This window comes from Pleurodeles waltl, chromosome 11 (genome assembly GCF_031143425.1).
Source record: "Pleurodeles waltl isolate 20211129_DDA chromosome 11, aPleWal1.hap1.20221129, whole genome shotgun sequence".
NCBI classification, from domain to species: Eukaryota; Metazoa; Chordata; class Amphibia; order Caudata; family Salamandridae; genus Pleurodeles; species Pleurodeles waltl.
Window position 1 is genome coordinate 107,211,477 of NC_090450.1, and position 576,716 is coordinate 107,788,192.

Sequence of the window (576,716 nt, forward strand, 5' to 3'; positions counted from 1 at the left end):
CACTCAAATGATGCAACCACCCATAGCAAGATGAAGAAGGATACATAAACATAGAGAATTATGTACAGACAACTCCCACATCATTAAGAAGTACAGGTTGTACTGTAAACTCATTGAGACCTTGGCACAACAATTTCAATCTGAACTTTTGCCAGACATCAGCATTCAGATATTAATCTCTCCTACTGTGAATATAATGGCAGTTTTACATTTCTGTGCTATTTGATCATTCCAATACACAGTTAGCAAAGCCAGTAGGATATCTCAGCTAACTTTTTTAACTCTAGAAAAAGTTGAGCTCTTCCAAAGATAATTTTACTTGCATTTGCTTTTTTGTTTGTATATTCAGAGGAGTCAGCTTATCTGAGTCGTACCTGGACTTTAACACCTCTGTGAAACCCAACAGTACCAGAAGTCTGCTTTAATTAGGAATATGTGCATTGTAGAGTCCAAGCAGGTTTTTGTGTTCCTAGAGGCCTGGTTTAGGTGCCTCGACAAAACCAATGGGGCCCTCCTCTACTATTCCGACAAGGTCTACAAGATTGTTGCTTTATGTTGTATGCTTCACAACATTGCCCAATAGAGAATCATGCCTTTCATTTCTGATGATGATCACCAGTGGAAACCCAAGGGGGATGTTGGTAACATTCATCAGTAAGTTGACAGTGATAAGGAAGAAGGTGCTGGCCTTTGGCATAAATTTATTGAAAACATCTTTGCATGATAATGACAGTAAAGAAAATGTATTTTATTTGTTTCCCTTATAGGCATATCAATATTTTAATTTTTGTTACTAATCCTCAAATTTCATTTTGTACATTTTTCAATATTTTCAAAGTGTTCTTGAATTTGTATTTGTTTTGAAGGCAGATGTTGTGGGTTATACGCTACAAGAATGGGTAACCAGATGGTTTGTATTAGAGTGTCTCGTATTTATTTATTTATTTTCCCCTTTAGTTATCACTTAATGTCCTTATTGTCTGTCTTCCTTTTGTGCCTTCTTCATACTTGTCCTTTCTTCCCCTTATTTCTTTAGGCTGGGGATGTCTTCTGGCCACCTGTGGTTCTTACGCCAGTTCGCATTGGAGAAAGAGTGAGAGAAGAACGAGGAACCAGAATCAGGTAGGAGCCTCAGGTTATGTGATGGGAAAACAGTGAAGGTGTTCGTGAGGGTCACATGAGGATCATACACTCTTGGTGACATAAATTTGTGAGAAAGTAGCCTCTTTCTAGCCTTGTTACCCCCACTTTTGGCCTGTTTGTGAGTACGTCAGGGTGTTTTCACTTTCTCACTGGGATCCTGCTAGCCAGGGCCCAGTACTCACAGTGAAAACCCTATGTTGTAAGTGTGGTTGTTATGTGTCACTGTGAGTCTGCTAGCCAGGACCCCAGTGCTCATAAGTTTGTGGCCTATATATATGACTTCCCTGTGTGATGCCTAACTGTCTCACTGAGGCTCTGCTAACCAGAACCTCATTGGTTATGCTCTCTCTGCTTTCCAAATTTGTCACTAACAGGCCAGTGACTAAATTTACAAATTCACATTGGCATACTGGTACACCCATATAACTCCCTAGTATATGGTACTGAGGTACCCAGGGTATTGGGGATCCAGGAGATCCCTATCGGCTGCAGCATTTCTTTTGCCACCCATAGGGAGCTCTGACAATTCTTACACAGGCCTGCCAGTGCGGCCAGCGTGAAATAACATCCACGTTATTTCACAGCCATTTACCACTGCACTTAATTAACTTTTGAGTCACCTATATGTCTAACCTTCACCTGGAGAAGGTTGGGTGCAAAGTTACTTAGTGTGTTGGCACCCTGGCACTAGCAAAGGTGCCCCCACATCGTTCAGGGCAAATTCCCCGGACTTTGTGAGTGCGGGGACACCATTACACGTGTGCACTATACATAGGTCACTACCTATGTCTAGCGTTACAATGGTAACTCCGAACATGGCCATGTAACATGTCTAAGATCATGGAATTGTCATCCCAATACCATTCTGGTATTGGGGGGACAATTCCATGATCCCCCGGGTCTCTAGCACAGTACCCGGGTACTGCCAAACTGCCTTTCCGGGGTCTCCACTGCAGCTGCTGCTGCTGCCAACCCCTCAGACAGGTTTCTGCCCTCCTGAGGTCCAGGCAGCCCTGGCCCAGGAAGGCAGAACAAAGGACTTCCTCTGAGAGAGGGTGTTACACCCTCTCCCTTTGGAAATAGGTTTGAGGGCTGGGGAGGAGTAGCCTCCCCCAGCATCTGGAAATGCTTTGATGGGCACAGATGGTGCCCATCTCTGCATAAGCCAGTCTACACCGGTTTAGGGATTCCCCAGCCCTGCTCTGGCGTGAAACTGGACAAAGGGAAGGGGAGTGACCACTCCCCTGACCTGCACCTCCCAGAGGAGGTGCTTAGAGCTCCTCCAGTGTGTCCCAGACCTCTGCCATCTTGAAAACAGAGGTGTTGGGGGCACACTGGACTGCTCTGAGTGGCCAGTGCCAGCAGGTGATGTCAGAGGCTCCTTCTGATAGGCTCTTCCCTCTCTTGGTAGCCAATCCTCCTTCCTTGGTAGCCAAACCTCCTTTTCTGGCTATTTAGGGTCTCTGCTTTGGGGAATTCTTTAGATAATGAATGCAAGAGCTCATCAGAGTTCCTCTGCATCTCCCTCTTCACCTTCTACCAAAGGATCGACCGCTGACTGCTCAGGACACCTGCAAAACCGCAACAAAGTAGCAAGACGACTACCAGCAACATTGTAGCGCCTCATCCTGCCGGCTTTCTCGACTGTTTCCAGGTGGTGCATGCTCTGAGGGTAGCCTGTCTTCACCCTGCACCAGAAGCTCAAAAGAAATCTCCTGTGGGTCGACAGGATCTTCCCCCTGCTAACGCAGGCACCAAAAGACTGCAACACTGGTCCTCTGGGTCCCCTCTCATCCTGACGAGCGTGGTCCCTGGAACTCAGCAACTCTGTCCAAGTGACTCCCACAGTCCAGTGACTCTTCAGTCCAAGTTTGGTGGAGGTAAGTCCTTGCCTCCCCACACTAGACTGCATTGCTGGGTACCGCATGATTTGCAGCTGCTTGGCTCCTGTGCACTCTTCCAGGATTTCTTTTGTGCACAGCCAAGCCTGCGTCCCTGACACTCCTTCCTGCAGTGCACAACCTTCTGAGTTGTCCTCCGGCGTTGTGGGACTCCCTATTGTGACTTCACATGGACTCCAGTTCACTATTCTTCCAAGTGCCTTTAAGAGTACTTCTGCAGGTGCTGCCTGCTTCTGTGAGGGCTCCGTGAGATGCTGGGCGCCCCCTCTGTCTTCTCCTCTAAGTGGCGACATCCTGGTCTCTCCTGGGCCACAGCAGCACCCAAAAACCTCTACCAAAACCCTTGCAGCTCGCAAGGCTTGTTTGCGGTCTTTCTGTGTGGCAACACCTCTGCAAGCTTCATCGCGACGTGGGACATCCTTCTTCCAAAGGAGAAGTCCCTAGCACACTTCTTTCTTGCAGAACTCCAAGCTTCTTCCATCCGGTGGCAGCTTCCTTGCACCCTCAGCTGGCATTTCCTGGGCTCCTGCCCACTCTCGACACTGTCGCGACTATTGGACTTGGTCCCCTTGTCCTACAGGTAATCAGGTCCGGAAATCCACTGTTGTTGCATTTCTGGTGTTTGTTCTTCCTGCAGAATCCCCCTATCATGACTTCTGTGCTCTCTGGGGGTAGTAGGTGCACTTTACACCTACCTTTCAGGGTCTTGGGATGGGCTATTTTTCTAACCCTCACTGTTTTCTTACAGTCCCAGCGACCCTCTACAAGCTCACACAGGTTTGGGGTCCATTTGTGGTCCATTCGTGGTTCGCATTCCACTTTTGGAGTATATGGTTTGTGTTGCCCCTATATCTATGTGCTCCTATTGCAATATAATGTAATTCTACACTGTTTGCATTACTTTTCTTGCTATTACTTACCTAATTTTGGTTTGTGTACATATATATTGTGTATATAACTTATCCTCATACTGAGGGTACTCACTGATATACTTTTGGCATATTGTCATAAAAATAAAGTACCTTTATTTTTAGTAACTCTGTGTTTTGTGTTTTCTTATGATATTGTGCATATGACACCAGTGGTACAGAAGGAGCTTTACATGTCTCCTAGTTCAGCCTAAGCTGCTTTGCCATAGCTACCTTCTATCAGCCTAAGCTGCTAGAAACACCTCTTCTACACTAATAAGGGATAACTGGACCTGGCACAAGGTGTAAGTACCTCTGTTACCCACTACAAGCCAGGCCAGCCTCCTACAAAATTCATGTGGTGACACCATGCAAAAGTGCCTTAAAAATGGTCCTCCACCAGAACACCACAATAGTCACACTTAGCCTGTGGTCTCTCCTCCCTGTCTCTTTACCACCTTCCCCTACCTTCTTCGGTTACTACGATTCTGTGCCACAAAGACCGTACCTTGTTTAGCCACGCTCCTCCAGGAACATGGTGTGGCTATCGGGTCTGGACTCCTCCTCCTTTGGCTCCCCAGTCTGCCTTGAGTAGCCGTCCTCCTTTGTCCTCGGTTCTGCCTTGCTGCGCTCTTCCTTCGGCTCGGGTTGTGCATCTTCTCTCCTGCGTGTACCTGGATCCACTTGCTCGGGTCACACGTCTTCTCTCCTGCACATCCCTCTTCCAAACTCGCCACTGTCTCTCCTCGCTTCCTCTTCCTGCACCTGTTTGCCGTCTTCATCAGGCTGCCTCCAGAAACAGTTCTCGCTGCAGGAGGAGCTGCTTTCTGATGTTCAGCCTGGGCACAGATCGGTGTTCTCCCAGTGACCCGACCCGGTGAACCACGCCAGAGTCGCCATTGGATCCCCGTCACAATAGACCAGTATATTTGTAAAATCTTACATAAACTGATTGAGCATGCTATATGATTATTTATGTTTTACAGCCAACTGCTTGTTAAAAATTGAATAAAAATAATTTGATGTAGGTGATGTCTGAAAAAAACAGCTAATTTCAACCATTATTTTATTTATTTATGAAAGAAAAAACAATAAATTAAATTTGACACCTGAGCACTTTGAAAGTTAGTTAACTTGTATGTTGGATGAGGATTTAATGATGAGCCAACAGTTGGTTAGTCTTTTTACAGACAAAAGCCCATGAGTGGATAGGAAATGTGTGGGCTTACAGCAGATAAGGAGAATAGTCCTGACACTAACATCAGAATATCACTTTCTACTTCCCTTGGTGGTAGATTACAACAGTGTCAGACTTTCTAAGAAGCTGCCAGCTAACCATGCTTCTGGGACCGAGCTGGCAGCAGGTGGAAAGTTTGGACACTCGGGTGATACTTTAGGAGATAATTTTTTGCCCTCTGGATATCATTCTTGTACTTCATGAGATTGTTCTGGGAAAATAGAGGTTCAATAATCTGACCTTACTGCCTTGCAGATGTGATGGATTTGACTGTCACAGGAGTCAGGACAGGAATGGCCACATTTGTTGGGGGTATAGGCCGCATGCCACATTGAGCTTGGGGGGCACCGATGTCCAAATTTAGGTCTAAAAGATCATTTTCATCTCCAGGAGTGCTGCTCCCACTGACAGCTTGTGATCTTCCGTACTCAAGGAGATTGCCCAACATAATTGAGGCTGATGACTTAGACCTTGCTGCTTCACCTTAAAATACATATATCCAAAATCTCATGCAAAAACTGATATGCTGCTGGTGGTTCATGTTGTGATTGGTAAATAGTTTGTGTAGTTGGAAGGTGTCTTGTTGTGCAGTAGGAGCTGCAAGTGTTTTTGGGGAGTAGATGTTCATTAGATGTGTATTGATGGACATGCCAGGCAATTTGGACAGATACATCCACCATTAAAAAGTCTGTCTGCCCTCCATTGCTTTCCCCTGTGATTTGGGCCTCTCTATCTTTGATGGCAGACAGCTTTAAATATGGTGGATGGGTGATCACCATGGCAACATTGGCACAGTGCTGTATGTTGATAATGGATGACGGGACTGACGGTAGAGGAAAGAAGTTCAGCTAAGGGACCACTGTACATCATGACAGATGGTGGTCCCTCGGGATAAACCGTAAACTTGGAGGTTGGATGTCGGCACGCCGAGAGTAATTAGCTCTCTGTCAGACTGCATGGCTTCACAGTTTTACCTGCAATTCCTTGTGTGTTGCTGACAAGAATTACCTCGTCCCTTGTGTTTACTAGTCTTATTTTGCATTTATCTTCCTTTCTTTCATTATATGCTTTTCGCTTCAGCCCTCAGACCTCTGTTTCATAGTCATGCAGGTTTGTTTGGTGTATGTTAGGTGATGAGGCTCTTTAAACCTGTTGTGAATCTTTAATTATAAACGAAAGTAAACTACTTTAAGTTAGATCTCCAGGCACTATAAAAGACACAACATTGAACAACAGAATGAAGCAAATCATAGTGCCTCACCAACAACCTGAAACAAAGGAAGAACAGCAGCAACGAGTGGTGCTAAAGGAATATTATTTGAGACAGAGACAAATGTTGTAATGAAACACAGACCTAAAATGTACTTCTGAGCTTACTGGAATATTTGCATGCTAAAAATTAAATGCCATGGCCAATATTCATTAGAAGTAATCTAAGATAATTCAGTGTCGGGGATGACAGAGGTTTTTTTAGGGCTTGGCAGAACAGCTGGCCCACTTGACGCTTTTTAAGTTTTTGAGCGGTGTCATAAGCATTATTAGTTGTTAAAATTCCAGGTCTGTTCAGAGATAGAGAAATCTTGGCAGCCATGGTATCTATTGCTGTCTGTTGATATTATTAATAATAACCACTTGCTTTAAGGTAAAAATCTTTGAATAGATTTTGCTGCAGAGAGAGCGGGACCCTAAAAAGAACATAACCGAGGCAAAATGACCCCTTTACATCCTCTTCTTTGTGATGGCCCTGATCAACGCTATGGATGAAGCAACATATCAAACATGCTTTTATGTTTCAATGATTAGGAGTGGGGAAGCAGTGTGCTTTCACAAAATGTATACCCATGGATGCAGCACATTTGCACCCATTGATGCAGCACATTTGTGACTGTGTTCTAACTCCAAATATGACCAAACAGAAAGTTATTTACAATGTAGAGTGACACATTCCTACAATCTGCACAAACATGTACAGGGCAATTGTACAATAGTTATTATTGATATGATAATCATTTGAAATGTATGTGCCAACTAAGAGAAACTACAAATGTATCTATTTGTAATTGTAATTGTATTTATATATTGCTTACTACCCTGACAAGGCATCAAAGCTCTTTTCGGCAAGTAGCACGCTACCCCAGATCCCCAAAAATATTAGTAATGGATTAGCATAGGGAAAAATAATGTAAATTTGAGTACTGTCTTTTAGTTGTATTAAATAGGATAATGGAGGGTTAGGAGTGGGAAGAGTCTAGAAAGAGTTATTTGGGAGATCATAGTAGTAAGATGAGGTTTGGGATGAGCAAAAGAAAAGATGGAGTTGGGCATGGCCTAGCGGAGCATGGAGTGAGACATGACGTTTTTACTCTCCAGGCTTCTGCAGGCCATCGTGTAGCATCTTAAACACCTGGCCGAGTCTGAGAAAGTGCATGCAATGAGGTGGGCACTACAACTCCCCTATGAACTTTGTTGGGGCAGTCTTACGCCCATTCTTAGCAGGCCCGGCACAAAATCCACAAGACTTAACCGCAACCTGTCACTCCTCTGACCACCACCCTAAAGCTTGCAGGCTGTGAGACACGGTGATGCATACGAGTGGCGGGGACCAGAGACGGCCCACCCAAGGCATCCCGGGAGGCATTCACATTGGGGCTTAATAGTCACTGTAGAAGCTTCTAACATAACCAAGTTCTCAACCCCCAGCTCCACTGTAGTCTTACAGTAGGCCCAGCAATGCACCCTGCCACAAAGGATACAGCAGGGCATAGGCGGGGTGCATCAACAGGAGCACTCAGAGGGTGGTTGCAGTGAGATCACAGATGAGAGGAGCATCAAAACACTGCCCTACTGATTGTCGCGCTGCGGCTGCACTCCCTTGCCGTGCTTCAAGAAACATCCAACGGCCAGCACAATGTTGACCCTTTATGAACTGTTTATATTTGGGTTTTCCTAACCTTTACAATCTCCAACATAACTGTGGGGGGCCCTGGCAACAATTAGACGTGTGACTTCAACTTATCCTGCTAATGAAATCAAGACTGTGTGCCCTCTGCTAGAGTAGCAGCAATTTTCACTTGTGGAACCCTGGCATTTGGACAAACTCTTAGGCTGACATTGGCCCCTAACCCCTGGGGTGTCTTGAGTCTGTAAGTGAATGAGGAGGGGGGTTGAGTTGGAAACAGAGAACATTGGAGGACAATAGAAAGATCCTCTCCGCCTTGGACCAGCACTTATCTGCTTGCAGCTTACTTGACCCCCGCGGGCCCCTGGAGGAGATATTCACCAGCCCATCCTTAATATTCAACTGCTGACCTTGAGCATTGGGGTATTACTACCTTACTTTCACCGGATTGCTGGTGGTGGACCCCTGGACTACTCAACCTCTGAGGGGGGTGATGAACTGGCTCCCCATTCTGCACATTAATTATTGAGGAATGCTGTGGCCCTGCTAGCATACTTGCCCTTCTCTTTGCTACTCACGTGCAATGGAGGAGTGTCAGAGCAGAAACACAAACCCCAGCCTCATCAGCCCTGGTGACTTAGGGCGTCATTACAACGTTGGCGGTAAAAGCCGCTTACCGCCGTGCAGAAGACCGCCTACACACTGCCACGGCTGAGGAAATCCGCCACAGCTATTATGACCCACAGCTCAGAATCCACCAAAATTTAGACACCCACACAAGTCCACCACACAAAAGGTTAGTGATAAACTGGCGAAAACAAAACCTCCACCGTCACGCAAACAGAAATACGGCCACACTATCCTGACCCACGAATCCACGCGTCGGTCTTTCAACCGCGGTATTCCATTGGCGGTACACACCGCCACGCTCAAAATACACACACATACACAAAACACAGCCACATTGGACAATTCAAAATACACACAACTGGTACACATACACACACCACTCCCACACACCCAATACAATACAAAACACACACCCACATCACCCACAAACCCTTATGACCAGAATTGTGATAGAAGGCCAGAGTCACCACAATCTATAACCAGGCATCCACAGGCACACAACACCATCACCCACATAACATCCACGCACCCCACACAACACACCACTAAATATCACCCCACATATCATAACACACACCACCCCACACATCACCCACACCACCCCATGGCATGGCAAAGACACCCCAGGTTCTCTGAAGAGGAGCTCAGGGTCATGGTGGAGGAAATCATCCGGGTAGAGCCACAGCTATACGGATCACAGGTGCAGCACACCTCCATAGCTAGGAAGATGGAGCTATGGCGCAGAATAGTCTACAGGGTCAACGCAGTGGGACAGCACCCAAGAAATACAGAAGACATCTGGAAGAGGTGGAAGGTGCATTCCGTGGTATCCAGACACCACCTTGCGGTACAGAGGACTGGCGGCGGACCCCCACCTCCTCCTCCACAACTAACAACATGGGAGGAGCAAGTCTTGGCGATTCTGCATCCTGAGGGCCTCGAAGGAGTAGCTGGAGGAATGGACTCTGCTAAGTCAAACCTTAACTATTACAACCCCCACCCTACCTGCATGCCAACACATACCCCCACCCTCGCCCTCACTCCCATCACTCCAACTCCTCACACATGTCCCACCATCACAAACCACACATCCCAACACCAAGCCCTGCATGCAACACCAAAGCATGGACACCCATCACCAATGCATGGACACTGCCCATACCCATACACCCTCCTAAACCATCATCACACAAGGTCCCACATAGGAATGCAAGCACTGGGTTACACGGTCACCCACCCATTGTACACCATGGTACACACAGATGCAATAATCATGCTTTTACAGCCCTGCAGGACCCCTACCCAACGTCACCGCACGGGAGGGTCCACACATGTCCACACCACCAACAGAAGAGGCCCACAGTGATGACAGCAGCTCTGTCCAACTGGATCTAGATGACCAGCCCGGCCCATCTGGGACCTCGGGACAGTCGGTTCCCCTCACACAGTCACAGGCCACCACAGAGCTTCCCTCCTCTGGAAACACCAGAACAGCACCCACCCAGCGGGCCCATACCTCTGTCCCCAGGACAAGTCAATCAGCAGTGTGTCCACCACTACAGGGAACCCAGGCTAACCCACCACCCCAACAACAACAGGGACCTGGGGGCAGTGGGTACACCGTTCAGGGGACAGAGGCCTAGGGAAACAGAGGAACTGGGAGGGCTGCTGTGCGACAGGGGGAGGACAGGCCCAGGGAACCCACTCTCCATGAGGCCCTCTCCAACATCATGGGAGCGAACCATCATTCCCAGGAGACTATGGCAACGGTACTGGCCAAGTTTCAGGAGACCCAGCGGCTGCAGGAGGAACAGTATTTGGTCTTCGGGGAGGAACTCAGATCCATCAACTCCACCTTGGGCACCATCGTAGGGGTGCTGAAGGAAGTCCTCAACACCAGGAGGGACACTGTGGCACAACAAGGGGCCCCTGACACTAGCCTGGACGATGAACTGCCCACCACCTCCGCCGGCGCTAGTGGACACGAGGCACCGCCACAGGACCACCAAACCAGCACCCCACCCCCTGCAGATGGAGAACCACCCCACAAACGGTCAATGAGATCCAGAACAAAGACAGAGAACGATGCCAAGACTCCCGCCAAGAAATGAGACCGCCCTGAATGTCATCCTTTTGTCCCACCTTGTCACCCTGTCCATCCTCAAACTGCCCCAGCTCCACTTCCTATGCCCCTTTGGACAATGCACCTGTGAGACTGATAGACAGGACTCTGCCATGGACATTCCTCCACCATAACCCCTCCCCATTTTACAGCACCCTCCGATATTGATCACTTAAATAAACACCCTTAAGGCACAAAACAATCTGGAGTCTGTCTGTGATTTCGAAATAGTGTATTAGCAATTACAGTGACAAAATGCTCTTACAATTGTAATGTCAACATACCTACGTCACACAGCTCTAGTCCATGAGGAAACAAAGCAGATGTCACACAGTGGGACCCACATCTGTGAAATCATAAGGGAAAGTGAAAACTCAGTGCCCATATACTGGGTGAAAAGGACAGACAGTAGAGAGGTAGTAGTGTTACATTACATGTAGTAGGCAGGTTTGTCTTCTTACCTGTGTCACACTGGAAGTATTGCAGGATAACCGAGTTCCTGTTTTCGATGTCCTCTTCTTCTGCTTCCTCGACTTCACTGTCCACAGGCTCCACAGCTGCCACAACACCTCCATCTGGACCATCCTCCTGCAGAAAAGGCACCTCTCGTCGCAAAGCTGAGTTGTGAAGCATACAGCAGGCCAGGATGATCTGGCATACCTTCTTTGGTGAGTAGAATAGGGAACCACCTGTCATATGGAGACACCTGTACCTGGCCTTCAGGAGGCCGAAGGTCCGCTCTATAATCCTCCTAGTTCGCCCATGGGCCTCATTGTAGCGTTCCTCTACCCTTGTCCTGGGATTCCTTACTGGGGTCAGTAGCCATGACAGGTTGGGGTAACCAGAGTAACAGAAAAAGGTGAGGGACAACTGTTAGACACACACTAACCTGTAGGGATGTCCCCAGACCCAGACAACTATTTGTCAAAGCCCAGCTCACCTGAGTTCTTGTTCAGTTCTGATGGAGGTTGAAGACAATCCGACCCCACCCTGAAACTGCTTGTTCCAGCACACTAGTTTTTAAAACAGTGCACTAAGAACAGAAGCTCAAGGGAAGGGGGGAAGTGGATAAAATAAAAAAAAGAGAGACAACACCGTTCTTGCGTTTCCACTGTTGAAGTGCTGCACAAATCTGCGGCCCTTTCTGACTTCTGTAGAAACTGGTGCCTAATGAAACATAAACAAAGAACAGATAAGTGCAACCTATTCCTAAATGGGTTCCTGACTATCCCTTTATTTATTAGAAATTCTCTTCTAAAAGTACCTCTTGGATCCTGGTCTCTAGTTTCCAGGTTTGGAATGTGTTAGTGCTCTGGGATGTGTTTTCTATTACTGTAAAACTTTTTTCCCATATTTCCAGAATCTTTTATAAAATAAATACTGTACTTTTACATCAAAATACAGCATGTAATTTGTGCAAGTCCTTGATTTACTGTTTGCCTTGCTGTTAATGGTTTCCACTGTTCGATTCTTAAAAGTTCCATGAGAAAAAACAATGTTTGCTTCACAAAGTTCTGCAAAATATTCTTGTAACAAAGAGTTTGAATCACAATGTTCGTGGAAGGTATTTCGTTTCAAATTGTCTATACACGAATCCAGAAATTGTTGTCAAAGTTCTTTCAGGTAATAAAAGGTTTTGCACTTACTTGTTGCTGGCAAGAGATACTGATCAGTCTAACCTTGCCTTCTTTCTCTTTTGCAGGTTACTCATAGGAGAGAGGCTGAAGCAAGGAGGAACCGGAAACCGGAAGAAGGAAGAGCCAGAAGCTGCGCCCATTGAAGTCAATGAAAGTCTGTAAAGAGCAGGAGTGCCAGCGCCGAGGGATCTGTTCTCAGGTAAGCGGGAGGTAGACGAGCACAAGCACTGGGTGAGGCTCGGGGGATGTCTTTTATAGACAGGGCTGGGTGTGGTTTGAAGGGCTGGGTGTGGTCCTCACATGCTGCACATGTTCTTGGAAGGTGTGCAGAGATGGGTGTGGTTTGAAGAGCTGGGTGTGGTCCTCACATGCTGCACATGTTCTTGAAAGGTGTGCAGAGTTTCAGTTATTATGCAAATGAGTTGGATTAAAACATGGCCTAGGGAGGAGTGTTTTAAAGAAGCCTTGGTAAAAGCAAGGCCCAATGTGTAAACAAAACAGCACATTAAACAACATACACAGAAGCCTAGGGGGGGGGGGAAGGTGAGATAACAAGAAAGGCTTTCAATAGTAAGTTTAAAAGGGAGCTATTACAGAACCCACTAGTGCAGTGAGACGGGACATGCTCTTTGCTGTGTACAAACCCTAACACTATTCCCATGGATTTGGTTCCATGTGCTCACCTAATAACCACACCCGGTGCCTCTGGAGTTGCCCCATCACATAAGGGATGTTGCTATTCAGCAGGATGTAAGCGTCATGCACTGAGCCACGGAATTTGGCATTCACATGGGAGATGTCCTGGTCGGCCAAACACACCATCTGCACATTCATCGAATGATAACTCTTCCGGTTTCTGTACACCTGTTCACTCCTGCGGGGGGGACCAAGGCCACATGTGTCCCATCAATGGCACCTATGATGTTGGGGATATGTCCCAGGGCATAGAAGTCACCTTTCACTGTAGGCAAATCCTCCACCTGAGGGAAAACGATGTAGCTCCGCATGTGTTTCAGCAGGGCAGACAACACTCTGGACAAAACGTTGGAAAACATAGGCTGGGGCATCCCTGATGCTATGGCCACTGTTGTTTTAAATGACCCACTTGCAAGGAAATGGAGTACTGACAACACCTGCACTTGAGGGGGGACTCCTGTGGGATGGCGGATAGCTGACATCAGGTCTGGCTCCTACTGGGCACACAGTTCCAGGATTGTGGCACGAGCTAGCCTGTATGTGATGATTACATGTCTTTCCTCCATTGTCGACAGGTCCACCAGCGGTCTGTACACCGGAGGATGCCGCCATCTCCTCACATGTCCCAGCGGACGGTGCCTATGAAGGACAACAGCGAGCAGAGAGTCAACCAACTCAGAGGTAGGTACACACAGCTTACACAGAACACGATTCATAATCCGAAATAAGCATGTATGAGTGTTGAGGCAAGGCCTAGTTATGTGTGACGCAGTTAAAAATAGAGCCATGTGGGCCCCTGAAATGGCGTCTGCCTGACCTGTAAAGTGGGACAATGGGATATGAGGTAACTGCGCTGGCATTGTACACCGTCGCGGTAGGCGGTCGAAGACCGCGGCGCAATTCTGCATTGGTTAACATTGGACCCTATGGGTCCCAGGAGCCAATGATGTTGTACGCAGGGGTTGGCGGTAAGCACCGCCGCGGACATGACCGCCATTTTCTATCTGTTCAATCACTCGATACCTGATTTGCAACAGGAGAGGACCTACACTGCAAGTGCTGCTTTGACCTCAGTCTGGAAGAGACAATGGCACGTGCTTCTGGGGAAAGGGCCCCTGCATTCACATCGGAGGAGTTGGAGAAACTCGTGGATGGGGTCCTCCCCCAGTACACGCTACTCTACAGTCCTCCAGACAAACAGGTAAGTACACTGGGAGCATGCTGTATGGGCTATGCCTGTGTGGATTGGGGTGGATGAAAGATAGGGGGGGGAGAATGAGGCATGCATGAAACGACAGTGAGTGCATGTGCCACATGGCAAGGGTAGGGATGCAGGCCAATGACTGTGACGGTGCAGTTGGAAATAACTTCTCTATTTCCCCTGTACAATTCCTGTAGGTCAGCGCCCACCAGAAGAAGGATATTTGGCGTGCCATCGGCAAGGACGTCCGGGCCCTGGGGGTCTATCACAGACAGAGCACCCACTGCCATAAGAGATGGGAGGACATTCGCCGCTGGAGTAAGAAGACGGCGGAGGCCCAGCTGGGGATGGCCTCCCAATGTGGGAGGGGTGCCCGTCACACCATGACCCCCCTGATGTTCAGGATCGTGGCGGTGGTGTTCCCGGAGTTGGATGGGCGCTTGAGGGCATCACAGCAACAACAAGGGGGTGTGTACACTCTCATTCTGCTGATTCAGCACGCAGTGGAGGTGTCTGGGTGGGAGAGGTGGGCTGTGGGTTCCCATAGGCCAGGGCGAGTGTGCTAGTTAGGTCTCCTTTTTCAGGCAGGCCCTATGGCACCCCACCCCACCTGGGTACAGTGCCAACTACACCTAGTCAGGCTCCTTTGACATCCATGTGTGCAGATGTCGGCCATAGCCTTGTAGGCCATGTCCCAGGGATTGAATAGTGGACCCCAAGTGCACGGCGTAGTGCAGGGGGCTTCTTTGTCTGTCGTGTCCGCCAACATTAGCGGTAATGCATGCACTCAACATGTCTTTCTTCTGTCATCCCCCCCCCTTTTTGTGTTCTCCCTGTTCTTGTGTGCATTAGCATCATCAGGCGGAGGAGCAGTGGCACCGGAGCAGGAGGGAGCTACTTCCCACATAGCCCTAGAGGGTGACACTATGGAGTCGGATTTCACCAGTGGGACAGAGGGCGAGGGGAGGTCCACGGCGGGGACAGGAGCTGAGACCAGTGATACGGACTCCTCCTCTGATGGGAGCTCCCTTGTGGTGGCGGGCCCATCTGTGCCCCCCCATCCACAGGTACAGCCGCCACCCCCCCTTCCAGCACCACCCTCCCAGCAGCCCCTCAGCCTTTGCCTCGTGCCCGCTCAACCAGGAGGGTGGGCATCACCTTCACCCTAGGCACTTCAGGCCCTGCCCCAGTCACCCCTGCTGCCCTCAGTGAGCAGGCCATTGACCTCCTCAGGTCCCTCACTGTTGGACAGTCTACCATTTTGAATGCCATCCAGGGTGTAGAGAGGCAGTTGCAACAGACAAATGCATTCCTGGAGGGCATTCATTCTGGTCAGGCAGCCTTTCAGCGAGCTTTTCAGACTCTGGCCTCAGCACTGATGGCAGCCATTGTCCCTGTCTCTAGCCTACCCCCTCCAACTTCCTCTACCCAGACCCACACCCCTGTACCTCAGTCTAACCCAATCACACCATCAGACCAGCATGCACACACCCCAACACACAAAGGAAGCTCAGGCAAATATAAGCACCTCACATCCCACAGGCACTCACACAAACATCACACACATGCAGACATAGCAAAATCTACTGCCTCCACTGTGTCCCCCTCCTCCTCGTCTCCCTCCTCCCTCCCAGTCTCGTCTCCACTCACACCTGCATGCACTACATCTACAGCCACTACTTCCATCACCACCACACCCCACTCACGTGCAGTAACCACCCCCACTACAATTCACACATCCCTTGTGTCCTCTCCCAGTGTGTCTGTGACGCCACCTCCCAAGGTGCACAAACGCAGGCACACACCCACCCAACAGCCATCCACCTCATGGCAGCCTCCAGCACATGAACCTTCACCCAAAGTCACCAAACGTACACCTCCTACAACCACAACCTCTTCCTCCACTCCCAAATCGCCTCCAGCTACCCGTCCCAGTGTTCCCATGAAACTTTTCCTGTCCACCCTTGACCTCTTTCCCTCACCTCCCCCACCCCGTCAGTCCTCTAGGGCCCGACTCTCCAGGTCCCAACCTAGTACCTCAGCCACGACATCGGCGGCATCAGTGGTGCCAGTAGTCACCGGATTCTGGAGTGCACCAGGCAGCAGGGCAGCCAGTGTGGCAAGGAGCCACAGCACAGACAGTCCCTCACCTGTCAAGCATCAACATTTGGGCAGTGCCCGGTGGGAGAGGGGGAAGACCCCAGCCACCAAAGCCACTCCCAGGGGTACTGGTGGGAGTGTGGAGTTAGCTGCGACACCTTCCAAGGTAGGGAAGGGGCACAAGAAACCTGGCAAGTCTGGGAAGATCGGCACGGTGGAGAAGACCGCCATCAGCCCCGCTGCCCAGGAGGTGACCGCCAGCACCATCCCCGCTGCCCAGGAGGCGACCGCCATCAGCCCCGCTACCCAGGAGGTGACCGCCGGCACCATCCCCGCTGCCCAGGAGGTGACCGCCATCAGCCCCGCTGCCCAGGAGGTGACCGCCAGCACCAGCCCCACTGCCCAGGAGGCGACCGCCATCAGCCCCGCTGCCCAGGAGGCGACCGCCAGCACCAGCCCTGCTGCCCAGGAGGCGACCACCAGCAGCAGCCTCGCTGGCCCAGACAGGACCGCCAGCACCAGCTCCGCTGGCCAGGATGCGACCGCCAGCACCAGCCCCGCTGGCCCAGACAGGACCGCCAGCAGCAGCCCCGCAGGCTCAGACAGGACCGCTGCCAAGGACACCGCTGCCACAAGCACCGCTGCAATGGACACCGCAACCACAAGCACCGCTGCCAAGGACACCGCCGCCACAAGCACTGCTGCAATGGACACCGCCGCTACAAGCACCGCTGCCAAGGACACCGCCGCCACAAGCACCGCTGCAATGGACACCGCCGCCACAAGCACCGCTGGTCCATGAGCGCCAAGAGCACTGACGCTACTGAGTCCGCCGCGAGCAGGATGAAGCACTCTGGGCCCAAAGCCCCCTCCAGAACCAGTGGAGATTTACATCCACTACCTCTGTCCTTGGCAGGATGAAGCACTATGGGCACAAAGCCCCCTCCAGAACCAGTGGAGACAGGCATTCACTACCTCTGTCCTTGGCAGGATGAAGTACTCTGGGAACAAAGCCCCCTCCAAAACCAGTGGAGACAGGCATCCACTGCCTCAGTCCTTGGCAGGATGAAGCACTCTGGGCACCAAGCCCCCTCCAGAACCAGTGGAGGTTTACATCCACTACCTCTGTCCTTGGCAGGATGAAGCACTCTGGGCACAAAGCCCCCTCCAGAACCAGTGGAGACTGTTATCCACTTGAGAGACTGTGGCTTTGCACTCCCCAGGATTGAACAGTGGGCAAACCACCCACTGTAGAGACTTGAGAGACTTTGGCTTTGCACTCCCCATGATTGAACAGTGGGCATCCCACCCACTGTAGAGACTTGAGAGACTGTGGCTTTGCACTCCCCAGAATTGAACAGTGGGCAAACCACCCACTGTAGAGACTTGAGAGACTGTGGCTTTGCACTCCCCAGGATTGAACAGTGGGCAAACAACCCACTGTAGAGACTTGAGAGACTGTGGCTTTGCACTCCCCAGGATTGAACAGTGGACATGTGGCCCCCTCATAGATTTGGCGTCGTGCACTCATCCGGCTGAGGTGCCCCCCCTTTCCCTTCCCCCTGAGGTGCCTGTTTTATTTATATCTGATGCCCCTGCAGCGTTCTCTCGGTCATGTTCGGGTACCTTGTGTGGGCCTCGCCCATGCAGTGTGGGCCCAGTGTTCCACGGACTTAAATGGAGCAATACCTGGACTTCTATTCTTGGTGTATGTATTTGTCAATAGTGTATATATATTTTTGCATACTGGATTTTAATAGATTACTATTGTTACACTCATTTCCTTTTGCCTTTGCATTGTTCCGGGAGGGTTAGGGGGTGTAACTGTGATGTATCAATATGTATTAGTGTGTGTGTTGTCGTGGGTGAGGGTGGGGGTGGGGGTGTTGCGTGTCCCTGTTTTATCCCTCCCCCCTCCCCTGTGTCGTAGGTGCAGTACTCACTGTGGTCTTCGCCGCCGGCGTTCGTGCTCCTGGTAGAGGAACAAGAAGATGAAAGCTGGGAAAATGTGAAGCTCTGGTTCCATGGCGTCCTGTTTCCTCGTGGGGTGTGTAGAGGTGAGCGTTTTGCCTTTGAAGTCCTGTTATCGCAGTGTTTTTCTTCGCAGTGAATCCACCCCAGAAAAGGTGGCGGATTGGTAGGTTGTGATACTGTTGGCGGTACGTTGTCTTCCGCCTGTCTGTTGGCGGTGACCACCGCGCTCTTTGTTTGTACCACCGTGGCGGTCGGAGTGTTAAAGTGGATGTCTATGTTGGCGGTTTCCGCTACGGTCGTAATTCAATTTTTTTTACCACCGGCCTGTTGGCGGTCTTATCGCCGCTTTAACACCGACCGGCAGGGTTGTAATGACCACCTTAATGTCATCTGCTCAGAAGGGTGACTTCCATAACACCATGTTCACTTGACTGCAGTAATTGATATAATATGCGGTGATTACCCCACCTCTATTGTGCACCAACTACCCTCAGAGAGACTGCCTCCTTATCCACCCCACGAATTGCAGATCACCCTCGCCAACACTGCGGTGTATATGCCACCACATGCTGGGAAAATCCTTTCATGCTGTTTGCTGATGGTTCGAGCAATTAGTGGAGTGCTCTGGGCTGCCCCTGCCACACAGTGGCTACACCTGAGTATGTCCGGCCAACCAACATGCTGCATTATAAATCCTATAAGGACAACCAAGTGACCTCCTTCTGGAACAAACCCCCCAATAGGTGACACTAAGGTGATAGATGCCCCCTCCACCCCTGTGAGAGATAATTTGGCAACACTACCTATCTCTCAACACTACATGGCTCACTTTTTGCAAGAGATGCTATCTGAGATAGACTTGCTCAAGGCAGGCTTTAAATCTTGCCTCTAGGATCTTCAAAGAGATGTTTCCAACATAGGAGGTTGGGTAGATGACCAAGAGTGCACTGTTGACGTCCAATCTGAGAACCAAGAAATGTTATGGCGATGAGTAGGGACTCTTGAGGACCAGCAACTCGAACTGGAAGTGAAACAAGAGGACTTGGAAAACAGCAGCCGCCTTAACAACATATGCATCAGGGGGATACCAAGGGTATGGAGGGAAACAATATCATGGCATACACCGCTGAACTGCTGCAGACGACCTGAGGAGACAAGGAACTCCCCCGCTATCATTAGAGCAGACTGAGGGGCACCTGCACCAGGGCATCCTGAGTCGGCACCTGATATTCAGAAAAGAGTGAACTCCTTTACAAAGTAGGAAGCCATTTTATGAGCCTCCAGAGGCAAAGTGGACCTAGTAATTTGGGGCCATACTATTCAGCTTTACTAAAATCTATCCCCTGTTACATTGCACAGAAAACGGGACCTAAAGCCGGTCACTGACAAGGTCAGGGATATGGACATCTGGTACCAATGGGGTAACCCATTTGCCTTATTGTTTACTTGGGATGGTAAGAGGAGATCCTTGTGCTCCCTGGTGGAGGTGAAGCACTTACTGGGTCTTGACACTGGCAATGAGGATAGGGACTCCTCACCATTGCTTCGGGGCAGACAGCTGCCTGCAATCCCTAATATCTATGCCCAAATTCCACTCAGGATTCCTGTCTCAGATATGTGATGCGGGAGAAGCTAGCAGGGACTCAGGGAGACATAATAGTCAGTACTGACTTCAGTTTTGGCCTGGGATCCTTAGATGGATAGGAGTTCAATTGTGTATCAGGGCATTAGGGAAATGTCTGCCCAACTGAAGAGAGATATTACTGAAATGGGACTTGTAGATGTCTGTAGATGTCTGGCATGCCAAGCACCCTAATGGGAGGGACAACTCATTTTACTCCTATGTACACAACTCATATGCCCGTATCGATCATATATTTGTAACCCATTCTCTCCTACGCAATCTTGATGCAGCAGATATATTTGATATTTAAATCTCTGACTCTGCCGACATAGAATTGCTATAGTCCAATTCACCCTTTCCACGTAGGAGCTTGCCATGCTGGTGTCTACCCCTTCAGATCCCATTCAACCCAAAACATGTGTCTGAGATACGAAAGGGGACTATTGAAAACCTTACCCTTAACACCTCACTGTATATCTCCCTACACATGCGAAGGGATGGATTCACAGCTCATATGCGAGGGGTGATCTCATCTATAGCTATAGCTAGAGGGAGAGAGGCCCAACTGTTAGAAAAAGATCTTGAGCAGCAGGATAAGCTTGCACCCTCTTGTTGAAACAAATGCCAACTTGCCCTGCTGAGAGGCCAGGTGAGAGTCCATAGAAGACGTGGCTCTACAGCAGAGGTATTGTGCGTGAGGCAATAAGGTTGGCATGTTTCTAGCTGGTAGATTCCATCAGATGTAAATCTGGGCACACACAGCGAAACTCCAAACCTGAGATCACAGGTGGGCGACTGCTGAATGGGACAAACAATGGGAATTCTGGGACTATTACCAAGTACTTTACCAGTGCAATGACATTTCTCCAGTGCAGACAGAGAATAAGTTACAAACCTGTGGGTGGGAACGATTACAATCCCCAGCATTCAGAGTTCCTTCTTGCTCCCATCACCCTGGAGGAAGTTTGTGAGGCTGTATGGGTCCTTTCACTTGGGAAACCCCCAGGGCCTAGATGGACTGCCTGTCATTTTTTACTGCTTGTTTCTACCTGACATACAGGCCCGCCTTTTACAACTTTTCAACTCTTTCACACAGGATATGTGGCTCAGGCCCTCCATGATGACTGTGGAGATATGCCTCATTTTTAAACCAGGCAAGGACACATCCTATTGCTCATCTTATTGTCCTATGGCCCTACTTAACACTGATGAAAAAATATTCACGAAGAGTCTGGCTACTAGACTGGAGCAGAATCTCCCGGGCCTTATTGACCCTTAACAAGTGGACTTTATCCGCAACCTGCAAGGGGCGGATAATGTGTGCTGTTTTGGGCACCTTGTTGAGAAGGTTCATTTCTGCGACATTCCAGCATGCCTACTCTCTCGTGTTGCACAAAAGGAGTTCAACAGGGTGAACTAGTCCTTCCTCTAAGCAGTATTGGGCAAGGTGGGTCTAAGCCTAAGCATAATATCCAAGATTTTGTCATTATACGTCACCCCAACTGCTACACTTTATGCCAATGCACAGAAGTCACCTGAGATTGCTATACACCGGGTTACGCATCAGGATGTCTGCTGTCACCTCTTCTATTTGCGCTACTTGTTGAACCGGTAGCTATCACCGTCTGTCGCATGGCTGAGCTGGTGGGTTTTTCTTTCAGAGGGTGAGATCATAAGATAAGCATGTTTGCTGGTGACCTCTTGCCCACACTCTCAGGGCCAGCTGTTGTTCGCCTGGCAGTCGTTGCATGCTTGCAGGCCTTTGAGGCAGGCTTGGGCTTTAAGATTAATATGTTCAAATCATGTGCACTCTATCTGACCATGCCCAACTGTTAGAAATGGGGTCTTTGTTTGGCATTAATGTTACCCCCTGTCCAAGCAAGGACCCTCACTCTAATCAGTGTAAGTCACACACAATCCAAATTATCCATTGCCCACCCTCTCATAGCTTGGCACTGAGCAGTCAGGCTTAACTTAGAAGGCAATGTGTAAAGTATTTGTGCAATAAATCATACAATAACACAATAAAGCACCACAAGAAGATTATATGACGGAACACCGAATTAAAAACAACTACTAACCTTAACAACGAGGTCGGAACACCAACCTCGTCCTTACTACTAATGATTTTACCACGAATGCCTTAACAACGATATTTCGTTGTAAAGGCATTCCTGATAAAATCATTAGCAATAGGCACCATTCACCCTACATCCCTCACCCCACCCCCCAACCCCCACCCCAAAAACACCCCACCCCCCCAACCCCACCCCAAAACCTAAAAACCCCTGACCCCCCACCCCCTCCCCAAAACCAAAAACACCCCACCCCCCCAACCCCACCCCAAAACCTAAAACCCCCTAACCCCCCACCCCCTCCCCAAAACCAAAAACACCCCACCCCCCCAACCCCACCCCAAAACCTAAAACCCCCTAACCCCCCACCCCCTCCCCAAAACCAAAAACGCCCCACCCCCCCAACCCCACCCCAAAACCTAAACCCACCACTTACCTTCGCCAACTCCCTTCTTTGTACCTTAACCACGCATGTTCGTTGTTCAGAACATATGTAGTTAAGGCACAAAAATACGAAATCGTGGTTATAAAAAGCGTTGTTACGCTTTCATTAACCACGACTTTCGTAATAAAAAATTCGTAAAAAAGGATGTTTCCCCCACAAGAATACACCAGTGTTTAGAAAAATATTTAATATTTATCTGGATAAATGAAGGTCAAAACGATTAAAGATGCAATAAGTAAATGTTGAGATATCACTGAAAAGTGATAAAAAATGTCTTAAGCCTTCTAAAAGCAAACAAAAGCCCTCATTACAACATTGGCGGTATTGACCGCCTACTGCCACAGCGACCGCTGCAAACATACCGCCGCCATGGCTACCAGCTGGCAATGCATATTATGACCACTGACGGTATCCCACCAGAAATCTGGAGGAACACCGCCGACGGTCATGGCGGCGGACGGCGGTAAGGTGGCGCTGCTGACAGCAGCACCGCCACGCCAGCTAAACACCGCTGACTGTATCATAAGCAATGATACGGCCTGGCAGTTTTTTGCTGGCGTACACTGCTGCTGACAGCAGCGCCACGGACCGTCTCCAGCCGGAGGACCCCCGGCAATCAGGTAAGTTGGGTTCTCCGACCGGAGAGGTGGGTGGGGGGTGTTGTGTGCATGTGGGGGATGGTATGTGTATGTTTTGGGATGCGTGCATGCGGGTGTGAGTCGCGTTGGATGCATGCATGAATGAGTAATTGTGAGTGTTGTTGATGCATGTGTGTGACAAGTTATGTTGGTGTATGTTGTGGTGTGTGGGTATGTATGTGTGCATGCGTGGGTGGAGGTCGGTGTGCGTATGTGCATGTGTGTATATGGGCGCGCGTGTGGGTGTGGCAGGAGCGGGTGGGGGACGTTGGGGGAGGACTCTGGGGAGGGGATGGAGGGCAGGGAGACCCCTATCAGTGCCAGGGAAGGGATTCCCTGTCACTGATAGTGCCTACCGCCATGGTTTTTGTGGCAATACAAAAACCACGAAAACCATGGCGGTAGGCCGGGTCGTAATCCCGAGGGAGGGAATGTGTTGGCCGCCGGGCTGGAGACCGAAGACTCCAGCCCAGCGGCCGTTACCACCCTGGTGGTTGGTGTGTTAAAGTGGCGGTGTTGGATGGCGGTAACTGCCAGGGTCCAAATCCCATTTTTTTTACCGCCGGCCTGTTGGCGGTATTACCGCCTTTTTAACACCGACCACCAGGGGTGGAATGAGGGCCAAAGTGTCTTTCAAGCACAAAGTACCTGGTTCACGTGAAAAATCTCCGCAAAGAATCGCGGAGGAGGAGAAGCGTGGAAACAAAGGGGCGTGCGTCAATTTCTCGGGCCGCACACAGTGATGCATCATTTAGTTTCCACGCAGGGACAGCTCTGCCTCGATTTCTGGCACTCGGTCGTGGATCCGCTTTGGGTTGCAGGGTTTTCGAATGCCCTGAGGACAGTTTGTGGATTTCCTGCACTGGCAGGGCGAAGTCACAGGAGCTGCATCGATCCGGAGGGCGTTGTGTCCAATTTTCGACCGCATGGCAGGTGCTGTGTCGATTCCTCTCGGGAAGCTGGGCTGCATCATTCCAGCTCAGCTGTGCGTCGAATTTTCAGTCGCTACGCTGGTGCTGCATCGATCTTGTTGCGAAGTCGGGCTGCGTCGTTCCGGTTCGGCATGCGGTGAAATTTTCACTGCGGTGCAGGCTGTGCATCGTTTCTGGCAGGCTGTCCATCAAATTTTGCCGCACAAGGATTCCTTTTTGAAGAGATGAAGTCTTTTTGGTCCTGAGACTTCAGGGAACAGGAGGCAAGCTGTATCCAAGCCCTTGGAGAAGACTTCTTCACCACAGCCAGAGAGCAGCAAGGCAGCAGAGCAACAGCAAGGCAGCAGTCCTTCACAGAAAGCAGTCAGGTGAGTCGTTTGGGCAGCCAGGCAGTTCTTCTTGGCAGGATGTAGGTTGTGGTTCAAGTTTCTTCTCCAGGAAGTGTCTGAGTTGGTAGTTGCAGAGACCCTGTTTATATACCCAAATGTGCCTTTGAAATGGGGGAGACTTCAAAGACTGGCTTAAAAGTGCACCAGGTCCCCTTTCAGTTCAATCCTGTCTGCCAGGGTCCCAGGAGGGGGTGTGGCAGTCCTTTGTGTGAGGGCAGGCACTCCGCCCTCCCAGCCCAGGAAAACTCATTCAAAATGCAGATGTATGCAAGTGAGGCTGAGTATTCTGTGTTTGGGGTGTGTCTGAGTGAATGCACAAGGAGCGGTCAACTAAACCCAGCCAGAAATGGATTTTAAGGCACAGAAAGATTTAAGTGCCGAGAAATGCTCACTTTCTAAAAGTGGCATTTCTAAAATAGTAATATTAAATCCAACTTCAGCAGTCAGCAGGATTTCATATCACCATTCTGGCCATACTAAATATGACCTTCCTACTCCTTTCAGATCCGCAGCTACCACTCAAACAATGTATGAAGGAAGCAGGCCTCACAGCAGTGTAAAATTTGATTTTGGAGTTTTACACCACCAGGACATGTAAACTACATAGGTACATGTCCTGCCTTTTGCCTACACAGCACCCTGCCCTATGGGTTACCTAGGGCATACCTTAGGGGTGTCTTATATGTAGAAAAAGGGGTGTTTTAGGCTTGGCAAATAATTTTAACTGCCAAGTCGAACTGGCAGTGAAACTGCACACACAGGCCTTGCAATGGCACGCCTGAGACAAGGTTAAGGGGCTACTGAAGTTGGTGGCACAATCAGGGCTGTAGGCCCACTAGTAGCATTTAATCTACACACATATAGTGAGTGCACTGTACTAAGGACATATAAGTGAATTAAATAGTCCAATTGGGTATGATCCAATGTTACCATGTTTAAAGGGAGAGAGCATATGCATTTTAGCACTGGTTAGCAGTGGTAAAGTGCGCAGTGTCTGAAAACCAGCAAAAAACAGTATCTAAAAAGTGGAGGGAGGCAGGCAAAAAGTTATGGGTGACCACCAATGTTCCCTCTAATTTTTTTCCACTGTGTGCGGCAGTGTGCGGTCTCTGTGCGCTGCAGCCAAGTATACGTGCGCCAAGAAATTGACCATTCACGCGCGCGCGCAGTGCATAACTAGCCAAGATCTTTGGCATTAGCCTCTCCATACCACTAAAGCAAAAAAGGGATATCATAGCTCCATGCAATAGGGCATCAAGGCAGTTTTGTGACCTGGTTGCACACCCCAAGGACATGACCTGTTAAGTGCCACCTACACCCCAGTTAGAGAAAACAGAAATCAGGAGGTTGAACCATTACGAAACTTTAATGAAAACTCTCAGAGTGCTGCAGAGGACCCTGCACATCAAATACAGCCAGTTGTACAATTGGTTAACATTTACAGTTTGATGAACACACTGCTGATGAATGCCATGATGCCCCTGACAAGATACAGGCTGAGAAATGTTCCTACCCCACCCACACATGGACTGTAGGAGAAGCCGCATCAGAGTTTAGACAAATTCAGGTGCCAACGTTAGATGTGTGACATGTTTGTTTTTCTCGACGGTCCTTGTCATTTTTCCAGTGCTGATAAGCTCGGTCTAAATCAACTTTCCCAGTTGAGAGGTAAGCCTTTGTCCTCATCAGCATATCTAGGTGACTCTCCTCTAGTCTGTTTTTTAATTTGGACTTGATTGAGTTCATGAGGCTGAATCCTCGTTCGCAGTCTGCACTTGAAGCCTGGAAAGTTGCACAGATATCAACAAGCTGAGATACAACACTATACTGTGCAGCATTCCGCAGAGTGAAATTCACCATGTCTTGAAAGGTCCTAAACAATCCGTTTTTTATATGCGCTGCCACCACATATTTATAATCTCTGTACTGCCAAGCAACATCACCAGGGGTGTCACAATCACCCAGGACCAAGACCTTCTTATACTTGACGGTGGTCAAAGAGCTTTTCTGAAACAACTTGCACAAAGATGCAAGTTCACCCAGAATGTCATTTAGTGCTGCAAAGGAAATATGGTAGTTTGAATCCGATAGTTTTTTGTAGCAATATTTTGCAATTGGGTCATTCTCCTCAACTCTTTCATGATCAAAGTATTTGAGAGCAACCTCATAATTACGCAAGAGTGCACCAACAGCAAAATGCCTTGAAAGCCACCGCACCTCATTGAGTGGCCGAAAGGAGACCGCTTCACATTCAGTGACCAAAGCAATTTCGCCCAGCTTGGACTTTCTTAAAGGTGAGCGGGAGAACACAGTGTAGACAGTCCTCAGTAATGTTTCCATTTCCCTGATCATCTGCACTTTTTTCCAGGCATCACCAACTCCCAAATCTTCTCTGTGCGCAACACAGTGCTGCTCAACTAGATGAGGAATGGATTGTTTGAGGCGGGTAGCAACACCATTGTTCTTTCCCAGCATCACTGATGCACCATCTGATATAAACATGACCATTTTCATAAGGTCGAGCTTTTATGGCAGTGTAGAACTCTTTTACAGCTGTAGTGATAGCCTCCGCATTGCATGCACTCAGAGTTACAATTCCCCCAAACACTCTTTTGTGCCCTGTTGATGTTACAGATAGCTTGAAGTAGAGGCCTCAAGTTATCTGCTCAGCCACTCGCTATGACTAATCGTATTTATAAGGGTGAGCCATTTTTAGGCCTACTGGCTCGTTCTGGCAAGAGGACAAAAAAAAGTGTTCTGTCCATTCAGACGGTAAATGAGCAATGAAGATGCCTTTACGTCTTGTTGTTGTCTTGTCACATTTGCTGTGCATGATGCAGGGAGCGACGTTGCAAGAACGTTGTAACGTGTGTGCTTGCCAAAGGGGCCTGCGCGACGGGGGAAGAAAGGTGCGCGCACGCCTTACAGGGAACATTGCCCGCAGCCTTTAAACGCTGTTTTCATTGACTTCAATCCAGATTCAAATATGAGCATTTTCTGCAATAGGAGAGCACGACTATCGCTCTAAAAGGCTTATTTGAGCTGAGAAAGTGATAATGCATATAAACAACTATGAAGTACGACAATGATGGAAAAGTTGATAACAGCACATTTTCTACTGTTCTAAGTATTTCATAGCTCATTAACCATTAATTTTCAACATAAATATCACTTGCTCGCTTGTATGCTAAAGTACGGCAAATGATGTTTAAAACACTCCCGCTGCCTTTAAATGCTGTTTTCATTGATGCAATCCAGATTCAAATATGAGCATTATCTGCCTTAGGGGAGCACGTATATCGCTCTAAAAGGTAGATTTAGGCTTAGAAAGTGATAACGCATATAAACTACCACAAAGTACAGGAATGGTGGAACAACATGCGCGCTTGCCAAAGGGGCCTGCGCGGTGGGTGAAGGAAAGGTGCCTTACAGGGAACATTAGTGACCACCCTAAGGCTGTCAGGTCCAACACCAACCAGGACCTACCTGCCCTATGGAATCTGGTGCCATTCCAGTTGGCATAAGAAACAATTAGATGCCTGGCCCTCAACATTGCACCTATGATTTCCATCTGGAAACAAGTGAAAAACCTCTCCATCCTGGTGTATTTTAGATGCTGCAAACCCCTTCACTTATCCTAGCTAGGCCGAGTCAATGTTGCTGAAATTTATGAGCTCTTACAGTCCCTTTATATATTTTAGACACTGCCCACTCCAATCCCTCATGACAACATCCTACAATTACAACAGAACGTCCACTCCTTCATTTGGAACAGCAGGCAACCAAGGATTTACAATGCATTAATGATGCAGCCTCGCAACAGAGGCAGTCTGGCTTGCCCCAGCCTCCTTGAATATTACTGGGCCGCCCACTTGTGATATAGCTCTGAATGAGTGGTATGCACAAGTTAAAAGCATTGGTTCCACATTGACGGAGCAGTGGCCTATTGAGCCCTGTTGAATCTAGCTTGGCTGCCTAAACACGCTCACCTGTGGAGCTCTTCTCTTGCCATCACCACAAAAATGGTACTCAACATTTGGGACAAGCTGGTGCTTGAAAGGGGTCTTACCACCTTTCCTGCCCCCAATACCACAGTGCTCACAATCCTATTTTACTCTGGCACTATTCCCACATTTCTTCCTTACTGGAAGAAGGGTGAATGAGGAACACTGTGTGATCTTTTTGTTGGGACCTCGATAAAGTCTTTACATTAGTGCAAAGCAGATTACCACCTCCCAGAGACAGTGAGACTACAATAAGCCTTTCCAAAGGCTGATACATAATACACATTACAGCCCTCTACACTTGCTCCCACCCATGCACATCAGAACACCTGGCAAACCTCCACTACATGAGGCATCTCACACAAACAATGGGAGACCTTATGGTGAGACTCACCCAAAACATGCCTTTTGCATATGCCTCAGGGAAACAGAAAGCAAGCTTATGTTTTGGTGGGTTTATATTCCGGCCCACCGTTTTTCTATTTACCCTTCTACAACATCCCTATGCTGGAGGTGTGGTCAATGGGTGACTTCTGCCATATGTGGTGGTCATGAAGTCTCATTACAACCTGCTGGAAGGAGAACCTGGGTCACATAAAAGCTGTAGTAGGATTTCCACTCCCTTCTTTGTATCTCATGGTTGTCCTTGGCATCCGCCCCCTTAATTTACGTGCAATGACCCAGGCTGATTGGAGACTTATTTGTTACATGCTCCATGTGGCACCGCAGCTTGTGGCTGCAGCATGAAAAATTATGACTCCTCCCTCTATTGCTCAGTGGTTTACTCACCTCTGGCATGTCATGGTGATGGAACACCTTTCCCAAAACCTCAATCAAATGGGGGCCAAATTCAAAGTAACATGGCGCCCACTGATTTTCTGCATCACATGCAGAATTTGCCTCACTTAACTTGCGGAGATTAAGGGCTCTACAACTCTTCGACTGAGCCCTCCATTACACTTATATCATGGGGGCTGCCACACCTCCGCTGCCCCATGGTTCCCAAATGCTCATCTAACACCACCCATGACTTTATCTTTACACCTTGTAGGCTAACTGTTTATACTGACCTAAAGTTTTTGTATCCCAATGTGTTAATGTTTTTCATTTTTCTGTTTAGCATTGCTATGCGACGCACTGTGCATGCTCTCAATGGGATCTAAACTGTTGGCCTATTGTACTATCTGCTACCAACAGATTATGATCTAATGTTGCATGTGATGTACTATTTGACGTCACTTTTGATGTGGTGCTTCTGTTATACCTTGTCATGCTTGTGTTAAAAAAACTTTCAATAAAGAGATTCTGAGTGAAGAAAGGAGAGATGGAGGAGGTAATAGTCTCTAGAAATGGATTAGAGACATCATACAAGTAAAATGAGGTTTGGGATGAGTAAAAGGAAAAATACATGCAGCAAGAATTTAGAAAGGATGATTTGGGGTGATCCAAGGAGGGAAGAGTTGAGAAAGGGTTATTTTGGAGATCATAGTACTAGAAAGAAGTTTAGGATGTGTCAGAAAGTGGAGGCAGAGGATTTATTGAGAGAGGTAGAGGGTGGGCCATAGAGTAGTGCACTGGATAGAGTCAAATGTTTTTTTACTTCTACAGTAGGAGTAAAGTAGTAATAAATATAGATATACAAAAGTAAAAAGAGAGGGTATACATTTATAAGGATGAGAATATATAGAGATTTGAAGTAGTATTGAATCAACTCAGACTTTAAAGTGTTGCTGTACTTTAGGTTAACTCATTTTTGACATTTTATAATTAATATTTTTTTTGATTTTATATTTTCCTCAATATTTAAATAGTGAAGCACTTGTAGAGAAAATACTTATGATACTATTTACATGTTGTGATAGATAAATGAAACAAAGACCCATAAGCATCTATTCAAATAACTTATATCAATATTATGCAGTGACCTATACATCTTAAGCATAGAATAATATATGTTTATAAATACCGCTCAAATTATGAGAACAAGAACAATAGGTGAATGCACAAGCGGTTCTTCAATTCCTCCAATGTACAACATGCATAACTATATACAAGTGTAAATTTTGTGTTTGTTTTAATTAATATTGTTTTAATAAATGTTTTTGGCTACATGTCCCAGGTTACTCCTTAAAGGCCTCATATGGGACAGTATATACATTTAAAATAGAAGATGCACTCACTTACCATGATCAAGATTCTTTAGTCTTTAGTCGAAATCAGTGGTGGTCTTTAATACCTGTGTGACCACTAAATATTGCTACTAAATCTATTGAACAGCATTGTTACTTTGGTGGAGTTATAGGTACAGGAAGAGGTCCATCCCTGATGCTGGCACCTGCTATTTTGAGCACACTGCAAGAGGACCAGTTTGTTTGCCAAGATTGTTCGTTTGCAGTGGCTCCAGAGGAAATATTGTTGGCCTGATAGATAATTTAAGAACTTAAGGGAGTGAAACTTGAAGCAATACCGTCTGCAACAAAACAACATTACGTGAATGAGGAGATGAACAAGAGAAAAATCTTACAGTCTGCAGTCTGAGGGTTAGACCAAACGAAATGGGTCAGAGGGCACCACCCAGAGAGAGGACTTCCTTCAGGTATGCAGGGTCACAGTGTGAGGGCTATTAAGACACCCTCCAAGTGGTTCTGGGGTGGGGTGATAATAACCAATGCTACCACTGGAGAGAGAGAATGAGGTTGTGGCATTGGAGTATACACAGCATGATTTCCCATTATCAGTGAGTGACGACAAAATGGGGCTTGGTATGTCCATGGGAACAGACATTACATAGTGAGCAACATTCATCAGAAACATGGAGGCTAGAGCCATGAAATGGCTACAATGAGCAGAAACATTTTCTAACAAGGATATGCAAGTACAAAGTAAATGGCAAACACGACAAAACTGGGATGGACACAACAGATCTGAATATAAAACAATTGTTTATACAAATGGAATAACTACAAAAAAAAAACGCTAAGAGCTGGGAAGTGGAAGTTCTTACTTTAGAAAAATATATACAAGTAGGAAGGGTCCCTAGGAGTCTAAGCATTTTTACATTACCCAACCACCCAGACACCAGTCCAGAGTTCCTAGAGGAAATGGGGGATGAACAGCATGGACGCTCCAAGCACCGGATGGAAATTATCATCAAATATTCAAAAAGGGACATTGAGGAGATAAAATGTAAGATAGGAGACCTAGAGGCCAAGATTCAGTTATAGAAACAAGATGACGAAAGTAATAAATTGAAACAAACAATGGAAGCAAACTTAGTCAGGCATGAAAAAACTGTTGAAGAACAGAAACAGAGGAAATTCTTAAGAGATAAAGTGGATTTCAACTCAGGTAGGATTTTGACATTCGTAAAAAGATTTGACAACCTAAAACAAGAGTTACATACAGGCAAAAAATGTTTGAGGAGTCAGTTGCAAAACAATTATTGGTTCAGACACAGATGTCAGTGAAGGAGAGGGCACGTCATATGGATCAAGGAAAAACACTTTTTTTAAACAAAATGAAGTTTTTATATGTGGATCAAAAAATGCTGAGAGGCATTTCATAGCTGATAAAGATGATCCATGGTAGAGGCCATTAGACTAATCAAGTTTAGACAGTACAAGAGAGATAGTAGTCTGGACCGTGTGAGGTAATCCCAGGTGGGGGAAGATGTGTTGCAGAGTTTTCATAGTAATGAAGCATAATCTTGCTAAGTTGTCTACCTGGGCATTCATTTATAAGTTGGAGCCCATGTTAATTCAAAGGTTTCTTACTTCTTTAGATACTTTAAGAGGTGGTCCCAGATTATCAGGCCAGGCACAGAGTGGGTCATAATTTCTCCTAATGCAAGGGTGCCTATGTTGCATGCAGGATTTTTTTGTGCAGGAAGGGACACCTTCCTGAACAAAAAATAAATCCCTGAGGCTTTTTCCTCTTTCTATGTGTGCTGCAGAATGCAGCATACAAAGGAAGAGGAAAAATCTAGGAGAGATATACATATTTCATCTCATTGTCCCTCACCAGAAGAGTGTATTTTTGGGCACATTCCCTGGTTTAGCTGTTCTTGTGAAACTGGGAACACGCCTGCAACACCCATGGAAACGCCTCTAGGATGCAGAGTAATTCAAAGCAGCGATTTATGAATACACTCAAGGCCATGCTAGGTGTCATTGCGTGGCTTCATCAATCTTGTTATAATTGCGTACTCTTGCAGGATGGTGCCAGGTGCATGAGTGATGCTAAGGGGCTCATAATTATGCCCCAAGTATTTTTGTATCCTAGAAAAAAATTAACATTGTGTAACCTTTCTTTCACATGCAGCAAGTTTTAGCACATAGTCCACATTACAAAATCCTCTCACTTTGCAGTCAGAGAAAGAAAACACCAATCTTTATGATAAAGGAACGAGCAGCAATTTGTCAGACAGTAGAGTCTGACATTTGACATTGATGACAAGATAATATTTAAAGGCATCTTTTTTGCACATTCATCTTCTCAGCTCCAGCATGGTCATTGTGGGGTGCCACAGTACACTCCCCATCTCTACTTCCAGCACCAATGACAGACATGATAACAATACCTGCACAGATGAAAGTCCTTGACCATCTGTGCAGCTGTGGTTGTAAGTTGGAAATATTTTACTGTTCAAATAATTAACATTATTACAATACAACACTGTTTGAAAATGAGAGCAAAAAAAAAAAACACATTAAACCAAAAAGTTAACAACATCTTTTAGCAGTACTGTTGGTACTCAACAGTTAAGTAACACATTCAATGTTGTAAATTTAATATTATCCTGTAGTTTCCAAACTTTGACCGAATCTTCCACTGTCTTCAATCTTTAGCCATTGATCCAGAATAACCTCTCAAACTGGGTTTCTGGTGCTCCTCGAGGACATCCTTGGTGAAACGTGTGATAGGGAACCCCCACATTAGTCTCCTTACCCTACAGTTCTGTGGAGGGTATCCCTCCCCCACCCATTACATGTGTAAATGCACCTTTGTTCTAATTGGAACAGTTTGGACTCAGCTGCTGCATAAGGAAGGACACTACCTACAAGCACTCTATGCTACATCAGAAAATAGAAAGGGGCTGGCTCTAGAAAATTAAATTATCAGTTGAAACTGAACACACTAGTGGCTCTCTATGGCAGGTACACAATCCCTTGCAATGTCTTTGATATCCTCTAACCCTTCCTTTTACACACAGATCCAGCACACTTCTGGTCTCTGTTCTTGCTGGATGTAAAAGGTCCTAATTGATCACAGAGTGTGCCCTTTGATCACTGTGTGTTGATACACCACCTTTATGTTGGTCAGAATGTGTTCTGCCCCTTGTTATCACCGAAGTCGGTCCCATCTAATGGTTGAGATACTGACCATGAGATTTTGAGGCTCCCATGTTAAAACATATTCCCATCTACAGGGGCCAACTGAAACTGACCCTAAACTGGTAGATAGTCTCCTATTCCCAGATGCTTTTTTTTTCTCACATTCCGAAGAGAATAATCAATTCCTTTGCAGAGTCACTTTGTCAATGATGATCAATCAGCCCAACACACAAAAGTATCTACTGCCTGATACTTAACAAGAGTTTTTGGTTCTCCGATAGTCACCCTGCCTATTGAAAAAGGCTTGCACTTTTTGTTAGCCCCTTACTCTCTCTAACAGTGGCATGCTTTATCGTTAGGTCTCATCCTGATCACTGAAAATCAGAATGAGGCTGACCATATTTCAGGAAGCAATTGAAATAATTGAAATATTGTGAGCCGGGCTCCTCAAGATTTAATAAAATTACTTTAAAGAAGCTGAGGTATCCTTTTATTCATGGTTGTTTGGGTACTGTTAAAAATTCTAATGAAATAAAGCTGGGGATGTTTAGGATATAATGGTCCTACTACCATGCCTGCTGGTCGACAAGTTTCAGTCCTATAGGAGATGGTCCATTGAGTCCAGGGCTTTTATCAGCAGGACAAACACACTGCCCCAGAACTCCTTTTATAACATTCAAACTCATGCAAAGCAATCAAGCATGCAAGGTGAGATATTACTTGCCTACTAGTTGTCGTCTTCAGACTTCACTCCCTATTGGAGAGTCCTATATTGCTTCTTAGGTGGCAGGGCGAACTTCTGTAGTCACACATTTGTCAAGGATAGCATGCCGTTGGTGAACCTACTCTCAGCTTTCACCAAACTACTGATTTTGACCATCCACCACATCTCCGCACCTTACAATCCTACAAAAGACCTCTTTCACTGTAAATGTGTAAAGCAGGAGATACTGGTCAGAAATTAGAAGTATTCAATATCTCCACAATCACTGACCCAATATGTTTCAGTGACATTTTACTTTTCATGATTTGAGGAACCCATGATAATGCACTTGCAATCTGGACTCCTAGATGACTTGCTCTAAGTAAGAAGATGCCATCTTCACTTTCCCTCTGAAGGGCCTATGAGGACTGAAAGCCATAAATGTTTTTTTAGAAACACTGATTTCCAAGCCTTACTGTTTGCACGTGATAGAAAATCTATCATTTAAGTTCTGCAGCCCCATGGGATTTTCTAAATCAGTGATGTATCATCTGCAAACAACAGGGCAGGAATACTCTGATGGGCCAATTTGGGAGGGTCACCCTTACAGTATATAGGATATTAATTACCCAGTAATGTAGAGTGTAAACAAAATTGAAGGTAGCACAGAACCCTGACCGACCTCTCTCTCAACACTAATACAGACCGGTCTGTTAGTTCACCCCCTACTCCATCTCACAAGTGAATCATTAGTTTGAGCAGATTAACTGGGATCCCTCTATTTCTGAGTGGAACCCATAGTTTTGTCCAAGGTATTAGAGCAAATGCTGTCCATAGGTCCACAAACACCACACACACAGGCTCTTTGTCTTAATTACTTGTCTTCTAAAGTATCAAAATAAAGTGAAACACCTGATAAATAGTGCTCCTATAGGAGTGAAAGCCTGCCTGAAAGTGTACCAGCTCTTGATTTCCATCCATCCATGTTTGAATTTCAACCAATAATTGTCTACTAATGATTTTTGGACATTATCTATCAAGGTAATTGGTCTGTAATCAACTGGGCTGCTTTATTCCCCTCTGCTCCTCTCCGACATTCCTGTATCTCTTTCTCCTCTACCGATGGCATCTAATCAGACATTTAATATAAAGTCCTATACAACCGGTTCTGACCGATGAAGGTCCCCTGAAATCTTGTCCAGTCCAATTCATTATTGAGGATTGATGATCCTTAATATACTACTACCTAATGTGGCTTACTTCTATCATTGACTTGCTTCTCACCTTAGGTTTTTGACCCAGCTGTATTGTTACACTTCCTTTATCTTTCAAGGTATATAATACATGGGGAGTAGTGAAAACAACCTTTGTTGCCAGTCCCAAGCCCTGGGGCCCATTTCTAAATGTTCAAAGAGACTTTAAACAATTGCCCAAGTGTAGTCATTACCAATATGATTTTGCTTTCTGAAGTGGAGCTGAATAGCACTCTTTGTTAAGAAAGTTGTAACTACCTTTGCAAAAATGATTCATAGGGATTTAATTCCACGTTTCAGTTTTTCTTTGACTTCGAAATGTGACCTCTTGATTTCCTAAACCATCAAGCACATATACAAAGCCCTGCGAGAGCAACTGCAAATTAATTCTGTTTATCACCCTGAGTCCACAGGGAAAGATAAGTAACAAAAAAGATTGACCAAACCTTGTGTATAAGCTGCTATAAAGTAGCCTCATGCCTTACCCTTAGCATTCTTAAGTGTTCCTAATTATATTTACACCAGCACATTTCACATCTTTTTAAAATTTCCTTTGTGCTTGTACGCAAAATTCCCAAACTACATCATTACTCTACTCACATGATTATGCTGCTGTTCACACTAAAAATATGGCCTGCGAGCGTGGAACAGTGTGAAGAAACAGAATGTAAGCATCTGTTGTTCACTACAACTGTGCTTTTACACTATTTTTTAGAGGGAAATATGCCATCATAGAAAATATTCATGAGAAGATGTATTTTATGTTAGAATATAGGCCCTCATTACAACATGGGTGGTAAAAGCCGCTTACCGCCGTGCAGAAGACCACCAACACACCGCCGCGGCAGCGGAAATCCGCCACAGCTATTATGACCCACAGCACGGAGTCCGCCGAAATTCACCGGAGGATGCCGCCATCTCCTCACATGTCCCAGCGGACGGTGCCTATGAAGGACAACAGTGAGCACAGATTCAAACAACTCAGAGGTACGTACCCACAGTCCGAAAAGTGGCCTGTATGTGTGTTGAGTCTAGGCCTAGGTATGTGTGACGCACTTAAAAATGAAGCCATGTGGGCCCCTGAAATGGCGGCTGCCTGACCTCTAAAGTGGGACAATGGGATGTGAGGTAACTGCGCTGGCGTTGTACACCGTCGCGGTAGGTGGTAGAAGACCGCGGCGCAATGCTGCATTGGTTAACATTGGACCCTATGGGTCCCAGGAGTCAATGACGATGTACGCCGGAGGGACGTGACCGCCATTTTCTATCTGTTCAATCACGCAATACCTGATCTTCGACAGGAGAGGACCAACACTGCAAGTGCTGCTGTGACCTCGGTCTGGAAGAGACAATGGCTCGAGTGTCTGAGGAAAGGGCCCCTGCCTTCACATCGGAGGAGTTGGAGAAACTCGTGGACGGGGTCCTCCCCCAGTACACGCTACTCTACGGTCCTCCAGACAAACAGGTAAGTACACTGGGAGCATGCTGTATGGGCTATGCCTGTGTGGAGTGGGGTGGATGTAAGAAGGGGGGGGATTGTGGCGTGCATGAAATGACGGTGAGTGCATGTGCCACGTGGCAAGGGTAGGGATGGGGGCCAATGACTGTGACGGTGCAGTTGGTAATAACTTTTCTTTTCCCTATGTGCAATTCATGTAGGTCAGCGCCCACCAGAAAAAAATATATTTGGCGTGCCATCGCAAAGGAATTCCGGACCCTGGGGGTCTACCACAGACGGAGCACCCACTGCCGGAAAAAAATGGGAGCACATTCACCGCTGGAGCAAGAAGACGGCGGAGGCTCAGCTGGGGATGGCCTCCCAACGTGGGAGGGGTGCCCGTCGCACCATGACCCCCCTGATGTTCAGGATCCTGGCGGTGGCGTACCCGGAGTTGGATGGGCACTTGAGGGCATCACAGCAGCCACAAGGGGGTGAGTACACTCTCATCCTGCTGATTTTGCGCGCAGTGGAGGTGTCTAGGTGAGGGAGGTGGGCTGTGGGTTTCCGTAGGCGAGGGCGAGTTTAGTAGGCAAGGTCCGTCCGTAAGGCAGCCCACGTGGCACTCCACCTCTGTAGAGTGCGAAGTACATCTAGTCATGCCCCTGTGTCATCCATGTGTGCAGATGTCATCCATAGCCTAGTAGGCCATATCCCAGGGATTGAACAGTGGAGCCCAAGAGCGCGGCATAGTGCAGGGGGCTTCTGTGTTTGTCGTGTCCGCCAGCGGTAGCTGTAATGCATGCACTCAACATGTCTTTCTTCTGTCGTCCCCCCCTTTTTGTGGTCTCCCTGTTCTTGTGTGCATTAGCATCATCAGGTGGAGGAGCAGTGGCACCAGAGCACGAGGGAGCTGCATCCCACATGGCCCTGGAGGGAGACACTACGGAGTCTGAATTCACCAGTGGGACGGGAGCAAGGGGAGCTCCACGGCAGGGACAGGAGCTGAGACCAGCGACACGGACTCGTCCTCTGATGGGAGCTCCCTAGTGATGGCGGCAACATCTGTGCCCCCCCATCTACAGGTACAGCTGCCACCCCCCCTATCAGCACGGCCCTCCCAGCAGCCCCTCAGCCTTTGCCCCGTGTCCGCTCGCCCGGGAGGGTGGGCATCACCTTTGCCCCAGGCACCTCAGGCCCTGCCCCAGTCACCCCTGCTGCCCTCAGTGAGGAGGCCATTGACCTCTTCAGGTCCCTTACTGTTGGGCAGTCTACCATTTTGAATGCCATCCAGGGTGTCGAAAGGCAGTTGCAACAAACTAATGCATTCCTGGAGGGCATTCATTCTGGTCAGGCGGCCCTTCAGGGAGCTTTTCAGACTCTGGCCTCAGCACTGATGGCAGCCATTGTCCCTGTCTCTAGCCTCCCCCCTCCAACTACCTCCACCAAGACCCAATCCCCTGTACCCCAGCCTATCCCAAGCACACTTTCAGACCAGCATGCACACACGTCAACACACAAGGGAAGCTGAGGCAAACATAAGCACCACACATCCCACAAGCACTCACACAAGCATCACACACATGCAGACACACCAACATCCACTGCCTCCACTGTGTCCCCTTCCTCCTCGTCTCCCTCCTCCTCGTCTCCCTCCTCCCTCCCAGTCTCGTCTCCACTCACACCTGCATGCACTACATCTACAGCCACTACTGCTATCACCAGCACACCCAGCACCACACCCCGCTCACGTGCAGTCACTACCCCCACTACCATTCACACATCCCCTTTATCCTCTCCCAGTGTGTCTGTGATGCCACCTCCCAAGATACGCAAACGCAGACACACACCCACCCAACAGCCATCCACCTCACGACAGCCTCCAGCGCATGCACCTTCACCCAAAGTCACCAAATGAACACCTCCTACAACCACAACCTCTTCCTCCACTCCCAAACCCCCTCCAGGTACCCGTCCCAGTGTCTCCCAAAAACTTTTCCTGTCCAACCTTGACCTCTTTCCCACACCTCCGCCACCCCGTCCGTGTCCTGGGGCCCGACTGTCCAGTTCCCAACCTAGCACCTCAGCCACAACATCTCCTGGACCAGTGGTGCCTATAGTCACTGGAATCTGGAGTGCACCAGCCACCATGGCAGCCAGTGTGGCACTGAGCCACAGCATGGACAGTCCCCCACCTGTCAAGCATCAAAAGTTGGCCAGTGCCCGGCGGGAGAGGGGGAAGACTCCAGCCACCAAAGCCGCTCCCAGGGGTCCCAGTGGGAGTGTGGAGTCAGCTGCGACACCTTCCACGGTGGGGAAGGGCCACAAGAAACCTGGAAAGTCTGGGAAGAGCAGCACGGCAGAGGAGACCGCCATCATCCCCGCTGCCCAGGAGGCCACTGCCATCATCCACTCTGTCCAGGAGGCCACCGCCATCATCCCCGCTGCCCAGGAGGCCACCGCCAGCACCTGCCCTGCTGCCCAGGAGGCCACCGCCGGAGCAAGCCCCGCTGGGCTAGAGAGGACCGCCAGCACAAGTCCCTCTGGGACAGAGAGGACCACCAGCCCAAGCCCCACTGGGCTAGAGAGGACCGCCAGCACAAGCCCCGCTAGGACAGAGAGGACCGCCAGCACAAGCCCCGCTGGGACAGAGAGGACCGCCAGCACAAGCCCCACTGGGACAGAGAGGACCGCCAGCAGCTGAGTCACTGCCAAGGAGGCCGCCGCCTCAAGCACCGCTGAACAGGGCACCACCGCTACAAGCACCGCTGAACAGGGCACTGCCGCCTCATGCCCCGCTGAACAGGGCACGCCGCTACAAGCACCGCTGAACAGGGCACCCCCGCTACAAGCACCACTGAACAGGGCACCCCCTGCCTCAAGCACTGCTGAACAGGGCACCGCCGCTACAAGCACTGCTGAACAGGGCACCGCCGCCTCATGCACCACTGAACAGGGCACCGCCACCTCAAGCACCGCTGAATAGGCCACCGCCGCCTCATACACCGCTGAACAGGGCACCGCTGAACAGGGCACCGCTGCCTCATGCACCGCTGAACAAGGCACCACCGCTACAGGCACCGCTGAACAGGGCACCGCCACTACAAACACCGCTGAACAGGGCACCACCGCTGCAAGCACCACTGAACAGGGCACCGCTGCCTCAAGCACCGCTGAACAGGGCACCGCCGCTACAAGCACCGCTGAACAGGGCACTGCCGCCTCATGTACCGCTGAACAGGGCACCGCCGCCTCGTGCATCTCTGAACAGGGCACCGCCGCTACAAACACCGCTGAACAGGGCACCGCCGCTACAAGGACCGCTGGCCCATGAGCGCCAAGGGCACTGATGCTACTGAGTCCGTCACGAGCAGGATGAAGCACTCTGGGCACAGAGCCCCCTCCAGAACCAGTGGATGTTCCCATCCACTACCTCTGTCCTTAGCAGGATGAAACACTCTGAGCACCATGCCCCCTCCAGAACCAGTGGAGATGTCATCCACTTGAGAGACTGTGGCTTTGCACTCCCCAGGATGGCACAGTGGGCAACCCACCCACTGTATAGATTTGAGAGACTGTGGCTTTGCACTACCCAGGATGGCACAGTGGGCAACCCACCCACTGTATAGACTTGAGAGACTGTGGCTTTGCACTACCCAGGATGGCACAGTGGGCAACCCACCAACTGTAGAGACTTGTGAGACTGTGGCTTTGCACTCCCCAGGATTGAACAGTGGGCAAACCACCCACTGTAGAGACTTGTGAGACTGTGGCTTTGCACTCCCCAGGATTGAACAGTGGACAAACCACCCACTGTAGAGACTTGAGAGACTGTGGCTTTGCACTTCCCAGGATGGAACAGTGGGCATGTGGCCCCCTCGTGGATTTGGTGTCGTGCACTCAACCGGCTGAGGTGCCCCCCTTTCCCTCCCCCTGAGGTGCCTGTTTTCTTGCTCTCTGATGCACCTGCAGTGTTCTCTCAGTCATGGTCGGGGATCTTGTGTGGGCCTCGCCCATACCGTGTGGGCCCAGTGTTCCACTGACTACATTGCAGCACTACCTGGACTACTAAGCCTGGTGTATATTTTGTTTGTGGTGTATATATATTTATTTTTGCGTACTTGCTTTTAATATATTACAATGGTTACACTCATTTCCTATTGTCTTTGCATTCTTCCGGGGAGTTTGGGGGGTGTAACTGTGATGTATTGATATGCATTAGTGTGTGTGTTGTGGTGGGTGAGGGTGGGGGTGTTGCGTGTGGATGTCCTTGTATTTTCCCTCCCCCTCCCCCGTGTCGTAGGTGCAGTACTCACCGTGGTCTTTGCCGCCGGCGTTCGTGCTCCTGGTAGAGGAGCAGGAAGACTATTGCAGGTAGAATTTGGAGTTCCGGATCCATGGCATCCTCGTTCCTCGTGGGGTGTGTAGAGGTGAGCATTTTTCCTTTGGGATTCCTGTTTCCGCTGTGTTTTTATCCACGTGAATCCGCCCCGGAAAAGGTGGTGGATTGGCCTGTCATACTAGTGTGGGCGGTACATTGTCTCCCGTCTGTCTGTTGGCGGTGACCGCTGCGCTGTTTGTTTGTACTGCTGTGGCGGTCTGAGTGTTAAAGTGGCTGTCTTTGTTGGCGGTTTCCACCACGGTCGTAATTGCAAATTTTTACCGCCGGCCTGTTGGCGGTCTTACCGCCGCTTTAACACCAACCGCCAGGGTTGTAATGACCACCTTAGTCTTGTCTTATCATACTAACTGTTGTCATTTATGGTAATATGATTCCACATCTTGACCTGTTTGTTCGATCCTGTTGTGCAATCTTGTATCCAGGGAGGAGGGGGAAACACCCTGGAAATGATGGGGACTCATGAGGGAGTCAGGCGGTTTTGGTCCAGAGAGTGGTCATGTAGCAGATCCCAAACTATGCTGCATTATGGCTGCTGGTCTGAGAAATAGATATTTGTTGGACTTGACCCTTTCTGCAGGGTCATCTCCAAACACTCTGCCTTCACCCTTCTGTTTTCTGAACCCGTTTTTGTTGGCATTTAAGACTCTGCACACTATATCACTGCTAATCTTTGCTAAAGTGCTTGTGTTCTATTCTTCAAACATGATAGAATTGTCTTACCCTAAATTGCCATATTTAATTTCTTGTAAGTCCCTAGTAAAGTGGCACTACCTGTAGCTAGGGCCTGTAAATTAAATGCTGATAGTGAGCCCGCAGCACTCATAGTGCCACCCACTTAAGTAGCCTCTTAAACATGTCTCAGGCCTACCATCACAGGCTGTGTATGCAGTTTCAAACTGCCATTTCAAACTGGCAAAATAATCCTTTTTCCAGGCCCAAACATTCCTTTTTAATGCAGATATGTCATCACTAGGGTAGGACTTGAATAGCCCCGGAGGCAGGGTGCAAAGTATTTAAAATGTTGAACATGTACTTTTAGGTTTTACACATCTTGGTAATGAAAAACTCTTAAATTTATTTTTCACTAAGACAAAACCTGCCTGTCCCATGGGACATCATTGGAGTTACCTTATTACATTTAATAAGCTATAACTTTCAATTGGAAGCAGATGGACCTGTTGAGTTTGGTGTCTATGGAATTGTGATTAAAAGCCCTGTTCCTGGACCATGTGACAAAGTGTAGCTGGCAGTTGGTCTTTGTGTATTGCTCCCAGACAGTGAGACATAGGGAAGATAGGTGTTGAAAGGATGGGCCACTTTGAGTTAACTGAGGGGGGGGGTGGCTGTCACCTACCACACTTGCACATCACAAAGGCTGTGCCTAAACACTCTCACAAGGTAATAGGTTACCTCCCAAACCTGTTTCTCACTGTTGTAAGGTATATCTCTCTCATTAGTCAATTGAAGAGCTATGTCTTACTACAGTGAAAAATAACTTTGGGAGTTATTCGTTGCCAGGACATATAGCATTTCAATACACATGCCCTATCTTTTAAATGAAATGCAGTTGGCTCTATAAGCTTTTATGGCATAACTTAGGGGTGACTTATAAGTACTAAAAAGTAAGGATTAAGCCTGGTAAATGGTTTATTTTTCCAGGTTGAAATGGTAGTTTAAAACTCCAATACTGGCCCCAGTGACAGGCCTAAGGCATATTTTGAAAGGTTACTTTAGTGGATGGCACGATGAGTGCGGCAGCCTCACTACTAGCAATTAATTTATAGGCCCTGGGTACATATAGTACCATTTAGTGCTTGCCGTTGGCTGGGATTAATTCAAGCATTTCATCCATCACCTTGTTATTTTTGCATTTGGCATCTTAAATGCATCCGGTATGCACAGACTTGAGTCCCTGGCTCACTGTGCCATGGGAACCAAGCTATACTTGACTAAAGAGCCCTAACTATGTTCTGCTAATTTAGAAAGTGGTGTAGCACATAACAGTTTTGTCCAATGCTGCCAAACAAAACTGAATAGACAGAAGTTAGACAGAATGATCAACTTCTCAGGAGTTAGTCTTTCCTATGGGACAGTCTATCAGAGCCAAAATTTCTGGTCTTAAATATCTATATCTAGGCAGTTTTTTTAACTGCTTATGGTCCTGTTTTATGGTGTGGAGGGGGTGTTTTTACTATTGCTGTTCCTGATATTACCTCAAGCATTGACTTCAAAAAGCACAAATGCATGCAGTCTTCTGCACCTTATAAAATACCACCACAGTGTGGAGTGATTAATTTGCAAAAGCATGAGTGCAGGTACCTAAATCTCTTCTCAAAAGCCATGGCCAAAGCAATACCATGTCTGTGTACCCTTGAATCCACCTCATGCCCCTTCAATCCACTAGCAGACAACCCCTGTCCTCTTGTCTTGCAGCCTCCTGCATTCTCCCTATGCTGAAGCTTTTTGTTCTTAATTTTCCTCCTACTTTACCCTTTGTGTGTTTTACCAGTCTTACTCTCTGCAAAAATGCAATGATTAATAATAAGTGCCAGCTCAGAAATATGACTTCTAGTGGGCCCCACCAGCAACCACTGGCTCAAATTAAACTCACAGCGTGTCTTTACGAGTTCAAAACTGCCCACTTTGAAAATATAGGCTACATTTTTAGCTATCTGATTTGCTAATGAAGCCACTTTTAATGGTGCCCTTTGTTTTGTTTTAGTCCCACCCTGCTAGGAGCCCCTCATAATGTCAGGGCTCTGGGCAATTGCTCACTTTCCCCAAGCCTTGGAACGTGTTGGATCAGAGTGTTCCCCTTTGCATTTAAAAAATGTGCCTGAGGCTTGTGTTTACCTCACTCCTGCTTACCACAACGTGGTGCAGCACATGACAGTGATTCTGCGCATCCACATAGGGCGCACAACCAGTGGTATATCAAAACTTGAGGGGGAGGCCATGCAAAGTACCTTGAGGGGGCCCCCTCCCCCTGGACCCAGTCAGGGGCCTGCCACCCATGCACCAAGGAGGCTGGTGGGGCCTTTGTTACGCCACTGCCCACAACTTTACATTCTCAAGGCCTATGGAGCATATTTACAAGCCCCTAATGCCACCAGAGTGTCACTTTTTCTCTGTGCACTGCGCTGTATTTACAAGGCAGTATTAAGCCACTTTTTGTGGCTTAACACCACCTTGTAAATAAATCCCCTTCACGTTCAGTACTTTGCGTTAAAAGGGTGTGCAATGGGTGTTGCTGTGGGCGTTCCATAGCAACACCCATTGCATTTTGACACTGCCCCAGATTTACGAGATTTTGTAAATCTGAAGCAGCACAAAAACGAATGCCACGCCGTAGGTGGCGTTAGCATGGCGCAACAAACGAGAAATGCTTTAATTTCTCATTGTTTTTGCTCTTTCTATGTGTGTTGCATTTTGCATTTCTAAATTGACGCAGCATGGTGCTGCCAATTTTTACGCTGCGCCACTTTATTGTAAATATGTCCCTATGTGTGCTTTGAATAATAAAAACTCAAACAAGCTTTTCTGATTTTTGTATATATGGCCCATGGCACAGTATATGGCTAGGATTTGCACATTGGGTTTTTTCTTCGGAAAAGAAAAGCTATGTGCTGAGTCCAATCAGTGAGGAGTAACACAAACTTATTGGACACCCTCCTTGCACGATATGAAGTAGGGGCCCCGAGTTTCCCATATTTCACAGATATTATTTAACTTTGGGGCCGAATGTGGGCTCCCTGAAGACGACTCCCCCCCCCCCCAACGCCCCACCCACCTCCCTTCCAAGCTCCTCAGGGACTGCAGGGGCCTAATTTACACACCTGCGTCACATTGGAGTCAACCCTGCTTAGACCGGAAAGCAAGAAACAGAGATTCTATCCACACAGTCCCCTAGTAAGATCAACAGTTCTGACTGACACTATTAATTGCATACTTTCTAATAGGAGTCACTTTCTGAATTTGAAAAGGGTTGTTTATTGGTCATATTTAAAGTATATAGTTCTATTGATAAGAAAACTGCGCGTGTCAGTGTGTCTGCGCAAACTTCGACCGATGTGTCCGTCATAGTGCCTTACGAGGCAAAAATACAGGTATTAATATGAGTACACGTTCATTAGGTTACAGTGTCGCCGCTAACAAGTGACTGTGCCCAGTTTAAAATCGCTAAACATGCTGCAATTTGTTTACAAGACAGAAATGTCACGAAGCATGGCACTTCTGAAACCCGTAACTCGCGGGCAGCTCCTTCGTAAAAGCACTACCCTTCGAACAGATGTCAGATACTAAGGATGTCCGCATCCAGATCATGTTGCTGCTGCCAAGTCTCGCGAGCCTCTCGTCAGAAACTGTTGCTATTAATGTCTGTACTCTCCAATTTACATGCGGGGAGAGCTGGATACGCACCCCATCTGCAGAAATAAAGGAGGTTGACAGTTTAAAAGTGCACTTACTATGCTGGGTAAGTCCGACTCTTTATTGAAAGAAATTCCCTTTCTAGATTATAGGTGTAAATTGCGTGGCCGTGATTGTTGTTTTGCTTCAGTAATGGTTTTCGGGCGCTTGCCGGTGGCCACGAATGACCCTCAGAGAAAGTAAGTGAAACGTGGACATGAAAGGAGATTCTCTGCAGGGAGCACACGAACCTATGTTGTTTTCATTAGACTGTACTGCAAGTGATAATAATAATAATACTAATGAAGAAATAACTTGTTTCATGCAGCGCTTCACACCGAACTTCTGACACTAAGAGCTTCAATCAGGTTATCAGCTCTGTGATTTATACACATGCATTGGAAGTCGCTGAATTAATACCTTTTTTTGGCCATATCTGCTTCCAAGCCACACTTTTACCTCTGTATAAATACACATATTATTGTACATTGTGGTCCTACCAAAAACACTTATTTGATTTTTTGGCAGATGAATCAACGTCAAATCCAATCATTTATAATCGTATTACTGTGTATTTAGCGCATGCATGGTCTATTCTTGATCTATATGTATCTCTTACACAAGGAAACCACTCTCAAATTAGCTTGAGAGTCACGTGACATATAGATTTTAAATTTGCACTCTCATCTGCACGTGCATCCAGCTGTCAGTGATAATCTAGAGAAAGTTTAATGAAAATAAGCGTTGCCTTTCTAAATCTGCTGTAAAACTGAAACACTAGGAGTGTGACATTTATTCTAATATTTAAATAAGATAATATTTCATATGAGATGCAGAGGGACATCAATAAAAAGCACTGACAGACTCCAAAAACAATGTCTACGAATAGAAGCCTGTTTATAATACAGTTGTGCCTTTTTAAAGTATCGCTTCATTATGGTAATCGCATGCAGATTAGAATGCACCTACTGCATAGCCAGATAAAAGATGTCATCTTTAGAGATAGCGTGGCCCCCAACGGGGTAGCTGTGACACACTGAAGTAGACACCGGCTCACACTTTACCCTGCGACTTCGTTCTGCGATCTCGCTATTTCCTCCAAGGGAACGTGGAGAATGACATACTGTGGCGCAGTCACTCAGCTGTACCAACAGAGACATCACCGCTGCTGCTGGGGAGAGCGAAGCGCTGCTTGTTAACAAAGAATTGTCTGTGCGCAGTGACAGAATAGTGTTTACTACCGAGCAGCACGAGAACAACCCTTGATAAATATATTTAGCAGCAACAAGCTAGAAGCTATGAGAAAATGCTTTTTTGAACTGCATTTGGAAAGAGCCACCATGCAGCTGTGCACATTCGTGGATATGCCAAAAAGCCTCAAATACGGAATAGAGATCATAATGTCATCTGCTGACTATATTAAATCCAAGACACCATTTTATTGTGGAGAAATCGGGATGTTCACCAATAGCCTATACATTTTTTATGACAAACTTAAAATGATGTCATGGGAATTTCCTTGAGTGCTCTAGCTAGACTGCTCGGATTAAGCGGGGGCAGAGAGATCCCTTAAAGTGGCATACGGTAAATAATGCCACACTACCCCAAAAAACCCTGGCCAACATCAGTCGTTAAAACAAGAATATTCTAAAATTCGATGTTGGTTTTATTAGTAAAGCAGTGCTAAATAAGGGGAACTTTCGTCTGCACTGCTTGGCCCCTTTCAAGTTTCAACAAAACTCAAAAATGACATTTTGGATTTCACGCCGTGTGGTAATCAATAATCGTCAGTGCTTGAAATAGAAAGAATAGAAGTTCCGGCACTCTGTATCAGAGTACCTGCTTGTTTCTGAGAAGTGTCGGTAATCTCCAATTAAAAGTATTACGTTTATCTTGAGAAGTGCAGGTACTCTCCCTCTCAAAATGAAAAAGTGCTGGTACTCAGTACCCGACAGCACCGGCCCATTTAAAGCACTATTAATCATCAAATACTGAAAAAAATATGAAAACCTAATGTTATGTTGCTATTGGCAGTATATAAATAGGCTCATTACTCAAAAAAGAGAATCCAACCTAAAGAACATTAAAGAGTAGCAATACGTCTTACAGTCAAGGCATACCTTAAATACAAATACAAAATTAATAGAACCTAAAGAGCCACGCTTTTTGGAATTATTCGCGTAAATCTATTATGACAATGACACACAACAGGCTTTGGCAATGCCAGTAGTTCTGACCTTAAAGGAATATTGTATGGTAATGTGAAGCATTTCAAATATATGACATAGGAATGGATATGTATTTGTGTAGAAGCAAAGAACTGTAGGATAGTATGTGTTTGGTTAAAAGGTTAGGTGACGGTTGCACTGTCAAGCCAGACCTAAATATCCATGTATGTTAATGACTGCCCACTCTATCTGTGGGCTGCCAGAGCAAACACACCATCAATCATTTAGTTATCTAATACCCTTTAATAGTGTCACAGTGTCAGGTGTGTGCCTCTGAAAGTTCAAGCTCAATCACCTTGTTAAATAAAAAAAAAATGATCACAGCTGTGTAGATGGCAAGCACTTTCTTTCTGGAACCACACAAGCACAACGTCTGCACAATCAAAACACATACTTCTAGCTCCCAACAAGTGGTGGAGTTAATGCCACAATAATAACTTATCTGACATGTACCAAAGTGTTACACTTTATGCCCTACCAGTGAAAATAATGTGGCCTAATAACACAAGTAGTAAGGGTGTGCAAAATGCATGACATTTGCTGCTGTGTAATTAAATGTAATTTTGGGAAAATTGAATGAAAGTATTCATAATTATGCAAAATGCAACTGTCATTTGAAGCTATCTTTTAGCATGGAATGTGATCTTAGATACACTTTGAAAATAAGGACACATTTCATAGTAAAACAATAGCATATATTATACACAACTGCTGCAAACAGAATGCACTCAGATTTCGGTCATTTGGGTTGTTTTTATCCACTTACTTTAACAGTAAACGCTGGTGTTTACGTTAGGTGAGATAAGAGGGCAATTTCAGGAATTTTGAACTATCGCTATTAAGTGAGATTATGCTGCCGTAGCAAAAATGTTACTCCAGCCCAGTTGTTTGGATCTTATGCAGTAGTAAATACAGACTTTTATTTGATTCGAAATGAGATTTATAAAGTGCAAACAATTCCTCAGGTGTGTCTAGGCACTAAGGGCCAGATGTACGAAAGGACTTTACCCATTCTGTGTCTATGGGAAAAAGCTTTCGTACATATGGCCCTAAGTGAATAGAGACCAGTGCAGCTAAAGACAATCCAGATGTCGAGGCAAACATAAACCTACTGGCCATAAAGCCAGATTTTTAAAAGGTTTTGAAAGGACAGTCAGGCAATAGCGGGTTTAATTTCCAAGGAAGAATATTCCACCTCCGAGCTGTGCACCACACAGAACATCTGTCCCCCAAGGAGGAAAGTCGGTGTAAAGGCACAACCAAGTTTTTTGCTCTACTTGAATGAAGCGTTCTTCAAGGAGAGTACCAGCAAAACCTTTTCCTAAAATACCGTGGTCCTATCCAGTGCTTTAAATGGGCCGGTACTCTCCGGTACTGAGTACCGGCACTTTTTTTATTTTGGGAGGGAGAGTACCGGCACATCTCAAGAAAAACGTAATACTTTCAATTGAAGAGTACCGGCACTTCTCAGAAACAAACAGGTACTCTGGCACAGAGTACCTGCACTTGAATTTTTCCATTTCAAGGACTCCTATCCCATGTAGGGACTTGAAAGCAATATAAAGGGGCTTGAAGCCGATACGTTTCCTGACTGGTAGCAAGTGCATCCTTCTAATAGCTTGGCAAGCCAAATTAAATCTAGGAACCTTTAGTAGCTGAAGTGCTGCTCTATTTTGAAGAATCTGCAAATTATGCAACAAGGTTTTTGAAAGATTTTGATAAAGACCATTGCAGTAATCAATCTGAGATAGTATAAGGGCTATGACCTCTGCTTTAAGCAAGTCCGCAGGAACAAACTGCAGAATTTTCCTGATAGCTCTCAATATAAAGAAGGAAGATGATATGACTTTGTTGACATGATCTTTGTAGGCGAGTCTCTCATATAATATGACACCAAGATTCTTTTCCCCCTTAACATGGTTTGGAAGGGAGCCACATTCATCTAGCCACCAAGAAGAGGACCAGAAGGATATATTGTTACCAAAAAGAAAAAAAGAATCACTTCCGTTTTTGAGGAGTTTCATTTCAACAGTTATGACCCATCCAATGGCTCACCGCACACATACAATTCTGGAAAGTGTCACTCAGAACTGGTCATATTACTACAGTATAATGATCAAGTCTGATAATATCACCTTAGAGGGAGGATAAGTCGAGACCTTCTTGAGCATAATTTGCTTAATTTTCATGTATAATACCCTGTGACTATGAAAATAAATTCTGCTTTGCTATTGCTTAAATATTTGTTTTTATCACTGATGCTCTTGAAAACTTAATGGCATAAACTGTGTATTCAGACCGTATTGGACTGAACTATAGTTCAATCAGGCAGTGCTCGAAAGCCTGATCTAACAGACCAGTGTGTGAGCCAGTTTTTTAGGGGTTTGTGGACTTGTTTTATGGCTAGGTGGGCCAGATTTTACTGTTGATTTCACTAACATTAGCACAAGCATAGCTTGCAGCAAAAGCAAATGCTTGAAGCCTCCCATTCATTGCAACTTAATGATACAGTGTGTCCTTACAAGTCCAAAACTGCCCTTCTGGGAAAATGTGGACCACTTTTAATATCTATCTGGTTTTCTCTTGTAGGTGGGTGGAGGGGCTTTTATTTTGGATCCTGGCCTATTTTCCTTCCCAGCCTAAACTTGTAACTAGGTGCCAGATTGTAATAAAGCAATTAATTAGGACAGTGGGTAAACTGCAATGTTCAATATATTTTTCTTTAGATTTTAAAACTCATCAGCATGAATGCAATAGTGTAAGCCGAAGACAAGGCAGTGTGTCATATAGGAACTCCCTGTAAAAGTGATTACAAAAGGCAAAGAAAGTGTACGACAAACACGTATGTTGTACAACTTGCACTGTGTGAACAATGCAGGGTACTGTACATCTTTTTGTGACATATTCTAAAAGTGTTTACTAGAACAGATGTAAATGTATGACCAAAGTCAAAAGGGCATTTGTTTTTTTAATTTATAGTTTATCCTGCAGTCCAAAGTGAAGCAGAAGAGACCTCAATACCACATATTTTAAATACCATCGTGGGGGGGAGGGGAAGGGGGGAGGGAGGGTCTACAGATGAGGAGAAAGATCTCGCTTGCTGTCACCAACCTTGAAAAAGGTCAAGTAAGAAATTCAGTATATGAGATGGTAACCTAGATGTTTTCTTATCAATATCACAACATGGAAACATAATAGGCATACTTTTAAAAAGTCATAAAACAAACGTACAAAATATTTTTAAATGCACAGTAGACCAGTACTGCGCCTGGATTTGTGTATGTAATACCTATGTAATAAGCATGGCAAGCGCCAAACAACTGGCAGAACAGCCAAGCACTTTTAGTTATTTCACAGTTTGCCTACTGGTAACATGCATTTCCCATTCAAGACCAATCTACACTCCCCTCACCACTCTGAGCAATTGTCCTATTTGTAGACATTGAAATTGTTCTTAATTCCATGTGAGGAATGTTCAGCTAATGACCTTGCATTGGGTAGATGTGTTTACAAATATGCAAAGTAAGTAGGAGGTTAGACCTGGCCCCCTAACCTTTTGCCCTCTGACCTCCTGTTTTTCTGACTTATTTTTGCTGGCTTTTAGGATTCTGTGCACTTTACCACTGCTGACAAGTGCTACAGTGTAGGTACTCTGTGCTCTAAAACATAGTAACATTAGGTTATCCACAGTTGGCACATTGAATTTACTTGTAAGTTCCTAGAAAAGTGAACTAGGTGTGCCCAGGGACTGGAAATTAAAAGCTGCTAGTGAGCCTGCAGCACTGATTGTGCCACCCACTGCAGTACTCTTTAAACATGGCTGAGATCTGTCACTGCAGAGCCTGTATGTACAGTTTTAAACTGCCATTTCCACCTGGCAAATGTACATACTTGTCCGACTCAAATCTTCCTTTACATTACATATAAGTCACCCCTAAGGTAGGCCCCGGTTAGCCCAAAGACCAGGTAGCAGTGTTAAAAAAGTTGTAATGTACTTTTTAGTTTTACATGTACAAGCAGTGAAAAACTCTAAAATTTGTTTTCCTTTGCTGAAAGGGCCATCGCTCCAATATGATAACATTGGAATTGTCTTAAAACAACTTTTAAGTGTAATTCCAAATTGGAAGAAGATAGAAATTTAGAGTCTGGTGTCTCTGGACTCTCAATCTTCAGTCACAACTCATGCTGAAGTCAGATTTTAAATTGTAAGTATAAAAATGCCACTTTTAGAAAGTTGGCATTTTTTTAATTTTACCATTCTGTGCCATAGCCTGTCTCTGAATACATGTCTGAGCTGGACTGGGTGACAGCTACACTTTGTGAATTCCCTATAGACAGACACAGACACAGAACACTCATGTAAACCTGCACTCATCTGCATACTCATGGGTCTTCCTGGGCAGAGGAGAGCGGAGTTATTGATACTTACACTTCAATAGGTGGTGTCCTGTTTACGCACAATGGACTGATTGCCCCAAAAAGATAGCCTGGCAGACCGGGCTAGAATGAAAGGGACCCTAGTGCACTTCAGAGGAGTCCTTTGATGTTTTCCCTCTATCAAACATTTTTTGGGTATAAGTACTGGACCCTAACCACACCAGATCAGTTTCCTTTGGTGTCCTGAGGAAACTATGCAACTAAGAGGAGGTATGCCACCAGGATGGACTGCCACTATGCCACTACTTTGCTGTGTTAGCCTGCTGCATTCTGATTGCTGTACTGACAGGAGGGACTGCCACTTTGCTCTGTGCTCTGCTTTGGTAGCCTGCTGCCTGCTACCTCTGCATTGAGGGAGGACGGAACCTGCCCTGTTAAACTTCTGCTTCACCTCTTGATGTAGTGATTTGATTTTTGTCATTTTGGTCTTATCTTAATCAGATAAACATTACATATTTTTCTGGTGCTGAGTCTATTTGTGGTGTCTTACACTGTGTTACTATAATCAAGGATTGCAGAAATTATTTTCAAATTGCCTCATTTGTTAAGCCTGCCTACTTGTGCCAAGCAACCAGATGGTGATTGCAGAATAATTTAGAAGTGTAACTGACTTACCCTGTCTAGTATTGTGATCCCTACTTGGACAGGGTGCATACTTTTGTCAGCTAGAGATCCAATATCTATCAAGGAGGTTTCGTTTTCAGTGCAGAGTACGTTACCTTCTGTTAGGAATTAGGTTTCCAGTTGGGAGAGGTATGTGAACTGTCCAAGCAGGAACAACAATCCTAGTCAGAGTAAGTCTGATACACACTTCAATTTAACCTGTGCTCTCCCTCCGGTTGTTTGGCTCAGAGCAGTCGTGCTTAACCTAAGAGGGAATGTGTTAGGCATTGTTGCAGCACTTTAAACAGTAAAACAGTGAAAAAAAACCACAGAAGATTCCTCACCAATTTAAACAACAGATCTGAATTTAATAAAACAAGATCATAATGAGAAAAATCCAATAAGTAGAACTGAAGATATTTAATTTTAAATTTTTAAGTAAAAATACTGCTAAGAAGCAGGAAAAGCTATTGAGGGATATCTCATTGTGCCTAACCGGGACAAACTCAAAGGTCAAGAGAAATTGCAATTGAGCTTGGGCCTGCTACAGGGCTCCTGATAGGCCTGGTGAACCAAAGTACCTTGAATACTGGTTGCAAAGCAGTTCATGGACCCCCGCCAAAGATATGTCATGCAGCCGAGGTGATGGGTCGGGTCTGAGATGAGGCAAGGCTGCGGTGCAAGGTCCTGTTGTATCAATGCTGATGATCCTGATGATGGGGTTTATCATGCAACAGCTGATGTCGGGGATGCATTATACAGTTGAGACAATACGTCAGTTTTGAGTGGTGAAGCTACAATGTGGAGTTTCAGCATTGTCTTTGAGCCTGCCAATGACAGGAGATGTGAGGAGCTTGAAAAGCATCACACAGTGGAGGTTCCGAAGGGGATCTGTTGAATCCAAGATGCAGGATGTGGCGCTGATGCAAGCCTGTTGCAATGAGTCCAGTCCACTTAAAAACGGCGATGCATCAGTTCTGCTCAAGGAGGTGCCGCAGATCTGAGGAGATACATCAGTTCTGCTAAGGGATGTGTCAGTCAGTAGTGAATGTGTCCATTCTGCTGTGAAAACATCTTAGGCCCACTTCCAATGGGTCCAGGTCTGGGGTGGCAACACGTGGCAGGGTAGACTCAAAGATGGCAGAGGTCAGGTGCAGAAGCAGGGTGGTTGGAAGTCTTTTATGTCCCTGAGACTTCAGATCAGGAGGCCAGTCAGCTTGTTCCTTGGAGTCACTCTGGGTTTAAGTGATGCAGGTACAGTCCTTCTTGCCAGGGCAGGGAACAGCAGGCAGCAGGGCAGCACAGCAAGGCAAGAGTCCAGAAAAGCAGCAGTCCAGCAAAATTACAGTTTTTCAGCAACATAGCCGCCGTTCTTCCTGTCAGAGTATTCACAGGTCCAGAAATGTACTGGAGGTGTGGCGTCTGAGGTCCATGTCTTATACCCAGTGGTGCCTTTGAGGTAGGGGAGACATCAATGAGAGGTCTTTGAAGTGCACATATACCCTGTCCTTCTTGCATATTCAGGTGTGAGTGAGGCTGGGTCCAGTTAATCCCTCCCATCCTGCCAGGATGGCCGATCAACTCACACCTAAGCTCCCATTGTGTGTGGCTGTCTATGGGGAATACACAAAGCCCATCTGCCACCCACCCAAGACATGTGATAAGGGACAGGCAGCAGGCTCCAACTGTCTAAAGTAAGAAAATGCCAACTTTCTAAAAGTGGAATATTCAGAATTGCAATTTAATATCTGGCTTCACCAGGAGTTTGAATTTTTAATTGTGATTTCAGAGACACCAAACATATCAAGTCTATCTCTTCACAATTGGAAATAACGCTTAAAAATGTAGTACTGTAATCTCCATGTTATCCTATGGGAGAGATTGACCTTGCTGTAGTGAAAAACGAATGTAAGGCTGTTTCACTACCAGGACATGTAAAACTTAAAAGTACATGTTCTGCTTTTCAAACACATTGCACCCTTTCCGCTGGGATGTACAGGGCCAACTGTAGGTGTGACGTATATGTATTAAAAAATAAATGGTTGTGCCTGGCAAAAGGATTATTTTACCAGATGAGAATGGCAGTGTAAAACTGCACACCCTGGCTCTGCAATGGCAGGCCTGAGACATGTTTAAGGGGCTACTTAAGTGAGTGGCTCAATCTGTGCCGCAAACCCACTAGTAGCATTTAATTTACAGGCAATGGGTACATATAATACCACTTTATTATGGACTTATAAGCAAATTACATATGCCACTTAGGGATAAGCCAATATTCCCATGGCTAGAAGAGAAAGCATTAGCAGTTTAGCACTGGTTAGCACTGGCAAAGTACACAAAGTCCCGATACTAGCAAAAGCGAGATCAGAAAAATAGAGTATGTAGGCAAAAAGTTGGGGGAAAGACCACACTAAGGCTTTCAGGTCTAATAGTAGGTGATAGCTAGAAATCTAGGAGGAGATGCACTAAGCCATTTAGCGAGCAGAAGCCCTACAATTCACAAAATCACAAGGGTTGTGACTACTAAGTGGCTATTTATTATCTACTAACGCCAGTTTGCTTTAATGTAAACGGTTACCAAATCTCAAAATGGGTTTAGAAATCCATAATGAATTGCAATTTGAAAAGGTGTAATTAAGGCAGCCCTTATAAATTGTGATTTGAAGTGCAATGTATCAATGATTTGTGCCCACAATTTCGATTGTACGCTACTGAAAAGTTAACATCTCTTACAAAGAGGTGCTAACCCATTTGCAAAGAGCAAGGTCTCTCCTTGGGCCCTCTCCTCATGTTTGTTACAAAACATACGATGCTTGTGCAGCCCCATCTGAAAATATATTTTGTGATGGAGCTGCAGCTATGCCAAAGCTGTCGCAAAGGGGGGAATTCCCTCATTTGTGGCTCCAAGTAAAGAAGGAAAACATTTGTGTGTTTGCCCAGAGCATGTTATAAATGTGGGCTCTGATACAAAGAGGCCATGAGGAAATGCACTGATTGTGTACTGCAAAGAGGTGGCTTACAGTCAGTGCCAAACCCTCAATCCAAGGGCATCCTTTGAAGGGAAAAGAGTGTCCTATGGATGAAAATGTGCTTCCACCAGGTTTGGCACAATTTTCCAGCGGCCCTTGTCCTAGTACTTTAACTGTAAATGGGTACACTGGCCAAAGATGCCCCTGGTGCATCCCTTTAAAGTTGGTGTGGACGAGGGCTATGCGTTCTATCCATAAAATGGCCCTAGATGTTGTGTACTTATTTTGACGACCTCTTGGGTTCTTCTTAACCATTACTATGCTCCATACAGAAAAGTAAACAAAGTGATTGTAAAATTAATTATTTTTCCATAATATAGAATGTATGTTCATATGGATCATAAGCATACACCCTAAGGGGCTGATTCAGGAAGATATTGATATGACATGAGGTAGAATTGCAGAGGTAATACTTTACATCCTCGCATTTACACAAAACTAAGCTTAATGACTAAAAAAAAATCACAATTTACATGATTAAGTACGTATGTTTGCATTGACATGGGCATACATTTAGGTTCAATTCAAAAACAGTTATTGAGAGGTGAAGTAGTACAGAGGTATTACTTCGATGTACTCTTAAATACACAGACAACACTCAAGAATTCAAACATTTATTATTTTTGCACGACATAAAGGCCCTCATTTCAACCTTGGCGGTCTCCTCCAGAGACCGCTGAGGTTCCGCCAGGCCAAAGACCGCCAGTGTTGGTGGTCTTCTGCCAACCATATTATGACGGCTGGCAACCCTCCATCCTTTTATGGCCAGAGAGCCACCAGCAGCCATACTGGTGGTCGGCGGTGTAGTGGAGGCTGCTCCTCCGTCACAGCCACATCATCAGAACACCGCCCACCGTTATATGACTCAGTATCTGGCGTGGCAGTGTTCTGGTGACGGGATGCTGGTGGCGGATTAGCCCCCATGGATCCCGTTCCCTCCCGGAGGATCACCAGAACAGGTAAGGTGATTGTCCGTTAGGGGATGGGGTGGGTGGGTATTGTGTGGTGTGTGCGTGCATGGGGGTGTGCATGTGAGTGTGTATAGGGGTTGTGTGAGTGCATGTATGTATGCAGGAGGTGTGATGTGTGTAGGGGAAATGTAACGTGTATGTATGTGTGCATGTGTGCATGTATGTGCGTGTGTATATGTGTGAGTGGTGTGAGCATGAGTGTAGGAGGGTGTGGGGGGTATGTTTGGGGGGTTCAATGGGAGTCAGGGCAGGGGTGGGGAGGGGGTCCTACTACCTTTGAGGCGTGGTAGGGGGGTCGTGGATGCTAGGGGCAGACTCACGGGAGGGGGAGGGGAGAGGGGGAGACCCCAATCAGTGCCAGGGAACGAATTCCCTGGCACTGATGGTACATACCGCCATGGATTTGGTGGTGGTTGAAAACCCCACAAAATCCATAGCGGTATGCGGGGTCCTGATACCACCGGCGGACTAGTGATGGCTGCCGGGCTGGAGACCTTTGTCTCCAGCCTGGCGGTCGTTACCGCAGTGGCGGATGGTGCGGGACATTGGCGGTTTGGCATATGCCAAACTGCCAATGTCATAATGGAGCGGTAATGACCGCCAGCCTGTTTGCGGTCTTACCTCTGTATTTGCACCATCCACCAGGGTTGTAATTAGGGCCAAAATGTTTACTGACATGGATATAGGCATACTCTTAGGAGCCCTATTCACAATGGTGTTAATGAGACATGAAGTACCACAGGACTGATACTTCACATGCATATAAACACGTTTGCAAATTCACCCAAAATGCCTAACTGTCTATTAGTAAAAGTACAAAGTAAACACAGTGCTTTCTGTTTGTACTAATTGTATCTGAATTTGTGTCAAGGCACTCTCATTCCATTGCCATTTCAGATTTTAGGCGCCATTTTACATAGACAGTTAAAAGTATGTAAAGTAATGCTACACGAGTACTACTTGGATTGCTCGAAAATATTTTGTAAATAGGCCCCATGAGTCTATTTAATTCAAACAAAGTCAAAAACAAATTATCACTTTAGCCTGAGTTCAATAACCTATTATTGCACAGTTATGTTCTTTGTGTTGGCTTTTTATTTTATCATGCTTTAAATTTACTTTGAGCTGTGCTTGCCACAAAAACCATGCATTTTCAAATGATGACCACAACACACAAACACAACCAAGCAAATATATCCACAGGAGAAGATATTAAATCTAAATGTTGTTTAAAAACACTTCAAAGGGCATGCTGAAAGAGGAGTATTACCTTGCTTTTGTGATGAATTATTTATTTTGCATATGTAAGGCATCGCAATTCCTCCGACTCACATCTTAATCACAAGTAAGGGCTGTATAGTTCATATTTTAAATGAGCTTGCACAGTTGGTGACTTGGGAAAGTTTCAAGTACAGATAGTAGATAGAGTTTCTTCTTTTTTTCTTAGAAGAGCATGCAGTACACGCCGGTACTGATTCCGAGTTTCTTCAAGGTTTGTGTAAGTGGTAGGATAAGGACCACCACTTAAAGATGGAACTTAATGTCATCCCTCCAAGATGTAATATTGTTTATGCAGTTATTTCAAACTCCTCCGCTAAATAAAGACACAATTTGTAAGCTAAATTATGTCAATCCTCAATTAGGTTATAAGGCTACCCTGCCCCTGTGTCTAAAAACATTTTTTCACAACTTTGTCTAAGGATTTCAGGGGGTGTAAAAAGGTATCAGGTGACAAAACACAATGAAAGTCAGAGCAACATGTTCTGCTCAAAACCCCCCAAGAAAGAGTCCGTGCCCCATTCACATGCTGTCTTTCCCTTCAATAGTTTGCAAATATAATGTTTCAAAATATTAATAAGGCTATCGAGGAGCACGTTTTGTGGAATTTATATACTTAAAAACTACTGACCAAGTAATATATATTCTGTAAAGTTCTTTCTCCAAAGGAAAATGTCTTTGAATCTTTTCAGTGGTTTTGCTGTAGAATACAGCAAATAACTCCCATGGGTCCCGTGTGAAATACTGCATTGCAATGTGCTCTGCAAATAGCCCTCGACCAATGTGAACGAAACTTTACAGGCCAAGCCTCTAACACAATTCTTGCAGATTTGTGAAATGGGGCAAAGTTATTGTAAATACCAACAATACACTTTCTGGGTCCAACATATCTAACCACCTATGACTACTTCACCGGGTGTGTAAAGCACACTCTCATACACGCACATACTTAAACATTTGTTTTTTGAGCGTAGAGAATACATAATAGATAACTGTATGATATGGCCCAGCATTGCATTCAAGGGAATCTTGTGAGATCATGAATGAAAAGGCCGAATGTCAAGTGGTTTGTAAATGTCACCAGTACACCAGATGAAAATATAGGACCACATTAAACATGTGACCCAATGTGTGTTTTTATGTCACATGTTTCTTGTCAAAGCTGTTTTCATCAAAGAGCTGATACCAATTGACACTGATTGGAATTAGAATAGCTGGAGTCTGTTCACATTTCTTGAATACATTTTAAATAAAAAGGGGCAATAGTTAAAGTCTATAGAGTTATGTGATTCAGTGATTGCAGCGTTTAGTACATGTTTATGGATTTATCACACTTGCCTGATAATGTGCACATCATTTGCATAATTTGGAGATTTCGGCAAAACTTTTGTTTTGGGCTTAAACGTATGAAAATAACACTTCCAGAGAAAGTGGGATATAATTAGCATGTGCCACGTAATTTAAACAAAGTTTCCAAATAATTTGGTCATCAATGCCGCATACTCCAAGTAGCTCTGACAATGGTAAAACTGTTTGGGGACTGTCATTAAAATTATGAAATCCTTATTTCAATGGGAACTCATAATTTTCTGTATTTCACGGATCTCTGTGTGCATTGGTTTTCACACTGCCAAATGTTATTATGCACACAAACACAAACATATTTATGGCTTTAACCGCAATAGAATTCCTCTATTTCACATAGTTCATGCCCAATAACAACAACGCTAAATCTTTCCAACTAAATCGTCTGTTTTTTTAGCAGCATATTTAATCATGAGATTATTTTAAATGCCATCCATGCACAGCGAGGAAAGTGACAAAGCCTTCTGCCATTTTCAACCAAAGTCTTTAAGCACAGCATTAGCGAGGGTGTTATCTATGCTGGGTTGAAAAATGACAAAGGCATTTTACCAGTCCAGGGAACAGGATTATGGGTTTAGATTGGTATGGTACTATCCAAACAGACCTGGAATAAGGAAAAGGAACTCCCCGATACTTGTATTTCAGTCTCATTAGAACTTGTCAGAGAAAGTGTCCAGACATAAGGGGGAACTATGTAAGCCAAAACAACAGGCTCACAACGGAATGCCGCACAGATTTGGCATTCGTGGGCAGTTCCGTGTATCTTGGTAGTGAGTTGTTTCTTCTCACAGCGGGCATTTAAACCACTAGTTAATAACATAGTAAATCTGCACTCTTCAAATGTTTGTTTTTCCATCAACATTTTAAGCATAGGATTAGCTAATATGCAATTTAGAACAGTGCCACGTCCCTATTTTCCAGTCTTTACCCAGAGGACTAGCTGCAGTGCTATATATACCAGCCTAAAAACTAACAATGGCATTTTAACATTTTTTGGTACAATATTAGAATGATATCGTAACATCCAAGTATACATAAAAAATAAAATGGAATACTGACACATTTGTTTGGCTGTCATTTCAGCTTGTAAGTCAAGTAGAGCTTTGTCCCAACAGAGGGGAGATATGAGCCATCCAGGTTGGTATAGGCACCTTTCGCTAGGTGACAAGCTGCTCCTTTTCATAGATGACATCCATAACAGGTAGAGCACTTTAAATCGGCCCATATCTTATTCCTTTTTTTCTAGCAGCGTTTCTAATCATAGGATTAGTTCAAATGCCATCTATGCTGAGCTAAAAATTGGCAAGGATATTTGCCCTTATCTAGAACAGTTAGAGGATCTAGCACGCAGCCCACCAATACTTCTTCATCTAAGTACCAATTGTTAATGCTTCTGCTCTTCATGTAATTTACAGAATAGTCCCACCCAAGACATACAGACATGCTTATCTGTAGGTTTCAGATTGATTGATGCTGCTGAATCTATAAATATGATGAGTTACATATAAATTAGGCTGGCCTGACTTTGTGCAACAATGTGTTAATATTTGTCCAGGAGGAGATGGTGAAGAAATATGGTTAAAGACTCCAATGGTCACTGACGCACCTTTAGTGGTGTGCTGCAGTGACACCTTGTAGATTTCACTTCACCATTTTTGCGGGGCTCCGAACATCAGAACGCCCACCTTGCATACATTATACCTGGTGTAGGCATAATGTGACACAAGGGGTCCCAAAATGACGCAATGTATGCATTGGCATCTTCTTTAATATGGCCTGGTGAGAATTACCTCCGTGAGCCACATTACCATAAAAAAAATTAGGCAAGGAGGTACGTGGGCCTTGTAAATCTGGCCCTAACCTTCTTAATTCATGTGCAAGGACCTCATAGAAAAATGCAGGCTATATTCCCAAAGTTTTATGTATTCTTTAGTAGCTGCTAAGATCTGCTTACTCAGAAAACTTCTTAAATGTAATCTATTTCAACCATTTGTACACCCTGATGTAATAAGAGGGATTGGTGCCTTGAGGAATAGGAATGTTGGATAACTGTGAAAATGATATCCCCTACCAGCACTTTTTTTCTTTGTGAAATGTGCAGTAGTTTTCCAGCATCAGTTGTAATTTTGATTCTGATGGAAACTTCAATTTCCCCTTATCACAATTACAAAACACCTTTACAGAGGACTCATCATGGGCATAATCTTGTACATACAGTAAGGATTTGCTTTAGAGCCCATGGCTTGCAACAGAACTCTTACAGTAAAATACAAGAATGTTATATTCTTACAATGCAAACTTGTGTTATGCCAATTTCCTACACATTTTAAATGCATCTATCTCAACATGGAAGGAGCTATATTGCCTTTGGTAAGCTTCTTAAATGATGGTGACCATCGCATGAATATCGTATATGCCAAAGCGATGAACACCTACCAAAATAGTGCACAGTGACCAGGGTTGGTATGAATAGAAAATGTCAAAGCAAATGTGTGCATACATTATAGATACTGTCCTTCATACTTAGTACAAGGCCAAACATGTTTGTTAGCAGCATCTCTAAGTGAAATGGTATTGTTAATGATGGAATATGGCATTAAAGTATTGACACTGGTTGGGAACAGAATGCCTATTGGCAAGAAGGAAAGTACAATATTCATGAGTATTCTCTATACTACTGCTGGTTACCTTCTTATATTCTAAAGGATTGAGAACAATGATTTACCTTATAAATCAATGAAAGTAGGTACTGAAATAGACACAAGTGTTATAAGACAGTTACTTCTTTACAAACATTTAAAGATATTGCCTTTATATTTAAAACATAGAAAAATCTAGAGCTTCAATCCTTCATTGAGAGGCAGAAATACTTCGATTGTCACACATACATCATGTCATAGTGGGCATAGTGTACTGAAGCTGATAGATGAAATACTTAAAATGCTAAAATAGTTTATTCTTGCTTTCTGAACTCCTCTGCAGAGTAGATTGAGCCTAGCTGTGTGAGCCGGCAGTGAAGATATCCAGTGTTTTAGTTTCTTTTCCTTTTATCCCACTTTCCTCTCCCCAGTTCCACCCCAAACCAGCATAATAGTACTTTGTAATACTGTGGTAGACAGGCACTAGTCTACTAAGACTCTGTATACAGAGCCAAGGGGCAGCCGTTTCCGCATTTGACTCTCAGGCTAGCGAGGGCAAGCACTCAGAAGTTTGCCAGGGAAGTAGTGTTGGGAAACACCAGCTCAGAATGATTGCAACAATCAACCAACTGACACCATGACATCAATGTACAGACAACTGTTTGTCCTTTCAGAAAAAGTACTTTTTGAATCTCACAAATGTACTATACACTACAGTATTAAAACCCGTCCAACAGGGCAGTGGTCTTGGTCACGATTATTCCCTATGGCACCTCACCTCCTTATTACCCCTCATGCTATTTCCACCAAGTGGACCCTTGGTGAGCATGTGCCCCAGCAATTATTAAGGAAGCGTTAATCAGGTTCCAGTGAAGACTCTGGTTCCCCACATGTCAAATGCAAAATAAGTTGGTGCATTTTAATGTGGGTTTAATTTACCATATTCATGAGTACAGAGAGTGGTAATGCATTGAAATTATTTCATAGATTGCTCTTTGAATAAACATAGGTTGCAGAATGGAATGTGTATGGTTATAAATATAGATTGTATTGTTTTTAATGCACTTACATATAAAATATGTGCTTCACATCTTAGTAGCCTACTGATTGTTCATCACAATCCATTCTCTTTTGTGAAGTGAGGTGGCATAATGTTGTGTTCCCATTGAGTTGTGGGGGAAGAAATAGAAGGAATGATTCACGGATTCATTTAAAATAAGTTAAGGGTATCTTCCATGCAGAGTTCACAAAAAGATATATATGTCACTTATATCTCTAGAAATTACTCTTTTTGTGGTCAAATGGATGCCCACTGCAAAAATGTGAGCTAACTCTATCCCTGTCAAATGTTGTGTCACTGTAGCAGTGCATAGAGCAATGTGTGTTTAACATTCAGAGGTAAGTTATTTCATTTATATTTTGCTCTAAGCATTAGTCACTCTATTTTCAGAGTTCATAAAGTGATGTTTAGATATACCACTGGTTAGCTATTTTAATTCTGTGATCCCTTACCGTCCATTGTGCAATGATGTTTTAAGTATTTTCTAGTTACTGTGCAGTGTTTATATCGAGGGGTGTAAGCGTGAGACAGCGCTGATCTTTCACCAAATACAATAATGATGATGTACAACCAAATAATCAAGCTTCATACTTGCAAATGTAGGAGAATATTTATAAATGTATCACTGTAGATTGAATACATTATTGATTTAATATGCTGGTTATTATTACAGCCACACAGTAACATACCTAACTTATGATTACAATTTGAGCATAATAACCTGTATTAAAAGAATTAATGTAGAAACAAAAATGGTAGGCCTGAGTTAAGAAACTGAGGAGCAAAAAGTTGGTCGTTTGTAGCCAAGTAATTACACTTACTTTGGAGCAAATGTCCAGTTTTTCTGGGATCCCTAAAAAGATGCAATAGCAATATGATCAACCACAACCGTTGTAGTTTTCCTGAAGTACATGCCTAACATTTACACATGCACAAACTTCACCTGGTAAAATAATTCTACATAAGGAACTGAAACATAGAAAAGAAAATAACTTTTTTGGTTTGCCACAGGCTAAATCTTTTGTTCAGTAGAGAATCGGTCATTTTATATTTACATTAATATGGAAATGTGTCTTCCCTTCCCAGATAGGAGTAAGTAGGTGTGTTTTCACGGGGCAGAAACTCCTGGACATTGGTCATGGATGCCCATATGTTTACTAGTTTGTCAGCATGTACCAGCTTACACTTGTGAACCTCTCATCCCATATTTACAAGGCCACACAAAGCCACCTTAAGTGGTTTTTCATGGCCTTGTAAACATGGACCCCTTTCGGGCATAACACTGCGTGAAAGGGGAGTTCCATGGGTGTTGCTTGGGGTGTTCCCACGCAACACCCATGGGACCCAAAGGAATCTGACACATTCCCAGATTTACAAGTCTAGGAGGGTGTCAGATTTGTACACAACCTCAGGGGTGGTGTAAGAGTGACGCAATGGGGAGAAATATATTTTTTTCTCCCCGTTTTGTCCTCTTTCTTTGCAGCACATATAGAAAGAGGAAAACACCTCTTATGATTGTTTTTACATGCAGAAAGGTGTCCCTTCCTGCACAAAAACAATCATCCCCACAATAAGGCCCCCTTGCACCATGGTGTAAGGGTGCCTGGTTTGGCGCTAGGCAGCAATTTGTGCACCAGTGCAGTGGGGCAGGACAGAAATGTGCTGTATCCTGTAGATACAGCACATTTCCGCCCTTTCCTAGGGGTGCGTAGTGTGCAGCAGGGCGCTTGTGGTACTGTCCTGCGCCACACGCCTCGTAAATGAGGCCCTTAATTTCACTGCGATTCCGATTCTGAATGTATAAATAGAAGCCACATTTCAACCAGAATAACTGCTCTAAAATTTAAATCTTCTTCCCAAAATATTTGCATGAACAAAAACAACCAACCAGCTTTTGGGACAATGTGAAGGGAGTGTTTGCAAGGGGTACAATAAGGAATATACAAGTTGTGAAGAGGGAGATATGTTCTCCTTGATGAGTGCAGGAGCAGATGTACGAATGAGCAGTAATGACAGGACATCTTGGGAATGGTCTGCCCACACCGCAGCCTAAAACAAGTAGTTCCCTACCAACTCTGCATAGCAACTATGTTTCTTTGCATGCTGTCCTTTGGGCTGATTCAAAATGTGATTTATGGCTAAAGGGGACAAATGCACAAAGGAGAAAAATGTGTATCCTGCACAACTATGTATGTTATTGACTGTTTTAGTCCCACATCCAATGGCTACAGGTGTTTGTTGCGATATAGGTAGACAATCCTGTGAGACATTGTGATATATTTTAGTTAAATAAAGGATTTACAGATTACAACAACGAGTCACAAAATTATGATAATTATTGAGTTCTGGCATATTTTATCACCTAAATGAAAGTTTAAGATTGGATGAAAATTATGAAACACAATTACTGAAAGGACACAACATCTGCCCGAGGTTTAACAGTGTTTTTCCAAGTGTTTAATGCATTGAGTCTAAAGCCCTCATTAAAAATTACTCAGATGCGATGAGGTATTTACCAGATGTGGTGACCCCAGAGTGAGTGCCCTTTGCATTGTAGGTTACTGAGTCACTCCCAACACCATTTGGAATCTGTAGGCCCAACTAAACCAGCTCACTAGCAGTACCTAACCAACCCCAGCCAGTAAAGGTGATTTGTGACAACCTTTGGATGAACTCTGAACATCCTTCAGGGAAATCATGATGGAAACAAGTCTTACCCTTTACACTCCACATACAGGTCTCTTACACACATAGGCAAAAAATAGATGCAGGCCAGATTTCAATACATTAATAAAAATAACAGGGCATGATAACTGGGTAAAAGGGCACTGGCTGCAAGCCTAAGCTAACTATCACTGAGCCCAAGTAACTAACTAAAATGGACCCACAATAGTTTAACTTGCAAGAGAGGCATAACATGCAGGCTCCATATTTGGCACACCAAATTCTGCATGTCTTGCTTTTTTTTACAGGCCTCTTTTCCAATACATTTTGACAGGTTTGACCTGCTGGATTTTATCAGGGGAAAACTGTGACGCTGTGATAAATGTCACACAATTTATAATCCGGATCCTTGTGCAAACCTGTTTTCGAAATTTGGCCCTCACTTGTAATCAGGAAATTTAATGATGTAGTTTGGTGTGTTTGTTGGTTTATGCAAGAGTACACATCCTAGCCAAAGGCTTGGATAAATGTATGTGTAGTAATTCAGTTTATTTACAGGGAAATTGAATAAATGGGCTTGCCACATGTTATGTCCCACATATTACACATTTTCAATATTCGGACAATGGCTTATGCCCCTTTTAGCCATTACAATATTATTTTTTGCTCAGATATATAACCAGTTTGAATATGGCTGGGCTCACTTTAGCACCACACACTTTTAACCTTATTTCATGATAGGAAAAGTAAACATTTTAAAACTTTATGGGAGGGTGGTAAAAGGCAAACTTGCACTAATGTAACGTGTAATCTTTCCATTGTCATCTACTAAATCAGTTATAATTAGTTTCTAATTTGCCATACTGTAAACAATTAAAACAACACAAGTAATTAATACTTTAAAGATAGGTAAAAAGTGTGTTTTTAATTATTTTCTTCTTTAAATTCTAGGTTAAAAAGTATGTTTTTAATTATTTTCTTCTTTTTATTATAGTGACAGGAATGGACTGCGTTGGGAAAAGTCTCTGCATTAGCTGCACTATTTTCCTGAGTTTAATATACGTGGTTGCTGTAAGTGCACAGGTTCAGCTTGAAGATGACGATTTGATAGTTTCTACCAAGAGTGGAAAAATCAAAGGAATGTATATCTCTGTTTTGTCAAAGCAAATAACCGCCTTCTTAGGGATTCCATATGGAGAGCCACCTATGGGTCACCTAAGATTCCGTAAGCCTGAGCCCCGGAAGCCGTGGTCTCACATTTGGAATGCTACAGCATATGGAAATTCCTGCTATCAGTATGTTGATCAAACTTTTCCAGGATTTCCTGGATCTGAGATGTGGAATCCAAACACTCTACTAAGTGAAGACTGCTTGTATCTAAATATATGGATACCTTCACCCAAACCTAAAAATGCAAGTGTCATGGTATGGATTTATGGTGGTGGTTTTGAGACTGGGACAGCCTCTTTAGAGCTCTATGATGGAAGGTACTTGGCCCGTATTGAACGTGTTGTTGTAGTGTCTATGAACTACAGAGTAGGTGCCCTTGGTTTTTTGTCTTTTCCAGGAAATGCGGAAGCACCTGGAAATGTAGGGTTATTTGACCAAAGATTAGCACTTCAGTGGATACAGGAGAACATAGCAGCTTTTGGAGGAAACCCTAAAAGTGTTACTCTTTTTGGAGAAAGTGCAGGTGCAGTTTCTGTCAGTTATCACGTCCTTTCTCTAAAAAGTCATCGATTTTTCACAAGGGCTATAATGCAAAGTGGGGTTTCTACAGCACCATGGGCCATCATTTCTAGCATTGAGGCCGTAAACAGAACATTGACCTTAGCTAATTTACTTGGCTGTGCTTACAGCAATGAGCCAGAGACAATTGCTTGTCTGAGAAATAAAGAGGCACATGAAATAGTTGAAAATACATTTTCTGTTTTAACCCATTCTTCAGTTATTGAAATCACATTCCCTCCAACAGTTGATGGAGATTTTCTCACGGACATGCCTACCATACTGTTAGAAACAGGACATGCAAAAAAGACACAGATCCTGACTGGCGTTAACAAGGATGAAGGGACATATTTTCTTGTATATCGGGCTCCTGGCTTCAGCAAAGATAACACAAGTCTAATAAACAGAAAAGAATTCCATGAAATTGTCAACTTCTCACTTCCAAATGCAAGTGAACTTGGCGTTGAATCTGTCATTTTTCAATACACAAATTATGATGATGAACACAACCCTGTGAAGAATCGGGATGCCCTCAATGATATTGTGGGTGATTATAATTTTATATGTCCAGTTTTGGAATTCACTAAAAAGTGTGCAGAATCCGGGAGTACAGCGTTTTTATATTTTTTTGACCACCAATCAACCAAACTATCTTGGCCAAAATGGATGGGTGTTATGCATGGATATGAAATCGAATTTGTGTTTGGATTGCCTACTGTTCGAAGACTCAATTACACAAGGGAGGAGGAAATCCTCACCAGAACAATAATGACATACTGGGCAAACTTTGCAAAGTATGGGTAAGTTTTTTTTTTATTATTGTGGAAATAGTAATATGTTTTGCACTTTGAAAATAAAAACTTGAAGAAAATATTTTTTTCATTACACACTTCCTGGTACTTTGTAGCAATCCGAAATGCACTTCATAAGAACAGCAATAGAAAACCCATAACAGAGAAATTACGTTAATGTTTACTGAGAAACTTTGAAACTGAAACAGAAGTATTATTACTCCCTCTTACTCAGGTTTTAGGATGCCCATCTGAGTTGATTATATGTGTGTTATTGAACTCCAGATCTCTTATCACAAACAAACATGAATTTGGGGATTTTGGGGATACTTATGCCCCTGAGTTAGTGTTCCTCATGGAAACCTGGACCAACACCTCATTGGATCCAGACCTGAGAACTGCAATACTGGAAGGCTACGATATTTACAGAGTGGATAGACTAGGTTAAAGGGACGGAGGGATTGTGATTATCTATCACAATTATATCAAGGCCATGTTTAATCCCATCACTCACTTTGACAGCGAATTCTGATGTTTGCCTTTAAATTTGACACCATCACTGCTTTCAATTGCACTTTGGTGTATCAACCATCCAAGTCCAAGAGGCAGGTTCGTTTTATGTGTTCCAACCTTCATGGAGCCCTGCATGAAGTTTCCCAACGTTACCCTATTGGGTGACTTTAATTTTCACTTAAAGCTTGAGGGAAATATGGAGACAGAGCACTTGGTCGATTGCCATCACAGTTTTGACCTAAGTCAGTTAGTTAATCAACCTACCCGCAAGGCTAATCACACTCTGGATGGAATTACAGAGCTTGTTAGAAGATAAGATCTCATAGGCCAAAAGGGAGCATAGTTGGTTGATCCTTAACTCCTACAAAACATTTAAAGAATCACCACTGATGGCTGGTTCCTACTCACGGAAAATAAAGCAATCCTTTCTCAGACTTAGGCTGGGTGAAGTCCCTACTTTAGACCTCATGCCAAAATGGAAGAAGGAGCGGCAAGTAGGCTCCCGGGAGTGCCGTCTCTGTCATCTAGCAGATGAAAACTTGATGCATGTGGTCTGCATTTGCCCAGCCCTGTCGGCCGAAAGGAGACTCCTACTAAAAAAATAATTTAACAGTTTAACAATTAGATCATGCAGACAAGCATTAATTGCAGCCTTTAACCCTCGAAATACAATATTGAACATTAGGCTGGTTCAATTTTTGGAAATTTTCACTCTAAAAACCACAGCCTCTCGAAATAACCAACTCAGCGGGAGGGCGGAAACGATAGCGAAATCCCTATAACCCACTTTCAACATCTTAAAGAAGGAAAGGCTCCTAGGTAGTCCATTGGGTTGTTTAGCTTGTGTCATAATAAAGTCTGGTACCAACAACCAGACTTAAGTAGGGGTAAATAAAATCGATAGAAGGCCTCCTCCCACTTTGTCCCATTTTTACCAATACCTCATTGGGCTGTCACTGTTTTCTTTATATTTCTTTGTGGAAGGAAACTTTATATACCATTTCATTTTAAACACAAGATTTTATTCTGCGTTGTATTTTTCTTACCTTCAATAAGTTTGTTCTGTTGCCCTATTATTAATGCCTTATAGCACTAGCATGTTTTTTTTCTTAAAAGTTTTATGTGGAAGGAAATTTTACTTACCACTTCACCCTAAGCCAAAGAACTGTAATTGTCTTTTTGCACTAAAATTGTTCTGTTAAATGTTTACGTGGAAGGAAATGTTTTATGGTTTTAATTAACTAATAAACTTGTTTTTTTACTTACTACACTACCCAGCATTGAGCTTTGACAAAGTTCAACCTCTAACATTGTTGGATCATAGTGCAGTCTTTTTCAAACTAGCAGTTTCAGGCAATAAATCTGTCTCTGTCAATTCTCTAAATTCTATTATGTTCCTCCCTTGGCATAACATGGATTGCTCTGAGCTTGAAAGTGCTTTGAAAAAACATAGTCCAGTACTAGATACTAATACAAAAGATTCCACCACCAAGTTCACTACCTGGATAGACTACACAGTCACTAGACTAGCCCCAGAAAAAAATTATGAGCAGTTATAGGAAAAGTCCTTCTGCTATGTGGTATTCCCCTGAGCTGAAACAAATCAAACAAAATTGCAGTACCCAAGAACAAAGATTGAGAAAAGATAACAATCTTGAAGAGAAAAATAAATACACACTCATTACAAATGAGTGTAAAATGCTAATTATCTCAGATAAAAACAAATACTACACAGAAAAAAATAGTACAGCTAAGGACTCTATGGGAGCAGTTTTTAAGACTGTTACTACTCTCTCAAATTGCAACAACAACAACATTTTTAACACTGATCAAGCTTTCTGGAATAAGTTAACAAAGTTTTTTCAAACAAAGGTAAACAGTGTTAATAATGAACTTTCTTCCTATCAAGATGCTAACTCTTTAGCCGTTACCTTGCAGTCTTCTTTGAGGCTGCACAGTAATGATGATTGCACCTTAAATATTCTTGATAGTTTTACTCCTTTCACTGAAAACAGAGTGATAAGACTTTTGGAGACTAGTAAGTCAGGCTTTCTTTTCGATCCCTGTCTGTCTCATGTACTGTATATGGTCTCCAGCACGATCTCTGTACGGCTTACTGATCTCCTGAATAATGTTCTGACTTCTGGCCTTTTCCAGTAGCCTGGAAAAAGGCCTTGGTGCTGCCTCTTCAGAAAAAAACCCTCCCTTGATCCAGGTGACACCATAAACTACCACTCCATATCCCGCCTACTCTTGCCTGCAAAGCTACTGGAAAAGGCTATTAATGAGGGCCTGTTGGCCTTTCTTGGTGCCAACAATCTTTTGGACCCATCACAATTTGCTTTCAGAACTCAGCACTGCAAAGAATCAGCCTAAGTTGCTGCTACTGTGGAAATTTTAATGCTAGTAGATAAGGGAGGGAGGGCTGTGCTGATTCTTCTCAATTTCTCTGCCACGTTTGATACAGTGAACCATTCTTTGCTTATTAACCGGCTAGAGAGAATCTGGATCAGAAGTGCAACTTTACCATCCTTATTTTGTCATCTAAAAGAGAACAGGTGGTAGCATTTGGGGATTTTACTTCTAACCTGTTCTCTCTTCTCTGTGAGGTGCCTCAGGAGTCATCGTTAAGCCCCACACTTTTCAACATTGATGTCACCCCCTTGGCGAAACTCACTCAGACTCATAAATTCACAGCAGTCTCTTACGCCAACGACACATAATAAGTTGTATCGATTTCAACTAATGTTAATGAGGTTGCCAATAAGTTTAAAAACTGTTTGGCTCATATTGTAATTTAGATGCAGGAAAACTGTATTAACTTGACCTCTGAGAAAACAGAGGTGCTCCTCTTTCGCAATAACATCTCATTATAGAATACTTCATGCTGGCCCTCCAATCTTGGCCCTCTTCTATCCTGAGCTTGGAAAGTGAAGTACCTGGGTGGTATGTATGATGGACAGCTCTGTTTCTCTGAACAAATTAACCATGTCACATATTCCTGCTTTCATTTACTTAAGGTACTGTAAAAAATCTTTCTTTACATCCCTCAATATCTTCAAAAATCGGTCATTGTGGCCCTCTTCCTTTCTACGATCAATTATTGCAATGTGTTATATTTAGGAACTCAGAAATGGTTGCAATTAAAACTTAAATTTTTGCAAAATGTGGCACCTGCTTTTAACAATTCCTAAATTCTGTTCCATATCAAAGAGCATGCGTGGCCTCCATTGGCTGCCTATCTATGAAAGGTTCAAATTCAAGGCTTTGTGTATGGTTCACAAGGCACTTGATAAAACTGTCCCTCTCTATTTTCAGAAGATTTTGGTTGGCATGTCCCCATTGGTAACCTTAGATCAGTTGTGGCCAAGTCAGTAACCATTCCAAGGATAAAAAAAGCTAGATGGGGAGGCTGAAGCTTTTCCTTCTCCTCATGCAAGCTTTATAACACCATGCCCTCTTTCCTTGAGATCTCAACCAAATCAGCTACATTTTAGCGAACATTAAAACATGGGGCCAGATGCATCAAAATCCTATTTTGCATTCCGTAAATAGCGTATTTTAAGAAATCGCTATATAGGGAATGCAAAATGCTATCTAACAAAATAGAGATTACCCTAATAGCGATTCCTACAGAATCGTGATCGTTATTAGGGAAACGCTATTTTGGATAGTGACTCCTTTTTTTCCTATGGGCCTGAAGGCCCATAGGTGCGAATGGTTTTGCATTTCCTAAATTGTGATTTCCTGTTAGGAAATTGGGAAATTCAAACCCAAGGGTACCGATGGCCTAAGGCCCCCTTTAATGCACCCCGAAATAATGTGTGCACATGTAAAGTGCACAGATGCTTTGGGGCACGTGTGTGCTACATGTCACTTAAAAAAATGCATTTTTGATGCATTTTTTTAAATTGTACATTGTTACCACCAACTTGGAATTGGTGGTAATAGCATTTCCTAAATGACCATTTGCAATTTCATATTAGGGAATCAGAAATTGTGATTTCCTATTTATAATCACAATCTTAGAGAATCACAAAAAAAATTGATTCCCTAAAATTGCACTACCTATGCGTTTTTATACATCTGGAAAGGCTTTTTTGCATTTGTAGACGGTCACATTTGCCAATTTGCACCATTTGCGAATGCAAAATGTGTTGAAATATCTGACCCTTGGTTGTTTACCCCCTTTCTAATTAGATATTTCATAGTTCTCTTATTAGGCCCTAGCGCCAAGATGACTCTGCATTCGGGCGCTCTGAAAATATTTTACTCACTTTTACTTACTTACTTATTACAAATAGGTCAGAATTGCGGGAAACCGCTCAAACATTTTGCTTAATGTTAGATATCAGATGTTCGTAGTAGTACCACACCCCCCAAAAAATTACTCCATGCACCTTTCACAAGCAATTACTGAATACATCTGCACATAGAAAATTAGTCAGATATTTGAAAAATGTGCAGAATTTGGAACAGTATATCTGATTTAAAAAAAAAAAAATCCTTCATTTCAATCAGGATACCTCAAAACCATACAGCAAATGTATACTGGGTGAAAAAGCTCACAGTGATGTAACTAATATTCCATGGAAAAAAAATAATGGTATGGTATTTGCGGTCAACTCCTAATGAGGGCCTTTTCAATATCTGCCATCTTCATCCCAATGATGGAGACTAAGAAAGGGATGAGGATCTTTGTTCTTGTGGCACACTCTGTGTGGGAAGAAGGTGCTAAATTCTTTCAAGCAGTCCTCTAAGATATTTAGCCATAGTTCACCGCGGGCACATTGTGCCCTTTAAAGATGTTAGTGTTGCTCACTCCTTTGTAAGAACAACATATATGATAGCAGGGGCAGCTGTTCTAAGTAAAGTTAACTTACTGCAGTTTCATGTTGCAGGAATGTGGCACAGGCACGTGTGTGCATGTGTATTTACTTTCCATGAGATATTCGTTTCCATTTCCTTCCTTTGGGGACCCTTCCTTTTATAACTGCGTCTTATAATAGAATGACTGCGCTTTTCTAGGTCTTCTTGTCATCCATATTTTCCACTAGTTTCCCATGCTGCTAGGATCAGGTTCCATTACTTGAAAAGTATGTGTACTCTACACCACATTGCATATTGTGAGTTGCGTCTGAGCGGCACCGGCTGGACTCTCTGGGTACAGGCATTGCTGCCCATATTTTTTGAAAACGGATTTATTGAAAGTTTGCATTAAATGTATTGGTTGTTTTTGAAGAGTTCTGACATATAGATGACCAACATGCCGGCTCTTAGTAGCTAGAGGGGTGGCAGGAAAAGCACAAAAACACTGTCGACTGGCAATATGCAGAAGGGCGTCAAACGGCAATGAAAAGGAAAGAACTGTTTGCTTTTCCTTAATTTACAGTTATTAGGATGATTATGTGTTTTTTTAGATACAAACTGGTGGCTATTTAAAGAAATAGGAAATAGGTATGTATGAAATAGTGTGATGATGAAACAATGACCCTTCGCAGGAAAAAATATGTAAAACAAATAAGCATTGGTAAAGCCCATAGGTCCCACATATTTTAGAGCTTTTGGCTTTGCCAATGTCTTTTTGCCTTGTTGTACAGCAGCCTGGTTGCTACTCAGCATGCCTAAAGTTAGTGGCATGGAGTGCAGTAGAGTGGCGTATACGAGAGTGGTGTAGTGGAGAGCAGAGAGGTGTAGAGTGGCGTGGAGTGGAATGGCATAGAGTGCTATGGAGTGGAACAGTGTAGAGTAGTGTAGAGTGGAGTGGCATAGAGTGGTGTGGAGTGAAGTAGAATGGAGTGGCATAGAGTTGAGTGGTGTAGAGTGTACTGGCAGAGAGTGGAATGGCATATGATGATGACACAAAAACCCAGCGCAGAAAAAGTGTCTAAAATTAAACATGAATCACACTGCACTAACAATCATTTCTGCCCTGCAACATTCTGACATGGGCTAAAAAATCGAAAATGTAAAATAACTAGAAAAAAAGATTGGGCTTAGTTAGCCAGTTGGCCATATTGCAGTGTGGGGTTAGGGTTTGAAATCCAGTTTGACAGGTGTGAAATTAATTTGCAATATGGCCTCCACTGTTCATATCAAGTTTCCCAACCTTAGTAAGCACTGTTTGTTATGGAGGAAGGGGCATATACCTGGTAAAAATCTTGCATTTTTCAAAGAATGTAATTTTAGGACAGTGTAGTGATCCTGTGCTTCTCACACCAGCCTCCCTTCTTGGTTTCCTATGGTCTTGCACAATTACTTATTATGGACTGGAGGAAGTCCAGGTAAAATCAGATGATAAACCCTTGGCATCCTGAGAAACAACTTGAGCATCACGTGGCTTTTGACCTGTGATATTCCGGGGGCCGGTCAGGCCACTGTTATTTTTCTTACATTTTGTAATTTTCACTGTAAGTATTGACTTATAGATTCAGTGCCCCAATTATGTGTATCTGCACTAAGTGTAATGCAAAATCAACTTATTGAACGGACAAGATGGTCTGAGATTAACGAGATGATATTCCATACAGACCGTATGTTAAGAGGAACAGTAGGCCATCGTAGAAAATGTTCGGACAAACTGATGCATTTTGGTGGGATAGATTTTATATGCTAATGATACGTACAGGAACACACTCCCACAGCTTGCAAAGACCCACTGGCTCTGGCTTTAGACAGTTAAGCTCTCCGCCAAGACAGAGAGAAGTACAGGGTAAGGGCCTGGTGTACAACAATTGCTTTGCGACCTCACAATCTAATAATAGGTGCAGAACAAAATGCCTATTTGCAAAGAGTTGTAAACCTCCTGCTGCTCAATATTTATGAGGCAGGAATGCATTTGTAACTCCACATAAATGGCTGCAAATGCACTAATGTAGTTCAGTGAGTGAGCAAAATTGTTTCTGGGAGGACTCACACGCCACACAAAGAAAATGATTGAAGATTTGAGGCCAAAACGCTTCTCCTGCGATGTAGTTTTTCAAATATATTGATCACAATTATAGGTTTCGTAGCCACCTTTGAAGGGCAATAATACCAGTACTTCAGAGTCTACCTCAGTATCAAGCTGCACTATTTCTCAACAGCAGATAATCCCCTTTGTGTTTATCAGAAAAATCTGTGCATATAAAATGCTGGCGCATATGCATAGCAGGCAAATAAATGAGCGCCAAACAAGTCAGCCACCCTCTCATACACTCTGTCTCTGTTGATGGAGCAGAAGTATGCTGTAGTATCCATATCATAACCTGAAGTGCTCTTCCTCTGTTGATTGTTTTCACAGTTAACTCTAAATGCACTTTCTAATGACCTGCACTATGCACACGCATCCCATCAACAAAACATTCACCTATCACTCACATAGCACACTGTATTGTTTTCGAACATGCATGTACCCCAGTACTGAGACTGAGTGTAGTTCTCACAGCGCACCTCAATACTGACTTACTTCTTGCACTAATACTGCAGTATTAATGCATCCACTAAGCTCTTACAATAGACACTTAGGAGTATATTTATGAGCCCTATCACCATTCTAACGTCACATTAGCATCATTATGTTTACAATAATGTGGCACTAGAAGGCCAAAAACGGCCCACCATACTTACAAAGCATTGCACCACTTTGCCACCATTTGCGCTACATTATGCCTGCACCAGGCATAAGGTATGCAAAGGGGGCATTCCTTCATGGGGGGGGGGGCAAAAAAATGGCACAAGAAATCTAACAGATTTTTTTGTGTCATTTTTTTGCTGGCACTTTTAACACCTGCTCAGAGCAGACATTAAAAGGAGGCTTCCATTGGTTACAATGGGCCTCTGAGTGCTTAGCAGGATTATTCTAATTTTTTTTAACGCTAATCCTCCACAGCGCTGAACTAGCGTAAATAATTCTGATGCTAGTCCCCTAACTACCGCCATGGTGCACCGGATTGTAAATAAGGCACATGAATGGTGGCGTTGGGGGGGTGAATGGGTGCAAGAAAAGTGGCACCTCACTATGTGCCCCTTAATCTTTGCAACATATACTTTTATTTCACAGGATGCAAAATGCTACTAGCTAAACACCCAAGACTGGCTAAAGGATTCACAAATGGTCCATGGCCACAACTAATAAACTTGGTTCATCACCTTATGATAGGGAGTTGAATAGAGTAAATGTTTCCTGTAAGGTAGTGTAGGATATTAACACATCACCTGCAGTGATTTGGTTAATATGCAGATGGACAGTTTAAAAAATGAGTTTGTAGCTCACCCCCTCAGCCTTTTGTTGCAGGTAAAATGAAAGCCTTTGAATTAGGTAGGCATTTGGGTCAGTTATTAAGTTGTAAGAACTGTTTGTGTTGGACAAGTACAATGAGAATAATGTGACTCAGTAGAGGGAGCTACTGTGGACAGACCTATAGAGTCCAGAACAGGGTTCAGACAGCAGATCAATCCTTCTTGGTGGAACAAAGCAGTACCAGACACAGCAGCAGGCAGTCCTCTGAAAGTTCTTCTGCAGGTCTAGGAGTTAGCTGAAGAGTGGGTCTGAGGGACCTATTTTTATACCTGATGCTTCCTTTGAAGTGTGAGAAACATCTGGAGGTTTCTCGTCATAAATGTGTCTGCAATTTCCTCTCTCCCTGCCCTGTCACCAGTCTGTCTTCAGGCACAAAAGGTTGGTGTGAAGTTTTTTGTGTGAGAGCAGGACACAGCCTGTTGAATTTCTAGTGGGGTGTGCACAGCTCTGCCCTCCCCATCCTGGCCCATTCAGGCATACCTAGCCCTCTATTGTGTGGCTGTCTTACAGCAATATACAAAGGCTACTTACCACTCACTCATAGTCATGTGATGTAGGCACAAGCTGCAGGCACCAAATGGTTAGTACAAGAAAATGCCAACTTCTGAAAGTAACGTATACAAAAAAGTGATGGATGGAATACTTGAATTAATCTCAGCCATTGATAATTACTCAGGCCTGCATCTCAATTCTTCGTTATTCTGCACACCATGTCACCTCAGTTTAGACCCAGCTATATGCGAATCAGTCTTGACTCTTCTCCAATTGGAACAGTCCAGTCTGAACCGCCAAGCCTTTTTCTACCTAAACCTGGACACAAGCAACCCAAGACAGGTTTTGCCCTAGTCATGAACTAATCAGCCGGCTACAGCTTGGTTCCAGTGGCTCAGTGTGCACGGGACCAACATCTGAGCATACCCATCCTACTTAAGGGTGACACACTAAAGTATAAAAAACAGTGATGGATTGAATGCTTGAATTAATCACAGCCACTGGTAATTACTTGGAAATGCATCCCAATCTATCATTATTTTGTACACCATGTCTACTCAATTGTGCTTAAGCTATATGCAAGTCAGTCTTGACCCTGCTCCAATTGGAACAGTCCAGTTTGAATTGCCAAGGCAAGTCCTTCCTGAAACAGAACACAAGCAACTCAGGACCATAGTTATGGACTTATCAGCCTGATTCCATTGACAGAGCATGCATGGGACCCACGTCTGGGCATACCAATCCCATTTAGGGTGACACACTAATCATGCAAAATGGTAATGAATGAAATGTTTGAAATAATCTCAGTCACTGGTAATTACTCAGGACAGCACCCCAATCCATTGTTATTTTGCACATCATGTCACCTCAGGTTGGATCCAGTTCTATCCAAAACAGTCTTGAACCTACTCTAATTAGAACAGACCAGTCCGAACTGCCACGCCATATCCTACCTAACCAGAACACAAACAATCCAAGACTGGTTTCACCATAGTCATGGCTCGTCAGCTGGGTACAGCTTGGTTCCAATAAAACAGTGTGCACAGCACCCACATAAAGGCATACCCATCTCAATTAGGGTGACACACTAAAGTATATAAAAAAGGGGATCCAAACTGACTTCACTGATTTGCATGTAACCAGGTCTAAACTGAGGTGACATAGTGTGTAAAATAATGATGGATTGGGATGCATTCCTGAGTAACTACCAGTGGCTGAGATTATTTCGCACATTTCATCCATAATTTTTTATATATTTTAACTTTGAAAAAATGACATTTTCAGAATTGTGACCTAAAATCCAACTTTACCATTAAAGAGGATTTTAAGTTACAACTCTTCAGAAACTAAACATGATGGTTCAACTTGCTCTCAAACAAAAGTTATCACTTAATAATTGCAGTAACGAGGTTGGTTACCCAGTAGTGGAAAATTAATTAGCAAGTTTGTAACTGCCAGGACATGCAAAACTCAAACATATATGTCCATTTTTTATTTACAAAGTGCTCTGCCCTATGGGCAGTCCAGGGCCTACTTTAGGGGTTACTTATATGTAATTAAAAGAGAGTTTTAAGCTTCGCAATGGGTTTATTTTGACAAGTGGAGTTGGCAGTTTCTACTGCATACTTGCTGCATTGACTGACATGGACACGTTTTAAGATGCTACTTAAATGGGTGGCACAATAGGTGTTACATGCCCCACTACTAACATTTAATTTATAAACCCTGGGTATATGGCACATGGTTTCACTTTGGGATTGCAAGTAAATGAAATATGCTAATAAGGTCAGGCCAATTTATCCACGTTTCAAGGAGTGAACACAACCACTTTAGTACTGGTTAGAGTTCTAACACCAATGAAAATGAATTCAAAACAAATGGCGGGATAAAGGCAAAAGGCTTGGGGAAAACCACCCTAAGGCTGACAGGTCTAGCAGACTCATATTTATTAAGGGCCTGATGTACAAAGCAGTTTTCAAGTCGCAAATGGAGAATCAGCCCGTTTGCGACTTGAAAAATGCTGGTTGGGATGTACAAAGCCCGAACTGCGATTCAGTAACTTTTTACTGAATCGTAGCTTGGGTTCTGCAATTCGGTATTAGGAAGGGGCATGACAAGGGCATCCCTTCCTAATACCGAATCCAGATGGTATATATGATTGTTTTGTGACCGTGAATGTGGTCGCAAAACAGTCGCTGTTAGCACCAATTTGAATGGTCCCCTTCCCCTTCGTGAATGGTAGTGGAAATATTTTTTCAGAAAATATTTTTTCAGAGCAAGCATTGGTTCCACGGACCACTGCCTGCTCTGAAAAAATGAAAAGAAAAGTTTTCATGTTTGATTTTGAAATGCATCTCTTTTTCCTTTAAGGAAAACGAGCTGCATTTCAAACAAAAAAAAACCTACTTTATTTAAAATCAGTCACAGACATGGTGGTCTGGCTGTCTCCAGCAGGCCACCATCCCTGTGAGGGTGGCCATTCCCAATGGGGTCGCAAATTACGACCTACCCCATGAATAGGTAGGTCATCTGCGGCCCCATTGGGAATCGCACACAGTGTCATTGACACTCTTGTACCATTGTTACAATAGGATTCTGTTCTCCATTGGGACCCTCAAAGTTATATTCCTGATAAAGGATCATTATTTTATGGTTCTCAGAATCTTCCAGAGGGGCATGGCTCCTAGCCATGCAGGGATACACATGGCCCCAGGACATATACAGAATAAAACCTTGTTTTTTTGTGTGCTGCAGGTGGAAAATGTCTAACATAATTTAGATTTTAGTGAATGTGGGACAGTCACAAATTTACAAATCTATTATGCTGCTTCAAAAGATGCTTTGAAGAGTAATACAGAAAGAGATATGTTTTCTCAAATTGTATGGAAAAACATAATATATGTTATTGAACAATAAAGATAGATTTCTAACTAGGATATATTGGAGTTTACATTTTGAATAAAATCCATAAGAATTTTGTATTTAAAGGGACAGCCCAGAGGAGCCCATGCAGCAGTGTGCAGATGTTCTACACCTGAATACTTGGTTAGTAGGGTAAGAGATTTGAAACCTTTGAATCCCAGGAAACAGGATACTGCGCCACCTAACGCTTAACGTTGTTAGTTATATACAGGAGTGCATCCTTGGAAATGGATTCTTTCATTCACAATAAAATGGCAGACAGAAAGGATGTCTGATACTGTTGGATCAATGCTCCACCTCCCCTCAACTATTAATAAGGGCTTCAGTCCAAAATCTATCCAACACCTGTGAAAGTTCCCACTGGGTAATCCTAGGTTTCTTACATTGCCAGTATATGTTTCTAGATGCTATGCCTCTCCAATGAGGGTTCCTGTAGGGTTCAGTCCAGAGCTGTCAGCTGGGGCTTCTTGGAGACAGGATTCCTGCTTTTTGTGTCCCATCAGCAGGTAATAGGGTTCCGACTGTTTGAGATTTGGAGAGTGGTTCTAATTCATTGGGTGCTAGAAGTAGTGTACAATTCTTGGAATGTCTTTCTTGCAGTGGTCAAGCAGAGTCTTAAACCTTCAGGATAGATTTTTCCAGGTGCAGAAATGTTCTGAGGTGGTGGTGGAAAGTTGCTAATGATATCCTGTGCACTAGCCAGAGATTAGAACACCCCCCAAATCCATTCCTGGCTACTTTCTGACAAAATCCCCACCTCCTTCTTTTAGCAATACCCATCTCAGTTCACTGCAAACATTTTCTGATTTCCTCATCAAAGATGACACTAGCCTTAATGTTTTTGCTGGAGCCTCATCTTGCTCTCTAACTACTTGTTTAAAGAGATGAGGTGTACTATATTCTGTCGTCACTGCAACTGGTTTTCCTACTTATGGGATTCTAGAGCCGGAACCAAGATTTCCCCCCCAAAATGTGCAAATGCTGTCTTTCTCTACTCTCATCTCTCTGTCTTCTTCCTCTTTTCTCTTGCTTTCCTCTAAACTATCCACTGACTGCGACTGCTGCATTAACCTGGGGGAGTTGGAGAGAATATCATGGGTGCCTGGGGCATCCCTCTGCCATAAGAACTGCCCTCCAATGGCTTTAGGCTCTGCTGACCTGGTCAGGTACACTGGCAAAATGTTTAGAATGGCTCTATGATTTAAAGACTGCAGTTTCTGACAGTCCCTTTTGTAATCTCCACTTCAAAGGAAAAGCTGTGAAACCTTCAGTTTTGCGAGCTGTACCTGTCGCTCTCCCGGATGGCTGATCCATGTGGCTGTTGTTAACATCCCGCCAACACTCTACATATTCTATGTAGCGTGTACACCAAGAGTGCATTTTCTGTGTCAAGTATTGTCACCTCGAAGAAAGTTAAATAGGAAAATTTGGTGAAACCATTTTCACTGGATATATTTTAAGAGAAAGTACATGTTCCTTGATAATGCTTAGCAGTATCATAACACCAGCAAAAGCAGATAGGGAAAGTGGGAGAAGGCTGGACAAAAATTACGTCCTTAGTTACACATGTCTAAATGGAAATTAAATAGCTAAAATGGCAGGCAATTTGGGTAAAACAAAAGTAAGCTGAAAGATTGTAGAGGACCAGAAAAAAGTAAAATATTAATGCCAAAACATTATCTACTTTAAGAAGGATCAGGGATTTCTGAATTTTAGCAAATAACAAGTGAAGGAATGATGATATCAGTACCAAAGTTGTTTAAACATATATCAATTTTAATACTTCATTAACCCTTCAAACCCTATGTGTGAAATGTAACAGATATGCATGATAGAATATAGACACAATACGAAATTTAGACAACAGGAGAACGGGGCAAACAGAAATAGTAAAACAAACAAGAGTACATTAGGAGAAGTAAAAAATATTAAATGGCTTCAAATGAGTCACAAATTAACAACAAAATGCACACAGACCAGGAGAAATAACAAATTATTATTAAACCAAAAGGACCATGTTAAGTTTGGGGTCTGGGAGAGCGAGAGCTATTTGCACTTGCTTTGAGCAATAATGGGTTCCTTTGAATTACAAAGATTTGTCATACCTTTCTTTCTGCCCTTTCTGTAATATCCATTGCTGGGGGGTGAAACTAACATCTGCACAAGGGAAAATGGGCATTCTCTCTGTCCCACACAAACACATGTGCATTAGAATATATTTAATCAAACATGAGAACACTTCTGCTATTAAACTTTCAAATTAGCAAACAGAAAAGAAGACTTAGGGGGTCATTCTGACTCCCGCCGGGCGCGGTCACCGCGCGCCCGGCGGGAGCCGCCAAAATACCGTACCGCGGTCGGAAGACCGCGGCGGGTATTTTGAGTTTTCCCCTGGGCTGGCGGGCGGCCTTCAAAAGGCCGCCCGCCAGCCCAGGGGAAAACGACCTTCCCACCATGAAGCCGGCTCGTAATCGAGCCGGCGGAGTGGGAAGGTGCGACGGGTGCTACTGCACCCGTCGCGTATTTCACTGTCTGCAATGCAGACAGTGAAATACAAGCGGGGCCCTCTTACGGGGGCCCCTGCCGTGCCCATGCCATTGGCATGGGCACGGCAGGGACCCCCAGGGGCCCCGCGACCCCCCCTACCGCCATCCTGTTCATGGCGGCTTTCCCGCCATGAACAGGATGGCGGTAGGGGGGGTCAGAATCCCCCATGGCGGCGCAGCAAGCTGCGCCGCCATGGGGGATTCTGAGGGCAGCGGTAAACCGGCGGGAGACCGCCGGTTTACCCTTTCTGACCGCGGAAACCTGGAGCATAAACATTTGCTTGATCAATGTTTTTAGGCATATAGCTTTGTGGACACAGCATAGTACTGCTGGTGGAAAGAAGGGTAGCTTTGTGTGAAACAAGGTGTAGATTGCTTCACAGTGCAGGTGGAGGTGGGTTCTTCAGGGTGCAGTTTGTTGATGGTGTCATTAGGGTGTCTAATATCAGATGGCTATACCATTATGTGGTCAAATGGTAGATCTGTCAAAGGAGTATATGGATTTCTAATATTGGCAGGAAATCTGAAGTGTGAAGAAAGTAAAGTCTGAGGGAGCATTTAATTGTTACAGGCAATTCAGTTATTCAAGGTGAATGGGAAACTTCAAGGTGTGCACCATGATGCCTAAGGTAGGTATGCTCATTAGAATGCACAATGTAGCCAAGGTTGTCAGAATGCTGAAAGGGCTCTAACGGTGCCTTAGACATATGGGCCTAGTGGACATTGAAGGAGGTGAATACAAAGGCCTGCCAGAGAGAGCTGTAGGCATAAAGGGTCAGAATGCAAAATGGGGAAATTTGGGTCCTGAATGGAAAAGGTGGCATGAACAGGATACTGATGTTTGTGAATGGTGCCCAAATGGCCATGAACATCTTATCATCTCCCTCCATTGTAACCTTCCAGAAGATAAAAATGCTTGAGTTTTTATGACTTAAATCAATTTCATATTTCTTTATGTTCACTATTATGGTCTTTGTAAGTGTGTGAAAGATTTGCGATCGCTCCTAAAATCATAACCAAAATAATGTACTGAGTGAGATTCCACAGCTGGAGTCTGCTTGTGTTGGAGCTGGCCCTTTCTGCAGGGTCATATACAGACCTTTGCTTTTTCTCTCCATTTTCTTTTGAATTTGTCTTTGCTGGCTTTAGGACTCTGGCACTTTACCACTGCTAACAAGTGCTAAAGTTCATGTACACAGTTCTGAAAACATGGTAAAATTGGCATATCCAAAACAGGTGTATTTAATTTACTTATAAGTCACTAATAAGGGGGGGTACATGTGCCCAGGTCCTGTAACTTAAATGCTACAAGTGGGCCTGCAGCACTGACTGTGCCACCCACTTCAGTAGCCCCCTTAAACATGTCTCCGGCCTGCCGCTGCAGAACCTGTGCATGCAGTTTCAAACTGCCATGTCAACTTGGCAAGTTATCCCCCTTGACGGGCCAAATCCTTCCTATTTAATACATATAAGTCAGCCTTATGGTAGGCTCGGGACAGCCCAAGGACAGGGATTGATGTTTTTAAAAAGTTGAACACTAACTTTTTTAGTATTACATGTTCAGGTAGTGGAAAAACTATAAAAAAAAAATTCAACTACTGCAAACCCTATCTCTCCCATAGGTTAACATTGGGATTGTCTTAGTGCATTTTATTAGGGTAATTGCGGTCTCCTGAACCACAATTTAAAATCCCAACTTGTGGTGAAGTCGGAATTTTTATTGTAATTCTGAAAATGACAGTTTTAGGTTAGCATTTTCTTACTTTAACCAATCTGTGCCCTATACCTGTTTCTGAATAGCTGCAGGGGGAGGGCAGCAGCTGGCCTTTGTGCATTCCCTCCAGACATCCACACACAAATGGAGCTTAGGTGTGACTGAGTGGCCATCTGCATGTTGATATGTTGATGGGCCATCCTGGGCAGGATGGGGGAGATGAGCTGACACACCTGAATGGGCTGTGTCTTGAGCCCACCCAAAGGGCTGCAAAACTCCCTGTAGTCTGTCTGGAGCAGGGGCAGGAAGGACAAGTGCTCTGTGCACTTCAAAGGCCTCACTTTGAAGTCTCCCCCACTCCAAAGGCACCACTGGGTGTAAGAACAGGACTTCAGATCCCTCCACTTCAGTATACTTCTGAACCTGAGGACGTTCTGCCAGGAAGAAAGACTGCTGTGCTGCTGAAGGGACTGTCACTCAGCTGGATTCCACTGGACTTTGCTGGACTCCTGCTTTGCTGTGCCTGCCCTTCTGCCTGCTGCGCTCTTTGCCTGGGAGTGAAAAGGACTGGACCTACATCTCTACATCCCCATAGCCAATGTGACTCTAAGGGCTTGCTGGCTTGCCTCCTGTACTGAAGTTTCAGGGACATCAAATACTTCCCTTTTCATCTACGAATAGCACCTGGACTTTGCTTGCAGCAAGGCTTGCAATGCCAAATGGTGCCCACCCAGTCCAGGGCCCTTGGAAGTGAGTTAAAGGTGCTGCATCTGCTAGAACCTGTGCGTCAATGCCGTGGTACCGACCAGAACCAGCGCATCACCTGCTGTGAGATCGGGATTGACACACCACCACAGATGCATAGACCAGACCAGCGCATTGCATTCTGAACTGCTGCATCACCTCCAGAAAACCTCTTCGGCTCAAATGCATAACTGCCACTGCATGGAGAAGCATTCATGCATTACCTCTCCAGCGTGGAGTAACCTGGTGCATCGAATGCAGAACCACTGCACTCGGAGCCAGTGCATCGCACTTTAAACTGATGCAGCACATCAGTTGTGTGGAAAATCCAGCGTAACACCCAAAATGTCTGAGAATCATCCACGGATATCATGCTGCGGCAAGGAATAAGGGAATAAGCTGCAGTTGGTCGGCGAGCCTTGCGTGCGTCCTGTAGCCAGTATGCACTCCATCCCTGGTCACCTGAACTAGTGACGGAACCAGTCCAGCGCGACCAGACAACTCTATAGGCGCTTATTGCTTCTAAGCTCTACTTGCACATTTATTCTTTGAAAAAATCATATGTCTATTTCTATTTATTGGATTCTTTTTGTTCTGGTCTTGTTCATTAAATTAAGATAAATTTTTCTAAGTAGGTGTGGTATAGTTTGGTGTTGTTTTCACTGTTTTACTGTTTTAAGTTTTGCACATACAGTATACTTTACACATTGCCTCTTATTTTAAGCCCACCTGCTCTGTGCCAAGCTAACAGGGGTGAGTACAGATTAATTTATGGTGTGCATCTGATTTACCCTGACTAGGATTGTGGTTTCTGCTTGGACAGGGTGCATACCCCTGCCTACCAGAACCCAATTTCTAACAGCTTTATAAAGAAATCTTCAGACAGAATACCCGATACCACCTTCTAGAAAGACACACAATACATTAAAATAAACATTGACATTTAATGGAAGGGTAGAGCAGAATGATGGGTATGTAGGAAATAGAGGTGACTTGTTTCTAAATAAGTACCCCATAATAATATGTTGCTTGTGAAAGTGACTTCCAGAGCAGCAGATTGAGAGGGTGGGATCAACTACCATGGCAACAGCTGATAGCAGTGAAGTTATTACAAAAGAGGGTCCAAATCTGGGAAACTGCAGAAGTATTTAGTTGAAAAGAAAACAATGTGGCATACAAAAATGAGACAACCCTCTGCATGGTTGTTAAAATGACATTCACAAATCATTATAAAGCACTATGGGTCTTATTTAAAGTTTGGCAGATGTGTACTTCACAAACATAACAGATATTGCATTATACCCTACTGCACTCTTAGAAAAGCAGACAGGATAAAGCTCACATTTGTGTCAGAATACTCATCTGCCACACTCTAAATCAGACATTAAACTTGGTTCTGCCTACTGGAGACAGAGCCAAGTATGTCTCAGCTATGGAAGCTTAGAAAAACATGATGGAAAATACAGTGGCACATTCAGCAACATCTAGATAAAAAATGAGATCAAGGGTAGGGTTACCTGGTTTTAAGTGAGATTGTTTCCTCGCCATGAAAGAAGGTACTAGTAACCTTTTTACACAGTTAACAGTCTGTGTCCTGGCAAAAAAAAATCTTTCTTGAGGAATAGTGTCACAGGGATTGAGCAGCATCGGTAGTTTAATTTATAAATTAGTGCTAAATTGTTCCATGGTTGTGGTTTAACTTCTCTTGGTATTATTCGAAGTGATTTTCTTTTTCCATTCCTCATTTCTGCTTGCATTGTTCTTGCTATGACCTAGTCTGAGCCTGAAACTATATATTTTGTAGTAATAAAGACTAAGGGCTGCAATATGTATACAGCACATTTTCCCTGTGCGCTAGTCAGGAGCAAACATGGACTGTGCACTCTATTACAAATAATACATTGCCTCCAGGGCAGCCGCTAACTTGCATTTCCCTTGGAGCAGCGCTTTCAAGTGAAATTTTAATTGGCTGCTTCACATCCCCTCCATGTTTCATAGTGCACGTGGAATGTCGCCTGCACTTTAAAAGTGCAAGAGATCCCGCTGCAGGTAGGTGTAGCGTTTTCCCCACCACTGACTAGGCCCCACACTGAGCTGTAAATCAAATGTCTTTATTCCTCTGTGTGTACCTGTGAACTCCCACATTTTTAAACCAAGCTTTTGTTGCATTCTTTTTTAGTAATTACATCACATTTTTTAGGAGTCCGCAGGGAGTCAGAAAAGTTCAGTTCTAAATCATGCAAGACACTACATCTCCCCCTCTGTTGGATGAAAAATTATAACTTTTATAGAATGATTAGGTAAATGCATGTGTATTTAGAAACATGTACAGCTATATCTCTTCAATAAATCTTCATGGTGCTTTGACCATCAAATCAGGTCTGGTAACAGGAGGATGTGACGCCACGCTTTAATGTGGCGTCCCTTTTGCAAGCTGCGGTCAGGCCGCCACTCCGAGTATCGGAGCACCGTCATTACTGCAGCCCACATTTTTGTATTTCTTTGACGGGTCGCCCACATTTTTGTATTTCTTTGAAGGCGCATTTCAGGAAGCACATTTCGTGCTCCCGGCCACGCCGCCAGTAAAGCCTGTTTCCCTGACATGTTTTCTTTCCTTACCTGGTGGGGGGGACCCCTCTTTTTTCTTCTCTTCACTTATTTTTCTCTGTTCACTTCGCTTTTTCTTTTTTCTGGTCTCCATGTTGTCTTCTTAGTGTTCTTTTTCCCAGCATGCTCTTTTCTTTTATGCTGCTACCTTTTTCCTAATCTTTTCTTTTAGGCCTTTCCCAATCCAAGATGGTGTCACTCTTTTTCCCTGTTTTGTCACTTCCTGTCTCCTGGTATAGAAGCCCTTCAGTCCTGGCCTTCTTTGCATTGCAAACACTTCCGCTTGATGGTGATCTTCACTCCTGTCTCTTCGTGTTTTTCTCCAGTTCCTGTTGCTTTGATTGAGATTTCCCATTTTTTCTTTTTTTTCATTCTTAGTTTTTTCCTCTTTTTCAAGAGTTCCTGTGTAGAGGTTTTTCCCACATTTTTTTTTTTTTTTCCTCTGGGACTCCTATTTCAAGTTCTCCAGCCAAAAGTCAGAAGTGACGTGCAGATCGTGACAGATTGCTACGCCAAAAGAATCTGCGTTGCACAATAACAATGGAAGGACCACAGGAAGACGTTGTAGAAAGTGCACAAACTATGCTTCAGACAGTTCAACAGCAAGCTCAAGAATTACAGCAATTGCTGTCTGAAAATACCGCACTATGACAAGTCTTGTCTTCCCAATCAATGGATGTACCACCGGTGTCCACTTCGACACCTCAATATTCTTGGAATCCGCTTAAGATAAAATAATTTTTGGACGCTTTAACAGTCTTTTTTGCCTTTCGTCTAATACAATTTTCTTCTGATAAGGCCAAGGTGGGTTATCTAATCAGTGGCTTGTCTAGCTCCGCACTAGCTCGGGCGACTCCCTTGGTCTCTGCGGAAGATCCTGTCCTGAATAATTATCCTGCTTTTTTTAAATTCTTCAAGCAGATGTTCAGTGACCTGGGTTGGAGGCAGCTGAGGTGGAGGCATTATGTGATATACAGCAAGGCAATCAGGATGTCTTGCAATATATAATCTGCTTCAAACAATTAGCAGCCGAAATCACTTGGGTGGAACGCACTTTTGGAACCCTGTTCCGCCGAGGACTTCGAGAAGAACTTAAGGATGAATTAGTACACTCCACTCCAACTCGATCTCTGAAAGAACTGATGGACCAAGCAATGAACATAGAATATAGATTATAAGAATGTCAGATGGAAAGACGAAGAACGCGATTAGCGTACCATGCCTGAGTACACCATACCACAAGCTGATGATCTGATGAAGTCCATTCTGAGGCATCTAAGTCTACTGAGGGAGAACCCATGCACATCGATCTGGTCTGTGGTCCCTTGTCCGATTCATAAAAGGACTACAGAAGGTGAAAGCGTCTTTGCCTATATTGTGGCAAAGCTGGTCATCTGCTCCGTGGTTATCCTGTCCGTCCCACCAGGCCTTCGGAAATTGCCAACTCCAACCCCCTGTAAGGAGGAAGGGGACGGGAGGAGCTGAAGTACCGTCAATATGTTCCTCCAGAGAAAATGTTTCCACCTTGTTTATGTTATCTGTTACATTACAATGTTCACAAGGTCAAGAAGAGCAGCTCTTTGCTCTTCTAGACAGTGGAGCCAGTGGTATCTATTTGGACGAGATCTGGGCCAAGGACAGAGGTATTCCACGTGTTCCTAAAGAAACACCAGAACAGGAACAAACTGTAGATGGTTCCCCCTTAACCTCAGGGCCTGTGGTGGAGTCTACACCTACTCTCTGTCTGCATTTTGGGAGACACCAGTAACATATTGCTTTTGATCTCATATCCTTTTTAAACCTTACAATGATTTTAAGAATACCCTGGTTGACTCGGCACAGCCCATATATCAATTGGGAAACAAGAACCATATCTTTGACATCTCAGTTTTGTCAACAGAATTGCTATTCTACAAACTTGTATTGGTCTCCCAAAGGGTTCTGTCATTCTCCTAAGAATAATGATAACTCTATTAATACAATACAGGGAGTACCTAGTTGTTATCAGAAGTCTAGCAACCCAGTCTTACCTCCTCATCGTATCTACGACTGTGCTATTCCATTGGTTCCGGACAAAGTGGTTCAGATGTATTCCTTGATTGATCAAGAAAAGAAGGTACTCAAAGAATACTTAGATGACAATTTAAAGAAGGATTCAATTGTTCCTTCTTCATCGCCTATTGGGGCTGCTCTCTTCTTCGTTCCTAGGAAAATTAAGGATTTGCATCCCTGTGTTGACTTTTGCGGACTCAGTACAATAGCAATCAAAGATCGTTATCCCATACCCTTAATTAGGGATATACTGGACGCCATCCAGGGAGCCAAGATGTTCACTAAATTAGATCTAAGTGGTGACTATCATCTTTTGCGTATCAAGGCAGGAGATGAATGGAAAACAGCCTTCGGTACTTCATTTGCCCACTATGAATATCAAGTCATGCCCTTTGAATTAACCAATGCACCTTCTATTTTCCAACAATTCATGGATTCTGTGTTTTCTGATTTATTAAATCAGAGTGTGGTGATTTATCTGGATGATATCCTAATATATTCCTGTAACCCTGAACAACATACTGAACATGTACTGCAGGTTCTAGAAAGCCTCAAACAGAATCAATTATGTTGTAAACCAGAGAAGTGCGAATTTCACAAGACTGAAGTACAGTATCTAGGGTTTTGCATCAATCAGATGGGAATAGCCATGGATCAAGATAAAGGAAGAGCCTTCTTGGAGTGGCCCTCTCCATCTTCTGTTAAAGAAACTCAGACTTGTTTCCTCTCAAACCTTTATTGACAATTTATTCAGGACCAGAAAATCTGAAGAAATGATTTGTCTGGACCAAAAGTGCAGAATGGGCCTTTCAAAATCTAAAAAGATCCTTTACTCAAGCACCTATCTTGCGACACCCTGATACAGTGAAAAAATGTATAGTAGTAACTGATGCTTCGGAAAGAGCCATAGGAGCAGTTCTACTTCAAAGACAAGATGACGATTGATTGGAACATCCTATCTTCTACCTCTCACACATACTGACAGAAGCAGAACGCAATTACTCAGTATTAGAACGAGAGTTACTTGCTCTAAAGGTAGCCTGTAAAGAATGGAGACACTTCTTAATGGGTACTAGAGAACCTTTTGAAGCAAGAACTGACCATTGTAATTTACAATGTCTCTGAAGTTTCCAGTGCCGTAACAGTTGACAAGCAAGATGGGCTTTCTTTTTCAGTCAATATGATTTTGTGATAACCTACATACCCAGATCCCAGAACTTTGCAGCAGATGCATTATCCCGTTGGTATCCTGAAAATACCAATACCTCCTCTCCAAGCATCACTGAATCCAGTCAAATCATAGGGGTCACTCAGTCCTTTCTGGATTGTGTTAAATCTGAGTACCAGTTTCTTCCACTTGAGGAGTGGAATAAGCTGACTCCTCAACTACAAAATGATCAAGACTACTTCTACTATCAAGGAACTCTTTTCCTACCCACCTACAATTCCTGTGTAGAGGTTTTTCCCAAATTCTTGTTTTTTTTTTCCTCTGGGACTCCATCTGGAGGCTACGGTCTGCTTAGGCGTTTCCTGTCAAGCAGCGCCATGGCTACCAAAAAGGGTCGCCCTTATCTTGGTCAGTCTAGAACCAGTAGAAGACCGGGTGTTCTTTCAAGTTCTCCAGCCAAAGGTGAGAAGCGACGTGCAGACCGTGACAGAGGCTGTAAACTGGCACCTTCAGTATCAGAGATTGCTAAAGGTGGTAATGAACCAGCAACAATAACTGAGTATATTCAGTGCTTTTCTTTCTCCATCTGGAGTTTGAAGACTGATAGGCCTAAAGTGAGAAGAGTCTCTGGTAATAGACTTCTCTTGGATCTGGTATTCACCATGTGTCTCTTGGTAGACACCACATGGAAAGGCTAAGCATCATAAGAATCTTCATTTTTTCTTTTGCTCATGTGTTTGCATTTTTGATACTCACCCTCATTATTGAGAGGTCAAGTGTGTTTTTTCCATAACTGATGTGTAATTATGGGCTAACGATACAGCAGCTGGTGTGCTTGACCTGACAGTGAAGTTAATGTAGGCCTCAGCCATCCAAGAAGGAATTCTGTGACCTTCCATTGGCACTCTCAAAAAGTAGTCAGCAGGATTCTGAGACTTTACTGGACGATGCACGATTGTATAACTATACTCGTGCAACCTTAATCCCCATTGTTCAATGCAAGGAGGCATCTTGACAAACACATATGGGCGTCCATTATTCTGAACCACAACCTCTGTATGAAGCTTTGGATTAAAGTATGCTATTTTAGGAGCATTTTCAATGGTGTGTTTGATTGACTTGAAACTTTTTTCACATTCTTGTGACCATTAAAAAGCAACATTTTTCTTTGACAACTCCTGTACTGGAGCACTAACAGTAGCAATGGCTTATATGTCTCTTGAACATTAATTGGCCATGCGAAGAAAACAACTGACCATTGAACCACCTTTTGGGGTGGAGGGGTCACCATTTGGCAAACATGTACTTGTGCAGGAACAGGTGTCATATCCCCATTAGAAAAGAGATCTTGTTGAACTCACTCTTGTCTGCATTCAAAGTCAAACCTGCATTACTGAGTAATGAATGTACTTGTGTGAGAGCACTACCATGCTCCTTTTATGTAGCTCCAAAAACCAATATGTTGTTGCTATAATTGAGTGCATTCTAACCAGGCTGTATGATACATTGAATGACATCTTGGAAAAGTTCTGCAGCATATTGACACACCAAAATTAAGTGCTTCCATATGAGGCTGGCGGTCTTGAGACAATCTGCCCAGTGGTGATGGTCGGACCACCATATTCCAGGCAGTCTGACCCTAATTGTTGGACCGCCAGGGGGACTGCCATCACCGCCAAGGGACCCTGCCATGGAAAGGCTGGCAGAAGCACAGTGCTGGAGGCCACAGGGGGCCACTGCACTGCCCATGCCTGTGGCATGGGCAGTGTTGGGCCCCCCTACCCAGCACACTCAGACTGGCACACATGGTTGCCACTGGAAACCTCGTAATTGGCATGGGGGAGACCACATGCTCCACAGTGGTCTCCTCTTCACGGGGCTGGCAGACCGATGGTCAACCCACCAGCCACATGAGGCCCTAAGTCTTTTATATCCAAACAAATCAACATGTGTAGAAAAGGTTGTAATGTACCTGCTGTTATTTTCAAGTTCCAGCGGATGATAACCTTTATTCAAACCAAGTTGAGAAAAGACCTTGGCATCATTCAATTGCATAATTATGTCAGCAATGTGTGGCCCTGGATGTCGTTCTTGTTGAATTGCTTTGTTTGTCTGACGCATGTCAATGCATATGCGCACAGCTCCTTCACTGTCTTTTTCGGGCACTACTACTATGAGAGAATCCCATGGTGTTGGACCAGTGGAACATTCAATAATATCATGCTTAATTAACAATTGGAGTTCTTTTTCAAAAGCTTCATGTAAATAAAAGCAATTTGTCTATGTGTCTGAGCAACAGGTCTGGCATCCTCATTAATGTGCAGCTTTACTTTTATTAGTCTTTAACTTTCTAAACCATGAAACAACGAAGAGAATTGACTTACTATTCATTCATGTGGTAATTCACCGAAATCCGTCTTATGTCAACAGCTGTGTTGAAATTGAGCAAACATGCTCTTGCTGCTGTACCTTGAAGCACATTTTCTTATGTTTCACCTTTTCATACATATGAACCTTGACTCTTCATGCGCCTCAATGCAGCCCAAGTAAACAGTTTGTACTATGATGGTGTAAGCTTTAGTAGTGGAGACAGTTCATTGTATTTCTCTTCAGGCATTATGGCCCTGAGTTATACTTTTTGGTGCAAAACCACACCAACGCACCACTGATTAAGAATCCTTTCAGTCCTTCCAAAGCATTTTAAAGGTTGCCAAGATTTAGAAAATGTACATATTCTCTGTAATACTCAGAATAGCCGCATGATGGCATTAGAGACCAATCCAAAAGGAGGATGTGTTATGGTACACATATTCTTGTATTGAAAGAAACTAATTTGGGCAGATAAAACACCCATTTAGAATATAAGCACCTTGAGCACCAGTCCAGAATTAGACGTGTGTGGGGAAAGAAATGAAAAGTGTACCAAATTGGCTGCACAAAAATGGCACTAGGAATATATTTTCCCTGTGATACATACCAATTTAAGAATTCCACCTACATTAGTAAACTGTTGAAATATTGCATAGTAACCTTGTGTTTGTAATTTGTAATTTTAGGATATCACAACATCAATGTTACATAATAAATCAAAGTCTGATTGTTCACGAGAAATCTCTAACTGCCTTAGAAAGTCTGCCCAGTGCTTACTGACTCATCATTATGCCCTTCAAGGAGCTTGTTATAGTAGTCAGTGATCATCTACACTTTTATCAAAGTGAGATAGTTTTGAAAAAGAGAATTGTGGTGCCCACATCCCAGAACTAACAATGACTTTATAAGAAGATAAGTGAAATATTCCTGTTGGGACTATCAATTGAACATACAAATTCAATTAAACTCCGAAAGCCATTGCGGTTTATTCTGACATCTCATTGTTTACAGCTGCCTTGATGGAGAACCTGGAACATTTGACTTGTTCTAAATCAGTGTCCATTTAGGCATTTTTGGACTTTGAAATTCTGTACATGTATCCCAGAAGCGTATATTATTACACATGATCTCTAGAGTCAGAGTGCCATATGGGGAGGAAGGACATTGACTATTAGAGTGAAGTATTGTGTTGGAGAGTACACAGAATAAGAAACGTATCGTATAGAAAACGATTTACAATTTGGGGAGGAAACAGACAAATCAGTGGAAAAACAAACTTAGTAGCCCATATTGAAATCAAAAGAGAGGATATGAAAATGAGTACACAGAGTGACGTAGTAGTGAGAAACATTTCCACTGAACTAATACAGCAATTTCATGGGATCATGTTGCATCAATTATCTCACACTCACTACACAGAATTTCAGTATATCACACCATGAGAGAAATATACTTCTACAATCAAACCCACCCAAACATGCCTCCCCATCTTTATGAAGTTCTCATTTCATGCCCAGCTTGAGAAATAGCCCATTAAAACCTTCATAAAAATATTTAAATCAAACACTAAATATATACTTTCTCATCTCCCAGTAACCAACCAAATCATTAGGAAGTCACTTGAGGATCAGGAATATAAATTGAAAGACCTTAGGTAAAGTGCCACACAAAAGAACCCAGTTTCCCAACATATTGTCTAACAGTAGATTCCTAGCTGCTTCAAAGTTCAAGTGTTTCCCTTTGCTGCTGGCAGTAGGCCACTTCTGTTTAAATATACTCCAGAGTCATGTGTATCACTGTAGAACTGTAGTGAGAACCAACCTCTTCCACCATGCAGCTATAGCTACTTTAGAGATTCTCAAACATTGCCAGAAAAAAGGTTCTGGCAATAATATGTGAGATGAAATGCACTCTACCTGAGGTATAGTATCAGTTGTACTCATTTTGTAATGGTGATCTTTTTTTCTCACACAGATGGCCTAGTTGTGTGAATCCCTCAATAGGATGCGACGTTACATTTTTCACAATTTACCTTTTTAAAATGCAGTCTCATTTTGCTTAATATGTTCCATGAGAGGAGATTATAGAATTCAGGAGGAACTTGTATAATTTCAAGATAATACCCACTAGGAGAGGGGTCTTGAAAACAGAGTTTATTTTTTTTCCCTCCAGGTGTTTGTTTGATTATTGGGTTCATTCCTAAGTGTAATTCTTTAATGCAGTGTAGATGCTCTAATTCATTCACTTGAACATCTCATTATCATTGTGTGAAGGATTTGATAATAACTTTATTTAACATTTAACATGTCAGAGATGAATCTACAGCCCTTGCTCATCATTAATCAGAAGGTCCTTTATGAAGTGCCAATGTGAAGTCTGGGTTCAAGTGGAGAGGAGTGTAATTGAAATGAGAATGGAAATGAGGTATAGTTGTGCTCCTAAACAATATTATATATACCTAACATTGAGGAGCCTGTACTGATGTGCTAACAAATGCATGGGAGACATGGTCTTCATTAACCAAATAGTGCCACACTAATGCCTCTCCAAACATTCCTTTGTTATGTGTGGCTGTAATTTGTCTATTTCTGATTTGAAGCAATCAGTAACAGCTCTAAGCTGAGTTGCATTACACTGTAAAAGCTTACCTTTGACTCTATCTCTAGCATGCTTCCACATGAAGCATATAATATATTGTTCAACTTTTAGTGAGCATGCCTGAAAAAATCGAGAACCCCTTGGGAGTATGTTCATCTTTATTGCATCTATTTTACCTAGACAAGAAACAATCGAAAAGCCGATATCCCAAGTCTTTTATGAATATCCAGTAGGAGAGAAAGGTAATTAACTTGGGATGGATCTGATTCCCTGTGTAATTATTCCTCAAATGTGTTTTATTTATTTCTCATTTGATGTATAAAATCAAGATAATCTTCAAAATCCAAGCCAGGGCAAAACATCTATCAGTTGCCTTTGCATGTCACTGAGATAGAACTTAGAAAGTTGATAAGGATAAGGTGGGGAGCAGGGCATAAACTTAGTGCATTTTTTGCAATAAGGGATTTGTATTAGTGCAACTCACAGCTATTTCCTTTTATAAGGTACAATATCCTATTCTTCATCAGGTTTGATCATGTCAGACATATTCAAAGTTATCAGAACAACTTCTTATACCTCCTGCACATTTTTTATTCCATTACACCAATTAAATTACTCGCTTGTTTTTTCTTATGGGTTTGCTAGCCAATCTTTTGTTTTGGATACAAGTCCCCTATTCAAGTCAGTTGCCACTGTCCTCTTAACTCGTAAACATCTCACACCTGTGAATCTCCTCACCATTTTATGTATCTCCTTAACATATCGCAGTAGTGGCGATGGAGTAGGTGTCCTCTGTCATACTGGAAAGAATATCAAATATCTGTTTCCCCTACATTTTATATGCTTTGAGGCCCATTGCAAGTTGAATTGTTCCCAGAAATATGAGACAGTATCTTGAAACTGTCTCATGGTGTTAGGTTCAATATGTCAGGATTTGCCAAACCAATTGTGTAACCTGACAGATTTTGGATTCTTTGGAGATGAGAGTTCAGATGTGGGAAAGGTGTGTTAAGGTTGCTCTGGGTCCGAAGGGATATTATTTGTAAGCAAAATTACTTTGTACATATATAGGACCTATACAATAATTCCTCAACACTTGTGATTTTCTAACATGATAAACAAGCTGTTTGATATTTTACGCAAACAGGAGTGGGGACAAGGGACAGCCATACTTGGCCCTTCTTAGAAAATGTATCTGTTCCCAAATTTGACCATTTGCCACTATTCTGGCTGCTGGGCTCTTAAACTATCCTTTATCAATTTGAAGACGGTGGAGCCTAAAGCCATTTCACTAAGGACTAATTCAGAAACATGTACTCCATGCACCCCGCCTGGTCAAAGATCTTTTCAGTGCCCAACAACACCAATATTGTTGGTATTCACTATTTCTGGGGTGTTTGGGCCAGATAAAATATGCATCTAACATCAAATGCATGCTAATCCCAGGCAAATTGTGAAACATTGAGGTGCACCAGATTAAATATTAGTTGCTTAAGAAAAGATGCTATGCTATTCTCATAAGTATTTTGGCATCAATATTGAGCAGGGCCATTCATCTATATTAAGAGCACTGTAGATAGTATTTATAAGGTGAAAATATAAAGTGATATCAGCCTCACTCATCAAAGTTCTCACATCGTTTCAATTTGAAAATATAATCTAGTTAATGCAGGGATTAAATGTGAAGTTAAGCTCTTATAAAAATTACCAAGATAGTCATCCAGTCCAAGGCTTAATTGGTCCGAAGATTATGGCTTGACTAAAGGCCTGATTTAGTGTTTGGTGGATGGGTTACTCTGTAACAAATGTAACAGATATCCTGTCCACTGTATTACGACCTCCAAAGGCTATTATTGGATGGTAATACAGTGGACGGGATATCCATCACATTTGTGACAGAGTAACCCATCTATCAAACTCTAAATCAGGCCCCAAATGATCCTAGGTCACTTGAAATCCCTTATTTAAGTCTCCATTGCGTTCTTTGTGCATTTCCTGCTTGAAGTTCCCTACATCAGTAATCAGGTCAGCTTCACTGGTTGCCCCAGATGGCAATCAAAGTCATACTTGCAGGGCCTTGTGCCTGTGTCACTGAACTTTGTAGCATTCACAAAGAAGCTAAAGGAGCATTTTTACACTTGTTTCTTCTGTAGTACATCCTCACACAGACCAGAATCAATAAAGTTATCGTATCAATTAGAACAGTAATATAAAGATTTATTTATGGGGAAACTCAAGGCTTTTTCATGACTCTACACATGATATGGACATCATTCCATCTGGTATACCCCATGGTGGAGGGTGCCAACATGGAGGGTGCCAACCTCACATCCACCAGGGGCTACTATGTCCTCACCTATTTCAACACTGACTATATATATGTTTTTGGGGCCACATCACTTCATGCAGGGCCAGATACTGTTTTCCATCCTTGCTTTTTAGTCTGTGAGGGACAGGGTAGATGGCACCCACCCATTGATTCGTAATTGAATAGGCAGCTCTGGTTGGCTACGTGTCTTACATGTTCCATTCCATTCTCTGCCCGGAGGAAAGTTTTTTAAATTACATTTTGTTGTTGAAGAATTTTCACATATTTTTTTTCAACTATGTATAATGTTATAGTTCTGTTTGATGCTGCTCCTAAATATAAAAAAAACTATTTGTAGATATGATCAAGCACATTTGTAACATTTACATAGCCTGTACCACAGAGTCCTCAATAAGTCTGCAAGATTTCTTGACCTTTGTCGAAAATGTAACTAAAGCACCCATCAATCATACATCTTTGTCCTCAAAGCAAGGATGTGCACATTATATTTTCCTTTCAACTTCACACAAGTTTTTTCAAGCAGGATGACAGAAAGGAAGGACACTAACAAACAACAGGAGACATGAACTCAAGCATATATTTATATCATTAATAGACCCCGTTAGGGAACAATTTCCACTCCCAAGCAATATTGAGAAATGAACAAAAGTGACACTGGTGTTTTTACTAAGTGGAGCCACAAGTAATGTTGCTTTATGCCTAACAGGGATGTATTGACAACATGACAACATATCTAAGTTTCTTTTTTTACATTATAAAAATTTAAAACTATCTCAAAGTTAATTTGTATGCAATCTGATTTTTCGAGGAATCTTAACCATGCCTTATGTTTGCGAGTTTGAATCTCATGTCATTCTAAAGGTCTTCCAATGCCTAACATTGAGAAATCACCAAAGGTGTGAAAGGTTCTTTTTAACTAGATTAAACTCTTTTAATTCAAAAGCATTTACGGAAGTTACTGGAACAATCATAATCCTAAGAAATCCTTCAGGAACTGAGCTTTTAGAGCTTCACATTACCATTGTAAAATACAATTCAAGCTGACCTGCAAGTGCCTGTTATCAGTAGGCATACCAAACAAGTTGCTATACACATTGGGCACATTGTGAAAGGTCTAAGTTACATGATGCCTTCCCAACAAACACCTCATGCATACTAATGTTGAAAGAATCTTGCCTGTAATATTTCTTGGATATGACCAGTTGTGAAAATTTCCAAAGAATTGGAAAGCTTATTTAATAAAATATTAAAATACGCAAATTTGTTTTTAAAATAGCCTAAAAAAGAGGTATCAATTTCTCATTCGTCAAAGTTGACACCAAAGCAAGTATATCTAGGAGCTCTTGGCATCTGGATCTTGCAAATCTCTACCAATTATACAACATTTTTAGTTCCAAATAAAGGATGAATTATTGGTTTTCGGTGAACTAAGGACAAGGTCATTGACCAGATTGCAAATCTCCTGGGTTATAATTCCCTGTGAAGGCTCGCCTTAGTTCAATTAAATATTACTTAGTCACCTACATATTGTAAGATGTGACCAGGAATAGTTCTTAGTTTCAAAGAAAAAGATTTAGATATGATGAGAGGACTACCTAGGTCCAAGGTACAAAAGACAAGCAGCAACAATGATATAATGTTCCCAGCAGCTTTACCCCAATCGTGCAACATTCAATTAGTTGGACACCATCTGTCTCCAAATGCGACTTGGACCCAAGGCCCCATAGACAAGCTCATGCTGGCCCTTGTAGGTGATTGAGGAAAACCCGTTTTGTAATCTAAAGCCATTATAGGCATTTCTTAGTACCACCAAAGATCACATTAAAATATAGTAAGAGCTGTATAATAAAGAGTTTTGCATTGTGACATTACTGTGAATTATCATTTACAGAGCCACATTTGGAGACAAACCCAGTTTGACAAGGAAGGGTATTTATTATCTTCCACTTGCAGCTCCAATGCGTAAAGAATTAATCAGACTTTTTATTTGTGGTCCATGTCAAATGTTGCACTCAACCTTTATGTTTTCTACAGAGCAGCTTTTTGGAACACAAGTGACTCTCAAGCCTCTATTAGGGTTGACTCATCTGGCTTTTAACTATGTTCAGTAGTATTAGAGGCTAAGCTATCTCTACTTGTTTGAGTAGTTTTTTGATCATTTGCTTGCCTTTAATACAATCTTGAAGCAGATTCTTCTTTCAAGGCTACAATGCTTCATCTTATTCCATTTTATCAAATGTCACATGAAACTACTCCATTATCCAGCTAATAAATAGATCATTAAAGGACATTGGAGCCTGTAACAGATGCCAAACTTGAACTGTGAGATGCTAAAGAGAAAGACGAATAGCCTGACTTACGAGTCGGTTAATGTATTCTGGCCCATACATAAACCATTGTTTATGCAAGGGTTGGATTTACAAGTGAGAACTTTCAATTGCGCATTCAACCTTCATTGCATTTCCGCAGGTCAATCCTGCCGAATTTTAACATGAAAAAAACGTACAATATTTACCGTATCATGCATATTTTGGTGTGTTAAACACCCAAAATCTGCATGCTATTCTCTACAAACCTGTAATAGGTGCTATGTATTGCACCCATAAATCAGTTACCCCATTGTATTGTTCTTTACTCGTAAATACTCATATACTCCTAACAAGGGCCCAAGTCAAGTAAGCTTAGCTTTTTCTTTTCACACAAGTTTTACTAGCAAGTAGAGGACTGCATGAGATTTCTAATAAATTCCAAATGGATAGATTGTAACTGTTTGAATTCCGGATTAGGAACAAATATGATTGGTTGAATCTGACATCAAATTGATTCAAACCATATACAGAAATGCAGGTAGAATATCAGTTTTGGCATTATTGATATAGTGATTTAACCAATGAGTAGCACTGATGTAATTCCGGGTTTAAGTTTTTCTTACCTAACAAAGAGGTAAAAATTAAGATATAGGAGTCCAAATTTTGTGGTGCTAACTTACACACATAGGAAAATTAATTCTCTGCATTGTATTTTCACCGTACCATAACTGTTTTTGGTCCCTAGATCTCTACCCAGCTTGTGTAGGGGCTACTATGACACCTATGGAGAAGTATTAAAGTCTTAGCTTCTAGATTGATAATGATCTCCTCCTTTCTTCACAGATTAAAGTGATTGTCTGACCTCATCATCAAATGAGGATCCTGAAGAAAATTCTCCTTTGAACATCTTACAGTGACAATGGTCAATGCCGTTGTTATTTCCTAGTTCAACTAGACACAAACTTGTCATTTTAGCCTCCTGACAACCTCTATCCCAGCACTACAATGAAGTCAAAATACAGCTCTTTGACTTATTTATAATTTTAGAATGCTTCATAGAGTAGAGGAGGCTCCCTAAAAGCGTCATTGACTCCCACTGTCCAAACAAAAACCGTTTATGGCGCTTGGTTCTGTCATGAACGTTTCCGTTAGTGACACTCTAATTTCTGCAAGACATGCTGTCCCTTCACTCACAGTCTCTATTCCTACTGATATTGCAGTTTTTTAAAGATGTAGATAGGCTAATCACTGTGCCCTCATAATAGAATGCTTTATCCCTTTATCTGTGAAAAAAGAGGATTCTGAAAGCTTTAGTTAGGCACTCAAGACCCATCTATTTTGATGATTGCTGTACCTCAATTAGTAGTCTCAGTTATTTGTCCCAAAATGTGTACTGACATTAGTTTTGTACTCTGAAAGTTCATTCATTAATGAATGAATTCATTCATCCATTCATTCATTCATGCAACTGACAATTGCTGATTTTTTTCTTGCGTTCTTTTTATTAAGCGTTTCCAATGCATACAGTACAAAGGACAACAATAAACCATACAAACAGAAAAAGAAAAAAGAAAAAAAGAAAAACAGTTGCCAATAATAACAATAGTATAGCAAGTACTGTAAAAAGACACACAGGCCGGGATCCAGACTGGGGAACATGTGATAAATTACAGTTAAGTACGGGTCTTGCTCAAAGTAGGTTTCATCTGGCTGTGACAGAAGGTACATAAGTCATGGCAGCCCAGAATTCTTTGGGACGTGAAGCTCTTGGTAACTCATCTGCATAAGTCTACAACTGGGACCCCCAATACGCAATATCTCTGAACCACTGCTTCAATGTAGCAGAGGACTTTTTCCCCCAGTGTATAGCCACCCATCTTTTAGCCAGCAGTAGTAGCATGACATTAAACAGTTTCTTGTTGTCAGGCTGCAGTGGCTTGACAAATGCTAGGAGACAAGTCCGTGGATCACAAGGTACAGATTCCATTGTTACAGTAGTGGGCGTCAATGTGATTCGCTCCCAAAATGTATAAATGTTGCCACATTCCCACACCAGATCCAGAAAATCTGCTCCCGGTGCACCACAACTCTTATAGTTATTGTCCAGTCTAAGCCCATATTTAAACAGTAGGTTTGGTAAAGTGGAAATGTATGATTCTTAAATTATTATTAGCTTTGAGCTGCCTTGTTAATATTCAGCAAAAGGTCAACTGATCTAGTGAGTGGAGGGTCCAAAAGGGCATTCCACTTATCCAACAATGCACTAGTGTTTTGCAGTTCGTCAGATTGAGCTGTGATGTATAAATTAATGATAAGCCCTGTGGGGTTAGAGCAGATGAGTAAAGTCTGCAGTGATTTTAAACTGAGGTGGGGGGGTTGCTGGAATTGTGGACAATTGCAGATTTATAAATGGCCACAGTAACTTCCTATACTTATTTTTTGTGTTGAAGCAATAGCCTGATACTTTTTCAGAATTGCTAGTTCACAATCCAATAGCTGGTAAACATTACACTGAATCATTACCAAATGTTGTAAAATTGTAGGTGAATTCTGGAAGTTGATCAAGTTTATGGAACTGAGGCATATTGGTGCTGAACAGAAACACGTTCAGCAGTGGTTTAAGGCAAAGATTCTATTCACAAAACTATTTGCACAACTAATTTAACCATGGACGTGAAACTAGTAGCATTTAAGCATTCATTCAACTTTATATTTCACCAAATGCCAAGTTGATTTATTTTCTTGCTTGTAAACTTACACTATCATTGGGTAGTTTATCCAAGTAAATAAACCTCGCAGCCAGTCACATGATGATGGTCAAATGCAGGATGTCTTTAAAAGATAATGACCACCCATCTACTCAAGAATAAACAGACAATATGCAGCAATCCTTTTCAAGTTTTTTTTTTTACAAAAGTTGTGTTTAAGGCAGTATTGAGGTGCAGTTTCTATTATCACCGTTAAGGGTTTCTCACAGTGCAAATGTCAATAATAGCCAGGGTGTTTCTTTTGGGAGTTCTTAACACCTTACGAAGAAGGAAGAAAAGCTCTGTTTTTCTCAGTTTGTTTAAAAATTAACACTCCTTAGATTTTTGCCTTTGATAAACTATTCAGTTCCTCTTTGTGGTTTTATGTCTTTAACAGCCACTACTTTGTATTTTAAATGCATTCTCAAAGCAGTATTTGTGATGTCTATCAGAATATTTTGACCCTTTAAAAGTTTTTGAAAAGTAATTATCTAAGACTAAATAAGAAATAACATTTTAGAAACCACCTATTAAAAAAGAAAACAACCTTCTCAGTGTACAAGATTAGAGTAATTTAACAACTGTTTCGTTATAATGGAATTTCACTCCCAAATAATATGTCCTTCATTGAGTTAGTTGATGCTGATTCACTATAAAATTCAAGTTTAATTTCCTTTATAGTTCTTTAAATCAATTAAAACTTCAACTCATAGGTTCTGCTATCAGCAATGTAGGAGATTTCAGTGCAGGTGACATTTTATATAGATTATAGCCATCATTCGTAATTTATCGCAATTAATCCTAGGACATATATGTCCAGGACCTTCTTTTTGCCAAAAAAGCCATTTCATTAAAGTATGTTTTTTCTCTGTAGTATTTAATCTTACCTCACCATTATGTGACATCATCTCTCTTTCCCAGAAATCAGATAACAAGGGCCTGTTTTTGAGTCTTGGGGTTACTCTGTCCCAAATGTATTACAAGCTGTATAGGATGTAATTGAAATATAATACGCTGGACGGGATATCTGTCACATTTGTGAGAGAGTAACCTGGTCTGCCAAACTATAAATCTGGCCCTAAATGTGGATTTCAGGTTACTGATGGGGAGGAGGGTGCTGCAAAATTAATTCTTTGTAGCAAGTCTTACAGCTTTAGCAGGGGGCATGATGAGGTCTGTTATTTTTACTAATTGGTAACCAATCTAGTAACTCAAGCTTTGATTATCTAGGTTGTTTTTGCTGGCTATTCGTTTGATTTCTTTTTTTTTTATGTGAACTGTTTCAACATTTTACTGTGTCTAAACGGCAGACGTTCATATTGATATTTATTTTGGCAAAGTTGCACATATTTTTTAAACATAGTGAATGATTTGTGTTTAATAATTCAGTATAGTTTTCTTTGACATAATCATTAGTTTATGCACCTACTTTGAGTGGTACTTGTACTCATTCACAAGTCTAGTACTCCATTTGTGCTATTGATGCTTGTCTTCAAGGCATGCCTTACCTTACCTAATTTTGTGCTTTAATATTGTATTGTGTACTTGTATTCCATTCAGATCTTGAATTCCTGTGATGTCTGACAAATATATCCTGTACCACATGGGTATTTTATATATATATATATATATATATATATATATATATATATATATATATATATATATATATCTCACAATTTCTATCTCACATATGGCTTAGCCATGTATCGGCTTTGGCATGTGTTGTCTAGTTTAGGGATGTTGATGATATGGTCCAATCCCTAATTGCATCACAATGAATGCATTGAAGGCATGGATATATTCTCATAAATTTCAGAATTTGTGGTGCAGTTGATGAATGCCTGGTTCCACCAGATGACCTTTAATGTTCCATTTTAATATGTATACTTTTTCCAGTTCTTATTGTACAATCTGTAAAAGATTTCATAAATCTGGAGTATGATCCAATATTTATGTCAGATATTGACTTTTCTAGGTTTCTTCTTTGTAGTTGTTGTGTGCAAAGAAAATGTGCAATTGTTAATGTAATTGTTTGTAGAAAAATGTATATGTTGAAAATGTGTCCAGTTCTTGCAATGTTCCAGGCCAGAGTCTGAGATTATCATCATTAAATCACAGCAGTTTTATATTTTTCTCTTACCAATAAAAATGGTGGAATAAGTCATCTTGTTCAAAACGGGGTATGTAAATATTGGTCCAACCTCCAGCTGTGTTACTACCCATGGTCATGTCTATGATTTTTAGGTAATATTTGCCATGGTATTGAAATTGACTTTAACAAAATTATGCTCAGGATCGCAATTACAAATGTTGCTATATTAGCAGTTTTTGCATGTTGACAAATCATTTCACATAGTCTTTGTAAACCATCTGTATGCGGTATAGAGCCATATATATCTATAACTTCACTAGTGAAAAGTGTGCCTGTTGAGTTTACTGGAATAGTCTCAGATTTGTTTATTAGATCTAGCAGATCTTTCAAAAGTTTTCGAATGTATGTTAAAAACATATTTTGGTAATTTTCTACAGGTTTAACTTTTAAAATATTGAATAATTTTCTGGGACTATTGGTCATAATGGAGGGTAATTTTTAGGGTTGAGCCTGCGTCACATGTGCTTGCGCATGCGTTTCGCTAGCGAGGCCCTTTAGGAATTAAAAAGGGCTCAGAGCCCCGTCCACGTCACATCAGTGTCTTTCATTGGTTCGTGGGCTTGCCCGTTAGAATCTGCTTGATTTCATTAGTTGAAGGCACGCATACGTCATGCCTTTTCCGGTGGTTGGCCCTCCTCGAGCGCAGCGACCAAGTACTAAAACATGCGAGGCTCGCTATTTTCCATCCGGTTTGTGGACTATTTTTTCTCCATTTTTGCAGCACGATCTCGCTTGGCGAAAGTCCAGCGCTTGGCATAATATCGACCCTGTTACACAGTTAATTGCACTTTTGCCGGTTACGTACATAATTGCACTTTTGCCGATAAGTTTCATTACGAGTGAACTGTACCAGCGCGATCGTGCTGTTTTTTCCTTTTAACGTGGCAAGAAAAACCCGTTTGGGAGTGTACAACTGCTTATAGGTCTAACTCGTTTCTTGTGAGTTTCGTTTCCTTGTCGTAGACCAGGAACCTTGAGCGCTCTGCCCCGAGCAGTAGCAATCTCTTGGACTCAGTAAACTTGAGATTGTGTGAACACTCTTCATCGAGAGTCAGTTATTTAGAGTATACAAAGCAGCATTGAAAGTGATTAGTATTCCGTGGCAGGACCGAGAACATACTGTGTGTAGCTTGGAAATAATATTCGAATCAGAAACATAATTGACAAGAAAGCGCTCTTGATAGAGCGGAACGTGGTAACAATTTACCTGCGTTCGGATGCTCTTTAGGTCGATGAATCTTTTGGCTATGTGGGAACTCTCTGTACTCTTAATTGATCAATCACCTCAAATCGATAATCAATAACGAACATAAGCAACACCTTGAACAACATAACACTTAACAATTAATCCAGAATACATTTCGGCGAACTCTGACCTTTCAGCCAGGAATAACCACACCAGTTTATTGCAAAGTTAGTGAATTTATTTCCCTATATTAACAAAGCTAGCACGATATAAATGTGTCTCAACACCAAATGATAAACATAAATGAACATTAATAGCTGTCCATATCATCGAAACAAGTGTAATCTATGTAGCATTTGAATCACAAGGCACTCGATAATGGCAATGCAAAGCACTAATACGATAATCTGTAATGGGCTAATTGCGTACATTTAGTCAGCATAACAAGATCTCCAATTGCATCGTGTGACATATGGAATCCTCGTCTAACCTCAAATTAGCATCAGCATGTGGGACTTCATGCAAAAACGATTTGGCAACATCAATTTAGAAAACTCCTAGCTAGGGTCCTTATCAAAATCAGCAGTTGGTTACCTAAAAGAAACACAATGCAATTTTACAGTTTCCTTTCATAATTACCAATTCCAATCAGCAATCAATGAAGTCTTCGTCTCACAGGTACCGTTTCTCGATCAGCATGGGACCGGGACAAAAGGGCAGGGGTGAACGGGGCAATTGCCTCACGGCGGTAAGATAAGATTACTACTACATGCAAAGGGGCAAATCAAAGTTAAAGTCTCTAGGGCAAGAATCATTAAAGTCTCTTTCTCTCGACTAGAGAAAGCATCAAAGTCTCTCAAAATGGCGTCGCAGCAAAATGGGTCATAGTAGCTACGAAGTCAAAATGGCGGGATGTCCGAAGAGAGAGAGCTTTCCTCTCGTGCACCTGGGTTTTATAGACAACAGTTCAAGTCCTGTAGGGTCTCCATTGGAGGGTTCATAGGTTAGCTTCAAATTGACCAATCAAAAACGACAGTTCTCAAGCTTTTACTTAAGCATACATTATCCTTGGAGATGGGTACACAAGTTGCAACATTGTTTCTTGATTAGCTTACTCTCAGAGGCTCCATTGTCCGCACCTGCAAGCCGACCTTGAATTTAAGAGAAAATATGCCATGCTGGCACCAACTTTAAGATAAGCATGTGAACAGTCTCTGTGGAAAAGTACAGCTTCAAGCAGAAATACACGTTTAATAGCACAGTGAAAAAATACGAACATCTAAACCAAGAGACCAGGCAACTAGGCCAAAGCCTCCGCTAAAGTAATGCTAAGCTAAGGCATTTCAAATAAGCAAATCGTAGCACACGTTTATGATTATGTTGGATTAGTGCAATTCTAATACACCACGTTATATAAAGCACGCGTATGAATGATGGCAAACTACTCTGAGGGCACATTTTGTCCCCGTACAATCTTTATTAATTCGGTTAATGTCACACATGATTATTTCAGCACTACGTTTATGCGTTAATAAATCAAAACCTTCATTTTCTGCTTCATCACTCTTTATAGTTCAAAAGCATAATGTGCTAGTTGTGTTACGCACTGCCAGAGGAAAACGTTAAGTATGATACACATATGTAGCATTTTGCCCAGCAAGCCCTTCACACTGTAATATTTCTCGTGCAGTTTTTGTTTCAGGGTTGGTTAATACCGGCTGGTCCTGGAAGTAACACAAGTCTGCAATGGTTTCAGTCTAGTGCTCACCCCCTTCTAAATCGCTTTTAAACAGTGTGCCTTGAAAATCTGGTTTTTAATGTACTACGATAGAGTCTAGCGTACCCTACACTTCACATCACACCAGCGCGGGGAGGCTCACTGATTCTTGCCTGCCGTGCTGGCATCGCGTTTCTTATTTTGTCCCCACCAGCTCCCCGTGTGATGGGAGAGAACATGTCTAAGAGGCTGAAGCTGCAGTTCGGAGGCGATTCCGAGATGGAGGATCGTTCTTTTAACAACCCCAACAGACTTTCTGGCATCACGTAATGGGGAGGCCAACTTTCCATTACGAAGATTAATTTAATAATCCATTGCATTCTGGGAGTTGTAGTCCGCCATAGGCTGCACAGCTTCCTTGCATACAGCTAACGCCCACATATGACTGCACTCTGTGCAAAAGGGCAAAGTGTTATTATACTATATTTGAGAACAGTTTGCAGATCCTAAAACCAGCGGCAAGTTAAATACACACAGAGGCAGAAGGGGGAGGATTGCACAGAGTCGATATCACTGCCATTACCCGTGCACCGAGGTGCCGTTTGCTCAACATTTTTTTCTCTACAAGCATGAAAGTGCCATATTGCACCAGCCAGTGAAAAAAAACCCATTTGCTCCCTGGGCCTCCTCTGACGGTGTACAAGAAAGGTATCCCATTGGAGGATCTTCGCTATTAACAACCTACCGTCTCCATTTATAAATGTAATATTGTTACAGTCACAGAAGCGAATTCTCCCCTCATGCAGACAATGATTGCCCTGTGACACGTTCTGGTGCCGTATTGATTGAACACACCCGGAAGACAATATCTGCATTCATTCGGTAGAAAGGTGCAAGTACGAAGTACTCTTTGTTGCAACACAATCTGTTCCTGACTGAGGGTTGTCTGGTCTTTTTGGAAATATATATTGGGAGAATATAGTCCAAAAGGTAGTTGTAGAAGTCTAATTTAAAGTAGCCTTTACGTGTTTCAACCACATAGTGGACTTGTGTGTGATATTTGTATGTCATAAGAGTGACGCTTAGCGTGACACTTTATCAGGAGTGGAGCAAAGCTGTTCTAACAATGAAGCAAGATAAATGAACACTTTCAGCAATAAAATGCTCTGGAAATAGCCTTAAAGCAGCCAAGAATGAGAAGTAATCTTGCCTAAAAAGCTTTCCAGCTTTCCCATCTCAACCTTTGCACTCAGGAAAGACACACACACACACACACACATATATACCCACCCCACACACACACACACACATACCCACGCCCCCCACACACACACCCATACCCACACGTTCAATATATGAGCCATATCCTCAGACATGTGTTTCATAGTCTTAAGCTCAGCCTATCCATCATTTTTCAAAGCAGACTATAACCACATCGCAAATAGGAAAGAACACTTTTCACCATATCCTTAAAACACTAATGCATTGTCCTGTACCTGAAAATTCAAGCTGCATAACCCCTTCGCTGCCAGGCCTTTTCCCCCTCAGGTGCCAAGCCTTTTTTTGGCTATTTGGGGCAGTTCGCGCTTAGGCCCTCATAACTTTTTGTCCACATAAGCTACCCACGCCAAATTTGCATACTTTTTTTCCAACATCCTAGGGATTCTACAGGTACCCCGACTTTGTGAGTTCCCCAGAAGGAGGCCAAGAAATTAGCCAAAATACAGTGAAAGTTTCGTTTTTTTCAAAAAAATGGGAAAAAGGGGCTGCAGAAGAAGGCTTGTGGGTTTTTCCCTGAAAAGGGCATCAACAAAGGGTTTGCGGTGCTAAAATCACCAGCTTCCCTGCTTTCAGGAACAGGCAGACTTGAATCAGAAAACCCAATTTTTCAACACAATTTTGGCATTTTACTGGGACATACCCCATTTTTACGATTTTTTGTGCTTTCCAAACCTGTGCATTTTTGAAAACTAGAGACCAAGGGGAATCCAAGATGGGTTGACTTGTGGGGCTCTGACCAGGTTCTGTTACCCAGAATCCTTTGCAAACCTCAAAATTTGGCTGAAAAAACACATGTTACTCATATTTCTGTGACAGAAAGTTCTGGAATCTGAGAGGAGGCACAAATTTCCTTCCGCCGAGCGTTCCCCCAAGTCTCCCCATAAAAATGATACCTCACTTGTGTGGGTAGGCCTAGCACCCGCGACAGGATACGCCCCAAAACACAACGTGGACACATCCCATTTTTTTAAAGAAAACAGAGGTGTTTTTTGCAAAGTGCCTACCTGTAGATTTTGGCCTCTAGCTCAGCCGGCACCTAGGGAAACGTACCAAACTTGTGCATTTTTAAAAACTAGAGACCTAGGGGAATCCAAGATGGGGTGACTTGTGGGGTTCTGACCAGGTTCTGTTACCCAGAATCCTTTGCAAACCGCACAATTTGGATAAAAAAACACATTTTCCTCACATTTCGGTGACAGAAAGTTCTGGAATCTGAGAGGAGCCACAAATTTCCTTCCACCCAGCGTTCCCCAAAGTCTCCCGATAAAAATGATACCTCACTTGTGTGGGTAGGCCTAGCGCCCGCGACAGGATACACCCCAAAACACAACGTGGACACATCCCATTGTTTGAAAGAAAACAGAGGTGTTTTTTGCAAAGTGCCTACCTGTAGATCTTGGCCTCTAGCTCAGCCGGCACCTAGGGAAACCTACCAAACCTGTGCATTTTTGAAAACTTGAGACCTAGGGGAATCCAAGATGGGGTGACTTGTGGGGCTCTGACCAGGTTCTGTTACCCAGAATCCTTTGCAAACCTCAAAATGTGGCTAAAGAAACACGTTTTCCTCACATTTCCGTGACAGAAAGTTCTGGAATCTGAGAGGAGCCACAAATTTCCTTGCACCCAGCGTTCCCCCAAGTCTCCCGGTAAAAATGATACCTTACTTGTGTGGGTGGGCCAGGTGCCTGCAACAAAATAAGGCCCAAAACTTGTAGAGATAGAGGGGATAGCACAGCGAGTTTATAAGGACATATTCTTTTATACATCTTTAGACTGACTCTGCTTTGGGGACCCACATAAGTGAGGTGTCATTTTACTTGGGAGACTGAGGGGAGCACTGGGGAGTAGGAATTTTGTGCTGGAGCGGTGATCGTACAAACAAAAGTCAGGAAAATATGCTTTTTTAAGCAAATTGTGTGGTTTGCACAGGCGTCTGGGTAATAAAATGTTGGGGGATCCACGCAAGCCACATCTCCCTGCACTCCTTGGGGTGTTGAGTTTAAAAAAATGTCTGGGTTTGGTAGGTTTCCCTAGATGAAGGCCGCATCCAGGACCAAAAACACAGGTGGCCCCTCCCCCCCAAACACAGGCAGTTTTGTAATATATCATTTTGATGTGTCCACATACGTCTGTGATGTGCCAAACACTAAAATTGTGAAAAGAAACGCACTTAGGTTATGTGAAAAAGACCCCTCACCCACCAACCAAGTTGGTGGCATGCTTCATCATCGGGGTCCCACCTGAGACACCTAGCGTGTCTCAAGTGTGCTGCGACGCCTGATTACAGCGGAGCAGGTTTTGTCATTTGTACCACACATACTGGTTGGATTTGGCACGAGGGTGAGTGATGGTTCAGTAGATCAAATTTTATTAACAAGAGATTTCACAAAAGTGAAATGCACTGGTAATAACTGAAAGGCCAAAAAACTGAACCAATGACTCACAGCTCGTGAGCTGTAAAGCCACGACAAGGCACCAACCGCTTTACAGTCCATTCACACACCTTTCATACATGACATGCACAAGACCATTCACGCCGCCAGCCACGGGCCAAGCACATTACAAGACTCGCATCCACAGACAGCGCCAGTCAAGGGCCCATCACTTTCATACGCCCAAATGCCTGATACAGCAATCACACCAGCTGATGAGTGTGTGGACTGGCGTTTGGCTGGCACTGCCAGCCAAGCGCCACCCCACCCACACCACCAGCCAAGCCCCACGCACACCGCCAGCCAAGCGCCACCCCACCCACACCTCCAGCCAAGCGCCACCCCACCCACACCGCCAGCCAAGCGCTACCCCACCCACCCACACCGCCAGCCAAGCGCCACCCCACCCACGCCACCAGCCAAGCCCCATGCACGCCGCCAGCCAAGCGCCACCCCACCCACACCGCCAGCCAAACGCCACCCCACCCACACCGCCAGCCAAGCACCACCCCACCCACACCGCCAGCCAAGCGCCACCCCACGCACACCGCCAGCCAAGGTCCACCCCACGCACACTGCCAGCCAAGCGCCCGGATAGCGACCGGAGCGGCAGCATAAACTGCAGCTCCGATCCCCGGCCCGCGTAATCATCCTGCTAGAGGTGCCTCAGCTCCCCCTTCGCGGGGTACAGACGGCGTTCAAGGTGCCACTGGGGTGCCGCATCGGCGCCCGGGACCAAGAATCCAGAGCAGCTCCAAAACCGGAGATAGACGGGCACCCAGCCAACTGGGGCCCGCACCCACTTCAGAGCCCGCGAGCTCTGTGCACGCAGCGCCGGGTCCGTGCAGTCCAGGGCTGGCACTGGGGCCCGCGCTACACTGCCGTAAAGGGCCGCTGAAAATCTGACTCTGCCAGGGGCACGGAAGCAGCGCGCGGACCCGGGAGGCTCGCCGTAGCGCCGGCGCCGGCCGGGACTCCTTTGTTATGGCGCCGCCCACCTCGGTTCGGGCCCTGTCGTAGTGGGCTCATCCGGGCGGCATCTTCGAAGGGGAGCGCCTGCTGGGCTCCCGATGCCCCGGCTCCCTCCCATGCTCACCACAGGAAACAACAAGCACCGCGGTCGGCCCAGTGGCCGGGCCACATACAACACTTTACAGCGCGTCCTCACAAGCTGAGGACGCCATTTTAGAAACTGGGCCCTCGCCCGCTGGCGGCCATCGGACATTGGAAGACCGGTCCCACTGGTAAGTGGGCATGATTAGCGTGGAAGCGCGCTACATGGGAGCGGCGTCCTGGAATCACCACCATGGGTGCAAATCTGCACTGGTACAGATCTATAGCACCATGGTGCCTAGAATGATGGGGCCCATGGGAATTGGTTTGCTTTCCCAGACACTCTGGGCTTGAAGCCTGTATTGGATTGTCGCCTAGTTTAAGGATTTCTTTATTACCCAGTGCCCTGCATTATACTGAACCGCGCCCCACCTCAGGAGGGGTGGGGCACCAGGAGCATTGCCGACGGACGAGGGCACAGCGCGAAATGGACTCGGACAACTGCATGAGGTGAGCTTCTCGGCGACACTTATCGAGTCGCAATATGCTATTGTGCTAATTATCCTTCTACGTCCCAAGGCAACCAAAGCAACTTTAACCATTGACTAACCTCACAGCGCTCAGTCCACACCTCACTAGCATCATAAATCCCCACCGGTGCTATAACTCGCAGACCTCGCAAGTAAACGGTCAACATACTAAGCTGCTAATCTCCAAGATACTCACCCTGCCCATGCTTTACACAGCCTTAACAACTAGGCTAGTCTGTCGCGACACTTGACTCGGCCGCATTTATCGCTGTGAGTTCACGGGTAGCGCTAACATACACGCACCATTGCGTTTGCCAAATGGTCAAGCCAAAAGCCGCACGTGCACCTCCGGGCAAAATGGACCACACTACCTCACCCCCCCAGAAGCCCACGCCACCACGCAAGCAGCACTGCAGAAGCTGGAACTCACCTTACATTCACACACGTCACAATTTGAAAGAATACTGCAAGCCATTCTAGACACCAAGACTACCCTGGAAGCTAAAGTTGGCTCGGTAACAGAAGATCTCAACATACTACGTACTGATCGACACGCACTGGCCGACAGGGTATCCGAACTAGAAAAAGATGCGCTGACCCTCCCCCGCTCTATGAAAGACCTGCAACTGCAAGTAACGCACCTATCAACAGAAGTGGATTCCTTAAAATGCAGAGCGGAAGATGCAGAAGGCAGATCCTGTCGCAATAACATTCGTTTGGTGGGGTTCCCGGAACGCACAGAAGGCTTAAGCGCTGAATTATTCATAGAACAATGGCTCCCAGACACAATGCTTAAAGACAACATCCCGAAGTTCTTCTCCGTTGAGAGGGCACATAGGATCCCAGGCAGACCCCCAGCACCTGGCTCACAACCACGCCCTCTTATAGTAAGATTTCTTAATTATCGAGATAGAGATCTTATCCTACAATTATTCCGCAAATCTGACCCAGTAAGCTATGAAAATGCTGTGATCACAGTTTATCCAGACTTCACAGCAGAAGTACAGAAAAAGCTAAACTCCTTTTATCGAGGTAAAACATGCCTCCGCAAACACAGCATCAAGTATGCGCTAATGTTCCCAGCCAGACTCCGGGTGCAGGACGACACTCGCTCCTTCTTTTTCACTACACCGGAAGATGCTTGGACTTGGCTGCATGCCAAGGGTCTAGCCGACCCGTTAGACACCAGTGCACAAGATGATAATAGGCCTTTCTCTACGCCGGGTCGCAAGCAACGCAAAAAACAAGGTGTTAAGCCCTCGCCTAAACAGGCACAATCCGAATGCTCCCGGCTTCTGCGGACCACATCCAGATTCGTCAACGCTTCGCCCACTGCCTTATCAACGCAAACAGACGCTGACCTGGAGCAGGACATAAACTCAGACTCGGCGGAATCCACACGGGGTCCTTTCCTCAAACCACGCACAGTGGACGACATCTGCTGAATAGCCAAGCTCCATCTACTCCTGCTCACCGGTAGTGGTGAGATACCTTCCCCTTGCTCTGGATGCTCGGTGCCCTGGGGACGCCGCCACTGTTTCTTCGCTCTTCCTTCACTGGGGCGCGCAGCCCATGGGCGCCCTCCGGCTGGCACATCTTGCTCTTTAAACCATGAGAGACACGGGTGGGGTACACCATGTCTCCGCACCAATGCTCACTGGCACCCCCCTGCTCCATATGGACCATTCCTTCATGCCGGAAACCACCGGAATAGTTTTCTATCTGTTAACAACTCATTTATTGTTATATTTTGTTTTAGTGTGCACCTTTATATTGGGTGATTAGTTTCATCAAGGGCTAACTAACTATAAAAGCAGCAGCAGGCACATAGGATATGCCCACTATAGCAATGGGAACACAGCTCACAGTTTATTGATTATTGGTTGTTCAATCATAACAGCTGAGTGTCATAACAATGTCACAACGGGGGTAACAGACAACTACTCCTCTGGTCACACAACAACCACAAAAACACTATGGCCACCCATACACACCAAGGTACCTTGAAATATAAGATACTCACATGGAACATCAGGGGCATGGCAACCCCACGCAAACGTCAAAGGGTTTATGCTTTCCTTAAAAGACATCAAGTACACATAGCTTTAATACAAGAGACACACTTTTCTAAGTCCACGCTGGAAAGCACACGCTCAAAATGGAAAAGCCAACTGCACGGCACCACCTCCTCGACCTATGCCCGCGGAGTAGCCATTTGGAATGCACCTGGGGTCCCACTCGCTTTGTCTCGCACACAGTGTGACCCAAATGGTAGTCATGTGATACTCGAAGGCACCCTAGATGGGTCCCCTCTGGCCCTGGTCGCACTGTACTCCCCAAACACAAACCAACGCGACTTCCTATCCACGCTCTCCACCAGCAATCTTAGCGACCCCACACTAGAATGCATCTGGGGGGGTGACTTCAACAGTGTTCTAGATACTCAAATAGATCGCTCGTTCCCTCCACTTGCCATGGCCCCTTCCAATCGTGCCGCACAGGCCCTAGCACACTGGGCATCAAACAACGGTCTGAGGGATGTATGGAGGGTGAACCACCACACTCACCGCAAATACTCTTTCTATTCCCCAGTACATAAGCTGCACACCAGAATAGACATGTTATTCGTATCCGCATCTGTTATTCCTAAAGTATGCATGTCTTAATACCTAGCACGCACGATATCAGATCATAGCCCTCTATGTGTAACTATGGCTTGGGGCCACACGCATACCCAGATACCAACATGGCGATTGCAGCCAGAAGCCCTTTTAGATCCCCCCTTTCAAACAGATATGTCCAAAAGATTAGCCTACTACTTTTTATCGAATAAAAACACAACCTCATCCCGCGCTATAGAGTGGGACGCCCACAAGGTGGTGATATGCGGACACTGCCTTGCGGCCACGGTGGGGGTTAGAAAAGTACTTACCAAAGAACTACAAGACTTAGAGGTGAAGCTCCGTAGGGCAGAGAATGTGACTGACAACGGAGAGTCCACACTAACAACACTGCAATCGCTTAGGGCTGCTCACAAGGAGGCAGACAACAGATTAAGCAAACACGACTATAGACATTACATAGCAAGACAACACGCTGAGGGAGACAGGTCGGGCAGGCTATTAGCCTGGCTGATTCGACAGCCTTTGCAGCCCATACCTATTGGTGCAATACGTTCAAATCCTGATCTTATCGTTAACACTCAAGCAGGCATAAACAATGCCTTCTCTGCATATTACCGCACCCTTTATACACCCCCCCCACCCCCGGAGCAGCACCTTATTGACACATTACATCTGGTCTCTCAAAATCAACTTATCCTCGATAATACTGCTACTCTAGATGGCCCTATAACTATTGAAGAGCTGCGCGTAGCTCTGTCGCAAATGGCACGCAGCAAATCCCCCGGATCTGATGGTCTACCGGTAAAATACTATAATTGCCACACCATCCATTTACTACACCCACTTATAGAAGTATTCAACGAAGCACACCACAACTTACAACTGCCGGACTCTATGCACGAGGCTCTGATAGTCGTCCTCCCAAAAACGGGCCGAGACCCTCTTGATGTCAAATCATACAGGCCGCTCTCCTTACTCAACACAGATTGCAAATTACTAGGGAAAGTACTGGCAAACAGGCTCCTACCCTACTTACCAAGTTTAGTACATCATGATCAGTCCGGCTTTATTCCTGGCAGAAGTACTTTCCTGAACATTAGGAGACTCTTACAGATAATGCACAGCAATATAAACACTGAAGTGGTGGTCCTCTCCCTAGATATTGATAAAGCGTTGACACACTTAGCTGGAATTATCTCCTATGCACACTTCAAGCATTCAGTTTCGGCCCCGGTTTTATCAATTGGATTAAAATGCTCTATTCTAGGCCCACAGCCCGTGTCAAAAATGGTCGCGCTATCTCCAAAGCATTCCCCATAGGCAGAGGCACCAGACAAGGCTGCCCACTATCTCCTCTGCTTTCGCTATTGCTATGGAACCATTGGCAATTAAATTACGTAGATACGCATACATGTGGGGTATCCCAGAACTTAACTCCTATCACTTTATATCCTTGTATGCAGACGATGCCCTAATATACTTGCGCAATCATTCAGCCTTCATGGCAAAGGTACTGCAACTGTTAGACTCCTTTGCCCTCGCCTCCGGTCTGCATGTCAACTGGTCCAAATCAAGTATTTTCCCTCTTACTTCCACCCCGGTTGACCATCAATTGGCACTGCCGCAATATAAACTGCCCTGGTCACACGCAACCTTTAAATATCTTGGGGTGCAGATTTATCACTCTATAACAGACTTAAAAGAGGGTAACATTGATAAGGTGCTCAGCTCTACCCGTAGCTCAATACCTTTCTGGAGCTCGCTCCCCCTGCCCCCCATGGGTCGTGTGGCAATAGCCAAGATGCTTATCCTGCCAAGGTTCTTATATTATTTTACTGCCTTACCGTTGTGCCTGCCACGCTCGTTCTTTCACAAACTGCAATCAATACTAACCGACCTACTATGGGGCAAAGATAGGCGGAGAGTAGCATTGTCTACAACACAACACCCGCAAGAGCTGGGTGGGCTGGGTATGCCCAACTTCGAAAGATACTATGCAGCTGCCCAATTATCATGGTTATCCACATCGCTATGGGATACTCCTTCTGCTGAAGGCACAATGTTACAAACACATATAGCTCCGCAGGAGCTACTGTCTGCAATGCTATCCAGCCCCCCCTCTACTTCCCAGACTGATACTGTTGGAAGCAGCTTGTTTCTGCTGGCGCAGATACGTTCAGATCAAGGCTCCCTCCCCCCTTACTCACCCTTGCTGCCATTGTTTCAACTGCTGGGCACCCAAGCCCTCTCAACGAATCACGATACATGGGGAATAAACACACTGCAGGTTGGTGAATTATATTCTAGCTCCGTGATGCCCACCTTTGCAGAACTGGTATCAGCGGGAGTGATGCGCAACGGGGCCTTTCTGACGTACAGCGCCATAAAACGGCTACTTAATAATCTCTGGGGTGACTGATGTGCTGAGCCTCTAGAGTCTCCGCTACTCACTATTATCCTCACCATAGGTAGTACAAAAGGCATTATAACTAAATTATATAAAGCTTTACTTGAAGCGATCTGCACCACCCTGCCACATGCGAAGGCGCAATGGGACTCTGTTCAGCCCTCTCCTCTACCACAGAAGACTTGGGCTGCCGCTTTCGCAATGGTTAAATCAGTCTCCCGCAACCCCCGTCTGCGTTACACCCAGTTCAATTATCTTCACCACTCATATTTATCCCCAGCCCGCATCCAAAGAATATACCCGAGTACAACACCGACATGTCCTAGATGCGCCACACCGGCAGCTGACTTCTTCCATATGGTTTGGAGCTGCCATTCAAAAAATTTGGCCTGGCACCGTGTGACAGATGTCACAGCAGACATCTCATCCCACACTGTGGTCCCCACACCCAACTCCTGTTTACTTGGCATACGCCACCGCACCAGAACGGATAAACAAACACATAGATTTATAGACTTAGCATTTGTGGTTTACAAACGATTAATAGCAATGCACTGGAAAGCTCCACATGTCCCATCCCTCTCATCCTGGCTTTGTGATTTACATAACAGAGCGCAGGATGAAGCACAGCCACTTCACCTATTGCAACATAGGGGTCTCATCCAAGAGGGCCCGAGGTCTGGGACACTTTTGTGGTGGCTATGGAGGCTAGAGACGACATGTACCCCCGTGAAAGGGACACCATACATGCCTATCACAGCTCTGGCTGCCACCGCCAAAACTTTAATTATTAACAGCCATTGTACTGTTGTATGAACGTTACGTTTAATAAACAGATTTTGAAAAAAACAAAAAACAAAAAAACATATATTAATAAGTCACAAGTACAGCAAACAGACATGTTGAAGATTAAGGGGTTGATTTAGAGTGTGATGGAAAGGTTACTGTATCACACCGGCAATGGAGTTCTGTTGCTGCCAAAATCATGGTCTGTGTGCCTGATTTAGAAGTGGGTGGACTCACAGTATAATGATGATGGACCCACCTGCGGCTCTGTCATCAACATACTCCTCTAACCTTCTGACAGAGTATGGCCTGCCCATCCACCGGTAATCCAGTTTAGGTGGGTGGTCAAATGACTTGCTTTGCTGTATGTCATTGCTTGGTAAAACCTGGCAGTAAAGGACAATATTCATAAAAAAACAACCCTCACACCATGAGAGGAGAACGGGCAAAGAAGTTTGCAGGCAAGCTCGGCCCGTGCAGGATCTGGAGTGTGTAGTGCTGCAGGTGCTTCAGTGCAGTGCAGAGTAGTGATGTCGAATCCCAGGAAACGGATACCCAGGGCACCCAGGAAACTTGAGTGTTCAAGAGCATGAGGGGCCGAAATTGAAGGGATATGATGTCCGCAACCTCTTTGTGTCTCTTGCATGCTCCCGAAGGTCGGAAGGTGTGCAACAGTCCATTGCCGCCTTTTGTCACTTAGCCACTTAGCCTCCCATCCTACCGGATGCAGCACTGAGCCTTTGACCAGTGCGCTTATTCCTTTGTTCCTTTGTCTACTGCCTGCCTGCCTCCAATCTCATATTACAGCAACTTATTTCTGCTTGTGTCTACTCACTCTAGCCTCGCTGGCTCCATGCAACTTACTATTATTTAACACATCACTGACTATCATTCATTACTATAGTTAATATAGTTTATTTGGCAGCATGCTTGTTGATCTACACAAAGGAGAGGAGAATTGGAGCAGTGAAGTTGAGACCTTGCTGAATCAAATAATTGTCTTATGCATTGTGAGTTACGCTGTACAATCTTTCAGCAGTGCAGCAGACAAGCAGATGAAAGACACCATTTGAATCGATTGGTGGTGAGCATGGTCACGCTGTTAAAACCGCTGCTCTGGTGTTGAGCTAGAGTGGTGCAGAGCCAGCTGGGCTAGATCTCGATGGCTTGCATCACTTTGTGTGCCCCCCCATCCCTCCTTTCCCTCCCTTATTTGGAGTGTCCTTGTAGTGTCAGCTCCCGTCTTTGCTTTCTATGATACACTATTTATTGCACACTATCTACTTTCTGCTTTCTTCACAGCAGCCAGAGAAGCTGCCATTAACACTGCCTATATTTCACTGAAGTCATCTGTTGTTCTAAAATCTAAAAACCTGCTGGTGCAACTGCTACACAATGAGGTCAGGTAGGCCTAAGGGCAATCCCCCCTCTGGCCCAGTGCAAAAGGAAGGGGCAAAAAGCTTCTGCCACAGATCTCCAAATGGCTAACCTCAAGCTAAGCTTCCCATCCTCCCTACTCTTAAGGGTGGCATATTAGTTTCACCGTTTATTCCATCTTTGCCTAGTATGTTAGCCTCATGACCTAGGCCCCACAAAATCCTGTTGAAATTCTCATTCATGAAAGACAAAAGTGCAGTCCTATATTCATCCACGGAGGAGGTAAATGTTGTGCTTCTCGTATTACTACCCCCATAGACTCCTCTACCTGGCCCACTAGGCAAGGATGCAGTTGCAGGTGCCTCTCAGCAAGCATAACGTGGCAACTCAATGAACGAGCACAACTTGCTCAGCCCTTTCAACATCATTTCATGCCCCCCTCCAGAGAAGAAACTGGTAATGTCTTCACCTGTTCTCTTAATTCAAAAATCTAATACTCAACAGGATACTTTATCTGAGCAGGCAGAACTGTGCTCAATGTCAAACTAAGCTCCAGCAAATGCCACAAATTTTACAAAGAACAACACAAATAATGATGCACCTGAAGATATCGCTAGCTCACCACAACAAACCTTTTAGCCCGAGCTAGGATCCTTATTATTAAACCTGTGCACTTCTTTAGGCTCAATGACAGTACCAAACAATGGATCAGGAAGGGGAAATCAGCATACCCCTCTGAATTTCATTGACAGCAGTTCAGCTACACATGAGTCTATGTTCATTGGTGACTTACAAGTTGTGTCTCCAATTCAAGACTGTAGCAAAAATTCCCCCATGTATATAAGGACATGGGAGCAATTAATAAACACTCTTGATATTACTGCTAAGGGATTGGAATACCAGTTCAAGTTTGACAGCCAAATTTATTTATTAGGGACACTAGCCCAATATACATAGACCCAGCGCTTATTTATTTATTCCTCCGGGATGCCCGCCGCACAGCGGACGTGCGAAGCGGGCGCGCCAATGGCGTGCCAAAGGCATGCCTAAGGCAAGCCCATCTGCGCCCGTCCACACTCGACTGGGCACGGGGGCCAGAGGCTATGCCTGTTTTCAAGCTAATCCGCATCGTATCTCGTACTTGTCCCATACCCTACATGCATTGGCAGGCGGCCCCTGCCCCCATAAAATAGCACTTGATGTCCTTACAGAATGGAGCTGCAAACAGTGCTGTTGGACATTCCAATGTCCTGAAGAGGTTAGGGCTCCGGATAGGTGTTTGCCTCTAATATGTAAAAAGCAAGTAAAGGACTGGTCTCTCAGTAGAGACACGCTTATCTGTGCTCTGGTGAATGCACGCTCTTTAATTAGACATTCATTGGAAATTGCAGATCTAATCGAACAGCACAAATTTGATTGTCTTTTCATCACAGAAACCTGGACAAAAAATGATTCAAATCCAGACTTCACAGAAGCTACACCGGGGGATTATGTTTATTATAGACTTGACAGAGTGGTAGGTAGGGGAGGAGGGTTAGCCATTATTTGCAGGTCACACCTTATATTTCAATGGAATGGAACTCCTCCTTTATTTGATATGTGTGAAGGGATGTCGAAGAGTCGAATTACTTGAAGGACTCGTAATATATCGGCCCCTACTTGGATTTCATACAGCAGTGGCCAAATCTAGTAAAAGCCCTTACTATGGCATCTAAAGCCATTATATTAGGGGAATTTAATTAGCATTTCGATGACATTAAAAGCCCTCATATTGAAGAGATTTAAGTTTTATGGCAGCTTTAGACTGGTAGTTTAAAGTCACTTCAGCTATGCATATAGCGGGCCATTTATTAGATGGGATCTTTACTCGCTCTAACTTCCTGCAAAGTTGGACTGATCACTCTCTCCTTACTTTTAACTTCACTGAGGTTCATGTAGGTCAGCAATTATGTATTAAAGGAAAACCGGTCAGACATTGGAATCGTATCCAGAAGGAGCAGTTAGAACCCGCTTTGAAGGCAGGCTGGGCAGCTACAAAAAAATCTCTCCCTGTCGGTTATAGATAGTTTCAACTAGGGAATTAGTATGGCAATGGAACAACTAGCTCCACTTAAGCCCTATGCTCCAGGTGGGAGGAAAAGACTGAGCCATCCCTGGTTTACTAAGGATCTTAAGATGCTTCAAAGGAAATACCGTCAACAAGAACGGCGATGGAAGCTTAATCCTAACTCGACTGTGAGAGATATTTTAAGAGAAGTTTTGAAAATGTACAAAGAGGCAAGTATTAAGACCAAATCTATATATTTTAATCAGAAATCTAAAGAGGCACCCAATATCTCCAGAGAACTTTTTAAGGTAGTCAGGGCACTGACTACTCCTACTCCCCATTTGGAGTTAGAAAATTCCCAAGCGTTCTGTAATAAGATGGCAGCCTTTTTTTAAAATAAAGTTTTACAAATTCATGCTAATTTTAAGTCTTCTGTAGGAATAGATAGCCTTAGGGAGACTATAGACAATAGCTTAGACATAGATCATCCTTTGTTAACACATTTTCAACCCTTATTTCCGGTGAAAATTAAAAAACTCTTGTCAGAAACCAAATCTGGCTCTCCCAAAGATCCTTGCCCTCCCTATGTCTTACATCTTGCTCCGGATTAGGTCTCGGAAGCCCTAGCCCCTATTTATCATGGGGTCCTCACCTCAGGAATTTACCCTCCTGCTTGGAAGAATTCTACTGTGATTCCATTAAAAAAGAAACCGGATGGTGCTAGACAAGATCTGAATAATCTACACCCTAATTCTCTACTTCCTTTTCAGACTAAGGCCCCCATTACGACCCTGGCGGTTGGCGGAGAAGTGGCGGTCTTACCGCCAACAGGCGGGCAGTAAAAAAATTGGAATTATGACCATGGCGGTTACCCCCATGGTCATCCGCCACTTCTCCGATCCGACCGCTGGGCTGGAAACTTGGGTCACAAGACCGCCGGCGGTATCACGACCCGGCTGACCGCCATGGATTTCATGGGGTTGGGAACCGCCATGAAATCCATGGCGGTAAGCACTATCAGTTCCAGGGAATTCCTTCCCTGGCACTGATAGGGGTCTCCCCCACCCCCATTTCCTCCCACACACCCTGCACCCCCCTGCCACCACCCCAAAGGTGGCAGGACCCCCCTCCACACCCCTACCCCCAACATCGCAACTCAGACACACACCGTACACACATGCATACACCACCAATACACGTACCCGCACACATATCACCAAACATGCCAACAGCCACACACACAGTCATACACGCACACCCACATACAGACATACATGCACACATCCATTCAGACATACACGCACACATTTCTAAACATAACACCCCCGCATGCATACACGCACTCACATACCCCCTCTACATCCTCACACGCACACCTCCATTCACGCAGACAACACCCCCACCACCCTCCCCTAACGAACGATCAACTTACCTGGTCCGTTGATCCTCCGGGAGGGGACGAGATCCATGGGGGCTGCTCCGCCGCCAGCACCCCGTCAACAGAACACCGCCATTCCGAATCACGGAACGTGATTCGGTGGGCGGTGTTCTGTTGACGGGGCGGTGGAGGCGGAGCAACCTCCACTTCCCCGCCGACCGCCAGTATGGCTGCTGGCGGCTCTCTGTCCTGAAAAGGACGGAGGGCTGCCAGCAGTCATAATTCGCCGAGCGGAAAACCGCCTGGACTGGCGGTCTTCAGCACGGCGGTCCCTCGGCGGTCTTGCAAAAAGACCGCCAAGGTTGTAATGACCACCTAAGATCTTTGAGAAGCATATTAACAAGGAATTAGCTGATTTTCTAATTACCTCAGGAGAGTTAGACCCCTCCCAACATGGCTTTAGACAGGCACACAGCACCTAATTAGCACTCATCACCACCTCTGATACAATCTGTAGATTGGTGGATGAGGGACATGGAGCCATTCTAGTTCTGCTAGATCTATCTGTGGTTTTTGATACCATTTCCCTCAGATTATGATATCCCACCTCTATCAGGCAGGGATTAGGGACACAGCATTAAATACTCTTGAATCATTTCTTAAAGATAGATCGATCAGAGTGAACTGTGAGGACTTTACTTCCCCAGCATACCTTTTACCCTGTGGTGTCCCCCAGGGCTCTTCACTTAGCCCCACACTTTTCAATCTGTATGTTGCACCCTTAGCTAAATTAATAAGGACTTTTGTTTTTTTGCCTATCTCTTATGCTGATGACATACAATTGATTATCCCAGTATCCAAGAATTGGTAGGAAGTGGCAGATCGTTTTAAAAATTGTATGCAAGAGGTCAATAGGTGGATGGGCTCAAATTGGCTTAAATTAAATAGCGACAAGACGGAAATCTTATGTTTTGGATCTGCTAAGGGTTTGTGGAATTCTTGCTGGTGGCCAACAGATTGTGGTACTTTGCCTACTCCTATTGTCTCCACTAAAAATCTGGGTGTTATTTTTGACAGTACTCTTTCTTTCAAGCTGCAGGTTAATCATGTTATTAAAACTAGTTTTTGGATTAGGAAAATGCTGAAAAAAATGTTCCCCTATTTGCAGAGGGAGTGGAGAATTACTGTGATTTTAGCATTGGTCATGTCGAAATTGGACTATTGCAATGCCTTAATGCTTAATCTGGATAAATCATCCCTCAAGAAGCTTCAGTTAATTCAGAATACAGCAGCTCATTTTATACTTGATCTTCTGTGTTCAGCCTCTGCTAGTGACAGCCTGAAACAACTGCACTGGCTCCTGGTGGCAAATCAAATTAGGTTTAAAACCCTATGTTTGACTTATAAGGCTACACAGAGAAGTGGATCTGATTATTTATCTTCCAGGCTATGCTGGTACAGACCTAAACAGCAACTTAGATTCATCGGATCCTTTCTGATTCAGGTCCCTCGTACTTACAAAGCCCGATGCGGTGACAAGGCATTTAAGGTAGAAGCGACCAGATGCTGGAATTCACTCCCTCTGGGCATAAGGAAAGAACAAAACTTTATGGCTTTTAGTAGGCTTTTCAAAACCTGGTTGTTCCAGCGTTAATTCAGTTATCTCTTGCTCCTCTCTTGAGCACTTCGAGGCTCAGGCCGGACCGTGCTATATAAATACCAAAATACAAATACAAATACATCATCTGTTGACTCTCACTTTGAACACCTCCACACCACTGTAAGCAGCTTACTTCTAATTGCTCATAATCTCCGTTTTCATAGCCCACCAACTCCTGCTGTGCTAAGTGCACAAGAGTGCGTTTATTCAATGTTGATGTACCAGCTGCTCGCTTTACCCTCCATAGTGGGTGACTTACTCCAGGAAGTAAAAATGATAGGCAAAGCATAGCCCTCTCAAACTAAACCCCAAATTACTCTGTTTCCAACTGCCTTGCCAAGCACTACAATAGTCCTGGTTTCAACTAAAGCTATGGAACTCAGTGGAGAGATACATCCCATTCCATCTACTTTAGAAATACTAGATAATAATGACACAACAACAACCAAAGCAGGTAATATCATGCTACCCAATATTGCAACAAACTCACCAATATCTTCTAATAATAATGCTACAGTCACTGCATCCAGCACCCATCCGGCGCAATGTTTGAGGCTCAAGAGAAAGTGACTCAAGAAACTAAACAAAAAACAGGATAAGATCTTGAGAGCTGCAAGATAGGCCCTTAAATTTTTTTTTTCAATCTGCTAAAAAAGAGACCCATGCAGAGCTGGTTTCAGCTTGTAATTCGATTCCACAGGAAGAGGCCCTTGGAACACCCTCTCAAGATCTAAGTGATCCGTCAACCAAATAAAACAGAAACAGAACACAAGTCCATGTAAGGCCAGACACTGGAAATTCAAATGAAACTCGCCTACCTTTCTCAGTAGCACAAGGAGCACATTGCAAATCACATATCCCATTAAGTGAGGCAGTCATTGTCAACCTTCTCAATCCTTAAGCTGGCATGATATCACTTGAAGCTTAGGTCTTGTGTCATTAAAAGAATCAAATTCCACACAGCCATCCCCTTCAGATATAAATCTAAAGCAAAGTTCAAACTCCCAGCAAGAAATGGTGGAGAAATAACAACCATTCATCAAGCAGGCAGCATTCTTGCAACAGGGAAAGACCAAAGCAACACAAGAGCAAGCAGCAAAAAATTTAATGAACCCAAAATTACTTTGACAGCTTCGAAATAACGCTTAATCATGCGACAACAGGTGAATTGACAGTAGAAAAATTCTAAGCTACCAGGTTCCTCATTACCGCCAGGCTGTATTCCAAAGCTTTTGCCTCTTCAGATCGCTATCTGACCAACGGAACATCAGGTCCTACTGTCACACTCCAATCAGCAACTGGGAAACTTAATGAACAATTGTGTGGTCAGCCAATGCTTTTGACCCACGCTGGCATGAACTCAATACATAACAATACAATCCAAGATGTCTCACCTTTAATAACAAAGAATTACAAAGCATGTGGTATCCTTAGTACACCTTTCAAGGTAATAATGATATACTGAATCAAGGGAATATTGTTCAACTTCTGGCCTCACATCCAAGCTTTATCATTTAAATTCTAATAATATTGTTGTTATAAAGTTCATCCCGCCAAATATAGTAAGCAACTTCAATGACATGGTCTACTCAATCAACAGTTGATTGGTTGTTCTCGTCTCTATAAGCGGGCAAAAGGATATTCTAATTTTAAACTTTTATAATAATATCCCTCGGGGCTTCCTTATGACCCATCTGGAAGAGATAATGGATTTTATAGATTCCTCACATGCTTTACAGTTTAGTGATTTAACTATTTTCTGGGTGGGTGATTTTAATATTCCCTTATGCTGTAAAGAACACACGGACTTGTGTGCCTTCCCTGTTGAGGGTAGAGAGTCACAAATTCATTTTAATCATACCTCTGAAGGAGATGCCTTAAATTCTTTTATTTGTAAATTTGATCTGGTTCACGTTACAGAGAAATTGGCCCCTGATGCCCGTAATACGCCCACTTACACCGGGAATTTGAAGGGGAGTACCATTGATTTTATACTTATCAGCTCTTCTGATTTTTATCTAATTAGAAATTTTAAGATTACGCCTCATTGTGCAAGTGATCACAACCCTCTTAGTATTACACTGGACCTAAAAGTAAATCAGGCACCCTTGAACAAAAATTTGTGTGCTGCTACAGTTTATAATTTAAATAGTGGCATTCGTTTAAAATGGGATAAAATTGACCCTAAAAAGTTTAACCAAGAAATTGTAAGAAGTAGGTCTGATACGATTTATACGTGTTTGTCTCAGCAATTAGACTTTGACTGTATTGTGCGAGAATTCGAATCCTTAAGTAGTGATATTTCACACGCCCTGGTGATGGACAGGCCCGGGAAGGGGCCGGTGGTCCATAGATGGTTTGATTCTGCGTGTTCTTTAGCCCATAAAAAACTTAAAGAAGCTCTTAAAGCAGTTCCTCCCGCACGTCAATTAGTAAAATCAGCGAGGACTGACTATAAGGTTGCCCTTGATAAACGGAAATCCGAAATTAGGTCCAGGGCTTGGAGCGATCTTTTGGCCGCATCTGAATTTAAGGACACTTCCAAATTCTGGAAAGTGATAAATCACCCTTATTTTTCTGATAAGAACTCTTTGGCCAATGAATGTTTTATTACTGAGGATGTCTGGATAAATCATTTTAGGAAAGTTTTCTGCTCTGAAACTTATGAGAATTCGCATGTGGCAGTTACTCCTGCTACACATTTTACTCCAGATTTTAACTTTAAGGCCCTAAATATTATTTTTGATCTCCATGAGGTCAAAGGTGCCATTGATAGATCAAGGCAGGGAAAGGCCCCTGGACCCGATGGGGTTCCTGTCGACCTTTTTAAATCAGAAATTGAGCTCTGGGGCCCTTTGGTTACAAATGTGTTGAACAACGTGGTAACTAGTAATGTGCCCTCTTCATGGAAATCGGCTATTATTGTTCCCATCTTTAAAAAAGGTAATAGACAAGACCCCTCTTGTTACAGACCAATCTCCCTTATTGATTCAACGGCAAAGATTTTAGGTAGTGTGATCTTGTCCCGTTTAGAAGATTGGGTAACAGATGCCCAGATTTTATCTCCCATCCAATTTGGTTTTAGACCCGGTGTGGGCACAGTTGAGCAAGTTTTAAACTTACAATTGATACTTAATAAATATGTGTCTGTTAAGAAAGAGTCCATCCATATGGCTTTTATCGATCTAACCAGTGCCTTTGATTTGGTTAACAGATCAAAGTTATGGCAAATCCTAGAAGTTCTAGGGTGTGACCCGGCTCTATTGGAGCTTATTAAACGTCTACATACAGACCTAACGGTTTCTGTTCAGGTCGGCTCATTTGCGCAGAGAACCCCTCCTATTCCGTCAACCAGGGGCGTAAGGCAAGGATGTATTTTAGCCCCTTTTCTTTTCTTGATTTATATAAATGGGCTCTATGATTTTTTGGTTAAACAAGCAAAGGATGTACCGAAGATGGGCCAAAGATTACTTCCAGTTTTATTATATGCGGATGATGCAGTTTTAATTGCTCGTACTGCAAATGGCTTACAGGGCTTATTGGACATATTTTATGAGTTTATGTCGAGCCTCGATTTGAAGGTCAATTACCCCAAGACTTTTGTCATGACCTGTGGCCCACGTAACACAAAATCCAAACAATTTACTATGGGAGGGCATTCTCTTATTAAGGTCAAAGATTTTTGTTACCTAGGCATGTATTTGAGTTCCTCTCTGTCCTGGAAGACTCATATTAATTTTAAGCTCCAACAGCTGATAAGGAACACCGAAGCGATCTTTCGCTTCTCTAATAAACTAGGCCATAGACCCCCTGCACAGATGAAAACTCTGTATAATTCTAAGTGTACCGCAGCTGTGCTCTACGGAGCAGGCGTCTGGGGCTGTGTAAAGGTACCATCTCTCCAGAGGGTCGAAAATAAATTTTTGCGAAGATTACTGTTGGTTCCAAAATGTACTGCAAATATCATCTGCCACGAAGAACTTGGTCAGTGTTTTTTGGAGGATAGGGTTTTTTTGGCGCCATTATTGCTTTGGATTAGATGTTGGCTAAACCCAATGGCAAAATTGGTCCAAGATTGTATTTCCGAATGCTTACAATTGGAAAATTTAAATAGGATCCCCTGGCTTATGTTTCTACGAAACTCTTTTGAGAATTTAGGTCTTAGATATATGTTTGATGAACCTCACCTATTAACTATAAATTCTAGGTCCGTTCTGAAGGCTACTTACTCCGAGTACATATCAGACCTGAGATTTTACAGTTCTCTGAAATTAAAATCCTTTGATTCCTATTCTCAGGTTGTGACAGCCCCATGCCTTGAACCTTATCTGACCTGGTTTTCCAGTTTTAAGATACTTTCTTTTTTAACACTTTTTAGACTTAATTTAATTCATTTTAAAGTAGCGTTTCCTGAACCATGTTTTTGGAAAAGGGATTTACCTCTTTGTCCCTGTGATTCTAGATCAACCCAGAGTACTTTGCACTTTTTTCTCTTTTGCCCTTTTTATGCTGCTCCTAGAGGGGTTTGCATTTTACCCACTTTACGTTCTGTTAGACCCATCCATTACAAGGAAGCTTTAATATATTTTCAGAGATTGCCAGATAGACAAATTTGTCATTTTGTATTAGATTTTGTTACAGCTTCTTTAAGCATTAGGAAAAGGCTCATTTCATTTTAAATGTATATGTATGTATAGTTTAATATTGTAAGTTAATCTTTGTATTCTGTTATTGTGATTTTTCTTATGTTATGAGTTTTATTTGTTTCTTTTATGAGATTTTAGACCGGATGTTTACGTAATGTTTTAGATATGGTACTATTTTATTCTTCTATCTATTTACTGTAACGTAATTATTGTGTGGTATTTGTGTTTTTGTCTGTACTTTTATGGCATTTGCCGAATAAAGTTTTGTGACTGACTGACTGACAATCAACAGTCAATTCAATTCATGACAATCAGAGAAGAGTGGGGCATACTGATGATAACTCTTCCAACAAAACTTCAATATCCAACAGTTCTCTTAAACACACTCAAGCTTGCAGTCAGCCCTCCAGCAGCCAAGGCAAAACTCAAAGACCCATGGGTTTTGTCAAAACTTAAAGAGCATCATCTCTTCTTAGAAACGCATTTGGCCCCCTTTGAGCAGCTGCCACTAAATTACAAACATTAATTGTTTCCACTCACAATCAAGCAGGGAGATGCTGTAATCTGGCCATTCCACCAGGAGAGAAACTTGAGAAGGATTAGTGATGGCTCGTTGCCACCTTAGCCAGATTCCTAGCAACTGACTTGTAACTTACGGACACACCATCTTAATGCTAAGCCCGAAGGATGAAGCTGCATCTATAGCTCTAATTTTATGAAGCGTGGCAGGTTTTGAAAATCTAACATACTCAGATGCTATGATCTTCTTAACATCACATGATATATGAAGGCTATGATGAGTACTTCTCCCCTGCCACTAGGGTGCATATTAAGAGCCATGCAGTGGATGGCCTGTTCACCTCTTATCATCCCATTGGGACCTTGCGGGTTTTTGAGTACGTCACCGTACATAAAGACTTGTAATGCATGGAGATCAAAAATTGGAGTTACATTTCCATGAACAGCAAACTATTAATGTGCATTCATCCAACACCCTAAGAGGAAAAGCAAAAGATGAAGTTGCTAGAGGAGATAATTTTGGACATCAGACACAATCATTTCAATTCTAATCTGCTTTTGACTCGCGGTTACAATTTAAATCTGCTTCACAATCCTTTTCTCAACACCTCGGAAAATGCACCAGACTCTGGGTGGCTGATTCCATCGCAAATAACAGTTCCACAAAGGACACATTCCACATGATACACTCTGACAGCTCAATTAGAGGGAATGTCTCTGCAAGCATTGAATGGCCATTTTCCAGAACATCAACCACCTCATTTTACATATTTCTCTCTGTTCAAAGCTATTAAGTCATTTTCCATCACCTTGCAGTGTGAAAGTGATCACATGCCCCAAAGGCTGCTTATACAAAAACTGCAGCAATGAACACAATATTTGGAGGTCTGTTGGTTCAAACAATACTCATAATAACTGGAAACAAATTAAATGGAGTTGAAAGTTGAAATAAAATACACCATCTGGGAAACAACATTCCCTAATCAGAGCACTACCTTTTGGCAGACAATTCACAGCTGGGAACTTTTCATGCAACACCCACCTTCTGCTCTTGCCAGCGGTCAACAGCCCAGCCCTCTTACAAGGCCCTCTAGAACCTTGGTTTACAAGGGATCTGAAGATCTGGAAAAGAACGCTCAACAAAAGGATAAGATTGGATAAAGCAGGGTCTAGTCATTTTCTACCTGTGGAAATGCACACCTTACACAGCAGTTATAAAAAACAAATCTAGAAAGCAAAACAAAGATATGAGGAAGCACTTCCGATTGAGCTTTTCCAGGTCTGTCAAAATAAAAACCCAAGGGAGTTTTGGGTTATCATCAATTGCCTCAGTACAGGGACGAAAACTATGAAACTAAATGGGAATAACGTTACTCTGAAATTTGGATCACACACATCAGTAGCCTCTGTAAAGTCAAATCAGAATGCCGTATAATCTGTACATCAGCCACAATAAGCTTAGCCCCTCATACAGAATATCTGATGCAGTATAAGTGCTAATTTCAATACGCGTCAACCTTTACAGGCAAAAATAATAGCAAACCTGATCAAGAAATGTAAAGCCGATGGAGCCCCCATGCCCTAGCCGCTCTCCCGCCTCCTTTTGCAAGCAGGATACTGCATTTTAGTCCCTGTTGATGGAAAAATTATTTAAAATTTGCCTGATCACCAAATTCATCCCTTCTTCCTGGCAAGGATCGATACTGCACCCCATTTACAAAAAGGGTCCAGTGGCGAGCCCTGGAAGATATTGTCTTATAGCCTTCTTGGATGTAGAGGCCAAATACTTTGCCTTTTTTTTCTGAAAGACTTAGGCAAACCCAAAAAACGTGATATCTCTCAACCCAACCGGCTTTAGACCTTGCTGGGCACCACAGACAATCTTGTGGTTATCAGGATGCTGGTGGCAAAGGAGATAAGGACATGAGTTACTCTACTGCTGCTTTGTGCATTATAGCAAGACCTTTGACCATGTTAAAGGTCCATTGCTCTGGATCAAGCTAAAAGCCTGGGAAATCCCAGAAGCACTATTTTGTGTCATTCAACCACTATATTCTAACATGTGGGCCAGAGTAAAACTGGGAAATAATACAACAGTCTCTGACAAAATTAAAATTGAACAAGGCATTAAACAGTGTAAGGTTTTTTTTTTGTGACACGATGGGAACATGACGGCCGGCTGAAGGGCACGGCCGGGAGCGCCTAAGGCAATCCTGCCACATAGTATTGTTTTGAAAGGCTCCTACCTGATTTCTTTTTGGGGGTGGCGCGGCTCCGTGTAACGAAAACTCAGAAGAGACGCTGGTGGAGACGGCGTGTAGAGGACTACAGGATGGCTGGCTGTGGCGCGGCCGGTGCAGCTTAGGAGTAGCATCTGGGCGGACGTTGTTTGGAGTGTCCGCTGGAGGAGTAGGGTGACCACCTGGCATTGAGGCAAATTCTGGACAGGACTGTAAAAAATTCAGGACAAAGGGTCAAAATTCAGGACAAAAATTCAGGACACAGGGTCAAAATTCAGGACAAAAATTCAATAACAAACATCAGTTTTACAGACACACGCAAGAGAGGCCATGCCTCACTATGTTGTCAGTGCATTTATATACTCTTTTTTAACATAGCACTATTTATTCACTGTGGACCTTTTGTGATTGCCTCCTGGTGTGCTACATTCAGGTGTCACATTACGTCCTTGTTCAGTAGTAAATTAATGCCCTTCACGGCAAGGCCATCACCCCGACCCAAATCTACCCGATCTTTCCTGAAGAGAAAGTAACAGCAACATTTTGATTATGTTTCTGAACATTTCAAAACCCCTGGCAAACAGTTTGGGAAACATTAAGGTAATTAACCTTATGCTAGTTTAAACAAATTGAACAAAAACATCTGGCTTACCCCAACCGCTCATGGACTTTCAACCTAATTTTTTTTAAAGAGGCAGGGTAGATGGTGTGGGTGACAGTCTCACACCTAATGACAGGATGTGATGTACCCATAACTTGTCTGTAGTCTCACTGCACTAGAGTGTATGTTTGGGACTCTACATTTATCTCAGAAATGGGAGCCCGGACTACCAATCAAAGATAATAAAAGAGTAGGATGAAATCGAGATCAAATGGGAGACCAACGGCAAGTAATTCAAAGGGTTGTTGCTAACAACTGGATAAATAAAGAAGAGAAGAACAAGGGAGGACAATTCCTAAAATCAGACAAGATGGGTCACCAAGACTATTTGAAGGTATTGGGTACCTGGGGAGTTGTCTGCACACAGGAGCGAAACAGAAGGGGCACTGTCAAGTGGTTGAACAATCAACACCCATCCACCTTGGCAAACTCTTCTGGTGCAATGGTTCGCTGTTAGTGCTTGTGATGGGTGAGCAGGGGCCAGACCCCTTGCAAGGTTGTGCAAGGCAATTGCCCGCTTAGTGCATGTCTTTATATGGTTTTGAAATTGAGCAAAAGCCAAACTAGAGATCTGGGTTATCCCTAAGTGTCAAGTACACATAGAATCTTCAAAATATTTGGGATGTAAATTGCACAAACAAAATTTACAATTTTTTAAATTTAATTAGTGTTTCTTTAACATATGGCACTGTTTTCGCCTTCATAGACAATTAGATCTGGGAACCAGTTACCTTTTGATACCTAGTGATTAATATTTACCATTCTTACACTGATTTCCAGGATGAAAATCTCGGCAGAGCGAACGGTCCCTCCATGCCCAGTTTGCTTTTTGGCCTTCTCTTCTGCTTTCTGTAGAGGCCATGTGGCACTAGCGAAGATGGTGTGCTACCCCAATGATAGTATTAATTTGCAAACCTTCTCCTGCTCGTCCTTCATTCCTTCTTCAGACAGGCCACACATCTGATTTGGTCGCTGCGGCGCCATCGGGAGCTCTTTCCACTCTAAAGCTAACTGTGACTGCGGGTGGATTAGATCTTCTGGACTTAGAATGCTTTTATTCAGCTGTAGATGTCCAATGGGTGGCTCACTGGCTTTCTGCCCACCTCCCTGCATGAGATGGGGTTTACCAGTAAAGACTTTTAAGGAAGGCTTAATGCACTGCTCAGCGTTTCCTACTGACCATTCTATGGATCACCATCCGGGGTTATCATGCATGGCTTTCTCTTGCCTTGCCAGAACCTGTAAACTCACTGACACGAAGAAACCCTGTGCTCTTGCACTATCCTGCACTCGCAAAGGACGGCTGTTCTCAGAGCAACTCCATCATTGGCATGCTAAAGGTGTCTTAAAATTGGGGACTTTGTTTCTGAACAGTGAGCTACTAAATTTACAAACCCTTGTGGCAGACTACCATCTTCACCCCAGTCAACTCCTTACTTACAAACACCTTAAATAATCATTAAATGCCCTATTTCATGTCTGCTACCTAGCACTAACCCTACAAGAGGTGTGCCAGAAGCTCTGTACCATAGGAAATGGTGGCAAACTGATAGAATGGGTGTACAGACCTATCCTGCAACATGGAAACCACTCCAGGTCTTATTGTCATACTACCTGGGTGATTGATGTAGCCAAACCTCTGCAAGATATGAACTAAAATACTGGACTTTCCCCACAAAGTATCCCACAGCTGTCACTTTAAGTAAATTCATAGTGCTTCCCTGTGAATGCATTCTGCCCGTTGCTTGCCATTGGCCTTGTGGTTTGTAACTCACAATTTGTTGCTTTCAATTTGCTGGCTTTATTTGTTTTAGGCTATGCAGCTTGAATTCGTCCCTTTCCTTGCCAAAACCTTATTTACAGTATCCTGCTGAGTGCTCCCTTTCTGTAAACAGGCCTGTAAATCTTGTTCTTATCTTATCATATTTGCTGTGCATTCAAAGAACAAAGTCAAATGTCAGGCTCTGTCTTCGTGGGAACTTAGTGTTTACTTTCCTTTCTCTGACATCAAAGTGAGAGGATTTATGCAACAATCTTGCTGGATACTGGGGTTAGGAAAGAGTTTTTTCTATCACATGACAACATTTAAATAGACTTCAGAATATATCAGAATTGCACCCTACTCTGTATCACTCCACATTACGCCACTCCATGCCACTGTTCTCTTCTCCATTCGGAACCACTCCACATTATGCCACTGCTCTCTATGCTACTTCACACTATGCCTCTCTACTCTACTCTGTACTACTCCACTCTAAGCCACCGCACTTTGCGCCTCTCTAAACCACTGCGCTCTGCTCGTCTGCACGCCATACCACTCCAGTCTAGGCAACACCAATCTAATCCGCACAACTCCACTCTCTGCCACTCTGCAATGCTGCACTGTACGCCACTGCACTCTAAGCTAATACACTCTATGCTGATGCACTTTACTCTGTAACACTCAACTCTATGCCCCTGCACTCTACATCAATACACTGTACATCATTCTAATCTACTCTGCACCTCTGCACTCTATGCCACGGCACTCTACACTACTTTACTCTATGCCATCACACTCTATGCCACTTTTTGCAACTCCACTCTAACCTACACTTCTCCACTCTAAGCCACCTCACTCTACTGTGAAATAATCTACTTTATGCCACTGCACTCTGTGCCACTGCATTCTATGCCACTGCACTCTACCCTGCACCTCTCCACTCTATGCAACTGCACTCTACTCTGAAACAATCTATTCTACGCCACTGTACTCTATACCACTCTGACCACTGCACTCTAGTTCAATGCACTCTACACCACTGCAAGCTGACACTCTGCAACACTGCTCTGGCTGCCACTATACTCTACACCAATCTGCCCTGTACTACTGCATTTTGCACCAATATACTCTATTCCACTGCATTCTATGCCACTCTACTCTGCCCAATGCCACTGTATGCAACTGCACTCTACACCAGTGCACTCTAAACATCTGCACTGACCTTTACTCTGCACCACTGTATTCTACACCACTGTTCTCTGTACCACTCTACACCACTGCACTGACACTCTACTCTGCAACTCTGCGCTCTACACCACTCTACTCCATGCCACTGCACTCTAGGCACCATACTCTACTCTACACCACTCTACAATACTCCACTCTGCACCACTCTACACCACTACACTCTATGCCACATGAGTCTACTCTGCACTCTACGACACTGCACCACTCTGCATTACTGCACTCTCTGCTACTCTATTGTATGCCGCTCTACTCCACTGCACTCTATGTAACTCTACCCCATGCCACTCTATGCCACTGCACTCTGCGCCAATGCACTCTAAACAACTGCACTGTACGCCACTGCCCTACACTCTGTACAACTGTACTCTACGCCACTGCTCTGTGCCACTCTACTCCACTCTACATCACTGCACTGACACTCTACTCTGCAGTGTTGCACTCTCCACCACCGTACTATACACCAATGTACTATGTACTACTGCATTCTATTCCACTGCACTCTATGCCACTCAACTCTGCATCACTCCACTCTACAGCACTTTGCCCTACTCTGCACCACTCTACGCTACACCACTGCACTCCCTGCAATGTGAGTCTACTCTGCAATCTATGCCACTGCACCACTCTACACTACTGCTCTCTCTGCTACTCTATTGTATGCGACTCTACTCCACTGCACTCTATGCCACTCCACTCTGTCCCATGCCACTGCAATCTAAACCACTGCACTCTACGCTAACGCACTCTAAACAACTGCACTGTACCCCACTGCACTGTACTTTGCACCACTGGGCTCTACGCCACTGCTCCTATGCTACTCTACTCCACTCCACACCACTATGCCACTAGCTTTAAGCCTTGCTGAACAGCAGCTACTCTGGTGTATAACATGGCTAATGGCTAAAACACATTAGCAAAGCCAATAACTCTTTCGTAGATGAGACCTATTGGCTTTGCCAATGTTTGTTAGTACTATGAGGTACCGAGGTACCTGAAAGAACTGTGAAAAATACAATTACATCATAATAAAGGCTGCTACAAAATGCGCAAATACATTTCGGTTAAATAAAAAAAAAGTGCTTCTCAAATACAGATTTGAATAATATACAGTTTATATCTAGTGATAAAAAAAAATTATAACACTCCATTAAAACCACACACTCCACAGCTCACCTTGGAACACCATTACAATACCCCTCTGAAAGAAATATCTTTGCCACCAGAAAACTTCAAGTGACTCCTTTTAGTAAAGTCAATGCAGGTTTTCAAGCCCCTTTGTATTTGCAGATTTACCAGTTGCCCACATTTGCATGTCTTTAGGGAAGGAGACCCCATGGCAAGAAGGCCTTTTCTTATCTGTCTGCCCCTCCCTTCCTCAGAGCACAGGAGACCCCCTGCCTTCCAGCCCAGCTGGGGAAACTCCTCTGCCCGTAATTTCGCCCAGCCTCCGTTGCCCTTTAGGTGAAAGGCGAAAATTACGGACAAATGCCGTCCGTTAAAGCTTTCATCACGGACAACGGACAACAGGGTGAAATTACGGACAGTCCGTGAATTTTACGGACGGGTGGTCACCCTATGGAGGAGGTGCTTGTCGGCCCGCTGTGACCTCCGAGGAGCGAGGGGGCGAGAGAGCTGTTCTCCCCCGAGAGAGGGGGAGAGAGGAGGCCATGAGGAGACGCAGGCTCAGAGCTCAAGTGATTTGGAGCTCTTGACCCCAGCCCGCGGTCGGAAGAAAGTGCACAAGAACATACATTTTCCGCCCCTCATTTTTCTGTGCAGCCCTTGCAGGAAGGTAAGGGGGCTTCTTTAAGGAACAAAAGAGTGGGAGGTCACCCATAAGTTCTTGGACGGTCGAAAGGTGGGGTGAAGGGTGGATTAAGGGGAAAAAAGGTATTGTTGGCAGGGAAGAAAACCAGATTGCGACTGAGATGCCTGGAAAAGTGCAGCCCAGCAAAGGAAAAGTAGCTGAGATACAGAAGAGGCTGACAGGAGATAAGAAATGAACGCCATTAATGGCTTTTTTCAACTCCCACCCATCGTTAGTGATGTTAAGGCAGTGGAAGTGGGTACAGGGGTTCCATCAACGTCCACTGCGGTGGATCATAGAATAGAGGTGAGAGAGTTGGAAATGAGTAGCGAAGAGCCCATTCCACCTTGTGACGATTCTAATCTATCCAGTATGCAGACGCTATTACCGATTTCCTCCATCGTTTCTGAACTAGGCTCTCAAGAAGAATCCCTGAGTTCACAGAAGCGTCTGATTACTTTAACAAATGAGATTAGAGAGAGGTTTCAGGTCTCTGAAAGTAACCAAGAGATAATTAAAGAAGTGTGTGTGTAGCAATGGAAGTCAAGATCAATCTGCTGATGGAGAGCATTTCCAGCCTAGAAAAAGACGTAGAGGAACAAGAGAAGCAAGCAAGTGCGAACAGTTATGAGATTTTCTGGCTGAAAGCAGGAGAAAAAAACATTCAAGATAAGCTAGAAGTGCTGGAAAATCGTTTGAGGAGAAATAATATTAGGTTGCTGAATTTTCCAGAAGTGTTGGAAGGGGCCGATATTAACGGTTTTGTTATCTCTTTATTTAGAGACTATGGCCCTCATTAGAACCCTGGCGGTCGGTGGAGAAGTGGCGGCAATACCGCAAACAGGCCGGGGGTAAAACAAATAACATGACAAGCATGGCGGTGACTGCCATGCCAAACCGCCACGGCTCCACTCTGACCGCCAGTGTGGAACGACCGCTGGGCTGGAGACTTCGGTCTCTAGCCCGGCGGCCGTCACTACACCGCCAGCGGCATCACAACCCCGCATACCGCCATGGATTTCGTGGGGTTCTGTACTGCCACGAAATCCATGGTGGTAGGCACTATCAGTGCCACGGAATTCATTCCCTGGCACTGATAGGGGTCTCCCCCACCCGCCTCCCCCTCCCCAGCGTCCTCCCCCTAAACCAACAACCCCCCTACAACCCCCAAAGGTGGTAGGACCACCCTCCCACCCCCCAAAAATTGACACACACACACCCCCTATACGCACACTCGCCCAACTACTACACATACACGCACACCTACACACAGACATACACACAGACATACACACAGATATAAGGGCACACATATCCCATACACGCAACACCCCCGCACGCATACACGCACTCACACACCCCCTCTACACATGCACACGCACACCCCCATGCACGCACACAACACACAACACTCCCCACCCTCCTCCCCGAACGGGCGATCACCTTACCTGGTACGGTGATCCTCCGGGAGGGAATGGGATCCATGGGGGCTACTCCGCCACCAGCATCCCACCACCAGAACACCACCACGCCGAATCCTGGGTTGTGATTCAGTGGGCGGTGTTCTGATGACGTGGCGGTGGAGGTGGAGCAGCCTCCACTTCACCACTGACCGCCAGTATGGCTGCTGGCGGCTCTCCGTTTGAAAAAGGGCGTAGGGCTGCCAGCAGTCATAATGCGCTGTGCGGAAAACCGCCTGCACTGGTGGTCTTCAGCGCGGTGGTACCTCTCCGGTCATGAAAAAAGACAGCTGAGGTCCAAATGAGGCCCTATATTCCTAAAAGTCGGGCACCTAAACTTGGAGGAGGACGACATCCAAATAGTACATCAAGACCCTTTTAAGAAAAGTGCTGCCAGGAAAGCCCCGAGGAGCATCCTTGTTAACTTTGCAACATATTCTGTCAAAGAAATGATCCTTTCTGAAGCACGGAAAGTTGGCAGCTTTTTAACCCCTTCGCTGCCAGGCCTTTTCCCCCTCCTGTGCCAGGCCTTTTTTTTGGCTATTTGGGGCAGTTCGCGCTGAGGCCCTTATAACTTTTTGGCCACATAAGCTAGCCAAGCCAAATTTGTGTCCTTTTTTTCCAACATCCTAGGGATTCTAGAGGTACCCAGACTTTGTGGGTTCCCCTGAAGGAGGCCAAGACATTAGCCAAACTACAGTGACAATTTCGTTTTTTTCAAAAAAATGGGAAAAAGTGGCTGCAGAAGAAGGCTTGTGTTTTTTTTCCCTTAAAATGGCATCAACTAAGGGTTTGCAGTGCTAAAATCACCAGCTTCCCAGCTTTCAGGAACAGGCAGACTTGAATCAGAAAACCCAATTTTTCAACACAAATTTGGCATTTTACTGGGACATACCCCAATTTTACGATTGGTTGTGCTTTCACCCTCCTTCCAGTCATTGACAGAAGTGAAACCAATGCTGGATCCCAGAAACCTAAACATTCCTGAAAAGTAGACAAAATTCTGAATTCAGCAAGGGGTAATTTGTGTAGGTCCTACAAGGGTTTCCTACAGAAAATAACAACAGAAAGAAAATAATATTGAAATTGAGGTGAAAAAAACAGCAATTTTTCTTTACGTTTTACTCTGCAACTTGTTCCTGCACTGTCAGATTTTTTAAAGCAATATACCGTTATGTCTGCTGGACTCTTATGGTTGCGGGGATATATAGGGCTTGTAGGTTTGTCAAGAACCCTAAGTACCCAGAGCCAATAAATGAGCTGCACCCTGCAGTGGGTTTTCATTCTATACTGGGTATACAGCAATTCATTTGCTGAAATATAAAGAGTGAAAAATAGGTATCACGAAAACCTTTGTATTTCCAAAATGGGCACAAGATAAGGTGTTGAGGAGCAGTGGTTATTTGCACATCTCTGAATTCCGGGGTGCCCATACTAGCATGTGAATTACAGGGCATTTCTCAAATAGACTTCTTTTTTACAAACTCTCTTATATTTGGAAGGAAAAAATGTAGAGAAAGACAAGAGGCAATAACACTTGTTTTGCTATTCTATGTTCCCCCAAGCCATCCGATAAAAATTATACCTCACTTGTGTGGGTAGGCCTAGCGCCCGCGACAGGAAATGCCCCAAAACACAACGTGGACACATCCCATTTTTTGACAGAAAACAGAGGTGTTTTTTGCAAAGTGCCTACCTGTAGATTTTGGCCTCTAGCTCAGCCGGCACCTATGGAAACCTACCAAACCTGTGCATTCTGGAAAACTAGAGACCTAGGGAAATCCAAGATGGGGTGACTTGTGGGGCTCTGACCAGGTTCTGTTACCCAGAATCCTTTGCAAACCTCAAAACTTGGCTAAAAAAACACATTTTCCTCATATTTCGGTGACAGAAAGTTCTGGAATCTGAGAGGAGCTACAAATTTCCTCCTACCCATCGTTCCGCCAAGTCTCCCGATAAGAATGATACCTCACTTGTGTGGGTAGGCCTAGCGCCCGCGACAGGAAAGGCCCCAAAACACAACGTGGACACATCCCATTTTTTGACAGAAAACAGAGGTGTTTTTTGCAAAGTGACTACCTGTAGATTTTGGCCTCTAGCTCAGCCAGCACCTAGGGAAACCTACCAAACCTGTGCATTTTTGAAAACTAGAGACCTAGGGGAATCCATGATGGGGTGACTTGTGGGGCTCTGACCAGGTTCTGTTACCCAGAATCCTTTGCAAACCTCAAAATTTGGCTAAAAAAACACATTATCCTCACATTTCGGTGACAGAAAGTTCTGGAATCTGAGAGGAGCCACAAATTTCCTCTTACCCAGCGTTCCCCCAAGTCTCCCGATAAAAATGATACCTCACTTGTGTGGGTAGGCCTAGCGCCCGTGACAGGAAATGCCCCAAAACACAACATGGACACATCAAATGTTTTGACAGAAAACAGAGGTGTTTTTTGGAAAGTGCCTACCTCTATATTTTGGCCTCTAGCTCAGCTGGCACCTAGGGAAACCTACCAAACCTGTGCAGTTGTGAAAACTAGAGACCTAGGGGAATCCAAGATGGGGTGACTTGTGGGGCTATGACAAGGTTCTGTTACCCAGAGTCCTTTGCAAACCTCAAAATTTGGCTAAAAATACACATTTTCCTCACATATCAGTGGCAGAAAGTTCTGGAATCTGAGAGGAGCCACAAATTCCCTCCCACCCAGCGTTCCCCCAAGTCTCCCGATAAAAATGATACCTCACTTGTGTGGGTGGGCCAGGTGCCTGCAACAGAATAAGGCCAAAAACTTGTTACAGATTGAGGGGATAGGACAGCGAGTTGATAAGGACATATTCTTCTTTTATACATCTTTAGGCTGACTCTGCTTTGGGGAAACACACAAGTGAGGTGTAATTTTATTTGGGAGACTGAGGGGAACGCTGGGGAGTTGGAATTTTGTGCTGGAGTGGTAATCGTACAAACAAAAGTCAGGAAAATATGCTTTTTTAAGCAAATTTTAAGGTTTGCAGAGGAGTCTGGGTAAGAAAATGTTGGGGGATCCAAGCAAGCCACACCTCCCTGGACTCCTTGGGGTGTCTAGTTTAAAAAAAATGTCTGGGTTTGGTAGGTTTCCCTAGATGAAGATCACACGAGGACCAAAAACATAGGTGCCCCCTCGACCCCAAACACAGGTAGTTTTGTAATATATAATTTTGATGTGTCCACATACGTCTGATGTGCCCAACACTAAAATTGTGAATAGAAACGCACTTAGGTTATATGAAAAAGACCCCTCACCCACCAACCAAGTTGGTGGCATGCTTCATCATCGGGGTCCCACCTGAGACACCTAGCGTGTCTCAAGTGTGCTGCGACGCCTGATTACAGCAGAGCAGGTTTTGTCATTTGTACCACACATACTGGTTGGATTTGGCACGAGGGTGAGTGATGGTTCAGTAGATCAAATTTTATTAACAAGAGATTTCACAAAAGTGAAATGCACTGGTAATAACTGAAAGGCCGAAAAACTGAACCAATGACTCACAGCTTGTGAGCTGTAAAGCCATGGCAAGGCACCAACCGCTTTACAGACTATTCACACACCTTTCATACATGACATGCAGAAGACCATTCACGCCGCCAGCCACAGGCCAAGCACATTACAACACTCGCATCGACAGACAGCGCCAGTCAAGGGCCCATCACTTTCATACGCCCACATGCCTGATACAGCAATCACACGAGCTAATGAGTGTGTGGAATGGCGTTTGGCTGGCACCGCTAGCCAAGCGCCACCCCACCCATATCGCCAGCCATGCGCCACCCCAAGCACACCGCCAGCCAAGCGCCACCCCAAGCACACCGCCAGCCAAGCCCCACCCCAAGCACACGCCAGCCAAGCACCACCCCAAGCACACCGCCAGCCAAGCGCCACATCAAGCACACTGCCAGCCATACAGCACCCCACCCATACCGCCAGCCAAGCGCCACCCCACGCACACCGCCATCACTTTGTTTTGTTTATAAACAACAAAGAAACCACTAACTACTTATAAAATAAGTACAAAACTACAAACACAAAAGCTCAAACTAAATACATGACTGTAATGCCAACCGTGAAACCGAACATATGAAAATATAAAATAGGCAGTTTACGCTCACGGTATTTCCCAAACGTTTTTCCTTGTGTGGTAACTTCTAAAACAGCTAGACACACACAGCCCAGGCTTTGAAGGGCATTCGGGGCAGTACATCCGGCTCTCCCTCCGGATTGATCTCCGGGCACATACTCCACATTTCTTTGTGGGCAAGTCTTTTTTAGAGTGGGAGGAATGTGATCTGGAAAGTGGCGATCTTTCAATCTAGCCCCATCCTCCACCACTTCTACTCTAGAAACTGTTGCCCGTTCCACCACAATAAGGCTCTTTATCACTAACTCCTGAAATTTAACAAATGTCATCCTTGACTCTGGTGAACAATCCTTGAACACAATAAAAGCATAAAAAGTTGCTGTAAGGAAATGCCTCCTTGGCATGGTTACCCCCTGACTTTTTGCCTTTGCTGATGCTATGTTTTGAATTGAAAGTGTGCTGAGGCCTGCTAACCAGGCCCCAGCACCAGTGTTCTTTCCCTAACCTGTACTTTTGATTCCACAATTGGCACACCCTGGCATCCAGGTAAGTCCCTTGTAACTGGTACCCCTGGTACCAAGGGCCCTGATGCCAGGGAAGGTCTCTAAGGGCGGAAGCATATCTTATGCCACCCTGGGGACCCCTCACTCAGCACAGACACACTGCTTACCAGCTTGTGTGTGCTGGTGAGAACAAAACGAGTAAGTCGACATGGCACTCCCCTCAGGGTGCCATGCCAGCCTCTCACTGCCTATTCAGGTATAGATAAGTCACCCCTCTAGCAGGCCTTACAGCCCTAAGGCAGGGTGCACTATACCATAGGTGAGGGCACCAGTGCATGAGCACTGTGCCCCTACAGTGTCTAAGCAATACCTTAGACATTGTAAGTGCAGGGTAGCCATAAGAGTATATGGTCTGGGAGTCTGTTTTACACGAACTCCAAAGCACCATAATGGCTACACTGAAAACTGGGAAGTTTGGTATCAAACTTCTCAGCACAATAAATGCACACTGATGCCAGTGTACATTTTATTGTAAAATACACCCCAGAGGGCACCTTAGAGGTGCCCCCTGAAACCTTAACCGACTATCTGTGTAGGCTGACTAGTTCCAGCAGCCTGCCACAACCGAGACATGTTGCTGGCCCCATGGGGAGAGTGCCTTTGTCACTCTGAGGCCAGTAACAAAGCCTGCACTGGGTGGAGATGCTAACACCTCCCCCAGGCAGGAGCTGTCACACCTGGCGGTGAGCCTCAAAGGCTCACCCCTTTGTGCCAACACCGCAGGACACTCCAGCTAGTGGAGTTGTCCGACCCCTCCGGCCCCAGCCCCCACTTTTGGCGGCAAAGCCGGAGAAAATAATGAGAATAACAAGGAGGAGTCACTGGCCAGTCAGGACAGCCCCTAAGGTGTCCTGAGCTGAAGTGACTCTAACTTTTAGAAATCCTCCATCTTGCAGATGGAGGATTCCCCAATAGGATTAGGGATGTGACCCCCTCCCCTTGGGAGGAGGCACAAAGAGGGTGTACCCACCCTCAGGGCTAGTAGCCATTGGCTACTAACCCCCCAGACCTAAACACGCCCTTAAATTTAGTATTTAATGGCTCCCCTGAACCTAAGAATTTAGATTCCTGCAACTTACCGAAGAAGAAGACTGCTGAGCTGAAAACCCCTGCAGAAGAAGAAAGAAGACACCAACTGCTTTGGCCCCAGTCCTTCCGGCCTGTCTCCTGCCTTCTAAAGAACCCTGCTCCAGCGACGCTTTCTCCAGGACCAGCGACCTCTGGATCCTCAGAGGACTGCCCTACTTCCGAAAGACCAAGAAACTCCCGAGGACAGCGGCACTGCTCCAAAAGAACTGCAACTTTGTTTCAAGTAGCAGATTTAAAGACCCCTGCAACTCCCCGCAAGAAGCGTGAGACTTGCAACACTGCACCCGGCGACCCTGACTCGACTGGTGGAGAAACAACGCTTCAGGGAGGACCCTCCGGCGACTCTACGACTGTGAGTAACCAAAGTTGTCCCCCCTGAGCCCCCACAGCGACGCCTGCAGAGGGAATCCCGAGGCTCCCCCTGACCACGACTGCCTGAATTCCCTTTCCCGACGGCTGGAAAAGACTCTGCACCCGCAGCCCCCAGCACCTAAAGAAACGGAACTCCTGTGCAGGAGTGACCCCCAGGAGGCCCTCTCCCTTGCCCAGGTGGTGGCTACCCCGAGGAGCCCCCCCCTTGCCTGCCTGCAACGCTGAAGAGATCCCTTGATCTCTCATTGAAAACCATTACAAACCCGACGCATGTTTGCACACTGCACCCGGCCGCCCCCGCGCTGCTGAGGGTGTACTTTTTGTGCTGACTGGTGTGTCCCCCGGTGCCCTACAAAACCCCCTTGGTCTGCCCTCCGAAGACGCGGGTACTTACCTGCTGGCAGACTGGAACCGGGGCACCCCCTTCTCCCCATTGAAGCCTATGCGTTTTGGGCACCTCTTTGACCTCTGCACCTGACCGGCCCTGAGCTGCTGGTGTGGTAACTTTGGGGTTGCTCTGAACCCCCAACGGTGGGCTACCTTGGACCAAAAACTGAAACCTGTAAGTGACTTACTTACCTGTGAAAACTAACAAAAACTTACCTCCCCCAGGAACTGTGAAAATTGCACTGTGTCCACTTTTAAAACAGCTTATTGTGTTTTATGTCAAAAGTATACATGCTAATGTAATGATTTAAAGTTCCTGAAGTACTTACCTGCAATACCTTTCAAATGAGATATTACATGTAAAATTTGAACCTGTGGTTCTTAAAATAAACTAAGAAAATATATTTTTCTATAACAAAACCTATTGGCTGGATTTGTCTCTGAGTGTGTGTTCCTCATTTATTGCCTGTGTGTATGTACAACAAATACTTAACACTACTCCTTGGATAAGCCTACTGCTCGACCACACTACCACAAAATAGAGCATTAGTATTATCTCTTTTTGCCACTATCTTACCTCTAAGGGGAACCCTTGGACTCTGTGCATACTATTCCTTACTTTGAAATAGTGCATACAGAGCCAACTTCCTACATTGGTGGATCAGCGGTGGGGTACAAGACTTTGCATTTGCTGGACTACTCAGCCAATACTTGATCACATGACAAATTCCAAAAATTGTCATTAGAAATTGTTTTTGCAATTTGAAATTTTTCTAAATTCTTAAAAGTCCTGCTAGGGCCTTGTGTTAGATCCTGTTTAGCATTTCTTTTAGAGTTTAAAAGTTTGGTAAAAGTTTGAATTAGAACCAAGAAATAGTTTTAGATTCTTAAAAAGTATTCCAACTTTTAGAAGCATAATGTCTAGTGCAGAGATGAATGTGGTGGAACTCGACACCACACCTTACCTCCATCTTAAGATGAGGGAGCTAAGGTCACTCTGTAAAATAAAGAAAATAGCAATGGGCCCCAGACCTTCCAAACTACAGCTCCAGGAGCTGTTGGCAGAGTTTGAAAAGGCCAACCCCTCTGAGGATGGCAACTCAGAGGATGATGATAGTGACTTGGAGGGTGATTCCCCCCTACCAGTCCTATCTAGGGAAGACAGGGCCTCTCAAGCCCTGACTCCACAAATAATAGTCAGAGATGCTGGTTCCCTCACAGGAGGGACCAACAACTCTGAAATCACTGAGGATAACTCCAGTGAAGAGGACATCCAGTTAGCCAGGATGGCCAAAAGATTGGCTTTGGAAAGACAGATCCTAGCCATAGAAAGGGAAAGACAAGAGATGGGCCTAGGACCCATCAATGGTGGCAGCAACATAAATAGGGTCAGAGATTCTCCTGACATGTTGAAAATCCCTAAAGGGATTGTAACTAAATATGAAGATGGTGATGACATCACCAAATGGTTCACAGCTTTTGAGAGGGCTTGTGTAACCAGAAAAGTGAACAAATCTCACTGGGGTGCTCTCCTTTGGGAAATGTTCACAGGAAAGTGTAGGGATAGACTCCTCACACTCTCTGGAAAAGATGCAGAATCTTATGACCTCATGAAGGGTACCCTGATTGAGGGCTTTGGATTCTCCACTGAGGAGTATAGGATTAGATTCAGGGGGGCTCAAAAATCCTCGAGCCAGACCTGGGTTGACTTTGTAGACTACTCAGTAAAAACACTAGATGGTTGGATTCAAGGCAGTGGTGTAAGTAATTATGATGGGCTGTACAATTTATTTGTGAAAGAACACCTGTTAAGTAATTGTTTCAATGACAAACTGCATCAGCATCTGGTAGACCTAGGACCAATTTCTCCCCAAGAATTGGGAAAGAAGGCGGACCATTGGGTCAAGACTAGGGTGTCCAAAACTTCCACAGGGGGTGACCAAAAGAAAGGGGTCACAAAACCTCCCCAGGGGAAGGGTGGTGAGACAGCCAAAAACAAAGATAGTAAAGAGTCTTCTACAGGCCCCCAAAAACCTGCACAGGAGGGTGGGCCCAGAGCCTCTTCACAAAACAATTCTGGGTACAAGGGTAAAAACTTTGATCCCAAAAAGGCCTGGTGTCGTAACTGTAGTCAGTCTGGACACCAAACTGGAGACAAGGCCTGTCCCAAGAAAGATACCACTTCTAACTCCACTCCAGCTAAAACTGGAATGGCCAGTCTCCAAGTGGGATCAACAGTGTGCCCAGAGCAAATCAGGTGTCACACTGAAGCTACATTAGTCTCTGAGGGTGGGGTGGATTTAGCCACACTGGCTGCCTGGCCCCCTAACATGCAAAAATACAGGCAGCAACTCTTAATTAATAGGACAAGTGTAGAGGGCCTGAGGGATACAGGTGCCAGTGTCACTATGGTGACAGAGAAACTGGTTTCACCTGGCCAATACCTGGCTGGACAAACTTATCCAGTCACCAACGCTGACAATCAGACTAAAGTACATCCCATGGCTATGGTAACTTTAGAGTGGGGAGGGGTCAATGGCCTGAAACAGGTGGTGGTCTCCTCAAATATCCCAGTAGACTGTTTGCTTGGAAATGACCTGGAGTCCTCAGCATGGGCTGAGGTAGAACTGAAAACCCATGCAGCCATGCTGGGTATCCCTGAACTGGTGTGTGTCAAGACAAGGGCACAGTGCAAGGCTCAGGGTGAAAAAGTAGAGCTGGAGTCTGGAAGAAAGTCCCAGCCTACCAAGAGGAAAGGAAAGTCAGCTGGGAAACCAGCTGCAACACAGCAAGAAAAAGAGAACCTCTCTTCTCAGGAAGAAGTTCTGCCCTCTGAGGGAACTGAGCCTATGGAGCTGGAACCTTATCAGGTTGAGCTCTTAGGCCCCGGGGGACCCTCAAGGGAAGAGCTGTGTAAGGGACAAGAAACCTGTCCCTCTCTTGAAGGCCTTAGGCAGCAAGCTGCTGAAGAGTCCAAAGGCAAGAAAAATGGAACACATAGGGTCTATTGGGAAGATGGACTCCTGTACACTGAGGCAAGAGATCCCAAACCTGGTGCCACTAGGAGAGTGGTAGTGCCTCAGGGTTTCAGAGAGTTCATTCTGACCTTAGCCCATGATATTCCCCTTGCTGGGCATTTGGGACAAACCAAGACGTGGGAGAGGTTAGTCAACCACTTCTACTGGCCCAATATGTCCCAGAAGGTTAAGGAGTTTTGCCTCTCCTGCCCCACCTGTCAAGCCAGTGGTAAGACAGGTGGGCACCCAAAGGCCCCCCTCATTCCACTTCCAGTGGTGGGGGTCCCCTTTGAAAGAGTGGGTGTGGACATAGTTGGTCCACTAGAACCTCCCACAGCCTCAGGAAATATGTATATCCTAGTAGTAGTGGATCATGCTACTAGGTATCCTGAAGCTATTCCCCTTAGGTCGACTACTGCCCCTGCAGTAGCCAAGGCCCTCATTGGTATCTTTACCAGAGTGGGCTTCCCTAAGGAGGTGGTGTCTGATAGAGGTACCAACTTCATGTCAGCATACCTAAAACACATGTGGAATGAGTGTGGAGTGACTTATAAATTCACTACACCATATCATCCACAAACTAATGGCCTTGTTGAGAGATTCAACAAGACATTAAAGGGCATGATCATGGGGCTCCCAGAAAAACTCAAAAGGAGATGGGATGTCCTCCTGCCATGTCTGCTTTTCGCTTACAGAGAGGTGCCTCAGAAGGGAGTAGGATTCTCACCCTTTGAACTTCTGTTTGGCCACCCTGTAAGGGGACCACTTGCTCTTGTTAAAGAAGGCTGGGAGAGACCTCTTCATGAGCCTAAACAAGACATAGTGGACTATGTACTTGGCCTTCGCTCAAGGATGGCAGAGTACATGGAAAAGGCAAGCAAAAACCTTGAGGCCAGCCAACAGCTCCAGAAGGGTTGGTATGACCAAAAGGCTGCACTGGTTGAATTTCAACCAGGGCAGAAAGTATGGGTTTTGGAGCCTGTGGCTCCCAGGGCACTTCAGGACAGATGGAGTGGCCCTTACCCAATCCTGGAAAAGAAGAGTCAGGTCACCTACCTGGTCGACCTAGGCACAAGCAGGAGCCCCAAGAGGGTGATCCATGTCAACCGCCTAAAACTCTTCCATGACAGGGCTGATGTAAATCTGTTGATGGTAACAGATGAGGACCAGAAAGCTGAGAGTGAACCTCTCCCTGATCTCCTCTCATCAGACCCTAAAGATGGCTCAGCGGATGCAGTGATCTACTCAGACACCCTCTCTAGCCAACAGCAGTCTGACTGTAGGAAGGTCCTGCAGCAGTTTGCTGAACTCTTTTCCCTAACCCCTGGTCAGACACACCTGTGTACCCATGATGTGGACACAGGAGACAGCATGCCTGTCAAAAACAAAATATTTAGACAGTCTGACCAAGTTAAAGAAAGCATCAAGGTGGAAGTCCACAAGATGCTGGAATTGGGAGTAATTGAGTACTCTGACAGCCCCTGGGCTAGCCCAGTGGTCTTAGTCCCCAAACCTCACACCAAAGAAGGAAAGAGAGAGATGAGGTTTTGTGTGGACTACAGAGGTCTCAACTCTGTCACCAAGACAGATGCTCATCCCATTCCTAGAGCCGATGAGCTAATAGACAAATTAGGGGCTGCCAAATTCTTAAGTACCTTTGACTTAATAGCAGGGTACTGGCAAATCAGAATGGCCCCTGGAGCAAAAGAAAAGACAGCATTCTCCACACCTGATGGGCATTATCAGTTCACTGTTATGCCCTTTGGTTTAAAGAATGCCCCTGCCACCTTCCAAAGGTTGGTGAATCAAGTCCTTGCTGGGTTGGAATCCTTTAGTGCAGCTTATCTCGACGATATTGCTGTTTTCAGCTCCACCTGGCAGGATCACCTGGTCCACCTGAAGAAGGTTTTGAAGGCCCTGCAATCTGCAGGCCTCTCTATCAAGGCGTCCAAATGCCAGATAGGGCAGGGAACTGTGGTTTACTTGGGACACCTTGTAGGTGGAGGCCAAGTTCAGCCACTCCAGCCTAAGATCCAGACTATTCTGGACTGGGCAGCTCCAAAAACCCAGACTCAAGTCAGGGCATTCCTTGGCTTGACTGGGTACTATAGGAGGTTTGTGAAGGGATATGGATCCATTGTGACAGCCCTCACAGAACTCACCTCCAAGAAAATGCCCAAGAAAGTAAACTGGACTGTAGAATGCCAACAGGCCTTTGACACCCTGAAGCAAGCTATGTGCACAGCACCAGTTCTAAAAGCTCCAGATTACTCCAAGCAGTTCATTGTGCAAACAGATGCCTCTGAACATGGGATAGGGGCAGTTTTGTCCCAAACAAATGATGATGGCCTTGACCAGCCTGTTGCTTTCATTAGCAGGAGGTTACTCCCCAGGGAGCAGCGTTGGAGTGCCATTGAGAGGGAGGCCTTTGCTGTGGTTTGGTCCCTGAAGAAGCTGAGACCATACCTCTTTGGTACTCACTTCCTAGTTCAGACTGACCACAGACCTCTCAGATGGCTGATGCAAATGAAAGGTGAAAATCCAAAACTGTTGAGGTGGTCCATCTCCCTACAGGGAATGGACTTTATAGTGGAACACAGACCTGGGACTGCCCATGCCAATGCAGATGGCCTTTCCAGGTTCTTCCACTTAGAAAATGAAGACTCTGTTGGGAAAGGTTAGTCTCATCCTCTTTCGTTTGGGGGGGGGTTGTGTAAGGAAATGCCTCCTTGGCATGGTTACCCCCTGACTTTTTGCCTTTGCTGATGCTATGTTTTGAATTGAAAGTCTGCTGAGGCCTGCTAACCAGGCCCCAGCACCAGTGTTCTTTCCCTAACCTGTACTTTTGATTCCACAATTGGCACACCCTGGCATCCAGGTAAGTCCCTTGTAACTGGTACCCCTGGTACCAAGGGCCCTGATGCCAGGGAAGGTCTCTAAGGGCGGCAGCATATCTTATGCCACCCTGGGGACCCCTCACTCAGCACAGACACACTGCTTACCAGCTTGTGTGTGCTGGTGAGAACAAAACGAGTAAGTCGACATGGCACTCCCCTCAGGGTGCCATGCCAGCCTCTCACTGCCTATTCAGGTATAGATAAGTCACCCCTCTAGCAGGCCTTACAGCCCTAAGGCAGGGTGCACTATACCGTAGGTGAGGGCACCAGTGTATGAGCACTGTGCCCCTACAGTGTCTAAGCAATACCTTAGACATTGTAAGTGCAGGGTAGCCATAAGAGTATATGGTCTGGGAGTCTGTTTTACACGAACTCCACAGCACCATAATGGCTACACTGAAAACTGGGAAGTTTGGTATCAAACTTCTCAGCACAATAAATGCACACTGATGCCAGTGTACATTTTATTGTAAAATACACCCCAGAGGGCACCTTAGAGGTGCCCCCTGAAACCTTAACCGACTATCTGTGTAGGCTGACTAGTTCCAGCAGCCTGCCACAACCGAGACATGTTGCTGGCCCCATGGGGAGAGTGCCTTTGTCACTCTGAGGCCAGTAACAAAGCCTGCACTGGGTGGAGATGCTAACACCTCCCCCAGGCAGGAGCTGTCACACCTGGCGGTGAGCCTCAAAGGCTCACCCCTTTGTGCCAACACCGCAGGACACTCCAGCTAGTGGAGTTGCCCGCCCCCTCCGGCCCCGGCTCCCACTTTTGGCGGCGAGGCCGGAGAAAATAATGAGAATAACAAGGAGGAGTCACTGGCCAGTCAGGACAGCCCCTAAGGTGTCCTGAGCTGAAGTGACTCTAACTTTTAGAAATCCTCCATCTTGCAGATGGAGGATTCCCCAATAGGATTAGGGATGTGACCCCCTCCCCTTGGGAGGAGGCACAAAGAGGGTGTACCCACCCTCAGGGCTAGTAGCCATTGGCTACTAACCCCCCAGACCTAAACACGCCCTTAAATTTAGTATTTAAGGGCTCCCCTGCACCTAAGAATTTAGATTCCTGCAACTTACCGAAGAAGAAGACTGCTGAGCTGAAAACCCCTGCAGAAGAAGAAAGAAGACACCAACTGCTTTGGCCCCAGTCCTACCGGCCTGTCTCCTGCCTTCTAAAGAACCCTGCTCCAGCGAAGCTTTCTCCAGGACCAGCGACCTCTGAATCCTCAGAGGACTGCCCTACTTCCAAGAGACCAAGAAACTCCCGAGGACAGCGGCACTGCTCCAAAAGAACTGCAACTTTGTTTCAAGTAGCAGATTTAAAGACCCCTGCAACTCCCCGCAAGAAGCGTGAGACTTGCAACACTGCACCCGGCGACCCCGACTCGACTGCTGGAGAAACAACGCTTCAGGGAGGACCCTCCGGCGACTCTACCACTGTGAGTAACCAAAGTTGTCCCCCCTGAGCCCCCACAGCGACGCCTGCAGAGGGAATCCCGAGGCTCCCCCTGACCACGACTGCCTGAATTCCCTTTCCCGACGGCTGGAAAAGACTCTGCACCCGCAGCCCCCAGCACCTAAAGAAACGGAACTCCTGTGCAGGAGTGACCCCCAGGAGGCCCTCTCCCTTGCCCAGGTGGTGGCTACCCCGAGGAGCCCCACCCTTGCCTGCCTGCAACGCTGAAGAGATCCCTTGATCTCTCATTGAAAACCATTACAAACCCGACGCGTGTTTGCACACTGCACCCGGCCGCCCCCGCGCTGCTGAGGGTGTATTTTTTGTGCTGACTGGTGTCCCCCCCGGTGCCCTACAAAACCCCCCTGGTCTGCCCTCCGAAGACGTGGGTACTTACCTGCTGGCAGACTGGAACCGGGGCACCCCCTTCTCCCCATTGAAGCCTATGCGTTTTGGGCACCTCTTTGACCTCTGCACCTGACCGGCCCTGAGCTGCTGGTGTGGTAACTTTGGGGTTGCTCTGAACCCCCAACGGTGGGCTACCTTGGACCAAAAACCGAAACCTGTAAGTGACTTACTTACCTGTGAAAACTAACAAAAACTTACCTACCCCAGGAACTGTGAAAATTGCACTGTGTCCACTTTTAAAACAGCTTATTGTGTTTTATGTCAAAAGTATACATGCTAATGTAATGATTTAAAGTTCCTGAAGTACTTACCTGCAATACCTTTCAAATGAGATATTACATGTAAAATTTGAACCTGTGGTTCTTAAAATAAACTAAGAAAATATATTTTTCTATAACAAAACCTATTGGCTGGATTTGTCTCTGAGTGTGTGTTCCTCATTTATTGCCTGTGTGTATGTACAACAAATGCTTAACACTACTCCTTGGATAAGCCTACTGCTCGACCACACTACCACAAAATAGAGCATTAGTATTATCTCTTTTTGCCACTATCTTACCTCTAAGGGGAACCCTTGGACTCTGTGCATACTATTCCTTACTTTGAAATAGTGCATACAGAGCCAACTTCCTACAGTTGCCAAATGAAATAAATGTACGGCCAACTTTTTATGCCACACTTAAGACTTACGAAGAGCAGTGTAAGGTTCCAACCTCTGATCTACTCTATCAACACCACTCATGTGCCTATTGTAGTCCAAAATGCACGCAGGTTTGCGCACTTCTGCAACCTGACCCCAAACAGTCACAGGGGAAGTACTCTCATCATGGATGGTAGATAGCATGTACACATCCCTCCTGTCTGAAAATTTCAGAGCTAGCAGCTCATTATTCCGCAAGGCACTGTACTGTCCCCTCTCAAGTTTTTTACAGACAAGCTCCCTTGGATAGCCTTTCCGGTTAGAACGGATTGTGCCACAAGCAACAGTGTCCACTCTAAACAACTCCTTGAACAACTGCACTCCAGTGTAGAAATTATCTATGTACAAATGGTGACCTTTGTTAAACAGTTGTCTACCAATTTCCCACACACATTTTTTTGCTAACTCCAAAAGTGGCCGGACAACCAGGAGGGTCAATACTGGAATCCCTACCAGTGTAGACCCGGAAATTATACACATATCCTGTACTGCTTTCTGACAGCTTATACAATTTAATCCCATACCGTGCCCTATTACTAGGAATGTACTGCTTAAAAACTAAACGCCCCTTGAAAAGGACCAAACACTCGTCCACTCTTATCTCTTTGCCTGGAACATAGACCTCTGAAAACCGATCTACAAAATGATCAAGGACAGGCCTAATCTTAAAAAGACGGTCACAATCAGGGTGATCTTGTGCCAAGGCTAAAGCATTGTCTACAAAATTCAGCATACGAAGAAGAAGGAAATACCGATTACGTGTCATAGTTGCAGGAAATATAGCCGTTGCCATCAATGGACTAGTAGACCAATAAGGAGCCAGTGACGGCTTCCTGATCAACCCCATCAAAAAAGTCAAACCTAAAAACTTTTTCATCTCTTCCAGATATGTGGGAACCACTGAGTAGCTCTAGACTGAGGCTTAAGTCTGGTAGCGTTGTCCCGCAAATATTGCTCTGCATACAAATTAGTCTGCTCCACAATCTCTTCCAAAAATACATCGTCCATAAACAAGTGATAGAAATGGACAGGCAAAAGGTTTTCCGTATTGACTCTACATCCTGGGAGACCAGTAAGTGCAGGTAACTGTGGCTGCTCCACGTTTGGGGTAATCCAGGTGTCAGGTCTTCTAATGGGAAACCCTTCGGCCCCAGGCTGCTGCACTGTTGGCACATCAATGTCCTCCTCTACAACAGGCCCTTCATCTGCACTGAGAGTAGCTTCCTCATCAGAAGAATACTCTCAGACAGAAAACTCACTGCCAGAATCTCTCACTTCCTCCTCTGCCTCAGATGCAGAGTCAGTCAAGACTACTCAAAGAGCATGCCAACAACCTGCTGAGCGGTCACTCTGAGGCTAGCCATGATCCTCACTAACAACAAATGGATTGCCAACAACAACTAGCACTAAAATAAGTAATAAACAAAGTGTAGCTTTATCACAAAGAGTTATGTACTAAAAAACTATACCACTCACTTGCCTGAAAAAGCTACTCACCAGCAACTACTCTGCACAGACACAGCAATCACCAATGATATCCCACTAAAAAGAAAAAAGAAAAAAGCAAATTAGACATATGACAACACAAATAACATTGTGCTCAAATCTAAGGACAATTTCACACACAATACTGCATTTAGTACACCACCTACAAACATGTAATTCATGCATGTCAGCAATACCCTTTGGAGTAAATTGCTTTCACTTACCTAAAACATGCGGTTATGCAAACCGCAGGACAACTACTGCCAAAACTGCAAGGATCCACAGCAAAGGAAGCAAAAGCTTTGAACTAGAACAAAAAGAAGAAATAAACTGTTCTAATCACAAACACAAATACTTCGCCAGTTGACAAACACCCCACCACCAAGAAATTAGAAATTGTCCCTGATGCCCAAGTGGCTTCTGCCCCACTAGGAGGCAGATGGGGATAAAAAGAAAATAGGCTGATCTGCCTCCAAGGGGGGCGACCCTTGCCAAAGTTGCCGCCGCCCCCCCAACACACAAAACACACACACACACAGGATCCCTGGTGCCTAAGTGGATTCTGCCCCCCTTGGGGGCAGATGGGTGTAAAAAAATTGGCCGATCTGCCCCCACGGAGGGCAGAAATGGCCAACAGCTCTGTGCCCACTTTAGGGGGTGACCCTTGCCAAAGGGGGCAAACGGGGGGTACCCACAGCACTAAACAAAAAAAGGGGAAAAAATAAAAAAAACCCTGCCGTATTGGTGGTTTCTGCCCTCGGTGGGGGCAGATGGGCCTACAAAAATAGGCCCCTCTGCCCCCAAGGGGGGCAGAGATAGCCAATACGAAATTTACCCCCTTTGGGGGGCGACCCTTGCCCAAGGGGTGCCCCAAACACACAAAACACACTCACACCTCACAATCTCTGGCGCCTAGTGGGTTTCGACCCCCCCCCGGAGGCCAGATCGGCTAACAACATGGCCTATCTAGCCCTAGGGGGAGCCAAAACATATAAATAAATTATTGCCCCCGGGGCAGCGACCCTTGCCTAAGGGGTCGCTGCCCTACAACAAAGAAAATAATTTCCCTGGTTTCTAGTGGTTTTCGCTCCACCCCCGGGACAGATCGGCGAAAAAATTGGCCGATCTGCCCCCAGGGGGGGCCGAAAAAGGAACAAAATGACCCCCAATGGGAGCGACCCTTGCCCAAGGGGTCGCTCCCAAACAATATGCTGTAAATAAAACATCCCTGGTGTCTAGTGGTTTTTCGACCCCCCATGGGGGCAGATCGGCGGAAAAATCGGCCAATCTGCCCCCATGGGGGCTGAAAAAGGAAAATAATGCCCCCCAATGGGAGCGACCCTTGCCCAAGGGGTCGCTCCCAAAAGATTAGCAAAACTCATATCATCCCTGGTGTCCCGTGGTTTTTCGCCCCCCCCGGGGGCCGAAAAAGGAAAATAATGCCCCCCAATGGGAGCAACCCTTGTCCAAGGGGTCGCTCCCAATAATGTGCACAATAACGCACATCCCTGGTGTCTAGTGTTTTTTCAGCCCACCCTGGGGGCAGATCAGCCGAAAAAGGAATAAAATGCCCCCCAATGGGAGCGACCCTTGCCCAATGGGTTGCCCCCCAAAACTAACTACAAAAGGTAATCCCTGGTGCCTAGTGGGGATTCCAGCTCCAGGATCGCGGGCCCCGCCCGCGATCCTGGAGCAGGAATCCACAGAAAACAGGCACCGGGGGAAAGAAAAAACCCTTTCCTTTCCCCCGTGTCTATTTTCTCCCCACCCTCCACCCCCACCCCCAAAGAAGAAAGGACTCACCTTTCTCCTGGACGCGCTGGAACCAAATGGCTTCCAGCGCGTCCATCTGCAATATTTGATGACGTCGCGCGCTGTGCGCGCTGACGTCATCGGATTGCCGAGGGGGGGGGGTCGGGGTGAAAGGGGAAGGGCTTCCCCTTCCATCCACGACCGGGGGGTGGTTGGGAATAGCCCAAGGGGGGGAGTGCTAGCGCTCCCCCCAGTTCCCGGGTGCAGGACGAGGTGATCTCGTCCAAGGCACCCAGGAACCGGTGCCTTGGATGAGATCACCTCGTCCAAGGCACCCTAGGGGTTAAAAGAGGATTGGTCTTTCTGTGCACGGTCTGATATCTCTAGGGCCGCATTAGATAGGCAGTGGGAGCTGGAGAAGCCCATGCAGGAGCTTCGGGCTTTGGGGGCAACGGTTCAGATGAGGTTTCCGGCTGCTCTAAGGATAATGTGGAAGAATAAGACCTATAATAGTAGGGAGCCAGACGAAGTTGGCTCTTTAAGCGTATTAAGGCATCACCTTAAGAAATCTGGATGGTTATGCAGGTTGTCTCTCAGAGAGCTCAAATGGGGGGCCATTCGCCTTTCTCCAAATAAAGAAAGGGAGGGTTCCCCTGGGCGTGAGGGTAAGGAGATAGGGCATTTGGGGTTTGCCACTTTTTTTCTTTTTTGCTAACTGGGTGAGAGAGTTAATTGGAGGGAAAAAAAACCAAAAGTCGGTTTTACATTTTGATGTCCTTAAGATACATAGGAAACTCTGGGTTCTACTATATGCTTGTTTTTGTCTTTTCTTGGTTCTCTGGGCTGTGGATAAATGACAGGTAATAAATATAGTCAGCTGAAGGTTCTTTCTTGGAATGTAAATGGGCATAGGTTAAGACAAGAAGGAGGAGGATCTTAGAGTTTTTGCACAGAATAGAGGAGGAAGTGATCATCTTACAAGAAACACACTTGTTACGGGAGGAGTGGGAAGACATTTTGAAGCATGTCAAGTGGGTTGATCAAAGTGTGATTACCAATCAATCTTGTGTGGTGAACGGGGTGGCGATTCTTTTTAAAAGAGCTCTGAAGGTTAGGGTGGGTAAAGTGGTTGTTGACCCCAAGGGGAGATGGTTGTGCCCTGAGGTTGAAATATTCGGATCAAGGTTAGCAATAGCAGGTTATTATGGTCCCAACACTGATGACCCGGTTCCTTTTCAAGAACTATATAACCATTTGTTGATGTCTGAATACCCAATTAAATTAGGGGGTGATTTTAATGTACTTTTAGACCCTAAGTTAGATAAGTCCACAGCAGTCAGGAGCACAGTTAATTCCATAAAATCTAGATTTTGGTTGAAGCAGGCTATTAAGGACCTGGGTCTGATTGATATTTGGTGATCAAAAGGGGGGGAAGGCCCAAGATTTACCGTTTATAATAAGAAGTATGGTCATCACTCTAGGATCAATTTCTTCCTAGTGTATAAAGTTTATGTGAAAGGGTACATTTTGTGTGTCATGCTCCAGAGCATCTTTCTTACCACTCGACTGTAAAATTGCATTTGCTTTCGGAGCTGAATCAGGTAGCCCTAGATGGACCATAAACTGGGCCTTATTTTTGGATGACTTAGTAGTGGAAACCCTAAAGCAAGATACTAGAGAATTATTTTTAATGAATTATGGATCCACTTCTTTGCAAGTGGTTTGGGACACATATAAGGCATATGTAAGGGGCAGGCTGATTAGCTTGGCCACATGCAAGCATAAAGTGGAGAAAGATTATTTAGAAAGCCTCGAATCATCAATAGGCCTGCTACAATAATCCTTTTCAACCTCGGAAGACACTCAATTATGGATTACAATGGATTCTCAACTGAAGACTGCTAGAGCACAGTTAGAGCAATTTTTGGAAACCAAAAATAAGAGAAGGTGGGAGAGTAGTCAATTTGTGCACTATGAGTATGGAGAAGGCTTCAGTAAATTGTTAGTATGGAAAATAAAAGCAGATCGGTCAAAGAACTAAATAGTCTATATTAGAAATACGATCACAGGATTGAACAGCATACAGGACTCAGAAATAAGGGATATCTTCATGTCTTTCTTTCAAGAACTCTACACAAAATATCTGGAGGTTTCAGAGGAGCAGATTGAAAGCTTTCTAAAGGGTATTCATTTTCCAAGTTTGGATGCAACACAATGACAGGAGCTGGAGGCAAGGATAGGGATGGAAGAGGAGATTAAGAGTCTAAAGAAAGTGAAAGCTCCAGGTCCCAATAACCTGCCAAATGAGTTATACATTTATCTGCATGAAGAGTTGGCTCCTTACATGATGGAATTATTTAATCAATTGTTTTTGCACATATGGAGGCACCGAAATCATGGGAGGAAGCTACAATTAGCCTGATCTTGAAGCCCAGCAAAGACCCTGCAGAATATGAATCATATAGACCTATTCCACTATTAAATTCAGGCTATAAATTGTATACGCATATTTTGGCCAAAAAGCTGGATAGGGTGGCTACCTCTCTGGTCCATAAAGATCAGAAAGGCTTTATTAGGGGAAGACAATTCTACGAGCTTACACATGATTTTTTAGGTGCAAAAGACTTAGCCCATTTTGAAAATACTTCTTTAGCGGTCCTTACTTTTGATGCGACCAAGGCCTTCAATAAGGTTAGATGGCTTTTCTCACAGAAGATGATGGAGACCTGCGAGCTAGGGAATGTTTTTATTTGAGCAATACAAGCTTTGTATAAGAATCCGACTGCCAGAGTTTTGGTGAATGACAAGTTATCAAGCAGTTTTCAGATCGGACAAGAGACTCGGCAGGGTTGTCCGCTCTCCCCCCTCCTTTTTGATTTATATATTGAACCATTGGCTGTAATGATCAGAAGGAATACATATATTTTGCCTTTTCAAAGTAACGGATGGGAGAAGAAAGTAGCACTGTATGCAGATGACTTAATGGTATATACCAAAGATATAGTGGATTCTCTCCCTAGTATACTTCCCTCTTTAGAGGTATTTGGTAGATTGGCAGGCTACCAGGTGAACCAAGAGAAGATAGAAATTATGTGTTGTAATGCTACCTACCAAAGCCCGTTAGTTAAGGAAGAGATAAGTTATTTGGGCGTGCAAATAACGGCTAACTTGGAGGAGGTAGCTAGGGTCAATTTTAATAGAGTATGGGAAGAAACAATGAGGCTGCTGAGGATATGGTTGTGCCTCCCCTTATCTTTTATAGGGAGGTAAAATATCATAAAGAAGCCCATTTTACCTAAATTACCTCTTTTTGTATAATACTATACCTCTTGAATTTAAGTTGAATTGCTTTAAAAACTTGCAGAAGGATTTGACTTAATTTGTATGGGCTTCAAAAGGTGCTCGTATAGCATGGAAAACTTTATTCAAGAAGAAGGAGTTTGGGGGCATTCAGACCCCAGATTTCTTTAAATATTATCTGGCATTCCAGCTAAAACATATAAGGGTTTTGTTAAACGATAGTCCAAACTTTACTCCCCTTTTTAGAGCAATAACTTATTTCTTTTCAAGAGCAGGAGATCCTTTTTTGTATAAGTTTGGTCACCCAAAGTACTTCAAAAAGATATGTCTGAAAGTATTGTTTGCAGCCGCTAGAGCATGGTTTCAGGTTAGAGATGTTATTGGGATTGTATATTATAGTAATACAGCTCCCATTTTGGAACTCACTGGGAACACCAGAATGCCTTTTAGATAAACTTTCAGTGCCCCTTCAGGGGAGTGGAGAAATGGAGGCAAATTTTAGAAGACGGGTCACTGATATCATGGCCTAGGTTTAAGGAGCTAGCATGTAATGAGATTTCTAAATTGAAGTACTACCAACTCGTAAGTTGGGCTAAATCAGAGAAGAAGGTAGAAACAGGGAAAAATATCTGGGAGGGAAGATTGTTACAGAAGTCAATTTTTCAGAAAGAGGTGGGTTTATGGTATAGGACGCTAATCGAGACAAGGGAAGAGTCGCCTTCCCTTCCAGTGAGGAGGTGGGGAGAGGGTCTGCCTGCCTTGGATGTTTCTCATCTTTGGCAAGACTTAATGACCTTACTTTGGGGTATAGTCAAATCAGCTCCTCTAAAGAAGAACAATTTGTTCACCCTGCATTGGGTATATTGGTCACCTGAGAGGATAACAGATATTGGGAAGGTTACAAAGAACAGCCCTCGATTTGGTGAGGAGAAGGCGAACGATATTCACATGTTTTGGTCCTGTCAGAAACTGGGCTTTTTCTGGAACCCAGTTGAGAGGGTGTTAAAGAAGATGGGCCCTCATTACAACCCTGGCGGTCGGTGTTAAAGCGGCGGTAATACCGGCAACAGGCCGGCGGTAACAAAATTGGAATCACGACCATGGCGGAAACCGCCAACACAGACAGCCACTTTAACACTCTGACCGCCACGACGGTAGCAAACAAACACCGCAGAGGTAACCGCCAACAGCCAGGCAGAAGACAATGTTCCGCCCACCCTATTACAACAGGCCAACGCCAGCTTTTCCGGGGCGGTACCAATGTCATCAAAAGCACGGTGGAAAGAGTACACAGAAGTCAAACCACTCACCTCTTGACACTCAACAAAGAACCAGGACGCCATGGAGCCCGAGCTGCAGGTCCTTCCCTTGCTGGTCTATCTTCTCATCTGCCAGGAGTGGCGATGGCAATGACCATGGTGAGTACTGCACCTAGCACACGGGGGGAGGAAAAAGAGAGTGACACACACACGCAACATGCAGCACCCCACCCCCACCCTCACCCACAACACCATACACACAAACACATGTATCAACATTACATTAACACCCCGTAACCCTCTGAAAGAATGCAAGGACAAAAGGAATTGAGTCAAATCATTTTCATAATAGAAATAGTCAGATCTACGATTCAATTTGAAAAACAGTATTTACAAAAATATACAAGATGTACGTAAGGTGGTACATTGTCCACTCAAAATGTCCGTGGGCCACTGGGCCAACATTCATAGGCTAAGCCCACACTTGACTCCTGCCTCAATACGGAGAGAACACTGCAGGGGCATCAGGTCGAAAACACACAGGCACCTCAGGGGGACAGAGAAGGGGGGCACCTCAGCCAGAAGATGGGACAACTCCACTGCCCCAGGAGGGGGCTCCATGCCCACAGAGATGTCCTGGGGACTGCAAAGCCACAGTCTCTCAAATGGGTGGTTTGCCCACTGCTTGGTCCTGGGGATTGCAAAGCCACAGTCCCTCAAGTCTCTCAAGTGGGTGGTGTGCCCACTGCTTGGTCCGGGGGTGTGCAAAGCCACAGTCTCTCAAGTGGGTGGTTTGCCCACTGCTTGCTCCTGGGGAGTGCAAAGTTACAGTCTCTCAAGTGGGTGGTTCGCCCACTGCTTGGTCCTGGGAGTGCAAAGCTACAGTCTCTCAAGTGGGTGGGTTGCCCACTGCTTGGTCCTGGGGAGTGCAAAGCCACAGTCTCTCAAGCCTCTCAAGTAGGTGGTTTGCCCACTGCTTGCTCCTGGGGAGTGCAAAGCCACAGTCTCTCAAGGGGGTGGTTTGCCCACTGCTTGGTCCTGGGGAGGGCAAAGCCACAGTCTCTCAGGCAGGTGGGTTGCCCACTGCTTGGTCCTGGGGAGTACAAAGCCACAGTCTCTCAAGTCTCTCAAGTAGGTGGTTTGCCCATTGTTTGCTCCTGGGGAGTGCGAAGCCACAGTCTCTGAAGTGGGTGGTTTGCCCACTGCTTGGTCCTTGGGAGTGCAAAGCCACAGTCTCTGAAGTGGGTGGTTTGCCCATTGCTTGGTACTGGAGAGTGCAAAGCCACAGTCTCTCAAGTGGATGCCTTCCCCACTGGTTCTGGAGGAGGCTTTGTACCCAGTGTGCTTCATCCTGCCAAGGATAGGGTGAGTGGATGCATCTCTCCACTGGTTCTGGAGGGGGCTTTGTGCCCAGTGTGCTTCATCCTGCCAAGGTTAGGGTGAGTGGATGTATCTCTCCACTGGTTCTGGAGGGGGCTTTGTTCCCAGTGTGATTCATCCTGCCAAGGATAGGGTGAGTGGATGCATCTCTCCACTGGTTCTGGAGGGGGCTCTGTGCCCAGTGATGCAACCCTTGGGGTGTGGCAGTTCACAGTCCCTCACCTGGGTATCTGAGCCATGTGATTTGCAGTGACCAGGATGCATGATAGTCCATGGAGTGAGGGCCTGAGTCCATCTGCCGGCGGCTACGGCTGCACAGTGGTGGTAAAGCCGGTGCTGGTGGGGGGGCTGCCAGTAGTGGAAGGAGGCTCCAGCCCCTCTCCTGCAACCTTGGACGGCTGCCCACTGGGGCTGCTGCTGCTGGCAGTGGTGCTACTGTCAGTGGTGCAGGTGGCGGTGCAGGAGGCGGTGCTTGCGGCGGTGCTTCCGGCGGTACCGGTGGCGGGGCTGCCCGCGGTGCAGGTGGTGGTGCTTCCAGTGGTGGGGGAAGGCTCCAGCCCTTCTCCTGGAGCCTCTACAGCCGCACACTGGGGCTGCTGCTTCTGACAGTAGTGGTGCTTGCGGCAGTGCAGGTGGCGGTGCGGGTGGCAGTGCTTGCGGTGGTGCTAGCGGCGGGCCTGCAGGCGGTGCTGCTGGCGGTGCTGGCCGCGGTGCAGGTGGCAGTGCTGGCGGTTGTGTTGGTAGGCACCAGGACTTCACCTGCACCCTGGACAGCTGAAGTGCCTTGCCTGGTGTTTGCTACCCCTTTCTCTTCTTGGCAGATGGTGGTGTGACCTTGGATCTGACAGCTGGAGTCTTTGAGGTGGCCTTGCTGGGTGGTTGTGGCTCCTTCCCCTTGCTGGATGCTGTCCCCTTCTTCACCTTGCCAGGTGGCGGAATGGTTTTTGCCTTGGCAGGGGTTGGTGGCACCCTGGCTGGTCTGACGGGTGCCCCCTTTGATCCTCTGACAGGTGCAGGAACCACAGTGGACGTGGACTTGGTGGCTGAGGTGATTGGCTGGGTTTTGGCCACCCTGGCCTGAGGGGAAGGACGAGGGGAGGGGTAGGGAAGAGGTAAATGTTTGCTAGGAAAAGCTTCTTAGGGACACTGGGGTGGGAAAAGGGGGAAGGTTTGGGAGTGGAGGAAGAGGCAGTAGTTGTAGGAGGTGTCTGTCTGCTGACTTTGGGTGCCGGTGCATTGGCTGGATGCTGTAGTGAGGAGGATGGCTGTTGGGTGTGTGGGTGCTTACGTTTGTGGACTTTAGGAGGAGGAGTCACAGACACAGTGGGAGGGGACACAGGGGACTTGTGCATGGATGTGGCAGTGGTGACTGCCAGTGAGGGGTGTGTAGTGATGGGCGTGCTGGTGATGGAGGTAGTGGATGAGGATGTAGTGCATGCAGGTGTGAGTGGAGACGCTACTGGGAGGGAGGTGGATGAGGAGGAGGAGGGGGACACAATGGAGGCAGTGGATGTTGGTGTGTCTGCATGGGGAGGGTGCTTGTGTGAGTGCCTGTGAGATGAAGTGTGGTGCTTGTGTTTGCCTGAGCCACTTCTGTGTGTTGATTTGGGTGAATGCTGTTCTGAAGGTGTGCTTGGGATAGGCTGGGGTTGAGGGTGATTGGGACTGGGTAGAGTAAATTGGAGGGGGGAGGCTAGAGACAGAGACAATGGCTGCCATCAGTGCTGAGGCTAGAGCCTGAAGTGCTCTCTGTTGGGCCGCCACGCCAGAGTGAAAGCCCCCAGGTATGTATTTGTTTGTTGCAAATGCCTCTCGACACCCTGGATGGCAATAGCCTCCTCACTGAGGGCAGCAGGGCTGACTGGGGCAGGGCCTCAGGGGCCTGGGTTGAAGGAGATGGCCACCCTCCTGGGTGAGTGGGCATGGGAAACATGCTGAGGGGCTGCTGGGAGGGCGGTACTGATAGGGGGGGTGGCAGCTGTACCTGTTGTTGGGGTGGGCATAGAGGTGTCTGCCAACACCAGAGAGATTCCATCGGAGGAGGAGTCTCTGTCTGTGATCTCCCCTCCTGTCCCCGTCGCAGTTCTCCCCTCGCCCTCTGTCCCACTGGTGCCCTCACCGTCAGTGGATTCGCCCTCGAGGCCTATGTGGGATGCAGCTCCCTCAGTCGCCGGTGCCTCTGCTCCTCCACCAGATAATGCTAATGCACACAAGGACAGGGTGACAAAACAAAAAGGGGGGGAGCGACAGAGGATAAACTTGATCAATGGCAGCAACAACACTACAGTTGGCATACACAACACACAGGGAGCAGCCCTATGCACTAGGCCATGCACTACCAGTTACAAAGATAGTCACCAGCCCATGGGGTACATTGCCTAACGCCATTAGCTGCACACTTAAAACCCACAGGACCCTGCCCACTGACACTATTGGGGTAAGAGTGCTTCAGAGCCTGCCCAACAAGGAACCTAACCTGCCATATTCGCCCTGGCCTAGGGGCACACACAACCCACATATGACTTGCAATTTTTCTGAATGTTGTACTAATGCATATTTCAATCATTTGACAGACTCCAGATGTGTATTTGTTTCAAGGGTGTTTATTCAAGTGCTCATTAGTAGAGGGGGATGCGCAATGGGCTGGGGTGATGGTGGAGGAATGTCCTGGCGGGGCTCTTGGCAATGTTCTCTGGCTTCTGCCTGGATCGCAGGGACCGTTTGTGGGGTGGTTCACCTTCTGCAGGGAGTGGGGTGCTGGTGGTCTGTTGGTCCTGTGGCAGGGCCTCCTGTCCACTAGCGCTGGTGGAGGTGGAGGGCTGTTCTTCGGTGTGCCTAGTGTCAGGGGCCTGTTGTTGTGCCACTGCATCCCTCATTGTGTTGGCCATGTCAACCAGCACCCCTGCAATGGTGACCTGGATGGCATAGATGTGTTTGAGGTCCTCCCTGATCCCCAGGTACTGTCCCTCCTGCAGCCGCTGGGTCTCCTGCAAGTTGGCCGGTATCTGGACCATGGTATCCTGGGATTGGTGATATGCTCCCAGGATGTTGGTGAGTGCCTCCTGGAGAGTGGGTTCCCTGGGCCTGTCCTCCCCCTGTCGCACAGCAGTCCTCCCAGCTTCCTTGTTGTCCTGTGCCTCTGTCCTCTAAACTGTGTGCCCATTGCCACTGACCCCAGGTCCCTGATTGTCCTGGGTTTGTGGGGTTGCCTGGGGTCCCTGTAGTGGTGGACACACTGATGATTGACGTGTCTTGGGGACAGTGGCATGGGCCCACTGGGTGGGTGCTGTGGTGGTGTTTCCTGAGGGGGGAGGCTCTGTGGTGGTTTGGGACGGTGGCAGGGTAACCAGCTGTCCAGAGGCCCTTGATGGGCCAGGTTGGTCATCGTGATCCAGGCGTGCAGAGCTGCTGTCATCACTGTGGTCCTCTTCTGGGTGGGGGACTGGATGTTGCTGGCAACTCCTCTCCGGTGACGTTGAGTAGGGGTCCTCTGGGGATGCAAATGCAGTGTTATTGTATCTGCTTGTGCCATCTTGTGCATGGGTGTGTTTCCCTGTCTGGTTGTGAAAGCCCTGTCAGCTTTGCCTTGTGTGCGTGGTGATTTTTTGGGCTAGGTGATTCTCTCTAATGGGCATGCTGTGATAATGGGTGTCCATGCAGGTCTGTGATGGGGGTCCATGGATTGGTGTGGCATGCAGGGCTTGGTATTGGGATGGGTGGGTTGTGATAGTGGGGTATGTGTGAGGTTGTGGGGTGAAGGGGGTGCGGGTAGGGGTGGGAGTTTTTGATGGCATGCAGGTAAGGTGGGGATATAATAGTAAAAATTTGACTTACCAGAGTCCAGTCCTCCTGGTACTCCTGCAAGGCCCTCAGTATGCATGATCGCCAAGACTTGCTCTTCCCATGTTGTTAGTTGTGGGGGAGGAGGTGGGGGTCCATCGCAACTCCTCTGTACAGCTACCTGGTGTCTTGCAACCACGGAACGCACCTTTCCTCGTAGGTCATTCCACCTCTTCGTGATGTCATCCCTTGTTCTGGGGTGCTGTCCCACAGTGTTGACCCTGTTGATTGTTCTCCGCCATAGCTCCATCTTCCTAGCAATGGACGTCTGCTGCACGTGTGATCCGAATAGCTGTGGCTCTACCCTGATGATTTCCTTCAGCATGACCCTTAGCTCCTCGTCTGAAAACCTGGGGTGTCTTTGGGGTGCCAGGGATGCGATGTGAGTGGTATGTGTTGAGGATGTGTGGGGTGATGTGTGGGGTGATGTGTTGGGGTGTGTAGTGTGGGATGTGTGGATGGTGTATGGGTGATGGTGTTTTGTGGCTTAGATTGAGTGGGTGCTCCTGGGTTGTGTCTCTCTCTGTTGGCAATCTTTTGTTTTTGTAGAAAGAGTTGTGGGTAATGTGGGTGTGTGTTTTATATTGGATTGGGTGTGTGGGTGTGGTGTGTGTATGTGTGTCAGGTGTGTGCAGTTTGAATTGTCCGATGTGGTGTCGTTTTGTAAGTGTGTGTGTATTTTGAGCGCTGCTTTGTGTACCGCCAATGGTTTACCGTGGTTGAAAGACCACTGCAGTGATTTGTGGGTCGTGATACTGTGGGTGTATTCCTGTTGGCGTAACAGTGTGGGTTTTGGTACTGCCAATTTATCACTGACCTTTGGTCTGGCGGACTTGTGTGGGTGTCTGTATAGTGGCGGATTTCTCTGTGTGGGTCATAATACTCGTAGCGTATGTTGGCGCCAGTCAGCACGGCGGTAGGCGGCATTTACGACCAGGGTTGTAATGAGGGCCATAGTTTCTACGGAATTGGAGCTGAGTCTACCATTGATAATTTTTTGGGGGGCAGTGTGAGGAAAATCTGAATAAGGTGCTAACCAGGCAGCAATCCCACTTGCTCTTTGTTTTAATATTATTAGCTAGTCAAGAAATTTGTCTTAAATGGGTATCTTCATCTGCCCCTACAGTTCAGGAATGGGTAAGGTCAATCAATAAACTGAGCTGTTTGGAACGTAGCAGTTCATTAAACGAAAGAGACACGTTTTGGCTACTTTGGGAGAACAGCTGTTAAGAGATAGGTCTTTTGGAGTATTAGTAAAATGGAGTCCTATGATTACATACCCCCACAAATGACGCCACCGGTCTTCTGACTGTGTGGCAAGGTCTTAGGCTAGTGATGTTTTGGGAGGACAGTGACAATTTTTAACATCATTTTAGCCGAATATAGCAGGAGGTTGCGGGCTGGGAGGGGGAGACTAAGAGGGTGGTAGGGTGTCTCCCCCACTTTGCACAAACCTGCAGCCCTCTAATTGCCGGAGTGGAAACCTATGAGGACAACAAAAGAAAAAAGAAAAAAAGGCATTAAACAGTGTATTAATGAGCCCTGACCCTTTATAATTTTCATATGTGTGACCTAGTACTTCCGCTGGATTCAGCTATCAACAATGCACCAAAACTGGAAAATCACCCTACAACTTTGCTGCTTTATGCAGATGATGTAGCCCTCCTAAGCCAAATGGCGATAGAGCTACAAAGGCTTATCAATGTTTTACACAAGCATAGCATCTTAAATTGAATGACAGTAAATTTTGAAAAAAACAAACATTGTGATATGTGGCAGAAATAGGAAAAAACATGTGCTTGGTATGTGAATACCAGCCACCTGATTAGATCAAATAAATACATATACTTGGGATGGTGCTGGATGAAAAAATAGGCCATTTAACTCATCTAAGCTCTTTATGACAATTTTCTTCAAAGCCATTCAAAGGTACAAAACAGCCATCTCTTGACCCTTTGCTGAAGACAGTAGAGGCCAAACTCATCTCTAAATTGGGGTAAGGTACAGAAACCTTTCAAGGGAAACTGAGTGCCTTTTTGAACAATGCTTAGATCATAATTTTCTGATCATTCTTTAGACTTCCTCACCACACCTCCCTAGCCCAGATTAGGCTGGAGATTAGGCTGAGTGATCAACTACTTGTACAGAAAGCCACCTTCTTGAAATATATGCACTCAGCACAAGCTGCAAAAGAAGGCTCACTGAAGAATATAATCTGTCTGTAAATCCAGTCTGCAAATTGCTCACCATTTCAAAGTGCTTGGAAGGACGTTCTCTTTGAAGCCTCTGTGAAGCCTTGGGGATCAAAGCTCTCTGGAATTCAAACGTGCCTCATCAGCAGTTCAAAGTAACCTTAAATAAAGAGTTTCACAAGGGATCTTTTGTATCTGATCTTGGGATCCTCATGAGAAGAAAACCTGATGACCTTGTCATCAGGAACTAAACCCAATGAGGGGTCCAAAAATACATCACTGATTCATTTTCATTGTATTACAACATAAAGTTTTGTCTCCTCCGTATTTGCTGTTTTTCTTCATTAGGCTTTCTGCCTCCGTTGGCGTGCTACCCTTTCAGTAATGTACCATCTACATGCGCAGAAGGTTCCTCTGTCATTTCAGAAAATATAGGCTGCCATTTATTTATTTCTGAACAATGCCCATCCACAAGTAATCGCCAGCTTGATAAAGTTTTTGGACAGCGTAGACAAAATATTACAGAATTTAGCAACATGCCCATGTGCCTGAAGCATGATCTCTGCCCTTTATGTTCCCAGAGCATGCATGCATCAAATAAAAGAGGTCAGCAGCTCTGTGTGCACTGTTCAAGCCTGCTTGGAGCAGCATCAGGATTGGCTGGAAGAACCCTGGCTCACTGCTCCCAGGCAGACTGGGAGCCTGTGCAGGCTCTCTCCAGCCCAGCAACAGTGTTGCCGGGCTGGAGAGAGCCCTGTGCACATTTGTGTTTGGCCGGCCCGAGACGGTCAGCCAAATACACATGCAATCTGAAGGGGAGTGCTCAGCACGTCACCCCCGTGGCCCCTACGCCTTTCCCCAAAAAACAATCATAAACACAGTTTATGGTCGTTCTTTGGGAAAAGGTATGCAGCTGCCGCTGCAGGTGGTGCAGCGACACTCCTCTGCCCCTATGAAGGAGCTGCCCCTGTAAGCAACACAAGGTTTCAAGCACTCCACCAATATATAACAAGAGATGTTGCTACATGTATTCTTCAATAGCGTTTATTGCTTCATCAAGAAGTACTGTTATTCATTATCTTAGTTTCATCACCAGATTTTCATTAATTAGCAACAAAAGCCAACACATAATTTGTCCACTGTAGTGATTAGCGGACTTCATCAGGGATACAAATATCAAGAAAACAGAACTCATAAAAATTATTATCGAATGCAAGGTACACGCCATCGTCAAAGTCACCCTGTGTGCTCTTACTATTGATCAACACATATCCATATAAACGTATGTGTCGTTACCAGAGAAAGTCAGTGCCATCAAGGTTCCAGCTAGAGTTCCAGATTCACACTAGCCAAGGGCTAGAGAACAGATCACAGAAAGGTCCACTTTGTAGATACAGGGTGCGTGAATATTACAACTCTTCAGACTGTCCATTCAGCAACAAATAGAGAGATTAGAAAATATTTTTTTTAAACAACCACTGTGAGCACAACAAACAATGATGTGTATATGTAAATCCAGATGTGCTATTACATCAATATGGCCCTCATTACAGCCCTGGTGGTAAATCCCGCTTTCCGCCGTGCAGAAGACCGCCAACATACTGTTGCGGCAGCGGAATGCTGCTACAGGGATTACGACTCACAGCTCGGAATCTGCCACAATACAGACACCCACACAAGTCCGCCACACCAAAGGTCAGTGATAAACTGGTGATACCAAAACCTACACCGTCACATCAACAGGAATACGCCCACAGTATCACGACCCATGAATCAATGCAGCGGTTTTTCAACCACGGTATTCCATTGGTGGTACATACCGCTGCGCTCAAAATACACACACGTTTACAAAACACAACCACATTGGACAATTCAAAATATACCCACCTGACACACATACACACACCACACCCACACACCCAATCCAATATAAAGCACACACCCACATCACCCACAAACCCTTACAACCAAAATTCTGAAAGAAGGCCAGAGAGAGACTATCTAGCCCAACACCAGCAGACACACAACACCATCACTCATACAACACCCACGCACCTCAAACAACATACACAACACATCCCCTCACACTTCACAACAGACACCACCTCACACATCAGCCACACCACATCATGGCACCTCAGAGACACCCCAGGTTCTCTGAGGAGGAGCTCAGGATCATGGTGGAGGAAATCATCCGGTAGAGCCACAGCTATTTGGATCAGAGGTGCAGCAGACCTCCATTGCAAGGAAGATGGAGCTATGGCAGAGAATTGTCGACAGGGTCAACGCAGTGCGACAGCATCCAAGAACACGGGATGACATCAGAAAGAGGTGGAACGACCTACGGGGGAAGGTACGTTCCGTGGTATCCAGACACCGGATTGCTGTACAGAGGACTGGCGGTGGACCCTCACCTACTCCCCCACAACTAACAACATGGGAGGAGCAAGTCTTGGCGATCATGCATCCTGAGGGCCTCGCAGGAGTAGCAGGAAGACTGGACTCTGGTAAGGCAAATCTTTACTACTTCATCCCCCCACCCCACCTGCATGCCATCACATACTCCCACCCCCACCCTCACACCCATCACCCCAACAACTCACTGATACCCCACTAACACAACCCACACATCCCAAAATCAAGCCATATATGTAACACCAATGCAGGGACAGCCATCACCAAAGCATGTCCAGTAGAGAGACTCATTCATGCCCAAAAATCGCCAATCACACAAGGGCCACGGCAATAATGCAAGCACAGGAGTAGAAGGTAATTCACCCATTGCACAAGCTGGCACACACAGATACAATACCTATGCATTTACACCCTAACGGGACCCATACCCAACGTCACCGGACAGGAGGTGCCAGACATATCCAGTCCCCCCACAGAAGAGGCCCACAGTGACAACAGCATATCTGCAGGCCTGGATCAAGATGAAAAGCCCGGCCCATCAGGGACCTCTGGACAGTCGGTTCCCCTGACACAGTCACAAACCACCACTGAACCTCCCCCCCACAGGAAACACCACCACAGCACCCACCCAGCAGGCCCATCCCTCTGTCCGCAGGACACGTCAATCAGCAGTGTGTCCACCACTACAGGGAACCCAGGCAACCCCACTAACACAGGACGATCAGGGACCTGGGGTCAGTGGCAGTGGGCACACGGTTCAGGGGACAGAGGCACAGGATAACAGGGAAGCTGGGAGGACTGCTGTGCAACAGGGGGAGGACAGGCCAAGGGAACCCACTCTCCACAAGGCACTCTCCAACATCATGGGAGCTTACCACCATTCCCAGGAGACCTTGGGCACGGTACTGGCCAAGTTTCAGGAGACTCAGTGGCTGCAAGTGGAACACTACCTGGGGATCAGGGAGGACTTGAAGTCCATCAACACCACCCTGGTCACCATTGCAGGGGTGCTGGCAGACCTTCTCAACACCAGGAAGGACACAGTGGCACACCAACGGGCCGCTGACACTAGCCTGGATGATGAACAGCCCTCCACCTCCACCGGCGCTAGTGGACAGGCGGCACCGCCACAGGAACAACAGGTCACAAGCACCCCACCCCCTGCAGATGGAGAACCACCCCGCAAACGGTCTTTGAGATCCAGGAACAAGACAGAGAACATTGCCAAGACCCCCGCCAAGAAATAAGCCCCCCCCTGAATGTTACCCTTCTGTCCCACTTTGTCACCCTGTCCACCTTAAACTGCCATTACTCCACTTCCTATGCCCCATTGGACAATGTACCTGTGTAACAAATAGACTGCACTCTGCCATGGACATTCCTCCACCATCACCCCAGCCCATTTCAGACACCCCTCCACTTATTTGCACAGAAATAAACACACTTGAATCACAAAAAAATCTGGAGTCGGTCTGTGCTTTCACTAATGTGTAATTGCAAAACCTCTGGAATATAGCAATGTTAATGTACTTGTTCACATACCAATATAACACAGCTGTAGGCCAGCAGTAAACATAGCAGAGGGCACATAGTGGGACCCAGATCTGTGAAATGGAAAGGCAAAGAAACAAGTCAGGGTCCATACACTGAGTGAAAATGACAGACTTATGCTAGCTGGAACAGTAGTATGAGATGTGGGAAGCAGTTACATCTTCTTACCTGTGTCTCACTGGAAGTATTGCATGATGATGTTGTTTTGATTGTCAACATCTTCTTCTTCTGCCTCCTCTTCTTCACTGTCCACAGGCTCCACAGCTGCCACAAGACCACCATCTGGCCCATCCTCCTGCAGAAAAGGCACCTGGCGTCGCAAAGCCAGGTTATGCAGCATACAGCAGGCCACGATTATCTGGCACACCTTCTTCGGTGAGTAGTATATGGAGCCACCTGTCAGATGGAGGTACCGGAATCTGGCCTTCAGGAGGCCGAAGGTGCGTTCTATAATCCTTCTAGTTCACCCATGTGCCTCATTGTAGCGTTCCTCTGCCCTTGAGTCACCTGCAAATGTCGGGGGACAACTGTTAGACACATACTAACCCTTAGGGACAACCCCATACGCAGACACCTATGTCAACTGTGTTGGGACCTTGGCCTCACCTATTAGCCACACACAGTGCCTCTGGAGTTGCCCCATCACATAAAGGATGCTGCTATTACTCAAAATGTAAGCGTCATGCACAGAGCCAGGATACTTGGCATTCACATGGGAGATGTACTGGTCTGCCAAACACACCATCTGCACATTCATCGAATGGTAGCTTTTCCGGTTTCTGCACACCTGTTCATTCCTGCGGGGGGAACAAATGCCACACGTGTACCATCAATGGCACCAATGATGTTGGGGATATGTCCCAGGGCATAGAAGTCACCTTTCACTGTGGGCAAATCCTTACCTTGAGGGAAAACGATGTAGCTGTGCATGTGTTTCAGCAGGGCAGATAACACTCTGGACAACACGTTAGAGAACATTGGCTGGGACATCCCTGATGCCATGGCCACTGTTGTTTGAAAAGACCCACTGGCCAGGAAATGGAGTACAGACAGAACCTGCGCTAGAGGGGGGAATCCTGTGGGATGGCGGATAGCTGAAATCAGGTCTGCCTCCAACTGAACACACAGTTCCATGATTGTTGCACGATCAAGTCTGTATGTGATAATGATGTGTCTCTCTTCCATTGTCGACAGGTCCACCAGGGGTCTGTACACCGGAGGATGCCGCCATCTCATCACCTGCCCCAGCAGACGTGCCCTATGGAGGAGAACAGCAAGCAGAGGGTCAACCAACACTTAGGTATCACAATGTGTTATTTGCTAAAACGTAGGAAATTCACAATGTGCCGGTATCTGTCTGTATTCCAGGCCTAGATAGGTGTGACACAGGTTTTTTCCATCCCATGTGGCCCCCTGAAATGGCGGCTGCCTGACCTGTAAGGTGGGACAAGGGGAAATGAGGTAACTGCGCTGGCGTTGTACACCGTTGCAGTGGGCGGTCGAATACTGCGGCGCAATTCAGCATTGGTTAAGATTGGGCCCTATGGGTCCCAGGAGCCAATGACGATGCATGCTGGCGGTGACGGTACGCACCGCCACAGACGTAACCGCCATTTTCTTACTGTTCACTCACTTGAAACCTGACCTTCAACAGGAGAGAACCTACACTGCAAGCTGCTGCTGTGACAGTGTCTGGGGAAAGGGCCCGTGCCTTCTCTTTGGAGGAGTTGGAGAAACTGGTGGATGGGATCCTCACACAGTACACGCAACTGTACGATCCTCCAAACAAACAGGTGAGTAGACTGCGAGCATGGTGCATGGCACCTGAGTGTATGGAGTGTTGTGGATGGAAGAGGCTGGGGAGGGGGACAGGCCAGCATGTCAGGATTGTGTGTGTATGTATGGCAGGGCCAGGGTGGGAGGTGTTTGGCAATGCGTGAGATGAAATGTACGGGCCAGAAACATCCATTTTTACTTCACTTTTCCTCTAGGTCAGCACTCACCAGAAGAAGGGTATTTGGCGTGCCATCGCCAAGGACGTCCGGACCCTGGGGGTCTACCATAGACGGAGCACCCACTGCCGTAAAAGATGGGAGGACCTGGGCCGCTGGAGCAAGAAGACGGCGGAGGCCCAGCTGGGTATGGCCTCCCAATGTGGAAGGGGTGCCCGTCGCACCATGACCCCCTGATGTACCGGATCCTGGCGGTAGCCTATCAGGAGTTGGATGGGTGCTTGCAGGCATCACAGCAGCCACAAGGGAGGGAGTACACTCTAATTCAGCTGACTCTGCGCGCATTACGAGGTGTCTGGTTGGGGAGGTGGGCTATATGTTCCCCTAGGACATGGCAAACTTAGTATGCAAGGTCCCTTGTTAGGCAGGCTCTGTGGCACCCCAACCCCACTACTGGTAAGAGCCATCTATACCTAGTCAGGCTCCTGTGACTTCCAGGTGAGCAGCAATTGGGCATAGGCCTCGTCCTCCATGTCCATGTGAATTTGCTAGGAACTGTTAGTGCATGGCTTAGTGCAGAGGGCTGCTCCCTGTGTGTTGTGTCCACCAATGGTAGTGGGGTTGCATGCACTGAACATGTGTTTCTTCTGTCTTCCCCCCCCCCTTTTTGTTTTGTCTACCTTTTCTCGCGTGCAACTGCCATCATCTGGCAGAGAAGCAGTGGCACCGGAGCAGGAGGGAGCTGCAACCCACTTGGCCCTGGAGGGTGAAGTAACGGAGTCTGAAGCCACCAGTGGGATTGAGGGTGACGGGAGCTCCACGACAGGGACAGGAGCATACACCAGCGACTGCGACTCCTCCTCTGATGGGAGCTCCCTTGCGGTGGCGGGCACCTCTGTGCCCACCGCATCAACAGGTACAGCCGCCACCCCCCAACCAGAACCGCCCTCCCAGCAGCCCCTCAGCGTGTTTCCCGTGCCCGCTCACCCAGGAGGGGGGGCATCTCCTTCGCCCCAGGCACCTCAGGCCCTACCCAGTCAGCCCTGCTGCCCTCAGTGAGGAGGCTATTGACCTCCTGAGATCCCTCACTGTTGGGCAATGTACCATTTTGAATGCCATCCAAGGAGTTGAGAGGCATTTGGAACACACAAATGCATACCTGGAGGGCATTCATTCTGGGCAGGTGGCCCAACAGAGAGGATTTCAGGCTCTAGCCTCAGCACTGATGGCAGCCATTGTCCCTGTGTCTAGCCTCTCCCCTCCTACTTCCTCCACCCAGACCCAGTCCCCTGTACCTCAGTCTATCCCAAGCACATCATCAGACCAGCATGCACACTCATCAACACACAAGAGTGGACATGGCAAACATAAGCACCACACATCCCACAAGCACTCACACAAACACCATCCCCATGCAGACACAGCAACATCCACTGCCTCCACTGTGTCCTCCTCCTCCAAGTACTCCTCCTCCCTCCCTGTCTCGTCTCCACTCACACCTGCATGCACTACATCCTCAGCCACTGCCTCCATCACCAGCACACCCATCACCACACACCACTCATGTGCAATCACCACCCCCCTATCATGCACACATCCCCAGTGTCCTCTCCCAGTGTGTCTGTGATCCCTCCTCCCAAAGTACACAGATGCAGGCACACACCCACCCAACAGTCATCCTCCTCACAACAGCCTCAGGCCCATGCACCTTCACCCAAATTCAGCAAACGTACACCTCCTATGACCACTACCTCTTCCTCCACTCCCAAACCCCCTCCATCTTCCCATCCTAGAGTGTCTAAGAAACTTTTCCCGGCAAACTTTGACCTCTTCCCTTCACCCCCACCCCTGGCCTTCCCCTAGGGCCAGGCTTTCCAGGCCCCAGCCCAGCACCTCAGCCACCAAATCCCCCGGCACAGTGGTGCAAGCAACTGCGGGGTCATCGAGTGCGCCACCCATCAGGACTGCCAGCGTGCCACCTTGCAAGGCCAAGGACATTCCGCCACCTGCCAACGTGAAGAAGGTGCCCATATCCCGGAGGGAGAAGCCACACCTACCAGCCACCAAGGGCTCCTCCGCAACAAAAGGGGACAGTGGCAAGACACCTGCGGCACCATCAAAGGTGGGGAAGGGGCAAAAGCAGAAGAGCAGGTCAGGACAAGGCACGTGGCACTGACGGAGGGACTAGTGTCACCCCTTCTATCAACGACTACACTAACCTGTACGGCGAACACCGCAACCTGCCCCGCCACCTGCACTGCCACCAGCACCGCCACCAGCACTGCCACCTGCACCGCCACCAGCACCGCCACCTGCACAGTCACTTGCACTGCCACCTGCACGTCTGCAGCCAAAAGCAACAGTCCCCAACATCTTCCCCAGGGGCAGCCATCCGAGGCTGTAGGAGAGGTCCTGCTGTGTCCCTCAACAGGTGCTGACACATGCACCACCCCCAGCACCACCGCCACAGACACCGCCGCAAGCACCGCCACCAGCCCCGCGACGTGCTCGGACAGTGGCACCATCGCTGACATGGCTACTATCCCCAGTGGTCAGCCGTCCGAGGCGGGAGGAGACATCTTGGACCCTGCCCAGCTTCCATGAGGCATGACTTTCATCACTGGTTGCAAATGCAGGTGGAAGGCAAAGCCGCAGCGGGTGGGGTATGTCGCTGTCTCCAAGGCATATCAGGCTACCTGTTCCTAGGCAATCTCATGGCACACACACCCAGGTGAGGGAATGGGACCGGCCACACTGCATGTGGAGCACTCTGGGCAGAATGCCCCCTCCAGAACCAGTGGAGAAAGGCATCCATTACCTCAGTCCTTGGCAGGATGAAGCACTCTGGGCACAAGGCCCCCTCCAGAACCAGTGGAGACTGTTATCCACTTGAGAGACTGTGGCTTTGCACTCCTCAGGATACAGCAGTGGGCAAACCACCCACTGGAAAGACTTGAGAGACTGTGGCTTTGCACTCCCCAGGATAGAGCAGTGGGCAACCCCCCCAATGGAAAGACTTGCAAGACTGTGGCTTTGCACTCCCCAGGATACAGCAGTGGGCAAACCACCCACTGGAAAGACTTGAGAGACTGTGGCTTTGCACTCCCCAGGATACAGCAGTGGGCCAACCACCCACTGGAAGGACTTGAGAGACCGTGGCTTTGCACTCCCCAGGATACAGCAATGGGCATGGAGCCCCCTTGTGCAGCAGTGGCATTGTGCGTTCATCCGGCTGAGGTGCCCCTCCTCCCCTTCCCCCTGAGGTGCCTGTTTAATTTCAATCTGATGCCCCTGCAGTGTTCTCTCTGTTTCGAGTCAGGTATCTTGTGTGGGCTTCGCCCATGCATTTTGGGACCACTGGTCCATGGACAATGATTGGTACACTATCCGGACTTGTGTAGTTGGTGTACATATTTGTATATGCTGATTTGTCATGATTACAATCATTTAATTTTGTCCCTGCGTTCTTCCAGGGGGTGGGGGGTGTTAATATAATGTTGCAGCATGTATTTGTGTGTATGGTGTAGTGGGTGAGGGTGGGTGTGGGGGTGGGGGAATTGCGTGTTGTATGTGTATGTCACTCTCTTTTCCCTCCCGCCCTGTGTTGTAGGTGCAGTACTCACTGTGGTCGTCGACAGCGTCTGTCCTGCTCCTGATACAACAGGAGGAAGACCAGCATGGGCAGTACGTGTAACTCGGGCTCCATGGCGTCCTGGTTCCTCGTTGGGTGTTGAGAGGTGAGTGTTTTCCCGTCTGTGTACTGTTTCCGCCATGCTTTTGATAGCATTGGTTCCGCCCCAGAAAAGGTGGCGGATAGGCCTGTTGTTATACAGTGGGCGGTACTTTGTCCTCCGCCTGTCTGTTGGCGGTTACCACTGCGGTGTTTGTTTCTACCGCCGTGGCGGTCGAAGTGTTAAAGTGGCTGTCTGTTGGCGGTTTCCACCATGGTCGTGATTCAATTTTTTTGCTGCCGGCCTATTGGCGGTATTACCGCTGCTTTAACACCGACCTCAAGGGTTGTATTGAGGGCCAATATGTTTGGTGGTGAGAACTTGACTCCTAAAACAATATCGATGTTGCTCTCCTCAGAGTCCAAATATCAAGCAAAATTATGCCCGGAGGGCCCTCAGTAGCATTCCATGTTTGTCTATATAATTATTAAAGTATCCAGAATAGAAGCTAAAGCCTCCGTCCTCAGGGACCATAGTGCAAAATACCTCATATAACTCCTAATTCATCTTCACTTAATCAGCTGTGTACAGTGGTGTATAACTAGGTTATCCGGTCAAAGTAGGGCGCAAGTGTGTCAAACTGTTGAAATACGAAAACTACCATCACATGTGGGCCAATCTGAATGGAAATGAGGGGGGGAAGTAATTATATCTCCCGTAATGCCACACACCCTGAAAGATAATCCAATCCTGCCACATGGGGTAACACGGTGGCAAGGTTTTGTATCGTGTGGCCTCTATCTTGGCCGACAAATTTATAAACAAAAGAGACTCAGTGACATCAACAGAGGACAAAGTGGAAAACTTCGAAAGAAAAGTGCAAGTGCCATCTTAAAGAAGAAATCTCAATTATGCTAGAGTACTGTCTGAGTCCGCCTGATAAAAGAATTCACACAGAGTCCAAAATTGGATATTTCCATTCACCACTAATTGAAAATATTGTGGAAGGGCAACCATTGTTATAACCCAAATATTTTAACCAATAGCAAAGTACATGTCAAACTAAAAAATCCTTGCTCTCATGTAATCTGTAACATGAATTCTTAGTGTCTAACAATATTCCAAGGAATGTCAAATAACCAGCATTCTCCTCATATAAAATAAGTACATATAGCGGGCTCAATAACATAATCCCTGTCATAATCAGATTTGTTAAGTCATGTGCCAGTGGTTACTAGTCAAACTCAGTTACAAACCATGCTATCCATCCTTTACACATCTATTTGGGGTCTGTCTACATATGTTGTGTTTGTGGTAGCCATCATATTAATGTGTCCCTGAGTAAGTACAAGAAACAAGTAACTGCACCATACTAGTGTAGTGAAAATACTCCATAGGTACCCAACATACAGGGGTCTGACAAAGGGTTAAAAAAGATTGATCATTCAGAAGTCGTATTCTGAAATATAAAAGGAAGGTAGTGATTTGTTTTCTACATGAGTAACCCTGAAAGCAAAGTTGAAAAGGTTGCCATTAATGGTTCCTTTGCATGAGAGTGGTATACCATACTTGTGTTTGATATTCCACCATTTCAATGAGAAGAGATTGTAACTGATACTGACAAAACATTACAGACCAACTAAAACATATGTGAATTAGACTGTCCTTTAAAACAAGGTTTGAAAAAGCATGTGTGTGTGTATTATGAAGGTGAAAGTGTCTAGGATGTACACAGGAGTAAAATTAAATGTAAAAAGGAGGGTAGATGATATTAAGGAAAAGTAGTGACCAGACAATGAGGTAGAACAAATTGTAAAGACTATCAAAAGTTATTTTATGACGCTGCTAAAAATAAATGTGTTATGTAAGTAAATGCAGATAAATAATTGCACTAAATAAGTGATTAGTACACATTTTGTAGCAAGTGAGAAATTATACACCTAGTTTCAGTTTTACAGAAGCAAGTTTGACCAGCATACTACTTGAGCCAGCGAGTACCTGACACACTGTATTTAAATACTATTTGACACCACCATACAAATATTGTGTGATTCACTCACATAGATATATAGCCATTTCTGAATTGGAAATAAGTCTGTTACAGACAGATGTAGAGAGCCATACATACAGGTATATATGTACTCACTGAGTAATTTAGCTATTGATATATATATTATCTGATAAAGACTTCTAGTTGCCGATTCCTTACCTTTGAATTTCCCCCAATCATCAGACTGGATCCAGAGGTTTTCAGGACCATCACCCCTGCACGCCGTTAGGTGGCATCGATCATCTCTTCATCCATCATCAGCAGCGTCCACAACGAATTTCACATTGTGGCTCCCTTATAGGAGCCACCCCAGGAAGCTGATATTAGTTCTTTTCTTTCCATGCCAGCACATGCTGATGGATCAGAGCTACTCCTCAGCCCTTTTTAACAGTTTTTTAAAAACTTTTTCTCAGATTTTATTGAGTGTTCTAATCCTGGTGCATTGAAGATGTCATCCAGAAAGACCATTTTCAAGCCTGTAAATCTTGTTAACGGGCAATGTCCATGACAGATCCATACCTCATGTGTCTTAGGTGCCTGGAGCACGACAACGACCTGTAGTCGTACTTGGAGTGACAAGCCATGCACCCAGAGGCGTTGAGTGAGGGGTCCTTACAGCTGATGGCAGCCTGACCCTCAACTCCATGCAAGTAAAGATCTCAATGAAAAGGAAGGTCCTGGGATCAGAGTCCTCCATCCTTGTCGTCCTGGACCCAAAGTCCTTGGGGCGATGGCCGTCAAGGCACAAGAAGAAATCTAAGAAGTAGAAACGTTCTTGGACTTCTCTATGTATGTCAGCTGACAAGACAAGGAAGCATTGACCCCTCAGCACCTCCCTGAGTTTTCGGGAGCCATTGTGACCCCTGCCAAACTCAAAGAGATAACTATGCCATGTGCATAGTTTTTGGGCAGTCCAACACTGATGGAGTGCCATCTGGCCCAGCTTAGTCTGGCCCTTCTTCGGCTTTGGCACTGAGGGGCACCCGTGAATCCAGTCATAGATCCTAATCGGCATCAGTCATACCACCCTGACCTTCCCAATGGGGCAATGGAACATCTTGTAATGATTTCAGAAATGTGTCTATCACAATCATTACAAGATGTTCCATTGCCCATTCAGAGTTTGACTTCAGGGCCTCCCCCTCTCTCCGGGTCAGAGTATCCCAAACACTGGATGAGTGTAATTATGGCCCTTTTTAATACAGCAGGACGGTTTCAGATATATGTGTGAGTGTTTCCCACATCCTACTGAGGGGAGTCTAAGTTGATGGGTATTGTGAAATGTGGGCACCGTCGTGCTAACCAGATTGTGAATAGCATATATCAAGTCTCACCTGGCAGCTAGCACATATCAAGTCTCACTAGACACGTACATGAGGGGGCAACAGTTGCTTTGCATAAGCATGAAATGCAAACATTCTGCAGCAATAAGCTTTTTGATGGTGCATGTGTGAAGTTAAAATGACACCAATGCGTGTTAGTGTAGCTCACAGTGATTAGCATGTGATTGGCGCACACAATGGGAATGAGTGCATGCCACTTCTTAAGCAATAACGTGGCATGTCATGCAGTGTTTTTTATGATTACAGGTGGAAACCCAAAGTGGCAGATATATGACTGCTGTTGCATGCTTTGAGTATCTTTGCATGCTGCACAAAAACACATGAAACATGTCACTGGTGGTGTGCTATGATTTGGTTCCCACCCTGACAAAAGTCCAGACATTTATAGGCCATTAGTGTAGGGCTGAAACATGTTGGTAAAATTGGTGACCTTAGGGTCATAGCGCCATTAAGTCCTAAAGTCCTGTAAAACCCCTATTGTTACATAGTTTTTAACTTTTCCCATCTACCCTATTAATAAAGGGACACCTTGGTAGTGGATGAGGATTTTTTATCTTAGAGTAAAGCCTCCTGATTAACTTTCAGTAAAGAGCTGCCTGGAATACTGTTGAGCCCACCCTGAACGTTAGGAGTCAGGTGAACCTGTTGATGAAGCATGCTACTACTCGGGTGGGTGAGGGTTACTTATATTATGAGAAAGGTTTCCCTATTGTACCCCTCCTTAGGAGTAGTTTATAGATGTAGCAGGTATCTTGCCCCTTGGTTAATATGCCTCTCACGTATGAAGGCTACTCTATTGAATGTGTCAGGTTCTATCTGTCCTAGACCCAGGAGACTGGATGGTAGCATTGGGCTTGCCGGATGCCTATTTTCATAACCACTTGCTGCCTGCAAACAGACTTTGCTTGTGGTTCAAGATAGGCCTTAAGCACTTTCAGTTCACCATACTACCCTTTGGCCTTACCAGTGCACCTCAGGTGTTCACCAGTGTGATAGTGGTGGTTACAGCTCATCTACGTAGATCAAGGGTTTCAGTCTTCCCCTATCTCGATGACTGGCTGTTGAAGGTTGAAGGCAGGCTTGCTCCTGTCTGTCGTCTCCAACTTTCAGACTACAAGCGACCTTCTGCATTTGCTGGGGTACACTATAAACGTGCCAAAGTTACACCTATCTCCCTCTCAGATGCTCCTTTTTGTTGGACCTTTTCTGGACACAGTGCAGCTTCATGCCTATCCTCCAGAGTGACGAGTCCAGGATTTTAAGGCTATAATACTGATGTTTCAGCCACCATCCTGGATTTCAGTTAGAATGACTTTGATGCTGCGTGGCCTCATGGCCTCCTCCATCCTGCTGGTGACACATGGCAGGTGGCATATGTGGGCTCTGCAGTTCGACCTGACACACGGGTGAGGACATGGGAATTTCACTCACTGGGTCCAGATCTTGGAGGGAACTGTGAAAGATCTACAGTGGTTGTCAAGGAATCACGATTGGTCAAAGGCAGATCCCTCTCTCTTACCCAACCAGATCTGACATTAGTGAAAGAAGCATCACTTCTGGGATGAGGTGGCCATCAAGGAGAGGTGGAGATCAGAGGTATCTGGTCTTCGACAGAATCCACATCAGCCTGTTGGAGCTCTATGTGATCGGATAGCAATTAAAGCACTTCTTCCCTCTAACAAGGTGCAGGTGTTCACGGACAACACCACCGCCATGTGATACTGCAACAAGCAGGGTGGGGTGAGGTTGTGGACCCTTTGTCAAGAGGCTCTGACCGCTGGATGTGGCTGGATCTGCAGGGCATATCCCTGATAGTTCAGCAGTTGGAAGGATCTCTAAATACCAGAACAGATGAACTCAGCCGGAAAAGCCTTGCAGGGCACGAATGGCTTCTCCATCCGGAGGTGGCGCAAGGTCTCTTTCAGCAGTGGGGAGAGGCTTGGTTAGATTTGTTCGACTCCACAGAGAACATGCAATGTCAGCAGTTTTGCATGTTGGAGTTTCCAAAGCAGCAATCGCTCAGAGTCACTATTCATCTCAATTAGAACTCCGGTATGTATTTCTGCCCATATGACTTCTGCCCAGAGTTTTCAAGAAGATCAAGAATGACCAAGCCCAAGTAACCCTTGTGACTCTGGACTAGGCACAGAGAGTCCGGTGTCCTGAGCTGCTGAGCATGTCCATCAATCCTCATCAGACTGCCCCTACCAGAGGATCTTCTGTAGCAGCAGCAGGGGAGGTGTATGCACCCAAATCTAGCCACCTACCACATTCTTGCATGGCAAATGAGTGGTGGCAATTGACAGCTTTTGACCTTCCTCTCAATGTCTGTAATGTAATCTTGGCAGCCAGGTGTCCCTCCACCAAAATGGTATATGCCTGTTATTGGTAGACATTTGTTGCATGGTACACAGACAAGTCTTTTGACCCCCTTTCTGCCCCTCTCTTTGAGGTCCTGTTTTTATCATCCCCTTGGCCCAGAAGTGCTCTGCTAGGGGCACTTTTAAAACATATCTGTCAGCTTTTTTCACTTTTTTGAGGTCACCAAATTAACTTTCTTTTTTTAAGTCCCTTATTATACATAGGTTCCTCAAAGGTCTTTCATCTCTTTTTCCTCCATCCCCATTTATTGTGCCCTATAGGGATCTGAATTTGATATTGACATTTCTGATGTGCTCTCCCTTAGAGCCTCTTCATAATTGCCCTCTCAGGCCTCTCACTCTGAAAACAGTCTTCTTGTGGACTTTACATCTGCCTGCAGGGTGAGTAACGTGCAGGCATTGTCATCTAAGCGGTCCTACATTTCCATCTATCCTGCCAAAGTGGTGCTTCGTACTAGGGCTTCTTTTCTGCCAAACAATGTTATGCTCTTTCATGTACGCCAACTGATCCCCTTGCCTACTTTTTATACACGGAACAGGAGAGATTCCACTGCCTGGACCCAAAAAGCGCGTTGCTGTTCTACCTTGATTATACAAAAGAGATCCTGGTGGATGTCAAACTCTTTGTTAGTTATGTGAGTGCGAAGAAAAGTTGGGCAGTGCAGAAGTGGACCATCTTCAGATGGGTCATTCTTTGTATCAAAATCTGTTATGCACTGGCCAAGAAGCAACCTCTTAAGGGTTTGCATTCTCATTCCACCTGAGACAAAGCTGTGACCACTGCGTTAGCATGCAGAGTTCCGGCCCTTGACATCTGTCAGGTGGCACAGTAGTCATCTCTGAGAACACTCAGGTCTGTAGGGAAGGGCACTTTGCCTGTTCGTTCCTGCAGGACTTTCTAGTATGAACTTGGTTTGCAGATCCACCCTCGGGAATGTATTGCTTGGATATCTATTCAAAGGTAAGGAATCTGCAAATAGAAGTTTCTGTCAGATAAAGAAGTTGCTTACCTTTGGTAATGCCTTATCTGGTAGAGACAGTATCTAGTTGCAGATCCCTTACCCACTGACCCATCCTCCCTGCTCTTCAAACCCATTTCTAGGGACAGGGAATCTCTTTTCACTATCTTAGTTTTGATGTACCAGTTGTCAGTTTCTTTATGGTTTTGCACTTTTGGCATGGAAAGTTGTGTAAAGAAACTGATGCCAGCGTACCAGGGTGGCACCTATATGGGAACTGTAACATCCTACCCAGTGTTGACAAAGTCGACAGCAGATGCAGAGCCGATAGACACCACCTGACGGCACGCAGGGGTACTGCTCACAAAAATCCCTGATCCAGTCAGACACTTAGGGGAAATTCACAAGTAAGGAATCCTCAGTTCGATATTGTCTCTACCAGATAAGACATTACTGAAGGTAAGTAGCTTGTTCTTTTAAACCATTATGTCCGTTACACTTGCAGTCAAATAATGCCAGAAGCATTTACATATTTAATCTCATAGCTATACAACACTTATGTACCGAAAAGTAATAGCACTACTTTCACACACAATTACATACCCCAGCTCTCAGTAACTCAGTCAGTAAGCAATCCATAGAGACATATACTTAATTAGAGACCCATATAGTTACTAAGAAAGAGAGTCACTGACATAGTTACTAACTAATTATTTGACAGAGGCACAGAGGCTCACATAGAGACACTTACATATGTACTAAAGTACTGATACACATTGTCAATTACCCATTCAGTAGTCATAGATTTATCTATAAAATTAAGTGACAAACTTACAGTGTATGTTACACACTGAATAACTGGTGCTTTCTTGCACCCAGTAATAGACTCAGAAAAATGCTTATGAATTGAAAAGTGGATTAACTAAACAGTAACTGACACACGGACAATAAGAAAACTGTTCACACACTTAGTCAATTACTTATACATTCACTAACATTCTCATTAGCACTAATGCAGCCACTAGCATACACATGCACATACCGATGCAGGCACAGAGACACCCACACATATACAACTGTAGATACTGATATACCGAGTCACACACTGATGCAGTCACTGATGGACTCAGCTAAGCACTAATGCAACCAGTGAGACACCCAGGCATATGCTGATGGGGGCACTGACACACACAGACACACACAGACACATTCACTGTCACACCCAAGCATACACTGATGTATACACTGACACACCCAGGCACACACTCATGTATACATCGACATACCCAAACACACACTGATTCATATACTGACACACCCAGGCATACCCTCATGTATACACTGAGACACACAGGCACACATTTGTGTATACACTGAGATACCCAGGCACAGGTTAATGCAGACGCTAAAACACCCAGGCACACACTGGTGCATACACTGGCACCCCCAGGCAGATACTAATGTAGAGACTCACACAAGCAACTAAATATGAATGCAACTACCAACTCACTGACGTATACACTGATACAGTCACTGAGACACAGTTTCACATACCTATACAGATACTGACACAACCAGGCACATACTGATGCAGATGCTGAGATAACCAACTAATCACTAATGCACCTACTAATGCACCAAGTCACACACTGATGCATACACTGACACACCCAGAGACATACCAATGCAAACACTGCTGACACATCCAACCAAACGGTAATGCGGCTAATAACTCACCCAGGTACATACTGATGCAGACACTGACACACCGCTGCACACACCAATACAGACACTGACAACCCAGACACATACCAATACACACATTGAGACACCAAATCGAGCACCAATGCACCTACTAACACACCCAGTCACACAGTAATACATACAGTAAGACACCAATGCACATAGCAGTACAAATACTGACACATCCAACCAAACAGTAATACTGCTACTAACACATGCAACTCAAAGACACATGCTGATACAGACATTGACACACGAAACCAAACACTAATGCAGGTACTAACTGACCCAGGGACACAACATTCTGTATTCGGTCAGACAGTCAGAGAATCATTGATACACTCACTCATTATATACTCAAGTACTAGTCACCTATCAATACACTAACTAATATATGTATTTATAGATCCATATTGAGAGACTTAGACAGTGTTTAAGACACTGAATTGACCACTTATGTAGTTAGTTACTTGGTTATTGTACATAATGTATTACTATATTCTAAAGAGGTAGATATATTCTTTATTTGCTTTCCAGATATCTACTTGTATTTAAAGACACAAGTATATGCAAGAGGGCAGGAGACAAAGAAGAAAGAGACTGAAGCAACAATACTATCTGCTTAAAATTGAGAGTGAAAATGAACATAAGGTGGAGAATGTTTCTTAATTTTTTTTTTTTAAAAAGCAAAATGATGGAAAAGTTCCAAATAAAAAGTGAAGATTGAAATCAACTCAGAAAGGACAAGGAGTGAATGACTTTGAAAGTAAAAAATGTTATGAGAAAACAGTTGTTTAACATGGGAACAGAAACAACTTAAAGAGATATGAGTCAAAATGTTTCAAAATAGAATAAAGCAGAATTTGTTACATGAAACAGTGTAAGGGGAGAAGTGCTGCACCAAAGCAAAAGCAACATATTGAGAGTGTAGTTGACAAAGCATTTGCTATAAGAGGAAACTACTTATCTTGATACTTGATATTGGTATTGTGTATGAAAAAAAACCTCAAAAAGAAGCCTTAATAATAAAAGTATTTGTTTAAAGATTTTTAAAGGTGAATTGAAGCACAAGTCTAGTACAGAGCCTTTCTTTAATGACGAATGCTATTTACAGGAGAACACATCAGTGAATGCAGCTGATACAGCTGGTAATTGTTATGAGGTAAAAGATGGTACTTCATTGCAAAAGTGGAGATGGTTCCTAGGAATGTAGATAAAGTGATAGCTCAAGAGATACTAGGAAGACATAGACAGGCCCCTGAATACAAATGGAACTACAGCAGTATTTACAGTGTTCATCAAGAGGTAATTGATATATTGAGAACTTTCCTACGTGAATTTCCATGGAAAAGTGTGAAACTGAAAATCAGAATTTTGCAAAGATTAGATCCTTGCACAGTGAGGAAGTATGCTAATTTACAAGGACATTCACTGGTGTGTCTATCCAAGAAAGTGTACAGAAGAACATTTCATCACTGTGAAATATTGGCTGTTCATCACTCTTAAATGTGAAATTTAGTTACAAGACTTTACTTTGTGAAAACTCCTGCCTTATGTTTTAGAGAAATGAATAGAGTTCTATTATATGGTACACTACCAGAGGTGGAAAAAGTTTGTAAGCATGTTCATTTTTGTTTCTTTGGTCCTGACAAGGAATCATGGGAAAATCCGGAGCTGTTATGTGCAGGTGTACAAGAACATGACACAGGAATTAGAAATGGTAATGTTACACAAGAGATTGCAAAGTTTAACATGGTTTGTACACTACAAAAGCCAAACTCATAAGGTTGTTTTGTTCACAAAAACTGTACGAAAGAATAGAGCTAAGTGACACGAATTTGCTTTATATTTATTTGTAGAGGAACACTGTGATTTATCAACACTGCAAATAATATGTAAGCAATGATATGATAAATTAGAGAATAACAAAATGCCAGCCAGAACAATACATACCAAGTTAGAACTGGTTTCAATTGCAGAAGAACTTAAAAACTGAAATATTTAAAAATCAATACTGATACCACTACGCACCCTTTTCAGGCAATAGTTCATATGGTACCAAAGATTGGTGAACTACCACCAACAGAACGACAGAAATACCTCAAAGGTAGAGTTGTATAGCTATATTTAACTTTTTTAATGAATATTGAAGCTGTGGGTGTAGAGAGAGATATAGATAAGTTACTTATCATTCTAGTAAATGGGGTGGCTACCAAAAACAAAGAAAATCTGGCAAAACCTAGTGAATATTACTGAAGTAAAACAATGAGCTGCATTATACCTGAAACAAAATAATATTACAAAGATGTAGATAGACCTAGAAGTTGCATGAAGGATGAAATGTCACCATCAAGTGGACACATTGAGAAAGTCAATAGGACCAAATCAGAAGAATTACAAGAACACTACAGTATCTATCCACTACTTTCCAAATAAGTTATTGGTGATGCAAATGATCTCTTTCAAATGAAACAAGGAAAAGGAGCTCCAATGAGTATGTGGGGGAAACGTTTAGAGGCTTGCTGTTTTCCACAGCTATTTTGAACTGGAGTAGGTGACCAGAATGATGACTGTCCCATGCAAATACCAGCAGCTTAGTACAGGTCAACCATATTATATTCAGAGGACCCTAGATTTTGTCAATGTAATCCATTATATTCCATCTGTTCTTTGAGAGTGATTGTCTGCTCGTTCATGTGTTGTAAACCACATTCTGAAAACAGGGGTTAATCTGCAAAATCTCTCTGTTTTTTTGACATAGTTAATAGAAAGGATGAAAAATTGGAATACAATTTGATTTTATTTGATGGCATGCTTCTGTGGGACCCATGAGTATTAGTATAGTCATCAAGGTGCACTGCTATGTATGTCATGAAATTTAGCCCCACCTACTTGGCTTGTTGCGCTCAGTTGTGCAGAGCATGATTGGGATAACTTACTTGAGTTTTTCAGAGAAGCAAACACAAACATTAAAGACATCACTTGGAAGACTGCAGGAGAACTTTGTTGTTTGGATCCTGCTAATGTTTGTAGGTATTTCAATCACAGGTTCCAAGCCGTGCTGTCCTTCATCTGTAATAAAACAAATCAACCTCTTACAGAAGTTACTGATTTCTTTTGACTTAAACAGTACCAAGCAAGAGGAGCTCCTCATATTCACATGCTGTTTTGGATAAAAGATGCACCGAAACTTGGAACAGACAGTGATGTCTCTGTACTCTCTCTTATAGAACAGTATAACATTTGCAATCCCAAAAGACAATAATGAAAAGGCCTGAAACAGCAAGTTCTGTGCTTTCAAACACATAGATGTGGGAAGTAAGGTCAGTAGAAATACAGGACCATACAAAGTGTGATTTGGGATTTCCAAGACCTGTTATTTCCAAAGGAAGAGTTAACATTTTTTGATCTGCAGTGAGACATACAGTTGTCGCAAATCATGGAAAATACGTGCAACCTGATAAGAACAGAGGCCTCCAAACATATTAATAAGTATAATCCTGTGATTCTGAAAATGTAGAATGCCAATACGGATATTTAGTTTGTGGGAGACAACTCTATAGAGAGGAAGGCGATACGGTGGGAGAATTTTGCTGAAAAGTCTCTATCCATGAAATCATAGCAATTCAGTTTGAAGATGCTTTGCTGTATGAAAAATGGTACTCTTGAGTGCTGCCATTGGTTGATCTCAGCTAGTTTGTACTCAAAGTTAATAGGAATTGTTTGAGTAAGTCTAGGCCTGGCAAGTACGTGAAAGAGTTTTACCCAGAGAGTACAGACATTGTCAAAACAAATGTGTTGGATACTTACTATCCAAGAAGGAGTCCACATCTTGAAAACATATGTCTTTATGAAATACTTCAACGGTACAGAAATAGAAACAATCTAACAAAAAATTTAGATGAAGGGAAATATGTAGCAGTTGGTTGCCAAGGTTGTCTGATACAACACTCAAAAGGATCCCTAATTAACCACAGAAAAAGTAGTTGCCAAAATGGTAAAAGAGAGTTCTTCTATTTGGCACTTTTGAGACTGAACAGAAATAAACAATTGCTTCTGTGATATCTAAGGAGAGTTCACAAAGCAGCCAAATTGCAGGACCTCTAAGTCGAGATCCTCTTGGACAACCAATTATTGAAAATGAAGCTCCAATTGTTATGAGTGAGGTTTGGGACAGTATTGCAACAGGCAGAAAAAGGAAAGTGTTGATTTGGAACATTTAGTTGGACAATTAAATGACAAGCAAATAGAAATATATATGGAGGGAAAAGAGTTGAGCATGGATTCCTCCAAGAGAAGATAAAGAGTATATGCACATGTCAGCAGTCAAGTAGACACTGTAAAAAGCTTTTTAATAGAGGTCCTCACTGCTTTCCTACAGAGGACAACACAGTCTAACATGTTGTTTGCAGTAATAGCACCCACTGGATTAGGTGCACACAACATTAAAGGAATTACCTTACATCGACTTCTCATGCTGCCTGTGGAACATGACAACAAAATGGAGTACCAAAAGTTATGCGGTAAAGCTTGTCATGAAGCATAAAGAGTACTGAAGAAACTGAAACTTTAAATCATTGATGAGGTGAGCATTATCTCAAACTTAATGCTTGCCTTTGTACACTTGAAATTGCAACAGATTCTAAAGACAGACTATGATATTCTAGTTGAAGAAAAACACTTGATTGTGTTCTGGGATCTACTACAACTTACTATGGTCAAAAGATAGCCTGTGTTCAAGACACTTCTCCATGATGAAACTCGAAATTCTTTGTGAAGTGTTGTAAACTTCCACTATAAAGAACTACTTAGGAATCTGCGTCAAGCATCTGACGTTGAATACGAAAATATTCTCAATGCTGTTACAGCAGATTTTCTCACAAAAGAGAGGAAACTTGTTCAGAAAATGTTTCCTACAAAGAAGTCAGCATCAGAGCTAATGTTCAGTTCATTGTGCCTAATTTCTACACTTCAGGAGTGCTCCCTTTTTAATGATGAATAACTAAAATTAGAGAATGAAGACATTTTTCAACTTACAGCAATAGACAAAATGTAACACTAGAGTGTGATGAAAAGGTAAAAGTGAAATTTGATTAATTGGAAAAACCTGTTTCTAGAACAGCAGGGTTAGATATATGTATAAGTGTTTGCACAAACAATAGAGTAAATTTGCATTGATATTTAAACCTTGATGAAGGATTAGTCAATGGTGCAATGGATAAAGTGATTGATTTCATTTCCTTTCCTAATAGGAATGAAGTAGAAAACCTAGTAATAAAATTTGATCAGGTTGATGATGTAAAACAGATTGGAAGGTCTATTTGCATGTTTTTTGCTTGTGAAAGACTTGTATGTTCAGAGGAAGCAGTTCCCAGTTTCTCTAGCATATGTTGTGACTGTTCATAAATCTCAAGGTTTAAGTGCAGATGCAACATCTATTAATTTTGCTACAACTGTGTCATATGTAGCTTTATCACGAGTTAAAACATTGTCCAGACTGTATCTTCTTGAGTTTGATGACAGTACAATAAATGCCATACCAAGTTGTGTGAAAGACTACAACCATTTAAGAGGTGTTTATGCTCCCCATTTAAGAAAGTATCCAGTTTATGAAACACATACCATATGCCTGAAGTGGAAACTTTGAAAGGATCATAGTTGATGCTGTTGAGAAGAAGGGAAAGAAAGACCACAAGGTATTTGTCAAGAAAAAAATATATTGTTGGTTACCAGCTGTCAAACCCCTCTTCTGTCAACTGCTATGCCAATGTGGTTCTCAGTGCACTACATACAGTACCTCATTTTGTTCATACAATGGAACAGAGGAAACAGAAAAACTTGTGCTTCACATTATTTACTTTATTACAACATCTATGCAGTGATAAAAGTAAAACACATTGGTGGTCATTGTGAGTATGGGGGAGTTGGACCGTCCCGCCGGCGTTGGTGGTGCAGAACGCCAATAGGGTGACGGTGTGGACCGTCGTATTATGAATGCAGCTGTGAACTGTGAGCAATGCAGCCAGCTCACCGCCTGTACCGCTGCCGCAGTGGCCATCGTCAGGTGGGCGGGAAGGCCCATCCTGCCCACCCTATTATATTTTACCACTCTGGCACGATTTCTGAGGTGGAACCACCGCCTCACAAAGCCTGGTGGAAAGAAGGTGTATAAAAGGAAGAACTCACCATAGGGACACAGACAAGGCCGACGACGACATGGAGTGTGAACTTGAGATCTTCCCAGTGCTAATCCTCGTGATTCATCTCCAGGACCGTGACCTCCGACAAAGACGCCAACAGTGAGTACAAACGCCTGGCACACAAGGGAGGGAAGGGAACAATTACACACCCACAAGCCACACGCATCCCCCACACTGACTACCATGACCACATACATGCACACCGACACCCATACACACACACACACCCTCCCCACCAACACCCAAAGTCACACACAAAGGCCAAACACGGTATTCACTCAGCACAGATATATACATACCTGACACATGCAGAGAAATAAATAAATGGATGCATATACCTGGGTACACGACCCTCCCATATTAAAATGCAACACAATGGAATATCACTGCACCAACCTGCCAGATGTATTAAATGTGTGCAAAAGAAAAATAAACTAATGTATGTACAAACAAGGCCATGGGTCTGTCCATAGAAAATGTCAGAGTGTGCCAACAAGGCATATACTTGACTCCTAACATGACCATGGCCTCCACAGGGCAAGGGCATCAATGGGGAAGGCAGGCACCTCAGGGGGAGGGGGTGGTGGTGGTGGGGACTCAGGTTTGAAAGGGGGGGACATGAGCTTAGGCATCGGAGTGGGTGGGTGTTTGGGCTTGCCCTTGGAAGGATTGGGAGTGGGCTTGGACCGGGGGTGGGAGAGGGATCAGGCCTCCTACAAGTTTTCTTACTGACTGGAAAAGAGGCAGGGGACCGGGAAGTGAGGACTGTGGAGGGAGATTGAAGGGGAAGGACTGGATCTGGGGAGGCCATGGGAACATTTGGGGACAAAACGGGGTGGGCCAGTGGGTTCAAATTGGTCAACACGGGAAAGGAAAACCCTTTTAGGTGCAGGTGGAGGTGCTTTGGAGACATGTTTGGGAGTTGAGGTTGAGGTTGAGGGAGTGGTTGTAGGTGGTGTAGGTTTGCTACGAGTGGATGCTGGTGCATGCTGAGCCTGGTTATGTTTGGTGGATGAATGTTGTGTGGATGAGTGTGAGTGTCTGTGTGTATTGGTAGGCGGGGGTAGAAAGAGCGGGGGAAGCAGGCTGCCAGTGTAGACGGATGTTGTGGTTGTGTCTTTTGGTTTGGTGAGTGTGCTGCAAGTGTCTATGTAGGTTGACGTGGTGAGTGCGGGTGTGGTGTCTCGGGTGTATGTGTGGATGACTGATGTTGTGGTGACTGTGCCAATGGGGGCAGGAGCAGTGACTGAGGGTGCAGTGCATGTGACTATTCATGGTGAGGAGACAGAGAGGGAGGAGAAGGGGTGGGGACACAGTGGGGGAAATAAATGTTGTGTTTGCAGTTGTATGTGTAGTGTGTGCATGCTTGTCTGGGATGTGTGCTGCTTGTGTGTCACATGGAGTCTCTTGTGTATTGTCTTGGGTGTATGCTTGTCTGCATGTGTGCATGGAATGGGTGAGGGAGAGTGGTGCTGGAAGGGGCAGAGTTGGTGGGAGGAGGGACGAAAAGACCAGGGACACTGGGTGGCGTCAAAGAGGAGGCCAAAGCTTTAAAATATCTCCGTAGGCCAGACATGGCACTATGAATCGCTTCCATGTAGACACTGCATTGCTGCATCGTGAATGCCAGCCCCTGGATGGCATTCACGATGGTTGTCTGCCCTACAGAGGTGGATTTCAGGAGGTCAATAGTCTCCTTAGTGAGGGCAGGAGGGCTGACTATGGCAGGGCCTGAGGTCCCTGGGGTGAAGGAGATGCCCACCCTCATGGGTTAGCGGGCACAGGCAACTCGGGGGGAGCTACTGGGAGGGCAGAACTGGTACAGGGGTGGTGGAAGATGGCAAAGATTGGGTGGTCCCAGAAGAGTCTGCCACCACTAGGGAGCTGCTGTCAGAGGAGGTATCAGAGTTGCTACCAGCAGTGGTACTCATCTCCCCTGTGGTGCCCCCCTCACCCTCCAACCCACTGGTCCCCTAGACGTTGGTGGTCTCTGCCTCCTGGTTTCCATGGGCTGCAACATCCTTCTCCTTCGCCTGAAGATGCTAATGCACACAAGGAGACAAGTTGAGAGGGTGGGGTGGAAAAAGAAAGGAATGCAGGCTGTCAATTACAGTACACATATGATGTAGGCACAAATGCAGTTACGCACATCCCAAAAACTATCCCTCACCATTACCAACTCCATTAAGGTAAGCACCTATAAAAGGAAATCTAGCTCCCACACTAGATATACTGATGCTATACTGGCCAACCACATTACCATCCAGTCCCGACATCCCCTTTCAGGCAGCCCCTGGCAATCTGGGAGTGATCCAGTTCCACTACAATGTGACAAATGGATGAGATAGTACATCAGATCCACAGGCTAACCCATAGGACCTGTTACATGGCCACATTCCCACCAATTCCTAGCTAACTGCACAATCCCAGTGACTCAGGAGGCCAGCTACAAACCCACACCTGCCCAACGCCCTGATACTACCTGCTACCCACCCTATCGCACCCAGCTACACAGTACAAAGTACAAACAGAACAGTGGTGGTACTCAACCCCTAGTGGCTGCTGTGCTGCCTTCAAGCCCCCATCCAACTCTGGATTTGCCACTGCCAAAATGCGGGCCATTAGGGGAGTCAGGGTCTGACGTGCACCCCTTCCTTGTTGGGAGGCCATCCCCAGCTGGGCCTCTGTGGTCTTCTGGGCCCAGCATTCAGATCCTCACAACGCTTTCTGCAGTGGGTGCTCTGCAAACTGTAGACTCCCAGGATCCGCACTTCCTTGGTGATGACTTTCCACATCCCCTACTTCTGATGGGTGCTAACCCTCATGGGAGACACATAGATAAAAATGCTGTAGGTCTAGCTTTCACATTCACAATTGGGATACAACACTACATGTATCTGTAACTCAAACAATGACTCCCAGTCATGCACCAACACACATACGTTCTGTTACACTTCACCTATCCATTGGGACATCCAACAGTCACACACATGCATCTGCTGCATTGGCACACACTCCTAGGACGTTATAATGCCACTCACCTGGTCGACCATAAAGCTTGGCATACAGAGGTAGGACCCTGTCCACAAGCTTCTCCAACTCCTATGAGGTGAAGGCCGGGGCTCATTCCCCTGAAGCATGTGCCATTTCTACAACCAGAGGCAGGACACATCAGCTCAGGCAGTGGTGTTGGGGCGGTCTCGAGGTACAGGAGTCAAGTGGCAAGGGCTACACAAAATGATGGTGAGGACTGTGGTGGTGTGCACCGTCACCGCCGGTGCTGATCATGATTGGTCCCCGTTCCCCATAGACACCAATGCTAACCAATGAGGAGTTGCACAGTGGTTCTGACCGCCTACCGCCATGATGACTAACACCAGCGGAATTATGTCACTTACACATGTCCTCCACTAATGGGACAGGCGACTGCCATTTTACGAGGTCAACTTGTGTATAGACAGTACAGGGACAGTGTTTATGGTGGAATAGTAATACCTATGAGTGTCAAAATAATAAAATTACACATCCAATGACCAATAGCATGGTAGCATCCAAGCCTACAGGTGTATATGTCCCTGGCATACCAATCTCAACACATGTCATTAATGTGTACAATGGCTGCCCACAACATTCTACAGTCATGTGTGTGCAGAGTTGTGTATGAAAGTATGTGATACCTGTATGCAGACAGTTGATCTCTACATATCATTGTGTTTTTCTCCACCATAGCCATCGACCCATGTGGAGAGGGAAAGCTACACCAGTCTACAGACCCCTTGTTGACCTAGCTACCATAGAAGAGCTCCACATTATTATCAGCTATCGTCTGAAGTGTGCCACAATTCGTATGCTGTGTTCCCGATTGGAGCCTGCACTACTGCCTGCCAAACGAAACCCCTATGCTATCCCTCCAACAGTACAGGTACTATCTGTCCTACATTTTTTGGCTACTGGGTCCTTTTGGGCGACTGTGGGCTTGGCATCGGTGTGTCAAATCCAATGTTCCACAACATCTTGGCAAATGTCCTAACTGCCTTGTTGCAACACCTCCAGAGTTAAATACGATTTCTACAGCGGGCAGATTTTCCACAGTAAAGTCTGATTTTCATGCAATTGCCAACATTCCTCATGTGATTGGTGCCATTGTTGGCACACATATTCCCATTATACCCCTCAAAGCCACTGAACAAGTGTTTCAGAACCACAAATACTTCCATTCCATAAACATGAAGGTGGTGTGTCTTGCAGATCAATACATTTCAGAGGTGACAGCAAGATTCCCTGGATCAGTCCATGACGCCTACATTTTGAGGAACAGCAGTGTCCCACAAATCATGGCACAACTAGAGGGAGATAGAGACTGGCTAGTTTCTGAGTGTGCATGTGACAGTTTTGCAGTGCTACCTGACTGAACACATGTTTAGCATTGTTCGACTGTGTGTCATGTGCTATCTTTCTCCCCTCTTCCCAGGTGATTCTGGCTATCCTAACATGCAGTGGTTGCTGACACCTGTGAGGAATCCCAGGACGGGGTGGGGACTGGTACAATGATGATCATGGTCGTACCAGAAGAGTGATTGAGAGGACCTTTGGATTCCTGAAGACCAGATTCAGGTGCCTACATAGGTCTGGAGGATCCCTGTGCTATTCCCCAAAGAAGGTGTACCAGATCATAGTAGAATGCTGTATGCTGCACAATTTGGCCCTCAGGAGACATGTTCCACTACTGGAAGTGGACCCCAGAGGATGGGAGATAGTGATGGAGAAGGAGAGGGGGAAGGTGTGGACTCCAGGATTAAGCGGATTCAGCTCTACTTCCAATGAGTCTCTTGTAAATGTTGCACTGTGAATCTGACTACCCTGGACAGGATTTCAGTTGGAGTGTTGCAGTGCTACCTGGCCCTTTGCTATTGCTACATCACGGTAGAAGAGGTGATGTTCGTGGATACTCCTGGCCAAAGCTGTGACATGAACTCAGCCTACCCCTCTCAGTACATTGGATCCTTTCTATATTTACATGCATCTGTACATATCTGATTATGAATGATGCTTTCCAATAGCATGCATTTTGAATAAATAACATTTGTTGGTGTGCTCAAACAGTGTTTATTGAAGGAGTGAGACAATAGGGATCACACAGTGCAAGGGAGTGGGCAGATGGTGTACAATATGCTCAGTACAATGTCCACAGCTGCTGGTAGCACAGGGGCAGTGTCCATTGTGCCATAGCTAAATGCAGATATGGCAGTGGACAGTCAACAAGGTGGCTCACTGGCACACAAGGTAGACAGTTCAGTCACTTCCTGGTGGTGGGCTTGGTCTTGGCTATAGTATCACTGGGATGTCTGAGTCTCTGGCCATGTTTGCAAGGGGATTACTGGGCTACAGGGGAAGGGGTGCTGGTGAGTCTCTGGCAGGGCCACCATTCCGCTGGATGCTGCTGAGGTTGAGGGCTGGGCTGCATCCTAGCTAGTGGAAGGGGCCTGCTGGTGGGTAGCGGACTCAGACATGATGATCTTGTCCTGGGAGTGGTAGTATGCCCCTAGGACCTCTGAGATGGCTTCATGGGCAGCAGAGTCCCTCCTTGACCCACCTCCCTGGGCCACTGATACCCTCCCAGTGGCCCTGGCCCCCTGAGCCAGTGTCCCCAACACAGATCACCCAGTCCAACGTGCACTGAGACCTTTATCATCCTGCCTTGCGGTGGGTGGTGCTCTGGTCTCTGTACAGGTGGACAGAGAGTCTGTGGCCTGGTGACACTTGTGTGGGGAACGTTGGGACACAGCTGATGGTGGTAGGTGAGTACTGGGGGAGTCAATGGTGTCCTGGGTGGGGCTCCTGGGGGTGAGTGTCCAGGGCTGTGGAATGAGCCAGGCTAGCCATCTGGGTCCAGACATCCAGCTGGGATGTTGTCACTGGGGCCTTCTTCTGCTGGTGGACTGGCACTTCTTCGCACCTCCGGCCAGGTAGAATGGGCAGTGTTAACTGTGTGGTAGAAAAAATATTTTTTTGTGACTCCTGCAATGTATGGGCATTTTGGCTTGTGGATGATGGTGTGGTTGTAGTGCTTTAGGGGATATGGCATTGACAGTACTGTCCCTTTGTATAACAGACATTGAATATGGGCCTGATTACAACTTTGGAGGAGGTGTTAATCCGTCCCAAAAGTGGCGGTAAAGTGACGGATATACCACCAGCCGTATTGCGAGTCCATTATATCCTATGGAACTTGTAATACGGCTGGTGGTATATCCGTCACATTTGGGACGGATTAACACCTCCTCCAAAGTTGTAATCAGGCCCTATGTGTCTAATGTAATAGTTGTTACCATTGGCATGTAATTCTCTTGTCTTTTGCACCCGATCCTGTCATTGCCATATCCCTTCAAGCACTTGCCACCTGTTTTAATTTGCTTACTTCCCCAGTAATCAGCATGCAGCAGCCCCTAGGGATGAGTGACATACATTGTTAGTTGTGTGTTTGATGGTGCATTGTGGGTAATGTAGTGTAGCCTACAGTACATGCCGGGAATGGTCTTTGTTCATACAGGGATGGTATGGGGGTTAGTGGGGAGGTATGGGATGCATAGGATACGGGTATTGGTGTATGGGAGATGTGTATAGGATAGGGTGTATAGGGGTAGGGTGAGAAATGCATTACAGACATAGCTTATGGTAGGGAAGTATATGTGACTTACCAGAGTCCAGACCTCCAGTAAGTCCAGTGAGGCCCTCTGGGTACAGGATAGCCAAGACCTTCTCCTCCCAGTTGCTGTATTCGGGTGGAGGAGAGGAGGATCACCACTAGTCTTCTGTACTGTACTTTGATGTTGTCATGCCATGGAAGGAACCTTCCCCCGCAGGTCGTTCCACCTCTTCCTTATGTCGTCCCATGTGCGTGGTGGTTTCCCACTGGTTTGACCTTATTCACAATCCTCTATAATAGATACATTTTACGGGCAATGGATGTCTGCTGTACCTGGGGTTCAAACAGCTGTGGCTTGACCCTGAGTATTTTGTCCACCATGGTCCGCAGCTCCCTGTCAATGGAGCGGGTGTGCTTGGGGGGTTTCATTGTGTGTAATGTGAGTGATGCGATTATGGTCTGTGGGCATAGTGAGTGCTCAGCAGTTTTTGGCTGGCATTGATTTGGCATTGCAATGAATGGCGGGATGTGTGTGTGTGTTTTATGATGGTGTGTGTGGGTGTGTCGAGTGTGTGTATGTGTCTCAGATGTGAGGGTTTTGTATTGTCCTATGTTGGCAGTTGTTGTTAGTGGGCACCATTTTTCACTGTGGTGGTTCGTGCCACCAATGGAGGACCGAAATTGTACAACCGCCATGCTGAGTTGTGGATCAGAATTTAGTGGGAGGTCTGATATTGGCATGGCGGTGGCGGGTTGCTATCATCCGAGTTTTTCGCCATTGTTGGCAATGACGGTGTCATGGATTTGGCTGTCTTTTGGTGTTTTGTGCTTTTGTACTCATAATACGGTGGCATGGTTACCGCCGCCAGCAGTGGTCTTTTTGGCGGGCACCAGCACGGAGGTCGGTGGTAATTACTGCCAGACCCATATTAGGACCATTGTGTGTTACACATTCGAGACCTTATAGATGAGTGCACTGGATCTGTATTGTTTACCCAAAACGCACAAGAAGATGCACAGAAATTTCTAATGGTTATGTTTGGAATTTTAAAAGAAGTACCTATTGATGACTAATTTGTACTTAGTTACTCATTGAACTATGAGTGTGCAAATTGTGCTTTGACAGTGAGTACAGAACTAGACTCAAAGCTATTTATTTACTTAAAGCTACTGGATTGCAAAACTGTAAATTTTGAGAGATTGTTTAAAGAAGCTACACAGAACAATATATGCAGAAATTGTCGCTCAGATCATTTGTCAACTCTATGTGTATGGAGAAATGGCACCTATCTTATTCTAATACTACAGTGATGCAGAGCACGTGACGAAATTGAAAACAGAGATTACAATTTTAAAGCAGGACAAATATCTATTTAAGGAACAATACATACCACAATGGCTAATATTTTTCATGAAGGACTTACTCTAACATCTGGACACTATACTCACAATTTAAAAAGTAAAACTGGATGGACAGAATAATATAACAGCAACCTAATATTCAAGTAAAGACTGCCTTTCAAGCTTCCAAATTCCTATCTTTTGTTTCTTGAACCTAAGTTTGAAGGAGTATTGGAAGTGAAAAAGTGAAAAAGTGTATTTGAGACAGTTGCATTATAAGTATTTTTAATATTATACAGCCTACAAGGGGTGATGTCTTTATAGGGTTTTTGAGATGCTGGTGTTAAGCTAATGCTACAACAATGCAGAGCCGATGGCAGTAAGTTGGAAATAGACATTACAATCTGTAAAGCAGAAAAAATATATATTTCTTAGGAACAAATACTACGAAGGCTATCATTTTTCATGAAGGAGTTGGGGTTACATCTGGACATTACAATCTGTTTTTAAATACTAATCCTGGATGGATACAATGTAATAAGAGCAATGTCAGAATCCAACAAACAGTTCATTAGATCCTACCAGGTTCCAAGAAAGATTATAATTGGAAAAGTAAAATAGCGTAGTGCTAGTTCAGGTAATATCAATTTTATGACATCATACTCTCTACGGAGGGTTATGATGTCTTCATAGGGCTTTCTATATGCTAGTGTCCTTTAGATATATTTGTGGTATTGTAGTACTCTCACTACTAAAAGCAATTATTTTTACTATGTGCATCTTTCCATTAGCTAGGTTAGAATAGGTACCAGTATTGCTTAAATAATTGTAGTGAGTGTGATACATAGTGTCGCCTATTTAGAGTAATACACTATGCCGTTCTGTTTTTTTTTGTACAATCTACATTATTGTACTTTCCCCACTTTTTAAGTATGATTCTTTACACAGGACATGTTTCATGGTGTATAAGTATTGAAACTGAGAACAATGAAAAGGGGACATGAAATGCTTAAATTGAATACAAAATTGTATTACAGTATACAATCTGTGTACTGTTTTATTAATAACATGAACTTTTGCACTACAGAAACTAAAGAATTAAGGAGTAATGTTATGAAACATAATAATAATTTACATTTATGTTTTTTTCTTTTTTTACAGATCAATGTAACCATCGATTAGAGAACTGTAACTTATTAATTCGTTTTTTCATTGATGTAGAACAAATTTACTTAAAGTACACACTAAGGCACACAGTAATACACTGACACGCCCAGACACATACCGATGCAGACCCTAACACACTCATCAAAACACTAATGCAGTCACTAACACACCCAGGCACAAACTGAGGCATACACTGAGACACCAAGGCATACACCAATGCAGACACTGCCACACCCACCTAAGCACTAATGCAGCCAATAACACACCCAAGCACATACCCATGCATACACTTAGATACTGTGGAATACAATCATACAACCTATCACACAATCAGGCAGACACTGTTACAGAAACTGACATAACCATACATTCACCACTACAGGCCCTGGCTTACCCAGGCACACACTGATGCATATACTGACACATTCAGATACGCACCTATGTATACAAAAACACCCAGACATACACTAATGCATCCAATAACACATCCAAACACACACCAATACACTAACACACCAATATGCACACTGATCATACACTGAGATACCCAGGTACATACTCATACATACACAACACACATAAGCACACACTGACCCATACACTAAAACACCAAGGCACACACTAATACGAACACTAACACACCCAGGCACACACTGATCCACAGACACCAAGGAATAAACTAATATATATATAGAAACACACCCAGGCACACACTTATCCAGGATTTCACAGAGCCACTCACTCACACATACAACCACTCACACACCCACTCACCCACTCAGACAGCCACTCACAAACCCAGTCATTTCCCATACAGCCACTCAAATACCCACTCACTCACCCATAAAGGTACTCACACATCCACTCACTCACAGAGCCATTCACACACCCACTCACTGTCCCATACAGCTACCCTCTCAGCCACTCACTCTTCCATACAGCTACTCACACAGCTGCTATCTCACCCATGCAGCCACTCACACAGTCACTCACTAACTGATACAGCAACTCACATACCTACTAACCCATACACCACTCACACACCCACTCACTCACCCAAAAAGGTACTTAAACATTCACTCATAGGGCCACTCATATACTCACTCTCTCATACAGCTATTCACACATCCACTCACTCTCCCATACAGCTACCCACTCAGCTACTCACTCACCTATACCGCCACTCACACACCAAGGCACTCATACACCAATCACACATCCAATCACTCACCCATAAAGCCACTCACACACCCACTGAGTCACTCATAGTCACTCACCCTCACTCACTAACACAGCCACTCACACACCCACTGACTCTCTCATATAGCTACTCACACAGGCAGTCACCCATTGAGCCACTCTTACAGCTATTCACTATTAGACCTCTCACACAGACATTCACACACCCATTCACTGTCCCATACAGCTACCCACTCAGCCACTCACTCTTCCATACAGCTACTCACACAGCTGCTATCTCACCCATGCAGCCACTCACACAGTCACTCACTCACTCACTGATACAGCAACTCACATACCTACTCACCCATACACCACTCACACACCCACTCAACTACTCACACACCCACTCACTCAGTCATACAGCTGCTCAAATACCAAGGACCTCATCCATATAGCCACTCACACACCCACTCACTCACCCATAAAGCTACTTAAACACCCACTCATTCACTCATAGAGCCACTCATATACTCACTCTCTCATACAGCTATTCACACAACCACTCACTCTCCCATACAGCTACTCACTCAGCTACTCACTCACCTATACCACCACTCACACACCAAGGCACTCATACACCAATCACACATCCAATCACTCACCCATAAAGCCACTCACACACCCACTGAGTCACTCATAGTCACTCACACACACTCGCTGACTAACACAGCCACTCACACGCCAACTGACTCTCTCATATAGCTACTCACATAGGCACTCACCCATAGAGCCACTCTTCTAGCTATTCACTATTAGACCTCTCACACAGCCATTCACTCACTTGTTCCATCCAACTACTCACACAGCTATGCACTCACTCATCCAGCCACTCATATACCCACTCACTCTCCCAGTCAGATACTCGTGCAGCCAGTCAATCATTAATACAGTGACTCACACACCCACTCACTCACTCATACATCCACTCACACACCCACTCAATCTCCTATAAAGCCACTCACACAGCAACTCACTCTCCAAAACAGGTTCTCAAACATCCACTCTCTCCACTGTCTCACTCACCCAGTTACTCACACAGTCACTCATTCATACATATAGCCACTCACATACACACTTACCCATAAACCCACTCACTGTCTTGTTCAGCCACTATCACAGACATTCACTCACTCATACAACTGCTCATGCATTCACTCACTCACTCATACTGCCATTCCCACACCTACTCACTCACATATACAGCCACTCACACACTCACTCACTCTCCCATTAATTTTACTCACACATCCATTCACTCAGCCGTAATGCCACTCACACACCCACTCACTCAGTCATACAGCCACACACATACCCACTCACTCATTCACTCACTCAAATACCCACTCACTCTCCCATACAGCTACTCACACAATCACTCACTCTCTTTCATTATCTAGTCACACAGCCACTGACTCATCCATACACCCACTCACTCACCCTTAGAGGCACACAAACAGCCACAAAATCAGCAATACAGCCTCTCACACAACTACTCACACACTCTTACAACTGCTAAGGCTCCAACTCAGTCACCCTAACAGCCACTCACTTTCCCACTCACTCACCCATACAAGCACTCACACAACCATTCACTCACTCATACAGTCACTAACACACCCATTCACTCACACATGTAGCCTCTCACACACCCGTTCACTTTTCTATACAGCTACTCAAACAACCTTTCACTCTCCTATACAGCTACTCTCAAAGCCACTCACTTATCCATACAGCCACTCATACAACCACTGACTCACACCAATACTCACACACCAGCTCACTCTCCATACAGCTACTTACACAGCCATTCACTCAGCCATACAGCCACTCACCCATACAGTTACTCAAACAAACACATTCACCATTCACAAACAAACATGAAACATATACTTTGTCTTTCTTTAAATCACAAAAGGTGATTCTAAAAAGAACCTTTTTTGTATTTTTCAAACTTCTTTTGGTGTTTTTCTCATATTTACAAAAACGTCAACTGTAGAAAAAGAAACTATAAAAACAAAACACAACAACACTTTCAAGAAATAAAAATAACATTTGTGGCTTCTGGTATGCCTCAAAAACTGCTGGTATGCACTGTTCTCTAACATTTAAGACCTTAATCCATTCGGAACAGAAGGTGCCAATTTTCAGGATTTCAGGAGCATTCACTGGCATCATATCCTGAGCATTAGTTTGTAGCAGATCTCCAGGTGCCAAGTATGTTACACATAATGTAGAGTGCTGCTGAACCTCTCTGCCCCTCTGTGCCCTTGTGAGGTGATGCTGAAGTATGTTTTTTTTTTTATGCTTGAGCATTGAGCTTGTTCCATTGGAGTACTTCTTTGCAATACACCTGTGAAAAATTAGATAACACAAACTGCATTGCACCAATTTAGCAATAACATTCTTTTCTCCCAGTGGAATGGAAAAAAACTTCCATGCTATAGCTTTCTTTTTGAGGGTAGGATGCTCCTCCACAGATAAACTCCCCATCTGCTGCTCTTCTCACTTTTGGGTGCTGGAAGATGCCATATTTGAACTTAGCAAAAAAAACAAATCCAAAAAAAGTGTAAAAGGGGATAGGTTTAGAGACACACCCAAAGAGAAAAAAAGTGAGAGGTTCTTCCTATACAGTAGGTTGAGAGGTTTTTGACTAATCGGACTCTTTCTGTCCATGTCATATGTTACAATACAATAAAACTTGCAAATTCCATTAGAAAACCAGAGGTTACAGGAACATTATAATTTGGAAATAAAAGGGAAAAAACACAGCATAGAAATTCACTGAAAATACCAAAAGTTACAGGGACATTACTGTATAGTTCAGAAATAAACTAAAAGAAATTAGACATTTATTGAAAAAAAACAAAAGTTAAAAGGGCGTTGTATTTAGGCTCTGATTTCATATGTACAAAGCCACAGAAATTCAGCAATTATAGTTTCCTGAGCTAACTATAACTTACACCCTTTCAATGTATGGCTTATAACTTCACATATTAGATCACTTATGACATGGTCAGTGACATCACTGATGACATCACTGATGCCATCTCAAATGACATCTTTGATTACATCACTCATGACATCATCACAGAATTACGTACCCATCCGCTTACACACCTATACAAACACTCACACATCCACTCACATGCCTACATAACTCCTCAGACACCCACTCACTCACAGCCCATACAACCTCTCACACATGCATAAAATCCCTAAGGCACCCATTTACTAACCTTAACATCTACTCACACACCCCACCCACTTACACATCTACATACCTACTCACATACCCATACAACCACTCACACACCAACTCACACAGCCATACAAGCAGACACACATACATATACACACCAATACAACCACTCACACATCCACTCATAGATCCATACATCCACTCACACACCAACTCACACCCATGTAGCCACTCACACACCCCTTGGGGGCAGATCAGCCTATTTATATTTGGCCAGAAACCACTAGGCACCAGGGATTTTGTTTGCAGCAATATCACGCAAGGGGAGCGACCTCTTAGGCAAGGGTTGCTCTGGGGAAGGCAAATTTACTTTAGGTCATTTCTGACCCCCTTGGGGGCAGATCGGCCTATTTCTATTAGGCTGTTCTGCCCGGGGAGGAGGGGGGTTCAGAAACCACTTTAGGCACCAGGGAATGGTGTGTGTGTATGTGTGTGTTTTGTTTCGGGGGGCAGTCCGTTGGGCAAGGGTCGCTTCCCATGGGGCCACATTACTGTTGACCATATCTGCCTACCTTGGGGGCAGATCTGCTTATGTTCAGAAGGCCCATCTGCCTCCAAGGGGAGCAGAAAGCCCACCACAGACCAGAGAAGACTTTTTCTTTTTTTTTTTTAAAGAGTGTGGGGGTATGGCAATACCCCCAACCCTAATAAATGGGGCCAAAGTTGGTCTGCCCACTGAGAGGCAGATGGGGCAATTACCCCAGATCCATTCCCAGGAGGGGCAGAAAGCCTACTGGATGCCAGGGAATCCCCCCAAAAGATACTGTGATGGTAGCTACCAACCAATATGGGCATGGTTATGCCCCCACCCCAACCGAAGGGGATAACAGTCCTTCAGGTCTCCCCTGCACACTAAAACATGTTATCCCACAGCAAGCAAGAGGACATTTGCTTATATTTATTTTGGTTTTACATTTGGGCCATGAGAGCTTGTCTAACTCTCAAAATCGTCCCACTTGGAATGGTGAGGGCTGCACTTTTAGAACTTTGGGACGCTGCCATTTAGAAAAATCCAAAAGACCTAGACACATCTGAAAAGTAAACATCTGGGTGAGTCCAGGGTGGTGTGCTTCACATGCACCCCTTACCATTTTCTTACCCACAATGCCCTGCAGACCTCCAACTTTGCTGGAAATCACACATTTTTCCCACATTTTTGTGATGGAAGCTTCCGGAATCTGCGGGAATCCACAAAATTCCTGCCACCCAGCATTGTCGCATCTATACCGATAAAAATTATGCCCCACTTGTCAACCTAAAAATGATTTCTTCAAACTGCCCTTTTGGACCCACTTTGGTTCCACCTCAATTTCAACATGTTTTTGGCTTTTCCCTGTCAAAGGCACTTGGCCCACCTACACAAGTGAGGTATAATTTTTAACAGGAGGCTGAGGGGAACGTTGGGTGGTAGGAAATGTGTCCCGGTGCGGTGATCCCACACAGAGATGTGGGAACAATATGATTATTTTAGCTAAATTTGAGGTTTCCTGAGGATTCTGGGTAAGAAAACACTTGGGGATCCACGCAAGTCACACCTCCGTAGACCTACTCGTGTGTCTAGTTTTCAGAAATGTTTGGGTTTGGCAGGTTTTCTTGTATGGCCTCTGAGCCCAGGACCAAAAACGCAGGTTCCCCCCCCAAAAAACGGTAGTTTTGTAAATTTTGATGTGTCCACATAGTGTTTTGGGGCATTTCCTTTCGTGGACACTAGGCCTACCCACACAAGTGTGGTACAATTTTTATCGGAAGACTAGGGGGAATGCTGGGTGGAAGGAAATTGGTGGCTCCTCTCAGATTCCTCAACTTTCTGTCACCAAATTGTGAGGAAAAGGTGTTTTCTTGGCCGTTTGAGGTTTGCAAAGGATTCTGGGTAACAGAACCTGGCGATAGCCCCATAAGTCTACCCATTTTGGATTCCCCTAAGTGTCTAGTTTTAAAAAATGCACAGGTTTTTCTAGGTTTCTCTAGGTGCTGGCTGAGCTAGAGGCCAAAATCCAAAGCTAGGCACTTTGCAAAAACAGCTCTGTTTTCTTTGGGAAAATGTGATGTGTCCACGTTGTTTTTTTGGGGCATTTCCGGCTGCAGGCACCCGGCCTACCCACACAAGTGAGGTACCATTTTTATAGGGAGACTTGGAGGAAAGCTGGGTGGAAGGACATTTGTGGCTCCTCTCAGATTCCAGAACTTTCTGCCACCGAAATGTAAGAATTCTTTTTTTTTTTGGCCAGATGTTGAGGTTTGCAAAGGATTCTGGGTAACAGAACCTGGTGAGAGCCCCACAAGTTACCCCACCTTGGATTCTCCTAGGTGCCTAGTTGTCAAAAACGCACAGGTCTGGTAGGTCTCGTTATGTGCCGGCTGAGCTAGAGGCCAAAGTCCACAGCTAGGCACTTTGCAAAAAACAGCTCTTTTTCTTTGAGAAAATGTGAGGTGTCCACATTATTTTGGGGTATATTTCCTGTTGCGGGTACTAGGCCTACCTACACAAGTAAGGTACAATTTTTTATACCTGGGAGAATGCTCGGTGGAAGGAAATTTGTGGCTTCTCTCACATTCCAGAACTTTCTGTCACCGAAATGTGAGGAAAAAGTGTTTTTTTGCCCAAATTTTGAGGTGTGTAAAGGATTCTGGGTAACAGAAAGTGGGAGAGCACCACAAGTCACCCCATGTTGGATTCCCCGATGTGTCTAGTTCTAAAAAATGCACAGGTTTGGTAGGTTTCCCTAGGTGCCGGCTGAGCTAGAGATCAAAATCCACAGCTAGGCACTTTCCAAAAAACATACACATTTTCAATGTAAAAATGTGATGTGTCCATGTTGCGTTTCCTGTCGCGGGCACTTAGGCCTACACACAAAAGTGAGGTACCATTCTTATCGGGAGACTTGGGGTAATACAGAATAGTAGAACAGGTGGTATTTCCCCTTGTCTTTCCCTACGTTTTCTCCTTCCAAATGTAAGACAGTGTGTAAAAAAGACGTCTATTTTAGAAATGCCCTGTAATTCACATGCTAGTATGAGCACCCCGGAATTCAGAGATGTGAAAATAACCACAGCTTCTCAACACCTTATGTTGTGCCCATTTTGTAACTACAAAGGTTTCCTTGATACCTATTTTTCACTCTTTATATTTCACCAAATGAATTGCTGTGCACCAGGTATACAAGGAACGCCCATTGCAAGGTGCAGATCCTTTATTGGCTCTGGGAACATAGGGTTCTTGGTGAACCTACAAGCCCAATATATCCTCACAACCAGAAGAGTCCAGCAGATGTAACGTTATATTACTTTTGAAAATCTGACATTGCAGGAAAAAGTTACAGATTAAAATGTGGGAAAACAATTGCTTTTTTTTACCTCAATTTCAATATTTTTTTATTTCAGCTGTTATTTTCTGTAGGAAAACCTTGAAGGATCTATACAAATGACCCATTGGTGAATTTCAAATTTTGTCTATTTTTCAGAAATGTTTAGGTTTCCGGGATCCCAGCATTGGTTTTACACCCATTTCTGTCACTAGCTGGAAGGAGGCTAAAAGAACAAGAAATAGTAAAAATTGGGCATGTCCCCCTAAAATTCCAAAATTGTGTTGAAAAATGTGGTTTTCTGATTCAAGTCTGCCTATTCCTGAAGCTGGGAAGATGGTGATTTTAGCACCACAAACCATTTTCAGGAAAAAAAAAAAACAACACAAGCCTTCTTCTGCAGCCCTTTTTCCCATTGTTAAAAAAAATGCTGTGTTTTGGCTAATTTCTTCATCTCCTCAAGGGGAACCCACAAACTCTGGGTACCTCTGAATTCCCTAGGATATTGGAAAAAAAGGATGCAAATTTGACATGGGTAGCTTATGTGCACAAAACCTTGGGAGGGCATAAACGTGAAATGCCCAAAATAGTCAAAAAAAGGTCTGGCACCTGAGGGGGGAAAGGCGTGGCAGTGAAGGGGTTAAGTTAAGCCTGACTGCTTTTATGCCAAGCTATCAGAAGGTTAAGTGTAGGTTGATTTAGAGTATGTTTGTGTTTCACCCTGACAAGAATTGTGGTTTCTGCTTGAATAGGGTTTCACCCCACTCAACCAGCAACCCTATTTCCTAAAGAAGGTTATTTTAACAGGTCACATTGCAGGTTTAAACTACAGAAGTCATGCTAAAATGGTAGACCTTGCACCATGTTTTAATTGCCACATAAGTGGAAAACAAAATAAGTGCTTCCATTCCACAGGTGACATTTAAGATTCTGTGCAATGGGTGCAGTTTCTTCACTGCATTCTATGGCCTTACAGAAAAGCTAAATATTCCAATCACTGGTTAGCCAATTTCTACATATAGTAGTGGTTGGAGCACATACAGTGGGCACAGGCAAGCGGTGCAGCAGTGGGCAGAGTCTGAAAAATAATATTAAAATTCAGCAGAGAAATGGCAAGTACTACTAAAAGGGTGTCATTTTCTCACTAGGATATACCATGTAAACTATTTGTTGTTTTGTTTGGCTGATTAATTCTTATAAAGTAGCATCTCTGTACAGATGCTTAAATATACTTATTATACAGTTTATCTTTTGTTCTTGAACTATAGTTCAACCTGTATACCTTCCTATTCTTATGTACTTCATTTCTACTCTAAATTTCAAAATGTTTGTGTTATATAAATATTTTTTACCACTGGATGGGTTTTGTTTCCCAGGCACTGGTCACACTGATCCTAACTTACTTATCAATACCGTACCTTCATTCGTGTGTATCTTGTGTATTGTTATGTATTAGATTCAATAGGCACAGGGCTCATGAACTAGCCTGAGCTATGCCTTGTGTTATATCTTGCCCTATAACCCCAGTGACCTCAACTAAACAGGAAACCTGTGAATGGGGCCTTGGTATTGCTAGCTGCATATAGAAACTACCTGGTAAACTAGTGCTAATATTCTGCTAGTATTTGATTACACATAGATTCCTCTATGTATGGCTGTGTATAGTTACGTGTGTTACAACTCTTTTATGGTATACAAAGTGTAAAGCTTGGAAATGCTTTACGAACATCAACTTCCTTTCAGTGGGTCAGTTGTGAAAACTCTAATTTACAAGCAACACATCCACTCACATAGCCTCTTTAGTACTGATTACCTTCAAAGTGGCACACTTTTCATGCCATAAAACTACCTCTAATGGATTATATAACTCTTTGTTGTAAGGAAGCCATAGCTGTATTATGGTCACCTATCAGAATTTCATTTGCATAATGAATTGTTTATGAACGTCCTAAGACCAATAGTACAGAGCGAATGGAAAACATAAGGTCTGACTTATAAAGCTATTTGCCCATGTAGTCTAATTTTCAAAGGTGCACACGACTTTTTTCATTAAAAAAGTTGTGCTTGTGTTGGCTTTATTTACTTATAGATGTCCATGAGACTAAGGCCCTCATTTAGACCCTGGCTGTCGGTGATAAAGTGGCGGTAATACCGCCAACAGGCCAGTGGTTATAATTATGAAATTATGACCACGGTGGAAACCACTCAGACAGACAGCCACTTTAACACACCGACCGCCAGGGCAAGACCAACAAGCACCGTGGTGGTAACCACCTACAGCCAGGCGGAAGACAATGTTCAGGCCCACCGTATTATGAGACACCAATCTGCCACCTTTTCCGGGGCGGTACCAACGACAACAAAAGCCTGGCGGAAGCAGATTTCAGAAGTCAATGACTCACCTGTGGAGACTCAGGGAAGAACCACGCTGCTATGGAGCCCGAGTTGCATATCTTCCCCATGCTTTTCTACCTTCTGTTCCATTACGAACACCAATGCTGGCGAAGACGACCACTGTGAGTATTGGCGCCGAGCACACAGAGGGGGGAGGAGAGAGTGACACACACACACACACACGCAACACCCCCACCCCCAACCCCACCCCAATACCATACACATAACCAGATGCAATAACATTACATATACACCCAGTACCCCTCAGGAATAATGCAAGGACTAAAGGAATTGATTAAAGTGAGTGTAATAAGATAAAATAGCATAAATACAGGCATCCAAATAAACAAGTATATACATATTTACAAATGTAGGGACACAGCCCAGTCCTCAATGTCTGTGGGCCACAGGGCCACATCACATAGACTAAGGCACCACCTTACTCCTGCAACAACATGGAGAGAACAGAGCAGGGACATCAGGTCGAAAAGAGACAGACACCTCAGGGGGACGTGGAATGAGGGGGCACCTCAGCCGGAAGATGGTACAACGCCACTGGTCCTGGAGGGGGCAACATTCCCTGTGCTCTCTCCTGGGGAGTGCAAGGCCACAGTCTCTCAAGTGGGTGACTTGCACACTGGATCTGGAGTGGGCAACATGCCCTGTGCTTGGTCTTGGGGAGTGCAGGGCCACAGTCTTTCAAGTGGGTGATTTGCCCACTTCTTGGTCCTGGGGAGTGCAAGGCCACAGTCTTTCAAGTGAGTGATTTCCCCACTGCTAGGTCCTGGTGAGTGCAAGGCCACAGTCTCTCAAGTGGGTGACTTGCCCACTGCATGGTCCTGGGGAGTGCAAGGCCAAAGTCTTTTAAGTGGGTGATTTGCCCACTGGCTCTGGAGGGGGCTACATGCCCTATGCTAGGTCCTGGTGAGTGCAAGGCCACAGTCTCTCAAGTTGGTGACTTGCCCACTGCATGGTCCTGGGGAGTGCAAGGCCACAGTCTTTTAAGTGGGTGATTTGCCCACTGGCTCTGGAGGGGGCTACATGCCCTATGCTAGATCCTGGGGAGTGCAAGGCCACAGTCTCTCAAGTGGGTGACTTTCCCACTGCTTGGTCCTGGGGAGTGCAAGGCCACAGTCTTTTAAGTGGGTGATTTGCCCACTGGCTCTGGAGGGGGCTACATGCCCTATGCTAGGTCCTGGTGAGTGCAAGGCCACAGTCTCTCAAGAGGGTGACTTGACCACTGCATGGTCCTGGGGAGTGCAAGGCCACAGTCTTTTAAGTGGGTGATTTGCCCACTGGCTCTGGAGGGGGCTACATCCCCTATGCTTGATCCTGGGGACTGCAAGGCCACAGTCTCTCAAGTGTGTGACTTCTTCCATTGGTTCTTGAGGGGGCATTGTGCCCAGTGAGATTCATCCTGTGGAGGATGGGGTGAGTGGGTGGCTTCTTCCACTGGTTCTGGAGGGGGCATTGTGCCCAGTGAGCTTCATCCTTTGGAGGCTGGGGAGAGTGCGTGGCTTCTCCACTGGTTCTGGTGGGGGCATTGTGCCCAGTGAGCTTCATCCTGTGGAGGATGGGGTGAGTGGATCGCTTCTTACACTGGTTCTGGAGGGGGCATTGTGCGCAGTGAGGTTCATCCTGTGGAGGATGGGGTAAGTGGATGGCCACTTCCACTAGTTCTGGAGGGGGCATTGTGCCCAGTGATGCAGTTCTTGGGGAGTTCAAGGTCACAGTCTCTCACCCGGGTGTCAGACCCACAGGATTTGCCGGGGCCAGGCCGCACAACAGCCAAAGGACGCAGGATTACACACTGTCCGCCGGCGGTGACAGCTGCCCAGTGGTGGCAGTGGTGCATCTAATGGCAGTGGATGGCTGGCCACTGGGGCTGCTGCTCCTGGTGGCGGTGCTGGCGGCAGTGCTGGCAGTGGTGGGGGGGCTCCAGCCCATCCCCTGCAGCCTCAGATAGCTGCTCATTGGGGCTGCTGCTGATGGTGGCGGTGCTGGCAGTGGTGGGGGAGACTCCAGCCCTTCCCCTGCAGCCTCGGACGGCTGAACCACCGTGGTTGGTGGTGGGGGCTCCGACTGAGTCCCAGCACCAGGCCTCTTGTCCTTTTATGACTGCTGGTGCAGGCCCCTTACCTTTCCTGCCAGCAGCTGGGGATGGCTCCTTGCTCCTTCTGGCAGCAGCTGGAGACTGTTCCTTGCCCTTCCTTTCAGCAGCCGTGGATTGCTCCTTGCCCTTGATTTTAGCAGCGGGGGTGCCTCCTTGCCCTTCCTTTTAGCAGCTGGGAGTGCCTCCATGCCCTTCCTTGCAGCACTTATTACAGACAGCCTTTCAGTGTGGCTTCCTGGTGCCCGGGATCCTCTCCCACCAGGAGTAGCTGTGGACACTACTGTGCCTGTGGATTGGGTGGCTGAGGTGCTTGCCTAAGTTTTGACTGCCCTGGCTTGACATGAGGGATGGGGGGTAGGGAAGAGGTCAATGGTGGAGAGGAAAAGCTTCTTAGGGACATTGGGGCGGGAGGAGGGAGATGGTTTGGGAGTGGAGGAAGAGGGAGTGGTGGTAGGAGGTGTCTGCTGTGTTTGGGTGCAGGTGCATGGGCTGGATGCTGTTGTGAGGTGGATGGCTGTTGAGTGTCTGAGTGCTTGCGTTTGTGTACTTTGGGAGTAGGGGGCACAGATACAGTGGGAGAGGACACAGGGGATGTGTGCATGGAAGTGGGGGTGGTGACTGCCAGTAAGGGGCGTGTGCTGTTAGGTGTGCTGGTGATGGGGGTAGTGGATGAGGATGTAGTGCATGCAGGTGTGGGTGGAGGCGATACTGAGTGGGAGGTGGATGACGAGGAGTAGGGGGCCACAGTGGAGGCAATGGATGTTAGTATGTCTGATTCTGGATGGTGTTTGTGTGAGTGATTGTGGGATGAAGTGTGGTGCTTTTGTTTGCCATGTCTACTCTTGTGTGATGTCCTGGGTGCATGCTCATCTGACTGTGTGCTTGGCATAGGTTGGGGTTGAGAGGAATGGGATTGGGTAGAGGAAGTTGGATGGGGGAGGCTAGAAACAGGGACAATGGCTGCCATCAGAGAGGAGCCTGGATTGATCTATGTTGGGCAGCTGTGCTAGCGTGAATGCCCTCCAGGAATGCATTTGTCTGTTGCATTAGGGCTGCCAGCCCCTGGATGGCATTCACAATGGTTGACTGACCAACAGAGATGGATCGCAGGAGGTCAATAGCCTCCTCACTCAGGGCACCAGGGCGCACTGGGGCAGGGCATGAGGTGCCCGGGGTGAAGGAGATGCCCATCCTCCTGGGTGAGCGTGAACGGCAAACTCGCTAAAGGGCTGATGGGAGGGCGGGTTTGGTACGGAGGGTGGAGGCTCTACCTGAAGCTGGGGTGGGCACAGAGGTGTCCGCTACCTGGTAGCTTCCATCGGGGAGGAATCCGTGTCTGAACTGTCCCCTACTGTCTCCACCGTGGTGCTCCCCTCACCCTCCACCCCACTGGTGCCCTCACCGTTGGTGGATTCGGCATACTGGGTCCTGTGGGCTGCAGCTCCCTCCGTCACCGGTGCCTCTGCTCCTCCGCCAGATGATGCTAATGCACATAAGGACAGGGTGACAACACAAAAAGGGGGGGAGACATAAAGGATACATTTGGTAAATAGCGCCAACAACACCACTGTTGGTGTACACAATACACTCACACACAGGGAACAGCCCTACGCACTAGGCAATGCACTACCAGTCACAATGCTGGACACCAGGCCATGGATAGGGACACCTAACACCAATTGCAGCATACCTGAGACCCACAGACACCTGCCCAGTAGTGGATGCCTACTAGCTTGGTAGGAGTACTTTCAAATCAGAACCCGTCCCAACATGGGACCAACCCTGCAATACCAGGCCTGGCCTAGGGGCACCCACAGGGCCCACAACCCACCACCCGGATCCCACCCCACTAGGCGCAAGTTGTATATTGGGGCACTGTACTCACCCCCTTGTGGCTGCTGTGATGCCCCCAAGTGCCCATCCAGCTCCGGATAGGCCACCACCAGTATGCAGGCCATCAGGGGGGTCAGGGTTCGACGGGTACCCCTTCCTCGTTGGGAGGCCATCCCCAGCTGGGCCTCTGCGGTCTTCTGTGCACAGCATCTCAGGTCCTCCCACCATTTCCGACAGTGGGTGCTCTTCCTGCCATAGACCCCCAGGGTCCGCACTTCCTTAGAGATGGAACGCCATATACCTCTCTTTTGATGGGCGCTGACCTGCAGGGAAATGGACACAGGGAATGGTATTAGTCCGACCGCCTGGCCTGTTCCACTCATGGCCCACCATGCACCTTCCCATCCGCATTAGCACAGACATGGCCCACCATACATGCTGCATTCTGCCCAGGCCCATCCACCACACACACCCTACATGAGGCCTTCACACACAGCATGCATTCACGAACCAAGCATCGTTCTCACCTGTTGGTCTGGAGGCCCATACATCATTCTGTACTGGGGTAGGACCCCATCCACCAGTCTCTCCAACTCCGCCGAGGTGAAGGCAGGGGCCATTTCCCCAGTCACACGAGCCACGGTCAGTTCCAGACACAGGTCACAGCAGCACATGCAGTTTAGGTCCTCTCCTGTTGAAAGTCAGGTAGCAAGTGAGTGAACAGATAGAAAATGGCAGTTACGTCCATGGCAGTGCATACCGTCACCGCTGGCATACATCATCATTGGCCACGGTACCCCATAGGGCCCAATGTTAACCGATGAGGAGTTGCACTGCGGTTTTCGACCGCCTCCCGCAACGCAATGTCAGCGGAATTACCTCATTTCCACTTATCCCTCCATACAGGTCCGGTGGAAGCCATTTCATGAGGGAAGGCACGCCATGGATCCTAACTGCATCACAGTACACAAATGCACCATTTGGACATCTCCAACAAAATACTGTTACAATCATAACATGCATTGAACTGTAGTGGTTAGAATTAGGAGATAATGACCACCTGCTCACCATTTTGCCCCATAGATTGCAACCGCTGCGGATGAATAGGAGATGGAGACATCGCCCCGTGTACAGACCCCTGGTGGACTTGGCAACAATGGAGGACAGGCACATTATCCTCACCTATAGACTGGACAGGGCCACAATCACAGAGCTGTGTGCCCAATTGGAGCGTGACCTAATCTCTGCTATCCATAACCCCACCAGGATCCCCCCGGTTCAAGTGCTATCAGTGCTCCATTTCCTGGCAACTGGCTCCTTCCAAGTGAAAGTGAGCTTGTCTCAGCCAATGTTCTCAATAGTGCAGACCAAAGTGTTGTCTGCCCGGATTAAACACATGTGCAGCTACATCGTTTTGCCCCAGGTGGAGGATTTTTCCACAGTGAAAGCTGATTTTCTATGCAATGGGACACATCCCCAACATTATTGGGGCAATCAATGGAACAAATGTTACATTTGTCCCTCCCCAGCAAATGAACAGCCGCTGAGAATTTAAAGGAGCTTTCAGTCCATGAATGTGCAGATTGTGTGCCTGGCAGATCAGAACATCTCCCACGTCAATGCAAAATATCCTTGATCAGTGCATGGTGCCTTTATCCTGAGGAATAGCAGCATCCCAAATGTGATGTCTCACTCCAGATGCACAGGGTGTGGCTAATAGGTGAGCCGTGGTTCCCACCCAGTATATGTTGGTGTATGGGTGAGGTGGGGGCCCTAAGGGTTAGTGTGTGGCTATCCCTCGATATTTGCAGGTGACTCTGGTTACCCCAACCTCTCGTGGCTACTGACCCCTGTGAGGAATCCCAGGACAAGGGCAGAGGAACGTTGTAATGAGGCACATGGGCGAGGTCCTTTGGCCTCCAGAAGGCCAGGTTTTGTTGCCTCCATCTAACAGGTAGATCCCTGTGCTACTCACCCAAGAAGGTCTGCCAGATCATCGTGGCATCCTGTATGTTGCACAACCTTGCCTTGTGTCACCAGGTGCCTTTTCTGCAGGAGGTGAAGGCTGGAGATGGCTGTGTGGCAGCAGTGGACCCTGTGGACAGTGAAGATGAGGAGGCAGAGGATGAGGATGAGGATAACACAAGTGCAATAATTCATCAATACTTCCACTGACACACAGGTAAGACAGTGTAAATTCACATTTAATTGACAGTTTTGTGTTTGACATTGTCATTGGCAGGCTGTTTTTCCCACTTCTATGGCCACTCACTGTACCATTTGTCACCTCTATTTGCAGATATTTGTGACCCACTATTGCTCCTGGTGTGTTGACTGCAGCCTGTTGACAGGTCTTTCATATGTATGCATTACTGTACAGTTGAATTGCAATGTTCAAACCTGCAAAAAGCGAATGCATACTGAAATCATTTGACATACTCCATATTTTTCAAAGGGTGTTTATTTAAGTGCTAAGAAGTAGAGGGGGTAGTGGAATGGGATGGGCTGATGATGGAGGAAAGTCCAGGATAGAGTCCAGTCTATTTGTATCACAGGTGCATTGTCCAAGGGGGCATAGGAAGGAGAGCAATGGCAGTTCAAGGTGGGCAGGGCGACAGAGTGGGACACAAGGGTGACAATAAGGAGAGTGTTATTTCCTGGCGGTGTCTTGGCAGTAGTCTCTGGCTTCTGCCTGGATTGCAGGGAATGTTTGCGGGGTGGTTCTCCATCTGCTGGTGGAGGAGTGCTGGTGGCCCGTTGGTCCTATGGCGGGGCCTCCTGTCCACTAGCAGCAGCAGAGGTGCAGGGCTGTTCATCGGTTTAGCTAGTGTCAGGGGCCCAGTGGTTTGCCACTGCCTCCCTCATAGTGTTGGCCATGTCTGCCAGCACCCCTGCAACGGAGACCAGGGTGGTGTTGATGTCCTTCAAGTCCTCCCTGATCCCCAGGTACTGTCCTTCCTGCTGCTGTATGTTCTCCTGCAACTTGTCCAGTATCTGGCCCAGCGTATCCTGGGAATGTTGGTATGCTCCCATGATCACGGTGAGTACCTCCTGGAGAGTCAGTTTCCTGGGCCTGTCCTCCCCCTGTCGCACAGCAGTCCTCCCAGCTTCCCTGTTGTCCTGTGCCTCTGTGCCCTCAACTGTGTGCCCACTGCCACTAACCCCAGGTCCCTGATCATCCTGTGTTTGTGGGGTGTCCTGGGGTACCTGTAGTGGTGGACACACTGCTGATTGACGTGTCCTGGGGACAGAGGTATGAGCCTGCTGGGTGGGTGATGTGGTGGTGTTTTCTGAGGGGGGAGGCTCTGTGGTGGTGTGTGACTGTGCCTGCGAAACCGACTGTCCTGAGATCCCTGATGGGCCAGGTTGGTCATCCAGATCCAGGCATCCAGAGCTGCTGTCATCACTGTGGGCCTCTTCTGGGGGGGACTGGATGTTGCTGGCACCTCTTCTCCGGTGACATTGGCTGAAGTACCTGCCCTGGCAGATTTGCCTTTGTGTGAGTTGCTATTTGGTGGGCTAGGTGTTTCTCTCCAGTGTGCATGCAGTGGTGATAGGTGTCCATGCAGGTCTGTGAGGGGTGGCCATGCATTGGTGTTGCATGCAGGGCTTGGTATTGGGATGAGTGGATTGAATGTCCGCTGCAGCGATTCGTGGGTCATAATGTGATGGGCACCGTTCTGTTGGCATATCAGTGTGGGTTTTGCTACTGTCAGTTTATCACTGACCTTTGGGCTGGCGGACTTGTGTGTGAGGCTGTATAGTGACAGATTGGTATGTGTGTGTCATAATATGGTTGGCCGTTATCCGCCGTGGCGGCATTATGTTGGCAGCAGTCGGTATGGCGGTAAGTGGGATCTACCGCCAATGTCATAATGAGGGCCTAAATGTCTTCCTGTAGGAGGGGAATAGATATTGCAGAGCAGGAAAGGTCCATGGTTTTAGAGAAGACACACAACCTTATGGATTGTGAGTATTCAGAAAAAATTGTCCAGTCCTTTTCAAACTGCAAATGTTGTCTATGTCTGCCCTCTCTTGTCCAGGTGTACTTTATTTTCCAGAGTGAGAAGTGGATGGCAGCTCCCCCTCCCCAAACATTGTACGGGGCATAGAGGAATGAGATTTTCCTTAGGAACAATAATTTCTCTAGTTACAAATGTAGCAGGAATACTTGCATTTGTTTGCTTTGTTTCTCAAGCAGTACAAAACTTTCAGGATTGAACTTGTAAGACTGTGGCTGGCTCTGGTTTCCTTACATAACATGGAAGGTTTAGACAATTCCAAACAGTTGGATATGTGCCCCCATGTAATGTAGTAATAATCCTGCAGATGCAGATTTACAACAATTCTTAAGAATTGTGTACTAGGTCTCTTACAACGTCTCTACACTTTTTATTGTCCATATCAAGGTTGAAACCTACCTGGCCCATTCTTTTGCCATGTCTCAACACATGCCCCAGGCCGCTTTCAAAACAGCCTCCTGATGTCCACCTTTGAAACTATCATCAGAAATTATGCTTCTCATCTCCCTTTTAGTCCATGGTGGTGTGGGATGCTGTTTTGGGTTGAAGAATAATGAAAGAACAATCATTTCTAGCAGAGTAGTCAATCATATGACAATAATAACAAAAAATATTTTGTCATCTACTAAATCATGAATGCACAATCACAATAGCCATAACTACAGTTCTTTTTTAGATACGTTCATAATCTTGTAACCTGCTCCCAATGCATGTGATCACACAGTGAATAACATAGAACAAAAAAATAGAAAGGACGTATGACACGAAGAGATGGCAAAGTAGAAGTAGTTCCCAGACTGTTTTTTCTTGGTGATGGCTCCCTCACTGCAAACAGTTCAGTTGTTATTTAATACAGTATTCTTCTTTCTTTTTTTCAGAATTATGTGCTTCACCTTTGAGTGAGTGATAATTCTCCCAGGACATAGCTGCACTCCTAATATACAAATAAACAGGTAGAGAGAACCGCTCAATTTTGTTTTACTTTCCCCATTCGTTTAACATACTAAAATTAAACAGTTCTTCAGCAGTTCTTCACATATAACCATATAATATCACTACCTGTCAATCCAAAACATACATTTGACCTATTATTTATTTTCTTTATACTTTTACTTTTCAGTTATGAATCTGCTCTTGAAACTCTTGTCCTAATGATGACTGAATTACTGCTCAAAATGCTGTTGACTCTTTTCGCACTTGGACTGATTCACAAATCATTTTTTCTACTGTGTTAATACAAAGGACTTTTACTGCCCAAAACAGCAAATTAAATTTTACTGCTGCTCTAATGCCATATTATTGTGGCATGCACATTCTATGTTTTTGTTCTGTTATTCGCGTTGTAACCCACTGTGCACCACGCACAGATATATTGAATATGTATTAACATAACATGCAATATTTTCGTTGCTATGAAAGGTTATGAAAAATAAATGTAACTATGACTGTTGTCAGTTTGCATCTGTGATTCATTCTATAATAAAATAGTCTTACATTATTGTTGGCATATACAACCTACTGTGCTAAGAAACATTGGCCCTCATTCTGACCTTGGCGGGCGGCGGAGGCCGCCCGCCAAAGTCCCGCCGTCAGGTTACCGTTCCGCGGTCGAAAGACCGCGGCGGTAATTCTGACTTTCCCGCTGGGCTGGCGGGCGGTCGCCTTCAGACCGCCAGCCAGCCCAGCGGGAAAGAGGCTTCCACGATGAAGCCGGCTCGGAATCGAGCCGGCGGAGTGGAAGCTGTGCGACGGGTGCAGTTGCACCCGTCGCGTATTTCACTGTCTGCGCAGCAGACAGTGAAATACATGTAGGGGCCCTCTTACGGGGGCCCCTGCAATGCCCATGCCAGTGGCATGGGCACTGCAGGGGCCCCCAGGGGCCCCGCGACCCCCCCCTACCGCCATCCGGATCTCGGCGGTTCGACCGCCGGGATCTGGATGGCGGTAGGGGGGGTCGGAATCCCCGCGGCGGTGCAGCAAGCTGCGCCACCGCGGAGGATTCAATGGGGCGGCGGTACACTGGCGGGACCCCGCCAGTGGTGCCGGTCCGACCGCGGCTTTACCGCCGCGGTCGGAATCCCCATTGGAGCACCGCCGGCCTGTCGGCGGTGCTCCCGCGGTCCTCCGCCCTGGCGGTCAAAGACCGCCAGGGTCAGAATGACCACCATTGTTATTTCATTTGTCTATTGCACCGGGTTCTTGGTGGAGTAAATGGTGTCCATATTAGGTTCATTAACTTTGGAGTTACGGATATCCAGTGCATAAGGCCTCCTTGTAAGTAAAAGCGACGTGAGCCCAAAGCAATTTATACTTCCATTTATGTGTGGCATATTTTCACATCCCCATTTATCCAAATGTATTCCAACTCTCTTCATTTCAAAACTGCCCAGTAAACAATCTTCACTCCTGTATCGTGATATATACCCCCAGAATGAGAGACACGGTATAATATGCTGTTATGTGTTGTTTATCAACTCATGTCAGAATTTCACCACACTGGCTCCTGGGTGTTCTCCAAACAGTCTTTTTAATAATTTGCAGCTGCCAAGTATCCCAGCATTGAACAGGTGACGTCCTCTCTAGACTAGAATTAGGGCTCATATGTACTAACACATTTCCCATAGAGACAGAATAGGTTACACCCTTTAGAATAAATAGCCCATAATTCTATTGCATGTTGTCCATGGCTGTGTAACTTGCTACATATTATTGTCCTGTGCCTTGAGCTCCACTACGATCAGTGTGTCATTGTGTCCAACTCATTATCTAGTCGTACTGTACATTTTTCTCCTTGTGTTGTGTTTGTGCCCGTTTTCCTTTGATTGTGGATCTCTCTGTAATCTACGTCTGCATAACTTCCACTCCATTTCAGGCCCAGATTCCCTTGTTAAACCAAAAGCTGCTAACATTTATGTTTCTCCTGTTCTAGGGAGATGACGAAAATTTGGTGGGTAGCAAACTTTTCGTGAGACTTTTCTTAGTTGCTTTCAATGTGAAACCATTCCTCAACCCCATCAGTGGACCATCACAATCTTTATGACTCGACAATGTAGATTTCCCAGCCACCTAAAATCTACGGCAGCATATTGAATTAAAGAACTCTTTAGGTTGGTGAAATGTCATCATTATTTTACGCACTTATTTACGTACTACTGTAGATGTGATTTACATGCAAATCACGTACTACTAGTGTCTGCTAATTAGCTAAAACAAGGTATATGTTTGGGTTGAACTTGTAATTATAACGTGCTGTTTCGTTTAATAGACCTTCTTTAGTTATATAGCATATGTGGTATTTCAACCAATATGTTAAAGTTCCTATAAGTGTGTTGGTGTCAGTGCAAAAAGTTATGCTTAGTCATACATTTCTACTAGTTGGCACGGGCATGTTAAATAGTATCCCTTGACATTATTTTTTAAAGGTTCAAGTCTTTTATTTTTATTTTTTGATTTCAGTAAAATGTTATGTGAAATAAAAGAATGCATAGGCACACTTGCATTGTGCAGTACATATGTGAGCTTCTTTCATTTTTAGGGTCGAGCGCACAAGCACTCTGGCCCCTGTTGTAATCTCTCTGTGGGATTTTAAACATGCCAATGTCATGCTCATCAGTTTCGCTGGTTAGTGGGCTTGCCTTTTAAAAATTGCTTGATTTTATTTGTGAAAGGCGTGCATACGTCATGCCTTTTCTGGTGTTTAGCCCTCTTCGAATGCATCAGTAAACTACTGGAGTCATTCGAGAATCCATGTTTTCCAGATGGCTTCTGAACTACTTTTTTCTTTTTATTTCTTACTCAGCACGATTTCGCTGGGCAGTAGTGAAGCACTTTGCATGACACAGACCCTGTTACATAGATAATTGTATAACTGTTGATACGTTTGACTGCAAGCAAACTTCTGTTTCCTTTTATGTGTTCCTTCACCCTCATGCTCTTGGTGCGGCGCTTTAAATTGGCTCCTGTTGATTGTTTGCACCTATAGAAACTTGCTACACCACTGTGCAGTATGTCAGAAGATTATTAGAGAACATCTTCTTACCAGGAAACTGATACCCTATGATGTCACTTCCCCATCTTTGTATGCAAGGTAAAGGATAATGTGTGGCAAGGGGATCTTAACTAGATGTGTGCATCATGCTAGCTCCTAGGCTGGTATTTCAGCAGTAAAGTTCACAAAGAATTGACCAGAGAAAGATGTTCATTGTCAAATTTCCAATTTCCTTTTCTCTGACCAAACTGAGCATCAGCCCTCTGTAGTCAACATCACCAATTTGTATTTAAATACTGTTAACCCGCGTTCTTTAGTTAGCTTCCAGTGTATACTTCCCAGGTATTTGGTGAGGATGTGCTTTGGCTCCACAGTGTTTCAGCAGATGTAGTCTAGGACTGTTTCAGAGTCAAGTAAGGTGACGTTTATTCAACTGTTAATAGGCCCTCACCTATATGGAGGGGAGATTACATAATTCAGTTGCTGTTAAATATTGGTTTAAGTATAATCTATCAAAAATAGCTGGTGTATAATTTTAGGTTACAGATCTTAAATAAACGAGGTTTTTGTCAGTTGTTTAGATGACATGATTTATCAATACATTCTCCGGTTTGTCTACTCAGGTCCTAATCTGAAATTAGCCTCTAGTTAGCCTAACACTGTGTTGTATTATGAAACATTACGTTATTATACTGCTATGTTTTGTTGAGTTATTTTACGCTATTTTTGAATTGTGAGCCCAGACACTTGTATGTGCTTTGCTCTAACATTGATACCGGGAAACATAAGGCCCCTACTGTATTGACAAGTGAGATAGGAAGGCCATTCATAAGTAAAAGCTGTGACGTGCTAGAAATAATTGCCACACAGAAAATGTCACACCAATTATTATGGATTTGAAAGAGATTCTGGTTCTAGCAGCTTTTCTTGAGCTGGAACCAGTGTTCAGAACCAGCTGGGATAAAACATCCCATCAAAATTGGGCGTGAAGCAGTGGCACCAGTGAATACTCACTATGTGGAGCAGCAGCCTTCTTGGTTAATGGAAGACTATAATTAGGTATTGCCTTTCCGAAAGAGCAACCTGCTTGTTTGGGAAAATAACTATTATCAGCTCATATTGGTTTTCGAGCCCATCCATTGAATATCATTGTTTAGCTTTATTGTTACTCTTATTTGCTTGCTTTTTATTTATTTGTTTGAGGTTTCCTTCCTCTTCTTGTATTTGTCCCTACCCTGTAATATGGCCTCATTGCTTCTGTCCTTCTACTGCTTGCTTGTCAAGCACTACTTTTTAGTTTTACAAATCCTGTGTTATCATTGGTAAATGCTTTACGTTTGTCCCTCCTTGGGACGGTTTTGTTACCGCCTTGGCCATCGACCTTGTTACGTGGATAGTTGCACTTTTACCGATAACTTTGACTGCGAACGAACTTCTTTTTCCTTTTGTATCTCTCCTTTGCTCACACGATCGTGGTGGCTGTGGCACTTTGAATCATTGAATCGGCTTGCTTATGCCAACTGTTTTATTTTTTATTTTCAGTTTGTGTAGCAAGAAAAGTTTAGTTAGGGACTTACAACACTAATAACTCTAACTCAAGCAAACGTGGGAACCATTGTATTGCAAATGCTTGTTTAGTTTATGTTTAGCTAGTTTCTTTTAAATAGCAGTGAAAATGGTGGCAGGAAAATTTAAACCAGTGCTATTCCTGCAGACTTACAGCACAGGAAAACATTTCAAATGAAGTGAAATACTGGAAACATAATTGTGTTAAGGCAGGGTTCTCTCCTATGGCATTTTCCAAAATGTGGTTGCTTGCATTGAGTGCATGCACATTTTTGCATTGTTTAAAAAAAGATCACTTTTTTATGGGCGAGCGCAAAGTGCTCCATCCATTCTGTAATCTCTCTTTGGGCTACAAGCCACGCCCATGTCACGTCAATCACTTACATTGATTCGTGGGCTTGCCTTTTAAAATCCCCTGCTTTCATTTGTGAAAAGCATGCATACGTCATGCCTTTTCCGGTGTTTAGCCCACCTACACAGCACCGGTAAACTACTAAAAACATGAAAGGCTCGATGCTTTAAGCCTGGGGTCCGGACTACTTTATCTGTTTATTTTCCACGCAGCGCAAACACGCTGCATTTTACATAGTGCGATCGTGCTGCATTTTATTTTTCTTTACAACACTAATAGCTCTAACTCGAGCAAATGCGAAACCTGTTGCATTGAAAATGCTTGTTCTTATTGTGCAAGCAATTTGCATTTCGGTTGCTTTGATGCACATTTGTTCAATGCACCAAATAAAAGATCCCCTTTTCTCTTAATGTGCAAGCAATTAGTAATGCTAAGTTTACCTTGTTCAGTTTCCCGAATAAAAGATCACTTTATATGTTAGTATGCAAATAATTTTCAGTGATGTTGGTAATGACCCTTTGTGAACTTTCCTGGGTCTTGCAAGATGCTCTAATTTTCCTAAGCAGCAATTGTTTTTAATTTATGACGGATATCCAATGTGAATGAGCTATGTTGGTGAGGTAATCTTAAACATCTGTGATTTTTTTTTCTTTCCTAAACTTGGACTGGCTCTGGAGAATATGTTATATTAAGTGTGACTTTATTCATAGTGTAACGTAGGAGACAATGATTTTCCCGTGAAGGCTTTGTTGCTGACACACATATATGCTAACTTGAAATCTAATATATCAGAGAACATAGGAAGATGAGGAATAGCATCAAGCATACTTTAGAATTATTCAAAAGTAGATTTAGTTTCATGTATGTTTCCTGAAAAAGACATACACTGAGCCTTCATACAATTGTAAAATAAATGTTCTTTATTGCATCCTTCACATTATGCCAACAAGCCACAGCATACCTCTGTCTATGAATGGCAATATGTATAATACAGAAAATGATGGAGAAGACTGTTCTGATGTAAGCCTTGGAGGAATCTAAAGGCAAATTTACCTATCTTCAGTGTATCCACTACAATCCGACTGTATTACATTTGGTAACAATAGCACAATTGTATCTCCTATTACTGTTCCTTTTTGTTGTAAGTGTAACTGTTTGTTAAAGCATCCTATGTTAATCTTGTAAATAAATTCAAGCATTTTTAGAACGATATTGAGACAGAAATAGCTTTCTGATTAGATGTGTACCAATAGTTTACCCAATCAAACCAGTTGACCATGAGTGATGGATCTATTTATTTAAATACTTATATAGTATGACCTAGGACAGTAGACAAAACGCTTCTTTCCATAAAAACTTTGGATTAAAGATATAGCAAATGAATGACTAGAGCACAGTGAAGACGGAGTGCAAAACTGTCACATTGTTCAAAAGAATCTTATTCCATTGTATGGAAAATGCATATCCAAGAAAGAGAAATAGAAAGAGAGCCATAGAGAGATTACTATATGTATGGATGAATATATGGGGATGTGTAGACCCACTCAATCAATGTAGCAAGCCAATATTTATTCTTCTAGGACATAGCCTGTAAAGTATTAAAATTAACTGTGCTGTTCATATTATATGATGTTAGAGTATGGGCCAATAATTACATCTAAAGTTAGACCCAACCCCTGAAATAATAGGGCATGCCAGTAGAGTTTTGATGGGCTTATGAGTCGGAAAAATCATAAAATGCTATTATCACTCTTCTCTAGTGATACAGTTTATTTGAAATACTGTATATGTGATTGATTTTTATAGGATTATTTGTAAATATTATTTTGTATTCAATTAGAGTTATTAGTCTTTTGGCCTCCTTTATGTAGTTCACCATATTAAGGACTATGGGGGTCATTCCGACCCCGGCGGTCCGGGGTCGGCGGTAGCACCGCCAACAGGCTGGCGGTGCACCGCCAGGCATTCTGACCGTGGCTGTACAGCCGCGGCCAGAAACGGAAAGCCGGCGGTGTACCGCCGACTTTCCGCTGCCCATGGGAATCCGCCATGGCGGCGCAGCTTGCTGCGCCGCCATGGGGATTCCGACCCCCTCACCGCCATCCTGTTCCTGGCGGTTTCGACCGGCAGGAACAGGATGGCGGTGAGGGGTGTTGTGGGGCCCCTGGGGGCCCCTGCAGTGCCCATGCCAATGGCATGGGCACTGCAGGGGCCCCCGTAAGAGGGTCCCACAAAGAATTTCACTGTCTGCTCAGCAGACACTGAAATTCGCAACGGGTGCAACTGCACCCGTCGCACCTTCCCACTCCGCCGGCTCCATTCGGAGCCGGCTTCCTCGTGGGAAGGGGTTTCCCGCTGGGCTGGCGGGCGGGCGGCCTTCTGGCGGTCGCCCGCCAGCCCAGCGGGAAACACAGAATCACCCCGGCGGTCTTCAGACCGCGGAGCGGTGTTCTGCCGGGGGAACTCTGGCGGGCGGCCTCCGCCGCCCGCCAGAGTTAGAATGACCCCCTATGTTTCTACCCTTATCAGCTGCCTTTATAATTACATTCCGGTATAGTGTTTTACATCTGTTGTATATTTAACTTAATCATTTGGTTTCTGCCCTATCATTTTGCAACTTGAGCCTAAATACTTAATTACAACATTGGCGGTTATTTCAATCATGTTTTCAGAGTTAGATTTGGTACAAAGTTACATTTCTCCTTTAAGCTTCTGTTGCAATGACCAACTTAGAGATCAATCATTGTTATGTGTACAACAGCGTCAGTAAGTGTAGTGGGTATATCCATTATATATTCACTTGTTAAATCTTTACTCTTTGTGGAGTATTTAGCATTGAGTTAATTACTGCATTCATGCGCTACAAACATATTTTATACAGTTGTAATGTTATTGTAAGTTTTTACACACCAATTATACTATGCACATGGCTACAATGAATGGCAGCAATGGGGGTTTATTGATTTCTTACAGAGTACTGTCAATCTTAGGTATCAGTGACAACACTTTATATCATACTATGACACTAACCAATGCTACAAGAGAATGTAAAAAATACTCTGCTGTGCAATCATCTCTATTATTAACTTCACAGCAATTCAGACTCTGCTAATATATTTGATATACACACTTTTGTCTTTAATGCAATTGCACCAGAATAGGAGTGTAATTTCCCATGTGTTTGTTTCAATCAATCAATCAATAATATTTATAAAGCGCGCTACTCACCCGTGAGGGTCTCAAGGCGCTAGGGGGTGGGGGTTACTGCTGCTCGAAGAGCCAGGTCTTGAGCTGCCTCCGGAAGGCGAGGTGGTCCTGGGTGGTCCTGAGGTTGGCGGGGAGGGAGTTCCATGTCTTGGCCGCCAGGTAGGAGAAGGATTTCCCACCTGCCGTGGTGCGGCAGATGCGAGGGACGGCGGCGACTGCGAGGCTGGTGGAGCGAAGTTGACGGGTGGGCGTGTAGAAACTGAGGCGACGGTTGAGGTATTCGGGTCCCTTGTTGTAGAGGGCTTTGTGTGCGTGGGTGAGGAGCCTGAAGGTGATCCTTTTGTTGACGGGTAGCCAGTGCAGGTGTCTCAGGTGGGCGGAGATGTGGCTGTGGCGGGGTATGTCGAGGATGAGGCGTGCGGAGGCGTTTTGTATTCGCTGAAGACGTTTCTGGAGTTTTGCGGTGGTTCCTGCGTATAGAGTGTTTCCGTAGTCCAGGCGGCTTGTGACGAGGGCGTGGGTCACGGTTTTTCTGGTGTCGGCGGGGATCCAGCGGAAGATCTTTCGTAGCATGCAGAGAGTGAGGAAGCAGGAAGACGAGACGGCGTTGACTTGTTTGGTCATGGTGAGAAGCGGGTCCAGGGTGAATCTGAGGTTGCGTGCGTGGTCTGAGGGGGTTGTTGCGGTGCCCAGGGCCGTGGGCCACAAAGAATTGTCCCAGGCGGACGGGGTGTTTCCGAGGATGAGGACTTCCGTTTTGTCTGAGTTCAGCTTCAGGCGGCTGAGTTTCATCCATTCTGCGACGTCTTTCATTCCATCCTGCAGGTTGGTCTTGGCGGTGGTAGGCTCCTTGGTGAGGGAAAGTATCAGCTGGGTGTCGTCGGCGTAGGAGATGATGTTGATGTTGTGTTTGCGTGCGATGTCAGCGAGGGGGCTCATGTAGACATTGAAGAGAGTTGGGCTGAGCGAGGAGCCCTGTGGGACGCCGCAGATGATCTCAGTGGGATCCGATCGGAACGGCGGGAGGTAGACTCTTTGGGAGTGGTTAGAGAGAAAAGAGGTGATCCAGTCCAGGGCCTGTCCTTGGATACCGGTGGAGCGGAGGCGGGATATTAGGGTGTGGTGGCAGACAGTTTCGAAGGCAGCCGAGAGGTCGAGGAGGATGAGGGCGGCTGTTTCTCCGTTGTCCAGCAGAGTTCTGATGTCATCAGTGACTGCGATGAGGGCGGTTTCCGTGCTGTGGTTGGCTCGGAATCCGGACTGGGAGGGGTCGAGCAGGTTGTGTCTTCGAGGAATTTGGTCAGTTGCTTGTTGATGGTCTTCTCGATGACTTTGGCCGGGAAGGGGAGGAGCGAGATGGGGCAGAAGTTCTTCAGGTCGCTGGGGTCCGCTGTAGGTTTCTTCAGGAGAGCGTTGACTTCCTCGTATTTCCAGGTCTCGGGGAAGGTGGCAGATGCAAACGAGCTGTTGATGATGGTCTGGAGATGGGGGGCGATGATGTTGTCGGCTTTGTTGAAGATGAAATGGGGGCAAGGGTCCGAGGGGGCACCAGAGTGGATGGTGTTCATGGTAGTTTTGGTCTCTTCCGCGCTGATGTGTGTCCCGGCGTTGAGGGTGATGGCTGGGGCTGTGGGTTCTGTGGTGGTTGGCTGGGGCTGTGAACCGAAGCTGTCATGTAGGTCGGTGATCTTTCAATGGAAGAAGGTAGCGAGGGAGTTGCAGAGTTCTTGTGAGGGCGTGATGGAGTTGGAGCTGGCGTTGGGATTGGAGAGCTCTTTGACGATGTTGAAGAGTTCTTTGCTGTTGTGAGTGTTCTTGTCCAGTCTGTCTTTGAAGGATGTTCTTTTGGTGGCACGGATCAGCTGATGGTGTTCGCGGGTGGTGATTTTGAGAGCAGACATGTTTTCTACGGTGTGGTCTTTGCACCAGGTTTTCTCGAGGGTACAGCAGGTTTTTTTGGATTCCTTGAGGGCGTCTTTGAACCATTGAGGTTTCCTGGTGTTGGTCTGTCTTGGGAGGAGTCGGAGGGGTGCGAGGTTGTCAGCGCAGTTGGTGATCCATTGTGTGAGGCTGAGGGATGCGTTGTTGGCGTCGGTGGTGATGGTAGGTTGGTTGTGGCTGACAGTGGAGAGGAGCTGTTCAGTGGAGATTTTGTTCCAATGTCTGCGTGAGATGGGTTGTGTGCGAAAGTGGAGAGTCTTGCGTCTGAAGGTGAAGTGGACACATCTGTGGTCAGTCCAGTGTATTACGGAGGAGTGGCTGAAGGATACGTGGTTGCTGGCAGAGAAGATGGGGTCGAGCGTGTGTCCGGCGATGTGGGTGGGGGTGTTCCCCAGTTGCTTGAGACCGAGGTTGGCGAGGTTGTCGAGCAGGGTGGTGGTGTTGGAGTCGTTGTTCTGCTCCAGGTGGAAGTTGAGGTCTCCGAGGAGGATATAGTCCGGCGAGGCTAGGACGTGCAGGGAGATGAAGTCTGTGATGGATTCACTGAAGAGGGCGCTTGGTCCAGGGGGTCTGTAGATGATAGTTCCTCTGAGGGTGGTCCTGGGGTCGGTGTGGATCTGGAAGTGCATGTGTTCGGCTGCGAGGGGGGTGTCTTCGGTGGAGGTGCTGAAATTGATGGAGTTCTTGAATATGATGGCGATTCCTCCTCCGACTTGGTTGGTGCGGTCTCTCCTGGCTATCTTGGAGCCGTCGGGGATGGCTATGGCGATGTCGGGGGCCAAGGAGGCGTTCATCCAGGTCTCAGTGATGAAGGCGACGTCCGGTGTGGTAGAGTCCAGGAGGTCCCATAGTTCAATGGTGTGCTTGTGGATGGAGCGTGCGTTGATGAGGATGCATTTGAGGTGGTTATTGGCTGGCGGGCGGGGTGCAGTCGCGGTGGAAGGTATGCTTGCAGGTGAGACATGCAAAGGGTCCATGAGTGCGTTTCGGGTTGGCTTGGAAGCAGGTTGTAGAACGTCCCGGGTTGAGTGCGTGGAGGGAGGCGGGGTCGTAGCGGTGCTGCGGGGTTTGGGAGTGCTGGGGGCCAGGGGTCGTGGCACTGGGCGCGGTCCAGGCGCGGACGGGTGCAGACGGGCTTGCCTTAGACGCGCCTTCGGCGCTTCCGCCATAAGAGGGAGGAGGGGGGGAGGAGGGGTCAGCTGGGGGTGGGAGGGGGGGCGACGAATGGGAGCGGGGGGCGGCGCCGCACTGGGGGTGGAGGCAGGAAAGCGGAGGGTGGGGGGGTCAGATAGAAGGGAAAGAAGAGAAAGAAGAGAAAGTGTGAAAAAAGAGGAAAAACCACAGGAGAAGGAGGCAAAAAACGAGGAGCAAGGGCAGGAGGAGAGCAGAGGAAAAGCGAAGAAGAATGGACGAGGAAGAGAGCGGAGAAGGAGGAGGAAAAATGGACGAGGGAGAGAGCAGAGATGGAAGAGGAAAAATGGACTACAGAAGAAGAGCAGAGAACGAAGGAAAATGGAGTGCAGAGGAAGAGCAGAACACGAAGGAGAATGGACTACAGAAGAAGAGCAGAACACAAAGGAAAATGGAGTACAGAGGAAGAGCAGAACACAAAGGAAATGGACTACGGGGCCGCACGAGGGTGGCGGCGGTAAAGCGGAGGGCGGGGGGTCAGATAGAAGGGAAAGAAGAGAAAGAAGGGAAAGTGTGAAAAAAAGAGGAAAAACCACAGGAGAAGGAGGCGAAAAATGAGGAGCAAGGGCAGGAGGAGAGCAGAGGAAAAGCAAAGAAGAATGAACGAGGGAGAGAGCGGAGAAGGAGGAGGAAAAATGGACAAGGGAGAGAGCGGAGATGGAAGAGGAAAAATGGACTACAGAAGAAGAGCAGAGAACAAAGGAAAATGGAGTGCAGAGGAAGAGCAGAACACGAAGGAGAATAGACTACAGAAGAAGAGCAGAACACGAAGGAAAATGGAGTACAGAGGAAGAGCAGAACACGAAGGAAATGGACTACAGAAGAAGAGCAGAACACGAAGGAAATGGACTACAGAGGAAGAGCAGAACACGAAGGAAATGGACTACAGAGGAAGAGCAGAGATCGAAGGAAAATGGAGTGCAGAGGAAGAGCTGAAAACGAATGGAAATGGTCACCAGAGGAAGAGCAGGAAACAAAGGAGAATGGGCACCAGAGGAAGAGCAGAAAACGCAGGAGAATGGACACCAGAGGAGGAGCAGAAAATGAAGGAAAATGGACACCAGAGGAAGGGCAGAAGACGAAGGAAAATGGACAGAGAGAGGACAGCAGAGGTACGTAGAAAATTTGGAAGAGAGAGAGCTCAGAAGACAGAGGTGAGTAACGAGGGGCTGGACAGGGGGGAGCGCAGGGAGTACTTACGGTTTGCTAGGAGGTGGCAGGAGCCTGGGCAGGTGGAGCTGCAGCGGCGGGGGAAGCGACCTACCCTAGGTTCAAGGGTATTACCTGTGAAACATCTATAATAATTCTTAATTATATTTACATTGTAGCTACAGTAGTGTTTTGGATTTAAAAGTTAAAATGAGCAATCACTTACATTTTTATAATATTTTGCTATGATTTTTATTAGTTTGCATTCATGTGACAACAGTGCTGAGAATCCATAACTGTAACAATGTAAAACTTAAAGGGCCATTGCCTATGCCGTTCTCTTTATAAATGCATGAATTAAATCAAAGAGTTCAACAAGATTGAGAACACCTTGGGCTTTATGAATGCCTGTGAAAAAGCTTCCCATCTTTCACAGATTTCTTTAGACTGCTGTAGGAAAGTCTTCCTTTTTGCCCTGGTCACCCCAAACATTGTGGACAGGTACTGGTGGTTACTGGCTCTTGGCTGTGCCCTGGGTACTTCTTACCAGTCCCAGGGACAGTGCTCTGTGTAAAGTGGATATGCAAATTAGGCTAATTATAATTGGCAAAATTGACCTACCTATAAGTCCCTAGTATATGGTAGGGCATGGAGGTTTAGTGACCCCTGCATAGGTAGTGCCCCATAGGTGCACTGCGGAGGTCCCCAGTGTCATTTTAAAGGCAGGCCTGCCTTGCTGGCTGCTTTTTAATTAAAGTTACATGCAAATTCGACTTTGCAATTAAAAGTAGTTCCAAAGTCTTAAACTACCTTATTTTTTTACATATACGTCACCCCTAAGGCGTGCCCTTTGTGCCCCTAGGGCTGGGTGCCATGTAACTATAAGCAGGGACCTTATAAAAATAGTTTTATAAGCCCTGGTGCGGTAAAACAGCCAAATTCGTATTTCCCTCATTGTAGTGAATGGCCTCCATAAGCTACAATGGTGAGACTTTATTTTAATTTTAAAAGTCCCCTTAAGTAACAGATACCAGAAGTTTTGTATCAAATTAATTGTTATAATAAATTCCACAACTTCCAGTTGTTGGATTTAATATAACTTGTTCAGGTAAAGAGTTTTAAACTTTACCTGAAAAGTTGCCAACTTCAGCCCTGCAGTGTTTTTGCTGCTGTGCTCTGATTGGCCAGCCTCTGGCAGCCTGGCTAGGCTGCCTTGATGAGGTGTGTAGTGGCCTGGCTCCACACAAAGAGATGTGCCTGGGGGAGGAGATCTTCCCTCAGCAGATGGTAAAGCAGGAAGGGGGAGGGCTGCCAAACTGGTCTTCAAAGGCAGGGAAGGATATTTGGAGCAACATTCTCACATCCTGCAAACCCAGACAGTTAGGTGCCCCCTTGATTAGATTAGGAGAGGGCAGGAGAGGGGCGTGATTAAGATTTTTAGCCACACCAGTGGGTGTGCTCAGCCAGATGTAACCTCCAAAAATCACTTTCAGCCATGATGGATTTTTAAGGAATGTTGCTCCCTGGGATTGATTGTTGCCACACTTCCCAGGAAGTGGTCATCACAGGGGAAGGACCCTGCACCTGATTGGAGAACCAGGACCCCCCTGTTTTTCACCCAGGAGCAGGCATAACTGGCAGACCTGCACCCACACCTCAGATCCCCATCCGATTCCAACAAGGAAGAACTACAGGAGAAGAAGGACTGCCCTGCTAAACCCCTGGCCTCCACCTGGATCCTGTACTCTGAAGGACTGCACCAGCTGTACACTTGGGCTTCACCACAAGAAGGACTTTGCCTGGCTTCAACTGGTTCAAGGAGGGACTCCCTGTTTGCTACAGGTGAAAACTTGCTAACCAGAGTCCCCTGCACCAACTCTTGAAGAAACCAACCAGCTGACCACTGTCCATTGGCCAAAACGGAGTTTGTGCCATGTGCATTCTGGGAGTTGTAGTCCACACCCCCAAGGAGCATCTCAGAGCTTCTGGAACATTAGGGTGAGCTGTGGACCCCAAACGAACCATAAAAGAACATCTGGAAGAAGATCCAGAAGTTTGGAGAACTTTGGAGAACTTTTGGAAAAAAGCTCCATAGAGGGACCGACTCGCTGCGGCAACTCTAGCCGGCTTGCCTCAACCGCGACCCGGCCTGACTTGCAGGTTCGTCCCGGTAAAGAAAATCTCCAAAAAAGAGGCTAAATCAGAACGTAGGATGTTGACCGGGACCTCTCAGCCAGCGTATCCGAGGAGGGCTCCAAGGATGTCGGATCAAGATCCAGGTTTGCCCCAGTCGAAGGATTTTCACCTCGATAAAACTACTAAGTCTGAAGGTAAAAATCTCCACCGAGGATCCTGCAACGCATATCCGAGGAAGAGTTCCAGGAGGTAGGATTGGACTGGCAGGTTCGTCCCACTGAAGAAAATCTTCAGAAAAACGACTAAGTCATAAGGTAAACTTTTGACTGAGGCCATCCGTGGCCTGTAGCCGAGCCGGGCTCCATCACGGTCGGCCTTAAACTTTGACTTTGCCCCGGTCGAGGTGCGACCAGTTGACCAGATTGGCACTTTTTGTTTCTATGCGCTAGAAAGCAATAATTCTTTAAAACTTCATACCTTTGGTTCCCCTTATCCGATTTTATTTGTTTTGGTGTCATTTTAAAGCTAAAAATATTCCCTATTTTTATAAATTGATTTTGGATTTTTAAACTGTTTCTTGTGTTTTATTTAATTACTGTTTTGTGATGTTTGAATGCTTTACACTCTGTCTCCTAAGTTAAGCCTTGTCGCTCGTTGCCAAGCTACCAAGGGTTGAGCTGGGTTTAATTTACTGAGACCTAACAGGACCTAAGTGGAGGTTAGTGGCCTATTGCTAAGTGTAGGTACTTACCTGCCCTTACCAATAACCCATGTTCCAACAACCGCCATAGGGAGGAGTTACTATCGATAAAGCGCAATTAGCAAAGTAGGAAATACTTTAGGAAATATTATGTTTTTGTTAAATGAATGAGCTGATTACAAACTCACAATCAAAGTCATTGTTCTATCATTTCTAAGCTGTGGGTCAAACCTTGCATTATACTTTTACTAAAATCACTTTTAGTTTAAGCAATCTGTATTTCATTTGTAGAAACCCAAACGGAATTCTCAGAGAAGAAGGACAATGGCCAGTATTCAATACTGATGAACAACAATATCTAATTTTAAATACAGAAGCACCGAAGACAAGCCAAAAATTACGAGCACGGCAATGCAAATTCTGGAATACGTTCTATCCCAAAATCCAAGAAATGACAGGTATTGCAAACCATAATAAGTACTTTGGAGAAATGCAATGTGTTTATTCATTGAACTAATAATATGTACTTTACCGTAGCTAAAGAAACATATTTTGAACACCCTAGCTTGCCTACTCTTGAGTTAGCTATGCTATGTATTTACCACGTCAAAACATTGCACAAAATTCTGTGTGGGATATTGTAAAGCAAACATTAGCCTTATAAAGTGTATTGTTCATAACATTTTAAAATAGTTATCAAAAACTGGAGCATACAAGCAAATATAAATGAATGCACATGATCCCTCAGTCTTTTATGTGTCACCCTATTTGTAGCTTGGGAGAAGAGGCCACATTTGAATATGTCCGGCCCTAGTCCATTTGCTCTTAAGCTTGGTGACAATTGGTGATTTGAATCTGTGGACTATAAAGCAGCTCTCTGGATGTGATTGGGAATGTTGACCCTTGCATTACTCTGACTTTTAGATTCCAAGTCTGATTAAAGAGTATAGGGCATTCTTGCTGACAGAATGAGGTTAGTATGTTTCTTAATGATAGACACAATAAGTATAGCTGTTTCCATTAAAGAAGACATATTTGATGCGACCAGCTAACTTGAGTTGGCATATTGGCTCATGGCATTGCCATATTTAATTCTTAGACTGACATGATACTATCTGCATTTCCCAAAACAAAAATCAGGGAAATCCTTGTTCTTTAATGTGTGAACATATTCTACAAAATGCACAGCTGTTTTCAAGTGTTTGATCCTTCAACAACCTTTGAATTCATAATTTCAGATGTGAAACCAAAATCAAAAGAACCCACAAACAAAACCATAAAGGCTCCAGGATACATTTGATAATATCCTATTTACCTGAGTTTGTATAGCTCATAGCTACCCGATGGGCTTCCCAGCTCTGTGAGTACTAGTTAAAATACGGAAAGCAAGATCGAGTAACATATAAATTAGAGAAAGAGATCATTTCTCAATCTCTTTTTAAAGCTCATGTAGTTATTGGGTCTTCCCAGCTCAGTAGGCAAAGCATTTCAGAGTTTAGACTTAAGATGTGTAAATGATCGACCTCCACTACTAGGTCTGTCAAGGCTAGGGACAACTAGGGGATCAAAATTCTTGGACCTAGGATCCCTATAGTACCAATAAGGAGTGATCAGCTGGCAAAGAATAAATGCAACCACATTATGGGGGTCATTACAACCCTGGCGGACGGTATTAAAGCGGCGGTAAGACCGCCAACAGGCTGGCGGTCTTATTTTTGGAATTATCATCCGCCGCTTCTCCGTTCCGGCCGCTGGGATGGAGACCTGGGTCTCCAGCCTGGCGGCCGTGACAATACCGCCGCCGGTATTTTGACCTGCCTTACCACCGTGGATTTCCAGCGGTAGGAACCGCCATGAAATCCATGGCGGTAAGCACTATCAGTGCCAGGGAATTCCTTCCCTGGCACTGATAGGGGTCTCCCCCACCTCTACCCCAACTCCCTCCCCTACACCCCCCACCACCCCTGCCACCCCCCAAAGGTGGCAGGACCCTCTCCCCACCGCGACCCCCAACATCACAGCACTCATACACACACGACACGCACGCAGGCACCACCAGCACACATACACGCACACACACCGACACACATGCCAACATCCACACACAGTCAGACACGTACACCCACATTCACACATTCACGCACACATCCACACAGACATACCTACAGACCTACACGCACTCATTCCCAAAACATGCAACACCCCGCAAGCATACACGCACTCACACCCCCCCTACATACACAGACGCACACCCCCATGCACCCACACAACACACAACACCCTCCAACCCCCCTCCCCTAACGGACGATCGACTTACCTGTTCCATCGATCCGCCGGGAGGGGACGGGAGCCATGGGGGCAGCTCCGCCGACACCACACCGCCAACAGAAAACCGCCGTGCAGAATCACAGGACGTGATTAGCTGGGCGGTGTTCTGTTGCCGTGGCGGTGGAGGTGGAGCAACCTCCACTTCCCAGCCGCCCGCAAGTATGGCTGTTGGCGGCTCTCCGTCAGAAAAAACGACAGAGGGCCTCCAACGGTCATAATACGCCGAGCGGCAAACCGCCACTACTGGCGGTCTTCCACACGGCGGTCCCTCAGTGGTCTTGTTAAAAGACCGCTGAGGTTGTAATGACCACCTATGTTTTCCCTGATGTATAATACAGAGAGCCTTAAATGATATTCTCCTATTTATGAGAAGCTAATGCAAGGCTTCAAGCGCTGGACGTTATGATTGTGATTTTGGGACATCCAGCAGCAATCATGCAGCTGTATTTTGGATGATTTATAGCCTTGCAGTCACTGCCTGTGGACTGCCCAAGTACAGTGAGTTGCCATAATCAATACGGAACAGAATTAGGCCTTGAATCACTGTTCTATGAGTCTCCTCCAGGATCCAATCCAGAGTCTTCCTTGAGGCTCTCAGAAGGCCAAAACAGCTCTCAGCCATCTTCTTTAATTGGGAAGACATTGAATGTTGCTTATCCAGTGTGATCCCTAGGCTCTTACATTCACGTTCAGGGGATGGATGTTCTTTGAAGAAAGGGGGGCAGCTGATTTGGTTCCCTAGTGAAGAATTATTGTCAACTATTATAACCTCTGTTTTTTCTCAATTTAGTTTTAGACAGCTGGCTGCCATCAAACTGTAGACCTTCTCTAGGCAGCTGTTAAGTCTCATAGACATGGAGTCTGTAACTGGGGATAGCAAAACAATCAGCTGAGTATTGTCTAGGTATGATACCATTAAAAACCCAAAGAACAAATGATATCGGAAAGAGGGCGGATGTAAAGATTGAAAAGTGTACGGCTCAAGGATAAGACTTGATGAACCCCACAGATCTACTGATGTCTGGCACAGAACAGTCTTTCACTGATTTGGAAGCTATGCTTCTCCACAAATGATGCAAGCAATCTTAGAGCCCTCCCTGTAATTCCAGCTTCTTCCAGATGATGGAGAAGGATAGGGTGGGGAATAGTGTCAAAATCTAGAGGGATCGACGCTGCTGAGATACCTTGATCTAAGACTAACTTAAGATCTTACCAAGGCTGTTTCTTTGCTGCAACTTGAACAGAATCCTGTTGGGTCAGGTGGAGAATATTGTTGGTTTCCAAGAAGTCAACTAGTCATCTATTTACCATCTTGTCTAAGATCTTTCTGTCTCCTGAAAGAAGCAATATTGGTCTGTACTTTCCTGTGAACTGTGGGTCCAAATTAGACTTCTTGAGTAACGGCCAGACAATTGTGTGTTTCCATTCCTCTGTAGGGCTGCATTTAGTCAGAGACAGATTATATATGTCTGTCAAAGCAATACAAATCATGTTTCCCCTTTTCAACAGGATATCTATTGGAGCAGCATCAAATGGCGAGCCAGATATAACTGAGCTTGCCACTGTATTGACGTCCTCTATAGCTTGCTGAGGGAATGTGGAAAGCTCAGCTTTTATGTTACTGATTATGAGACTTCCTCCTTTATTCTCATCTTGAACTGCTGAACTTGCTAGAGTGCTATCAATTTTCTTTACTTTCGCAAGAAAATAATCAGAGGTCTTCTGATGGGGGGTGACTGATTTGGCAAATCAGGTTTAGGGAAAGAGTTAACAATCAAATACTTTTCTTTAATAGAACTGAAAGACTGTTCTATCCTTTTTGCGAAGTCATTTATTTGAGCTCTGCAATTGGCATACTGATATTTTGTTACTGATGTTTTATATCTCTGCTTGCAGGCATCGCTATAACTAGATCTCCATTTGGTTCACACTTTTTACATTCCTTGTTCAGTTGCTAATTAGAATGGTTAAAAGTCACAAAAACTAGTAAATAGTTTTTGCCCTTATTTGTTTCTAAATTGAACCTGGGCATGGATAAAAGGGAACATCAGACAATCGTCCACTAGAGCCACTAAGATGCATGAGGCAGACTGAGTGTGATTACAATTATTTATTCTCCATCATGTCCAGAAAACCAACACACGTGTTTTGGGAGATATGCTGGATCTCAATACAAAAAAAGTTAAATAATCATTACAAGATGCACATTTATAATACAGGAAACATTGAGAGTAATAATTAAAACCCTTACTTTTCCTTTCTGTAATGTATACCTTCTTACCAAGATCAAGCACAGTAGATACTACCAGGATGATACTGCGCTTAAGGATGTTATTTTGCCGCTTAAGGGTGTTCTTTCTTAATAGAAATTTCACTGGTCACAAATACATCTCTATACCTTTTTTAAGTATTAATTTGCATGTCTTGTCTTTTGTTTACTGTGTCTGATAATGGCTGTGAAGTCTTACTTATGATTAAATTCCATAGTGTATATTATCAAACCAAGATTGTAAACCTTGAAGATTTAGGTGAACACTAGTAGTAGTGTGTTACTGTAGTTAGAGGCAATTCTACTTGTGGACCGGTAACACCATTGGTAAATGACGGTACCCACCACAGTTACTGCTCAGTAATATCTGAATTTGCCATCAGTCAAGGAACACGTCTTCAATAAGTGGGCATGTGATGTTTGTAGCAAATGTGTTCTGCCCATTTAGGCCCCCAGGAGTTTCCACTTTAGACTATCAGTTTTTTTTAAATTTAATGTGAGTGAGTCTCACTAACTGAACCTCACTGACGGTAAACTCATGCTAATTGGATTGCGTTTGGTTGTCACCAGTGTCTGACTTTCAAGGTAATGCCACTTCTGCTCAGGTGGTAAAAGAGAATCTTGACTGGGTACTTGTGAAGAAGGGGACACATCCATGTGTGCCAGCAACACTTAAGACTACGGTCCTGGCAGCCCACTATTTGGGCATCAACAGCCTGTTATAGAACAGACTCTTCCGGTATTGATACTGGCCTGGGGTAGGCCTTAAAATGTGAGTGGTCATTCATAGTGTACGTCTGTAGAGCTTACTTAAGGTCTTTAGTGCTTATACTGTGTACACATTATGAGCAAAATCTACCCTCAAGTACAGTTTTGCACAATTTAAGCCTTAAGGGTCCAGCCAGGTACAAATCTGGGTTTAAACATGTACCCAGAGAGTGAATTAAAGTCCTTGACATCCTTCTTACACTTATTATGACACTAAGGGGGTTATTCCAACTTTGGAGGAAGTGATAATCCGTCCCAAAAGTGACGGTAAAGTGACGGATATACCACCAGCTGTATTACGAGTCCATTATATCCTATGGAACTCGTAATACGGCTGGTGGTAAATCCGTCACATTTGGGACAGATTACCACCTCCTCCAAAGTTGGAATAACCCCCTAAGATTTTTTATATTTCCTTTGCTCAGCTCAGAATTAGATTCCTGGCTTTTGTCCTTCCAACTGGGCCAAGTTAATTCATCTGCCTCCCAGAAGGGATTAAAACCTTGCCTCATAATGTAACAATTGACAGTGCTTGACCAAATTCCTGGGAAAAGGTTTGGAGTGGGTGTGCTTGACTTTGACTTTGTTGGAAAGGGACCAGACAGGAAATATAGCTCCCCACAAAATGTCCCCTTTTAGAGACTAGTATGCCTGAAGGAAATGCCCTTGGTGGCTAAAGCTGGCCATCAGGACCAAAACATGCCAAAAATAGTGAAAATTGGCCCTAGTTGGCCTGAGTAATAAGTCTCTGAATCCCCACCCCAATTAAAAAAGTGAGGAAACCAAATCCCAAAATCACTGTGGGGTGGGCCAGGGTGAGAGGGTCAATGTAAACCCATTTTTAGTTTGATAGAGGGAGAGGGTAAGGATGATAATTATGGGGCCCCCTCTACAGAGCACCCCTGGAATGCAATACTTCAGTGCCTGACCTATGCATACACATACCAGGTACCTATCCCCTGTTACAGAGAAAGCCATGTAGGACACCACCTTCGTTCCCTGTCCCTTAGTCCAGTGGGGTAGAGGGCCAAAAAAGCACCCCACCCACACGGGCAGAGGAGTGTTCCTTACTACTGTTGCAGGTGGGAGCCAAAAACGATGTCTGCTCCCACCCAGCAGGAGCACAGCATGATGTCGCCAGCTTCTGTGCAGCTGCAGAAGAAGGGGGCTGCATGGTGCAATGCAGTAGGAACGTGAGGGCCTATACATTTCCCCCAGTGGCTCCCAATGGCCTCCTGAATCTAGAGGTGCCCTAGTTGGTACTGGGACATGCATAAAAAGGTAAAAAGAAAAAAGGATTACAGGTTTGCCGCTTCCCACCTTAGGCTAGCAGGAAGCCTCTTACTTAATTTTCATGATGCTGCCCCGTAGAAAAGCCCATAATGCCCTTCAAGTAGGATAAAATATACGTACCAGCTTCTATGATGGCCCAGTAATGACGGGTGCAGCACCACCGTTGACCCCACGTGCTGTGTGTGGCTGCAGGATGTGCTGCAGCCTCCCGCAATGATTTTACAACCTTCACCCCACCTCTCCTAGGGGATTGAATGCCTAACCCTGGGAGAGGTTTGCCATTCATTTCAAGCACTCCCTTAGCTATTGCTTTTGCTCTTGAGCTCTAGAGTGTGGGAACACCTTGGTCAAATGACTGCAATTAAGCTCTTGAGTGCAGAAACATCTTTGTCAAATGACTGCAATTGTAGCCTTAGCATAGTAAATGTAAGATTCTGACTCATTTTTGGAATTTAAAATGCTATATTGATAGTGTTGGCGATGAACAATTCAATATTTACCATTAGAAAGAATGTGTTTGAATATTAGTACTGTTTCCTATTACCATTATGGTGTGTAATAAAGGTACTTTTCCCTTTTAAAAGAAAAAAACACTGACTGGACAATATTTTATTGAGATTTGTTGTAATTGGAATACTCACCCACACCACTTCCCCCGAGCGGGTCTTTACTGCTCTGCTTTGATATTCTAAGACAGTCAAGTGCTACAATGGAGTACTTGGTTCCCAGTGAAAAGACAACGGAGGACTTATTACTTGTGGAGTACATACATCCTTCACAACTAACAACCACATTTCTTACAATGTTGATCATCAGATTCCTGAATTTGTAGACTGGAATTTATGATTGAAGCACAGAGTTTGTGTTCCTTTGTTCTTGCTGGGGTTTTATCAACATATGAGTGTGTGTGACAACACGTTTTTGCAGAGATGTGCTTTTATTGACAGAAGTAATCCCTAAAAACGTGAAATATGTCAGCGAATTAAGGGCCTGATTTACAGTATGGAGGATCAGGTTACTTCATCACAAACGTGACGTATATCCCATCCACCATATTATGGTTCCATTATATTCTACAGAAATCCTAATAAGATGGACAGAATATGATTTACGATGGAGTAACCTGCCCGCCAAACTCTAAGTCAGGCCCTAAGTATGGACAATGGGCTAGAAGACAGAAGTTGATGGAGAGCAAAGGCGAGAATGCATTGAAAGTTAAAAGATCATTTGACAGCTTTTCAAACATTCTTTTCTGAATATTTTTGAACGAAAAAACATTGCTGTTTCACATATGATTATTACCTGAAAATAGGAATATTGGTGCTTGGTTTCAGAAGGGCGTCTTTATCTTTTTCTACCCTGCTGTTTGTTATTACCTTGAGCCTTTTTCTGATGTGTGGGTGTTGTGTGTAGATCGTTCTTTCTAGAATTTGTCTTTTGTTAATTATAATAAAACAATTACTTGTTTCAGTATACACAAATTATAACTGTATCTGTAACTAGGAATGTGTGTAAGACCAATAATTTTAGCCACCTAGTAAAGAAACAACTGCCCTTCCAGGTAGGCAGAGAGCTTTCCTTTGTAGAAGGGAGTAGTGGGAGTGGAACCCCTCAAAGCAGATTCTAATGCATTACTTCAACCAGTTTTATTAAGTTGTGGAGTCACTTCATTAACATAATCTCTATTATTTCCTCTGTTCTGAGCTTCTTATGACAAAGAGTCTAAAGCAGGGTTTCATTTACAAAAATTCTGACAGAGATGTTCAGTAGGAAAAGCTCAGATTAAAACTGGCTAATGAAAGGATGGGATTGGTAGGCTCCCAGAGAAAGAGGCCATACAAAATGACATATTGATACAGAAGCTAGCAGTAGGTGATATGGAATTATCTATGCACATTACTATGAGACATTGAATAATCTGAGCGAGAGACAGTTAAAAGGAGAGGCAGGCACCCACCTTATAGTGCTTTGTGTAGTCTCCTGCTCACCAACAGTCCACTGAGCATTTGTGAAATAGAACTGAGATAGCAACTGTTGTATTTAAAATTGTTAATCAAAGGTACCTGGATATAGTTGTTTATAAGGGAATGGCAAATAGGCTTGGTCAAACGTTGCAAAGTCAAATGTGACTCAAGCAAGTTAGTGAGAAGAACCACGAACTGGATAGCCAAAAACAATGGGTATTGTATTTCTACAAGTGCTAGGAAGGGAAGAAGCTTAAACAGAGTAGATACATTCATCAAGGACAGAAAAAAGGGAGCTGGGTTACCAAAGAAAAATCAAGGATCACAAATGAATTAATTGTACTCACCAAATCCACAGGAAAATATACTGCTGTCTGTATATTTATCTAATGTACCCCATTACATTCATGTAGGAGAGAGACCTTTGGGGTTTCTTTGGAGCCAGGACAGTTGACTGAACTCAGAGTAGCCTAGCTGGTCTCCTTTAGAGAAAAACTGCCCAACTGCCTTTTGAGAAAGGACAGCAATCTCTTAAGGGGAGCCCATTGTGTGGATGGTAATGGTGAGGTAAGCTGGTTGTATACTTGAAAAAGCAGAAGATCGCCTTAGCTTTGCTAGACAGATGAGTGAATGCAGTTAAAGAGCCTTGTTATAGCACAAAGAAACCTTCTTGATAATTTGGTAGCTAAAGTATATCTATAACTCCTGCCCCAAGGTAAATACAAGCTCCCGCCATGCACAGGTTTCTCATCAATAATTTTACAGTAAATGTCATACAAGATGTCATGAGTGATGTAATATGTGGGGTAATTAGCAGTGCATGGTGAGGATGCAAGTTATAGTTACCTTAGGGCACAATTTATAGTTTCTTGAGATAACTCTAACAATAACTGCTGAATTTGTATGGTTTTGTATGTGTAAATTGTGAACTCAACAATAACCTTGCTGTAACCTTTGTTTTTTTCACTTAATATTTAATTATCATATGTTTGCAGGGGCTGCCCGTAGGCCAACTCCCCACATGCAACCAACTCTACCCTGCACATGACTGAAACCAATCCTCTTCCCCAGGTGGTATTTGGCCCCAGGGACACTGTCTTCCAAGGACCAGCTTTATTATAAATGGGGATTAGAACATGAAGCCCCTTTCCATTTGCCAATTTCTGGCCACAGGACCCTCCCTCCTGGGGCATGGTTGCATTAAGAACCCCCGTGGCCTATTCAGTTATTAAGTGGGAGCGGGGCCCATCTCCCTGGGTTCATCCTCATTAATAATGGGGAGGGAGCACACAGCCTCTCTCCGTGGAGCAGAATTGGCCTCGGGGACCCCATCTCTTGTGGCCTATTTCAATAATCATGAAAGTTGGGGGGGGACAGCCCCCTCCCCTGGGCTTAGCCTTTATGGCGTGGATGTCCTGAAGCCAAGTCCCAAAATGGCTGCCAACATTTCCTGGTAAATATTAGCAGCCAATCATATCTCTGCATGAGATCAGGAGGATTTGTGAAGGGTTTGCACCATAAGATATACAAACTATGTTTTCTTTTAAATGTACAGAACTTCTGAACACCTTTACACCAAATAAAAGAGGGGGCTTTCTGGACCAAGAGCTACCTTTCTGCCAAACTTGGTGTAATTCCCTCCAAGGTTTCCAGCTGCAGTTGTGTCTAAAATCCCAATGGAAATTAACATGGTAAAACACTTTTTTCACCCATTTGTTTTCTCTGCCCCTGCTCGACCAATCACCCAAAATTCTTTCATGCACAACAAGACCTAACTTGAAACTTTTTTGGGAACATTTTGTGAAGATTCGTCAAACAGTGCCAAAGGTAAAGGCAAGTCAAAAAATGCTTTTTCTATAGAAAGTAGGTTCTAACTATAACTACCGACTGGCAACGGACATTTGAATGCCATGCCACCTCTTTTCTCCTGCCACTATGAGAGCCTGCACATCAGAGAACCTAAAGCACGTGCCACTCTGAGAGCCTGCAGATCAGATGACCTGGAGATATATAGCTTTGCCTGTATGTTACAACTTCAAAATCATGGAGTGATAGGCATAAAATCCTAATCATCGGAATCTCTGATCAACACGGAGGTGGGAGTTAAGCATGAAACAATTTGGGGCTAATATTTACACTCATCACTTTTATTATTCAAGAGTGAATAATGCAAGAATCTATGAATTGGCTAGTTTTAGCTCATTTTAAATTTGCTGCCAATCTGGATAACTGGAAGTAGCATGTAACAACCATTAAACCAAAATAATTGTGTGTTCAGTCTCATGTGTTAAGAATATCAATATAAGTTAAGGGTTCCCTGGAAATGCACCATGATACTGGAGTGGGACACGGCAAACACAAAAAATCAAAAACAGAAGAAGAACCTACCTCCAAAAATAAGCTCTAAGTAAAGAGTCACTTCTTGTACAAAGATCATGTCAATAGTTGCATCAAAAATGTATTTATTTATTGATAGTTTTTACAAACTTCATAATCATTCATGATATTTGACATTCAATAGAAACTGATACACAGAGAACCCTCCCACCGGAACATGCTAACATATACCACACTCATCAATACCAAGTATACCAATTATACCTTACACATTCACAGACCAATAACATTGTGTTGTGCAATGCCAACCCAACATATCTAATCAAATATCAAAAACTAAACAAACAATTGAGAATTTTGTTTATAAACTCTTAATTAACCTATACAATGGAAGATAAAGGATTATCAAGCCTATTCTCAATCAATAGGTCCCTCTTGAAAATCATTTTTTTAATTCAATACATGTGGTTATCTGCTTCTTTTCGGCCAATGGTATTACAATCAAGTGCATTCTAGCAAGGCTGTTGCACAGATGTCTCATGTGTTAAAAAAATGCTAAAATGATGTGTCCCTTTGGATTACATTGGGCTTAGTCTCTAGAATTTGCTTTAGACAATGATAGTAAGCCAAATTTCATTCTAGAAAGAATGATAGGCTGAGTTCACACCTGTGATTAATAGGTTACACACAAATGTAAACAGTGAGGTGTGTGCTAATCTTGCTAATATTGGCATTTCTAGTTTCTCTCTTTCCGTTACCTCTTACCTCTTTTACTTCCCACATGTATATCACTGTCAAAGCATCACTTTCATTAAATTTCCTTTCTCTAACATACATGCCAGTTACCACACCATGCATAAACACCAGGATGAAACTTGTATAATTTTCTTTGCAGTAAAATGCCAACAATGTATCAAAACTAATACAATTATAAACAAAAATACACAAACATGCTGTTCTGCCAGTTAGTTCTGACTGGTTGCTCCCCTTTCTTCCCACTCTTGTTTGACCATTTCCTACCATCATGTGATATTAATTTTCTTGTTTTTGTGCCTCTTTGCTTTAAAAAAAAAAAAATTGGCACCACGCTTTCGCCAGTCACCAAAAGGCAGACCCCATTCCAGATGGAGCTATGAGTTGTGACACTCTGCAATATTTATCATGGGGTGAAAGTCACAGCATTTGTATGTTACATGCAAAGTCACTTCCCCTAATGTTGGCCGCAGACTGTAGACACGGCAGGGGTTACAGCCTTGACAAGGGTAGACAATGCTGGGAGTGCAACACTGTATTTACTGCCGCATTGGTAACAGCCCTACCCTGTGGTAGGTCATGCACTGCTGGGCTGAAATGATGACCTGCTTGGTATGTAAATAACGCGTAATGCTTTTCTAGTTGTATTTTTATTACTTCACAGGAGGTGTTTCATCACAGGTAAGTGCAAGTCGTTTTATCTATCTATCTATCTATCTATCTATCTATCTATCTATCTATCTATCTATCTATCTATCTATCTATCTATATATATATATATATATATATACACACACACACAAACATACATATACACCTATACAATATTATAAAGTAATAAATGTCCTCATTACGATCCCTGGTGGCCACGGTGGCGGTCGGAACGGCAGCATCGCCACTGCTCCTCCCCTAGAGGAGCTGGTGGTGCTAGAGGTCCTAAACCGCCAGGGCAGCGCTGCCCTAGGGATTACGAATCCCTTCTGCACTGGCTCCACTGCTGGAGACGGGGTGCAGGGGGCCCCATGAGGGAACCTGCACTGCCCATGCACCTGATTGTCCCACGGTCGGACCACCAGCACCACCACTTCTGCTCCACTACTTTGCAGACAGTGAAAAGTGCGATGGGTCTGGTGCACCCTACACCCGCAACATTGCCGCTACCTCCGTTATGAGCTGGCGTCAATGTAGTGAGCTGCTTCCCGCTGGGCAGGCAGGGGGAAACTCTGTTTCTGCCTGCTGACCCAGCAGAAAACTCGTAATGGGGCTGGCGGGAAGGGGACCGCAATGGTGGTAATCTGTCAGTGACAGTTTGGCGGACGACCTTTTCTGTCCGCCAAACTCATAATGACCCCTAAAGTGTCTAACACACTTGGGAAATATCTGGAGTGTACATCATCTCATGACCAATATTTGGGAAAATGTTTATGGGTCACAGGTCACATAGGATGGCAGCTAACTAAATTTGAGTCAGGTATACTTAAGCTGGCTGACAGGAAGAGACAAGGAAAGAGTGCAATGAGTCTTATGTCAACTTGCAGTCTCCTCTTCTGTGAAGTGTAAGCTTTGTGACTTTGGTGGAAGCTCTAGTGGAAGAACTGTGAAACTGTATTAAGGTAGGAAAGGGGGTATTACATTTGTAGTTCATTGTAAGGTATGCCACTCTAATTTGTGTAGAGGTTAAAGGAGGGGGGCAGGGTTAATTTTTGAAGCAGTGGATGTGTTTACCCATTTTTCATATGCTTATTCCGTTAGATACTATCTTTCCCTTTTAGAATAACCAAAGAAGACAAGGGCTATGGTCAAGTGGAGCAAGGAAGGCAAGACCACAGCCACCACCTCCACCATACCTGAAGGTATGTTGGGTGTTTGAAATTCATGATTATTTGTCTTTGATTTAACAATATTTAATCTTACCTCTATTTTATACAGCACATGTTACAAATATTTGACTTTGTAATAGTTGCCTAGATTTTTCTAACTTTAACTAATTTTCCCTTTTATTTATTTTTGCATTCATTAAGTGAACCCCTCACACATCCTTGTGTTACTTTTCCATTCCCGTTTATTCTTACTATTGAAGCAACTTTTTTTCTCATCCCCCATTTAGTTTTCTTTTCTCTTGTACCTTCCTCTCCTTCCCTTATTCATTGTTTCCTTGGTTGTTTCCCCAACAATTTCCCCCATTTTAAAATCATTTTTGTTGTGTCAATTCTTTGGCTCTTTGATACTTATTTTTTGTTATCTATGATATAAAATGATTTTAGTATTTTATATGAATGCAAATAATGTAGATGGTAGTTATATTACTAAAACAGTGCATTTTGTTTTTTGCTAGAGCTTGCCCAGATGGACTTGTTGGAGGAGGAAGAGCAGGAGGATAATGGAGAATGTGAGGACCAGGGTCTGAGCTACATGAAGAGCAAGTGGCTGGTAGGATGAGTGGTAAATTAAGTTTCTTTCTTAGGTACAGCTGTTGCATTTGCTAAGATATGTGTTCCTTGCCTCTAAGTAATGTTCTCTACTTATTCAAATTAAGGGTCATATTTACAAGAAAGTGGCGCAACATCTATAATGCGCCAATTTTTTTGCGCCTCCCTACTGGCACCTAATGACACCATGATTGTGCAGTATTTACAATATCCAGCACCATGGCAATCATTAGCACAATAGCGTCAAACTTTGTTATGCTATTGTGACACTTTGCTACACTATTGTTAAAAATGTTGACACTAGTGCAGTAAAGCACAGGGAGACCCATTAAACATAATGACTATGTCATTTTAATGCCTGCTCTGATCAGAAAAAAACGGAGCAGTGAAATGTTGTAAATTTCACTGTGCCTTTTTTCTGCCCTCCCTGCGCCGGAACGCCCTCCTTGCACACATTATGCTTGAAGCAGGCATAATGTGGTGCAAGGGGTCACAAAGTGGCACAATTTCGAGCAGTGCGCAACTTTGTAAATAAGGTGTGGCAGAAAAGCTGCATTAGCATTAAAACAAATGACGCTAAGGTGGTGCAAGGGGCTAGTAAATATTCTTTTTTTACGTATTTATTATTTGCGTCAAAAAGAGAGAAGATACAACACAAGTAACAAGTACACAGCATAAAAGCTGGCTACATCTGCATATAATGTACACCTCGTATCCAATCACATTTAGCATGGCTTTTGGTTTAGTACACAGACTTTGAACTATATCAAACAATGATATTCTATTTCTTTACCCTGAGACATCTATGGTTAATTTACTTTGTTCAGCAGCATTGCTACAATAAAGCACATTCTTACACATGAGCCATATGTTTATTAGAGGTGGGCGGTGAGCTCTGCTCCTCCGGTAAAGTTCGACAAGATAGTCCGCTAGCCCCTGCAGCGTAGTGGAGCTCACAGTGTGCACTTGCTCTGTGTGGCCCATAACTGGGCTGCAGTGCGCACTCAGCATGAAGAAGACGTCGGCAGTAGCCAGGCATGGTGCTGCTGGAAGCTGCTGCTGAGAGACTGCACCAGCGCCAACACCGGATGCAGGCCTCCCTCCCTTCACTGTCCCCTGCCGGGGAGCAGGTTGCAGAGGAAGACAGAAAACCAGGCCGCTTGCTACAGGGACCCAGCTAGACCCAGGTAAGTCCTTGTTTCTCTTTCTGTTCTGTGTGCCCATGGGGGCCAGCACTGGGAATGGACAGGATTTGCATAAGAGGGAGGTCTGTGCTTGGAAGAAAGGAAACTTGCCACCAGAGCTCCACTTGAAAAGAACCTGCCTCCCCAAAGGCCCTGGGAAAGGAAGTGGTGTTATAGTGGTACAGTGCTGAGGCCAGCAGTGACAGCTGGAGACCGGGGGAGCATCAGGCTGCTGTTGGTGAGCTGGTTTGCCACTGCTAGTACTAGGCCCTAAAGAAAGGGCGGCTGAGGCTGTGCATAAGTGCAAAGGAAGCGATTGCACGGCTGGTGCAAGACAGGGGGTGCGCTTGGCCCTCCTCAGCAAGTTTGTGAAGGAGGGTAGTTGGTGAAGAGAAGTGTGCAGGTGTGGTTGAGACTGAACGCAGCAGGCTGCATGTGGTGGGCAGTATCTGCACAAGAGGCCTAAAACAGCAGCATTGCTGCTTACGGGCCAGCATACGCCCTGACCTGAGCGCACCCAGTCTTGGAAGCGCTAAGTAGGCCTGACTCTGCTTAGCACTTCCGAGATCAGGTGCATTAATCCCTACGGTGAGAAGGTAAGGCGGCACTCGTCCCCCATGTGAAACTCTGCTGAATTCCACAGAATTCTGCAAAGTAGAACTCTGCGAGCTGCAGCTATGCCTAACATTTATGTGAGTAATTAATTCCTCAAATGGTCCTAAATGTCTCTGGAGTGGAATATCTGAGGATGAAGCACTGTAGACTGTTCTAACAGTTCATTACAGTATACAGGTTATTTTATCTGAAGTTTTTTGGTGGGTCCTCTGCCTCTGCCCTTGCCATTTTGGAAGCACCAGCACCAGAGCTGTGAGCTTTCAGATGTTTAAGGTGACCTTGTTTCACCAGGCCTAGCATATATATATATTTGGTTCTGACTAAATTTGGAAACTAACCATCTCTGTCAGTGGTGAGGTGACTTCTGACCATATATTGTATTGAGATGTAATACGACTTTTCTTAGATGGGAAACTGAGTAATAAGTTTAATGTGGTGAATTTAATTGACATTAAATGCAATGTAGGATATGCCACCTTCTCAGAAGGAGTAACCTTGCCTTCCAATTATGTTTTCAAGTTGAATGAAGTTACCCCCCAGTGAAATATCTCCAAGTTGGGTCAATTGGAGATTAGTAAGTACTGTTAGTGCTTTCTCTCTTCCAGTGAGAGACAGTTTAGATTGGTGTTATAGAGGTAGCTTCGGTGAAAATAGTATATCTGATTTAGGTTGGCTCATAGCTGTTACCAATACAGTACAGTACGTTATTGTGTCAAGCTCACCTCGCTTCCTTCTAGAGGTTGATGAAGTATGGTTGGTAGAGAGGTTGCATTTTCTAAAATCCTTCCCAACTGCATAGTGCCACAGATAAGCCAGTGGGCAGTACAGTACTCAGTATTTTATGCTTGACCTCAAAGCTTTATTAACACTAATTAGAGCATGTTGAAGTGATGGCTTCTAAATGGTATTAATATATTGTTGAAAAGTATAAGAACTTAGGAAGCACAATAATTGTCAATAATGCTTTTGAGTCCACCATTGATAGATGAAGGGCAGTTTAGTCCTTAATTTGCTTCCCTGGGTTTGTGACCACACTTCCCTAATTCTGTTTAGGTATGTTGTCTACATCCTAATCAACTCAAATACCAAGGTACTTGACTGAGTCTGTACACTAAATTAGTGGATATTTTATGCAGCATTTTTAGTAACAATCTTGATGAGGAAAATTAGCAATGTCTCCCAGTTTATGGCCCAGCTGGAGAGGAAGCCAAACTTTATGCATTCTCTTAAAATGGGCATCATTTTCTTTAGGATTTGTAATATGTACAGCTATATCATCAGCATGCAGTAAGATAAGTAGGTTACGATTTGCAACATTGTGAGTACATTTGGGATAATGCTTTTGCAATTTACATGATAGTGATTCTCTTGTAATGGCAGAGATTCACAGTAAGAGGGTATACTTGCCTTGGACCTTGTGCTATTGCTAATGAAGAATATACTGTGCAATTGATCCTGAATCTAGCTGTACGATCAGTGTATAGTAATTTATTTGGTTAATGAATGTCAATGGTGGACCCATTCCCTTGAGTATGAGGAAAATAAAGCTACATCCCAGTGAGCCTTTCTAATAGGAGAACATTTCATTACTTTTTCAGTCACTTCTACCAAGTCAGGTTGTGCCAGGAACTCTCAATGGCCATTGTTTAGTTAGGCGAATGCAACCTTTGGAGGATAGTGTCAATGTCAGGAATGATGACTTGCAACTATAGTGACAATGTTGTTGGAGGCCTTGGCTCATTGATCAAGAGGGTCGCTCACCCTTAATAAGGGTGTGGGCAGTGCCAGCCTTCCAAGATGTTTTATTTCTCTCGCAGCTATTTTGATGTATTCAGTTACCTTGACTGGATTCTGGCTGGTGTGTCAGAGATTGAATTTGGTTTGTATTGTAATTGTACTTTTTGGATATTTTGTGCTAATGTGTACATATGAATTTTGTTAAAACACAATTTAATTCTGCTACTCATTTACCTCCTGCGATTACTCTAAAGACTTCTCATAGGGTGTTCATACTCTCTACTGAACCCTCATTATTCCTAAAATGGACTAATATGTAATCTTTAAGTTCCTTACAGAATGCCACATCTTGTGAGATGTCCAGTCTTTATGCAAACGGAGCTTGACATCTTTTTGACAATCTGAGACCCAACATGGCTACTACGTGGTTCAACAGCATTTTTAGTAGATCATCAATCAAGTGTGTCCATGTGTTAACATCCTTAGAAACCAGCTAGCAATCTAACCTAGACCGTACAGCATGCAGTGATAACATAAAAGTGCCCCCTCCCTTCTTTGTGTGACAAACCCTCCATTTCATGCACAGCCATTATACTGTTCAGTATGGATGATGCTGCCATATACCCCTCTTACAATAGTATGCTATCTGTCAGGCACAGCATTCAGTGTGGTGTTGAAATCCCCCTCCCCTAGAGCAGCACTCGAGAAAACAACTATGTTATTGGACTCCAGGTTGTCCCATAAAAGTCTGGGTCATTGACAATTGGTCCATATATGTTCACTAATGTCTTATGTAATCAGGCCAGAATTATATGGGATGCCTTTTAAATCAGTATGGTCACTCCTCTGAAATACAACGAGAATGAGGAGATAAAAGAAATACTGCTCATGTCCTGGATAAGACATTATTGGCTATAGTGTACAGATCTGTCTCCTGCAATAGGGTAGTAGCTACACCACACAAACCCAGATAGTTAAGCACCAGCTGTATCTTAAGGGGGTTGTTAAGCCCTTTGATATTGGAGGATACCAGATGTAAAGCTCTATTAACTATGTTAATAAATCCATGTAAACATTTTCCCAATTGTATTATATGTAGTGCCATGTAAGTCCTTCATTAGACTGTGTGAACTGTGTTGTAGTTTTATGTGTAATTAGTCATATAGCCATTATCAGATGTCAACAATCACCGGGCATTACATCCACCTCACTCCCACACTGGCATCCCAGGTATACCACAGCATGTTTGTATACCTCCCCAGTGCCACAAACAGCAAAAACAATTCTGACAAAGAAATACCTTCAAAGCTACAAGGACTTACTTGGGTGTTTCCCTGGGTGGTTTACTTTGGGCTGAACAACCCTCCTTATCCAGAAGGGGGAGACGTTTGAAAAGTATCATGGTAGGCAGTATCCCTAATGGAGTGTATTGCTGTTGGGAATGACCACCTTTTGTAATGTATTCCCTCTGATGTTTGCCTTCATTTTCTTAAATTGTTTTGGCTAGCCATATGACTCTGCACACTTAATTCCTGCTAACCGGTGGTAAAGTACTTGTGCTCACCTCTCTAAACATGTTAGAATTGACATACACCTTATTGACACATTTAATTTACTTTAACCCTGCTGCTGATGTCTATTTGAGTGGGACCTAACCCCCAAAGAATGCCTCCAAGGTCCTAGTCCCTTAGCTGGGTTTAGAGTATACTCCTCCTGTCCCAGAAATGACATGATGTGGCACTGAACATTTTGTTGCTAACTTTCTATCTAGAGAAATAATGGAGGCTGGGATTGCCTTCCAAGCTCCATCATTCAACATTGAACTGCCACTCAGCCTCAGATTACTGATGTGCCCTGCTGAAAGAGATCTGACTTCCAAAGTCCAGCATAGTGGGCTTCACCCGAAACAAGGCCGAACATCACCCAATTGAAGTCAAGTCCTTCCCAGGCTCAGACTTTGGATCTTGTCCGCCTAGGGCTTTCTGCCTTCATTGACAACTGCATTGGGACCCTGTTATTCAGCAAGCCCCCATTGTCCAGCCCTTCTTTGGGTGCAGCCTGCTGGTTGCCTCGCTCAACCTGTCAATTACCATTTTTTCTTCATAAAACTGTATTAGTCAAAAGGTAAACTTTCCACTGGGATGAATCTGGTCACTGTATAACACCTACCCTCCATCATGTTTGGCCTTAACCCATGACTATGACCCAGTCTATCTAGATAAGATAACCACAATTGGCACTTTGTGCTTTTTGCCACTATTTTTAATTCAAATTTTAAAAAATTGTGTCTGTGGCTCCGCTTATTGGATATTTATCATTGTGGTAATCGTATTTAATATGATATTCTATATTTTTCTCAATTGTATTGAGACTTTTCTTGTGTGATATTTTCATGTTATCACTGTTTAAGCGCTGCATACATATTTTCCACAAATTGCCTCTTAATTAAACTTGACGACTTTGTGCTAGGCTATCGGAGGATTAAGCACTGGTTTATTTAGCGACTCTTGTATTTCATCTTGACTAGGATTGCAGTTATTATTTGAGTAATCGTCCAAACTGGGTAATGACAAAGACTGTATATGTTTATACTGAGTTAACCAGCTACATCGATCAATTGCATCAGGATTATAGCCTCAATCGATGGACCTCTGGTTCCATGCTTGTTCCGTATCGCTGCTATCCATCAGAGCAGAGTCCACACTAGCTCCAAAAGAATATTCAGATTAAAATGCCTCTCTTTCATCAGAAATGTTGTCGCTGTCTTGAGGCTTGAGGAGATATGTTGTTTTCGCTGCAAAGAAAGTCACAATCTGATGGCATATAAAATGGCTTGCTCTATGCCAGCTTGTCATAGTTTTTTTTTTATTGGAAGGTGTGCTTTTTGTGCTTCTAGTGCGTAAATGTAAATTCCGGGAATAGGGAAATAGAATTACAGTACTATGTTAATTTGTTCTTCTACCTTGCTTGTCGAAGCTTTTCATCTTTGTCTTTGCAATTAAGGAAGCATGGTGTTATTGGGCTTGCAGCAGCACACGGCGGGAATCATGGAGCAAGACGTGAACCCATCATGGTGGTCTGCATGATTTCTACCTAGGTTTTCAGATTACCAGTGTTTGTGGACTGTTGCACATAGAGATTATGGAGATTTTTGCATTGCGATCTAGCTTTAAGATTATTGTGTTTGACATTAATCAGCTGTAGCACTTTCTTCATATTCAGCAACCGTTCCCTTTTGTCTTGTAGGCCATCGTCTGCATCATAGATGCTTTGTTTTGTGGTAGTAAGGCAGTGTTCATGCTTCTCTTTTTTGCACTTTACCATAATATCCATTTTGGATGTTAGTGACTCAACATTGCTGTCTCTTGATAGGAAACCTTTCAGCATCTCCTTCAGTCGCATTTTTACATCTTGGTTGTTCCCCCTGCCCTCTGGCATCTGTAGTGTCATTTGTGTTTATTTAAGTTTTGCTTTCTGCCATTTTCTGTGAGTCTTTTCTCCAATGGCAACTTTGATTGCTTATGCTTAGAATGTCCTATTATTGTGTCTAAGTCAGAAGCTGGACTGTTAGATACGCTGGGGTGTAAAGCAAGTTCTAATATCATTGACTTGCATTGTTGACTGTTAGGAAATTATATTCTACCTGTCTGGCAGGTCATTGCATTACCTCAAAGTCTTATGTACAAGTTACCAGGGGCTTAGGAATCAGGGCATCATGCATTCAATCATTCAGTTTACTCAAGGGTTCCCCATAAGTCACCTGACAGGTGAAGTTCATATATTGCTTCCTTCCAGCACCTGAACTACAAGACATCATCATGGTCCCCAAATTATTTCAATTGGCCATTTACAGCCTCCAGGCATGCTATTGAATCCATGGCTCACGTCGACTGATTACCCCGGTGTACCTGTAGGATCTATATCAGTATCAGGCATAAGCTAACATGCCCAGCTCTGCAGCTTTATTGGCAGTGTAGCCCAATCCTGGCCTCATGCTTAGCCACTGTAGACCCATTGCAGCTCTCACAGCGATGTTGGTAGGGTTCAATTTTCTCTGCCAGTTCCTGAGCACTTTTTAATTACAGTGGTTTCCACATCAGCAAATTGTGCCAGTCTAAACTGCAGTAAATCTTTGATTATGACTGATTTACTTCTTCTAGGGCCACACCCTTATGGATGGTGACCGAACATCAGATTATACAGTCTTCTAGAGATCTGGCTGTCTAATACATCTCAAGACCTCTAACCTGTCCCTTTAGTAACCCTATCATTCACACTTCTCAATATGCTTGAAACAAGCTCACAGTGTGGTACAAGACCTGAGACATAATCACAATGAAGCCCCATTACGGTGCAATGCAGCCATTACAGTAGGTGAGTAGGCGATTCACTGGGCTATCTGGATTACTCATGGGATTCACCAAATTGAGGACCTTGTCTCTAATGTGTTGGACCTGGCTCTTTTTGCAAGTTCATCCCCAAACTTTTTGCCTTCCGCTTCCTATTATTCTGACCCTCTTTTTGTTGGCTTTAGGACTCTGAGCACTTTGTCACTGCTGTCTAGTGTTAAAGTACATGTGCTCTCCCTTCTAAACTTGGAATGATTGGCTTACACCTGATTGGCACATTTAATTTACCTGTAAGTCCCTTGTACAGTGGCATCTCTTATATGCAGGGCCTGGAAATTAAAGCTACTAGTGGGCCTGTAGTGCAGCTTGCCCCTCCCACAGAAGTAGCCTCTCAAACCTGTCTCAGGCCTGTTAGTGCAGGGCTTGCATGCCACAGGGACCTGGCATCTAAATGTTTACTTGCCAGGCCTCGAACTCTCCATATTCTACATGTAAGTCACCTCTAAGGTAAGCCCTAGATTGCCCTAGGGGCAGGGTTCTGTGTATATAAAAGGCAGGGCACATGTCTTTATCTACTACATGTCCTATTAGTGACAAACAGCCTATTTAGTTTCTCACTAATGTGAATGCTGCTCCTCTCATTGGCTTGCATTGGAAATGCCCTGACATATGTCTAAGTGGTATCATGTGATCTATAAGGCACAGCATGGGCATGCTTAGTTTGCTTGGAATGGTAGTGAGAAATCCTGCTTATTTGTGTGGGTAGAATTTTATCACCATGGTAGAAATGCCACTTTTAGAAAGTGGGCATTTCTCTGTGCTGATAACTAGTGTTTTTGCAGCCTGACTCCAACCCATGTCTGGGGCAGAGACAGCTCCACTTGGTGCACATTTTCCAGACAGCCATCACACAGGGGGGGGCTGGGTGTGACAGATGAGGCACCTGCATATTGAAAGTCTTCCTAGGCTGGGAAGAGGGAGGGTCATTTACACCTTACATGTTAATGATCTGTGTCCTGCCCTTGCACAATGGACTGATTACTCACTACTGATACCTGGAGACCGGGTCCAGTTAAAAGGGTGTTATGCTTGACTTGAAAGGACTCCTTTGATTTTTCTCCCTGAACAAAGGCATTTTAAGTATAAGTAGAGGGCTCTTACTCCTGATGGGCAGAGCACTTTTGGAAATGGGACGAACCTCTCCCAAAGGGACTTCTGGACTGCACAAAAGGACTCATCTGGACTGCTCTTCTTTTATTGTCCTGCTGCCTGGTGTCTACTGAGTGGCCCACAGGACTCATTTGATGTGCTTTTCTGCTTGTTGCCCTGCTGCCAGACTGTTCCCTGACTTTCTCCCAGTTGAAAGACAGACACTGGTGGACTGGAAACTAGATGCTACTGGATGGACTCGCCAGGAACCACTTTAGAACTGCTTAGCTGTTGTGTTGAACTGTGGTCTACTGTGTCACTAGAGAGACTGCCACTGCTTTCTTCTGGACCTTGGTGCTGGCCTGCTTGCCTGGGCCCTGTAGCCTTACCCCCCACAGCTGTCTCCAAGGGCTGGATGGTTTGCCCGTTGCAATTCTGTTGCTTTGGTGCTGTTTCTGATGGGCACAAGTGGATTGCCCCCTTGCTCTTGTGGAGCGCATGTAGAGCACTCTAGGGGCCTCAGCTCCTGAAGAGCACTTCATTTCTTAATATAACACTTCACTTCTGTTCGCACCAGTGCATGGAGAAGTGCTTTATGTCTTTGCAGCAGTGGGTAAAGAGCGCTTCATTTTATTTTGGTGCATCTTCTCCGGGCATAGGGAAGCGCCCCTGTGACATTGTGGTGGTAGCCCTCCTCAGATAGGGTGAAAGGAGCCCTTTGTGGTAGCACAGATGAGTATGCTTCATGCAGTGCCCCCAAGGCTCAAGCAGGCACCAACTTTTTGTGGAAGAATCACCACTGCAGCCCGAGCCGCATGACAAAGACAGCCGGCTCTTGTAAAGACCGAGGGGAGCAGAGAATACTGCATGGCTGTAGAGATGGGTGAAGAGCCCTCCTGGCCCTGAGATGCCTGGAAGGTTTTGCTCCATGTTGGGCAGAGACCGCTAGCGTAGAGGCTCACCCCGCCAGGTGACATTGCTGGAGAGAGGAGACCTGTGGTCTCCAAGGTCACGGGAAGCTTTGCATACCTCTCTGCCTCATGGGATAGCAGGGAAGCCTCGATGGAGGCCCCACCCAGCTGAGGGTTGCTTGTTTGAGGTGACCCCCGTGTGAGGAGTGGGGTTGCCTCCAGTCCAGGTGAAATGCCTTCCTTGCCTGATTTCCCCCCTGCAGCAAAAGTACAGGTGGCCACGGGGGCCTTGTTTGGTGTTGGTAAGCCCCTTGTTTTACCTTTTGGCTGACTTGTTCTGTGGCTGGCAGGACTGGAGGAAACCCTCAACGGAGGTCCCGCCTTCCTGGAAACTACTGTGAACATTGAAAAAGAAGCACCAAGGAGCTGTAGTCTTTCTGTAGGAGGTGATTTAGGGTGATTTCTCCCCTCCTTGTGATACACTTGTTTCTCTCACTCTAGGACCTGATAGTAGTTACATGTGGTTCCAACCAGGTTGGGGATGACGTGCATACTTTCAAGATCTGTCTATTATAAAGTGGTAGGGTGTGCCTATGATTTAAGCCATATCGGAATGTTTCATTCCGTGTGCATTTGTTTTGGTGATAATGATGACCTGACAACTGCTTGTTTTGCAGAATACTAGTAATCTATATGGTGATATGACAACTGCTTGACTAGCAGGGTACAATCGATACATTTCATTTTTGGTCTAATAATGTTTTATTCAATACAGTTTGTTTTTATATAACTTATTGTGGAGTTTTCTTTGTGGTGTATATATTGTGTCACTAGTGTGGTGTGTGTTGTGCAAAGGCTTTACACATTGCCCCTAGGATAAGCCTGACTGCTCGTGTGTATCTACCAAGGGTTATCTTCGGTGTGTAGCTCTCTTGCTCTGACTAGATTGTATCCTCCCAAAATTGGTGTTACATTCAATTGTCCAATGGAATGTGCATACTAACCTTCCAAACTTGCCTATTACTCAACATATCCATACCTGGAGAAACTTTGGTGGGGTGACTATCTAGAGGTTCTATGCCACATTAATAGACTCATGTTCCTCTCTCCCCACATTTGTAGCATTGCATATCTGGTAGGAAACGTGTCTTAATACACAAATTTTGAATAATGACTGGGATAATCTACTGGTGGGATATAATAATGGACTATCGGAAGGGTGCCTTAAGTATAGTTTTTTTTATTATTCTGCACAGCTGGCACTGGTCCCCAGTAAGATTACACAATGTCCACCTTGCTGTGGACTCAAACTGTTGGAGATGTGGCTTGCCGGATGGTGATTTAGGCCATATATTATGAGAATGTGACCGTCTAAATGCCTTATTGTCACAGGTTTATGATCATATGAGAAGGGCCCTAGTGGTAGAGAGACCTATGCCAGCCTGGCTGGTGCTCCTATGATACTTCCGATCTTCCTTCAGTGAACCAGCATGTTTGTAGATGGCTCTCCACCACGCTAGGGATTGCTAAACTGGTGAAATTGCATCTTTAGAAGTTGACTCTAATACCTACTGTACAGACCTTGTTGGAAATGTGTATGATATGGCATGTTTTGAACACCATACAAAGTTATATGACAAATTGAAGATATTTTATGAGGTTTGGGGCTCTTTTCTTAAGGATTGATATGTCAAGCTTAACTATACATTTAGGGTGTTTACATTTTGAACGAGTCACGTTTCATATTTCATACAGACCCCTATGCTTCATTCTTTGGCCTCCTTCTCCTGGATATGTTTGTTTCATTTAATGGTTTGAAGAGCTACACTGCCAAGTGCTCACCCTTACCTACCATCATATGCCCCACTATGGAAAACACAACCTTTCTTCTGTGCCTTCTTCCTAAGTTCCTTCTTGTGCCATCCCTTAGCCCAGTCCTTGTACACTCCATTAAATACCTGACCTAACCTGTCTATGGCCAAACCTAACCCTAGTCAAAGTCTTAGCCTAAAGTCTACGTTACCTAACACTTAAAACCCATTTGGTCCCTATGCTAGGAACAACATTTGTTTAACTAATAATGAATTAAGACCAGGATATGGTGTGGATTGAGACATCGGAGATGGGAAGGGGAAGAACAGGGCCACTCAAATTATTATTATGTGGTAATAGTAGTTTAAAAACCATGCATCATTGTTAGCTAAATTAATTGTTGTGCATTACAAATACAGTAAATTGTGTTTCCTAAATTAATAGACCACATTTGTCTGTGACAGGATAACTTTGCAATTTTGTCACAATTTAAAAAACAATCACACTGGGATAAGTTTCATCCATTGAATTATAAAAAAACCTCATTACATATCAGCTAAAAATATGTGTCAATAATTATTGAAATAATTATGTTAAAAAATAAAAGACAAATGCAAAATCACAAAATATCAGTGGACCTAGACATCCCGCAACGTTTTGCAAATTAGTCTACACAACCATGTGCTCACAGTATCTATAGATCATGCTTTTTTTTTTTTTTAGACCATCATACTGTTCCTGCTTGAGGCCAACCCCTGGAGTTAGCTGAGGTGGACCAACAGCAAAATCCCTGATAAGAACTTACCCACCAGGTTGCACAAAGCCAAGGTAAAAGCATTTGGCTGGCCTTATGCTGACTGGTGCAGCCAGAGGAAGATGAGGAAGCAGTGGGTCCATCAGAATCCCAACCAGCTGCCGAAAACCACAGTCACCATCTGTAGTCGTGTTACACCATCTGCAGTCCCACAGCAACCAGTCAACCTCCTTCTCCTACCCCATAGAGACATCCTTAACAAGGTCATCAAGGGCATAATGACTCTGAGGAGGGATTAAGAGGACAGTAGGATGTCACAGCAAGAACTTTAAAAATGTTTGGACTCAGTAAAAGAGAATTCATATTAGCAAGAGGGTGGGTATGTAACAGGATGTGTGGGTCAGATGGGTGGATGGTTGGGTTGGCCTATATTTAATGTTTAGGGAGAAGATGGGTCTGTTATAGGTGGTGGGGATGGGGTGGTTTGGGAAAGGGGTAGGTCTAGTTGTTCTTTGTTTAGTGTTAAAGAAAGCACAATGTTACTTCTGAGTAATTTCATGAAATTTCTGGTATCAGCAATAAGCACTTAACAAAACAGCAATGATCATTTGAAGCATCTGGTAACATTGATCAGTGAAGCTCTTGTTTGCACAAATAAATACATTTTTATACACTCTCCATGGAATACATGTGTTCATTACTAGACAATCAGCAGCAGTCCTCTGCTGATATTTTGTGAGAAAACTATGACTTTAACAGGCAGTAAGCACGTACTGATACCATGTTGTAGTGATCATCATTGGTGCATGTTGAATAAGGCAATTCATAACAGCATGACAACAGTTCTTTTCCATATTTAGGTATCCATTGTACTCCACCCTACTGACCAAGTACCAGTAACGACTACCTGACCCTATGATCTTGGTTACATGCTTACCTTTCATAAACTGCTTATCTGTTAAACCTCAAGTCCATTTTCTTCCCTATTTCTCAAGGGACATTGATCTAATTTCAACCTTAGCTTCTGCTCAACCTTGCATAACGCTTTCTTAAGGAGAGGTGCTATTGAGTTACTTGCTCTCACCACAGCCTCCATCTTTTCAATATACCACTGTTCTCCGGCTCTATGTCATAAAACAAAGCAAAAGCTCTCATATGAAAAGCCATTGACAAAGGTTTGCGCAGTGGAAACTTGAGTGAAGCAAGAGTAAGTCTTAGAGGCTGTTGTTTAAGCAAACTCTTTTCTTAAACCTAATGTTAGATTAGTTTTATTTGCAGACACTCAGTCATTAGGTCACAATTATATTATGTTACTAAATATTGTTCATCTTATATTTAGTCACTTAATTTGGCAGATGAACGCTCCCCCACTCCAAAAAATCACCCTCATCCATAAAATACTGCGAAACCTTTTGAATATTAATTACTTGATTACTCCTTTTGGAGTAATCCAGAAGTATGGAAATAAAACTTCTTCCATTGTGGCCTGCCATTGTACAAAAAGAGGTAGTTTACATTTTTGCTAGTTTAAATCTTTTGAGAAAGACCAGTGAATATATATATGATGCCTAATTAATTGCATGAAAGGGGGTGTTATTCAATCACACTATAGTGCCCATTAAAATAGGCTGATAGTAAAGCCAGAAATGCAGCAAGGCCAAACCACCATGCTTTTTATCTAGTTGAAAATGATGGAACTTTAGACAAGCATACTGTTTTCAAATCAGTGTGTTAACTAGATATTGTTTTAAGACTTAGGGACCTATTTAGGGTTTGGTAGATGGATTACACTGTCACATATGTCATATATGTGACAGAGACCCCGTCCTCTATATTAGAAGTGCCATGGGATATAGTGCACTTTTAAAACAGTGGACAGGATATCCGTCACATTTGTGAGGGAGTAAACTGTTGGCCAAGCTCTAAATCAGGCCCTTTTTTAATTTTGCAAGGGAAAATACCATTAACAGCTTAATTAGTCCATTTTAGACATACATGCCGCAAATAAACATTAGATATGTTTTACTGCCAGCCACGTGTGACCAGAACATCCCATCCCATACAGCGATGACACATCTTCCTCATGGCATTTTTAATTCTATTAATTTTGCAGCAGTGTGGAGATCCAAAGAGACCTCAACACTTTATGCATGTCAAGGAGGTTATCAAAATGTGTCGATGAAGTGAGATTAATAATATAGAGTGAGAAATAGCAATTATGTGTCTCCCTAATTTTCTTACCAATGTCAAAAGGTACCCATAATCTTGATAATTCTCAGTTTGTTGCTGGACTAAATATTGTCTGAGTGGCTCCCATGTATCTTCTATACAGTGTGGATTGGAGGTCTACAAAGTCTATTGCCAACGTCTCGCTGGTAGTGCCTTTCAACCAGTGCTGAATTTTGAGTGCTTGGCCTTTCATCCATGTGCGTACTAGACTGAGTTGTCCAAGCAATATTAAGATCACTGACAATCTTTAAACAATTAGGAGGAAACGTTTACCATATCCCAAGAGTATGAAAAGAGGGGTGCACTCTAGTGGGCTGTCTATTATCTCCTTGATAATCTCTGTCACCTTCTCCCAGTACCTCACAATTGGCGTGCATACCCAATTTAGCTGGAAGAAATATACTGGTTTACGCCACATCAGTGGCAACTACAGGTTCTTCTTGATCACTCTTGTAGAGGAAACTGGGTAAACAGTACACCCAATAAAAAAAAAACTTAAATCAATTAGCTTATGTCTATAGTTAATAGATACCATCTTGGTTTGTAGACAGCAATATTTCCATACTTCTGTATCTATTGATTCTCCCAAGTCTACCTCCCATTAATCTAGTTTTTTATTTGGGGTTATGATAAGGTTACCAGCATATGAGTCATATAATCAGTACATTCAGCCTCTACATCATGTGGGGTTTTAAGCATTTGCATGATTGGAATACATTTTGAGGGATCTTCCTGGACTGAGGACCAACAAGCACATACTAAGTGCCTCAGCCTAAAGTAATCAGACATGTCTATGGGGCTCAGTTTTCTCTGTGAACAAAAATGTTTTATTTCTCTGAACCTATTAGCCATATACAGTAGAGCTGCCCCACGATTAAAATGCCTGCTAGTCTAGTCACTACCCCTGGATGTCAACTAGATTGAAACAATTTTTGTGATTTGTGATGGGGGTATTACAAAATAAAAATATGAAAAGTGGCAAAATTGACCTGGGTTACTCTCCCAAAAATAGTTTGGGGAAGTGGTTTGGGACAATCAATCCGATTTTGCACATTGTAAAAAGTAGGTATTTAGTTCAAATTAAATTAGTCAGAATAATTGTTTGTATTGAAAGTCCAAAGATTTGTAAGTATTTGGGAGGGGCTATTCCTGCCTCTACATTTAAGGTGGAGATTGATATTGGAAGCATTGAAATGAAGTTCCTCAAATTTCTCATGCTTGGTTTAATGTTACCTCTGGTCTGAGTGAAATCATAAATAATGTCTAAAGCGTGTGATGTATTAGATTTTTCAGCTACAAATAAATAATTATGTAATTGATGTAAAGTTTCAGTTTTGATATACCAGAGTCTGCGTACAGGATGTTGGTATCTTTGTGAATGAAAATAGCCAAAGATTTCATGAAGAGAGCAAATAAGATGGACAATATCAGACAACCTTGATGTGCCCCTGGGAACCTTAATATAAAGCATCAGAATGTACTTTTTAATGGTTTTCAGTACTTAGAAAGAAAAAGCAAATTTTTTAAGTATATGATATAATGCAGTCTAGTACACAAAACAGAACTTTTCTTTAGTGTCAATCATAATTATTGCTGATTTATAACTGCTTGTTAAAATAATTAATACTATTAATAAAATTGCTCATTTAGATAACATAAATCAGTTAGTCAAGAAATCATTCTGATATTCATAGATAATATTTGATGTGACTGACTTAAAATAAATGTCCAAAAGCCTAGCTAAAAAGGTAATAGTCAGCAGTCAATAGGCTAATAGATCTACTGGAATTAGGGTCACTAGGGTTATCCCTCTCTTTTAAAAATAAACTACTATGGTTATAGAGAGAAGGGGGAGCCTTCTCAATAGCATAAATTGGATTGATAAATTTAATGAGACGTCATGCAACTGGAGGAAATATTATTTTACACCTTAAAGAGTATACCATCACTCCTAGTGGCTTTTGCATTAGCCCATCTAATCCAGTTTGCTATTGGAAATAGTATTATTATTATTTAACCTTTTTTGTTGGTCCAGGGACAGTTTGGGAAGTCTTTTCTCCCGATCTTTACAAATAGGATCTGTGTCAATATCTTCAAAAAATATTAACTGGTTTATTGTGATTTAAAAATACCTGCTGTATAAAATGTGTTGCTGTTTTGGCAATTTGGATATTAAAATTATAATTTCTGTTATGTTATTCTTCTTTGATTTAGCTTTTGATGTCCATGACAATAATTTTACTATCACTTTTTCATAGAACTTCTGTTCAGTATTTCTTTCATTAAGTATTTTGCCTCACGTGAAATAATCCTTTAGGTTTTGATGCACCTGTGGCAATTTTTGACAGTTCTCTAAGGAATAGAATGCTATCAAGCAATAGATGCATTTTCAACTACCATTTGTAATTAGCCTATTGTGGCTTTGCTTAACTTTGTGGCTTTAAAGGCACCCCTTACAATGAGCAATGGAGCGGTTACAAGGTTGTTTTGAAAAAACTACTATCCAAACTAGAGTCTTATTGTATGACTATCTTGAGTTCAGGGTGTAAATTAGATCTTACTCAATCTCTAATGAGATAAGAGTATGATTATAAAAGCAATTTCAATCAATAAAAGAGCTCTTTCTAATAACATTTTAAGAAATTAAAAAGGTTCATTCTAGAAGCTCAATCAAACCTACATCAGGAACACATATAAAATGGATAGATGATTGTGATGCCATTGATCTAAAATATCACAATCTGTTTTCAAGTAGGAAATTAAAATGCTGTTTCTGGTTTTAATTGTTTCTTGCCGTTATGTGAAGCATCTAATTCAGGTGGCAGAATAAAATGACAATTACTGCCTAAAATAATGGGACCTTTTGAACTCATCCCTAAATTATATACATGATGTAGAGCTTGTATTTATCATTTATCGGGCCATAATAGCCAACAAAATTGAAATGCTTTGTGGCTATGGCGATTGTGACCCACATCCAACTACATAAAGCGTCACTGTGTGTTTTTAATATTCTCCATTTTAGTGTTTGGGCTGCATTAAACCAAACAAATAATGCAAAGGAGACCCACCGTGGAATAAATATATCTTTGGCTTATTGCTTTTCCGATGATTTTCTTGCAAGAAACATAAAGTGTGGCTCCGTCTCATTTTTGGGTGCTGTTGCATCCCACTTTCCTTTCCTCCAAACATAAGTTGCTGTAGTCAATGACCATGGGAAAACTGGGCTGAATTTAGATGCCCACTAATTTTTTTGCCCCCATTTGTTACTAATACTGATGTTTTTCTGACTCCGAAGGTGCCCTGGGCTCTTCTAAATAGTACCAGGGCCTGTGCTCTGATTAAAATGTTATATGCAAATTAGGCTAATTATGATTGGCTGTACTAAATTACCTATAAGTCACTAGTATATGGTAGGGTATGTAGGTTTAGGGACGCCAACATAGACAGTACACACCTAGGTGCACTGCTGTGGTGCCCAGTGTCATTTTAAAGGTGGACCTGCCTTGCTGGCTGTTTTTAGGTTGAAGTTAACCCCAGATTTGTCCTTAGAATTAAAATTAATTCCAAGGTCCTAGGCTGCCTTATTTTTACATATAGGCCACCCCTAAGGCATGACCTAAGTGCCCCCATGGGTGGGTGCAGTGTAAATATAAGCAGGGACTTTATAAAATATATTTATAAGCCCTGGTAAGTGAAAAATAGCCAGATGTATTTTTCTCCATTGTAGTTAATAGGCTCCATAGGCTAACTTGGGGAGAATTTATTTTAAATTAATAAAGTCTTATTTTCCATAGGAAGGATCTAAATATAGCAAGTGTAGTATCAAATGAAAAGGTATAATAAATCTAACAACTTGTCACTGTTGAATTTAATATAACCTGAGCAGAGAAAGTGTTTTAGAACTCTTGTTAAAAGTTACCACACAGTGTAGCGCCACTTTTCTTGTGCTCTTCGGGGCAATCCTAGCACGAGCATGTGCGCACCGTATTTAAAATACAGCACACCATGGCAGTAGTTAGAGAACTAGCATCAACATTTTTAATGGTAGCCAGGCGCTTTGCAGGATTTGGTGCTAATCCTGCAAAGCACCCAGAGGCCCATTGTAAGAAATGAAAGCCTCCTTTTAATGCCTGCTCTCAGTTAAAAGTGTAAAGTGGTAATGCCACCTTGCCCTACATTATGTATGGTGCAGGCATAATGTAGCATAAAGGGATACAAAGAGGTGCAATGCATGCATTGCACCACTTTGTAAATATGGCACAACGTTTTTGGCCTTTTAACGACACATTAGGGTCACAAAACTATGCTACATTGGCACTGAAATGGTGCTAGGGGCTCTTAAATATGCAATGTGTTCTTTTATTGAGAAAATACACACACAGGTCACTAAAAGCACACATATCTGCCTCGGTCCAGCAACAGTTAATCAAGAAGGCATTCAGAACATACAGGCTGGTGGGCATAAAACCTCCTTGTTCTGAGCAAGCTCAACCTTATTTGTGCAAGGCAGACCTGGCACATGCAGCTGCTGCATCCTGGATGTTTTGCAAAAGCCTAAAAAAGTAAAATGTCACAAAGTGCATTACATTTTAAGTGGAAGGAAAATCCTGCACTCACAGTGGAACAGAGCCACTTAGTAAAATAGACTGGTACGATTGGACATGTTGTTTGCTGGGGTGGGTATAAGCAAAAGGGGGATTACAATGTATTTGACCAATGGATAAAGGCCATTGGCAAAGAACCCCAGTCTGCAAGTATATTACACATTCATTTTTAAACAAAAATAATAATTTGGCTAGACAGCTGAAGCTGTCTCAAAGACCAGACCTAAAGGTAATATACCACCTCACTCTTCTGAAGAAAGTCAGACCATTTCTTCCAGAAAGCAACTTCAGAATTGCTGTTCAATCCCGCGTAGTCTTGTATCTGGATGGTGGTAATGGCCTACTCCATGGCCTCCCAGACTACACACTGGACCAGCTTACTGGTATATTGTAAGCTGCAGCATGTCTCCTCCGGAGACTGAAGAAATATGATAGTGTCACCCCCATCCTGATGGAGCTCCATTGGGTCCCCAAGCTGGCCAACTTCAAAACCAGGTACATCATAAGCAAAGCCATCATGACCAGCATGCACACATACCTTGCGGACAAGCTCACCATCTATATTCTTTCTCTGCACACCTGCAGCCAGGACACTGTTCGACTGTGGACTAAGAATATTTTTTAAAAAACACAAGATAGCTGGCCTTTCCCATTCATGCACCCAAGATCTGGAACAATATTTACACTTTCATCAGGACCAACTGAATGCTGCACCACTTTAGAAAAGAGTTGAAGGCTCTCCTATTTAAAGAGTATTAAATCACAGTGCATTAACTGTCTAAATCCCAACTCCTCCTCCACTATTAGTCATTGACTTTATGTTTGTCCATGTAGAAAGCTCCACTGTTTTTCTGGCTAGGTTGAGGCTATAGAAATAACATATGTATAATGTTTGTATAGATCATTATAGCTCTTCAGCGGGGTTTAGCATTGGCAAGCTTTTGCTAGAAAACTGACATTTGAGGTGAGCAAATTTAGAGTTTCACTGGTGTAGGTTGCTCTATACTGAAGCTGTTCTTCTAAACTTGGGAACTACCCAGAGTTCTCTGCTCCTTTTCTTCATAATTTATGCATCACTCTAAGCTTGAAGGGGTCTTGCTTTGACTTATACTGGGTTCTCCCCTTTGTGTGGGCAAAGCTAAACCTCTCTTAAGACCCCGTTTCAGGCTGGCTTGAATGATATTTTGCCAATGCGGAGCTTTAATCTTGTGTCTGGAGTGGTGAAAGGTTTTTGTCATTTTACAGCTCAGCACAGTTGGCACTGTGCTAATCCTATGCTTAAAAGGTTTGCTAGAAAGACATCCATTCCCACCTAACTTGGAAACTACCCATAGTTTTTTGCCCCTTTTTTTCATAATATATGTGTCACTCTAAACCTTGAAAGGGTATTGTTTTGAAAGAAAAAGGAAATACAATTAAAAGTACTTTAGAAATTGAGTTAAAAAACAAAGGTTACAGGGGGGTTATAGTTAGGCTCACCTTTTAAACATACAAAACCATAGAAATGCACCTGTTAGAGTTATATCAAGCAACTATAACTCGTGCCCTAAAGTAACTATAATTTGCGCCCTGCAATGCACAGCTTTTTTGTCAAAAAGTTTACTGCAAATACTATATTGATATTATCAAAGATGTTATCAAAGATGTCATGAGTGCCATTATTTGTGGGGTAATCAGCAGTGCATGGCGAGGACCCATGAGTTATATAGAATGAGATATTTCAGTACAAACTGAAAAGAAAAATGCATTTGTCAAATAAAAAAAGTGAGTTCACCTTTCAGAATGAACTTGTAACTTTTGATTTTTAAAAGAAATTAACCTCTTCGCTGCCAGACCTTTTCCCCCTCAGGTGCCAAGCCTTCTTTTGGATAATTGGGTCAGTTTGCACTTAGGCCCTCATAACTTTTTGTCCACATAAGAGACCCATGCCAAATTTACTTCCTTTTTTTCCAACATCCTAGGGACTTTAGAGGTACCCAGACTTTGTGGGTTCCCCTGAAGGAGACCAAGAAATTAGCCAAAATACAGTGAAAATGTCATTAAAAAAAAACAAAAAATGGAAAATAGGGCTGCAAAGAAGGCTTGTGTTTTTTCCCCTGAAAATGGCATCAACAAGAGTTTGCCGTGCTAAAATCACCATCTTCCCAGCTTTCAGGAACAGGCAGACTTGAATCAGAAAACCCCATTTTACTGGGACATACCCCATTTTTGCTATTTTTTTTGCTTTCAGCCTCCTTCCACTTAGTGACAGAAATGGTGTGAAACCAATGCTGGATCCCAGAAAGCTAAACATTTCTAAAAAGTGGACAAAATTCTGAATTCATCAAGGGGTTATTTCTGTAGATCCTACAAGAGTTTCCTACATAAAACAACAGCTGAAATAAAAAAAATATTGAAATTGAGGTGAAAAAAACAGCCATCGTTCTCCACGTTTTACTCTGTAACTTTTTCCGGCGATGTCAGATTTTTGAAAGCAATATACCATTACGTCTGCTGGACTCTTCTAGTTGCGGGAATATATAGGGCTTGTAGGTTCATCAACAACCCTAGGTGCCATATTTATACTTTTCGACACACAACTGCGCCAACGCAGTTGTGCGTCAAAAAATCTAACGCCGGCTAACGCCATTCTGAAGCGCCATGCGTGCGCCGTATTTATTGAATGACGTTAGCCGGCGTTAGCCGGCGGCGCTGCCTGGTGTGCGTAAAAAAAAATGACGTACACCAGGCAGCGCCAGCGTAGGGGAATATGGAGCTTGGGCGCCAAAAAATGGGGCAAGTCAGGCTGAGGCAAAATTATCGCCTCAACCCGATTTGCGCCATTTTTTTCAACTCCCAACCCCCATTGAAATGACTCCTGTCTTAGCAAAGACAGGAGTCATGCCCCCTTGCCCAATGGCCATGCCCAGGGGACTTCTGTACCCTGGGCATGGTCATTGGGCATAGTGGCATGTAGGGGGGCACAAATCAGGCCCCCCTATGCCACAATTTTTTTTTTTTGTAAATACTTACCTGAACTTACCTTATGTTCCCTGGGATGGGTCCCTCCATCCTTAGATGTCCTCCTGGGGTGGGCAAGGGTGACAGGGGGGGTCCCTGGGGGCATGGGAGGGCACCTCTGGGCTCCTTCCGAGCCCACAGGTCCCTTAACGCCTGCCCTGACCAGGCGCTAAAAAACGACGCAAAAGCGGCTGGACGTCATTTTTTTTGACCCGCCCACTCCCGGGCGTGATTTTTGCCCGGGAGTGTAAATACGGCGCACATGCCTCGGAGTCAATTTTTTAGACGGGAACACCTACCTTGCATATCATTAACACAAAGTAGGTGTCCACGCTAAAAAATTACGCAAACTCCATGGACTTTGGCGCTAGACGCGTCTAACGCTAAAGTATAAATATGGAGTTAGTTTTGCGTCGAATTTGCGTTTAAAAAAACGACGCAAATCCGGCGCAAACGGAGTATAAATATGCCCCTCGGTTCCCAGAGCCAATAAATGAGCTGCACCTTGCAATGGGTTTTCATTCTAGCCCGGGCATACACAATTCATTTGCTGAAATATAAAAAGTGAAAAATAAGTATCAAGAAAACCTTTGTATTTCCAAAATGGGCTTGAGATAAGGTGATGAGAAGCAGTGGTTATTTGCACATCTCTGAATTCCGGGGTTCCCATATTAGCATGTGAATTACAGGGCATTTCTCAAATAGACGTCTTTTTCACACACTGTCTTACATTTGGAAGGACAAAATGTAGAGAAAGACAAGGTGCAATAACACTTGTTTTGCTATTCTGTGTTCCCCCAAGTCTCCCAATAAAAATGGTACCTCACTTGCGTGGGTAGGCCTAATGCTCGCAACAGGAAATGCAACATGGACACATCACATTTTTACATTGAAATCTGACAAGTTTTTTGCAAAGTGCCTAACTGTACATTTTGGGCTATAGCTCAGCCGGCACCTAGGGAAACCTACCAAACCTGTGCATTTTTTAAAACTAGATACTTACGGGAATCCAAGATGGGGTGACTTGTGGGGCTCTGACTAGGTTCTGTTACCCAGAATCCTTTGCAAACTTCCAAATTTGGCCAAAAAAAACGTATTCCTCTAATTTCGGTGACAGAAAGTTCTGCAGTCTGAGAGGAGCCTCATATTTCCTTTCACCCAGCATTCCCCCAAGTCTCCCGATAAAAATGGTACCTCACTTGTGTGGTTAGGCCTAATGTTCGTGAAAGGAAATGCCCCAAAACACTATCTGGACACATCAAAATTATCAAATACAAAACTACCTGTTTTTGGGGGGGGGCACCTGAGTTTTTGGTCCTGGGCTCAAAAGCCAGCTAGGGAAACCTACCAAACCCAGACATTTCTGAAAACTAGACACCCGAGGGAGTCCAGGGAGCTGTGCCTTGCATGGATCCCCCAATTATTTTTTACCCAGAATCCTCAGCAAACCCCAAATTTAGCTAAAAAATCACTTTTTTCCCACATTTCTGTGTGGGATCACCGAACCGGGACAAAGTTCCTACCACCCAACGTTCCCCTCAGTCCCCCAGTACAAATGATACCTCACTTGTGTAGGTGGGCCAAGTGTCTGTGACAGGGAATAGCCAAAAACATGTTGAAATTGAGGGGGAACCAAAGCGGGTCCAAAAGGGCAGTTAAAAAAAAAAAAAACTCTCTAAGGCTGACAAGTGCAGCAGAATTTTTATGGTATGGATGAGACAATGTTGGGTAGTAGGAGTTTTGATAATTCCTGCAGTTTCCGGAAGGTTCTATCACAAAAATATGGGAAAAATGTGCGATTTCCAGCAAAGTTGGAGGTGTGCTGGGCATTTTGGGTAAGGAAATGGTAAGGGGTGCATTTGAAGCACACCACCCTGGAATCAATCAGATGTTTATTTTTCAGATATGTCTGAGTCTTGTGGATTTTTCTAAATGGCAGCTTCCCAAAGTCAAAAAAAGTGCAGCCCTCACCATTCCAAGTGACACGATTTTGAGAGTTACCAAGCTCTCATGCCTCAAATGTAAAACCAAAGGCCAAAATAATCAAATGTCTTCTTGCTTGCCATGGAATGAAATGTTTTAGGGTGCGGGGGGAGAGCTGAAAGACAGTTACCTCCTTCAGTTGGGGTGGGGGCATAACCAGACCCATTCTGGTTGGTAGCCACAACCCCACTGTTTTTTAATTTTTTTTATAATTCCATGCCAATTAGTAGACTGTCTGCCCCCCTGGGGTGTAGATCGGGGATAATTTCCCCATCTGCCCACTTGTGGGCAGAACAACTTTGGCCCCATGTATTTGGGGTGGGGTTATGGCCATGCCCCCAACCTCTTATTTTGAAAACAAATCTTCCCTGGTCTCAGGGGGCAGATATGGCCAACAGTAATGTGCCCCCATGGGGAGCGACCCTTGCCAATTATATTAGGCTGATCTGCCCCCTGGGAGGGCAGCAATTGCTTATACATTATTTGGCCCCATTAGGAGCAGCCCTTGCCCAAGGGACCGCTCCCCTTATCTGTAAGTATAATATAAAAATAAATCCCTGGTGTCTAGGGGTTTTCCGACCCGGGGGGGCAGAAATGGCCTAAAAATTATTTGGCCCCCTGGGGAGTGGCCCTTGGCGAAGGGGCCGCTCCCCTCATGTCCATTTCAAAGAAAAAATAAATCCCTGATGTCTAGTGGGCATTTCGGCTGATGCGATCGGGCAGCAGAAATGCTTGCACAGACATGAAATGAAAGGAAAGGCCTTTCCTTTCCTTTCATGCCTCTGCTGGCCCCCTCCTCCCCAGCGGAAGAGAAATGCTGAGCATTTCTCTTCCGCAATCGCGCTGGAAGTATGCTTCCAGCACGATGGGAGGTGACCTCTGATGAGGTTAGCACGCTCTTGCGTGCTGATGTCATCAGATGTCACTGGGGGGGGTCGGGTAGAAGGGGAAGCGATTCCCCTCCAGCCCTGACCTGGGAGAGGCACTTCCCCCAAGGGCTGTTAATCAGACGTAATGGTTACGTCCGTGGCGCCTGAGAAGCGCAGCCACAGACGTAACCATTACATCTGTGGCCCTCAAGAGGTTACAGAAAGAAAACGACCACAGGCACACCTGGAGTCTAACCCTCAACTTTCAGTGTGAGAGTCTGTGACTGTAGCCTTTAGGTGACTCCTTACTGTGTTGCTTCCAGACATACATATGACAATCAAATTTACACATGTGATTGGAAAGAAATGTGAATGTTCCATCATTAGGACCTTTAACAGTTAAAACACCAGTAAATAAACAAACACGCTGCCAAGCAATAATATGATTTGAACCTTAAACCTTCTTAGTGACAGCATAAGCTTGTGATCATTAGGCCTGATGTGACTGTGTTTCGCTCTGCATTCAAACGTAATTATAACATTTGTACCAAACATCTTGCTACTTTTATTCTTTTAAGTCATTGTATGGAGAGACCATTGCAATGACAATCTCTCTCTCTCCCTTCCATCCCACTATGGGGTGGAAGAGAGAGAGAGTGAAAGCACTGCGGGACTCAGCATTGCTCCCACAAGCAGCTCTCTCCTTGTAGGAGCAATGTTTTCATCTGTTTCCCTGTGGGCTTATTTAAGGGATGGTAAATAGATGAAAATTTTGCTTTTTGACAGTGGGAGCTGCAAGGGGCCATGTGGCCTCCTTGCACTGTATTTATGAAAAGCCCCATGAGGTGGCAGTCCCCGGTGCTGTTGGGGGGCTGCGCACCTGAACATTATTTTTATTCAGTGTCCTGGGGAAGTGGCAGTCACCGGAGCTGCAGGGGGCCGCATGGACAATCATTATTTGATTAAGTGCCGTGGGGAGGTGGCGGCCCCCAGGGCTGCAGGGGGGCTGGGCGCATCCCCACATTAAAAAATGTAAATGCCCCCTGGAGCTGGAGCCACTGGGGTCTTGTGTGGGATTCCGCACTTGTTTTTTTTTCATTTTTCCCCAATTTGCGATGTCGCAAATTTGAGGGAAAAAATTGAAAAAATATTAGGCTTTTGCTATGGGGGTGGACCTCCCGCTGGGGCACCACACCGGAGCTAAGGGTCAGGGTTACTCTACCCAGGCCCCTTGTCTCTTTTTTAAACTTTTTTGTGGGACTCTGCTGAAGCTGAGTCCCAAGATAGCTACCAACACTTCTTAGTTTAAGTGTTGGCAGCCACTCAGAGCTCTGCATTTCCCTGCACAAGCTTGTTATGGTTTGCAAAGTCTTTGCGACCTCAGATGTCCAAATTTGGATTTCCTCTAACTTCTCCAAAACTACTGAATGGATTTACACCAATCACCTCAAAGCATAATCTGGGTACCGACAGCTAGCTTTCATCCAAATATGGTGTAATTCCATCCACTGGTTCGGGCTGTAGAAGTTGTGTTCAAAGATCCTATGGGAATTCACCAAGGAAACGTAACTCTATTGATCCCCCCTTTTTCCTTTTTTTTCAGATCACCCCAAAAGTTTTGTGATTTGTCAAACGGTGCCAAAGATATATATATATATATATATATATATATATATATATATATATATATATATATTTATTTATTTATACAGGCTCCTCGTAGCCCATGATACAGTGAAATAAATGAATATATATGTGGGTGTTTTATATATATATATACACACAGAAAAACTAAGAAGAAGCCAAATTTGAAACTCTTACTGATTTATTCAGCAGCAGCGATAATCTCAGCACTGCAATGGCTGACCATGATTCTGACCACCATCAGCCAGTCAGGAATCATGTTCCCAGCATTGACAGCGGTCCCCTGGCACCTCCTTGCGCCACATTAGGTTCACTTTTTTTTACGCTAGTGTGGCCCAATGAAACCAATATGTCTGCGCCAAATTTACAAAGTGGCGCAATGCATGCATTGCGCCACTTTGTAACCCTTTTCTCTATGTTATTCCTGTGCCAGGCATAATGTATGCAACGGGGGTGTTTCCCTGTTGGGGGGGCAAAAAATGTTCCAAAGAAATCTAAAAGATTTATTTGCTTCATTATTTTTGGCACTTTTAATGCCTGCTCAGAGCACGCGTTAAAAGGAGGCACACCATTATTTACAAAGGGCCTCAGTGTGCTTTGCAGGTTTAGCATCAACATTTTTTATGTTAATCCTGCAAAGCTTCAAACTAGGGTAAAAAATGTGGATGCTAGTTCCCTAACTACCACCTTGGTGTGGCGTACGGTGCACACATGGTGGCGTTGGGGGGCCCTAAGTATTTTGCACGTTTCTGCATTGAGCTATACTTGGGCTACATTTGTGTGATATTTGTGTTACATTTGGGCTGTTTTTTCTCTGGTGGCCATCTTGGGAGACTTATTTGTTATGACGCTTCCTAATTTAAACATTTACTGCAGAATCCGCAATAGAAAACGCGTTCAGTTTTCAACTTCAATTCCATCATGATGGCATTCAGATGTGTCACACTTTTGGCATATATTCAGAATGTTAGCACTCTAGTTGCTCATTAGAACATTGCAGTAAAGCCACTGATCACCAGGGACTTAACTGGGAATCTGTTGCTGGTATTGAAAGTGCAAGTTTCAGTCTGCATGTCAGAATTTATTCATAAAATAGAAGAGAAAGATATTTGAGAACTCACTTAAAACATGTACTAATGTTTCTTTGTACAGCACTGACTATTATTTCTGTGACAAAAAGAACCCCCGCATGTTGTTCCTATCTAAATTAAATGTTTTACGTTTTATCATATTGATTCAATCATGATATCTTCTGTTGTGCTACACTTTTGTCATAAGTAAGGCTGTTAGCTCTCTAGACATTCTTTAGAACACTCAGAGGCTGCAGTAGAACACAAGGGAATCAACTTACAGCTTTATGTTTTACTGAGAATGTCAGACTTGATTCTCATATAGCTGAGAAAGATAGTGTGAAATTACAGAAAATATGCTCTCATTTTAGCTCCTGGAGCACCTTCCATAACCTCTGTAGGAAAATCATGAGAAAACAGTTTTCTCTCAAACATGATTTATGAAATCCCAGCAGGGTAAGATCATGTTACAACACACCACAATTCCTAGAATGTGTGTGGTACCATCACCAAATAATTTATATTGTTACTAAAATGTGTTATTATACTATAAACATTCTCTTTTTGTGACCATCAAAACCTAACATTCGCTACAATGCATTTGAATGGGATGCTATCATGTATAGTGCTGACAGTCAAGATTGCTGACAGCAAATCAGATCTCACTATAAGATCTGTGCTTGGGAGCCTTTCAGATATACAAAGTTATTTTTCCTTTAATATGTCAAAAACTGCAGAACAGATTTACATAAAATAATGAAAAAGCATGCTTTCTGGATCAAGAGCTAAATTTCTGCCAAATTTTGTGTAATTCTGTCCAACGATTTGGGATGTAGTTGTGTTCAAAATCCCTATGAGAACTAAGATGGGAAACGCACTTTTATCACTCTCCTTTTTTCTTGACCCCCACATGACAGATCACCCCAAATATTTTCATGCACAACATGAACCAAGAAGACACATTGGCCCTCATTATGACATTGGTGTAACCACGCTGACGGCTGCCAACTTACAGCGGCGGCGGCGGATATCCGTTCACCTAATTATGACACACACACACCAATCCGTCAGTATTCAGCCACATACACAAATCTGCCAGACCAAAGGTCAGTGATAAAGTGGCTGTATCAAAACCCACACCGTTACGCCAACAGAACAATGCCCACCACATTATGACCCATAATTCACCATGGCAGCCATTCAGCTGCGGTAAACCATTGGCGGAACATACCGCCGCGCTCACAATGGACACCCACATACAAAACAACACCACATTCGACAACTCAAAAAAACACACACCGGCCATCTGTACACACACCACACCTACACCACTATAAAACACACACCCACATTTCCCACAACCCTTTACAAACAACAATTACTGGCAGGAGATTGACACCAAGACCACTGACACAACTAGAACCACACACTATTCACATCAATACACCACTCACACACTCCACATCACACACCCCAACAGATTATGCAACACACCCTCACCAACACACATCACATAACACTCATGGCACCACAAAGACACCCCCGTTTCACAGAGGAGGAGCTAAGGGTTATGGTGGAGGAAATAGTTGGGGTAGAGCCACAGCTATTTGGAGCACAGGTGAAGCAAATATCCATTGCAAGGAAGATGGGGCTGTGGCGGAGAATCATGGACAGGATCAATGCCATAGGACACCACCCCAGAACAAGGGATGACATCAGGAAGAGGTGGAACGACCTACGGGGGAAGGTATGTTCCATAGTAGCAAGACACCAGCTCGCTATCCTGATGAATCGGGGTGGACCCCCACCTCCTCCCTCACAACTCACAGCATGGGAGGAGCAAGTCTTGGCAATACTGCATCCTGAGGGTCTGGCCAGAGTTGGAGAAGGACTGGACACTGGCAAGTTAACTCTCAAATATTATCACCCCCCTACCTGCATACCAACACAAACAGTCACCCTCACACCCATCATTCCACAACATCAAACACACTCCACCATCACATCTCGCTTATCCCAAAGCCAAGCCCTGCATGCTGTACCAATGCATGGACACCTCTCACAGCCCTGCATGGACCCCATCACTAAAGCATGCACAGCATAGAGAACTAACAATCCTACCAAACACTAACATACAAAAGTAAAAGCTGACAGGGCAAAACCAACCATAGAGGGGAAGCCAGGGATGTACAATATGTCATACACATAAACCATAACACATCATTTACATCCCCACAGGTACCCCAGCCAATGTCACCGGAGAGGAGGTGCCAGCACTATCCGATCCCCCAACTGAAGAGGCCCACAGTGAAGACAGTAACTCTGCTCTTCAGGATCTGGACAATCTACCTGGCCCATCAGGGACCACTGGACAGCTGTTACCCAACCCCCGTCACACACCACCACAGCACTCACCCAGCGTACCCACACCTCTGTCCCCAGGACATGTCAATCAGCAGTGTGTCCACCTCTACAGGGACCCCAGGCCACACCTCGCACACAGGACAATCAGGGACCTGGGGTCACTGGCAGTGGGCACAAAGTTCAGGGGTCAGAGGCACAGGCCAAGAGGGAAACTAGGAGGAGTGCTGTGTGCCAGGGGGAGGACAGGCCCTGGGGACCGACTCTCTAGGAGGCACTCTCTGAGATCCTGGGAGCCTATCAACATTCCCATGACATGATGGGCCAGATCCTGGACAATGTGCAGGAGAACAGACGGCGGCAGGAGGGACAGTACCAGGGGATCAGGGAGGACTTGCAGGCCATCAACAACACCATGATCTCCATAGCAGGGGTGCTGGCAGACATGGCCAACATTTTGAGGGACACATTCTCACATCAGCGGGCCCCTGCCACTAGCCAGATATCTGAACAGCCTTCCACCTCTGCTGCCGCTAGTGGCCAGGAGGCCCCACCACAGGACGAATAGGCCACCAGCACCACTCCCCCTGCAGAAGGTGAATCACCCTGCAAACATTCCCTGCAATCCCGACAGAAGCCAAAGACACTTGCCAAGACCCCCGCCAGGAAATGAGACTCTCCTGATTGTCACCCTCGTGTCCCACTCAGTCACCCCGTCCACCTTGAACTTCCATTGCTCCTCTTCCTATGTCCCCTTGGGCAATGCACCTGTGCTACAAATAGACTGGAACAATACCCTGGACTTTCCTCCATCATCACCCCATCTCATTGCACTTGTCCCTCTATATAGTAGCACTTCAGTGAACACCCTTTGAAAAAAGCCATTTGGAGAATGTCATGTATATCAAATATGTATTCATGAAAACAGGTACAAACATTGCAAATCATGTGTACAGAGAATGAGCATAGATTAATTATCAGTAGCTGGCTGTAGTGATCACACCTGGAGTATATACCAGGTCATCAACATCTGCAAAATAAATTGCCAGAGGGAAGAGTAAATAGGCATATAAGTGGAAAATATCAGCATGACATTGCCACACAAATTACAACCAAAGTCATTGAAATGTGAAGTTAGACTGTCCTACCTGTGTGTCATTGGAAGTATTGCTGGATCACTGATGTGCCGTTGTCCTCATCCTCATCATCTGCCTCCTCATCCTCACTATCTAAAGGGTCTACTGCTGGCACATGGGGATCCCCAGCCTCCTCCTCCTGCAGGAATGGGACATGGCGTCTGAGGGCCAGGTTATGAAACATGCAGCATGCCACCACTATCTGGCAGACCTTCTTGGGTGAGTAGCAAAGGGAACCACCTGATAGATGGAGGCAAAGGAACCTGGCCTTCAGGAGGCCAAATGTCCTTTCAATGATCCTTCTGGTTCGCCCATGTTCCTCATTATAACTTTCTTCTGCCCTTGTCCTCATGGGGCTAAGCAGCCATGAAAGGGTTGGGTAACCAGAGTCACCTGCACATTTTGAGGGACAACATTCAGGTACTCACTATCCTATATGGCCCACACCATGCCCGTACACCAACATCTACTGGGTGGGAACCAGGGCTCACCTATTAGCCACACCTTGTGCCTCTCTAGTTGGGCCATCACATTTGGGATGCTGCTATTCCTCAGGACAATGGCATCATTTACATGACCCAGGATACTTAGCATTGATGTGGGAGATGAACTGGTCCACCAAGAACACCGTCTGCACATTCATGGAGTGGAAACTCTTATGATTCCTGAACACCTGTTTGTTCTGTTGGGGGGGGGAATGCATTATGTGTTCCATCAATCACCCCAATTATGTTGGAGATATGTCCCATTGAATAAAACTCGGCCTTCACTGTGGCCAAATCCTCAACCTGGGGGAAAACAATGTAGCTGCATATGTTTCTTATCAGGGCAGACAGCACTCTTGTCAGCATGTTTGAGAACATTTGCTGTGACATTCCTGCTGCCAAGCACACTGTCACTTGGAAAGAACCAGTTGCCAGGATATGGAGTACAGATAGCACTTGCACAAGAGGGGGGACCCAATGGTGGTGGATAGCAGATTCAGGTCAGGTTCCAATTGAGCACACAGCTCTGTGATTGTGGCCCTGTGAAGTCTATAGGTGAGGATAATGTGCCTGTCCTCCAGTGCTGCCAAATCCACCAGGGGTCTGTACACAGGGGTATGCCTCCATCTCCTATTCATCCACAGCGGTAGGAATCTAAGGGTCAAAAGAGTGAGGAGCAAGGTCACAAATTGAACAATGGAGCTACAACAGTAGTTTGCATCCTGTAAAGATGTAATGGGTCAGTGTGATTTGTCGAGTATGTGCTGATATCTCTTGTGAAGCATCAATATTCAAGGGCCTGTCCCCCACCGCGAAATGCTGTTCACCAGTCCTGTGTGGAGGGACAGGTGGTAGTGAGGTAATTCTGCTGATGTTGTGCGCCGTTGCAGTCGGGAACTGCCATGCAACTCCTCATTGGTTAAAATTGGGCCCTATGGGGTACAGTGGCCAATGGCGATCTACGCCGGCAGTGACGGTATGCACCGCCGCGGACTTGACTGCCATTTTCAATCTGATTCCTCACTTGCTACCTCACCTTCCATAGAAGAGGACCTACACTGCATGTGCTGCTATGACCTGTGTCTGGAACATACCATGGCCCGTGTGAGTGGGGAAAGGCCCCCAGCCTTAATGTTGGAGGAGTTAGAGAGACTGGTGGATGGGGTCGTACCCCACTACAGACTGCTGCATGGGCCTCCAGACCAACATGTGAGTACACTGTGGGCACAATGCATGTTACATGAATGCATGGAGGTGTGTGTGAAGGGCTTGTGTAAGGGGGTGGGTGGATGTCCTCTTGGTGGCGTACTGGTTGTGTACTAGACCATGTGTGTCGCAATGGTGATGGGACCGGGTATGGTGGGCCCAATGTGTAACAGGCAGGACTGATTGTCTAATGGTATTTTTCTGTGTGTATTGACTCTGCAGGTCAGTGCCCATCAAAAGAAGGGTATATGGCATGCCATCAACCAAGGAGGTGTGGACCCTGGGGATCTATGGCAGGTGGAGCACCCACTGTCGCAAACGGTGGGAGGACCTGAGACGCTGGGCATGGAAGACAGCGGAGGTCCACCTGTAGATGGCCTCCCAACGAGGAAGGGGTGCCCGTCGAAACCTGACCCCCCTGATGGCCCGCATACTGACAGTGGCCTATCCAGAGCTGGATGGGCGCTTGACGGCATCACAGCAGCCACAAGAGGGTGAGTACAGTGCCCATCATTATGACTAATGCCTAGTGGGAAGGTATCCGTGTGGTGGATGTGTGTCAGTGGGTGCCCCTAGGCCAGGCCTGACATTGCAGTGTAGGTCCCCTGGTGGCTATGGTTCGGAAGGGATAATACTGCTACCTAGCTCGTAGGCATCCACTGCTGGTAAGGGCTGTGTGGGTCCCGGGTGTGCTGAATTTGGCAGTGTGTGCCCCTCCCGATGCCTGGTGGCAAGCTATTTCTCTGGTAGTGCAATTCATAGTGCGTAGGGCTGTTCCCTGTGTGTGAGTGTGCTGTTTATGCCAATGGTAGTGTTGGTTCAGCCACTGACCCAGTGTATCCTTTGCCTCTTCCCCCCTTTCTTGTGTTGTCACCCAGTTCTTATGTGCATTAGCATCATCTGGTGGAAGAGCGGACGCACCTGCGACGGAGAGAGCTGCATCCCACAGAACCCAGGAGGCAGAGTCCTACGACTGTGAGGGCACCAGTGGGACGGAGGGAAAGTGGAGCACCACGGCAGAGACTGGAGGCGACAATTCAGACACAGATACCTCCTCTGAAGGAAGATCCCTGGTGGTGGCGAACACTTCTGTGACCGCCCCAGCTACAGGTACAGCTGCCTCCCCCTGTACCAGCACCGCCCTCCCAGCAGGCCCTCAGCCAGCTGCCCATGCCCGCCCACCCAGGATGGTGGGCATCTCCTTTGCCCCAGGCACCTCAGGCCCTTCCCCAGTTAGCCCTGCTGCCCTGAGTGAGGAGGCTATTGACCTCCTGAGATCCATCTCTGTAGGGCAGTCAACCATTGTGAATGCCTTCCAGGGGCTGGCAGCCCAGATGCAACAATCTAATGCATTCCTCAAGAGCATTCACACTGGATTGGTGGCCCAACAGAGATCGATTCAGGCTCTGGCCTCCTCTCTGATGGCAGCCATTGTCCCTGTTTCTACCGTCCCCCCTCCAATTTCTACTGCCTTGTCCCATTCTCCTCAACCCCAACCTGTCCCAGGCACACATACAGATAAGCATGCACACAAGACAACACCCAAGAGTGTCACAGGCAGACACAAGCACCACACTTCATCCAACAGGAACTCACACAAGCACCATCCAGTTGCAAACACAACAACATCCACTATTTCTACCTTCTCCTCTTCTTCCTCCCCCTCCCCCTCCACCTAGTTACGTCCATACTCACACCTGCATGCACTACATCATCATCCACTGCCAGCTTCATTACCACACCAAGCAGGAGCCACACCTCACAGGCAGACACCTCCACAACATCCATGCTCACATCCCCTTTGTCCTCTCCCACTGTGTCTGTCCCCTCTCCTAAAATACACAAACACTCGGACACCCAACAGCCATCCACCTCACAACAGCATACAGTACATACACCTGCACCCAAATCCAGCAGGTAGACACCTCCAATAACCACTCCCTCATCCTTCACTCCCATTCCTTCTCCCTCTTCTCACCCAAATATCCCTAAAAACTGTTCCTATTCACCATTGACCTCTTCCCTACCCCTCCCCCCGTCTTGCACGTATGGCCAGGGTATCACAAACCCAGGCAAGCACCTCAGCCACACAGTCCACGGGCCCAGTCCTAACTGCACCCACTTGTGGTGGAAAGCGATCCTGGCCACATGTACTGAAGGGGAATGAGTCAGCACCAGCCAGCCTAAAGGGGAAGGATCCTGCCCCAGTAGGCAAGAAGGGCAAGGAGCCGGCACCTGCCACCCGAAAAGCCAAGGAGCCTGCAACTGCCACCCGAAAGGGCAAGGAGACCACACCTGTCACCAGAAAGGGCAAGGAGCCTGTACCTGCCACCTAGAAGGCCAAGGAGCCTGCACCAGCAGGCAGGAAGAGCAAGGAGCCAGGAACAGCATCTGTGAAGGAGCCCCATGGTTGTGCATCCGTCCGAGGGTGCAGGAGATGTGAAGTAGCCTCCCCCCACCAGCAGCACCACCACTGTGCATCTGTCCGAGGGTGCAGGGGATGTGCAGGAGCCTCCCCCACCAGCACCACCACTGTGCAGCCATTCGAGGGTGCAGGGGATGTGCAGGAGCCTCCCACACCAGCAGCACCACCACTGTGTATCCATCCGAGGGCGCAGGGGAAGTGCAGGAGCCTCCCACCACCAGCAGCAACACCACTGTGCAGCCGTCACCGCCAGCGGATGCAATGTAATCCTGCCTTCATGGGCTGCTGTCTGTGCCGACCCCCCTCCAGAACCAGTGAGCAAGACATCCACTCGAAAGACTGTGGTCCATCACTCCCCAGGATCAAGCACAGGGCACATTGCCCCCTCCAGAACCAGTGGGCAAGACACCCACTCGACAGGCTATGGCCCATCACTCCCCAGGATCAAGCACAGGGCATGTTGCCTCATCCAGAACCAGTGGGCATGACACCCACTCGAGAGACTGTGGCCCGTCACTCCCCAGGATGAACCACAGGGCATGTTGTCCCCTTCAGAATCAGTGGGCAAGACACCCACTCGACAGACTGTGGCCCATCACACCCCAGCATCAAGCACAGGGCAGGTTGCCCCCTCAGAACCAGTGGGCAAGACACCCACTTAAGGGACTGTGGCCCATCACTCCCCAGGACTAAGCACAGGGCATGTTGCCCCCTCCAGAACCAGTGGGCAAGACACCCACTCCACAGACTGTAGCCCATCACTCCCCAGGATCAAGCACAGGGCATGTTGCCCCCTCCAGAACCAGTGGGCAAGAAACCCACTTGACAGTCTGTGGCCAATCACTCCCCAGGATCAAGCACAGGGCAGGTTGCCCCCTCCAGAACGAGTGGGTAAGACATCCACTCGACAGACTGTGGCCCATTACTTCCTAGGATCAAGCACAGGGCAGGTTGCCCCTTCCAGAACCAGTGGGCAAGATACCTACTCCAGAGACTGTGGCCTGGCATTCCACAGGACGAAGCACAGGGCATGTCCCCCCTTCAGAACCAGTGGGCAAGACACCCACTCGACAGACTGTGGCCCATCACTCCCCAGGATCACGCACAGGGCATGTTACCCCCTCCAGAACCAGTGGGCAAGACACCCACTCGACAGACTGTGGCCCATCACTCCCCAGGATCAAGCACAGGGCATGTTGCCCCCTCCAGAACCAGTGGGCAAGACACACACTCGACAGACTGTGGCCCATCACTCCCCAGGATCAAGCACAGGGCATGTTGCCCCCTTCAGAACCAGTGGGCAAGACACCCACTCGACAGACTGTGGCCCATCACTCCCCAGGATCATGCACAGGGCATGTTACCCCCTCCAGAACCAGTGGGCAAGACACCCACTCGACAGACTGTGGCCCATCACTCCCCAGGATCAAGCACAGGGCATGTTGCCTCGTCCAGAACCAGTGGGCAAGACACCCACTCGACAGACTGTGGCAATCACTCACCAGGATCAAGCACAGGGCAGGTTGCCCCCTCCAAAACCAGTGGGCAAGACACCCACACGACAGACTGTGGCCCCCATCACTCCCCAGGATCAAGCACAGGGCAGGTTGCCCCCTCCAGAACCAGTGGGCAAGACACCTACTCTAGAGACTGTGGCCTTGCACTCCCCTGGACCAAGCACAGGGCATGTTGCCCCCTCCAGAACCAGTGAGCAAGACACCCACTCAAGAGACTGGCCCATCAGTCCCCTGGATCAAGCACATGGCATGTTGCCCCCTCCAGAACATTGGGAAAGACACCCACTCGGCAGACTGTGGCCAATCACTCCCAAGGATCAAGCACAGGGCATGTTGCCCCCTCCAGAACCAGTGGGCAAGACACCCACTCGACAGACTGTGGCCCATCACTCCCCTGGATCAAGATCAGGGCATGCTTTCCCCTCCAGAATTAGTGGTCTTGTTTCATCTCCTGGCTGAGGTGCACCCCATCCCCTTGCAGTGCCTACCTATTTAACAACTGATGCCCCTGCAGTGTTCTCTCCAAGTTGAAGCAGGTGACTAGTGGGGCCTTGGACTTTGGCCTGTGGCCATGTGGCCCACGCCAATTGAGGACTGGGCTGTGTCCCTTTACTGTAAATTTGTATATATCTGGTATATTGCCTAACTTATTCTTTCTACTGTGTTGATGGTATTACAAACACTTTGGCAAAATCATTTGTCCTTGCATTTTTCAGCCGATTTAGGGAGGTAACCTGTTTTCTTGGGCAGCTGGTTGTGTGTAAGGGGTGTGTGTGCTGCATGTGTGTCACTCTCGTTTTCCTCCCCTTCCCTTGTGTGCTAGGCGGCTGTACTCACCATCGTCGTCCTTGCCGACATTGGTGTTCGTGCTGGAGCAGAACGTACAATTTCATCGAAAATAAATGCAGTTCTTGTTCCATGGCGGTGTGGTTCTTCCCTGTGTCTCCAATGATGAGTCCTTTGTCTTCTGTGCAGTGTTTCCGCCAGGCTTTTGATGTCGTTGGTACCGCTCCAGAAAAGGTGGCAGTTTGCAGGGTCATAATATGGTTGCAGAACATTAACTTCCGCCTGGCTGTAGGTGGCTACCGCTGTGGTGGCTATTGTTTTTGCCCTGGCGGTCAGTGTGGTACATTTGCTGTCTTTCAGAGACCTTTCCGCCATCATGAAATGGTCCCAAAGATATAGCCAAGTCAAGAAACACTTTTTCTATTGAAAGTAGGTGCTAGCTATAACTACGTACAGGATATATTAAGATTCTGTCCCACTTATCCTCAGTCAGGAAGAACTACTCCAGAGTCTCAGGAAGTTCATTCTATCTTTGTATTGTATTATAAACACCAACAGAAAAGAATGAAAATGGATGGTCAGCGCTTTTTGACCATAGATTCCCACCATCTGGATAGTCCTTATAATGTGCTCACACCAGTATTGTCCATTGTCTATGTTTGTTTCAAAGAAAAACTAGAATGTATGTATCTCCTTCAGTATTCTACACAACTCATGTGCCATTATCAACTCATCGTTATTGTAAAGTGCATCAATAATGCACAGTCAATATATTTAAAATATCAAGTTTGTTGAAAACACATGACTGTGAACAAATATAATCATGTGCAGGCAGATGCATGACATATATAATGCATAATGAGATTTCCAGAGCAAAATAACACAATTATCCCAGTTGTAAGCATTAAAGGAGGAGAGAAAATAAGTCCAACTATATATCATTACATCCTAAACCAATATCAGAGGAATTTCACAAGAAAATCTGAACATATGTGAACAGAGATCCAGCAATAAGACAAAAGGGTTGTGCCTGGGGCTCGGCATGTAAACATGTCGATCTACTTGAAATGTTCTAAAGACATTAGAATGGAAGTGCATATGCTTAAGAGAATGTAAGGCAACTACTTAATTTGACTGTTAAAGTGCAAATGCATCTGAGCTCTGATTGCAAACATATTATTGTGCCTGAAACATTCAAAAAGTGCTTGCACTGGAGAAATGTTAGGGTAATTTTTAAGGTTGAGCCATAAAGTACAAACACAAAGGTGATTCTAACCCACCAAAGTGCAAGAATTGTCACTGTGTACTTATACAATTCTTTTAGTAGTGTGACTGCCCCATTGACCATAAACATCCCTTTGTGGCTCACTTATAATTTCTCCATTTCAAAATATATAATATTTCGGGGAATAGTGCAAATTATGTCAATAAAGTGCTAGTGCATAAGGATTTTTAACTATACAGAAAGCCCTTCGGGCACCTAATGTGTAAAGTACAGCACTGCACACTACAGTGTCTAGCCTGGTTGCTCCTCAAGTGGAGGACTTCCTGAGAGGTTTTGTGCAATATTGCATAAGAAGGTGCTAGTGCGCAAGAATATTTTGCTATGAACAAAGTGCACCAGGCATTTTATATGTAAAGTAAAACACTACACATTTTGATTTCTAATTAAGTTACCCCACAAGTAGTTAACTTACCAAGAAGTTTGGCATTTAAAATATGAGATGTAAAGTACACTTCTACAAACATTAGCACTATCCTATGCTCATGATGTGCATTCAACATGACAATCTCATTCAAATTAGGCTCATTTGTAAAACATGCATAGTGAACCTTTCATATCAATATTTATCATAAGCTTCCTATGTATCTCTATAAGGAAACAGAACCATAAATTCCCAAAAACTCTTCTGCCCAGATTCAGCAAAATATGTAAACAGTTAATAGTCTGAAGGGGACACAACTATCAATGTAACAAGTGTAGAAAAAAAGGTTGGTCCCAAAGGAGCAGGATAAGTGAGAAAGAAGATTCCAATAAAGAGGCTGGACTTATATAGTGCATACCACTCATACTGGTATGGGCAGAAAACAAAGTTTTAACTGATAAGGATGACAATCTAAAAAGTGTGTCCCTAGTATATATACATGGACTATTGTTACTCGAGTCATTTCTCCTACAGAAAGGCTCCCAGATTGTGTTCAGCACCAATTGGACATGAGATACAAGCATATCATAAATGTGCATGTAACTCAGCATCCAAATTATATCCATGGGGGGCTTTGGTTCCCATCAGTATAGTAAAGCAGGATTACATTTTTCTCAGTGTTAGTTTTCTGTCACCACCCTTTTCTCCTATTTTAATATGTTAGATCCCAAAGTATTTGAGCTCATTTCAGTTTCCCTCATGCTTGCCACAAATGTGCTTGGAAAAATCAAGGTTTTTATGGATCATAGATGCTGTAAGTTTCTCACTTTCACCTTGTTGATAGTGCTCCACATATACTGTTTACCACAGGTTTACTGTGACACATAAACCACAAATTTTGCCTCCGATGTGATGTGTTCTTTTACCTTTTTCTGTCTTCCATCATGTAGCTGATAGGTGGTGTAATTCATTCCATTCTCACATGTCTTGCATTTTACACATCTTCAAATGGCCGGTTGGCTTTGGCCAACTTGTGCTAGTCGGTTTCTCCATAGGGCGGTGGCTCTGGGTCAGAAGGTCCCCTATTGATACTTCTTATCTGTAAGTTATGCTAGGATGGAAAGTGAGTACCTCTTTTAGAGATTCATCCAATTGAAGTACTTTCCAGTTCTTATGAAGATGTCTTCAAGTTCCTTGTGCCTGCAAAAAAGTCCACAATTATATGAATGTTATCTTCCTTTGCTGATTTTTTTCTGTGGGTTACAAGCAGCTTGTCTCTAGACCGGATCTTATATCTTTCCATCACACTATGGAGCACTTCTGGTGGGTAGCCTCTGGATAGGAATTCAGTTTGCATTTCCTATATCTGTTCTTCCATATTCTCGGGTTCAGATCAGATCTGCTTGGCTCTTAACATGTCCCCAAATGAGATGCTCCACTTAATGCTTTTGGATGGCCACTGTCAGCATGAAGAATACAATTACATGATATGCTTTTTTGATGGATCTTTTTGCATAGCATCATATATTCAACAATACTTTGATGTGTAAGTAAGTTATCCCTTCCTAGCTAATGGAACGAGTGAAACTTAGATTCTGGCATTGTCATTTAAGGATAGGATGAACTACTCCAAGCTCTTGATGTTACCTTCTCATAATAGGAAGTGCAAATCAATGAACTTCATCCATAATATGATGTGTTTCATTATGTTTTGAGTCTCTTCTCTCCAGACTGTATCAGCTTCCCAGAATCCCATCAAAAGGTTAGCATAAGTTTGAGCTAATAAAGTCCCCATGGCTGTGCCTTGTTTCTGGAGGTGATAGTTTCCATTAAATATAAACACATTATAAGACAGGCAGAAGGACGACATCTCTACAAGTATGTTGGAATGTCCCACGTAATTGATGGATCTTACCAAATGACAATATTTAACTGCTGTTATACCATCCATATGTTGAATGAATATATAAAGTGATGTTACATCTGTTGTAGCCCTCCAGCAGTTTGCTTTCCAGGGATATCATGAGTCTTGAATAGAAAATCCATGGAGTTGTGAAAAGGTAGAGATGTTCCATAATTGAATAGAAAGTCATCTGCAAATCTAGATGTGTTGTGTATAAGTGACTCAATGGAACAAACAATGGGATAGCCCTGTGGTTAATTTTTGGAAGAATGTAGATGGTAGGGATAACAGGGCACTCAACTTTCAGGAAATTGTATTCTTCCATGTCAATAAGATCCAAGTTCCTATATTCCTGTCCTTTCTGATTATATTCTACCGCTATGACGTTTGTTGATTATTCATCAGTTGTCTTTCTGCTTCTGCCATGTAATCAGTGCTGTCCTGGATGACAATAATATAACCTTTGTCAGATGCTTTGATTATTATTTTCAGATCCTCTCTTAGTTCTTTTAGGGCAGTATTCTCTCCTTGAGTCCAATTTTTGGGATTTTTTGTTGTTTACTTCCTGTGTGTCAGATGATTTATCTCTTCAGTCACTACTCTTGGAAAATACCAACCTTATAGCCAGTTGGCAATTGTGGGCAGAAGGCAGGTTTAATTGAGATTTAAGTCCACTATCTCTTCCTTTGCAAGTTACAATTCACATGTCCTTACAAAATTGTTCATCTGATACTGGTAATGGGGGGGGGCCTTAAACATTACCCTCAGAGTTTTCTTCTAATGCTACAGGCATTTTCCAGACTGGTAAGTTGTTCAGTGTGATCATTGATGTTTACTTCCACTCATTGTGCCACTGCTGTAATGCAGCACATTTGTTGCAAAGTGTTTCTTCAGTTTGAGTTTGCAAGAAAATTTATAAAGGTCAGTTCGTAGATTGCCCATGTTAAGTTCAGAGTCTGGGTAGAATAAGATCTCCTTGTTTAGGACCATCAATTGAGTTTCACTGAAGATTTTAGAGGAGAGGCCAATAACTAAATTATCCTTCATCAGATTATTTTTCAGTTATGCTTTTTCTTTTCTCCTCCTGATCTTGGCTTTCCTTCATCCACTGCTTTTTTGTGTTTTAATTTTCTTCTGAGGCACCCCCTCCTAAAGGTGGCTCCTCTTCCTCTCTGTCTCGTAGTCATTTGTATAATCACATCTCCCCAGAAAAATCCACATTTGTGGCATTAGAATCCTCATCTACAGAACTTGCATTAGAGCTATCCACAATTTTTGGTGTTTCTTTCTCTGTGACTTTGTCCATTGCAGCTCTGGTCCTTAAGCCATTGTATTTCCTTGCAAACAAATAAATAGGCCAACTGGCTTAGTCTATTCTGTCCCTGAATGTCCTTGCTTTTCTTTTTGCCACTTCTGATTCATGCTTATTGATTTAATTTTCCATCTCTGCCAGGGCTGCTTTAATTTCCTCATTCATAATATGTTTCTCTAGTTCCCATTCTAGTTCCTTGATCTCAGCAGTTAGTTTCTGCAATTTATCTCTCTGAATGGATGATGAGGGTCTTCATCAATTTAAATGAACATTAATTTGTGTACTTTTGCCAACTCAATTAAGACCTCATCTAGGTCACTTAAAGTGGGCATTATTAAGATCCCCAGCCCTCTTGGCACTCCCTTGTATTAAAAATATTTTTGAAGAGTGGTCATTTGGCACCACTTGTTCACTTCTGTTGTATGATGGTGTTCTAAATATTTAAGGATTGTGTCTGGAGTCCCCCTCTTCTCCTCCATTTGTACAAGTGCTTTGCTCATTGCTGGTGATTTGTCATCACTCAATTATTCACTGTCTCTCTGACCTCTTAATCTTCCTCTGTCTGACATGATTCCTTTTAAGGGCTACAAATGTCCTTATTCCACACTGCTAAATGGCTTCCTGCTGATATTTTGTGTGAGGGTTGATTTTGTCCCTCGAGGCTGCTCTCTCCATTGCTTCTCAATGAATTCAGTTTTCTAGAAATATGCCCCCTATTTGCAATCATCTAAGGAGTGCACTAGTCACAATGGACTTTACTACTCCCAATTCCCAATTCACACTCTGCTATCACAGTCTGACAAGGCACTGGTTACCGTCTGGCAAGCTTTGGAGAGAGCTACCCATTATGCTATCTCTGCAGCGCTGAGTCGTGTCGCACATAACTCCTCTCCCAGCCTACCGCATGCCCCCGATGGCATAATCTGTTCACCAAAGTTCCGTGGATATCCGTGATTAGGGGAAAGGCATCAATGAATGTTTCCTTTACAAGTCCCATTTGCTGCTCAAGTCACCTTTTCACGTCATCTTCCAGGTGTACGTAATGTGAAGCACAGCTGCAGCATTCAATCCATGAATTATTCCATTCCACTTATCCTCGGTCAGGAAGAGCACCTCCGCAGTCTCCAGAGGTTTACTTTAGACTTTTATTGCATTATAAACACCAACAGTGTGGAACTAAAATGGGCGGTTGACGGTTTTGGTGCTATGCTTTCAGCTGTACCATAGAGTCCCGTTGTTTAGGTAGTCCTTATAAAGTGCTCACACAAGTATTGACCATTGTCTCTGTCTGTTTAAAAAAACATACCTAGAATGTATGTATTTCCATCAGTGTACTACATAAATCATGTACCATTATGTACCCGTATGTATATATAACTCTATCTAAAACTACAACTTGCACCCTGCCATGCACTGCTTATGTCCTCACACATTCCATCACTCATCACATGTTGTATGACATCATTTCTGACATTACTGATGGCAACTCAAAGACATTATTGATGACACCACTGATGTCTTAAACTCCCCTTTATTACACATGTCACCCCAAAGGTAGACTTTTGTTAGGACATAGGGTGGGGTGCTGTGTATGTAATAGTTAGGGCATGTACTTTTAGGTTTTGCATGTCCAAGTTGTGAAAAGCACCTAAATTAATTTCTCACTATTGTGAGGCCTGCTCCGGTCATAGGTTAACATTGGGAAATCCTTCTTGTACTTTTGAGTTGTAATTCCCGATTGTGAAGGAGTAGCTATATCATGCTTTATATTATTGGAATGGTAATGATAAATCCTCTTTCTGGTAAAGTCAGATTTAATATTACTATTTTAGAAATGCCCTTTTAGAAAGTGGACACTTTTCTGCTCTTACATCTCTGTGTGCATGCAGCCTATCTCCAACACAGGTCTGGGATGGGTGACAGCTACACTTTTTGCATTTCTGCCACACAGCCACAAACAAAGAAGGTTATGTGTGTCTGAGCACTATTTTGCATTCTGATCGCTCTTCCTCAGTGGGAAGGGAAGGAGGGGCTGACAGTTACACATGAATAGGCAGTGCATGTTCCTACAGAGAGGGCTGATTAACCCCTACTGATAGTTTGGAGGTAGGCTAGGAATTAAGGACCTCTGTGCACCTCAAAGACCCTTCTTTGAAGACACCACCTTTTCAAAGGCACAACTGGGTATAACTACTCACTCTCCGAACCCACAAAATAAGACACTTCTGGACCTTCAACTGGAATTTGTCACAATAACTGCTCTCCTGAATCAAGGACTGTTACTCAGCTGGACTGCTAACCTGGAAGGACTGCTTTCTACTGTGCTACCCTGCTGCCAGCTAGTTTCTGTGGCTGCTGAGGGAGAGCTGGACACTGCCTTTCAACTGAGGTGATCTCCAGGGGCTTGCTGGCTTGTCTCCTGTTGCTTGAGACTCAGGAATATCAAAGTCTCCATTAATGCTCCTGTGCCTGGTTCAATGAAAGTGGACCCAAATATTTGCACCTGAGTAAACGATGCACCTCCAGTCTGCTTCGAGCAGAACTGATGCATCGACCCTGCTCCAGGAGTGGGACGGGCTCACCATTCCCAGACCCGACACCTCACCTTTGACAGCCTAAAACTTGGAGCAGCACATTGCTGTCAACGCATCCCCTCAACTGTGTGGAGAAATTCGGCATATCACACCTCAGAACCAGCAGCTCTCAGCTCAGAGCCCTGTCATCAGAACCAATGCATCACCACCACCGCATGAAAAAAATCAATGCGTGACTAGGACTGCGGATCCGGCCTTGATACATCACTCGACGCATCACTCTTCCGCATCTCCCTGTTGTCACCAGAATCAAAGTACTCTTTTTACTGGGGCTACGTGCCTGATGTCCCCAGCCAGCGCTCCATTGTGGTCGGCCTGAACTGTTGACTTTTCCAAGGTCCAGGGAGACCAGATAACCTTTATTAGCGACCATTGCTTCTAAGTGTTAGACCCCTTCTTTCATTGAAAACTCATAACTCAGATTCTGCTTATCAGATTTATGTTGTTTTAGTCTTGATTTATTTATAAAATAATTGTCTATTTTTCTAACCTGGTGTGGAGTCTTTTTGTGATATTTTCATTGTAAAACTGCATGTTGTGTTGCACAAATGCTTTACACATTGCCTCTTTAGATATGCCTGACTGCTCTGTGCCAAGCTACCAGAGACGGAACACAGGTTATCTTTCAGTGTGTATCTGACTTACACTGACTAGGATTGTGGTTCCTGATTGTATAGTGTGTTTACTCTGACAACCAGAAACCTAATTTCTAACAACTAGTATGGCATTAGAGGCTTGAAAGTAAGTACAATATAGGTCAGAATAATATGACGCATCATTAATGTAATCACCGATATAACTCCCCTAGGTGTAGCAAGATGTGTTATGTACAACATTGACCCTACACCATACACTTAAGGGTTAGCTTAGTTCGCATTATCAATCAACCACAGATAAATGGGAATGCCTCATTACACACCAAGTTCAATATGTATAGAACTGTTCAGAGAAAGCCATGTTCCTCAAGAAACTCAATGCCTGTTCAAAAATGAATGCCCTACTATAGACAACTTTTATCTGCATCAAACTCCTCACAGTCACTAAACCTATATTGAGAAATTACGTTGATATCACGTAGAAAAGTGGGTACTGTAAACACTGTTTACTCTATGGAGATTGGATATTGGATATTGGTCAATTGTGCAATGAACATTATAGTCAAGAGTGCACATTTGTTGGAAAATGGGTTATTGGTAGGGCAGGTGGGTACCTACACCTAGCAACAAGCCACAAACCTCCACAAAAGTACAGTTAGGTCTCAGTAAATTAATCCCAGCTCTACCCCTGGTAGCTTGGCATCGAGCGTCAAGGCTTAACTTAGGAGACAAAGTGTAAAGCATTCAAATATCACAAAACAGTAATTAAATAAAACACAGGAAACAGTTTAAAAATCCAAAACCAATTTATAAAAATAGCTTATATTTTTATCTTTAAAATGACACAAAAACGATTAAAATCGGTTCAGGGGAACCGGAGATATGAATTTTTAAAGTATTATTATTTTCTAGCGCTTAGAAACGAAAAGCGCCAATCGGGTCATCTGGTTGCACCAGGACCGGGGCAAAGTCAAACTTTCAGGCCGACCGCGATGGAGCCCTGCTCGGCTACAAGTCGCGGGAGGCCTCGGTTAAAAAGTTACCTTCTGACTTAGTCTCTTTTTTGATGTTTTTCTTCCCCGGGACGAGCCTGCCAGTTGGATCCGACCTCCTGGAGCCCTTGTCCGGATACGCGAAGTCGGTTTCCTCGGTGGTGATTTTTACCTTCGGACTTAGTCGTTTTTTCGAGATGAAAATCCTTCGACCGGGGTAAACCTGGATCTTGATCCGACGTCCGTGGAGCCCTTCTCGGATACGATGGCTGGAAGGTCCCGGTCAACTTTTTACGTTCGGACTTAGTCTCTTTTTTGGATGTTTTTCTTTACCGGGACGAACCACGAAGTCAGGCCGGGTCGCGGTTGAGGCAAGCCGGCTAGAATTTCCGCGTCGGGTCGGTCACTTTATGGAGCTTTTTTCCAAAATGTCTCCAATCTTTTCCAAACTTCTGGGGCTTCACCCAGATGTTCTTTTAAGGTTCTTTTGGGGTCCACAGCTCACCCCAAGGGTCCAGAAGTTCTGTGATGGTCCTTGGGAAGTGCGGACTTCAACTCCCAGAGTGCACCTGGCGCAAACTCCTTTTTGGCCACTGGGCAGTGGTCAGCTGGTCACTTTTTCAGGAGTTGGTGCAGGGGACTCTGGTTAGCAATTTTTCACCTGTAGCAAACAGGGAGTCCCTCCTTGAACCAGTGGAAGCCAGGCAAAGTCCTTCTTGTGGTGAAGCCCAAGTGTGCAGCTGGTGCAGTCTTTCTGAGTGCAGGGTCCAGGTGCAGGCCAGGGGTCCAGCAGGGCAGTCCTTCTTCTCCTTGTAGTTCTTTCTTCTTGAAATTTGGTGGGGATCTGAGGCGTGGGTGCAGGTCTGCCAGTTTTATCCTTGCTCCTGGGTGAAAAGCAGGGGGGCCCTGGTCCTCCAATCAGGGACAGGGTCGTCCCCCTGTGATGACCACTTCCTGGGAAGTGTGGCAAAAATCCATCCCAGAAGGCAATAGTCTCTAAAAATCCAAAATGGATGAATCTGATTTTTGGAGGAGAGATCTGGCTGAGCCCACCCACTGGTGTGGCTAAAAATCATAAACACACCCCTCTCCTGCCCTCTCCTAATCTAATCAAGGGGGCACCTAGCTGTCTGGGGTTGCAGGATGTGGGGGTGTTGCTGGGTGCTCCAGATGTCCTTCTCTGCCTTTGAAGACCAGTTTGGCAGCCCTCCCCCTTCCTGCTTCCCCATCTGCTGAGGGGAGATTCTCTCCCCCAAGCACATTCCTTTGTGTGAAGTCAGGCCACTTCACACCTCATTAAAGTAGCCTGGCAGAAGCTGCTGCAGGCTGGCCAATCAGAGCACAGCAGCAAAAACAATGCAGAGCTGAAATTGGCAACTTTTTAGGTAAAGTCTAAACTTTTTACCTGCACTAGTTATATTAAATCCAACAACTGGAAGTTGTGGGATTTATTATAACAATCAATTTGATAATAAATTCTTGGTATGTAACATTTAAGGAGACTTTAAAATTTTAAATAAAGTCTGCCCATTCTAGCCTATGAAGGCCATTTACTTCAATGAGGGAAAAACGAATTTGGCTGTTTTTACCTCACCAGGGCTTATAAATCTATTTTTATAAAGTCCCTGCTTATAGTTACATGGCACCCAGCCCTAGGGGCACATAGGGCACACCTTAGGGGTGACTTATATGTAAAAATAAGGTAGTTTAAGACTTTGGAAGTACCTTTAATTCCAAAGTCGAATTTGCATATAACTTTAATTTAAAAGCAGCCAGCAAGGCAGGCTTGCTTTTAAAATGACACTGGGCACCTCAGCAATGCACCTAGGTGTGCACCACCTATGCTGTGGTCCCTAAACCTACATGCCCTACCATATACTAGGGACTTATAGGTAGGTTAACTTAGCCAATTATAATTAGCCTAATTTGCATATCCATTTTACACAGAGCACAGGCCCTGGGACTGGTTAGCAGTACCCAGGGCACCATCAGAGTCAGGAAAACACCAGCATAAAGTGGAAAATGGGGGCAAAAAGTTAGGGGGCCTCTGCAATCAGCCCCAGTTTCTCACACAACCCCCCCCCAGCCCACACGCCCAGGAGACTCAGCCCAACCCTGGGAGAGTCTTCCTGGCTTGTTAGGCGAGGAAGACAGTGAAGAAAACTGGCTGTCCCTTTGCAGGGCCTACTCTGCCTTATATCCTCCTGTCAGGGTCACTCCCTCTGGGTAGTGAAGCCATCCCAACAGTAAAAGGACCCAACCCAAACTGAAACTTCCCTCTAGGGGGGTCTTCCTCCTCTCTCTCTGCCAACTTGGGTAGTGAGGTGCCCACCTCCCCTACTCCTAACTTTGCTAGGGCAACACCTAGCTTACCCAAAGAAGTCACCCAACACTTGAGCAACCCCACCATGACCAATAGGGTCAGGGGGCCTACTTTGCTATTGGCCCTGGGGTCTGCCTCCCAGGCCAAGTACAGTGCTGCCAGAAAGGCTAGCACCCAGCAGAGGCTACTGACAGCTGTCAGTACCCAGAACCACACACTAAGCTCTCCACTGACAGGTGGCTGAGCTGCTTTAGGGGCATCTTTAGGGTCCTGGCACCCCTCTTGCTGTCTAGAGTGGGGGGCTACCACCTCCTGTGGCAGACACCCTCCTTCCACTCTCCCTTCTGTCAGTGCAGGGGCAACACCTTGCATCTGGACAGCTGCCTGACTACTCAGGACTTCCTTGGGGTCAGGTGAGGCCTCACCAGTGCCAACTCTGGGCTCCCCCCCTACTGGGGCAGAAGGCCTTTGGCTCCCTGGAACTCTCTTTAAGAGTGGCCTACCCTTCCTTTTCTTCTTTCCTTTTCTTGGGGACCCCTGTCTCCTAACTGTAGGGACTGACTCCCCAGGACTTTGGGTTGGGGGGGCGCCTTGGGCGACCACCCCATCTGTGACCAGACTCACCTCTGGGAGGTCATTGCCCAGGATACAATCTAGGGGGAGGTCAGCACTGACTACCACCCTAATCCAGTCAAGGATACCCTCCCTCTCTAAGGGCACTATGGCTACAGGTTTGGATGTGACCTCCCCTGTGGCTATCCTGACTTTCTTTGTCTTTCCTGGGACATACATGTCTGGGGTCACTAACCGGTCACTCACTACAGTGTGACTGGCACAGGTGTCTCTCAGGCCAGTGGTAGGGATCCCATTCACTTGAATGTGGTGGAAGTGCCTACTCCCACCCTCAGGGATCACCAGCTTACCATCTGGTCCTGTCTCCCAGCACAATGCTAGGAGGACTTCATCATCTGAGGAATCCTCCTCTATGGCTACACTGGACAGCCCAGTGCTAACCACTTTCTTTGGACAGGCTGCATCTCCTCTGAAGTGACCTGTCTGCTGACAGTCAAAGCAAGCCCTACTGTCCAAGAGCTTTTTTAACCCTGGGTCTCCCTGTCTCTGCATGTCAGATTGGGAGTGGGATTTACTCTCCTCCTTCTTAGGGTTCTGGGGTACAGAGGGAGTCTCTGTGGTGGGCTTACCACCTCCCTCCTTAGGTTTTTGGGGACCTGTCCCCCCCTTCTTGGAGTCTCCCCCCTGGGACTTGACAACCACCCTGGTTCTCAACCACTCATCAGCTGCCTCCCCTAGCTCTCTAGGGTTGGTCAGCTTAGAGTCCACTAGATGCTGGCGTAACCTTTCTTGGATACAATTGGTCAAGATGTGCTCTCTCATGATCAGATTGTATAACCCCTCATAAGTATTTACTTTGTTGCCAATAATCCAGCCCTCTAGTGCCTTTAGTGAGGTGTCCACAAAGTCAACCCAAGACTGGGTACTGACCTTCTGGGTGTCCCTGAACTTCATTCTATATTGCTCTGGGGTCAGACCAAACTTCTTGACTAAGCACCTCTTCATACTAGGGTATGAATCTGCCTCCTCCCCCCTTAAGGTCAGAAGCCTATCCCTCCCTGAGTTGGGGACCAACTCCCACAAAAGGGAACCCCAGTATTGAGGCCTAACCCTTCTCATTTGGAGTGCCCTCTCAAAGGCCCCTAGCCACTTATCTATGTCATCCCCCTCTACATAAGCAGGAACCACCCCCTTGGGTAATCTGGGGCAAACTCCCCCACCCATGGACACCTCAGCTTCTTTATCGCTGCTTCCATCTTTTTTTTCTTTGCTTGCCCACTTCTTTTTTTCTAGGGCAAGCTTATCTGCCTCCAAAGCTATGTAGGCTAGCTGGGCTTCCAGCTCTCTCTCCCTGATGGATGGGTTCTCTCCTCCTGAAAGGACCCTCTTCCTACCACTAGCTTTGGGTCTGCCCCTAGTGACTGTGTCCAGTGAGGACCGTTCCTCCTCTTCCTCACTTGGGGTCTGATGCCTTTCCTCCCCTGAGTGGTTAGAGTTAGCATCATCCTCTTTTGGTTCCTCCTCTGGAGCTTCCTCTGTCTCTACCTCTTGGGCCTCAGCCCATGCTGTCAGGGATTTAATCAGGATTTGCTTCCTGAGATCAGTGGTTGCAGGCAACCCTCTCTCAATACACAACCCCCTAAGCTGGACTACTGTCAGTGTGGGTAGGCTAGCCAGATCAAGCTCCATGGTTCCCTTGTTTTGTGTCAACAAAAACTTTTTGCAAAAATTGGAAACAAGAATTTAGAAAAATTAAAAAAATTCAATAATTGAAATTAATCCAAATTTAAAAAAAACAATTTTTGCACTAGGACAATTTAAAGGATTTTTAATTTGTTTTACCTAAAACTGTAACGTGATATTGAACACAAGTACAGGATCCCGTCGCTGCTTCCAATTATGTTGGAAAATGGGTTATTGGTAGGGCAGGTAGGTACCTACACCTAGCAACAAGCCACAAACCTCCACAAAAGTACAGTTAGGTCTCAGTAAATTAATCCCAGCTCTACCCTTGGTAGCTTGGCATCGAGCGTCAAGGCTTAACTTAGGAGACAAAGTGTAAAGCATTCAAATATCACAAAACAGTAATTAAATAAAACACAGGAAACAGTTTAAAAATCCAAAACCAATTTATAAAAATAGCTTATATTTTTATCTTTAAAATGACACAAAAACGATTAAAATCGGTTCAGGGGAACCGGAGATATGAATTTTTAAAGTATTATTATTTTCTAGCGCTTAGAAACGAAAAGCGCCAATCGGGTCATCTGGTTGCACCAGGACCGGGGCAAAGTCAAACTTTCAGGCCGACCGCGATGGAGCCCTGCTCGGCTACAAGTCGCGGGAGGCCTCGGTTAAAAAGTTACCTTCTGACTTAGTCTCTTTTTTGATGTTTTTCTTCCCCGGGACGAGCCTGCCAGTTGGATCCGACCTCCTGGAGCCCTTGTCCGGATACGCGAAGTCGGTTTCCTCGGTGGTGATTTTTACCTTCGGACTTAGTCGTTTTTTCGAGATGAAAATCCTTCGACCGGGGTAAACCTGGATCTTGATCCGACGTCCGTGGAGCCCTTCTCGGATACGATGGCTGGAAGGTCCCGGTCAACTTTTTACGTTCGGACTTAGTCTCTTTTTTGGATGTTTTTCTTTACCGGGACGAACCACGAAGTCAGGCCGGGTCGCGGTTGAGGCAAGCCGGCTAGAATTTCCGCGTCGGGTCGGTCACTTTATGGAGCTTTTTTCCAAAATGTCTCCAATCTTTTCCAAACTTCTGGGGCTTCACCCAGATGTTCTTTTAAGGTTCTTTTGGGGTCCACAGCTCACCCCAAGGGTCCAGAAGTTCTGTGATGGTCCTTGGGAAGTGCGGACTTCAAACTCCCAGAGTGCACCTGGCGCAAACTCCTTTTTGGCCACTGGGCAGTGGTCAGCTGGTCACTTTTTCAGGAGTTGGTGCAGGGGACTCTGGTTAGCAATTTTTCACCTGTAGCAAACAGGGAGTCCCTCCTTGAACCAGTGGAAGCCAGGCAAAGTCCTTCTTGTGGTGAAGCCCAAGTGTGCAGCTGGTGCAGTCTTTCTGAGTGCAGGGTCCAGGTGCAGGCCAGGGGTCCAGCAGGGCAGTCCTTCTTCTCCTTGTAGTTCTTTCTTCTTGAAATTTGGTGGGGATCTGAGGCGTGGGTGCAGGTCTGCCAGTTTTATCCTTGCTCCTGGGTGAAAAGCAGGGGGGCCCTGGTCCTCCAATCAGGGACAGGGTCGTCCCCCTGTGATGACCACTTCCTGGGAAGTGTGGCAAAAATCCATCCCAGAAGGCAATAGTCTCTAAAAATCCAAAATGGATGAATCTGATTTTTGGAGGAGAGATCTGGCTGAGCCCACCCACTGGTGTGGCTAAAAATCATAAACACACCCCTCTCCTGCCCTCTCCTAATCTAATCAAGGGGGCACCTAGCTGTCTGGGGTTGCAGGATGTGGGGGTGTTGCTGGGTGCTCCAGATGTCCTTCTCTGCCTTTGAAGACCAGTTTGGCAGCCCTCCCCCTTCCTGCTTCCCCATCTGCTGAGGGGAGATTCTCTCCCCCAAGCACATTCCTTTGTGTGAAGTCAGGCCACTTCACACCTCATTAAAGTAGCCTGGCAGAAGCTGCTGCAGGCTGGCCAATCAGAGCACAGCAGCAAAAACAATGCAGAGCTGAAATTGGCAACTTTTTAGGTAAAGTCTAAACTTTTTACCTGCACTAGTTATATTAAATCCAACAACTGGAAGTTGTGGGATTTATTATAACAATCAATTTGATACCAAATTCTTGGTATGTAACATTTAAGGAGACTTTAAAATTTTAAATAAAGTCTGCCCATTCTAGCCTATGAAGGCCATTTACTTCAATGAGGGAAAAACGAATTTGGCTGTTTTTACCTCACCAGGGCTTATAAATCTATTTTTATAAAGTCCCTGCTTATAGTTACATGGCACCCAGCCCTAGGGGCACATAGGGCACACCTTAGGGGTGACTTATATGTAAAAATAAGGTAGTTTAAGACTTTGGAAGTACCTTTAATTCCAAAGTCGAATTTGCATATAACTTTAATTTAAAAGCAGCCAGCAAGGCAGGCTTGCTTTTAAAATGACACTGGGCACCTCAGCAATGCACCTAGGTGTGCACCACCTATGCTGTGGTCCCTAAACCTACATGCCCTACCATATACTAGGGACTTATAGGTAGGTTAACTTAGCCAATTATAATTAGCCTAATTTGCATATCCATTTTACACAGAGCACAGGCCCTGGGACTGGTTAGCAGTACCCAGGGCACCATCAGAGTCAGGAAAACACCAGCATAAAGTGGAAAATGGGGGCAAAAAGTTAGGGGGCCTCTGCAATCAGCCCCAGTTTCTCACAACATTTATAGAAAATATCCATGTTACTCATAAAAATATGATAATTGCTGCTATTAATATTAAAAGGAGTAGTAGTAGTAGTCACCAACATAGTAATACGATATAGACATTATTACCATAATATTAATAATCATCATAATATGATGATTATCGTTATCCTCTTGAATCTAGATTTATATATGTAATCAACACATTTTCGTTTAATGGAAGCCTTGCCAATGGGTAGCCAGACAACAATGGAAAATAAAATAACTACGAAGTAACTAACTATAATTTACAGCATATTTATATATTATAATGAACTAAAAGTACTTGATAAGTGCTTATTCTACATTCCTATGCTGATGCATGTTTGTAGTGATAGATAGCTTATATAAAACATTTCAAAGCCATATCACCAATGCCTTTTATTTGTTTTTCATGCAGAATATGACAATCACAATAATTGACATAATAATATAAAACCAAATTGAACATGAAGATCATTCCTGTCTCCATCTCTACATCTCTACCAATCACGCTATCATACACCGATCCATGACACACTTCCCAAAGTACAGTGGCAATTTGATATCAGCGTGACTTGTAGCATCTGTTCAGTTTCAATAGTATAAAGGGTTCTTCTGCATGTTAAAACACATATAAATCAATATTGAAGTGAAAATAAATCAATGCTACCCTCCCCGTCAGCTGTCAAACATAGGTCCATCAGATTGTGTTGGTAGCGTACGTCTCTGACAATGACAACTTTTGCTTTATTGCTGGTTGTCTTTAATCTATCAAAGGGAAAACACACATACCCATTTCTGTCACAGGACCTTCTATATCATTGACGTGTGTATCTGTCATTATTTTCAACCGTAGTCCTTTGGCCGAGATCAATTTGAACTCCCCATCCTTTGTACAAAATGGCCTGTGCTAGAGCAAGTGTTTTAATAAAAATAATATTTAGCTTGTGGATCCAACTGAGGAGAGGTATACTGTTATTCATGTGTTTTGTTAAGCCTATTAGCTTTTTGTTTCTAGATACCAACCGCACTATTTTGATAGAGCCTTAGTTAGATGTTTTCTAAATTTGTGTTGACTAAAATGTTTTGCATGAAGCCCAAAATGCTGATGCTAGTCTGGTGTTATTTAGGATCCTCACTAATGAAAGTTCGCCATATGGGGTAACAATCAATGTCTTGTCTTTGCTGAATATAAATGTGTGTGATATCGTTTGTACAATTGTTCTTGTTATTAATTTGCGGCATAACCTTAGAATGTGTAATTGTGCAACCTTTGATTATATTACGTTTCTTTCGCTGCTTTGGGCAGCCAGTGATGTTTCTATATGTTTATCATTTGATTCTGAGATTATTTTACGTGACATTAGCATTGTTAATATAGGGAAATAAATATTCTAACTTTTACTAACAGGTGTGGTTAATCATTACTGAAAGGTCATGGTATGTGATAATTACTGACTCTAACTGATTAAATATGTTATCGATTAGCATTGATTATAGATGTTATTAATTGGTTATTGATTATTGATCTGCATGTACTGGATCTATGGTGGGAACATCTTAAATATGAGCCAAAAGGTTCATCGACCTATTTGCGTCCCTTTGTAAGTTTACTTATTAAGGTCCAACGCGCTAACACTTGTGATTGATTGGCAACGTTTCACTATTACCAGGACTACCCATGTTATTTCTCACCATCATATATACCTAATATTTCACAAAGCCAGAGCTGAAAGATAAATCCCCAACCATATGTTGAATATTTTAGGAATATGCGCTTTATTTATCTATACAGAGTATAAAAGTTCAAAGAAAAACTATTTGTGAATAATATAAAATGTACTGTCCCAGTATGATAATTGTTCATTTTTAATTGAACGGGGATTTTTTCCCCTTAAGATTTCTGATCAAACAGACAACAATGAATCACGCTGAAAATGTCATCCAGTATGAATAATTACATTGTTCTGTTTTTTAAAGAATTCTCCAAACATATATATTTCAATCTTATACAAGGAATAACCTGGATGTGCAGATTCGGGGCTGAAAATACGTTTTTCTTCAGTGGACATCAGATTTTGTGTAAACAATGTTAACCAGAGTATTTATTGTCCATACTTTCCTGCAAATGTAGTGGAGTTTGCTGATATTTTGTTTTCGAAAGTATATTAGAAAAAAATGCACATATTTTGTGAACGCTTAAAGAAGTAAACAATGAAATATTGTGTTATATCCCTTTTATCATTTACCATGTTGCCAACATTTAATCACTGATTGATCAATCAACCACGGTGAAAACGATAAGCAATCCAACAGTGGGTATGTAGTTCTAGATGTTCCAGAGGTTTTAGGGGTTCCGTTCTAAAACTATGTCTATGTTGTAAGCATAGCAAGTTTACCCTTCTTTCTGGTCTAAGGGATTAGCCCCAACCCCATACCTGGAAAAAGTGTCAGGAGTTTGATTACTGATGTAGATGGCAATCCTCTCAGAAGGCTGGGGGATCAGCGCCAGCCAAGCTACATGTCTCACAGCATGCATCCCAATATATTTATGAACAGAATGCCCTTTGCTCCCTCTGGGTCAGTGCACCATTTATGTAATAAACCATGCTGTTTTGGAAGTACAGCTCCAATGCAATACTGTGTCTAGGTGTTAGAAACTGTCTCCTGAATGGGCAACAAAACAAGTATATCATGTACAGTTTTCTGAGCCTTGCACACAAAGTCTTGATTACATGCCGTACACAGGCTAACTAAACAAGCAGCTTGTTCCTCATATTCCTAGAATAAAAACAAGCTGATAAAAATATGTAAAAACCATTGCTAAAAACAGCCTTACTAAAACAAAGAAAATACAAACCGTAAAACAATGCTACAACAGTGGTGACCAACTCTGATCCTAGAGAACCTCACGACAAGCCAAGCTTTAATCTGAACTCTCCCCACCATTTGACTGGGATTTATTACTTGTTGAAAAGTGGATTATTGGTAAGTGCAGGTAGGTACCTACACTTAGCAATAGGCCACAAACCCCTACTAGGTCCAGGTCATGGGGCTCAATGAATTAATACTTGCTCAACCCTTGGTAGCTTAGCCCAAGAGCAGTTAGACCTAACTTAGGAGATAGGTGTGTAAAGCATTTACTGTAAAAAAAAAAACAGTAATTAACCAAAACACAACATAACAAAAATCCAACACCAAGTTATAAAAATAGAAAATATTTTTATCTTTGATATGTCACCAAAGCAAGAACAGTCCAATTTAGAGAACCGGAGATATGAATTTTTAAAGATGAAATGGAAAACATGCTTTCTAGCGCCTAAAAACCAAAAGCACCAACCAGGGACATCTGATTGCACTCGACTGGGGCAAAGTCAAAAGTTGAGGCCAACGCAATGGAGCCCTGCTTGGATACACTGAGCGGAGGCCTCGGACAAAGTTTTATCTTCAAACTTAGACATTTTGCTGTCACTTTTTCTCTCATCATTAGGTGAGGATTCTCTTTGGGGTGGGTTGTGAGGCAACAACAGCCGCTTGATCCAGTGCAGGGTCCCGGTCAACTCCAGGAAGTCTCGTCAACATGGTAAAGCATCTACAGCTTCAGCAGGACAAACCTGAAATTCAGGCAGTGTCGCAGTTCGATGTCGCCGGCTTGACTCTTGTCGATGGGTTGGTGACCTAATGGATCTTTTCTCCAAAGTTGCTCCAAACTTCTCCAAACTTCTGAATCTTCTTCCAGAAGTACCTTTTGGGTACTCAAAGTGTCCACAAACTTGATCCAAGGTTCCAAAAGCTCTGAGTTGCTCCTTGGAAGTTCCCAGAATGCACCTGGTCAGATTCCTCAAATGGCCACTGGATGCTGGTCAGTTGGGATATTCTTTCGGGATTTGATGCAGCAAACTGTGGTCACCTCCATTGTACCTGGAGCGTACAGAGAATCCATTCCCGGTGTTGCAGAAGCAAGGCAAAGTTATTTTCTTGCTGAAGCCCAAAGAGTGAAGCTGATGCAGTCCTTGTGAGTGCAGTGTCCAAGTGCAGGCCAGGGGTCCAGCAGGTCAGTCCTTCTTCTCAAGTATCTTCTACCAATACTGAGCGTTGAGCAGCCGCAAGTTCATGATTGCGGATGACAGTGGATGCATCACAGAGCAGGTGGAGAGAGAGCTGAGAAGGTGAGGAAGCAAGGAGGTGAGGAAACCATTGAGCGGCTGCCAGTCCGGCTATCAGACCAGGGAGGGGTTGTCCTTTCTGTGGCGTCAGGCCTTGAGTTTGAGCATCAGGTCTGCTCCTGGCTGCGGCTTGGCATCTGGTCAGGCAGGAGTGGAGCGGAGCTGGCTGGTTGTGCTGTGGCCCGGCGGCTGGCAGTTAGCAGTCATTCCCATAACCACCCCCTCCTTAGTCTGCCAGTAATTTTTCCAGTCTGCCTCCTGTGCTTGCATCTGCAGTGAGGTACAGTTTGGGGGCCAGCTGCTGAGACTCTGGGCCCCCCTCCTTTTCTCCTGCCTGCTGCCCATTGTGAGCTCCAAAAGTATTGTTGATGCGAACGAAGAGGCCTAGCTGACCTCTGCAGAGTGCATGCTCGGGGCTCCTTCGGAAGCGGGCCGGTTAGTCTGGGTACGGCTTGCGGTTAGCGTGTTGTGCCTCACTTGCTGTTTTCCATCAGTTTGAACACAACTCAGGTGCCACCTGCAATGTTACCTGGGGCATGCTCGTGACCTCCAAACTAGGCGAAAGGTGGGTGTGGTGGCACCTGCATCATCTCTTATAGCGCACTTGACTCCCCCACCTTAGGTGAAACATTTGATGTGGCATCGCTTGTAACAACTTTTGGAGTATGCTCGTGCCCCCCACCAAAGGTGTAAGGTGTAAGGTGTAAGGTGGGGTGTGGCAGTGCCTCCATTGGCTAACAGTGACAGTATCCTCCTGTTGTTTGGCAAATCAAAGTGGCTGGAGAGCCAAGTTACACCAATTATCCAACTCTCGCGACTGGCCCACCTCCTCCCTGCAAGTCTGAGTGACCAGAGAGCCAAGTCACATCACTTTTCCAGTCACCCATGACCAGACCCTTCAGGGAAATATCAAGGCCTTGAGTGTCAGGCCAAATAAATCTTCCATTGGTCACCTAGACTTGCACCAGGACACATAAATTCATTGTTAATTCATCACTACTTGCCACTTTTATGCAATGAGGTCTAGCAAGTGGCAAGTGAGTCGAAAGTCACCAAGAGACGACGGCCAAAAGCAAAAGTTACTTCCATAGCCACGGGTGACCTCAGCGAATGCACATCTGACACATCAACTCCTTTCTATCAGAGATCGAGGAAGAAAAAAAATACGGACCTTCTAAAACCTTCTATAGCAAACTCTTCCTCTGCTCATGGCTGTAACTCAGATAGCACATCAGCTAGGATTTCCTTTTTGTAATTTGACATCAACAGAGAAGGAGCCTTCTAATCCAAATGGGTCAAAGAAACTGAAAATCACAGCTGATGTGCCTGCATCTGATAAAGGTTTATGTTTGATGGAGCTGTCCTCCAGTGTCACTGTGGAAAACAATATCATCAACAAGCATGCCACCTCAAGGAGGTCTCCCTCTCTCCCGTGTGAATTGAGCCAAGTTAACTCCTCTCTAGAAAGATCTCCTGAATCTTCTGTCCTATGAAAAGAGCTCTTATTGAGTCCATTCAAAGACAGATGTCCTTATTAAGCAGCAGGACACAACCACAATTTCAGGCCCCAAACATGACTATAATGTCCTGCTCTCTCCAATAAAGATCCAACGGTCTAACGAACCAGCTCAAACGGATTCCTGCCTGCCAGTGAGAGCAAACCTCGGGGACAGCCGAGAGCTTGACACAGATTTACCTCACTCTAAGGGACACAGTAACGAGGCAACCTTTTTTGAGCTTAGTAACAAGCTGGGGACCACTGCCCAAGCCTCATTCCTTTAGCAGGACCCTTAAAAGTTTGCAGAGATGAGCGGCAATTATCGGGGGTTATCAATAATATGGGCCACACTTAACTTGTGTCACTGCCCCTGTGGGCCCGCTCTTAAATACGATGGAGATGATCTCCACGGCTCTCTATTTTCACTTTGAAAAACTCTACCTTCAAGTTGATATTCTAAACTCCCTGGCAATCCATGTTGTCGGTACTGACCAAAAGTTGCAAGATTTAAACAATCTTATAAAGTGAGTGGAGAAAGATCCTGGTACAGTTTATCACTCATGGAAATGTTCCTCTTTTATGGATCATTTAAACAATGCCATCTATCCTGACAGCACTCTTGGCAGATGTCAAGCTCTCAAAATCTTCCCTGGAATTGGAGCCTACTCCAAAATTTGATAGTGGCAATTTCCAGCAGGCAATCTAAGGCAACAGCATAAGAACAACATCTGGTTTGCCAAACAGCTATACCAGACCCAAGTATGGTTGAAGCTTCTACATGCAAGCAAAATGGAAAATCGTAATCTCTTCTGGTCTGAAATTAACTCCCTTGTAATGGGAGAACGAGTCACCTCAATGCAGGTATTTCAGAAGCGGAATGGTCAGCTTTATTATAGCAGCATTTTCAAGGAAAATGCTGCTGCTCTGCCTAAAGTGGAACGTACTCTTCTAACTCCAACTGCAAACCTCTGTGGAAACCCAGCGGTTGTCCGATGCACAACTACAGTTAATGCTTAAGAAACTGAGACCTGATGGGACTCCTGGCCCGAATGGTCTCCCTAATTTAAATTTAATTTAATTTAAATCTCTTATTTAAATAAATCTAACCTTTCGGGCATCGTTCCTTACTCCGTTGTTAAATCAGGTCTTTACCACCAATGTTATACCACCATTATGGAGAAACAGTATCACGCACCCAATATATAAACTGGTTCAAGAACACATCCAACAAATTACCGTTTAATTGTCTTGATAGATGTGGACCTGGAAGCGTGGACATCTGCAACTAACATAATTCTAAAAACACAGACTGGTTTCAGGGTAGGAATGAATACTATGACCAATTTTCTTGCAGTCTCACTGCTTGTTGAAAAATCCAAGAGAAACCATATGATACTTTGGCCCCCAATACGACCCCGGTGGTCGGTGATGAAGTGGCAGTAATACCGCCAACAGGCTGGCGGTAACCACCGTCAAATTATGACCATGGCAAAAAGATCTCTGCAAGACAGCCAACAAGACACAGACTGCCATGTGGAAACAACAAGCACCACGGCAATAGCCGCCTACAGCCAGGTGGAAGTGAAAGTTCTGCCCCCTTTACCGGGGTGGTACCAATGACATCAAAAGCCTGGCGGAAACACTGCACAGAAGTGAAAGGACTCACCATTGGAGACACAGGGAAGATCCACGCTGCCATGGAACCAGAACTGCAAGTCTTCCCAATGATATTCTACATTCTGCTCACCACAAACACCAACACCAGTGAAGACAACGACGTTGAGTACAGCTGCCTAGCACACAAGGGAGGGGGAAGGAAAACGAAAGTGACACACATGCGCGCCATACACACCCCAGACACACACCATACACACAACCAGCTTCCCAAGAAAACATGTTAACCCCTGTAAATCAGCTGAATAATGCAAGGACAACAGGAATTTACTAAAGTAATTGTAATAAGATCAACACAGTATAAATAATAATTGTGCCAGTGCTACAGATATGTACAAATGTACAAAAAAAGGGGCACTGCCCAGGCCTCAGTTGACCTGGGCCACATGGCACCAGGGCAAATTCCAAGGCCCCACTTGTTACCTGCATCAATACGGTGAGAACACTGCAGGGGCATCAGTTGGCAAATAGGCAGGCACCTCAGGGGGCACCTCAGCCGGAGGCGGAAACAAGACCACTGGTTCTGGAGGGCAACATGCCGTGTGCTTTGTCCTGGTGAGTGATAGGCCACAGTCTCTCGATTGCATGTCTTTCCCACTGGTTTTGGAGGGGGCAACATGCCCTGTGCTTGGTCCTGGTGAGTGATAGTCCGCAGTCTCTCAGGTAGGTGCCTTCCCCACTGGTTCTGTAGGCAGCAACATGCCGTGTGCTTTGTCCTGGGGAGTGACAGGACACAGTCTGTCGAGTGGGTCTCTTCCCCACTGGTTCTGGTGGGGACAGGCAGCACAGCAGCCCATGGAGGCAGGATCACATTGAGTCCACGGTGGTGATGGCTGCACTGTGGTGGTGGTAGTGGGAGGCTCCTGCTCAGCCCCTGTACCCTCCGATGGCTGCACTGTGGTGGTGGTGGTAGTGGGAGGCTCCTGCTCAACCTCTGCACCCTCTGATGGCTGCACTGTGGTGGTGGTGGTAGTGGGAGGCTCCTACACAGCCCCTGCATCCTTCTGTGGCTACACTGTGGTGGTGGTGGTAGTGGGAGGCTCCTTATAAGCCCCTGCATCCTCCGATGGTTGCACTGGGGTGGTGGTGGTAGTGGAATGCCCCTGCTCAGCCCCTGCACCCTCCGACGTCTGCACAACCACGGTTGGTGGTGGGGGCTCTGTGACAGCTACTGGTGCAGGCTGCTTCCCCTTCTTGCCTGCTGGTGCAGGCTCCTTCCCCTTTTGGATGGCAGGTGCAAGCTCCCTCCCCTTATTGCCTTCTGGTGCAGGATCCTTCCACTTTCGGATGGCAGGTGCAGGCTCCTTCCCCTTCTTCCCTGCTGGTGCAGGCTCCTTCCCCTTTCGGATGGCAGGTGCAGGCTCCTTCCCCTTCTTGCCTGCTGGTGCAGGCTCCTTCCCCCTTCAGATGGCAGGTGTAGGCTCCTTCCCCTTCTTGACTGCTGGTGCAGACTCCTTCCCCTTTCGGGTGGTAGGTGTAGGCTCCTTCCCCTTCTTGCCAGCAGGTGCAGGCTCCTTCCCCTTCAGTATCTGTGGCCTGGAATCCTTTCTACCACAAGTAGGGGCAGATGTACCCGGACCAATGGGCTGTGTGGCTGAGGTATTTGGCTGGGTTCGTGATACTCTGGCCATACATGCAGGATGGAGGAAGGGTAGGGAAGAGGTCAATGGTGGAAAGGAAAAGCTTTTTAGGAACATTGGGGCGGGAAGAGGGAGAAGTAATGGGTACGGAGGACGAGGACGTGGATGTTGGAGATGTCTGTCTGTTGGATTTGGGTGCAGGTGCATGGGCTGTATGCTGTTGTGAGGTGGATGGCTGTTGGTGTCTTAGTGCTTGCCTTTGTGTACTGAAGCAGGGGGGACAGACACAGTGGGAGAGAACACAGAGGAAGTGTGCATGGATGTTGTGGAGGTGTCTGCCAGTGAGGTGTGTGTTCTGCTTGGTGTGGTGTTGATGCAGGTAGTGGATGATGATGTAGTGCATGCAGGTGTGAGTGTGGACGTAACTAGGTGGGAGGTGGAGGAGGAGGAAGAGGGGTAGACAGTGGAAATAGTGGATGTTGTTGTGTCTGCAACTGGATGGTGTTTGTGTGAGTGCCTGTGGGATGAAGTGTGATTCTTGTATTTGCCTGTGACACTCTTGGGTGTTGTCCTGTGTGCATGCTCGTCTGGCTGTGTGCTTGGTATGGGTTGGGGTTTAGGAGAATGGGATTGGGAAGTGGAAGTTGGAGGGGGGACGGTAGAAACAGGGACAATGGCTGCCATCAGAGAGGAGGCCAGAGCGTGGATCGACCTCTGTTGGGCCGCCACTCCACTGCGAATACCCTCCAGGAATGTATTAGATTGTTGCATCTGGGCTGCCAGCCCCTCGAAGGCATTCACAATGGTTGACTACCCTACAGAGATGGATCTCAGGAGGTCAATAGCCTCCTCACTCAGGGCAGCAGGGCTCACTGGAGCAGGGCCTGAGGTGCTTGGGGCGAAGGAGATGCCCACCCTCCTGGGTGAGCAGTCACAGGCAACTCACTGAGGGGCTGCTGGGAAGGCAGTGATGTTACGGGGATGGCGGTTATACCTGCAGCTAGAGTGGTCACAGAAATGTCCGCAACCACCAGGGGCCTTCCATCGGAGGAGGTGTCTGAGTCTGTATTGTCCCATCCAGTCTCTGCTGCGGTGCTCCCGTCGCCCTCCGTCCCACTGGTGCCCTCAGTGTCGGTGGACTCTGCCTCCAGGGTCCTGTGGGATGCAGCTCCCTCTGTCACCGGTGTCTCTGCTCCTCAACCAGATGATGCTAATTCATGTACGGGCAGGATGACAAAACAAGAAAAGGGGGAGGGAGACAAAGGATACACTGGGTCAATGACTGCACCAACAGCACCGTTGGCATACACAGCACCCTCACACACAGGGAACAGGCCTACACACTATGCATTGCTCCACCACTGATATTGATAGCCACCAAAGCATGAGGAGGGGCACACACCACCAACTGCAGCACACCTGGGACCACGCAGCTCTGGCCAGTTGTGGATGCTAACAAGCTAGGAAGGCAGTATTATCCCTTGAGACCCCTAGCCACCAGAGGACCCATGCTGCTATGTCTGGCCTGGCCTAGGGGCAAACAAGGACACACAACCACCACCCGGATACCACCGCACCAGGCTTAAGTTGTAATGATAGCCACTGTACTCACCCCCTTGTGGCTGCTGCAATGCCCTCCAGCGCTCATCCAGCTCTGGATAGGCCACCACCAGTATGCAGGCAATCAAGGGGTTCAGGGTTCGATGGGCACCCCTTCCTCGTTGGGAGGTCATCCCCAGCTGGGCCTTCGCTGTCTTCTGTGCACAATGTCTCAGGTCCTCCCACCGTTTGTGCCAGTGGGTCCACCGCCTGCCATAGACCCGCAGGGTCCGCATGTCTTTGGCGATGGCATGCCATGTACCCTTCTTTTGATTGGCGCTGACCTGCAGAGGCAATACACAAAGGAAAACACCATTAGACAATCAGTCCAGCCAGTTACACATATGGCCCACCATACCCTTTTATAGCACTATTGGAACACACATAGCACAGCACTCAATGTGTACCCCGCCAGGAGGACATCCTTAACCCCTTACACGGAGCCGGCACACAGACCTCCATAGATGCAAGCCACATGCATTTTGCCCACAGTGTACTCACCTGTTGGTCTGGAGGACCATACAGCAGTCCGTACTGAGGTAGGACCCCATTCACAAGTCTCTCCAACTCCTCCGAAGTGAAGGCTGGGGCCCTTTCCCCGGTCACACGGGCCATGGTAGGTTCCAGACACAGGTCACAGCAGCACATGCAATGTAGGTCCTCTCCTATGGAAGGTCAGGTAACAAGTGAGGAATCAGATAGAAAATGGCAGTCATGTCCACAGCAGTGCATACCATCACCGACAGCGTAGATCACCATTGGCCTTTGTACCCCATCGGGACCAATTTTAACCAATGTGGAATTGCATGGCTGTTCCTGACCGCCTCCCAACATGGTGCACAAGGTTAGCAGAATTACCTCACTTCCACCTGTCCCCCCATTTCGGGGGGAGGGGCAGCCCTATGGAATAATGCTGCATCACAGGAGAAATAGGCACATATTGGACAAATCACACTAGCCCATTACATGTGCACAGTATGCAAACTACTGTTGTGGCTCCATTGTTCAGTTTGTGACAGCCTCTTCAGTCTTTTGTCCCATAGATTCCTACTGCTGTGGATGAATAGGAGATGGAAACATACCCCTGTGTACAGAACCCTGGTGCACTTGGCTACACTGGAGGACAGACACATAATACTCACCTATAGACTGGAAAGCGCCACAATCACAGAGCTGTGTGATAAATTGGAACCTGACCTGATCTCTGCTATCAGTCACCCTTGGGGTCCCCCCTCTTGTGCAAGTGCTATATGTACTCCATTTCCTGGCAACTGTTTTTTTCCAAGTGACAGTGGGCATGGCAGCAGGAACGTCACAGCCAATGTTCTCAATAGTGCTGACAAGAGTTTTGTCTGCCCTGATAAAACACATGTGCAGCTACATTGCTTTCCCCCAGGTTGAGGATTTGACCACAGTGAAGGCCAAGTTGTATGCAATGGGACATATCCCCAACAACATTGGGGCGATTGATGGAACACATATTGCATTTGTCCCCCCCCGCCAGAATGCACAAGTTTTCACGAATCATAAGAGTTTGCACTCCATCAATGTGCAGATGGTGTGCTTGGCGGACCAGTACATCTCCCACGTCAAGGCTAAGTATCCTGGGTCAGTGCATGATGCCTTTGTCCTAAGAAATATAAGCATCCAAAATGTGATGGGCCAACTACAAATGCAAAGAATGCGGCTAATAGGTAAGCCCTGGTTCGCACCCAGTATATCTTGGTGTATGCCTATGCTGTCGGCCATATGGGATAGTGTGTGGCTAAATGTTGTCCCTCAATATTTGCAGGTGACTCTAGTTACCCAAACCTATCACGGCTGCTGACCCCTGTGAGGAATGCCAGGACAAGGGCAGAATACCATAATGAGGCACATGGGTGACCCAGAAGGATAATTGAGAGAACCTTTGGCCTCATGAAGGCCAGGTTCCAGTGCCTCCATCTAACAGGTGGATCCCTGTGCTACTCACCAAAGAAGGTCTGCCAGATAGTAGTGGCATACTGCATGTTGCACAATCTGGCCCTCAGATGACATGTATCTTTTCTGCAGGAGGAGGAGACTGGAGATGCCCCTGCGGCAGCAGTAGACCTTGTGGACAGTGAGGATGAGGAGGCAGAGGATAAGAATGAGGACAACAGAACATCTGTGATCCGTCAATACTTCCAATGACACACATGTAAGACAGTGTAACTTTACATTTCAATGACTTTGGTTGTAATCTGTGTGGCAATGGCATACTGATATTTCCCACTTCTATGCCCACTTACTGTTCCCTCTGGCAATTAACTTTGCAGATGTTGGTGATCTGACAAATACTCCTGGTGTGATCACTACAGCCAGCTACAGGTCATTAATATATGTTCATTTTATGTAGAGTTCATTTGCAAGGTTTGTACCTGTTTCAAAAAATTCATATTTGATATACATGGCATACTCCAAATAGATTTTTTTCAAAGGGTGTTTATTGAAGTGCTAACATATAGGGGGAAAGTGCAATGGGATGGGGTGATGATGGAGGAAAGTCCAGGGTATTGTTCCAGTCTGTTTGTAGCACAGTTGCATTCTCCAAGGGGACATAGGAAGGGGAGCAAAAGCAGTTCAAGGTGGACAGGGTGACTGAGTGGGACACAAAGGGGACAATCAAGAGAGTTTCATTTCCTGGTGGTGGTCTTGGCAAGTGTCTCTGGCTTCTGTCTGGATTGCAGGGAACATTTGCGGAGTGGTTCACCTTCTGCAGGGGGAGGGGTGCTGGTGGCCTGTGAGTCCTATGGCAGGGCCTCCTGGCCCCTAGTGGCAGCGGAAGTGGAAGGCTGTTCACATGTCTGGCTAGTGGCAGGGGCCCTCTGGTGTGAGACTGCCTCCCTCAAAATGTTGGCCATGTCTGCCTTCACCCCTGCTATGTAGATCAGGGAGTTGTTGATGGCCTGCAACTCCTCCCTGATCCCCAGATACTGTCCCTCCTGCAGTCGCCTGTTCTCCTGCATTTTGTCCAGGATCTGGCCCATCGTGTCCTGGGAATGTTGGTTGGCTCCCAGGATCTCGGAGAGTGCCTCCTGGAGAGTAGGTTCCCTGTCCTCCCCCTGGTGCACAGCACTCCTCCCAGTTTCCCTGTTAGCCTGAGCCTCTGTCCCCTGAACTGTGTGCCCACTGCCATTGACCCCAGGTCCCTGATTGTCTTGTGTGCGAGGTGTGGCCTGGGGTCCCTGTAGAGGTGGACACACTGCTGATTGACGTGTCCTGGGGATAGAGGGGCTGGGTGAGTGCTGTGGTGGTGTTTCCTGATGCGGGAGGCTCTGTGGTGGTGTGTGACTGGGCTTGAATAAACGGCTGTCCAGTGGTCCCTGATGGGCCAGGTAGATTTTCCAGATCCTGAAGAGCAGAGTTACTGTATTCACTGTGGGCCTCTTCAGTTGAGGGACTGGATAGTGCTGGCACCTCCTCTCCGGTGACATTGGCTGGGGTACCTGTGGGGATGTAAATGATGTGTTATTATTTATGTGTATGACATATTGTACATCCCTTGCTTCCCCTCTACGGTAGGTTTTGCCCTGCCAGCTTTCACTTTTGTATGTTAGTGTATTGTGGGATTGTTCTCTAAGCTGTGCATGTTTTAGTGATGGGTGTACATGTAGGGCTGTATCAGGTGTCCATGCATTGGTACAGCATGCAGGGCTTGGCTTTGGGATAAGTGAGGTGTGATGACTGGCGGAGTTGTGTATGTGGCTGAATTCTGTCAGATTGGTGTGTGTGTTTTTCATAGTGTGGTGAACAGATATCCGCCACCACCCTTGTAAATTGGCAGCCATCAGCTTGGCGGTAAGCAGGATTTACCACCAATGTCATAATGGGGGTCTTTATACCTGTTTCATCAATTTAAAATCTGCCTTTGGTAAAGTGCCACAACAGAAATTATGGGCAAAAATGATTAGCTGAGGTGTACCTCCAAAGTTGCTAGACGTGGTAAAAAACAGGGGTGCGTGCTTGCCCCGATTTTATTTAACATCTATACAGCAGAACTTGACTCTCGATTAGTGGAAGTAGCATGTGACCCCCCCTAAAATTGGCAAATGAACCAGTGTATGTCTTACAATAAGCAGATGATATGTGCTTTTCAGCCAGACATGGGTCTCCACCTCCTAATTTCCAAATTGGTGAAATATATGACCATGTGGGGTCTCGAGTTAGATCACAGCGAAACCAAAGTGATTTGCTTTTCAGGTAAACAAAATACCTGCCACCTTAAGTTTAAGTTGGAAGCTGCCAGCAAATTGATATCGCTGGTAACACACTATAAATACCTTGGAGTAACGCTGGATGTGAGTCTATCCCATAAATAGCACCTATTGCAAACACGAGGGGTGGATCACAAATTATGCTTTGCCTTTTCACAGTTACAAAAAAGTTAGGCACCACATCTCAGAGTTATCTTTTGCAGGTCATCAGAGCGGAACTCCTTGCATCGGTTACATATGGCATGGAGTTACTTAAAGGGCGTGATGCACCTTTGCTTAATCGGTTCAAGTCAATTCCATTTAAGACTATTTTTCATCTACTGAAGCATATATCACAAGCTACGGTGGAAATGGAGTTTGGGTTCTTTCATCAAGCCCCGATTCGTTGGAGGGCAATTATAAAAGCGTGCAGGAAATTAAAAGCCGCTCCTGCTGACACGTTGGCTGCTCTATGTTGGATGGAAATGGGGTTGCAACCAAAAGATAGAACTTGTTGGCTATTTGTACTTAGGCAAGCTTTGACCAACACAAATTTACATGAAACATGGGACACCAATATTGGTTTTCCTTTGTTCAAAAAAATTATCCACGAGGTTTCTAAACTTTATTCTTGTACATCAGACAAAGCATACATGGTAAGACAACGCCACGGCTAGTTCTTTCTTCAGATGCTATGGGAGTTTATTGCATCTAAGGCCCTGGTCCCATCGTGGATGCAAACTTGGCCAGATCCTTACTGCCACCTTTTTTTTGTTGACCAAAAATATTCTATATTTCTTGTGTATTTGCCCAGTGGTTACACCTATGAGAAAGAAATTATAAAGTCTCTCATTGAAAGCTCTACGAATCAGATCTTGTCGCATAGCTGTGATGGCGCTCTTAAATGGGCAAAACATACAGTTAGTGGCTAGAGTCACAACATTTTTAAAGAGTTGCTCATCTGATCAGTAGAAAAGTTCCCATGTCGCTCCTTACCAATGGGTTTATATTGGGTGTTCCACAAACTACATTTCCTCTCAGGTATCTTACGCATAGATAGAGAGACTTCTGATTTTGCACTGAATAATTATGACTGGTTTTGCTTTCCTTGGCACTTTAGTGACCGGTTAGCTCAATCACATTTTTATCTATGTTTTAGCTGGCGATCTCAAACCAGTACTCTCCTTACTAAGTATACTAGTATGAAAGCACAATTTCTTGTCAGTGTTTCTGGCATAATCCTACTAATTCAAATATAGTTAACCGGAGTGCCCCACATGTGCATGCAATGGTGAGCTGCTAGCCCTTTAGCCTAAACATGCACGTGGGTGGTCTTCTAAATGTTCAGGTGTAGGCTCTTAACATATTTGGTCATTGTGTTTCATTTTAGATTTGCCTCTTTTGTTAAAGAGGTTATCTTTAAATGCACTTCTATCATCTAGCTAAACTTTTATTAACTATAACGTTACAGTGGTTATACTCTGTAAGTATGGCAATATTTTAACTGTTTCTTTTTATGTACATGTAATGGTTTAAATTAACTATGCATCAATAAACTTACTCCATTCAGCAGGGATCTGAACTGTAGGGCAGCTTTGCCATATTTATCCTTGCTCGTGGGGGTGGGAAACAGGGGGGTGGTCCTCTCCAATGGGGTGCAAGCCTACACCCTCTGGGGTGACCACTTTCTGTGAAGTGTGGCAAAAATCAATCCCAGAAAGCAACACTCTTTAAAAATGCAACATGGAAGAAATATCTTCTTGAAGGTTACCTCTGCCTGAGCCCACCCACTGGTGTGGTGAAGTTGCCCTAACACACCTCCTCCAACCACTTTCCTAATCTAATTAGTGGGGCTCCTATCTGGCCGTGGAAGACGGGCATGGGGGAGGTCCAGTTTCTGCCTCAGGTGGCTTTTCCTCCTCTTAAAACCAGTTTGACCACTCTCCCCCCAATCCTGTTCTGCCATCTGCTGCAGCAGTTCCCCATCCACCAGATACTTTATTTATCTTATCCCAGGCCACATCACACCTCATTCAGGTAACCTTGCTCAGGCTGCCAGAGGCTGACCAATCAGGAAAGGGCACAATAGAGCTGAATTTGGTAACTTTCTAAAACTCTTTCCCTGGGTTAGTTATATTGAATTCAATATTGGCAAGTTGTTGGATTCATTATAACATTTCATTTGGTACCAAATGTGTTGTGTTTAGCTCAGCTCTATTGAAAATAAGACTTCATTATTTTGAAATAAAGTCATCCAGAGTTCACCTATTGGGCCCATTGTCTACAATAGGGAAACGTGAATTTGGCTGTTTTCCCTCACCAGTGGTTATAAAACATCTTTTATAAAGTCCCTGCTTACATTTATACTGCAACCAACCCTGGGGCCAGCTAGGACATACCTTAGGGGTTCCATATGCATAAATAAGGTAGTTTGAAACTTTGTAATTACTTCTAACTCCAAAGTTGAATTTTGGGGGTAATTGTTGCTTAAAAGCAGCCAGCAAGGCAGGCCTGCCTTCACTATGACACCAGGGACCACAGGCGTGCACCCAGGGATACCCTATCTGCCCTGAAGTCCCTAAACCTATATGCCCTACCATATACCGGGACTTATAGGTACGTTGTCAGATCCAATTATAATTAGGTCTAATTTGCATATACCATTTTACACAGAGCACTGGCCCGGGGACTGGTCAGCAGTGCCCAGAATACAGTCAGTGTAAGGAACCATCAGTATCAGTCAAATGGTTTGAGGGGTGATCAGGGCAAAAAGGATGACTTTCCCACAGTACTGCAGAATTGTATGCATTCTTAGCATACGTTAGTCAATAGTGAATGTAGTTCTGCCTGCAAGGTATTCTTGTGTGGATTCCTGACAGCCATAAAAGTAGCCATTTATTTTTGGACATACAAGTATGAGTGTGGCCAAAAATCATGTTATGATTCAGGCTTAATGTTTATAGCATCATGTATTGAGCCACAGGCATTGTTGTGGAGGGAGTATTAAACTCAGTTTTACACACAAACTATAGTGTTTTTATTCCCAATGTCTTTTCACACTTAGATTAAACCTAAATGTTAAAGCTCCAAAAGCATCCTGGCATTTGGCTCCTTGCTCCACCTTTTTTACCCTCCCTCACATTTGAAAGTTATTTTTCACTCTACAATGGATGGAGTGTATGGCATTACAACACATTCATTTACAATGCATGTCTCTACCAGCCAATGCCTTTCCCACACAATTCCTTTACCATGCATCCCTTTACTACACATATACACACACATATATATATATGTATATATATATATGAATATTTATGTGTATATGGATATATAGATAGATAGATAGATAGATTGATAGATAGATAGATAGATAGATAGATAGATAGATAGATAGATAGATAGATAGACATAAAAAACAAAGCCCTCCCCTTGTTGTAACCTTACCACCTTATTCCCTTTCCCTCCCCTAAACTCTAAAAATATCCTTTCTGCACTATACCTTCAACCATCCCTAAACACTAAAAGCACCCTTATCCTCTGTACCCTAACACTTTCCTAAACCCTGAAAACATTCCTCCCACCATGCGTGTTATCTTTACCCAACCCTAAACCCTAAAAGCCTTATCACCCTACAACCCTACCCACCCCTAAACCCTACAAAACATCCTTACAAACCTATACTCCTACCCACCCCTAAAGCCTAAAAATACCCTTAACACCCTATGGCCACCCACTCCTACACCAAAATAATACCTGTTAGGCCTGTTATCCTTGGTATGGCTTCTCCTCTAAATGTCTGCTTTCTAACTTAATTTTTTGCTGGCTATGATTATGCTATCCTTAGGACTCTGCTCACTTTTAAGACTGGCACCCAGTGCTAAAGTGCTTGTGCTGTTCCCTTAAAACATTGATACTCAAAGTACGGCCTGGGGGTCACATGTGGCACTCTTGACCTTTACATGCAGCCCCTGGGCCAACAGTAGCACTGGGCTGCTGTTTACCTTACAGCACACAAAAGAAACAGGCAAGCATTTATTTAAAGATTAATTGGTATTAAATAAAGGAAGTCACTAGGGAGTCCTGCACATGTAACATTAGAAGCACTTTCACTTTTAAAGACATCATGCAGCAAAAGTGTAAAAATATGGTAAAGTCTTTTAACGTTTAGAACCTTTACAACTTAGTACATTAGATTATAATAGTGCATTAAATCATATTATTTTAAAAGTGATAGTTTTTAAACATAAATTAAGAAACATATATTCTTCCTCCACCTATACAACAATGCCAATGGGGAACTAAAGAGTCAAGTCGGTTGTTATGTGTACTCTTTACGTGGGCTTGATTACTTTTATACTTGAACAATTTTATATTTATTAATTCAAACACTGGAGCAGATTTTACACAGTACACATCCTGAAGTTATGTATTTTGAGGTCTTATATATGTGATAATAAAGAAAAAGAAGGGAAAGTGAACTAAAACAATTCCCTAGGATCATACTGTTTGGTAATGTGGAGAATTCAAGATTAGTACCAGGTTTTCTAGGGACCTGGTGTACAAGTCAGTCACTAGATGTGTACAAGTCAGTCACTAGATGTATATGATTCACTTTCTTACATCTATCTTACTTAAAATCCCCACGCCATCCAACCAACACCCGCTTACTTCAATGAGGCCCTCCTACACATTACAGACCATACCTTTTGTTCCCTGGGAAATGTTTGTGAGTACCCATGCCTTAAAACATGGTATAATGGGCTTATACCCAATTGGCATATTAATTTTACCTGTAAGTTCCCTGAAATATGGCACTACCTGTGCCCAGGGTCTGTAAATGTAATGCTACTAGTAAGCCTGCAGCACTGATGGTGCCACACACTCAAATACCCCTTTAAACATGTCTCGGATCTGCCTTTACAGCCTGTGTGTGTGCAGTTTTAAACAGCCATTTCAACTTAGCAAAAGAAACCTTTTAACAGTCACAAACCGTCCTTTTAATTAATATTAGTCACCATCTAGGGAAGGGTCTGAACAGCCCAGAGTGCCGGGTGCAGAATATTTAACAAGTGGGGCATACACCTTCACCTTTTTACATGTTTTGGTAGTGAAAACCTTGCTTTTTACTCCTGCAAGGCCTTCCTCTCCCATAGGATAACAGCATTTCAGTTGCACTGTTACATTTAATAAGTTGTAAACTCCAAATGGCAATAGGTGACCAGTTCATGTTTGGTATTTTTGAAGTAGTATTAAAAAATGCTCTCTTATGGCAAAGTCTGATTTTAAATTATAATATTAAACATGCCGTTTTTGGAGAGTTGGCATTTTCTTGCCTAAGCCATTTAGGCCCTCATTCTGACCTTGGCGGGCGGAGTGGAAGCTGTGCAACGGGTGCAGTTGCACCCGTCGCGTATTTCACTGTCTGCGCAGCAGACAGTGAAATACATGTAGGGGCCCTCTTACGGGGCATGGGCACTGCAGGGGCCCCCAGGGGCCCCACAACCCCCCCTACCGCCATCCGGATCCCGGCGGTCGGACCGCCGGGATCTGGATGGCGGTAGGGGGGGTCGGAATCCCCGCGGCGGTGCAGCAAGCTGCGCCGCCGTGGAGGATTCAATGGGGCGGCGGTACACTGGCGGGAGCCCGCCAGTGGTGCCGGTCCGACCGCGGCTTTACCGCCGCTTTCGGAATCCCCATTGGAGCACCGCCGGCCTGTCGGCGGTGCTCCCGCGGTCCTCCGCCCTGGCGGTCAAAGACTGCCAGGGTCAGAATGACCGCCTTAGTGTCTGCAGCCTGTCTCCGGGTCACCTTACAGGGTGTAGCTGCCAGCTGGGCTTCGTGTATTCCTCCTATACACCTGCACACAATTGAAAGCTTGGGTGCGCTTGGATAGGCTATCACTGTCAGAATGGGTGGGCAGAGCTGGGCACAGCCCGACTCACATTTGAATAGGCTGTGCCCTGCCTTCACACAAAGGGCTGCATACCCCATGTAGTTAGTCTGGAACCATACATAGGGAGGCACAAGACCTGTGCACTTCAGAGGGAAACCTCTGGAAGCTTCTCGCACTTCAAAGGAGGCACCTCAGACACCAGCTCTTCAATAAACTTCTTACCCTGTGGAGACTCTGCCAGAAAGAAGGACTTTTGTGATGTTAAAAGGACTACAACTTTGCTGGCCTGCTGCCCTTTTGGACTGCAGCCTTGCTGGACTGCTTCCTTGCTGAATTTCTTCCTTGCTGCTCTTACGCCTGCGTCAGAGGGATCGGACCTGCACCAGAACCCTGAATATTCAGGCCCATATTTATACTTTTGCCATTCTGAAGCGCCATGCGGGCGCCGCATTTAATCAATGACGTTAGCCGGCGTTAGCCGCCGGCGTTAGCCGCTGGCGCTGCCTGGTGTGCGTTGAAAAAAACGACGTACACCAGGCAGCGCCGGCGTAGGAGGATATGGAGCTTGGGCGTGAAAAAATGGGGCAAGTCAGGCTGAGGCAAATTTTTCGCCTCAACCCGATTTGCGCCATTTTTTTTTACTCCCAACCCCCATAGAAATGACTCCTGTCTTAGCAAAGACAGGAGTCATGCCCCCTTGCCCAATGGCCATGCCCAGGGGACTTCTGTCCCCTGGGCATGGTCATTGGGCATAGTGGCATGAAGGTGGGCACAAATCAGGCCCCCCTATGCCACAATTTTTCTTTTTTTTTAAACACTTACCTGAACTTACCTTAATGTCCCTGGGATGGGTCCCTCCAGCCTTGGGTGTCCTCCTGGGGTGGGCAAGGGTGACAGGGGGTGTCCCTGGGGGCATGGGAGGGCACCTCTGGGCTCCTTCCGAGCCCACAGGTCCCTTAACGCCTGCCTTTTACAGGTGCTAAAAAACGGTGCAAAAGCGGCCGTACGTCATTTTTTTTTGACCCGCCCACTCCCGGGCATGAATTTTGCCCGGGAGTGTAAATACGGCGCACATGCCGCGGAGTCAATTTTTTAGACGGGAACGCCTACCTTGTTATAATTAACGCAAAATAGGTGTCCACGCTAAAAAATGACGCTAACTCCATGGACTTTGGCGCTAGACGCGTCTAACGCCAAAGTATAAATATGGAGTTAGTTTTGCGTCGGAATTGCGTAAAAAAAAACTACGCAATTCCGGCGCAAACGGAGTATAAATATGCCCCTCAGAGTGACTTTAAGGGGTAATCTGATGTCCCCCTGTTCAGAGTCACAAGGACACAACAGGCTCCAAACCACTTGAACTAGCACCCAGATCCTGCTGAAGCCAGCCCCTGAAATCCAAGTGGTGCCCCTCAGGTGCCGGACCCTTGGAGTGGCCTCAATGGATCTGAAGTGAGGTTTTGGGGCTGTTTGTGACCACAAATGGCCTGGTTGGTGCCAAAACCTTGTCACTCGCACTTCCCGCCAACGCTAAGGTCCATCAACCCAATCATTCATGTTACAGCACTGACCACGTGCTGGGAGTGCCGCCGTGAAACTCTGGGCCGACCATTCACAACATCAACAGAATCTTCACACTACAGCAATGACTGTCTGCGATGCCAGGGTCATTCTTTGCAAAACATCGATGGCAGCCCATAGTGTTTTCCTACTCCTCGAGTAATCCTCCACCCTATACAGGACTCTTTGTGCTTGAATGGGAAGGTAACTTTCAGCGGGAATAACCTGGCCCCGGTATCTGACCTGCACTGTGTCACATGTGCCTTACTCCCAACCTTGAGTTGTGTTTTGGGCTTTTTGGTGCTATTTTCACTTAAATCTTAAAAAATTGTACATCTCTGGTCCTACTGATCAGAGTTTTGAAGTTTGGGTTTTCATTTATTTAATTTTGCTCAATTTATAGGATTTTTCTTGTGCATAAATACTTTGCACATTGCCTCTAAGTTAAGCCCGACTGCTCTGTGCCAAGCTACCAGAGGGTAGCATAGCTTTTTTTTATTAAAGTTTTACATTGTCTACCAGTGTGCAGTAGTGGTGAATATATTACAGAGAATAAGAGAGCATGCTTGTTATACATCACAGGTCATAAGCAGAGCTATCATGGTCACTATACATATCAGTGTCATTCATGCGTTGCAACACAGTATAGATTATATTTACAACTGGGCAGAGTGTTTTACGCAAATAAGTAGGAGGGCAAATTAACATACGAAATGCATGATTATGTGATTCCAATGTTCTGCATGCTGGCAGATCATCTGGGTCCATTGGTGGAAAACCAAGCAATTCACATTGTTGACACGTTGTGTATGTCAGTCATGACTGCCATAAGCTGGGAGTCTTCATTTGAAGTATCCCCTGCGTGTTCCACCAAGTAGGTGTGAAGGGGCCCCATATATTGGGATGTCGGTGGTTGTCATTTTGCATATATTTCATGTTTAATGCTGCAGGAGACCAGATCAGCTAACCAGTCCTGTGTACAGGGAAAGTTAGGAATCTCCCAATGTATGATACTTCTCATATAAGCTAGTAACAATGTGAGAGCAGCCAGACAGTGCACTCCTGATGGCAATGCCCTGACAGGGTTGAGGAGTATCACGAGGTGGTTGTGAGTCCACCCTATAGCCCAATACGTCTGACAGAGTATCTGTCACCTCTCTCCAGAACATCTGTATTGTGTGACACATCTAGGCTAGACGTCGAAAGTCTGTATAGTCCTCACCAAATATATAGAATTTGTGATGTCTTGTGTTATTCATTGTGGCCCATTTCGTAGGTGTTGAGTAAGAACAATGTAAAAATATAAAATGGAACAATTAATAACAGTGGTTCAAGGAGACTAGCTTAGTATGCATGCAACAGAAGCACCACTCGACCTCTGTAACTGTGGCTCCTATATCCCGTTCCCCAACCCTCCTTGTGTCATCTGTACACTGTGGTTGAAGTGATAGGCATAGTGCATAGAGTATGGATACCTGGCCAGTGGCATTTGTAGACTAAACGAGGGTGGTTAGAGGGGAAATTCAGCTGGTTTCCCCGGGGACCTCAAGATTCTTTCTCAGGCCACGTGCCTCAGCCTGGTATAAATGAAAAGGTCAAGTAGAGTCATCCTATGGGTTGATTTCATGTGGACTAAGGGGAATAGAGGGCTATGAAATCATGCTTTCCCCAATTACACAAACGTCTCTTTGCAGTTAAGGACAGGTTCTGTAATAGTGGGAATGCCAGGGCTATAGAGGCAAATTGTCCAATCATTGGGTACACTTTCTCCAGGCACAACAAGTCATTGCTATGGTGTTGATTTTAATGACTAAGGCAGATGTTTCTGTGGGTGAATGCCCTCTGTCTGAACAAGATCAGGCTTGAGGTATGGTATCCTGGCATCTGGGTGATGCCAGTACCAAGCATACTGTGCCTGCATGACCAAATAGAAAAATTTGAAGTTGGGTCCTCAAGCCCAACCGTCTCCTACGACAGAGTGAATGTCTCCCAGCTGACTCTGGGTTGACTACCCGCCCATATTTGTTTTAGCAGGATGGTTCAACATTGTTTGTCAGTGGGATCAGGATGTTTATGAAAAGGTAAATAAAGCAGGGATCTATCACCACTTTCATAATGGCGAATTGGCCCACTCTGGATAGTAGCAACCGTATCCAAAAATCAACCTGTAGCATAATGGGCAGGAGTTACAGCGAACATCCATTTCCCTATCTCCATTGAGCTCACTTCACTAGTAATTCACTGTATCCATCTTCTATGTTCCAGTGAATAGGAAACTCCAGGTCTGCTTGTGGAGTGTTGTTCGCAATGGCAAATAGGTCAGACTTAGACCAGTTGACGGAGAACCCAGAGAAATGCTGGTGTTGGAGAGGCCCTAATTCTGGGCCCAGTCACAAAGCTCTATTGTGGTCCTGATACTTCAGCAGGTGAACTATCAGAGGGCATAGTAGGGCTCCTGGAGGTGGGCAGGTCCCACTGATCTGTGTGCTCTTTCAACTGGAAAATCTCAGAGAAACTAGATTGCCCAAAGAGTTCTGACAGTAAGGCTGGGAAGGTTGAGCACAGGTTTACTTAGTGTTTGCTTGTGCCTCACCCTGACAAGGACTGTGGTTGCTGCTTGAATAGGGTTTAGCTCCCCTCAACTAGTACCTCAATTTTTTGCAATACTCTTACCACCCTATAGTCCTACCCCACAAACACTGAATGAAATTTAATTAAATATACACATATATATAAGCACACAAACTTACCTTAAATATACATATGTTTCATTGTAACGGCATGCACCTTAAAGGCAATACTCATGGAAAAGGCATGCATTGTAAAGGCATTGTGAGGTAAAGGCATTACGAGGTAACAGATGCATGTTAAAGGCAGCCCATTGTAAGGACAGCTTTGTAAAGGGTGTCCCTCCAATAAATGATATTTGCAATAAATAATTTACAATAAAATTACAGTTCTCCTTCTCCCATCCTCTCCATCCTTCTGTCTATCTATTATACTCCCATCGAGTAAAGACATTTTTTTATTTTCATCCCCTGCAAACTGCCTAACAAGGGGGTAGCAGAAAGGCATGACAAAAACTTATTAACAATATAATGACAGGAAAGAAGACACTTTGATGCTTAAGAAGAGACTGGGGGTTACGATGTGTTTGGGCCTTTAAGACACAATTCTTTCAACACACAATAGTTTCAAGAGCTAAGTACAGTAATTTCTGCACTAAGAGAAATCTACAACTAATATCAATTAATACACTATCACAATATTACAAATATCAATAGAGCCCTGGTAGAGATAAAATGAGGACAGCAGTGCAAAATGACTTAAGGTTGAAATCTTGCAATAAAAATATAACATTGAAATATTTTTACAATCTTTTTCCAAGTTGAATTTTTTTTTTTACTTTTCCCTATACTTTTGCATGTTTCCACTGAAAGTAAATATACATAATTTTTGCATGATGAAACGCTAAATATTAAAAGTGATGTATAGAATTTATTAAAAGTAAACTAAATAATTTCTAATAAAAATTGTTTTACATTAACATATTTTATAATTAAATTACAAATGGGCTACTTTGTACATCATTTTATCAGGAACCTATGGCTATTTTACAATTGTATATATTTTAATTTAATTTTATATTATTTCCTACGAGTTCCTAACTCATTTATATTCTATAAGAGGGTATTGCAATACCAGTGGTTAGCCATGTGTGGTGCTAGACTTACTCCAGCTCTTAGCTGTAGTACTTTAGTAGTATTTTGGGTCCCTTTTTGGCTGTAGTATCTATAGAAGAGAGGTTTGTGAATAGCTATAGGCTTACTGTTTTGTTGGTGTGTTGTCTTTCCTTCTCAAAAAACAGTCTAACCCTCCCTGATCTTTCATAAACCCCTCAATACTATTCCCCAATCCTGTGCCTTATATTTTCTGGTACTACTTAATGCAGTTATATCTCATTCTAAATTGAGGGCCATATTTATGAGCCCAATTGCTTTGCACTTGCTCCACAAAACATGGTGCATGCACGATGCAACTCAAAAGCGAGATTAATGAATCCACTCAAGATCACCTTCCCTGGCCCTTAATGGCAGCTTCATAAATATTGAGCGAAGGAATGCAAAGCAAATGGCTATGTTGCCTTATTCTGCACCAGGTAGTCATTCTATGGGTGTTGTGTGGGTGTTCTCACCCAACATCCTTTGATTATGATGCATTCTCACTATGCTTCCCATGGTGAGGGTGAACAAGAGGAAATATGTTTAGTTCTCCTCATTCTTTCCACGTGTGCTGCCTGCCTCAGAGGGTTGTATTTGTGCAAAAAAGTGCCCCTTCCATGGTGCAATTGTGCCGAGTTGGTGCTACACAGCCCATTGTGCGCCAGCGCTGTGGAAAGGACAGTAATGTGCCCTATTGGGATAAATACAGTGCATTCTGTTCCTGCACTTTCCCTGTGATGCAGCACAGTGCAGTAAGGTGACTTGCCGTGCTGCACCACTTGGCCATAAATATGGCCCTGAGTGCTTAGAATGGGAGAAAAACACCCTGTTGCATATTGTCTTCACTTAGAGTATCGATTGCATCTTTGCAGCCAATTATAATTTTTACATTAATGGGGAATTCTGGACACAAATGTTTTTGTACTCAGACTGGCAAAATGAAAATTTGTTTAGAAAAATGCTTGCATTTGATTTTACATCTGATTTCATAGATTGTGCCAAAATCTGAATAACGTCCCCAGCGTATCCTGTATATTTACATGGTTAAGCTTCCTAACAATTTTTTCAAAATACCAGTGTAAGATCTCTGCCCTCACCAGCTCTACAACACTAATTGTCCCCCGGATTTACACCCTATCTAAATCTGAACATTCCTGAAATACTACTGTTTAGGGGGTCATTCTGACCCTGGCGGCCGGTGACCGCCAGGGTCACCGACCACGGGAGCACCGCCAACAGGCTGGCGGTGCTCCCAAGGGCATTCTGACCGCGGCAGTTCAGCCGCGGTCAGAAAGGGTAAACCGGCGGTCTCCCGCCGGTTTACCGCTGCCCCATTGAATCCTCCATGGCGGCGGAGCGCGCTCCGCCGCCATGGGGATTCAGACACCCCCTACCGCCATCCTGTTCATGGCGGGAAACCCGCCATGAACAGGATGGCGGTAGGGGGTGCCGCGGGGCCCCTGGGGGCCCCTGCAGTGCCCATGCCAATGGCATGGGCACTGCAGGGGCCCCCGTAAGAGGGCCCCACAAAGTATTTCAGTGTCTGCGTTGCAGACACTGAAATACACGACGGGTGCAACTGCACCCGTCGCACCCCTGCAACTACGCCGGCTCAATTCTGAGCCGGCGTCCACGTTGCAGGGGCATTTCCGCTGGGCCGGCGGGCGCTCTTTTGGAGAGCGCCCGCCGGCCCAGCGGAAATGTTTGAATGGCCGCCGCGGTCTTTTGACCGCGGTTCGGTCATTTGTCGGCGGTACCTTGGCGGACGGCCTCTGCCATCCGCCAAGGTCTGAATGACCCCCTTAATGTTGTAAATGGTTGATGCCAGCTTAGAAATTTTGAAAACCCGTTTTTTTTATATAAGATGGCTGATGGCATGAGCTGGGGGCCACAATATGGCCCTGACATAGGGCTGTTACTGGATGATATAAAACGATTATCCCAGTGCCACTGAAGATTTGAAAACAATTTTCAGGTCAGCTCACTTTAGTGCCATATCTCATCGGTTCTTTCGAACCATTCCAAGGATGCTTGACAAACAGACAAAATCACAGAGGAATATACTAAAATTGTGGCCAACAGCTAACTCATTGGTATACTGAACAAGGTAGCTGATAGTGCACAATAAAATTCACCACAGTCAATGATCAAAAGTTCCTTAAAACAGAGTATTCTAGATATGGCTGTCAATAGAAGTCTATATAAGTAGGCCACCCTTAAAACTGTCGGTTTTACATTCAAGCTGTAGTATTTCTTTAGATAGCTATCAGTTCATTCTTTCTGATGTTTCTGCTGCATGAGTAGCTGTGACTTACTCTTGTAGTACTCTTTGGGCAGATATAAGGCCCCTTGGGCCAAATATCGTCACATTAGCATCATTTTTTATGCCAATGTGGCAATATTATGCCAAAAAACGCTGTGCCAGGCATAATGTATGCAAGGGGAGTGTTCCCTTGTTAGAGGGCTGAAAAAATTACACCATTTTTTCAGCATTTTTAAAGCCTGTTCAGAACAGGCATTAAAAGGGGGCACACCATTGGTCACAATGGGCACCTATGCACTGCTCAGCCTAAACGCCAACATTTTGGAGCTAACCCTAAACAGTATATCAATAGCGTCAAAAATTTTGAAAGTATTGTCCCCTACCCTGCACCATAGTGCACCCTATTTTAATTACAGCACACGCATGGTGGAAGTAGGGGAGCGCTAATTGGCGCAAGGAAAGTGGTGCTTCACTGGGTGTAGTGCCACGTTTCTAAAATCTGCCCCTTTGTTTATTCCTCTCTTGCACCTGGCTTCTAAAATCATGAGTAAGCCAAATATAATGCAAAAGTCAGACCTTCTCACAGGCAAAATTAATGAATTAGACCCAATGTTTGGGTGAACGTGATGTTATTTTATAGGTAAGACGGAAACAATCATCAGTGATTTTTCGAAACAGCAATGGGAGGAAAAGCCTGTTTCTTCAACTTGTAGGTTAATCATAAATCACACGGCCAAGGATGTTATGAATAAATATAGATTTAGTAAATTTCATTGTACCAGACACGTTAGGAACGTTGGGAAAATGATATAGAAAACGTTCTAAAAAAGACAGGAAGAGTGACCTGTGTTCATCGGAAGTCCGTGTCGGTATGTGCTGTGGTGGATGAGAGAAAACTATCTGAGACTCGTGCAATGGTTTCATTTAATTTTACAGTTGTTAACAGCAGATGAAAGGGCCTATGTTGTGACAGATTTTGAGCTTGTCAAAAACTAATAAGAAAATTCCAAAACTGAAAAGGAATGCCATGCCACTGGGATTGTCACTTACAAAACAATGTTCCACCATGTCCTGGCACCATTTCAAGACAGCCGTGTAATTCGAGAAATTTACTTTCAGATGGTTGAACAGGAGCTTTGGCTCTCAGCATTTAGATCCGTGCTTTCTCTCTAAAGGGATACTGAAAGAATCACTTTAAAGAATTCCACAGTGTGATTGTGAAGTAAAACACACACATATATACAGACAGATACACATATCATAGAACGATAGATAGACAGATTTTTTTATTTGAAACGCAGATTTTGTTTTACAGAAAATATTTCTAATTCACATAAAAACATATTTCTGACTTAAACTGAGATAGTTGCATTTCGCCAACAAACTGATCACAAAATGAACATTTTAGGGGTTTTTACGGTTATTTCACTACCACCAGTCAAGGATTACATAAACGCACCACGCTCATGGATTTGTTTGTAAACCTATCGAACCTTGCACTTACCCCCTCCCCCAGCCTCTCGCCCTCCCCTGCCACCATCGTGCACCAGCGTCCCAGGCCAGATTAACAGTCCTAGGGCATACATACAGAAACCCCGCTCGGAAGCCAATCAGCCACTTACTTCCACTGCCAAAGACCTACCACTAGGAAAATAATGTCATATGTGTCACATGTCCTGTTCCCATTCCCCGCCTGCTCAGACCTGGTGGTAAATGGAAATGCAAAGCAGACTGAAATTTAAACAAATGTGAGCCCGGATATTGGGGATGCATAGTTATTCCCCATTCTGGTGTCTTTAACTGGTAATTAGGCGGGGTAGACTGGAATTACCAGACAGACAAAATTATCCGGCCCTCGCTTCACAGTGAACTCGTAATCAAGCCTATAGAATTAGTTGCAAATAGAGAGAGTAAAAAACGCCACGTGTATCTACGAAGTTGTATTTTTCTGAATTATGCCTAACTTTTCAAATGTAGGCGCTCGGCGCATAGTTAAAAGCCAGTTTACATGCTCAGATCATAGTGTAATAACGACCAACTTGTTTCATTGCCAGAAGATTTTTTGTCGAATTCATCAGGGCATTAGTTGAAGCTTGTCCGAACAGGTGCTGCTAACCTGTGTCTTACACAGGACCCCAAAACTCATTAAGAAGGAACTAATAGAGAAAAGTGTTGCCATGTAAACTAAGCGAAAATTCAGTGTTTGGTGTTAAAGGGCAGCAAAACCTTGGTCTTAAATCCATAATTTGAAGATGTAGAAGTAATCAATGAACACAAAGTTCGCCAGTTCACCTCGTTTACACCTATGTGGTTTTAAGACAATGAAGCAGAGTCAGAGCCTCAGCTCCATTCCTCATTCATTGTCGCTAATTCTCTCACAAACCTACATTTTTACGTAATGTATTGTTTAGCCCTCGAACAAGCAGAATATTTTGCCCTTCTGCCTTCAAAAGACTATCAGCTTCTCATACGATCTACTGTGTAAATGAAAAAGACAGCCGAAGGAGCCTGAAATCTTATCACTCCCAGACATTTCATACAAAGTTTATTCTTCATTTGTCACTGGCTGTACCATCGTAGCCTGTCACGTATTCTTCTTACAAGCTTGTCTCATCATTCGCATCAGCTAGGGTGATATTCTTTGGGATGGGATGCTCAGGAAAGGACTCTCACACCAGTTGCTTAACTATGGCATATGGCAAGAGTGCTAGGCCCATGTCGGTAATAATATCTTCATCAGGCCCCTTTCTTAATCACCTCTTGCACCCACCACACAATAGCATAAATGACTGTTCATTCTAAGTACTTGCTGGCCACTTTGATCATAGTGGCTGCAGATAAGGGAGCACTAATTGTGTAGGGGCAAAGCCCACAATGATGTCTTTATTGTTTCACTGTTTTCTAGAGATGCTCAGAAGTGAGGCAAACATTTCTGTGCAGCCCAGTGGCATGACTGACTATCATGCTGGGATCAAATAGAAGGGAATTGTTCCGTAGAGCTCATGGTTCTGTGACTTTCCAGTGACTGGTGGTCTATTCAAGTGAGAGTAGCACTGCAGATAGATTGAGAGAAATCAAGCCAAACCCATGAGAGACAACAGTGCTGCAGTAGAATACTATTAGCCCTAGGTTAAAAAAACCTCCCCCACCCTTTGTCTCTCAGTATCTTTGAAACCTATTTCATATCCTGCTTGTTATTTGGCACTCCACGATCAAACTGAGGTCACCCCCATTATAGAGGCTGAGCAGGGAAAGAGCTTCATGTAATCCAGTCTTTGTATGAAGAACAGTTGGTATTAAATATACTTGAGTTGAGAGGCATGAGTGAACAGCTTAAATGGCATCTATTCTTTCACATTCATTTGCCTTAGACAAGTCAACTAAAGTTATCCTTAAGGTGAATATAATCCAAAGAAAAATTGTAAATGAATAATTGCAGAATCCATAATTGAGCAGAAGTCCTTGCTAAGGAAAAAGACACATCAGCCATAGCTATTGCTATAGTAACAGCTACAGCAACTCTGAAAAAAACATTAATGACGCTGCAATTCAATAAACTTTGCAATTTGACACTTATCAGTCCTTGCAAGACTAGTTATGTGGAAGAAACCACTAACTTCAAAAAGTAACAAAAGTGCCCCAACACCGTCTAGCTGTGAGAAGAGAGATCATTTCTATAATATAGTACCTTTCCCCATTAAATTATGTTTTTTCCCTGTATCAAATTGCAATGGTATCTGCTGCCTCATACATAAAAGATTGGAGGTCAAAACTTCTCATTTTGGGCCAGATGTATCAAGATTCCAGTTAGCGATTCTCAAATTGTGATTTTTAAGAAATCGCAATTTAAGTAATGCTAAAAGTGATGTATCATATTTGAAAATCACTAAAAGCGATTTCTTAAAATTCGCCAACGCAATTTGCGAGTTGCAAATACCGAATCGTAAAAAAATTGAGATTCGGTAATTGAAATCGCAAATAGCGAAAACGGCAAACCGGAACAGCCTGATGTCATCACAACCAGCAAGTGAGTCAGCCCATGCAGTTTCCAGGAGCCAGACCCACAGGAGCAGGGAGAGAGACACAGCCCAGCACAAGGGAGTCAGCATTGTGAGTAAGCCAGGACAAAACTGCAACAGGGCCAATGCTGGAAATAGGAAGGAGAGGGGAGACAGGAAGAGGAAGCTCAAATTCAGTGTGCCAGAATTGGAGGTGCTCATTGAGGAGGTTGTCATGAACCATGATAGACTATTTGGCAAAAACTCACTCCTGTACCTGAGAGTGAGAAGCGGAGACTCTGGTCTGACATACAGACAAAAATATGCACAGTGGGTGTTGCGCTCTGCTCTGTGGAGGAGATACGCAAGCGATGGTACGACTTGCGGTCCCATACCAAAGAGAGGGTGGCCAGAAGGCTTATGGAGGCAAGGAGCACCGGAGGTGGACCATCCACCCAGACACCGTCCACCCCTATGGAAGACCTGGTGGAGTCAACATTGCTTCCAGAAGCTGCCAGTGATGTAACTGACATTGACACCTCAGGGACACCCAGCACCAGCAAAGGTAAGGCCAGTAATTATGTGTATCCCCACATGTGCATGTACAAATGCCCCTTAGGAAATAGAAAAAAGCTTGAAGAACACTGAAAAGTATCCATCTTACATACAACACAATTGTGTCTTATGGGAGTGGTAGTACACACCCTAAGGTGAATACACAACATAAATAGTAAGATAGTGGTCAGCCACATAGAGAAACACCACAAACAACTCAGGGTGACACAATTTAATTGTACATTTAAAGCAACACTGCAGAAATCTGTGAAAAATGCTAGAAGTGACATGCTGCACGTTGTCCTTGCAGATGACCCGGTCCCTGCATCTCACAATAGCAATAGGGGGGTACTACGCAAGCAGTTGGAGACTCTGATTGAGGGACAGCAAACAGCTGCTGAAAACACCAGGGAGTTGACACAGGCCATTGGGGAACTCTGCACTGAGAAACTGCAGGAGCGCGTCAACCAGTGCAGGCGCCATCACCGATATTGGGAAGGTTTGATAGCTTCTGTAGATCCGTCAATTGGCTCGCAAGTTCAACAGCCCTGATATCACGGCGTGCTGTTGCCACACAGGATGGAGATGGCACATTGCAGGTGGGACATTGCACCGGGATTGGTGCAAATAACCAACGTACTGGATGCTATGCAAACAGCACGCAGTGCCACAACCAGCGAACTGGGTGTTGGGGAGAGTGAGGACTCCTCTAGCCTCAAAAGTCTGACAGTCCCTGTAATTGATCCAAGGCGTCGCAGTGCCAGACACAGTACTGCATGTGAACCTGCGACAAGAGGTGCCAGCGAGGGCATTGAGCACTCAAGTGGAGTGCGAGTACATAAGAAGTGATGTTGAGGACTAGAGGGAACAACCTAAACATGTAGCAAAACAGTTATGCTATGATGCTAATAGTGTGACACTGTTAATTGTTCATGTCTGCCCATTGTGAATAGCTATGTCCTATTGACACATTGGTTACCTGAAGTCAAGGTAATAAAGATGCTAACTACACAAATACATTTCTTTTAAGTGGATTTGTCATTACTTACATCAAAAACGGTTGCGCGTGATGTCAGCACGTCTTTGCCTGCCCTCTGCTGCACTGGTCCTGTCTGCTGGTTGAAGGGGTGGTAAGGGATCATCATCCTCATCTGAGTCTGGCTCCGTGAGTTCCACTGGTATGCCCCTGGCGGTTGGTATGTTGTGCAAGATAGCACATATGGCCACAATTTTGCATATCGTCTCTTGGCTGTACTGTAGTGCACCTCCACTCTTATAGATGCACCTGAAGCGGCTCTTCAGCATCCCTAAAGTGCGCTCCACCACATTGCAGGTTGCCCTATGTGCAGCATTGTACCTCCTCTCTGCTGGAGTTGCAGGGCTAAGGTAGGGCGTAAGCATATAGGTGCGCACAGCGTAGGCACTGTCTCCTGAATGCACAGAGAGTAAAATGAGTACATGTGCTGTCTGACGTCAATCTTACATCAATGCATTTTTCTAAACTATCAAATGACCTAGTAGATATCTTTCACCAAACTCCCCAGCTAGCAGTCTGGTGTGTATCCCGCTGTGGCGAAAGATGTAGGAGTCATGTGTGCTCCCTGCGTATCTGGCCACGAGATCGGTAATGATGTAGGAGGCATTGCATATCACCTGTAAGTTCATAGAATGATTGTTTTTATGGTTGTGATACACATACTTGCTGGCTGATGGTGGACAGATTGCTACATGTGTCCCATCAATGGCACCTAGGACATGCGGGAACTGTGCTATCTGGTAGAAATTAATTTTAGTTTGTTGTAATGCCTGTAGGGTGTTGGAGAATCTTATGTACAGTTGTATTCTGCTCAGCATGGCACTGAGAAATGTGTTGAAAAATCTAGAGCTGTCCCTCTGTGAGAACCCCTCCAGCTGCTGCTATGGCCCCTTGATAGCTCCCTTAGGCTAGTAGGTGCAGAGAGCATAATACCTGCACATGGGTGGGTAAGCTGTTGGTCCTGTGTGTTGTGCGCTGCAGCATGGGTTGTAGCTCAGCTATCAGGTCAAGTATCTTGGCTGAGCTTAGCCTGTACTTCTCATAAATTTCCTCTTCAGTCTGGTCAAAAAGGGTGATGCGCACTCTAAATATGCGCTCCTGTCTCCTCCTATCTCTCTCCAACCTGCCAAGATCCTCATTCTCCTCGCCATGGCGTAGTGTGCAGCCATTGTGGAAGAGAAGCTAAGGCATTCTGAGCCTCTTTATATAGGTTACACCTGGTTACCACCTGGTTTCATTTCGTGGTAAATTGCATGTAAATTGCATGTGCAAATGGCCATTCTGCGAAAAATCGCAAATTGCGATTTTTGATGTATTGCATTACAAATCCGTTTTTGCGCGTCGCAATCTGCGTATCGCAAATAGCATCACAATTTAATGGTTCGCTATCTGCAATTCGCTAATATGTGTCACAATTTGCATTTCGCAAATTGCGATTCTGTAATTCATATCGCTAATTGCGATACGCTATTTGCAACACGCTAATTCATGTCTCAGTTGCAAAAAATCGCTATTTTTGCAATTCCTTATTTTCGCCGTGAGAATGCCTTACAGACATCAGAAAAGGCATTTTTGCATTTGCAAACGCCCATTCGCACCGTTTGCGAATGCAAAAACACTTGATACATCCGGCCCTTTGTTTTTAATTGCTTAACATCAATAATAATTTTACAGATAAATATTTTTGTAAAGAAATCTAGCAAAATATACCATAATATTGAACTTTTCAACTTCAGTTATAGGAGTTCCAGTACCAGATGTTCAATGAATCATTGCAAATATATTTAATCCCCGTAAGACATCAAAACTCTGTCAGTGGCGGTGACCAACCAGTCTCCTTTAACGAGGATAGAATACATTTTGAAGGTATTTTAAGCAATATCCTCTCTTTACTTAAACAATCACCTATAGAAGCATTGTAAAGAAGTGGTGAAAAAAGTGTGGTGAAACAATCTTCCACTCTGCGCCCAGTAAACCACATGCCCGCAGCTGCTAACCTTGTCCCACTAACTGAGCTCAAGCACCAAGGAGACTGTGGTATATTGCCGCCGAACCCGCGTGCAGCCGGTCTCCATGGAGACGCCGAGTGTGTTGATCTCGAGCGGTCTCCACGGAGAGCGAGGGAGTCGGAGAACGACGGTTGAAGGTGGTCGGATGGCTGGGGCTTATAAAAGAATAAAGAAAACCTTACTTTACCTGCCGGTAGATCGTTTTGTATGTTGGACCCATTCCACATTGGCGACGAGGATGGCTTAAGGTGCCCCAACATCATATTGGATATTTCTACAGATCGAGGAAGTTCAGCTGAGTTTCTCCATGTAAAACAACAGGCTGAGTGTAGCCCGAAGTGAGTGACGTTAGAAGCACTCAGCAGTGAGGAGATTCAGAGCTGTTTTGGTTGAGTGGTTTTCCTGGTATGCTGTTTCCTGGAGGAGTGGCCTAAGTTTTTCTTTCCCTTAAAGGGATGGTCTAAGCTACAGCATTTAAAGGGGAAGGTGTTCATTGCTGTTCAGCTGACATGGACATTTTTAAAGGAAACATGGCTGGATGGTGACAACTGCATACGGTGACAGGCACACCTTCAAGAACGCTTTAGCCTGTTTCGTAAATTATACAGTGACAGGCACACTTTTATCATCTATGAGCATTTTACATTGTTAAGTACAGTGTACAGTAACTGCAACGTATTTGCATGGGGTGTATCTATTTTGTACAAATACTCATTTAATGGAAAGTGTTTGATGTTATACTTGTATTTGGGGGGTTTAGAATATTGTAATAGCATCAGTTTAGCAATATTTATTGGGAAGTGTTTTGGTTGGTTACTAAAGATTATTAAAAAAAAAAAGAATAATGCAGAATGTAACACCCCCTCCTTTCTTCTTAAGTAGTCCAGGAGATCCAACATATCCGTGGACTAATTGGAAGAAAATGTTTGTTCATTATGCTAGGGTGTGTGGACCAACACTCAGCGCTGAGAGGAAACATGCACTTTTGATGCACTGTTTGGGGGGTGAGGGTCAAGAGGTACTGGAAAACTTACCAGATTTAAGTATTGAAGAATCTAGAAATCTAAATGAATATGAACTCTGCATTAAGAAATTAGACAAACATTATATTCCGAGAGTCAGTACGATAATGGAAAGATACTATTTTGGCAGAAGAGAACAAGGAAAAGATGAATCGGTGGAGGAGTACATTACAAGTTTGAGGAAACTAGCTGCATCTTGTAAATTTGGAACGCTAGTGGATGAAAGAATAAGAGATCAATTTGTACTAAGGTGCAGTAGCGACAAAATAAGGGAGGAATTGTGGTTAAAAGATGAACCACCTTTGGAAGAAGTAATGTTAGTGGCAAAAGGAGTTGAGCACATGCTTAAGTGTGTTAAAGAGTTAAATTGTAACAAGGGCATGATTGGAGAAATTCCGAAGGTGGATGAAGTAGTATGTGAAGTGAAAAGCAAAGAACTTAGTGTATTGAAGAAAAAAGAGGATGAGTATAAGTTTAAAGGAGAATGTTTTCGTTGTGGGAGGAGTGGTCACAAAGCTAATACTAGCAATTGCCCAGCATTGAATGTAGTGTGCAATGGGTGTGGGAGGAAAGGTCACTACTATAAATGTTGCCGTAATAAGAAGAAAAGGAATGAAAGTAGCAGCATGACGAGAGAGATTAAAGAGGTATCTCAGGATGTGGTTTTTCAAGTTAAAACACGTGGTAAGAATGAGGAACATCCGAGTGAGGTAGTGAATGTAGAGGGTGTTGGTTTGTTGATGAAGTTTGATTCCTGTTCACAGTTAACAATTATTTCAAAGAAAAGTTTTGATTTATTAACAAATAAGGATAGTGTGTTAAAAAAAATGGATGTACGTCCAGGAGGTTATGGTGGACAACCTATAAAAATGTTAGGATATTTTGTGGGTCATCTTGAATTAAAAAGGAGACATTTGATTGGAAAGGTTTATGTGTCCAACCAGGGGGACAACCTTTTAAGTTGGACACATCAGAGATTGCTAGGGGTTGTGTTGAATCCAAATGCACAACCACAAGTGCAAGTGCAGTGTATTAATGGTAGTGAAGGGGAGTTAGTCTCTGAATTTCCTAAAGTGTTTGTGGAGAAGTTAGGGTGTTTAAAAGGATACAAACATAGCATTAAACTGAAGAAGGGTGCCATTCCGGTAGTATCCAAAGTGAGGAAAATTCCTTTGGCGTTACAAGATTTAGTGGTGTTGGAACTCAAAAAACTGCAGGATTTGGGTATTATTGAAGAAGTGGAAGCAACAGAATGGTTGGCGCCCATAGTTGTAGCAAGGAAGGGAGATGGAGACATCAGATTATGTGTGGACCTTAGAGCTTTGAACAGAGAGGTTGTTGTTGACAAATTTCCCCTTCCTAATATTGAAGAAATTGTGTCCACAGTTGGGGGAGCAAAATATTTCTCGACACTAGATTTAACATCGGCGTATCATCAGGTAGAGTTGGAGGAACATTCGCAAGAGTTGACGGCATTTATTACACCTTTTGGTGCCTTTAAATTTAAGAGGATGCCTTTTGGACTCGTATCGGCAGCCTCTGTGTTCCAACGCATTATGCATAAGATTTTGGGAAATGCAGTTGGAGTGAGGTGTTATCAGGATGACATTTTGGTTTTTGCAGATACAGCGACAGAACATTGGGAGCGTGTGAGGATGGTGTTAAGTAGACTAAGTCATGCAGGTTTCTCTCTTAAAAGGAAGAAATGTAGGTTCGGTCTAACAGAAGTGGAGTACTTGGGACATTTGATCACAGGAGAAGGTGTAAAACCCAAACCTGAGTTGGTTATGACAATAAAAAGATTATCAAGTCCTCAAACCAAGGATGAAGTGAGTTCTTTTTTGGGGATGGTAGAGTACTATGGAAGATACATCAGGAATTTGTCAGAGAAGACAGAGAACATGAGAGGACTATTAAAGAAGGGGAAGGAGTTAATTTGGGACACTGAATGTGAAAATGAATTTGTAAAAATTAAGGAAGAACTGAATAGTGCTCCGTGTCTTCAGGCTTTTAAACCGGGCAGACCTACGTTTATTGTCACTGATGCCAGTGCCAAAGGGTTGGGTGCGATTTTGATGCAAGATGACAAGGGAAAGAAGTGTTTGATTGCATGTGCATCTAAAGCTTTGAGTGGTTCCGAGTATAATTACTCAGTAATCGAAAGAGAGTCATTGGCCATACACTGGGCACTAAAGAAATTCAGACATTTTGTTTGGGGTATGGAGTTTGTAGTGTTTTCTGATCACAAACCTTTAGTGGAGGTGTTTAGCAGCAAAGGTTTGAATTGTATATCTGCAAGGATCAGAAGGTGGATCATTTCTTTACTGGAATTCAAATTTAAGGTAGAATATCTTCGGGCTCTTTAAATTTTAGTGCGGATTGTTTGTCCAGATTAGTTGTGAAAGATGAGAAAGAGGGTGAATGTAAAGTATTACCTGGGCAGGAGGATGATGCTTGTGATTCATTCTGTGATGTATGTGAAATTTCATGTGGGGTGATAACTGAGAATGAGTGGAAAAAAGCCGTGAAGGATGATGTTGAGCTAACTGAGGTGTGCAAAGCATTAGAAAATGGAAGATTTAGATCACTGGATAGAGTATGGAATTTGATAAGAAATGAATTAGCAGTGGATAATGGAATGCTGTTGAGAGGCACGAGATTAGTGCCGCCTGAAGTGTTAAGAGCTAGGATCATGAACCAAGCACATGAAGGCCATCTAGGTATAGTTAAAACGAAAGAAAATGTGAGGGAAAATTTCTGGTGGCCAGGAATGGATTTGCAGGTGGAACGAATAGTCAGAGAGTGTATTCAATGCTCACAGAGTGATAAAATATTAAAAACTCACAATGTACCAATGTGTTGTAGGAAGTTGCCATGTAAACCTTGGGATGAGGTCGCTATAGACATTGTTGGCCCATTATCAGGGGAACATGTTAACCCATATCTGATTGTGTTAATTGACTTATATTCCAGGTGGGTAGAAGTCAAAAATGCTGGTGATGTTTCCTCTTCCAGTGTTATAAGTTTTTTAGAAGACATATTTAGGAAAGAGTGTTTTCCAAAATCTTTGTTATCAGACAATGGTCCACAATTTTGTTCTACGATGTTTGAGAAATATATGAGTGAGTGCGGTATCAAGCACAAGAAATCAGCAATATATCATCCCGAGACAAATGGTGCAGTAGAGAGATTTAATAAATTTCTCAAAGAAAGTATCCAACTGGCAAAGGCAAACTTTTTGAATTGGAGAGTAGAGTTGATGAAGAGGATTACAACTTATCGGTTCTCTCCGCATGCTACTACTGGAAAATCACCTTTTGTACTGTTCAAGAAAAGGTTACCTAATACCAAGTTGTGTCCCGGTTGGATGGAGTGGAAGAAAAATGGTTTCAATTTAGAAAATTCTGATTGGCGAGATAGCGAACTAAGACTCATACGGAAGAGAAAACAGGAATTTGATGCGAGGAAAAAGGTTTCAAATGTGAACATATCTGTGGGTGATATAGTAAAGATAAGGGCACCTATAGGGTGTCTAAAAGGATCAAAAGTCACAAGACCCTACGTAGTTATCAAACTATTTAAGAATGCTATAAAAACTTCAGATGGGAGAATTTGGAACATGAACCGAGTTGTTCGGATTAAGGATGTGGTTCAACCAGAATCGTATATGGAAGATAAAAATACAGGAAGATTTTGGTCAAGAAAACATAATGACAGCTCTGATGGTGTGACAAGATGTGATGGGATGAGGAGAAGTAGTCGGAGGAAAATCTCTCCTGAGCATCTTAAAGACTATGTTTTAAATTGATTGTAATTGTACTATTGTAATGATTGAATGGTTTACTCTGCATTTTTTAGTGATAGTAGTGCATCCTCTAATTTATGGTGTGTCAAACTTTTGTATGTACGTAATGCAGTTCTTAATGTGAAGTTGTTTGTTATTATAAAGGGGGAGATATGTGGTATATTGCCGCCGCTCCCGCGTGCAGCCGGTCTCCATGGAGACGCCGAGTGTGTTGATCTCGAGCGGTCTCCACGGAGAGCGAGAGAGTCGGAGAACGACGGTTGAAGGTGGTCGGATGGCTGGGGCTTATAAAAGAATAAAGAAAACCTTACTTTACCTGCCGGTAGATCGTTTTGTATGTTGGACCCATTCCACAGAGACACAGTAGTTGGAGTCAATTTTATGTGGGCAGTGGTGTACATAGAGCAGTTAAGAAGCTGATCTCCTTCCTTCCATATCGCAGGAACCTCTCAATTGTTAAAATACTTTGTTACTACGGCAAAGCTGCCTTCCTTGCTTGTCTCTGCCCAGTCCACTGCAGGAAGAGGGAGAGTAAGCAACCATTTTAAAAGGTGAACGGCAAAAGGAAACTGGAGGTAGGTACAACCAATAGGTGTCAGGGATCAACCAAAGGCACCAATGAACAACAGAAGGCAGGTGTTCTAGTAAGTCCTATTTACAGAGCTGTTGTGAGGAGTAGATGAAATTCACACTGGAGGACTGAAGAATGTCATATCTCTTTCCAAGGCAAGTCCTTAGTAGGAGGTTTTCGTTCACAGACGAGCATGTATAGATCACACCATTGCTGTACAGATACTGTGTGGGATGTAACAGGGAAGGATAAATGCAGGGCAAATCTGGGCTGAAGGAATGAAGAATTCCTTTTATCTTTCACAGGTCACTTGAAATGTTTTATACAGGATTTGCGCACTGTTAACTGAAAATAAGTAGGTACATTTAACTATTGGCCTTACCTTAATACTAACCCTGATTCCCACCCTTACTACTGTGCTTAGCCTTACTCCAAACCATAAACCCAATCGTATTGATTATGCCAACCCATACCAAATATCAATTTAGCCTATATTTAGCTTTTTTATTTTACTTCAGACTAATTTAAATACATTTTGCTGCTGAACTTTAATACACATTTGTGAGAAATGTGGTTACTGGCTAAGGGAGGTGAAACCTTACTCAAGCAGCAACCACAATTCCTGTGAGGGTAAGCAAATGCAAACCTCAAGTTAACCTGTAATTAACTTTCTGGTAGCTTTGCACAGAGCAGTCAGGTTTAGCTTACAGGCAATGTATAGCATATTTATGCAGCACTTCAAACAGTAATAAAGTGAAAATACAACACAAGACAAATCCCATACCAATTTAGAAAAATAAACTGTTAATAAATAAATCAAGAGGGGAATGACAAAAATCCAATCAGATGAACCGTATATTGCAGTTTTAAAAGTCACATGTTCAGGCTGACTGTGATGGACCATGGGCCGGTTACAGAGTCCGAGGTAGGTCAGTTGAACAAGAGCACCTGAAATCCTAGTTGCAGAGAGCTGCAAGGTCCCGCATTGAGGATTTGTAGCACAGCCAAGGCATTTTTTGTTTTAAGGATCTGCATAGATGGAGAGCTGTGATCTGAGGTCCTGTGTCATGTGATTCGAAGTCCGACGGCGAAGATGTGTGTGCACTGGAATCGATGCGTTACTTCCAAAAAGCTGCAAGGCTGTGATGTGAGAACCTATGTCGTCATTGAGGCTGCAGTCGGCGAGAGTGTTGTGATGCAAGCGCCTGCGTTGGTGAAGCTTTGCACAGCTGCAGTTCCGATGAAGGATGCAAGGTTGATGCAGAGGCCTTCCGCTGGGAGAACTCTTGCAGCAGGGGAGATGCCAGGTGCTGGGTTCAAGGTTATTGAAGCCTTATGTTCCTGAGACTCTAATCAGGAGTCCATCCAACTAGCCCTTGGATTTATTCTGGGGTCCTGGGTTCAACAGATGCAGGCCCAGTCATTCTCACCCAGCCAAGAGAGTAGCAGGCAGGAGGGCAACACAGCAGGACAGCAGCCCTTCAGAGCAGGAGTCTAGCAGAGTGGCAGTCCTTTCAGCAGCACAGCAGTCATTTTTCCTGGCAGAGTATCCACAGGGGTCCTGAAGTGTGCTGACAAGTAGGTGCTTGGGGTCCAATATTTATACATAGGGCCTTCCTTTGAAGTGGAAGAAGCTTCTAGAGGTTTCCCTTTGAAGTCCACAGGTATCCTGCCTTCTCAGTGTGGCAAACTCAAAGGGGTATGCAGCCCCTTGTGTGGAAGCAGGACACAGCCTATTCATTTGTTAGTAGGGCTGTGGCCAGCTCTGTCCTCCAATCCTGCCAGTGATGGCACAACCAGACACATCTAAGCTCTCTATTTTATGTGGCTGTTTAGGAGGAACACACAAATGCCAACTGTCAGCTACACCCATTTATGTGACCTGGAGACAGTCTGCCACACTAAGGCGGTCATTACAACATTGGCAGTACCGCCGTGCAGAAGGCCGCCAACACACCGCCGCGGAATTCCGCCACAGCAATTATGACCCACATCTCGGAATCCGCCAAAATTCAGACACCCACACAAGTCCGCCACACCAAAGGTCAGTGATAAACTGGCGATAACAAAACCGACACCATCACGCCAACAGAAATACGCCCAGACTATCACGACACACAAATCCATGCGGCGGTCTTTCAACCGCGGTATTCGATTGGGGGTACACACCGCCGCGCTCAAAATACACACACTGCTACAAAACACAGCCAAATTGGACAATTCGAAATATACACACCTGATACACATACACACACCACTCCCACACACCCATTACAATATAAAACACACACCCACATCACCCACAAACCCCTATGACAAATTTACCGAAAGAAGGCCAGAGAGAAACACCACCATCAAGAACAACAGCATCCACAGGCACACAACACCATCACCCACACAACTTCCACGCACCTCACACAACACACCACTACATATCACCACACTTATCACCCCACACACTCCACCCTACACATCACCCACACCACCCCATGGCACGGCAAAGACACCCCAGGTTCTCGGAGGAGGAGCTGAGGGTCATGGTGGAGGAAATCGGATAGGTAGAGACACAGCTATTCGGATCACCGGTGCAGCACACCTCCATTGCAAGGAAGATGGAGCTATGGCAGAGAATAGTGGACAGGGTCAACGCAGTGGGACAGCACCCAAGAAATCGTGAGGACATCAGGAAGAGGTGGAACGACCTACGGGGGAAGGTGCGTTCCGTGGTCTCAAGACACCACCAGGTGGTTCAGCGGACTGGCGGCGGACCCCCACCTCCTTCCCCACAACTAACAACATGGGAGGAGCAGGTCTTGGCGATTCTGCATCCTAAGGGCCTCGCAGGAGTAGGTGGAGCAATGGACTCTGGTAAGTCAAAGCTTTACTATTACATCCCCCACCCTACCTGCATGCTATCACATACCCCCACCCTCACCCTCACCCCCAGCACCCCTACTCCTCACAGATGTACCAACATCACAAACCACCCATCTCAACACCAAGCCCTGCATGCAACAACAAAGCATGGACACACATCACCAAAGCATGCCCACTGCACATACCCATACACCCCCCTAAACCATCATCACACAAGCTCCCACACAGGAATGCTAGCACTGGGGTACACGTTCACCCAGCCATTGCACACCATTACACACACAGATTTAATAAACATCCTTTTATACCCCTGCAGGACCCCTAGCCAACGTCACCAGACAGTAGGGTCCACACATGTCCACATCACCTACAGAAGAGGCCCACAGTGATGACAACACCTCTGTCCAACTGGATCTAGATGACCAGCCCGGACCATCTGGGACCTCTGGACAGTCGGTTCCCCTCACACTGGCACAGGCCACCACAGACCTTCCCCCCTCTGGAAACACCAGCACAGCACCCACCCAGCGGGCCCATACCTCCGCCCCCAGGACATGTCAATCAGCTGTGTGTCCACCACTACAGGGAACCCAGGATAACCCATCACCCCAACAACAACAGGGACCTGGGGCAGTGGTAGTGGGCACAAGGTCCAGGGGACGGAGGCCCTGGAACATAGGGGAACTGGGAGGGCTGCTGTGCAACAGGGGGCCGACAGGCCAAGGGAACCCACTCTCCACGAGGCCCTTTTCTCCATCATGGGAGCCTACCACCACTCCCAGGAGACGATGGCAACGGTACTGCCAAATTTCAGGAGACCCAGAGCATGCAGGAGGAACAGTATATGGGCTTCAGGGAGGAACTCAGAACCATCAGCTCCACCCTGGGCACCATCGTAGGGGTGCTGAAGGAAGTACTCAACACCAGGAGGGACACTGTGGCACTACAAGGGGCCCCTGACACTAGCATGGACGAAGAACTGCCCACCACCTCCCCCGGCCTTAGTGGACACGACGCCCCGCCACAGGACCACCACACCAGCACCCCACCTCCTGCAGAGGGAGAACCACCCCGCAAACGGCCCCTGAGATCCAGGAACAAGACAGAGCACGATGCCAAGACCCCCGCCAAGAACTGAGACCACCCTGATTGTCATCCTACTGTCCCACTTTGTCACCCTGTCCATAATTAAACTGCCCCAGCTCCACTTCCTATGCCCATATGGGCAATGCACCTGTGAGACTAATAGACTGGACTCTGCCATGGACACTCCTCCGCCATCACCCCTCACCATTTCACTACCCCGTCCAATTTTGAGCATTTAAATAAACACACCTAAAGCACAAAATGATCTGGAGTCTGTCTGTGATTTCGAGATAGTGTATTAGCAATTACAGTGACAAAATGTTTTTTTTAAATAGTAATGTCAACATACCTATGTCACACAGCTATAATCCATGAGGAATCTAAGCAGATGTCACAAAGTGGGACCCAAATCTGTGAAACCGTAAGGGAAAGTGACAACTCAGTGACCATACACCAGGTGAAAATGACAGACAGTAGAGAGGTAGTAGTGTTAAAGTACATGTAGTAGTAGGCAGGTTTGTATTCTTACCTGTGTCTCACTGGAAATATTGCAGGATCACTGAGTCCCTGTTGTGCATGTCTTCTTCCTCTGCTTCCACCTCATCACTGTCCACAGGCTCCACAGCTGCAATAACACCTCCATCTGGACCATCCTCCTGCAGAAAAGGCCCCTAGCGTGGCAAAGCCAAGTTGTGAAGCATACAGCAGGCCAAGATGATCTAGCACACCTTCTTTGGTGAGTAGAATAGGGATCCACTTGTCATGGAGGCACCTGAACCTGGCCTTCAGAAGGCCCAAGGTCCGCTCGATCACCCTCCTAGTTCGCCCATGGGCCTCATTGTAGCATTCCTGTGCCCTGGTCCTGGGATTCCTCACTGGGGTCAGTAGCCATGACAGGTTGGGATAACCAGAGTCACCTGCAAATGTTGAGGGGCAACTGTTAGACACACACTAACCTGGAGGGATAACCCCAGACCCAGACAACCATTCCCACTGACTTGCTTCCAGGTGCTCACCTAATAGCCACACACGGTGCCTCCGGAGTTGACTCATCACATAAGGGATGCTTCTATTCCGCAGGATGTAGGCGTCATGCACTGAGCCAGGGAACATGGCATTCACATGGGAGATGTACTGGCCTGCCAAACATACCATCTGTAAATTCATAAAAGGATACCTCTTCCGGTTTCTGTACACCTGTTCACTCCAGTGGGGGGGGACCAAAGCCACATGTGTCCCATCAATGGCACCTATGATGTTGGGGATATGTCCCTGGGCATAGAAATCACCTTTCACTGTAGGCAAATCCTCCACCTGAGGGAAAACGATGTAGCTCTGCATGTGTTTCGGAAGGGCAGACAACACTCTGGACAATACGTTGGAAAACATAGGCTGGGACATCCCTGATGCGATGGCCACAGTTGTTTGAAAAGAGCCACTTGCAAGGAAATGGAGCACTGACAGCACCTGCACTTGACGGGGGATTCCTGTGGGATGGCGGATTGCTGAAATCAGGTCTGGCTCCAACTGGGTACACAGTTCCTGGATTGTGGCACGGTCGAAGTCTGTAGGTGATTATCAAATGCTCCTCCATTGTCGACAGGTCCACCAACGGTCGGTATACCTGAGGATGCCGCCATCTCCTCACATGTCCCAGCGGAAGGTGCCTATGAAGGAGAACAGCAAGCACAGAGTCAAACAACTCAGAGGTACGTACCCACAGTTTACCCAGAACACCAATCATTCACAAAAGGTGGCCTGTATATGTGTTGAGTCTAGGCCGAGATATGTGTGACGCAGTTAAAAATGAAGCAATGTGGGCCCCTGAAATGGCGGCTGCCTGACCTCAGAAGTAGGACAATGGGATGTGAGGTAACAGCACTGGCGTTGTACACCGTCGCGGTAGGCGGTCGAAGGCCGCAGCGCAATGCTGCATTCGTTAACATTGGACCCTATGGGTCCCAGGAGCCAATGACGATGTACGCCGGCGGTGACGGCACGCACCGCCGCGGACGTGACCGCCATTTTTTATCTGTTCAATCACTCGATACCTGATCTTCGACAGGAGAGGACCTATACTGCAAGTGCTGCTCTGACCTCGGTCTGGAAGAGACAATGGCTTGTGCGTCTTGGGGAAAGGGCCCCTGCCTTAACATCGGAGGAGTTGGAGAAGCTCGTTGATGGGGTCCTCCCCCAGTACACGCTACTCTACGGTCCTCTAGACAAACAGGTAAGTACACAGGGAGCATGTTGTATGGGCTATGCCTGTGTGGAGAGCGCTGGATGTAAGAAGGAAGGGGGCAGAGTGCTGCGTGCATGAAAGACGGTGAATGCATGTGCCACATGGCAAGGGTAGGGATGGGGGCCACTCACTTTGACTGTGCAGTTGGTAATGACTTCTCTTCTTCCCCTGTACATTTCATGTAGGTCAGCGCCCACCAGAAGAAAGAAATTTGGTGTGCCATCGCCAAGGACGTCTGGACCTTCGGGGTCTACCACAGACGGAGCACCCACTGCCGTAAAAGATGGGAGGACATTCGCCGCTGGAGCAAGAAGACGGCAGAGGCTCAGCTGGGGATGGCCTCCCAACGTGGGAGGGGTGTCCGTCGCACCATGACCCCCCTGATGTTCAGGATCCTGGCGGTGGCCTACCCGGAGGTGGATGGACGTTTGAGGACATCACAGCAGACACAAGGGGGTGAGTACACTCTCATTCTGCTGACTTTGCGCGCAGTGGAGTTGTCTGGGTGGGGGAGGAGGGCTGTGGGTTTCCCTAGGCCAGGGCGAGTTCTGGAGGCTAGGCCCCTCCGTAAGGCAGGCCCTGTGGCACCCCACCCCACCTCTGTAGAGTGCCAAGTACAGATATTCATGCCCCTGTGTCATCTATGTGTGCAGATGTCATCCATAGCCTTGTAGGCCATTTCCCAGGAAATGAACTGTGGAGCCCAAGAGCGCGGTGTAGTGCAGGGGGCTTCTGTGTCTGTCTTGTCCACCAACGGTAGCGGTAATCCATGCACTCAACATGTCTTTCTTCTGTCTCCCCCCCCCTTTTTGTGGTCTTCCTGTTCTTGTGTGCATTAGCATCATCAGGCAGAGGAGCAGTGGCACCGGAGCACGAGGGAGCTGCATCCCACATGGCCCTGGAGGGCGAGACTGCAGACTCGGAATTCACCAGTGGGACGGAGGGCGAGGGGAGCTCCACGGCATAGACAGGAGCTGAGACCAGCGACACGGACTCATCCTCTGATGGGAGCTCCCTTGTGGTGGCGGCAACAACTGTGTCCCCCGCATCTACAGGTACAGCCGCCACCCTCCCACCAGCACCACCCTCCCAGCAGCCCCTCAGCCTTCGCCCCGTGCCCGCTCACCCAGTGGGGTGGGCATCACCTTCGCCCCAGGCACCTCAGGCCCTGCCCCAGTCACCCCTGCTGCCCTCAGTGAGGAGGCCATTGACCTCCTCAGGTGACTCACTGTTGGGCAATATACCATTTTGAATGCCATCCAGGGTGTAGAAAGGCAGTTGCAACAAACTAATGCATTCCTGGAGGGCATTCATTCTGGTCAGGCGGCCCTTCACCGAGCATTTCAAACTCTGGCCTCAGCACTGATGGCAGCCATTGTCCCCGTCTCTAGCCTCCCCCCTCCAACTTCCTCCACCCAGACCCAATCCCCTGTACCTCTGCCTATCCCAAGCACACCATCAGACCAGCCTGCACAGACCTCACCACACAAGGGAATCTCAGGCAAACATAAGCACCACACATCACACAGGCACTCACGCAAGCAACACACACATGCAGACACACCAACATCCACTGCCTCCACTGTGTCCCCCTCCTCGTCATCTCCCTCCTCCCTCCCAGTCTCGTCTACACTCACACCTGCATGCACTGCCTCTACAGCCACTACGTCCCTCACCAGCACACCCACCAGCACACCCCGCTCACGTACAGTCACCACCCCCACTACCATGCACACGTCCCCTGTGTCCTCTCCCAGTTTGTCTGTGACGGCCCCTCCCAAGATACACAAACGCAGACACACACCCACCCAACAGCCATCCACCTCACTACAGCCTCCAGCGCATGCACCTGCACCCAAAGTCACCAAACGTACACCTCCTACTACCACCACCTCTTCCTCCACTCCCAAACCCCCTCCAGCTACCCGTCCCAGTGTGTCCAAAATAATTTTCCTGTCCAGCCTTGACCTTTTTCCCACACCTCCCCCACCCCATCCATCTCATAGGTCCCAAAGTAGCACCTCAGCCACAACATCTCCAGAACCGGTGGTGCCTGTAGTCACAGGTATGTGGACTGCACCGGCCACCAGGACAACCAGTGTGGCACGGAGCCACAGCACAGCCAGTCCCCCACTTGTGAAGCATCAGAAGTTGGCCAGTGCCCGGCAAGAGAGGGGGAAGACTCCAGCCACCAAAGCCGCTCCCAGGGGTCCCGTGGGGAGTGTGGAGTCAGCTGTGACACCTTCCAAGGTGGGGAAGGGCCACAAGAAACCCAGCAAGTCTGGGAAGGGTTGCACGGCGGAGAAGACCACCATCATCCCCGCTGCCTAGGAGGCCACCGCCAGCCCCAGCCCAGCTGCCCAGGAGGCCACCACCAGCCCCAGCCCAGCTGGCCAGGAGGCCAATGCCAGCCCCAGCCCAGCTGCCCAGGAGGCCACCGCCAGCCCCAGCCCAACTGCACAGGAGGCCACCACAAGCCCCAGCCCAGCTGCACAGGAGGCCACCGCCAGTCCCAGCCCAGCTGCCCAGGAGGCCACCACCAGCCCCAGCACAGCTGCCCAGGAGGCCACCACCAGCCCCAGCCCAGCTGCACAGGAGGCCACTGCCAGTCCCAGCCCAGCTGCCCAGGAGGCCACCACCAGCCCCAGCACAGCTGCCCAGGAGGCCACCGCCAGTCCCAGCACAGCTGCCCAGGAGGCCACCGCCAGCCCCAGCACAGCTGTCCAGGAGGCCACCGCCAGCCATAGCCCAGCTGATCCATGAAGGACCGCCAGCACAAGCCCCGCTGGGCCATGAAGGACTGCCAGCACAAGCCCCGCTGGGCCATGAAGAACTGCCAACTCAAGCCCCGCTGGGCCATGAAGGACCACCAAATCAAGCCCCGCTGGGCCATGAAGGTCTGTCTGCACAAGCCCATCTGATCCATGAAGGACGGCCAGCACTAGCCCCGCTAAGCCATGAAGGACCACCAGCACAAGCCCTGCTGGGCCATGAAGGACCGCCAAATCAAGCACCACTGAACAGGGCACCGCCAAATCAAGCACCGCTGAACAGGACACCGCCTACTCAAGCACCGCTGAACAGGGCACCGCCAAATCAAGCACCGCTGAACAGGGCACTGCCAATTCAAGCACCGCTGAACAGGGCACCCCCAAATCAAGCACCGCTGAACAGGGCAATGCAAATCAAGCACCGCTGAACAGGGCACCGCCAAATAAAGCACCGCTGAACAGGGCACCGCCAATTCAAGCACCGCTGAACAGGGCACCGCCAAATCAAACACCGCTGAACAGGGAACCGCCAAATCAAGCACCGCTGAACAGGGCATCGCCAAATCAAGCACCGCTGAACAGGGCACCGCCAATTCAAGCACCGCTAGCCCATGAGCGGCAGGGGCACTGACGCAACTGGGTCAGTCACGGGGTGAGTGATGCACTCTGGGCACCAGTCCCCCTCCAGAACCAGTGGAGACATCCATCCACTACCTCTGTCCTTCACAGGAAAAAGCACTCTGGGTACCAGTCGCCCTCCAGAACCAGTGGAGACATCCATCCACTACCTCTGTTCTTCACAGGATGAAGCACTCTGGGCACCAGTCCCCCTCCAGAACCAGTGGAGACATCCATCCACTACCTCTGTCCTTCACAGGATGAAGCGATCTGGGCACCAGTCCCCCTCCAGAACCAGTGGAGACATCCATCCACAATCTGTGTCCTTCACAGGATGAAGCACTCTGGGCACCATGCCCCCTCCAGAACCAGTGGAGATTATTATCCACTTGTGAGACTGTGGCTTTGCACTCCACAGGATTGAACAGTGGGAAACCCACCCACTGTAGAGACTTGAGAGACTGTGGCTTTGCACTCCCCAGGATGTTACAGTGGGCAAACCACCCACTGTAGAGACTTGAGAGACTGTGGCTTTGCACTCCCCAGGATGTTACAGTGGGCAAACCACCCACTGTATAGACTTGGGAGACTGTGGCTTTGCACTCCCCAGGATTGAACAGTGGGCAACCCACCCACTGTAGAAACTTGAGAGACTGTGGCTTTGCACTCCCCAGGATTGAACAGTGGGCAAACCACCCACTATATAGACTTGAGAGACTGTGGCTTTGCACTCCCCAGGATGGAACAGTGGGCATGTGGCCCCCTCGTGGATTTGTCGTTGTGCACTTAAGCGGCTGGGGTGCCCCCCCTTTCCCTCCCCGTGAGGTGCCTGTTTTCTTTCTCTCTGATGCCCCTGCAGTGTTCTCTCCATCATGGTTGGGGATCTTGTGTGGGCCTCGCCCTTACCGTGTGGTCCCAGTGTTCCACAGACTTTCTTTGTGCAGTACCTGGACTTCTATGCCTGGTATATATTTTGTACATGGTGTATATATATATTTCTGCCTACTTTGTTTGTAATATATTCCAATGGTTACACTCATTTTCTTTGGTCTTTGCATTCTTCCGGGAGGAGCTTGGGGGGTGTAACTGTGACGTATTGATATGCATTAGTGTGTGTGTTGTAGTGGGTGAGGGTGGGGGTGTTGCGTGTGTGTGTCCCTGTTTTTTACCTCCCCCTCCCCTGTGTCGTAGGTGCAGTACTTACCGTGGTCTTCGCCGCCGGCGTTCGTGCTCCTGGTAGAGGAGCAGGAAGACTATCGCAGGTAGGATTTGGAGTTCCGGTTCCATGGTGTCCTCGATCCTCGTGGAGTGTGTAGAGGTGAGCGTTTTCCCTTCGAAATTCCTGTTTCTGCCGTGTTTTTATCCTCGGTGTATCCGCCCCAGAAAAGGTGGCGGATTGGCCTGTCATAATAGTGTGGGCGGTACATTGTCTCCCGCCTGTCTGTTGGCGGTGACCGCCACGCTGTTTGTTTGTACCGCTGTGGCGGTCGGAGTGTTAAAGTGGTTGTCTTTGTTGGCGGTGTCCGCCACGTTCGCAATTGCTATTTTTTTACCGCCGGCCTGTTGGTGGTCTTACCGCCGCTTTAAAACCGTCCGCCAGGGTTGTAATGACCACCTAAATGGCTAAGGCAGGGAAATGCCTTCTTCCTAAAAGTGTCATTTTCAATATTGTAATTTAAAATCTGACTTTAGCATGAGAGGAGAGTTTTCATTACAGTTCCAAAGACACCATACAGGAAATGGTTACCCGCTCGCATTCAGAATTTATCACTTATTAACTAAAATTGGGTAACTCCAATGTTATCCTACGGAAGGGGAAGGCTTTGTAGTAGTGAAAACATGTAAATCAGGTACTGTAAAACTAAAAAGTCATGGCAGCTTGAAAACCATACACACACAGGCAGCAATGGCAGACCTGAGACATGGTTATAGTGCTATTTAAGTAGGTGGCACAGTCAGTGCTGCAGGACAATTAGTAGTATTTTATTTAAGAGCCATGGACCCAGGTAGAGGCACGTTACTAAGGACTTACAAATAAATTAAATGTGGCAGTTGGTTATAAGCCATACCTACCATGGTTTAGGGAGAGAGCACAAACACTTTAGCACCGGTTAGCAGAGGTAAAGTGCACAGAATTCTAAGGCCAACAAAGGTTTGGGGATGACCCTCTGGAAAGGGTCGAACAACTTTGTAATCAATTTTTCTCTATAGAGGTGTGTCTGTATAAGTAATTCTTAATTCACCTTCTTGGTAAAGTCATATAACCTGATTTGGAGTTAGATGGCATTGGACCTGGCCCTTTTTTGGGGGTTATCCCCGAACATTTTGCCTTGTTCCTCCTATTTTTTCAGACTTATTTTGGTTGGCTTTAGATCCCAAACTGTGGCTGATATAGACCCCCAGATATTTGAGGTGCGAGGGCTTCCACTGGAAAGGTAGTGGTGATCGCGGCTCAGGTGGTCACCCGAGACATTGGCAGTGCTTCACTTTTGTTCCAGTTGATCCAAAGTCGGAAATCACTTCTAGGAGGGTGGGAAGGGAGAAGGGTAGGTTGGAGAGCGTGAGCAGAATATTGTTGGTGTAGAGGTATATGAGCCAGGGATCCACAGGAATTGGGATGTCAGTTAGCTGTGGAGATTGTTGAGGGGAGGATACAAGGGACTCCATAGCGAGGAAGAGCAGGAGGCTTGACAGCAGGCAAACCCGTCTCGTCTCCAAGCACACTGAGAATGGATCCGAGAGGAAGCCCCCACATTTTACCTGGGCAGAAGTTTGCCATAGAGCCACTAGACCTTCGCAAAGAAGTCCTCACCCAGGCCACATTTTCTGAGCATTGCAAACAGGTATCTCCACTCATTCTTGTCAAACTCCTTCTCAGTACCAAGGAATCGGATGAGTGTGTCTTCTTGTAAGTCCTCTGCCAACCATAGGGCATGAAAAAGCATACGGAGATGAGTCATGGAGAAGCACTTGGGGACGAACCCCACTTGCATGTGGTGAATCAGGTTCAGGATCGCCACCCAGAAGTGGGGCACCAGGACTCTGGCAAGGATTTTAATGTCCCTGTTAAAACAAGAAATGGGTCTGTAGCTAAGACAGAGTTTGGGGTCCTTCCCAGCTTTACGGAGAACTGCAATCACAGTTCTATTGTAAATGAAGCTGAGAGAGCCCGAGCATTTGGCCTCATGGAAGGCTTCATATAGTGTGGCCACCACCTCCTCATCAGACCACTTGTAGAACTCTGCAGGTAAGCCATCCTCCCTCAGGTCTTTGTGGTAAGGGAAGCTAGAAATTGCCTGCACAATCTCTGCTTTTGTAATTTCCCCCGGAGCAAATCTCTGCCCTGTGCATTGAGGCAAGGGAGACACACGGTATCAAGGAAGGTCTCCAGACAAGCAGGATCAGCCGTCACCTCCAGTGTATACAGGAGACCCCAAACTTGTTGATGATTTACTGTGGCCAGTTGAGGACAATGCCATTTGAGGATTTGATGGTTGGGATGGCCAGTGCTGCCTCCTGCTGGAATAGCTGAGCTGCCAGCAGCCTCCCCGTCCCTCAGAGCATTCCAGGAAGCCAAACAAATTGGCATTGTCTCTACATATCCTGTTTTCCAGGTCCATGATTGGTTGCTCAGGTACCTGAGTTCCCTATCCCGGTCCAGGAGGTAACTGAGGTGTTCCTCCACTGTTGATAGGTGGTGTTCCATTCCCTCAACCCTGTCCTGGAATCCTGCTATATCATCCTGGATTAATTTAGACTCTGCAGTGAGGTCTGACATATTGGCTTCCCGTCCCTCAAGGTGGCAGGCAACCACAGAGAGCTCTTAGAGAATGAGGTCATTCATAGAGTCCAAGGTTGAGCTAGGTGAAGTGATGATGGCTGATGCAGTCGTCATCGCTGGATGTGTGGCAACTGGACAAGGATGCAAAGCCACCTCTGTGAAGAGCAGCTGATGGATTTGCTGGAGGGCATTTCTAGACCTACTGTCAGGGAAGGAGAGAGCCCCAGCACCCAGCAGGCAGGTGCAGATCACAGATGAATGATGGGGTGGCCTCCTGCCACTGCCGGGGGGGCATGGAGCAGATGTGATGCAGGAGGATCCAAATCCCAAGCGCCACAGCGAGGGAGCTTGTCTAGTAGTGGGCAAGCCACAGTGTCACTAGCTGCGGGCTTGGGCAATTGATGCTACAGGGTATAGCTCTGACTCCCAGGTCAGGGAAGCACAAAAAGCCAAAGGCTGATAGCAGGTCTGAGGTCACAGTCTTGTGGGGCACTGTGTGTGAATGGGGGGCACAAGTAGAGGGGGGGAGAGATAGCAGTGCACAGCTGGTTGCCCAAAGGATTTCAGCAGGCAGTAGGATTAGTTAGCCTTTAGGTTGCATGCGGCACCAATAACGAGTCCTCCAAATCTCCCAGGGTCACAAGTGCTCCACTCACACTGGAACTGGTGGGCAGAGAAGGTGTTAGAGTAGCCAGGAAGGTGAGGAGGGGGCCAGAAGCTGGTCCGTGTCACAGGAGGAGGCGGGGTATGGATCCCCAGTGATGGGCTATGGGCACCTGGTGGGGAAGATGGGCACCACTCACCACAGTGCTGGATGCAGCAGTTCCAGCCCACCCCTCTTGGTCTCTGAGGCTGAGCAGGAGGGTTGTTATTGGGTCCAGGCCAAGTCGTGACCTGGGTGCAGGGGAAGAAGCAGCAGGGTCTCTCACCCTGGACACTTAGACCCTCGGGACACACCACAAAGATCACAGCCCATGCATTTAATTCAAATCACATAGAGCTAGCACCCAGCAAGGCAGTGCAAATGACAATCACAGATGTTGAGATTACATCAGCGCTGCACTTAGCAAAGCAGAGACAACTATGCCCAATCATCCGTTGACCCAAAGGATAAAGTCACTTATACTCTCATTTTTCATCCCACGTACAAATCTCTGGGCCCTTGGGACATCCTATATAGAGGCAACCTCTTGAGAATGTGCAATGCCATCCCAGGGTCAGAAAAATTAAACAGCAAAGATCTCGAGTAGATAGCCTTTCTACCACCAAGAGTGGCAAAATTGAATGCACGGAAGTCAGCCTTAGCAGCACGGAAAAAGTGCAGCTCATACTATCAAAATCAGAGACTTTTGAACTTTGGGATATAGAGCTCTAGGCAAAGTACCTGACATTCCTCATCCCACATGGCACCAGAGGAAACTATGTTGGAACGCAGACAGCAATCCCAGGGATGTCACAAAAAGATCAATTCTACAACATGCCAACTCCTCCCTCACCCTCAGACCAAGTGATTACACAATCTCTATTACACAGGAACACCAAGTAATAAGACGAGACCAGGTAACAGACCTGCAAAAAGAGGAAATCAGCTGGAATAAAATATTCTCTCGACCCTGACGCACCCCTGCACCCCAAGATAGGTGTGGGGATACAGGACCACTGATAAATATCTCAGATTCCGGACCACAGCCCAAACAGGCACTGGGCAACACAAAAATAATATCCTGGAACATAGCAGGGTCAACCAAAATCACTCATGATCCAAACCTGGTATCCTTTTGAGAACCTTTGACATCATTTGCCTACAAGAAACTTGGCGGGTAGATGAAAATCTGTTAGCAGGATTCCAATAATTCTGTAGCCCACCAACAAAAGCAAAGAGCAAAGGACACCCCAATAGAGGACTTTCCACTTACATAACGACGAGTAAATCTTTAACAGCAAGGAAAATCAACCTGCTTCCAACCCATATGCTAGACGTTATTATTGAAAACTGGCTTTTGGCAAGGTATCAACTGCGGTCATAATATTAAACATCTATATCAACCCAGAAGCAACCCACAAATTGCAGTTATTAGAAACTATGGAAAACGAACTGCAATCTCTAATTGTCTCATATGGAATGCATCCTGGCTAATCACAGGCGATTTCAACCTAAATATGGCCAACCATGGGTACAGAAGAACCAAAGAAGGAGCCTTAGATCAACGCCTGGGCATTCCACAATAAGTATCACACTTCAATGGTACAGAAAAATGTAATCACTCTCTGGTGAGAGCCTTGGAGGTATTAGGATTAAGGGGCTTGAACAATCGTTTCCCCACAGAGAGCCCAATGAATCCTACGCATATAGCAAAGAGATCAGCGAGCACCCTGGATTACACATTTACATCCAAAACATTATTTAAATACATTCAAGTTTTCAGCATAGAAGTATGATGCAAAGGCAATCATCACCCGCTAGTCATGGAAATCTCGAACAACAAATATTACATGGCACAAATCCACAACATAGAGGCACAGAATCCAGGCAGCCACCTCTGCTATATATGATGGTCTACCCAGTGCATGGGGAAATATGAGATATAGAAAGCAAGCTTATTCTCCAACCCAGTAACCCAGTCGGACATATTTCTCAGGTGGGAAGCAATGCTAACTTCACTAAGGAACCAGCTGGAGCCCTTTCAATTGCACAGACTTGGACCCCCAAGGAATAAAAACCAATGGTTCACACAATCTCTAAAACAACAAAAGTAACAGCTCAACAAAGCAGAAAGAGCCCTAAAGAAACAACACATGAACACCAAACAATTCAGTACATTCCAAGCTTTAAGAACTAAATACAAGAAGGCACACTGGGAGGCAAAGCATGCTCACCGAGAGCAAGAATGGATCAAAGACATTGAGGCATGCAAACAAAAGAACAGCCACCCCCTTTGGTCTATCATTAACTTACTGGAACATGGGCTGGCTGCAACCCTAAGCAACACCTTGCTGTAAGCAAAGTGGACTGAGTACATCTCCAAGCTATATGACTGTCAGGAAGTGGTAGACTGCAACTTGTGTTTAAATGATGAGCCAAATTACCTATCCTTGGAAGTACAAAAGATCAAAGGTCACCTTACGCACTGCAGAAACAATGGGGCCCCCATCCCAAATGGCCTCCCGATGGGTGTCCTAAAACACGATTTGGAATTTTGGTTCAAGCAATTTACTAATCTGTTCACCTCTTGCGTCACAGAAAATAAAATCCCTTACTCCCAGAGAGGGGTGATTCTCCACCCAATTTACAAGAAAGGCCCCTATGGGACCCCTGACAGCTATTGCTTGATTGCCGACCTTGACACTGACGCAAAAATATTCACAGAGTCTCTGCTAGTGGAAATAAAAGACTGGGCTTCTGTACAGAACCAAATCCTATTGAACAAAACAGGTTTCCGTCCCTCATCAAGTACCACCGACAACTTGGTAACACTAGCAATACTGGCAGAAAAGTACATAAAAAATAAAATGGCCTTGTAATCCTGCTTTGTGGACCTCTCCAAAGATTTTGACTCTGTGGAACGGCACAGGTTATGGGAAAAAATTGCAGCTCTCAATATTCCACCAATCTTGCTAAAAGGAATACAGCTTTTAGATTATGACATCTGGGCTAGGGTAAAAGTTGGCTGCAATAGAAGAGTCTCTGCACAAATTTCGAAAGAAAAAGGAGTAAAGCAAGGCTGCATCCTAGCCTGGATGCTTTTCAATCTACATCTTGCAGCCCTTTGTGCACATTTAAACTCTGCCGGTTCCCATCCCCCCAAATTAGGTTCTCAACTTCTAACTCCAGGTCTCTATGCAGACAACATCGTCCTCTTGAACCTATCAGGCACAGGACCACAAAAACTGCTAAACAGCCTGGATCAGTATTGCAAATCCAACATGTTGCTGGTTAACCCAGAAAAAAACCAAGGTAGTCATCTTCTGCAAGTGCACAGTAAAGAATAAATAGTGGCTTTGTGGAAACCGGTTTGTGGACAGAAGTAATAGCTACAAATATTTGGGAGTCTGGTTACAAGAAAGGTGGTCTTCCCGCTTGCATTTAAACACCATGAAAGCCAGAGTGGCAGCACAACTAGCAGCCCTTCAAAAACTTTCCATGAATCTGCAAAGTCCCACCTGGAGGCGGCTCCTCACTGTGATCAGAGCAAAGTTCCTGCCTTCCCTTACATACGGCTTAGAAAGTTATGATGGCAAGTTTAATTATTTCCTGAACATCACTCAGAGTAAAGTTTTCTGACTTCTCTTCCTCCTAACACACAGCTCCTCACCAGCGCAAATCAGACTAGAATTGGGGCTACAAGACCAAGCCCTGGTATAGAATGGAGCCATTCTTAAATATGCCTCCCTATTAAGAGAGGCGCCAACAAACACACTAAAAGCTCTAATCAGGGAGGAATCAGGCCTGAACTTGCAGGTCAACTCAAATTCTTGGGCTGACAAAATCACCTTAGCAATTAAGCAACTTCAGGGAGAAGAGCTGTGGCAAAAGTCCTTAATGCATAATACCATTAAGAAGCTAATAAATAAACAAATAAAATAACTATAGTGGGGCAAGGACAAAGGGGAAATCAGGTCACGTTCCCACTCATGGATGACTATAAACACATGTAAGGCACCTACAGCACAGGCATACATGGGAAAAACACTAAACCAATTCCTGAAAGTAAAGGTGCTGCACGCCAGGCTGGGTATCTTCCCCTCACTGGACATGGTCCCAAAATGGCTCAACCCCTCACAAACTGGGAAATATAGGCTATGTGCATATCATCAGGAAGATTTTCTACACCTTCTATGCATATGCCCTGCACTGGAACCCTGGCACAAACTGTACCTTAAAAACAGGTTCCACACAAACAGCATTTGATCATGCTGACAAGCCATCCTATTTTGCCTCAAAGGACTGACACCTCAGCACATGGCATGTGTAGCAAAACATTACGGACAGCACGGAGGGGGACCATCACCGCTGACAAAACAGGCATCCTTGTATGTAGACACCCCATCACTGGGCAAGGGACAGTTATTTTCACTCACTATAATCTCACTATAATCTAGAAATCCTGCATGGTTTCTGACCTACTAATTGCATCATTTATGTATATTTCTGACTGCAATGATTTTATCAATTATGTAACAAAGGTATATCTATCTTAAAAAATATAGATGGGGATAATCTAAGTAGTTCCATTATTAAAAGTGTGATACATTGCACCAATACAACATGTACATCAAATCTGAGTAAGTGAATAAACCATTAGGAGTTTGCTGATATTATTCAAATACATTCAGGAGTCTCCAATTCTTCCTTATGCTCTTCCTAGTGGCAATAGTGAGTAGGCTATGAACTCTATGCGCTTTGACGATCATGATAGGAATATAAATTCAAGATTTTTTATGATGATTATGGGAGTAAAAGTTGTCATGAATCTGAATATATTGAGAATTAGGCACCTTAGCATTGACATCTTCTGAATCGTGCTTCGATTTTAACTAGACATTTTTATTATAGGAACAAATGTTTGCACTTCACATCATGTCATAGCTCTGATGATAAATGTTTTTTTTTTAATTGTTTTAGGATATTTGAACAATGAACAATATTTTAGAAATGGTATCTTTTTTAAATTTCAATGCGGCCACAATTGTTCATTTCATATATATTGTAATGATTTTTATTAATCAAACAATAAAGCTATTGAATTGTATTTTATTGTGATAAATATGTCTCTAAGGGGGTCATTACAACCCTGGCGGTCAAAGACCACCAGGGCTGTTTTGGCGAATGCACCGCCAACAGGCTGGCGGTGCAATCTTGTGTATTTTGACCGCGGTGGAAGCGCACCACCCGGTGGTCCCGGCGGGAGTAATCCTCCAGGGAAGCGCTGCCCAGGGGATTACTAGTCCCCCTATCGCCAGCCTTTTCCTGGCGTTTTGAACTGCCAGGTAAAGGCCGGCAGTACGGGGAGTCGCGGGGCCCCTGGGCAGCTTTTCACTGTCTGCTATTCATACAGTGAAAAGCGCAACAGGTGCAAATGCACCCCTCGCATGGCCGCAACACCGCCGGCTCCATTTGGAGCCGGTTCCTGTGTTGCGCCCGAGATCCCTGCTGGGCCGGCAGGCGGAAACCAGGTTTCCACCCCCCGCCCAGCAGGGCCTAAGTCTTTTAGAAGACAGCTGGAAATATGATTCAAAAGGAAAGTGCAGATTGGATTTTAGACAGAATTTTGATGGCCAAACTTTCAAAAAAGTCAAGTAGATGTCTCCTTGCACATTTATGTTCTGCTGTCTTAGGTGCTTTCAGCAGTTCAACAGAGGCAAACACAATATAAAAACAATAAATATAGGTTACAAATTGACCTGCCTTGGGGGGTAATATTTAAGACTATTATAACAGTCATTGTTTCCACTTTAACTACTACTGCTACAACATAATAATAATAATAATAATAATGATAATAATAATGCTCCTTTTATAAATTCTCGTTTATATGAAAAGAGTATATATGAATATGAACATCAATTTTAAATTTAAGGAACAAAAGTTCCCATTTGTGTGTTGAGGTGTTTTCATTTGCCAGCACTAAAGTACAAACCTTGAGCATAGTGTGAAGCTGCTTGTGCAGTTTAATCGTACATTGTACCCAAGTGCCATTAATTTTAATTATTGGTTAGAGTGAATCCTCTAATCACTCTTTGCCTTCTATCTGTCAGTTCACCTATGTCACGGGTGGCTGATTCAGGGAGATTGATGATGTTGGTGATAATGGGATGCATTGACTTGTGACTTCAGTTGTCTGACCTTATCACAGAAAAAGTAAACAGAAGACAGATTTTGCATCTGTTTGCTCTCTCGGTTTTTATGCTTCAGTCTCCATCTTTTTCATTATTTCTTCTAAACCTGCTTACACTTCCCTTCTTTCTCCATGCCTCTTTTGCCTGCTAGATTTAGATACTATTTCGTTCTGCTTATAATTTTAGTTTTATTCGTTTTGAGCATTCTGAATTGAATTTAAACATATTACGGAAAACAAACACAATACAATACACAATGCAGTTCTACTGCAAGATGTGCGAGTAGAAGAGGATTTGAATGCAACAGAGTCATTGCAATATTATGATAACTTTACGTATGACCTTGTCAGTATGATTAACACTGTGCTCTTATATTGATTGCATATCAGCATATTGATAAGTAAATATTGTTTACAAAAATATCGCTCCATAAGGTGTAGATTTTTCCGTGGTTAATTTGAGCTGGTGGTTGCCCTTGCGGGGCGCTGCCACTTAGTTTTGGGGATTGCCACTCATTTTTCCTAGATCAGATATTTACTGAGTGCAAGAGAGGGAAAATCACACAGGAAGAAAAAGGCGGCTTAACGATCACAAAGAGAAAGCAGGAACTTCCAAGTGTGAGAAAAAGGGGCAGGAAGTGTCTGGCAGTAGGGCCAAGGCTACCAGCCTCAGTATTCAGCTTTCTTCACACTAGCCGCCAGCTTCTGAGCAGAGCTTTGGGCACCAGCACTCTTTCTTTCACAAATTAAGCACTGAGATTTTCTGCTCTTAACTCAAATGGGTGTTATTTAGGACACAATATTATTTTGGACTCTAATTTTGCCAGATCGTTCTGCTACCATACATCCTTGGTTATTAAAAATGGATAAGAAGGCATACATTCAGAATATTTGCTATATTTAGAGAGAGAGACAATTCGCAAGACAATGACAAATAAATATTTAGTTAATTTATAAACACAAATGTGCACATTTGCTAGTTCCTCTCTACATGCTCTGTTTTGGTGCTGGAATCCTCTTAGTGTATCTGCTATCATGGCAGCACTCCAATTAGAACAATCATGTAGGTGCTACAACCATGAGTTTTGTTGTCATGCTATTATAAACTGAATGATCAGGAACTCAGTCATAGATGTATCTCTAAAGTATTGTAGAAGCAGAGTTACTATATATGTGTCTAGAGGGCTAAATCTCTATGTGTAGGAAAAAAGGCACACCAACTGAAATCCTATTTGATTTGATTAGAACACAGAGGCCTACAACTCATTGTTCCATCTAAGGTGCTTCCACAATGGCACTTAGAAGTGCGTGGTGTCATTTAGATGGGTGAGAAGAGTGGCAGGGAAGGAGCTGGGACTGAGGGCCTTTATGAGGGAGTCTCGAGCAAGACCCCTCAAGTACAGAGGGGGGGGGAGAAGGAGACCAAATGCCTTGTCTGCTGCTCACCCATTGCCCGGTATACAGGTAGTAGAATAGCAGAGCAGTCCAGTGTACAACCACACACTGGACATTTGTGGTGGGTGACTTGAACATTGCCCTGATCACACATGCCCAGTGTGTCTCAAAGAAGCAGCATTGAGGGCTTGGAGGCACTTACAGAAGCACAAGTGTTGCCCTTCCTCAGGGTGAGATTTTGTCATGCCCGAGCTATGACATGCGCCAAGGGAGTCCTCCAAGTTCCCCTTCCACCTCCACATATTGGCTGATCTCTCAGACATTTAGCCAATGGTTCTACTGGATAGAAAGCTGTGCCTGTTTCCCTGTTTTTGTTGGTAAAGACCTTTTTTTCTCAAATCATCATTAATGCCTGTACCCACACCATTGCATTGGTGGTAAAGTAGTCTGAAGTGGGGGGAAGGGACACTGGTCATGTACAACTATGTCTGTATATGTTAAAGGTGTGCAATCCACTGCAAGCTTGTGCCAGATTCCCAAAACAGGTTGAGATTTTATGGGAGGCAATGTGGCAAAGGGGCTAGAGCAACCATGTAAAATGGGAAACATGTTTAAATACAGCCTTTGGTTCAACATCCATCCTGAACCCCTTGTATTGTGAAAATACTACATTTAGCATTGCTAAATAAGCGCTCTGATATAACTAAACTACTGTTTCCAGTACTTTAAAAATACCCGTAATAAATGAATGTATTTGTTTATGTGGACTGACAACACATTATGAACATCGAACATCATGCACCACAATTGGTGCAGTCTACACTGGGACAGCAAAACAGGCATAGGTTTAACAACAAGAAAGAGAAAATGCAAAAATGTAACAAAATACCTACATAAATACATCATTTTACACAGCCGATGAGACCTGGTGATGAGAGCACATGACTGATCTTCACAAAACAAAAAGCTGAGCACTCCTCATTGAGCCAATAAGAAACCAATAAAAAGAAATTCTATTATCCCCTCTTAAGTGTGTGAGTGTGTAACAATAATGTGTTGTGGCAAGTAGGCCCCACCGAAGGATGGACAGTTGTGCCTCCTGATTTGTGTGTGATTCGATGTCAGCAAGAGATACGCTTTTAGTGGTTTAATTGTACTACGTTAAAATGGAAAATGTTGAATTAAGCACATTGTGTGATCCTAGGCAAATACTTTATTTCAGGGCCTCAATTTTTTTACTTTTTTTTTAGTCCTCATCTGGCCATCTGGCATTTCAGGTATCCTCCTAGGGGCCTCCTCATAAAGGTCGATTGACCTCAGAGCAAACTGTCATTCCAGGCACCCCTCTTGAGACAACCAGGTCTCTAGGTCTTGTCTTTAATGGGTCTCCTCGAAAGCCCTTCTGAGACCAGCCGTTAGTGTAATCATGGGTCCTCATAAATCATTTCTTTCCAGCCACCTTTTTAATGGAACCCAAAACTAATTTTTCTTGCTTTCCTTCTTACTGGTACCTAAGTCCAAAGTTATATAATATGCCAAAGCATCAATCCACTCAGTATAAGTAGGAAGGGAAGTACTAACCCACTTCCTACATATCTCCTTCCTGGCCAGCAGCAACATATAAAAAAGCAATTTATCATATTTCCTACTCTGCCCTGCTGAGCCATGGAGACATCCAAAAATAACCTGTGGAAGGCTTACCTGGCATGAAATCGATAGAATGTTATTAATTGTTTCCCCAACCTCTTTCCAAAACTGGTAGAGCTGAGGACACTCCCAAAACATATATCTGTCTTCTGCTGAGCCCAAGCCACACTTCTTACAAGTGATCAAGTTGCCTTGTGTACATTTAGATAGCTTCTCTGGGGTCCAGAAGGCTCTGTGAATTGAAAACAAATGATTCCTTCTTAAATGGGCAGGTTTGACTGTGGAGTACAAAAGAGCTGTAGATACTTGCCATAATTATTTAATCTGTGATCCTGGGAGACGTTCTCTCCAAATCTCCTCCGGCATATTGAATTCTCTATCTATGACTTCCATCAATGTCCAATACGATCTCGCCAGGTTTTTCTTCCGGAATTTACCCTGGTAAAATAACTCTTCTATCCTATTTAAATCACCTATTTCCTCCTTCACACTCTTCCCCTAGCTTGCTATTATGAGGTACTTGAATCTAGCTAACTTGCCCTCTGCCGTTGCATCCAAATCTTCAAACAATATCAGCTTCCTGTCCTTGAACAGTTGTCCCCAACACCCAATTCCTTCCTTTTTCAATGGTTTAACCAGAATGTCCTTAATCCAGACCGGTGAGCCCGGGGAATCCCAAGGAGGAGCGTATTTACTGTAATATGGCCAGTTGGTGGCCTTCCTTATTGCAAACCACTGCTTTTCAGCGTCCTGCATAATTTTAAATCTAACTTTCCTAAAATATTTGGGATCCCCAAATTTGTAAAGAAAATTTCCTTGTGATCCACAGTCAATCTCCATCATTTCTTTCAAAATTTGTGCAAACTCGGTAGTCCCTGTACCCCGGCCATATTTTTCATAAAGGGTGCCCAGACATAGAGATGAAGATGAGGGATCGCTATCCCTCCTTTGTCCTTGTCCCTCCTCAGTTTCTTCCATGAAATGCGTACCCCTTTGGAAGCCCAGATTAAACTGCTGATTTTACCCTGCAATTTATTCAACCACTCTTTGTTGAACTTTAAAGGAACTGCATTGAAAATGAACAGGAGTTTGGGTAATATAATAATTTTAACCAGGTTAGCCCTTCCGATAATTGCGAGAGGTAAATTTGCCCAACTTTTCATTAGCTTACATGAATCTCTCATAATTCTCCGAAAGTTAGCTTCCGCTATTTTTGCTATATCCTGAGTTATCATGATCCCTAAATATTTTATCTCGCTCTTAGTTGGGATACTCTCCATCTGCATGTTTCATACAATGATTTCGTTTTTTTCCTTGTTGACTGCATATCCCACAATCTGCTCAAAATTATTTGTCTGTTCCTATAACATTGGTAGTGTTTGTTATAAATTTGTGGTATATAGCATCAAATCATCTGTGTACAAGGCTACCTTCCTACACCATCCTCCCCATATGAATGTGGGTATCCTCTGTTCTCTTCTAATTTTACAAGCTAGGGGCTCTATATACAAATTAAATAACAACGGAGACAATGGGCTCCCCTGCCTGGTTCCTCTCTCAATTTTAAAGGGGCGCATTAATGAGCCATTAAACAAAATTTTGGCAACCGGGTCATGATATATCTTCTGCAATACCCTTATAAACTTCCCTCCAAGGTTAAAAACTTGACAGAGAGTATTTCGATACACCCAGTTAACCCTATCAAATGCCTTAGTAGCATCAATTGTTGCTAAAGCTAATGGTTCCTTGCACACGTGAGCTAAATCTACCGAGGCTATTAGACTATGGGTCAATTAGTGCAAATACCTATTTTAAAAAAACAACTTTTGATCTCCCTGGATAGGGCTACCAAGGACCCCCCCCCCCAGCCTGCCTGCCAGGAGATTTGTAAAGATTTTGCAATCACAGTTTAACAAAGAGATCAGCCTGTATGAGTCACAACTTCTGGGATACTTCCTTGGTTTTAAAATTAATATAAAAATAGCCTCCTTCCAAGAGTAAGGTAATGGACCACCTTCCTCCAGAATATTATTACATAGGCCCAATCAAATACTTAAGGATACTACTCCCTAATGTTCTATATATTTCGAAAGGTAGGCCATCTGGGCCACGTGCCTTCCCTAGCTTAACAGACTGCATAACTCGCTCTATTTCAACCTGGTCTATCCATTCATTTAAACCTTTACTATCTTCTCCCTCCATGACCGGCAGGTCAAGGTTCTTTAGCCAGCCTTTCACTCTTTCCGGACATATCACTGATTTCTCTGAATAAAGCTCCTTGTAGTAATCCTGGATGACTTCCCCGATCTCCCTAGTACTGCTACAGATGTCCCCTGGTTTCCTACCATTGATTTCTGCCACCTTATTCCTGACCTGATTTGTCCTTATTTTCCAAGCCAATAGTTTCCCACAATTTTCTCTATATTCGGACTGTGCGATCCTATTAGCTTCGAACCTTGCTTTTATCCTGTTATTGACTACAGATAACAATTCCTGTCTTAGGCCTCGACAAAGCCTATTTAGGTTTTCAGCCTTCTCTCCTTTATAATCCAGGGCTATCAGGTCTTGCTCTACCTGATATAACTGATGTTCTAGACACATAATCTCTCTTTTGTAGGCCTTCCTTTTAATAGAAGATGCTCTTATCAATCTTCCTCTCAGGCAGGCCTTAAACGTATCCTGAACTATAGCCGATGATGCTGATCTGGAGTTAGTGCTAAAAAAACTCTTTTACGTCAATTCTTCAATTTGCTACTAATTTCTCATCAAGTAATAGGCTCCTATCCAGTGTCCACCTACTCTGAGTGTCCCTTATCTGCAACTGGATATTAATGCTTACTGCTGAATAGTCCGACATATGAGCCGCAACATACCTCTTCGACCTGATCCCTCAATTTTCCATCCACTAAGGCATAGTCTATCCTGGGCCTCAATTTTGTTAATTATCTCTTATGAGAGCACCTTCAAACACATGAGTACAGGATGCGCGCTGTGCAAAAATCTCTCTTGTGTTTTATTTAATAGGCTATATTCTGGTTCATTGTATAGTAAGAATCTAGGCCACATATAGGGCACACTTCCAACTAACATATCTTAGTTCACTAATAGCATTGCCACTAGGGCACAGTTAGAAGTGTTTATCAGTTCCTGTTTAAAAACGTTCCCTTTTAATAAATATGAACTTTGAAGGCATGGTAACATATTCTGACATGATGTATGTTGCATGAACTTCATGCAAAATGTTTCATGGCTCAGCTCTGGCTTGGCTCTCCCTGTTTATTTGTTGGCTTCCCCATCACTAGCATGTGCAGTATTTGGCTTTTCTTTTCCAAACCTTCCTCAGGGAGAACCCCTGCTCCCCCATGGATAGCTCAGAAGAATGTCAGATTCACTTACTTCACCAACTCCCTTCAGTTCTATGCCCTACTACTTTCAAGGTTCACCAGCCACCACTGGAGGATGTCTGTGGTATATTGGATTTGTGTGGCTCTGGCTTTTGAAGAGGTAGCACCCTTAAACAGCTGAGCAGTGCCATGTTTAGAGATGTAGCAGAGCACTCAATGCACTCAATGCACTCAATGCATGGGTTATCATCTCTGCTGCATGACAGACTTCAGAGCTAAAGCACAAGGGAAAGAAGAAGCTGTCCTTTGTAATCCTCCAAGATTTGGGCTGATGCACATTCTATTGTGACTTGAGGCCTTTCATGGGATGTTATGCAATTTATTATTCAAGTGAATATAAATGTTACCAAATGACAATAGATGTAAAGATTCTAAAAACAGGAATGGATTCTGTAAAATGTAGGTACCATCCATTGTGAAAAATTATAGTATGGGAAAGAGAATGGACTACCTCAGTCCTGATAATCACTGTCAAGGTGATCCAGTGAGCCAGACCTGAATCTCCTCAAAATAATTACTTAGACTAGAAAATCAATCATCTATAGAGAAAGCATGTAACATGGGATAAAATTTAGAGTTGAAAAATCAAATATAAGGTACAAGAGGCCAGATGTACATAGGGACAGGTTTGCAATTACCAAAAAGTGAGTTTTTGCAATTCGCTATTTGATGATCACAAACACCTATGTACAAAAGTGTGCTTTACACTTTTTGCAATTCCCAGTGGGTCACAAATAGTCCTGTGGGACCTCTGCCTGCTCGTAAAAATGTGTTTACTAACATTCTCATTCTCCTTCTTGAAGTAGGTGATAAAATGCAAATGTTTTATAACTGCATTTTGGTTGCAAAACATTCACACATACCACTGCATTTCCATATTAGGAAGGGACCCCCTTAACACCCCTTCCTAATACTGAATCACAAACCCAATTTACAATTCAGTACTAGGTTACCCAATCGCGAATAGACCTTTGTACATTCATAAATGTTTTTTTTTGTGGTCATAAAACGGCTGTTTCTGCTCATCAAACCATTTGCGACTGATTTGTACATTTGGCCAAAAGTCTTCAAAAGAGCATTTCTGGTATTGTGGCCAAATCCCTTGAACATTGGAATGGCATTCAGCGCCAGAATGCTATTAGAAGCTTTGCCATCTCCGCTATTCTAAAATTTGACGTTAACATTTTATTAACTGATGTATTTACATAATTATTTTGTGGAGCTCCCAGAGATGCTGTGCAGCCATTTCCATACACTTGAAAACTGTCACATGTCAGATTTTTCGATGAACTCTAGGCAGGTGATGGGAAAGATGCAGGCCATTAACTAGAAGAAATATTGAGCCCTGTCCCTTCTTGGTTAGTCAATATTGGTTTTGGTTGGGGCTTCCAATAGTCCTCAGCCAAACTGTTCTATCTCAAGATTTTTAGAATTAAATCTGGGGGAGACAACCATTTAAATTCAGTTGTTCGCAACACATTTGGCCACTTAGCCTTTAGTGAATGAACAACAGAATGAATATTTAAAATTAATCATTAATTAGTGCTGTAATTTAGAAAAGTCACAAAGCTACAAAGCAGTTGTTTATGGTCTGGAGCTCCTTCTTGTTCCTGGAGTCTTACTCTTGGAATTAATGAGTTTAGATTTCTAAATTCTGAGTTGAGTGAAATGTGGCCTATGATGTCAACCCTCTGCATGATAACATTGAGAATTTAGATTTAGACTGTCGTGTGACAGGGAATCCTGTGGTTCAATCTAGAGTCTTGTTAGCCTTTGATTTCTATGATCATTTTGCTTTTAAGTCATTACTATGCATTACTCAAATCTTGTTACGTATACAACTAGAGGGCCCCTCTTAGCCACAGAAATGGACAATTATGAATACGTTTTACTTTCTGGGGTATCTTTACTTGTTGAATGATTTCACTTAAATGTGCATGTTTTACTAAAAACTCATAGTTTTTATATTATAAAACACATTTATGAATCTATTAATCAATGGATAATCAACCACTGTTAATTAAATTCATGTAGAAAATGGGCATCATGTGCATTGTAGAGTATTCACAAACCTCTGAACCAGTCATTTGACACCCAAAAATGTACTGTTTCAACACATGGCATACAGCTTGAATAATGGTGGATAATGTGATTTTGAGCATGTAAAATTTTAAAAAAGGAACCTTCATGTATTCCACAGGTACTTTAGCTTAGAAAAGGCTATCAGTTTGCAGTGTACACTTTTGACCTTCAGTGATGTTATCCTTGGGACCAAGGGTCTGAACTAAAGCATCTTTTAGTGAATAGATTCATTGTTCAGTCTTGTTTGGTAGCCATTTAGGAAATCAGGTGCCTCCCAGCCCAGTGATCCTTAGTCATTGCATATCGACCTGCATGTAGACTGTATATTCAAAGAGGCCCTCATCAGGATTTTTACTGTTTTCCTAAAAACAAGGTATTACTTTGTGGCTGTGAATTATCTGTTGTTGATACACATAAACGGGGCTCCTACCATTTGTTTTGCATTGTTTTTGTAATAGATGTTAGTAAACAATTTAACACCATTATAAAGTCATTATATATTGCAGTCTCCCACATTTTGCATCACCCATGAGATTTCTTGGTTAAGGCACCCCTGGAGCTGTGCCATCAATCGTCCATATAACAGATTTTTTTATAGTCCCTAATGGTTATTTTTATGATATGAAATAGGCATGGGAATGGAGCAGAACATAGATCAATGAAACAGAAGAGTTGCTGCAGGGAAGGCCTCGGTTGCAGATTGTTATCTCATCTGGTCAGGACTGAAAATATATATTTTACTTTGGGACAGGTGGTTAGTAACACTGGACTGTGGCATCACTAAAAGAGTGGTATATTGGAAGTGTCCTGTTTGATGACCATGTTTCCCAGGATGGCCTCTCGGGGAACTATCACTGTACACATGAGATGACCACTTATTTCTATTTTAAAAAATCAATGCTGTCATCAAATCCGTGTGCTGCTACTCTTAGCTCTTTGAATTTCTGCTCAAAAGCAAAGACTGTCTTCAAGTTTGGTGTGTTGTGGATGAATCGTCTGTGGATGAATTCTCTAGCTTTCTTGCAAAATGGAGTATGCCTACTGAATATCAGACTGCTCTACTCAATACCTTCTCCAAGTTCAGTTCAAGCTTCATGTGACTGACAATATAGCCTCTGAATGAGACTGAAGGGCTTTTGATGCTGCCCTTGTTTCTTAATACCCCTAAGTGGCAGATTTATGGAAAGTGGTGCTGCACTGAGTGCAGTGCCACTTTCCGTGCACCCATTAGCGCGCCCCTATCGCCATCATGCGTGCGCCATATTTAAAATACGGTGCACTGTGGCGCAGGGTATGGGGCAACAGCGTCATTATTTTTTACACTATTGATGTATTCTGCAGGAGTAGCACCAAACTGTTGGCGCTACTCCCGCAGAGTACATAGGGGCCCATTCTAAAGAATGGAAGCCTCCTTTTAACGCCTGCTCCGAGCAGGCGTTAAAAGTTGCAAAAAAAATGGAGCAAGGAAATCTAATAGATTTCCTAGCGCCATTTTTTCAGCCCCCATAACGGGGGAACGCCCCATTTGCATACTTTTTGCCTGGCACAGACATAATGTAGCACAAAGGGTTACAGAGTGGCACAATGCATGTATTGTGACACTCTGTTAATACGGCACTGGGAGTTTGGCCTTTTTGGGCCACATTAACATTAAAAATAATGACGTTAATGTGGCGTTAGGGTATTATAAATATGCCTCTAAGTGTGCCCAGATGTAGGTCACAAGCTCACTGCACCATTATAACCAAGCTATATCTGGCTGATGACTGATCCTGGATTGCCTGTGTTTTGGGTCAGGGAGGACCTGGCTTGAGAGTTCCCCGGCTGGACTTTTCCCATTGGAACAGGACCAAAACTGATTTGAATGTGACTAGTTCCAAACTCAGTTTGAATGGTGGGAGGCAAATGATGGGTTGGCATATGACCCCCACGTGACTGCCAGGGACTGAGATTAATTCAAACATTCCACCTATGATCATTTTTAATATCATTTTGAATGGGTGCTCATATTATTATTTTTGATTTTGTATGATTTATCATAAGCTATTTTTGTCATAGGGTCTCTTCATTGCATAAACTGCATATGGAAAGCACTTTCGTCAGCACCAGAAATACTAAATCATCTTTGGAAAGCAAAATGAAACATATACCTTCCCATCTGTGAATCATCAGTATTTCATCAAATATATGGTTGGCAGACATTTTAAAACACAAGGGTGCTAGAAGTTTACTTACTAGTTTGAACCCTGAGTTTACGGTAAATGTCTTGCTTCTGTTTCTATTGCTTACAATTCTCACTTGGACCGTATGACTGGACACAAATGTTTTCATGGCATATATATTTGTTCAACAAATGTTCATTTTGGCTGCATGTCAGGCCCTGTCGATGGAGCTTTTGGGAAAGCTTGAGATACTGAGCCTTGACTGTGAAGGTTACTCTTGTTTCTCTGTGATTTCATTGGGTCCATCCTACTATGGCTTTGCAAGCTTAGCCAGTTATAACCCCTTCAGCACTTGCCTTTCAGTAGTAACAATAGTAATCAGTCACATTCTACTAAGGGAGATTGTGTGCAGGTCCTCAGTCTCAGCATTCAGCAAACACTCATCAAATATGAGTATAATAACCGATTTTTGAACCCAATGCATGATTTGCCAGTACGCTAGTGCACACTAGATCTAAATCCTACACATAGGAAAATGTAAATGATGTGCTAGAGAAAGTCAACTCCTCTTCCAACACAGTTCAGGCGTTTTCATCCTCAGGTCAGCTTCTAACATGATAAGGCTCAGGTGCGGACTACCCCATATTCTTGTATTAATGCACAACCTTTTTAACTCAGTTCACTGTTGCTCGCCCATAGTGTTGTGAACTGGACTGTGCTTCTCGGGAGGCTGATTGGCTCCTCAGATACTCATGTGCTTATCCTCTTCTTAGCTATGGGTCAGAGTGTAGGTTCCAATTTATATAGTCAGAGAAAACAGGAGATGTCAGTCAATCCACTTTCTGGAACAGGCTGAGGTGATTCTCCTTTCAAGTGTCCTTTCCAAGCTGCACTCCAAGCACAGCTTTTGAGTAAAATGAAGCTATTCACAGTGTTTGCAGCACACAGCACTCACAACAGGGGCACAAAGAGTTGTGAGATTTCTGAACCTGGCCATTATCAGAAACACCGAAGAGTGATCAAAAGAAAAGCAAAAGGATGGCCCCATTTGAAGAATCTTTTCAGTTTGAGCAACAGAGACTTCAATCTCACCTTTCACCTCTTCCATGAACTAAATGAAAGTGCTTCAGGAAGACTGGTCAGCATCTACTCTTCACAAAAACCTGATCGTTTGTCCAAAAGGGATCTCCTCTTTCCCTACCTCATTGCTTATCCTTCCTTCCTCCATCTTCCGAAATGTCAGCAATACATTACCATTCACTGGGAAAACAACCTAACCTCCAATCTGTGCTAAAGGACAGGCTTTAGGTATCCAAAATGGATCCCACAGACTTTCATTACTTGGGTTCCCTCATACACACTATGCATCTTCCACTCAGGCCACGTACACAAAGACGCAGCAGTTGGTGCTAAGATCTGGGCAAGTGCATAAAAGCGGAACTTCACAAAAGTGACAAGTATAACTTCTCACCGCAGACACAGTTAAAAATGGACAGGTCACAACTATGGATTCACAAACCACAATATTCTACCACCATCTCGTTATGTACAAAAGTGAAGACAGGACAGAAGTCCATCATTTACACACTTTGTGACCCCCTCCTGGTAACGTAACAGGTCCAGAATCTCCCTCATGACTAGAGACAGGCATGGGCCTCTATAGACACAATAGATTAGTGTGAGACTAAAATAATTTTTAAAAAATGGATACCAGATACTCACAGTAAGGCAGTGAGGGCAGAGGAACATGGCTACGTAATTGAGGGGAAGTGCCCATCCCAAAGCCATTTTGCACACAGAAGTTGCCACCAATCCAGATTGAAGGTCTGTGCGAAATCAAGGAAGGACAAAAATAAGGACAAATGTGTGATGTTTCTTGTATCAGAATCGATGGGCGATCAGAGTCCCGTTGTCTAGCTTGAGGTTAAGTAGATGCATGAAATGAGTTGCAAGGTTAGAAGAGCACACCCAACCCCGGCTGTGTGAAATATATGAATATGAATGAATAAATATATGTGATAGCAGTGAAAGTAATTGTGGCCTAATAATATTTAGAGCAAATGTACTAATAAATGCACATTCATACATGTATTACTACAATGCAAATTCCTTGATATTAGTTTTGTTTTTACTGCAACACAATAAAAATGCCTCGAGGAAAAGGTTGTTTGCAGCCTCACACATTGCATGTTACAATGATTGTACAGAGAAAAACAACTCGCTAATGTCCAAAGCCTCATCAGTGTGATTTTACCTGTTTGCACAAATTAACCTCTTGTATCCTGCTTTTATCAAATACATTTTTAGAAACCTATTACCCATGGAAAAATTAGGAAGTTGGGGGGCATCATCATGTGTAATGTCCCTTCCCCACACTCATCAATAGTGATAATAAATAGCATATTACACTCTGTCCCTCCGCATATATACTCTATATAAGTATGGCTATATTATTATTCTATACAGATATACATTAATGATAGAGTTTGTAAGCATCTTTTGAATATATTATGTGTGACCATCCAATGAAAAATACCACAGGAATTGTGACTTGAATGGCTGTAAGACAGCAATGCACGACGTGCACACGGCTCCTCTGACACTTGGAATAAAACACGTCTTAATAGGAAACATTTAATCTATTACCAACATATTTGTCAGTATTCGTTTTCTGATTTAGTGTCAGCCTCTTACAGAGAATAGAATACTCCTTATTGTTCGGAGTGCTCGGAGCTTTTAAGCATGACCCTGAAGTCCTGAGGCAGACACTTACCAGTTAAATCAAAGTTATGGGCTCAATTCCGAGACAAACAGCAGCCAGCTATGCAGAACCGAAATCATTAGAATCAATCAATGCAAGTGGCCAATGCAGGACATGAGCATTCACATAAAGCTATAGAAACTGAACACTTCACCTTTGTGATTTGCCCTGCGTTGTCCAAGTCACATGTACTCTTAAAGTAAAATGTCTAGCAAAGTAAATATAAAGTGCATAGCGCATATGTACAAATTGGAAATTCAAAACAAACAGTAATATAAATTCGTTTCACGTGTTTTCTTTTCCAGGAAACCTCGATGAAGCACAGCAACAGTGGAAAGTAGAATTCCACCGCTGGAACAATTACATGATGGACTGGAAAAATCAATTTTATGATTACAGCAGCAAGAAGGAAAATTGTGCAGGTCACTAATTAATAGCTCTAACCTTTCCTGAATGTCCGCATTATTGTTGATTGGGGCAAAGTAAAGGTAGTTATCTGGCATGTCTAATCAAGGACCACACAATGTGCATCAAAAAGGCTATCAAAGACATTGCATTGATTCTGTATCTCCATGGACCTGTGACGTTTAGAGGATACCTGCACGCAGATGTCAACACCCTTCATCTTTGAGGCCTCGAGACTGTAACTGTGGATATTAAAATTGAACCTTGCATACTCTTTTGTACACTGAAATGGAAATATGTATTGGATATCCCTAGACTTAAGACTCACTAAAATTAAACTGCAACACTCAAAGTACTATTTTATATGTCATATTTAGAAAAGCACTTGTGTTTAAGATTACAGTGTTATTTCAAAATAATCTAATAAACTATTTAGGTCACGTGAGGTGTTGGTTCGCTGAACAAAAAGAAGGCATTCAGAGATTACGTTAATTTTTATTTCAAATAAATAAACTCTCTGAAGTTAGAAGAAAATTATTTAATTTTGGATACAGACCACAATTCGCTTTAAATCATAACGAATTATTTGTAGCATGACATATGATAGCACACATCTTTTTAAAGACAAATAACGAACGTTGAAAACCTGTTTTTAAATTTTGAAAAGCCGTCCCAAATCAAGAAACGAAACAAGCATTGGCAAAGGCAATTGGTCTAGCTTTATCATACTAACAAACATAAACACAGGCATTCACAATAGCTGTTTGCATGCATTCAGACACAAACGATGTTCAACATATTAAAGCTAGCCCAGCTGGCTTTACCAATGCTGGGATATGAAGTTGTATACAAGGAGTGCTTTCTGTGTAGAATGCATATAGGAGACAAAAATGAATGTGTTAAACAGTGTGATAATTGAGTGTACTTTCAGATGTAAAGTGGTCCCTTGTGCATTCCAACGTGACCCTTGCTAGAAGGTGGAATTATTCACCAAACATCTAATAGCATGAGGTGAGAGAGAAATACTTTTCTGGGCCGGCACAAAGCCCCACTGCATGTATATTTTAAAGATTTGGTAACCATGGGTAAGTTGATAGCTGTGCTGTCAAAGTAGACCTGAAAAAATGCTTTCCGGTATTTTTTTTGTTTTTATTATTTTGGTTGAGGAATATTATTTTTAACGTTACCGTATTTTATCACACTTCTACCTCACATCAATCTCTGTTACAGCATATTCTGATATTATAAATTTGTCTTCATTAGCTATGGCGTGTACGTTTATGCTTCTTTGTACTCTGAGATTGTATTAGGTCTGATTAAAATAATATACACCTTCGGGTTACTTAAATTCCCAGACCAGGAATCTTCGATGTGTGTGTAAACTGAAAAAAAACAAATGTTTACCAAGAAAAAGCCTTTTAAAAATTAACACCTAAATTGAGCCCTTCAACCCTAGATCAATGATTACTTGTTTTATGCAGATCTTCTAATCTGTTAAAGAGTAAACGTTGTTAAAGAAAGAACAAGACATGTACATTAAATCTTCCCATTTATGCTGATGCCTGAAAATAGATTATTTCATGTGTTCAACTGGTAACTATAGATTAGGTCTGTCCTTTATGTAGAAACACAAATATGTAATTTCCAGTCTTTCAACTGGGTAACTTAGTATTTATAGTCGGAGGAAGGCTATTGGGCTACAGGTCATGTTTTTAGGGTAACTCAAAGCAGAAATGCATGAATGAGAAGAGGTTGTTCTTAACTCCTAGTTATTAGCCCGACAATTCCTCTAGCTTAGAAATATTAGAGGGAAGATTTATGGAAAATAGCACTGCACCAAGTGCAGTGACACTTTCCCTGCGCCCCTTAGCAACCTCCTACTGCCACCATGTGTGCGCCGTATTCAAATTGTTGGCGCTACTCCTGCAGAGTACATACAGCCCCATTCTAAGGAATAGAAGGCCCCTTTTAACGCATGCTCTTCAGCAGGCATTAAAAGTGCCATAAAAAATGGCTTCAGGAAATCACATAGATTTCCTTACACCCTTTTCTGGCTCCCCTAATGGGGGCTTGGTGCAGACATAATGTAGCACAAAGGGTTACAGGGTGGCGCAATGCATGCATTGCACCACCCTGTAAATACGGCGCAGGGACTATGGCCTTGTTGGACCACATTAACATCAGAATAAATTACGTTAATGTGGCGCAAGGTGTGGCTAGGGGCCTATAAATACGCCGCCAAGTGCCTAACTTTAAACTTAGAGTTGTAGGAGACAACTGTCATTTACCAAGAAGTGTACTGGTCTGATTACTTTTCTCTTGTGGTGCATTGCATTGATTCTCAGCATATTTCACTTCACTACGATTTCATTAATAAAACTCGCCAGGACTACTTGGTGGAATTGATTTGTAGAAGAAAATGAACTGATTCCTGAAAAGACGAAGTAGTTGTTTAATCATATAAATCTTTAAATATAAAAATAATTCATAAAAATAAAACTGCACCCTAAAGAAACAAAGCAAACATATATTTATAGATACCAACGTTGGAACTTTTGAAACTTCATATTTCAATCAGTAAATATGTGTCAATTATTGTTAAAAAACATATACATTGTCAATTGCATCGCACCAGTAATATATAAGCACACATATATGTAAAATTGTTATCTAAGTGCAGTTTTAAGAAGATATTTCTTTATGCCCCATCAAAATCATTAAACCTAGGCCTGTGTGCGCCACTGTACCCTTGAGGTATCAGTGAAAAAAGCTAATGCGAAAAGCTCATACCTTTCCAGTCTTTTCTTTAGATGAAGGTGGTTGTAGTGATGTGCCCTCTCTTATAAAGTCAGGACCACACAAATCCGGTATTGGATGAGAAATGTTCACATATGCCTAATAACCTTCAAAATGATCTGCTTTGAACATTAACAGGTACATAGGGCAGAGAAGTGTAACGTTTATGGATAATGAGAAGAGTTATTTCGTAATTCAGCAACCATTGGTGTGGCTTGGCCTTGGATAACCAATTAATTTCACTTTGGAATTTTAAACCATACAACTCATATATTTCAGCCGAGAAATCAAATATTATCTGTCACACATTCAACTAGCCTGGTCTTAGGCGATGTGTGCTGTGTTGGTGTCCCCATGAAAACTGAATGCAAGGCATACCTCCCAAACAAAAGCCCATTCGGATACCAGAAGGACGCTAATTTAGTGAAACGTTTTCTACTCATGCAACTCCAACAGGAAAAATGTATGTTTAACAGCGTGATTGTGAAATTTTGTCTCAGCTAGCCAAAATAAATAAAACTTTATCCTGGAAGATGTGATTGTGTTATTAAATATTTAGCAGACTTTTCAGCTATGGGGACAAAATACATGCATTCATACAGCATTCAACAAGTTATAAAAGAACTGTTAACAAATTTCACAGAAAGATGACATGTTTAAACATTCAGTTGCACGCATCAACACTTTAACTGTATCTATAAAGAGGGAAACCATTTATGAAACTCTTTTTATCATAAGATTTATGGGCTTATTTTCAGAGTTAATTGTCAATTATTCTGTTCTATTTCTTTTAAAGTCTCTTTCATAACACATCACCAAACTGCACCCCTAAATTGCTGCGTAAATGTCTTAGTAATTAAATAAAAAAGAAGACCTATGTCAAAAATGTAAAGCATGAACACATCCAAATTACAATATGTGTGTATATATTCGAATAGCTTCTTTCATATCGTTTTCACAGTGAATAGTAACCATGATAGTGATATACAAATTATCAAAATGCTGTGGTATTTTATGACAATGTAGATCCCTTCACTGTTTGAATATATAACATATGTAATCTAAATTAAAAATATATATTATTCGTTTTTTAAAATTATTTAGGTGCGTTTGTTGCAGTATAATATTTTGCTATTATAGTAAATCTAATATTTCAATTTTCTCAGTTGAGGATATTTTTCTCAATCACCTCATGGGATTTGGTATTATATAATGAGGAAAATCAGAAGAAACCATAGCTTAATAGCCTAACTGTCCATTTTGGAACTAGGAGAAATGTGTTCTAATAGTTTCTTTCCCACTTAGCTACATTTTGTCTAAAACTGCATTAATGCAATTATCTCCCTGTACCATCTTTACTTAATCTCAAGAAAAAAGGCAATCATTTAAAATCAAGTGTGGGGAAACTGCGCTGATTGCAGAACCCCTCACACCTTTCCCCCCATTTTTAGCTAAGACTGGTGTTTTCTAACTCTGTCTGTGCCCTGGGCACTGCTAACCAGTCCCAGGGCCATTGCTCTGTTTAAAATGGCACATGCAAAATAGGCATTAATATAATTGTATCAAGAAATAAGGGGATTCGGAGGATTATGAGGTCCAGTGTATGTCCTCCAATAACGGTTACTAATAATGTGATACACTGTTCCTAAAGAGCATGAAAAAGACAGGGAAAGTCAAAGGGGATCCCATTAAGTAGGAGCAAGAGTCCTCACACACCCAGTTGGGTGTCATGCTTCATCATTGGACCAGCTCCTCGCCAGACTGGCGCTGCAATGTCTGGCGGGCACCACCCTTACGGGGAGCTCTTTGCCGGAGATCTTTTTGATGATGCCACCCTTTCCCACAGGTAAGTGAGGGGGAGAGGGAGAAAAGAGAGAGCAAAAATAAGATGGAAGGATAAAATTGACTCAAGAACCCTTACTCAGAGCTATCTTTTATTAATATGGGGTCTTGGACAAGATTAAAACGATAAACAGGAGGGTAGAGTCGAAGTAAAGCTCGACTACTCTCAAACTGTATTGCACATAACAGGGGGGTCGAGGTATTACCAGACCCACCTCAACAATGGGTCGACATGTTTCGCGTCTATGGGGTCCCACAGGATCCAGCGACGCTTCTTCAGGACCTAGTAACAAAACAACGTGCTTCTTTGCAAATAAACTATAGTGGCTCTTGCCTTTATCAACTAACAGTCAAAAGGAAAGGAGTATTATTATCACCAGTCACTTACATGAGTCCTTTATGACCCAGTCTGTCATTCCTACTCGTCGCCCTATAAAAGTGTAGAGATTTATATAAAAAAAAAATATATATATATAACATTGACTGATACCCAAATCAACATATCAAGAGTTGCACTTGAATGTGTGGACATTCAATATGTGTGGCACACGGTGATTGTGATAAACATTCATACACCTGTGTCAGTGTAACGAACAAAATGTGCTTACCCTCCTACACTGAGACAGGGCTTCATGGGATAACGCGGACCATAAACCTGGTCCACACGGCTCTAATAAGCAGGTAGCAAAACAAAAAATCACAGAACAGAGTTAGAAGTCATTGGAAATGCAGTCCCACCCTGGAGATGGTGTACATAATTATTGTACTGTCAAATATACATCACCAGGCAAGTAGGGAGAAAAACTCCACACTTATAAGTATTCATTCATCAATCTAAAAAGAGAGTATCATATGGAACAAATGGAAACAAATGAAAACAAACTGAAAGCGATTGCCATCAAAAACATCTATGGTACAGAACTTCATGGTAATCAGATTTAAAAGTCAGCTCCTTAATAGAGAACCACGTGTGGAGGAGACAAACATGGTTAAGTAATGAGCAAAAAGTCTCTTTGTTCACAAAGGATGACCAGTATTGTCTCGTTATTCGTATTATGCCTTAATTAGAAATCACTAGTCAGGACGTGAGAGACAGCCTAGCCGGTGAAACGCTACTAGCGAGTCTTGCAAACCCTCGATTACTCGACACAAGCGACATTACCAAAACACTTACTTGGGTGGAACCGGTAGACGGCACTCCCACCTACCCCTTGGTCGCGCTCCCGAAATGACAGGGGAAGCGCGGTAGCAAGGGGATTAAAAAGAGTAGGACCCGGAAATCGGGTTCTTTGCGCGTTGCTATGCCACGTTAGTGTGTCTCGGCACAAACGTTCGTCGTGCGAAGCACGCGAGCGTAAAAGCTCTGTTAGTGGCGTCAGAGGGAAATATGGCGGCCATGTTGGAGGTACTATTTTACTACTCGAGTCTCTACAGTAAAGCTCTGTTAGTAGCATCAGAAGGGAAATATGGCGGCCATGTTGGAGGTACTATTTTACTAATCGAGTCTATACAGTAAAGCTCTGTTAGTGATGTCAGTAGGGAAATATAGCGGCCATGTTGGAAGTACTATTTTGCTACTCGAGTCTATACAGAAATAAGTGGCGCCCATGATAGAGGTTCCATGTTGTCACTCGAGTCAAAAAAGGGAATGGTGTGCCCTATGGAAAATATGTAAAGGTCTGATTTTTAATGCAGTGGAACTGGCAGATAAATACTATATGATGGAAAGCATAAGTTGCAGTCAGTCTACTCATTTCATTGTAAAGTACAAAAAGAGTCATATCAAAAGGGCATGCTGGATACAGGACAAAAATTGATAAATATCCAAGGTATTTTGTAGAGGGTGAGGAAAGTATTTCCATGGATGGTAAATAACCACGCGTATACAACTGTAGTCGTATGGTAAACCAGCTATCTTATCAATTTCTCAGTATTGTTTGGTCACGGAGAGATGTTAATCCATGGGATATCGTCATTAAGCCCACTACGGTGGGTCCCGAGCTTAAAAACCCATTGTTGTTCTAGTTCAAAGAGAGACACAGCGTCTTTCTGTGGGCATGTTTGTAGTATAATCCACCACATATCATCCGGGCTATGTTGTGCTTCGATGTAGTGGATGCTTAGTTTAGTTGAAGTATGTCCACACCGAATATTGCTGCGGTGTTCATTAATTCTTAGTTTGACTACCCTTGTGGTCATCCCTACATATTGTAGGCCACATGGGCATGTTATCAAGTACACACAGTTTCGGGTATTACAATTAGTGTGTCTAAGTAATTGCCAGTGCCCAATTGGAACAAGTTCCAATGAGTCTGTTCGTTTGGTTAGAGGGCACACATTGCAATTCCCACAAGGGAAATGGCCAGTCACTGGCGGTAGCTCCCAAAGGGTGCCATGTCTGCTGGATGCCTCGCGAGGTCTAGGTCTAGTATGTATCAGTATGTCTCTCAAGTTAGTGGTCCTTCTAAAGGCAAATAGTGGTTTAGGGATACTCTCACCCCCACTCAGGAGGATCTCTTGTTGATAATTTTCTTGACTGTGTTAGACAGTGGTGTGAAAGTCGTAACACAGGTAAGTTTATTCTCTCCACGTCTAGGTACTGTTTGTGGTAATAGCTCCCTATCACTATATTTGGCACGTTTGTAGGCCGTGTTAACCACCCTTACAGGGTAATGCCGGTCATGTAGTTTGTGTTTCAGTTCTGTGGCTTGTGTGTCAAATGAACGAATATTACTGCAATTACGGCGTAACCGTAAGAATTGACCAAATGGAAGGTTATCTCTTAGTGCTTTCAGATGGTAACTATCGTAAAGTAGTAGACTGTTTCGGTCTGTAATTTTGTGATGTGTGGATGTGGTTAGTATGCCCCTGTCAATGTTGATGACCAAATCGAGGAAAGTAATCTTGGTGGAAGAGACCTAGGAGGTGAAATTCAAATAGGGATCGAGGTTATTAACCCATGTCGTGAAATCCGTTACTTCCTCAATGGGGCCTTGCCAGATGACCAGAATGTCGTCAATATATCGACGCCACAATTTAATATGGTGAAAATAAGGATTGGTGGTAGGTAGTATGAATCGTTTCTCGAAATCATACATGTAAAGACATGCTAGGCTCGGAGCAAAAGTGCTGCCCATTGATGTACCTCGAGTCTGGTGGAACAATGAGTCTTCAAACTTGAAGAAGTTTTCTTTCATCGCTAGGCTGGCGCAATGCATAATGAAATGAACCGGACTGGTCAACGTCAAAGTGGTCGTTAGAAGAGCTGATTCTACTACTGACAAAGTAGCCTGTTGAGGGATGTTGGTATATAATGCTTCAACATCCATGGTAATCAATGCACGGACATCACCTTTAGAGTTGATGGATTCAATGAGGTTGAGGACATCTTTGGTGTCCCGTAAATATGTGGAAGATTGTTGTACAAGAGGTTGCAAAAAATGGTCACAAAATGTAGACAATGGCTCGAGGATAGACCCTATTCCTGACACAATAGGGCGGCCCGGGGGTGGAGTTATCCCTTTATGAATTTTAGGCAGACAGTAAAAGTATGGAATCCTGGGATTAGCAGTGTCTAGGAAATCAGCCTCTTTTTGTGAAATCCAAGAGTTACCGATGGCCTCATTGATCATTCCTCTGATCTCTGTCTGTAATCTAACGGTTGGATCGTGATCGATTGGTGTGTAATAAGTGGGGTCACTCAAGAGGCGAAGACATTCTTGTCTATAGTCTGATGAATTCAACACAACTATGGCACTGCCTTTATCTGCTGGCTTGATGGTGATACTGCTATCAGCTGCCAATCTTTTTAGAGCGTCACTCTCTACTTTGGGTATGTTGACAAAACCATATTTAGGTCGTAGCTTATTGAGATCAGAATTGACCGCTTTCTCGAATGCCAAGATCTCACAGGGAGTGACAGCTGCGGAGGGCATAAATTTTGACGGTTTTTTAAGGCCGGAGTCCGTGGGTGCTGAATCAAGTACTCTGTCACTAAAAAGGTCTGCAGTCGAATCTTCCTAAAGAACTGTGTCAGTTCACTTTGTAGGCGAAAAAAGTCTTCTCTGGGGGTGGGGACAAATCCCAACCCCTTATTGAGAACACTCGATTCTTCAGAGGAAAGAGATCTTACAGAAAGGTTGATGACTAAGTCCTGGGTAGTTGGTTTTTGCCCTGACTCCGTGTGACCATTTGGGGTTCTTCCTGCGCCCAATGGATCCTTCTGCCTCTTCCTCGTCTTCTGCCTCTGCCCCTGCCCCTGCCGTGGCCTAAAAAAGGCACATATGGAAGCATGGGACGGGGTTGGTAAAAAGGGAAAGGTTGCTGCCATCCCATTGATTGGTTGGGGTGGAATTGTGGGTAGTTAAGATATGGTTGTGGTCTCTCATCATCAGTACTCCACCCATCGGAAGAGGAACTGTGACTATATTTGCGAGGTTTTCTAGATGACGTGGAAGATTCATCAGATGAAACAGATTGTACATCAACTGAATAGTCTTCCTTAATATAAGGGTAGACTTTTTCACGACTAAATCTGTTAATGTCTTTTTGTAATTTCGTGATTTTTTGTTGGGTCAAAAATTCTTTTGACTCGTTGAGATCAGAATTGATCTCAGCTAAACGGTTCTTAAATGCTGTGATGGAAACTGTGGTTTTTAATGTGTTTTCCATAAAAGTAATTTGTACGGCCATGGTTTCTGCTATCCGTTTGGAGGTGTTGATGATCAATACCAACCAATCACGGGTGCATTTCCAGGCTATTTGAGCCCAGTCCTTCCTAAAGGTTAAGTCTTGTAGGAAGATCCTCGGCATATTTGACACAAGTGATCCATTCGGGGCTATATTGGCTCTTAAATATTCCGTCATAATTGTCCCATGAAGGACTGTTTTTATCAAATCTCGTTTTAGTGTAGATAGTTTGTCCCATTCCGCTTTAGTGGGTCCCGAAGGACCAGCACCATCATTGGTCAGAATGGATGGAGTCTGTAGAATCGCGGAGACAATGTCATCGTCGAAACTTAGGCCCTGGAAATTATCCATATCGGGGAAGTCTAGCAATAGACTAATAAATAATCCCTCAGCAAAGCTGCTGTGCTAACTATATCAAGAAATAAGGGGATTCGGAGGATTATGAGGTCCAGTGTATGTCCTCCAATAACGGTTACTAATAATATGATACACTGTTCCTAAAGAGCATGAAAAAGACAGGGAAAGTCAAAGGGGATCCCATTAAGTAGGAGCAAGAGTCCTCACACACCCAGTTGGGTGTCATGCTTCATCATTGGACCAGCTCCTCGCCAGACTGGCGCTGCAATGTCTGGCGGGCACCACCCTTACAAGGGGCTCTTTGCCGGAGATCTTTTTGATGATGCCACCCTTTCCCACAGGTAAGTGAGGGGGAGAGGGAGAAAAGAGAAAGCAAAAATAAGATGGAAGGATAAAATTGACTCAAGAACCCTTACTCAGAGCTATTTTTTATTAATATGGGGTCTTGGACAAGATTAAAACGATAAACAGGAGGGTAGACTCGAAGTAATGCTCGACTACTCTCAAACTGTATTGCACATAACAGGGGGGTCGAGGTATTACCAGACCCACCTCAACGATGGGTCGACATGTTTCGCGTCTATGGGGTCCCACAGGATCCAGCGACGCTTCTTCAGGACCTAGTAACAAAACAACATGCTTCTCTGCAAATAAACTATAGTGGCTCTTGCCTTTATCAACTAACAGTCAAAAGGAAAGGAGTATTATTATCACCAGTCACTTACATGAGTCCTTTATGACCCAGTCTGCCATTCCTACTCGTCGCCCTATAAAAGTGTAGAGATTTATATAAAAAAAAAAATATATATATATATAACATTGACTGATACCCAAATCAACATATCAAGAGTTGCACTTGAATGTGTGGACATTCAATATGTGTGGCACACGGTGATTGTGATAAACATTCATACACCCGTGTCAGTGTAACAAACAAAGGCCCTCATTCTGACCTTGGCGGGCGGCGGAGGCCGCCCACCAAAGTCCCGCCGTCAGATTACCGTTCCGCGGTCGAAAGACCGTGGCGGTAATTCTGACTTTCCCGCTGGGCTGGCGGGCGGTCGCCTTCAGACCGCCCGCCAGCCCAGCGGGAAAGAGGCTTCCACGATGAAGCCGGCTCGGAATCGAGCCGGCGGAGTGGAAGCTGTGCGACGGGTGCAGTTGCACCCGTCGCGTATTTCACTGTCTGCGCAGCAGACAGTGAAATACATGTAGGGGCCCTCTTACGGGGGCCCCTGCAATGCCCATGCCAGTGGCATGGGCACTGCAGGGGCCCCCAGGGGCCCCGCGACCCCCCCTACCGCCATCTGGATCCCAGCGGTCGGACCGCCGGGATCTGGATGGCGGTAGGGGGGGTCGGAATCCCCGCGGCGGTGCAGCAAGCTGCGCCGCGTGGAGGATTCAATGGGGCGGCGGTACACTGGCGGGAGCCCGCCAGTGGTGCCGGTCCGACCGCGGCTTTACCGCCGCGGTCGGAATCCCCATTGGAGCACCGCCGGCCTGTTGGCGGTGCTCCCGCGGTCCTCCGCCCTGGCGGTCAAAGACCGCCAGGGTCAGAATGAGGGCGAAAATGTGCTTACCCTCCTACACTGAGACAGGGCTTCATGGGATAACGCGGACCATAAACCTGGTCCACACAGCTCTAATAAGCATGTAGCAAAACAAAAAATCACAGAACAGAGTTAGAAGTCATTGGAAATGCAGTCCCACCCTGGAGATGGTGTACATAATTATTGTACCGTCAAATATACATCACCAGGCAAGTAGGGAGAAAAATGGGGAGAAAAACTCCACACTTATAAGTATTTATTCGTCAATCTAAAAAGAGAGTATCATATGGAACAAATGGAAACAAATGAAAACAAACTGAAAGCGATTGCCATCAAAAACATCTATGGTACAGAACTTCATGGTAATCAGATTTAAAAGTCAGCTCCTTAATAGAGAACCACGTGTGGAGGAGACAAACGTGGTTAAGTAATGAGCAAAAAGTCTCATTTGTTCACAAAGGATGACCAGTATTGTCTCGTTATTCGTATTATGCCTTAATTAGAAATCACTAGTCAGGACGTGAGAGACAGCCTAGCCGGTGAAACGCTACTAGCGAGTCTTGCAAACCCTCGATTACTCGACACAAGCAGCATTACCAAAACACTTACTTGGGTGGAACCGGTAGACGGCACTCCCACCTTATATACATCTCTACACTTTTATAGGGCGACGAGTAGGAATGACAGACTGGGTCATAAAGGACTCATGTCAGTGACTGGTGATAATAATACTCCTTTCCTTTTGACTGTTAGTTGATAAAGGCAAGAGCCACTATAGTTTATTTGCAGAGAAGCACGTTGTTTTGTTACTAGGTCCTGACAAAGCGTCGCTGGATCCTGTGGGACCCCATAGACACGAAACATGTCGACCCATCGTTGAGGTGGGTCTGGTAATACCTCGACCCCCCTGTTATGTGCAATACAGTTTGAGAGTAGTCGAGCATTACTTCGACTCTACCCTCCTGTTCATCGTTTTAATCTTGTCCAAGACCCCATATTAATAAAAGATAGCTCTGAGTAAGGCTTTTTGAGTCAATTTTATCCTTCCATCTTATTTTTGCTCTCTCTTTTCTCCCTCTCCCCCTCACTTACCTGTGGGAAAGGGTGGCATCATCAAAAAGATATCCGGCAAAGAGCCCCCCGTAAGGGTGGTGCCCGCCAGACATTGCAGCGCCAGTCTGGCAAGGAGCTGGTCCAATGATGAAGCATGACACCCAACTGGGTGTGTGAGGACTCTTGCTCCTACTTAATGGGATCCCCTTTGACTTTCCCTGTCTTTTTCATGCTCTTTAGGAACAGTGTATCACATTATTAGTATAATTATAATTGTCTCTTATAATCTACCTATAAGTCCCTAGTACATGGTAGGGCATGTAGGCTTAGGGATCTGGTATAGATAGTGCACCCATAGGTGCACTGCTGTGGTGTCCAGTGTAATTGTAAAGGCAGGCCTGCCTTGCTGGCTGCTTTTTAGTTAAAATGAACCCCAAATTTGACTTCGGAATTAAAAGTACTTAAAAAGTTTCAAACTACCTTATGTCTGCATTTAAGTCACCCATAAGGTCTGCCCTAGATGCTCCGAGGGGTGGGTGCAGTGTAAATATAAACACAGACTTTATAAAATATGTTTTATAAGCCCTGGTGAGGGAAAAGCAGACAAATCTATTTTTTCCTCATTGTAGTCAATGGGATCCATAGGCTAAAACTGGAAGATTTAAAAATAATAATAATAATAAAGTCTTATTTTCCATAGAGATTAGCTAAATATAGCAAGTTTGGTACCAAATTAAATGTTAATTATAAATCCAAAAACTTGCCAATGTTGAATTTAATATAACTAGCACAGGGAAAGAGTTTTAGAACTGTTTCTGAAAGTTACCAAATTCAGCCCTGTAGTGCCCTTTCCTCATTAGTCAGCCTCTGGCAGCCTGAGCCAGGCTACCTTAATGTGGTGTGAAGTGGCCGTGGTTGCAACAAAGGAAGTATCTGGTGGGCGGAGAACTGCTACAGCAGATGGCAGAGCAGGATTGGGAAAGAGTAGTCAAACTGGTCTTCAAAGGAGAGAAAGCCACTTGGAACAGAAATTGGACCTCCCCAATTTCTTGCAACCCCAGACAGATGGGGGGCCCACTGATTAGATAAGGAGGGGGCTTGAAGAGGTGTGTCAAGAAAAACTTAGCCACGCCAGTGGCTGGTCTCAGCCAGATCTAAACTCTAAGGATTAATTTTTGCCATTTTGGGGCCTGATGTAAGAGGCCCTAATGCCACTGTAGTGCCACCATAGGAGCATGTTTTTGGCGCTAAGGTGGCGCTAAAGTGGCTTTTGACACAAGACATATTTACAAAGTGGCATGCATTGCACCACTTTGTATACCCTTGCGCCAAATTATGCCTGTGCTAGGCATAATTTATTCAAGGGGGTGTTCCCCCATGGAGGGGCGAAAAAATGGCACAAGGAATTTTCTTGTGCCATTTTATTCAGCTATTTTAATGCATGCTCATAGCAGGCGCTAAAATGGGGCATGCAATCAAATACAATGGGCCCCTATGTACTCTGCAGGAGTACTGCAAAAATCTTGGTGTTTCTCCTGAAGAGTACATCAATTGCCCCCTACCCTGCGCCGTGGTGCGCCGTATTTTAAATTTGGTGCACACATGGTTGTGGTAGGGGGGCACAAAGGGGCACAAGGAAAGTGGTGCTGTACTAGGTGCAGCACCACTTTTCTTTAATCTGCCCCTTCGATTTTTAGAGAATGATGGTCCCTGGGATTGATTTTTGCCACACTTCCTAGGAAGTAGTCACCCCAGAGGGGTTGGTGGCCTGCACACTATTGGACAGGAACACCACCCTGCTTCCCACCCCTAGAAGCAAAGATAAATATTGCAGAGCAACCCCAGGAATTAGATCCCTACTGGAAGAAGACACTGGAGAAGAAGGTCTGCCCTGCTTTACCCCTGGCCTGCACCTAGTCAGTGCACTGACATGGACTGCACCAGCTGCACATTTTGGGCTTCAACAAGAAAAGGACTTTGCCTTGCTTCTGCAACACCAGAAGTGGACTCCATGTAAGCTACAGGTACAAGGGAGCTGACCAGAGTCCCCTGCATCAAGTCCTGCAAGAATACACCAGCTGACCAGCGTCCAGTAGCCAGTCAAGGATTCTGACCAGGTGCATTCTGGGAACTGTAGTCCCAACTTCCAAGGAGCAACTCAGAGCTTCTGGAACCTTCGATTAAGTTTGTGGACACTTTCAGGACCCAAAATGTACTTCTGGAAGAAGTTCCAAAGTTTGAAGAGTTTGGAGCTAATTTGGACAAAAAGCTTCATAAGTGACCAACCCATCGACGAGAGTCAAGCCAGCGATGTGGAACCGCAACCCAACCTCAATTCCAGGTCCATCCTATTGAAGCTCTGGAGCTTTTCCCCATTGAAGAGACTTCCAGGAGTTGACCAGGACCTCATGCTGAATCAAGCCACTGTAATCGCATTGCAACTTGGCCTGACAAGGAGCCTCCCCCAAAGACAAGAGAAAAAGCTTCAGAAAAATGTCTAAGTGTGAAGGTGAAACTTTGACTGAGGCCTTTCACTCAGTGTACCCAAGCAGGGCTCAATCGCGGTCAGCCTCAACTTTTGATTTTGCCCCTGTCAAGTGCGACCAGATGTCCCCAGTTGGTGCTTCTGATTTTTAGGCGGTAGAAAGCCTTTTTTTTTATTTCATTTTTAAACATTCATATCTCTGATTCTCTACACTGGATGTTTATCATTTTGGCGTCATTTGAGATATACAAATATTTCCTAGTTTTATAAACTGGTGTTATATTTTTTTTGTGTGTTGTGTTTTACTTAGTTACTGTTTTATTGATATTAAATGCTTTACCCAGCTGCCTTCTAAGTAGGGGTGGGTGGTGAACCCCTCTCCACTTGTGGAGTTTGCGAAGTTTTTCCAACTCTGCGCTCCACTCAGAGTTTGGAGTTCTGAAAAATCCACATAGTAAAGCAAAGCGGGACCTTTTCCTTGCTTGCACTCATCATCGGTGAGTTGGCGAGCGCGAGCAAGGATAATGTTACTTAAGACCTCCTCCTGTCGTGATTTCTCAATGCAAGCAGTTGCAGATGGTTGGGACCGCTCACATTGAGAAACTTTCTGTTTGCGTTCAGGTAGCTGCCATTCAATTAGAAAATCAACTCGAGTGGCAGAAAAGAAGCAGTGTCCTCTTGCGCTACATAGGGAGATGTTCGCTCGGATTTTTCTGTGTGGGACAAACACCTGGTGCTAAAAATCAGCACGAACGGTTCAACATAATGCACTCTGGCACTTGCAGAACTCCATGTCGTGCAGCAGAGTTTTTTGGGCACTTCGCGGAGCTCCACGTAGCACAACTCTGCGTACTCTACACAGGTCTACTTCTAAGTTAAGTCTAACTGCTCATGGGCCAAGTTACCAAGGGTAGAGCAAGGATTAATTTACTGAGACCTTGACTGGACCTAGTGGGGATTTGCGGCCTATTGCTAAGTGCAGATACCTACCTGTCCTTACCAATAATCCACTTTCCAACACCAAAGTACCTAGATAATTAATTTGATAGGAAAAAGGCTTCTGCAGTTGCCAAATATAGCTGCTTTCCAAGTCAAATATTATGTTTCTCTTGTGGGTCTGCTGAATTAATGGAAAATAAAATGGTAATAATGTTTATTACTATTTTGTTTTTCATCTGGGGCCTTTGTAATTAGTGGGGCAATGCTCCTCTGCCCTAACAGAGGAGCAGCTCCTGCATTCACCAGCTCCATTGCTCTGGATGAGACTCTTCCCTTGTAAACCTAAAAATAAAATGGATCTAAACTGTAAGATCCAATGCCCATTTTTTAAAATAAGCTCTGCTGTGCAGCTTAATTAAAAGGCTCTGCAAAGGTCACATATGAATACATGTTCACAAGTGGGTGGAAATATCATTAATATGTTCTTTTCTACCACTTCCTGGGACTCACACTGATACCCAGAGTCAGTTTTTTTTAAATTATTTTTTTATTGTTGGTTCATGCACTTTTAAACAAATTCTTTAGTGAGCAGATTGTATATCATCAGTACGGGGTAGGCTACTCATACACAGAAAAGGTTAAGCCTTTTCTGACATAAAATACACAATACACCACTGTTATAAACTGGTATATTTCAAATATTACATTATAACAATATGCTAAATACCCAACATGAAAGAACAAAGGATATTTGTGAGAAAAAAAGAGGCATGGAAGTAAGAAGGGGGATTGGGTAATGATGGCATACACCCGGGGAAATTCATTACAATAAACCAATTTGGGCAAATTGTGGCCAGTGATTTTGGGGTGCCAGATATCTAATTGATGGATGTAAAGGCAGAATTCAACGGAGGGCCGCTAGGTGCATGCAATGTATAAGACAGGTACTAGAAGTCCGAGGCACACCAACAGAACTGGACAGAGGCTAAGTAGCAGGAAAGGATAGGTATGTGATTGATAACACGTATTAGTCCCTGCCCACATGAGAGGATTTGGACATGGGGATTAGCATTGAAGTTTTGGCTTTATCCTGTAAATCTGAATCAGAACCTGTCTTCTGTTGGAGCCTTCCTAGTACTCATGTCCTTGGCTTCCATCACTACCTATTCTTCCATATGGTCTGCCATTGGCATGATGAGTTGAACCAAGATTTTGTCCTAGAAGTTAGATTTTGCGTCATGGTCAGATCAATATACTGCTTTGTAGAATGGCAGGAATTCCTTGAGGATTGATAAGTGAGCAATCTCATTCAGCATGGATCATTGATGCAACTAAGATAGATTTTTCCTGGCATAGTAGAAATGCCAAAGATCTGCTAGGTTTTCCCCACGCTCTTAGTGTTATTTTTAACCACAGTAAGACATACTTGTTCCACCTGGTATTTGGTCACAGTAGGGTGCACACAGTTGAATTCTTATTTAGCTTGAGTCCAGTCCTGTATCTGTTATGCAATGGGTGGCCTATTGTAGTGTTGAAGGAGGTCCTTAATGTTCCAGTCACTTTAACCATTTTGCACTTACATTCTTCTAAACACTGAATTGCTCCTCATAAGGCCCCAGATACAAACATTCTAGCCGCCGGCATTGACTGATCTGAAATAATCAAGCAGACATTGTCAAGGAGAAAGTGTACAATACAGGTTTGTAGTTATATCTTCTGCTCAGATCATCTATTCCACAAAGGTGTTCATTCTTCACTGTCACACTGAGAGTACTAAAAGCCTGAAATCCACTCTGAGCAGCTGGTGTGTCATAATTTGAGACACCATCCGCTAATATATTGTTGGGGACAATGTTCATCACAGAAGCAGAAGTAATAAAAAAGTAAGTTCATGGAATTGGGTCATATGCGCATGACACAAAAGTATAGTCCCTATTATAGGATGTGAAAATCTCTAGTAGTTTACAAGATCATCGTCGCCCAAAGGCCCCACTGTAAGCAGCTGTCTATGCTGTTACTGATGTTGGGGCATACTGACCTTTCCAACACAGGGTCTATTGTCAAGTTTGAGTCACCAGTACAGTCTTGTTGAAGGTTTTGTCTAGGCAGAATGCTGAGGACACCTAACATTTTGGAAAATAAGACTCATTTGTTTATATTGGGGTTAAAGAGCAATCACGACATACTTTGCTTTATATTGACAGCTTTGCAAAGATGTAGTGGCTTCTACTGACAGTGCCTTTCTGAATGAGATAACCACCACTCTTCTTTGTAAATGTTGGAGACTACCATACCGGTCCCGGAATGAGGTTAAATTTAGCTTTACACCCTAAATAGGGGAGAGAATCATTTTTAAAGGAAGGTGATATCTGATCTGTCAGTGGATATAGAGAGCAGAGTTATTTTCCCTTTAATGTAGTGGGTCAATCCATTAACACACAAAAAGATAGTAGGATAAGTGACTTCAATGTAAGCATGGAAACAGAGGGGTTAGTTTTCGCATCCTATAGGGGTGGTTACATTTAGCAAATGCCATATCTCTCAGAAGTGTGGCTAGAGTCAATATCTAGAGTCAATAAAGACTGGTTGTCCAATGCTGTGACAAAAGGTGTGCTAACAACAGGTATGTGACAACATAAATCGCTGGGACCGCCCAAGTCATTGGGCTACTTTCTAGTGGTTCCCTAGTGCAGATGGGGCTAATATGCACAAAATAAAGGAGGAGCAAATATAGAAAGAAGTAGGTATAAAACGTTAGAGTGTCAATGAGATATGCAAAAGACTACTATCGATAAAAGCACGGACACCAGGTGATCTAGTGTTTTTTAACATCTACAGCCAGTGAACCTTACCAAATACAGATCATACACCCTACATTCAACCTTTATGCAGCTAGACTAATGACTCACAACCCTTGTTTCCCACTCTTATTGCCTAACAAGAAAATGAGCAACCTAAATTCAAGTCCAACCCTGTCATGACGACTGATGGGTAGCTATCGTCTGACATCACAGACCGTTAGGTTGATGAAGGAAATATTGAGTCATTAACTTGCAGCACTGGGCTTGGATTCTGTCAGCTTTAGTGCAGTCTTTTGAAGATGACATCAGTCTTCATATGGCACTCAGACTATCTGCAGAGAAGGGGGCCCCTGCCTAGGATTTTCATATCTTACAAATACAGTCAATCCCAGCAATAATAGGGGGCTATAATTTAAGTGATGACCTGGATGTATATCTGTCTCTTCCTTACTTGGGTTGCTCCTCTGAAAATCACTCCTTGAGACTGTTTTCTGGTGTCCCCTTTCTGCTTCTAGTTCAGCTTTACTTCCTGCCCACTGAATTAATTCAAGAGGGGTTGTAATGTTGGTCATCCTGTTGGGTGGCTGCCACGTCTTTGGCAGTAGTGTCCAAGGAGTCTAGCAATTCTTTCAGTTCATTGGATTCATAGAATACCTTGTTTGCAGTGTGTTGTCAAAAAGAAGTTGGGCTCAAACAAGAGGCGATATTTCGGCATGTGAAATTTCACCTGAGTAAGGAGTATGATGGTGGATCACCGAGTAGCTAACCCAGGAGGTCTAGTTCACTTCATTGATGTAGAATAGACAGTGGATGGCTAGTCCACACCCCTACAGCCAAGCTGCTGAAAAGGAGGTGAAGTCAGCAGCGTCAAAAGCTTTGATAAGTCACCAAAAGTATCCTGTTTGCTGTTGAGTTCCATCACGAGCCCCAAACAGAAAACCATACTCCATTTGACCCAATGGGGCTGGAGCTGTTATCTAAAGAAGAGGGTGCTTGTGTGCAGTGTACCTGTGCTTTAGTGGGTGATTATAGAGTCAGGGACATCTGACACATTGTGAAAATCCCAAACTATTTATTTTGCGCAGGAAGTCAATGCCAAGTGAAACCCTCTTTGGGGGAGACACAATTTAATTGGTTTAAATCAATAAAATCCACTCCTAATTAGAGGTAAGGTGTAAAAATGGGTTAATAATTTGGAATTGCGGGACCCTTACCAGCAAAGTAGACATACCCTAGTTAGGTCACTACGCGATACTAAGGGAAACTCTGCTTAGGCCCAGATAGCTGTGACATTCGCAACGGGCAATTTTCCAGATAAATGCTTATAAAGCTCAAACCGCAATAACAATTTTATGGCAAAGAAAAAAAGCATAATGAATATTCCAAAACAATTAGGAAAAATGTATTAAACATAAGGACACAATGACAGCTAAAATCAAATAAGTAAAACCAGATGTTAGAAATGGGGTTTCTGGTTGGCTAGGGTATGCACCTAAGTCAGGCAGAACCCACCCACTTTAGTCAGGGCAAGGGAGTTACACGTCCAAGATAAGCCCTGTTCAACCCCTTGGTAGCTTGGCATGAGCAGCCAGGCCTATCCCTGAGACAATGTGTAAAGCATTTGCACAACACACATAACACATGTGACGCAAGATGTACACCACAAAGTAAACACAACACTGAGCTATGTAAAAATAAACTGTATTGCACAAAACGTAATTAGACCAAACATTACGTGTCAGTAATACCCTGCTACCTTAGCAGTTGTCAGAACATTACACAGGTTACTAGTACGCTGCAAGAATACGCAGTAGTGACATTAGAATACATAAGTACTCAGGATTCTGCAACATAAGCAATAGTCAGGAATCACAATCTAAGAGAAATGCACTTGTCATAAACACATCATTAGTATCCATAAAAAGGGACATTAGAGAAGATATGTCAAGTCATAGAAACATATCTGCAGAGCAGGTCCCTAAAAGGAACATCAGCATATATATGGCACACCATATAAAAACAGGATAGCACAACAATTCCAGTCAGTCCATAATAGGAACATTAGGAAAGAATATGGCCCCTAAGAAGAGTACCTTTTTTCAATGAGGTGGGCATTTTCAGTGCCAAGACGCAGACAAGGGGGCCCCGGCGCTCCTCTGTGGAACACAGGGGCCTTAGGCTGATGTGAGGAGGAGGAGGAGGGCGGCACGCACCCCACTCCTGTTTTTTATCTCGGGCCCCTCCTGGGGATCACGATCTCTGGGGGCCCCCCTGGGCCTTCACTGGCCCTCCAACGAGGGGGGGGGGGGCAAAACAATGCCCCAAATCAACAAGTGGGGCTCAAAAGAAGGAGACCTACGGCGCAGGGCTTCAACCCAGTTCGGGGTCACTGGGGACAGAATAAGGGCTCCTCAGGGCAGGGGGAGCCTCCAATGAGGCTTCCTTTACCCCTGCCACTCCTGCTGAAGGAGAGTTAAAGGGACCGGTGGGGCGGGGAGCCTCCGATGAGACTTCCTTCCCCTCCCGTCTCCGTACACGTGAGCAGGCATGGAAGCGGGTGCCTGCTTGTGCCGCAGGGCGCTCTTGGAGCGTACTTCACCCTGGGGACACGATAGGAGCACGCTCACTCCTTTCCTTTCTTCTAGTGGTGCCCCGGAGGCACCAGGGATAGCGTGACTCCGGTGTGCTTGAATAAACAAAAGCGGGGCAGCAGCAGTGAATCTCTCACGAGCAGCAACGCGCTTCTTCAGCGCAGGGACAATGGTAACAGGTCACGAGTTGCGGCGGTGGTTCCTTTCAGCACAATGCACTTTCAACAGCACTAGGGGCATTTGAGACCCTGGGTCACGGTGGTGATTCCAGGATTCCAGCAGGCGTTTTACCAAGTGTCTAGGCACCACCTAGGACACGCTTTGAAGCACAAATTCACCACGAAAGAAGCACTTTCACAGTGCTTCAGGGACTGATGTTAAAGCACTCTCCAGGTGCTATGGGCTTGTTGCAGGGGTCCAGGGCCACAGCACCCAGCCACTGGGGGACAACAGTACCAAAGAGGAGCACAGGGCGGTACGGCCCAGCAGCAGGCCAGCGCAAGATGGGTGCAGGCAAGTGGTAGTTCCTTCAAGTGACCAGGCAGGTCACAGGTCAGCACAGCAGCAGCAGTCCATGGCGGGTCCTGGTGAGTCCCTCCAGCAGCATTGTGTCCAGTTCCAAAATGTCACCAAATTGTGGGGAAAAATCCCCTGTACTTATACTCAGTTTACAGTGTGTTTACAAAGGAAGGGGAGAGGAGGTTCCAGCTGGTTACAACTGGTTCTGAGAGTGCCCCCACTCTCCTCCAGCACAGGCTCCAAACATCAGTTCGGGGTATTGTGTGAGGCCAGACAGAACCTTTACAAATGCAGGTGTGCCCCGTCTTTCTCTCCTCTCAGCCCAGGAAGACTATTCAGTGTGTAGATGCACTTCTGTGACACCTGCACCCTCCCTGTGCTCAGGCTGTCTGAAAAGTATGCACTCTGCCCAGACGTGGATTGGAGTCAAGCTGCAAAACATCAGAGTCATAAGCACAGAGAAATGCTCACTTTCTAGAAGTGGCATTTCTGTAATGATAATCAAAAATCCACCTACACCCTTATGCAGCATTTCTCACTACCATTACAACATACGAAACATGCCTATGCTACCCCTTGTAAATCAGACAATATCCCTTACTCATAAGGCAGGGCATTTCCAATGCAATCCTATGAGAAGACAGTACTCACAGCAGTGAGAAACCACATATGATGTTTGTCACTACCAGGACAGGCTACATTACTAGGCACATGTCGTGCCCTCTACATACATGGCACCCTGCCAATAGGGCTATCTAGGGCCTACCTTAGGGGTGACTTACATGTAGTAAAAGGGAAGTTCTCGGCCTGGCAAGTAAATTTAGATGCCAGGCCCTGCGCTAGCAGGACTGAGAAAGGTTTGAATGGATACTTCAGTGGGCGGTACAAGCAGAGCTGCAGGCCCACTAGTAGAATTTAATTTACAGGCCCTGGGTATAGGGATACCAATTTACAAGGGACTTATAGGTAAATTAAATAAGCCAATTAGGTGTAAGCCAATCATTCCAAGCTTACAATGGAGAGCACATGCACTTTAGCACTGATTAGCAGTGAAAATATGCTCAGAATCATAACATCAGCCAACAAGGGTCAGAAAAATAAGGAGGAAAAGGCAAAAAGTTTGGGGAATGACCCTGTAAAAGGGCCAGGTCCAACACCTGAGATATGGACATTTAGAATTTAAGACACAATTGGACATAAAATAGTGAGCTTGTAGGAGCAATGGAAATCTTGCACCAAAAAGGAAAACAACATAAGTAATCAGCAAAGTATTCTGCCTCTCCCAGGCAAGGAGGTTGGGGATAGTGCCAATAATCATTCTGCAGGTAAACACCATTGCTTACAATCTTCCTGGTGCTCTTCTGGGTGACTACAGTCACATTTCTAAGGGGGGCAGATGCTTGCCACAATAGCCAGAAGCCCCAAAGGTTTCTTGATGCTAGAAAACTCACTTCTGAGGTCTCTCCTACAAAGTGTTGTAATAGTGGTTCGGTCAGTTAGGCTCTCCGAGAGGAATCAGCTTGAAAGGGCCAGTGTGTGAACTATGTTATGGCCCTGTAGGCCATGATGAGAGTGAATCAACAGCCCTTGTATTTGTTCTTTCAAAATGGCCCATCTGGTAGTACCAAACTTTCCGAATAGCTAGTCTAACACTGTTCCTACATCCCTGAGGTATTTATGGCAGGCTTACAGTTGTAGGTCCTTTTCCAGCTGGGGATCTCTCAAGATCCAATTGCACATCTTCAGCTGGGCCCTTTTTCAGAGCAGGGAGGCATTCCACCTTTTGTTCCACTGTACTCACAAAAATGTCCTAACCACTTGACAGTTAGAGAGCAGTTTCTCACCTTGGGTGCCAGCAAGAGTCATAATTCACTCACTCTTCTTCCCACAGTAGTTAAGAAGAATCCTATTTTCATCCACATATTTCTTCCCAGGCCAGACATTTTCTAAAGAGGTAGTGGTGAGATGCAACTATTATCCTGTGGACTAGCCAGTGACTGAAGTATTTCTTACACCCGGTCCTGCCCAATTTCTACCATTGTTCACACCTCACTTCTAACCACCTCCTCTCTTAGGGCCATATTTATACTCCGTTTGCGCCAGATTTGCGTCATTTTTTTTTACGCAAATTCGACGCAAAACGTACTCCATATTTATACTCTGACATTAGACGCGTCTAGCACCAAAGTCCATGGAGTTTGCGTAATTTTTTAGCGTGGACACCTACTTTGCGTTAATGATATGCAAGGTAGGCGTTCCCGTCTAAAAAAGTGACTCTGAGGCATGTGCGCCGTATTTACACTCCCGGGCAAAAATGACGCCCGGGAGTGGGCGGGTCAAAAAAAATGACGTCCAGCCGCTTTTGCGTAGTTTTTTAGCGCCTGGTCAGGGCAGGCGTTAAGGGACCTGTGGGCTTGGAAGGAGCCCAGAGGTGCCCTCCCATGCCCCCAGGGACACCCCCTGTCACCCTTGTCCACCCCAGGAGGACGCCTAAGGATGGAGGGACCCATCCCAGAGAACATAAGGTAAGTTCAGGTAAGTAATTTTTATTTATTTTTTTGTGGCATAGGGGGGCCTGATTTGTGCCCCCCTACATGCCACATGCCACTATGCCCAATGACCATGCCCAGGGGACAGAAGTCCCCTGGGCATGGCCATTGGGCAAGAGGGCATGACTCCTGTCTTTGCTAAGACAGGAGTCATTTCAATGGGGGTTGGGAGTAAAAAAAAATGGCGCAAATCGGGTTGAGGCGAAAATTTTGCCTCAGTCTGACTTGCCCCAATTTTTGGCGCCCAAGCTCCATATTCCCCTACGCCGGCGCTGCCTGGTGTACGTCATTTTTTTTCACGCACACCAGGCAGCTCCGCCGGCTAACGCCGGCTAATGCCGGCTAACGTCATTGAATAAATACGGCGCCCGCATGGCGCTTCAGAATGGCCTTAGCCAGCGTTAGATTTTTTGACGCACAACTGCGTTGGCGCAGTTGTGCGTCGAAAAGTATAAATATGGCCCTTAGTTTCCTGCAAACATTGCCATTGGTCCTAGAAGAAGATGGCTTGTGTAATTGTCAGTATGGAGAAGCTCTTGCCTTTTCCCTTGCTTCTTCACTTTGTAGATGAGATGTCACCTGGTCGATTTGGAATCAGAAATCTGAAAGGTAGCAGTCAAAAGAAGAACTGTGACATTTGCCCATTGTTCAGCCAACTCTTCCTCTACTCTTCCAAGATGGCTAATCCATGCAAAGTGATAGTTTCTTGAAAAGACACTTGTCTTCCTGGGCTTAGAGGCCAACCTGTTATCTTGGAGTAGCTGCTAATTAGCAGTGAGCCAATGATATGTACTAGACCTCCTGTATAATGCTTAGGTGGGATAAGCTGAGATGATGTCCACAATTCGAATTTGATTGTACATCATGGAGGAACAAGTCATGGAATAACAACATATGCTCAGGGAGAAAACTACAGAAGTATCAGAAACATTAGTTTTAAATTGTTTTGGGTCTCATTTTGTGACCCTTAAAAATGCTTGTTTGTTATCCACTCATGACATGACTGGCCACCCTCCACTCTGCATACCTCTCAATATTGACTCAATAACAAAGTTAAAATGTATGTGCTTTTTACTTAAAAATTGGTAACATTGGTGTATCCACAATTGGCATATTTGATTCACCTATAAGTCCCTAGCAAAGTGCAATACATGTGCCCAGGACCTAGGAATCGAATGCTACTTGTGGGTGGGCACTAATCGTGCCCCCACTTAAGTAGCATTTTAGACATGTCTCAGGCCTTGCACTGCAGAAACTGTGTGAAGTTTTAAACTACCACATGGACCTGGAAAGTTAAGCTACGTGCTAGTCTTCAGTCCAAGTTTGGTGGAGGTAAGTCCTTGCCTCCCCACGCTAGACTGCATTGCTGGGTACCGCGTGATTTGCAGCTGCTCCGGCTCCTGTGCACTCTTCCAGGATTTCCTTCGTGCACAGCCAAGCCTGGGTCCCCGACACTCTAACCTGCAGTGCACAACCTCCTGAGTTGTCCTCTGGAGTCGTGGGACTCCCTCTTGTGTCTTCGGGTGAGCTCCGGTTCACTCCTCTTCCAAGTGCCTGTTCCGGTACTTCTGCGGGTGCTGCCTGCTTCTGTGAGGGCTCCCTGACTTGCTGGGCGCCCCCTCTGTCTCCTCATCCAAGTGGCGACATCCTGGTCCCTCCTGGGCCACAGCAGCATCCAAAAACCCTAACCAGCGACCCTTGCAGCTAGCAAGGCTTGTTTGCAGTCTTTCTGCGTGGGAACACCTCTGCACCATGGCGGGGAATTCCTTGTTCAGCAGTGCTTTGCCATGGCGGTCTCTGACCTATTCAGCAGTGCTTTGTCCTGTTCAGCGGTGCTTTGCCCTTTTCAGCGGTCTTCACCATGGCGGGGAATTCCTTGTCTCTGACCTGTGCATTGGTGTGTGGCATGATGGTCCCTCATTGCCCAGCGGGGCTGTGGCAGCCGGGGCCCTCCTGGGCACTGACTCCGGCGGTGGTCTCCTGACCAGTGACGATACTGCTGCCCTCCTGGGCACTGACTCCGGCGGTGGTCTCCTGACCAGTGACGATACTCCTGCCCTCCTGGGCACTGACTCTGTCGGTGGTCTCCTCACCAGTGACGATACTGCTAACCTCCTGGGCACTGACTCCGGCGTGGTCTCCTGACCAGTGACGATACTCCTGCCCTCCTGGGCAATGACTCCGGCGGTGGTCTCCTGACCAGTGACGATACTCCTGCCCTCCTGGGCACTGACTCCGGCGGTGGTCTCCTGACCAGTGACGATACTCCTGCCCTCCTGGGCAATGACTCCGGTGGTGGTCTCCTGACCAGTGACGACGGTGCTGGCGGTGGCGTCCCGGCCGCCGGGGAGGATGCCGCCCTTCTCTGCCGTGATGCTCACACCAGACTGTGCAGACTTCTTCTGGCACTTCACCACCTTTGGAGGAGTCACAGCTGACTCTGCAATCCCCCTGGGACCCTTATGAGCAGTTTTGCCACCAGGAGTCTTCACCCTGTCCCGTCGGCCACTTTCCAACTTGAGATGCTTTACAGGGGGTGGACTGGCAGTGCTTTGGCACCGTGTCATACTGCCTGCCCTGGTGGCTGGTGCAATCCACACACCTGCAACACGCACCACTGGTACTGGAGTCTTTTTGGCTGAGGCGCTACTACAGGACTTATGAATTGGAGGGGTAGTGGTGGGGGCAAAGAGGTCAACGTTGCTGAGGGAGAGTTTCTGACGAACACTGGGATGGGTAGCTGGAGGGGGTCTGGGAGTGGAGGAAGAGGAGGTGGTTGTAGGAGGTGTCACTTTAGGTGTTTTCGGTGCAGGTGCAGGTACTGGAGGCTGTCGTGAGGTGGATAGATGTTGGGTGTGTGGGTGCCCGCGTTTGTGTACTTTGGGAGGGGGCGTCACAGACACACTGGGAGAGGACACAGGGGACGTGTAAATGGTAGTGGGGGTGGTGAGTGCAGGTGAGCGGGGTGTGGTGCTGGGTGTTCTGGTGCGAGTCCTAGTGGCTGTAGATGTACTGCATGCAGGTGAGAGTGAGACAACACTGGGAGGGAGGAGGGAGAAGACGAGGAGGGGGACACAGTGGAGGCAGTGGATGTTGCTGTGTCTGTATGTGGGTGATGCTTGTGTGAGTGTCTGTGGGATGTGTGGTGCCTATTTTTGCCTGAGCTACTTTTTTGTGTTGAGGTGTATGCATGCTTGTCTGATGGTGTGCTTGGGATAGGCTGGGGTACAGGGGATTGGGTCTGGTTGAAGGAAGTTGAAGGGGGGAGGCTAGACAAAGGGACGATGGCTGCCATCAGTGCTGAGGCCAGAGATTGCAGGGTTCGATGATGGGCAGCCTGACCAGAATGAATGCCCTCCAGGAATGCATTAGTGTGTTGCAACTCCCTTTCTACACCCTGGATGGCATTCACAATGGTAGACTGCCCAACAGTGAGTGACCTGAGGAGGTCAATGGCCTCCTCACTGAGGGCAGCAGGGGTGACAGGGGCAGGGCCTGAGGTGCCTGGGGCGAAGGTGATGCCCACCCTCCTGGGTGAGCGGGCACGGGGCGAACGCTGAGGGGGCTGCTGGGAGGGTGGTGCTGGTAGGGGAGGTGGCGGGTGTACCTGTAGAAGTGGGGGGCACAGATGGTGCCGCCACCACAAGGGAGCTCCCATCGGCGGACGAGTCCATGTCGCTGGTTGGTGATCATGTGACCGACGTGTAGCTCCCCTCGCCCTCCGTCCCACTGGTGCATTCTGAGTCCGTGGTGTGGCCCTCCATGGCCATGTGGGATGCAGATCCCTCGTGCTCCGGTGCCACTGTACCTCCGCCTGATGATCCTGATGCACAAAAGAACAGGGATAGCAGAAAAAAGGGGGGGACGACAGAAGAAAGACAGGTTGAGTGCATGGCTTACCGCTACCGTTGGCGGAAAATACAGACACAGCAGCCCCCTGCACTACGCTGTGCTCTTGGCCTCTACATATGCAATTCCTGGGATATGGCCTACATCGCTATGGTGGACATCTGCACACATGGATGCCACAGGGGCATGTATATCTGTACTTGGCACTCTACTGAGGTGGGGTGGAGTGGCACATGGCCTGCATTACGGAGGGGCCTAGCCTACAGAAGTCGCCCTGGCCTAGCGAAACCCACAGCCCTCCTCCCACACCCAGACCCCTCAACTGCGCGCAAAGTCCCCAGAATGAGGGTGTACTCACCCCCTTGTGTCTGCTTTGATGCCCTCAAGCGCCCATCCAACTCCGGGTAGGCCACCGCCAGGATCCGGAACATCAGGGGGGTCATGGGGCAATGGGCACCCCTCCCACGTTTGGAGGCCATCCCCAGCTGAGCCTCCGCCATCTTCTTGCTCCAGTGGTGAATGTCCTCCCATCTTTTCCGGCAGTGGGTGCCCGTCTCTGGTGGACCCCCAGGGTCCGGACGTCCTGGTGATGGCACGCCAAATGTCCTTCTTCTGGTGGGCGCTGACCTACATGACATGTACAGGGGAAGAAGAGAAGTCATTACCAACTGCACCGTCGAAGTGAGTGGCCCACATCCCTGCCCTTGCCATGTGGCACATGCATTCACACTCATTCATGTTCCCTGAACTCTGCCCCCTTCCCTCTTACATCCAGCCCTCTCCACCCAAGCGTAGCCCATACAACGTGCTCCCTGTGTACTTACCTGTTGGTCTGGAGGACCGTAGAGTAGCGTGTACTGGGGGAGGACCCCCTCTACTAGCTTCTCCAACTCCTGAGCAGTGAAGGCAGGGGCCCTTTCCCCAGACGCAGGAGCCATTGTCTCTTCCAGACTGAGGTCACAGCAGCACTTGCAGTGTAGGTCCTCTCCTGTCGAAGATCAGGTATCGAGTGATTGAACAGAGAAAATGGCGGTCACGTTCGTGGCGGTGACGTCTGCGGCGGTGCGTATCATCACCACTGGCGCACTTCATCATTGGCTCCCGGGACCCATAGGGTCCAATGTTAACAAATGCAGCATTGCGCCGCGGTCTACAACCGCCTACCGCGACGGTGTACAACGCCAGTGCAGATACCTCACATCCCATTGTCCCAGTTTAGAGGTCAAGCAGCCGCCATTTCAGGGGCCCACATGGCTTCATTTACTACTGCGTCACACATACCTAGGCCTACACTCGACACACATACAGGAAGAGTTTTGTCTTTGGTGTCGTGTTCTGTGTATCTGTGGGTACATACCTGGAATTTTGTTGACTCTGTGGTCGCTGTTGTCCTTCCTAGGCACCGTCAGCTGGAACATTTGAGAAGATGGGGAATCCTCCGGTGTAACGACCGCTGGTGGACCTGTTGACAATGGAGGAGCGACATTTAGTCATCACCTACAGGTTTGACCGTGCCACTATCCAGAAACTATGTACCCAGTTGGAGCCAGCCCTGATGTCACCAATCCGCCATCCCACTGGAATCCCCCCTGACGTGCAGGTGCTGTCAGTGCTCCATTTCCTTGCAAGTGGGTCTTTTCAGACAACAGTGGCCATGGCATCAGGGATGTCCCAGCCTATGTTTTCCAACGTGTTGTCCAGAGTGTTGGCTGCCCTGCTGAAACACGTAAGGAGCTACATCGTTTTCCCTCAGGTTGAGGATTTGGCTACAGTGGAAGGTGACTTCTATGCCCTTGGACATATCTCCAACATCATAGGTGCTATTGATGGGACCCATGTAGCTCTGGTCCCCGCCCACAGGAGTGAACAGGTGTACAGGAACAGGAAGAGTTATCATTCCATGAATGTACAGATGGTATGCTTGGCAGACCAGTACATCTCGCAGGTAAATGCTATGTTCCCTGGCTCAGTGCATGACGCCTACATCCTACGCAATAGCAGCATCCCTTATGTGATGGGTCAACTCCAGAGGCACCGTGTGTGGCTATTAGGGGACTCTGGTTACCCAACCTGTCCTGGCTATTGACCCCAGTGAGGAATCCCAGGACCAAGGCAGAGGAATGCTACAAAGAGGCCCATGGGCGGACTAGGAGGGTGATCGAACGCACCTTCGGCCTCCTGAAGGCCAGGTTCAGGTGCCTCCATATGACAAGTGGTTCCCTATTCTATTCACCGAAGAAGGTGTGCCAGATCATCATTTCCTGCTCGATGCTTCACAATCTTGCTTTGCGACGCCAGGTGCCTTTTCTGCAGGAGGAAGGTCCAGATGGCGGTGTTGTGGCAGCTGTGGACCCTGTGGAGCCTGTAGACAGTGATGAGGAGGAAGTTGAGGAAGAAGACATAGACAACAGGGAGTCAGTCATACAGCAATATTTCCAGTGACACACAGGTGAGAACAGTTTTCTTTTTACCATTACATTCACTTTCACACTTCTACCTCTATCCTGTCTGTCATTTCATAGCAGTATTTGGTCACTGAGTTGTACCTTTCCATTACGGTTTCACAGGTGTGGTTAGCAACGTGTGTCATCTGTTTGCATCCTTCAAGGACTTGTGATGTGTGACATAGGTATGTTGGCTTTACAATTGGAAACGCATTTTGACACTGTCATTGATAATACAAATTTACTAAATCACACACTGACTCCAGATTGTTTTGTGGTTCAAGGGTGTTTATTTAAGTGCTCAAAAATGGAGGGGGGTTGTAATATGGTGATGGGGGACGGTGGAGGAATGTCCATGGCAGAGTCCAGTCCATTGGTCACACAGGTGCACTGTCCATATGGGCGTAGGAAGTGGAGCTGGGGCAGTTTAAGTATGGACAGGGTAACAAAGTGGGACAGTGGGAGGACAATCAGGGTGGTCTCATTTCCTGGCGGAAACCTGTTCCTGGATCACAGGGACCGCTTGCGTGGTGGTTGTCCGTCTGCAGGGGGTGCGGTGCTGGTGTGGTGGTCCTGTGACGGGGCGTCCTGTCCACTAGCGCCGGCAGAGGTGGTGGGCAGTTCATCGTCCAGGCTAGTGTCAGGGGCCCCTTGGAGTGCCACGGTGTCCCTCATGGTCTTTTGTATGTCCTTCAGCACCCCTACGATGGTGCCCAGGGCGGAGCTGATGGTTCTGAGCTCCTCCCTGAACCCCAAATACTGCTCCTCCTGCAGGCGCTGAGTCTCCTGAAACTTGGCCAGGACCGTTGCCATCGTCTCCTGGGAGTGGTGGTATGCTCCCATGATGGAGGATAGGGCCTCGTGGAGAGTGGGTTCCCTGGGCCTGTCCGCCCCCTGTCGCACAGCAGCCCTCCCAGTTCCCCTGTGTTCCTGTGCCTCCGTCCCCTGGACCGTGTGCCCACTACCACTGCCCCCAGGTTCCTGTTGTTGTTGGGGTGGTGGGTTATCCTGGGTTCCCTGTAGTGGTGGACACACCGCTGATTGACATGTCCTGGGTACGGAGGTAGGGGCCCGCTGGGAGGGTGCTGTGCTGGTGTTACCAGAGGGTGGAAGGTCAGTGTTGGGCTGTGCCTGTGCAAGGGGAACCGACTTTCCTGAGGCCCACGATGGTCCGGGCTGGTCATCAGGATCCAGTAGGGCAGAGCTGCTGTCGTCACTGTGGGCCTCTTCTGTGGGTGGAGTGGAGTTGTCTGGACCCTCCGGTGTGGTGACGTTCCTTAGTGGTCCTGCAGGGATATAAGAGCATGATTATTGCATGTGTGTGTGTAATGGTGTGCAATGGGTGAGTGTTTGTGTACCCCAGTGCAAGCATTTCTGTATGTGGGTTTGTGTGATGATGGTTAGGGGGTTGTTATGGGTATGTGCAGTGAGCATGCTTTGGTGAGGGGTGACCATGCTTATTTGTGTCATGCAGGGCTTGGTGTTGGGATAAGTGGTTTGTGTTATTAGGACATGAGTGAGGAGTTTGAGTGTTAGGGGAGGGGGTGAGGGTGGGGGTGTGTGATAGCATGCAGGTAGGGTGGGGGATATTATAGTTGAGATTTGACTTACCAGTGTCCATTCCTCCACCGACTCCTCCGAGGCCCTCTGGATGCATGATGGTCAAGACTTGCTCCTCCCATGTTGTTAGTTGTGGGGGAGGAGGTGGGGGTCCGCCACCAGTCCGCTGTACCGCGATGTTGTGCCTGGAGACCACTGAACGCACCTTCCCCCGTAGGTCGTTCCACCTCTTCCTGATGTCCTCCCGATTTCTTGGATGCTGTCCCACAGCGTTGGCCCTGTCCACGACTCTGCGCCATAGCTCCATCTTCCTGGCTATGGATGTGTGCTGCACCTGTGAGCCAAATAGCTGTGGCTCTACCCGTAGGATTTCCTCCACCATGACCCGGAGCTCCTCCTCGGAAAACCGGGGGTGTCTTTGGCATGACATGGGGTGGTGTGGGTGATGTGTGGGGTGCTGTAAGTGTTGATGTGTGTGTTGATGTGTTGTGTGTGTGGTGTTTTGTGTGTGTAATGTTGTATGGGTGATGGTGTTGTGTACCTCTGTGTGGTGGGGTTCTCAGTTGCTGTGCTCTCTGTCTATCTGGCCTTCGTCCATGAATTGTGGTCGTAGGGGTTTGTGGGTGATGTGGGTGTGTGTTTTATATTGTATTGGGTGTGTGGGAGTGGTGTTTGTATGTGTATCAGGTGTGTGTATTTGGAATTGTCCAATGTGGCGGTGTTTTGGAGATGTGTGTGTATTTTGAGCGCAGCGGTGTGTACCGCCAATGGAATACCGCGTTTGAAAGACCGCTGCGGGGATTCTTGGGTCTTGATAGCATGGGCGTGTTTCTGTTGGCGCGACGGTGGAGGAATTGTTTTTGCCAGTTTATCACTGACCTTTGCTGTGGCGGACTTGTGTGGGTGTCTGAATTTCGGCGGATTCCGAGATGTTTGTCATAATAGCTGTGGCGGAATTCCGCGGCCAGCGGCGGTGTTTTGGTGGTCTTCTTCATGGAGGTAAGCGGCTTTTACCGCCAATGTTGTAATGACCCCCTAAGTGAAAATGGATGAGTGCGAGAGAGTGTGAATACGTGAATGATTGTGAGTAAGTGAATGTAAGAGAGCATGTGTGAAATTTGTTCTTATGCTTTCAAATCTGCTGTTGGAGCTGGCATGCATCTTTGGTTATAGAAACACCCTTGGCAAAATGCCAGCACTGGCATACTGGAGGCAGTCCTTACATATGGGATATCAATGACAATATGCCAGTGCTGGCACACTTTAGGCACATAAAAATATGCCAGTGCTGGCACAGTGAAGACAAATCTTGGTAAAGGTAGCATGTGTGACCAATTGATGGTCCTGGTACACTGGAGGAAATTTTGTGGCATATTGGTGGACAACAATGCCAATGTCATGGGGCCATCCATTACAAACTGTGGCCCTCAACCTATTAAATGTAACTTGTAACAAGGATTCACCACAGTATGTAAACAGCAGTAGAATTCTGGCACTGGCATATTGCATATAAAATTTGGGCAAAAGGAGCACCGAGGCACAATGTTGGCCCTGGCAATCGAGGTAATTTTTTACATAAGGGGCACCCATAGGCCATTTTAAAAACAAAGATATTTGGGTCGACTCATGGGGACTGTAGGGTTTCATTAGACTGGAACAACCGAAAAGGCCTTGAATGTTTAATGAGTGTCTTTTCAGAGTCTATGGCTTTTTAGCAAATCTTTGTGAAAAATCTGGGTGAAATGCACTATTAGACTCAGTGGAGAGAAACCCCCAACATAGATTTCCCCTAGAAGACATCAGAGTCACTTTACCGGCTTACCACAATTTAGCTGATTGTTCGCTTGACATGCCATGTCCACACCTTTGTATGGATGATATCTAAAATAGACATTTCTGTTATGTTGTTATATTAATTGTGTAATTTCAGCATTATTTAAATATTACGATGTCCTTGGGGTTAAGGTAATGTGATATCTCTTCCTAGGAAGATTCAGGCTCACAGGCCACCGATGACACTTCCTTTCACATAATTAACGTCAAACAGTATATGATGTCACTTCTGCTTCCCAAGACATTCTAGTGAATTGATGCCAATGAGTGTCTGGTCTCCCCAGAGTCCCCGCACTATGGTTTCAGACAGCCAGTCCCCCATATGGCCCCAGTAGCATTGGAGTCTCTGAAGGCCCACTACGTGTTTACCAGTGTGCCTGGGTGGTTGTACCCCCTGAGGCATATATGTTTATCTGCCCTCTCCATGCGGTGTAGTCTGGTTCTGGAGTAGTGGGCTCTGTGCAAGATTTTCCACTGCACCTGGTGGAATATCATCCATATCACTGCCTCTCCCCAAACCTTGTCTTTCTCTTTCCGACCATTCCTTCAAGGAGGAGAGTGGGTGACTATTGTTGAGGGCTGTTCTGTAGATCTGGAACACTGCTTCTCTGCAAAGTGGGTCTTCCAGTACTCTGTGTTCTATGGAGGTTTCCTTGACAACCTCCTGGAGAGTGTCCCCATAGACTGTCAGAGCATGGTTCAGTTGGAAATATTGGTAGGATTGTGTGTCTGACAACTCGTACTGGGTGTAGAGCTCTTTGAACAGAAGGATTCCATCACACCACCACATATCCTCCCAACTTTAAGATCGCTTTGATATCCCATTGTTGCCATCCTTCAAGCTGTTGCAGATCCACTAGTATCCTGGATTCCCTCAGAGGTGTCTCTAGCATCAGTTTTGCTGCCCATCCCAACTTCCTTGTGTCCCTTCTCCATATCTGGCTTGCTGGCCATGTGTGACTGATGTTGTTTAAATGCCATAGGTCTTATATGGTATTTGTTCACCTGGAGTGTAAGCTCCTAATGAGATTCAAAGGCCGACCTATTTACAACCAACAGCTGGCTTGCCCAATAGTTCAGTTGCATGTTCGGGAGGGTGATTCCTCCTTCCTAGGAGCCTCTAAGCCTCTAAGCCCCTAAGAGTCAACAAGGCTACACGAGAAAGACCCCCATCCCACAGGATCAGCCTGGTTGTTGCATCCACCTCTTGAAAAAACAGCTCTGGCATCCCATGTGGTGGATCTTCGAGCATATAGTGAAATTTGGGCAAGGAAATCATTTTAAACAGGGCAGCTCTGCCCATTAGTGAGAGTGGGAGTCTTTGCCAGTAAGTGACATCAGTCTTGTTACCCTGGAGGATCTGTCCCAGGTTGCGTCTGTGGAATTCCACTCAATCTACCATTATATGTATGCCCAGATCGTGAAACCCCTCTAGCAAACAGCACATCAGGTGTACCCCGTCCACCTGGTGCTGCACATACGCAACTGGGAACATGACTAATTTAATCAATTTAATGAGCACATCCAAGTAGTCTACAAAGATAGTCAGGGCCATATTTATACTTTTTGATGCAAAACTGCGCTAGCGCCGGCTAACGCCATTCTGAAGCACCATGCGGGCGCCGTATTTATTCAATGACGTTAGCCGGCGTTAGCCGCCGGCGCAGCCTGGTGTGCTTGAAAAAAAATGACGTACACCAGGCAGCGCCGGCGTAGGGGAATATGGAGCTTGGGCGCCAAAAAATGGGGCAAGTCAGGCTGAGGCAAATTTTTCGCCTCAACCCGATTTGCGCCATTTTTTTCGACTCCCAACCCCCATTGAAATGACTCCTGTCTTAGCAAAGACAGGAGTCATGCCCCCTTGCCCAATGGCCATACCCAGGGGACTTCTGTCCCCTGGGCATGGTCATTGGGCTTAGTGGCATGCAGGGGGGCACAAATCAGGCCCCCCTATGCCACAAAAAAATAAAATAAAAATACTTACCTGAACTTACCTTAATGTCCCTGGGATGGGTCCCTCCAGCCTTGGGCGTCCTCCTGGGGTGGGCAAGGGTGACAGGGGGTGTCCCTGGGGGCATGGGAGGGCACCTCTGGGCTCCTTCCGAGCCCACAGGTCCCTTAACGCCTGCCCTGACCAGGCACTAAAAAACAGCGTAAAAGCAGCTGGACGTCATTTTTTTTGACCCGCCCACTCCCGGGCGTGAATTTTCCCCGGGAGTGTAAATACGGCGCACATGCCTCGGAGTAAATTTTTTAGACGGGAACGCCTAGCTTGCATATCATTAACGCAAAGTAGGTGTCCACGCAAAAAAATGACGCAAACTCCATGGACTTTGGCGCTAGACGTGTCTAACGCCAAAGTATAAATATGGAGTTAGTTTTGCGTCGGAATTGCGTCAAAAAAAAGACACAATTCCGGCGCAAACAGAGTATAAATATGCCCCTCAGTATTTTGAAGATTTGGGGTATGGACTGGTCCGGATCAGACAGGTAGATCAAAAACTCATTGGTGTATAGTGAGATTGTGTCCTCCCAGCTTAGAGTCTAGTCTAGTCCCCTGATTTCAGCATCCACTCCCACCTACTTGGCCAGAGAGTCCAACTCCAGTGCCAAGAGGTCCGTCGAGAGAGCACACCCCAACCTAGTAACCCTGTCGATAAACACTTGAGACGTAACCCTGTTGACCTAGACCTGCACTCACTACTCTCTGTAAAGGAGCCTGACCCATGCCCAGAAATTCATTCCAAACCCCATCCTCATCAACACTGCCATGAGGTACCCCCACTCAGGTGAGTCAAATGCCTTATATGCTTCCAATGGCAGCAGGACCTCCAGCTCTCCTAAGTCCCTTGTTTCACCAGGCACCCAAACAATATATTCAGACTGTGTCTTGTGGACCTGGGAGTATAAAACTGGACTGGTTTAGATGTATTAGTTTGTCTGCGACCTGGAGCAAATGAGTTACCAGTACCTTGGAACAAGATCTTCACCCCCAGGTTTAACATTGAAATGGGCCCATAGGAGGCAGACTGATCTGCCAGCTTGTACCTCTCATGTGTCATTGCAATTGTTGAGGTTCAGAGGTCTCTTGGTGGGGCTCCCATATTTTTTACTTATAAAACATTTCCCTGAGGAGGCTGGTCAGCTTACCCCTAAGGCATTTATAGAATTCAAATGGGAACCCATGAGGACCAGGGGTTTTCCCTCCCTTCAGTTGGTCACTCGGCTCCCCAATCTCTTCAATTGCTATATGCTTGTCCATCAACTCCCTGTCATAAGTGTTGAGGATTGGTGTTGAGATGTCTGTGACTGTCCAGCAACTGTGTGACCAGAGGGAAGTGATGTGATACTCTGCGTGCCAGGTAGTACGTGCCTTCAAACGTGGATCTCTGGTGTCCTGACATAAAAAGTTAGTCTATGTGAGACATAGATCCCCTGCGCCTGATGCATGTGAGTATTGTCTGTGTGTGGGGTTCTCCTCTCTCCAAAGTTCAACCAACCCTAGCACCACCACACTGGTGCATGGTTGGGTGTCACCCTCTGGTATCCTCATGCCCCGGATGACTCTGCCCCAGTTGCCCCACATGGTAAGATTAAAATCTCCCCCAACTAGTAGCGTAGTTGTCAGAGGCAGGCAAACAATCCAGTCCCTCTGTTTTCCCAGCAGTTTAGGCTATAGTCCCAGAGGAAGGAACCATGAGGCCACTGTCAGGCATTCTCCTTCAATTATGCCTCTGATTGCCATGAAAAAAAAACTGTGTCATCCATGTTTGTGTGTCTTGGAATGGTAGGGATCTGCATACCAGGATTGAGACCCCATGCAATCCAATCATGAATCCAGAGTGTGCAAGGGCTATGTAGCGACCTTTTCACAGGAACCTGCAGTTGCTTCCCAATAGAGATGTTTCTGGTAGTTAGGCTATGCCAGGGCTATGCCTGTAGACATATCTGGATACCACCCTTATCTTCAACTTGTGCCCAAGTCTGTTGACATTCCACACGGGTATGGTTGACCCACCGCTGTGGGTATCAGCTCCCTGCTGAGTATTCATGGGTAACATTAATTACAAATGTGCTTGTATGTGTGTTCCTCCTCATGTCTTGTCCCTTGTCCCAACCAGAACTCCCCACGCCATGCATCCTCAAACTGCAGGTTTATACCTACCCACATCCCCATCACTCTAGGTGCCTGCCACCACTCCATTCCCCAATTCTGAACCTTAACTAAGACGTTTATGTTCTGTAATACTTCCGTTCCCCAAAGGAAGGAGTGCTGTGAAGATGGTAGGGTTTGTGGATCTCCATGCATATCATGCCTCCACCGCACTGCATATATTACCCACCAGCCTGTCCCTCAGATTATCTGTTTAATGTCCAGTAAAGGAGGCAGTGGGGCACTTCTCGCATTTTGCCTGGCTCTGGCCATTGCCTCACTTCGCTGTCTACTCTCTGCTCCTTAGTGCCTTGAGTCGGTGGTGATGCATGTCCTCTTTTCCATTGTCCTGTCTCTACCAGGCCCCAGCCTTGGAAATACTCCAAGGCCTCCTCTGGGGCACTGAAGAACCAGGAGTGCCCCTCTGCAATTACTTCCAAGTGCGCCAGGAAGATCATCATGTATTGTAGATTCATCTCTGATGTATCCCCTGCACCTTATCAAATGGTCTACCAGATTAATGTTGCTGTGCCTGGAGTAGCCCTCAGCATCTTTGGGACATGCATGGAGGTGGGTGGTCTTCTCACTCAGCTTGAATATCTTGGCCGTGGTCGCTGAATGATCCACCAGGGTGACCTCTGATGCACATACTCTCTCAGAGATCTTCCCCAAGACCCTGTGGATCAGGGTTATGTCCACAGCCACATAGTCAATCTTGTTCTCCAGCACCGTATGGGTGTCTTGAATTATGAGGAGGAGTTAGCTGAGGTAGGGCTCCCTGTCCTTTTCCTGGTCTGGCTCCAGTTCTTGGCTGTCACCCCCTACATCCACGTTCCCTCCACAATGGAAGGCATACTTGTCCAGCTTGTTGGCCTGTGGTGGCTTCTCATGCTTGTCAGAAACTGTCTTGGCATTTCACAGCAACAAACTGTCTTGGCATTTCACAGCAACAAGGGATCAGATTGCCTGAGCCCCCCCCTGAGGTAACTCCTTCCTGAACTGTATACAGGTCTCCAGGCAGCCACTGCTCCTGCTGCAGGTCCTAATCCCAGTGCTCACATGGGCCTGAACCCCCTTCCTCTCCTGCCATCAGTTGGTTGGACCCTGTGCTCCCTTGAGGTGTGGCACAGTTCAGAAAGGCCAGGAGTGTCTTTGGGCAGTCACTCTAGCTCAGCTCCTTCCTCTGCCTCTAGCCACCAATGGGTGTCCCTGCATGTGCTGGCATTAGCCAATGAGTTTACAGAATCAGGTCATTTCTCTTTGGAAGAGGCCTCTGATCAGATCCTCAGTCCCACCTGGAAGGGCCACCCCTTGCCACCAACGTGTCCATTGAGTACTTTATTACAAGTGGCCCGCGCCAGTGCTGCTGACCGAGGTGTCCACCTTCTTGCTTTTGAGCTGAAGGGTGCACAGGATTGGACCAGGTCTTCATTCCCTGCAGCCCCACTGCACCTGCCCTATGCCTCCAGGCGGTCTCCTCATCTTCCACCACCAGGGGCCACTTTTCGGTTGCTGTGTGGGTATGGATGGCAGGCGGAGTCAAGCTACCTTGACCGGATCTATGGCTCCCAGCGTCAACCCGCCATGCGTTCAGGCCACGGCCCTGGATAGTAACAATGTTTACTCTTGCTGGGACTTTGAAACTTCAAGCCCATGACTATAATCATTATGTCAACACAAATTTATAATTGTAGTTAGGGAGCTGCACATCACTTTTGTGACTGAACACAATCATGTTACACATTGACAAGATAGGTGCTGTTTCTTTTTTGTTCAATAGGTTTTCTTTTTGCAGGAAAGGTATGTGACTTTTGTTTATATCACACAAGCACATAAAGCTGAATGCATACCTTTGAGGTCAACCTATGAATGGTGGAAAGAGTGGACTGTGGAATGGCATAAGAGAGAACAGCATACACGGGCAAGTGGTCTATTTGTTCAGTTGGAAGTTACAGAGGCGCCTGTGTCAACAAGCATTATAATAATGTTTATGATAAAGGATCACAGCATCCTTCTGGTTGGGTTTCTTCCAATTTCATAAGTATACTTTATTTTAAAAAAAAATCATGGAAAAAACTAAAAATCATTACTTGGCTACATGTGTTTTGTTCCCAAAATATCTTTCATGGCAAACAGATCAGGGCTAGAAGCAAATAAAAAACAACAATAAATATATTACTGCTTGTAACAAAGACATTTTTTGTGTGGTCACCCCAGATTTTCTACTATTTTCTGGATCCTAATTTTCCTGGTTACAGTATTCTGTGCACTTTGAACCTGCTATGCAGTGGTACAGTGCCTGCTCTTTCCCTCTACAATATGTGCTGTGCATTGGTTCCAATTTGGTTTATTTAACATCCCTTTTTGTCCATTGTAAATTGTGCCTAAAGCACACTTATGACATGGAAGGTTAAATGTCATATGTGGGATGCAGTGTATGTTTATATCACCCACATTTATGATACAAATATCTTTCTGCTATCAACAGCACTAAGGCACTGTAGTGAAATGGCATGGAAAACTGATTTTGGGATGTAGGAAAAGACTATTTTCATATAACTGTATGTCACCCCTAAAGTGAACTGTATAAAACTGTGGGGATGGTGCTAATATATGAAAATAGAGCACTCTACATATTGGGATTAGTATGCCCTCACAGTGAAAAAAAAACAAAAGCTATTTTACATTGTAAGGCTGACTAGATCTGTAGACTCTATATAGGCTTAGGTGGGATTAAAATCGCCTATTGTCACCTCTGTTTAGGAAAGGGCAAGTTTTTTGCCTGCTTATTTTTTCAGATGTGACTTAACGATGAAATCTGATTTTTGGTAACTTAATCAGCAATATAACTTTATAAAAGAAGGTAATTTGGCTGCATAGACCAGAAATGTCTTAAAACCAGTACTGACACTCATGACCACTGCCAAGCTGGAAAGTACTTATTTGGATGGGAGACATAACAACTCTGGCTCCAAGGAAAATAGCTTGCCTCTGAGCCCATGAAAAGTTCATGGATGTTAATTGCTGTCTACTTAGCAAAGATGGGCTATCTGGGAGAGGACTTCAGCAGTTGAAAGACCAAAAGGAAGCTTTCGTAATTCCTATTTGGATTTGAAAATCCCTGGTAGGTCTTCACCTATTCATTCCCAGAACACTCCTAGACAGCTTGTGTTAGAAATGGGGTATTCTGCTAGCAGTTAGGTTACCCCCGTCCAAGCAATGACCCTCACTTTAGTCTCAGTTAACCCCCCCTTTGCCCCCCCTAGCTTGGCATGAGCAGGCAGGCTTAACTTCAGAAGCAATGTGTAAAGAATTTGTACCAACACACACAGGAACTCAGTGAAAACACTTCAAAATGACACAACACAGGTTTAGAAAAATAGATAATATTTATCTACACAAAACAAGACAAAATAACAAAAATCCAACGTACACAAGTCAAGATATGAGTTTTTAAAGAATAAGAGTCGTAATCCTTAGAAAACAGTGAGAACGCTGTTAGCACACAAAAGTACCTGGGTAGCCTTAAAATAAAGGCGCACTGGCGAGTATGCTTCGAAAAAGGCCAGCGTTGAGTTGATTTCTCACCCGCAAGCGAGAACGTGTGTTGTTCCTTCTCCAGTCGGGTCACTGTGCAACATTTCTTCTGTTCTGCAAGAGAGTGATACATCGATCCGGATGGGAACCTCGGGTCTGGGCAGACTTTGCATTGATTTTCCGCACCCAGCGAGGTTGAGTCAAAATCCGGTCACACGTTGTCCAGGAACCGCGCTGCATGGGGGCTTGCATCGTTAACATCAGCCACTGTGGGTTTTGCGCGTCATTTCCCTAGCCGCATTGTGTCAATCTTCCAGCCACAATGCAGGTGGAGTGTCGATTTCAGCAGCGAGGCTGGCTGCGTGTCGTTTATCACCCACGAGGCAGTTTCCCTGCACTGCGGTCTTTGCATGGATTTTGAGTTCTTAGCCTGCCAGCTTCTACTCTCAAGGGCCCAGGGACTGGATAGGGCACCACTTGGCAAGGCAGGAGTCTTAGCAGAGAGTTCAGGTGTTGGCAGGGGAAGTCTTTGAAGGCCCTGAGACTTCAACAACAGAAGGCAAGCTCAGTTCAAGACATTGGAGATTCTTCTCAAGCAGGAATGCACAGCAAAGTCCAGTCTTTGTCCCTTTTCACAGGCAGAAGCAGCAACAGCCCAACAAAGCACAGGCAGGGGTATCACTTCTTCTCAGCTCTTCAGCTCTTCTCCTTGGCAGAGGTTCCTCTTGATTCCAGAAGTGATATGATTTTCAGGGGTTTTGGGTGCTCTTATACCCCTTTCTGCCTTTGAAGTAGGCCTACTTCAAAGAAAAGTGTTGTTTTCAAGATCCTGCCTTGCCCAGACCAGGCCCCAGACGACACACACCAGGGTGTTGGAGACTGCATTGTGTGAGGGCAGGCACATCCCTTTCAGGTGTAAGTGACTAGTCTTACCCTCATTCCAGATGGCTCATCAGGATATGCAGGCTACACTCCAGCTCCCTTTGTGTCACTGTCTAGAGGAGCGGTACAAACTGCCAAATTGTCAAACTGACCCAGACAGGGAATCCACAAACAAGCAGAGTCACAGAATGGTTTAAGCAAGAAAATCCCTACTTTCTAAACGTGGCATTTTCAAACACACAATCTAAAAACAACCTTTACTAAAAGATGCATTTTTCAACTGTGAGTTCAGAGACCCTAAACTGCATATTTCTATCTGCTCCCAAAGGCAATCTGGCTGTAATTATAAATGTAATTATATTAAAATGCAGCCCCATGTTAACCTATGAGAGCGATAGGCCGTGCATCAGCGAAAACTGAATCTGGCAGTATTTCACTGATAGGACATGTAAAACACATCAGTACATATCCCACTTTTAACATACAGTGCATCCTGCCCATGGGGCTACCTAGGGTCTACTTTAGGGATGCCTTACATGTGTAAAAAGGGAAGGTTTAGGCCTAGGAAGTGGGTACACTTGCCAAGTCGAATTTGCAGTTTAAACTGCACACACAGACACTGCAGTGGCAGGTCTGAGCCATGTTTACAGAGCTACTAACGTGGGTGGCACAACCAGTGCTGCAGGCCCACTAGTAGCATTTGATTTACAGGCCCTAGGCACCTCTACTCCACTTTACTAGGGACTTACTAGTAAATCAAATATGCCAATAATGGATAAACCAATCAACAATACAATTTACACAGAAAGCAAATGCACTTTAGCACTGGCTAGCAGTGGTAAAGTGCCCAAAGCCAACAAAAACAGGTCAGAAAAATAGAAGGTAGAGTCCAACAGTTTGTCTGCAATCAAAGTAGTGGGGGAAACATGTCTACAACATATCACACTTTCAGAGCAAGAATATACATTGTTGGGTGGGAGAGTTAACGACTCTGGCTCAGAGGACAATGGCTTGTCTTTGGGTCCAGCAAAGACTAATGGATGTTAAATGCAGACTGTTTAACAGGGATACCTCTCTAGGAGTGGGCAGAAACAATTAGAAGAATAAAGGGCAATTTTAACTTTACTACATTTGACTTGGGGATGCCAAGTCAGACTGAGTGGCAGTAGAAGAGAAAAACATCAACTATGTTGTCTCCAGCTTACCTGCTTCAAGGACATATAACACAGATAAGCTCCTGACTCCAAGAGGGCCAAGGTGACTAAAAAGGACTAGGCTTTGTAGGAGACCTGGCTGGAGTGAGACTAAGGCACGTATTTATACTTTTTTTAGCGCCGCATTTGCGCCGCTTTTTGACGCAAAACGGCGCAAACCTACAAAATACAATGGCATATTGCAATTTTGCGCCTTTTTTGCGTCAAAAAACTACGCAAATGCGGCGCAAAAAAAGTATAAATACGGGCCTAAGTGCTCGGAAGCCTGCACTGATTTGCTAGAAGACACAGTACTAACCAGAAAAAGCTTACCTAGCAGTAAGACTGAGGGCAGAATGTTTAGAAAAAGAACCTTGTTATAAGAAATTGAGTTATTGATGGAGGAGAGTGGAAGCCCCACTCAGGCAACAAACACAATCCTTGTCAGTGTGAACCATAAGAGCCACTAAATTAACCTGTGCTTAACCCTCTGGTAGCTTAACACAAAGTGGTTAGACTTAACTTAGAGGCAAGGTATAAAGTATTTATGCAGCACATAAGCAGTAATAAAGGGGAAAACACAATACAATAAAAATCTTAAACCAATTTACACATGAACTAAGTTACTTTTAAGGAACAAAATTATACCAAGATGCAAAAATCCAGTTAGCAGAACCAGAGATATGCAATTAAAAAAATATAGGTACATAAACACCTAAGAGCAAAAAGTGCTACTCACACTGATCTGGTCATGCTAGACTGGGGGAAAGTCACACATTTGGGCTTGACAGTGATAGAGTGCGGGACGGATACAGGGACCAGATTATTCTACTGAAGAAGATAGCTTCTCAAAGTCAGGGTTGACGAATCCAGTTCGCTGTGGAGGGGCCATGATGGGCAGAGAGAGCATTGCATGTGGTTGTTGGTTTCACATTAAAAAAGGGCTGGGGTCATGGACGGCCATCACTGCAGTGCGAAGAATTGGTCAGGTATCACAGACAATCATTGCTGGAGGTTTGAGTTGGCAGTCATGGCAGGCTGTTTGTTGCCGAAGCTTGAAATGCAGATTGCAGAGAGTTGTTGCTGCTAGTGGCTGTAGCGCAAAGAGTCAGGTTCACTGATGTTTTACATTGACAGACATAGTGAGTCTGCATGCATATGGGGCCAAAACGCAAGGATTTCTTCTTTTCTTGAAGAAGAGTATGATCTGATGCCAGCCAAGGGTTCAGGATCCTCTTGGGAATAGGAAACTCACCGTAGCAGAGGTCAGCATGGCTTAGGGAGGTCCAGTGCAGCAGGTCCAGGCAGGTCCAGCTGTAGAAGGTTAGCGTGGCAGTTTCAGGGAGGCCTCTGGAGCTTGTTCTGTCCATGTTGCTCAGGACAGAAGGTCGGCAAACTGACCTGTGGAGTCATTCAGGTAGCCTGGGATGAAGGTAGCAGGTCCAGTCTTCCTTTAAGAGAGCAGGACAGGCTTAAAGAAGCAGTGCAGTCCCCTGGGGGGCAAGGCACTCCTCAAGCATCAGTGTAGTTCTCTGAGGAACAAGACAGGCCTCAGGCAGCATGGCAGTTCTCAGGAAATAAGGCAGGCCGCAAGCAGCAGGACAGGTCTCTCAGAAACAAGGCAGTTGCTTGTCTTGTAATGTTTGCAGGTCTAGGAGTGTGCTGAAGAGTGGCTCAGAGGTCAAATATGTATAGCTGGTGGCAGCCTTTCATGTGGGGTATTCCCTATACTACCCCTCATGTTGTTCTAGGAAGTCTACTCTTCCCCTGTCAAGGCTCAAAAAAGTTTGGGGCGAGGAAAGACTAGTGTCAGTTTCCTTTCTGTGTGATGGAGGCATATCCCTTTAAAATGTAAGTGGGACTGTGTACAGCTCGGATGCCAACCATCCTGGCAGGATAGCCCAGCTCGTCCGCACCTAAGCCCCTTTATCTTACTGTACTTACTACTAGAATGCTTTGTCAAAATGGTTAAATCGTGTAATGTTCTAATCGATTTAAATCACTTGTGTGTTACTTTGTGAAGAAGTTTCATGAATACCAATGTGGGGTTTTCAGAAGTAATCACGTGTGTGCATTTTGTGAACATGGTTATGCCTTGACATGGACAATGGATTGGTATACTTTTGTCTATGATTGAATAAGGGATGGTAACTTGAATAGGCATAGTGACAATGTTATATTGGTTATACTGCACGTATAACTTACAGTTCTAAATTACTGATAATATTGAATGTGTAGTCCATGTTAACAGTTTGCTATATTGATTCACAGTTGGATATAGTCATAATTAGTCTATTTTGGTTTTGAAACGAGTAGAATTATTTGATTATGGTATATTTTATGATCAGACAACAGACGGGATATAGAATATATGGTTTAGAATAAGCTCCTGGGTAAAATGCTTTTTTGAAAACATATGTTGGGAATATTAATATCTTTATTTGAATGCAATATCAATATACATTTTCTCCTCTGTGATGTAGATTGACAACTTCTTTAAATTGAAAATATGTTAAATTACTGTGTTAAGGGTAAGACTGATGTATGATTATTTGCAAATTAGAGGTTTGTGTCACATGTCTGGTGATAAGACGCATTACAGCCGCTAAATATGTATCTGAGTTTGATGCGAATAATAGATTACGTTATTTGAGTATGATGTGTTTGTGAAGGTTGACATTTATTGCATTTTAGGTAATTAGTTATGAAGGTATTATGAAAATATGAAATAGCGGAATGCATGTTACATAAAGTTCCAGTGTGTTGCACCTAGTCAGTTTACAGGAATAAAGATTACTATTGCCACTGATGGGGCAAATACAAATGGTGTATAGACCATATTGTGGCTGTTTTTTATTTGCTTCTCACCCTGATGAACATCCAAGGAATGATATTTCGAAAGCAAAAAAACATGTTAAAAGGAAGTGTTTTATAGTTTTTTGGAGTGAACATTATTAAAGGGAATACATTTTTGAAAATGGAAGAAACCAATGGAGAAAGAAGTTGTGATTCTTCAGTCAAAAACTAATTGTGAGGCTTGGTGACATTTAGTATGGAATCAGTGGGTGCGCTGAAGGATTTATTCATAAATGCATTAGTCCACTAAGCCACAGCCCAGTCTTCAATACTTTTCACTCTGCTGCCTCGTATAGCTATATTTATCAGTGAACTTAAAGGAAGCATTAATACTTACGGAAAAAAGATTTAAAAATGCTATATTTTAGCTTAGCAAAATGCGATTCGATCAAATGCTGAACTAAGAGGAAAAGAATATGCACATGCACAAAAAAAAGTAAATGTATGTTCACTTTAAAGACAGATTTCGCTTTTGCTGCAGTAGAAGTGACATTTACAACCTTAAATTCCATTGTTTCTGGAAAAGTATTGATAATTAAATTCCATGGAAATGAAACCTTTCTCAGCATTCAGGGTGGTGCTTTTGAAATAACAACTCCTTTCTAATTTATACAAAAAGACAACCCAGTACTGTGAATGGAAAGAGAGAAAAGACAAAGACAGTGTTTATGACGAAGTCCTGGCTCTTGTAATGTTAGAAAGCATAAAGAGAGATGTATTGGAGACTTTACAGGGGAACTTGCCAAAGGGTACTTTGATTAGCGTGGGCTTTTCAGTGGACTGTTAAGTACTTGCTTGTAAATTGGTTGCAAATTTATATAGTGGCAGGTAGTCAACAGGAAGGACATTTATACAAAGGACCGTATCACATAATTTGATCATTACAAATATTCATTTAAGACACGAGTCCTTTATCACAAAGAGTGTACTCTGAGAATGCTAAATTAGGACCCAGTCTCTGCAGAGTGTTGGGCTTTTTGCAGAAGGATGTTTTTTACCAGCTTAGACCGTGGAATTGCTGTTTTCTTTTTTTGGTTGGACATATAGCAACATTTATTAGCATAGATAAAATAAACAACTGAAAACAAACCACTTAACCACACAGTTAAAACATAAGAGGGTACATTTTAACAGAACAGTCAAATGGAACAAAGCAAAAGAGCTGCAGTGAGAGTCCCCAAATTCACATTGTAGTAACGCAGCACAAAGTCCGAACAGTACAAAACACAACAGAAGACATCAGCACACAATAAATGTGTATCAATGTTTTGTAGACAGTGTCACCTGTAGAGCGTGTTTTCATCATATGTTGGTAAAGGATACTTGGAGCAAGCACTTATTAACTTAACACTAAGGCCCATATTTATACTTTTTGATACAAACCTGCGCTAACGCAGGTTTTGTCAAAAAGTATAGCGCCGGCTTGCTCCATTTGAGGACACCAGCTGGGAGTAATATTTATGGAATGGCGCAACCCAGCGCAAAGTGTGGGTTAGTGTCTAAAAAATTGACATTGCCGGGTAGGGGTGGGGTTATGGGAGATGGGTGTTTAGCACCAAAAAATGACACTAGGCTGGTTAGAGTAAAAAAAGACAACTCTAACCAGATAGGCATCATTTTAAGGCTCTAAACCTACCATGCCATATGAGTCCTGCCTTAGAAAAGCCAGGAGTCATGCCCACCACCGAAATGGCTAGCACAGGGGACAAGGGTACCCTGGGCATGCCTACTGCCCCCAGTGCCATGTATGGGGGAATATTTCAGGGCCCCCATAGGCACTTAAAAAAAATTAAACAAAACACTTCCCTGTACTCACTTCCACTAACCTGGGATGGGGTCTCACATCCTCCGCTGTCCCTCTGGTGGGTGAGAGGGTGTCCCTGGGACCTGGGAAGGGCACCTGTGGGCTCTTTCCATGGTGTCCCACCATGGAAATTGGGCCACCAGGTCCCCTAACTCCTGCCCTGACACAGGCGTCTAATAATGGCGCTCGCAAGCTTGGCGCCATTATTTAGGCCCGCCTACCTCCCCCGCACCATTTTTGCACTGGAGGATAAATAAGGCGCTAGGGCCTTTGAGTCATTTTTTGCCCGGGAACGCTTACCTTGCATCTCCTTGACGCAAAGTAGTTTTCTGCAGGCAAAAAATTAATTTAACTCCAATATTTTGGCGCTAGAGATATCTAGAGCCAAAATATAAATATGGAGTTAAGTTTGCACCAGATTTGCGTAAAAAAAAATGATGCAAATACGGCACAAACAGAGTATAAATATGCCCCTAAGGACACAAAACAGCACAGGTCGATAAGTTTTGTGGTCTGACCCAAATCTGAGCAACAGTTTGGGGCTGACGGTTAGCCTAAATAGTTGATAAACTCGAGCAGTAACTTACTCCATGGCAAATAAATGGCTGTCGCCAGGCCTTTAAGGGCATGTAAACCACTTGTTTACATATAAAAAGTAAACAAGTGATCCAACACAATAACATATACAGAGCAACATAACACTGAAATTAAAAGAAAATATGACATAATGCAACAAATTAGTCAAAACGAATATAATACAAATGCCACGGTATAACAAATCACATTACAGCTATGGAGATCATAAACACTAGAACTTTACACCACCACAGCAGTGTGCCACACACCAAATATGCAAAAATATTATTGTCACATTACAACATCCAGAATTCTGTTTTCATGGTATGGTAGTAAGATATGTTTTACATCAAGCACTGCCTTAACTTACCATCGAGGACCTGAATGCAGTCAAAAATGTTTAGTGATTTGACCCAAAGTGTTTATGACCATTCTTTTCACTCTTACCACCTCCAGAAACCTGCTTTCACAAAACTTGCACAGAGCACTGGTTTAACTTACCAAAGACATGAAAATGTTTTGTGATCCAGCCTCATGTCTTAAATGTCATGTCATGGAGTTCGAATTTTATGTGACTTGGCCTGTCATAGTTTGACTCTTGCTCTAGGCAGGACTACTGGTTTAGGGATGACAGCACTTTAGTTTGTAGGTGACTAGGCCGATCCTACAACAATTCGCAACTGATGACCAAACCTTCCCGGCTCACAAGCAGTACCTCACCAAAACCCAAACAGTAAAACGTGATTTGTGGCAGCCTTTACGCATGGACTCAATCCTGCGACATCTCAAGGAGGTTGTGGTTAGACGGAGATTACCCTTTTTTACATGGCAACATGTCTCAGTCAAACACAGGCAATGAAAGGGATGCAGTAGAGTTTTCTTTTTTTAAAATTTATTTATTTTTGATGCACAGAAAAAAAGAGCCTTATACAGATACATACAGGGTAAGCTGCAGCTTCTATTTTACACACATAGAGGATGAAAATGAAAGTTGGATATAAAGAAAGCACTACCACACAAATCACATCATGATTAATTCATCACAGATTGTGGGCTCTCCTTTAAATATCCTGCAGCCATAGTGACAAACTGGCCCAAATTCTTGCTCCCCTTTCCCTGTTGGCCTGGCCTTTAACAGCATACAACCTGTTTTTTAGATAATATATTGAAAGAAGTCGAGTAGCCACTGACTAAAAGTTGTGGGGTCTGGTCTCAACCAATCGGATGCAGTACACCCCCGCAGAAGTGACATGGCCAAAAACAAAAACTGCTGCCCTTGGCCTTTACAGACCACTTCATCGATACTGAGCATTACCAATGCGGGTGTTAGTACTACTTCCTGCCACAAAACTTTCACTAGGAATTTTGTAATCTCCTTAATATATGAAGACAACATTTCAAAGTTATAAAACATATGACATAAATCGGCCTTTACACTTTGACATTGCGGGCAAGTAATTCCTTTTGTCCTTGGCCAGGCCAACTCGCTAGCCTGGCTGGTGTATGATACAAGTTAAAAAGTGTCTTATAGTGTTGTGCTTGTGGTCCGGCTGATAACAATCCACTCTGGGCCATGTCCAAGACGGATAAAAAGGTAGTTTCACTAGCCCATACCCCCATTCCCAGTTTCCGGCTTGTTTGATCTGGTCATCTTGCAAGGAATATAATAGGTGCGGATATAAGTTCTTAATGGTACAGCTATCCCTTCTCCCAGTAGCTCCATAACTCTGAACTTCTTGCCACAGGAGTTCTTCCTGGATACAGCCAACAAACAATCTCTAATCTGGAGAAATTTTAAGAAATCCTTGCTATCTAAGGAGAATTCCTCTTTCATCTCAGAAAAATATTTTATTTGACCCCCCCCATATTAAAGAAATCCCTTAGTTTGCAGACTTTGCTGTAAATCCATTTAGAATAATAGCAAACCTTAAATATTCCTGGTGTTCCCAAGTGGCGTGTAGTTAGTAACCTGTCCTATCCTGGCCATGCACTTCACCTGACGCCAAACTAAGAATGCAGCCCTAACAGGCTTGAATCTAACCTTTTTAAAGTAACTGGGTTCAACAATTCTGAAGAAGCCGCATCAGCCGTGTTGCCCCATATCAACGTATATTTAGTTGAGAGGAGGTCCGTTGTCGATTTGCCAGAATCGTTGGATGAATATGATGTCTGACTATATTGCAGGGCCGCCGCCAAGTAATATAATCAGAAGTTGGGGAGTGCCCAACCCCCCCTTTTTCTAGGGAACACTAAATATTTAATTGCTTGGTGTGTTTTAGAGAAGGACCAAATGAAGCTACTGACCAATGCTTCCATCTGTTTAAACCAGTGTTGGACGAATTCTAATGAAATAGTCCTGAAAAAATATAGCACTTTGGGAAAATAAATATCATTTTGATCACATTACAGTGCCCCACTATTGAAAGATGCAAATTATTGAACAGCTGCAATTATTTTTTAGAGTTTGGCAAGACTGGGGCGAGATTGCTCTCTACTATGATATCCAAATTGGCTGATAGCCTAACCCCCAGATACTTCACTTTGGCTGTCTTGCGTTCATCGTCGAGATTGAGCCACTCATTGATCAATTTCTGGCATTTAGCTTTATTATATGAATAGCCAGAGATCTTGCAAAATCTTGCTGTTTCTGATTCTGTTTTGGCTATTGCTGGGGTTGGGTCAGGTGTTACGATTGCAATGTCATAAGCATAAACAAGTATATTGGTACTACCTCTAACTGTTACCACCAGTTCAATTTCCTTCAAGTATAACAGCGCTCTAATGAGTGGATCTATATATAAAGCAAAGAGGAGTGGAGAACAGGGACAACCGTGCCCAGTGCTCCGGGAAATTACAATGGGCTCAGATTCCATCCCTGCTATTAGCAATTTCGCTATTGGTTTCCGTTATAAACTCTTTATAGCTTTAATAAAACCTGGGCCTACATTAGCCCTACAGAGTGTAGCCCAGAGATACATCCAGTCCATCCGGTCAAAGGCCTTCTCCGCATCCAACAAAATGAGTGCCATAGGTTCCTGAGCTACTTGTGAAGCATCTGTTAATGCTATCACCCGTCTGATATGATCATCTGTACCCTTGCCCGGAATAAACCCATGTTGCAAAGGGGAAACTATTTTGTGGATCACTGCACTAAGTCTAGTAGCCAGAACTTTGGCATAGAGCTTTTGCATCGCTGTTAACTAGAGAAATAGGGAGATATGAGCCGGGTAAACATGAGTCTTTGTCTTTCTTGAGAAAGACTACTATACTTGCAGTCAGCCATGAAACTGGTGGTTGAGATCCAGCTGGCACACTCCTAAATAAGTTGAGGAGCTCCTCACTCAGTTCCTGGAAGAATACTTTGAAGAACTCTAAGGGAATCTTGTCCGGCCCAGCAGCCTTGGCAGTCGATAAAGAACTGACCGCAGTTGTTATTTCCTCTAAAGTTAGAGGAACCTCTACATTTTGATTATCTTCTTCCTCCAACACCGGCCTGGAGGCAGTAACCAGATATTGATCTATCTCGTCCTCTAGTGGAATATTGTCTTGTGAATATAGGATCTAATAAATCTCTCTAAATACTCTTAGAACTTCTAAATTACCACTTACCAGGTGTCCCGCCATATCCTTGAGTGCGCCGATAGACCCATGAGTTGACTTTTGCGTTATCTTAAGAGCTTGTAATTTCCCTGTTCTTTCATTATACTCGTAACATTCCTGTTGATGCATCTGGAATTTAGCCGATACCGTTTCCACATAAGATTTAACAATTTTAGCCTTTATTACTGTGGTTTTGTCTAAAATTCACACTGGGAGATTTTTTTTGATTGACGTTCAAGTGAGGCCAGTTCTGCCTATGCTTCTTCCAACAATTTAGAATGTTCTCTCTCATTCTTTACACTAAAGCTGAGGGTCTCCCCCTAACATCAGCTTTAAAAGCAACCCATAGTACATGAGGGGAGGCAGATCCACGATTGTTGTCCAAAAAATCTAAAATCCACCCTCTCATCTGTTGGATATATTGCTGATCAAATAATAAACCTCTACTAAAAGACCGGGTCCTCCGGTGCCGAGCAACCTGTCCCAGCCAAAGTCAAATGACCAGCGGGTTGTGGTTTGACATAATTCTTGGATATTTTTCAATTGATAGTCCTTTCCGCAGATCTGTAGAGACAAAGAAGTAATCTAATCTTGCTAGCTTCTTATGGGGGAAGGAGAAAAAGGTAAATCCTGGATCTACAGCCTTACATTGTTGCCAGATGTCCACTAATCTATAATTCTAAAGTGCCCAATAGACTTTAGGTTCTCGCCCTTGATACTGCCCCAGACCATGGTCCTGAATGGGGCGATCATTGTTTACATGAATGTTCAGATCTCAACAAAGGATCACTGGTAACAGGCACATTGCTAGCTCCACATTAATAAAATCCAACAGTTCTGAGTCATCTACATTCGAACCATAGAGTGGGCACAGTGTAAATTTTCTCCCCCCAGCTGTGCATTCTAAGATCACCCAGCTGTCAAACCTATCTACAGATTTCTTAATCACTTCCCCTGACCTATTACAGGCCACTACCACCACTCCCTTCGTTGTTGTACCTTGAGTCGTATATGCAATCAAGTAATAGCCAGGAAATCCAAGTAAGTGTTTCTGGGAGCCTGAGATATGAGTCTCCTGCATGCAGATAATATCAGCCCTGAAGGATTTTAGCCCTTCCGCCGCCATCCACCATTTTTTACCATCATTGAGCCCACATATGTTCACTTTTGCTATACATAACTTGCTCCTGTATGCTATGCTCCTGTATATCTCAAAACCTTAAAAACAACCTTACAAGCAGCTTCTCCATCTCCAATCCCAACATTGAGCCTACCAATTTTCAGCCATACCTTCCTGTGTGCCCCCGTGGTTTTTCCCCCCTCCCTTGACACCCCCTAATCATCCTAAGATCCCTACCCCCTCCTCCAACCCCCAATCCCCAAACCCCTATTCCGCCTACCCCTCCCACCTGCCTTCTCCTGGGGACAGCAAGACAACCGGGTCTGTAAGATGGAAGCCATGCCCCTACTCTACACCCAACCCACCTATTTGCCAAGCGTGACTCTTCTGAAGCACTAACACTGCTATTGTGGATCATGCTAATAAACCCATCATCTAAACATCCCTCTTCTTTTTATTCCTTGTTTTAATTATTTTTATACATATATACATATATATTTTTATATATACGTTTGTTTTTTTAACATTATTTTTTTTCCCTTTCTCTCTTTTTCCATCTCTATCTTTTCCTTCTGACTCTATCCCCCTTATCCTTGCCATAAGCACTCTAAAAGTGAGGTCCTAGGTCATTTGCTCAAGATGTTCCTTGGCTTTTGTTTCTTAGGTAACTCCCTGTACCACGTCCTTATTCACCATCTTTAGCCAGGCTGGACTCAATAGATAGGCCTGTGCTCCTTTTTCCTGAATTGATTTAATCAATTGTCGCAGCAGCCACCATCTTTCCACTGTGGCATGGGCGTAATCAAGTCGCAAAAAGAAAGATACACCCAAAGCATTTATCCTTGAGTCAGGGTGGGCTTTTTCGAAGACTGCTTGCCGTAGTAGATAGTTGCTGAAATATACAATAATAGCCCTGGGATATCTCTGGCTGTCAATTCTTCCTTCCTCTTGTTTCTTTCTATAAAGTGGAAACCGATGTGCTCTTTGTATCTCTCGGCCCCAATTCCAGTCCTCTAACCCAGGAAAGGCTTGTTTAAACAGATTTGTTATAAATGTCCTTACCTCCTGGCCTTCCAAACCTTCTTCAAACCCCACATCCACAAATTATTGAGACGCTGCTGATTTTCGGTATCCTCCATCTTCCACTGAATGTCTGATACCTGTGTTTCTTGCGTATCCATCCGCTTAGCCACTACTGCTAATTCTGCTTCAAGAGTGTTGGTGCGAGTCTCAATTGTGGCTATATGATCCCCTATTTCCGAACAAATGTTTGCAACCCTCCTTACAGAAACTTGGAGTTGCTTGTTGGGAGTCCTAGCTGATGCTGTATCATTGTGCAATAAATTAAGTCTAATGAGAGGGGTTCTACACTTCCTGTATTTTCCACGGCTCCAGCCAGAATTTTTGTTGATGAGTTATCCATGTCTGGATATACTTGTTGAGTGGCTATATAATCCCACAGCATTGCCTCTGTTCCTCTGCCCTGTATTTATCCATCCCTCTTATATACTTTCCTAGGGCTAATTACATTCAGGTGTAGTTTTTTGTGTGTGTTTTTTTGCAGGTCGAGACATTGGACCCGGTTGCGGAAGACACATAGGTCCCATCAGTATCTATTTCTGATAATGATGTATAATCATCTGTATCCCTCGATTGGTCAGATAGTGAAAATAAATCATCCCACTTTCCTCCCTTTGACTCCCCTCAAAGTCATAGATCGCAGCTTGGCTTTTCTCACGATGGTTGAGTAATCAACCTCTTGATCGTCTCGGTTGTCTATGGAGATAAAGTTAGTCAGGCAAGAATAGCTCACTCTCACTCTGTTTGGGTATCTGCAAAGTAGTTCCACTCCCAGACAATATTGTGCCACACTTCTCCCCCAATGCCATCCCTTCTTCTGCAGTAGTCAATGAATTTAAAACCACCGACCTGACCTGGGGGGAGTCTCCGCTGCCATCTCCATCCATAGATCTCGCTAAGTCGGAGGCTGGATGATCCACACCTTCTCTCTGAGCCTGGTCGACATCTTTCAAGGCATCATTAAGGGCTGGTAGCGTAGTCTCCAGGGGGGCCTCTTTCCGAGGCAATGATGGCCCCAAACACATACCCTGTAATGGCTGTTTAAACATATCAGGGATCGTGGGGCCCATTTCAAGATTGTTAATATAATTTCCGGCTTCTCTATGGCGAGTGCTTATCGCTTGCACACGCCCTTTCTCTGTTGACTTTTTCAGCTGATTGGCCTTGCTCCCAACAGCTGCACTTGTTTGTGACTCTTGGGAGGAAGGAGGGTGTCTTCAGCCGCTGCGTTCACTCTGTTTCTTCCTGCTGATGTCTGCAGTATCCAGTTTCCTCTGCGAGCATCAGCAAACCTTTGACACCATACTGACCCAGCACGCCCTCTGCCATCTCTGGATCAAAGCTCAGAGGCCGCCAAGCAGGTCCTCGTTCATGAATCAGCCTCAGACTCATGGGGCAGCACTGTGAATGAACCCTCATTTGGAAAATCAGCAGTTTCCAAATTTTCTCTATCAATATGCCTTAAACGCACAGCAGCTTCTATTTGAGGAAGCTATCAGATCTCATTATGTACGACACAGATAAATCTTTTAGAGCATGGCTTTCTTGGACCTAACAAGAAGCCCTGTAAGTCTATATCTTCAGAGAGAGTATTAATGTGTTCCTTAACTGCTTAGTCTGTAACCATTTTTGGCATAGTTTATGAAGTAACTATACCCATGTGTTGACATGACACAAAGCAAGGGTCTGGCCGGCTAATCTTGAAACCCTCTAAGTAATTAACAAAACGTGCCTGGCACCCATCCCTGTCCATTGACGTAATAAAAACCTGCCAAAACTGGAAAGTAAAGAATTAAAAGGTACCAGCCTGAACCTTTGCATCTAATTCTTCCTCTCTAACGTTGAAGAAGGACTGCCAATTGGTGAATTTCGCTGGTGTGGGGATAGTGGGAACATTCATCTTCTTCATTTTTGCTAAACCCAGACAGACTGTCTGTAGAATTGTGTCATTCAAAAATATAATTTGTACAAGAATAAGGCACGCTCAAAATAAAGCTTCCCTACCCTGAATTTGCCAATCTTGGGTTGCCCATGCACTTTTTACATCAACGGTATACTTCCAGTATTCGTAGACTTCAACCGCAAGTAAGGAAACAAAGGAATCTTAATATATCAATTTAGTGTTTGTTAGCAAAATGTTCCTAATTCTAGAAGGTGGTAACTTGAAATAGTATGATTCTGCATTTGTAATGTGATGCCTAGAAAAATAAGTGAATTTGTCTGAATAATGTTTTGGGCTCCCACAGATGGAGTTGAACAGTGTTCCCACTGTGTGTAATTAACTATTGTTCTGTGTCTAGTTGCAAGGTGCAGGTAGTAGTGTCCACAGTTGTTATAACAGAACATATCCCCATAATTCTTTGTGTTAGTATACACATCATCACTTTCAAATACAGCATAATCCTTCATTTTGGCTAACAGGGAATCAAATGTTTGGACAACAAAGTCATCAGATACAACACCAAGTTTAATTACATCAGACATTGACATTTTGAAGAAATATGGAATGTGAATGACCTCAGTAGGTCTGTATATGTCAAACAGAACTTTATCCCACACAATCTCATCTGGAATTGGTACCACTGAAATGTTCACAAGGGACAAGTCTCTTCAGACCTTATGCGAGGAAAGACATGGAGCTAGGACTTCATCCGCAGGTTCAACAGAGGAACGTTCAGGAAGGTAATGACCATTTAAAAGCAAGAAGAAAACAGTCCCAAAACCAATCCATAGACAAAATGCAAGCAATGTCATAAATAACCACAAAGAGTTCCATGGATAAGTTAAAATAGTTGTTTTTAAGCCATATGTACAGCGTATGTGTCCTTGAAACAGTTTCACTAGCAGGCAGGATTGAAGTTGAAGAAAAGTCATCAAGATTGATGAAATAACCAGAAGCAGTCTCTGCAAACACAGGAGCTGGTCCATTAGTGATGGATGGATCCACATCGCATGGAGGCTCATAGTAGATGTGCTATCAGTTTGTGCTGTGTTGGAATAGAAAACAGCCACATCTTGGACAGGTGTTGTTGTTGAAGTGGTAACTGGAATCAGCAAAAGCTCATTTTCCACCCTTCCCATGCTTGAGAAGGCATTTGTAGCATTGTTGTACATGCTGTTGTTGTCAGAAGTGTTGTTGTTTCTTCCTTGAAGAGGTATGTCCTGTTGGGTAGAGAGAAGGGAACGGACACTACCCAAGGGACCTCCAGGTCTACTGTGCAGGATCGGCCACATGATGGAGTTTGATGTGATCAATGGAGACAAATCTGTTAGCTTTGGGAACCAGGCACCGGTGGTAGGATGACAGTTCTGGTACCTTGTATTTACCAGGATTTGGACCGGTGCTCTGTATGACGGACCAAATTCCTTCTTCACAGCAATCTTCGCACAAACCTGATCCCTGACTTTAGGAATCCAGCAAGTAGAAGTTGTTGGCAAATCCCTTATTCCTAATGTGGCAGCACTGGCGGATGATTTATCATCACAAAATTGCTGAAGCTTTGTAAGACAGTGAGATGTTCATTTATGTCAAAAGGTGTATGCCACCAAACCAGGGCCATCTAGATCTTGGACATACTTACGTATCCCAAAGGGAACCTCATAGGGAGTGCGTACCCCCATGGACCTTCTTGGCAGATTATTCAGTGCTATCTGGACCCCATATAGGTGATGAAGCCAGTTGTGGCCAGAATCTAATACTCTAGCAGTTAAGCATTGCTTTAGTTATCAAGTCCTCCTCTCCACAACCAAATTTCCCTTGGTATAGTAGGGTAAGGAGTAACGGATTTCAACACCCATCATCTGCATGGTGTCCTTGAATGCCTTAGAGGCAAAGGCAGGGCCCTGGTCCAAATGGAATGCTGCAACTGCATATGTGATGATAAAGATCAGCAAGTCTTTTAAAACAGTTTGAGCATCAGCTGACCACTGAGACCATACCCACAGGAATCTAGAACAAGAATCTACAGTGACTAAGATGTATTTGTATGCAACATCAGGTGGTAGCGGATCACAATGGTCAGGGTACACACTGTAATGGCCTGCTGGACACTAAGAGAAATGTCTGCGGAGGGTGTTTAATGTTGGAGCCCTTTATCTGCTGCCAAAAGTCACAACAAAGGACATATTGTTCGGCCTGCTTGTAGAGACCTGGCCACCAGAAGCATTTCTGCAAGAGTGTTATTGTGGCTGCAATAACAGCAAGTGCAGAGACAACACCCTCATGCACTGCTCAGATCTAATCTCTGGTCTTGATTGGAGATTACTCGATCTCTGTCTTATCCAGGTGACTGGTTGACACCTGTTCGGTATAAGTCAATAAGGACGCTCAATGAAGGACCACACGCCAATTATAAATACAATGTAGCTTTACTAGAATTGCAGGTAAATGTAGGCATTTAGTACATGAACAATAGTAGAATAAGAATAGCAATGAAAAGCATCTATTTATATATATAAGTACACTACAAAGATATATATATATGAGCAGAGAGTTCATTGACAGATATACGTTTTGATTAACTGTATACCAAAATGCATCACACTACGATATTCAGGAAGCAGAATATAAATGAGTTGAATACTTCAGATAAGCGTTAATTTACTGCACACCAAAATGCATGTTTCAATTACTGCAGCAGGCTCTCACTACAATGTTCAGGAGGCAAAATATACACAAACTGAATACTTCAGATAAGCTTTGATTTACCGCACACCAAAATGCATGTTTCAGATACTGCAGCAGGTTCATACTACGAGGTTTAGAAAGCAAAATGTAAACGAGCTGAATACTTCAGGTTATAAACACAGTGCAAGCATAAATAATCAGTCATAATAATAGAGCAGAGAAATAAAGATCTTTCATCCCTGTGTGGAACTTAACTTAGTCCACGAAATGCTGGGGAGCCCTCTACCGCCTGCTTGGACCTCTCTCCCCCTCAAGCATCACAGTCAGCAAAACAGGGAGGCAACGCTGGGCCATGGCAGCTTCCACAATTCCATCTGCGAGCTTCCAATCCCTCACCCACACTTCAGTGCTTAAATAACTCAAAGCTTGGATTCTATCTCATTCTGGCATTTTCTAGCTATGTTATCAGTACTTGGCTGCTCTGCCCTTCTCCAGCCTTTGTTTTCATTCCATCTTCTCCCTGTACTCTCGTTCTCAAGGTTGAGACAGAGTCTTCTACACAAACAAGCTTGAAAATAATATCATGAACTTTTCCACGTTGTTTGGGGGGGGGGTTTCAACAGGCATCACACCCATCTACACTGCTCAAGCTAATTAACCCTTCGCGTCACAATGTCTTCCGCACCTTTCCCTATACTGATCACTCCACCCCTTAGATGGGCGTGATGCATGCTGAAACAGATATCATTTACTTTGACATTCCGCTAGCTAGATTGCTACTAATACTCGTCAGTGTTATTCTAAGCGCCTGCATCTTTAGTATGAAGCTGTTTTGTGCATACATATAGTCTACATCGTATAGTCATTAGCGTAACACAAACAATCAATAACCAGATTAGCTGTTGTAACACTATATTTAGCGTCTTCATAGCTCCTCGTGCCCAGCCTAAGAAGATGTCATACCAATGATGCTCAGTTATTTGCTGGATGCATGAAGCAGTGTGCATAAGCTGTTTAGCGTTTATGGTCATTAGTATGGCTGTATCCTTGGTGTATTTAGCTGCCATATCAAATTTAGCAAAGGTAACTTGTGTGTAGTGCCTGATTGCCTCTAATCTGGGTTGCTTAACAACAAGCGAGATGTTCCACTCTAACTGCGCACGCATTTGTGTCTGTAATGTGGTTATGGTGAAGGTGAACTTATTCGGTCGGTACAAGATGTGAGTGCTTATGTAAATAATGCTGGTAATATTGCACATACACATTACTTGCTCTCCAGTGGTTTGTATAAATCCGTTAATAAGTAAGGGATGATTAATGACATAACATATACTCTCTGTCCCTATCTGATATAAGTCTGTGCCATTTAATAGGATAAGGTAACCATTCACATTCTCCCGGTATTGTGTGAAGACATGAATCTGGCACCCGTCCGGTGTGGGTACATACCCACCCCTTAGACCAATCTGCACATCTAGCGGGATCTACAGTGTGATTTGTTTAATCAATCTACTTTTTGTCAGTGTGAGGTATCCACCATTCTTTTAGTTATCACTACAGGGAGCAATATAAAGAGGCACCATATGTCAGGAGGAAAATGATTTCTTACTATATCAAAAAGAGCATAACACATTTCTTCCTCACCGTGAAACTGTATGGGCTTTACCCATATTTCGTCAGGCAAATGCAATTGTTGTCTCCAATATTCACCCTGAGGCTGTCCCCCTTCTGCTTTAAAGTCAGCATACTGTAGATTAACAATGCTTTGCCATAGTATGCACTAGATGCCCTTGGACACTGCTTGTCGATTTTAAAAGCCCTTTTTTTTTTTCAGAATTGTTCATAAGTGAAATGCCATTGCCAATCGCGATACAACCCACGCAGGACTTTCCATACTTCTTGTGAGTGTGTGGGCCCCCGTTGAGGAATTACTTTTATGGCCTCTCCTGTACTATATCCTGTCGAAGATAGCTTATTCCTAATAGCTTCATCATCAAAAGAATACAGGACCCCTACCCCGATTCCGATGACCCCATCTATCAAGGACCCTAGATCTCTTCTAATGCGTAACTTTGGCAAGGGCCATAACTGTGGTGTCCATGGTGCACATAATGGATCATACTTTGAGACATTCCCCTTGGTAATATTTATCTGTAACACAATACAATTAATTATGCTTGCATGCAGAGCTTGCTTACTTCCTATTCTACATCGAACTATAGAAACGTTGCTTAAGTTGCTAATCATGCGTCTTTCGGTTACATAAAATATGAAGGGTGGTGGTTTGGAGTATCGAACTCCTTTGGTTTTCATAGTTCATTGTAACGACCACCAGGTGTCCTGGTATCACAATATTTACATATCATGTTTAGCATATAACTCAAAGCCTGTACTATTGTTGGCGTCCCCTGCACCTCGTTCAGTCCGTTGGCATGTCGGATTTGCTGTCCAGTTACCTTCCAGGTTACAGCTTTGGCAGCCATCCACTTGCCTCCAGGTACCTCCACGTTGCAAAGTGAAACATTTCCCTGGTCATCAGTTACGTTAGCGGCTTGAGGTTCACAAGTGACATGAAGGTCCGTAACAGCATTCTCTGCTATCATCAACGCAGATGTCATCGTTTATGACCCTGGGGTAAGTCTCACTGCAGGTACAAATACAGATACATTAGAGTTCTTTAAAAGTATAATATACGTACTCCCCACCCCTTGACTCAATAGCTCTCCTGTCTCTGGCTTTTTCCCTGGATGTTTCACCCATACTTTATACTTTTCTTCCTGTGTTTCCAAATCCTCCCTCACCTCTCTGGGTGTTATCGGGGGCAGATCTTTTCTTCAATGTGGAGGGTGTACGCTGGTTCACAAATCACTTGTGCAAGTCTGTCATGTGCTTGATACGATACAGCAGCATCTCCTTGGTTCAGTAATACTACTTTACCCTCTCCTCTAAAATCTGGGTCTATGACTCCCCCTAGCACCGACACTCCCTTGATGGCTAGGCTGGGTCGAGGGTCAATTCTACCATATGTTCCAGGTGGTACTCTTACTCCTATTCCTAAGGGAACAGTTTTCACCTGCCCTACGGGTATTTCTCCATACTCTGGAGCAAACAGGTCCAGTTCTATACTGCCAGAAGTATCCTGTAAAGGTAATCAAGCTCGAGGGTCTGTTTTCCAGACAATCATTGAGTGAGTGATTTCTTTATCATGCCCTGTCATCCGAATGAGAGGAGTCTGCTGCCCAACTGGTCTATCGTTCAATTCGAACAAGGCTTTGTCTAAATTGCTACTCCATCCTTTTAGAGTCTGATGTGCTGATAACCTATTTAGCTGTTCTTTCAACAATCTGTTATATCTCTCAATCATGCCTGCAGCTTGTGGATAATAACTAGGGTGTAAAATCCACCAAGTTCCCTGTTCCTGCGCCCAGCCCGGCACTGTTTTCCCTGAAGAGTGTGTGCCCCTATCTGTTTGCATCTCAACAGGTGCCCCATAATGTTTTATCAGGTAGTTTAGCCCTCGCAAAGTGGACTTTTGGTCTGCAGACTTACAGGGCATACCCAACATAAGGCCAGAGTAGGTGTCCACCATGGTCAATACGTAGCTTTTTCCTCCTTCCTTTGGTAGTGGCCCGATATAGTCCTATTGCCACACTGTAGCTGCTACGGTTCCTCTTCTGATATGGCTGCTAGGCCTCTCTTGCAGGGGCATTTGTCTTATCTGGTTGCATGTGGGGTACTTTTTTACTGCTTGTTGCACCTGTTCTTTAGTAACTGGAATCTGTTGTTGCTGTGCCCATGCATAAGTGCCATTCTCTCCTAGATGTCCGGATGTTGCATGGGCCCAGTTTGCTAGAGCAGCTCCAGCCTCATTGATGACCACTGTTCGTGTTTTGGCCATCTGATCTGCGGTGTTGTCGAATAGAGATGCAAGTGAGGTGTCCGATGGGCAGTGGCCATCCACATGTCCCACATAGATTTGACATTTTTGCCCTTTCTCCCACATCTCTTCCCATAGCTGCTCGCCTCCCCAAATGGGGGTGCCTTTGATTTTCCATCCATCCTTGCGCCAATTCCGGGCCCAGCTTGCTAGTCCTTGGTAAGTGGCCCGACTGTCAGTGTACACAAATGTTTTCTCTCTGATGGGGGCTTGTTCGATCACTGCTGCTACCCCCTGCAATTCTGCAAGCTGGCTTGATTCATTATCCCCTTCTCGCAGCAACATTGTTTCTGTAGCAGGCTGGAATGCAACTGTTTGCCTTTGTCTTTTTCCTTGATAGTACCGGGTGGTACCATCTGTGAACCATGCATTTTGCCGTTCTTCTTCGGTGAGTTGTTCAAAAGGCGGCGCTGTCTTAAATGGTGAGGATTCCATTCCAGAGGGCTCTGGCGCAGGGGCCATGTTATGTTATGTTATGTTATGTTATGTTATAGAGGTTTATATAGCGCCCAACTGCCAACGGCCTCATAGCGCTTATACAGCCATAGTGATGACATACTGCTTAAAAAAAATATTCAGGGGATTAAGTTTTAAATAGCCATGTCTTCAATTCTTTTCTGAACAACAACTCTTGAGAATTAACTCTCAACTTGAGAGGAAGGTTATTCCAAAGTAACGCGCCTTGATAGGCTACCGATCTTCCTCCCCATCTGGCTTTCCTCATGATTGGAACTTTAGCCAGATTAGCTGAGGAGGATCTAAGAGGTCTAGCTGGAATATAGGCCTGAGCAAGAGTTTTCAACATTTCATCGGCATAAGAAACTATGTTCAGTCCGAAGTCCATTGCCTGCAAGTCCACTGCCCCTAGTTTATCTTTCTGTAACTTCGACACTCCTGCTGGTCCTGGTTTTGCCCTCTGCTGCAGATACCATTTCCACTTCACAATGGCAAACTCCTGTGCTCTTCCTACTTCATTGCCAACCCCTCCGTCTCTTGTCCAACCTAGTAAGGGGACCCATGTTTTTAATGTAACCGGCCGATCATCAGTTATGCGTTCTATTTCCACTAAGGCCCAATCTTGTGGCACCCTCTTTTTCCCCTGCCTCTGCCATAGGCTCCAAATCACTACATCATCTACATCATCCTGTACTATCATGTCCAGCTCAAACGGGTCTCCTTCTGTGATGGGACCTAACGTAAAAGGATTCTGTAGTGCATCTTTTGCTCCAGTGCCCCACGATCTCACCAACCATTTAAACAAAGGCTCTACAGGCATTTGCCTAAACATGCGGGTTCTTTCCAACAACTCACTCTGCGTGTAATCTCTTACCAAACGGGATTTCTGTATTTGCCCACCATAAACTCCCTTTTCACCTTCAATTTCACCTACACGCCCTTCTCCACTTTCAACTCCACCTAGTTCTGTTACACGTGCTTCGACCTCATCCTCCCAATTCCAGGCATCATTATCTGAGACTGTTCCATCCCAAGTATATGGATCCCAATTTTCTTTGCGTACCAATGCCCTCACTTGCACAGTTGAGGGTATTTTAGGCTTCTGCCTACTCTTCTGTTTGCGTAGCAGTGCCCTCACTTGCACAGCTAAGGGCATTTTAGGCTTCTGCCTACTCTTCTGTTTTACTACTCGTACTGCTAATGCAGTGCACCTTGCCTCCATTTGATCACCCCGAGTCACTGCACTTTCTATGGTCTCTTTCATAAGAAACTGCCTTTCCTGCAAAGCTACAACCTCATCCCACAGTTTTCTTATCTCTGCATCTTGTGTTAATGTTTTCCTGTATACCGTACAGAGCGCAGACAGGAAAAGCCATCCCACTTGCCCTGCTGCTTTCAGCTCCAGCTTCGCCCCTCTGAGCTTCACCCTCTCAACCGCATCTTCCACTAAGAGAGGAGCCACGTTCTCATCTAATGCCTCCCATAAAACCGGCGCTGCCCACCGGTTCAAGAGTCCTGCCACACCAGAGAACGGGTCAGTTGCTAACCACCCGGGAATGGATCTGGCTTCTGCCCCATGCTGCCTTCTGCTCTCTGCCTCACCTTTTTTACGTCCTCAAAGAGGCATTATTGACTTATGCCCCACTCCTGGTACCAAATGTCTTATCTAGGTGACTGGTTGACACCTGTTCGGTATAAGTCAATAAGGACGCTCAATGAAGGACCACACGCCAATTATAAATACAATGTAGCTTTACTAGAATTGCAGGTAAATGTAGGCATTTAGTACATTAACAATAGTAGAATTAGAATAGCAATGAAAAGCATCTATTTATATATATATAAGTACACTACAAAGAGCATCTATGCATATATATATATATATATATATAAGCAGAGAGTTCATTGACAGATATACGTTTTGATTAACTGTATACCAAAATGAATCACACTAAGATATTCAGGAAGCAGAATATAAATGAGTTGAATACTTCAGATAAGCTTTAATTTACTGCACACCAAAATGCATGTTTCAATTACTGCAGCAGGCTCTCACTACGATGTTCAGGAGGCAAAATATAAATGAACTGAATACTTCAAATAAGCTTTGATTTACTGCACACCAAAATGCATGTTTCAGTTAGTGTAGCAGGTTCAGACGACGAGGTTTAGAAAGCAAAATGTAAACGAGCTGAATACTTCAGGTTATAAACACAGTGCAAGCATAAATAATCAGTCATAATAATAGAGCAGAGAAATAAAGGCCTTTCATCCCTGTGTGGAACTTAATTTAGTCCACGAAATGCTGGGGAGCCCTCTACCACCTGCTTGGACCTCTCTCCCCCTCAAGCATCACGGTCAGCAAAACAGGGAGGCAGCGCTGGGCCATGGCAGATTCCACAATTCCATCTGCGAGCTTCCAATCCCTCACCCACACTTCAGTGCTTAAATAACTTGAAGCTTGGATTCTATCTCATTCTGGCATTTTCTAGCTATGTTATCAGTACTTGGCTCCTCTTCCCTTCTCCAGCCTTTGTTTTCATTCCATCTTCTCCCTGTACTCTCGTTCTCAAGGTTGAGATGGAGTCTTCTACACAAACAAGCTTTAAAATAATATCATGAACTTTTCCACGTTGTTTGGGGGGGGCGGGTTTCAACAGGCATCACACCCATCTACACTGCTCAAGCTAATTAACCCTTCGCGTCACAATGTCTTCCGCACCTTTCCCTATACTGATCAATCTCCAACCCCAGGAAGTGTTGCATAAGAAACATTCTGTTCACTGATGTGGTAAGAATATTTTGTAGGGTATGCTTCTGGGAGAAGCTTGCCTTCAGCTGATGCTATCACAGCAGCCAAAGTTTTATTATTGAATCTCATCTGGGAACAAGTCACTGTAGCCACAGAAGCCATAGATTCTGTGGATTTGGCCGTTTCATCAGCCAAAGTGCTGCCAATAAAGTGTACTCCCACACGTTGGTGGCCCAATGTATGGACTACATGAGCACTCAGTAACTTATGTAGTCTACTAGCCCTTAAGATCAGCCACCCTCCCCACCAGAGTTCTGTGTTTTAAGGTGTTCCCTTTGGAGTCTCTGAACCCGTTCAATTGCCAATGATTAAGATAATCATTGTAGGACTGGGCACAGTAGTTTGAGACACAGACAGTTAAGGTGAGTGGTCCTGGATCCATATGTTCTAGTGCTAGGATAGGGGCTTTGAGTTCAGCCAGCTGGGCTGTGCCGTCCCCAGGGTCTGAGTGTAGGTATTGTGAAGGTGGAATACAAAATCCTTCATCATTCTGCTCATGGCTGTGCAAGCAGCTGAGTATTGATGTTTAGTACCCACAGCTGGTTGTGCTGAACCATCAGTGTAAATGATAGTATGGTATCTGTCAAGTGGCAAGATTTCTAGAGGTGCAGGGTACTCCTGTGCGTTTTGGAGAAGTTCTTGTGTCTGAAATTTTGGATCAAAGATGTAATAAACATTGGTGGCAGTCAAGGAGGTTGCCCACTGAATCCAGCATGGATGTAATGCTTTAGCATTAGGAACGCTTGCTTTGGTGACGACCTCTAAGGTCGGCACCGGGGTAGCGACAATAATGCATTTCCCCTGGGCAAGTGGTCTGTCCTTGATGACGGCCATCTGTACAGCAGTTAGAATTTTTTTTCTGTGGGTACAAAGCATTAGAATATAAATGTGACTTATATGCTATGGGCACTGTGTCACATTTGTTAAATGTGACATAAGTGAACCCAATGGCACTAGCAATTATTCTGATGACCAAATTTGTTTTGTTGACAGAAGTGTGTAAGTGCTTTGCTTCTAGCATGTCATGTTGCAATCCTTTAAGGATGCATGTGTGTTCTACTGTCTAGTGTCTGCTAGAAAAATCAACGCATATTAAGTCATGGAGTGACTTGATACATTGTGCTTAGTCAGGAATGCAAGCTCTGCAAAGTTAAAGAAACCAAGTAGAGACTGTAGTTTCTTGATAGTATTTGGTGGCTGGAGTTGTGCCCACCTCTCTAATAAGCGGGGGCCAGGCTCTTCCCAGGAATAGTTTGCTGAGAAAGGCTATTTTAGTTTTCCTAAATTGAATTTGTAACCAAGGGCTGCAAATCCTAAAACAATCCGATCGACCATGCAAGAGGAATATTGAGGTCGTCATCTGTGAGGTGTATATCATCCACATAGGACAATGCCTTGGGGTCAATATCATGCAATATTGATGTTACACGGGATGAGAACAGCCCTGCACTGTTCTTGTAGCCTTGGGGCAAACAACAAAAGCGCTTTTGTGAGCCAAATGAGAATGCACTCAGGTCCCGACTTTTGTGAGCTGTTTTGGCAGAAAAAACCATTGGCGATATCCAATGTTGTTTTGTACTTTTTATGCACTGTGTTGTTAATTAGGGAATAACAGGTTGTTCTTGTAGAGGCACAGGGCTCAATTACACCCTGGTACTCGAGCTGAGTGAGGATCTCCCTCACTGGAGCTTTAGCTTTGTGTTAAACAGCTGATGCTGGGGTGTAGACCTAATAGGTATTACATTATAGGGAGAATCCTTATCCCAAACTACATGGTTGTGGTACAGTGCAGGTGCCTGCGCTAAAGCCCAATTGACAGAGTGGGCTTGTTTTACTGCCTCTGGAACAAGATCAGAGAAAGAAGGAAAAATGACATCTTACCCATGTGGGAACTTACTGACGTGCTTGGGTGGCCAGTTCATTTAGGCCAGCAGTATATCACAACTAAGTTCAACCCAGAATATCACACCAATGGTGCATTCTATGTCTCCCTCAATTTGGATATTTAAATCATAAACTTTGTTGGTGGGAGTATGCACCTGTTCTCAAGTGTACTGGCCTTTTTAATTGACAGTGCTGCCACCTTTTTCTTTTTAAACTGTGGCTTTTGTTGTGAGGTGCCAACGGTACAGCTTCTCCTTTAATGTTATTGAGTATTATTGAGGACACTACATCAAAGTTACGCATTAATTTTACCCCCCAAGTCGAGGGCTGGTGCAGCCCGTGCTCATTCCAAATCTGTTTTATCACTTCTGGTAAATTGGCAAGTGTCGGGGTACCATGTATGGGAGTATAAATTGCAGCAAAGACTGTACCCCATGTGATGCAGTCATCCACAGAAGGAACCATCCTGAAAGGCAAGCCCATTCTAAGAATTCGGTGCTCCCTGTTCAACTGAGGAGCATCCTCCCCAAGACCATGGACATCTCCGTATAATGGTACTTAGGGTACCTGTTGTGTGTGAGACAGTGATAGTCAGGTTATCCATAAATGCCTAAACACCATTGTTGCTGGCGCAATGTTGTAGTTTGCCTGCTGGTTTAGGGATGACAGCCCTTTTGTTTGTAGGTGACTAGGCCAATCCAACAAGTCGCAACTGTCGCCCCAAACCTTCCTGGTTCACAAGCAGTACCTTACCAAAACCCAAAACAGTAAAAGGTGATTTGTGGCAGCATTTACGCATGGACTCAAGAGGGTGACATCTCAGGGTGGTCGTGGTTAGACGGAGATTACGCTTTTCTCACATGAGCAACATGCCTCAGTCAAATACAGACAATGAAAGAGATGCAGTAGAGTTTTCAATAGGTTTTATTAACAAGACTGCAACCTACTGTGAATTGCATGGGCTGCAATGATTAGAATAATGAACAATGCAAGTAACTGATGGTAAAAATGAGAGTCATGAATACAAGGACCCCCACCATCTTGCAATATCATTTAATATGAAATAGATGTGAAATAAGCCCTAATACCCTAGAATGATGAACCTAATCTCTAACCTGAAAAATGCTAGATGTGTTATACTTAATCTTCCAGTACCATGTCCATGAGAAGAGTCCCCAACCCCTGTTAACTTGGAATGAGGTCTCTAGATCAGACTCCCTGGGGGCACAAAGCCTGGATCAGCATCAGGGTGATGTGAAAAAGAGATAGTGTTGATGGCATCTGGTAGGAATCCCTCTGATTATCTTGTCTGTGTGAGATGTATTTATACAGATCTGGAAGGACCCCTGACGCAGGTATGTTCCCAAACAATAGATAAAAAGGCAAGCTTAGGGCGGCAATTATGTAAACATTTCTCTGAAAAGGTACATTATGGTACTGTCACACGAAAGTGGGAGAGTACATGATGTGTATACCTACATATCTTATTTATCTTTGACGCTTATAGTGACCCCTTTACAGAGTGGTACTGATAATGTGAAACTAAAACCTCTTCTTAACTATAAACATGGCAGCCATCTTGGAAGAAATAAATAAATGTGCTAAAACTGAGCAAGCTAAGTAGGTTAAAAGTAACGGGGGCATAAGCCTGCAAGCCAGAAGGCTAAGATAAACTTCTGTTTCTCATTAAAACTAAACAGGATCCTCAACCGGCCTGTGTTTTCCCCTTACCTGTAATGCTCCAGTTTGATGAGGTTTGCATTTAGAGAGAATGTTCATGATTCCTGAAATAGAAGTAGGGTTTTCTTATCCATGGTTTTGATCTATATTTCCTTCTACTGTGACTTTATTGGAATAATGTATAAACAGATAAAGTGGGCTTCTGAATGAAGAAGGTGGGCCAGGGCCTGGCATAGTTTTAATTCTATTGGATATTTCTCCAGTGGGCTGGAGCCTTTGTAGGCCCGTTTTCAAAGTCCAGGTCATTTCTAGTACCTCTTTCATTTTCTTCTGCACTCCATTATTAATTGCAATAGTCCCATGGGGCTTCAAGAGAGAGAGAAGAAAAGAGATGAGGAGGAGGATGAAGAGGGATATGAGTGTGAGAAGAGAAAGAGAGAGAGAGAAAGAGGAGAGAAAGAGGGAAAGAAAGTGGATGAAAGGGTTTCCTTCCATTACAAAAACTATAGGGCTTATTTACAAGCTCCTAACACCAATGGAGTGTCACTTTCACTGATGCTCTGGTGGTGCTGTAGTGATGCTCCGTTGGCGCTGCACCCTTTTCCATTGTTACAAGGCAGTGCTAAGCCACTTTGCATGGCTTAATGCTACTCTGTAAATATTGGCCTCCCCAATGCGGTGTTCTGTGGAAGAGAGGTATGCAATGTGTGTTGCTGTGGGCGTTTCCACCCAACAGCTATTGCTTTTGACTCTACCCCAAATTTACAAGAAATCGGAAACCTGAGGCAGCTGCAAAAACTAGTGCAATGAGAAATAAAACGTTTTATTTCTCCTTGCTTATGCTTTTTCTAGCACATATAGAAAGAACAAAACACCAATAATGATTGTTTCTGTGCAGGCAGGTGTCCCTTCCTGTACATAAACAATCATTAAATAACGACAATCTGGTACTTCTAAGAGTGCTGCATTCTGCAGCACACGTAGAGATAACAAATCACCATTATTGATTGTTTATTTGCAGGAAGGGACACCTTCTGCACATGAACAATTATTCCTTACAATACAGGCACCCTTGCACTATGGTGCAAGGCTGCCTGCGTTGGTGCTAGGTAGCTAATTTTAGCACCAGCTGACAAATTTGGCGCAGCTTCGCTCTCTGACATTTCCTTGTAAATGAGGCTCTGTGTTTTCAAGCGTTTGCAAATTTGTGTGCTGTACAATGCAGGCCACATGCAAAGTTGGAAAAATGAGGAGTAAGGAAAGCATTTCTGCTAAGTGCACCTTCCTCATGAAGGTGTAGGATTTTGGTGCTAATCCATGTCTATGATAAATTTATAGTTAATGATTTGATTAAAAACCCATAGGTTTGCATGGGATCGCCTTGGACTATGCATGGAATACGCCCTTGACTGAAGTAACTCAAGGAAGCTCATTGCGCAACTTTGTGTTACTTTGGGATACTAAAGCCCACCTTCACACTTTGCATCGTGTTTTCGTTACAAAAGTAACACAAACACAACACAAAGTGTATGTCTAGGCCCTTATTTTGAATGACATTTTTTCATACAAATTCTAGTAACAAGTTTATGGATTTATCAAATGCTATAGAGTTAAATTTAAAAAGTGTGCATGTTCACTTTTCTATTTGTTCATTTCACTAATATAAATATGATCACTTTAATTTTGCCTCCAAAGACTAAAAACAACTAAAAATACACACCAAACTAAAATTTACTCACAGTAATCAATGTGCAGGGATAATTATGGCAATTTCCCACCTTCTTTTTGCGTCTAATAAGTAAGTGATCTATAAATGTATTCACACTACCAATGACCAGCCAGTCGGCCTAAACACAAGCAGTTGGACTGATTTATTAATCATGAGCATGTCATACTTAGAGTTGTAATTAAATGTATATAGCACTTACTACCCCTGACAAGGCATTGAAACGCTTTACTAAAAATCTGTTTCAACAATTTAATCGGAATAGCTTTTACCTTTCGACAAATCCACATTAAACGCATAATTGGTTCCATTTTACCTCCACAAGGACGGCAACATCCACATTTATGTTTGGTATAACTCTACCATGTAATTCAGATGACAGTTCTCCGAAGTAACTTCATCAAAATCGCATAAGTGTATAATTTACTGTTCTTTTGGCTGAGGTGCGAGTTTAACACTGTATATACTTGTCCCAGATGGAATTTGCTGTTTTGAGATTATTTCAATGTCTCCTTGAAATGACAAGTAGAGAATGATGTCTTTATTGCGCTGTGTTTAAAGATGTCAAGCAAATTCGTGAACAACTTCCTCCCTTCATGTTATGATTATTACTCAAAGTACAAAGAGCAATGGTGAAAATCCTATTGCGGGAGCACACCTACAACCCAAGGGAACTTAAGATCGGTTGATTTTGCTCTTTTTTTTAGTACTGATGCATCTTCTTGTCCAACATGAATGCAAGGAGATAATTTGCATTAAAAAACAGTGCAAAATGTCAGACTAGCATTTCGCTCAATTTTGCTTTAGTTTCGGGTATTTTGTGTGATTTCCACAAATAAAATTGCATGAGATTCACCCAGGCTTGGAAATTATACATGTTGGAAAATGGGTTATTGGTAGGGCAGGTAGGTACCTACACCTAGCAACAAGCCACAAACCTCCACATAAGTACAGTTAGGTCTCAGTAAATTAATCCCAGCTCTACCCTTGGTAGCTTGGCATCGAGCGTCAAGGCTTAACTTAGGAGACAAAGTGTGAAGCATTCAAATATCACAAAACAGTAATTAAATAAAACACAGGAAACAGTTTAAAAATCCAAAACCAATTTATAAAAATAGCTTATATTTTTATCTTTAAAATGACACAAAAACGATTAAAATCGGTTCAGGGGAACCGGAGATATGAATTTTTAAAGTATTATTATTTTCTAGCGCATAGAAACAAAAAGCGCCATTCGGGTCATCTGGTTGCACCAGGACCGGGACAAAGTCAAACTTTCAGGCCGACCGCGATGGAGCCCTGCTCGGCTACAGGTCGCGGGAAGCCTCGGTTAAAAAGTTACCTTCTGACTTAGTCTTTATTTTGAAGTTTTTCTTCACCGGGACGAACCTGCCAGTTGGATCTGACCTCCTGGAGCCCTTGTCCGGATACGCGAAGTCGGTTTCCTCGGTGGTGATTTCTACCTTCGGACTTAGTCGTTTTTTCGAGATGAAAATCCTTCGACCGGGGTAAACCTGGATCTTGATCCGACGTCCGTGGAGCCCTTCTCGGATACGATGGCTGGAAGGTCCCGGTCAACTTTTTACGTTCGGACTTAGTCTATTTTTTGGATGTTTTTCTTTACCGGGACGAACCACGAAGTCAGGCCGGGTCGCGGTTGAGGCAAGCCGGCTAGAATTTCCGCGTCGGGTCGGTCACTTTATGGAGCTTTTTTCTAAAAATTCTCCAATCTTCTCCAAACTTCTGGGGCTTCACCCAGATGTTCTTTTAAGGTTCTTTTGGGGTCCACAGCTCACCCCAAGGGTCCAGAAGTTCTGTGATGGTCCTTGGGAAGTGCGGACTTCAACTCCCAGAGTGCACCTGGCGCAAACTCCTTTTTGGCCACTGGGCAGTGGTCAGCTGGTCACTTTTTCAGGAGTTGGTGCAGGGGACTCTGGTTAGCAATTTTTCACCTGTAGCAAACAGGGAGTCCCTCCTTGAACCAGTGGAAGCCAGGCAAAGTCCTTCTTGTGGTGAAGCCCAAGTGTGCAGCTGGTGCAGTCTTTCTGAGTGCAGGGTCCAGGTGCAGGCCAGGGGTCCAGCAGGGCAGTCCTTCTTCTCCTTGTAGTTCTTTCTTCTTGAAATTTGGTGGGGATCTGAGGCGTGGGTGCAGGTCTGCCAGTTTTATCCTTGCTCCTGGGTGAAAAGCAGGGGGTCCCTGGTCCTCCAATCAGGGACAGGGTCGTCCCCCTGTGATGACCACTTCCTGGGAAGTGTGGCAAAAATCCATCCCAGAAGGCAATAGTCTCTAAAAATCCAAAATGGATGAATCTGATTTTTAGAGGAGAGATCTGGCTGAGCCCACCCACTGGTGTGGCTAAAAATCATAAACACACCCCTCTCCTGCCCTCTCCTAATCTAATCAAGGGGGCACCTAGCTGTCTGGGGTTGCAGGATGTGGGGGTGTTGCTGGGTGCTCCAGATGTCCTTCTCTGCCTTTGAAGACCAGTTTGGCAGCCCTCCCCCTTCCTGCTTCCCCATCTGCTGAGGGGAGATTCTCTCCCCCAAGCACATTCCTTTGTGTAAAGCCAGGCCACTTCACACCTCATAAAAGTGGCCTGGCAGAAGCTGCTGCAGGCTGGCCAATCAGAGCACAGCAGCAAAAACAATGCAGAGCTGAAATTGGCAACTTTTTAGGTAAAGTCTAAACTTTTTACCTGCACTAGTTATATTAAATCCAACAACTGGAAGTTGTGGGATTTATTATAACAATCAATTTGATACCAAATTCTTGGTATGTAACATTTAAGGAGACTTTAAAATTTAAAATAAAGTCTGCCCATTCTAGCCTATGAAGGCCATTTACTTCAATGAGGGAAAAACGAATTTGGCTGTTTTTACCTCACCAGGGCTTATAAATCTATTTTTATAAAGTCCCTGCTTATAGTTACATGGCACCCAGCCCTAGGGGCACATAGGGCACACCTTAGGGGTGACTTATATGTAAAAATAAGGTAGTTTAAGACTTTGGAAGTACCTTTAATTCCAAAGTCGAATTTGCATATAACTTTAATTTAAAAGCAGCCAGCAAGGCAGGCTTGCTTTTAAAATGACACTGGGCACCTCAGCAATGCACCTAGGTGTGCACCACCTATGCTGTGGTCCCTAAACCTACATGCCCTACCATATACTAGGGACTTATAGGTAGGTTAACTTAGCCAATTATAATTAGCCTAATTTGCATATCCATTTTACACAGAGCACAGGCCCTGGGACTGGTTAGCAGTACCCAGGGCACCATCAGAGTCAGGAAAACACCAGCATAAAGTGGAAAATGGGGGCAAAAAGTTATGGGGCCTCTGCAATCAGCCCCAGTTTCTCACACAACCCCCCCCCAGCCCACACGCCCAGGAGACTCAGCCCAACCCTGGGAGAGTCTTCCTGGCTTGTTAGGCGAGGAAGACAGTGAAGAAAACTGGCTGTCCCTTTGCAGGGCCTACTCTGCCTTACATCCTCCTGTCAGGGTCACTCCCTCTGGGTAGTGAAGCCATCCCAACAGTAAAAGGACCCAACTCAAACTGAAACTTCCCTCTAGGGGGGTCTTCCTCCTCTCTCTCTGCCAACTTGGGTAGTGAGGTGCCCACCTCCCCTACTCCTAACTTTGCTAGGGCAACACCTAGCTTACCCAAAGAGGTCACCCAACACTTGAGCAACCCCACCATGACCAATAGGGTCAGGGGGCCTACTTTGCTATTGGCCCTGGGGTCTGCCTCCCAGGCCAAGTACAGTGCTGCCAGGAATGCTAGCACCCAGCAGAGGCTACTGACAGCTGTCAGTACCCAGAACCACACCCTAAGCTCTCCACTGACAGGTGGCTGAGCTGCTTTAGGGGTAACTTTGGGGTCCTGGCACCCCTCTTGCTGTCTAGAGTGGGAGGCTACCACCTCCTGTGGCAGACACCCTCCTTCCACTCTCCCTTCTGTCAGTGCAGGGGCAACACCTTGCATCTGGACAGCTGCCTGACTACTCAGGACTTCCTTGGGGTCAGGTGAGGCCTCACCAGTGCCAACTCTGGGCTCCCCACCTCCTGGGGCAGAAGGCCCTTGGCTCCCTGGAACTTTCTTTAAGAGTGGCCTACCCTTCCTTTTCTTCTTTCCTTTTCTTGGGGACCCCTGTCTCCTAACTGTAGGGACTGACTCCCCAGGACTTTGGGTTGGGGGGGCGCCCTGGGCGACCACCCCATCTGTGACCAGACTCACCTCTGGGAGGTCATTGCCCAGGATACAATCTAGGGGAAGGTCAGCACTGACTACCACCCTAATCCAGTCAAGGATACCCTCCCTCTCTAGGGGCACTATGGCTACAGGTTTGGAGGTGACCTCCCCTGTGGCTATCCTGACTTTCTTTGTCTTTCCTGGGACATACATGTCTGGGGTCACTAACCGGTCACTCACTACAGTGTGACTGGCACAGGTGTCTCTCAGGCCAGTGGTAGGGATCCCATTCACTTGAATGTGGTGGAAGTGCCTACTCCCACCCTCAGGGATCACCAGTTTACCATCTGGTCCTGTCTCCCAGCACAATGCTAGGAGGACTTCATCATCTGAGGAATCCTCCTCTATGGCTACACTGGACAGCCCAGTGCTAACCACCTTCTTTGGACAGGCTGCATCTCCTCTGAAGTGACCTGTCTGCTGACAGTCAAAGCAAGCCCTACTGTCCAAGAGCTTTTTTAACCCTGGGTCTCCCTGTCTCTGCATGTCAGAGTGGGAGTGGGATTTACTCTCCTCCTTCTTAGGGTTTTGGGGTACAGAGGGAGTCTCTGTGGTGGGCTTACCACCTCCCTCCTTAGGTTTTTGGGGACCTGTCCCCCCCTTCTTGGAGTCTCCCCCCTGGGACTTGACAACCACCCTGGTTCTCAACCACTCATCAGCTGCCTCCCCTAGCTCTCTAGGGTTGGTCAGCTTAGAGTCCACTAGATGCTGGCGTAACCTTTCTTGGATACAATTGGTCAAGATGTGCTCTCTCATGATCAGATTGTATAACCCCTCATAAGTATTTACTTTGTTGCCAATAATCCAGCCCTCTAGTGCCTTTAGTGAGGTGTCCACAAAGTCAACCCAAGACTGGGTACTGACCTTCTGGGTGTCCCTGAACTTCATTCTATATTGCTCTGGGGTCAGACCAAACTTCTTGACTAAGCACCTCTTCATACTAGGGTATGAATCTGCCTCCTCCCCCCTTAAGGTCAGAAGCCTATCCCTCCCTGAGTTGGGGACCAACTCCCACAAAAGGGAACCCCAGTATTGAGGCTTAACCCTTCTCATTTGGAGTGCCCTCTCAAAGGCCCCTAGCCACTTATCTATGTCATCCCCCTCTATATAAGCAGGAACTACCCCCTTGGGTAATCTGGGGCAAACTCCCCCACCCATGGACACCTCAGCTTCTTTATCGCTGCTTCCATCTCTTTTTTCTTTGTATGCCCACTTTTTCTTCTCTAGGGCCAGCTTCTCTGCTTCCAAAGCTATGTAGGCTAGCTGGGCTTCCAGCTCTCTTTCCCTGATGGATGGGTTCTCTCCTCCTGAAAGGACCCTCTTCCTACCACTAGCTTTGGGTCTGCCCCTAGTGACTGTGTCCAGTGAGGACCGTTCCTCCTCTTCCTCACTTGGGGTCTGATGCCTTTCCTCCCCTGAGTGGTTAGAGTTAGCATCATCCTCTTTTGGTTCCTCCTCTGGAGCTTCCTCTGTCTCTACCTCTTGGGCCTCAGCCCATGCTGTCAGGGATTTAATCAGGATTTCCTTCCTGAGATTAGTGGTTGCAGGCAACCCCCTCTCAATACACAACCCCCTAAGCTGGACTACTGTCAGTGTGGGTAGGCTAGCCAGATCAAGCTCCATGGTTCCCTAGTTTTGTGTCAACAAAAACTTTTTGCAAAAATTGGAAACAAGAATTTAGAAAAATTACAAAAATTCAATAATTGAAATTAATCCAAATTAATTACAAAAAAAAAAAATTAAATTAAAAATTAAAAACAATTTTTGCACTAGGACAATTTAAAGGATTTTTAATTTGTTTTATCTAAAACTGTAACGTGATATTGAACACAAGTACAGGATCCCGTCGCTGCTTCCAATTATGTTGGAAAATGGGTTATTGGTAGGGCAGGTAGGTACCTACACCTAGCAACAAGCCACAAACCTCCACATAAGTACAGTTAGGTCTCAGTAAATTGTTCCCAGCTCTACCCTTGGTAGCTTGGCATCGAGCGTCAAGGCTTAACTTAGGAGACAAAGTGTGAAGCATTCAAATATCACAAAACAGTAATTAAATAAAACACAGGAAACAGTTTAAAAATCCAAAACCAATTTATAAAAATAGCTTATATTTTTATCTTTAAAATGACACAAAAACGATTAAAATCGGTTCAGGGGAACCGGAGATATGAATTTTTAAAGTATTATTATTTTCTAGCGCATAGAAACAAAAAGCGCCATTCGGGTCATCTGGTTGCACCAGGACCGGGACAAAGTCAAACTTTCAGGCCGACCGCGATGGAGCCCTGCTCGGCTACAGGTCGCGGGAAGCCTCGGTTAAAAAGTTACCTTCTGACTTAGTCTTTATTTTGAAGTTTTTCTTCACCGGGACGAACCTGCCAGTTGGATCCGACCTCCTGGAGCCCTTGTCCGGATACGCGAAGTCGGTTTCCTCGGTGGTGATTTCTACCTTCGGACTTAGTCGTTTTTTCGAGATGAAAATCCTTCGACCGGGGTAAACCTGGATCTTGATCCGACGTCCGTGGAGCCCTTCTCGGATACGATGGCTGGAAGGTCCCGGTCAACTTTTTACGTTCGGACTTAGTCTATTTTTTGGATGTTTTTCTTTACCGGGACGAACCACGAAGTCAGGCCGGGTCGCGGTTGAGGCAAGCCGGCTAGAATTTCCGCGTCGGGTCGGTCACTTTATGGAGCTTTTTTCTAAAAATTCTCCAATCTTCTCCAAACTTCTGGGGCTTCACCCAGATGTTCTTTTAAGGTTCTTTTGGGGTCCACAGCTCACCCCAAGGGTCCAGAAGTTCTGTGATGGTCCTTGGGAAGTGCGGACTTCAACTCCCAGAGTGCACCTGGCGCAAACTCCTTTTTGGCCACTGGGCAGTGGTCAGCTGGTCACTTTTTCAGGAGTTGGTGCAGGGGACTCTGGTTAGCAATTTTTCACCTGTAGCAAACAGGGAGTCCCTCCTTGAACCAGTGGAAGCCAGGCAAAGTCCTTCTTGTGGTGAAGCCCAAGTGTGCAGCTGGTGCAGTCTTTCTGAGTGCAGGGTCCAGGTGCAGGCCAGGGGTCCAGCAGGGCAGTCCTTCTTCTCCTTGTAGTTCTTTCTTCTTGAAATTTGGTGGGGATCTGAGGCGTGGGTGCAGGTCTGCCAGTTTTATCCTTGCTCCTAGGTGAAAAGCAGGGGGGCCCTGGTCCTCCAATCAGGGACAGGGTCGTCCCCCTGTGATGACCACTTCCTGGGAAGTGTGGCAAAAATCCATCCCAGAAGGCAATAGTCTCTAAAAATCCAAAATGGATGAATCTGATTTTTAGAGGAGAGATCTGGCTGAGCCCACCCACTGGTGTGGCTAAAAATCATAAACACACCCCTCTCCTGCCCTCTCCTAATCTAATCAAGGGGGCACCTAGCTGTCTGGGGTTGCAGGATGTGGGGGTGTTGCTGGGTGCTCCAGATGTCCTTCTCTGCCTTTGAAGACCAGTTTGGCAGCCCTCCCCCTTCCTGCTTCCCCATCTGCTGAGGGGAGATTCTCTCCCCCAAGCACATTCCTTTGTGTAAAGCCAGGCCACTTCACACCTCATAAAAGTGGCCTGGCAGAAGCTGCTGCAGGCTGGCCAATCAGAGCACAGCAGCAAAAACAATGCAGAGCTGAAATTGGCAACTTTTTAGGTAAAGTCTAAACTTTTTACCTGCACTAGTTATATTAAATCCAACAACTGGAAGTTGTGGGATTTATTATAACAATCAATTTGATACCAAATTCTTGGTATGTAACATTTAAGGAGACTTTAAAATTTAAAATAAAGTCTGCCCATTCTAGCCTATGAAGGCCATTTACTTCAATGAGGGAAAAACGAATTTGGCTGTTTTTACCTCACCAGGGCTTATAAATCTATTTTTATAAAGTCCCTGCTTATAGTTACATGGCACCCAGCCCTAGGGGCACATAGGGCACACCTTAGGGGTGACTTATATGTAAAAATAAGGTAGTTTAAGACTTTGGAAGTACCTTTAATTCCAAAGTCGAATTTGCATATAACTTTAATTTAAAAGCAGCCAGCAAGGCAGGCTTGCTTTTAAAATGACACTGGGCACCTCAGCAATGCACCTAGGTGTGCACCACCTATGCTGTGGTCCCTAAACCTACATGCCCTACCATATACTAGGGACTTATAGGTAGGTTAACTTAGCCAATTATAATTAGCCTAATTTGCATATCCATTTTACACAGAGCACAGGCCCTGGGACTGGTTAGCAGTACCCAGGGCACCATCAGAGTCAGGAAAACACCAGCATAAAGTGGAAAATGGGGGCAAAAAGTTATGGGGCCTCTGCAATCAGCCCCAGTTTCTCACAATACATATTTGCCTGGTCTAATTTCTTGGATCCCAGCCTTTAAGTATAAGTGTTCCTGTGTTTTTCATTGCAACAATGTTTGTGTTTTGTTGCTAGTTTGGCTTTCAATTAATTTGAATTGTTAATGCTATCAATAGCATCCAGAGTCCTATTTAAACCAATGGAGAGGTAGCTAGGACGTTGTGTTATCTGCCTACTGAAGCAAGTCTATGGGGGTGATTTAATGTTTTTGGAAAAATGTTCAGAGTACCATGTCTGTCAAACCGTTGGTTTGTCTTTCTCATTTAGAGGTGGGTGTAAATTAGGTTTGACAGCTCTCCCGGTGTATCAGTCGATGGAAAACCTCCTCCAAAGGCCCGATGAAGAAGGGGCCATTGGAGAAAGGTGATTACACTGGCCGCCCTGTTCAGGCTGAAGTACGTATTTTTTTATTATATTCCTGGGAGGGAAAACCTGGAGATGATGGAGAAACAAAAAGAATGAACTCTACTACTACCTTGGGGGTAAAACTCCCACAGTGCAGCGCTCATTCATATGGTTTTTTGTTTTGTTTTTCAGAAACAAACGTCCTCTTCCTGAGTTTCTGCCTGAAAAACAAAAAGGTTGAAAAAAGTTGCTGAATGGCAGCCAAAACTGACTAAGGCTGTCAAACCAAAATGTTTGTACATTGAAGGGAACCACCATAATGGTGGATCCTTTGAATGAACAGAGATGACCACTCTGACAATGGTCATCCCTAAATTTGACAGACAGTGGTCTGTCTGGATGGCAAAGAAAAGGTTTTCTGCCACCATAATAGATGGAGTAATGTTCGTCAAACCATAAATCAGGTCCTGTGTATTTTTCCCCCTAGCTTCGGTGGGAAATGCCTTGCCACCTTGAAGCCCTCATCCATTTCTGCAGGATACACATTAACAAGCAAGAGTGTCAGCAATTAGATCTTCTTCAGACCCTGTTTCTTTGTATTTCTACCGTCACTCTGGTACCATTCCCAATATTCACTCCCAATATTCACTTCAAAATTGAATAATGTGATTGCTTGAAGTATGTGATTGGAGATACCCCATTTACGCAGCTTCTCCTTAAGAAGACCCTGTTAACTCTATCAGAGGCAGACAAGTAATCTGAAAAACAGCATATCGCTTTTCTGCTTGAGAGATTTTATTATTGTTTTCCAAAATATTCAAGGCCAACACATTTTCAGTTGTTTCTCAGCCATTACGAAACCCTGCCTGATATGGGGCAGAAGATTTTGATCTGTTAACTTTCAAGCTCTTCTAAAGGGAGTTTTGCAAATGTTTTGCCTCACTATTCAATAGTGTTGTTGTACGACAATTCTGAAGGTTGCTTGTGTCTCTATTTTTGTACATTTGAATGGATGTCCGATCCCTGTCATGATTCTGGGATTACTCGGAGTTCAAGGATGGCTGAGAATTGAGCTGTAAGGGGCAGAACAACTAAAGTTGAAATTGGAGCACCAGATGGTCATGCAGAACACATTTTTGGCATGATTAAGTTCTCATATGTAACTTTATATAGAGGAAGGGACTCAACAGGTGTTCATTCTGTGGTAATGGAATGCAAAATATAGTGGTCTAGCATTCTACCCAAAATGTCGCCTAGATGTTATTAACTCATTTCTATTTTCTTTTCTTTCCTACTTTACGACCATTTTCCAAAAAAATCTTTGAATCATGACTATGAGTTCAAAAGTTTGTTAGCCCACCTCTTTCCAAAGAAGACTCATTTAGCCACCGATAGATCTTTCTTTTTAATATATTCTCAGAACATTGTCCTCAATAGCTGCATTGGAGGAGATGGGAATCCTCCCCATATTTTGATAAGATTTTATAGCAATCAACTTTTCCAGATTAATTCAGGTGCAAAATACTCAACCTGCCTATTTTCACCCTGAAACATTAAATGCACCTGAGCCTGATTAAATGTTTTACATAATTGGTCAGCAAATTCTAAGGCACTAAGGGGCATATTTATACTCTGTTTGTGCCATCTTTTCACCATTTTCTTTGGTGCAAATTCAGTGCAAACTGTGCTCCATATTTATATTTTGGCACTAGACTCATTTAGTGCCAAAATATCGGAGTTATAGTCATTTTTTGGATGCGGCAAAACACCTTGTGTCCTTTTGCGACAATGATATGCAAGGTTGGCGAGCCCGTCCAAAAAATGACGCCAACCCCCTAGTGCCATATTTAACTCCTCATGCAAAAACGCCGCACAACTAAAAAGCAGAGCGAAAAAATTACGTAAACCCCAATTAGCGTCAAATTTTAACACATGGGTCAGACCAGGCATTAAAATGAGGCCCACACACCATTACTTAAGGAAAAATGACAGAAGCAACATTGGTAACCTTCAGGACAAGATGGAAGTGTTACTGCTTCAGTTTGGGACACTTTGCAGAGGACAGCAACCACAGCAGCACCCTCCACCACCACTGCAGCAACCACAAGCACTACCATGGCACCCACAAAGGCAACACAGAAGTCCGGAGAGGATATTCAGGAACAGGACAACCCTCCTTGGCCTCACGGAACAAGACCTCATCAGGACTTACCGCCTCAACCTGCAAGGGATGCTACACCTACTGCACCACATTGGGCCAGAGATCACAGCCAGGCTGCAAACACCACATAACATGCCACAAAGCTGCTAGCTGCCCTGCACATGCTAGCGAGTGGCTCATTCCAGACAACGGGTGCACTGGTTGCTGGTGTGTCACAGCCGTCATTCTTGATCTTCCTGCCGAAGGTATTAGATGTAATCATCTCCCTGACACCCCGCCACTTCTGCTTCCCCAATACCCAACAAATGCAGCAGGAGACCATACAAGGCTTTTACCAAATTGTTGGGTTTCGCATGATCTGGGTGCAACGGACTGCACCTATGTCCGACTTGTCCCACCTACAGCAACTCTTACACAGGAACCGGAAACATACACATTCCATAAATGTGCAGGCCATAGTGGACCACCGTGGGCTATTTATGAACATGGTAGCCAAGTATTCTGGTAGCATCCATGACGCTTACATAATCTGGCACTGCAGAATCTGTCACGATTTACTCGTTGCTTGAGCCTGGAGTCCGCTGAACGAGTGACGAGGTTCTTATTCTTGAACGTTCGGCCTTGGCCCAGGTAGGGGCGACTCTTTCTAGTAGCCACGGTGCTGTAGCGATAGGAACGCCAAGGGCAGTTTGTGTCCCACAGAAGTAGTGCCAGAGGGAAAAAAAAACTAAAAAGGGGAAAAAACCTCAAAAAGGAATTTCCTGGAACAAGAGCAAAATCAATATGTAAAATATAAGATCAAAAACTAACAGGAAAACACCGGAACAAAGGTGTAACCAGTATCTAACACAAGGGAGAAGGAGCGAAGACACCATCCAAACAGAAAGTTTTGCAGCGCAACGAGGAAAAGAATGACAGCCCTTAAATACCCATAAAACAGGAAGCGACCAACAGGAAGTGCAAGGACACCATATTGGATAGGGAAAAAAACACATAGAAAGTAATGGACAAGGAACCATAGTGAGTAGGGAACCAATGCATGCTGGGAAGAGAGAGGAATAATGGGAAAGAAGGAAAAACATGAAGGGAAGAACGAATGAGGGCGACAGAAAGGAAGGACAACAATATCAGGTGAGTGGGGGAGAGGTTATATGTGTAGGGAGGCGTGCTGCGCTGAAAAGAAACGAGGCCCCATATCCAATTTGGGGCCTGGAATGCTGCAAAAGAGGCTGGGGGTGCGGCGCATCTCAGCGGCGCGCGGTGCGGCCCGAGTCGAGTGTTCGGCTCGCGCCACGGCCAATATGTCAATGGCCTACTCGTGGAGGTAAGTCAACAAACCTAGCAATATACACACAACACACCACCCCTGTAGGACACAAAAGTCATAGACGACACCAAAAACACATGGCCAGGGTCATACATGTGTGCAGGTATTAACACATATGCACCATGCTGTAGTACATCACAATCAGTGCACAGCACAAACACAAACACTCACATGTACGTAACAAACCCACAACATGGTAGGCACACCACGTGAAGGACAGGTGGAGCTATGTTCCCTTTGTCCACAGAAGATGTCCACAAACCACTACAAGTGCCCCAGGTTGGCTACTAAATACACTTCACACACACACATTACGCCAAACAAAGAATAGCACAGCAATGTCAATGGCATACACCATGGTCATGTAAAGAAAATCACACATAGGCACAGCCCCACTTAAATCATGCTGTGCAAGTCTCTGGCAGAACATTCATCAAATGCCAGACAACTGGTGCCAATACCAACTACATCTCATCTACACATACCTGACTTACCTGTAGTGTGCACATACATCTGCCTGATGCATTGGGTCACACACATAGGAATACCAAGTTACCGGTCATTACATACCATGTGCCAGATTCGTGAGAAATGGTACCACACCTACTGTGGTGCCACCTCACATGCACGGATTACCGACCCCCAACACCATCATGTCTTTACCGTAGACAATAAAGTGCCCACCATGGGGCAGAGTCACTGTCAAACTGTGCAAAGCCATACCGGGACCCTCTAGGAGTATAGAGGACATTACTGACTTTACATGCACTGTGCTAAGGGAAACATTTGTAAAGTAGCTGTGCGCCATCCCATAGTCTGCACTGTGCATGTGTTGAGAGTATAAATGCTGATTCATGTACTGGAAGCTTGTAAAACACCTGTAGCAATGTTGATCATCCTGAAACAATGGGATACACACTCTTGTACACCTGATGGCTGGCACAAACATCAGCTGCCACTTAAGATCACTAAGGGCCATATGTAAGAGCCCCTAGTGCCATCTTCAAGCCCTGCACTTTATGTACAAGGTGGCAGATGACCACTCTTTTGTGACTTGATGCCACCTTGTAAATAGGGCCCTTTCCCACGCAGTCGGTATGCCACAGCAAGACACATAGCATGATGACGCTGCCCCAGGTGTAGGTGTTTCCTAAAACCTGAGGCAGTGCTAACATCAAAGACCACCGCAGGGGTGGTGTTTGCAGGTTGCAATAAGGAGGTTTACCTTGATTATTTCTCATATGAATATGCCACTTATGCGTACTGCATAGTGCTACACATATAGAAAGAGCATATTGCCCAAGAAGATAGTATATGTTTCAGATGGTGTCCCTTCTTGCACAGATTTAATCTCCCCCAAAGGGCAGCCATCCAAGTACCCTGGTGAGAGGTTGAAAACAATGGTGCACAGCTGCATATTTGGCACTGGCGCAGGGGACAACACAAGTTTGCCTTGTAACATATTACACACAGTGCATTCCTGCATAGTGAAAATGACACAGCACGGCGCTGCCAATTTAGAAGCTGCATTGTGCTCTGTTTTTTACCCCTTAAAATGGGCCTAAGTGTTACACTGCATCTGTACCTCCACATGGCAAAATGGCTGAGATAGCAAGGATTTGCAGGGCTACTATGTTGTCTCTACATTTGACCCCATTGTGGTGCAAGAATGTGTCAGATCCGCTCTAGTAATAGCACACTGCTACAAAGATGCAGCACACAACACATGGTAAATACATACTGAGCATCAATTAGGAATCCTAATGATATGTCCCAGGTCCTTGAGTCAATACCAAAGATTGTCATGTCCAACAACACAGTGCAAGTAAATCTTAGAACAAGGCCAGGAACTCACACTATACCACAAACATGTCTGGTCCACCAATCAACTCCAACTAACAACTGCCATGCTACATAAAAAAACCTGTTTCAAGATTTAACAACAATTTTCTCCTCTTACGTTTGCAGCGGATCAGGGTTACGCCATACAGCCGTGGGTGATGACCCCATTTGGTAACCCTAAAACATCAGCAGAGCATGCCTAAATGAGGGACACAGTCAGACACGCAATGTGGTGGACAGGACATTTGGCATCCTCAAATTTAGATTCAGGTGCCTGGACTTGACAAGAGGCAGCCACCTTTATGCCCCACCCATTGTGTATAAAATGTGCCATCATGAACAACAGTTGTGTGCGAATGAACGTGCTATTGTATGACCAGGTTGCTGTCCTGCCTGAGGAAGAGGAGGAGGATGGTGCTGATGATTTGGAGGGGGGACAGCACAACACAGCTGTCTGGGGTATGCCGGAGACAACATATTGTTGACAACTTTTATACATAAAAACCACAGAAATCACCATGTAAATATTGTAAATAAACACTTCTCATTGTTCGACCAATTCTGCCTTGGTCTATTCAATCTCCACTACATATACCATAGGAATGTGACTCTCACCTCAGGGAGCATGTAACAAACACTAAAGTGACAAGTATTGTAGTGACATCATATGTAATGGACGAGATCATACTGCTTCTACCACACGTCACTCACAGCTTTATTACTGGTATGTGACACCTGAAAGACACAATCCATGGACAACTACAAATTTTGTACATTCCCATTGCCAACTTGCAATTTAATAGCCCATCACAACCAACTATATCATGGCTTAATAGGATGTATGCAAGGGGCCCACACATTAGGTAGAGGATGTCAAAAAATTGAATTTAAGTAATGTTGGAACTGAACACTGTCACAAATAAGTGTTAGTTGCAATGGCTGCATGGAACATGTATGACAAGGGGGGGACTTAATCTGTAACTATGGTCTTCATGATTTTCCCAGGGATAGTAACCAATTGAAGAAGTATAGCTTGCACAGTCTATCCATGGGATATTGTCCTGCCACTGCCATGGGGCACAACCTTGACACAGGGTAAACTTGACCTCATTTATTGCACACACACATCTGTAGAATGCACATTGGTTTGGATGAGAACATATGCAGCTAGGGCTGCAGGTTCACTATACAAATACAGCAACTATTGGCAAGAGCAAGGAGTTAATTCCAAAATGTGTGATCAAAGCATAGTCTGGTTGGAATGTAGGCTGAGTGTGTTACACTCACTACATACCAAAGATGTACACTTGTCAGACAAACATGCTGTCTTCACAAATGTCTCCAGAAAATACATATCTAAATAGGGAGACTGATGTGTATGTGTATCTCCTAGGTGGCAACAGTTAGTCCGTCATCAACAATGCCTGACCTGTGTATGCAGCTTTTAATAGTATGCTCTTTATGACAACATCACACATCACATACCAAAACACAGCACTCAATCTCACTCACAATACGGAACAATTGCATGGTACTAACTGTAAAAATGATCTCCAAAAGCACAATCTGGTGTGGGTGTGCTACTATGTGTTGTTATGTTCAATACAATCAGATTTCCATCATCACATTGAGTCGGAGTACACCTAGCCGTGTAGGTAGGTTCTTCCAAAAGATGAATAAAGTACTGAGATGATTTGTAACTGTTACATCATTCAGTCATGGCAAGAGTCACCTAGGTTGTGGGATGCTGGAAGAATTGCAAAACCATGTTCCATGAAGGGTGTGGATGGGCAGCTCAGAGATACCCGCTGATAGTTCTTAATAGAACATGCCATGTCACCCAGAGACTATACAAGTGCTGTGCCTTAAGTTATGATATGTGTGCATGGCACTCATTACATCTCACAAATACCACCAATGGTACGGGAACTAACAAGTTGCCAGTAGTAGGAGGAGGCTAGATCCTAACATTACCCAAGTCATATGTTGGAATCTGTCCCTACATCACCACACTATGTTGTTGTAGAAGATGTGTACAAAGCAGTAGCTGCCACATATCTGGGAATAATGGAGGACACAGTACATATCTTAAAAGTAATACCTGAAAAAATAGGGAAATGAACAGACACACTCCAAAACAGACAATGCAACATACCAATGCCTGCAGGTTGATCCTTCACATATGTATATTGAGGCTGGCCAGGTACGTACATGACCCAGACATCTTTGTCACTACCATAACATGGTATTTGGCCTGAACCTGGCACCATGACATGAGCCTGTCACGTACAACACCATCTGTACCATGCCATTAGTTGATTGTTGAGATCACCACAGTTATACCACCCCTACACATGCTGCACATGGAAACAGATGATAAGTCCTGTTAATGAGAAATGTCCTACATGTGCAAGCATCCGAGCACTGTACTTGAGAGGGGAAGGCCTGACATCAAGTGCTGTCTAGCAAAGCATCACATCCTGATCTGTATGAACACATTTGTGCATGTAGAACCACTGGGGAGTCTGCATAGGCTGCTGAGTTCCAATTATTGATGGCCGAGATCCCAGCTTTATTAAGCCACAGACCACTGTCCTGACTACATCAACATGTGACATAGTCAGGAGCCTGATATATCTGCACAGGGGCAAGAACAAAGTGGAGCACCAGAAACATGCAGCTTCCCATTCAAACATGTGTTATTGTTGCCATGCATACCCATACAGTGATGATGAAGAGTAGGCCTGCAATCTATGCCACACTGCAACACTGGTACCCCGTGGTACAGCAGAGTATGTGCCAGTAAGGACAAACATGAACTAGACAAATCTGAGTGTCCATTTGGAGGCTGCTACACATACACAACATATCTCAGCACACTTACCGCCATAATGGCCCTGACATAATAACGTGTCAGGTCAAAAAACAACCTAGCAGTACAATAATGGCACAAGAGCAAAACACCTGTGATATTTATAAATTATCTTCACATGTGTTCTCACATACAAAATATATAGGTGCCAGTGGTGTTACTGCATATGCAATAGTTAAATGTCAAAATGTGCACATGTCGGAAGATTGTGATGTGACCTTGAACATCCCCTTCAGACACCAATCTCGTAATGTGCTACTAAAATGCACTTACACTTTTTTCTACACACACATGGCATATAACATATTTCACTAACACAGGTGTACATGACATCACCAGCAACTGAGATGCATTGGTAACCACATAGCACACATGTACCTGAGCAACAAGATGGAACATCCAACTACAAACCACAGAGTCAACACACAATGCCACGTAATTTATCAGGGGAAATGTGACGTTAAAGCACTCCAAGTACATTGCATATTCTGAGTCCAAATTGTAATGGGTGACACATGCCTGAGCATGTGTTAGAGTCAGGCCATCTCATATCATCAGTTATGGGTATGTCTAAACACAATTGTCACAAAGTCCTCACACATTCAGATACCTACACACATCATCACATAGAGCACACATGTGCCAAAATATATGTGGACACACTCTAGGTACAGATGCATATGTGCACAAAGTGAGAATGATTGCATGCAGTTAACTCCGAAACACACTTATTGGTGGAACCGACCAATCTCACCCATACCACATTGCTACATAGACTTTCACATGTAGCCATACCACATATACCACATTGCAGCACAGCCCATGTCATAGGTTTGGTGAATCAGGGTGCACTCAAGGACAACGCAAAAAAAACACACAAACAAGAAATGAGGCTAAAAATATGATGCAAATGCATGAAATACATCCACCAATGTGAAGAAAATAACATATGGGCCCTTAGCGGCAATTCAACATTTACACTCCTCTTAATGCATCCTTGTGAGAAATCGACACATAACCATCATGCGTTGTTATTGTTGACATGTACGCAAGTGCTATCACCAATATGACGCCTAGCCCCAGAAGCGCAATTGGAGGTCTCCAGGCCTTTGGACCCCTGGACCAGATGGAATTGCCGCCTTACCATCATGTGTTGATGTAAATGATGCATGGGTATCATGCGTCTATAAAAAATTACGCAGAAGCCCAATTTGTCAAATAAAAAGCTGCATAACTGAAAAACGTGATGCACACGTATGTCTACAAGCATGGTAAAGTGGGTTTAATTTCACTTTCTCTTCACAGTCTGTTCCTTTGTGACTGTGTGTGGTTGTGTTTTGGAGTTGGTGGTCAATTGTTGAGTCTGTTGTCAAATTTGTAGTGTCCATTGTGCAGTGTCCTGTGTTTTTTGTGTATATTTAGTCAAATACGTTGTATTTTGTGAAGTGATTGTACAGTTTCGTCATTGTATAAAAGGGTGTCTGTCTGTGGTAGTTAAGTAGTTGGGGTAGTTAGGTTTAGTTTGTGTGTTTAATTTCATTCACCAGTGGGCATGTCAGGCAAAGGGAGTATGAGCAGAATATCTGCAGATGAGCTGAGGGGATTTATATGCCTTGTGGCCCACTACCTGCCAATCATGCTGAAAATGGGTGGCTTGGTGATCCTGGGCTACCAGACGGAGGCCAGGTGGCTGTGGTGGGGCAAGGTGCTCCACCACCTGAGGCGCATCTACAATACAGGACGGAATGACCACCAGATCAAGCATCACTGGGAAGATCTGGTGGCCAGGGAGCAGGATCGGCTGGATCACTTGCTGATTGAGATTGGTGGAACTGTTAGTGAGTCTCCAATTGGCATACTATTGACTGTTTATTGCTGTTGAATGACAGTAGCAGATAAGTTGGTGTGCTGCATGCAATGTTTGTGAACAGATTGTATGCAACCGGTATGACGAGTCTCTGCGCCATTTCAGGCCTGGAGTTCACATGTCCAACAATGAAACCAATGCAGGTCAGACGTTTGATGAGTCAAGCAATACCATCCCGAAGGCATACATTTCAGAGCCCATAGCACCACATGTGCACTGGCATTGTGACATGTATGAAACGCTAAGGCACCCTACCATTTTTCCCAGGAGTGTGTCAACAAAGTGGCGCAATGCATGCTTAGCGCAACTTTGAGCCCAGACCCAGGCATGATATTTGCAAGGGGGGTCTTCACACCCTAAGGGGTCAATGAATATGGCACAATTGATTCAATGAGAAAACTGCCACATTAGTCACAAAATTTTAAACGCATGATCATTGCTGACATTCAAAAGAGCCGCACTTCAATTACAAAGCACCTCTGGGTGCCTTGCAGTACTAACATAAGTACTACAGATGTAAATCTTGCAAAGCGCCAGGGTAGCGTCATGTATTTGCACCACAACTCCCCCTAACACCATGGTGCACGTTTTGTAATGACTGCCCACACATGGTGTTATCAGCAGTGTGCTAAGGGGCACACTTCGTATGGGGCAGTACTATAGGACGGATTTATGAAAAGTTAGCGCCTCCCTTGGATAATTATTTGACGCATAAGCAGCACAAATCTACAAATTACACTTCTGATTTGTAAGTTTGAGTTGCTTTTGCGTCTGAAAATGATGCAAAGGCGGTGCTCACTTTTCATTAATAAAGTCCCAGGTGCTGCACCACTGTAGTCCTATAGGCTCCTTCATATCATTAGGCAAGGCCATGTAAGGGAGGTTGAACATGAATTGGGAAGAGACTATTAGCAGTTTCATGTTCCAGTTCATAATCTTTCACAGACAGCCTCTACCGCACGCGTTCCACAAACATGTGCAGAGTCTGTTCCACTGACCTACAGCTCCTCACTGACAGTATGGGGCTGCACTGCATGAGCTCCATCTCTGCCACATCGTTCACTAACCTGCACCACCACATGCATCCTCTGAGCACACAGCAAATGTGTCAGTAATGGGGGCTATTTCTATGCCCATGTACTTATACCTCACCGGATTAACAAAGGCATACAATGGCAATAATGGCAGGCCACCCACTATTTGCAATACATACATGTTTTAATTCAGTCAGTGTGCAAGTATGTAAACCAACACATGAGTCTACAGCCCTAGCAATTCATAAAGTGTACCTGCCTTGTGATGGCACACACATTTAACTTTGTTCATTGCAGGGTGTCAAATGCCAATCCTTAACACCTTGCAGTACCCACGCAATCCCATGGTAGTAGTGTGTATGTGAGCTATGATGATGACGTAGATGTTTACTACATCTGTTGCAGGCCGAAAGTCTACAGGTGTGACAATGGTCCTGCCACTGCAACAATCATAGCATAGTCCTCAGATGGAAAGTACATGATTAAACAGGCCCATTTGGTAATGGAGGTATTGCGCTCACAAACAACTGCATGTCAATGCCACATATAAATGTTGCGGGGTGTAGCACCACAGGAGTCTCTGGCCCAGTGCTGGTGTTTAGATGTGTGGCTCTACCTCATCTGATTGTATGTGTTTTTGAGTAATCATGGTGATTTGTCTATTGATCTGATCTTTCAGTAGGATGATTAGCTCACTCCGTTTAACTAGTTTACACTAAACTTTGTTGTCCACTTGCATTGACTTTGAATTTACACTAAGCATGGTTTAAAATTCATATCTTATAGGTGGACCAGCCCCCTGCACAATTGTTGAAGTGGCGCAGTTTGAAGACCCTAATTCATCCAGTAAGTGAAAGAATGTGTGTCCTGCCAGATGTTTTAGACTGTCTAATGATCAGATATCATAGTAAGCTGGATGGTGATAAAATGGCCCATTTTTAAGAGCGTCAAGCAACACCAGAGGGTCACATCTTGTTAGGCCTGTGGTGCGCTATGGCCAACACCGTGTATACAAGGTGGTGTCAAGCCACATTTAGGGCAATATTTAACTAAAAATGATGGAGTGCAACACTGTTGGAAAATTGGCAGTGCCGCACTCTGTCATTTTCACAACGTAGGGATGCACCATATTTCATTGTATACAGTGCACTCCTGTGTTGTCCTCTGCGTTGTTGCTAAATTTGCAGCTGACCCCCAACGCAGCCACACCTGCACCATGGTGCACGGTTGGCTGCGTTGAGAGGGGGGATAGTTCTTGTGGAGGAGGGACACCCTCCTGCACAAAAACGATCTCCAAATGTGATTTGCTCTTTCTCTGTGTGTTGCAGAGTGTAGCACACATCGAAAGAGCAAAAAATATGACAATATTTCTCCTCATTGCACCCTGCTAATGCCTCCCCTGGCGTGGGGTTAGCAAAATTTGATCTGAATCAAGTGTAAGTAGACTCAAATATCTGGGGCAGCATAATAAACTGCAATGGATGTTGCTGTGGCACACCCCAAGCAACACCCATTCCATTTAGACGCAGTCCCAGATTTACAGATTTGCTCACACCAGAAAAAGTGCCAAATTCTGCACACACCCCAAGGGGGGGTCCTTAGCAATGCACAATAAGGATGAATACTCTTATGTATCCTCCGTTTTGGATCTTTCAATGGGTGATGCATTAGACAGCACACATCTAAACTGTATAGACTCTTTGTTGGTCACTTAATTGTGTTGGAAGGTGTCCCTTCGTGCAAAAAATACATCTCCCCTTCAATGCAGCCATCTATGCACCAAGGGGCAAGGGTCTCTGGATTGACATATGTGAGCAATATGTGCCCACGCCTAGGTGACAACACAGGGGTGCACCATATTGAATTTAATTTGGTGCATCCCTGTGTCGTTATAAAGGCGGAGGACTGGGCTGCCAATTTTCCCCCAGCATGGCGCTCCGTCTTTTTTCCTCCATGTATGTTCCACTTTTGTGGAATGTCATTGGCTTGCATGCAGGTCGAGGCCCAACGTGTGCTGGCATGGAACTGTGTGTAAAAGGAATGGTAATGGCGGACCACATATTCATGGGTATCTACACCAGCTTTCTAGTTGGCAGCCCCACTATCAAATGGTCCACTCCTTTGCTCCATGAATGAGTGGTCAGGCCTTGGTGGATGACCAGGACTGTTGAGAAGATGGATAGCATGGCCATTCCCCCTTAGGCTCAGGGGGAGAGGAATACAAAATTTTAAGAAAGACGTGATGCTCACAGTGCAGGCAACTGTTATATTGATTAGGCTTGCATGTGTTCCTATCAGCTCTGACCCCCTTTGATCAAAAACAGTTTCCTCGCCACACACTGACATGTACAAGATACTAGTGATGTATGTTTGGAAATAGACACAGATGAGCAGGAATTTTTTCTTTTCTGGAATTTGTGTTGGAGTGCATGTTTAATTAAATGTAGCAGTGTATACTAGTAATCTGTACAGACTCCAGCCAATGTTGACACTGATGGTTGCTTGTCTTCATATTACAGCTGCTAACATGACAAATGAGGAGAGGCATGACTTCTACAAGAGGGCAGTACGTTACCGCCACATCCTGGAAGTGGAGGCAGGATACCGACGCATGGCTCGCCGCTTCTGGGCAGAGAAGACAACCGGGAAATGATGGCCATTCCCTCATGGGGCCCCCACACAGCTTCCAATGGTCCACCATGTTTCAGGCTCCTCAGCAATGCAGGGATGCACAGGTGGCCCCACCCCAACCACATCGGCTGTACCGGTCGCCACACAGGCACAACTGTTCACACCACCTGCCGCCGGTTTGACGCATTTTCTGCAGGATCTGTGTAGGGACGTGTCCCTCATTCTAACAACTTTTGACAATTTGGAGTGGGAAGTAGCCGACAACAAAAAAATCTTGCAATACATCGAGGAAAATTAAGAAGGCCAAACTTTGACTTTACTAGTCACTTGACTACTTCCCAGTTCATTCCTCTCCCTTATGAAGTTGCCAAATACTTTTATTGTGGGAGTTAGAGAGTTAGTGTTAGGTTAGTGTAGGTTTATAGCTTAGTTAGAGTAAGTGTAGTTGACGGGTGGTTTTTACTTTTAATGTGCTTATATATGGGTGGTTGGGTGGGGGGGTCATGTTGGGGTATATACGTGTTTTAAAAAATAAATAATATTTAATTTTTATTTTTTATTTTAAAAATACAAAAACATATATGTTTGTTTAGGATTAGTTAGTAAATGTGCAGTACTAGTAATTGTTGTCATGCTTGTGCCTAGTTACTTAAGAGGGATGGGGGGCAAGTGTGTAGAGTGTGGTGTTCATGGTGTAAGTTACGTTTAGCATAGGGCAGATAACTTTAGTTTTCGGATAAGTGTAGTTAGATAGGTTAGTTTAGGATAGGGTAGGATTTAGTTGTTTTTAGGTTTCTTGTTTTTCAAATAAATATTTTTGCATTCTCCCCTACAATTTGTGTAATATGCTTGAGTCTCAGGGTTTTCCCATGAGTGCACAAGGCCAATTGGGGATTGGCCTATGGAATCCGTCCTGCCCTCAAATCCCTCTCTTAACATGTGAATCACCTATTGACAACGGAAATGTCACATTGGCTGTAACATCACATCTACTAGTCCATGCATCTGCCATGCAGCGGAGCCATCATACATTATGTGTCTGTATGGTTTCTCTTGAACAGGTAAGTCTCCTTCAGCTGTCATTGTTGGGGTCCTGTTTGGGCAATGTTGGGAACTGAGACAGATCAGACATCAGCCCCAAATGGTACTCTATCTTGCGACATAGACTGGTGCCCATCACTGATTAGGTTAGCTACTGCTGTACCACACCAATAAGTTGTTCTGGTACTCCCAGCTGGCTACATTGCCTTTTACATGGTTTTCTGTCTGACCTTCAGAAAATCTTGACCAAACTCTATATGTATCCATCAGGTTATGAGAAGTCTACATCATACACCAATGTCATGTTTGGAACCTTGTGTATAGCTTTGTGGGCCCACAGTTCAGCACTCATGTACTAATCTTCTGAAGTCATTCACATGGATTCACACAATACTATCATTTTGCCGAGTAGATGGATCACAGAAAACGTTGACACAGAAAATGTGTACAAGTGTTTATTTACAGGTGAAACTGTCTATGTGATATATCAACAATGTCCGGGTGTGAAACCCCATTTGTGAATAGCAGTTTTTTGACACAGAGTCCAGGGTTGAGGCACTGAGACATGCTTCAGAGTAGGGTTGATAAGTGTGGAGGAACAAAAATTGCCAATTAGTAAGTGAGAGACAATGTCAGTCCACAGCAGACTGGTTAACAGTGGATGGGTGAACAGTGCACATATCCTACTGTGACAACACCCTCATAATCTTTAGCACAGAACTAAGGAGAACACTGCCCATGTGGCATAGACTGGTGTTATAGGGTACTCTTCTGAGTAAAGGGTATCTGTTCCACATCTTCATCCTCCGATGTGTGTTGTGTCTCCTGTGCCATTGGTGGTGGTGGTGGAGTGGAAGAGGGGGCCACACACACGCACTTCAGTGGTTGAAGATGCGGAGTCCCAATTCCGTGCAGCTGCCATTGTGATATAACATATGGCATCACGGCAGCAAGGAGGAACTGCTGATTTTTCAGGATAGCAGCAACATCCCGGTGGTAGGCAGCCGTGTCTTCCCTGAGGGAGGCCACTTCACGCTGAATGGATTCCAGCATGTTCTCTATAATGCTGCTGCCAGTCTGGGAGGGCAGTTGTTCTTGCCTCTCCCTCACGGCAGCAGCTATGTTCATCAGACACTGCTGGACTCTACACAGTGGGAAGTGTGTGCCTCAGTTGGCACCTCTGTGTTCATTAGCTGTCACAAGGCATGTGCGCATTCCCTCTAGGCTGGCTGTCACGGTCTCCATCCCCACCTGCACCTGCTTGGCCACTTCCCACTGGACTCCTAACACTGTCCTCTGGAAGCTTGTCCCTGGGTCCTCGGAGTCCTGAGCTGTGTCTGTTCTGGCAGGTTATAGATTTTGGTTGTTGGGTGCGTCATCTGGGATGACTACTGCATTGGTTGTCCTCCTTGCAACTGGAGGTGGCGTCTGGAGGCATACCAGGACATCCTGGAGTGTCTGTTGGCTGATGGTTGTCTTTTGATCATCCAGACCATCAGAGAACTCCAGGACAAGCAGATGAGCAGGAGAGCCATCATCCTCTGAAAAGAGCTGGTGTCAAATCAATCTTTCTGTGTTGTGGCAGTTGACATGACACGTCATTGAACTGCGATTGGAGGCTCAGTGACAACTTACACCCCAAACATTGTTCTTGTACATTATGGGTGCACTTTATCAGCCCTTAGCCCCATCTGAGTGTCACATAAAGGGAAGCTCAGTTGGCGCAATAGGCTGCGTCACACATACAAGGTGTGACGTATTTCCGTTTGGTGGCATGACACTATCTTGTTATTGTGGCCCCTTCCTATGCATCAGTTTGCATGGTAGGGCCTTGCAATGGGTGTTGCAGTGGTCCAGCCACACTAGCACACATTGCAATTTGCCACCTCGTTTTATGTGTTTTTCATACACCAGGGTGACACCAAAACCTTACACCACCCCAGGGATGGCATTACCAAAGCACAATATTGTAGTTTACTTTGATTGCTCCTCATGTTGATGTATGTGTATGTATGCTACATTCCACAGCACACATGGACCTGGCAGATTGCCATTTCAGTTTTTGATTGTGCTGGAAAGTGCTCCTCCTACATTGCTAATGTCTCCCCGCCAATGCAGCCAAACTTGCACTATGGTGCAAGGGATGCAGCATTGTGGCAGTGCAGATAATTTACCACAGGCACAGGGGTGGACCCAGGTATGGCCAGCATGTGTATCATTTGTTTAGTTATGGACCTAGCCAGTTGACCCCTTTTCAACTTTGATCAGGAACTCGAGCTAGTTTGATCAAGATTTTGCAGCTAGCTGTTCTGGTGCATACATGGACCCTCATAACAAGTCTGGCAGTCCTATGACCACCAGACTGCCACTGGCAGTATGACCACCACCGACAGTGCAGTGGCACATGTGGTCCATGGGGAATGCCCCAAGGGGCAAATGCCCTGGCACTGGGATGTTGCAAGCAGCTTACAGACTGGCAATGCCACATCTCATGTAACACCAGCCCAGCATTATGATGAGCGCTACCCTCCAGGTAAGTTCCCGCTTTTCTGCTAGCCTTTGCATGGTGGTCCAACCGCCATGCAAAGGTTGGTGGTAACGTGGTGTGGTGAGCCCCTGAATGCCCCTGCACAGCCCATGCACCTGGCATGAGCAGTGCAGGGGGCCCCATACCCAGGCCCTTGCGCTTTCCACTGCTTGATTTGCAGTGACAAGTGCAGCGTGTGCTGTCACACCCAATGCACCCTAAGATTGGCGCTGGCTCTATTTGATGCAGCAATAATTTTGTGGTAACTGCCCCACAGAGCTGACACAAGGATCAGATTTCTACCTGCCAACTACCTGTAACTCATACTGCCAACCTGAACTAGCAGTCTTACCAATGCCAGACTTGCACATGTGGCATCGCCTGCCCGTCAATGTGATATTGTGCACCATGATGTTCACAGACATACACAATATGTTGTGTTTTTGTGATTGTTTCCCCATTCATGTGTCTCACTTGGTTGTGTCAGAGTTGTAGGGGGTGCAGCCTGTATGTGTTGTGTTCTACAGATTGCAATCTGTAGTGCATATGTTCTCTAGTGGCACAGTTCTGATCAGCGTCAATATGTGTGGCTCCACTCTGCACCAGGTTAGTTACACATGGTAGTGCCATCTTTCCTGTGATACAGGACCACCCTGCAATTCCCCCAGCAGCTGCAAAGATTAGTTTTCCCTGCACCCAGACAGGCATTCTTGCTGCATGATGGAGAAGTGGCTGCCTTATGAGGATGTGTTGTTAATGTGCGGGGTGGTGATGCTTCCTGCGCATGTCTGAGTAATGTTAGCGAAGGTGCCATTTTAATGTGTGCTGTAAGATGCAGCACACATGTGTTTTGGAAATGGGACATGGCAGTTGCAAAGTGTTTCTGCAAAAGACACCACCGTGATGTAACCCCAGGCATGGTATTGACTGACTTCCTAGTCTCTGATGTCTCAGTTGTGTGGGAAGGGTAGGTTTGACTGTCTGCAAGGGCTGTTGTGATGACACAGCCACAGGCACAGTAATGAGACATACTTTTCATCCTATGTGTTGCATGTGTACATGTTGGTATATAGCCCTAGTGATTGACGTATGTCCAGGTTGTACATGTGTTGTGGTACATGGCACGACCAAAGCTTGTGTACATGTGTTGTTTACATTTGAATGTTGCGACTTGAAACATGGGCAATTTGATCTGCTGCACTCCTTTCGCATGCATTGAGTGTGTCCTATGTGTCTCCCCCTTCTAGCATTTGTTAAATTGGCAGCTATTTTCCCCATGCAAGTTACCCTGCATTTGTGGTGGTTGTTCAAAGTCTGTGCTGTCCTGTCCTTATATTCCTGTGACAAGCTCTTTCGGGATGACCGCTGCAACCATCTCCTCCATCTCATCCAGGTCCTCCTGTGGTGCAGGACTTCCACAGTCAGTTTGCAGTGCTACCTTTCTGTTCCTGGCCATTTTTTCCTTAGTTTTTCGCTTACAATCATGCCAGCGTTTCTTGCACTCGGTGACAGTTCGCTTCACCTCTGCCACTATTTGCTGACATATTGCCTCTCTCTATTGCCAATTGACAATTTGGAGGTGACGAATAGCTGGCGTTGGTGCTCCGTCACCTCTTTCACAAGGATCTCATGCTCCTCCTCACTAAACCGACACTTACGCTTCTTCTTTTCCTTCCCCTGGGACTTCTGTGTCTACTCATGGCTGGTTCCTGGGTATATGGGGTCACCCTTGGGTCTCTCCTGGCCTGCTGCTTCCATCTTCCCTCTGCTTTGCAACCTTTCCTGCTTTAGTGTTTATAGTTGATGCAAATGCGGGGTTAAAATTGTGCAGATCCACTTATGGCATGTTTACGTGTCGCAAAACGGGTTAGAGTCACTTTTGCAGCTTTAAGGTCGATTTGCCTTATGACAGGGCGCAAGGGTTTCGTCAACATTTTTTACTCTAACCATTTCTTAGCACCATCGTGCACCATAGTATAAATATGACATCCGGATGGTGCTAAAAAATGGTGCAAGCCAGCGTGAAACTTTTTTACACAAAACTGCTTTTGCACAGTTTTGCTGCAAAAAGTATAAATATGGGCCTCAGCACTAAATTTACCCACCGGCAACTATATCTAACCATTTTTCCTTGTATGTCACTGTTACAATGTTACTCATTGTAACCCTCACTTCCTATTTTATCCAAGTCAATAGGATTAGACTTCTAGACAATCCCCCTTCCTTGTAGCTTTAGTGTCAGGAGACCACCACCCCCACTAAAGCAGGCTTATATATTGTGTTTTTTAATAAATGAAGACAGACTGAGAGGACTTGCTCCCCAACTGTTCCACATGATATAAGCACAATATTTAGAAAGTCTATCCCCTCCTTCAAGATTTGACAGGTGTGGTCCATTCTCCTCTACATTACTGACTCATTCGATTTGGTGAGAGTACCTAAACTCCCCTTTAAAAAGTAGATATCTGAATCAATGTTGTTCCTATTTTTTGAAGCTCGAAGTGATATATTTAAGAACAACTTGAAAAGAAAGTGAGTATTGCACCCTCACTCAGAATAATTCCTGAGGAGGGAGAATCCAGGAGCCCCCCATGGTGACATATCTCCAACTGCTGAGTGAGTATCAAATGTTCTTCGAACATACAGGAACAAGAATGCTCAAGGTGCCATAACTTTAACACACTGCTGAACAGTAATTTCCCTTGGAGGTAAGAGACTTATCAAATACATTCATGATAAGCTAACTCCAAGTGAATAATGCACACCGAGCAATGGTCAAAGTGAGAAGACTAGTAAGGCCAATGGAATCCTCCTCCACATGACTTGTAAGCACCAAGGGCTCATAAGTCATTCCCCAAAGTAATCAACTGTGACCCCATTCAAATTAATTAGCTGTAGTTCGAGGACTTGAAGGTGGTCTTTTAGTTTCTCCCACACGTCTATCTGAGCCTATTTCCCCCAAATGTGTTCCTGTTACAGCCCACAGGTTTTCATGCGTAGATACTCCTCCCAGCACTTACATGTTTGTAGCTGCCCCTGGGCTTTGCCTAGTGCATCCACTGCTGCTTTAGTTCGACACATCCATAGTAGGACATTACCTACAACGTAGCTGTGCTTGTTATGAATGTAGGCTCCAAGTGAAGGAGGGCTCAGGCTCCTGGGCCGAGCTGCTGCTTCTGGGAACAATGGCTTCAAATCCTGAAGGAGTCAGTGAAACATCATCATCATCATCATCATCGTCAACTGTTGGTGGCTGTTGGAAATGGCCTTTCTGCAGGGTCACCCCCAAACTTTTTGCCTTCCTTTCCTCCTTCTCTTTTTCTGACCTCATTTTTGCTGGCTTTAGGACTCTGTGCACTTTACTACTGCTAATCAGTGCTAAAGTGCATATGCTCTCTCCTCAAAACATGGTGACATTGGCTCATAGCCAACTGGCTTATTTAATTTAATTGTAAGTCCTTAGTCAAGTGCACTACATGTGCCCAGTGCCTGTAAATTAAATGCTACTAGTGGAATCAGCACTGATTGTGCCACCCACATACGTAACCCCCTAACCATGTCACAGGCCTGCCACTGCAGGGCCTGTGTGTGAATTTTTACTGCCACTTTGACTTGGCATTTAAAAGTACTTGCCAAGCCTTAAACTACCTTTTTTCTACATATAAGTCACCCCTAAGGTAATCCCTAGGTAGCCCATAGGGCAGGGTGCTCATATACTGTTTGAGTGGTAGATCCTGATCTGAAAGGAGTAGCCAGGTCATATTTAGTATGGCCAGAATGGTGATACAAAATCCTGCTTAATAGTGAAGTAGGATTTCATATTACTATTTCAGAAATGCTACTTTTAGAAAGTGAACATTTCTCTACACCTAAATCCTTCTGTGCCTTCCAATCCAAGTATGGCTAGGTTTAGTTGACAGCTCCCTCGTGCATTCACTCAGACACACCCCAAACACAAGATACTCAGCCTCACTTGTATACATCTGCATTTTGAATGGGTCTTCCTGGGCTGGAAGGGTGGAAGGTTTGACACTTACATGTCAGAGAACAGTAGCCTGCCCTCACACAAAGGACTGCCTGATCCCCTACTGGGACCCTGGCAGACAGGATGGAACTGAAAGGGGACCGTGTGCACTTCTAAGCCACTCTTTGAAGTCTCCCCCACTTCCAAGGCACACTTGGCATTTAAGCAGGGTCTCTGACCCTACCAACTTAGACACTTCTGAGATAGAAACTCTACCTAACAACACACTTCCTGGAGAAGAGAACCAGAACCTGCATTCTGCCAAGAAGAACTGCCTGCCTACCCAAAGGACTCCCCTAACTGCTTTCTGTGAAGGACTGCTGCCTTGCTGTTGCCCTGCTGCCTTGCTGCTCTCTGGCTGAGGTGAGAAGTGCTCTCGAAGGGCTTGGATAGAGCTTGCCCCCTGTTCCCTGAAGTCTCAGGACCAAAAAGACTTCATCTCTACAAGAAGGACTCATTGTGCGGCGAAAATCGATGCACAGACTGCCAGAAACAACACACAGCCTGCATCATGGTGAAAGATTCACTGCAAGCCAAACCGGAATGACGCAGCCCGACTTCGTAACGAGGACATCGATGCAGCACTAGCGTAGCAACCGGAAATTTGATGCACGGCCCACTGGATTGACGCACAGCCGAGCTGGAATGATGCAGCCAGACTTCTAGGGAGGAGTCTGCGCAGCATCTGCTGTGCAGTAAAAATTTCCCCTAATCGCCCACCGGATCGACGCAGCCCCTGTGACTTCATCCTGTCAGTGCCAGAAATCCACACATCGTCCCTGGGCCATCCGAAAACCCCACAACCCGAAGAGGATCCATGACCGAGCGCCAGAAATTGACACACAGCCGTCCGTGTTAAAACTAAATGACACATCACTGTGTGAGGCCCGAGAAATCAACGCACCCCTCCCTGGTTTCCATGCATCTCCTCCTCTGCGGTTCTTTGCGGAGATTTTGAATGCAAACGATGTACTTTGTGCTTGAAAGAGACATTTATTGCATTTAAAAGAATAAAGACACTTATATCATTTTTACAGTGATATCTCAACATATACTTATTGCATCTTAATTGTTTTGACCTGCATTTTACCAGATAAATATTATATATTTTTCTAACACTGTGTGGTTTATTTTTGTAGTTTTCTACTGTGTTCTTGCATGATTTATTGCACAAATACTTTACACATTGCCTTCTACATTAATCCTGACTGCTCAGTGCCAAGCTACCAGAGGGTGGACAGGATAATTTGGATTGTGTCTGACTTACCTTGGCTAGAGTGAGGGCCCCTGTTTGGACAGGGGGTAACTTGACTGCCAAACAAAGACCCCATTTCTAATAGTGGTGTATCTGGTGCGTGTTCATAGTTCAGCACACTGCAGGCGAGAGATGTCGCCTCCTGACCATCCTTTTTGTAGGACATAAATGATTTTAGGGGCCTATTGCGACCACTGGGTTCTCCTTTCCAGAGTTACCATCTGCGGTGCTTATGTTTCCTATGTAAACCTTATGGAAGTTGGCAAATTCTGAAGGGGATGGTGAACTGGTCTCAGCAAAACACAACACTTCAGTTGTCTCTTCACAATCGGTGTGAGATGCTCTTTTTTTTACAGCTTGTTGTTTATTCCACCTATTGGGTCTGGCATTTGCTAATCCAATGGTCTTCTTTCCCTGAAGTTTATTCTTCCTTCTATGCGGCCCAGAAAGAGAATCTAAGATGGTAGGCATAACATGCTCTTTCAATCTGTGATAGCCACTCATACCCTCCACTTCAAAGCAGCTCATCTCAAAATGTATGGAGCAAAAATATATATACTCTGATGTTGGATCCAAGAGACCTATTCTGCTGGAATATGCCGACAGCAGTTTGCCAGCCAGAGGATTCAGCGGGGTTTTCCTTTTTTGGTAATCTGGGATAGGAAACACCCTTGTTTCTAGTTTCCCTTGTGCCTCTCATGGTGCAGCCAGTAGCTGATCAATGCGGTGGCATCTTTGGTGGTTTTACACGTGGGAATAATGTTGGCACTGCTATTTCCATTAGAGGCACAGTCTGCCCAGTTCGATCAAAGTCTTTGTCCTGGAAATGCTGTGAACAGAGGGAGCTGTGCACAGAGGGTGTCCAATTGCTATCAGCAGTAGAATGGGAAAGGCGCCACAGCAGCTCGCCACTGCTCTCGGCGGCACTCTTCCTTTGGGAACCTGTCAAGAGTAATGCCTCTGCACTAGCTAGTCAAAGTATGGAAACTGATGCAGTTCGTTGCTGAACAAGTCCGCACCATTTCCTTTCAGGCACTGGCAAATAATTTTCAGTGAGCTGCATTGCCAGAGTCATCTCACCACACCACAATGAGGAAGCTGGGAAATACGGCTTCTAGACATTGTTTCTGTTTCCACACCAATCTGTAACAACTGGGAAGGTGATGTTTAGCTGCATCCTGCCTTCATTATGTGATGCTTTGGTAATCTGTTTAAACCGGATGCTCCAAGTAACAGCAGCGCACTGCAGAAAGATCTCCGAGGAGTTACTTGAATTGACCCAATGCTGCCAAGCTCCCATCTATTCAACAAAGCACCACATTTTGGGGCGACTGGCTTTTAAAGGAAAATGGCAATGTTGGATTCATCCAAATAACTCACACGATGCAGTCCGATAGGTCCCCTTCTTATTAAATAAACTTTTGCTTTGCTGCAGCCACCTAGAGTGTGGGTGACAGGGGAACCCTAAAAGCCTCTCCAAAATAAAATACCATGAGGACAACCCTTCTTCCTTCTCCCGTGACCGCAGCAGACCACCTGGTGCAGTAACATTCCTCTCTTACCACTCCACAACCACACAGTAGGCAGCTTAGTCCAAAGGAACTCCTACAAGGAAAACAAACATTTTTTTGGTCGATGTTCCTTATAGGTATATAATATCACAGGTTGCCAGAAACCGAATGGAATCAAAATTGTTTTGTATGTTTCATAAAGTAGTGCTATTCCAGTAAATTATTCTTAAAAGAGTATTTAAATTAAAATAAGGTCATTATATAAAATACCTAGAATCAAAGATGGAATTAAATACTCATTTTAAGATCCCTGGTAATGACTGTCCCTCCAGCATAATAATAGTCAAATCAATTTACAGTCTGAAGCTCATTTCTGACATAATAGTTGTTGATCTTGGCACAATGGAGGAATAACTTTGTTGGAGGGGGAACAGAACTTGTCTAGTAATAGCCCTGGCATAACAGCAGTCATTAAAAGAATGTTAGAGGCATCTTGTGCCTTTATGGAAACAGCTCTTGGCATATTGGTAAATATTCCAGGTAGATTGAAGGCAGTTTTTACCATAATGGCGCTCACTTTTTTCGATATGAATACCACTGCTGTGATCACATTTCTCTTTGATCTCTGGTCTCCTCCGTTGTGATATTTGATCCCTTCTTTTTCTGTTCTCCCTCTGCCTCCCTGGTTATGCTCTCAGAACTTGACTTAGCAAAGGTTGTGTAATCTAAGGAACGATAAGGGGGAAAGGAGAAATAGAGCCAAGATCCCAAGCTTATTGTATTACTTATGTGCGCCCTGAATTCCTCTGCAGGTATCATACTGTTCACTGCAGTAAGTGGGGTCATTATATAGGATGCTTAAGAACACCCATAGCCCCCTTTCTGGATATGGTTCCAAAATATCACAGAGCACCATCTGACGAAAATATTGCGTTATGAATATCATTTTATAAAGTCCACACCCAGTGGGATAGTATTTTTGCAAATAATATTTTTGGGCACGTCATTTACTATATTCCTGACTCTTGTATTTTGACATACAAACTCCTGCGGGAGCTGTGTCTCAGACTAAAACAAGCGCTCGGCTACGACAGTGGGACTTAACAACCTACAGACTGTCAGTGGAGAACTCCAAAGAGAGACATATACAAGACTGTGGCAAGGTGTGCCTAGCGATGGTAGCACCTTGCTGACAGTCACCCTGTTCAGGGAACACTGGTAAACAGACCAGGGGGCATATGGATAGTGAGAGAGGAATGCACCATGGATCCCATGCGAGGAATAATTTGTGGGGCAGTGGCCTTCAAAGATCTTTGTTCTGAACCCCTGAGCTAAATATTGTGTAATCAATCAGTCCTCTCCAGCCCCTCATCTCCAAAAAAACGTTATGTAAGGGAAGGGGTGGCGGCACCGAAGGGAAGAGACAGCATTGATGAGAGGTTGTGGAGCTTATGAATTTATTTCGAGACACCTTTTATCATTGACATTATTTAGGGGTCGCCAGGCGTCGCATTTGCAACCCCTGGCTTGCCTCTTGCGGGCCCTGGCACTGGCTTTGCGACCCCTGGCCTCAGAGGTGACAAACTCAGTGGCAGGAACACAGGGTCAGCTTCAATCTCCTTGTTTTGTATTATTTTGTATTACACTAATAGTGATTACTGTTTTGTTATTCACTTTTAATGTAAGAAAACATGGAGTACAATTAGGTGCAATATAACCCTCCCTGGCAGCTGAGGAAAAAAAAAAAAATTTAATGTATGTTTTGTGTGTGCTTGCGGGTAAGTGTGTGTTTATATGAGAGCGAGTGTGCGTATGTGTGAATATGTGTATACATGCAAGCAGGTGTGGGTGAGTGAAGGTAAAGAACAAATGGTGTGTGATGTCATTTCTGCTACCCCAGGCATTTTGGTGAATAAACGTTGACGCCTCTTATTCATCCACTAATCTAAATAAATGTGAGAATTAGGACAGCACGAATACGTCTAAGAGAAGTGACAGAACGTACCTGACCTTTAACATCTTCAATGGACGCTTAGAAACGGCTCTTTGCGCATCCTGCATCAGGAGTTTAAGCACTGCCATGGCAACAGAGAAGGCAGAGTTTACAAATGAACTGTTCCTTAACAAAAAAAGGAAATCTGACAATTCTTGAAGATCACAAACACCATTCCTGCATAATGTATGTATATCTTGCCTTTATCCAAATGTGTGATCAACATACTCAGAATACCTTTATTAAGCAATGGAGCCCACTTGTAACTCCAATGGCTTCTCCATTGAAAGTGGTGCTTGGGACAGAATATGTATCTCCCTGCAGATTCAAAGTTGTAAAGCTTCCTGCTTCTATGGACCTTTGTGTGCCTCATATTATATTTCAAGAAAATCATTGTAGACAGGTTTCCTGTTTTACTCTGATGTAGAATTACTGATAATTCGGTGATTACAACTGCTGGCGTAATCAGGAGTAATTTGGGGGAATTAGCACATAACAAATTTAGCAGTGCTGGTGGCTGTTCACCTTGTCCTTTGTGTTGATATTCATGCGCTATTTTCTTAGCCGAATCGTTAAACTTTATTTCGGCAAATATTGCCATAAAAGTCAAGACAAGAGATAAATACAACATACATATATACATTTCACAATTAAGTATAAGATACAATACATACAATTGGCAAGAGATATATGGGTGTCTCCATGATTAAGCAGTACCGCATATAAAAATATAAATAACAGTTTATAAATTAATTAAAAGCCAGAACTGAAAAATTAATTAACTTGGATCGAAGAAACAGTGCATCATATACCTTTACAAGGAAGGGAAAGAGCGGGCCACCTAACAAAATATTACAGCTTGTGACCGAGTCGTTTTCTGATAAGGTACACATTAAATAAAAATCTACTCGTGCCAAACACCACTAATTGTGAAGTATTAGACTGAAATATGCGCTCTGCTTCTTTGTAGGATCTAACCCCCACATATTTACAAACGGGTTTGATCCAACGATCCCTTGCTTTCTTGTATACTGGGCAAAAGAAGAGTAGATGAACAACATCTTCTTTAGCCCCTAAATTACAGAGAGTGCACAATTCACAACCCTTTACCCCTCCCCAATTGCATGTGTAAGCATTAATCTGTAAGACCCCATACCTAAACTGTAGATATAGTGTTTTTGCCAGTGGGGGACCGATCTCATCCAAAAATTGTTCGAATTTAGGTGTATCTTTTATGTTAAAAAAATTCAGAGTTAGAATACCAATCGATGAACTATGCAATAGCTCTCCGTTGACATAAGACCAAAAGGTGTCCTTTACATATTTCCTGGTACATGTTGTCATGTTCTGAGGAGCTTCCCATAGGTGTGATAAACCTAATCTCTCATACCACTTAGATACATATTTTAACCACGGGGTATTCATATGACCATCTATCTGAGTTAATTCAGTCAATCCACTCTTGTAATCACTCAACTCCGGGGTTACCCATAACCTGACCCAATACAGCAGTGGTCTTAATAATGCTTGATAGTCTGCTCTTTTAAGGTTAATATTAAGGAAAACAGGGACTAGAGGAGTTCTTGTCGGTATTTTAAGTAGCCTTCGTACAAAGTGGTTTTCCGTTTTTCCAAAATTATTGTTACAATAGTAGCCCCAGAGTTCAGCACCATAAAGGGCGGCCGATAGGGCCTTCGCTTTATATACTTCAAGTGCCGGTGAGATTGCTTTAGAATAACTAGCTCCGTGTACTTTTAAGATAGGCATTGAGTTTTGTTTAAGGGATAAGATGCTTTTATCCATCTGTCCTTTCCAGCACAGGTTACTATCCAGCATTAACCCCAAATAATTAAAACTCCCTACCTGTTCCAGTTTTTGATTTTCCAGGGACAGATTAATCCTGAGGGATTTCTTGGGGTTTATGAACATATACTTAGTTTTGGTAGGATTTATTTCTAGCCCTTTCCCCACACAATACTTCTGGAAAGAATCCACCAAATTTTGCAAACCTCTCGGAGTTTGGGAAATAAGGATGGTATCATCGGCAAATAATAATGCCGTAACCGGCTCACCACCTAGCTTCGGGGAGTCATGTACACAATTCCTTAAATAGCTTGGAATATCATTAACATATAATGAGAAGAGTGTAGGTGCTAACACGCAACCTTGGCGCACACCACGGTCTACAGGTATGGCCCTTGAGGTTTCACCTTCTTTTCCCCATCTAATTTTTGCATAGTTCCCTGTGTGAAGCTTGATAAGTTCTTTAAGTAGTTCCCCAGGGACCGCCATGTTCCTTAATGTAATCCACAACAAATTGCGCGGAACAAGATCAAAGGCGGCCCTTAGATCCACAAATGCCACATAGAGACTACCCTTCCTTATGTTTATATACTTCCAACAGATGCACATGAACCTAAACACCTGGTCAACCGTACTGATTTTTATTCTAAAACCAGCCTGATATTTGGTTAATATTTTAGTCTCTTCAATCCAATCTAAAAGCCTATTTAAAATGTGTCTGGCATATATCTTTTGAAAAATGTCTATTAAACTTATTGGGCGGTAATTACTTGGATCATAGCGATCACCTTTTTTAAAAATTGTTATGATTTCTGCCCCTTTCCATGAATCGGGGATCGGTGTGCCTGCCACAATGGAATTACTCAGGTAATTTATATAAGGCCCCCACACATCCACATCATATTTTAGTAGATCGCCAGGAATTTTATCAGGGCCTGGGGCTTTGCCCATTTTCACAGCTAATAAAGCCTTATTAGTTTCTTCTAAACTAAAAGTTAATGGAGCAATACTCATTTCTAAGTTTGTCTCGTAGTCCCCGAAGGGCAAACTCTCCTTTTTGTTAGCATAGAGCTTAGTGAAGTGATCACACCAAGTTTTTTCATCTAGGAAAATATCCTTTGATGATCTACCCTGCTTATTTCCCATTAGCGATTAAATTCCAGAACATGCTCTGATCCCGTAACTTAGCTGCATTCAAGAGATCGTCCCAAAAACTTTCATCCCATGCTTTTTTAGCTTGGGCCATAGTGTTTTTGTAGGCTAGTCTACCGCTTTTTATATCCAAACAGTTCCCGGATTTTACTGCCTTGATCAGTCTTGATTTTGCTATTCGGCAATCTTTATTATACCATGGGTTCGCTGTCTCAAGATGGTTCCTTATCCTATTACCATCTTTCTTATAAATTTTACTCAATAGTGGAGTTAGTGCATCTACCAGCTTAAGATGTAAATCAAGAACACCTTGTGTTCCCACTAATGCTGACTGTAAGTCTCCTACCGTTTCAGTAAATACATTGTAAATATTTATCAGCGTCTTTTCTGTTCCCAAGATATATGGCCATCTTAGAGCACGCCTGTTATTGGTTACCTCTAACTCCGCGACCGTGGTATTTAATAGGGTCTCTTCTTCGGATCTAATAATAAATGATTGAGAGTCTAGCTATAGTTGGAGGGGGAAATGATCACTCTCCGTCCTGTGGTCTATCTTGAAATCGGTTATTTGATCCCATATATTCCGGGTAGCCATTACAAAATCTATATGAGACCTGGAATTTCCCTTAAAATAGGTTGGAGCTGCTGGTCTGTCTGATCGAAATCGACCATTACAAGCCCTTAGATCATGTACCACAGTCAATTTTAAAATCTGTAAAGCGGCTTTTGTGCTTTTAACTGAACTTGTAGATTCTAAGGGCAAGATATCATTAGCAGCATCTTGTTCATCAAGTAATTTTTCCAACCCCAAGACAGGCTCATATTTGCAGTTAAAATCCCCACCAACTAACACCTTTACATTGTCTCCTAATGAATCTAGAAAGGAATCCAAGAGTTCTACCACCTCTGATTCCTTGTTAGATGGGGACGGTCTATTATATATATATTTATTAAATGTATGGTGTCTTTCCCTCTTGTATCAATTTTAAGGCCTAGTAGGTCCGGAGAGGGGATGGATAACTGGGTGGCATCTATTTCTAGAGTCACTTTAACCCAGATAACCAGCCCCCCGGAAGCTCTACCTCTAGTTGATGGAATAGCATACGAACAGTATGTTTTATACCCCAACCTATGAGGGGTTTCTACCATCCAAGTTTCCTGTAGGAATATGATATCGTAATTCTCAGTATAGGAACACCATACCACATCCTCAAGGTTCCTGGCTAAGCCAGCTATATTCCAAGATATCAGTCTAATATTTGTTTTCCCTATTACACAGGGTGAATCTAATACTATAGGTAAGTTGTCTTTTTCTGTAACATCCTCTAATTCAACTAAAGGATTTAGCTCTTTGTCTTGATTATAGTCTTTACTAACGTCATTAACCTCCATAGTCACTGTGAGGCACTTATCAGGTACGCCCAAACTGATTACCTCACTCAAAGTAGAATAAGGAAATTTAACGCTGTTTACCAATTTAACTGTCCATGAATTTCTGGGGCTCGAAGGTACTATAAGTTTCGGTTCTAAATGTTCTATACTCTGTTTTTGTTCCCGCGTCTGGGTATGTACTAACATTTCTGTGATAAATTCCCCTGCCCGTGGGAGTCAATCGTTTTCATCCAGAGTACTCAGTACCGAAAATCTATTTTCAATTGGAGTATAAAAATTTGTGTTTCTTCTATTAGTCAAGAGTCTGTGTTTTGTAGAAAGTTCTGATGTACTGGCTGATGTACTGGCTAGATGTCTATAAAAATAACCCAGAGGATGCACACCCACGTCAGACTCCTCTACATCCAAAGAAGCTGCTCTAAGAAGAACAGTCGCAACATGTTGAGGGTGCCTAAAATTAACAATTACACAATCCCCCTTACATTTTTTCCTCGCGTTTCCGATCCATGGTACCCGTCTAGTAGACAGTATATGATCGGATAGATGTGGGGGGAAACCACAATTTTTGTTTAACCAAGCAACTGATTTCCGTTTGAGAGAATCATGTGATTCCTCACGGAAATTCATTGCTGTTGGGTCTAAGGGAGGAACATTCGAAAGGACTATGACATATGGTTCACAATCAGGTGGAAGATTAATATGATTTGGTCTGTTCACAGGAGTAGTGTACCTCACGGTATTAGATGCAGCTGCTTTCATATGAGAGGTACTATCCACCATACATGGTGGCTCCCTAGATTCTGGTAAACATGACCTCTGTGCTACAACCAATTGTGCAGAGTTACCGGATTGGACGGGTAGCTCAGACTGTTTCATAGTCTGTTCCTTACACATCTTGTCTAAAAGACCACCCAACCTAGATACCTCCGTAGATAACAATTCAATTTTTTCCATAAGAGGTTTAGTCATATGGTCTAGTTTTTCCTCAAATAGCTTAGCGATGTGACCCAAGAGATCACAATTCACATCGTCCTTATTAATTATAATCTCGTTATTAGCTACATTACTTCTATGACCATTTTCTATCGTTGGTTTAAGATGCATGTTCCCCCGCTTAATTTGTGTTTTTCTGCATTTTCTAACAGCTCTCTTAGGAGGAGAGTGAGACAATGCAGACTCACTCGGGGGCTCCAATGGGTCTTGAATTGGTGGTTCTAAAACTGAGGGTAAAATGGCTGGGTTTTCCAAAGGGAAAGCTTCAATATTAGGGGGATCCACCACAATAGAACCGCTACCATCGTCTACAGAAGAAAAATTTTCTGAGGTGGACTCCTTCCCTAAGGATTTCCTTCTATCAATGTTTATCTTGCTCACCATTTTTACCAAGTAGTTATCCATGGTGGAAATATTTTTAGCCATTCTACACCACCCTCACCAACAACAACCACTACTAGTATTGGTAAAATGCTCGATGGACTGTCTAGTATTTATAGCCCTGCCCTACACAGAGCTTTTATATCGTAACAAAGTATAGGGCACCAACATATATCAGCAATAACACAGAACAACAAGTGTATATGACCCAGAAGGCACAATAACTCAATTAAATAGAGCCCAAGCATACAGCTTACTGAAGCGTTATCAGATTAAAATAGAAGCAATTAACAGCTTAGCGAATTGACCCAACCCGACCCCTTCCGGCCCCCTAACGGCCACACAACGGCCCTTTGCCTGGGCTTAGCCAGGGGCAGGATCAGTTTAATAGCGCCTTCGGGCGCGCAAAATGCGTTGGTTCCGCTTCCGGGATGCAAGGGGTGCAAGGGGACCTGGGTAATGTAGCCCCGTCCTGTCCCGTCAGACGCTCCCCCCACACAGCGGTCGTGATGTCAGGCGACGGCGGGGGGGGAGGTGTGGAGGCCAGCAGACGGAAGGGACAGCAGCCCCGAGGACCACAGAGGCACACAGATATGCAGCAAGATGCGGGCGTAGGTAAATTCACTGTAGTCTCTGACTTTGGCCCCGTGACGTAAGTGACCAACCAAGACGTTTCCAGTTCCGTTGCTCACAGAAAGGAGAGATGTAAAAGGAGACTTGGGGTTTTAGATAACCAAAAGTGAGGTTGGAGACAGTTCCAAATGAGTAAGAACGACAAGCTGATAGGCTGAAGTTTCAACCAGATTGCGCCTTTGGCAGACGTGGTAATCGCTCCTCCTGTGCCTCCTCTCAACAACAGTCACCACAGAGGAAACATCAGTGGTGAAGCCTGCACTTAGGAAGGCCTGAAAGGCTCCACAGGCCTTAAGTCATGGAAAGTCACCATACAGAAGTAAAGCCGCTATAACCGCCTGTGAAGGTATTCAGAGTCCCGGCGTCGCACTACCAGAATCCCTCATGGAGTCGTCGGACAACACAATCCGTAGCGCGGCCCACCATTTACTTTGCCCGATCTCTGCCACTGTGTCAGCGCACTGCCTCCTCACCCTTCAGTGGTGCGCCGAGGGTCACAGGAGGAGGGGGGGGATCAGCGGTGTGCCCAGATTCACAGGAGGAAGGGTCAGTGGTGTGCCCAGGATCACAGGGTTCTGACACTGCGCGGGGTCGAGTCCACAGTCTGCAGCTCCGGTCTCGCCTCTTCCCGTGGACTCACCTCGAGTCCGCACCTCGTGTCCGCTTCCGTCCTTCCCCCCGGGGTCTCAGGAGCCGCTTGTGCCCTCGGGTCGGAGCCGGAGCCTGGGGGGTCTGGCAGTAAGGGCACAAGCTGCGACTCTCTGCGGCGGCGGCGTGTACTGCTCGTCGGCCGGCTGGGTGCTAGCGTTCTGCCCTGCTGCTGGCTGGGAGGGGGTGTGTGCGCGGCGCGCTCCGGGCAGCGGCTCAGCACTTCCTGTCTGGGAGGCGTATCCCCGGGAACTGGTACGTGGAGCACCTATCTTAGCAAAAAATGCATTCTGTGGTACGTTTTAGGGAGAGGGTGCCTTTTGATTTTAGAAACTAGTGTTAAATGCTGGAAGTGAGTTGGGAAAATCCTAACCCAAGCACATATTTAGGGAGTGCAAATGGATACTCGCACTGCTATTCTTGTTCTGTGGCATTTAAAACTATTTCTTAGTGCAGAATGCATCCTCGCATTGATTTTGGATGCATGAGGGCATTTTTGCGCTAAGAAAAAAGCACCAAATGCAGAATTACTATTCTTGCTTATTTATGTGTCACCTTGTGGAATTGTACAGTAATTCAGCATGATTATACTACTGGAGTTATATTCGCCCCTAGATAAAGAGAAGAAATTCAGCCTTATTAGTGTTTAGCAAAACAAATGCCTAAACATCCAGCTTGGATTAGGCATGTTCTGAGATGGTTGGTGTCCACGAGAGCGGAGTTATTTTAGTATAGGTGCTTGTCTTTAGTAAATTGCTGAAATTATAAAGTAGCTAAGGACCCCACTCACTGTTGTTTGGCAAAGGTTGAAGCAGGCAGATGTGAAGAGTGACCCTTGAGGAACTCCACATTTCAACTGTTTCCTTGTAAGTAATGTTTCCTATCCTAACTACTTTAACGTTTTTCTAAGCGGTTTTGAAATGTATGTAAGATGAGGCTTGAATTTTTTTCTGATTGTGCTGATATTATCTGAGAACTAAATCAATAGTTTGCCAATTTTGCTTGAGAGTGATTGACTGAACATTCCAGATCAGGAGGTGAGTTGGATTTCATGGACTGGCGGACGGAGTGGATCTTGTTTTGAGTTGTGTAGCTTTGTTCCTGAATTGTGCTTGAATTTGCAAACTTAATGACATCCTTATATTCCACTCGTATAGGTTTCATCTGAGACACAAGTGATGTGGTCTTGTATTGGCGACAATTGTTTTTGGTGCTCCTAATTAACTTGAGTTTATTTTGAAGTTGGTTGGAGTATCATCATAATTAGTTCTTGCCTTGGTTTTGATCAAGTTCATGGAGCAATATTATCTGCCAGTGCTTATCATTTTGGTGTAGTTCTCCTTTGAGTTTTTTATGTCCATAGATTGATCAATAAGATCTCTATTGGAGATAATTTATTCTTCTGGAGTTTCTGCTGTGAAATTCCAGAATGGAAGGGTCCATTTATAATTGGTGACTGGTTGAGAGGGGTGAAACTGTACTCAAGCAATAACCACGGGGTGAAACACCAAGCAAACGCCCAATCAACTTGTGCTTAACCCTCTGGTAGTTTTGCGCAAAAGCTGTCAGGTTTATTTTAGGGGCAATATGTAACATAGTTAGGCAGCACTTCCAACAGTAAATAGAGTCAAATTTCATAAATTATTTATGTCCAAAACAACAAAAATACAATCAGAAGAACCAGAGGTATGCAATTTTAAAGATTAAAGTTATTATAGCCCCAAAATGAGCAAAGTGCCAACTGTGGATATCTGGTCCCACCGGACCAGGAAAATATAATAATTTTAGCCTAACTGTGATAGAGCACGGGCCAGCTACAGGGGTCCAATCAGGCCCACTGAAGTAGAGTACCTTAAATCCTGGTTGCTGTGTTCCACGTCAAGTATGCGTCATGCAGTGCCCAGTGCTAGGAGCTGCAAAACTGTGATTCAAAGTCCTGCGTCATCATCAAGGATGCCATCAACAAGATGCTTGCAATGCAAAGTTCTGCATCACCGGTGATGACTACAGGGAAACACAGGAACTGGTTGTCAAACTATTGATGTCAAGAATTTCAACCTGCTCGTATATCGATTACACAATATTAATGAGGTTAGCACCCATTGTGAAGTATAGACTTACTCTACATATCATAAAGGCCACATCTACTTACAACTCTACTAACCTTAATGAAATGTTGTTAGTCAATGTTCTGGATCTAAGATGTACAAGGGCAATAACCTCGATTATTAAAGTCTGTATTGCCACCACTAAATGTAGGCTGTAAAGACAAATAGATCAACGAAAAACCCTTAGGGATGGAAGAGATGATGTGAGGGGTGGTTAGATTTCAGGAATTTAGAAAATGAGATTTTATTGATATATGAAAGCATAAGTACTTAATATGAAAGGGTGGTGTAAAAATATTCTACCAGCTTAAAATCAAATGTGAGTCAAATGAGAGAAAAGTGTACAAGCGTATACAGGTTAAACTTTATCTATGAAGATATGATATAGACTCAGCAGTCCTCTTGGTCTACTTGCCCATAGGTGTAAGGATACTAATGGCAGAATATACAGTGGGGTTTTCATCAAAGACATACCAAATTCGAGTAAAAGAAACATACTAGAAAATGTAGTGTGACTTTTCAGAATTGGGAAAAGGATGAGGGCTAGGGTGGATGAAGCTCTCCTATGCCCACGGAAGCTGCCTTTCAGTCCAGCCTCAGACTGAAATATTACAAGGTTTTGCATATGCTGACTTCATTTGGATAAATGTGGCACCAGCTTTATTGCACAACTCTCTTGCCACCAACTCACCCTTCTCACTGCTGCAACTACTATTGATTAGCAGGCATGACACTACACACAAGCCCACCATCAGGAACAGCTGTAGTGCTGTGTTATGCATGTGTTCACTCTCACAGGCTGCAGGTTTGGTGGCAGCAGTGCTGATGGTTCCTCAGGGGAAATCAGATGGAGTGTCCAGGTGAGTGTTGTTTGGCTGTTCTCCATTGGAGGAGTGCAGAAAGTGTCAGTAACTAGTTTGTGTCTGTTGCACTCCTCTGGATGGACTCCACTACTTGGCTTATTCACTTAAGAGACTCCCCTGGAAGGATTCCACTTGCTTTTAATACCTCAATTCTGCAAAATCTAGCAGAATGGATTACTTTTCTCCCTCGTTCCCCATCCTGCATAGTAATAGTGCGTTTTCTATTTCAGTATGCCAATATAGTAGTTTCTCAGGAAATCTGCAAAGCATTTAGCTTCATGAAACCACTGCATCATGCCTGATTTACGAGGCCCTGGTGGCACACTGCGCTCCAGAGCATCATTTTTTTCACACTTCAGTGGCACAGTGTGCCAGCCCATATTTACAAGGCCACACTAAGCCACCTTGTGTGGCTTCTCATAGCCTTGTAAATATGGACCCCTTTAATGCATAACACCACGTGAAAGGTGTTTCCCATGGGTGGTGCTTGGGGTGTTATCAAGCAACACTCATAGAACCCGAAGGAATCTGATGCATTCCCAGATGTACAAGTCTGGGAATGTGTCACATTACTACACCATCTAAGGGGTGGCCTAAGAGTGATGCAACAGGAAGACATATCTTTATTTCACACCTTTTTTCCTTTGTCTCTGTGTGCTGCTTTCTGCAGCACACATAGAAAGAGGAAAACACCTCTTGTGATTGTTTTTGTGAAGGAAGGTGTTCATGTTACGTTACCAGTTCACAAAACATTTTGGCTCTAGAGCAGCTGTTAAAAAGAACAGGGGATGTATTTGACAATATAAGACACTTAGGAGAGCTGATGGCAGTATCATTGCACTTTTAGGGGCAGATTTATCAAGGCTTTGCACCTGTGGAGACATGAAATGTGATGCAAATTGGCAGAAAGTCTTGTTAAAGCATTTACTTTCCAGCACACACATTTTTGAATCATAATGATGTCCTAAAAGTAATTCAAATAGCTCATTGTGGTGCTTAGAGTTACTTTGTGTCAATGAAGCAGACTATGGGACAGATTTAAGAAAAGTGGTGCTGCACCCAGTGCCGTGCCAATTTTCTTGTACCTCTTAGCACCCCCACACAGTCACTATTTGTGCGTCATATATTTAAAATACGGCTCAACATGGCCAGGGTAGGGGGCGATAACGTCAACATTTTTAATGCTACTGATGTACTGTTCAGGGTTAGCACCAACATTTTTTTGCTAACCACGAACAGTACATAGGGTCCCATTGTAACCAATAGTGTGCCCCCTTTTAATGCCTGCTCTGAGGAGACATTAAAAGTAGCCACAAAGAATAATGCAGTGGAATCTCTCAGATTCCACCGCGCCATTTTTGCGATCCTCCTAACAGGAGAATGGCCCCTCTGCATACATTATACATGCATAATGTGGCACAAATGGTTACAATGTGGTGCAAATCATGCCTCGCACCACATTGTAAATTTGGTGCAGCGATTTTTGATGCCTAACACACATTCATGTAAAAAAATGACACTGATGTGGTGCTAGTGCTTCTTAAATCTGGGCCTATGTGTGGGACATTGACATTCCTACGCTACCACCCATGGATTTTTAAAAAAAGCTATGTATGCTAAAATTAGTCAGCCTGGCTTTGCTACAGTAAATGATGCCTCCTTGAGTCAAGTTTACCAAAGAGGAATGTTTTCTTTTCTCCTAAGTTTTCACAAATTCAATTTGTGCCGCACTGAAGAACACACGTTCAATATGTGAAAAGTTTTAACGTTAGTCTAAGCATAGAATTTTGTACTAGAAGAGTACCTTTCTATTCGAAAACCTTTGAAAGACATCACACCTTTGCACTGTGTGGCACTTGGCAGTAAGTTTTGTGTGCCAGAGCTGGGGAAGAATTCAGCACCAGATACCTCAAAATCAATTAGAGGAAGGGTATATAAATCTTCTTAATAATTTTATGTTGTGGTTTCCTAGGTTTTGATCACCAACCATTACTGCTCTTTTCTTTTTTGTTCGCCAGTGGCTGTATTACAGTAAGTGCAATAAGGGCACACTGGGATTTGCGTCTGTTTCTTGTGAAACCGGGGTACTTACTTATTCAAGATTATGCCGAAGATGTTTGTATGTCCCCTTCCATAATAGAGATGTGTTGGCACGCATTTTAGTCAGGCGTGATTTCTAAGGTGCAATCCGTCATGTGTACAGCGGTGAGGCATCATGCAAATGAGGAAACACTTTGCGTCTACACCCATAATGTTTTACAGATGTGGCCGCAAGGGAACAGGTGCTGTTGGAAGGCACCGTGTGCATGACATAGAGATGATGCACAGTCAGTATGCCCCCCGAGGAAGCCCCTTGGAAAGAGGGAAAGGGGCTTCCAGAGTGCCACCAGGCATCACCACGAAGGTGGGAGTAGTCTCTCCCAGCACCAACCCACAATGGTGTTATCTGCACCACTTTCCAGGGCTGGCCGGATCACTCTACAAGTAGCTGATCCACCTTTCACTAATGCCCTGCCCCTAATGCAGGTGCGAGTTTTAAACTCCGTGCACTGGGACAGCACATTGTTAAAGTGTTGTCCCTGAGAACCCGCTTAAAGATGCGGAGCAAAGAGTGACAGTGTGTACATATGCAATGGGAACCCACAAGTTGAATAATGTTTTGAAAATCTAACAGATTTTAAAATATGTTTTGAATTTAGGGCCTCATTTTTCCTTTACTTAGTTGACTTTGATAATGTATAATTGAACATTGAGTCAGTGTTTAACTGCTTCGGAGAAATAAATGCATAATTTCAAAGCAACATACGAAACTAAACGCTACACCCATTTCTGCCAGGTTTTTCAGCCTGTTACCCAAAACACGTTTTTCAGGAAGGACACTCATGGCTGTAGAAACAGTTCCAACTGGCACCTTCATTGGAATGTTGGTACGTTGGGCAGGTTCAACAAGAGACAGACTTTCAACGTCTAGCCTTCGACTGAAGTATGACAGTGAGGCCCATATTTATACTTTTTTAGCGCCACATTTGCGTTATTTTTAGACGCAAAAGAGACGCAAACTTACAAAATACAATGGCATTTTGTAAGTTTGAGCAGCTATTGCGTCAAAAATGACGCAAAAGCGGCGCTACAAAAATATAAATGTGGGCCTTAGTTCTTAAGCCTCCTAGATGTGACCATGATGTGGAGATAGGTATCTGCTTCATACCTGTGAATGATGTAACTGTCAGCAGGTAGAATTCCCAAGGACTTAATGCACAAGTTGAAAAGCACTGATGAGAGGATGTTGCTGTGATGATCTAAAGTCTAGACGCACTGATCCAGAGCTGGAGGGCTCTGTTCGTCAGGAATGACTAACACCTAGGTAGTATGATGCAAGTGAAAACCACATCGAGAGTCAGAGTGTCAAGCACTTCTCATTGACCGATTGTGCGAAAAACTGCAGAGATGCTGAGCAGAACAGGATGGCAGAGGCTACATTCTGTGATCACAAGGGCATCGCCCCTGTTTCACTCGTTGCTGTTGATAGAGCGTTCCGTACTAATAATTTACCTGTATTTGGACGCTCTTTAGGCCGATGAATCTTTTGGCTAAGTGGGACCCTCGACACCCTTAATCAGTCAATTTCATTAAATCAATAATCAATAACGAACATAAGCAATGCCCTGATCAACATAACACTTAACAATTAATCCAGAATACATTTCGGCGAACCCTGACCTTTCAGTCAGGAATAACAACACCAGTTTATTCAAAGTTAGTGAATTTATTTCCCTATATTAACAAAGCTAGCACAATATAGATGTGTCTCAACACCAAATGATAAACATAAATGAACATTAGTAGCTGTCCATAGCGGCGAAACAGGTGCAATCTATGCAGCATTTGAATAACAAGGCATTCGATAATAGCAATGCAAATCACTAAAACTATAATCTGTAATGAACTAATTGCATACATTTAGTCAGCATAACAAGGTCTCAAATTGCATCGTGCAACAAAAGGAATCCTCATCTAACCTCAAATTAGCATCAGCATGTGTGACTTCATGCAAAAACAATTTAGCGACATTAATTTAGAAAAACTCCTAACTAGGGTTCTTATCAAAAATCAGCAGTTGGTTACCTAAAAGAAACACAATGCAATTTTACAGTTTCCTTTCATATTTACCAATTACGATCAGCATACAAGGAAGTCTTCGTCTCACAGGTACCGTTTCTCGATCAGCATGGGACGGGGCAAAGGGGCAAGGTGGACGGGGCAATTGCCTCACGGCGGCAAGGTAAAACTACTACTTCATGCAAAGGGCATTTCAAAGTTAAGGTCTCTAGGGCAAGAATCATTTAAAGTTTCTTTCTCTCGATTAGAGAAAGCATCAGAGTCTCTTTCAAAATGGCGTCGCAGCAAGGTGGGCCATAATAGCTACGGTGTCCTGCAAAATGGCAGGTATCGAGCTGGTAATGGCTGCAATAATGGCTGCAATGGCTACTTTCTTCTCGTGCACCTGGTTTAAATAGACAACAGTTCAAATCCAGTAGGGTCTTCCATTGGAGGGTTCATTGGTTAGCTTCAAATTATCCAATCAAAAACGACAGTTCTCAAGCTTTTACTTAAGCATACATTATCCTTGGAGATGGGTACGCAAGTTGCAACATTTTATACCAATTAACTCACTTTCAGAGCTTCCATTGTCCGCACCTGCAGATTGACCTTGGAGCAAAGAGAAAAATGCCAAGCTGGCACGAAACCTTAAGATAAGCATGTGAACGATCTCAGTGGAAAAGTACAGCTTCAAGCAAAAATACACGTTTATTAGCACATTGGAAAAATACGAGCATCTAAACCGTGAGACCAGGCAACTAGGCCAAAGCCTCCGCTATAGTTATGCTAAGCTAAAACATTTCAAACAAGCAAATCGTAGCACACGTTTATGATTATGTCGGATTAGTGCAATTCTAATACATCACGTTATATAAAGCACGCTTATAAATGTGGGCAAACTACTCTGAGGGCACATTTTGTCCCCGTACAATCTTTATTAGTTCGGTTAAAGTCACACATGATTATTTCAACACTACGTTTATGCGCTAATAAATGTAAAACCTTCATTTCAGCTTCATCAATCCCTCCTCTGATGACTACTTGTCATCACACAAACTATTCCCACAAATTTTATTCCATTAAAATTCTGTCAGTTCTCTTTTCCTTTTAATTCCCCTTGTTTTCGCTTTGTATTCTTCTGCCATTCTTTTCATCATTTTCTCTTCCTTTCTTCTCTTAATTCTTTCCATAATCATTATTATTCCCCTTTTTATTCCCCAAATTCCAAATATTCAAATCAGTACTATTAATATTCCCTGTATTATTTTTAGTAATATTCCATTCCAAATTCCCCCAAGCCAATTTCCCACTGAAGCAAGTCCTTTTCCAACCTTCTCCCACACTCCTGGTTCTTTCAGTTCCTTCAAATCTGCACTCTCTTTTGTTAGATTAGCAAGCATAGTTTTAATTTTCACACTGTTATCACGGGAATATACGTACAACAGTGTCGTGCACCAAGCATTTTGCAAACGCCGCCATCCTTCGCTAAAAGAATGTCTAAAGCAAGCCTATTTTGAAGAGTCATAGCTCTTTCCGCTGCAAGCTCAGCATCTATCAGGATTATAGCACCTGAAAACTTTGTCAACATGTTATCCACTATAGTAGACAACTTTCTTATTTTGATGGAATTCAGCAATGAAGGAATCATGGCTCCAAATATATCTCCTACCACAGCAGCTGCGGTCTCTCTTTTCTGGATACGATGGGATCCAGATGTCTTTTGAATCATCGATAGGTCATCCAGTTGATAAACCTTTGGGAACACTATACCCAAATAACATCTTCCCCACCATCCCTTCGGAAGACGATAATAGGCATTATACCCACAAATGTAATATACACCTGGAATGACAGGGTCAAGTCCGTTCATCATGAATGTCCATTTGGCCTTAAAGATAAACGTATGTTTACACTCACTCGCTCCTACAAAAATGTTGTCATAATAAGATTCACCTCGATATATACAAAATTTCCCTACATGCCAAGCATCTAAGGCTATTCTCCCTTGTGTTTTTATTGCGGCAAAATCATAATTATCTACTGAAGTCCTCTTATGTAGCTCTTTTTCTAATTTCGCATTCATTTGTGCCCTTCTATCATCTGTGCGATCTAAAAAGCTTATTTCTACTGCAGAGAGCGAGCAGGTAAGGTTTTCCCTATGAGCGTGAGCCGTTTCAAAAGGTAGCATTGGCTCGAAAAATTCCCTCATTATTTTAGCATCCCAATCTTTAGCAATCTGGCTTAGCTGCGCTATTATAGGAACATATGCAAAGGTAACATCATAATTCGAATAAAAATACTGTATGTTAGTTTGACCATAAAATCTAGACATTACTATACTACATGTAATCCCGTATGTAAGAGGCATGTGGTGATATGTCACCCCTTCCTTTACTGATGTCGGTATCTGTGTACACACATAACAATCTTTCGCATCCATAGTCTCAACATACTCTGTTAGTAAGCGATAGAAAACATTATACGAAAGCTCCTTCTTATCATGCAAGTGTCTCTCATCTAATTCTAGTCTTTTCAATGCGGTTAGTTCAGTGACAGTAACAGGAGCAAAAGTAGAAGCGTCAATTTTCTCATTCTCACCCTTTCCATGCATTGCAAGCACTATTGCCATTATTATTAGTACACATGCAATTATCAAGCCTATACACACATATTTACAATATTTCTTTCTACTGTTTTGCGTCATGATCTGTATAGAATCAGAGAGCTAGAAGCACCTATAAAGAAACTATTTGGCAATTCAGTTCCAAAGCTGAACGAGCGCAATGTTCACACAGTTTTCTTCAAGAGGCCAGTCACTTATTGGTTAGCAGCATTTGTCTCAATTCGGCAATAACTCAGTCTTTATCAGTTCAGCAAGTGTCTCATCCGGTTTAGCAATGTCTCAGCTGGTTGTTTGTTTCACGTTATATTGTAGCAAGCGATATCATTTATCACCCTTTCAATCAACAGAGTCCATAAAACTCTTCTTTTCTATTGGTATCTCTTCTTCTTCGTTCTCGAGGCTTAGAGATACAAACTCGTCAGTCCAATCGTCATTGACTGCATATGCCCATTCAGGACCGGAATATCTTCTGTTCGGTATCCTTTTCCTTTTCAATTTTGCTTCTCTTTTCGATTCTGCCTCACTGGTACTTTCCTCTTTGGCCAAGTCTTTTCCTTCACTTGAGGATGGTACCACAACAGTTACTTCTTTTCTTTTCTCTTTCACTTTTGGCCTTTCTCCGTCGTTCAAACTTTCTTCAGTCCTTTGTTTTACTGGTGATATACTTAGTCTCCTCTTTGCACCATGTCCATTTGATGGACCTGCGACCCTTTCTGTGGAAGTTTGAACTGTTCCGTTCTGTCCTGCCTTGTCCCCTCCTTTTGGGGAATCAATCACATTCTCTTTTTCTTTTTCTGTATCGTCTGCTTCTGGGAAAGCCCTCCTCTGATCAGGCTCTCCTGCTTTTTCACCTTTTTCGAGCCCTTCGTCACCGTTACTTTCGTCAGGCTCTGTATCACTTTCAGCTGCTTCAGGTTCTTTGTCACCTTCAGCTGCTTCAGGCTCTTTGCTACCCTCAGCGGCTTCAGGTTCTTTGTCACCCTCAGCTGCTTCGTCGCTGTCTGAACTTTCTCCTTGGTCTTCCCCAAGTGAGTCAGTCTGTTCGTTCTCAGAGAATATTTCTCTCTCTCCTGTTTCTGCCTGTTCACTTTCAGTTCGGTTTTGTTCTGCCTCAACACTCAGCACTGTTTTATCAGGCACTGGCAGTTTCAGCGCTTCAACTTCCTCATCTGTAGGACACAACACTTTCTTTGTGTGACTGGCGTGAATCCAGTTGGGAACTCCCGCACACTTCACAGCGGTAGTTGTCGTCAGGATCACTTGGAAAGGGCCTTTCCAACGGGGTTCCAGACACGACTTCCTCACGTGCTTCTTTACCACGACCCAGTCACCTGCTTTCAGTGCGTGTCCTGGACCTTGTATCGGTGGCAAGGTGGTTGCTTCCACCTGGTGAGAGAAAGAGCGGACCACGTCAGCCAGACCTTTGCAGTAGTCTAACACCATATCATCTGTAATATTCAAAAGCGCGTTTGCGGGAACTGCAGGAAGTCTCATAGCCCTGCCCATGAGAATTTCGTGCGGAGACAATCCAGTCTTTCTATCAGGGGTGTTTCTCATTGACATTAACACCAAGGGCAATGCGTCAGGCCATTTCAAATTTGTTGATGCACATATTTTCGCCATTCTTGATTTCAGTGTACCATTCATCTGCTCCACCAGTCCTGATGCTTCAGGGCGATAGCTACAATGCAGTTTTTGCTCAATGTTCAGCGATTCGCAAAGTAACTTTATCACCTCGTTATTGAAGTGACTTCCCCTATCTGATTCTAAAGAGATCGGGAATCCGAAACGTGGTATCAACTCTCTCAACAATAACTTTGCAACTGTAAGACTGTCATTTCTACGTGTGGGGTACGCCTCAATCCAGTGACTAAAAATGCACACAATCACCAACACATACTTCAGACCTCCATGCACAGGCATCTCAATGAAGTCCATCTGCATTCGACTAAACGGGCCACTTGCTCTACCAATGTGGCTCGCGTTCACAACTGTCCCCTTTCCTGGGTTCATCTGCTGGCAAGTGACACATCGATGGCAAACTGCTTCTGCAGCTTGACGAAATCTGGGGTTAAACCAATCAGTTTTGAACAATCTTATAATGGCATCTCTCCCTAGGTGAGCTTGCCCATGATAGAACCGCGCAAGCTGTGATAAGAGACTGTTTGGCAAAACAAATTTTCCCTCATTTGAAACCCATAACTCGTCTGGTCTCTTTATACATTGTGATTTAATCCAGGAATCTCTTTCATCCTCCCTGACGTTATTCTGTAGTGCTTTTAATTCATCTATTGTATCTACAACTTTCAAGGCAAATGCTTCAGCTGGTTCGAGTTCTGGTTCATTTATTGAATTCCATTCGTCCCTGAGTAATATACAGTTCAAGGCACAAAATCTTGCGACTTGATCCGCATATGCATTTCCCAGAGAAACATAGTCCTGTCCTTTTGTATGAGCACTACACTTTACCACTGCAACTTCGGCTGGCATTTGAATGGCGTGTAACAATTCCCTTATTCTCTCCCCGTTTTTTACTGGGGATCCTGAAGAAGTCAGGAAACCTCTCTGTGACCATAGTTGTCCAAAGTCGTGCACAATCCCAAACCTGTACTGACTATCAGTGTAAATGGTGACTTTCATCAATGCAGACAGTTGACATGCTCTTGTAAGAGCTACAAGTTCTGCTACTTGTGCAGAATAGACTCCTTGAAGCCAGCCCGCTTCCAAGACACCTGTTACAGTACATACAGCATATCCTGCTTTCAAGATTCCCATCCCATCTCTTAGACATGAACCATCAACAAAAACAATTTGGTCATTTTCATCGAGCTTAGTATCCTTAATGTCAGGTCGAGGTTTTGTGCAAAATTCAGTCACCTGAAGGCAGTCATGCTCGACGTCTTCAGCGTTCTCAATTTCAGCATTTTCACCAGGAAGCAAGGTTGCTGGATTCAACGTAGTGCACCTTTTCAGCTGCACGTTCGGTGAGCCCAGAATTATCGTTTCATACCTTGTGAGTCTTGCTCCAGTCATGTGTTGCGTTCGGGAGCGGGTCAAAAGTATCTCGAATGAGTGAGGGACCATGACTGTTACTGGGTGTCCCATCACTATTCCTTCACTCTGAGTGAGGCTGATACCAACTGCTGCTACGGCGCGCAAACACCCTGGAAGTGCTGCTGCGACCGGTTCCAAAGTAGCTGAAAAATACGCTACTGGTCTGTTTACGCCACCATGGGCCTGAGTCAAGACAGACAGAGAACATGCATCACGTTCATGACAAAACAGTGTGAAAGGCTTTGTGTAATCAGGCATACCTAAAGCTGGAGCCCTGCACATGCATTCTTTCAGTTCAATAAAAGCATCCATCTCATTTCCTTTCAGCTCAATTTGATCCAAGGCATCCTTCTGGGTCAGTTTCAGTAAAGGCTTTGCTAGAGTTGAGAAGTTGGGAATCCACTGACGACAGTAGCCCACCATTCCCAAAAACTTCCTCACCTCCCTCCTTGTCTTGGCTGGACTCATTTGAAGTACACTTGTTATTCTTTCCTTCATTATTCTCCGTGACCCTTTCTCTATTTGGTGACCCAAGTATTTCACTTTCTTCTGACAGAACTGCAACTTTGAAGGAGACACCTTGTGTCCATTCCTTCCCAAATGGTTCAACAGAGCAATGGTATCGGCTGCGCAGCCACTTTCTGTCTTTGATGCAATCAGTAAGTCATCGATGTACTGTACTAGGGTTGACTCGAATGGCAATTCTAACGCTTCCAAATCTTTCTTTAGAATCTGATTGAAGATTGACGGCGACTCAGAGAACCCTTGAGGAATTCGACACCAACTGTACACTCTGTCTAGGAATTTGAAACAAAAGAGGAATTGGCTGTCCTCATGAAGAGGCACCGAAAAGAATGCTTGTGACAAGTCGATGACTGAGAACCACTCGGCATCGCAAGGGACTTGAAACATTATCACAGCTGGATTTGGTACGACAGGGCAACACTTGACTATGATGTCATTTATTTTCCTCAAGTCCTGCACTAGTCGGACCTTTCCACTTGGCTTTATTAGTCCCATTATTGGTGAATTACATGGACTGCTTAACACTTCTTTCAGTACCCCCTGTTTTACAAATTCGTCAATAAGTTGGGCAACTTTCATGAGGGTGTCTTGTGCCATGTGGTATTGTGGGGTCTGGGGAAAGATTGCATTGGGTTTTACAGTCACTTTCACTGGTTCCACTCCTTTCATCAATCCCACCTCTTTCCCTGTCATATCCCACACTTCCTTTCCGACTGTTTCCCGTAATTCAGCTGGAATATCTTCTTCAGTTATCATCGGGAAAAGACAAATCAGAGGATACTCTTCATCGACAGTTTCCATCTCATCCCCCTCTGCACTGTCCTCTTCTTCCCCATCACTGCTCGTCTGAATTGTTATTCCCTCGTTCGAGCACATAATCGAACAACCCAATTTGCACAACAAGTCTCTCCCTAACAGTGCTATCGGGCTTGAGTCACATACCACAAACTGATGTACCCCTTGATAGTTACCGATGCTGACTGGTACCGGATCTGTTATTGGGTTCGTCAGGTGCCTGTTTGCTACTCCCACCACTTGAACTGTCCTCACCTGAGAGTGGCAAATTTGGTACTTCACTGCTCTTAACGGTTGAACGTGTGGCTCCTGTGTCAACCAAGAATGAAACACGATGACCCATCACTCTTCCCTCTACGTATGGACCCTTTTGATCAACTTCCAAGGATGCTGCAAGCACACAATCTCCTTCTTCTTCTGAACTTTCACTCTCCCATACATTGTTTATTCCACTCTCACTGTGTAGTGGGAACTGTTGTACGGTGCCATTTGTACTCATTACCTGACCCGAGACCTGTGGAGGAACCATCACTTGCTGCTGACTCATTGGTGCCAAAGGTATTTGCATTTGCTGATTAGGTACCATGGGTAACTGCTGTTGCATTGGCTGCATTTGCGTCATCTGCATACGGGGCATCTGCATCTGCTGCGGCTGCATAGGTTGTAATCCCTGCAACTGATTTACGGTCTGAAAATTTGGGTTTGGACCTCTCATTTTCGTCCCCTCATTGTCTGAAATGCATTGACATCATTGTTTTGCTGACCAACACCTGCACCTGCACCTTCCTGCACCACCATCGGGCACTCGCGTTTCCAATGACCGACAATTCCGCACACGTGACACGGCATCACCTTCTTCATTGCCTGCACACCATTCACAACAGTGTTCAAATCCGGACCATTATTCACAAAACCTCCTCTGCCTCTGCCTCTCGCCTGTGGCTGAAACATCATATTTCCCTGCAACTGCGGCTGCGGTTGCGGTACCTGCTGTTGGAACCCTTGCATCCCTTGCAAACCTTGCAGACCTGTCTGAGCTGCTTTAAGTTGCATCATCATCACCTTCTCTTTCAACCTTTTCTGTTTCACCTCAATTTCGTCGCTACAGTATTTCGCATAATTCAACACCTCATCAATCGGTTTCGACTGCCAACAAATCAAATGCGACATTATCATCTGGCTTATCTCTGGTCTCAGCCCTTCCACAAATCTGAACACAAAATGAAGCATGTCCTTCGCCTCTATTGTTTCCGTGCCGCTGTAGTTTTTGAACGCCTTCAACAACCTCTCATAGTAACTATGAATCGACTCTTTAGCCTCTTGGGCAGTTCGATCGATCTTCTGCCAATCCACATTTTTCGCGGCAACCTTCGTCTTCAAATGCTCAATCACCTTATAGTACAGGCTCATCACCATAGGTGATGGTGCACCCGTATCCCTGTCTCTCTCTGGTTCACTTGTCGGCCAACCTACAGCTCTTTTGCAATCCTCCCACAAATCTGCTGGAACCACAATCTCAAAGAGAGTGTTCAGGTCTTCCCAAAGACATTTTGCAAGCTTCACAAACCTATCAGTCTGTTGATACCATTCAATCGGCTTCTCTCTCAGTTTGGGAAAATCATCCGTAAAAGACTGAATGTCGCTCCTGTGCCATGGTACATGTATTAATTTTCCCCCTGCTGTCTCCCTCATTGGTAACATGGTTACTGCCTCGCTACTCTGTGGTCTTTTCTCATTGAGCTCTGTAGCACTGTCCCTCCTCTTTTCCTTTCTCTTTACCCACCTTTTTTCCCACTTGTCTAAACACCTCCACACTTGTGCACTCTGCAGCAATTCTCTAAGGTGGGCCTTCATGCCTGCTGACCTCATGTGTTCGAAATCTGTGGTCCCGAAATCTAACCTATAGCTCCTGCTCAAGTGTTTTGTTTTGTCTATATCGACCCCGTTTTTGTCAGCTATTTCTTGCAAGCTTTTATGTACCTTGTTCACTTCTCTCGTAATCCTGGGACATAGATACCTCAGTTCTTCTTCCGAGTAGGACTCTAACCTATTCACACCCATAGTCCCTTCCACCAATTCTTGTGCTTCCATGTTCAACCTCATCCTATTCATATAGTCTTCTCCCTTCCCACTGGCTGAGTTTTGAGTGGAATTCAGACTGTTGAACCATTGTGTCAGCTGTTGCGCATTCAACCCCATCAGTGTAGCATTCACATCGACTGCCATTGATGGTTGCGGCAACTTTTCAGTATTCGATGACAGCGGTATCATCAGTGGGGGACTTGACCTCACCAGTGTTGACTGAGCACATATGGGACTAAACTCCATCAAGGACCCAGATCCAGTTGGCTGAGCCGCTATCGGAGTTATCCCTGGAGTGTTTTCTATGCACCTCCTTTCTGTCCCATTCTGCAGCATTGATCCTTGACTGCTCGTACCCAAATTAGGCTGACTGTACAAAGGTACCGGTGGACCTACAGTAATGGGTAGGGATATCGCATCTTGGTTCTGTCCATTTCCCATGTTCTGAGACATGTTCATTCCCACACTATGGGTCATCATTGCCGGCATGCCCATCTGACTCCCCGTCATCTGATCATGTGCGTTACCCCCCTGCATCTGCTTTTGAGGCATCAAAAACTGAGTTGATTCGGCTTGTGCCAATGTCGGGTTGTGACCACTCTGTACTCCCCTTACGGTTGGATCTAGAATCATTCCTGCACTGTTGTCATTGCTGTAGTACCCTGGCATCTGCGGCTGATAATTTTCTGCTGGTTTCAACATGGGCACATCTGGATATATTCTCCTAACCTGCGGTATCTGCGGGGTGAACAGTAGACTCGGGTCCTTAGATCCCGATGATGCTCCTGAATTCTGACTTTCACTGTTCTGTACCGATGCCGGAGGGGCAGAACTGGTACTTGGACCTTGTCCACTCTCTGCATAAGGTGGTGGACGGTCGTTCAACAATTGCATGATTAACTCCTCATCCTCTAACTCCTCTTCTCTTCTCAACTTTTCCTCGTCCTCTCTATCCTTGGAACACCTTCTGTTTGTCTTACAGGTAGCTTTCTTACCTGTCTCCTCTTCTTCCTTAGTAATTGCGGGAAACAATTTTATCCCCTGCAATACATCTGACCTCCACACCTTCTGTGCATTATCCCACCTAGCGTCCGCTAGTGTCTTTTCTACCTTCCTTATCCTAGTCTCGAACTTATTTTGCTGCTGCTGTCTAGCCATTAGTTCCCAAATCGCTAGAGCCTCAAACTGTGCTGGCCTTGGAGGTACCTTCATGTCGTACATCGTGAATCTCAAATTCTCTAGTATCCTTATATTGAATGTCCCATGAATCGGGAACGCTACGCTCCCATGTTTCTCTGTCAGCTTGTGCCATTGCTTTAGCCAAAGGCACGGAGCTACCCCTTTTTCCTCCATTACAATGTAAGCTGGTGTACCTTCGGGTGGCGTCTCTTCTCCTACGCTCGCTTTAATGTAAGACTCCCCCTTCATCGCACTCCTTAATGCTTTAAAAAATTTCATTTTCTCGTCTTTTATTTCACAGAGTTTGTAATCAATAGGTGACTTTAATTCCCGGAATACTCTTCGCTTGCCTTTCCCCTTCCAATCGAGCCCCACGGACTGCGTCCAATCCGTGCGCGACCCTTCTCTGCAACCAACCTATCCCAGCGCGGCTCCTAGTGACGTCACACTCACACACACTGCGGCTGACAAAGCCTCGCGGCTAGTCCTCCTTCACTCAGCTCTTTTCGTAACAACTTCTTGCATGTATCGCGAGCTACCAAAAAATAAAACAGATCTGTCGGTTTACTACAGGAAGGGTAATACAATCGCTTCAGGACCTTAGGGATTTTTCACTAGCCTCGGCAGTTATTCCATCTTTCTCGGTCCCCACGTTCGCAAGCAAATCTGACCTGCAGACTGCTCTCAACTTGTCAGTGATCTATTCTAGTGCACTTAGAATTTTGTCAAAGCCCGAAGTCGAAGTTTCTTTCACTCCCTTAACACACGTACCGACTCGTTGACCACGCCCGATCAACCTACTAAACCGCCCAGACCACAACATAAAACAACATACTCCGGAGTGTCTTGACCTCGCAGGGCCCGTCTCAACAACAACAACCCCGTGGACCTTTTTATGCACAAAGCGCCACACGCACATGAAGTTCGACGACTTCCCTACTCTCACACTCGGAGTCGCACCTCTGCTATTTCTATGAAGTTCGACGACTTCCCTACTTCTACACTCGGAGTCGCACCTCTGCTATCCTCTAAAAAAGAAAAAAAATTCCTCGCAACCTTTTCACCCAATCTGCGGCAATAAGCTGTGCAAGCGCAAAACCCTAATTTCACTCATACCATCACTAGTACCGCCAACGCCGATTCCACACCTCCATTCTCTTCATTCGCAAGCTCCGAGATCCCGGGAAAGTCGCGGTGGACCTAGCCCATCATCATTTTCTCAATCAGTTTTATCCAAGAAAAATCTAATTCAACTTCTCGAGTGGGGTCTCAAAGGGCGTAACCGTTAATTCAACACCATGTACTTTAAGAGTACGGGGTCCCAAAAGGCGAAACCGTCCTCTGCTACCATCTACTGATAGAGCGTTCCGTACTAATAATTTACCTGTATTTGGACGCTCTTTAGGCCGATGAATCTTTTGGCTAAGTGGGACCCTCGACACCCTTAATCAGTCAATTTCATTAAATCAATAATCAATAACGAACATAAGCAATGCCCTGATCAACATAACACTTAACAATTAATCCAGAATACATTTCGGCGAACCCTGACCTTTCAGTCAGGAATAACCACACCAGTTTATTCAAAGTTAGTGAATTTATTTCCCTATATTAACAAAGCTAGCACAATATAGATGTGTCTCAACACCAAATGATAAACATAAATGAACATTAGTAGCTGTCCATAGCGGCGAAACAGGTGCAATCTATGCAGCATTTGAATAACAAGGCATTCGATAATAGCAATGCAAATCACTAAAACTATAATCTGTAATGAACTAATTGCATACATTTAGTCAGCATAACAAGGTCTCAAATTGCATCGTGCAACAAAAGGAATCCTCATCTAACCTCAAATTAGCATCAGCATGTGTGACTTCATGCAAAAACAATTTAGCGACATTAATTTAGAAAAACTCCTAACTAGGGTTCTTATCAAAAATCAGCAGTTGGTTACCTAAAAGAAACACAATGCAATTTTACAGTTTCCTTTCATATTTACCAATTACGATCAGCATACAAGGAAGTCTTCATCTCACAGGTACCGTTTCTCGATCAGCATGGGACGGGGCAAAGGGGCAAGGTGGACGGGGCAATTGCCTCACGGCGGCAAGGTAAAACTACTACTTCATGCAAAGGGCATTTCAAAGTTAAGGTCTCTAGGGCAAGAATCATTTAAAGTTTCTTTCTCTCGATTAGAGAAAGCATCAGAGTCTCTTTCAAAATGGCGTCGCAGCAAGGTGGGCCATAATAGCTACGGTGTCCTGCAAAATGGCGGGTATCGAGCTGGTAATGGCTGCAATAATGGCTGCAATGGCTACTTTCTTCTCGTGCACCTGGTTTAAATAGACAACAGTTCAAATCCAGTAGGGTCTTCCATTGGAGGGTTCATAGGTTAGCTTCAAATTATCCAATCAAAAACGACAGTTCTCAAGCTTTTACTTAAGCATACATTATCCTTGGAGATGGGTACGCAAGTTGCAACATTTTATACCAATTAACTCACTTTCAGAGCTTCCATTGTCCGCACCTGCAGATTGACCTTGGAGCAAAGAGAAAAATGCCAAGCTGGCACGAAACCTTAAGATAAGCATGTGAACGATCTCAGTGGAAAAGTACAGCTTCAAGCAAAAATACACGTTTATTAGCACATTGGAAAAATACGAGCATCTAAACCGTGAGACCAGGCAACTAGGCCAAAGCCTCCGCTAAAGTTATGCTAAGCTAAAACATTTCAAACAAGCAAATCGTAGCACACGTTTATGATTATGTCGGATTAGTGCAATTCTAATACATCACGTTATATAAAGCACGCTTATAAATGTGGGCAAACTACTCTGAGGGCACATTTTGTCCCCGTACAATCTTTATTAGTTCGGTTAAAGTCACACATGATTATTTCAACACTACGTTTATGCGCTAATAAATGTAAAACCTTCATTTCAGCTTCATCACTGTCGCCATGCTTCAATAGTTGTATTTCGAAAGGTAGCCCTACAAGACGGCACTGGGCTTGATCACCTCATGGAGGTTCGCAACAACCTTCGTAATGATATTCAACTGGTACTCTAGGTTTTGGGAAATGTTATTTCTGGGACCGTCGGAGGTCAGGATAGAGTTTATGAGGAGCTGTGGGAGCTCTGTGATCTTGCGTCTGCCAAGCTTGATTTTATATAGCGCAATTATGCCTTTTCTGACTGCTATAAATAAGGATGCTTATGTATGTGGTTACAATTGTGAACTGTATCCTCATAGGACCGGCACCCAGGTGTAAGTATGTTGAATTATTGAGTTGTTTATTTAAAAAAATTATTAAGTAAAACAAATCTAAAAGAAATACACTGCCAAATAGAATAAGACCAAGCACAATAAAATAGTATAGAAAACATTTGAGTCTAGCCTATGTACCGTAGTTTGGAGCAACCTAGAAAAGTCATTATTTAGAATGCACATGAGAGTGCTGTTTGACTGCTTGAGTGTTTTAAAAGGTTTTAGTACTAAACTGAAATGTAAGCAAATAAGAAACTTAAAAGGCTTCCATTATCGAACAACCTCTGCTCATGCACGTAAGCTTATCCACTGCCCCTTCTGAACATGTTAATATAAAAGATGGTAGTTATTTAGCTGGCTGCTTGGTAAATAGTGAATTCTATTGTTATTGTTCTTTGTTAAGCTACTGTCTAAATAGCAGCAACTATGCACTAACCAACAGAGATTATGCAGTGTATAGAGGGGGGCCATTTCACCGCCCCACCATAGTTCTAGGTGTCAGAGATTCTGCACAGTGTGGCCTCTGGCCATATAAAAAGCAAAATGTCTCTATTTATTCGGCCTCTGGCTAAATAGCAGAGATAATACATTTGCTTGGCCTGTGGCTGTGCTCCTAAAAACAGAACTTCACTATTTAGGCACCTGCAATCCCTGGCTAAATAACAGAAATGATGTGTAATTTAGCTGATGGTCATGCAAAGGAAGAAGGTAGGCACATAAAGAAACATGGACAGTAAAAGTTGGAAAAAAGTGAAGCTAAATAAATGTTGAAGGATGTTGAAGAAAATTGCTTTTGAAATAGGGTAGATTTATTATGTTGATCCTATATTATTGACAGATACGAAATTCACTTTTTCAGATCCCTTTGTTTCCCGGCTGGCTATAGAAGGCTGTGAATGTTGTCTGAAGTCGATAGACTTTACAAGTGTGTGGGGAACAAGAAATTGACAAATAAGGGGGAAAGAAGCTTTATTGAGAGCATGCTTGATAACTGTTCAAATGATATATTTAAATGAAACTGTACAACAGACAAGTTGCTTAGGCTTAGTAAACATTAAGGGTTTGAATGCACCGAGTTTTCCTGCCCCTGCAAAATTTTACAAATGGCAAAAGTATATAAATGCAACTGAAGATCAGCTTGATGAATGGGTCGAGAATGGCACGTTTAATGCTTCACTGTCACATCCTGGTGGGTGGTTATTGTGGCCAATAGATACCAACGGGTGTCATAAACATTTTACTAACTCCACGGGGGTTTTAGAACTAGTAGGCCGGACCCTCACTATGTGTCATCCGATCATGCAGGTATAGTAACAACATACAGTGTAGGGAAACTATGCCAGCAATGGTTGAGGAGTTTGTCACTAAATGCTGTTAGAGAACACCTCTGCCACCTGTCTAATAACACTGATTTACAGGATTTCCTGTAGGCCCCAGAAAACAAAACAGAAAGCACTTCTTGTACGTGGTATATAATGATATTTGGAAGCTTTCCCAACAAGAAGCTGCTGCCCGGTTAAGGCAAATAGATCAGGAAAACTCACAGAAGGCATTAACTGTTGTAGATAATGGGATTAATACCCTGCCTGTTCCTCAAGTCTACTCTCTCCCACCTCAGTTTGCCATCTCCATACATGCCAATAGGCCTGATTTAGGTGGGAGACTCATAATTTGTGCAGCCAGAAATGGCTTTTTTTCGGCTGCCTCCCACCTGAAATTGCCTCTGCTTCAATACATGTCAATGGGAAAAATAAATTCTCCTAATTATTCTTTTTTTAAAAATTTCTACTTTCTTTGTCTAAATTGTAGGCATATATGCATCTCTCTTCATAATCTCTCTGCACTCCCCTCCAGTGTGCAGTGTGTCAGTTTGCTTTGAGTTTTTGTGCCCCCAGTCATGTTTCTCTCCTGTTGTTTCTGGAGTGCCTGTTCTCCTCATGTCTGCGCTCTTCCTTCAGACTGCCCCTTCTCTCATCCTTTCTCTTCCGGCTGCATCTGCTCTGTGATCTCTACCCTTAGCCTCTGTTCTCTCCCAGCCTCTACACTCTCCCTCTGTCTATCCACTCTCTCTCCCACCTCTCCTTCTCCCTTATAGTCTCTGCCTCTTACACTGCTAGGTACATTTCCTCTAGTTTCAGCCTCTTCATCACAGCCTAATAGTCTCTATGATCCCTCCACCTCGGACATTCCTGGTCTTAACAGTTCTGCTGACTGGGAGCTTTAACATCCCAGAGGAGCCAGCTTCCTGAAGATAGGTGCAGTTGCTCATAAAGGTAATTTAGAATTCCTTTGTGGTTCTGGTTCAATCATAAATTATCTCTGCTATGTTAACAATCATAGAGCCACATATACAAACCTTTTTGGCGGTCTCAAGGTGTTTTGGGATGTAGAAAGTTCTATTTGGCATTCGGAAATCTACTACAGAACCGCAATATGAGTTTCTAATTTGTTATTTGGAATGGGCATGTTAAGGGCGTCCCTTCCTAATACCAAATCATAGTAGTATGTGTGAATGTTTTGTGACCGAAATGCAGTAGCAAAACATTTACAATATACTGCCAACTTCAATTTGCTGCTAACTCATTCACAAAAGGGACAGGGTTCCCAATGGACTCCTTCCCCTTTGCAAATGTTTGTAAAACAATTTTTTAAGAGCGGGAGGTGGCCCCATGGACCACTGCCTACTCTTAAAAAATGAGAAGAAAACCTTTCATTTTTTTTTTTTAAATGCATCACATTTTCCTTTTAGGAAAACAGGCTTTAAAAAACACAAGGATTGCTTTCTTTAAACTCAATCACAGACATGGTGATATGTTGACCGAAGGAGACCACCATACCTGTGATTTTCACGATTCCCAATGGGTTGCAAACCAAGACCTACATCATTAATATTCATTAGGTAGGTCTATTCACAAAATGAATCAAAGACACACTTGTACGTTGGTGTTTGCAGTTACTAAGTAGTGAATGACTAAGATTTGCTATTTGGTAATCACAAACTATTACTTTTGTACATGTGTACCAAAGTATGAGAAGTCAAAATGTGTGCCATTAAAATATAGAATATTTTTTTTTTAATGCTGTACCTATTCCTAAAGAAGAGTGTGTTCATCTGAGCTAGTAGCATAGGATTTTTCAAATACTAGAGATAAAGCTGTCCCTGTAGAGTAATAAAAATGTGAAACCTTCATGCTGTCTGAAGTGGTCACATAAAAAAATTATCAGTGGATTCCAATGAAAACAGAGCTCAGCCAGGAAACAGTACTTGGCTGCAATTTTCTAAATGTGTCCAGTGAGGATTCATGAGAAGCTTAAAAAGGTCAGTTCAACGTGTGACTTTTATGGGACGTAACTTCCACGGTTTGGGACCTCGATCCAGGATTTTTAACTTGTAAATTTCCTAAACCCAAGCCTTGCAAACACGTAGGAGGTGCCTATAAGATTTAAAAGGAACTAGAGAGAGATTAAGACGCCCACAGTGATAAATACCTCATTTAGAATTGCGTCTAAAAATTGGAACATACTGCTGAACGTTCCTCTCCGAATACCTCAGATGTACGTGAAGGGAAAAGTCCCATATGTTAGCTTGACTGACTTGCTGATAGTAAACTTTGTTTGGGTAATGAAAAAGCACAGCATTTTTTCTTCACCACTTGAGTTCATACTTTGGCGATAGAAAAACGTCTGCCAGATACTAAGTTAATGAAATTTTCTGATTATTCATTTCTGACTAATTTGAAGTGAAACCAAGAAAGAATATCTTTCCTCGTCTAAGACCTAAAACCCTCATGGATCAACACATGGGAAAATGTCCACTGACGTTCTTAGCCATTTCCGATGCCAAGTAAACTACTGAATGTGTGACTTCCAGTTGAATCTTGGTGCGTAAACACACCAGTACCACCTCAGTTGTCTGTGGTAGTATACTTGCTACCAAGAGAAAAAAGAACAATCATATGACCGTGGAACCTGGGCCCCATTGAACCCTGAAGTGGTCAGAGGATGGTCTTCACTTACCCACCGTAATACCCCACCCAATAAATAAAGCAGCAACCGTTGCGCACCAATACCCTGAATTAGCGAGCCTTGCAAGTGTGTAAAAAGATACCCACCTCACATCTGCACATCGGCAGAAGGTGTATCTACTGTCTTTCAGGACTTTTGTTGTCCACATGAACTATTTATATTTAAGGCAGACCCATGTTCAAAATGGGTCAAGGTAAGATATTTTTGGATCCTATTCACAAAAGCTAACTTGGAGTATGTAAAGAAGTACTTTTTAAGTAATGCAAATTGCAGTTCACAAGCCTCTGACTGGAGATCTCCACCTCTACCATCTTTTCTGCACCGAAAGCTCCACAGCAGGTGCAGGAATCTCTGTACACAGAAGTGAAGGATTAAGAGGTAAACATGGAAGGTACAAAGTGGAGGGGTGGGAAAGAACTAAAAAAAATTGGTGGGGTTTAGGGGAATCAAGATTTGTGTTTAAGAAGGGACAAACCAATAAAAAAGTACATCCGCAAATAGCTTAATTGAAAATCACGAAATACACACCTACATCCACTACAGTAACAATAATAACAAAACAGGCTCAAATTGACTACAACCAAACCTCTAGAATCTGGAGCTCCGTACAGGGTGTTTGATGGCTTTGGAGTACCATCTTACATTGGCTTTAGGTTAAGGCTATAGTAAAATACAATCATTTTTTTAACAAAGCAGTCACAAGTGACCACATATGTGTTGTACAAAACAAATAAGATGAATGAGAAAGAAGAGACTTTAGTTTGGAGGCCAAAGCCAGATGCTTCTGAGAAACTGTATATAATGTCTATTCACGCTCTTTTGAGATTTCTTCACATATTGCTGCTAGTTACTAAGGGCCAGATGTACCAAAGGATTTTACCCATTCTGTGTCTATGGGAAAAAGCTTTCGTACATATGGCCCTAAGAGTTCTGTGCAGTTAGATGAGAATTTAGACTTTTATCTGTACACCATACTACACACTTTTAAACTTATTGTGGAAATATTGGTTATGAGAAATGCAAATCTGAAGTATCTTTACCGGATAATTCCTCAAAACATGAGTTAATACTTGTTGAATCATTTAGGAGGGTGACATCTCCACTTTGCAAAACTTTCAGTTGGGGATATTTGGCCACTCATGTTAAAACACAGTTTAAGTTATACTAAGTTTCCTGGGAGGCCTCTTGAAGTTGCGCTACACATTTTCCAATAGATTTGGAGCAAGCTTCTGAATGGATTACTGAAGGACACTTATAATCTTGTTCCTTGTTTTTTCTCCTTCTTTGTGTTCATGATGAAAGTTGACCTTGTGTTCACATTTCTGTTTTTTTTCAGAAGGCAGCAGATTTCGCTCCAGGCTATTGTAACTACTCACATAGTGCTCACTACCCCTGATGAGGCATTGTAATACTTTGTGGCACGTAGCATGCTACCCCTGGAACCCAGGGTTGGAGGTAGCTTGGCAGTAATTTATTTGTTTTTTGCTCCTTCACTGTTGGTTGATTGATCTGTATGTGCTGTTGATGTGCTGTTGAGATATCAAGGGGCATATTTATACTCCGTTTGTGCTGGAATTGCGTCGTTTTTTTTTTGACGCAATTCCGACGCAAAACTAACTCCATATTTATACTTTGGCGTTAGACGCGTCTAGCGCCAAAGTCCATGGAGTTTGCGTCATTTTTTAGCGTGGACACCTACTTTGCGTTAATGATATGCAAGGTAGGCGTTCACGTCTAAAAAATTTACTCCGAGGCATGTGCGCCGTATTTACACTCCCGGGCAAAATTCACGCCCAGGAGTGGGCGGGTCAAAAAAAATGACATACAGCCGCTTTTGCGCCGTTTTTTAGCGCCTGGAATAGGCAGGCGTTAAGGGACCTGTGGGCTCTGAAGGAGCCCAGAGGTGCCCTCCCATGCCCCCAGGGACACCCCCTGTCACCCTTGCCCACCCCAGGAGGACACCCAAGGCTGGAGGGACCCATCCCAGGGACATTAAGGTAAGTGCAGGTAAGTCATTTTTTTTTTTTTTTTGTGGCATAGGGGGGCCTGATTTGTGCCCCCCTACATGCCACTATGCCCAATGACCATGCCCAGGGGACAGAAGTCCCCTGGGCATGGCCATTGGGCAAGGGGGCATGACTCCTGTCTTTGCTAAGACAGGAGTCATTTCTATGGGGGTTGGGAGTCGGAAAAAATGGCGCAAATCGGGTTGAGGCGAAAAATTTGCCTCAACCTGACTTGCCCCATTTTTTGACGCCCAAGCCCCATATCCCCCTACGCCGGCGCTGCCTGGTGTACGTCGTTTTTTTCCACGCACACCAGGCTGCGCCGGCGGCTAACGCCGGCTAACGTCATTGATTAAATACGGCGCCCGCATGGCGCTTCAGAATGGCGTTAGCCGGCGCTAATTTTTTGGACGCAAAGCTGCGTTAGCGCAGTTTTGCGTCAAAAAGTATAAATATGGCCCCAAACATTTATTCCAGTTTTACGACAGAAGTAGATTAATAGAACTAATATGATTGAGGTGATATAAGTCATTAGTGGAAAAGGGTCATGACATGTGTCTATGTTAGTTGAATGAGTAAATACTCTAAGAGAGGTTAGAAACTAGTAGTGAGAGTTTGAAAGACTTAGGTGGAGCTAGCATGTTTATAAAGTGATTAGGGGATAGAAGAAAGGGAGTGGAAGCAAAACATAGGCCACAGAGAAGGCAGAGTTTACAAATGAACTGTTCCTTAACAAAAAAAGGAAATCTGACAATTCTTGAAGATCACAAACACCATTCCTGCATAATGTATGTATATCTTGCCTTTATCCAAATGTGTGATCAACATACTCAGAATACCTTTATTAAGCAATGGAACCCACTTGTAACTCCAATGGCTTCTCCATTGAAAGTGGTGCTTGGGACAGAATATGTATCTCCCTGCAGATTCAAAGTTGTAAAGCTTCCTGCTTCTATGGACCTTTGTGTGCCTCATAATATATTTCAAGAAAATCATTGTAGACAGGTTTCCTGTTTTACTCTGATGTAGAATTACTGATAATTAGGTGATTACAACTGCTGGCGTAATCAGGAGTAATTTGGGGGAATTAGCACATAACAAATTTAGCGAGTGCTGGTGGCTGTTCACATTGTCCTTTGTGTTGATATTCATGCGCTATTTTCTTAGCAAAAAATGCATTCTGTGGTCCGTTTTAGGGAGAGGATGCCTTTTGATTTTAGAAACTAGTGTTAAATGCTGGAAGTGAGTTGGGAAAATCCTAACCCAAGCACATATTTAGGGAGTGCAAATGGATATTCACACTGCTATTCTTGTTCTGTGGCATTTAAAAATATTTCTTAGTGCAGAATGCATCCTCGCATTGATTTTGGATGCATGAGGGCATTTTTGCGCTAAGAAAAAAGCACCAAATGCAGAATTACTATTCTTGCTTATTTATGTGTCACCTTGTGGAATTGTACAGTAATTCAGCATGATTATACTACTGGAGTTATATTTGCCCCTAGATAAAGAGAAGAAATTCAGCCTTATTAGTGTTTAGCAAAACAAATGCCTAAACATCCAGCTTGGATTAGGCATGTTCTGAGATGGTTGGTGTCCACGAGAGCGGAGTTATTTTAGTATAGGTGCTTGTCTTTAGTAAATTGCTGAAATTATAAAGTAGCTAAGGACCCCACTCACTGTTGTTTGGCAAAGGTTGAAGCAGGCAGATGTGAAGAGTGACCCTTGAGGAACTCCACATTTCAACGGTTTCCTTGTAAGTAATGTTTCCTATCCTAACTACTTTAACGTTTTTCTAAGCGGTTTTGAAATGTATGTAAGATGAGGCTTGAATTTTTTTCTGATTGTGCTGATATTATCTGAGAACTAAATCAATAGTTTGCCAATTTTGCTTGAGAGTGATTGACTGAACATTCCATATCAGGAGGTGAGTTGGATTTCATGGACTGGCGGACGGAGTGGATCTTGTTTTGAGTAGTGTAGCTTTGTTCCTGAATTGTGCTTGAATTTGCAAACTTAATGACATCCTTATATTCCACTCGTATAGGTTTCATCTGAGACACAAGTGATGTGGTCTTGTATTGGCGACAATTGTTTTTGGTGCTCCTAATTAACTTGAGTTTATTTTGAAGTTGTTTGGAGTATCATCATAATTAGTTCTTGCCTTGGTTTTGATCAAGTTCATGGAGCAATATTATCTGCCAGTGCTTATCATTTTGGTGTAGTTCTCCTTTGAGTTTTTTATGTCCATAGATTGAGCAATAAGATCTCTTTTGGAGATAATTTATTCTTCTGGAGTTTCTGCTGTGAAATTCCAGAATGGAAGGGTCCATTTATATTTGGTGACTGGTTGAGAGGGGTGAAACTGTACTCAAGCAGTAACCACGGGGTGAAACACCAAGCAAACGCCCAATCAACTTGTGCTTAACCCTCTGGTAGTTTTGCGCAAAAGCTGTCAGGTTTATTTTAGGGGCAATATGTAACATAGTTAGGCAGCACTTCCAACAGTAAATAGAGTCAAATTTCATAAATTATTTATGTCCAAAACAACAAAAATACAATCAGAAGAACCAGAGGTATGCAATTTTAAAGATTAAAGTTATTATAGCCCCAAAATGAGCAAAGTGCCAACTGTGGATATCTGGTCCCATCGGACCAGGAAAATATAATAATTTTAGCCTAACTGTGATAGAGCACGGGCCAGCTACAGGGGTCCAATCAGGCCCACTGAAGTAGAGTACCTTAAATCCTGGTTGCTGTGTTCCACGTCAAGTATGCGTCATGCAGTGCCCAGTGCTAGGAGCTGCAAAACTGTGATTCAAAGTCCTGCGTCATCATCAAGGATGCCATCAACAAGATGCTTGCAATGCAAAGTTCTGCATCACCGGTGATGACTACAGGGAAACACAGGAACTGGTTGTCAAACTATTGATGTCAAGAATTTCAACCTGCTCGTATATCGATTACACAATATTAATGAGGTTAGCACCCATTGTGAAGTATAGACTTATTCTACATATCATAAAGGCCACATCTACTTACACCTCTACTAACCTTAATGAAATGTTGTTAGTCAATGTTCTGGATCTAAGATGTATAAGGGCAATAACCTCGATTATTAAAGTCTGTATAGCCACCACTAAATGTAGGTTTAAAGACAAATAGATCAACGAAAAACCCTTAGGGATGGAAGAGATGATGTGAGGGGTGGTTAGATTTCAGGAATTTAGAAAATGAGATTTTATTGATATATGAAAGCATAAGTACTTAATATGAAAGGGTGGTGTAAAAATATTCTACCAGCTTAAAATCAAATGTGAGTCAAATGAGAGAAAAGTGTACAAGCGTATACATGTTAAACTTTATCTATGAAGATATGATATAGACTCAGCAGTCCTCTTGGTCTACTTGCCCATAGGTGTAAGGATACTAATGGCAGAATATACAGTGGGGTTTTCATCAAAGACACCAAATTCGAGTAAAAGAAACATACTAGAAAATGTAGTGTGACTTTTCAGAATTGGGAAAAGGATGAGGGCTAGGGTGGATGAAGCTCTCCTATGCCCATGGAAGCTGCCTTTCAGTCCAGCCTCAGACTGAAATATTACAAGGTTTTGCATATGCTGACTTCATTTGGATAAATGTGGCACCAGCTTTATTGCACAACTCTCTTGCCACCAACTCACCCTTCTCACTGCTGCAACTACTATTGATTAGCAGGCATGACACTACACACAAGCCCACCATCAGGAACAGCTGTAGTGCTGTGTTATGCATGTGTTCACTCTCACAGGCTGCAGGTTTGGTGGCAGCAGTGCTGATGGTTCCTCAGGGGAAATCAGATGGAGTGTCCAGGTGAGTGTTGTTTGGCTGTTCTCCATGGGAGGAGTGCAGAAAGTGTCAGTTACTAGTTTGTGTCTGTTGCACTCCTCTGGATGGACTCCACTACTTGGCTTATTCACTTAAGAGACTCCCCTGGAAGGATTCCACTTGCTTTTAATACCTCAATTCTGCAAAATCTAGCAGAATGGATTATTTTTCTCCCTCGTTCCCCATCCTGCATAGTAATAGTGCGTTTTCTATTTCAGTATGCCAATATAGTAGTTTCTCAGGAAATATGCATAGCATTTAGCTTCATGAAACCACTGCATCATGCCTGATTTACGAGGCCCTGGCGGCACACTGCGCTCCTGAGCATCATTTTTTTCACTCTTCAGTGGCACAGTGTGCCAGCCCATATTTACAAGGCCACACTAAGCCACCTTGTGTGGCTTCTCATAGCCTTGTAAATATGGACCCCTTTAATGCATAACACCACGTGAAAGGTGTTTCCCATGGGTGGTGCTTGGGGTGTTATCAAGCAACACTCATAGAACCCGAAGGAATCTGATGCATTCCCAGATGTACAAGTCTGGGAATGTGTCACATTACTACACCATCTAAGGGGTGGCCTAAGAGTGATGCAACAGGAAGACATATCTTTATTTCACACCTTTTTTCCTTTGTCTATGTGTGCTGCATTCTGCAGCACACTTTTTCTCTGTGTGCTGCTTTCTGCAGCACACATAGAAAGAGGAAAACACCTCTTGTGATTGTTTTTGTGAAGGAAGGTGTTCATGTTACGTTACCAGTTCACAAAACATTTTGGCTCTAGAGCAGCTGTTAAAAAGAACAGGGGATGTATTTGACAATATAAGACACTTAGGAGAGCTGATGGCAGTATCATTGCACTTTTAGGGGCAGATTTATAAAGGCTTTGCACCTGTGGAGACATGAAATGTGATGCAAATTGGCAGAAAGTCTTGTTAAAGCATTTACTTTCAAGCACACAGATTTTTGAATCATAATGATGTCCTAAAAGTAATGCAAATAGCTCATTGTGCTGCTTAGAGTTACTTTGTGTCAATGAAGCAGACTATGGGACAGATTTAAGAAAAGTGGTGCTGCACCCAGTGTTGTGCCACTTTTCTTGTACCTCTTAGCACCCCCACACAGTCACTATTTGTGAGTCATATATTTAAAATACGGCACAACATGGCCAGGGTAGGGGGCGATAACGTCAACATTTTTAATGCTACTGATGTACTGTTCAGGGTTAGCACCAACATTTTTTTGCTAACCACGAACAATACATAGGGTCCCATTGTAACCAATAGTGTGCCCCCTTTTAATGCCTGCTCTGAGGAGACATTAAAAGTAGCCACAAAGAATAATGCAGTGGAATCTCTCAGATTCCACCGCGCCATTTTTGCGATCCTCCTAACAGGAGAATGGCCCCTCTGCATACATTATGCATGCATAATGTGGCACAAATGGTTACAATGTGGTGCAAATCATGCCTCGCACCACATTGTAAATTTGGTGAAGCGATTTTTGATGCCTAACACACATTCATGTAAAAAAATGACACTGATGTGGTGCTAGTGCTTCTTAAATCTGGGCCTATGTGTGGGACATTGACATTCCTACGCTACCACCAATGGATTTTTAAAAAAAGCTATGTATGCTAAAATTAGTCAGCCTGGCTTTGCTACAGTAAATGATGCCTCCTTGAGTCAAGTTTACCAAAGAGGAATGTTTTCTTTTCTCCTAAGTTTTCACAAATTCAATTTGTGCCGCACTGAAGAACACACGTTCAATATGTGAAAAGTTTTAACGTTAGTCTAAGCATAGAATTTTGTACTAGAAGAGTACCTTTCTATTAGAAAACTTTTGAAAGACATCACACCTTTGCACTGTGTGGCACTTGGCAGTAAGTTTTGTGTGCCAGAGCTGGGGAAGAATTCAGCACCAGATACCTCAAAATCAATTAGAGGAAGGGTATATAAATCTTCTTAATAATTTTATGTTGTGGTTTCCTAGGTTTTGATCACCAACCATTACTGCTCTTTTCTTTTTTGTTCGCCAGTGGCTGTATTACAGTAAGTGCAATAAGAGCACACTGGGATTTGCGTCTGTTTCTTGTGAATCCGGGGTACTTACTTATTCAAGATTATGCCGAAGGTGTTTGTATGTCCCCTTCCATAATAGAGATGTGTTGGCACGCATTTTAGTCAGGCGTGATTTCTAAGGTGCAATCCGTCATGTGTACAGCGGTGAGGCATCATGCAAATGAGGAAACACTTTGCGTCTACACCCATAATGTTTTACAGATGTGGCCGCAAGGTAACAGGTGCTGTTGGAAGGCACCGTGTGCATGACATAGAGATGATGCACAGTCAGTATGCCCCCCGAGGAAGCCCCTTGGAAAGAGGGAAAGGGGCTTCCAGAGACCCACCAGGCATCACCACGAAGGTGGGAGTAGTCTCTCCCAGCGCCAACCCACAATGGTGTTATCTGCACCACTTTCCAGGGCTGGCAGGATCACTCGACAAGTAGCTGATCCACCTTTCACTAATGCCCTGCCCCTAATGCAGGTGCGAGTTTTAAACTCCGTGCACTGGGGACAGCACATTGTTAAAGTGTTGTCCATGAGAACCCGCTTAAAGATGCGGAGCAAAGAGTGACAGTGTGTACATATGCAATGGGAACCCACAAGTTGAATAATGTTTTGAAAATCTAACAGATTTTAAAATATGTTTTGAATTTAGGGCCTCATTTTTCCTTTACTTAGTTGACTTTAAACGCTACACCCATTTCTGCCAGGTTTTTCAGCCTGTTACCCAAAACACGTTTTTCAGGAAGGACACTCATGGCTGTAGAAACAGTTCCAACTGGCACCTTCATTGGAATGTTGGTACGTTGGGCAGGTTCAACAAGAGACAGACTTTCAACGTCTAGCCTTCGACTGAAGTATGACAGTGAGGCCCATATTTATACTTTTTTAGCGCCACATTTGCGTTATTTTTGGACGCAAAAGAGGCGCAAACTTACAAAATACAATGGCATTTTGTAAGTTTGAGCAGCTATTGCGTCAAAAATGACGCAAAAGCGGCGCTACAAAAATATAAATGTGGGCCTTAGTTCTTAAGCCTCCTAGATGTGACCATGATGTGGAGATAGGTATCTGCTTCATACCTGTGAATGATGTAACTGTCAGCAGGTAGAATTCCCAAGGACTTAATCCACAAGTTGAAAACCACTGATGAGAGGATGTTGCTGTGATGAACTAAAGTCTAGACGAACTGATCCAGAGCTGGAGGGCTCTGTTCGTCAGGAATGACTAACACCTAGGTAGTATGATGCAAGTGAAAACCACATCGAGAGTCAGAGTGTCAAGCACTTCTCATCGACCGATTGTGCGAAAAACTGCAGAGATGCTGAGCAGAACAGGATGGCAGAGGCTACATTCTGTGATCACAAGGGCATCGCCCCTGTTTCACTCGTTGCTGTCGCCATGCTTCAATAGTTGTATTTCGAAAGGTAGCTCTACAAGACGGCACTGGGCTTGATCACGGAGGTTCGCAACAACCTTCGTAATGATATTCAACTGGCACTCTAGGTTTTGGGAAATGTTATTTGTGGGACCGTCGGAGGTCAGGATAGAGTTTATGAGGAGCTGTGCGAGCTCTGTGATCTTGCCTCTACCAAGCTTGATTTTATATAGCGCAATTATGCCTTTTCTGACTGCTATGAATAAGGATGCTTATGTATGTGGTTACAATTGTGAACTGTATCCTCATAGGACCGGCACCCAGGTGTAAGTATGTTGAATTATTGAGTTGTTTATTTAAAAAAATTATTAAGTAAAACAAATCTAAAAGAAATACACTGCCAAATAGAATAAGACCAAGCACAATAAAATAGTATAGAAAACATTTGAGTCTAGCCTATGTACCGTAGTTTGGAGCAACCTAGAAAAGTCATTATTTAGAATGCACATGAGAGTGCTGTTTGACTGCTTGAGTGTTTTAAAAGGTTTAAGTACTAAACTGAAATGTAAGCAAATAAGAAACTTAAAAGGCTTCCATTATCGAACAACCTCTGCTCATGCACGTAAGCTTATCCACTGCCCCTTCTGAACATGTTAATATAAAAGATGGTAGTTATTTAGCTGGCTGCTTGGTAAATAGTGAATTCTATTGTTATTGTTCTTTGTTAAGCTACTGTCTAAATAGCAGCAACTATGCACTAACCAACAGAGATTATGCAGTGTATAGAGGGGGGCCATTTCACCGCCCCACCATAGTTCTAGGTGTCAGAGATTCTGCACAGTGTGGCCTCTGGCCATATAAAAAGCAAAATGTCTCTATTTATTCGGCCTCTGGCTAAATAGCAGAGATAATACATTTGCTTGGCCCGTGGCTGTGCTCCTAAAAACAGAACTTCACTATTTAGGCACCTGCAATCCCTGGCTAAATAACAGAAATGATGTGTAATTTAGCTGATGGTCATGCAAAGGAAGAAGGTAGGCACATAAAGAAACATGGACAGTAAAAGTTGGAAAAAAGTGAAGCTAAATAAATGTTGAAGGATGATGAAGAAAATTGCTTTTGAAAAGGGGTAGATTTATTATGTTGATCCTATATTATTGACAGATACGAAATTCACTTTTTCAGATCCCTTTGTTTACCGGCTGGCTATAGAAGGCTGTGAATGTTGTCTGAAGTCGATAGACTTAACAAGTGTGTGGGGAACAAGAAATTGACAAATAAGGGGGAAAGAAGCTTTATTGAGAGCATGCTTGATAACTGTTCAAATGATATATTTAAATGAAACTGTACAACAGACAAGTTGCTTGGGCTTAGTAAACATTAAGGGTTTGAATGCACCGAGTTTTCCTGCCCCTGCAAAATTTTACAAATGGCAAATGTATATAAATGCAACTGAAGATCAGCTTGATGAATGGGTCGAGAATGGCACGTTTAATGCTTCACTGTCACATCCTGGTGGGTGGTTATTGTGGCCAATAGATACCAACGGGTGTCATAAACATTTTACTAACTCCACGGGGGTTTTAGAACTAGTAGGCCGGACCCTCACTATGTGTCATCCGATCATGCAGGTATAGTAACAACATACAGTGTAGGGAAACTATGCCAGCAATGGTTGAGGAGTTTGTCACTAAATGCTGTTAGAGAACACCTCTGCCACCTGTCTAATAACACTGATTTACAGGATTTCCTGTAGGCCCCAGAAAACAACACAGAAAGCACTTCTTGTACGTGGTATATAATGAAATTTGGAAGCTTTCCCAACAAGAAGCTGCTGCCTGGTTAAGGCAAATAGATCAGGAAAACTCACAGAAGGCATTAACTGTTGTAGATAATGGGATTAATACCCTGCCTGTTCCTCAAGTCTACTCTCTCCCACCTCAGTTTGCCATCTCCATACATGCCAATAGGCCTGATTTAGGTGGGAGACTCCTAATTTGTGCAGCCAGAAATGGCTTTTTTTCGGCTGCCTCCCACCTGAAATTGCCTCTGCTTCAATACATGTCAATGGGAAAAATAAATTCTCCTAATTATTATTTTTTTAAAAATTTCTACTTTCTTTGTCTAAATTGTAGGCATATATGCATCTCTCTTCATAATCTCTCTGCACTCCCCTCCAGTGTGCAGTGTGTCGGTTTGCTTTGAGTTTTTGTGCCCCCAGTCATGTTTCTCTCCTGTTGTTTCTGGAGTGCCTGTTCTCCTCATGTCTGCGCTCTTCCTTCAGACTGCCCCTTCTCTCATCCTTTCTCTTCCGGCTGCATCTGCTCTGTGATCTCTACCCTTAGCCTCTGTTCTCTCCCAGCCTCTACACTCTCCCTCTGTCTATCCACTCTCTCTCCCACCTCTCCTTCTCCCTTACAGTCTCTGCCTCTTACACTGCTAGGTACATTTCCTCTAGTTTCAGCCTCTTCATCACAGCCTAATAGTCTCTATGATCCCCCCACCTCGGACATTCCTGGTCTTAACAGTTCTGCTGACTGGGAGCTTTAACATCCCAGAGGAGCCAGCTTCCTGAAGATAGGTGCAGTTGCTCATAAAGGTAATTTAGAATTCCTTTGTGGTTCTGGTTCAATCATAAATTATCTCTGCTATGTTAACAATCATAGAGCCACATATACAAACCTTTTTGGCGGTCTCAAGGTGTTTTGGGATGTAGAAAGTTCTATTTGGCATTCGGAAATCTACTACAGAACCGCAATATGAGTTTCTAATTTGTTATTTGGAATGGGCATGTTAAGGGCGTCCCTTCCTAATACCAAATCATAGTAGTATGTGTGAATGTTTTGTGACCGAAATGCAGTAGCAAAACATTTACAATATACTGCCAACTTCAATTTGCTGCTAACTCATTCACAAAAGGGACAGGGTTCCCAATGGACTCCTTCCCCTTTGCAAATGTTTGTAAAACAATTTTTTAAGAGCGGGAGGTGGCCCCATGGACCACTGCCTACTCTTAAAAAATGAGAAGAAAACCTTTCATTTTTTTTTTTAAATGCATCACATTTTCCTTTTAGGAAAACAGGCTTTAAAAAACACAAGGATTGCTTTCTTTAAACTCAATCACAGACATGGTGGTATGTTGACCAAAGGAGACCACCATACCTGTGATTTTCACGATTTCCAATGGGTTGCAAACCAAGACCTACATCATTATTATTCATTAGGTAGGTCTATTCACAAAATGAATCAAAGACACACTTGTACGTTGGTGTTTGCAGTTACTAAGTAGTGAATGACTAAGATTTGCTATTTGGTAATCACAAACTATTACTTTTGTACATGTGTACCAAAGTATGAGAAGTCAAAATGTGTGCCATTAAAATATAGAATATATATTTTTTAATGCTGTACCTATTCCTAAAGAAGAGAGTGTTCATCTGAAGCATAGTAGCATAGGATTTTTCAAATACTAGAGATAAAGCTGTCCCTGTAGAGTAATAAAAATGTGAAACCTTCATGCTGTCTGAAGTGGTCACATAAAAAAATTATCAGTGGATTCCAATGAAAACAGAGCTCAGCCAGGAAAAAGTACTTGGCTGCAATTTTCTAAATGTGTCCAGTGAGGATTCATGAGAAGCTTAAAAAGGTCAGTTCAACGTGTGACTTTTATGGGACGTAACTTCCACGGTTTGGGACCTCGATCCAGGATTTTTAACTTGTAAATTTCCTAAACCCAAGCCTTGCAAACACGTAGGAGGTGCCTATAAGATTTAAAAGGAACTAGAGAGAGATTAAGACGCCCACAGTGATAAATACCTCATTTAGAATTGCGTCTAAAAATTGGAACATACTGCTGAACGTTCCTCTCCGAATACCTCAGATGTACGTGAAGGGAAAAGTCCCATATGTTAGCTTGACTGACTTGCTGATAGTAAACTTTGTTTGGGTAATGAAAAAGCACAGCATTTTTTCTTCACCACTTGAGTTCATACTTTGGCGATAGAAAAACGTCTGCCAGATACTAAGTTAATGACATTTTCTGATTATTCATTACTGACTAATTTGAAGTGAAACCAAGAAAGAATGTCTTTCCTCGTCTAAGACCTAAAACCCTCATGGATCAACACATGGGAAAATGTCCACTGACGTTCTTAGCCATTTCCGATGCCAAGTAAACTACTGAATGTGTGACTTCCAGTTGAATCTTGGTGCGTAAACACACCAGTACCACCTCAGTTGTCTGTGGTAGTATACTTGCTACCAAGAGAAAAAAGAACAATCATATGACCGTGGAACCTGGGCCCCATTGAACCCTGAAGTGGTTAGAGGATGGTCTTCACTTACCCACCGTAATACCCCACCCAATAAATAAAGCAGCAACCGTTGCGCACCAATACCCTGAATTAGCGAGCCTTGCAAGTGTGTAAAAAGATACCCACCTCACATCTGCACATCGGCAGAAGGTGTATCTACTGTCTTTCAGGACTTTTGTTGTCCACATGAACTATTTATATTTAAGGCAGACCCATGTTCAAAATGGGTCAAGGTAAGATATTTTTGGATCCTATTCACAAAAGCTAACTTGGAGTATGTAAAGCAGTACTTTTTAAGTAATGCAAATTGCAGTTCACAAGCCTCTGACTGGAGATCTCCACCTCTACCATCTTTTCTGCACCGAAAGCTCCACAGCAGGTGCAGGAATCTCTGTACACAGAAGTGAAGGATTAAGAGGTAAACATGGAAGGTACAAAGTGGAGGGGTGGGAAAGAACTACAAATAAATTGGTGGGGTTTAGGGGAATCAAGATTTGTGTTTAAGAAGGGACAAACCAATAAAAAAGTACATCCGCAAATAGCTTAATTGAAAATCACGAAATACACACCTACATCCACTACAGTAACAATAATCACAAAACAGGCTCAAATTGACTACAACCAAACCTCTAGAATCTGGAGCTCCGTACAGGGTGTTTGATGGCTTTGGAGTACCATCTTACATTGGCTTTAGGTTAAGGCTATAGTAAAATACAATCATTTTTTTAACAAAGCAGTCACAAGTGACCACATATGTGTTGTACAAAACAAATAAGATGAATGAGAAAGAAGAGACTTTAGTTTGGAGGCCAAAGCCAGATGCTTCTGAGAAACTGTATATAATGTCTATTCACGCTCTTTTGAGATTTCTTCACATATTGCTGCTAGTTACTAAGGGCCAGATGTACCAAAGGATTTTACCCATTCTGTGTCTATGGGATATAGCTTTCGTACATATGGCCCTAAGAGTTCTGTGCAGTTAGATGAGAATTTAGACTTTTATCTGTACACCATACTACACACTTTTAAACTTATTGTGGAAATATTGGTTATGAGAAATGCAAATCTGAAGTATCTTTACCGGATAATTCCTCAAAACATGAGTTAATACTTGTTGAATCATTTAGGAGGATGACATCTCCACTTTGCAAAACTTTCAGTTGGGGATATTTGGCCACTCATGTTAAAACACAGTTTAAGTTATACTAAGTTTCCTGGGAGGCCTCTTGAAGTTGCGCTACACATTTTCCAATAGATTTGGAGCAAGCTTCTGAATGGATTACTGAAGGACACTTATAATCTTGTTCCTTGTTTTTTCTCCTTCTTTGTGTTCATGATGAAAGTTGACCTTGTGTTCACATTTCTGTTTTTTTTCAGAAGGCAGCAGATTTTGCTCCAGGCTATTGTAACTACTCACATAGTGCTCAATACCCCTGACGAGGCATTGTAAAACTTTGTGGCATGTAGCATGCTACCCCTGGAACCCAGGGTTGGAGGTAGCTTGGCAGTTATTTATTTGTTTTTTGCTCCTTCACTGTTGGTTGATTGATCTGTATGTGCTGTTGAGATACCAAGGGGCATATTTATACTCCGTTTGCGCAGGAATTGCGTCGTTTTTTTTTACGCAATTCCGACGCAAAACTAACTCCATATTTATACTTTGGCGTTAGATGCGTCTAGCGCAAAAGTCCATGGAGTTTGCGTCATTTTTGAGCGTGGACACCTACTTTGCGTTAATGATATGCAAGGTAGGCGTTCACGTATAAAAAATTGACTCTGAGGCATGTGCGCCGTATTTACACTCCCGGGAGTGGGCGGGTCAAAAAAATGACGTACGGCCGCTTTTGCGCCGTTTTTTTGCGCCTGGAAAAGGCAGGCGTTGAGGGACCTGTGGGCTCTGAAGGAGCCCAGAGGTGCCCTCCCACGCCCACAGGGACACCCCCTGTCACCCTTGCCCACCCCAGGAGGACACCCAAGGCTGGAGGGACCCATCCCAGGGACATTAAGGTAAATTCAGGTAAGTAATTTTTTTTTTTTTTGTGGCATAGGGGGCCTGATTTGTGCCCCCCTACATGCCACTATGCCCAATGACCATGCCCAGGGGACAGAAGTCCCCTGGGCATGGCCATTGGGCAAGGGGGCATGACTCCTGTCTTTGCTAAGACAGGAGTCATTTCTATGGGGGTTGGGAGTCGAAAAAAAAATGGCGCAAATCGGGTTGAGGCGAAAAATTTGCCTCAACCTGACTTGCCCCATTTTTTGACGCCAAGCCCCATATCCCCCTACGCCGGCGCTGCCTGGTGTACGTCGTTTTTTTCCACGCACACCAGGCTGCGCCGGCGGCTAACGTCATTGATTAAATACGGCGCCCGCATGGCGCTTCAGAATGGCGTTAGCCGGCGCTAATTTTTTTGACGCAAAACTGCGTTAGCGCAGTTTTGCGTCAAAAAGTATAAATATGGCCCCAAACATTTATTCCAGTTTTACGACAGAAGTAGATTAATAGAACTAATATGATTGAGGTGATATAAGTCATTAGTGGAAAAGGGTCATGACATGTGTCTATGTTAGTTGAATGAGTAAATACTCTAAGAGAGGTTAGAAACTAGTAGTGAGAGTTTGAAAGACTTAGGTGGAGCTAGCGTGTTTATAAAGTGATTAGGGGATAGAAGAAAGGGAGTGGAAGCAAAACATAGGTCGCTAACAGGGTAAGTGTTGGAGAGAATGAGAATATACACACACACATATATGTCTCCCCTAACTTTTTGCCTCTGTGATCCAAGTTGTTGATGTGTGCAGGACTCTGTTTATGATACTCTGGGCACTTTACCACTGCTATCCAGTGCTTAAAGTGCAAGGGCTCCTGCGTAAAATGTATGTATAATTTGCTTTCCACGATTGGCATATCTGATTTATCAGTAAGTCCCTAGTACAGTGCAATAGAGGTGCCCAGGGCCTGTATATCAAATGGTACTAGTGGGCCTGCAGCACTGGTTGTGCCCCCCACATGAGTAGCCCTGTAAACATGGCTCAGACCTGCCACTGCAGTGTCTATGTGTGCAGTTTTAAACTGCCAATTGGACTTGGCAAGTGTAGCCACTTACCAGGCCTAAACCTTCTCTTTTCAAACATGTAAGACACCCCTAAGGTAGGCCCTAAATAGCCCATGGGCAGGGTGCAGTGCATGTTTAAGGTAGGACATATACTAATTTGTTTTATGCGTCCTAACAGTGAAAGACTGCCAAATTCGGTTTTCACTGTGCAAGGCCTATCTCTCTCATAGGTTAACATGGGGTCTGCCTTAAAATATTATTAAATTGCAGGTTCCCTTGGGGAGCAGATAAAAAAACGGAGTATAGGGTCCCTGAACTCAAAATTTAAAAATACATCTTTTTGTAAAGGTTGTTTTTAGATTGTGTGTCTGAAAATGCCACTTTTAGAAAGTAGTTAGGCATTTTCTTGATTAAACCATTCTGTGACTCTAACTGTTTGGGATTCCCTGTCTGAGTCAGTTTGACAGTTGGGATGTTTGCACCTCTCCTCTAGACAGTGACACAAAGGGTGCTGGGGTGGATCCTGCATATCGTGATGAGCTATCTGTGCTGCGATGGAGGAGAGGAGTGGTCACTCACACCTGAAAGGACTGTGTCTTCCCTCACACAATGCAGTCTCCAACCACATGGTATGTGTCTGGGGTCTGCCCTGGGGCAAGGCAGGATCTTACTGTAGGAAAGTACCATCTTTCTTGGCACGTTACCTCCAATTTTACATGTATGTCAGTATGTTTTTGCCTGTCCCACTGGGATCCTGCTAGCCATGACCCCAGTGCTCATAGTTGGTGGCCTAAACGTGTATGCCTGTGTAGTGCCTAACTGTGCCACAGAGGTCACTGAGGCTCTGATAATCAGAACCTCAGTGCTCACGCTCTCTCTACCTTTAAATTTGTCACTGTAGGCTAGTGACAACGTTTTCCAATTCCACTTGGCATACTGGACCCCTCATATAAGTACCGAGTATATGGTACCTAGGTACCCAGGGCATTGGGGTTCCAGGAGATCCATATGGGCTGCAGCAATTCTTTTGCCGCCCATAGGGAACTCAGACAAACCCTTACACAGGACTGTCATTGCAGCCTGCATGAAATAATGCATATGTAATTTCACAGCCATTTTCACTGCTCTTAAGTAACTTATAAGTCACCTATATGTCTAACCTTCACTTGCTGAAGGTTAGGTGCAAAGTTACTAAGTGTGAGGGCACCTTGCACTAGCAAAGGTGCCCCCACATAGTTCAGGGCCATTTCCCCTGACTTTGTGACTGCAGGGACACCATTACATACGTGCACTACATATAGGTCAATACCTGTAGGAAGCTTCACAATGGTAACTCCAAATATGGCCATGTAACACGTCTAAGATCATGGAATTGTCCCCCCATTCCAAATCTGGTATTGGGGAGAAAATTCCATGCATCCTGGTGGCTCCACTATGGACCCCCTGTACTGCCAAAACAGCTCTCTGAGGCTTGCACTGCAGCTACAGCTGCTGCCACCTCACAGACAGGTTCATCCCAGTCCCAGGAAGGCAGAACAAAGCCTTTCCTCTGAGAGCAGGGTGTTACACCATCTCACTTTGCAAATAGGTGTTACAGGCTGAGAGGGGTAGCCTCCCCCAGCTTCTGGGAATGCTTTGAAGGGCACAGATGGTGCCCTCCTTGCCTAAGTCAGTCTACACCAGTTTAGGAAACCCCAGTCCCTGCTCTGGCATGAAACTGGACAAAGGAAAGGGGAGTGACCACTCCCCTATCCATCACCACCCCAGGGGTGGTTCCCAGAGCTCCTTCAGTGTGTCTCAGACCTCTGCCATCTTGTTTACAGAGGTGTGGGGGCACTCTGAAGGCCTCTGAGTGGCCAGTGCCTGCAGGTGACGTCAGAGACCCCTCCTGACAGGTGCATACCTGGGTAGGTAGCCAATTCTCCTCTCTGGGCTATTTAGGGTCTCTCCTGTGGGTTTCTCTTCAGATTACGACTTGCAAGAATCCAGCAGGACTCCTCTGCACTTCTCTCTTAGACTTCTGCCAAGGATCGACCTCTGACTGCTCCAGGACTCCTGCAAAACGGCAACAAAGTAGCCAGAAGACCACCAGCGACATTGCAGCACCTAATCCTGCCGGCTTTCTCGACTGTTTCCTGGTGGTGCATGCTCTGGGGGCTTCCTGCCTTCACCCTACACTGGAAGCCATGAAGAAATCTCCTGTGGGTCAACAGAATCTTCCCCCTGGTTCAGCAGACACCAAACTTCAGCTTCACCGGTAATCTGGGTCCCCTCTCACCCTGACGAGCGTGGCTCCTGGAACACAGGTGGTGGTCCCAAGTGACCCAGACTGTCCAGAGGTCCAACTGTACAAATTTGGAGGAGGTAAGTCCTTGCCCCCCCTCCCCACCCAGTAATCCTGTGCACAGTGTGATCTGCAGCTACAAGGGCTTCTGTGCACATTTCCAAGAAATCCTGCATGCACAGTTGAGCCTAGGTCCCCAGGACTCTGTTCTGCGATGCTCAGCTCCCTGAGTTGACCTCCGGTGTTGTTGGACCTCTCTTTGCAGTGGTGAGATGACTGCCATGTTCAGTCTTCTTGAACCTGTGTTCAAGGACTTCTGCGGGTGCTTCCCTCCTTCCAGTGGGCTCTCTACATTGCTGAGGGCCCCCTCTGTCTCCACTCCTGAGTGGAGACAACCTGGTCCTTCCTGGGCCCAGGCAGCACCCTTTTTCTTAAACTGCGACTCTTGCAGGTAGCAAGGCTTGTTTGCAGTATTTTGACAAGGAAACCACTCGGCATCCTGCGGCATGCCGTGGGACATCTTCTGCACAAAGTAAAACCTCCTACCTCTTTTCATTGGTGCAAAACCAGCATCTTCTCCAACCAGAGGCAGACATTTTGCACCTTCATCCGGGGTTTACTGGGCTTCTGATCCCACTGGACACCTTAGCGACTCTTGGACTTGGTCCCCTCCTTTACAGCTCTTCAGGTCCAGGAATCCATCTTCAGTGCTTTGCAGTCTGTTGTGGTCCTTGCAAAATACTTTATCACAGCGTTAGTGTGTTTTGGGGGAAATAGTAGTACTTTACTCCTACTTTCCTGGGTCCTGGGGTGGGTTCTCCTTTACATCCTTACTGTTTTCTGACAATCCCAGCGACCCTCTACACACTACACTTGCATAGGGGTGCATTTGTGGTTCACATTCCACTTACTTAGTATATGGTTTGTGTTGCCCCTAGGCCCATTGCATCCTATAGTGTTTCACAGTGTTTGCACTACTTTCTGACTATTTTACTTACCTGATTTGGTTATTTGTGCATATTTTGTGTATGTTACTTACCTACTAAGGGAGTATACCCAATGAGATATTTTTGGCACATTGTCACTAAAATAAAGTACCTTTATTTTTAGTAGCTATGAGTATTGTCTTTCTTATGATATAGGACCTATAAGATATAAGTGGATTGCATGAGCTTTCCATGTCTCCTAGTTCAGCCTTGGCTGCTCTGCTATGCCTACCTCTATCAGCCTAAGCTGCTAGAACACTACTACACTCTACTAATAAGGGATAACTGGACCTTGTATAAGGTGTAAGTACCATTGGTACCCACTAAAAGCTAGGCCAGCCTCCTACACTTACAAACAAGAGAGACATTCCTTTGAAGTTTGACTACTTCAAAGGCAGAAAGGGGTATAAGTAGTGGGCCCAAATCTCCTGAAAAGTAGATCACTTCTGGAAGCAAGATAACATCTTCCAAGGAGAAGAGCTGAAGAACTGAGGAGAAATGCTGCCCCTGCCTGTGACTGTGCTTTATTGTGCTATCCTGCAGTTGCTGCTTCTGCCTGTGGAAGGGGACAAAGACTGGACTTGGTTGTGCATTCCTGCTTGAGAAGAATCTCCAAGGGCTTTAACTGAGCTTGCCTCCTGTTGTTGGCATCTCAGGGCCATCAAAGACTTCCCCTGGCAGCACCTGGACTGTCTGTTGAGACACCTGCCTTGCCAAGTGGTGCCCTATCCAGGTCCTGGGCCCTTGAAAGGTGAAGCTGGCAGACCAAGATTGAAAATCCACACATAGACCACCGTAGATCACTTACACCTCAGGGCCTCAGGGAGGCCTGTGATCATGCCTTTCAAGGTCTTGTTGAATCTCTCCACAAGACCATTAGATGGGGGTGATAGGGTGTGGTGAACTTGTAGGTTACACCACACGCATCCCACATAGACTTCATGTATGCAGACATGAAGTTTGTACCTCTGTCAGACACAATCTCCTTTGGGAATCCCACATGGGTAAATATCCCCATCAGAGTTCTGGTCACCACCGGTGCAATCACCGTCCTCAGAGGGATTGCCTCTTTTAGCATGGTCCACCAAGATAAGACTGTTGCCTATGGCAGTTTGAGGTCCAATGGACAAATGGTGTTGATGCCCACTCTTTCAAAGTGGGTGCCAACGATGAGGAGTGGGATCAGGGGGGTCGTGAGCCTTTTCCCTGTCTTCCCAGTGACCTGGCAGGTAGGACAGAACCTACAGAACACATCTGAGGCTTTCCACATTTTGGGCCAATAAAAGTGGGTGACAAGCCCGGCAAAAGTCTTGTCTTGCCCTAAATGTCATGCCAGGGGGATGTCATGAGCCAGGCCCAGTAGGAAGGCCCAGTAACACTGAGGGACCACCAGCACACATGCTGCACCACTCTATGGTACCTTAGGCTCACTGTAAAGGAGTTCATTCTTCCTATATATAAGGTGATCACCAGAGGCTTCACCTGCTGCTTGAGCTAAGGCCTGTTGCCTCAAACCCTCAAGAGTGGGGCACTCTTTCTGCGCTTTACAGAATTCTTCCCTGGTGGGCCCACCCTCAACTTGAAAGCCAGCAAGTTCAGTCAGGTCACCTAGGGCTGCAATGTCCTCCCTGGTTGGCTCAGCGCCTCCTCCTCAGAAGCCCAATCAACCACCGGGGGAACTTCTGGGACCAGTTTCCTTGCCCCTCTCCTTGGCAGCTGTCCTGGCCATTCTTCCAGGTTCCAGATGCCCTTGACTCCCCTCCCGAGCAGCCATGGACCTTGTGGTCATGCAGACCCACTCAGGCAGGGTCAACCTTTCCCACTGAGACCTTAGCTCTACCTCCTTCCTGGTAGTGTGCTCAAGGTCATTGCCTAACAGACAATCTACAGGCATAGCAGGACTCACAGCTACTTTAGAGTACCAGAGGACCCCCCACATACACTCAACGGGAACCAGATCTACCGGTAGGGGCCTCTCGTGATTGTCAATGTCTATGACTTGGTGGAATGTGTTCGGAAGTGCCTGCTCTGCTGATACCAGTTGACCCCTGACAGTGGTCATGCTGGCTCACGTGTCACACAGAGCCTCCACCGTTGCCCATTGACGGTGTCCCACTATCTATACTTGGAAGTATTGGCAGTCATGTGGGCTTTTGGCACAATCTCTGCACCCCCCAGAGACACTAGGGTTACCTCCATCTTTTGCAAAAAGTTGGGGGATGAACACCCTAAGGCTTTCATGTCTAACAGGTAATTGGGCACTGAATTATTGGTGCACCTGCATAGTCCAATAAACGTTATTTGAGTGTGCCTCAAAATCTTATTTGACTGGTCTCAGTAATCTGATAGCTTAGGCCACAGTGTGATATGAGTAAAACCTGAAAAGTATAATTCTGGTATACACCAAACTGCAATTTAGGCATGTCTGGGTCTGTGATCCATGTGGGTCTTAAAGTCTTATGTGTGGGTGCGCCTTAGTCTGCTGTGCAGCTAAGTCTCAGTGTGCTGTGTGGGTAGGTCTGTGCTGTGCAGGTAGATCTCAAATTACTCTACTTGGAGACCTCACTCAATGATTTATACAGGTCTCAACCAACAGTTAGGGTAGGAATCAGTCTGCGTTTTATAGTATGGCCATGTTTGTGTTTCGTATTTAAGGAAGCTATTGATCTCTGTAAAGGTTGGGCCTCATTCTACTTTTTTGCACATTCCTCAGTCTTCATTTAGGGTAGTTTTCAGTCTGCATTTTAGGAAGGGCTTAGTCTTCGTTTTGGGTAGTCCTCATTGTATGCTTTGAGTAGGCGTCAGTCTGCACTTTGGTAAGGCCTCTGTCTGCATTTTGGTAAGACTTCAGTCTGTTTTGGCTTGGCCTCAGTAGCCCTCCCCTCAGTAAGTGGCAGCCTGTATTTTGGGTAGCCCTCAAAATGTATTTCCGGTAGACTTTTGTCTGCCCTCAACAGTCCTTGAACTGTGTTTTACCTCAGCCGCAATCCAGGTTTTGGACAGTCCTCAGTCTGAGATTGGCATAGGGCTCTATGCTTCATATAGGCCATAACCATCAATTTAGGTGCCGAGATAGAGCCTTTTGTGATGGTGGGTTTTTAGTAATGTGGGAATAACAACAGAAAGTAAGGGGGCTAGAAGAATGGGGAGATAGGAAAGAGAGACTAGACAGAATGACAATGATGTGAACATCCTTGAAAAATTCACGGCTGTCTCCCACCCATCTAATCTCCAGCACCAAGGTCTTAAATTATATAGAAGAAAGGTGGTAAATTACAGAAGGCATCTGCTCCTTCACTTTAATTGCTCCAGTACCACAAGTGCAGCCTCTACTTTATTCAGCATGGCGGCCCAGGGGGATATTAAGGCATTTTTTTTATTCATACCAATTACCTGTTAAAAATACCAGCATTCTGTCATCGGCACTGAGTGTATCCCAATGTGCTCCTGGCAGTGGACGGGCACCGACCCTGCCTACTAGTGCTCTCTGGGACGCAGGCCGGCTCTGGCAGCCTGTTAGAAATGGGGTCTTTGGTTGACAGTCAGGTTACCCCCTGTTCAAGCAAGGACCCTCACTCTAGTCAGGGTAAAAGAGAATCACCCTCAGCTAACCCCTGCTTACCCCCTTGGTAGCTTGGCAGAGCAGTAGGCTTAACTTCAGAGTGCTAGGTGTAAACAATTTTTTACCATCACACACAGTAACTTAATGAAAACACTACAAAATGACACAACACTGGTTTAGAAAAATAGGAAATATTTATCTAAACAAAACAAGACCAAAACGACAAAAATCCGACTTACACAAGTCAAGTTATGAATTTTTAGAGATTAAACTCAAAAATAGCGTTTAGAAACAAAAATGCTTCGATGAGGTGTTAACACGGCGTCGTGACGGAGTGGTTCCCAACAAGCCGGCACCAGTGACGCCGGACACAGAGTCATGTAGACCCCCAAGAACAGTACCTTTGGTGAAGAGTGAAAACAAGCCGATGCGCGAATTCGGGGATCGCGGCGTCTGTGCGAAACGTTGAATCTGTGCACTTCGAGCGGCGTCGGTCACAACGTGGTGCGGCGACTTCCACGTACTCGAGGTCTTCAGCGGGGCTGCAGCGGCGTCGGGCCTGCGAAGAGCGTCGCGTTCCAGCGAAGGTCACGCGTCGGGTGCAGGCGGCGTCACCGCATTCAGCAGCGGCATCGGTCCGGAGTCGTCCGAAGTCGATTTCCTTGGATTTCCACCAGCTTTCCTTTCAAGGGCCCAGGGACTGGATAGGGCACCACTTGTCAGAGCAGGAATCTCTCCAGAGACTCCGGGTGCTGGCAGAGAGAAGTCTTTGCTGTCCCTGAGACTTCAAACAACAGGAGGCAAGCTCTAACTCAAGCCCTTGGATATTTCTTCACAAGATGGAAGGCACACAAAGTCCAGTATTTGCCCTCTTACTCTGGCAGAAGCAGCACTGCAGGAAAGCTCCACAAAGCACAGTCACAGGCAGGGCAGCACTTCTTCCTCAGCTATCTGCTCTTCTCCAGGCAGAGGTTCCTCTTGGTTCCAGAAGTGTTTCTAAAGTTTGTAGATTTGGGTGCCCTTCTTATACCCATTTTAGTCCTTGAAGTCACCTTTCTTCAAAGGGGACTCACACCTACTTGTGAAATCCTGCCTTGCCCAGGCAAGGCCTCAGACACACACCAGGGGGTTGGTGTCTGCATTGTCAGAGCCAGGCACAGTCCTTTCAGATGAGAGTGACCACTCCACCCCTCCCTCCTAGCAGAAATGGCTAATCAGGAAATGCAGGTTACACCCCAGGTCCCTTTGTGTCACTGTCTAGTGCGAGGTGAAAAACAACCCAAGTCTCAAACTGACCAAGACAGGGAATCCACAAACAAGGCAGAGTCACAGAATGGTTTAAGCAAGAAAATGCTCACTTCCTAAAAGTGGCATTTTCAAACGGACAATCTCAAAATCAACTTTACTAAAAGATGTATTTTTAATTTGTGAGTTCAGGGACCCCAAACTCCACATGTCCATCTACTCTCTAGGGGAATCTACACGTTACTCATATTTAAAGGTAGCCCCCATATTATCCTGTGAGAGAGACAGGCCTTGCAACAGTGAAAAACAAAGTTTGCCGTATTTCACTGTCAGGACATATAAACCACATTACTATATGTCCTACCTTATCCATACACTGCACCCTGCCCTTGGGGCTACCTAGGGCCTACCTTAGGGGTGCCTTACATGTAAGAAAAGGGAAGGTTTAGGCCTGGCAAGTGGGTACACTTGCCAAGTCGAATTTACAGTGTAAAAATACACACACAGACACTGCAATGACAGGTCTGAGACATGATTACAGGGTTACTTGTGTGGGTGGCACAACCAGTGCTGCAGGCCCACTAGTAACATTTGATTTACAGGCCCTGGGCACCTCTAGTGCACTTTACTAGAGACTTAACAGTAAAACAAATATGCCAATCACGGAGAACCAATTACATACACATTTTAAACAGGAGCACTTGCACTTTAGCACTGGTTAGCAGTGGTAAAGTGCCCAGAGTAATAAAAACAGCAAAATCAGAGTCCAGCACACATCAATAACCTGGGGAACAGAGGCAAAAAGTTAAGGGAGACCACGCCAAGGATGAAAAGTCAAACACATGTCCCCCCCAGCTAAAAGTGGAGAGCAACTACCCAACCTCATTGGAGTTCTCATCACTAAGGCAGAAGAATCTTGGCAGACCATCAGCATTGGCGTGTTCTGTACCAGGACGATGTTCCACCGTAAAGTCCATCCCCTGTAGGGAAATGGACCACCTCAACAGTTTTGGATTCTCACCCCTCATCTGCATTAACCATCTGAGGGGCCTGTGGTTGGTCTGAACTCGGAAGTAAGTCCCAAAGAAGTAGTGTCTTAGCTTCTTCAGTGCCCAGACCACAGCAAACGCTTCGCATTCTAGGGTACTCCACCTAGGTTCCCTGGGTAGTAACCTCCTGCTAATGAAGGCTACGGGTTGATCTAGGCCCTCTTCATTAAGCTGTGAGAGTACTGCTCCAATACCATGCTCTGAGGCGTCTGTTTGCACAACAAACTCCTCGGAGTAGTCAGGTGCCTTCAGCACAGGTGCTGTGCACATGGCAGCCTTCAGGGCATCAAAAGCGTTCTGGCAAGCCTCTGTTCAGATCACTTTCTTGGGTTGCTTCTTAGAAGTCAACTCAGTTAAGGGGGTAACAATGGTACCATATCCCTTAACAAACCTCCTGTAATATCCTGTGGGACCTAAAAAGGCTCTCACTTTAGTCTGGGTCTTGGGAGGCTCTCAAGCCAAAATCGTGTCAATCTTAGGCTGTAGAGGTGCCACCTGGCCACTCCCCACCTGGTGTCCTAAGTACACCACAGAACCCTGCCCTATTTGGCACTTGCTCGCCTTAATAGTGAGGCCTGCCTTCTGCAGGGCCTCTAACACTCTTCAGAGGTGTTGCAGGTGTTCCTCCAATGTGGAACTAAACACAGCAATGTCATCCAGGTAGGCGGCACTGAACTCATCCAGTCCTGCCAACACCTGGTTGACCAACCTCTGAAAGGTGGCAGGGGCATTCTTCATCCCAAAGGGCATCACATTGAAGTGGAAGTGCTCATCTGGGGTAGAGAATGCTGACCTCTCCTTTGCCCCCTCAGTTAAGGCAATCTGCCAGTACCCAGAAGTTAAATCAAACGTACTGAGGTACTGAGGTACTTGGCAGCTCCTAACCGATCAATGAGCTCATCAGCTCGGGGGATGGGGAGTGCGTCAGTCTTGCTGACTGCATTGAGACCCCGGTAGTCCACACAGAACCTAAGTTCCGGAGTGGCACCAGGAGCAGCAGCCTTTGGGACCAATACCACTGGGCTGGCCCAAGGACTGCTGGAGTGCTAAATAACCACTAGGGTTAACATTTTGGAGACTTCCTCCTTAATGCAAGCCCTGACCCTGTAAGTCACCCCGTAAACCTTATGTTTAACAGGTGTACTGTCCCCAGTGTCCACATTATGTGTGCACAGGGGTGTGACTCCTGGGATCAGGGAAAACAGCTAGGCGAACTGTCCCAACAAGTGGTGACAGTCCCTCTGCTGTTCCTCAGTCAGGGAGGGGGAGAGGATCACTCCCTCCACAGACCCATCTTTCTCTCCTGCAGACAGGAGGTCAGGAAGAGGCTCACTCTCTTCCTCCACCGCGTCATCTGTCGCGAGGAGCATGGATAGCTCAGTTCGCTCAAACTGTGGTTTGAGGCGGTTGACATGTAGGACCCTCAAAGGGTTCCTGGGGGATTGCAAGTCTACCAGATAGGTGACCTCGCTCTTTCTTCCCACCACCTTAAAAGGCCCAGTCCACTTATCTTGGAGAGCCCTAGGCTCCACTGGTGCCATGACCCACACTTTTTGTCCAGGCTGAAACTCAGCCAGAGTGCCATTCTGGTCGTACCACCGTTTCATATCCTCCTGGCTTGCTTCCAGGTTCTCCTGAGCGAGACTCCTGAAGCGGGCAATCTGGTTTCTTAGTGCCAGCATGTAGCTAAATACATCCTGGGGGGTTTACTAGCAGCTTTCTCCAAAGCCTCCTTCACCAGACTGAGCGGTCCCCTCACAGGGTGGCCACAGATGAGCTCAAAGGGGCTAAAGCCAAGTCCCTTTTGAGGCACCTCCCTGTAAGCGAACAGAAGGCATGGCAAGAGGGCGTCCCACTTACGCCTCAAGGGCTTTGACAGGCCCTGAATCATGCCTTTCAAGGTGCGGTTGAATCTCTCAACCAGACCATTACTTTGGGGGTGGTAAGGGGTGGTGAACTTGTAGGTTACCCCACACACCTTCCACAGAGACTTCATATAAGTGGATATGAAGTTTGTACCTCTATAAGATACCACTTCCTTGGGGAACCCCATGCGGGTAAAAACTCCCAACAAGGCACGTCCCACCATGGGGGTAGTGACCGTCCTTAGAGGAATGGCTTCTGGGTACCGTGTGGCATGGTCCACCAAGACCAGGATGAACCTGTTGCCCATGGCTGTCTTGGGATCAAGAGGCCCCACAATGTCAATTCCTACCCTTTCAAAGGGAGAACTGACTACCGGTAAAGGTTGGAGGGAAGCTTTGCATTTCCCCCCACTCTTGCCACTTGCCTGACAAGTCTGACAAGACCTCCATTAAGCAGCTGACTGCTTGTGCATCAAGGGCCAGTAAAAGTGGGAGACAAGCCTTTTATAGGTCTTGTCCTGCCCTAGATGTCCTGCCAAAGGCACATCATGAGCCAAACCCAGTAGGAAGGCCCTGAAGAACTGGGGTAGCACCAGCATACGAGCTGACCCAGGCTCAGGAACTTTAGGCTCACTATACAGGAGGTCATCCTCCCAATATATCAGGTGAGTACCTGGCGCCTCGACAGCCGCCTGGGCTGCAGCCTGCTGCCCCTCAAGAGTAGGGCACTCCTTCTGCGCTGTGCAGAATGCTTCCCTGGTGTTTCCCCCTTCCTGCTGCCACTGTGACAGCTCAGGAACCTCCCCCAGTTCAGCCACCTGCTCCCCTGTAGGTTCCAGGGCATCACCCTCAGGCTCCGCCTCCTCCCGGACCGTGGGAACCTCGGGCCGGTTTCCCACGCCCCCTGCCCTTCCTCTTCTTGGCGGTCCCCTGGGCCACTGTTTCAGGCTCCAGGGGCTCTTGACTACACTGATTGGCTGCCATAGACCGGGTGGATACGCATATCCAACATCTCCAAGTGAGACCTGTGTTCCACCTCCTTCCAAGGGGAATCCTCCAGGTCGTTACCTAGCAAACAATCAACAGGCATGGTTGGACTCACAGCTACTTTCCAGGAACCTGAGACCCCCCCCCATTCAAAGGGAACCTGCGCCACTCTGCAGAGGCGCTCAGAGTTGTCTACCGCAACTACTTGGTGAAGTACCCGGGGATCAATCTGCTCTTCAGACACCAGATGACCCCTCCCTGTAGTCACACTGGCTCCTGTGTCTCTCAGAGCCTCCACCCTCTGTCCACTGATGGTCACCCATTGCCTGTACTTCTTAGTGTTATCAGGCACTAGGTTTCTCTGGACCATCTCAATGTCCCCTAGAGAGAAAAGGGTCATTTCTGCTGGTTCCCACCCACCTGAAACCAACTCCTCCCCAAGCGCTACACTGGCCAAACCCTGGGACGGTGCACCAGTGGGTGCCGGTGTACTTTTGGGGCATTTGGGGTCCCCCCCTCACATGACCCACCTGGTCACATGCATAGCACTTACGTGAGGGACCACCTGCCACTGGCTTCCCTTTGGACAACCATGGCTTCTGTTCACTGGGGGGTTGGGAATCCTTACCCTGGGAATCAGTTGTGGGCCCTTTAGAGAACTCCCCCTGTTTGCCTTTACCCCCCCTTTCTTCTGAGAGGGACCCTGCCCACCGTTGGTGTGGTCTCCCCCATACCTCTTTTTGGACCCTGGTGCTCTCCCATCGGTCCGCTTCCTGCGCAAGCTTCCTGGGGTCAGTCAGCTTGCTGTCAATGAAGTGCTGGCGCAGCTCTGAAAAACATAAACTGTACAAGTGCTCCCAAGCAATTAAATTGTAAAGCCCCTCATACGTGTTTACCTTACTGCCGTTCACCCAACCATCCAGTGACCTGCAAAAAGAATCAACACATTCCAACCATGTCTGGGATTCCTTTCTCTTGTAGGATCTAAACTTCTCCTTGTACTGCTCAGAGGTGAGACCATACCTGGTGAGTAAGGCCTCCTTCATGACATGGTAGGTGAGACTCTGAGCATCCCTTAAGGCTGTCAGTGTGTCCCTCCCCTCTGCCTCAAAATGCTTCCACAGGGCTGCCCCCCAATGAGCTTCAGGGACCAGGTTCATGTGGAGAGCTGACTCATAACCCTTGAACCACAAGTAGACATCATCCTCCCTCTTATAATCCTTCACAAGGTCTTTTGGGATGTGTACCCTTCTCTCAGGCTGCACTGTAGTATTGCTGCCACCATCCCTACTGGGCTGACTCCTCTGATCTATCTCTTTTAAACTGAGCTCATGAGCCATTGCTAACTTCCTTTCCTCAATGGCCAGCCTTCTCTGTTCCATCTCTAGACTGAACTTTTTCAGCTCCAATTGGTACTCCCTCTCTGCCTGTCTGTCCTGTAACTCTTCAGGTGTCAGACCCTTGGAGGACACACTGCTACTTGCCCTGGAGACTCTCTCCCTGGGAATAACAGGTCCCCCCACTATACCATTATGTACTGATTGCCCTCCCTCCTCATCCTCATCCTCCTCCTCATCCTCAGTGTGTCCTCCAGTGCTTCTGGTTGTCACCCAGACCCTCAGCGCCTTTTTCAGCTCATCCTTCTTGGAAGAGCTCTTAATGGGACAAACAAAATTTTTACAAAACTGCTTTAGCTGAGCCTTGTTATAACTATCCAATTGCTTCAGGTCAAAAACAGCTTCAACTGATGCATCTCCAAGTAGAGACATGATGAAAGGTAAGAAGAGTGCAAATTTCCAAATGCAGAAACAAGTTCCCAAATGAAGTTCCAGAAAAGTCAATCACAGGATCAGCGAAAAAAGAAACTGAATGCAGAGCAAAAACAGTCCAAATAGAAAAAAAACAAAAATCACAAGACTAGTAGTATGTGGTCACGTAGTGGTCTGAACTCAAACAGAAGTGTACACTTAATTACTGTATGTCAAGTACAAATACAAGTCCAAATCCCAACCGCTGATCACCAATGTTAGAAATGGGGTCTTTGGTTGACAGTCAGGTTACCCCCTGTTCAAGCAAGGACCCTCACTCTAGTCAGGGTAAAAGAGAATCACCCTCAGCTAATCCCTGCTTACCCCCTTGGTAGCTTGGCAGAGCAGGAGGCTTAACTTCAGAGTGCTAGTTGTAAAGTATTTGTACCAACACACACAGTAACTTAATGAAAACACTACAAAATGACACAACACTGGTTTAGAAAAATAGGAAATATTTATCTAAACAAAACAAGACCAGAACGACAAAAATCCGACATACACAAGTCAAGTTATGAATTTTTAGAGATTAAACTCAAAAATAGCGTTTAGAAACAAAAATGCTTCGATGAGGTGTTTACACAGCGTCGTGACGGAGTCGTTCCCAACAAGCCGACACCAGCGGCGCCGGACACGGAGTCTTGTAGACCCCCAAGTACAGTACCTTTGGTGAAGAGTGAAAATAAGCCGATGCGTGAAGTCGGGGATCGCCACGTCTGTGCGAAACGTTGTATCCGTGCACTTCGAGCGGCGTCGGTCACGACGTGGTGCGGCGACTTCCACGGAGTCGCGGACTTCAGCAGGCTGCAGCGGGGTTGGGCCTGCGAAGAGCGTCGCGTTCCAGCGAAGGTCACGGCATCGGGTGCAGGCGGCGTCACCGGATTCAGCAGCGGCGTCGGTCCGGAGTTTTCCTTGGATTTCCACCAGATTTCCTTTCAGCGGCCCAGGGACTGGATAGGTCACCACTTGTCAGAGCAGGAGTCTCTCCAGAGACTCCAGGTGCCGGCACAGAGAAGTCTTTGCTGTCCCTGACACTTCAAACAACAGGAGGCAAGCTCAAACTCAAGCCCTTGGAGATTTCTTCACAAGATGGAAGGCACACAAAGTCCAGTCTTTGCCCTCTTACTCTGGCAGAAGCAGCACTGCAGGAAAGCTCCACAAAGCACAGTCACAGGCAGGGCAGCACTTCTTCCTCAGCTATCAGCTCTTCTCCGGGCAGAGAATCCTCTTGGTTCCAGAAGTGTTTCTAAAGTCTGTAGATTTGGGTGCCCTTCTTATACCCATTTTAGTCCTTGAAGTCACCTTTCTTCAAAGGGGACTCACACCTACTTGTGAAATCCTGCCTTACCCAGGCAAGGCCTCAGACACACACCAGGGGGTTGGAGTCTGCATTGTCAGAGGCAGGCACAGTCCTTTCAGATGAGAGTGACCACTCCACCCCTCCCTCCTAGCAGAGATGGCTAATCAGGAAATGCAGGTACACCCCAGGTCCCTTTGTGTCACTGTCTACTGCAAGGTGAAAAACAACCCAACTGTCAAACTGACCCAGACAGGGAATCCACAAACAAGGCAGAGTCACAGAATGGTTTAAGCAAGAAAATGCTCACTTTCTAAAAGTGGCATTTTCAAACGCACAATCTCAAAATCAACTTTACTAAAAGATGTATTTTTAAATTGTGAGTTCAGGGACCCCAAACTCCACATGTCCATCTACTCTCTAGGGGAATCTACACTTTAATCATATTTAAAGGTAGCCCCCATATTATCCTATGAGAGAGACAGGCCTTGCAACAGTGAAAAACGAAGTTGGCCGTATTTTACTGTCAGGACATATAAACCACATTACTGAGGGCCTCATTATGACCCTGGCGGTAGAGAACCGCCAGGGCCAACGGGGCGGGAGCACCGCCGACAGGCCGGCGGTGCTCCCTTGGGCATTCTGACCGCGGCGCTTTGGCCGCGGTCAGAAAGGGAAAACCGGCGGTCTCCCGCCGGTTTTCCACTGCCCCTAAGAATCCTCCAAGGCGGCGCAGCTCGCTGCGCCGCCGAGGGGATTCTGACAATCCTTACCGCCATCCTGTTCCTGGCGGCTCGCCCGCCAGGAACAGGATGGCGGTAAGGATTGTCGTGGGGCCCCTGGGGGCCCCTGCAGTGCCCATGCCAATGGCATGGGCACTGCAGGGGCCCCCGTAAGAGGGCCCTGCTAGTATTTCACTGTCTGTCTGTATTTCACTGTCGCACCTTCCCACACCGCCGGCTCGATTACGAGCCGGCTTCATGGTGGGAAGGTCGTTTTCCCCTGGGCTGGCGTGCGGCCTTTTGGCAGCCGCCCGCCAGTCCAGGGGAAAACTTGGAATACCCTCCGCGGTCTCTGGACCGCGGAGCGGTACTTTGGAGGGGGGAAGTCTGGCGGGCAGCCTCCGCTGCCCGCCAGACTCAGAATGAGGGCCTATATGTCCTACCTTATCCATACACTGCACCCTGGCCTTGGGGCTACCTAGGGCCTACCTTAGGGGTGCCTTATATGTAAGAAAAGGGAAGGTTTAGGCCTGGCAAGTGGGTACACTTGCCAAGTCGAATTTACAGTGTAAAAATACACACACAGACACTGCAATGACAGGTCTGAGACATGATTACAGGGCTACTTGTGTGGGCGGCACAACCAGTGCTGCAGGCCCACTAGTAACATTTGATTTACAGGCCCTGGGCACCTCTAGTGCACTTTACTAGCGACTTAACAGTAAAACAAAAATGCCAATCATGGAGAACCAATTACATACACATTTTAAACAGGAGCACTTGCCCTTTAGCACTGGTTAGCAGTGGTAAAGTGCCCAGAGTAATAAAAACAGCAAAATCAGAGTCCAGCACACATCAATAACCTGGGGAACAGAGGCAAAAAGTTAAGGGAGACCACGCCAAGGATAAAAAGTCTAACACAACCCTTTCCTCTTGCCTACTCCTTTTATCACATTCACGTCTGCCCTGCAAACTCCAGAGGAGATTATGCCCCAACTGTCACTGGAGGTGGGTTGGGCCTCGTTATGCCTGCTTCTTACAACCCTCCGGGAGCTCCGAACCTACACAAGCCCAGCCTTCTGACACTGAGTGCCCATAACTGCCCCTTTCTTTCCTATCAGCTCAAATGGGCACTGTTCATAGCCTGCTCCTATGTACTAGTACCAGGGTGGTAAACCTGGTTCTTGCAGCCCTCTCTTTGTCTCGCCGGCTCCAGACGATTTTAATGCCAGCCTACTCTTGTCTATCGACAATAAGTGCCCATGCCTGTCTGTGCAGCCTTACAACCTGCCAGCTCCAGAGAGGCAGCTGCCTGGACTGTTTGCACCCTGCACAGCGCTCTTTGGAGTATTTCAACTGTCCCAATGAGGACCATTTACAAAACATAGGGGCCTGTAATCACAGTGTACAAACCTCCAACTTCCTTATTACAGGTGAGTAGTGTTTTCTCTAGTCACTTGTAATAATATTTTTAGAAGACTACTCAAGAGTTGGCTCTTTCCTTGATAGCCATCATATCCAAACAGCAGTGGCCTGCATATGCCTGTGTTGGTAAACATTTATAATCTGATTATGTGTATTTATCTATGTTAGAAATTAGGTCTTTGGTTGACAGTCAGGTTACCACCTGTTCAAGCAAGGACCCTCACTCTAGTCAGGGTAAAAGAGAATCATCCTCAGCTAACCCCTGCTCACCCCCTTGGTAGCTTGGGAGAGAAGTAGGCTTAACTTCAGAGTGCTAGGTGTAAAGTATTTGTACCAACACACACAGTAACTTAATGAAAACACTACAAAATGACGCAACACAGGTTTAGAAAAATAGGAAATATTTATCTAAACAAAACAAGGACAAAACGACAAAAATCCACAATACACAAGTCATCAATAAAAATGCAAAAAAGAGTCTTTAAGTAGGTTTAAACAAACACTCACACTGTCAGCGTGAAAAAGTAAGTTGGGTGCATCAAAAATAACTCTGCACGGGCGAGTGCACATCAAAAACGCTTGTGAGGCTTTGATTCCACTCACTAGCGGGACCGTACATCATTTCTCCTTTCACCGGGTTGGGGCACGTCGTTTCTTCTCTCCACAGGAGAGCGATGCGTCAATCCGGTCAGCACTCTCGGGTCCGGGCAGGCCTTGCGTTGTTTTTCCACGCACAGCGGTACTTGAGTCAGAAATCCAGCCGCACAATGATCAAAAAAAACCCGCAGCAAGGGTTGTGATCTCCCAGCCTCCGTCAGCGATGCTGCACGTCGTTTCTCCTGCTCCGTGTGTTGATTCTTCAGTCACGTTTCCTTTGAGCATAGTTTCTCAGCTGTAGAGCCGGCGGCGCGTCATTTCTTCAGCCGCAGATCGGAGTCACGTCAATCTTTTACCCGCACGGCGTTCTGTGCGTGGATTTCCTTGTCTTTAAGCTGCCATCTTCTCCTTTCAGGGTCCCAGGAAATGGATGGGCACCACAGGGCAGAGTAGGATTCTCTCCAGAGACTCCAGGTGCTGGGAGAGAGAAGCCTTTCCTGTCCCTGAGACTTCAAACAACAGGAGACAAGCTCTAGATCAAGCCCTTTGAGATTTCTTCTCAAGATGGAAGGCACACAAAGTCCAGTCTTTGCCCTCTTGCTCTGGCAGAAGCAGCAACTGCAGGATAGCTCCACAAAGCACAGTCACAGACAGGGCAGCTCTTCTTCCTCAGCTCTTCAGCTCTTCTGCAGGCAGAGGTTCCTCTTGTTTCCAGAAGGGTTTCTAAAGTCTGTGGTTTTGGGTGCCCTTCTTATACCCAATTTCTCCTTTGAAGTAGGCCTACTTCAAAGTAAAGTCTCTTTTGAATGTGAAATCCTGCCTTGCCCAGGCCAGGCCCCAGACACTCACCAGGGGATTGGAGACTGCATTGTGTGAGGGCAGGCACAGCCCTTTCAGGTGTGAGTGACCACTCCTCCCCTCCCTCCTAGCACAGATGGCTGATCAGGATATGCATGCTACACCCCAACTCCCTTTGTGTCACTGTCTAGTGTGGGGTGCAACCAGCCCAACTGTCAAACTGGCCCAGACAGGGAATCCACAAACAGGTAGAGTCACAGAAATGGCATAAGCAAGAAAATGCCCACTTTCTAAAAGTGGCATTTTGAAACACACAATCTTAAAATCAACTTTACTGAAAGATGTATTTTTAAATTGTGAGCTCAGAGACCCCAAACTCCACATGTCCATCCGCTCCCAAAGGGAATCTATACTTTAATCAGATCTAAAGGTAGCCCCCATGTTAATCTATGAGAGCGACAGGCCTTGCAACAGTGAAAAACGAATTTAGCAATATTTCACTGTCAGGACATATAAAACACATTACTATGGCGGTCATTCTGACCGCGGCGGGTGGCGGTTGCCGCCCGCCATGCGGTCACCGCCGAATGACCGCCCCGCGGTCAAAAGACCGCGGCGGCCATTCCAACTTTCCCGCTGGGCCAAAAGAGGGCCCGCCGGCCCAGCGGGAAAGCCCCTGCAACAATGAAGCCGGCTCCGAATGGAGCTGGCGGAGTTGCAGGGGTGCGACGGGTGCAGTGGCACCCGTCGCGAATTTCACTGTCTGCTAAGCAGACAGTGAAAATCTTAGTGGGGCCCTGTTAGGGGGCCCCTGCACTGCCCATGCCATTGGCATGGGCAGTGCAGGGGCCCCCAGGGGCCCCACGACACCCGTTCCCGCCAGCCTGGTTCTGGCGGTGAAAACCGCCAGAAACAGGCTGGCGGGAAGGGGGTCGGAATCCCCATGGCGGCGCTGCAAGCAGCGCCGCCATGGAGGATTCCCTGGGCCAGGGGAAAACCGGCGGGAAACCGCCGGTTCCCCTTTTTCTGACCGCGGCTTTACCGCCGCGGTCAGAATAGCCCAGGAAGCACTGCCAGCCTGTTGGCGGTGCTTCCGCTGCCCTCCGCCCTGGCGGTCAGAGATCGCCAGGGTTGGAATGAGGGCCTATATTTCCTATCTTAACCATACACTGCACCCTGCCCTTTGGTCTACCTAGGGCCTACGTTAGGGGTGTCTGACATGTAAGAAAATGGAAGGTTTAGGCCTGGCAAGTAGGTACACTTGCCAAGTCTAATTGGCAGTTTAAAACTGCACACACAGACACTGCAGTGGCAGGTCTGAAACATGATTACAGTGCTACTAATGTGGGTGGCACAACGAATGCTGCAGGCCCACTAGTAGCATTTGATTTACAGGCCCTGGCACCTCTAGTGCACTTTACTAGGGACTTACTAGTAAATCAAATATACCAATCATGGATAAGCCAATTGCATACATATTTTGTAAAGGAGCACTTGCACTTTAGCACTGGTTAGCAATGGTAAAGTGCCCAGAGTAACAAAAACAGTAAAATCAGAGTCCAGCACACATCAACAACCTGGGGAGCAGAGGCAAAAAGTTAAGGGAGACCACACCAAGGATGAAAAGTCTAACAATCTAGATATGTGTATTTCTTTAAGAAATATGTATAATTACTATTTTTATAATAACATAATATATGTGTACTCTTTAAGCCTGTTAAAAATGTATATTTTACTCATGGTTAAATGTATATATTTGTATATGTGTGTGTGTGTATGTATATATGTGTGCATATATGTATATATAGGAATGTATATAATGTATGTGTGTGCATATACATATATATGTGTATATTATTCTATGCTTAACATGTTCATAGATCATTGCATAGTTCCTAGTTAAGTTGTTAGATTAGATACGTATGAATCTGTGTTTTCATTTTATCTATCACAATGAGCAAATTTTATCTCAACTATTTATCTGCAAGCATCTTGTTATTGAAATACTGAGGAAAGATAAAATAATGTTAGAGTAGTACATAATTAAGGTAACTTTGAATATTGGAATTCATGAAAGTCTGTGTATATACAATGCAACCCAAACCCATTTCCACATATTCTTCCATCTCTTCTTTACTTATCCCAAGCCTCTATCTATTACTCTGAACTCCCAATTAACACTTCTGGAGTCTTCCCTCCTCCATCCCTCAATTACTCTATTCAATCCAACTAACAAACTCACATATCCTCTGCTCAAATTAGCTAATACTAATACTGTACTAACAAACTAACAACAACAAACTCATATATCCTTTGCTCAAATTAACTCATACTAATACTAACACTGTACTCATATTTCTCTATTCTAATTCACCACTAATACTTTGGGTTCCAGATTAGTGTGCTACTCGCCGAAAAGTGCTTTGATGCCTCATCAAAGGAAGTAAGCGCTATATCAATACAATCAAAATTACAATATATATATATATATAATTTAAATAATATGCACACCACAGTTCACCTGTGCATAATGAGGCAACAAGTGGCAGACTGTTTTAATTCAAAGGTACTAATTTTGCTATTCACAGAAGGATGAGTCAGCCATGCTGAAATTCAAACTCATGCCTTGTTTCGAATGACCTATAAACGAGTATTTTATTCTGCAATAAACAAACATTTTCACTACTCCATAAATTAGGAATTTACAGCGCTTGTTTAAAATGTTCATCTCTTTAGTGTTCAAATACAGCAATCAACAGGTGAAAGTTGACCAGCTAGCTTTTGCAAAATGTGTTGCTTAACTTTGCACCATGTTCAGCGTTGGCATATATGTTTAAATTATCTAAATATATTGTTGTTGGAAGTTCTGAAGTATTAAGAAATGACGAATTATGTGGCAAGTGTGGCAAATGTTAATGAAATTGCAAAATGTCAATGGCTATATATTTTCGTTTTAAGACAATTCATCTAGATAATGTTACGAGTTCAGAGAGATCATAGATCACTGACCTAAGGAAAAGTGTATAATTTAGTTTCGCTCTCCTCGGTACTTGCAATAAAGATTCAAACATAAAAGTAAATGCAAAATAACTTTCTTTCTTTTAAACTAGAACTAGACTTTCCAGTTATTCAAACATGGGGCGTAAGAGCGAAGATAATGTAAGCTCATTTAACATAGTGTAAAGAAAAAGGGCCCTCTGCTACAAATTAGAGTCCCAACGGCAGGGACATCCCGAGTTTACTAAATCCTATGGCAACTCTAACACCGATTACAACTGATGATTCATCACTGGTACAGATAAGGGGCAACTAACAGTTTACACAGTGATATATGCCAAAAATATTTTATTAAATCACATATGAATTCTTACCATTAGTACACATAGTAAAAAACAACCACATTTAAACCCTACAAGAATCATACAATTTTCATAGCTACACATCCACTCATTTGCTATATATAGAAACAAACAAAAAGCACAAACCATGGAACAGAATATATATGTTCTCCCCAATAATCAAAAGTTTTAGTCATATATTCTCATCAATGAAAACAACTCAAAATCAGCTCGATACGTCTTTTTATTTCCCTGTATCTATCTCCTCTCGTGGAAATGAATACACAATGTGGTTAAATAAATTTCTTTGGAACCTAGTACACAATGCAATTGGATGTACATTGGGACGGGTATACTGATATAGTAGGATTCAGACTTCTTTCTAAAATATAATACACACTACTGTTGAATATGTCAATAAAGAGATGTACTTGATGCCATCAATTGCTGGCTCTTAAGAGCAAAAGTCCCTCCGATGCACTTTTCTGCGTCAGAGGGGTGTGCAAATGGGTGTTGCTGTGGGCGTTCCACAAAAAGCAGCTTAACACCTTCATGTAAATATGGTGCAGTGAGAAGCGCCCCTGGAGCATCACTGAAAGTGACGCTCCGGTGGTGCTAGACCCTTGGAAATCTGGCATGAATATGTCATGATGGATCAAGAGCAACACTGCATGGAGCAGAATAGGAGTTGTTTAGCAGTTCAATAGGAGCCACAGTGGTGATCTGCTGCTGGGAAAGTTGGTTGGTTGAGAATACATTCCAGAGTAGTCTATGCCTGCATGCTTGTTTGTGTGTATGAATATGCGAGCTTGGGGGCTGTGTGTCTGCACCCATGTGTTTATGAATAGAGGAAGCACATAAGCTTGTGTGACTATGACTGAAGTGTTGTTCCACTGGCCATAGTGTACTCCAGTTTGTGACTCCTTGAAGGAAACTCATGATAGGCACAACATAAAGATGGTCATTACTTATATACTGCGAACATCACTTCAACAGTTGTGCTCTCCCACATTCAAACCATATTTTTACTTTCTGAGTCCGGTACGTGGTTGTCTCACAAGTTGCCATTAGCAGCCATGATGTGCAGGTGGCATGGTCTTTCGAAGAGTATAAATGATGCCCCTGCCAGGCAGAAAGTCCTGGTACGAAAGGTGGAATCTTGGTCCGTCATATACACAGGAAAGATATGCACGTAAAGAATTAGGACGTAAACTGTCAAAGGGATGAGAAAATGTACTGGTTGGACCTATCTAAACTAAAAAAAAAAACAGCGTGCTTGTTTTATTCTGGCATTTAACATCAGAGCATTGTCTCACTCTCAAATATTGGAAAAGGTAGAACCTACTCTAACTGCTTGAATTATTGCTGGAAGCAAGAGGACTGGTCGACCTCTAGTGGGCATTTTGGGGTGCAAAATATATAAACTTTTCCCAAATCTTGAAGACCTTTTAAGAAAAAAGATCTTAACGTGATAACGTACATTCGGATCGAACCCAGATGATTACAGACTGATTATAGCCTTCGGCAACAAGCTGTAAGGCTATATAATAGTATACCTTGCCCAAACGCGTGCATCGTGTAAACGTTGATAAAATCCAAACTGTGGCATGATTTTTATCTGTATGATATTCCCTTTATACACGAATTTCTAAAGGAACAACAACGGTTCGTACATTGCTAGACCACATTTTAGTTGTCATCCGATTAATAAACATGTAAAAGAGATATTGTCAAATGGGAAAATAATTTACTGACGTCTAAGTTTCCAGCTCAATCAGAATTAACAGGGCGGGATGGAATTTTTAAAACCATCGGTAAGTCTTCAGATAGCTCCCAATAAGAGGATGGAATTTCCTGTAAGGATCTGGACCCTAAGCAAACATATCAAGAAGTGATATGGCCATTTAAGAACCGGAGCCTTAGCAGCACAAGACAGACATCTGGTTACCATAACAAATAAGTAAAAGCCCAAGGATAGGGGTAACCCTATCCCTGAACAGTATCCATCTGACGGTTCTGCTCGCCTCTCTTGCCATTCCTCTCTCCCCAGCCACATGACACATCTTCCATGAGATCACCATCACATGCTGCACTTGAAATGTCTAAGGGCGGCATAGCTGCACTGCTTTATGAGACGGCCACCCAGGGGAAGGTTGGAGGGACCTAATGAAAGAAAATAACATCACGAGCCGTCAGTCACTCCGCGTGACCCTCGCTCCCCCTGACTAACAACGAGTTGTGCTCTTCGACATTCATCATGAAAAACGAAATTACAAAAATAGCGGGTGTCAGGTAAAAATGAAAAACACGCTATTAACTAATATGGCCACTTACAACAAACATACCTAATATAATACCTTACTCGGTTTATACAGCGGCTTGCAGACGCAGTTTTCCAGTTCAATATCTCTGTTAAAACAAGGGTTCCAGTGAATTTGACGGTACTCTCCAAATATACAGGCGCTTCAGTTTTGAATCTGTACTTTGCACAGCACCCTTCCTGACTACTTCCTGACACCACACGAACTACAGAAAGCGCAATGGTTTTAAATTACACCACGCTCTTAATTTATGATTACGAATTCTCGTGTATTGCCGAACTGTACGTCACCCAAAATGCACTCTATTTTAAGAATGATGGACTTCTGCTAAATAGTCAGATAGTATTCGTTTAATTAATTTAAACTGTGTAATGCCATGTACTGTAAATCTACGCCTCAGTGTTAAATTTGTATACGAAGCGAATGGAAGAAATGGTCGTGTTTGCTTTCCCCTTTGAAGTTAAGCTCGAACCAAACGTTTTAAAATATGCAGTAACATCTGTAAATCGACTTGTAATGCACTTCTTATTTTAGACCGGAAGTTTCTGCAGCAACACCACTCATGACTTTCCACTGAAGCAATGGCAACTGTTTTGGGGAAGTGTGTAGATATGTTTCAATTAAGGGCACGCCGTCAGCTGTCTCGCGGTGTCCGGCCCGGACACACTCGCGCAGCAAGAAACAAAACATACTTTGTTAACATGCTTGAAATACCTCAGCCCAGGCTGACTTCATTGACCCAGAACTGTGAAAGACAAGTTTTTTGGGGAAAGAACTGATTGTGTAATTTGTTGGTTATAGTTATGGACAAAATGAAGAAAGGGTGCATAGACGGAGGTTATTATAAAGCATATGAACTAGTGGCGCAGCGACAATGTAATGGGCAATAATCAGGGCTACTGGAATTATGCGTCAGGAGAGAGCAAATTATGGGGAAGAGATGAGTCAATTATGCGACAAGAAAAGACATATTATGCGGCATAATGCGGCATATTTTGTAATAGTATTAGTTCATTATTTTGGCATTTTTTGAGTCGAGCGCACAAGCGGTCCGTCCCTGCTGTAATCTTGCTTTGGGCTTTTAACCAAGCACATGTCACGCCTATCACTTTCATTGGTTTGTGGGGAATCTGCTTGATTTCATTAGTGAAAGGCATGCTTATGTCATGCTGGTAGAAATGGGGTCTTTGGTTGGCAGTCAGGTTACCCCCGTCCAAGCAGGGACCCTCACTCTAGTCAGGGTAAAGGAGAATCACCCTCAGCTAACTCTCACTCAACCCCTTGGTAGCTTGGCACGAGCAGGCAGGCTTGACGTCAGAGTGCTAGATGTAAAGTATTTGTACCAACACACACATTAGCTCAATGAAAACACTACAAAATAAAGCAACACAAGTTTAGAGAAATAGAAAATATTTATCTAAACAAAACAAGACCAAAATGACAAAAATGCAACATGTACAAGTCACGTTATTGATTAAGAAGCAAAAAGAGTCTTAAATCCTTGAGAAAGCAGGTAAAACACTGTTAGCGTTGAAAAGTACCTGGGTAGCGTCAAAATGACAGACACACGAGCGAGTGTGTGCCAAAAAAGTTAGGTGCGTCGATTTCTCACCCGCAAGTGAGTTCATGCGTTATTTCTCATTCGCCGGATGGATCGGCATGCGTTGTTTTCCCTCCCCTCAGGAGAGCAATGCGTAGATCTGGGCAGCACTTGGGTCCAGGCAGGCGTTGTGTCTTTTTTCCGTGCTCTGAAAAGTTTGCATCAAAAATCCTGCCGCACGGTCTCAGCAAAATTGCGCAATATGGGTTGCGACGTTAACAGCCTCCGTCAGCGGGTGTGAGCATTGTTCTTCTAGCTCCATGTGTTGATGTTCCAGCTGCGATGCCAGGGGAGTGTGGATTTCTGGTGCGAAGCTGGAGGCGTGTCATTTTTCAGCCACGTCTTGGAAGGTTCGTAGAATTTTTTACCCGCACGGCGGTCTGTGTGTGGATTTTCAGTATTGGGCTGCCAGCTTCACCTTCCAAGGCCCCAGGAACTGGATAGGGCACCACTATACAGGGCAGGAGTTTCAGCAGAGAGTCCAGGTGCTGGCAGGAGAAGTCTTTGATGGCCCTGAGACTTCAACAACAGGAGGCAAGCTCAGGACAAGCCCTTGGAGATTTCTTCACAAGCAGGAAGGCACACAAAGTCCAGTTTTGTCCCCTGGTACAGGCAGAAGTAGCAACTGCAGGCTAGCTCCACAAAGCACAGTCTCAGGCAGGGCAGCACTTCTCCTCAGCTCTTCAGCTCTTCTCCAGGCAGAGGTTCCTCTTGATGTCCAGAAGTGATGTAAAGTCTGTGGTTTTGGGTGGCCTTCTTATACCCATTTTGCACTTTGAAGTAGGCTTACTTCAAAGGAAAGTCTCTCTTGTTTCCGGTGTTTAGCTCTTCTCGAGCGCACCGGCCAACTACTGAAAACATTTGAGGCTCCATGTTTTCAGCATAGTTTCCTGACTACTTTATCTTTTTATTTTTCACGCAGCACAATGGCGCTGCTTTTTACATAGCGCGTTCGCGATCTTTTTTTCTTTTAATTTGTGTGGCAAGAAAGGTCCTGTTCGGAGTTTGCAATGCTAATAGCTCTAACTCGAGCAAATGCGAGACCCGTGGCATTGCAAATGCTTGTTAAAATAGGTAACATTGTCTGGGAATTGGCTGTTCCTCAGTAGTACCATTTTAACAACCAAAATATATTAATATGCAACAGAAGGGTGACCAGTCCAGCCTAACAAAGGGCCTTCAACTGCGAAGGAACATGTGTTGTTGTATTTTTAGTAACTTTTGAAGCTTTTGAACTAGAAAAATGTTTGGGTGCAAAATCAGCAGATTATGTGGCAGATGAGAGTTTATGTGCCAAATGCTGCAAATCTATAATTATGCGGAAATTGCTGCAGCCGCATAATCACGTACTTTCAGTAGCCCTGGCAATAACACAAGGTAGGAAAATTAAACTTCGTATCCTGTTGTAGGTGATGAAATGCAGTTACAATTTTATTGCAGAGTGACTAAGGCCCCTTTTGCAATGCACCTGCTGCACTATTGATTGCTATGCCCCCTGAAGTTCCCATCATCATGTAATTGTGCTGCCTATTTACCCATTAGATGTCTGAAACCTTCTGCTAGCCCGGACATTGATGGAACATAACTGCATCCTGGGAACTGAACTACAGGTACCATTACGCAAATCGTTCATAGCTGAGAGATCAGGACTGGCTGAAAGTGTGTTACACAACCCAAGGATAATAGCTTCAAGTGCATTAACTCGCCATGGCTTCTAAGAAAGATCAGCAGTTTCCGGACGGATTCGCAATTGGAGGCTGTTTTGCTGAATCAAGAAAAAAAACACGAAAATTGGCCCCAAACAACTGCAATATGTATCTGGTTTCATTTTAAAGGCCAATACCAGTATTACAGAGGTGTCATAATATACAGACTAGTTAATGAGTTTGAGGCATTTAGAAGTACCAAGATGTCAAGGACTTGGCAAAATAAATCCCACTCCAAATTATAAAAAGAGAGCAATATTTAATAAGCAAAATGACACCAAAACGACAATCATTCGTTAAGGTGTACCAGAGACATTAATTTTTTGAGATTTAAGTAAAAATGCACCAAGAAAAATAAAGCCCCAGTGCAAGTCAATGGTCACAATAGACCAGCTCAGACATGCAATGTAAGAGTGACCTCCATGAAGCCCCAGAGTTTATACCAAGTAAAATGGTCCTCGTGAAAATCTGGAAGTAAAAAAAGTTGAAAATGTTTTAAGTCCCATTTTAGAAAGCAGCTTGATCACTTTTTTGAAGATTACTATTGAATTCTCTTCTAAGTCCTGATGCATAATGGGACTTTGTTACTTTTAGAGAAGATAAATCCTCCCTGAGTGAATTGCAGAATCCTCCGTGAGTGAATAGCAGTTGAAACTGTATTTGAAACCATGCAATCGAAGGCCGGATACCTGAAGCAGGATGGTCCCACTGGCACGCTAGATATTTCTCACTGATAATTTTCAAAAGTTCCAACACAAAATTGGACTTAGTCTTTTTTCAGAGGTGTGGGGACCAGAGAGTGGGATGAAGCCGAAATCCAATCCAACACCCTTGAAATGGGAGGCACTTAGAGATTCCAGGTGATCAGAAAGAGGTCAACAGCAGGGTCCAGTTGAGGTCTAGCTGATACTGGTCAGCTCTGCACTTCAGGACAAGGCCTCTTGCAGCTTGTGTCCCAGTAGCTTCAAAGAAAGTCCGCCAGCTAACCTTTGGAGTCCACTTCTTTGTCCTGGATACAAGAGGGAGCCAGTCCAGTCCTGTGAGTCTCCTTATACATCTCACACAGCAGGTACAATCCTTCTTTAATTTTTCCACAGGTCCAGAAAGTGTTCTTAGGATTGCATGGTAGGGTGCCACATTGCTGTGTGCTCCATCTAATGGATGAAGGCAGCACCTGCAGTGCGCCTTCTTCTCGAAACCCAAGACAGTGAGCTCCTGCTTCCCTTGTACAGAGCATGTATGACCACCCAGAGGTTTGACCAGGGTAATTAGCAGTCCCTTTTTCTGTGGTTACTTAAAACAGGTCTGGGGATAGTTGTCCTCCCACTGAGTTTGGTTATTTCCTGACTATGGGAATAAAGGCTGGGCCTTTCCAGGTGCCAATGGCCATGCTCTGGAAGCTGTTTTCACACCTCACTAAGGTGTCAAGCACTTGATGGACAACTAATGTAAAGTAGCCTCCAAGAGCTTCAGACAGAGAGAAAGTAACTTCCAAAAATGATTTCTCTCAAATAATTAATAAACATCTATCTTCACCATTGAATTGGGTCTTACATACATAATAAAGTGTAGGTGAATTAAGTTTCTGGATGACTGCTAATTCAGGATACAAGGCTAATAATTTAATCTGTACTCTAGTTCTTCAGTGGGATAGTCATGGTCTTCCACAAAGAAATTAGCTTTTAGGGCCTGTCACTGCAGGCACATTGTGACATTACATTTCCACAAGTCCCACTTTTAAATGCCTTGTACCCTACCTTGACATTGTGGGTTACAAGTCCTACATAGGGATGACTTATTGAGATTTAAAAGAAAGGTGTTTCCTCTGTTAAAAAGGTTACTTTGCATGAAGCCATGTTTTCATTTTCACACTAGACGATGGCACAATATGTGCTGCATCACACAGGTGATATTTAACTTTCTATGACATAGGAGTATTTCATGCACAATAGACTATGGCATCTTAAAAATGTTAATAAACCAATCAGGTAATAGCCAATTTATATGTATTAGGAGTATGAGCACCTACCCTAGGCACTGGACAAAAGTGCCCCCTTGTAAAAAGTCTAAAAAGCAGCAGTGCAATTCAGCAACAAAATGGGGATGTGCATGCAAAAGGGACATTTTCTTACATTGAAGGTGCACAATATATTTTGCAGTAGAGATTGTAGTGTCAATGATTTTTAGCTATTTGGCTTAACCAAGACCCGAGAGTTGATTACACTTTTAGCCTCATTTAGATCTTTCTCGTGGGGCTGCATAATTTGCTGACATTTAAATATGATGTGGTGTTTATGGTTGCACAACTGCTACCTTTTGTTCAGTTTTATTTTATGTAACCATCTTTTATTTTTTCTTTGTGGTTTTGGTACTGTGTGGTCGTGTTCATTTGGGAGGCTTGAGTTGAGGAAAAGTGATCACAAATAGGCACTAAATTATAACGCTACATCTGCACAGGTTTTGAGCTGACAGTTGTCTTAAGAAGTTGAAGAGGTGGAATAGTGTTATTTTTCCACATTAGACAGTAGTAAATCACTGCTTGGAACAGTGTAATATTCAAGAAGTGTACTGGTTTTCTTGGAAATGTAGCAATATATGTGGACATGGCTGAAGCAAACACCAGAAAATTACAAAACAGCAAACATAAAGAAACTTAATTACACAATTAGAACATTACATGGCACATCATAACAAACAGTGTAAAGAGCATGCAATACCTCCAATCACATTGTCATAATGCAGTGCAAATACACAGCAACCCCAAAACAGCAGAACACATCACCATTACAACCAGTGGCGTAACAAAGGCCCCCACAGCCCCTGCAGCAGGGGGGCCCTGAGAATCAATGTGGCCCCCTCAGCACAGTACATTGGCTTTAGAGTTTCTGATTGAGTTTGGAGGGTGCCTGTCCGCGCACTTTTCGATGGGGGCCCCTAAAGTTTTGTTACACCACTGATGACCACAAGATGATACACAACAAATATCCAAATGTAGAGCAGTCAACACTGTCAGTAGTGAGGTCAGAATCACTAGACATTACAAAGTTCAGAAATTAGGGACATTGCATGATCATCAGCAGGTGTTAAGGGCAGCTGTGGGCTGGTAAAATGCACACTTTGCAAAGCAGCATCAGAAAGGGATGGTGGTGCTGAACAAAACAATGATTTTAATCCCAAAGACATGGCAGTGTTAGACATGTCAGAATTAAGGTAGTTTACCCTCAAACCGTTTGCTTTCTGTGCTCCATTTTTTGCTGAATTCCTTTCTGTTGGCCTTAGGACACTGCACACCTTATCCCTACTGACCAGCGCTGAAGTGCTTGTGCTCACTTGATAAACATGGTAACATCGGCTTACACCTGATTGGCATATTTAATTTAATTATAAGTCCCTAGTAAAGTGTTATATCATATACCCAGGGCCAGCAAATCACATGATACTAAAGGGCATGCAACACATATTATGCCACCCACTTAAGTAGCCCTTAAACATGTGTCAGGGCTGACATTGCATCCTGTGTGCAGTTCTAAACTGCCAATTCGACCTGGCAAATTAAGTTCCTTACCAGGCTTAAAACTCACTTTTTAATACATATGAGTAACCACTACGATAGATCCTAAACAGCCCAGAGGGCAGGATGTATTTAAAAGTTGGACATGTAATTTTATGTTTTACATGTCCTGGTAGTGAAAAATTCCCAAATTAAATGTTCACTACTGTGAGGCCTATTCCTCACATGTCATAACATTGCATTGTATTGTAATTGTGTTTATATAGTACTTACTACCACTGATGAGGCGTCAAAACACTTTTCGTTGAGTAGCATGCTACTCTGTAACCCAAAAGGGTTAGTCGTGGATTAGTATAGGGAAATTACATTATTACATTTAATAAGTGATACCTTTTATTTGGGAATTGGCAGAAATATCATGTTTGGTGTCTATGGATTGTAATTTAAAATCATGTTTAATGATAAAGTTGGATTTTTCTTTTACACATCTGAAACACCACTTTTAGAAAGTCTACATTTTCTTGTCATAACCAAGGTGCCTGCAGCCTGTTACCTGGGCCACATGGCTAGGTGTAGTTGGCAGTTGGCCTTTGTGAATTCCTCCTAGACAGCCTCATAATAGAGAGACTGAAGGATGGGGGGTGATGCTGTGCCCAGGCAGACTGAAGGAAAGTACCATCTTTCTTGGCATGCTACCCCCAATTTCTGCCTGTTTGTCAGTATGTTTTGCCTGTCTCACTGGGATCCTGCTAGCTAGGACCACAGTGCTCATAGTTTGTGGCCTATGTGTGTGTTGTCAGTATGCTTAACTGTGTCACTGAAGTTCTGCTAACCAGAACTCCAGTGCTTATGCTCTCTCTACTTACCAAATTAGTCACTATAGTTTAGTGACTTCATATTCCAATTCCAATTGGCACACTGGAACCCCCTTATGAGTCCCTAGTATACGGTACTTAGGTACACAAGCATTGGGGTTCCAGAAGATCCTTAAGGGCTGCAGAATTTCTTTTGCCACCGATTAGGAGCCCAGACAAACCTTTCTTTGGGACTGCCACTGCAGCCTGAGTGAAATAGTGCCCACACTATTTCACAGCCATTTTCACTGCACTTAAGTAACTTATAAGTCACCTATATGTATAACCTTCATTTACTGAATCCTAGGTGCAAAGTTACTAAGGCCCGTATTTATACTTTTTGACGCTAAACTGCGCTAACGCATTTTTTTAGACGGGAACGCCTACCTTGCATCTCATTAACGCAAGGAAGGCGTTCACGCAAAAAAATGACGCTCTTTCCTCATACTTTGTCGCTAGACGCGTCTAACGCCAAAGTATAAATATGGCGTTAGTTTTGCGCCGAATTTGCGTCGAAAAAAACGATGCAAATTCGGCGCAAACGGAGTATAAATATGCCCCTAAGTTTGAGAGCACCTTTGCACTAGCAAAGGTGCCCCCACGTTGTCCAGGGCCAATTGCCTGGATTGTGTGAGTGCGGGGATACCATTACACGCATGCACTACATGTACGTCAATACATATATGTAGCTTCGCAATGGCAACTCCGAGTATGGCCATGCAAGGTCGCTAAGATCGTGGAATTGTCCCCCAATTCCAAATCTGATATTGGGGGGGGCAATCCCATGCACCCTGGGGGCTCCACCATTGACCCACAGTACTGCCAAACCAGCTCTCTGATGTTTCCACTGCAGCCCCAGCTGCTGCCACCTAACAGACAGGTTTCTACCCTTCTGGGGTCTGAGCAGCTCAGTCCCAGGAAGGCAGAACAAAGCATTACACTCTCCCTTTGGAAATAGGTGTTACAGACTTGGGAACGGTTGGCTCCCAGAACCTTTGGAAATGCTCTGAAGGGCACCAATGGTGCCCTCTTTTCATAAACCAGTCTACTCCAGTTCAGGGACCCCCAGTCCCTGCTCTGGCACAACACTGGACAAAGGAAAGGGGAGTGACCACTCCCCTGTCCATCACCACCCCAGGGGTGGTACCCAGAGCTCCTCCAGTGTGTCCCTGCCCTTAGCCATCTTCAAATCCAAGGTGTGGGGACACTCTGGAGACCTCTGAGTAGCCAGTGCCAGCAGGTAACATCAGAGACCCCTCCTGATAGGTGCATACCTGGGTAGGTAGCCAATCCCCCTCTCAGGGCTATTTAGGGTCTCTCCTCTGGGTGTTTCCTCAGATTCAGCTTGCAAGACTCCTCTAGGAATTCTTTGCATCCTCTGCTTCAACTTCTGACCGTAGGATCAACTACAGACTGCTCCAGGAACTGCTGTAACTGCAACAAAGTATCCAGGATGACTCCTGTGACCTGCAACTTCAGCTCCAGCCAGCATTTGCAACAGTTTCCAAGGTGCGGATGGTCTGAGGACTGCCTGTCTTCATCCTGCACCAGAAGAACCAAAGGAATCTCCCATGGAGTCGCTTCCCTGCTTCTGCAGGCACCCTCCTGCAATGATGACCGTATTCTGGGACTCCTTTCCTGATGACGAGCATGCTCCCTGGAACACAGGTGGTGGACCGACGTGACCCAGACTGTCCTAAGGTCCAGCTGTCCAAATTTGGTGGAGGTAAGAGCTTGCCTCCTCGTGCAGCGACAGTACCCCTGTTTACCGCATCTTATCCAGATCCTTGGGCTTCTGTGCACTTCTTCCAAGAATCCTTCATGCACAGTGTAGCTCAGGTCCCTAGAACTGCCCTTTGCATCTTCTTTGTCCCTGTGTCCTGGGACTCCCTTGGGTGCTGCTTGGTCTTCTGTGAGCTCTCTGAAGTGTTGAGAGCCCCTTCTGTCTCCTCAATCTGAGTTGAGACTCCAGGTCCCTCCTGGATCCAGGCAGCTCCATTTTGATGCAAACTGCTTACTTGCATGAACCAATGCTTGTTGGTAGAATCAAGCGATGCTAACAGCCCGCATCCAACAACCCAACGTTGGACATCACCTGCACCAAGCAGGAACCCGCAGCCATCTTCTTTGGTGCTCTTCTGTCCTCTTCTTTTTACCAGAGAATCCACTTTTGCACCATCTTCTAGGTTGGCAGGGGCTCCTGTTCTTTCTGGACTCTTCTTCGACTTCTGTACTTGGTCTCCTCTCTCCACAGGTCTTCACGTCCAAGAATCCATTGTTTGTTCTTGCAGTCTTGCTTGGTTCTTGCAAAATCTCTTATCACAAATTTTAGTGTGTCCTGAGGAAACTTGCTGCACATTACTCCTGCTTTCCTGGGCTCTGGGGTGGGTAATTTACTTACCTTTGGTGTTTTCTTACACTCTCAACGCCCCTCTATGCACTACACTTGCCTAGGGAGGAATTTGTGATTCACATTCCATTATTTTAGTATATGGTTTGTGTTGCCCCTAGGCCCATTGCAATCTAATGTATTTTCTACTATTTGCACTATTCTATGACTGTTTACTTACCTGATTTTAGTTACTAGTGTATATGTTGTGTATAATACTTTCCTCCAGAAGGAGTATTACCTCTAAGATATTTTTGGCCTTGTGTCACTAAAATAAAGTTTATTTTTGGTAACACTGATTATTGTCTTTAATTGTGTATAGGTACTGTGTAACTATAGTGGTATTGCAGAAGCTTTGCATGTCTCCTAGTTCTGCCTAAACTGCTCTGCTACAGCTACCTCTAGACAGCCTAAGCTGCAAGAACACTGCCTACATTTCACTAATAAGGGATAACTGTACCTGGTATAAGGCGTAAGTACCTTAGGTACCCACCACAAACCAGACCAGCCTCCTACACCCACTTACACTAAAAAGCTGCTACCACAGCGCACACACACAAACAACTTTACACTGAAGTTTTGTGACCCTAACATCCTGGGACAAGGTCAAGGAGAAAGGAAATTCCAACAACGTCTGGGGATGGGCTCCAGAAGTTTCTTCCACTTAAAAGCTGCATCAGGCATATAGAACTGGAACCCCATAACCATTCTTTAGTTCACTACTGGATATGAGGGGACTCTCTGAGGGCTGCCCTCCTGCCTGTGGACTGATGAGGACTTCAGGGGACTGCCTGCTGCACAAAGAGGACTACCCTGCTGCCTGAAGCCTGCTGTGAGTCCTCAGACGACTGGCGTACTGCTTGGGACCTGCTTTTTAACTTGCACTCTAGGACTTTCAGAGTGACTCCCAAAGCTGGTTAGTTGGCCTCCTGATCAAAACCTCAGGGATAGAAAAGGTTCCCTCCATTTTTAACCTGCAGTTGGACCCTGCCTGAGTGAGCCCTGACTCTTCAAGTGGTGTAATTGCAGTCCTGGACCCTTGAAGATGGTACTAAGGCTGCCTAGATTGCCCAAATCCAAAAGATAGGAGTTTGAAAATTTTCAGTCAAAAGTGCCCTGAGAACTGAGAGGAGACAGGGACCTACCTGCTTGACGATCCATCCAAGGCTCTTCACCGGTTGGCCTGACTTTTCTTTAACTCCCACTACATTTTTCTCCAAAGTAGAAAAACCTGGTTAGAAGCTTGTCGCAGAAGGAGCCTTGTAGAGCCCCCATTGGCTACGGCCTGCAGCTTTGTCCTGTCGGAGATTTTCAATGATTTGCAATTGCTGATGTAAGAAAACATACAACTTATAAATAGTGATTCCGTGTGGCTTGTAAGTTGACCTAATTTATGAATACTAATGAGGTAGGTAACAGTTTATGACCTGCAGCCATCACAGGGAGGGTGGCCTGCTGGTGTCCGCAGACCACCATGGTTCATTAATAAATACAGCCAATTTTCCTGAAAGAAAAACCGGATGCATTAAAAAAAATGTAATTAAATGTTTAAGTTTAATTTTTTAAGAGTAGGCAGAGGTTCGTAGGACCACTGCCAGCTCTTAAAAAGTATTTGTCTCAGCATTCACAAATGGGAAGGAGTCCCTTCTGGCCCCCTTCCAGTTTGCGAATGATTACCACCTCCTTTGAGGTTTTGGAAAAAAAGAATGTTTTGCAACTGTAATTCTGTCGCAAAACATTCATACATACCATTGTGATTCTGTATTTGGAAGTAAGACACCTGTTCCGAATTTTAAATAGCTGAACACAAATTGCGATTTGGTAACATGTAACCAAATCGCAAATTGTGCTTTGTAGATATGAAAAGGTGTCTCAGTTGGAAATGGCCTGATTTTGTGAATCAAATTGTTACTGCCCACAAAAACTCATTTACATGTGGCCCTCAGTCCGAATGTAGAAATATTTACTTTAGGTTCATCCAGCAGCTTCTGGGCGACAAAGCCTTCTCCTTGGACATGGCCGCCTGCCTTAGCCCACTGAAATTTTTTTTTTTTGCCATTTTTTTCCAAAATTTCTTTTAAGTCTGATGGTACATGGAGAGAAGGCACAATCCATTTTAGGTTTCTGAATCGCTCTCCATCTCAGTTGCCCCTATCTTTCGGCATTTCCCCAGTCACATGCGACTAGATGACCATGGTTAGCGCATTGATATTTTAGCCTCAATTTTTTATTTTGAAGTTTAAGAATTAACAACTGATTTTACTGATTATATTTTTGTTGTAAAATAATGTATTACATTTTACTTTTTTTTTTTAAATTGGTGTGGATTTTTCTTGTATTCACTTAATCACTGTTTAAGTGCTGAATACATTACATATTAAGTGCTGCATACATTACATATTGGCTGTATGTTAAGCCTGACTGCTTTGGGCCAAGCTACCAGAGGGTTAAGCACATTCCCGCTTTGTGTTCCCTTTACTGGATGAAAAGGTGGCTTCTAGACGTGGTTGTCCCAGGTTCAGACCTCATACCATCCAGTCCAGATGATCCGGAATGTGTCCAGTTCTTGAGAGACTGTGACACCAATGCCTACAGGGAAAGATGGAACCTATTCAATCCATACAGGTTTCCATTCAGCAACAAACAGTAGAGTTGGCTTCATTATGCAATGAGAACACAATATTACACCAAGCCTTGTCAGCCAGGCTGCCCTCTGAGTCTCCAACTGTTCCTGCTGCAGCTCTACATTTTGATGCAGATCCAAATAAGGTGAAATAATTCCTGGACTTTCTAACAGTTCATTTTGCCTTTTAACCCATTCAATTTGCTCGACACAATTAAGGTGGGCTACCTTACTAGCTGTGTTACTGGAGCAGCCTTGGCTTGGTCAACACTCTTGGTAACTTCTGTGGACCCAAGACTGGATGATTATTCCATCTTTGTTATAGCATTCCAGCAAATGTTTGGGAGACCTGAACTTGAAGTTTCTGCAGAAGACGTTCTCTGTGAAATTCAACAAGAAACTCAGGACGTGTTATCCTATGTGACCCACCTTAAGCATCTTTTGGCAGAAGCAACTTGGGTGGAGCAAACACTGTTAACATTGTTTTGTATGGGACTTAAGGACGAAATCAAAGATGAATTTATGCACACACATCTCCCTTCTACACTGACCATAGCTATTGAATCAGCATAATGCATAGAACATTGACTCAATGGGGGACAAAGAGAGAGAAAAGGGTGGCCGTATTCGGTCCTCTACTACTCCGCACATAACACCTCCTCTCTGGAAGACTAATGTCACACCAACGTCATCCACAGAAGAGCCAATGCAAATAGGGACCCTTAGAGGCCCTATCTAGGAGGAAGAAATTAGTAGCCACCATGAAAAGAGGCTTAACAGTGGAGAAAGGGGACATTTTTCTCATCAGTCTATCAGGAAATGAGTAAGCCCTGTCCTTGAGAGGAAGGGCGGAGTAGGCCTGGTAACACTTCCTCAATTAATGTCTTCTGGGTCCCCAGGCACTACTGAACATTGTCATTTATTTCTGTTACTAATTGCCTTCGTAAACATGTCTTATTCTTTTTCCATCCGGGGATTATTAGATTTCGGTGCCATTGGCATGTTCATGGATATAGTGGGTTTTAGCTAATCATGTTTTCTTCCAAGTTAAGACCAAGGACGAATTTTTCCAGACAGTAGATGGTTCACCTAGAAATTTGGGCCCAATAGCACCGTGTACAGAATCTCTCCAAGTTGGAACTTTCAATCACCATGAGAGATTGGAATTTGATTCGATTTCTTCACCTCATGATTCTGTGATATTAGGAGTACCCAGGCTGGTACATCATGATTCTTACATTAACTAGATGACCTGGCTTATATCTTTCAGCCATGAATATTACACCATCTCTGTCTTTCTTCCAGTCAAGGAATGGAAAAGGGTACCTTACCTGTTCCCACAGAAGATTCAATGGTGGTGGCACATCTGGCCTCAACTCCTGTACATTATCACCACTTTGGTCGTATCTTCAAAAAGGTCAAGGTGCAAGCGGTACCTCAACAACAGTGGGATTGTGCAATTAATCATGTACAAGGATCTGAAATACAATTTTGGCTGGATTTATCTGCTTTCAGAGACAGAGAAGAAGTTTCTCTATTAGTACTTGGATGAGAATTTCGAAAATGGGGTAATCGTTCCCTATACATCCACTGCAGGAGCACCTCTGTTCTTTGTACACAAGAAAATTAATGATTTAAGTGCTTGATTAGAGTATAGAGGGGTTAAATAAGATCACAGTTCTCTATCATTTGCTGAGAAATACAATCGAAGATCAGTGGAAAACAAACTGCATTTAAAACTCCATTTGAGTATTCGAATACAGAATAATGCCATTTGGGTTACGTAATTCCCCA

At 44.7% G+C, this 576,716-nt stretch overlaps 1 protein-coding gene and 1 pseudogene across 1 annotated transcript; one reads left to right on the forward strand and one right to left on the reverse strand.

Moving 5' to 3' along the window:
• The first annotated feature begins 45,977 nt into the window (after positions 1-45,977).
• Positions 45,978-386,137, forward strand: BCHE (butyrylcholinesterase). The gene is made up of 4 exons (XM_069213225.1): positions 45,978-46,158; positions 67,360-68,893; positions 239,562-239,728; positions 382,710-386,137. Exons 1-4 carry the CDS (start codon positions 46,152-46,154, stop codon positions 382,832-382,834), a joined length of 1,833 nt encoding a protein of 610 aa, XP_069069326.1. The 5' UTR covers positions 45,978-46,151; the 3' UTR covers positions 382,835-386,137.
• A 100,175-nt stretch (positions 386,138-486,312) lies between these two features.
• Positions 486,313-487,160, reverse strand: LOC138265070 (THAP domain-containing protein 7-like; annotated as a pseudogene).
• Between the last annotated feature and the right edge of the window lie 89,556 nt (positions 487,161-576,716).

Excerpts from the sequence above, each read along its gene's own strand:
- BCHE (XM_069213225.1), top strand. Across the intron at positions 68,894-239,561 it reads GCAAACTTTGCAAAGTATGG|AAACCCAAACGGAATTCTCA; the intron begins GTAAGTTTTTTT and ends TTTCATTTGTAG. Across the intron at positions 239,729-382,709 it reads CAAAATCCAAGAAATGACAG|GAAACCTCGATGAAGCACAG; the intron begins GTATTGCAAACC and ends TTTCTTTTCCAG.